Source organism: Zootermopsis nevadensis, unplaced genomic scaffold (assembly GCF_977971745.1).
Source record: "Zootermopsis nevadensis isolate Lab colony 2312 unplaced genomic scaffold, Znev_1.0 Znev_ptg000002l, whole genome shotgun sequence".
Lineage (NCBI taxonomy): Eukaryota > Metazoa > Arthropoda > Insecta > Blattodea > Termopsidae > Zootermopsis > Zootermopsis nevadensis.
The window spans coordinates 15,683,020-16,188,467 of record NW_028259134.1 but is presented as its reverse complement, the minus strand read 5'-3'; the positions used below and the strand labels follow the sequence as shown (position 1 = coordinate 16,188,467).

Genomic DNA, 505,448 nt, shown 5'->3' with positions numbered 1-505,448 from the left:
TCAGTGAATAATAACATTTGGAGATTAAGATAAAGAAAAGTTGAACGAATAATGACGAAGAAGAAAAGTCCAGAAAGGCATGAATAAATAGATAAAGAGGAAATTTATAAAAAAGTCAAAGACAAAAAATAAAGAAAAAAACAGAGAGAATGGTGAAATTTTTAGCCATGTCAAACTTCACATCAGTTTTACAAAATACTCTGAATATTATCAGGGTGATAAAATGAAGGATGGTGAGACGGGCAAAGGAGAAAAGTAGAAAAAAAAATAGTAGGAAATTTCGAAAGTAAGAGACAGCTTGGGAGATCTAGGCGTAGATGGGAAGATAATATTTAAATAGAACTTAAAACACGGGGCGAGTAGGTGTAAGAAACTGGATTCATCTGGCTCAGAACAAGGCCCACTGGTGCGCTCTAGTGAATGCAGTAAGGGGTAGTTTTATTCCATAAAAAACGGAGAAGTTCTTGAATACCTGACAAAATGGACCACAATCCACAGAGATACTTAGTTTTGTAAGAAAACACACGTTACACAAAATTATTATTGCCAGAGTTTTGCGGTCAGACATCTGGCAAAGTCCGTGACATAAATCAAAAAGACCAGGCAAAGTGCGTTGTCTGTTTAAAAGTAGCGGAGTGATTCCTTGAGAAAACCAGCATTCAGCGGGAAAAATATGTTCTCTTGAAACGTAGACTTTGTATAAAATAATTTAATGACCTTATATAAATTATAAATAGGATTTATAGCACATAATTTAAGGTCGCAGTCTAAAACTGTAGAAAAGAAATACCCACTGCTCACTAAATTCAACACTTCAAAGTCCCACAGAGACTATTATTGCAGGTATGAAAAATCGACGTCAGAAGAAGCGGAGTTCGTCAGAAATAGCAGCACTCAGCACATCCAGATTATATTATATATAAAATTAAAATTGTCTGTGTGTGAGTGTGCGTAAGCTGATAGCGCGAGAACGGATAAACCAATTTGAAGCAAACATGACACGCTTATTCCTTGAGACAAGATAGAGATTTCAGGAAGGTTGAATCTCCGCGACAGTGTACTCAGTTCGACTCCGCGTGAGGACAAATCCTGTAGCTCGGAAATTATGCATAAGAGAATAACGGCGCCAGAAGCTGATTTGTTCATTTCGGCGATCATGGTGCAGGAATAAGGCCAAAACGCCGAACATCAGTCTCGGGTTTGATTACCGGTGAAGATGCTTACGTGGAAAATGAAGACCATTAGAACCGACGCGCAGAGCTGCGAAACAGTCAATCGTCATAACTTATCTTTCAGAAACTATTCTAACTTAACTCAAACGAATCAAAACAAACTCTATCTAAAGTAATGTAACTTCAGATTACACAAATTAAGGAAACCATCAACAGCTAACTTAAAACAACGTAATATAACGTATATTGAACGAACCTAAACCAACTTAAACCAACCAAACTGACCCGAAAGAAAAATTTTCCCAACCAAACCCAATAAACCCAATCTAAAGCAACCAAAAAAGGCAAAATGGGAGCTCCCACATACTAATCTACTAAGCAGGCGTACAAACAACTCGGTTGCTACGTTAGTTTTTACCGGTTATGGGACACAAAAAGCTAATACCAGATTTTTCAAAGAGAAAACACATTTTTTTATGTTCTAAGCGTAGAACCGTGTCAGGGCCGAGAACAACAGGAAAACTGATTACCGACAGAGCCAGCTCGATATGCTGAATGTACTTTGGGTCCTTTCCATGAGATAGCGATGTAGTGTGGAGAGGAGACGGATGCTGTGGCCATCTGAGTCATGCTTCAAAGTGCACGTAGAAGTGAGATCAGGTTTTGTGCTACGATCACCACGTAAAAGACAGACAGCAGCTGCTGAGTATGATTAACGTTTATCAGGATGGACCCAAAAACTGGTTTTGGTACTAGGGGTGTTAGCCTTTAGGTTACGTATCGACAGTGTTAATTGTTTTGGGTTGTGTGAGGGTAGAAGTGGTTAAAAATCAAAAACAGTGGTTTTGGTAGCGCTGTTGAAACTTCGGGTTCTGCTATCACAGGTTTGTTCATGGCGTAGGATAAGACGATGACAATAATGAATTCAGGATGTTGATGGAGCGGTCATGGAATTTTAAAACAGTTTAAAGACCAGAATTTACTGAGGAAACCTACGAGATACTTCTGTCAGGATTACCGTTCTGCAAATTAAGAACAGACCCAAAGACCGCTCAGTTGTTGTTTTGTAAGACTGTATGATCTGCAAAATATTGTAAACGAAGTGGTCGTGGCCTGTTTGAAGGGGCTGTCGTGATTAACACTCAAGAACTATGTTCAGGTACTGACAGCCACTCAGAATAGCAGATGCACAGTTTGAAACTCGAAAAACATACAGTAGTCGGGACCAAGCCGTACGTATCGTCTACGTCAGAACATTGAGGATAGAAGGAAAACAAACATAAGAAATTTTTCCTGAGACAGCGAGCTAGTTTGGGAAGTTATTGCTTCTTTATCTGCTGACTTTGCCACTTACTTCTAACGGACATGAAACTCACGGTTTATTCCCTACTACTGTACGTCTCGCATGCAAATGGGTACATTGATAGGAAAGAATTGTGTGTAGTTTTCTGTTTGAAAATTGTACTGAAATGAAATTAGTTTATTTTAAAGTAATTTATTGAGTCATGTCAAGTTATTCCTTACAAACCCTGTTTCTAGTAACTTGATATAATTCTTACCGGGTGAAATATAAATTGTATTTTATGTAAACTACCAACAGGTGGGATGAGAGGGGTCTTAAAAGTGAATACAATAATAATTTCAGAACCGAAGAAACTTATGCTCGTAATCAAAATGTTTGGTTAAAATTAATGTTGATTTATAACCCCGTTGATTTGGGGGGGAACCCTCCAATTTACAGTAGAATTACTTCTCCTAAGTAACTCGAAGGACACTAAAGAATATACAGGATTATTTTAAATGGGAAATAACTTTGCTTTTCCGTTGATACATTATTCTTAATGCAGTCGTAAAAACTCAGTCAACTAGGTACGAGCGGTCTGAGCTGAAATTTATGTCGTCTCCACTATAAATGAAATGTGAATGTCTGAGACTTTGCTTTGTGGTACCTGCTTGTATTTTGATATGATGTTACGTGTTCAGTAGAAACATAGTCTGGCTTGTGTTCTCTCCTGCTGTGAAACGAATTTACTATTTTCAAAAGGGAACGTCAGAACGAATTGCTAAGACTTTTGTTCGTTTTTTACCACAAACTCTGTTTCTTTTTGTTATAATTTTTTCACGATTTAAGAGTACCTAGTGTGGATTTATTCGAATAAAGAGTGGAATATTTTGACAGAAAATTTATAACGCTGGCAACAAATCATGATTTAAGATTACTTGTCAGATGGAATTCGCAGTTATTGCGTCTAGATCTGGCACCCAGTAAGAAGACTTTTAAATCTGTGTTGCTTCGTGTTGAACCTTCATACAGTCTGACATAAGAACGAAAGAATAAAATCAGAGGATTTGTGTGGAAGGCCGGAAAGTTTCACTGTTAACAGCTTACATTATGATAAAACTTATGTTTCTGTATACCAGTGTCACAGAACATAACCACAAATAAACAATCTCGGAACTTGAAGACCATCGTACCAAAAACACGGAAACGGGTAAGCCGTGGCTTGCCATGAAAATATACTGAGTTGCTATACCAATGTCTAGCACATTCTCACTCTTCGCACGGGGCACACGGGCCTTCTTAGCTCTTCCCATGCAATCTTCCAGTTTTAACGTCATGAGTCCTCAACCACATTCCTCTTCCAGCAGTTGGTATATGTCTCTGACGACATTTATTTTCGTGTCAGTGTAAGAAATTAATGATGACATCTCGGATATTCTGGAAAACAAATTTTGTCTTTCAATGTCGTCATATATCATCTTTATGTGCTGGTATTAAGGGGCAGATTAATCCACAACTTGGAAACAGAAACAAAAAAGTTTATTCTTACGTCAAGACAACAATATATTCTAAAAACAATTGCTAATATTCTGTTCGAGAACTGATATTATCCTGTCTGCTTTCCAGAACGCTGAAGATTAGGATACAGAAAATAATTTTGTTAAATGACTTTCTTTTGCGAGAATTGTGGAATTTTATTCTAAAGGAAGAACGTACATTGTAAGTGTATGAGGAGACAAGTTATGAAGACCGCAAGTGTATAAAACTGACTCAGGACTTCTTTTCATTTCCTTAAATGACTGTTGTCAATTTCCTATAAACGAAACAAAGCATGTAACTTATTAAATTCCCGCAACATTTAGTTGAACCACTTTTGGATTCGTAAATTAATTAACGCCATATTTAAACTTTAAGGCCTGACTGACAACCTGGGGCAGAGTCCTTCTTGAATAGCTAACAGGCGCTCAGATGATAAAGAATAATTTTTATCGTGGTCACAACAGCACGCCACTGGTTCCTGTCTTGTGCGAGATCAATCCAGTCTGCCCCCTTCCATATTATTTCTTTTAGGGCCCATTTTGATATTATCCTCCCACTGAAGTCAAATATCTTACAAGTGGTATCTTCTTTCGTGTTTCCGACTAAAATTACTTATAAACTTTTCGCCATTCCCATGTCTGCTACATCCCTCTTCAGGCCGAATGTCTCCCTAGTACCAAACTCCCAGACTCTCTGGAACCGCGTTCGTTCCTTGATGTGAAAGACCACGTTTCACACCCACTCCTCAAAATTTATAGGACCTTGAAAGGTGTCCTGACTGAAATCAAGATAAAAGCCTTCAAGACTTCGGGACTTCCCCACTGAGGTTGCATGACCAATCTGTCGTAATGATGTTTCTTTTTGATCAATCCGCCATCTCTCTCATTCACTTTCTGTATTTCTTCTCCCATCTAATTAATTCATTTCATGGGTGTCCAACACCTAGCATCTCATCAAAACTAAAAAAAAGGCAATTAGTGGAAGCTGAAGCTCACGCTGTGGAATGGGATTATAGGTCGCACAAACAAATTTCAGTACTTTTAGTTTCGGCTATAACATTCAGAATAAAACATTTTTTCGATTTTCTTCTGAAAGTGCTCTATCTATTGTTGAGTTAGCTAGGGGTTATTGTTAAATATTTTTAGTATGCGTTTCTAATTTTATATAAATATTTACATTCACGATGTCATCATCATGTACTCTGTATGTATGTGTAGCTACTATATGGCTTTTATCTTTTAAATTTGCACCCGATGTTGGTAAAGACTGGCAGAAACTTGAAGGACAAATACTAATGCAACGGAGTGCGCATTATCTAACACAAAATATGCATACTTCATGTCAGGTGGTTCGAAATAACATTCAAAACATTTCCATTCGCTAGAATCAGAAAATTCCGCCACGCCTGATATAAAATTAACATTTTAATTAGTTACTAAGCGTGTGAAATCCAGTAAACAACATTAAAACCTTAATGTTAATTAAAACAAATACATAGCATCATGCCAGAAACGTGTATCAACATATTCGCATAATCAGCAACATTTGGTCCAGCAATATAAAACAGTGGCACGTACGACGTATAGTTGGCATAGTGTCATTAAATAAAATAAGAAATCAGAAAGAGTGGCCCCACATTTTGAGTTCTGCTACGGACCGAACCGTCTCAAGGCAAAGTAACTTCAGAGGTGATTCCAAGGGAAATGGGGTAAAATGTTTTGTCATGGAAAAATCCCTCAGCACAGAAACAGTAAATGCAGGATGTTGTGGTCTTTTGGATGTGGTTTCTTGTCCCTAACTGGACCTCGGTGTCTTTCGTCGTATTTTGTGAAACGGATGGATAAAAAGAAGGAAAAGTTATTCAGTTCTTCTCATATGTTCGAAATACCAACAACAGAGACCTATGAGTTTCGGAAACAAAATTATTCACACTCATAATCAAACGAGTGGTGAACTGGTGAATGTGACAGCTATGAGTCTCTGCTCAGACCCGGTCTGTAAGACGAGGAACTTTAATTTTGGGGAGAATGTTCCTTGGAGAAGTTATCTTCACTACAGAGAGATTGTTCTTCCTACAGAAGAAACCAGAAGAGTATCAGGAGGAAAAACAAATTTATATACATCGTAAGCGTTCTGCTGTCAGAACAGGCTTGTATGAAGAAGACAACTTAATCAACATTCTTGGGTTTAGGGATAATATCTTCCGATACTCAACGACACATGACATTCGGGACGAAATTTGATATCCCACTTGTAAATCCACGGCGATACCACGACGATTGGGATCGCAACGTGGACACGTAACACCATCTACAGTGCAGATGAGTCTCGAGATCCCATATGACATGACGACACCGGGCGTGACGCGGAGGATTTAGCCATATAATCTTTGTTCATGGATTGGATTTACGTGATATTATCGTTAATGACGTGTTGTACTATAACGTAACTTAACTAGTGCGCATGACGTGAACAAGAATTAGGCCTGTATGCAACATACATCTATTAACATATTGATTCCCGACGAGGTTAAACTCTTATCTTTTTTGTTTCGTTATATTTTACTGACTTCAGATTATCATCTGGGTTACTAACTGGACAGATTCCTTATCTTCTAAATTTGCCCTTTCGTACAATACAAATAGCACACGTCAGTACTCCTGACCTAAAAAGTGTTCAGAGGAAATCTGAGGAAACCGGAAAGCTACAACCACATCCTCCGATTTAAGTCGAACAAAACCCAGATGTTGTGAATCTGGCGGTGTCATCTCAACGAGATCGCGTGCTGAACACCACACCATGGTAAGCTGCATCTTACATTTCATATCAAATATTGTTGTAAGGCTTCCGTACAGTAACTATCTACATGGAACAGAATCCTTCTTGAGTAGCTGACAGTGTCCAGAAAGTTTCTTAGTTCTACAGAGTATTCTAAAGTACTGAAATATTAATATATTCATCAGTGTTTGAGATGAGTCCTTTTATTTTACTGTGGTCACTGTTCTGGAAGCTATAACTAAGAATGTGCAGATGTACAGAAAACAATCGAACAGCAGCCCACACGTTCTTATGCCCATCACTATACTGACAGACTATACTAATATTTAATTTATATATTTTAATTTCAGGCCATCTTCACTCTACTGGAACATGCTGTCGTCTTGATTTGTGTAACAAATAGCATCGCTTCACCACCCCTATCAGCGGAAGGTGGAAACGCCAAGACCAAGTACCGACGAATGCTTCTACCAGATGCACATTCATTTCTCAGCAACTCGTATGGTTCTGATTTTGCCTGGAACACAAGAGGCTCGCCTAGAAATGTGAAAACTTCTTCGTGGTTACCAAGTAACAACATCGATGTGCCAGTGAAGACAAAGCCATATGGAAATATTAAACGACCATTAAGCCAGTCATCAATTGTCTTCAAAGAAAATGTTGATACCCCATTCAAGTTTCCTGTCACCAATACTCCTTTAAGGAATCGACACGAAGAAATGACAAACACCTGGTTTGAGGGGGATGGTATTGAGCAGAGAATGTTGTTGCCTGAAGGAAAAAGTATACCAGAAGAAATGTATGGACCAGACTATATTTGGGATACAAAAGGATGGCCCAGATATGTGAAGACTGCACCTCAGCCAGAGTTCAATTACATGAAAAACTCTGGTAATAACAAATTTTATAGAGACTCGCCAATTATTTTTGAAGACAATCCACCAGTATCTTTAAACTTTCCATACAACAATCTTCCACAAAGAAGTCAACAAAATTACCATAAAAGTCAGTTCCAGGAAGAAAAGCCAAACTCCTTGCCCGAATCGGATGGAATTGAACAAAGAATGTTGTTGCCTGAAGGACAAAGTATACCAAAAGAAATGTATGGACCAGACTATATTTGGGATACAAAAGGATGGCCCAGATATGTGAAGACTGCACCTCAGACAGTGTTCAATTACATGGAAAACTCTGGTGATAACAAATTTTATAAAGACTCGCCAATTATTTTTGAAGACAATCCACCAGTATCTTTAAAATTCCCATACAACAATCTTCCACAAAGAAGCCAACAAAATTACCATAAAAGTCAGTTCCTGGAAGAAAAACCAATCTCCTTGCCCGAATCGGATGGAATTGAACAAAGAATGTTGTTGCCCGAAGGATATAAAATGCCCGAAGAAATGTTTGGGCCCAATTATATTTGGGATACGAAGGGATGGCCTCGATTTGTAGAAACAACTCCCGAACCGAAACGGAAAGGTGTGGAAATTCCTTTCAGGTCTAAACCCAGAGGATTGTATGTTGGATGATATTTGTTAACACACAAGAAATTTTTGGTAATAAACACGCTTAACGTACCAGATATCAGAATTTGATGAAGACTAAGTTTTGATTTATAAAATATGCAGTGGAAATGTGAGAAATCCGCGAGAAGGGACTGTGATGTTAGCAAACAGTGAGGAAATATTAAGTCAATAGAAGGGGGAAGTAAAATAGTTTCGGCGCAAAGAAATTAATTTGCACTATCTGGAGATAATATGTGCATGTGTGTGTGTAGCAAGGAATATTGTATTGTCTTCTATGACATTTATTTCTAAGAATTATTCATAAATACAATAAAACAACTACGTTTATAATTAATGTGAAGTGTCTAGTTTTCATCAATCTTCTGCACATTCGTACATCATAAGATTGTGTGAATTAAGTTCATTAAAACAGATATTCAGTACAGATCATATTCATAACAACTGTGTTGTGTACAATGAGATACGTTTCGTTTCAGGATCTCTTGCTTTATTTAAAGACTAATTTCTTTGTCGGCGTTGTTATTATGGATTGTGACGCCGTGTGGACTCGTACGTAGATACCGACGTCCGCAGACACATTCTGTCTCCATCTTCAAGGCGCCCTGAAGATGAAGACATTTCTCTGAAATGTTGGCATTTACCTGTGAGTCCACACCACGTTCTTAGGAAGTACGCCCATGCTGAATGTGAGATTTGATGTTATCACGGCTGTAAAAGCGTCGATGTTGGTCTTTTGGTTTGTAGCGCCGCTTTGACTAATAGGAACCCACGCTCCACATTCATCATATAAAGCAACGTGCAAAATTATGTTTCTGTGCATTTTCCTCTGAAACGAGACCGACGAAGGCTATTGTAGGTCGCACGTCTCTCGAGTTTACGTGCAATATGCCATATTTTCCGCGTTCTTTGTCCTAAGTTATTTCTACTTATGTGACCTTGTTTATTATTTGGCCTAGACTTTTAAGTTGAAGCATTACGAACACCCCCTCCCCCTAGCTCCCAGCGACATGTTTTATAGCCCATAACAATAAACGCCTATGCCCACATGTTATTCTGAAAAAGGCCTACTTAACATTTATACATAATCACCTGAATTGTTTAAGTCTTTATAGCTCAGTGGTTGCTATGCGTATCACCTACTTTAATACACAGAGTCAAGATATGGGTATCATTTGGTCTTCAGAATAAACATCAGCGGCTTACCTAAACATTATAAAACTGATCATTGTGACGGAGACCCAGTGCGGCGCATGGAGCTAGACCTCCGAGGTGGATTTTAACTTTTACTAAGACGAGGTGTTTCTGTTCCTTCTCGTTCCTATTTATTATTCGCCTCTTCACCTTTCCCTATTATTCTTAATCTTTGTCCTCTTCCTGTTCTTTCTCTCTTTGTTTAACGACGGAGCATCAAACGCTTATGTAATGCAACCGTCCTGGATTACGCAATAAATGGGATAGAATTTAAGAAAGTGGGTTTAACGTACTACAGCAGTATTTTCTTGGAGTAACTGAGTAAAATCATTAAATGCCTGTCAGAATAGCGAGTCTCCACGCTGAGAAAAGGTATCTTGTACTTGCAGAATGCGAAGGAGGATGATTTCTTTGTCTCTCCTTCTTTAACCTCGTCTACTTCCACCTTTCCCACCCATCTTGTATTATACGTCATTACTCTCTTAGTCAGCGGTAAAACTGTTCACCAAGCTCCATTGTCATCCGAACAGTCAGCGTAATAATCAGACAAATGACCAACAAATTGTAGCCCCTTCCTTCCTTTCCTAGAGAAATCAATGAAAATTACTAATCAGGGAAGCGAATACTGGTCGACATTCAAATTTGATACCTCCCTATAGAAGACATAACTCTATCGTTCAGTTACTCTTTTTAATAATGTTATCTAATCTTTCAGCAGCTCTGTCAGTCGGTCTGTAACTGAGGAAATCAATGAAAAATTCCCAGTCATAAACACTGACCTTGAGCTTTGAATGATAATATCACGACTATGAAGTAGAAAAAGTAATCTCAAGGTCTTTCAAATTACTAACACACTGTTCTTTTACTGTAATAATACTTACTGAATAATGATGATTTCACTAGAAACTACGCTATAAAACAATGGCAGTACCACATTTTTTATATCTGTCTGAATCCCTCAGTCAAATGTCGCGTAGTTTTTTTTTTAAATTAGGCTACGACCACTGATTTCGACATTTCCCAACTCATAATTCATCTTTTATCTTTCGACTTCAGAAAGTCTGAACAACGGACATCATCGTCAAATAAACCAGAAATGAAAAAAGGTCAGTGATTACCATCATGTTTTTTTTTCGCAGAATTAATTGGATAGAATGTCTTCAGTTGAAAGCGCATCGTTAAATAACACAGATAAATCCACGATTACTTAACCGATTAGAATTCTGCAGTGGTGACTCTGTGTTAAGTTCGAATCTCAGTAGAATTACGAGCTTTACGTGTTGTTCTGACAGAGAATTCACGAGATTTTCCTACCGGGATAACATATCAAAATATGCCACGACCACTTCAATTCACACCCTTTACCTATTCACTATTCATAATCATCTATCCATCTCACTCGATATACCATAATCTATACAGCTGAAACAGGATCGTTAAATAAATTAAAAAGCCAGACTTCTTTTACTCATCAATATTTTATAATTTCCAGGGTAGTGTGTTAAAAATTAAAATTATTCATTACAAGATCCCAGGTGTTGACAACGCCATGCAATTAACGAATAATCAAACAACGACGATGCAGACGCCGAAGAACTTTACATCCCTGCCTCATGCTAGCCCCGATGCAGTCATAGCAATGACGTCACTCTTCGTGATATCGTGTTCCTGATTCCTAACAGTTCCAAGAAAACTTTCTGCTGTAAAACGAGTTTAGGTTTTGAGCACGGTCTCACGAATGCAATTGTAGAGATTACTATTTAGAAGACGTAATCATTAATTGGGGGTACAGCGATGAGTAACACGAAGCCATTTGCTTGTTTGTTCCGTGCCTTTAAGCACAAAAACAGTACATAACGGAGAAACACAAACCAGTTTGTATATAATCATACGCAGTTAAGGTTCTACCTTCAGAGGAGACTGGCAGTACGACTTGGAAACATTGTCTCACTCAGCATTCCACAGTAAGTCACACTCTTTGTTTGCAATGATACAGAATGACAAAGTATTTTTCACTCAGTGTTAAGTGCACCACTTTCTGTAGCAAACAATATCGCTACGTTTATGTGCTCGATCACAGGATAAATTGCTGTTGTTATGATCTGAGGTCCTCAGAGATGACTGCTTCTGGGTTGTAGTACAATGTATTTAGTAAGGTAGAAGTTCAACGTTTCAGAGCTGCTTGTTGCCTCCATCATCAGGACAAGTCAAACACCCCTGTAATGTTGTCAAACTTCTACCAGACCACAAGGCGCTACAACCCAAAAGACATCCATCTTTAAATAGCTACAAGTTTTCCTAACTTTCCAAACTTTGTAATGGACATACAGAGTTTTCTCGGAGACAGGAATTGAATTAAAATAACAATTGAATATTTAAATACAATTTAGATTAAGAATATTGCTGCTGTTTTATTCAGCCGCGGAAACATAAGGACAAGGACCAACAAAGTTAATTTGTTCTGTTTTCAGACGTTTACACCATGAGAGTTCTACTGATGTGCCTTGTTACCATAGCAACAGCAGGACTATGCCTTGCAGCGCCTGTGGATAATGACGTCAGTAAAGATGATGATTACAATTATGGTCAATCGGAAGAAGACCCATCGTTTATATACCAGGAGATGATCCTACCCGGCCGGGACACACTTCCCAAGGAGTTCTTCGGGCCTGAATATGTGTGGGACACGAAGGGATTCCCTAGGCGAGCGGAGGTGTCTCAGTCTCAGGTAGACACCGGCAGCGTGTCCTCCATACGCAAAAACCAGAAAGCACAGAAACTGAGATGAAGTTGAAAAAATCAGGCCCCAGTGTTCTAAAAACACGTATGAAAATTGAGGTGTAGTACAAAATTAATTAAATAAAATTTGAAATAGCCAATGAAAACATGTATTTTTTTAGTTATTAGTGAAGTGTTTCCACTGGGCAGCATATAGAATTTAATATAATTTAATATCTCATAGCTTGACGAATTATGTATTATTGTAACATTTTATGACTGTGTGCATAAATTGTACTGACCCTTCTTTATACCCGTTTATATTAAATTCTGCAATATGCATTTTATGTTAGAGATAAACAAGAGGCGAGTAATATTTTATAAAGACGTAATAAATAACAAGAGCGACAAAGAAAATAAATTATTGACGTTTCAAATGGCTAGACTATTTGAAATGTACAAAGCGATTACAAAGAAATGTGAAAAGTACAGAAACAATAGCATTTTCACAAAAAATTAGTAGCAATCGTCGAAGAGGTGACAAAACAAGGCTCAAAAATCACACTGTGGTTTTTTCAGATTGTGACACTACAGTCTCGTTGCTTACCAACGTTTCGAACGAACACGCTGCCTCCAGATTCATGGCAGAAGTAGTTCCACAGTCTGAAACATATCTTCCAGACTCAGCAAAAGCCCACTTCTATTAGCTCACTATTGTTAGACTTCTAAGATCGAGCTTCGCGGCATACCCGTGCGACGTGGTACACCAGTTGAGAAATACTATCAATATAAGGCACGTCCAGCTGTGTTGCGGTGTTCTGAGAAGTCGCCACATCCATCATTCGGAACAAAGAGATCAGAATACTGTAATGATGTATGTGGAAAGACTTTATTCCAAAATTGATTAGTCCACACAACAGAACAATCCAGACGTTCTCATCGCGGTGACTCGGCTTCTCTCCCAGGTTAGTCCGTGTGGGATATGGATAAAGTGTCACTGGGACAGATTCTTCTATAATTTCTTCTAAATGTTCCTGTCAATAATATTCCACCGCTTCTCCACACTCATTCATGTGTAATCTGGGGGACGAACAATGGACCTTGATTCACAGAGACAGAGCCTCACCCAGGAGACCAACAACATCGACATCTTCACCTCACATCTACAGGCAACAGTTTACAAGCCTTGGTTAGTAACCTTACAGAAAGTCACAAAACTACGTATTAAGTTTTACGATTACGATGGACCTACATGTGGGTTATTCCGATTTTGCACCAAAAATAAAAAAGCTCTTTGTCAGTAACCGGTAATCGTTGCTACTGAAATGTTCTGTGCTGAAATTATTGGCTGGCTTTAGATTATTTGGAGTCGTACTTGTAACTGCATTAGTGAAGCAAGGATCTTGAAGTAGATAGTAGTAGCATATTTGCCTACAGAAACCGAGGGGAAACAAGCAACAACTCTGTCTGGACATCCGACAAAGGCACATCCCGTGTGTGATTATGATGGCGGCGGTGATGGTGTTGATGATTATCGTATTCCAAGGCGTAATCTACTGATCGGGCTGCGAGTGCAGTCTACAGCTTTCGCATCCATATATGGGCGCAACAAGGAGTCTTTCAGGCCGAGGGCCTCCGTCTCAAGGTCATTGGCCTCCCGGTCAGCATCATTCGGCCTCGTACAAGCGGACTCAAAACGGGTTCCACAGCATGCACACACATCTAATTCATCTAAACTGTTTGATTCTCAGGTTATTTAACGGCTTTGTCTCAACTACAGATGTTATGTGGCATCGACAAAGATGTCAAGATTATCTTATCTTGGTGTTAAATGAAGCGACCAAGGCATTACCATCACCGTTGACCTGACGAAATCACGACAAACACCATAAACTTTAGGGCAGTCTGTGGACTGGCCAACACTCGAACCAAGTACTTCCGGACACAAGTCAGATGCGGTATTGTCACTTCGATAAGTTAGGAAAAGTGGATTTTAACAGGTTTTATATCAGTTTTATCAAAGATTATTTACAGGCTGTGCCATAGCTCAGACGGTTACACACTGGGTTTTCACTGTTGGAGAAGTCAGTAACCAGTTAGGTGACGAAATAACCAAAACAAAGATTCACTGGACTAAATCTGTTCTTAATTTTTTCGTGAATGCAATCTTTGTGTTACTGTCGTTCCAAAACATCTGAACTGTGCACTATTTGAAGATTTCATTAGCTGTGTTTATGTTATAAATGTGTCGTGCATTGTGATGAAGAATCAGAAACACGTACTTAGTTATAATACCATCACGCCTTTGGCAACCAATGGCAATATTTTAATGCAGGGTTGTAGATGATATTCATTTGTTTGTCTTATCTTAAATTAAGTTGTCTAATTTAATAAGAGGTATCAATATGGACACAGGATAAGGAACACAATTTTAATTTCGTAATTGTATGTTGTCAATGAATTCATTGAAGGAATTTAAATTATGTACACTAATGATTCACTTCTCAATTGACGTAATTATCTCATTACATTAACAAGAGTCGACTGTTACTAAATATAAAATTCTCAGCACTTTTGCCCGTTAATTAAATGATATTAAAACTGTCTGCTTCAGACGAACGTTCAAGTAAAGAGGACAGGGTGTAAGAAAAATACGTACCGTAATATGACTAGTTTCAGTTCAATTAAGGTAATCTATCACTAACAACACGGTTTCAGCTTCGTAATTGAGCTATGGCTAACAAGTTTGTTAACGCTGCTATGGAACTGGAAAATAGTATCACTGTAACAAGTAATTCATGAGATGCATTTCAAAGTACGTTTTTCTTGTCTCTAGATATCTCACCATAATTTGGCAGCTCTGTCTCACATTTCTGTGTTTCTAATGCTCATAGCAAGAATGTTCACCAGCCTCGATCGCCATTAGTAATGTGACGATCATATGAAATTATTGTGTCCTGGAAATTACCTCGTTATATTTTTTGCATTACTCACGTCACGTCACGTAATACAATCTAATAGCAGGTCGTTCCCATAAATCAATTATTTACTATGAAAATCTACCATCAATCAATAAAATACTACTCTTGTGATAGCAGTTTACGAATGAGGAGAACACACTTTTTAAACAATTACAGGAGATGGCTAGAAATCTTTCTAAAATGTGCTATCAACTTAATTAAAATTTCATAACATTTTCTTAAGGTACATTTTAATATTATTATTTTATCTTTATCTGTTGTGTATGTAGTTTCTCTTTCAGTATTTAATATTCTGATACAATAAATCACAGTTTCCTTTTCAATAATAAAATAATATATCTAACACAATTGAAATTAGAATATTAAAGCTGCCCCACTAGACGCCATGAAGGCGCTTGGGGGGTGAGTGGAGATATAGCTCCTCTCTTTCTTGACCTTTTCGGCACTAGATGGGGGTGAGTGGTCAGCGACACACCCCGGCCGCTCTTTGCCCCCAGGAAAGGGCACCGGTACCCATTGAACTGGGGGCTGGGTGGGCCCCAAAGCCTTCCTGGACGCAGAAGGTAGAAGAAAAATCCTCTGCCTCTGCCGGAGATTAAACCCCGTGTAATTAGTTTTCATAATCTCTTCTATGTTTTCAATTTTATTTACAAATATAAATTAAAATGTATATTGTCATATTTTAAACTTCACACATTCTACGTTTAAAACATCCTATTCATAATATTACATCTCAGAATTTGTCTGGGAAACGCCCTGATGTGAACTGTCATTGTCATTATTACAAATAACTTCACGCCTTGTCATTACATAAATCCTCGTAATGACTTGTATTTACTCTCTCACGCCAGGGAGCATTATTTCCTTACACACGAAACAACTTTCACGGTAAAAAAAGTTTTAATGACCCTTTAAATTCGTTACGTATCACAGATTCATAGAAAGTCTTTTTATTAATGTTACATTTTGTGCTTAGTGGAACCAAGTGAAAGTTATTGTAGTTTCCTCGTCGTCTGACATAGTCGTACTCGCGTTGTTCACACGATAACTCGGTTTAACTACGGGCTAATAGTTGACAAAAAAGTTGCTTGAAGTGTGCGAGCTAACGAAATTAATTTTATCATGTGTAAATTTAAATTGTGGTCATACATACAAATATATTATGAGAGAATGTGATATTTGGAAAAAGTACCGACGAAAATACATGGGCCTATGGGAAATAATCTAACAACTAAATGGGAAAGGGACATCATAATTTATATTCTTCATCAGTTCTTTTCAGTGCAATTTAATCAGAATGCGTGACACGGAAGGGCCATTTATTACGTTTCAGAGGTGTTTTCTGCCTCCATCATCAGGGTGTCGAGAGAGCCGCGCGGTTTACTCAGGGCCATCGCCCTGATGATGAAGGCAGCAAGCACCTCTTCAACGATGGTAAACTTCTACCAGATTACAAGGCTCTAAAACCTAGAAGATAGCCATATTATCTTTTAGTCAGTTGCTTTCGTCAATGTACCAGTTTATAAAGTGGCGTTGAGTCGAATGATATGATAATTTGTGCCGAAAATCAGCCACGGTCTATTTTAAGGAATCGAATCATTTTTATGAAAATAATTTGTAAGTGGAGTCATTTGGAATCTCCATAAATCAAAGAGAATTACATTGTTTCACTTTTGCTTGATATGAATACTAATCAGTTTTATTTTAGAATACAATATAGTTGAAGAAGTTTGAACCTGTGTATGCCTATACGGAATTAGAGGACTGGTATTAAAAGTAGCATAAATTATGAATATGCTGGGCGAATATTAAAGGGGAGGTGTAAGAGAACTTCAAAAGACACGTTTGAAGCCAGTAAAGCCTAATATGTTAGACCAAGAAAAAAAAGCAACATTTTGATACTTAGACCACTTTTAAAATCACGACATTATTTTCATGGACATATCAGAACAAGATGAGGCATGAAGCATAGAGAAATTATAATCTTTTGAGGGGCTATGTCATTAGTCATAGCTGGGTATAGGAAAAAGCTTTATAATTTCTCAACCAGGAGGTGTGTTAGAAAAACAAACTTGTACTCCTTTATTAGAAAGACAGCTTCAATTTGATGGTCCCGTCTTAAAACCGTCGATATAAGATTCTTTTTCACTTTCATTTTCAATATTTTAAAGCACTTATAAAATAATTCAGAAGGAAACAACATTCGACGTTCTTTGGAAACTATTTAGTAAAAGATAACCACCCGCTGATCACAGTCTGACATAATATGAATATGGCTGTGAACCGCCCGAACATTACATTACGGGATCGAATCCCGCTCGCAAATTGACATGTGTACGTCCTTGTCTGTAAACCACTGTCCTGGTAAAGTACAAGCTAACCTGCGGGCTGATTCCTTGTCCAAGAATTATTAACAAATATTAGAATATTCAAATTAATCCTAAATCGGAACAGGGCAAGGCAGAACATTAAAGGCTGATTACGCAACACGGACAGAGACATTAAAACATAACGTGATGATAAATTATCCATAAAATGTCAAGGTACGCTAGGGAAGACACAGAACTAGACACAAAGATCAATTTAACTTCTAAGTCTCGGAAATTGTTTCAAGGAACCGAATCGTTGAGACTATTTAGGGCTTAGCAGAAAAGTGATACAAGCGACAGTATTTGTATCATCTGCTGCGAAGGGTATGCCAAGCGAAATACTGACACATCTGTATGGAAATATGCCTGAAGTGAATTACTCGAGAATTATGAATAAATTGAAGACAACGTAGGAAGCAACACAAAGGCTCACTGACTTCACTGTGCAGAACAGTATACTCCCGGACTCTTCCCGGAATCGAAATTAGACCATGCGATTAGAAGCGAGCCTGTCAGACTAATCATGGCAGCACACTGGCAAAGGCAAAGACCACGTTTTCTCTGGTGCTTAAGTAAGCACCACGCCATGTAGATGTATGTGGGAGTGGAGGGAAAGCTCCACATAATCTTAATCTCGGCACTATATGAAGGCGAACAGTTAGCTTTACGCCCCGGCCGCCGCACCCCTGAGAGCAGAACCTCCGGTAACCATTGGACTGGAGGCTAGGTGGCAACAGGGTCGATTTGAAAGTTGCGAGGAAGAGAAAAATTCTGCTCTGCCATGAATCGAACTCAGATCGTTTAGCTCATGGCTAAATCATGATACGGACTGAAGTGTACAGTCAGGTTGTTCTTCTACTGAAATCCGGTGTTGTGATATATTTGTCTTAAGTCATTCATTCAGTACTCCGTTAAGTGCAATGACTTCTTAAACGGACGACAGTTCAGTGGAATGTGCAGTTATTTTGAACGCGCTTGTACATGCGGATCGGTTACAGGTGACGGCTGTGATGGCGTCCTTGACAGCTCCACTCACCATAATTACAATCAGATCACACGTACTAGCGCTTATAACGGACTTCCAGCGATTTACCCCTTCAACGCACTTTGACATCACTGTTTCTGGCTCTCCCGCCAGGTGGCTCGAGCATGCGCTTCGCATTCCGAACATCTACTTCTGCTTTCATTAACGTGAGGAGAATGTAACGTAGATATATCGGGAGCATATTTTTCCTATTCTAATTACACAAGCTATATGTCGCTTCATTACATTCGTCTTCATTTTCAGAGGGGAAAAACCTCTGTTTTAGTGCTGTCAGAATATGATTCAAACACTTCGGAATTCTACAATAGAGACGCATTCTTCTGCCCATATCCTTATTAGATATACAGAATAACAGACATTTTTCTTCGTTCACGAAGAATAAGTAGTGGACACAAACAAATTGTTGGCTTCATATTCTGCACGACAACTTACTGTCATATCAGACCCAATCCCCCGATAGATGTGAACAAGCGATCCCATTCGACTCTGAATAATGTATTCAGTTGATTGCATTATTGGCGTTTCTTGCAGTTTCAGATAACTCCCACTCATGGCACTGTCTTAAAGACATCAACAGCAGAAGCTACGGGCTCACAGGGCAGTAGTGGTAATGGCTGCCATCTGTTGTTTGATATGTATACTAATCAATTGATTTTTTGTTATAGGAAGAGGTGATCAAATTATGGCCTGGGTAAAACTCCATTCTAATCCGCGATATTTTTTCCTGATACTAATAACATGATATTCTTCCAAATACTTAGTTTCCCATACATGGTGTAGATAATGTACTGTGATCTCAAGAACAGTCTGGGACATCTGCAATTTACTGTAACCACAACTGAATAGGAAAAACTCATGTAAGAAAGTCAGTCAAAATACTGGAATAATTATCAGTGCTCTTTCCTTCGACTTTTAATAAAGTTATAAAGTAGGTTTAATCAGCAATAATAACTGGTAAATATTTTAGTTTTCCATACTGAATATTTCTCGCGAAGCCTCCAGCGTGCTTTCTAAACGACCTGCTAGAAATTTTAACTTCAACTTGCTACTGAAGGTAAAACAACTTATTATGATTTCCACAAATTAATTTCTTGTTACAGTACGCAGGATTTATCTACATCATATTATTCATTGAAGGCAAAATGTTAATTATTTTCTAAGAACTGGGGGGGGGGGGGGTTTACTGGGAACGACCCGTTCTTCAAGTGCCTGAGCACTGCGGGTCCCAACTTTTCGTTGGCTCGATCTATAGACATTCAGTAGGACTCCTTGGACGAGGGATCGGTCAGTCGCAAGGCCTCTACCTGTACACAGGAGAGCACAACACAGAAAAACGCGGACAGACATCCATGGCTTGAGTGGGTTTCGAACCCACGCTCACAGTGACCAAGCGGCACAAGGCCCACGCCTCAGACCGCGCGGCCACTGCGGACTCCCACTTCCTAAAAAACTTCATTCTAAACCTAGGACCACAAAATATTTAACTGACTGCATACTATGGCCAATTATATATTGTATACTTCAAGAGGAAAGAACATTAATACAAGCCTTATCACTAATATAAATTTAAAGAGAGATAAACTCACTTTGCAGGAATTCCAACATAACATTGTGCAGTTCCTCTTGATCTGGTTTTATATCTCGTCTTGTTTGATAATGTTCATGATTGTTTCAATTTGAATAACCTTCTTTAAAGCACACATTTTTCAGTTAACTTTAGAACATCGCCAATTTTCTTCGGCAAATTATAATTTGAAACAAAGAACGGATAACATAACCACGCTTTGTAACTCCCTGTCACACCAGGGAAATGCTGGAATAGTACCGTGAAGCAACGACTATCATCTACACATTTCCCCAATTTAATTATAAAGAATTGCTCTAACATTTCCCATTTAACTTTATAACTTATGCAATTGAATATAGAACGCACAAAAAAAGAAATGAAGAAGTCCATCTCTGATTTGGTTATAGTAAATTTGCCTCGTAAAATTAGCGCCATAAATAACTTGCAATGTCTCTACACTACGCTAGATTTTCTTCTTACGTTTGCTTTCTCGCTTGCTTTAAAGTTTGTAATTAAGTTTAAAAAATCACAAATTAAGTTTATCACAATACACACAATCTGAACAAAACCACAAACGCACAATGGAAATGTTATAACAGCATTGATAAACGTTTGAAGGTCACACTCTGCATTGGATGCACAAACGGGTAGTTCAAAATTACGTCACTAGTGCTCGCTCCCTTCTTCCACACCACTGGCGTTGCCAACGTTTCTTTTATTGAAAACTTCTTTAGTTTATCATTTGTACACAAAGGTCTTGACCATACTATCAACAGTAGCAATATGTAGTATCAAACTTAACAAAACGATATATATATCACAGCTGAAGAATAACAATGTCCCTCCGTATGCACTTTACTACCCGGCTGAACGTTGGTACACCTAACGTTTGACGTGTAGGAGAAATAAAGTGTCCCAAATATAGGACGAAAATTGAACTGAACTGCGTATGACGTCAGTGTTGATCACAATGTTTCCTCTTAATTGTTTAATACCGTAGTGAATGTTTATAGAAGTAAACTAAAATCCATTATCCAACTCATTTTTCAAGTTTATCCCAGTAAGTTAAAAATCGGTTTATGCGTCCTACTGTTATTGCAAGTTTTTGAGAAAGTGTGCGTGCTCGTGTGTAAAGTGGTCATTAAAACGTGTCCGATCTAAATTAAAACTGACATGGTTCGATAATTTTACCTAACACTCTCCAATAGCAAATTTAATTAAAATCAATTTACTCATTCTCGTGAGACACGTGTCTACCGTAAAATATGATCACGTGCTACGTAACGTCAGCTGTGCTTGAGCTCACCTTACTTTCCCACCACGGTTGTTCCCATCACCAATAAAACAGGGCTGCCACACTACTATACAGATTACTGCGAAAAGAACACTAACTGAAGTTTGTTATTTTCAGTCATATCCAGCATCTCATTTGAGCTAAAGTGGATAAGAAAGAAATTACCAAGAAGTGTGTAATGCCAGGGAAGTCAGTCGGCATGCTAGCAAGCCGGTGACTACCACATACAATGTTTTTAAAAAATAAGCGTAAAGCACAGAACAAACGAGCAACTTTCGGTCGAGGAAACAGAAAAGTGAGAGTTGACGTCATAAGTTCAACACGCCAACAGCCTTGAAAACTCATATGAAGGTGGTTTCAGAATTTCCAGTCCACTCACTTTGCATCCACAAATATTTTTTTCTCTTACCTTATATTCAAAAAGGGAAAGGCTGTAAATGCATCATTTTATTCTGTAAGGACCAGGCATTCCGGATCACTCAGTGAATTTGCCTTGGCGAATAATAAGAAATTATTCATAAATAACTAAATCCATGGAGCATAGCTTATCCTGAGAAGCTGATAGCCGCTCAGATTGTCAAAAAAATACGCCAACCCTTCATTACGGAATCTGATTTTTTCCCCCGTGTTTACAAGAAAAAGCCACCTGGAACCTATCAGGAGCCAGATAAATCAAGTCCACATATCATTTTTTAAGATGTTCATTTCAATGTTATCTTACCATCTATTTCTAGTTTTCCTAAATAGTCTATTCCCTTCACATTTAAAGACTTCGATTCGTTGTGTACTTCTTATCTGCCACATGCATGCTATATATACCGCTTGTCTCATCAACCTTGTTACGATGATCCTAATAATATTTTTGAAAAGTACAAATTTTTAAACTTATCATGTAGTTCATGTTAAGTGAATTTGCTGTTGTTAAATGATAAGGTTACTTCAGATGTACTTGTGTCTTCTGGGTTGTTGCGCTGTCTGGTAGATGTTTATCGACTTGAGTCACTTTTCGCCATTATTATGGAGGCAACAAGCACCTCTGAAACTTCGGTATACTTCTACCGAATATACAGTGCAACAACACAGAAGACAGCCGTCTTCCATCTTTGATATAATCTATTTTTGGGTATAACTTGTTTATGTTCACTTACTTTTTAATCACCACTTCGTTTATATACCTACAGTTTAAATCACATTAAACAATGCTTTTAATTACGTGTTAATTTACTCATAACGAACGTATTACGTTAGTTGTTCTTAGGCAATAAATAAAACAGTTAATGTACATACACTGTCGTGCGTCAACATTTATGTTTAACCGGTCTGGACCATTAAGTGGTCTATAAATGGAAACTTGTTCTTTGTATGTCCTCTGTACAGACGTTTACCAAAGTCCTCGATCCTGATACTTTGGCAAAAGAAATTATTACAAAGCATTCTCCGACAGTGAGACTAGTTGCTTGTGAAAACTGATTTCAGGATCATAAGTTACATGAGTTTGAAACTCCAGTGTGTGTATCCTGGATTGGTATTATACAAAAGCGAAGCGCTGAGGAGAATATTTGTATCTAAGCAAGAGGATGGAGGAAATTACGCACTAAGAAGTTTAATGATTTGTATTAAACAACTCAGAAGATATTTTATCAATTGTAAGACGCACCTTTAGCATTCAGGAAATAGGCTTTAGTATCAGACGTTCAGGAAAAGAGACGTTATGAATTGTAAGTCGTACCCTTGATTTATTAATAGGTTTTCAGAAAAAAATACGTATATTACGATACGAATTGTAAATATATTTTAACAACGGGAAAACGTATAAATACGTTCGGCTTTCATAACGAAACAAAATTGTCTGGCTAGTTGAATAGTTATCATCCTTATAAGAAACATATCGCTTGCTTGACGGGTACCTCTGACATAAAATCCTCCACTGCAAAACAATGTGTTTAAAATTAATATACCTAGCGGTTAGAACGCTGGCCTTGTAATCCTGAGGTCTCGGGTTCGATTCCCGGTGGTGCCCGAATTTATAACTTGTGTTGGGCAAGGCCGTGGTCTAGGCAACACGGAGTTTTCCTCCGGGGGCTTCCCCGGTTTCTCCGTGGCATCCCAACAATTACTCCATTCACACACAGAAGAAGGCAATGGCAAACAACTCCTGGATCATCTGCCAAGAACGTATATGAACAGGTCCCAATCCGAGAAAAGGATGGAAGGATCCTGTTCATATGGACCTGTCGTCAGACAGAACACTAAATAATAATAATGGTAGTAAATATCAGTGATAGGCAGTAAGTTCCTCTGAAACGTTGGTCAGAATCTACCAGACTACATGGCGCGACATTTTAGAAGACAGTGGTCTTCAAGGTTTGTATTGTTTATATTCTCAATTTTTTTTCAGTGATACAAGTGTAAGTTTTGAGGTAAAGTAGAAATGCCTTTCATTTTAGACTTTCTCTCATTGCAAAGACACAATTCAACAGAGATACTATGAAACTGTAGGTTTACATTGCAGTTAAGATCCACTTGTTCTGAGTAAACTCGTTCACCCACACTCGAGAACTGGTCACCAGAAAACAGCTTCATTTAGTTTATAGCACTACTTAAGACTGAGCTAGCTTCTTTAAGTACATACTTCAGTTGAGAGATGAACTAGCAACGGAGCGGATTGCACACTCAACCTAATGCTGTTTGTTATTACGTCAGAATCTGAGATGAGTTGAGCATGTAGAACAAGAACAAGAAATGGGGAAAAATTTTAATATTACAAAAGGATACTTTGATGGATGACTGGACAGTATAGAAATGTTTTATAATGATACAATTACGTACATTATGAGGGCCAAATAGTTCTTACTACTCCATAAGATCTGAAAACGAATATTAAGTAGGGCAATCCAACTAAGCATAAATTTGTTATTAGTCTTGTCCTAGACTTATAGTAATCATACGATCTTTCGTTTTGTTTTTACAAGGTCGTTCTAGAGATATCTTTGAATTGGGGGTGGGGTTCGAAATTCAAGTTATGCTTGGCTCAGAACCTGTCGCGGCAGCAGAGATGAATGTAAGAAGATCTATTCTGTCCCAAAGACGTGACTAAGCAGATATTTTATGCTTTAATGTGGTTTAAGGCACTTCGTACATTTGACAATCGGTTACGTTAAAATTTCAGGACAAAGTCTTTTCAGGGAATTAAGGATAATTAGAAAAATATAATCGAATTAGAACAGTGAAATAAAACTGTTTTCCAGTCAGAAAAAAACAGTTTATGTATTTCATTGTTTATTAATCACCCTATCAACGCTACATAGTCTGGACTACGAACAGCATCGTTTAATAATTCACAAATAACTAAGCAGCAGAAATAGAAGGTTAAACACAATCATTACTGAGACCTGTATAAATTACGAAATTTTGCAAGCAATTTATTTATCTTCTGTAGTATACAAAAACCATAACTGAATATTTGTCCCATGAATAATACATTGATATTTAGTGTTTTTTAAAAAGAATGGATGGAGGTCGTTCCAGAAACAGAGGAAAGGATCAGTTCTTGAACTTGATAGAAACACTTATATAGGCAAAAACCAATTTCGTCCAAGAAGAAGATATACTACAACATTTTTTACCTGAATAATAATATGAATTCCTGAACATACTGAAATCTGAGAACGACACTTTCAATTTGTATTTAGACCGCAAATGAAGCCAGTGTTGTGGTCAGGTATCCTACATAAAGGAAATTAATTGTACTCCGAATCTTCATAATATGCAGCCAGAAAAGATGGCGAGATGCACTGTGAGGACGGAATATGCAATTTGCCTGATCCATGGAGTGAAGAAGAAGAAGAAGCTGGTAAAAGATTTTACATACGCCTTCGTTGGAAAAATCTAATATATTTGTGCATAGAACGTTGCCTTGACAGCATTCTATGCACACTTGTAAGGACAGCAGTCAATTTGGAAAACACGGAGAAGTACCGTGACCAAGTAAGTAAATATATAAAACCCTCAGTTCCATTAGGAGACGGCGTTTTTTGCTTTGAACTTTTGTACATTTTTGAGTTAGATTCAAACCAGATGTCAGGAATGTAAATTATAGGTTTTACAGATTGTGTTCCAAAAACGAACACAGACACGGATAATACATAAATTTGTATCCAGAATACTCTCGAATTGGTGAAGATGGAATTTAATATTACAGGACCATAAAATTTAATAGTAAACTCAGCTTCTATAATTAGACTTGTCATAAGGAAGTATCGAAAATTTTCTGTGGAGGAATATCACTGAAGTAAGAAGAAGGCTTTCATACCTAACATGCTAAATTTAGGGAACACATTATAGAGAAGTAATAGACACCTAATATTCGTAGACAATCTTTTCGGGTCTTAAATTTTAACATAACGACCAGTGACCTTGATACTTTCAAATATCCCGTTGAGATTCAGTGCAACGTTTACCAAGTCTACCAATAATTTGACCTATCCTTCCTGGCGTCCGCAGTTCGAATTATGGACTTTCTTTCGGCGCTGTGTTATTAATATGTTCTTCATTTTGAATCTCCTCCCCAAATATGAAGGTCTATACACATTTTACTTTCATAAAGCATTGTTCGTCATATACGTTCACATTTCTTAAGCATTTTATTTCGGTAGTTTGCACCTTGATTTTTTATTATTCATTGTTAAAACTCAAGTTTCACTTCCATAATCAACTGGCAGTGCTCCATTACGTCTAAATTGTCTCCTTTATTTTGCTTTATCTTTTGAACAGTTCTACATATAACGGACCGTTCCGGTTGAGTGGTTAGCACTTCGGTTCGAATCCTAGAGATCTCCTGTTTTATTTCTAGCCCTAACTGAGGTTTCTCTGGGTTTCCCTCAAAGTCCATAAACACACATCAAGATTACCTCCTTCCACATTATTCCAAATTCATGTTTCAGAATAATCCTAACGATTGACATTGTGCAAACAATAATCATAATAATAGTCGTCAAGAAAAGAAACAAAAGTCCCACGTTTACATTATTTTGATACTTACCATTCAGTCTATTGAAGTTATTGTTTTTAATTTGTAGATGTTGGCAGCTCCGTCTGAAAGAGCAGTGCACACACGTAGGTCTACATGCATTTCCAAGGTGAACCAGGCTGCATGTACATACAAAGGACGGCCAGATGCCTTGTCATTGCGCTGCTGCATCTTGTATATCTCGAAACGAAGAAACAGCCGAAGTCAGCATACTTTGCCTCGCCGCCTTCTTTTTTGTGTGTGGGCGGTCCGAGAGTTGAGCGCCTCGAACTTGTTCAGAGGCACGAAAGGGATAAAGGAATGGCAGAAACGAGACAGATGGAATTACGACAAAAAATTCATATCGATTTTCAATGGGGCTTAGTTGAATCGTGACGAAAAATCGATTCAGAGACCGACATGTTGTATCGATATCGAATCGAGACAAAATGGATTTTATTGACTTTTGTAAAAATTCTAATTGCATTGAAATGGCGAACGGCTATGGTCCAGTGACATATTTGTATGATGACTGATGAACTTTCGAGCTATTGTCAGAGAATTTTTGTCGTCTGGAGTTTGAATGTTCGTTACACAAAGTGGCTTGTGACTAAATTTAAAGTCGTCTCTCTCCCAGAATTTGGTGTTGCAACACGTGTGATGTAGCCTTGTGGCGCTGCGTATGAATAAACTGTATACTTGTTCGGTTGAGTGCACCTTCACCGCTACGTGCTTCCAGTCAGGCCACCTGTGGACTCGTATTTCATTCAAGTAAAAGAAGGTAATAAATTATCTTGTCTTAAACAGAAATCTTCATGTTTTCCTGCACCCATTTTCACCGTGCAATGCCCTTAACCGGACATGATTTTGTACTACAAGATTAAAAACATGCACTTAGCAGGGTGACGTGCTGATAAAACTATGTACAGTCAGTTAACCCTTCAAAGCACAAACTTTGTGTAAATAAAAATGTAACAAATCAGTCTTTACCTCAAACAAAACACGCTTATCTATTACGAAATTCACATGATTAATGCTGTTAGGGAAATGACCATTGGTCATTTTAGAAACTATATAACACTCACAAAGAACTCTGTGGGCAGAATGCAGAATTAGTGACCGTTAAATATGGGTGGTACACACTACATAGTTGTCACTACTGTAAAGGTATAAAGTAACAGTCACAGTTCCTTTTCCAAACACAAAATTCGTAGTTTATTTTTATTACAAACTTATATCTCTGAAAGAGGCCATGAAAATACAACATCACTACCGTGTTTAAGGTAATCTTTATGGGCTTTTTAAAAATTAATAACTTATAAAGAATAAAAAAAATCATCCTGATGTTCGCCTCTGAAATGCTGGTCAGAATCTACCAGATAACACAGCGTAACATCCCAGAAGACAACCATCTCCATGGTCGTCGCCTTGAGAACTTAAAATATCACTACCACATATTTCTAGTTTGTCCAAACGAAGTGCATATCTAGGCAAAGTAAAATTTACAAGCAGATATGACGGAAAAGGGGCAAATATCTCCTCCTCATTATCATAAACACGAACTATGTATTCTTGTCTTAATTACTTGTTCTTAAACTCGTGTGATGCATTTAGTCTAAAAAAGTCATTTCAAGGAAATCATACATTATAAATTCTTTCCAGAACATTTTGCTATATAATGAATCACTATTAAACCCTGAAACTTAATTAAAGGATGTTACTTTGACAGACCAATGTATCTTGGAAGCTGGGAACATGACGGGTAAACAAAACAAAACAAATTTATCTGGCCATACCACAGGATGATTTTAATAAAACCTGATAAACTTGTTACTGCGTAGAATGGTTTAATTGCACGAAACGACTAAAGTCAATCGTGTTCTGCTGCTGATGCACATTGATAATTACAAAGAATCTCGTAATATATTGTGCAATTTATAACCTGACACTTGCAGTGTTACACTCGTAAAGCCGGACACTGCGAAAGAAGCTGGCTAATTTATTGCTTCTTACAATTCAGTGTTCGTTTTCTGTGATGCTTCGTCACAATAATTAAGAGTCGTCAAGGTGTTTGTTTATGATACGTATACGATTTATAGCAAGTGGAAGGTCTTACGTCATTCGAAAGTGCGTTTATTATTTAGAACAGTGTTCCTAAATCTTCCGCTCAACTTTTCTGGTATCGGGGAGTCCCCCTCAAAACTGAATATATTTGTATTAAATATAATATATTACTTAAAATATAGATAGAAGCTGTTATTTTTTCGTTATGTGAAAGTAAAAAAAAACGATAAAATTAAAACCTTCATCAAAAAAATACAAAATTTAAATCAACTTAACTTGCGGACCACTTAAGCCCACTTGCGGACCCCGGTTTGAGAATCACTGATTCCGATAACTGCATGCGACAGAGCCCTTCATTCAACGCTGACCAACGCCTCTGTTCAACCAGCGTCGCTAACTATGCGTTCCACCTGCTTAAACCCCAACAAGTCTGCATTTCTTATTACTGCGTTTTGCTTGAATCTCAGTTTACTCGTAAACAGGAATTATTTAATTAAATAACATTAACCAATTAACATTCTAAATTATGATGTGTTGTGTTTTCTTTGCGGAACGGTCTAATTTCTTAAATATTGTTTAGGAGAGCCTATACTTCAAAGGGTAAAATTTATAGCCTATATTAAAATATAAACTAATTACAGAGGTTTTCTGCCAAATTGTATATAATACGTAAACTAAAAAATGTAACTTTCTCAATAAAACCAAGAGAAGAGTTTTACATACGCTTTCTGATTTATCGAGAAACACGATGAACAGAGGAATCTCACTCGTCACATGAGACAGGAATTCCAGCATTATGCAGATTATTGTAGCGAGTGGCCTGAGAGAAAACACGAATTTCTTAGAACGGGTTCCGATCAAACGCGCGGCGTTTATCTGCGTGTTCAAAGAGCGAATAAACTTCCACAATAGCAACAGGGTAATAAGAATCACAACCAAAATTGTGAATTAACATAAAAGAATTAAGTAAACAAACAATTTATATGAAATAATAATTAAACAGTGGGGTAAGTAACAAGTAGTTTCAGCACTGATTCTGCGGATTGGCTTCCGGCCAAAAAACTGCACCCATTTCTGAATTCCTGGAACAATTAAACTCGTCTTGTAGCCAGACTGTAATAAAAACTGCGAACAATTCTGACATTGAAAACTAAGAGAGAAATAAATAATTAAACACAAGAATAAATAAGAAAATAATTATACAAGCAAGTAACTGAATTAACTTAAAAATAGTTTCACAGGAAACTGAACTAATTCCAAAGAATAGCTTCTGGTCAAATATATGGAGCTCTCTTTTGAATTCCATGGGCAAATGAACCCGCGTAATAGCCACAAGACGATCAAAATTATGAACACTGTTCACAGCGTGAACTAACGGCGAAACAAACAAATAAATGTAATTATTGTGAGTGTAAGCTAACATAGGATGCCATTTCAGACAAAGTATGGAGGAGCATTGGTTAATACTGGTGCTTCTAAACCGTTCTACCTCTACAACCCACCGACGTGAAGATCTCAAATCCTACAAGGAAAGAATATGCCGGAGAGAAATGGTAAGGAAAGGAGCGAATGAAGAGACGGAACGAAACAAGAGAATAAATTAATTAAGTTATTAACGAGAAGTTACATTTCAATGAGCAGACTCTGTTAGGGGCCCCGAACCTGGACACGTGTGTGGTTACAACTCGTAAATCATTTAAATCTGTTCTGGGAAGAAATGTTGCAATAGAACACTTCTTAGTAACGTTGATATTAACATGGGCGGTGCGTAATATTTTGACGGTATTATCGCATCTAAATAAATATTGTGTGGCAGAAACCAGCACTGAAATAATGACATCGCGATTCAGAAGCTATAAATAAAGTTCATTAACGTCTGAATCTTGAGTCGTATCGCCAGAGGAATCAGGCTAAGTACAACAGCTGCATAATGAAAAGCCAAATGAATGTAGATAATCGGAAAAACATAAGACCTAAAATCAATGGAACACAAAATGAATGAGCTTGAAACAGTGAGAACAAAAGTTTGAAGACATTTATTAAGTGACACGTTAATTTCAGAATGGTTACCAGCCTATAACCAAGTTGATATAACATATGAATTGCGATCTGCTTGCAAAGTGCCACAGTTGTAATAAACGGACGAATTACTTTTGTCGGCTATTAAAGGCATCAAACAGACCTGTGAAGTTTAAAATATTTTGTCATTCTGTCTTATATTTAAAGGTAAACATTAAAATATGCATATCTATTATTTTACCTGTTGTTTTGTATGAGAATGAAACCTGGGTCTCTCACGTTGACAGAACACAGACAGAGGTTCTTTGAAAAGTGGTTGATGAAATCATATAAACCTAGGAGGCATGTCAGTTTTTGAAATACAATCCACTGTACCTGTAACATGCGTTATTTAAGTTTACTGTGAAGCTTGATTTTCGAGTTTCCCTGGCGGGGTGCAAGGTGTAAGGAGGGCACCTGACAATGGTACTGATTTGTACCGCGCGATGCTATCCGATGCGGCGGATTGACTCCCCAGCAACTTGCAATGTGTTCGTGTTATCTACGTGGGCCGAAAGCCATCCCACGTGTGCGCTGCAGCAAAGTTGCTTTGACAGAGCAGTCGATCTTTTGTGCGAAGGTCCGACCGGTCACTTGCGCCGGCTAAGCGTAGGCGAGGTTCTTCATTATCTTAACGAAGCAGCTGTGTGAATATATATCACCTACTTTGGCGTTCATTAACTCGACATTTTTATCTAGAGAGTGTATATAATGTTCAATGTCAGATTAAACAGCGATTGGTAAGTGAAAGGTTGTCAGAAAAACTGAACCGGAATAGCGAAGTCCATGTCGAGATTTGAACCAACGATCTCTCTAATACGAAGCATGACGACTAATCACTCAGCAGACTTTTTGATGTTACGTTCCAAACAAACATCGTGCAGGATGAAACAGAAGAATAGAAAAATAAACAAGGCACTGCCTTACCAACAACAATGACTGCCCCTCCCTTTTTTTCGAACTCCAGCACATTTGCATGGAGGCCAAGAGGGCCTGTAGGTGTGGCAGGCAATACTGCCCCCTACGCATAGGCAACACCAATTCATTGCTTGCTGTTCATGGTTGTAATAAATGGGTTCTGTACTATCGATTTCTAAACCAGGTCTGTTGAAAATCTGTTCCTTCGTATTTCAGAAGACCCGGGTTAGAATATCGGCCTAGGTAACCAGCTGTAGGCGTCATAACTTAATGAAAACATTCATTTTAAATTTACAGATCAAAACTTACAAAGTCTAAGTATGATGAAGTTGTTCAGCTAGTCAAGAATTTGTCTGTTTAAATGTTGCCAGTCTTCTGGGTCCTGATAACGTGTAGTCTTGTAGATGGAAATCAACGATTCGGAGTATATTTTGCAACCAACGTTAGGTTAATGAATGCTAGTGATATGTTTTGGTACGTAGTTAAACCTAATGAAATTTTTAAGCTATACTATGAATTAATTCTACATTAGGTCACTTTCGTTTCCGTGAAGAGTTAAAAAAGAAACAAAATATATTTCGTTAACCTCCAAGTTTTGCGCGAAATTTTGCCGTTTGAAATCGCGGGTGTGAAAGTAAAAGACAGGTTTCGAGGACATAAAATGTCCTGATATTATTCTTATGTAACCAGTTTTCTGTTATATCTGTATGAATCAGCCATCAAAAAGAAACAGGAAACTAAATGGAACCGAGTAAAATTAATTACTTAGGTCGTCATGTTATTATGCACATTATCTAACTGGATTCCACACAAGCGGACTGGCGTCTCTCAGACTACACTTTAAAGTAGGCGTATAATTTTTACAAATTCTTTCGTTAACACTAATTTCTTGATGTGATTTATCTAGTGTTCATTTATCGTTATAGATATAAACCTAACTAACTCCATGTATCAAAATTTCTTCTTGACAAGCTAATAGACGCTTACTTAGTAAGAAATTCCCCACTTTTTTATGGAAATCGGAAGTTCCATTACCGTGTTCACAAGAGCCTGTCACCGCTTCCAATTCTGCGGCCAGATAAATCCAGCCTACGTCCTCCCGTCCTCTTAAAGTGAATGTTAATATTATCCTCCCCATCTGCTCCTAGGTCTTTCAAGTCGTCTCTTTACTTCAAATTTTTGAACCACAGTTTTCTAGGCCTTTTTAATGTGTACCATGCGTGCAAATTGCAAAATACTTCAAATAGAAACAGAAAGACTGAATACGAATTATGTTTATTTTAACGTTGTAATTCATGTTCTTCCATGTTGCTAAATGTATTAACAAGAGAAACAATAAGACAGTAATAGAGGAATAAATAAATAGATTAAGGTGGGACTCGAACTTTGGTTTCTTATCCTGTGGACATTCACTTCAATAAATAAACAGTTCAGCCTTGTGATTGTCCCACGCACATTCCGAGGGAAGATATCGCCCTGATGATGGAAGCAGCAAGGACTTCCGTAACGTTAGGAGACTTCTATCAGACTACACGGCGCTACAATTCAGAAGACAGACATCTTCAAGGTGTCGAAAGTCGAAATGTTTCATTGTTTGAAAAGTGGATTTAGGACCGAATTTGAAAGACTGAAGGAAGACCAACAGTGGCGGATGATTTTAACCTGCGTGACGTCACATCAGTGGGAGTGTTGCTGCAAGAGAAGGGAGAGGACCCGTGGTCGACGGCTGTGGAGCCTGCAGCTGTACCCACTCGCCCAGTCGCCAAGAGAAGGCCGTGGAGTGCGGAGTAGTCGAGGAGGGCAGGTGCTGGGTCAGTGGCGTTACATTCCAGTGTGACTTTGTGTGCTACGAGAACTGAGGACTGTGAAACGCCATCAAAGAGAGAGAGAGAGAACGAGAGTGGATTTGAAGAAGTGCCTGCAACGGGTTTATATAATATTTGGTATGTATTTTTATGGTACATTACATACGTAATTATTATGTAAAATTTCTCTGGGAATATGGGGGAAATATTTAAAATAATTCAACTATTATAGTTTCTACCACGTATAAATTGTGGTGTGGGCATAAATATTTGTTATTCCATCAACAAGCTTTATTTTCTGTTAACATTATTTTAAAGAAATTAATAATTTACCTGACATTTCGAGGGAAGTTCCAAAATATAGCTATTTGAAACCCAGTGGCAACTATATGTACCTTTTACTTCAATAGTTAGTATCTTCCAATGTGTATTAATGAGTTGCATAAAATAAACTTTGTTCAGTCATAATAATTGATTGATTCACGAAATTTGAAGTTCTCAGCGATGAAGAAGTTGATGTTGGTCTTCTGATGAGTAACGTCGCGTGGGTTTGTATGCAACTAAAACGATTCGGTGGAAAGTTGTTCTGAAGATGGAGACAGTATGTTCTCCGAAATGTTGTACCTACAAGTCCAAACGGCGTTACTATCCAAAGACCAACAATTAGATAATTGTGAGCTGTTTAAAACGTTTAAGTTGTGTATAATTCTCACTCATGTTTAATGTGATACTACTGTTTTAAATTAATTTTAAGAACGGATGTCAGTACGTCTGATGCAGAAGAAGAGTCCCGATTTGATTCATTCTGCTGATACAACTATCAATGACGGGAACCTTTACTTAAACAGCGTAATGAAGCTCTAAAGACAGCATGTTTATATAGAAACTCATTTGTGTAAGAGAACAATTTTGTTAAAAAACGTGGATGGAAAATTAGTACTAAGTCCAAATAATGTTATTAATTTCTTGTTTTCTTTAACTGCGCTGTCTCAAATGTGAGTAAAGAATTTTCGAAAGGGTGGGTGACTATAAATGTTGAAATTGCAAGGCTATGGAAGGAAGCGGTCGTGGCATATTTAATGATTTGTTGTAATATTGTAGGTACTGAGGAAAATAACGAAGAAGCTCAATAAAAATTGCAGCAAACGTGATTGAGATTCGAATAGATAAAAAAAACATTGCCACAGCACAAATTACTCCATTTTATTTCGATAATGAGCAGATTAGCTCGGAGGTTCTGTTCCTAACGACGTAAATCAGAAACCATCTACAAGAACTCTGAAGTGACCGTTTTCAGTTAATTTACATGACTGTTACAAGTACGGACTTTTTCTTCAAGTACCGATGATGTCACGTACCGTTTTATTTGTAGTTTGGTCCTTGAGGTGTGTACAGTAGCAAATCAAGTAAAAAGTAGTAGTAACTTGTGATCATAAAGTCACTGAGACCGTGGGTTCGAATATCACTCGAGGCATGGATGTGTGGCCGCGTATGTTTGTGCTGCTCTGTTTAGGTGAAGGACTTGAAAAGGGTCCACGGAGTTCTGTCAGATATCGAAAACATTTCATATCTACTGAGAGGACAAGTCTCATGGCGTGGACTGTAGCGCCTTCGCAGTAAGTTTACAACCTAGAAACTGTACGCTGTAGGTACTCGTATATGAGGCGTGCATATTTTAAAAATGCTTTTTAGATATCTTGCATACCTGTTTGGCCTTGATGTTCATTTGCTGCTGATATAAACCTAATGTTTTCAATCAGAATTACAAATAGCCTCGGGGTTGGACGACCGTTGTTAGATTTCCAGCATTAAAATAGCGTTTTCTCTTAGCTTCAGCGTCCAGACCGGCTCTGTGGCCCACCCAGACTCATATTCAAAGGATACTAACTCTGTTCTATCGAGGGTAAAGCGGCCGGAAATGTAGCTCACCACCCACCTCAGTCTATTGCCGAGGACAATAAACGGTGGAACTATACCACTACTACCCTATACGCCTTCAAGGCATGAATTTGTCGTTACGTTTGTACATATGTTGTTACAAAGCAAATGATATTACAGACAGAGTTTATTTTTATTGTAATTTTTACATATTTAAATTAACATAAATGTCCCGAATCAAACTTATATTAATGAGATGTGTGTTTTATATTAAGTACGAATTTATTTGTAAACTTCATTAAATGATTGATAACATTGATTGTCAAAACATTTTGTCTTCATCTTTGTCAGCGTTTTACGTATAGGTTTCCTGAATTGTTAAATTTTAAAATTAACTTGGAACTGGGGAATCATTGGGCATTCTTTGACGGGGAATCCCCTCGTCGCAAAGCCACTGTCTCCAATACAAAACTGCACATTAAAGTCACGAATATACACCCGTACCTCGAGTGGGGTTAGAACTCACTATTTCAGTAGTTACTGTTTATAATCGCTGTTTGTAGTCAGACTCATAAGCAACTTGTAAGTATAAAATGCAAAGTGGTACATATAATTCTAGTGGAATTTAAAGGGTCAAAGGTGAAAACACAAGACAGCCATGAAGATGAAAAATCAAACGAATGTTTTTGTCGACTTGCATGCAGAATGGAAATGTAAATTGTGTAGAACAGCTTCATGGCCCTACAGGCAGGTGAACACGTGTGGAATGGCTTACACACTCGCGGCGTGCCCAGGTCCCGTGACATAATGATGTGTCGGTTGGCAAGCACCCTGCCGTGACAATAGGGTCCCCACTTTTCTTGACATTTCGTGGGACCCAACAGTTGTGGGTGACAACAGCAGGCCGTGTGGCTGACTCCAGACAAAGAACTGAAACTCAGACACCTTAGGTACTACGTAGGAGACAAGGAAAGTATTGTTTCCAGTCACGCAAATCCTGTCTGCCTTTGTACTGGGGCATAGGACTTCGTTTACTGCCCAAATAACAATTGTTATGTATACACTGAATCAACTAAATACTGTATTGACCTCAGTTCATATCTAAGCCAATGTTGTAAAATCACTTTCCGATAGAGAGTTATCATTAATAAGATTCGCAGCGTAGTCTCGTAGAGGTTGAACGACATTTCACAGGTGCTTGCTGCCCCTGTCTGTCCAACTACACGGCGCAACAACCCAGAAGACGGCAGTCTTCATTATCTGCAGCCGTAAGAACCTCAAATCTCACATCATAAAGAAGTCAGGTGTTTATATCAAGGCGGATGTTAGGCAGGATTGTAGCTTGAAATATAAGCAATGTGCAAAAATATTGTTTGAAAATATGAAGAAAAGGAAGGAATCGGCCCCATGGAGTTAGTTAATAGGACAAAGTTAAAATCAACGTAACATTTTGAAATTGAAAGGATCTTGTTGGGTAGTCGCATGGTTGCCTTAATACGGGCCAAGATCTCTGCATTTATTGAAAAATAAACACCGAGTACACTTTAAACAGTTTCTGAGAAATTGTAAGACCACAGTTGACACCAGTGAATAACGTAGTATAGAGCGACATGGAATGAATGCTAGATTATTCAGACGCAATATATGAATATATGCATGCACGTGAGCGCGCGCACACACAAACGTGATTTGGACAACATTAATGCTTTCTTTACGCATCATCACGCACACACGCAAGCTCACAGTCACATAAATGATTTATTTCTTGTTTATCGGAAATGGTATTTGTAGGCACGGCTGTAAGTTGTTTGACACACTGTTCAGGAAGCAACCCACAGGTTGTATATAAAATTTAGTTCCCTCATACCCTGGCAAGAGAGACATTGGATTCAGATACCTACAATTCGGCAGAAATATGCGTGAGCAAACATTACCTTAATAAAATTGAAAAGCCCTCTGTTCGGCAAAACCATGGACTGATACATGCGTGACCTTGACCTGTTCAGGACCTCGACATGAGATAGCTACAGGTCGGCAGAAATAAGCGTGAGAAACAATGACCTTGAATATTTAAAGCCTTTGCTCGGGAAACCATTGGGCTAATTTAATCCATGACCTTCACCTATGCATTACGTCAACTTGACATGAGTATGGCCACTCAGGTACCAACAGTTCGGCAGTACGTGACCTTGAAGTTAAGAATGCGTGGAGTCATACCTCCAGTCTCCTCAACATACGCGTAGCTTGGTGCTTAGGGAGAGCTGTACCTTTCTTACAGGTTGAATTGTCGTTCCAATTCATCCAAGCGATGGATTGACGACTTGAAAAATGTATGCAGCTACTGTATCCTTTAGCGTAACGAAAACGTCGAAAGTGAATAGAAATCTGTTGACGGAAGCCAAGAAAAAGTCATTACATTGAATCTTTTTTGCATACAAAATTAGTGGGACGTTTGGAAAGTTGATACTTCCTTTGGTTTACGTCATTTAGTTGGGAACGCTGTGCAGTCCTCGGAATGCCGCTCTGGTGTGAACAAAGTTGAGCAGAATTCTCCCGAACAATGCACTGCTTCATGATGATATCCAGTCATTAAACTATAATTCGTATTGCCTTTGAAACAAATGAATACTTGTTTAAATGTAGCGCCGATTTTATGCGTCATATTAGCGTCCATTTCTTACGCGTGTATCGTAATAAAAGAGACTTGATATGTGAAGTATGTGTACATGAATAGGCCTATATCTTTCCTTCCTAATAAATTTGTGATAATTAGCGGTTTTTAATTAAATTTGACATAAAACCATGCCACAAAATTGAAGTGTAACTTAATGTGGAGTCATGAAATTTTGTGTAAAAAAAGACCCTGACTTTTGTTAAGGTATTTTTAGATGTAGAATAATATGGAGAATCTTGAAATATATATTGAGTTTATGCTTGATGGCGATAAATAATGAAGGGACATTAGAGTCTATACTTGTGATATTTTGAATGTAGAACTTTTTCAACATTGTATGAACAGCTGTATATTAATAATTAATCTAACACACACGATATAAGATAAATACTTGATGCTAAATTGGACAAATCTCAGTCAAGTTGCGTCTGGAACGACGTGTGACACAAACTGAGAGCTAACTGATGTGTTTGCTGAAGGTCTGTGACTGTTTGCTCCTTTTAAAGTTAGTCTACAAGTCCGGCGTCAGCAGAAGCAAACGTTGGTATCAAAAATCGGAACGAATACTACACAGTAATGAAGTGGAGTCTTCCGTCAGTTTAGTTGGAAGTGCTTCAAGATTTCGTTACTCAGAATACCCCACAACGAACGAGAATCACTGCGAAAACCGGAATATACTCTTATCATTGCGCATTGTAAAATGTCTACAAAATAAAAGTGTGATTATTCAGCATCAGTTTCATATACGCGGATGCACATAGTGTTTAAAGTTTTTTACCTGAGACATACAAGCAATAAAATTATTCATTTGTCAGTTCCGTGTCTTTTGTTTTCCGTTAGTTCGTCTAAACACCAAAATAAGAAGTTATATTTGCATAGAACTATAATTTTAGCTGTTAATGGTATGGAATACGGGATAAACATAACTTGGAAGGCATAGGAGTAGATTATAAATATTTTTTTGTTTAGGTGACTGACTGCTGGCTTCTCGAAGATAACTATTTATATGAAGTTACAACAATTTTTGTGGATGGTTGCTAAATAGTGTAGGATATTTGGAACTATAAGGCAGTAAAGTAGATAACGAAGAACTAGAGACAATTACATAACGAGAAGCTTAATACTTTACAGTCTTCTTTGAGTATATAAAACAGAAGGATGATAAAACTGGGACAGGTAGCACTAACATGGAACACGAGTAAAAACAGACTTTCGGATGTAAAACTTTAAGCCAACAGATCAGTAAGGATACGTAAGTGTAGATGAGAGTATAATATTAAAATAGATGTGTGCATTGTACGAAGATGCAAACTGGTTCAAAATAGAGTTCGTCAGCCAGCTTTTGTAAACACGGTAATGAAGGTTCTGTCCAGCTGAGTATAAAATTTCCAGGTAAGACGACGTACTTCAGTTTTACACGAGCAGAAACAAAAAATGGGTGTTGGTTTTCGAGATTAAAATGCAGTTGCGGGCCACGATATTACCAAATAATAGCCACATTCTGAAGAGAACAAAGTTTTTTTTCCCCTAAATTTCTCATACGTGTTCGTGGAGTCCTCAAATGTTGACCACCTGGTGATAAATTCCACGTACGGTGACTGGCGAAGTTGCTGATTACTTGTAAATAAGCTTATGAAGAACAGACTTACGCTTAGCAGTTTTCAGTTCTCTGAGCATTAAGTTTCTGTAATTAATTTACTGGATCCATGACTCAGCAGAGAGCGTGTCTCTTTGTATGGAGCGGATATAATGAAGACCCTCAAGGATCTAGACTCGTTGAGTAGCGAAATTACGAGAGCAATAGTCTATTATTTCAGGGTCGTAGATGCTTTGGTCAAGTTTGTACTCAAGATGAATGATGAGTCCCTATCGAATGGATTCAGGAAACATCTTTTGTGGAAATGAACGCTGTAATCGTAGGCTAGACACTGAGTTGTCGGGGAGAGGTGGGGTCAGGGGGTGAGGTTTCAAGATGACAAAGCGATTCCAGGTAAATTCTGGGAATTACGTAATAATGGCTACTTGTATTTAAAAGATTCCATTTGAAGAGAGGACAGTCAAAGTGCTTTTATACTTTATTCAGTGCTTATCTGTCTAATCCAGCTTTTTATCCATTTATTTTTAAATCTATCGGTATTAACTTGTACATGTTGAAGCCACTTCAAATGAGATTCCTGTCTGCTGATGTGTTGAGTATATCTGTAGGTCATTTCACTGAACGTCGTGACCACGTGGTTCGCACACGTGCTCCGTATTTGGAAGATCCCGGATTCTAAATTCGGTCCGGAAACCACTTAACCTGACTGAATGTTTTTGCTATTTTTCTCAGTCTCTACATGAAAATACCGTGACAGTACCTTAAATTAGGCCACTATCTCTTTATTGTATATCCTTTACAATTAATTTTTCTTTAATCATATCATCCGAAGTGTTGATAACGTCGTTAAATAAAGTACAAAATATATATGTATGTAATTTATGTATTCATTGCGAAATTTGTTTAAATGTATGCAGGTTTTAAGGTTGCATAAAAATTTCATCTCAGCAGTCCATATTTTATTAACATATTATCCTTTCCTGTTATGGCTATACAAAAGGTAATTTGTGTATAGTCGTTTTTGTTTGGAAATTCTAAACATTTCTGTTGACATCATTGCCATATTTGTAACTTACATCACATTCCAAACCCATGAAATGAGTCATCTTTTATAAAATTTCTTACCTGAAAGTCCTTTAACTTTTGCTTTCGGTCGATGTCTGTATTTTAGCCATATCGTTATAAATTATTTAATGATTGTTAACAAGAAGTAGAGCTTTCAGGAATTTGTCCTTCTTCATTAAAATCCCCGTGGCTTCCGTTGTCTTATAATGTCTATATTGTCTACGTGTTAAATAAAATCTCTGTCAGTGTGCGAGTTGAGTCTATTCCCCCCTTGTTATTTTCCTCCCAGTGTCTATAACAATATTTGTATTATAATAGTTGTTCTGTGTCACTGTTACACGCCTAATTTGTATTCTTTATGAATTCCCATAATTTAATTCTGTTTGCCTAATCAGTTGCTTTTAAAATTCATAATGGCTGTGCTTATCTTTGCTTCACGATAAAAGCATCCACAGGATACAAAATAAACCCTTTTATTATCTACTTTATTCTTACAATAATACATATTCCAATACAGTTTGAAGTTTTTTATTTATTATCCTTTGTGAAGCTTCAGTTACCTACATACCTGTAGTGGTTTTCATATCCACTTCTATCCTCTTCTCTAAAATTAGTTTTTACGTCTTTACGAATCTGTGTTCTAGTTACAGCATTGAAAATAAGCCGCCATATTTAACTAGTTAAGCCATGATTTTATTTAGAACCGATGCTTTCAATTCGTAAAATCATACTTTTGAAACAAGATTCACTGATGGGTAATTATCAAATACGAGACTTAGACATTTTTATTATGAACACGTGAACATAAAATTCCTATAACGAATGTTTAAAGAAATGCAAATGAAAAGCGAAGAGACACGTGGCTTTGCGCAACAGGAAGAAATAATGTCCGTATTTAAACACGGACGGAAAGGCCGTATGTGCATAGAAACTTGTCATGACGTGTTTGCGCATACATAAACGGTGTCTCGGAGTTATAATCTCCATAACAATTAGCTGTTATCTGCTCTCGCGTGCCTTGTTACCAGGAACGAGGTGTGTCTGTGGGCACACCATCTACACGTCACAGTACGACGATATTACATCACACTGGTGTGTCACTGATCGTTCTTTTTGAAACATAGAATAAAATTTATGGTTGTTCAAGATGTGATGTCTCTTTGAGAGCGTCTGACTTCAGGTCCATTAATATTGTGCCTCACTCGAACTACATTTTGAGTGTAACAGCTTCTAGAACACGGTCGTGGAAGACTCGAACGGTGTAAGAGTGGAAAGACGAAACCTTATTTCAGAGCGTTCTTTGAGAAGTTGCACATTTAATTATCTTCATGATATAAATCTGTAAAGCTAACCGCCACACACGACCAGGAAGTCGAGATATTGTTTCCGTGTCTTTATTCCAGATGTGATGGGACAGAATTTTTTTTACATTCTAGGTTCTCACGGCTGTAAGTGAGGTTGACAATTTTCGTTTGGTCTGCCGCTCCCCAAATGGGATTTGGGGTTTTTACGATGGTGAGCCCGATATAATTTCTGATTTCCTTTCTTTCTTAATTCGGAGATGATTAATCCTCAGGCAAGAAGTCACAAGGGCTCTACCAATATAGCACGCAGAAGAAATTGGTAAAAACTTCCATAAATCGAAAGGGATTTGAACCCGCGATTCTTTGCATACAAGACACAGCCAGGAGGATGATCTACATAAACATGAAAATGTTGTCTTATTTGCTTTTCATTTTACCCGGACGATAATGCAGCGCTATAAGTAATTTCCTCACGTTTATTTGTGGATTTGCTTATTTTCGTTTACTGCTGATCACTTCTTCAAATGTTTTCCCATGTGTTTAGATGCTCTTCTTTTCCACACTTCCATGATTTATTTATTTGGTCCTCACGATCGAGTGTTTATTTTATCCAAGAATATTTACCAACAGATTTCCGTTATTTGAAGGGCGATGGACAAATAAAGACTTTGTTATTCTACATTCTGAAGCACTCACAACCTTCACGGAGCTACAACCCTGAAGACAACCATCAGACGCATTAAGCGAACTACTGCGACGGAATACTGAACACTAGTTAATATAAGGAAGAAATGGTTATCACTGCACGTTTGTAGAATATCTTGCGTTGGTGGATGAGGCTCTGGCGATGAAACGTCAACATGTACAAGCTCTGAACATTCCAGATGCATGAGACAGAGACTGGAAAACGACGCGTACCTGAGACAATGCAGTTGCGTGAGTCATGAGTTGTAATGAACCACAGCGCCAGGCACTTGATTTCGTACGGAGTTTTAAACATCAGGAATTGCCGAAATTGATAATTCTTTTGTCCGTAGTCTTTGATACGTAGGCTTAACCCTCGCACGTACAGAGATTCTATTATATAGTTTGACGTACATAGCTTACATAGAACGAATTCATATGTTTGCAGAAGAATTTTATCGGGTCTAATTTCTTTAAAATGCTTCAGTGTGCAAGTGGTTGTGGTAACTAGGATATGAACAAATAACTGTAGAATATAATTTTCAATTTTCGGTAGGCCATAGTTTTAACCAGTGGACATGATATTCAAATTACTACGTTAGTCTAAAGTTCAGCGATATAATTTTAGCTTCTAACAGTCGCTATGTTTGTAAATGTGATAAAAAATTTATACGCATATTTAAGATTTGTTTCCATACAGAATTTAACATTCCTAAATTCTTCTGTAATGCATGCCTGCAGTTACTGTTGTTGAAAAGTTATAGAGTTTTCACTGTTAAAGAATGGACAGAAAATTTATTTAACTGATCATCACTGACATCAAATACATAAAAAAATATCAACAAATCGTTAGACTATTTGAATACTTTTGACCGCAGGTAATTTAATGACTTGTTTAGTAAGTGGTACTAGAAGCGTCTTTCCTGCCTGCGAATTCGCACAGCCGCCATATTTTTGTTATTGATAATAGAGTATAAAAACTTAGAAGGACGCTGCAGTCTCTAATGCTATTATGTTCACGTCAGTTGCCCGAAAAATAGTCAATTTGTGTAAATATTATTTCCTTTTCGTACGCTAATCTTTTATTGAAAATAATCTTCAGTTGGTGTTTGTACGCGGTAACACATAATTTATATTCTTGTGGAGCCACACATAGTTTTAACACTGATCTTCACTGAAAGAAAGTGAATTTAAATCAGAAGGGTCAGTGCTTTGAGCGATGTTCCACGTGCGATGTAAGGAATGCTTTAAGACGGAGTGCCATGATGATACATACCATGAGGATATTTTTCCTTTTGAAACAGTAAATCAGACTAGAAACATGTGAATATCAAGCTGGAAGACACGCCAAGTTAAGTAACTTCTACGTTGCATGGGAAGAGACTGCGTCTGTGCTTGTGGGCAGGTGCAGTGCCCCCTTCCGATGGTGCGTAGGCAGGGACAGGGTCAAAGTACCAATATAAAAATGATGGTAAGCATTCCAGGTTGGGGCGTTGCACTGCGTTTAGTTTCATCACCTCGAACGCCTGCTGTACCTGCAGAAGCCTACACGAGCATTCAGACTGAATATGTTATTAGTTCGTAAAGAAGTCAGTGACGTTCCTACAACAGAAGTGACAGACGTTTACGATATCGATTGATAATGTTGATAAATTGCACTGTGTGTATGTCGGGTAATACATTTAATTAATATGTCGGTACACGACGTTTCGGAAATTTTTATTACTCCCGTTTACGTGTGACAAAATGTTATCAGTAAAACTGGAATGTTTCACTGGACACGATCCTAAGTCTTTTACTTTTGTAAAATTTCATTTCTTAAAACCTTTTTTCTTGAGACCCGTCTCTTATTGTATTCTAGTCTCTTTCACTTTCCAAACCGTTTTCTCGTAAAAATTGTGTCAGAATCTCTTGTTTTACTTATCGATGCTATTTTATTTGTACCGTATTCTACGCAGTTCTGAGACTGTATCATGGCTGACTCCTTCGTAAATTTAAAACTCCTATTTTTAAAAATACTGGAGAATGATTAACCAGCGCGAATATGACTGTTGGGTGATAACTCCAGAGGAGGTTTGATTCTGAGTCGGCCCGAAGGCGAGAAATTCTCAGTGTGTCCTAAAATAGTCTACGGCCTATTTCTTCCATGTAATATCCTATTTATCGCTCAAATTCATCCTTCCATTTTACTTTATGTAACCTATGAATCGAAATAGGTGTCGTTAAATTTAAAATCAATCAAAATTTATCTCCACAACTGAATGACCTCTGGAGTTTCCGGGCGGATACTTCGATTTAGAAAAAACTATTTCGCCGACAGACACGATCTTCACTTTAAGCGCTTATTTGATGGCAAGAACGCGTAGAAAAAATTAAATACAGTTCTGTGACGTACTAATTTGTCTACTCCCTTCACATCTCTTACCATAATAGCGTACTACTTCCTGATACATTTATAAAAATAGAAGTAGCCAGCAATTTCTTTGAGTTAGCCACTCACGACCCTAAAATAAAAAATACTCCCACAGCGTAAGAACGTCTACTGTAAGTCTCTGTGCGTTCCTCAGGATTAGTGTTCTATAACCCTGTTGTCAAATTTATGACGAGAATAAAATTACTAGATTTTCGCATCTGGTTATCTTTTCAGTTTATTTCTGTGAGGTTGGTAGCTTTACGATTTTATCCTTGCGGTGTTATGTTTTTACGTGCAGTCTGATTCCTGTGAAATAAACTTAAGCAGTGGAATAATAAGCTAGTATTGTGATTTCTTCGTGTCCGTCCATGTAATTGCGATCATCGGCATCGTACGTATCTTATTTAGCAGCCAAGGAACATGCCAGGTCTCAGGTTCTTCATCCTTAATTGTTCTAATTCCTTTTGTTCCTAAAATATTTTTCGGTTACATGTCATTACCTCCATTTTGATCTATTGTACAGAAAATTGTATTTATCGCCGTGACTATGCATGATAATTGGCTGTTTTTAGAATGAGAAGAACTTCCTTATAGACGAACAAGTTATTTTCGACTATGAACTGAATAGAGACGTCGGCATTAATTTATCACTTTCTCTGCTACGCACGAGATATCTCGCTGAGAAACACGGTCCTTCTGGTCTGGATTTGTTTAGTGTTCAAGAAGAATGAAACGTGTTCCGCCCTCTCTCAACAGTTGGAGCGTGGGTATTCTGCAACAGAAATTGTACGTTATACCATGGAATATTTTTAAGAGAAGGCGTGTTAAATACAAAGTGCAGCTTGTATATGGCTAAAAGAAATATCTGAAATTACAGCGTGAATGTACTGTATTTATCACGCACTTAATTATAAAAAGTTACCTGTAGAATCACTCCGTGAATTTGTTATGGAAGGATTGTGACTTAAATACAGTGAAGCCCCTAAACACAGTACGTTAAAATGGCGAAATACAACAGTGTAAGAAGTGACAGTATGCGAATGAAATACAGCAGAAAACAAAACATAATTGAATTTTTTTATTAAATGCAATGTCTGTTATTACCAATTACCGGGGTTACTCAAAGAACGAAGGCATACGAAATTTTTTTTTTGTCTTCACAGATTACAGATTTTGGTTGCAGGATCATGAGTTTTAGGTGCGTTTGCATCTGAAAGTTTGAAAAATGGCCTATTAGCTTAGCTATGTTTGTCTGCCTCTCTGTCCGCATTGGGGACTTTAAATACAATATGTCAATATATTCCATCTTTGGTTAATATTGGAAACCAATGACGAGCTGTTTGCATGCCGTCTTTACGAGGTTTTTCTTTCTTTGCGCGCTGAAGTGTCTGACTGGGGAATTCCAGCCAGACACTCCCACGCAATGATGTGAAGGATCCCTGTCACTGGCGCCATTCGCAAAGGTGAAAGATCCTCGTAAAGGACCAAAATCTTTATGTTTTGCATACATTTTCTAATCTGTTAGACATTTTATTATGTAGCCTTTTTTATGAAATGAAGTCAATTTCGATGAATGTTAAAATGTTAAAAGAACGCTCGGTTCCTCCAAGGTCTTGGTCTTGCTAGCAGCGTCATCTTTCATCCTCGTATCCCCCGCGGTTGGTGGAGAAATTGCTGTACGTCCAAAACAAACACAGAAAGCGTACTGAATGGATGACAATAGTGAGGTAGAAACCACGTGCATCAGAGTTGAATACCTCGCGATTAAAGACCGAAATGTCTTCCGCACAATGAAACGCTTCCGTGAGAACTGATTCTCGCGTAAAACTTCTGTCACGCTACGACGAGACATTGGACTCCCCGACTGGGCAGACTGTCTGCATTGAAATGTCGGGGAACTGCACTTTACCAGCGGAACACAGATAAAAACGAAAGGAACAGCGAATGACGTTGACGAAAGGACGTAATTTTGTTCTTTGGCGTCATGAAATGTCTCTCTTGACCTATTTCAACTCCCATAATTTTATAATAAATTTTTAGAAATCTTCCTAAATTCTCCCCTCTTTTTTAACTTACATTTTATTATTTGTTACAATATGTTTAATGCTTGGAATGTGATCAATTTACTGGTAATATACGTATTATTCTCTCTTACTGAATAAAAGTTGTTAGCTATACAATTGTGTCCAGTTTGCAGTCTGTCGATTAGCTTTTGTTTTTGAAGACATTTTGGAAACATTATTTTATAAATCTGTACTCTATTTGCATCGCTTTCGCCTGTCACTTTTTAAGTAAGTTACAGCCCTACATAAGCCGACTGAACGTGTCATAAAATGGTGAATTCTTTGACGAAAATGTTGACCAATTTTTAACCCCTTCGACGTCTTTGTATATCACTTAGACATTCAGAACCACTTTAAAATTTACTTATGTACTAATATTATGAGAAATGCAGACAGCTTACAATGAAGCAGAGTAAACTGTATCACGCAGGATGAAAGTGAAGTTATTTTCCGCTGAGTTTCACATTCTTGACAACAGTTGTAAATGGGGAATTGTATTCATTAATCTAAGTGACAGCTTCCCACTTCCTACCTCTTGTTTACATTTCATTGTTCAATTCTTAAGAGTGCAATTGCGTTCGGCATGTTTTAAACAGAAGTTTACAACTTCGGGACCTCAAACTGGATACTAATTGTCGTGGTACAAGTGAGAATGTGACCTTTACTAGCCTACAAACTGTTCTACTAAGCGGAAGAGTGACATATGTATTGAGTCTTAACCACTTTACTGGGTTAGTTTATTGCATGGTTGTTGCAAAAAGTGTAAAAGGAATTAATGTTAGGGAAACTGCTTCTGTTCGCTAATTTCATATCGGACGCTACTAGACAGGTTTATATGAAATTTCATATTGTGATGGTCTACACTAAAAGTTCTTCGGTAAATTTAATTTTGGTCCATATCTGTCCAGGACAACCCTTATTTTACATGAAGTCCTAATAGTACATTTTTTTGAAACAGTTTATCAAACAAATAACTTACGAATTGGCGTAAAAGTGACTGTCGTTAAATAAACCAAGACTGTTTATTACTTTTCGTTTGTTAGCCACACAGTTTGAAAGTCACGTCTTTCTGAAGATGGCTGCCTCCTGGGTTATCGCGCGATCAGGGCGATGATGGAGGCAGCAAGTACCTCTAAAACGTCGATAAACTTCTACCAGACTACACGGCGCAACAACCCAGAAGACATACAACGACAAATTCACCGTCTTCAAAACCTCAAATCCTCACGACTTTCTGTCTGATTGTTTCAGGTGACTAAGAGAAACATGTAAGGCGCTTGATCTACGCTAGCATCTCAGGACGCAGACACGCAGAGACAAGGTAATGGTCAATTTGATATGTTACAGATCATGCACTTGTACGGGACGCTGGGTTACCAAGTGATCATTTTACGATGCGACATTTCCCGTTTCAGCCTATTGACATAATACGTCGTATAAAAAAATCAACAAAACAACGTAATTTTTGACCACTTGAATAACTATAAAACGGAAGGTTGTGCTCCTTGATTAATTAGTCAGGTTACTGATAATTGGGAGATTACTAGATTTTCTTGAATCACGAGTGTGATAAATTGAGCCCCCTGAAGTCCATGCAAGTACAAATTATCTCTGCCCTCTGAGAGCTTAAGATGGAAGTCACTGACGTATTGGTGTTCATGCCAGTCAGAGGGCAGCGCTCCATTGTTGTAACAGTGTAGAGTGGTCCAAAGCGAGTTAACGAGTTGAGTTTTAACGGGAACAGAGATTATAAACGCGCTCTCTTAATAACAACAGAGCCAGCGCCACAAACCTGTAAGACGGAGAGAGACAGAATATATAGTGACCGATACTTTCACTTTTCATGCTATGATGTTATTGAATAAATGTTGGTTACCTCTTTTAAACTTCAGTCCATTTTGTGAATTGGATAATTTGTTTGAAACAATGGACCAGGAAGGGAGATAACAAAGAACTGATTAAAGTAATCGACTCAAATTAGTTGCGATATTTTACGTCACAGAACTGCAAAAAAGAAGATGCTGGTGGTTTGTAATATAACTGTACTGTCTTATATATAATCACCATAACGAAAGCATGGGACAAAGTAAGTGTTGAATTAGCTGCTGTCAGCTGCTACCTGCTAACCTGAAAGCACATCTGTTCGCTTTATTACATGATCTTCAAAGCAGCTATTTTATTTGTTCTTTGCCTTCAGTGTGTGAAGTTAAGAGAGAGATTGTCTTTTTGTGTACTTGTTTCCTGTACAAAAACACTTTGTTTGGATGAAATCTGGTATAGGAAGTCTATTTATGTAAATATGCATATACTTTGATTCTTACGTTATTGTCTTATATCTTCACGGATTAGGAATCTTAACGCATGCTCCGGTCTCAAAAACGTCTTTCCAAAGTCTTTTGTGGACTTCGAGCAGCTAGCTTGGGAAATACGTGTTTTGTGTACATGGTGATTTTCCACTTGGTAGCATACCGAGATCAAGGTGGAAATGTGGTTCTGTAGGAGCAGACGAGAAATGCAAATGTATTTTGGTGAGGGAACGTCTTAGAAACTCATACTTGGAAGAATATAAATTAGACAAAGGATAATAATAATAATAATAAGCTGGGTCTTAAGGAGGTAGATTGCGTGGATGGAGCTGGATCGTATCCAGTTGCAGGCGTTGGTATTAACAATTTTGAACTTTCGGGTTCATCCCTCTAGTTTCTTAGTTACCGTTAAAATATAGTGAAGATACAATGTTTCAAGAATGAAACTGTTGTCTTCTTCCTGAGCTCTGAAGCCAATTCGGGTGTAGAGCTACATCATTGCAGTTCCGTCGAAGGTAATCAGGCAGATACGCCATACAATGAGACTCGTGTTACTGGAACGACCTAGTTTCAAGTTTTACAATGCAGGATGATGTGTGCTAGGTTTCACAAGGCAATTAAATGCAAATTCCGTGTGTTAACCGAGATAGTTCTGGGGTCAGGCTAGATCAGCATCTTGCGCCCATTTCCGCAAATTGTCAAGGAGGATGCTGTCGGTCAGCACGTGTGTCTGCATCTCCAGAACATCTGTGCACTTAACGTGCTGCTGGGACATTCACTTGAAAATGGCTGTGTTCCATCTTTATTTCACTATTCCTAGAAGCCTAGTTTCTTACTTTCCAGTCCTTCCTATCCTTTGCTTACTTTTTACAGGCTGTCCCAAAATATGTAAACATGTAACCATTACATAAGACAGCATTTTGTATATTTCGTTTCGGCAACTCTCGTCTGTGTTTATCTCATTCGCTTTCTTTTCTGCTGTTTTCCGTATTGTCTTCCTTTAACCCCGTTTTTTTCTCTTTTCACATCCCTCTCTTTGTTTCCTTTTTGTATTTATTCCGTTTCTGTACTTTTTCCATCCAGTTCTTTTCCTATGTACTTGCTCTTAATTTTTACTCGCTGTCTGTTTAATTTCTTCTTTCTTTGATTCGCTCTGTTTCTTTCATTCATTGCTTCCTTGCTTTTTCCACCTTATTCGTTGGATACGTGTAACAAGATGTGTATCTATATGGTGCATAAACAAAGAATCACAAAATATTTTCAGTCAACCCTTCCTTTTCACTTATTTAACGAATTTGCTTATCTATCTGAATCAAAGTAAATCAGTACTCAAATAGGCGGACGTCAAAGTAAACATTTAATTAGACGCAGTTTGTTTAAAATCTGCGTAGGCCCGTGCCAACGTACCGGGAGGTCCGTACACACGTCTGCAGGAGGCTTCTTATCCGCTGCAGGTGCCTATTGTCTGTGTGTCGATATCACGCTGTTGTGTCCCCCCTTGTCAGGACCTGCGACCATGTCCAGAGGCCATGGCGTGACTGATGTACCTTCTCGTGGTTAGTACAGAATATTAAAACAAAGGACCAAGGAAAGCAGGAAGAAGTCTAACTCGTCTTCCGAAGGTATTTGGTTAGTATCCCAGTCAGAAATCTGGTGTCCCGATAAAAGTTTTCTGTACGATTCCTCAGTCACGACACATTTCGATTTACCTCGACGTTTACTGACGGACAGTTTGGTCTTATCGTATCTGATAGTTCTGTGCCGACCACCAAGAAAAACATCTCCATTACCTTAGATTCGCAGGTCAAGACACGGTAGACACGAACGCTTCTCCGCTGGATAATCCTCATAACTTTCAAAGTCGAAAAATAAAAAAAGACTGGCCACGTCACAAATGATCGACCTACCCTGTAATTTGAGCACTTACTAGAAATTATTTGCGAGTTCCTTGATAGTTCATGGGAATACGCGTAAACAGAGACGCGTCTGAAAAGTTGAGGAATGTTGATCTGGATTTACCCCGAGATTTTTGTGTTCCTCGTACGTGAGAATATGCGCCAGATGCCATTGTCATGAAGACGGCGAAGGGGGGTGGAGGGGACGAAGCTGTGACACGAAACAAAACAGAAAGACACACATAGCAACAGACGATGAAGGATTCAAGTAAATGGAGAGAGAGACACAAAAGAAAGAAAGAAAATTATACGGAAAGGGAAGAAGGGAGAAAGAAAGCAATGGGATAAATGAACACTTTCTCGAAGCAAGAGAGGATAATTACTTCTGGAGTTCATGAAAGTGGTAAAAGTCCTAAAAATTCTGCTGGACACTCGAAGAACACGGACAAAAATGCGCGGAAGAAAATAATAATACAAAGAAATCAAGGGTTTGTGGATTTCTGTGGAATTTGGTACATGAGTTGTACTTGGAAAATTTTGTTTCTGTCAATGTCCCTGTTTCAAGTGAAATATATATCCATATTTAATTACATATCTAAGAAACAGTTCACCACAAGAAAGCATGGACACAGCCAGTAACCTTCTGGCTCGTACCTGGTACACAGCGGCGGATGTGAAAGTCGGGGGACGCCAACCGGGATTCGAAGTGGCCTCGGCACACATATTCCACACCGCCTCTTGACCGTAACCAGTTACTGCAGACCTGCGGCTAGAAAGCTGCCATAAGGAACCCTTGCCCACTTACCAATCTATAATTGCAATTTATTTTAAGAGATAAACCCACACACGAAATACATTTATTAGCACGTCGTGAATCAAGAAATTACGGTACGTCACTTAATTGATAGCAACCAAACCCGAGGTTTCAAGAAAATGTCTTTGTTTACTGTTTGTTTATCATTTAAAGCCCCTTGGTAACTATATATACCACCTGCTTTAACAGTCAGTAAACTGCGTTATCTATTTATGTGTTATGTATAATTCTCAAAGTAACAGTAATTTTCCCCTGAAACAGTATTACCAGTTAATCTCTGTAACAGAAATGTTGTGTTCTATTTTAGGTACGGACTGAATGCTTGAATATTACGTAATTAGACGAGCTATAACTCGAGAGGCTAAAATTTTTTTTTACAGTTTTTGTACAAAACCAGTACAAACGACACTATGTTATGTGTTGCTTACAAAAACTCAGTAAAGTAAATATTAAGTGGCGAATTAATGCCAGGCTTCATGTTTAGTCTTAATAACTACCTCTAGATTTTAGAGGAAGAGTTTTGTTGGGGTTTTATGTAAGACGTAATGCGAATTTAAATGTGTTACTTATTAGTCCAATTTAATCTCCAATTTTACACGTAGTTCAAAACAGTCTTTGTAATTTTAATAATAAGGTATATTGTATAAAATAGATACTCTTCATACCATATACATATAATGTATTAAAAACGATAAGATAATTTATAAGCAAGTATTTATATATTCAAAGTAAATGAAAATCAATGTGAATGACGTATACAAAGTCGCAAAGGAAGCATTTCAAAAATATCACCAACAAACAAAATTACTATTTAATTAACGAAGTAATTATTAAAGTAATTAGCTGCATTTTATAAGATCCTATTATTATACTGTTTACGAAATTATTTGCTTTAATTGGACCAAAGGGTAAATAGTTGTCTGTCATGGGGCCCTAAATGGATGTAATTCTTCCAGTTTACAACTTTCTGCCACGTTTCTTCAAGACCACCTTGAATATTATAATCCTCCCATCTATGTCTAGGTCTAGACATTGAACCTATAACATACCAAACAATAAACACGGAAGGCACATGAGAGGAAACCTTTCAGTAGTTAACATCAAAATACCTTCAGTAAAATAAACAACTTGTTTATTTACTGACTGCCTTACTGTTTTAAATGGATAATCGTAAAACAGAGCCTCTTCTTGAAGCTAATACTTTGCGTGGTAGCTAACCAGTCTTCTTTAGTGTCTTCAAGGCAATTCAGAAAAAAATATTTTTCTCTTACCTTGACATTACTGTAAACATATCCATAGACAAGAGATGCTACAGGATACATTATGACGTCATTTGCTGAGGTCGAGGCAAAGAGAATTCGTTAAGTTGCTTCACTAAAATGTGTCCAGTATTCTTCAGACAGAGTGAGTGTTTTCAGTACTATCTTTGGTTTTATTGTGAGGTTTGTAGAACTATCATTATCATCGTCATCATAATATAACAGAAAACATATTTAAAATTTGATGATAAACTTAGTAATAATATGCTCAATATAAATAATTTGATTACAGTATTAACTGAAAGTAGTTCTTAATTATGCGTGGCCTACTTGAGATGTGCCTTCAGCTTTAAAGATTTTGCATTTCCTTGTGACACACTCGTTGTTTAATGCTTTGATAAATTTTCTTCCTGAAATGTCAGCAGACCAGATACAGCGCATTGTTTCCTGGATTGAAGTTACGATACTTTCAGTTTCTTCCTGACTTTTTCCCCCTTTTGCTCTGTGGCTGCCTGCCAGCCCAAGGAGGTGAAAGTGGTGGCCGCTGCTACGGGTGTACGAATACAAGGGCGTTAACATAGGCCATATCAAGACGTGTGTATTTGGTCTCTCATGTTTCCGCAATGGGTTTTTTGTGCCTGCGAGATAACTGGGTCATTATGGCGACGGGCTGGATGAACTGGGTTCAGTCCCCGACAGGGGTTGAGATATTTTACTTTGCCAAGACGTCCAGACCGGCTCCAGGATCCAGACTCCTATCTAGTGGATATCTCTGATGTCAAGACGGTCGGAGCGTGAAGGCGATCGCTCACATTCATTTGGCGCAAGAAATAAGGTGCTTGAAGCTATACCCTACTGCCTCCACGCCTTCATACACCTACATTGCACTGTGTTTCTCACGTACAGTGTCTTTATCGTCACCTTAATTTATAGAACGACACTACGTCAACTGCATTATGCAAGCGCCGGAATGATTGTGAATGATGAAGAATGCGGAAGGTACAGACCCAGTGATGTCTGCAGCAAATGAGAAAAGACACGGAAACTAAGTCAGGGTGGGCTGCCGTTGGGTAAATTCGAAATACATTGTCGCTGCACCAATCTGCTCGGTCTGTTCACTTCTCGTTGTAAGACTCAGAATGATCGTCTAGTTTCCGGTGTGCCTGTGTGTGCGCACTGCGTGGCATGGGGTCGTTTTATCCCCCATCCTCAACTTGTTGTAGAAGGTGAAAGTGATGGCCGGAGGGTGGAGGCAGGAGGAAAGTTTTTACTTCCTTTTTAATGCTCGCGTTCTATAATAATCTTACACCTTAAAAGCGAAAGGTATTTTTCAGGTAATAAATTCCAATGTTTCCCTTTTATGCTAATGTGTGATGTGGTTTTCTTTATCTTAAGAACTTACTGCCCACATATAAAGTCACGATGGGTGATTATTTTATCTGAGTACCGAATTCTGAAGACGGTTATAACCGAGGGTATATTGGGGCCATCACGTTCTGGGGTACTACTGTATAGAATGTTGAACAGAAACACGAAAGTTAACGTGCCAGTTGGTTTTTGCTTATGTATTTACTTATTGCCTTCACGGATTAGGACATGACTCAGCTTCTTGTGACCTCATTTGTTTGATCAAACCGCCACTTGTAACTATCAAACACTCCAAAGGATTCGAGGAGAGCATTTGGACCTAAGTGCAAAATTAGTGGAGGGACAAAATTGCATCCCAATTTATTTTGCCTCTTGTTAATATCCGTTATTAGAATGAACACAGTCCAATACGTATGGTTTATTGCGCATGTGTTCCGTGTGAAAGGCTGGCCGGTCGTGTTACGTAACGTGTGGTGTGATTTCACTTTTCGCGAGGTGTAATCCAGCCATCTGACGCCTTCATCTGTCGTGGGTGTTAACACATATAAAAGGGTTAACGTTATGCCATATGTCCTGTTCTTCCTTCATAATTTCTCTTACAATTTCATATGAACTTGTGTTATTTTGAACCAAATAAAGATATTATTGCATAACTAAGATGGTAGTTGGCTAGTGGCCAAGAAATTTCTTTATTTTTTGGAATCTTAAGGTTCTTTGCCGTGTTCTAGATAAATTGTCATTGAACCGTATTCCTAGTCTTTTTAAACTAGGAACACTTCCTTCCCCCATTTCTGTGGGATCGAATTTAATATTTCCTTTCAATCTACAGCAAGGCATCCTGAGTAATCGCCCCCTGAGATTTTACAGCCAATTTTTTTTTCTCACATGCTTGTTATGTCTCGTTTACTCCATCATTGCTTTAACCACCCAAAAATATTAAGCGGAGCTCCTCATTGTTTTTCTCCATCGTCTACCTGGATGTTTTCTTCGATGAGATGCCTGGTTGCAGATCCATTAAGTCGGCAGGCGTCACAGGACTCAGGAGCTGACCTGCAGGCGAAGTGATACGGAGTTTCAGTCAGGCACTGAACTCTGTATTCTTGTATACAGAATACTTTATGACCAAGGAAGAACAAATATGATTGATATGCGATGTCACGTAGTTTCCGAGTTTTATGGACGAGGCTACTGCACCAGAAGCCACATTACAATTATAAACTTGAAGGAATACCGGTTTAGAAAAGAAAGCTGCTTCATCAACTATACAGGATTTCTCGATTGGAAGCAAGTAGTTCTGGCATATTAAGAAAAAGTTCCTGATACTTAGTTTGGAGGAATTAGAAATTAAATAATCTGTTCTGCAACCAAGCAATTAAATAAATGATCAATAAATTTTCTGCAAGGTTCTTTATGTCATTTTCTAACTTCTTTCATTATATCCTTCGTGTTTTATTATTCTTTGCTTTTTTAATCGGCTACCACATGTCGTGACCTCGTCGTTACACCCCTGCGTCGTATTCGGGAGTTCTCTAGTTCAAATCTCGGCCCGGAAACCAGTTATTTTGACTGAGGTTTTCGTGGTTTTTCTCGCCCAATCTAGGCAGATGCTGGGATAGCTTGAATTATGCGCTGCCTTACACATTTTATAACGAGGTTCCTTACTGTGAGGGTATTGATCTGTTTCTCATCTCCTCGTGCATGCTACAGGTACCGATCATTACGTACTCCGTCAGATGATATTGTAATCTCGATACTGTAAGTGTGTAAGGACTGGTGCACGCTTCCGTCTGGAAACCAGTGAACCGTCAGTAAACTACATCTGCCCCGGGGTAGACATGACCGAACATAACAGCTCGTTGCAGGAGGGTCCCATGCCACGGTCTTTGTGCATGTTATTGGTAGCGCTTCGCCTGTTCTTTGACATGTGAAGAGGCGAAATACCTAGCGGAACAGAACTACACTTCTAAAATATATTGCAATGAAAGCTCATAATTTTTTCTATGCTTAATCTGATTTAAGAAATAAATGCTTTTCTTGATGAAAGTCTCACGGGTTACAAGCCGTTTCAGGTGGCTGAATGGTGAATAAACCATATCTTCTGCCAACGTTTTGAGAACAATCTCTGCTCTCATCCTCAGGGCTGCTGGGTAACAAATCCGATTTCTTTGTTGCGCTTTCGTTGATGGGAAACTAGAGCAGAGATTATTCTCGAAACGTTGGCAGAATATGTAGTATATTCACCATTCAGACCCGGGAGTCTCTCATCAACTTCAGTCACCGCGAAAGCTTCACTATATACAAATGCCTTAATATTTTGGGTTTGTGAGGTAAAGTATGATTTTTATTCGCAAGAATAATGAACAAAATATGGTTTGTAGCATGCACGGAATTAAATAAAGCTGCAGATAGTAACTTTCTAACAATTAAAAAATCTGAGGAATTTATTTTTCAGTGTATTGATGTGCTTGGTCAGAGGGGAGCCCTAGCTGACCTCAAAGTTATGGTAAACCACGGATCAAGTTGTTATAGACTTTAGATATTCGGTTCAATACCTTACGAGGCATCTGCTATTCTAGGGTTTTTCGTCGCTTTTCTCAGTCATACCAAGCAGTTGTCGTATGCGTCAGAAGTACTCCTTATCTTTATTTTATCACCCTAATGGAATAAGGTAAAGGGTACAAATTATGAAACCTATTATCGTAACATTAATCATGCCACTATGTCTCTTCTTCAATACCCTCAAGCCATGATAAAATACCGTAAATATTTTTAATTAAATGTGCTCTTGTTTCTTCTAGGTAACTGAATTCCTGAATAATGTTTCAACACATCTACTAACGAGTGAGTTATACAGTTTATTACTTAAATAAATTATTACATCTTTGCAGTCTAAGTCCACTGAATATATACCGTAATTTTACTGGAATTTAAATAACTCTGGTAGTTAATACATTGTCGCCAAACTTTAAAATTTCAGCGAATAGAAGCTTACTGTCATTTCGTTAGAAGAAATAATTTCGGTAGAAGAAACGGAATAATTAAAAGCTTAGTCTTTTTATGTTTATCGTAACGAAATCAAACACTGAAAACTCTGGTAGTTGATTGAGCATTATTAAGTAGTAATATGCAAATTTGATTTGTTGTTTATTTAACGACGCTTCCACAGTGTGTCGATTAAGTAGCGGTTAACGATTAGGAAGGACATGACGGAAAGTTTTTTGTTTCGAATTGACCTTGAACGAGGGAAACAGAAGCCAGGACAGACTAACTCTGGGCCAGGTTCGGAATCTAAGACGTCATGAATTATTAGCGTTGCGGGTATTTGAATGCAATTATAACGCAATCATACGCTCGTCTCATTTGCCGATGCATTCGACGTCGCTAAACGGACGTTTTGTTTCTGTATCGTACGTGCCGCCACTGAATGGCTGCGGGCAAATGGGCGGCGGCATCAGAGAAGAAGGCAGAAGGAAAGAAAAAGAAATAATAATGATCTTGCGTTCGTTCGTTGGCTTCTCAGCTTTTGTTCGTGACTACTCATCCTGAGAAGCGCCCGACCCACGCTGGCCCGTGCTTGTGGCTGTTGTAGAACTGACGAACATGACGGCCCAATTGCAGAAGCTCTGCCTGTTGTTTGCCAGCGCACATCGGTGTCCAGCGGAACACGGAACAAGTCCATTCAACGTTGCAGTCAGTGGCAAACTCTGCCGTTGCGCGGTGTTCGGAATGACTCGTGTTCAAATTTCGCGTCCCTTCGTACAAAAGGCTGAAGTGGTACCTTAGTCACTGTTCGTAATAATCCGGTTATTATTTATCGGCATTAACCAGTTCGACTGCTAAAACTAATTATATACCCTTGTTGAGACGCTGACAGTCACTCAGCTGACCTGGCTCAGGTTAGAAACCTGTGTCTGTCTTGTGAACAGAATCTCCGGATGCCGAAGAGGGCAAGGATATTGACCAGCTGAGTTACTGACAGCTGTAAGAGGTTTGATGTTTTGCCGACAGTGAAAATACTGCCTTAGTGGTCTTCCGGATTGTGACGACATATATGTTTGCAGGTGGTTACCATCGTTTCGAAGGAATATATCGCCTCCATCTTCAGGTAAAAGCAGGTACTATCACCTTCTTGGATAGGACCATGCGTAATGGAGATATTAGTTAATAGTATGACACTCACCTAAAACAGTAGCAGCTGAACCAAGCCTCAAACTTCTTACACATCGAACCAAATGTACCTTAGACAACGGACAATGTCCGTCTTAATTGTTGTGAAAGGACCTCTGTAATAGTAAATACCCGATTAACAAACAAGCGGCATCGTTTAATAAACAAAGAAATTAATAACTATGAAAGTTCCAATCAACGTGACAGGTTTTAAGAAGTTTGAAGTTCGTTTTATTGGAAGCTGCTAGAATGCCTCTTACATGACGTATGCTGTTTGTTTGTTTGTTTGTTTTGTAATTATTAAAATCAGAGGTGTAAATTAGACGTAGAACAGCTAATGACAGCCTGGCTGTGTAAAATGAGTGTGACAGTCGGTGGTATGAAAGGTGCATAATGATGCCTTTGCAAACAAAAATAGCGCAAGGCCTCTTGTTCCTTAATAGAAAGTGAAGGTGTGGCCATTTAATATATCAGAACGCGTGGCGAATAGCATTGTAACGTTTAGAAAGGAAGTTGAAGTAAAAATTATGTGTACGAGTCATTCTGTTGAAAGAGCAGATAGGAATTCTATTTAAACAAAGCCGAATTCCAGAATTTATTGGAGCATATTTCCGATCAGTTGCCAGGATTAAAATAGTAAGTTGTTTTCGAGATGTTCGCTGGTAGGACGACGGAAATTTAGATTCAAGACGAAGATGAGAAGAGGAACGTGGATGGAAGAAGGCTTGGTCAGAAATGAGAAGATTAATTAGTGAGTCGTACTGCCTCCATAATCAGGGTGATGATCGCCCTAATGATGGAGGCAGCAACGACCTCTGAAACGTTGGTAATCTTCTACCAGACTACACGGCGCAACGAGCCAGAAAACGGTCATCAATGTACTCACCACCGTGAGAACCTCAAATCGTACGTAGTAAGTTTTTGTTTTCGTGACGATACGTTTGGTTTATTGGACGAGACTATACTTGTGTCCTCTTGACACCCGAATAAACATCCAGTGAAAGGGAAAGCATATTGAACTTTCCACTGAGACAGGAAGGTCATGAGTTACAACTTAAGCGAACCTTTTAGCATTTTGTTTTTGTTTTGTTGGTAATGCTTCTCCTTCCCCCGTGATAAAAAAAATGAAGCTCACGAAATTTCCATGGGAAGACTTTGTAAGTTCCTGAATGTACGCACGATGAATGTTGTCGAACGAGTTCTTAAAATTATCGAGGCACTAACTTTTACGTGACGATCAGTATTCTTCGTAATATATCATGAGCATCATCTAATGATATCCACCTGCAACTATTATTACCGTTATCTGTAATCGTGGTTTATGTGGTATAACATTATCCTCCCTTCATTAGGACATTGAAATTTTTATGTTTTGATCATGTGGTCAATTGACCGTTGTATGACAGGTCAAAGGAATTTGTGTTTATTTTATATGATTAAAATTTATATTTTACGGAGTATATAAGTTATATATGTCGTAGTACAACGATGTGAGAAACCTGATTGCATTCATTCATCTTTGCCTAAAATTACAGTCTAATCTTTTAAGGCTCATCCCCCAATGTATAGTAGATTTTTCTATAATCTGTTTTTAAGAAGAACAAACAAATGAATTTATTATGACTTTATAGGTCAATTTTGAACATTTATTTCGATAAATATGGAGAAAGGAAAAATGGAGGATCTTTTCTAAATTGCAGATTAATTTCAGATGGGTTATAAGAGACGTGTCCCATTTACAATTTCGAATAATCATATTTTTCAGACAGTCTGTTCTTCACACCACTGACCTTGGTATTCATGTACTGTAAATTCATCTTTACCGCACTGCTGAAAAATTAATCTCAGTAAAGATAATATATTACGTAGAATCGTAATTTCCAGTTTTATTTTATTATACATAGTAGTCGACTTTGAGTAACTGATGGAACTTTATTTGAACTTGTTATTACCTACTGGCTATATTTAATCGTTACGAAAGAAAATAAAATAAGATCTGCGTCTTTTAACGGAGACCCAGAATAGCATAAACCATCGAAAGTTGCTGAGCTGTTTTGAAAATTAAACAGCCAAGTTGACAAGCATGACCCAGGAAACAGGCTGAATAAAGCAGCAGCTGATTTCTCGAACAATGTTTTCTTTGGTTTACTCTGTCATCTCAAGCGCACGTGACTCTCGTCTTGCTGCATTTGTTATGTACACGTACCATCTTGTCATGACTTAATAATCAGTAAAGTTTTCTCGTTATGTGCTTCTTGCATTAACGGGCTGCAGTGTCTGGCGATCAGCATTACGTCACCTACCTTGACCATAATCTTCTCGTCAAGCTTTCATATCGTAAAAAATGGTCGTCATAGGGACTTAGTCAAATCGTTCGCTTTCAGTATCAAACGTCTTGGGTTCGAGATCAGTCTTATCAATTCAGACGTTTCCCTCATAACTTTCTGTTTCTTTGTCTGTAACGAAGTCAGAACTTTGTGTATGTATTGGATTACCTGGAACAACAGTGATTTGGTTACCACGTCAAGCTGTGGTCCCCTCTGTGGGCCATCATATTAAGTATCTTAGACAGATATGCAGACCCGTAGGCCTACTCAGAAGACGATAGCATTGGGTGGGATGTGAAATATAATTTCGCTGTGCAATATGTGTATAACGTCAATTCTTTAGTTTTGGAATTTAATATTTTAAAACGATTAGTTATAACAGTGAAGTATGTAAAATATAAAATAACGCATTCGGAAAGAATTTCGTACACTTTTACAGTTTTTAATAATTTTACTCTTTATGTAAGCTATACAATTATTAATTTATTTCTACTGACTGACATTCTTAAAGTAGTTCCTTCAGATTGCTGATTTTTGGTTGAAGGATGTGAAGGTGTCACTGAAGTTCTATAGCCAGTCGGTTTTCTAGTTTCTAACCCGTGACAATTATTCAATATAATATTCCAATTTATTGTAATTGTGTTTATATTAAGTATCTACATTCCTTGTTAGACAACAATTGTTCAGTAACAATGGGATGTAATCTAGTTAAGAAAAAACTGGTGACATGAGAGATTATCTCCAAGAAGAAACGCTGGAATCTTGAACATCAGTTAGGCTTTTGTAAAATATTTCCCAGATGTTATTTAACAGCTCCCTCTCAGCAGTTCAGGAAGAAGACAGTCAAGAGACCACCATGAAATAATGCACTGACGAACCTTAACAAAAATGTCGTTAACTGTCGGTAGCTGTGAACGTCGTTAAGCATGAACCTGTAATAAGTATGAAGTAGGAGAGCTAAGGAGTGTACCATATGTGGCAATGCAATCCATCGTTCCACCTGTTAGCAGGTTCATTGATTTTTATTGCCAAGAATGTGGCATTTTAAAGTAACCAACTAATTTCACGGTTTAGAGTCTACATTGAAAAGTTTTTCTCAGCCGGTCAAGAAACTTCGTATTTTAAATTCTTTTTGTACTATGAGATATTTTATTTCCATGTTCTTAAAAATTTCAAGTTCAATTATGTGCATTTCAGTTTTTCGAGACGTATATTTCTGCTAAAACAAACTGAATGTGGAAACAGTTAAGAAAGCCGAAGATTAATTGCTGTTTTGACGAAAGCTCACCATTAGACTCTATCCTGAGTTACTTAAATAAAATATTCACTTTAACATCCCACACCTCGAAGATCCAATTTGATGTTCCATCCCCCAGAGGTTTCGCGATCAATATTTTATATGAATCTGTCTTGTTTCCCGCATGTGTTTCATGTCCCGCCAACTGAATCCTTGTTGCTTTAGGCCGAATTAATCTGACAGCATAATTATATTCGTATTTAACTGTTCGCTCTTTCTAACAAACAGTTTACTCATATGAGACAAAGAAACGTATATTTTTACTTGAGTAAGAATTTAAGATATTAGATCGTTACACGTGATATTACTTTGTTACGGCCTTCAAAACACCAAGTCAGTTGCTGGTGATGATTTCATTAAGATATTTTTTTCTACTTTTTATATTCTACCTGATGTTTACACCTGACTCCGAAAGTAGTTCCATCCGTCAATGAAGTCACCATTTTGAACTGTTTCCGGTTTGTGTTAAGTAATGTTAGATCTTGACTTTAAAATTTTCAGTATAATTACAAGTATAAAGGGAGATTCGCTGATTCACTAAATGCCAGTGATGACTTATGTAATTATTCGGTTTATTAAAATGAATTTATTTAATGCATTGAATGTGTATGCATATTTTTTTAGACACGCTGTATATGCATTAAGGGCCCCGATACTTGCACTTACATCACTTATTAATTTTATTTGTGCGTATTTATTTTTCTGTTTGAATAATAATTTATTTATGTTGTATATAAGGAAGTAAAAGTGACAAATGGTCGTACTATATTAACAATATCTGTTCGAAAATTTTCCTATCAGTGCTTTAGATGTAATGCGTATCACGAATGACATTAAATGTCAGGACCCACTCTTTATTTAGTAATACGACATCCATCGGTTAATTGAACGAAAACCGTAGGAATTACCGTTGTGGAGAGAATACAAAAATAAAACCACGTGTTCACTTGGGAGTCTGAGAATATTACATGCAAATCTTTGACAAGGGTTTGTGAGATGCTGGCAGGAAATGACTTAGCCCATGACGTGTTGTTTCCATCAACCTTGAAGCCGAGTGTGGGTAGTACCTTCCGTCTTTTAGCCACACATTAATATTCCATCAAGGTTTCACGAACTGCAATGACTGTGGCATCGATGTTGCCTAGGTAACGTATTAAAGGGATACATATGGACATATCATGACTTCTTTTTCTCTTAAGAAGGGAAAGTAGATTAAAATTACTAGTCAGGTAGAGTGGAGTGATAACAAGCGAACAGAAAAATATGACGAATATTGAGGCGGAAACAGTTTGAAAGAGAAACATCAGTTTAGGTCAATGAGACGACTGATTATCTCACAGTTGTTTCCAGTTTTTTGTGAGCTGTTTTAGGTGCATGGAAACTCTATTGTGTGCAAAATGCCTCAACAAAGACCGACGCCATGGCACGTCAGCTTCGAGACTCTGTATTCTTCTAAGTTACATGTCGCACAGAAAATTGGGGGTGTTGGGTTCTCATCCATTTTGTGTATTTGCAAAATTCCTGGTATTTAAGGTGAGAATCTGAAATGTAAGCGTCATTTAACGTATGTAAAACCGTGACAGGATGTGTAAGGCATCTAAGACTCGCTTTTCTTGGTTTTGTGGACACTGTCATACTACTCACAGCGCGTCTTGGAAAATCCCTATGTCATTAGTTCTACGTAACTGTTGAAGAGTTACGAAATTTCTGGAACTGTCATAGCTCAATAAAACCTAATTGTAATGTAAGAACGAATTTAGTCGTTTTCAGACTTCCGTTTAACATAGGTACTTCTAAGGATTGCGTAAGACGTATTCATGATGTTTCACCGTACCTCGATTCAGTTTAACATTACATTAAAATAGAACTTTAAGTTACTCAGAACAGCTTATCGTACAAGAAGATATTATACGAGACACAAATTTCGACCTTAAAAAGATATATCGTATTTTCTAGATTTCAGGACTCCATCGATTGTAAGATGAATTCCAGGTGTAGTAGGAGGTTTACATGAAAAAAGACGCTATATAGACTCTTCGACGCCACTAAATTTAAGTCGCACTCAGATTTAAGAAATATTAGAATGTGAAATGGTGCATCTTAAAATCGAGCAAATAAGTTTTTGTTATTTGAAACACTTCGATAAGATTGATACGTAACAAAATATAAAAAAGTGATTTATAAATGTATCCTGTTTATTATCTGTAGCATGTTTACGTTTAAAAAACGAGTTTTTATCTAAAATAAATTAACACCGAGGCAAAATAGCAAAGAAATATTTGGAAAATATGTGTAACGCATATCGGAGTTTACGCGTCTGTTTGTGTCCACTTCGTAGAAGGTTGTTGGCAAAGTGAGCAGCTGTAAAGTCGACGAAGATGGCAAGGTAAAATGCGAAACACACCCTTCGCGGAAGTAAAGTTAGGAACGAAGGCCGACACACTGAAACGACTTCTTTTGAGGCCAACTTCAGGCACAAGTCTTGCGAATCATTCAGGTCCAATGGTTCAGAGGTTCAGTGACAGGAACCATCAGGCCAGACAGCTGCCTTAGCTTGGATCACCATTTCAAATATTATTACTTCTGTGACATTTCCAGTTGAATTATCCCTCCACAATGGCTAGTTCGATGTCAAATGCTTGGATTCTGTGCCCGTGCCTGAAACATTGTTCTTGTTTTGACATGGTAAAATGTTGTCATGACAGATAAATTCTGTTATATTGTATTTTTTGGCTATTCGTATTCATATTTAAATCGGATACAAATACCATAATACTAAAATCATTTTCTATATGAGATTTGAAATTCTCAAGATGTTTACCTCTTTGTCGAAGACCAGGATTTTGATTCATGTAGTATAGTTGGAAATAATATAACTTTATAGAAATTAAACAGTGCTTACTTCAACAATGTTTACAGTAAGTTTTCTTTATGCCTTGATCGTGCATGAAATGCAGATGTTCCAATTTGGTTGCATGCTACAACCATCAGGGCGATGATGGAGGAAGCAAGGACCTCTGAAACGTCGATAAACTTCTACCAGACTACACGGTGCAACAACACAAAAGACAGCCATCTTCACCCTTATTTGTTTCAAACGTTTCATGCAAATTATTTTTCCTCTTGTGAGATTTGAGGTTTTCACTGTGGCGAGTATGAAGATGGCTATCTTCTGAGTTGTTGCGCTGTGTAGTCTGGTAGAAGTTTACCGTCATTTAGGTGTTTACCTGCCTTCATCATCAGGGTAAATACGGCTCAACAACACAGAAGACATCCATCTATGTCTTTGTTACAGGCTTCCAGTTTAGCCCTCAATCTTGACCCAGCATTTGGTTAATCTCGGAGTAAGGAACGTTGTCGTATACAAGTATAAAGCGGACGGAACGTGAAGCTGTGCCCAGGTTTAGAATGCGCGTAAATTTACCTGCGGTTTTCCTGTGTTAAGGCAAAGAAATAACTTTACCTGTTCAGCATTCTTTCTTGTTTCATCTTCTGTCGGCTTTCTTTTCTGTAAAACTCCGGTTCCAAGTTCCAAGAACTGTCAGGAGTGGAACATCTACAACTAACGTGCTTTTTAATGAAGCGAATCGCTGAAATGAGTAAGAAAAAGAGACCAGAAATTCGCTTCAGGATGGACTGAAGACAAATGTAAATGCCTTGAGCACAATAAAAAAACGAGTATTGTGTCAGAACTGCGGACTGTTTGAAAATGAATCTTTATATTTCTCGATTAAGCTTCTTGAAAAGACTGATAGATACGAGATTTTGAGCTAATTGGCGAAAATTGTTTCCAGACGCTGTTCTGCTTTTAATTTTAGTCCGAATATTGTACTATGCGTTCCTTGTACGCGGTACACGAAGTAACACAGACGATTTAAAATCATTGTATCTCATCTCACAAGCTGCGCGACGGATTCCAATTAAAGTAGCGGTTCTTAAACCTTCAAGCTACGGACCATAAATTTCAACAAGATTTAAACTTCTGTTTTAAAATTTTTTCCTCGTGTAAATCTTTTTACGAAAGAAGAGAAAAAATGTGTTTATTTTAGCTTTGCAACTGTATATTTATATATACAAAAAATGCATAAAAATATAAAGTCGCAAAGATTGCATTTCAAAATATGACTCATAAAATCTGGTAGACGTTTAGCGACGTTTTAGAGGTTCCTGCTGCCTTCAAAATCAGGGTGATGCGTGATCATCATCGCTCTGGTAATGCAGGCAGCAACGCAGAAGACACCCGTCTTCTGTTTATCTAAAGGTTTGTCGAAACTGATTGAATCAAAGCTCCACAGTGGGTAAGGATATTGTCTATTGTCTTGCGTGCCTTTACTACATAGGACTTTAAGTACGAGATTCCATTTCTACAATTAGGTGACTGGTGGTAATTATACTGATATTTCTTATTGTTTTTATGTACTTTTCCAGCATTGTTGCGTGTGCAAAGCTGTTTGTGAACCGAAACACATGCAGACTGTCACACCGTTGGATGTCTTGGTAGAGTTTCTAGTGCAAGTCTGTGGAACGACGTGGCCTAAATATCCTGCCTTTTGCAATACTTGTTCCCAGCTCAGCACACTTTCTCTTCATCGGAACAGCCAACAACAGCCTTGGCAGAAGTCTTTACTTAAATTTACAGCCACCGTCTGTTTTTTTATCTTCACGTACCGAATGGTTAGTGACGTATGTGTCAAGTTTTTGACAGGAAACGTTTAACGGGTTTATACTAATTATTACAGAAACAAGGCAGATATTCAGTTTTCATCAGAAACAGAGCCAATAGACATCTATCCTAACCACACAATAAATATGTAGCCTATATATATATATATATGACTAAATTACCTCTTACTGTAAAATACACGTGACTCTCGTTATACAAGGGAGTTGCATTCCTCCTAATAGCCGCGTATAATGAAAACGCGTAAAACAAGAAACGTGTAACAATCTTTTTTTTTTTATGTTGCACTGACGTCAGAATTCTTCGATGCCAAGCGCATCATCTGCATCGCTATTTCCGAGGGACTTCAACGCAGGTATTAGGAATTAAAATTTAGCCACGGATAGGCTGATACTGATGCTCATGTTACTGATATAAAACCGCGGATATGCGAAAACGAGGGTGGCGAACGCGCGTTTAACGCTGGTTTGTTACTTAAGTAACGTTAACACAAGTTTGAAATCGTGGCAGTAAAATACCATTGGGAAAACTGTAAATTGTATTGAAATGAGTGTTAAGGAAATAGATTATGGATTGGATTAAACTGACCCAAGTAGATTTTAGTGGCTCTAGTTTATAAGCCGAGTAATAAACCTTTAGGTTTAAAAATGTCGGGGGTATCTTGACCACATGAGCGACTATAAGCTAATCAAGAAGGATTATATTCCGTGTAGTTACTAGTGATTAAAATGATTTTATCAAGTTTCGTCGATTTCATTCATTGGCAGTCCAAGAACAGGCGCAGATTTTTAACTTCTTGTGCAAGAAACAGGAAAGGTGCGTAGAATGGAGTGTGAAAGTGTGGGATTAATTTATACATAGAAATGTTGGTGTAGGATGAGGGAAAGCTGTTGAAGTTTGCAATTCTCTTCTGAATTAGAGCACCGCTGGTGAGGTTGTATTTTCTCGTTTCTAATCACCAAAATTTATCCTCACTCCTTCAGACGTGCAAGAAAACCAGCGACTATTGTCAGTCGCTGGAAACACTTTGGTTCTTTTTGTAAGCATGCTTCTTGTGTGACTGCCAGTTAGCAACAATTGGAAAGGCGCCTTCCCACGTTAACAGCGCCCGGTTTGTATTAGGAGATTTGCGGACGGAATAAGACAGTCATTTGTTTCTTCGGGTGTCAGCGGGAGGGAGTGACCAGGGTTTCTCTCTCGTTTCACTTGACTTGCTCTTAAGAACCTTCAGACTCCATTAATACGAGTTATTCTTGCATTGTTCATAAAAAAGTACTTGGATTATATATTATGTAATCATTACTGTCTCATACTTCCCGTCGGGAGGTCTTGGGTTTATATCTCTTCCCGAAAATCGTCTATTCTTTCTGAGGAACTGAGATGCATGTGCAGATGTCGATGTTCGTATTCTGGGTGGTGACGCCATGTGGACTTGTAGGTAGATAACAAGATTTCGAAGACACTTACTGTCTCCGTCTTCAGGGCTGTCACCCTTACTGAGAACTTCCGTTGCTTACTTCAGTTCCATATTCATCCTTTGTTTTCTTCTACCTCACTCTGTTTCTTCTTTCGTCCTTCGCTTCCCTCATTTTATGTTCGTTCCCTTCTTTGTTTCTTTCTTTCCTATTCGAACAGCCAATCAGATGAGCTTTTTCAAATCAAAATCTTCATGTTCACATCTTCACACCGAGTTTCAGTGTGACTCCTAATGAGCGTTGTGTAATGTAACTGCATTCTGTAGGATAATTATTTCCCGTTACTGTGGCAGCCTTGTCATTCCTCTAGGTAGAGAACCACGCCCTTGTTCCGCCAACTTGAGACGCGGTAGCCTTGGTGACCAGCACGAAATGCCACCGTAGGCGAAGAACAATGGACTCACATCTAGGGGTGTCTTGGATACAGCGTATTTAACACAGGAACACAATCTTCGTTCCACTAGGGCTGTTTCCTTGGAGGTAAAGCCGAGATTAAGAAGGCGTTGAGCTATACCTTTAATATACATACGTCTTCATGGCGTTGTACTTAATTAAGTATCAAGGACACCTTTGCTTTTACTGTATGTAAGTTAAAAACAATTTCACCCAGTTGCCAAAACCAACGCCTAAAAGTTAAGAATGCGTGTCGTTAAACAAGTTAAGACACCAACGATTTAGTATATTACAGTTCATTATAAAGACTTTACTGGAAGGTAGATGTAAAGTTGTCCCCATGACTAAGAAAAGTGTCAGGAAGACGAGGCCTTTCGGAAGACTGAAGACAAAACTTCACACAATCTCAATAGCGACACCAGATGGAGAATGGCTCAGACTGGATGCATCCGATAAGAAGCTAGTTTAGTTCTAGAGCCGCTCTAGAATCTTTTGATTGATTATTGCGTTATTTAACGACGCAATTTCAACTGCCTGGTGTCACATGGCGGGGCTTATGTAATGCGGTTTTGTCTTGTAGGTGGTTACTAACGTTTTGGACGTAAGTACCGCCTGTGTCTTCAGGTAGAAGTGCTGATGATGAAGGAGATACGTTCTTACGTAACGTTCGTTACCACCTACAAGACCACACACAGAGTCATAACCAGAAAACCACAAACGACAAGTAAGCTGTAGCTTTACGTTTGTATATCCAGCATTAAAACTGAACCAGTTTCTCGCTTAGCAACAGCAGAGTTTGTTCGGCCCTGTCAAAGGACCTTGGAAGAAACTTGTCTGTAGGAATATAATCGGTTTTTCTTCCTATTGGTTTAGTTTCGCGAAACCAAATATAGACTTCAAACATTCTGGTTGTGTGTGTTGCTGAGGAGGAGGGGGATGTTTGTGTTTACAGGTCTTTGTGATCTATCTTTGTCTTTTCCTGTCTGGTGGCGTTCGGTTCGAATGTTGGTATCGGTTTTCTTCCCCATTCGTGATTTTGCTTCTATCTTATGCGTTTTATGCAAAGAACGCAGAAAATGGAATGATCAGATGAAAGATTATGGCGATTTTCAGAGCTTGCTGAGTTTAACCACCAACCAGCTGCATTATTTTTTGTGTTACTTCTTCGTGATACAAAGAACGTATTTCCTGTCACGCACTAGTTCCTCTTGCGGCCGTGCTTCCAGTTCTGGCGCCACCAGGACCGTCAAAGACTTTAGGTTCATTGCCTAGTACTTCGCAAAAAGAGAAAGAGTGCAATTGGAAAAGAACGGAATTCACAAAAAGGTTGAAAAATAATTGCTTCGAAGCTAAGTACAAGTAAACTATCGTTGACCGATTTCTCGCCCGTTAGAAATGAAAGCAGACACACGTAAAAGTGTTTAAAGATAAAAAACATATTTGTGTTAGTTTTGTTTTTGGTAATGGATTCGGTGATCGTATGTCTACCCGTGTGTTGCATATACAAAACTACTCAGGGGATTTCAATTAATTTTGGTAATACTATGAGCTAGTTTCGATTTGGAATTTTATGAAATTCACTTCAAATGAATCTCAAATTTAGCGTTGCACATTTTATCGAAACTATGGTAATTTTATTGGCCCCCGAAACTGTGGTTAAATTTCCGTTCAACTCCACCAAGAAATTGGTTTTACATGTTGATTCGTGGGTAAAATTCAATGAACTGAATAATGGTGTCATTGACCGTGGAGGCAAGGCAGTGATACAATGGGCTGTGATAGCAAAGGAAAGATGTTACTGGTTCTATGTTTTGCCGCGGAAGTAGATTGAAGTCTTGTTGTTCATTTATTGCAGATACAAATCTACTGTTGACAGAACCAATCAGCAGCAGGAATTCTCGTATTGCAACTCAAGGAGTTGGCGATTGAAGGAAGAATTTCATTTGACTGTAGAATTATTTTAAATTCAATTGCAGAGCAGCTTGGGGTGTGGCATTTATCATGTAGCTATACAGTAAAGTACGCCAATGAATAGAAATAAGCTGACGATGAACGGCAAATTAAAACTATAAACAAAAAGAAAATTAAATATCATAGAGTAATGACAGTTGTCAGACATTTATTTGTTAGCGAGATTTGGATTGAAAGAACACAATTGTTGTTGAATTTAAGAATCAGAAATTAAATTAAAAATGATAGTTATATTCTAGATTAGGTAACATTACAAATTAAAATATTTGGATGGAACTACGTAATTATTTGGTACATGAAATAATAAATGATTACAGAGAAATATTAAAGTTTAAATACATAAAAGTTATCGGCACTTCTTGACTGTCAGTTAAGTTACTGGCCGTATTTCATGGTTTTTCGGCTAGTCTTTTAATTTATCTCTTTCTCTTAACTATCTCCATGCAGCAGAGTTCTTCAGACGTTGAAATTGCTAGCATCTTATACAGCCCTGTACAAAATACAGTTCACTCCCTCGTATCGTAACCAAGGACAATGGACGTTGTGATTATGGAATTGTATTACTTAGTTATATGGTACTGTAGTCAAAGTAACAAACTTGAATTCGTATTTTAAAAACATCTGAAAAGCGAAAAGCAGTTGTTATAGTTTTGTAATTGCCTGTGTGGGCTACTTTACATGTAAGACAGCATCCCACTTGTCAGCGCGCCATATATGGAGACTCGATTCTATAGGACTGGACGTCATTGAAACAATATAGACAAATAACAAAGAATCGTATATTAAAATAAATGACAATAATATATAACCAATTTCTTACAAGGCCGTGCAAGAAACCAACATCTGTGCTTTCAAAACGGAGTTAAAAACTATTGTACTCAGGTAGCCGAAAAGGTCTTATATCTGAGAGAATGATTTCTGATGTACTTAGGATTCCGAACTGGTATCATCTCCTCGTCTCTGGAGCTCCAGCTGCCTTTGTCTGCGACAGCTGAACAGAGCTCTTAGCTTACAAGAGGGCTTATCGCGGTACGTGCTGGCGTATGCTGTAAAAATATTGAGGAAATGTACACACATTCCGCTTAATGGAAACACGTTTCGCGTTGAAGGGATTTTACTTGCAGTTAAACGAAGCATATTTTATGGGTATCGGTTGCGTCTATCAGCTCTGAAATGATGTTACCTACTGATTTGAATGTGAAATTTCCGCTCGTTTACAGGAACAGAATTTTAGAACAGGCTGTTAAAAATATTTATATATTATAATACCCCGAAGTAACTAAAGACACATTTACGTAATGGGCTTCGTATTTTGTACTCTTCATCTGGTACTGTTAAGGTGATTACATCAAGGAAGAGAGTGGAAGGGGCACGGCTATGGGACTTGGAAAAGCATAAGATTTTTTAGCAGGATACCCTGAGTGAAAGAGGCCACCTGGAAGACCCAGATCTAGATAGGAGGGTAGTATTGAAATGTATCTTTGAGACATAACGTGTGGGCTGTGAACACGATAACGGAGCTGCGGTTTTCATAAAATAGTTCAGATACTATACCACCTGAATATCAAATTTTTAAGAATGACTCCGTATCACGTTACTCCCTTAAAACCTACCATACAGAATGCTCCAAGAGCAGATTAAGCATTATAATTTAAAACCTTTGAAGTTTGACCCGTTGGTATTCCGAATTTCATCACATGAACGGCGCGAATTCTTGTAATTGCATTTTTAAATTTGTGTACAATCGATCTTGGCATTATGAAGATTAATCTATTTGATAAAATCTTCTCGGGAAATCAACCGAGTTAACTGGTGGTGGGGACAGTTGGTTCCCGAAACGTCGGTTTACTACGGTAACCAGTTAACGCGGCTGATTGCCCAAGAAGATTTTATTGATTGTACTCGCTGCGAAAGTCTCAAATCCTATGTTAATCTATTTATTTATTTACTTTTGTATCTATTGTCTTTTCTAATTCCGTTTTTCATACATCTTGCATTATACATTAGAGGCCGAATGCTAAACAATTGACTGCACAATGCTTCATGAAGATCCACAACATTGCAGAGTCATGTTTAAGATTAATCTAAAGAAGCGATAAACACTGTTGAATTATGCGGGGGACTACATGGCGAACAAAGGGTACGGGAACGTCAGAATTGTTAATGCTTCACACAGACTTTGTTTCTTTTTGCCATGAGCTTGTGTTTTTAAGCTACTGCATTGTTACTGGTCTTAGTTTCTAAAGCTACACATTCATGATACGCGATCAAACAAGTGCGAAGTACATTCTTGGCATAGTAATTGATCCAAAAGAAAAGGCCCTAGTCAAAGGATGGAAAAATTACGCCCAGCGGCGAGGCCATATATTGTTGATAATATCACCCGTCATCAATTTTTTCTTTAGTGCATAGAAAAGTATTGCATTTCCAACAAAATCAGCAACAAAACTGTATAGACGGAGCTAGTAATATTGTATTGTTTTGTGTGAGTGTGAAATTTTGTATGTCATGTTAATGGAAGAACACAATGAGGATGTTTGTGAGAAAGGTGCTTGGAAGAATATTTGTATCGAAGAGAGATTAAGTGACAGGAGGCATGTAGCACGCATGTTGGAGATGGGAAATGTGTACAACATTTTTGTTGGAAATCCTGGTGTTAAAAGGTCACTTTGACAATGTAAGCGTTGATGGGAGAATAATACTAAAATGAATTGTAGGGAAATGATGTTGGAGGGATTGGATTCATCTCGTTCAGTGTAGCAAGCGGATGCAGGCTCTTGTGAACATGGTAATGGCCCTATTGATTTCATAAACGGCGGGATGTTTCTTGACTAACTGAACGTACTGTTAACTTCTCAAGAAGAATTCGGCTCTGTGGAGTTGATTACTAATGTTATTAAATAGATTTTTGAATATAAACTTAAATGTTTATTTCCCCATTAAAAGTGTCTGACTTCGTCTTTTAACACAGGACTTCGACTTGTAAATGTCTGTTGTAATGTCCAGTCCAATGTAAGTGAAAGGTAATTTACATAAGCGTTGCGGACCACTTTGGCAAGCAGCCGACCTTCAGATAACTAGAACAGGCTTTCATATTTTGAACACAAGATTATTATAGCGAGATTAATGTAGATTATGTCTGATACAGCTGTTATAAATTACCAAGCAGAATACTTCAGGGTATATTTCATGATTGTCTATAAACTCAGAATCTCCGGACTAAACCTCAATGAAATCATGTTAATTTAAAAATTCGTGAAAAGAACGAAATAATTTGTGAGATATTCAGATTGTCATGGAGGTGAGTAATGAAGATGGCTGTTTTCTGGGTTGTTGGGTCGTGATACTGCCTCCATTATCAGGGCCCTGATGATGGAGGCAGGAAGGACCTCTGAAACGTCGGAAAACTTCTACCTCACTACAAGGTGCAACAACCCAGAAGTCATTTTCAAGTGCATGCCATTTCACTGTTTTACGTAGTCTGGTTACAGGCTTGATACGTTCTAATAGGGATGTGAGTAGTTCTAAAGTTGAACAGGTATGTACTTATCCATGCTCTTATAAATCTCCTGATATCCATTGTAAAACACGGACTTCAGAAGCTCTGAACAAAATTCAGAATCATCTCTTTTATAAAGACCTGCCTCTAGCTGGCACGTTGAAAGCAAAGTGTCTGCCACCCACAGAGCGTCTTTATATGCTTTAACATTTACATCCAGGCGTTTCTTTTCACACCTGAACCCTGCATTTGATTTCTCCACTAGTTTCCTTCACTTCTAGAACTGACGCTTTTGATATATATTACAGGTTTATCTTTATTGCCGCGTTCTTTTCTGGAATACAAAACTGGGCTAACTTTGATGACCTGCACTGGGGATAAAGTTTACTGTCTGCCTTGTGTCTGTTTCTCAAACATAGCGGTATAAAAGACGCTGTAAAATCATTGGGAAAAGTTTTTGAAAGAGATGGTACAGGGGGAAGGGTCATGTTGAATCAACAGACATAATTCACGAGGGACCATATAACGGAATTGTTCCGTCTAGGATCGCTGATGCTGTTAGACATTTGAAAAGTGTGCGAAATCACAAGGCGTGAAATGTAGTGCGAGTCTTCAGTAATAAACAGGGGTGGCCAAGGCTATGCTTTCCCCAAAATTATAATAATATTCCGCTTTAACTCGCTGTAGTATATATTATTTTTTGTTTTTGTGGCTACTCTTCGAGTTTGTACTTATTTACCGTCTAAGCCACTGTTAGCTTCACCAGAAGGTCTCTTATTTGCAGAATTTGTTGTTGCTGTCATACAAACAACAACAGCAACAAACAAAGAATACACCACATGAAAATTATGAGCTTCATTTTACAGTTGTTTGCATTCATCTGTTACAAAAATGTAATTATTCAGACAATTTTTATTGTAGATTCCAGGATATTTTAAATTCCAATCCTTTCAGTGTTTTTGGGAATGAAAGACGCGAACAGACCGATGGAAGGATGACCTCCCCACGACGCGTTCATTTTATTTATTTTTCAGAAAAAGAACGAATAAAAAATGAATGATCAAACGCTTGTGGTATCGTCGTGATGGTCTGAAGATTAAATCTCCAGAACATAGGGAGAAGCTTGCTTAACTGTCCAAGAGCAGTCGAACACTGTCTGTAGAAAGCGACTTTCTGAAAACCTGTTCTTTGGGGCGGACACACATCACGTCTTGCCAAAGCAGTCATTGTAAACCGCCATGCAAGGACATCCACGCATAATGCACACATATTCAAGAGATGCTTATGCATATGTAATGAAAAAAGTATAAAAAGGAAATCCAACGGGTTTTCACGCCCACTGCACGTCCTTTCACGGAGATAGTAGCGTATGCAGAAATATCTTACACGTTCATGGATGACCTCCAGAGAGCGACGACTAGGTCTTCCTTAAAAGGCATTGTTCCACGCCACTGTTTGTTCAAATAAAATGGCTTTTACTGTGTGTTCTTCTCACCGTATGTATATGCGAGCACATAAAGAGAGGGTCTTTTCTGACTGTGTGCATGTTTTATCACCGAAAATAAGTTTTGGTATTGAAAGCACACATTAAGATTTATCGGAAAATTTTTATTAGCAATTCTATTTAATTTGGTCTTATTTGCACAAAAATAAAACTATAAATTAAAAATTTCTGGAGAATGTCTATAATTGACTAATAAATTAAGTGATTTATTTTTCTGTACTCAGACTACAGGTCCAGCATATCATGGTATTCGATTTCACTACCTTAACAATATTAGGCGCCGTGTGTCGTACATAATTACGTTCCTAGTTACGCAGATCCTAAATTTCCCACTTCATCCATTTGATGAATCAGACTCCAAGATTGAAATGGTTAACACTTGTTGCAGATGTTGTCCAGGTGGACGTCCGTCGTCGCGACGGTGGGACTGTTGTGCCTGGCAATTCCAGACGCCCTATCCCAGTCTAACTATGCAAGCCACGCCAATGACGTGGCCTACACCGGCGAAGGTTTACCAGACTCAGCCACTCTAGACGGAAAAGTGACCAAACTGGATGACTTGTCGTCTGTCATATTTCTGAACAGGACGAAGGCGACCCTCAACTGCGGGGCAGGCTCCATGCAGGTGGAACTCAAATTTAAAGAACCCTTTTTCGGGATAGCCTACGCGGATTTTGACCGTAACAGCGCCTGCCAAGTGGCTGGCAAAGGAGGCATCAACTATAATTTGGAGTTACCATTGAAAGGATGTGGCACTAAGCAGGTGGGCAGAAAACGTTGTCTTATTCTTGTTATGGTACCTAGGGAACATTCTTCTGGAACACACACAGAAATATTTATCTTGGTTTCCAGTTCTTCAGAAACGTGTTTATCCAGTAATATCATACATTTGTATTTATTTTGTTTTATCTGTAGAAACACATTCTACGTGACAGCCGGGTTTCGCAGCAATTTGTATGCATCCACCCATTTATCCACCAACTTACAGAAGACAACTTTAATTAAATTCAAGCAGATAACAAATAAAGGATATGAACAACAGCAAATGGCACTTATTACGTCTTAGAAACTTTAAGTAATTTCGATTTATAAGAATAAAGCCTACACGTGTACCTAATAGCCTAGGTGTAAGACGCTGGGTTTCCATGCAAGAGGTCTTCGGTTTGAAACAATCCAGATTTTATTCCCACCCTTTCTGACACTGTAACAAAATCTCTCGGGCTACCAGCCCTGGCAAATGGTTAAAACTCTCCGACGTTTCAGCTACAATCTCTGTCTTTATCATTGGGGCGTCTGATGACAAACATTAAATAAATAAATAAGTAAATAAAATGTGTTCCTATGTGTGCCTGAATGATGTACGGTGTGGGCTCATGATCTGCGATCTGCTCTGTTCCAACAGGATCCTCAGAGGGTGTTCACGAACAATGTTGTGGTGCGGTTCCACCCAGGACTTGAGATGGATGGCGACGAAATCATCACCATCGTGTGTCGCTACCCTCCCCCCGTGGCACCTCCCCCACTGGCGCCCCTTCCCATGTGAGTGCTCTCATTTACTAACCTCTGTGTTTTCATAGGACCCTACCCGCGTGTTCACTAACAACATCGTCATGCGTTTCCACCCGGGTCTCGAGGTGGACGGTGACGAGGTGATCACAAGTATCTGCAGATATCCCCAGCCTACTGCGCCAATACCTGCAGGGCTTCCCAGATCCATGTAAGCCTCTACTAACCGCTAACAGTCTTTTACACACTCAACGCGCTGATATGGCCTCAGTATTGGGATTTTGAGTGTGCTTTTAAAATGCCAAAATGTAATTAACTACTAAAATGTTAGAACAAGATAGGAGCAATACACACAGATGAAGGACATGTAAATTCAAATTAGTATTTTAATGACATGAAAACATGAATGGAAAAAGGCCCTAATCCAGTCTGAGTATAGACATTTTACAAGAATATCGTCCTTGTGACTTTGTATACCTTATTGGGTATCGTGTTTGTTTATTGCAGACAGAAATCTGTTATTGAAAAGCTAGTAATACTACAGATTTCACAAAAAATTCTTTTGCCATGTACCAAATTTTTATACCACTTGTAATTTTTTAAGTTCGAATAATAAGCAGACTCTGTTTACCCGATTTTGTCATCATATGTGAGGTTAAATAGGATTTGAGGTTTTCACGGCGGTGAATCCGAAGATGCTGTCTTCTGGGTTGTTGCGTCGTGTAATCTGGTAGAACTTTACCAGCGTTTCGTCCTTGTTGTCTCCATCATCAGGGCGATGAGCACTCATCAACTAAAAAACCCAGAAGAAAGCCATCTTCATATGTGAGGTTCATAAACTAGGCAATTTTTATGAGAATTACACAAGCATTGCTTATAATACCTGTCACGTTTTACACATCTGTACCCGCAACCTGTAATCTGGCATGAGTATGCATCTTCCTTTAAAAGCATCATAATGTGAATTCTAACCAGCTCCCAGTGTTTATTTCTTTCGATATCTTTTGCTAATGCTTGAACATTCGTCACACCTATTCTTTGGTAATAATTTGTAACAAACCGTTGCTGAATATCAAAAAAACTATAATTCACACTTATCTTTTTAGCTGGAAGGTATATTTGAGAAAATTGATTTTAATTTAATTAAGAGTCAAATGTAAATTTTTCATTTCAAATTGCAGCTTGGAGCCAATTCCACCTGCATCTGTCTTAGAGCCACCACTGAAAGGTTTTCATATTCTTCTCATCATCTGCGCCATCTTGTTTCTGTCGCTGCTGCTGCTGGGTCTTGGGTGCTCGTACATCTGTCTCAAGAAGCGGAGAGTCACAGTGGTCAGGAGGCACCCATTCTCTTCCACAGGCACTGGCTCCGAGATTACCAAACTGTCTGGTTCCAGTCTGGGTAACATTTCAATGTTTGAAGGCCTCAAGATTCCTCGAGCGCACGCGGCAGCCACGGCTACTGGTAGTTCTTCAGGTTCTGAAGCTGCCCTTATTATGCCAGGTGAACATTCAGACACCTTGCCAAGTGACTACCCGTCAGAGTCTCCCAGCTCAGCACATTCTGAGGTGGAAGATGTGGATACCAGAAGTCTACGTCGACCAAGTACCGTTAGTTCAGCAGGATCATATGACAACAAGGCATTTATTCACCAGGAGGCAACATCAAGTTTTTACTCTGAAGGCTACGGCCAACATACAGAAGCGGAAGTGGCGGCTGCAACAGCTGTAGCAGGTGTAGTACCAAGACCTCCCATTGCTGTAGTCGCACCTCCACCAGAACCTAAGTTTGACGTGTCAGTCCGGGTTAAAAGAGCTCCCCCACCCCCGCCATCACCTACACCACCACCATCTGATGTTGAGAGCACAATAAGCACTCAGGCTAGGAACCTCACAACAATCTTGGAGCGGGAAGAGATCCAGCGATCATTTGAAGATATTCCCAAGCCAACAACTACAACATTTACCTATGTTCCAGAGTTACATCCACCCCCTCCTCCAGCCAAATATGCTCAGACTCCTCCTGTCTATTCCCGCATCTTGCGCCGCCAACAAGAACAGCTCCAGACTCGTGATGCTGCAGAGACGTTGTCACAGAGATCAATTCCAGACAATGATAACTGGTCCCAGGGAGAGGATTTCATCGATGCTCCTCAGAGACGCATGTCCATTACCTCGGCACGCTCCTTGGCAAGCCTCAATACAGAGATGACAGACACACGGTCAATGTCTGAGATAGTCGATAGTTCCCACAAGCGGTATGCTCCGGCAACCACAACCATTGCACCACCTCCACCTCCACCACCACCTATTGTACCATCCACGCACTATACCAGCGAGATTGATGAACAGATCAACACAACTGAGTTCCTGGAGCCACCAGTAGTTGTATCTCGTCGCCCCGAGATCACGTCTCATGTCGTGGATGATGTATTCCTGAGGACCATCACCGAGAAACGCACAATTGAAGACATTGAACGCCACAGAAGGCAGGTTACCGAGTACCACACAAGGCCACAGCCGCCACCAAATCCCAAATGGGATGTAGTGATCCGAAACTACCCAGCACCCAATACTCAAGAAGCTACACAGGGCAGTGAACCTGGGCCAGACTGGGAGAGTTTCTCTGAATCATCATCTGTATCTGGCTACCCAACAACACCCACTGCAGAGTATCACCACGCACAAGTGGACATTGAACGTAACTATCTGAGTACACTCGACGTTCCGCCACAAGACCCGCCAATCCCTAATTGGGATGTGCTTATCAGAGTACTAAATCCACCACCCACAGAGGAACTTCAGCCCCATGGAACATCCAGCGAGGTCTTTAGAGAAGAAGCTGTTCTGACAGTCGAAGACCGTGAGAAGTGGCGTCAGATCATTACCACAGAATCGACTTTGAGAACCCTACTCACGGAAGCTACAGTACGTGAAGACTATGAACGAATCCGAAAAGATCAACGATACGAAAAACTCTTTGAACCGAAGAAATGGGATGTAATTATTCGCGTTCTTTCGCCATCTGAGAAGCCTTCTTTTGACCAGCGTGGAGGACCCTCCAATTCCCGCTACAGACGTAAGACTGACTGGGACACAAGGAGCAGAAGAAGTTCACTCCCCACTCTTTATGAATATGACTCAGATGGTGGGTCATCTGTGCGAACTCTTGTTCCTGATGTTGTTCCACCCCCAGGTTCTGGTCCAGCAGGTACTGACCCAGTACCACGATCTCGCCGTACTTCACGGTCCAGTCTCCGTTCAGACATGGATGTCCGTTCTATGACCGAAGTTATGGTTGACTTTGCTCGCCCTGACATGGCAGACACTTTAAGTGATGCCAGTGGGCCAAGCTCATATTACCGCCCAGGGCCTGGAGGTCCTCGAAGGTTCTATGATGATGACGATTTGTTGTTGATGGGTGGAGGACATGGAACAGCATCTGAAGATGAAGATTATGGAGGAAGGGTTATGGAGACTGGGAGCTTAGTTCGGTCTGTGAGTCAGCCTTCTCTCGCTAGATCTGCATCTGAGTTTACGGAGCACTGGGTAGCACCTGGCCGACGTCATTGGGATGCTGGTGACCTCAGCAGCCCCGAACACTCCCCAAGATCTGCCCGCAGTCGCACTTCCACTGCAATGAGCAGTGTGAGCCAACATCAGCCATCTGGCATCCCTTCACCTGGCACCCAGGTCCTGTACACTAGAACTGCAACCACGGTGAGGGAGAGTTATCAGCAGCAGGGATGGTTCGGTGATGCTGATAGTGAGGCAAGCTTCAAGTGATTTTCATGCTGAGCACAGAGCCTTGGATATAGGAAGTAAAAATTGGTACAGTATTATACTGGACAATCTTCTAAGGAACCTTAGCGAATAAGTTCACGCAAATATCTGAATCTGTTATAGAAAAGCACAAAATTTGTTAAGTTTTCCATAAAAGAAATTGGTTTGGTATTACCCTGAGATGTTTTAATTTGAAATTGATGCCATTTGCAATGTCACAATATAAATTAAATTATTATAAAATCTGCTTTACTTCATAGCTCTTGATGATGGAGGGTAAATGAATATGTAGCATTGACAGAATGATGATTAACTATAAAACCTGTCCTAGTGCCACTTTGACTTCAAAAAATCCCAATATGGATTGTCTAGGGATTAAACTTGATCCTCTGCAGAACTCAGTTACTGTTATTTTAATGCTGAGTTCAGCATTGATGGAGATTTACTAACATGATGACCATTTATTAAAACCTGTACACATTACATTATTCCTCTGGTCCTAATATAATAAAAATAGTAATAATTTAACAAAGACTCACAATAGAATTTTTTGTTTTGTATCTACAAGGCTATTGCAATAATTATGTACTAATTCGTGTGCCAAAATAGATATGAAATGCCTGTGGTGTCTTAGACAAATGAATATTACGTCATATGTACAAGAGCAATTCTTTGTTACGTACAAGGAACTGAATGTTTAACTGAACAATGAAAATTTGTTTATTGAATTGACATATAATCGAATAAATAGCTGGAAAAAAATATTGAAAATATGAGATTGTTGTAAGTTGCTTTTACTAAGATAGGGATGTGGTCTAAGACAGTGGTATTCAACCTTTTTTTGTTCGCGTATCCCCAGATATAATTTCTCTTTAACTTTGTACCCCCAAAGTTGTTGGTGTATAATTCAAGTTATACATAGTATATAATCTACAACTACAATAAATTCAATAAATTACATTACTGATTATTCAGTGTTTATCATAAAATAATATATAAATTTTTTTAAATTTCACGTACCCCCTAAGATGTCTTCGCGTACCCCCAGGGGTATGCGTACCCCAGGTTGAATATCACTGGTCTAAGAGACTGCTCAAAGTATAGAAAGCTTTCATCTGATAACATACACAACTTTGTACATTATAGTAAAATTAAACAATAAAAAAATAACTTCGACAAAAAATAACATTTTACCATACTGTTATTATATAGATTATATTTTTATAATTATTTTTATCTGTTTATCATATAATATGACTAAATGCTGTGATAACCATTTTTATAATGAACAGAAGGAGATAATCAGTCTTCGTACTGCCAATAATAAAAGTAAGGAATCACAGAATATGACAATACTAACTGGACTAGTGGTTAGCGTGCTCGCCGCTAGACCCAAGGTTCACGGGTTCAGTCCCGGCCAAGGTCGATGGATTTTTAAGGGTGATAAAAATCCGTAGCACAACTTCCTTTGGAGGGGAAGTAAAGCCGGCGGTCCCATGTCGTAGATTTACGGCATGTAAAAGAACCTTACGAGCATGATACGAGATGTTTCGTAAGCAAAATTCAGTGGCCATTTCTCACCCAAGTCTCGTGATTTACTGCTAGATGCCTCTGGCAGTCAAATCAGGATTGGCTGGTAGAAATTCAGAACAGAGTGATGGTGAGGGTGAACATAGGAAATTTCAAGATAAACCGCAGTGAGTTTCATATTATTCAGTGTGATCCATGCTCTCAAAATATTGCACACATTTGATAAAGCATTTGTTTAATATATATCTGAATAACTGCATTATTATTACTGAGATGTATTTTGGGTTGATTGTATGAAATACTAATACAAGGTTCTCATACATGAATATTAAAGAATTTAAATTGCGACTGAATGTGAATTACAAGTATGATTTTATTGGGGACCAATTGTTTTATTTCATTGTGTCTTTGTGAATAATTTCTGAATATTTACATAACTTCATTAGCATAGCATAGTTGGTCTGCTATGCTTATTTTAGCACCTGATTTTTCATTTGTTTACTCGGCACTTTTAACATGCATCTAGCGAATAATATTTTGAGGCATATTGTAATTTATGACAGTCTTCCTTTGCCAGAGTGAAACTGGAGAATCAGGCACCTAATGTAATTAAATCATACTTGATTTATTGCTGCATCTAATTCTATTAACTGATATGTTACTTTTTAAATTTCTCAAATGACTCGCATCATTTCTTATATAGTTTATAAGTTGGTGTTGGCTTGGGGTCAGGTGATTTGTGGTCTTTGCTATACTTACTAGACTATAAAGTGTTTTTATCATTTATATTCTTACATATTTGTCTAAATTAGTAATGTTAAGGAAATATATCAAAATATAAAATTAAAATATGAAATACTTAATATAACATACATAGTTAAGTTTAACTTTTCACTTCACAGTACTTAAACAAAATACGATTATTTAACTGGTAGTGACAGTTGTAATTCTGGAGATATTTTTTCTTATATAATTTTGTAGTATAGTTACAGTAATAACATACAAACTCACCAACAATTAATGAATGTGACTTGTGTTTATAAACATGAAAAATTATCCTACATTTTTAGGTTATTTTAAGAAATCTGTGTAGTGACAGCTTTCTAATACACAGATGGAAAGAATAAAAACTTATGCTTTTAGGAAAACATTATTTTCTTATTCATAGCAAACTCTTGTTTCTTTATTTATAAAAAGAAATACTAGAATTTGATTCAGAGTTAAATTTAATTTTGTTTCATTTTGTTATATTAATTTTCATGATCATTCTAAGTATTGTTTGAGAATATTAAACATCAAATTTTACCAATAGTTTCAGAATTAAAATATTCAGAATATCAGAGAACAAATTAAGTGTTCTTCATTTTATTAGTCAATATAACAAAAAATATGCATCAGATCTATCAAGTTTATATTTCCAACATGTTACAAAACTCCATCTAACACTGAGATTAAGAGTGTATGGTGCTATACTAGTGACAAATTCTTTTACAAAGGTCATTACATACCCATAATAGTGGTTAAATTGTGAAAGTATACGCAGATTGTAATACAGGCAATTGTAGTTATAACAATAAATGCATCCTGCTTGATAAATAGTTCTTTTCCCACAAGTCATTCTATTCCTTGTAAATAACAGGCATCAGTCAGTGGCAGATTGTCGGCTTCTGTTGATGTTAGGTGAATGTCACCAGATGTTAATAATATACTATTTACTCACCAAATGTTGCTGTGTAGTGGTTGGCACTCTTGTTTTGTATAGGCCCTGATGGGACAGAGCTTTCTACATGCTCCATCGTTCATAACCATTCATGATTTGGCTTAGTATAACATCGCAGTTAACAAAGTACTGTGATGCAAACTAAGAGGTAGACAAGTGGTTGATCTTCCCAGTTAATATGTTTGTTCCCGAATTGCCAATTGCGTCATTCTCTGAATAACGGGTTAAATACACTAACTGTAGAACGAAATGCACCTGCTATTCTCATGGCATGTGCAGTGAATAAGGCAAGAAGTAACAAAGGAGTAGAGAAGATTATATAAAGAAGTGATTTATAAATCTTATTATCCACCTAACTTTGTCAGTGCCATTACATTAAGAAGGATACAGTGGAAGGCACACGAAGCATGCAAGAGGGGTATTACATGCAAATATAAAAGTGTGTATGTATTTATTTCAACCAACGGGACGCGATGATTAAAAAAATAGCCCTCAACACTATACGGGAATCGAAGCGCAGCAACTCTATAAATACAAATTATATACAAATCGCACTTCAATGAAGAGTTACAGGGTTGGTACTACAACGAGCATATCTCTACAGCTTTTGTTTTGGAATACTTCCGAACTATCAACCGAATTCTGACGAAGAATAACCCGCGAGTAGGTTTGTTCGGAGCTGATGAGGCGGAAGTTGGCACGAAGTTATGAAACGTCTTAAAATTTGATATTATTTTGTGGAAGCCGTAAGATATCTGTATGGCAGAGTGTGATAGTACATTACGCACTACGTGTGGGAAACATTTGGTGCATTAAAACGTTATAATGTGCTTTAGGGACTTCATGTTTTCTTTGACCTTCAATATGGAGCGACATGTTGTCCGGCCAGAACGAGTCGTATGGCAGAGAGCTGTGCAAATGGGGTAAGTTATGAAACAAACTGTATAATAGATAAATTTACATTGTGTAGATGTGGTCAAATTTGAATACGTCTTAGATCACGAGTCAAATAAAATTATTACTCACCAGTGCCTAAACGGTTCATTAGAATGTAAAACATACGGCATAGAATGATTAAGTAGTATCTTATCTTACGGCGGTGATTCAAAGATGGCTGTCTTGGTTGTAGTGCCATGGCGCCGTGTATTCTGGTAATTTACCGACGTATTTTTCTCTTCACCGTAGGAGGCCGAAGTGAATGTAGTCCATTTATTTCCGAGATTTTGAATGCCCAGAACTTCACATTCTCTTCTTTTATACTCCCTAATGGTGCAGTGCTAAGGCATTGAAGAGGAAATTGCGATTAAAATGTTAAGAAACTACTACGCGAGTTGATGAACGTCCGTGTTATGTGCGTACCGTGGTGTGGGTGGAGGTTTTTCAATTATAACTTACAGAAGACACAGTTGATGTGTATTATTTTGTCGTTCATCAGTGACTTCTTTTTACCTTGTATTTACTCAGATTTATTCCCTCTCTGGGACTGAACCATCATGTCCTGCATTGCCTCAAATTTTCCGGTTTATAACTTATTGAGACACTTATAGATTGTCTCTTGCATAAACATTATTAATAATGTCGACGCTTGTCGATATTTCAGCGTCGGAAGGATGTCAGCTTCAGAGACACGGTAAACACAAAGTGACGTCTTCTTCCATACGTTTGCAGCAACATGGATTAGAGGCAAGGGAACATTACAATTCCCGCTGGATATGGGAAATCGATGTGGTCATCAATCTCTTTTTTCTCGTTCCACCTCACCATGGCCGATATTCCCCCAGAGAGACTCATGAATTACTGTCGTGGAATAAGGATAGTTCTAGTTGATCTTTCTGGACAAACTTCATTCAGAGGAGAAAAGTCCATCAATTCTTAGAGAGTGGATTAGAGGCATAAACATACCGATTTGGAAGCGTCAACAAATAACCAACGGATATAGGTGTGTTTTTCAGGTTTTTGGTCGCCTGTGACACACACTATTTCCTGAAATGTGTTGTCTGAGAGATAATATTTTTCTCTGAAGAGAAGAATACACATTCTTTTAGTTATTTTGTCTCACTGGACGTGTTAAAACGCCACAAATTATTACGATGCGTTCAGAGCTTATTTCCGCGTTGAAACAAACTGGTGTTTTCAACTTTAAAAATTTCTTGCTTATTGTGTTGAATATTAAAATTATTTGAAAATTAAAAAAAAATTAAAATGTTTCTTTTGTGAACGTGATTACTTCATTTAAGAAATTCTGTGGGATCAATGACCCTGTACGGTTTTGCCAGACCCTTCGAAAACGTAGTTTGCCAAAATGGCTGTCTTCTGGTATTTCGCACCGTGTAGTCTTTAGAAGATTACCGGCGTTTCAGAAGTGTTTGTTGCCTCCATTAGCAAGGCGATCGCCATATTAAAATCTCCTAGTTAAATATACAAATTAAACACCGTTATATAAAATACTGTGCATCCAAGAAACCATATACAAGAAACTATTCTTGACCTTGCAGTAAAGCTGTGTTCCTTTGAGTAAGTTGAAGAAATAAAATTAACACTTTATTAATTCAATGGTGTTGAAAGCTATTTGTTTAAGAACCGGCCTAACAGTGTCTATGAATGTGCTGGAGTTCAAACCTGACAATTTTAGGGCAGTTATGCATTATTCACTGACACTTTCAGAACTGTTGAATATTGTCTGTTTCTTCATTGACAAAGCGTTGGTATCCATGGTGTCGACGATTAGCAATTCTAGTTTTTGATCATGTAGTTTAACTTCACCCCGTTAGATGGTAGCAAATGCTAGCCAAGCTGAAACTTTGTGCTCTGTAGTGGAGTTCGGTAGAAGTCTTTTGCCGAACATTATAAAAATTATAAGCATACTAAGTGACTGTCGCGTGAGAATTTATTCAAATAAGTTCAACGAACATCGTTTATTCAACCCCAAGCTTCATTATCGTATTCATGAAAGCCCATAACTTGTCTTGAGCCATATGAAAACTGCCCACTCCTCAAGCCCATTATTATATTCTCATGTACACTAAGAATTTCTGGCAGAAATCTTCTGTTCAGGTGCCCTGATCGAAATTTTATATGTAGATGGCTGTCTTCTGGATTGTAGCGCCGTGTAGTCTAGTAGAAGATTACCAAAGTTTCAGAGGTCTTTGCTGCCTCCATTATCAAGGCGATGAATGATGATCGCCCTGATGATGGAGGCAGCAACGACCTCTGAAACGTTGTCATAGTACACGACGCTACAACCCAGAATATAACTATCTTCACACTCATCGTCGTGAGAACCTGAAATTCTGTACAGCGCGGCTTCTGGACGTAACAATAGAAATAATGTATATGACGTAGAATTAGCATGTAGGATGTGTTTTGTTTTTGTGGTAATCAGGCAAGATTCAGAGACTGTTTTTGTTTGCGGTGTTATGTGTGGGCTAGAGATTTTGTGAAGTGGGAATTTCACTACTGGGCTGAAAAGCAATTTCCGGCTGGCTCCCTATCCCCTTTGTTCTTGCTGAGTAATGAGCTACTTCCAGCATATCGTATAATATATAGGACTAAACTGAAGCAGGAGACTTGTAGATAAATGAAGCAATCTTTGTAATGAGAAGCTTCTCATGTAAGTATGCACTACTCAACAACAAACAAAAGTTGTAGCCTACTACAAAGTGGAATAAATGTATTTTCCATATTTATTATTTACGATTTTTATATTCCATTGTCAACTGCGTTTGTTTGTGTTCAGTATAAATCGGTTATTGCAGATATAGGATAAATTATTGCTTTAAAGTTATAGTCTATATCTTGTATAAGTAAAACATCGCCGTATATGAAATTAAATACTCCCTATAGGCTATAGAAAAAGATTTAAAATATAACAGCATCATTTAATAACATTTGTAAGTTTTTTGAGAGAAATTGAAAGGTTAGTTCTGAGCTTCTTCGAAAGTAGGGTTATAATCGATAAATACGAGTTAAAATTAAAATAGTAAGACAGCTTTGGATTGTGATCATCTGGACTGCGACACCAGGAATACAATCTGTCTTTTTTACTACTAAAGCCAATACCAAATTTAATCGAAATTTATTCCACAGCTTCAGAAATAAATCATTTTGGTCTTGGCAATTTAAATAAACCTAGGATTAAATGCACATAAAGAACTATCTGTGACGTCTCACAGCCGCTGAAGTGCCAACAACCTGGACATCTGAACACCTTGCGGTCGTCAAATGTCCGTTAGCGTACTGATACTTTATCAAAGTACATTTGGTTCTTCCATTGTTCAGTATTTCTACATACTGTTTTACACTAATTTTTGTGTTTCTTATAGTTTATGTTATCATAAAGACTGTCTTTATATCTGTAGAAGTAATTTACCGAAATTTTTAAACTCTGAAAATTATTGATTGACCAAAAGCTCTGATATCCACATAGAAACATTTACAATGTGTATGCGAAATGAATGTCTGATTGTGTTATATATCGTATTAGGGTCTATTGGGCCAAAAATAACAGAAAATTTTTTGACAGAGTTTTTACAAAAAAAAAAATCACCAGTGTTTTACTTCGCAAAAGGGAAGCATGGTTTGACCTGACAGATCTGCCTCCGGGACATCTCGCAACAAAGGGTGGGAGGGTCACATTAGCAGCTACGCTGCGGTCCAATTACGGAACGTATTGTTCTTTTGTCTCTGTCACACATCTGCTGCGTGACGTACGATACGTAATGTGACGTCACTGGAGCGAGAGAGAGGCGACCGTGGCCAAAGCTCAGTTGTGTGTTGATGGAAGCGATAGAATTATAATTAGGATAGCAAACATGTCAGTATTTCAAATTGTGAACCGTCGGTGAATTGGGGCTTTATGAATATTCACATACTCCCACCCCCATAAAATAAAATTATTCACAAAGGGAAGTATCGCTTGAATTTCTCGGCAGCCTCGTATTTTGGATGTATGACTAAAGAACAATTACTTTTCCGAGCAAAATCATGCATGCATGATACATGCCTCGTCCAGTTCAGCTTTCTTGTCTTAATCACCAAAATAGTATTAGCTGAAGAGTAGAAATCGTGAAGTCCATAATTATATTATTTCTCCAGCCCTTTAATAGGCCCAATCGCAGTGAAGTGACAAGAATGATTTTATTAGCTTCAGCATGTCTATCTGTTCAAAAATTTGGAACAGCTGAATGTATTACAAAAATGCTATTCGATAGTTATAATAACATTTAATAGGAATTAAGATTTTCATAGAGGTGATTTTGTCGATTGCCCTGATGACGGAGGCAGCAAGGGCTTCTGAAACGTTAGTAAAATTCTACCAGACTACACAGCGCTACAACCCAGAAGACAGCTATGTTCATTTTAAAATTTGCTGACAAATTTATGTTACGGTTAACATCGGACAACAATAATCGACTTACAGGAATACCTACATGGTTTCCTGAACCTGTCTCTTCTTTAAACAGGTAAATATTTACTGGAGCGGAAAATGTACCGAAGAACGTTTTGAGGTATCATGAAACACATTTATTCCTGATAAACTTATTCCTCGTGTTTTACGGATTTTAACGAAACTAAATAAATTCGATTTTTATGCTGTATCGTGCTGTATTGGCGTTCATTGCTCGCCAATCTCGTCTGTTTGTTGCTTATAAGGAAGTATTAAAAGACATCATTCATGAATCAAAAGTAAACTACTGGACGCACCAGAGTTACGCCGTGCATACATTGCCTAGCTTGTAGTTAATATAATTTCCAGTTATTGTAAAGATAATAAAACTATTAAAATTTCACTGCATAGTCTCAGACAGCGTTTTTATTGTATTTTGTTATATTTACCAAAATCAAGAAACACGGTATCTATATTTTATGAAATTTATTAACGCAATCCCACTGGAAGTCAACGGGGATTTATTTTCAACTTCATTCTTCATCAATTTTTTTCTTTACTTACTCGTTTCTTACAGGTTTGTTCGTTTTCCTCCCTTATGTATTTTACATCTTCTTCAATTTAACACAAGAAAATGTCAGCCGTGTTACGTATAATGTCTTTTAAGTTATTTAAACTTGTTTATTATCAATATTAGAAGCAATTTTAAGAGATGCCTAATGGTAGCAGGAATTGTAAAATGGGATATTTTGTGTCAGGCCGGATTTATGAGAACTTCTAGGTCTCTGAAAGCAACCGAACACACATCAAAGCAGCGGACATCCAACTGGGTTTTTATAACACAGTTTATTTACATGATGAATTAGTTTTTAGAAACTTTATGAACTTTCTATTTCGTGAAAAGGTAGAGCTTATATTTGATCCATATGAATCAGTTAACCTTTCGCGACAGATTGCGTCCAGATTCTCAGTATCAATTTTCTTTCAGATTACGTTATAAACATCTACCAGACTACACAGCGCAACTACCCAGAAGACGGAAATCTTCATACTCATCGGCCTGATGACGGAGGCAGTATGACCTCCGAAACGTTGGATAACATCGACCAGACTACACGGCGCAACAACCCAGAAGACAGAAATCTTCATACTCACCGCTGTGAAAACCTCAAATCTTACATGGTTTATTTTCATTTTGCGATTTTTTACGTCCTTATATTTTTCCTGTTGCTGCTATTTTTCATGTAACTTAAAAAAATATAGAAGCTTGAAAACCCCCGTTCCTCCGTCGTACTACCGGGGAAGGACGACAATAAGATCTTGGAGGCTCGTTAATCAAAAGAAAAGCTCATGCCATAAATCCGATTTTAAATAGGTTTGCTCTTGGTGAACGTCCTTTGACACTTTTATTGGCTGTTTTGTGAAATCTCGAGCGAATTCATTGTCAACTTTCCGCTCAATATGCTGACAGTCGGGGCAAGGAAGTGATGACCTGTCGTCTCTACTTGTTCTGTGAATGATTGATGGAAGCCTTCATATTATATTTTATCTCAAGATTCTTACTTGTTCGAAAACTAAGTCTTTTTTTCGTGATTTAAGTCAAGAAGGACAAAACAGTTCTGAGTAGAATTTTCTAACAATGAATCGTAAATCAGCGCTTACCCCTTCTAATAAATTGTCCGACTTTTCATGTGACTCTATATGTATACAATTTCCACGGAGATTACTCAATATCCACATTGTATTTTCAATTACATAAAGTGTGTAATGTGACTGTGGTTGCAGTTGTTATGCAATTTATATGTCAGACTAAACGACTTGGTGCAGCAGCACGGTAGAAAATTCGGGAGCTACACAGTTTGAATCTCAGTCTGATCGCTGGGGAGGTTATTATGAATTGTGGTATGTGTAAGAGTTTATAAGGAGGCGACAGTGGCCTATGTGAGGGTATTTTTCAGCATTTATCTAAACGGACTGAAGAAAATCACGAAGAATTCAATATAATTGGCAGGTCAGCCAAAATTGACCCGTAGAATATAGCTACACTAACCTGCTTGGTCCTTGATAGCTTACTGGTCATTTTATGTCTCTCTAACTTGTAACAAACGTGCTAAATTTGTTTATATAACTCACTCCCCCCGAAAAAGAATCCACACTCATTTAGGACAATTAAATAATTGAGTCTATGACAACAGAACTAAGGTAATTTAGTTACATTTTGTAAGCATGAAATCCTCTGACCAGTTACCTTGCTGTGAGGAGAGTCTAATCTTATTACAGAAATAAACGAATCAGACTGCCTGAACTAGAATATGTTACGAAATCTTATTAAGGCAGTTTCATCAACGCTGGTCATTCTGGGGTGGAGTGGGGGAGTCGGTACCCTGCTCCCCCTCCCCCATCGAGTTGTGTGCCTTGTTTCCTGTCCCGCCGTCGGTAGCAATTACACGTTGATTACGTCATGAGAACGTAGGTGGTCCTGTGGATTACGTCGCGTTACGTAGTCCCACAACGTAATTAACCGGCCCAATTACCGTCATCTGTTCAAGTTTTTAAAAGTGTATTATTTAAAGATAAAGTTCCAGAAACTACTAATTATCTTCTCATAATACAGTAACTAAAATTTAATTATATTATTCAGTTATATATTTCTGTGGATAATGTTCTTTAGAACGGATTCTTAAGACATTAAATTTTGAAACATAAAATCAAGGTTTCACACCGTCGTGATTTTTTATTATTAATTATCGACTGCTTTAACCTAAGTTGCATATTTTTCGAAATTATGCAACATACAACGTAATGTATCCGAACCTTACGTTAAATGTCGCTCGAGTAGATCCCACTTCGAGAGTCTGATGCTGTTGATAGGAGGTAATAAATAAAATACACAAATGTGCATTGACACTTTCTGACATGACGTTCATAACAATTATTGTAAGATTTAATTATTTGATTCAACAGTTATTAGATGGACAGACGTACACATAAAGATGGTACCCCAAGTCAGTTTTTTTCTGATAAGAAAGGAAGTAGATTAATAGTACCTCTCGAATTTATTATTTATTTAACTGCTTATAAAGAATGTGCTGAGAAAATTGTTCGTTCCAGTGGAGATTACGTAAATGGAGAATTGATAAAATTAGCATAATCATATACTTGTAATGTCGGAAGCTTTTGAATTAGTTGTACGTTTACTCGTTTACTGATACGTTTAAAATTATTCACGTGTCATTCCCTCAATACGGTTTATTTCTTTCAAAAAGAACTAATCGCCTGCCACATAGTGTTTAGGCTACATGCCACACACGCATGTCGGAGAAGTTGCCGCATGATCAGGGCGAACAGACCTACGCTTGTTTATTGAATGAGAAGGAAGAATGGAAATAGACGCAGGACATTTTGAACTAGTATATTAGGCCATACCCACATTTACGAAATATATATAGTCTGTGATTAGAAAGGTAAATTTAACCTGGTTAGTTCATATTTCGAGGGATGTGTTATAAACGAATACTCTAATGAGCATGTCTTACTTATTTTATCGTAATTTCATTCAAGATACTTTTTAAAAAGGTTTTATATTTTATGTCATGTTATATAAATATAAATTTGCATTTCTTCTTATTCACTGAGTACCTGTGTTTCATTCTAAGCTATGACGTAACTTTGTTGTAGATTTTCTCGATCCGCCAGAGGTAATGTGGAGACAGAACCGTAAAATATGCCAACAAAGCTTCAAAATGAATCATTCGTAAGAACATCCCTACTCGCAGTTATGTAGCCTACACAATTGATAAAGCGTCGTTACATAAACAACGGACAAGTAGCATAGTCGGAATGAGTGGACAGATGCGCCACACACAGCTTGGCGATGCACTTTCCACTTGAGTTACTATTCCACTACATCAGCGAGGTGTATCAGTGTAGCTGCTATTTTAATAAGCGAACGTTGTGGGTTTGATGTCAGTTTAAAGCGACCGACTATTAGCTCCTTTCCACCCTCTGATCACTGTGGTCGTCATTTTCGCATACAAATTTCATTAACTGTAATGGCTGCGCTGCTACTGCCACCTGTGAACGGGACAATTAAATACGAACACTCTAGTATCGTCACACATTATCAAACGTTTCATTACACTGCAAACAGCGAATTGCTACGCTCATTTCCGTGGTAACGGCATTTATACTAAATTCAGATCAAATGCTGAATTTAACTTTACGATATTTCACTTTTTATGTCCACCCACTTCTCTCATTTCGACTTGAAGCTTCGCCATATCCGTTGCAGAAGTGCATTATTTTATTATAAGGTAAAGGCTGACGGTAAACTGTTGCCCCTGATGCTTAGCTAAGCATCACACCATGCAGACGTATGGTGGCGTGGTGGTGCCGAATTGAGTTATACTTGATGGAATGAGATTATACAGGAGCGTAATGTGAAATTTGTCTGAAATATTATTATTCCTCCTCTATAGACAACAATTTCACTTTGAATCCTATATTTAATTCACTTACTATTGAATGTTTTGGGTTATAACAGAATTCAAGTACGTAATAGCAACGCAGTTACACGGAGAAAGAAAATTATTGCCTTTAGTTGGGTTTACAATACGAAACATGTCGTTACAAGTGAATTAAATATATACAAAGTGAAATTATTGAGTATAGATGTAAAATAACAATATTTCAGTTATACTAGATGTGTTAATGTGACCTTAATACGGTATTAAATTTACGTACCTTCACGCTGAGGGCTTCAGCGTTATATGACGAAGGCGTGTGTAAATGAAATTATAGAATAAATCGATCCAAATAAAGTTTTGTAAGTAAACAAAGATAAAAGCATTCCTATATTGAGTTCGCTGCTTTCTTTTACCATTTTTGCTAGTGCAGTCTGAAACTGTATGCAAGTATCTGGTGTATGTGTAAATCCATCGTTCGAATTATCAGGAATGTGTAGCCTCGTCTCTGTTGCTTAGCGTGATGTCAACAATTCTGTCGCTTGGGAAAAGCTGTGTTGTGTTGGACTAACTGTTGCTGCAACTACGTTCTTGCGATATTTATGTAGCGTAATGGTGCCGTGTTCCCATCTGAGCTTTGCAACAATTGTTTGTTGACCGTTGGAGACAGACGCTCTTGAAGGTCTGGTTAAACTACGAGCATTTCAGCTCATGTGGAATTCGTGATTGACAAAGAGGATTAGCATACTTCGGTTTCATTCCTTCAGTGAAAATTCCACAAAAGCTGAATACTTACCTGTTAAAGTCCCTGCGGTTTGCGTTGGTTCGGCGCGTTATCGAAACCTCGGTCTTCATTTTACGTTTCTTGTCTGAAATTGCACTTGGCTGGACTCGAAATAAAGGAATTAACTTAACAGGACAAGTTACGTATTTTGTTAACATAGTGTGCAGACTGAATGACATTTGACTTATGTATTTTACGACGTATCAGTTACTGTAGTTTAGAGCGACAAGTAACAGAAATAGTGATAAACAGAAGATATTTTCTCGAAGTTAAACTTAAGCACATTCTTCTTCCTTCGTCTGTAAATTTAAAAGCATTCAAAGTTTTGGAAGCAAGGTCTACTTTCATCATGATGTGAAAGCAAACAACTGAATAAATTTAGCTTTAATTTTAAGAAATATCTACATTTGTTTTAAAAATAAAATTTAAGTTTGTTTACGTTCCCGTAAAATATTTTAGGAATATTGTCTTCACATTTCAAAGACGACATCGAAGTGTTTGAAATTTAAGCTTAAGAAGATTCGAATTCCTATTAGGTATTGCATTGATCCCGTTGTTGTGGATTGTTTTTTAGCACATAAATATCTGTTCCCTCTTTTCTTGCCAATAGTGTGTTATGATCGTTTAATAAGTAATGCTCCGTCATTCCAATAAAGTGGAGAATGTTCATTTTGGGTGTGTTTGATTTGCTTCATTAGCGCAGTTTTTATTGTAATACTGTTAGTGGCTTCGTGTGTATTATGTAACTTGTAGTAATGAACATGCTTTTGAAATCTGGGTATTCTGTTAACGTTTGTCGTCTTTGTGGTCATATTAGTTCTCAAAGGAAAATTTATGTCATGTTGAATTTCTTGTTCTTAGTCGTGCGTGGCAAGCACATTTCCTCCTGTTTATGCTTTCATTTTACCTGTCGATAGCCATTTATTGATGCTGCAATATTCATGTTCTTTTCATTAGCACTGTTATCGTTTTTGGAGACGAGGACACGGGCAGTTTAAAGAATTCTAATCGTACGGTATAAAAATCAAGTAAGGTCAACTTATAGACAAGGGGTTATGTTTCATATTCTCTTCCTGGATTATGCGCGTATGGACTTGGATGAGTGCTTTGTCTCATTTTTCATGGTTTGAAGTTGTTTCTAAAATTAATGTACTGCACCAGGAGGAAACGCTGGGAACAATGACATTAACCTGCCGTTCTCTCTGCCCGCTTGATTAAATTGGTCAGCACAGGCGACCGTGTTTTTATTAGCTTAAGTTTGTTAACTGAGATGAAACCCAGATGTACTGAGTGTAATGGTGCAGCTGTAGGGAGTACGAGAAAACACTTTCGGTTTCCATCTCCGTGGAGTAGAATCCTTCTTGAGAGGCTAAAGAAGTTATGCAAGAAGAGCAGTATACACGCGATATCCTATCCTTTCTAGCTGCTTCTGTACCTACCCATCCACCATCCATTTATTCGTCTTCCTGTGCGTACGTCCGACCATTTGTCTGTGCATTATGTCGTAACCATCTGTCCACCCACTCATTTATTTGGCGGTTTGTTATTCTACTTTGTGTGTCTGTCTGTCTGTCTACATATTCCTCTATTCTGTCTATTATGTCGTACGTCTACAGTCTTATCCATTTTACCCAACCGTACAACCACCCACCCATCCATCCATCTATCTGCCTGTGCCCTGAAGTGGTAAAAAAAATAATTTGATTAGTGATAGCGTATGACCCTTCAAATTTGACGGCAATTAAACCTTTTGTGTTGAACAATAATAGAATTTATTGCAGCATTATCTTTGCAAATCGCTTAGAAAATACATTTATAAAACGCATTCTAAACTAAATTAAATTTAAAAATATCTTCACAGCGAATTAAGCCAAATTTCTGCAGAACGCACTAACACCAAACAGACCGCCAGAATTCAGCCTCCGCTAGACCTACTATAGGTGTCACCTTAACCTACTCTGCATTTCTTGCTACCAGAGTCGCCACCGTCACAACGTTCTTCAATTTCTTTCGCAGAAATGGTGCTCTTGTTAAGTCGTGCGTAACGGACATTGGCTATTATATTTGAAGTAGATGGATTACTTCACTTCTAGCAAAGCCTGGAGAATATTAAAAAACGAGTTTTTTTTCGTAATTTGTACTCTTAGCGAAGTATTATGAGGGCAATAAAATAAAGGAACATACAATGAACGAGTCATATAGCATGTATACGAGACGTGAGATGCATATTCAAAATTTTATTAGACAGATATGAAGAAAATATACTTTTTAGGGCTCAGGCGAGATGAAAGATAGGTCACGAAAGGATGGTTAGTGAAGGACTATTTTGAATTTCACAAAAGACGGGAAATTTGTTGACCAACTGTGGAACTATCAATTTCTCAGCAAAAACTTTGCCGCATGAAACTACTTACCTTAGCGTATCATCCCTAGCAAGAGACAAACGGACAGGTGCACAAAAACAGATGTTAGTTTTTTTTTACGTATCGCTTCTGTCTGTGCAGATGCAGGCTGCTACAACGCGATCCATGCGTAAGGCTACTGCTCTCCACTTGTGAGAGCAGGCGCATTGAAGAGGTGATTCCCGCGTGGTGGGAAACTTCACTACTCATTCCTACGTCGCGTCTAACAGGGCAACACGAGTCTGTTCCTGTTTTTGGCCGGGGTAGAGCTAACGTCATTCATATGAGTTTCCGTGTGACATTTCTTGTCTAGTGTTTGTGTTGAGTGATCTTCCAAGAACGGGCAGGGGCCGCTAGAACACAGTTTGAGGGTCACTCTCGTATTGTTATGTTTGTCTCTGCTCTTGAGTTAAACTTTGCTTTGTGTATGTGAATTACAGCATTAGACATGTGTACGGAGTAGTTTCGTGTGGGTAAGGTCAGTGTCAATAGACGATAACGTGTATGACGTCTATAAACTGTCGACCTATCTGTTCTTATACGATTTATGTGAAGATACTTGTTGGTGGTCTGAAATATGGTGAAGAATATGGGACATTTTCTGTTATTTTACACCTAGTATCATTATCGTACACGAAGGGTATGTAATGTATATTAAACATATATAATTTGCTATATGAAATTTGAGACATTCATGACAGTGCAGATGCAGATGTTGGCATTCTGGGTTCTGACGCCATGTATAGATACTAACGTTCCTGTCGAACATGCTACCTCCATCTTCAGCTTTAAGAACTCTAAATGTTGTAGGTTACATTTGTAAATTTGTGTTATTGGTTCTATATTTGTTCGTTTTGAATTTTTTTACCATTAGGACGACCCAAGATTGTTACAAGTAGATAACATAATAAGTGAGGTTTATGATGTGTCTGAGTTTGCTTATTGACTGTCTTGTATGGTTGTGAGAAAGACTTCTTATCTCAGAATCGTGCGTAAATTACAACAAATATAATTGGCTGTACTGTTTTCGATTGTAATCTTGTGACTTGCGGGGTGAGGAAGTGGGGTGGAGGAGGAAAGGATGGCGTCTGCCATGCAGTAGCCTTTAACGCTTCGGACTTCTGCATTCTTTGCAAGTCTTAAGATTACAGTCGCGAAAAGTAGTTAAGAAATTACTCGTGAAATAAGTAACAAAATTTATGAAATTTGTTTTTGTAGAAAGTGTTTTACTGGATAAATATTAAATTATACGTTTAGATATAAACTCATACCCTGCTACACCGTCATTTGTTTCGATATTTGCGGCCACTGTCCGATTATATAAGCCATAATTGTATTACTAACCACGTCATCACAGCAGAATATTTGATTTTAAAGTGTTTTAAATTTAATGAATAATTCTCAGTCTACCAGCCGTGTGAGGTGGTTTAATGGAGAAAATACCAAAGTTTCGTGAACCATCTTTGTCCTCGTCGTCGACCCTGAGGATGAGGACGAAGATGGTTCTCGAAACTTTGGTGTTTTCTTCGTTAAACCACCTCACACGGCTGTTAGTCCAAGTTGAATTTGTTATACTTAGTCGCCGTGAAAGCTTCAGATAATTTTGAATATGTTATAAAATGCATCGTAATCTGATTATTTTGCCAATGCATGTATAAAAATAGAAATTAATTATGCTTCTTTTTAATCTAATTTAAATTAGTTTCTTACAACTATACAGATTAGCAACGGTAAACCGACAATGAGTTCCTAATTTTTAACATTTATGTCTTGCAATCTACCCTGATACAACCTAACCATTTCCAACCAAACCCAACCTAATTTAAGCTAACGTAGCCTAATCCAACTTAACCTAATGATGACTAGCAAAAATAAACAACTCTACCTAAAGAAACCTAATATAACCCGACCCAACATATCTCAACCAAACCTAACCTAACCTGAGCCAACTCTTAAGGCAAGAAATTTGATAAGAAATATCATTGTGAGATTTCCCTTCGCCAGCACTGCAGGCACTCAGCTATCTCCACGATGGTTTGAATTTAATCTGTGACAAATATGGAATGTACAGAGTCACGGTTTTGAAACACTCTGTGTGAATTCTGCATCAGTTCCAGCTCATGTGCTAGTTTGAATAGTGATTTCCCGTTCGACTGCGTTTGACATTCACGTAAGTTGAGGTCATATCAGTGCTGGGCAACGGCTTATTAATACAATCCATAACAGGGGATCACAAAGAGAAAATCGAATCGGAAAGTTCACTGAAAATCTCGGTGTTCAGAAACGCGCACAATTTAATTCCATTGTACTCGTTTTAATTTTAGCCTGAACTAACCAATCGACGAACCAACTAACCAAACTATCTACCAATTAACCCATTCTTGGGAATTATATTCCGAAGTTTCAACTCTTAATATCCGATTTCGGCATCAACTTTTAAGGTTTTTAATAGAACAAAAATGCAAAGTCCATAGGTGAGACACGAACCATCTCTGGCGAGAGTGATGAACATCTCACCGTAATATTTGTTACTATTTGGCTGTTAAGTATCCAGATAACATATATCTCATACATTAGTAATCTACTTGTCAGCGAGCAGGGGCCAACAGATTTTGGTTCAGTGCATAGTCATAAAAAATCCTACTCGCAAGATATTTCCTTCATGAGACATACTGTGTCTACCCACGCCATTTTAATTACCCCATACCAGTCTGATTACCATCGCGTTACATAAGAGACATTCAGTTTCGTCGTATGTCGTCGGAAAACTGATTTCAAGTGACGTACACTAGTCTGAACAGTAGAAATAAAACAAAGAGACGATTCATTTAAACAGTGCTGATTAATTTTAATCGCTCTTATTATTTACCTACAACAAGTGTTTAAAAACATTGCTGTCGTAGTAACAGAGCTGCTCATATATACGCCGATTTTAAATTGACTGTCATCTGTGGAGAAATAAAACAGAGGGAGAAAATAATAATAGAAGAAATAAGGTTTTTGGCATTTTCGCCAATTCCCGGTTTTGAATTTTACTCGTCACGGACAAATAAACTAGTGGGTTTGTTGAGCCCTGTAGACGAGTAACTGTCTTTAAGGTGTCTTTGTTCTGAATTCTTCCTTAGGTTCCTTGTTCTCCTTAATTCATCCTCTTTCAGTCCTTGTCACTCTCATTTCATTTATAGACACGATAAGTAGATTTCTAGTTCAATCTAGATAATAGACCGATTAATTGTTATCTCACTGTAGTTCACCCGTTTAACGGAATCTGGTTTGGGTCATTCAGGTTTTTTGGTCCCAGTTGGAAGTTGTCATTGTCGGTTAGGTTAGGCACGAAAGGTGTTCTGTAAAGGAATGCAGTTAATTTGCGTCAGACTTGGTTTCTCTGACCCTGTCGGCAGAGCTGATGGATTGGATGCGTTGCGTCAATTAATCAACTGCGTCTGCCAAAATTTATTTCTCGTTGACCGCGTGCTCGTACTTTAAGATCAGGTCACTTGTTCTTTGTCCCCGAATCTGGATTATGAAATGAGTTGAAGATCAGTGAAGTGTTATGTTTTTTGGTTTAGTGCGGAGTGGCGTTACTCTTAGTGAATGGTTCCTTTTAGCAGATTAACGTTAAAAAGTGGGCCCTTATCCTACCAGATGATACACTAATTTTTATAGGTAACAGATTTTTGCATAAAAGTCGATTGAAGCTGTACTAATTAAATTCGAACTTAACCAAGAATAGGCTAACAAATCCTCAATTTGCAAAAGCGTTATTTGCGTTTTGTCATACGTGATTAGCTTTGGTGTTCGTTTACAGATATCGTTATAAATCTAATTATAACACACGTTAAGTTCTAACTTTTCTTTCATCTTCTACGGATAAACCTTACTGTCTATTTCAGTCCAGACTAAATTTCGAGATCATGCTAATAATTGTGCTGATCAAGGCCTGTACGTTATTGGTTCGCTTGGACTCTGGGTTTTTAGTTTCGATTCCTGCATGAGAAATCCATATTTGTCGGCTTTTCCAGGTTTTCTTCATGCTCTGCCGTGAGCGAAGAACACTCTGGACCCGCATTCTGTCTGTCGCGTCTTTATCAACAACTGGACCAGATTTTTAATTCTTGAAATATTTTGTTACGAAACAGTGGGAACCATGTGTTACCATCGTTGTACAACAATAACTTAGAAATATATTAGTGCAACAATGTTCTAAAACTGCCTGTAGAGAGCACAGTTATTTGAGTTTGTAACAATAGTCTGATTTTACAGTTGTGTCTGACTCTCTGAACGGCCTCCACTTCATCGCCCTGTTTAGCACATTCGCTTTGTAGATGAAGAGTCATAAAAACTGTTAGGCCGAGACTGACTTATACAAGATTGCAGACAGGAAATCGTAATGAATCCTAATTAACTGTGACGACGTTCTTTAATTGTTCTCAACGGCTTGCCAAATCCTTTGTAACAACAAATCTCTGTGAAATAAAGATCGACTTCTATAAGAGAGGTTCACTAGAAAGTCATCTGACAACGATTACCGATAATCTATATTCAGCAGAAATTAGCAGAAGGCGATTAGCGGGCAACATTTAATAGAAACTCGTGTGAGGGTGATACCGGAAATCAAGATTCAACGTTCACTGGCCCAAGATTGATTTCCTGAGAGGAAACACTCACGGACTGTAACGACAGAAGTTGTTCGTAATCCTTCCAAATATATGCCGACATGTCACATTAAAATAAGGCGCACCAAGTTTTATCCTTCATACTTTAAAACAGACTGTATGAAACTCCCTTTCATTACATTCGACTGGGCATAATGATTGCAGTTATTAAGTTATCCGATAAGCCACCAAGTAGTCTGAATATAGGACGTATGAATCCCATCAAAAATGCAATTTCTTCTTTTCTCTCTCTTTATCTGTTGCCTGCGACATGAGTACAGTCTTCTCCCAGAAGCATAACAGAAATGTGCCTAGAATCTTAGGGATTCAGTTGGACCACCGATCTTCAAGAATATATAACTTTATATCCTAGCTTCTAGAAGTTTGTACTTTTATTACATCCGACATTCTCATCAGAACTTGCTCCTATTAACTCGTAATTTTTAGATTTTTGTGATGTTGTGAAAGGCTCACTTCCCCATGAACGAGGGATATTACTTAATCGCACACTTCATTGCGGGGATGAACCAGATATCTATCCATATTTTGATCTCGAATCTAAATCTGTGATTCCTTCAAGAATATCGACAAACGTGGATGCTTTCTGTGGGATTTCTAGTTCTTACGGCTGTGATGTCGATTGTGGCCTTCTGTGTTGCGATGTCGTGTAGTTTTGTGGGTAACAACTTCCTAAACCATGCATCTTTTAAACTTTCAGTTTTCAGTCCGCTTCCCTTATGCTTTTAAAGAAACATAAGATTCGTTCGTATGTATCCCACTAATAAATATAAAAAAAGCTGAGTACTTGACGGACGATTACATTTTTCGGTCTTGTCTGGAACATTTCGTATTGGCGTAATTTTGCTATTGAGCATTTTTCGTATAATTAAGCCATTTAGTTATGTAATTATTAATTTGTAATTCCTGTTAGTCTTTGCAACTTGTCACCCTCTCACACCCTTAGAGCAAAGTTACGTAGGTCATTACATTAAACAAATAGAAAGGGAATATGAAATAGAAGAATAAAGATAGAGTGGAATGAATAGAATGTAAAGGAATAATGTAAGGGAAAGAAGGGAGGTGGAAGGCAAGATAAAAGAATGAAAAAGAGCAGAAGGGAAATAAACAGGAATGGTTGAAACAAGGGGAAAAGAAATACATGAGGTAGATGGGCGAAGAAAGGAAGACGTGAGAGGAAAAGAGGAAGCGTAGATCAGAGGAAAGAGGTGAAAAAGGCGAGCTGAATAAGAAATGTCCACACAGATTAACAATACTTGCGGCTTCCCTCTCCTGATGCTTCTAGAATTTGTCCTTAAATATCCTTTGAACTTAAAACAGGGCTATGTGGGGTCAGTGATCTTTGCATGGACGGGGGTGTTTGGCGCCTGTCTGCCTGGGGATTTGCCCTGATATTCTTATTTCCCATCGCAGAAACGCATGTAGGTTTTCATGCAAATTTCCCGTTATTGTTATGCGAATTTAATAAGAATTGAAATGTATCGACAAATAGTATTAAAATTCCGTGATATGACATCCGATTAAAACCCGGCCAGCTGTTAACGAATTGTGGCATACGGTCAGACATGGTGATGATTATATTCTCGCTTTTGAAGTTATTTGCTGACGCTTCAAAATAAAAGAAAGTTGTTGTATTTTGTTAACTTCCATAGCCACATTCTTGTAAAAGCGTCGCTCCACAAATTATTTTACAGAACTGCTTTTCTAACTGCGAAGTCTTGTTTGCATTTATACTTGAGGACCATAGAGTTTCACGATTGACGTTCCCAAAGAGAGGCGAGATGTGACTGAGATAAAACGCACTGAGCTCATATTTTCCGCTTTTATCTGAAATGAAACGTCTCCATGACTTATTTGTTGTAGACGCTTAAAGTTTATCACCAATTGCGTTAATATTACAATTATTTCCATGTTTAAAAAAGAATTCACGAGACCATCCCAAAATATTAGTTGGTAATTATAATATTTAGTAAGCTATTCGTGTTAATGTATTTTTTTTGAAGGGAAAATGACTCAGTATCGAAAAATTATCAAACATGACTTAAACGTGCCTCCCCTTTAGACCTTACGAAATTTACGATTAACAAATCGTTGTTAAGTGACACATGAAGCAACTAATCAACCAAGAAACATTACTATGATTTAAGAAAAGCGAAAATAAATTGTTTATAAGAATTGCTTTTACTCCGAAACAGGCCAAATTCCGGGTCAGAGTCTAAGTCCCTAACTTAGGAATGAGATTAAAATAACGTGTTAATTGATTACGGGGTTTCGCAAAAGTCATGGGGCTGTGTTAGTTGAACATGGAGCAATAATTTAATGGTGATTAGCAGGGAAACCGAAGAACTTGATCAGAAACTTGCACGTGGTTTCACTTCGTCCGCAACGAATCTGACCTGAGGCTACTATTTCATCGCCTGTCTTTGTCAGACTGTTTGAATATTTAATTATTAACAAGATCACCTAAATGGAAGAGAGAACTTTTAAGACATATACCTGAGTGTACTATTAAAATGGATCTTAAAAATCATGTATAGACTTAATAATTTTGGTTCACAAATTTTTCAGACGATTTAGAATATTATCAGTAACATAGAAGGTAGTATGTAGACAGAATTAAAGATGTAACGATTTCTAAAATTACATACACACACCTGTTTCCAGAAGAACGAGAGTTAGAGAAGAAGGCGAAATGCAGGACTTACAGGGAGTGGATTGAAATGCTTTAAAACTTCAGACAGGGTTTTAAAAACCCAGTCTTTATGAAGGAGGAAGAAGAAATCTCTTTGGTGAAGATATTCATACTCTAAAATGATGCCATCGTGAATAGAGCCTAGATTGTGTGCAATTCACTGGAGATGTTGCTTTCAGTCTCGGTGGCTGTGTCATCCTGAAAGCGTTTCGTAATAACCTCTTGCATCCAGTGCCCTAAATGGGTCGTGACTGCTACCTCCACCATATCGAATCGACAAACATTACAGTCTTCACAATGCAGCCTTAAACAGCGTAGCACAAGAACTGTTAAGATTTAAGTGGGTAGCATTGCCCGCAAACACCTTACTTGAACCAATCAATCAATAATTTATTATATGGCAAATCACTTCTATTATGTGTTACCAATATCAGATTTGTTTCTAATTATAACGGGATTTTGTTAACAGCAGTTACTGTTTGTTTTGTTACATTTACTATTAACTCGTTGGATTAAAATTGACGGCAGTTTTATTCAAATTGAGTAAACAGCGTTATGGACTCGGCCTATACATACCTTTAAAGGAAGAACATGTTTCTGAAATATTTTGAAACTATGTGATGAAGATTTTGTTTAAACCCAAGAAGGTTGTTGTGAGCGAGCGATGTTACATAATAATGAACTTTATGGTTTCCGGTTCAGAGGTCAAGAAATCTGCCACGTCTCCAAGATTCATTATCATGTTCACAAGAATACGATGTCCTGAGCCACACAAATCCAATGCAAATCCTCACGCCGTTTTCACTTAGGATTTATTTAAATGTTATCCTAAAAATGCATTTACCTCTCCCAAGTGGTCTGTACCCTTCAGGTTATAAGATTAATATTGTATATGCATTTCCTATTTTCCCCAGTCAGACTACATGCCCCGTCGAAATTACCTCTTTTTCTCTTAATTTGTAAGAAAAGGATATTAACATTATATTTAGTCCATACATTTGGATGGAAAAGCTTTATCGGAATGTAAAAGTTTCAAAGTTGAAGTCTATAACAAAGTTTCATGCAGATTCATAATTATAAGTTGGTACGAAAGTTATTAAGTGGGAAAGAGAAGTATATGGACACACGTATATGATGAGACAGAGAATTCTTTCGGTGTACAATAAGGACAAGAGGCGAAGAAAGGAAAAAATAGAAGCTCGTCTTGAGACTGGGGAATACAAAAAACTACTAGTTGTTGCTTTGCTTGCCTAAGGCTTATAGATGCCAGCAAGTCTGGAATCAAACAGTAAACCCAGATAGGGGGAGGACAGAAGGATGAGTCGTAAAAAAAGCAATGTATTCAGCCACAGCAAGGGTTGGTTGTAGGCTGTCTGGTGATTCTGTCTCGTAGAGCTGTGTAGGACGTATTGCAATTGGGGTCTAGGACCCATGGCGTAAGTTTTAAAGGAACGTGGATCATACTTTACGGACAAAATGGGCACAACAACAAAAATATTCATTTCATTCGTGAGACATTTTCCCCTTGTACTCAACATATGGCTTATTGGGATAAATACTTCGTTTACTAACGTAAAATAACATTAAACTTGATGCATACTTTCAAATATTTTCTTTAGTCTGTTTAGCGGACTTTCGGATGCAAAAGGAACTATGCAGAGGAAACTGTATCTTAAAGTTTTGATAGAATTTTTATTACTAAATATCATACACTTTAGTTGTATTTATTCGAAACGTCAGTAATACGGACCGAAAGACCGGTGTTCAACCCCCTACAGGGGTAGAGAATGTTTCCTCTAGCCGCTTCGCCCAGACCGTCTCCGTGGCCCACCCAGAAACCTATCCAGTGGTTTTAGGGGTTCTTTCCCGGGGGTAAAGTGCTGCCAGGGTGTGATGCTGTCCACTCACCCGTATCTAGTGCCGAGGTCAAGAATGAGTAGGAGCTATGCCCCCTCCCAACACACACCAGCATGACGTATAGTGGGACAGTTTTACTTCAATTTATTGTCACAAATTCTGCAATGTTATAGCATAACTTCATTTTGCTTGGGCAAAATAAGTTCAGTTTCATAAAATATAGTCGCTTTAAGCCCTCTCTCTGTGACTAGGTTTTAAATTGCAGCAAGTTGTGAAGGTCGTACAGAATTGACAAGGACTGAGGTTGCTGACTCTCGTCTGGGATGCGTAACTGCAGGGTGACAGGACGGGAGATTGGGTGCGGGCGGAGGGAAGCAGAGAGAGTCGTCCCTTCTAGTTCCCAAACGTGTGCAACCCTGGAATGGAGGTTAAAAGGTCAATGCGGCGGTAGAGGGTCGTATCTCTTCGTTTGTAGCCACCCTGGTTTTAACCGCCGTTAATCAGATGGGCGATACTCTAACTGGTACAACGAGAGTAAATTTTTAACTTTTGTCTTTTGTGTGTTATGTGTGTGCGGTAATTCTGGATTAGCTTTTTCCAAGTGACCCTGCAGATTTACATTGTAGAGTTTTACCTGATGGTGAAAGCAGAACCATCTTCCAGAACACTGTAGTTTTTAAAATTACAAAGGAAAATGTTCACTAATTTGCACTATTTTATATATTATATTATTATAAGGTTAATCTGAAAGCCTATGCGAATATTCCTGTATGCTTCTTTCCTTATTTATTATATCCTGTAATTTATCTCCTGTTACTGGCTTTAAGAGTCTAATCTTTGGTGCGTACATTGTGTTTTTCTCCCCATTCATGTCAAAGTTTTAAGTCTCGGGTCTCTACTCCAGCGTCTTAACAGCCACGTAGACTCGTGTAGCTTCAGTTTTGTTCTTCTTGTTTTCTTCCTTCAAGTTTTATGTATTGTTGTGGATTCGAGTCTGATGTTAGTAAAAGACCGTTATCGTGGCATACGGCTTACGTATGTAACCTCTGTTACTGCCCTTTCTGTAAATCAGATATATTTTCATGCTTCACATGTTTTTTGAAACTGTTGGAAACTGGATATTTCCAGGCAGCAAACTCCTCACGTCTAATTCTGTGTTTGTGCCTATTTCATTTCAGACTTCCCAAGATCTGCTGGTGGTCTTTCTGTTGTGAAAACATGCGAACAGACTGTGATGTTGATGCAGAAAGACAGCATTAAGAAGTCACCAGAATGACGTCATGAATGCTAGCGATATTTTTATTCATATAGTCCTTTCGAAAATACAGCGAAGGAAATACGAGGGTGATATATATTGAGTGAAGAGTGTGATGTGTGACGTGAATTATTTTGACATGATCCTTGTTACATAGCTCTACGAACTTTGTAAAATCTATGACATGGACTGACATTAGCCAGTGACTTAATAATACGTAATAATACACTGACACTGTTGTTATTCAAAATGTTACTTAACTTTTAACAGCAGAAATGAGTTCAGCTCATATTAAAGTTTGAAGTAGTATTTGTGAATATGACTTAATGTTTTCTGAGTTAGATACCGTGCTCATGAAATAAATTGAAAGCTGTGTGACAGCGTTATAAGAGTACATCTGTACTTAACAAAGTTTAACGTTCGTTTAACTGACTGGAGACTAATTAGGTATTTTAACTGATCATTTAGCACTCGTGTATAAATGCTCACTGTTCTGACCCGTCACCGTGTGTTTACGTAGATTTGTCGTATTGTTACAAACTTTGATTAAGAAAAACTGTATGAATTATAGTTTTAAATTATTAGACGACATTCTTGCTTGTGTGTGTGTACGTATATAAACAAATTAAAACACCATAAATATGTTGAAGACAGTTTAAATAATTCTTCAGTTTAAAAGTGGAAAATTTTTATCTCCATTTTATTTCAATCTGACATTTTTGAAATCTTCTTTCGGCGATAAGACATTTCTAGACAGTCTGTGTTGGGATCATTAATATTTATAGTTTAATTCTGTCGACGATAGCGAGAAAGTTCTAGAGAGAGAGACAGGAGATCTGTTATGTGAAAAGGTGTCCGAATATTTCTTGAAATTTGCGTGAACTGTGATTCATACTGTAGCAGCTTGTAAGAATTTTGATCTGTATGCGCAGACGTATCCGTACGATAATGAAAGTAAGGCGGGAATTTTACGGGTCATAATTTAATAGTTGCTTTTACAAAAGAGCAGATAAAATTCTTAAAGAAATAACAGGTAATACTGTTGAGTTGTCCCAGTGATTCAAGCGTCCCTTATATTTTTATTTCTTATTCTAAAATAATTCCGATTTCGCAAATAGTTTAATATGTAACAATTAAAGTAATGGAGGCAGTTTAGAATACAATTTTAAAGAAAGTGATAAATTTTTTTTAAGAATAGACGCTAAATGTAATTTAAACCCGTAAATTTTAATTTATAACTGAATATACGAAGAATATAATTTATAAATTTATAATCAACGTAAATAGTGATCACCATATAGGTTTTTAACACGTACAACTTTGATATTTAAACACAGTGACAATTCAGTTTAGAGGACTACAGTGAATATGTTGTGTGTTATTGTGCATCGTGTTTTATTTCGGTAATTGTCCTGAATATCATGGATGGATGTACTCCGAGACTTCCTGGCCGCAGCATCACTCGTAGAAGGGGTCGCCTGCAGCGCTCGGAACGGATCTGCGAGCCCCCAGGTCCGCACTTTGCATGGGATATCATCATCAGAGATTCTCTCCTCCAGATAGCATGGCCTATGTCCCTCAGCGCTGATACTGACAACCAGTGCAGCGACAATGGAAACGTGAAGCTGAGGTGAGTAGCCTGCTTCTTTGATATATCATTTAGATGGTAGAGTGTTTATTTATTTTGTTTTATAAGTATAAGTGTAATAGCTAGTGAATATAATTTCTTTAACTTTCTCTGATTGACTTTTTCATGAATTTAAATACGTCCATCCCCATAGCATTGATAGAGAAGTTATGTAATACTTTTCAGTGGAAAGAAAATATAAAATCAGAAACGAGATACCCGAAAATGAGACAGAAGATACACTACAGGAAGTTGATAAAATTAATACCGCAGTAGTATAAAAATTTTTGCATGAGAATTATAGATTTTTAGAGAACCTGAAATGAGGATGTTGCATAAACGATCATGGACCATGGGCAAGGTTGAGAAACCAAGTGGTGAGTGATGTACAAAGGACAGCAACGAAAGAAAATAGACAAAGAAACAAGAATGCTTGTACGATGATAAGGAATAATGCAGAAGGCTTTCTCGCAAGAACGGCCGATACTGGTAGAAACGTCGGTTGGTAATGGGAGGAAGTGGTCGTGACATATGTTAAGGTGATGTCATGGAATTATCGCTCACGAGTTGAGAAAATCTGAAAATCTCTCGGATATAAAAAAAAATTCCGGACAGGATTCGAAATGAGTTTCTTCCGAATACTAAAACATTAATAAATAATGTTACCGTTGCCTGTAAAAAGTGCTCGCATAGTTTTTTCGTAGCCTCTACTGACCACTGTGTGCGTGCGTGGCAGTGAAAGCACTGACTGGACTTGTTCTGAACGGGCAAGGAAATTAGCAGTTGTAAAACCGCGACGTGAGCTGAAACCACGCGAATATTTCCTGTGAATAATTCCGCGCAAAAATTTCCTAAGACCTCGTTAAACACTCTGATTCATACATCTGCCCTTTGATGCTAAGAAAGGAATCACCTTAAAACTAGATCAGATTAATTTACACTCCATTTAGAATACTAGTACAGTGTGTTTACTGACGCAGTTCTGTGCAAATATTCGTACTATATATAACCACCAGTCCGAGTGTATGTCTTTATTATTTTATCTGTTTTATTTATTTTCGCATTAGTTTGTATATCGTTTCTTTTGTTTTGCTTCGCCCTTTACACGTTTCTTTCTCCCGTATCTGCTTCTCGCTGATTTATTCTTTATTTCTCTCTTTATATAGCTTTTTTGTCTTTAATAATCTTAATTATTTCCCTTATTCCAAACTTTTATGATGCATTCACTTTTCTCGGATTGTTTCTGTTTTAAGTAGTCGGAACATGATGCCTCCATTTCGAGTGGTTTCAGTCAGTGCCCGTCGTTGTTATTAAGGACGGGAACTCCGTCATTGTAACTTTCCTATTAATCTGGCATCGTGGCGTAATCGTGTGTTACTGTTACGTAGCCGCAGGCCACTAATTAGATCACTACTCCGCTCAGCATAATACTTCTCTCTTGTAGCCACTTCTTGAAACAACAACACAAGAGTTAATTAAATTACAGCTTCTATTATGAGCATCCGGAGACTAGGTACTTTCACTACAAGATCAAGAATTTTTGTTTCTGTAAATTTTGCTCCAATAACTTAGCATGATGGAAACGGTGATTGTGTTTATAAGGATGTGAATGTTTAGTATAGAGATAATTACTTGTGAGAAACACTATTTGCCAATCATTATTAGAGGGAACTCGTAAACATTTGTTTACGATCGTGCCCAGTGCTTGGCTTTGATATTAGCGGTGTTGAAGCTGGGGTCTAGAAAAAGTTATAATTAGATAGTTATTTAGTTAATAGTATGGAATAAGTTTACAAAACTTCGGGAGTTTGTCTAGAAATTTTATACAAATTTATTCAGCAGATTGTGAAGGTGGCGTAGCATTTTGTAGTTTTGTACAAACCAAATTCATTCCTTCAGAATACATGGTCTCCGTACAGGAGTCCGGAAGTAATTATATGTACATATATATACTTAGTCATAACGTTCCTGGTTTCTCGATATATGGTGGTGGCATTTTACAGCGCAAATATTCGATATGCATTACCTCTTTCCTTCGGGAAGTCATCTTTTCAGCCGAGTTACTGCACTATTGTGCAACGCGTACAATGTCCACACACTTTTGTTAGTATTTATGGGTTTTTAACGATGTTTTCATAGCGCTGTGCGATGTGTGATCAATGAATAATGCAAAGAAATGCTCTAATGCGATCCGCAGCGTCAGTTAAGAGCTTGAGTCCAACTTTTTAAAAACATAATTCTCTGATGGTGGAGACAGAAAAGGCCTCAGAAACTTTCGAATTTTAGAGTCGCTGCAGAAACTGTACGATTCGGAGAGGATATGGAAAATAGCTGTAATTGCTTTGTGTAAGGTATTATCCCGACATTTGCCCGGAATGACTGAGGAAAGCCATGAAATACCTCAATCGGGATATCCAGTTTTGGGGCCAAGGTGTAAAACCAGAACATCCCGAATATGAATCAGGAGTTCTAACCACTTCGCAGAGACGTTCAGCCCTACTTGTTGTGTATCTTGCGAACAGCTCCAAAAGAAAAAACTCTCATATTAGATTTTAAATTTTTTAAATGTGTTGTTAGTTATGAATATGATAACGACGTACGAGAATAATTTTGATTTCGATGTCCATGTGCGAAAATAAAAAAGACATTGAATTTTAAAACAATAAAAATAATAAAAAACATAAAAAAGTTGTGATAGGTCATGTGCTTTTATATGGTTGTAAAATCTGGGTCACAAGACGATTAAACATATGTAAGATCCAGGACATATGTCTAGTCAAATTTGATTGAGTTGTTGGTTACTGATCCGTAGACCCGATTTAATAACATGTCTTGATGATTGACTATCGAAATTTTTATGCCGTTAGTGACTTTGTTATATATCTATGATGCTGTAATTGCCTTCCACTTAAGAGTTTGGTGTGCCCGAGGGAAGCCTTTATGAGATACCCAAAGGAACACACTGAGCTCTGTGTCAGCAGGTGGCAGATTTCCCGGGGGAACGCGACTTCTCTGCTGACCGCAGGCTCAAGAAAAACACGGAACTGGAAGTGAAAGATAACATCAGTCCTTGTGTTTATACACAGTTACCAAGTTTGTCTCTTCGCTCTTCCTTATCGGAGCCACTAAAAAAAAATTTCTTCCCTTTTTATGTTTATTTTTATTTCTTTAATTCACCCATGATTCTTATTTCTTCGTTTTCGATCATTCCCTGTGCGTTCTCATGTTTCAAAATTTTAAAATAATTATTTCGTTTAGTTAATATATCTTCTCCAAAATTTGTTATTTCATGTTATGGACAGCATATCCTGGCCGTGACGCTGACCACTCACCCCTATCTAGTGCCGAGGTTAAGAATGCGTAGGAGCTATACCGGCTCTCCTCCCAAACGATCTACTTGGTGTGTAGCGGGATTGCTTTTTTTTATGAACAGTATATGGCTCAGAAATTATCGTGTTGCTACATTTGTTCCCCTCAGTTGCTGCAGTAATGTGCAGAATATTGCGTAACGTATTGTTATTAATTACATGCATAAGTCTTTATTATTTTTATAATACGATTATTTATTTACGAAATTACTGTCGCTTGGTCACGCCTGTCGCATGTCTCATCATTGGGCTGTGGTGGAGTCGTAGTTAACATGGGAAACGGATGCTGCAGTACCTTCTCGTCCGTCACTAATCTCGCCTGAAGTCATGTTAATATTGGTATTGATATCTAAATTGTAATCTGAAAATTCAAAATGGTCGTTACTATATAGGCACTCAGTCCATTCTTTCTCCTGGTTCAGTGTGTATGTCTGCACGTAACTGGTTATATGAAACATGTCTGACGTATTGTAAGGGTAGCTAGAAACACAGACTTCCCAACATCGGTTTACGAGTCATCACGTAAAGTTGAAGATAATACTGGACTGAAATAGTAAGAGAATATAAAGTTTAAATAAATATTCCATGTACGAATATCTTTTTTCTTTCTTTTCAAATTTCAAATTTTAGTTTAGGTGTTTCTTCCTTATTTTCTGGACACGATATTTTAAGTATATTTTTGTTCCTTTTACTGAAGTTTTGTTTACTTGTGTTATTGATTTCTGTGTTATATTTTTATCTGCATGCTGCTGTCCAAAATTTGCTCACATTAGTAACTGCGCCGTGCTACTGCTGCAATATCTCCGACACAACTGTGAAGCACGTAGTGTAGAATGTGATCAATATTATTCGCGTTGTCACAGAACTTGGCGTATCATAAGGCCTTGAAACGAGACTTACAGTCGATCTAAAGAAAAGGGGTTAAAACTGAAATGTGATAGTTGCTTTCATATTTTGCCGAGAGGGAAGTAGTTCGTTTTATAAATGTTGCAGTGAAACTGATAAAACCACTTAAATATTTGTTTTGAAGTGAAATTAGGTAACTGCATGTTTTAGCAGCGATCGGCGATGGTATGATTATGATTTATTAGTATAATCACTATTTATGGTGAAGAAAATGCAAGAATAAAGGAGAATAAGAGAGGGAAAACGAAAGGGATAAACAAAATAGTCAAACTGAAAAGAAAAGCAAGCAAAAAATTAGGAAGAAAGCAACGAACAAAGAATAGTAAGTGCAGTTATGAGACGCCATATTTATGTTCCTGAGTTAAGGTACATTTAAAATTTTATACTTGCCGTATTCAGTCTTCCCACGTCTCCATGTTAACGCATATACTATACACTGTATACGTGTACACTCAGTCTCTTGAATACAGGAAAGGGATTGGCATTTTTTATTCGTTCCCAGAAAATATAGGATGTATTTTATTTTAAAGTTTCGTGTAGCCATCAGAATATGAGATTCAGATATTCCATAATTCATCAAATACGGAATAAAATCGCATTTTAGCGACTGGTATAAATAAAGTGTCATAAAATATATTATACTTGATTTTGCTTGTATTTCGGTTAGGGTTTGCTAGTCAGATGTGTGGTTCTAGAAAATCCAGTTGTTGTCACTGGAGCGTGATACGGTATGGAGTGAAACAGTTGCTGAAATTGATGTTGAGAGATTGTATAAATTAGAATTATTGCCTTCATATTTTTAATAGTTTTGTAGACTCGTATATGGGAAATTTCACACCGAGTGCACTGAAATATTCTGATTCGTATAATTAATAATGGACAAGGTCTGAAAGTGTGATGTGTTGGGTTTGTTATGAGTTTTTATTAGCACAGAGTAAACGCGATGTTTTCAGATATACAACTGTCTGTCTCGATGTCTGATTGTTTAAACCCCCGAAAGTGCCGAATGGATCCTATTATTCGATTCTGTATAGTCAGAGCAATAAACAACGTCATTAAATAATCGACAAAACGTAAATAAATAAATCTCCATTATCCGCTCAATTTAAATATAGATTTTAATTTTTTCTATATTTATTACAAGATTTAACCGCCAACTCAAGATAACCTTATAGAGCAGATAATATTTCATATTTCGTATTTGGGATGTATCAGGTTCAAATCTCAGACGAATACAAATTCTTCTGCTCCCAACTCATAATCTTCATTCAACTGTAGAAAATATTTGCACTGGGGTTAACCTCGTTAAATAATATAAGAACTAAAATATTACAGCATCGCGAGACAGGTTAGAAGAGGTGTCAGTAACCATGGGAAATTTTGACGTGTCATTTTCTGAGTTGACAAAGACCGTGCTTTTTTTGTATGCGGGTCTTCGTCTGTCAGCGTTTAGTTAAAATTGCAGTTTTATATAAAACCTTTTATGTTTATTAATAGTTGACGTAGCAATTTATTTAGACTTCGGAGACAAATTGCCGTCAGGTTTCTTGGTATCTCAAGTACAGAAATAACAAAATGCGAGCAATTCTTCAAGACACTAACTCGTAGTTAATGTAATTGGTCGCTTACAGCAGTGTGAATCTCTCCAGGGGCTTCAACCCTTGAAGTATTGTTCTAGACAGCGAAGTAGTGTTTCCTCTACATCACGCACACTCGTGATTCGAGATCGTACTTCATCACACTAAATACTTTTTGGCAAATGGAACTTGGGTAGGTGTCTCTACATAAGGCTCTCAAGAAGGAAATTTTTATGTTGGATTTGAAGTTTTCACGGCGGTGAGTCTGAAGATGGCCGTCTTCTGGAAGAAGTTTAAAAATGTTTATCACTTTTGAGCTCTTAGATGTCTAAGAAAGTAACTCGTCTAAATACTAACTTAAGAAAATTAAGATAAACAAGACTACGTAAGCCTAACTTAAGAAACCGAACCTATCCAATCCTAACGTAACCTGTAATGTGAAAGTTTAAGTGTGTGATAGATAGATATTCAAAGAGATAATTGGTTAGGTGAGATCGATAAATGGACAGACACATGCATTTATTGATTAATTTATGAGATAGTTGTTGATTCTTTAGATTTTCCATCTTCTTTTCAACTGCATAAGTTTATATAACATCCGATTTCGCCATAATTATGAATGAGGGCATCGGATTATGCGATAGGAAGCGATAGTAATCCATTTTAATGGTCAGGGGCTTATGAAAAACAGTGTAATAGTGAATAAGATTTATTCATTGGCTGATTAATTTGTGTAACTACACTGCTTTACATTTAAATACTACATTAGCTGCTTTTCAAATTTACTCTACACTTTCCATTTTAAAGTATTGTTTTAGAGGTTTCATCCTGAATAAAGTCACGAAATTCGATTCCGGTAGTAAATACGAACTTAGACGGCCGTCTTCTGGATTATGGCGCCATGTATTCTGGTAGAAGTTTACAGACGTTTCAGAGGTCCTTGCTGCCTCCATTATCACTGAACTTGTTGGCTTCTGTACCCAAGCGCAGTGTTGTGGAGCCTTTTTCATTTCTTGCATCAGATACCCAAGACCCGTTCCACAGCAACTCTTGCAGTATCATCACGTAAACACGGTCAATAATCAGAGAATGAAACATTCATGAGTTACAGTGTGATACCCCAGCTAGAGTTCGGCTCAGACATATGCAGATCTAGTAGTCGGACCGAGTGACTAGCACAGCGCCTGACTCGCATTCAAATTTGGTTGAGAGGTTAATCTAGGAAACTGTCGGAATGATAGGATGCAAATTAAAACAAGCTGTAGATGACTTCATAATATCTCACATGTTTTTCAGTCAAATAATACAAGACAATATTGCGGTTGATGTGAAATGGTGCTGTGGTCGGGTCGAATGTGTGCTCTCTAGATACGTTGGATGTAAAAGGCAAGGGAACAGAGGGGTAGCAGATAAGGTTTCATATAATGTTCATGTTAAAAACATTATTTACCAGTGGCAGTATTTTGTATCTCGTTGTCTCATTTCCCACGTCTTCCCAGTTTCTTAGGTGTGGTCTGATTGCTAGACAATCTAGATGCGTTTTTTAGTGCATAAATTGATGTTTCTCTACAGTTCATTTGTTGTTTCCCTTTTAATTTAAGAAAGCGACTAGAATTCGGTGCTACAGAAATTAATAGGAAATTGTTTACCGGGGTCATAATAAACAAGCAATTTCTGTATTTAGTACAATGCACTTTAATAACTCAATTACTGTAAGAATATTCTAGACTAAAAATATACTTTTTGCTGGTGTTAATATAAAATTAGTCACATAACACATTACGTGACTAATTTTATATTAACACCAGCAAAAAGTAAACAGTCGAAACTTTTGCTGAAGTTGTTTGTCGGTGGAGGTTAAAATCAACTCCCAGTGATCCAAACGCACTCTTTATTCCCGGAAGGAAAGTCGATCAAGAAAAAGATGTTAGAGTGCTTTCAATAATGTATGCGGTTTAAGCGTGGTACTATATTTTCTTTCAACTCTTCTACGTGAATGCATCGTCGACTTGGTTCTTTTGTCCAGCAGATGGAGGGAGAAAACCAATATTATAAAGTGTGACCTAGAACTTCCTGATGTAAATATTTCAGTGACGTTCATTTTAGTATTCCTTTTAAATATGACTTTCGCATGTGGTTCCTATTCAGTATTCAATCTGATTCACTCGTCATTCAAGTTGTACAAGTCAGTATTGCTGGAAAAATAAGTGTCTTCATAATTTCTTTAAAAAAGGACTTATTTAAGCTTCTCACAAAATGTAAGATTTGAGGTTTTCACAGCGGTGAGTATGAATCGCCCTGATGACGGAGGCAGTATGACCTCTGAAACGTTGGTAAATATCGACCAGACTACATAGAGCAACAACCCAGAAGACAAAAATCTTTGTTCTCACAAAATGTAAGGATGTTATTCTGTCGCTTTAATATTACGATCTAATATGTGTTTCCCATGCTTGTATTAAGACAATTAATAATCGCTTTAACTTATGCATGAAACGAATTTCGACTGAAAGTAGACCACAATTACTTCACAGTTCTTCATTCACAATATTACGGTTTGACGTCTTAATTATATAATCTTTCCAGTGGGAAAATCATACTTAAATATACTGAGAAACATAGATTCTCGGTTTAGTTATCGGTATATTTTAAGATATTTTGAACATTTTTCGTGCGAGAAACAGAACACATAATGGAGAGAGCTGACAATTTAGTGACACATATTCAGCCCTAACAGTTAACGGTTTTGAATTACATTTTTCGCGAAGACCTTCATATTGCAATTTGTTGCACGATTATGTTTCGATTCGTATCGATTCAAAGAGCAGTTGCGGCAAGACATCTGACAAGTTTATGAGATTTATCGGATGAAAGTGTGGACCGAAACACTGGATACTATTATTTCATTTCTTTTCACATTCACGTCAGGCGAATTACGGAATAGTTTCTCAAATAAGCCACAACCGTTTTCTCCCTAATCCTTTATAATTAATCGTACATACTTAGGCTATTATCTCATTTGACGAAAATGCGCGTAATATTTCAAATGCTTCATAGTTGTTAAATAACTTAAGAATAAATATTCACATAACCATAGCAAAACATCTCATTGCGTGATTAATTAGAGCCATAAGCGACATATGTACCACTTTAAGGTAATGCCTTTTATTTGAGGTATTTTTAAATATTTGTGCATTTGGCTTCATAAAATTCCGTTCGTGTGTGCTGCTTAACATTTAACGGAAATGGAATGCCTGTGTCCACACTTTTGATTGCCTCTGCCAAAAATTGGCTGATTATGTAATAAAAGCAACATCGAGAACACATAGAACATATCCTTGAACTACGCGTTTTGAGACTGGAGCATAATTTTATACTCTTTTTCATTTTTTGATTTCCACTTCGACCTTCTAAGTCAATGTCGAGAGATTATCCTTAACCACTTTATATTCCTATCCCATTCTCAGCAGTACTCGTGAAACCAAATTACGTTCGTTTCGTGTCTCGTGTCGAGGGGGAGGGGTGTCTTAATCCTTTCCATCCCATCTTAGAGAGAATAACGTATTTCGTTTATTCTCGTTGTAACCGACTGCTTTCAATACTGGAAAATGAGATGCAGTTGGTCCGTAACTCACAAAGGTAACTGGAGAAATGTTATTTCACTGGCACTTAAGTCAGAACAGATTAATGATTCTGGACGAGATATCTCGTTCTTACATTTGAAAGTGCCAATTTGAAATACTTTTGTTCGTTTTAACCTCCTTATTAAATCGGTCGTTCATCCCGTTATTTCTAACAATACCACGTGAATTATTCTTTATAGAAGTATGAAATTATTTTCTCAGATTTAAATTTGCTGAATTTTTATGGCCGTTCCTTCTTTTTAAATTACAGCTCTCTTCAGATTTTGCAGTCAGTTTCTTTATAGCATTCTCTTCCCTTTAAGACTTTCCTATTAGGTTTATTTTTGGTGTTGCTTTAAAACTATTCTATGTTCTTTATATCATTATTCTTTCTAATATTTTTTATAAAATTATTTTTTAAATATTTTCTCTCAATCTGCCCTCCTTTATCACCTTTCTTACAAGTTTATTTCTTGTTATTTTATCTCTTCCATTTTTTCGCCATCCTTCTTAGCATTCGTGTTATTTTATTAGACGTAGTCTTAATTTTCTTTCATAATATATCCGTATTCAGGATTCTTGCTCATTTTACACCTTGTTTCACTCGTTCTCACCTTTCTCTCTTCGTTTGTCTCGTTATTCATATTCACAAGCTATACTTACCCTAGGAGGAAGCTGTAATACCCTCTTTAAATCAAACTGGAGCTGTAGTTAATTGGATCTTTATGTGTCGTATTTTCTAACTTTTGAAAAACACTTGAAGAACGGGAAGTTTAACTGGGAGGTTGGCCTCGGATTATGACCGCTTCTGCTTTTGTTCTTAATCTTTCTGGCGTGTTCGCTTGTTATGAGGAACGTCCCCAGTGATGCCGTGGACTGTGTCAGAATCTCAGCTGTGGTCAGAGTGCGAATCACGTTCAAGGCGAAGGGTAACGGCAAAACAAATAAAAGAACTTGCGACTCCAGAAAGTTATATTTTTCTGAGTAGTTTCTGAGTAGAACGCGGATCCTCTATCGGAAATGCAATCCACTCTCCCAGTAATGGGTGGATGGTGTTTTAAAAAATAGATTAATTAAATTATACTTTATTAAAGTCTTCAGAACCGGAATACAGTGCAGTACCCTTGCCACAGTGCTCTCAATTTGTCAGAAATATAATATTTCCCTAGCTATTTACTTGAAAAGAAGAATTCCAGTCTTTAAACCGCTCTTAAGACACACCACTGGTCTATTTTTCTTTTTTGCGAAAATAAATTATTTATCTTAGAGACAGAGTAAGTGTATTGGATTTTAAAATGTGTACCGTAATGAAACCCGAGACAGGGACGGAGTTACTCACTACTTTTCTCAGTTACTCTAGGGTTAAACCTAATGCGTTACTGTGTCATTAACACTCTATATGTGTAACTACCTATTTGGAGGGCAAAGCTTCAAACCTCATTTAGGTCACTGCCTGCGATTTTCATGGTTTTCCTCCGATTCTTTAAATGCTGAGAAAGTTCGTCGAAATAATCTAAGGCTATCTCATTTTATATACATCAGTTTCAGTTGTTATCATTTTTATCATCATATGCACATTTATTCGGCGTTATGTAAGCTGCGAAGGTAAAATTCTTCGTTAAATAACTTAAAAATTAATGCAGAAGCGCAAATACACAAAGGAAAATGTGGATATAAAAATGTCTGTCCAAGGAAGAGGGGAATGTAAGCTACAAATTGAGAGTAAGAATGATTTAGGGAGCGAGCCAGCAAGGGAATGAAATGAAGGCCTTAAAGAAAAGATTTATCAAAAATACCTAGTTGTATCCAAAGGTTAGTGTTGCCATTTAAGTGTATTGAGACTTATGCTTTATTTGCACGAAGAGCACAGAGTGAACTCATGAAGTCGAAGTCCTATCCGTCGGACTTTATGTTTCATTTCCGAAATTACTAAACGAATATATTTTATCTTATATGAAATCGAAATTGAACTTAATAAAATTTCTAAAATGTTATTAACACAGAAAAGATTACTGCACACAAAATTATAGACTTCATTAATATCTACTACCTTAATTTGTGACTTTTTCTATGTATTGAATATTTACCAAAATACCGGGAAATGTAATTTATGATTCTGCTTAACGTTTTATGTTTCCCTTTGCTACAATCTGTTTGTATTTCCAGCAACCGAAGGCATGTGAAATCTTGGAATAGCTACTGACTTTCCATAAGAAATTTTCTGTGCCCTGGATTCGGGTAATAACAACAGAAGTGCGTACCACGAAGTATTGATTACTGTTGGCTTAGCTGGCAGAGTAAAAAGGAAAAGATAAAGTCGCTTATTTAGAGAGTAGCTGAGATATGTGACAAACATGAATGTAAGTAAAATATCCCGTTCCTTGACTCGCTGTGAAGGATCGTCTCAATTTATCTTTCTTGAAACATGGGAGTCGGTCACATTCTAGTATACAAGAAGTTTAAGTGTTTTCGCTGTCTTTCAACCTGCAAACAATGGACATGTTTATGCAGCGGTTAAGTTCTCTGTTTGTACTCAGAAGGTCGGCTTACTGGATCGTAATTCATAATTCGTAAACTATCCTTATTGAAGATATTTTTAATTTTTCAGTCTGTTCAGGATAAAAACGTTAGCTAAACCACTGCCACCTGATCCCAAATCTTTACCTACTCACTATTCACAATCATCTTACCATCTCATTTAAAGCAGAATAATATTTGCAGTTTAAACGACACTTTTAAATAAGTTAAGAACAATTTACCTTATGATATTTAAAGTACAGACAGAATAAGGGATATAAAGTAATACGAAACATGTTCAATAAACGGAAACTAATGCGGAATTGGAAAGGAAAAAATGTGAGTTCTTATAGTTGTTGTTTACTGTTTGTGTAATTTTGTTCAACTCTGCATTTCCTTGAATTTGTGAGAATTGTAGAAAGCGTACGCGTAGTAAAGACTGTGTGTTTTACTAATATACTAGAAAAGAATGAAAGAAGGGAGCTAAATCTCCGTAGTAATTTTACTTGGTGTATTATACTTAAGTAGCGTAAATATCTAATTTGTTTGGTTTATCAGCATATGAATTATACACTAAAACATTTTGTATTTGTATTCACTGTATTACACAAAAAGTACAAATGATAACTGGAGATTCCATTATAGATCAATTTTTACTGCATTTATAACACGTGTAATTACCGTCAACAGAAATATCGCAGACTTGTCGTCATAATCACTAATTTTAATATCGCATGGACGACGAAGAAGCTATCATATCCAATATATGTCCAAGTATGTACCGGTGTTGATGCCTGTAATGCATCTGTTTCCGCTTCGGATTATATTTTATTCACACGTGCTGCTTCTGAATCGTCCAATTAACCGTGATAAGGGGCACGACATCAACTCACCATCAACACCTGTTGAGACCCAGACCACCTGTTGATTTCTCACTTCATCATGAAACTCTACCCAGAATGCAACTTGCTGTCAGGCTCGCGAATTGTGGAGGACTTTACGCGATAATGCACTCCAGCTAACAGGACAGAAAATGTTTCAAACTAAGAGACAGGAAGCGAAATGATTTTCATATTGAGGAGATTCCATTTTTTGTGTTCTTCACCAAATGTTCTTAGGCTGATCAACTCAAGGAGGATTAGGTTGGTCGGATGTGAAGCATTCACGGGGAGAAATAAAAATGTAAGAAACGCTTGGACAGAGGAATTAATTGACGAGTTTATTTAACGATAATTAAAATGTCTTTTTAAAATATTGACGAAGTTATTGACTGAATTTAACTAACTGAGGATGGAATAGAATTCAGTAACGGAATAACGCATCAATGTTTGTCTTTGAATATTTTTGTTTTAACGTGACTGTACCTCAAGGTAGTTTGTAAATTATATATGCTTATCCAGTGTATTGAAACCTTCTTAGTTTGAATCCACAGGAAGGAAAGTACAAAAGAAAGTATAAATAAAGTAGTTTCTAGTACTCTGTAATCTTTAGTTCTTCGGTTAGATACAATAATATTTATTAGAGCTCTGCTTTAAAAGACAAACAAAAAGAAGAATCAACTGTAAATGTTGACTCTTTTACTGTCTCCGTTGTCTAACTCAATAGAAGAAGTTAGTAGCACTTCTCTTACGGACTCCTGAATCTAGCAAGGTAACTTGAACTCTGACATTTCTTTATCTCCTCTACAACATTTACAGTTATATTTCAGTGTTTATTTCATAGCGTTAAGTAACATTCGAACTGTTAAAGTACTCAATTTTCGAGTCCCGTAGAAGGCGACAAATGAAAAGGCCATTTTCAAAACCACATGAGTCCTATTTTGTGAGCTGTTCAGTGGCAATCACCGGGTGAAAATGTATTGTTTTTCGAAAATTCACACCAGTCCAAGCCTTTATTGTGCGTGAGCAGCCTTATCTACCTTTTGTTTCCAAGTGAAACGACCCGAAACCTGGACTCATGTTATTTTATAGTAAGTTTTTATTTTAGTCTTGAAGATAAAGAAACCACTGAAACTCAGAGCCGTTTAAATAGGTCACTCCGGCAGTGAGAAAAGATACATAACTGCGTGATTCATGCAACTTACCTTCAATATTTTGTCTGTAATTATAAAAACAAGAGTAAAAGAATTGATTTATAACTCTGGATGCAGTAACTGCATTAAAAATTTCATGCTTGCCAATTTATTCTTGGAGGAAAATACATTTCTAAGTTTCTCTCTAAAGTCAGCTCTGTGGACTCGCGTGGTTTTAAAGACGAATTTGAATGCTTTGACGGAATGGGAAACTATTATATTATCAAGCAGAAATCTGGCCATTAGAGTAACTTATATAGCTGTACATCCCTAATGTGTGTTACAATATTTGTTTAGTTTACTATTGTTTAATTTAAACATGTTATTTTGGTATGGAGTTTGGAGGCAATTGAATTTGCGTATGAACTAGATAAACTAATTACGTTACGTAATAGACATTTCGTATTTGTACGACAAATTGTGTAACTTCACATCTGCTGCCTCTACGACGCTCGTTGACGGCGCCCTAATTCCCACGGCTTTGTTGTTCGTCTCGTTACGGAACATAATTAGATTTAGGCGGGATCCCCGCAGACCTCTTATTCTGACAGAAGACGTTAGGTAAATAGGTTAAAATAAAAATATTTTAACCATTAATCAAAGAAATAAATAAAATGGATAAGGCCTGTTCATAATATAATAATTAATAACCGTCACATCATGACAGTACCTGGTCATGAATAGTTTTACTGGTTTGAAAATATAACCTCAAAAGAAAATGGTTGTCTTCTGGTTTGTAGCACGGTCTAGTGTGATAGAAGTTACCGACGTTTCTGGCGTTCTTTATCGCCCTGATAATTGATGCAGCGAAGCAACTCATACGGAGTTATACATTACCAAATAATTTGCCGCGGGAAATGGACGATTATAAACCAGCGTTTATTTTTAAAGAAATGTCTAAACCATTTATTTTGTCAGTGCAAGAGACTTCCTTTGTGAATTTTCCGCTGCGTCTCCTTTTTATACTTCTTTGAAACCCAGTGACACAAAGCAACTTAACTTATTTTGTTTATCTACCTGTGTTGTTAGAAATAACAAAAGTCAACTTTTTTCACTTCAGTATCTGGATACCAATTTAGTCTTTTCTTACTCCTGGCCTTTGCATGTTTATGTAAAGTGTGACTCGGAAAATATTATATTTAAAATTACAATTTGTCATAAAGAGGGATTTTAAATTCCTTTATTTTCTTGAAAAAATTGTTATAAGTTAAATTGGAAAGTATTTTCAGATTGTAGAGATCCGAGAGAAAATAAAAATACGTTACTGCCCTCGATCATAATTTGCAAGTGCAACGGACGATCGTTGTCTGTTTAATTTTAGAGCCCGATGAACAGTTTTATGAAAGATATAACACCTTTAATATAATGAGAACTTTTGTTTGCAGACAGGTAAGATTTAGTGGAATAGGGATTAGCTCTATCTATTGGGCCCAACAGAGTAGGTACCTGAAGACGGATATAGAGCCCCATCTCCGAAACGTCGTTTCAATTTTATTGTGATTTTATTATTTTAGACGATGGAAAATATCGAAAGAACTTTTTATTTAAATAGCTCGCCATCGTCACGAACGTTTAGATCTGAGTTGTAATAAAATATACGTGCTTTGACTTAGTTATCAAATTGAAGAGAATGTGGTTGCAGAAAGTTTATAAAATGGTCGTGTTGCATGGGTCGGTTGGCCACCATCTCACCCACATTAATTCATTATGTCATTGTAAAAATTTGACGAGTTGAAGAAGGGGGTAGCTACTGCCAGTCACATTTGCTGTTCCTTCTATTTGTAAGTAATTTGAAAGACCTTCAAAACTGTCAAAAGCGCTGCGACGTTCAGTATAAAAGCCACATGGGCCGCGGGCAAATAAAGTTTGTGAACCGCTGTTCTAGACGCTTGTTCCGTACCTCAGGCTGTTAGGAAGAATCTTCATATGCAAGGCCTGAACGGAGCACGTCTGCTCTGTTCTAGAAATCTGTTACCTCGTTGGAAATATGTCTGAGAATTACGGTCGCTGTTTTAAATTCCTTGATTATAATCACAGCACTGAACGACAGTCGATAAGTAGGAATTTCTGGAACCCTCGCTACTGTGTCACAGAAACTTGAAAACCGAAATATTTTATTCCTGCTGTTATCAAAACTTAATTCGGGTAGTTTCTCTTAAGTCTATCTTTATTACCTCTTTACCAGTTACACTGCTAATAAACATTGTACTTTTAATAACTTTAATGATAAAACCAAAAAGTGTTTCATAAAACTTATTATGTGACGCTAATTTGTATATGCTGTATATTACTCCATTAGGTTCCTAGATTATTAGAGTAAATCAAAAATTTCGTAATAGGTTTTAATAAACATGGAAGTGTCTTTTCAGAAGATGTAATCTTCGATTTAGTCTTCTCTCTGGCTAAGCCCGCCTCAAAGTTGGACATCTTTCGAAGTTTAATAAAGCACGTTATAAAAATGTTACGTTATGTTGATGCCCTTTTTAGCACAAAATTTTACACGACATAAAGTATACACATCATTAATGCATTTAACCTAATTAGTGCTTGCCTGCAAAATCACAAAATAAACAACAACTATAATTTAATTAGGCCTATTGTTTGTTTGTTTTCTTCCGCGTCCATTTAGCCGTAATTTGAAAACCGATTTGCACGGTTTTAATACTAATAATATTTACATTTTTCCCCAACCAAAAAGTCCCCTGCCTTTTTTAAAATACCATGTAAATCTGCTATGGATAGTGATGCTTCCAGCAAGTATGCCATCTTTAAATATGGATTATAAAACTTTTTAGTGTCACTACTAAAATTTGCTTCGTCGAACATACTGTACTTCACACGTAACCATGGCCTTTTGAGAGACAAATCCTGAACGGGTTAGCGCTAGCTAAAATGTTGCGTGTGTAATATCCACCTAGCTGCGTATTGTGAATTCCAATCCATTGTCCCTTTGCAAAATTTAACGAAAATACAGTAAGCCCCTTTTATAAAGCATTATGAATATGTATGATTAACACAGCTGTTCACGTTTATATGAAAGTACACTCCAATATATTTACCATATTTATTACCCAAATAAAAACTCTGTAATGCAACTTGCGATGTTCCATCAGCACAGTTTTACTGACCAGTAATCTTTTTCTTGTTTCTTTGTTTCTCCTTCACTTCTTTGCTCTCTTCCTTTATTTGCATTTTATATATTCCGTTAAGGAATTCTGCAGACATTCTGTCGACGATGGGGCTTAGTTATTTTCCCTTTTGTGACAGCGTACCTTACCAAATATATTCCAGGAAGCAGGCCTTTGAAACATATTTCCATGAATAGAAAAAATAAATATATTAACAGAATGTATTCCTTCAACCACTTCTTTCTGATTCTTACTTCATAGTCAATTTTTTTCCATTTCTTACTTATTACATCCTGTTTTAATATTTTTAAGTATTTAATTCCAGAATTTGAGACATTTTCCGTTGAGGCTAAATGTGTTTAACCCAGGTTTAGTCTCAAATAGTCATGGTTTATTATTTTACGCCCCTATAAGAATGATCAGTACCAGAAACTAATTTTTTAGTACCAAATTGTCTATCACCGATTTATACAATTACAATGGAGTTAAAATACTTCATAATTGTTTAGTAGCCCGAGAAACGGGGAGGTGCTGTGATGTTGCTCCAACCCGCCGTTGTCGCGTGATCACTTTCGTCTGTGTGGTGTACGTAAGGGTTCTTGAAGCGGTCCAGTAGAATAGCAATCCTTTCAGATGAAAGCATAGGCAACAAGCAGTAAAAGCTGTACACAACCAGCAGTAAGTATACGTACACCCCTGAAACCAAGTTCGGTTCATTCATTAAAGTGAGTACATTGTGGACAAAATTGGTAAAAACGTATAAATGTAGTGAAGTTTTTGAATATTTGTTCTTGTTAAAAGGAACACGCCAGCACTAAAGTAAAGCGGAATTACATTCTGTTCAGAAACTATTTCTGCTTATTACATGTAGGTTATTGTACAACAGATTTCCGTCAGCCATATTGAAAAGCAGGACTAGCTCTTTGCAACTGCAGTCGGAAAGAATACCAGTATATATTTACACAAGTTTCAGTATATTTAAAATTAGCGAATATGAGGATTTCAATTCGTGCGGCTACAAGACACTTAATAAAGAAGGAATTGCAGCCTGTATTACCAACTGCGATGGCACCGCACACCATTGTAACGAATCCGTACGTGACTGCCGTAAGGTCGTCACTGATCCGAGCGGCGGTTACGATGAAGCAAGTGATGGCGCCGCCTACCACGACCAGGAACAGCAACCCGCACATCATCGCATTGCCCACAAGCCATGGCATAACAAGACGTCGGTCGTACTGCAACAAGAAAGAAGTGTCCGGCGTCAGAATTACAGATCTCGCGGCTGAGAATTCAACGCACTGTGTGTTTGTAGCAGATTGAGTCTGTCGTAATACGACGCCATTCTTCAACGTGTATACACGAAATCTCAGTCTCAGCTACTTCACTTCGCACGCAGTTATAAAGATGATAATAATTCAAGTAATTTTATTTAAAGTGGTTGACAACTGGAATAAATTATTTACAAGCAAATAAAAAAAGACAACAGAAACATATAAATAATACAAGTAATGTTGTACAAATACAATTAAAACTCGAATGTTATTATCTAAAAGTATACCATATTGCTTGAATATTAAAATAAGATAAAATGAAATACTGAGAGGGTTGCCCTAATGGGCAGTGGAATTCAAAACATTGGGATTAAAAGATCCTTGCCATTTGAAGAAAAAGTGGAGGCAGTCTGCACATAAACCTTCTTTAAATCTACGGGGGAGGGGGTAATGAAGTAGGGCTGGCTGAAAAGACCGGGGTTCGATCCATGGCATGGGTAAAGAATTTTCCTTCTGTCTTTGCGTCCAGACCGGTTCTGAGGCCCATTCACACACTCATGCGGTAGGTACTTTGTGGGGGGGGGATTTCTTGAGGATAAAGCGCGGCTGGAAGTAGCTTTGTCTAGTGACGAGTTAAAGAACTACCCGAACTTTCGCAGAAAGCGCCTGTATGGCTTTGCTTTACTTGAATGTTTGGTAAGGAAATATCGCTGGAGTTGAAAACTTGAGATACTTGGCCTTAGATAGGGTGTATACTATTAAAAGAGAAAGAGATCATATGACTTTGGATTGAATTAAACGGTTCAGGATGGGTGCACTGGCAAACGTTTGCGTACTCGACAGTAAACTTTCATTTTTCATAAAATGTTTGTAAAATTCTTAACTAGCTGGCTGACTGTTAATATTTCAAGAAAACCATGCAACAATATAGTTAATTATTAAGATTTTTTAATGAAAATTGTCCTAATCGGAAATAGATGCTTTGTGTTCCTGCAAATAACATTAGCACAGAGGCAAATCTAACAGAGTGGTAACCACAGTACTCGGCAAACTTTATTGAAATTCCACGGTTTGCAGCTGTGAAGGTTCACACTGTACTATTCCATTTGTTCCAGGGAACATTCTGTTATGTGCTTTAACCCTTTTGAACCTCGTGTGTCAGCACGTAACGTATTGTGAGTTCAGAAGTGGTGTGCAGAGAATATAATGAACAAGGGAGCAGTTATACTGGAGAATGTTTACATAGTTTGTAGACGAATTGAAACTGAGTCATGAACTATACCTTCTAATAACATAAATCAACATGGGCAGATAATTATTCCTTTATTTGTTGACATATGGAAATCTGTCCCTAAAGAGAGCAGTAGAATGTTTGGAATGTTTGTATTTGTTCTTATTCTGAATTACGTGAGGGAAGTCACTCAAGGAAAATTCGACTCAATGAAAGTGAAATCTTTGATGCGGTTCGTATGTGGATGTACACAAAACAATTCAAAGCTTACTGTGTGGATTTTATTGTGGTTTCACACGCCAGTCTGTGTTATATTGGTTGGGTTTTATGATTGCATAGACTATGATGTATTTTGGTGAATTTGTGTGTTAAGAAGTGAAGTGTTTATATCTTAACTGCGTCATGTTTGTGTTTAATCAATATAATAATTTATTCACCGTCCGTACACAAACTTAAAATGTTGTTAAAATTACTTAAGAATACATAAGATTACAACATTTTTTATAATTAGATCTTGATACATTTCACATTTGACGACATGTTTCGGTGTATTTCACCATCATCAGGTCAATCAATTTAAAACTGTTTTAAAAAACTGTTGTACATCCTGCTCCGCGTATATTGATATGTTTGACTGTTTTGATTTCTTTCCTTTTAATGCTTGGATGTTTATATCGGGTTGTGAGTAATATCGGACGTACAACGCATCACTCACAACCCGATATAAACATCCAAGCATTAAAAGGAAAGAAATCAAAACAGTCAAACATATCAATATACGCGGAGCAGGATGTACAACAGTTTTTTAAAACAGTTTTAAATTGATTGACCTGATGATGGTGAAATACACCGAAACATGTCGTCAAATGTGAAATGTATCAAGATCTAATTATAAAAAATGTTGTAATCTTATGTATTCTTAAGTAATTTTAACAACATTTTAAGTTTGTGTACGGACGGTGAATAAATTATTATATTAAGTGAAGTGTTAACAAATATTCTGGTAACAACTGATGAATCCAATTACCCACGACATTTTTATACGTACTGCTCGAAATACGTTTTTATATTACGTTTATTCATTTAAAGATTCATGTGGCAAAACATGTTAAATTTTACAAGGACGTAAGAGCATAAACGTAATTATAGTTGGGGCTATGTATGGAACAGTTTGTAGGGTATATGTTAAGAAAATATAAAATTATTTATGACAGCTGTGACGTAATCGGAATGTGTAGTATGGACTTTATTGCTCGACACTTACCGATTAATAGTGATTAATTAATTCTCACACTATAAATTGCAGCATTTAAATTCAAGAAGTCGTCATAAGTTTTTTTCCAGATTTTATCGTTTGAAAATACTAGTGTCATGTTGTGACTGCAGATACTACGCATTTGCAATTTAAACCCTACCGGTGGTTCAAATTTGCGAACGGTTAACTCAGCGAGTCATTAGTCGCTGGAACTTAATTTCCTGTTTGAAGTCAGTTGTGTAGATCACTTTTCGTTGATGCACTTTTAACACGGTAAAGGGAGATTTTCCGGATTGTTGTGTGCTAAATTGACTCCTTTATAGAGCACAGTATAATCACATTCTTTCAATAGCATTTAACGTAGACCCACAGTATTACATTCTATGAAAATCCATTGAGTAATTGCGGAGATGAAACGTTGGGAGCGACAGATATAGAACTTCCTGCTAATCGTCCATTTAATACAAAGGCCTTATAACTACAAAGGTTACTCAGTTTATAACCCATTGATCATCCATAACCCTCGTGTTACGTCACCCAATTTAAGTCGCCGAATGTAATAAGCCCCGTTACCTTGATAACTCCCCTCAGGAGCAAGCTGCTAGTTACCAACTCGGCCACACATAGAACCACCTCAAAGATTAAGATTGGCAGAATAACTGAAAGTAAACAAAGTTCAATGTTGTCACGCGAAGTCAAAATTAAAGTTAAAATGAACGACATGTAATAAGCTCTGAAATTTATACAGGGAATCAAGCACATGGATTTAAAATATGAGGATCCTCCTAAAACATTCCATTTAACATTAGAAATATTTTTAATGTTGTTCTATAACATTGTTAAAGCAGTTTAACAGAGGAGGTGCAGGCGGTTAGAACACGTGGTACGGACGCGGAAACATGAAATGTAAAGAGAATTTTCGTTACAGAACTTGTTGGGAACTACATACGAAGACGAAGCGTAGGCGGAATAGTATTAAAATTTATTTTAACTACATATATTGAACACACATAGATATAGGAACATGGTGATCATGAAGCTAATACTCTCAAGACAATAGATAATTTTCGAGATTATCGATTATAAGAGTGACGAAGATGTCGATTGTGGTCGTCATTGTTCAGACTTCTGATACTCATTCCGTACCTTCAGGATGATTGTACCACGCTCTGTGTTTCTGTGAATAATCGTTAGCAAATTTCACGCTGTAATATACACCGCAAGCAAGCGCTCCAAGGGACAGTATCTGCAACAGAAATACATCTTCATTAACTTAATACGTACGCATGTCATTGTGGGTATGTGCACGTATGTACGCGGTGTGCGTATTGGGGATGTGTCAGTTCTCAAAATTCAAGTGAATGTAGACAGGCATTTAAGCATCCTAATTTTGGTCCTGACTAAGAAATATACATGCTTAAAACTTATGTTAGACGTTTAATACGTTTAGTAGAATAATGTTATCACAGTATCTAATTGCCACGTTTGTGATTAAGTATGACGATACTTTGAGTTCATATTGGGAATTTTTTAACTCCTGGGAATTTAGGAGCTGCTATAATAGAACCATCTACGTTTACCGACGTTTCATCGCCCACATGATGGAGGCAGCAAGGATCTCCGAAACGTTGGTAAACTTCTACCAGACTACACGGCACAACAACCCAGACGACAGTCATTTTATGAACCATGTAGCAGAAGCTTAATCGCGAAACTGCCGATAATTACAGTGACCTTTTTATCACTGTCAGTCAGTTGAAAAGGAAGCCACACAGTTCTGTCGAATGACTTCCTGGCTACTGGTTTTCGAAAAACTAATTTCCTTGGAAACATGCGGAATGGAAGAACTTAAGAATTGTCTTCTTATATTTTTCTTGAGGCAGTTTATTATGTCTATAATTTCAGTTTCTGTGGAACAAGTCTTTATACATTGAGCCCACTTGTGTGTTCGAGTTATACTTTAAAATGGACTTTTAAGGATTCCGAAAGATACTCTGGTGACGGAATCATAACGATACATGTCACATATTACATGTAGTTTGGAGGTAATGCCACTAGCATAGCTTATTTTTCTTTAGCATTTAACGCTAAAGCGCGAATGGGAGGGGAATGTATTTAATTGACCGAAGGGTATGGACTAGAATTATCTACGGAAAAGACCAATGACAGGCTTTTGTGAAAACGCTAATGAGCATTCAATAAAAGCCAGGGAATCTCTGATACTTGCAGTTAGTTTAAATTGTTAAATACGTATTACCACTTTTACATTCGCGAAAAACTACAATAGAACGAAGTTCTGCTCTGAATGATAATAGCACTAATGCTGATGGTCTCCAAACAGCATCAACTACCGCTTTGAACGCTAACATATACAAATTTTAAAAACAATACCAGTGTTGTATTCATTCAGAATAGTTAAGTGGTCTGAAATTCCATTCATTGTCATTATCTGTAACCGTTTTACAATGAGGATAGTTTGTAACTAGTGTGGGTTTAGTATTAAACTGTTTGAGCATAATTAACATTCAAACAATGACTACTGCATGTTCAAACAGACATCTGATTGTAAATACAGTAGCTGGTAGGTTGAATGATGTACGGTGGAATGCATTTCATTATAAACTAATCCACCTGTCCGTCATTTACTGAGAAACAGTTTTCGTCGCTACAACGTTAACTCAGATCAATACATTTTCAATCAAGCGATAAGTAGCTGTATTACATCCAAGCAATTCATTGTTTGCAGTAGAGTTGTTTGTATAGCTTGTAGTTTGTATTCCTGTGAAATTACTAGAGCAAACCTTTATTAAACTGCTTCTCCTTTCCTGTTCCACAACCAGTCTTTAAATTGTGTGCATTGCGACAACAGTACCCACGCAATGCCAACAGATTCTGGTAGTTCTTAAACTACTGACACTCCGTCTCCATACAAGTACTGAATTAAATTAACTGCATTGGGAAGAATCCTTCTGCAGAAGGTAACATGCAAGATCCCACATAACAGAATAAATTTCTTGGAACCAGAAGGTTTATTACCGTGTTCACAAGAGCCCAAATAAATATAAGATGCTAAGTAGAATGAGCAAACTTTTTCATATCCATTATACTTTTAAATAAGGGCGAGACATTCTGACCAAAAGTCGCGATTTGAGTTCTTAAAGTATGATTTATTTCCGTGTTCACAAAATCAGTACACACGCATGCGTGCTATACGCCTCTCATTTCTAAATTTTCTTAATTTGAAATCCTAATAATTTAAGATTACGAAATTTTTCACTGTATAATTTTGTTCGTCTTTATCTTATTTTCCTGTCTTAGTTCCAGATATTCTACTCGGCATTCTTTTTTCATTTTCTCTTCTTCTCTTGCATTGTGAAACCAAATCTTCTGAATATTCAACCGTCTAAAACACTGGGAGATAAAAAGGCTTTTCACACACAGGTGTGTCTACCAGTTCTGAGTACTTTTGTGCTGACAATTTTCGGTTTTACGTACAATGAATATTACCCCGACAACGATTGTTCCTTCCTTCAGGGAGCAGCCACAGCAGCATTGCCTCAACCTCACCGCCATCTTGTGCCTCACACCATGTCGTTAACAGAAGCCGTAAATCTCTGCAACGAAAGCTGCCATTACCTGTGAGGCCCACTCGTGTGGCAAGCTAACTGTGCTGAGATGTCGATGCCAAACTCTGATTCCCTGCGTTTATCAGTGTAGAGAAACGTTTTAGACATACGTTTTATGATATTGTTTAAAAAGACTAGTATTTCCTGATAGATACAGCGTATTTTGCTATAATAAATTAATTAATAATATATTGATTTTTAAAATCACTTGAGGGGAGAGAAGTGTATTGGACTACACGTTTTGTATTTGGATGTAAAGAGAAAATTACTTACAAAGAAATATTTACTTAAAATAATTTCGGAAATATTAAAATGTATTGTAATAACATGGAAAGCAGCATTTTAATGGAATGTAAAAAGACTGGGATAGTTAATAAGCCATGACAAGTAGGTATTTAAATATGATAATAAATGTTTAATTATTTAAGCAAAACATTTATACATGTGAGTGGAATAATATAGAGCAATCTTATAATAAATCAGCGGCAGTGTATATTTTAACATGCACAAGATGTTGGAATGGAGATTGTATTGACAGCTGGGATTGTTTGATCGACATATGAACGCAGCCATTGGAATATTTCAGATACTCTTTTGATCAAAATAACGTAAACTCTTTTTATAAGTTGACATCTCAACAATAACTTTTTAAGATAGGTAAAAAGATTATTATTACAATAATTAACACTGTATTAGAAATGTAATGAAAACGAGTGTAACAAATTCTTACCAATTTCAAGAAGTAGATGATCGATTATTTTAAGCACGTGGGCACGCCTTCTCTTGTTTCTCTGAGGCACTAAACATCGAGGCGGATTTGTTGGACGTATTTAACGTCCACTGCACTAAGCAGTACGACTGTGCCAGGTATACTGAAGGCAGCGTTGGGAAATTGCCTGTCGACTGGCTGAGAGATTAAACACGCCACATTACAACTGTGATAACTCAGTTTTTATTTGCAACATATGAGGAATTTGGAATTTATAGTCAAAGAAATTTGCAGTGCGACGGAATTTGTCAGGAATCTCAAAACTGTTGCATTCCTCATAGTTTAAGGTAAATATGTTAAGTAGATGTCTTTGCTTAATCAAAGCAGTCTTAAACATATTATATGAATGATTTGTTAACAATATCTTGAGTGAGAATTATACAGGGAAGGGCGTATTGCTGTGTATGTAGTAAAGAAAAGATGCAGAGGTTTATAAAATAGATAAATTGGATCTTGGTTATGACTTTATTTAACCATGCTTCTAAACTACATGACTACGAATAAGAATGATAAATTTGGAAAGATGGGCTTCGACCTTTAGTGACACTAAGTGGAATTATTGTATTATTTCCTTACTGTTTTTCATTTCCATTATAAGTTAAAATATAGAAAATGAAATCTTTTAAAATCGACGTTTAAAATATCACAGTTATAAAAATATGTTTAAAAATAATTAACATAATTCGAGTATTTAAAAAAATAATTGTTGATAAGAAATTATATTAAAGTAGCATGTGTAAATTGACTTGCACTAATTCGTGGTGTTGTAGTGTGTTGGCAACACTGGAACAAGAAACATGACGTTAGTTGATAACGGAATGGGGTCACTAAATGAACCTGACGATATTCAGTCTTATCAGTTCCTCCTTGTCTTCAAGGACGAGTGGAGGTTTTGCCACATTATTTCACAAAGCGACAGAACTGACCTGGTTAGTACCTACTGCTGAATTTACTCTAATTTTTGTAGATTAATTTGAAAGTTTGTTGTATAAGCCACAGTCTGTGATAGTGGCTCTTCCACCGTAATCTGATTATTATGTTTAACCTAATCTGAGGTATTCTTAATATATACGACGTTTCGGGAATTTGATATAATTTTATAAACACTTACTTTTTAATGCTACTGTCGACAGAACAAGAACTTCAGTTGATCTTTCTAATTTAGGAAATAACAGAGATTGAGGATATTTAAGGACAAGACGCTCAGAAGAATATTTGGACCTATTGGGGGGGGGGGGGGTAAAGTAACGGGAGGCTGAAGAAAACTGCTTAATGAGGACCTTAATAAATTTTTTAATTTGCTACGTATTAATAGGCTTATAAAATAAAGAATGGTTATAGATGGGAGATTTTACATTATTTGAGGCGATGGTAAATGCGCACAAAGGCTGAAAAGCCTTGAGGAAATAGACCCTTTCGAAAATCAAAGAGTAGATGGGATCATACTATTAAGTAAATCGTATAGGTGGTGGTTGTCTGGATTCACAATGCTTAGATTAAGGACGGCGGCAGACTTTTGTGAACATTGTATCTAATTTTTAAGTTCCATAAGTGTCGGAAAGTTTCTTGACTGACAGAGGGAAGCACTCCGCTGTATTAAGCTAGTTAAGCGAAAAAGATTAACTTCATAAATATGAACGAAAGATGTTGATTATTTCTTAAGATTTCAGGTTGCCACATCGGCGAGTAGGGTGGTATTTTTGGGTTGTTGCACCGTTTAGTCTGGTGAAACTTCACCGACGTTTTATAGGTGCTTATTGCCTCTGAAACAATGATAAAATTATACCAGACTACACGACCCAACAATCTAAGAGACAACCGTCTTTAAATTATTATTATTCTATACCATTTACTTAAACTGGTGTAGTCCGGAGCAGTTAAAAGACCGAGCAATTGGTTCTAGGGTGGAGCCACCGTAATAAGGAGTTATACTTCACGGCCCAAATCGATAATGCAGAACAATTCTCGCGTCAAAGTACCTCACTCATTATCCGTGCTTTAACTAACTAGTGCGCCATTGTCACGTTGAGGGACGTGAAAATTAGCAACTCATTTGGTTCGGGTTCGTATCGCATACTGATTAGTCGATTATTCTGCTGACGACTACTAGATCTTCTTTCGCTCACGAGGGAAACATTACCTAAGCGCGGACGAACATATTAGAATATGAAACGCGTAAAATGTAACAGCTGAGGAATTTACTAAGTTAGAAGACGACGCGCTCTGTAATTTATTTTTCCTTGGCCTTTACTTATAGAAGGATGAAGCTGTTTGTTTGTTTTTTAATTTAAATAATGCTGCAGAGATTCAAAATGTTTGCGAACTTGAGAATTTCTTGTTATTCTCTGTTAATATCGAATTTTCATGTATTCTTCCTGCCTGTTAATTCAACTGCTCCTGTTATATCCGTCGTAATTTAATTCTTTTCTGCCTTGTCTACGTATCTGTGCACGTGTCAGGTTTGTTTCTTATTCAATTACCATTTCATGCACACGCTACGTGGTTTCTTGGCTATGAAATCGCATTAGAATTGTAGGAAATATCTTATATTCATTGTAAAGTTTAATGAGAACTGCCACCATGTGTTATATTTTATGACAAGCATTTCATTTCAAAATTCCGTATGAATATGTCACACTACACTTGAATAAACACTGTAATAATTATTCTTCCTGAAGAAACACATTCTGTTGTCAGGTGTTTTGATGAAATAAATTTTCAGTCTTGTAACAAATACCCGTATACGCATATCGATGGCGAATTTGTAGTTGGGAGTTCTGCAGCTGGAAGTTCATATGGCTTCCACTAGGTGGTGGGGCGGTACCCAATGTGGTTGACGTTGCCAGACAGATCAATACTGTTATGGCAATTCGCAATTATAGATTGTCTGATGGAAGTGGGTTGACACGTGATTTCATTTTTCTCTTCCGTGACAGATGAACAGTACGCGCCACAAGGAACTACAAGGCGCATTTAATGTTAAGAGCATTAACGCTTTCCATGGTGTGAACGATATATATAACTTTGAAACAATTACAGACAGGTCTGAAACGGGTCAAACCCTCTTATAGTTGAACCGGGAGGCTCAGCACTCTTAACACCAAAGCCTGCAATTGGACACATTCTTAAGCCAATCCTGCCACTCTCCAACCCAGTAGCCTCGGCGTCCTCTGTCTGAAGAGGTTTCCCCACCAATATTTTGTGTAACTCTTTGTTTCTCCATCCTAACCATGTGTTGATCATTCCAGATTCGCGGTGACGTTTTCTATTAGGAAGAGTTCAGACCGAAGCAACAGGTAACAAGCGATAGGCGATACGCAAAAAATAGCTGACGAACCGATTAAGTTCGTGTTGAATGACCACTTGACCGACAATTTGTCAAGCCGATTAAGTATTGACTCATCGACTTCGATCTGTCCAATTGGATGCCCGAAAGAGAGGAAAACACATTGAGTGACTGACCGATCGACCGAGAGAGGTCCATGCATTAACCAACCAACTGACGGGTTTCCTACCTGAATAACAGAGCGTCTGAATGATTAATGCATCCGGTCTGTTATATCCTGTAATTTTCATGGTTTGCCACAACAGAAGACGGAATCCACCAACGTCTACACAGGAAGATGTGGAGGGTTGTGGCGAGAATCAGTTTCCGTGGTGTGTGTTGGCTGCCCTGCGGTATGTCACCGCTTTATGTGTAGCCATGCGAGCGTTCGGTCCACAGCGTAGCCGACGATGTAACCACACGATTTCACACATTGTAACCTCAGTTCAGTCGCCAGTACCGCGTGAAAAATCAATACGATGTATCACTTCCTTCTAATAACGAGATAAGTAACGAGGAAAGCTACGTCACCTCATGCCAACAGTTTTGTGCGTATTTATTTCTTAACGTCGTTATCGTCTTCCGATTCCGCAGCCTTTCTATATCCATTTACATCACTTCCACTTGTATCTCTGCCCATGCATTTTGTGTCTCTTCTTTCTATCCAACTCTTGGTCTTCCTTTTTTCTTTTTCCTTCCTGGTGAAATACAGTCCAAGATTTCTTTGGGGTTTCTGTTGCCTGCCGCCTTTCGAACGTGTCCATATATTGATTAACATTTTGGAACGGTTTCCTCTAATTAGATGATTTCGGATTTTTAAATGCTTAATTTTCTTCCCGATCGACTCAGTGTGAAGTTTGCTGCTTTGAGGGAGAAACACCCAAGATTAAACAAGAACACTCTGCCCCTTGGAGTTACTATGATTATGAATACGGAGAGACGTTAACAAATGCGGGTGTTATCTGCGTTAGGTTAATGATCTGGTATTCCACGGTGTTTTATTCTATTTTATAGCATGTTTCATGACGTACGAAGGTAACAGATTCATTAAACGGGAATAAATACACCAGTTACTGCAGTATATATAATAAAAACAAAATATGCGTTATTGTTCTGACATGTATATAAATAAGAATAGATCATATGAGAAATGAAGATATTAGACGCGAACTAGGAACTTTTAACTTGCTGGATAAAATATGCGAACATCAAAGGAATTGGCTAATGCATATAAAGAGAATGGAAGCCAATAGAATTCCACAGAAAATGTATAAATACAAACCAAAAGGCAAACGAGGTAAAGGCCGCCCACAAAAACGTTGGAATGACCAATTTTAACTGCAGAGTACTGTATCCTATTTACTCGAAAAGAAAATTCCTTGGAGACGGAACAGTCTACAATAGGCTAAACCATGGAGATGATGATGATGATGATGTTCTAACATGTCTTTTATGTTATTCCTTAATGTCTTCGTTTACCTCTTTCCTTCCTTTGTTTCCACTATAGTGTAACCTATTATAATAGATAAGAGTTTTTCCATATAATCTGTTACATTTATAACTTGACTGCTGTTTAATAAGGACTGTGCCACAGGATGATCTCTAACAACGTAGCACAGCACAGACAGACGCGGGTGTTCACTGTGTCCCGAGGAAGGTTCTAGTCATCGATCTCAGTGTGTGTGAACACGGGTAAAAAGACAATTTACGCCAAGGTTCCGCCCGTATGTTCGCCTGGGCTGAGAATTACCCTTCTTAGTATACAAACACTTTGCTTTCTTTGAAATTAGAAGGTGTTATTTGAAATGAGACTTAAGCCACTAGTCTACTGAAGATAAAAGCTTCCAGAACAAGTCAGAGTTGCTCTATTTGCATACAAATTTTGCATTAAACACGAGTACGAACGGAACTCTTCCGTAATTGCCGAACTGTGCAATATTCTGATTATTTTCGTCCTTGCGTATTCTAGATCTGAAAAGTTGATGATCCTTCAGTTAGTAAGTCGAACTAATTTAAGTAGGTGGTCTAATTTTGTGACTGAAGTATTGTTCAGAGTTGAGGATCTTGCGGCGACGCGTATGAAGACTGGAATGTAGCGCTGTGTGTTATGGTAGACGTTTCAGAACAGCTCTCTCTTTATCTTCCATCTGTGTATCCAATTTCGAAAAGTTTTACTCGTGGGTGTTCTGTAAACAATTCTTCCCGATATACGTTTCCATTGCTAACCTATTCTATATGGTGTTCTGACATAGTGATATGGTTCTGCAACCAAAATACTGTGCGAAAATATGTTTCCCAAATACAATAAAATGTTAAAGTAAAGAATGCTGTGTGAGAGAAATAAACGTATCTTGGCAATACTGTAAATGTTTTGTTATCAAACGATGTTGTCGTGTGGTTAGCACAGTCTCCTGCAATATCGGCCCTGTATTGACTGAATTATTCGTGGTTCTCCTCGAGCCATTTAGGCGAATTACGGGGAGATCCTCCTTCGTATATTTTAGCATTAGAATACAAAATGGTTTGTTAAAGACGTGAATACGGAAGTACGTATCAATAAAGAAATTTGGGCTACCAGAATGATAATATATAGCTTCTTTAAAAAAATATGGAAACATTAAACCACTTTTACTTTCAGGTGTTTAAAATTAATAACTGAACGAAACTTGAATTCCCAATCAGAATAACAGCATGAACTGAATGAAAAGTATGCATTCTGAAACGTATTACTGATTATACATTATTTGTCTATTAGAAAGATAAAATAACATTGTTAGCCCGGCTAACTTCAAAATTCCTCTGCCCAATATGTTCACCATCCTTACACCCCCTTCAGCTTCATAACAATGTGTGTGACGTCATTTCCGTGTGCTGTAAGAATATGACTACCAATGTAGGCGACACTTTCTGAATATCAATAATTTTGTAACCTTGAAGTAACGTGAGGTAAAGAATTTAAGTCGCTCAAGGATCGTTAAAATTCAATGTATCCTGTTGTTAGTAAACTATTTAAAATTGCTTTCCTTAACTAGATCATATTCTCACTCCGCTCCCCAATATCAGGGGAGACAACGTGACTGTTGGATACAGAACTGAATGACACTCACGGATAGGCTGGACGTTGTGGCTGTTTCGAAATACGAACAAGGGTCACGTCAGAGTTCAATTGTCGGGAATAAGGATGGCTGTCTTTCTACGCGATGTGGTCAGAAAGGACACCATACAGAAGTCATCATGCCAGACGAGCGTACTGACAAAATAGCTGATTCACAGCAGACTAAATTCTTGAGCTGTTGAATTGTTTGGTTGGACAAATCAGCGTTATTAGTGTTCATACGCCCAGGTGCAATTGAATCTTTTTGTAGGGAAATATCTGCATTATACCTTTCTGTCTTGATGTACATCCCACTATATTGTTAGACTAGATATCTTTGGTTATGAAAGTGTGCCGATACGCGTTTCTGGCACAATGCCTTCCACATTTTTCGGAATGTTATGCGCTTCATATGTGGCTGCAATGTGTAATCCAAGTTTAAAGGTTTGGGGGTTAAATTGATTTAAACATGAATTGTACAAAAACGTCTACGTTCTTCAACATTCGTGTAATACTGTAGTTCTTAACAGAGGAGGAAAATAACTAATTTCAACAAATAGGAGCGTTTTTGCTGTATCTGCTAATAGATTACCTAACGATAGAACGTGGGCTTATATATTACACATTTCTTATGGATGTTTTTTGAAGGGGAAACTGCGATCATTACGTTCGAGGAAAAGGGTACTCAAATTTCAAGGATATTTTGAACCTCACCTCATCTTCACTTCCACTTTGCCTTCCTGGAGGTTGTTAAATATTTTAACAATAGAGCTCAGTGAAGCTTTCCATCCTCACCGTCCTTAGCGTCAGTGCATGTCTATTCTAACATGGATAACAGTAATCCAAGGTCTGATCCTCACTTGTTCGTATCCATGACGACGCTTCAGTGCGTCCAGATGCTGAGAGCAGATTGGCATGGAACTGGGCTTCCATTTGTTCGGATAACAAGGACACATGTATTCATGCAATTTTCACAGTGTTTCTTAGAACGTTCCACATGATGGTTTTTTATAATACAGCTAAGTTACTTATTAACGGGTGATACAGACTAGGCCCTAAAGGGATTTAGTGTGTCAAGTAGAGAAATCCGCGTCATATTAAGCTACCTTTTGTTATCATGGGGTCCGCAGTGGCCGCGCGGTCTGAGGCGCGGGCCTTGTGCCGCTGGGACCGTGGGTTCGAATCCCACTCCAGCCATGGATGTTTTTCTGTGTTGTGCTGTCCTGTGTACAGGTAGAGGCCTTGCGACGGGCCGATCCCTCGTCCAGGGAGTCCTACGGAATGTCTATAGATCAAGCCAACGAAAAGTTGGGACACGCAGTGCTCAGGCACTTGAAGAACGGGTCGTTCCCAGTATCCCAGTTTGTTATCATAATTAAAGATAATAGGAGTTATTATTTAACTAGCAAGAAGTTATTAAGTTACAATACCTTTTACTAGCACAACCAAATCTAGTCTAAGCTAAGGCAAAATGCTCTTACTGACGCACTGCTGCAACAGTCTTTTCGAAACCATGATGGGTGTCTCATGAAAATGTAAGCGTTCAACATCTTGCAGCTGACCGAATCACATGGGCCAGTTGTTATAACGTTTTGTGTACGCTGTTGGTTTAATTAATAGCGTTTTCTGAACAGAATAACTTATATGGAGCAGAATATGAAGATGCGCGTGAAGATGAGTTTCAAAGGAAGAGGTCGCGACATGTTTTTAAGTGATAAGAAAAACCACGAAAATCTCAGCCACTGTTGCCGACCTCCTGATCGAAAATCAAACCACGCACCTTTTGTGTGTGTAATGCAACGTAAAAGTAATATTCATGTCATTCTTCATGCTTATTTTTTCTCGAAAAAAATTAATCCCATTCCCTTGTTCTGCTCTTGGGTTAGCCCGACATGTATTTTATTACAAAAGCTTCTGGAAAGTTTTAATTCCCTTCTAGACTTTTTCTTCTGCACTTTAACGAATGCGTCTTGCTTCTTTATCGCATGTATTGCACGGGCTTTTCGGACTAATGGGACCTTTGCTGACGTTAACAATTTCCTACGCCGTTGTCTGTAAATCAGATGTTCATGGCAACCTGCATAGAAATTGTAAACAATATGTTCAACCACAAACAGAAGAAGGGATAGAACCATTCCAGTCCCCAGCACTAGTAAGAGTGGCGTGACCGCCTGGAAGTCTAATTGCTGGAAGTTCTGGTTAGCGGTAGATGCCCTCGATGTGTACGCTTGTCTGTAAAGCCGTTTTATGATTCCGTTACTTGACAGCTGCAAGGAGCTGGAAGCGAAACAAACAGAATTGTCAACAAGTTAAATAACGTTTAATAATTTATTTTAAGATTTGATCAGATATTTTCTTGTTAGTAAAGAATTTGGTGTAATAAAAATACATTTAAAATTCTCCAGTCTCTACGCTGAAACTACCCGGCACTGTAAATTATTGTCTACACAGTTTAGTGGTCCAATTCCATCCATCATTTTAACTATTACAGAATCATGAATACATAAATTATCCACATATTACATAAAATTTGCATAGTAATAATGTTTGTGTTTTAATAACATGTTACAAATGAACACGGAAATGTTCCCTAGGGATTATTTTAATTTTAATTTAACTTCAAATATCCCCTTCCTCCGTCTTCAGGTTGAATATGGACGAGTATGTTTCTCCAAAACGTGGGTATTTACCTACGAGTTTAGACGACGTCATAACCCAGAACAACATCGTCAGACTATTAAGAATTTATTGAACATTTAAAATGGTTTTGTACTGCTCATAGCTTAGCGTTAAGGAGAAATCTAAAGACTGAGCTCTGATACAGGCGATGTAACCTGCTGAACTAGCTGATATATAAAACTTTGACGTGCTTTATATTTAGTTATCTCGAAAATTATCTTATACCTACTAATGGTCTAATATTCCTTTGTATGGGCTCCCTTTGGCGACCGCCATGCTGAGATGTGAAGGGATGGCTGTTCCCGGAATGCGAACCACGTTGCAAGGCAGCGTCTCTCTCTCGGTCTCTGAATTTATCTCTGGAGAAATGAAAGCGTATTTATTTCTCGTGCAGAGACGCTTGAAGCCTTCAGTAGCGCTGCCAGGCAGGTTGTCCAGTTCTGGGTGTATCATCTTTCGGTACACCTCTCTCATTAAAGGGTCTTGTGATTGCTGGAACAGAAGGGCATAATCATACTTGTAACATATTGCTTTAAAATAATCAGGCATTATTAGTAAGGAGAGACCAGTCCAGAAATTTCTTCACATTTTAAACCAATCACAGAGTTTTCAATTTAAACGTTGCTCTAATATGAATATGTGAAACAACTAACATCTCTCTCAGTAGAAAATCTTGACACAGAACATTAATGAGACATAGTTTCTTAAACGTTTAGATGTTTTTTTAATGAACGGTGAATATGAACAATATAAACTATAATGCTAAATAGGCCAGTAAAGAAGTATGTGAAACCAGAAACAAAATCTATAAATATATGCAATAGATTATTTGTTAGTCTTGAAACACTGAATATCGTGCAGTGTATTGATATATAAAATCATGCATTCAAACAAAACTATTTACAATTGAAAAACACTTAGTGCGAAACGCGTTTCAACCTCAAGAGGCCATCATCAGTGGCAAACAAATTAATTGATATTAAATTATAGAATTCATACGACGATGGTTTGTTATAAAGCACAAAGGGTTGCACTTTACAAAACCATACTTTATGTGTTACCACACTGGGCGTTAATTGCAAATTTGTTAGTGTTTTAACATTCAAATACCCACGTCAGGGAACAACACTAACGATGTAAATGAAGCTAGTGATTAAACATGGAGAAGAATGAATTATGAACATTCGTGTTTATGTTCGCTTCCAAGAGTACCATTTCGTGTGCTTTCGAGAAGAGTGGTGAATGTGTCATAGGCCACAAGATAATAATATAACCAATTGATTTTTATGTTGTGAAATGTCATTGCTTACTGTGAGAGAAGAACACATTAAAAGTGTATGAAACAGTACTGAGAAAAGACAGTGGGCATAAAATGTAAAAATATGAACATCATGAATCGTAAGGAGATACTGTGTGGATGGAATTGACCCAGGGTAATACTCAGTGGAGGGCCTCCTTTGGATGTTGCTACTGCAGGGTATATTTAATTACATCAAAGTAGCTGATCTGAGCGGTCCCTGGCTGTGCCCCGAGTCTGTACTGTGTTTGCCTCAGCAGTTCTCGGAACGACGTGAATGGCAGCTCAAAGTCTTGCACTGTCATGAAAGATATGAGCGCTGCGGAGTAGGCTGCCAGCACCACTATCGTCGTCACATGCGATGTCATGACTATCACACGGCACGCCGACGAATTGGCGTTAAGGTCATGACCTGCGGTGTAAAAAATCCATTTTCACGTTAAGTACATTAACATACACAAAAGCCGTACTCAGCAGAAACATAGAGCTATCCTAGATATAGCATTCTCAAACTATTCCAAAACTCATTCGAAATGCGTCCTTCCCTTCCAGCGAGAGATCAACTTTACACACGGAAGATGACAGTATTACATGTTGTTTGACATTATTGTAGAAATAGTTCTTTCGTCTCTTCCGTGTATTGTAATGCTCAGATACAACGCGGACACTTTAATAGTCAGAAATGTACCTTGATTACAAAAATTCCCCAGTACGCGGAAAACCGATTCGTAGGTGATAAACCAGAGAGGCAAGTTAGAAGAATGTCTCTCTAGGCGCCACGTTGTTATGAGGCTTAGGGAAATGAGTGCTATGGCCAGCAACACTGTCACCCACAGGAAACCGCTGAAAGGGTCAAGGAAGTTGTTCCATTTTGTTGAAATACCCGGCTTCCTGATGTAGACGGTGGTTCTAGTGAAACAACCACACAGATGTAAAAATTACATAAAATTTCACACACAAAAACATATTTTAGAATTGAAGCCGCATAAAAGTATAAGAAGTTGTTTGTCTGTTGAAATATTACATAAGACTTTCTGACATAGACGATGAATTTAATCAACATCTGTTCATCGTAATGAATAAAACACCCAGAGTATCTTACTTTAGTTGTAAAATTGGCGAGAGGAAGTCCACAACCCTCTTTCGTGCAGGGGTAGCCACGAGGCCAGCAGTGGACACGTCTGCCTCTCCTCTAATTATTGCGCCGATCACTCCGTCCCATGTGCGATTGGGTAGCTCCACACCCCACGAGTTTTCGGGACTCTTCATATACCGGGCCCTGGGACAGAAAACTCTTGTTAGCTCTCGGGGCTCGCAGCTAGTCAACCAACTATTTAACTAGCGAACTGACACGACTAGGCAAGTATCTCGCTGGGAATGCAACTAGAAAACCAACAACTTTATAGTTAATCATCCCAATAGCTAAGAGACGAAGATAGTAAATGACTAGTCAACTGAGTAATTAGCCAATTCTACACGCTTTGAAGGATACCTTGAACAGGAGACTAGTCCGAAGCAGCGCCCTTACCTGAAATATGTTAGAACACAGAAAAATTTGATTCGAACACATGATCCCACTTTTTCAGTAATCAAAACCCACGCTTTAATTAGCTATCTGCATGACATACTTACGTTGTAAATAAATGACTAATGAACCAAGTAAATAATTAAGTAGATTATCGACTAAGTAAATAGATAGCCAACCACGTCAGTGATTATAGAACCAACTAGTGGTATTCATCTACTCGAGAAATTTTCTGCTCATACTGCAAGGAAATGAAAATTTAATCTAGAGTCTAAATCAAGGTCCTTAAGTTCCATTTTAAAATACGTGTTAGTTTCGCAAATGGACTATCTGTGAATGGAATTCTGCAAAATATCAACAGAACTAAGTCAAACGTTACATAACCATTGTTTTAGTTTCTCTTTTCTTTACTTACTTAAAGCTAAGGTGCCTTTGCAGCACCGTCCACACATCTCCCAAGAAACCGCCAACAGCTAGTATCTTGTTATCCTCCATCTTTGTTATAGAGAGCAGTCTGGGCTGAGAAACAAGAAAAAGGCAGGAACTCAGAGTTTGTCATATTTTAAGAAAAATGTTTTGGTAGATACACAGTTCTTTACGCCTAATATATTTTGTTGGACTTTACAACGCTCGCAGAAAACAATCTGCTACTGACTTCGATTGAAGGTAAAGTTGCACAGTTTTAATTTCAAGCTCCTCTGTGGAGATATATCCAACTTGCCTACGATGACAGGGCCATAGCTAGAACGTATGATAGATAGAACCAGTAGCTTGTTTTTGAATCGCCATCATGTTTGGGGTTGCTTATTCTCAATTCTTTGATTTGTCAGAAGTCAGGGAATTGAGCTGCCTAGTTCCTGGACCACTATGTCCCTGATATTCCTTATTACAGAATTTTCCTTGCAAAATTTGTAGTTACTCAGCTGTTTGTCATGTTGTATGGAAATGAAATAAAATTATAATAAAATTCTACTTAAAAATTAAAGCTGAAACAGGCGAATCTATTCTAAAACTTAACAAGTAACGTTTTTGGGAACCATTTTATTATTACAATCCCCTTACTCTGTATCATTTTTCAAATTGTCTTCCGTTAAGGTTTTCAGACTAAATCGTACCTCATTTCCCCACGTGTGCTACATGCCATCATTTTGTCCTTATTTATTTAATTACAAAAAAATGTTTCATGCAGATTACTAAACAATTGTTATAATTTTTTAATTTTCTCTCTTCATAAATTATTAAATTTTACACTTTTGCATCGGTACCTAATTAGCTGCTTGATATGTAATCAGTGTTTAGTAATTGTACAACAAACGCCAAGTTTTTTCTAGGTTCATATTTGTGGCGCCATGTTCTGTATGTGTGACGAGTGTGTGCTGACGGGTGGTATATAGTCCTTCACACGAAGTCTACTAAATGTGGAACACGATGTTATGGACGTTCATTGTTTTAAACGATGTTTCACAGTGACCACTTACAGTTTCCAGGATGACAGATCGGAGTGCAAGTCCGTGAAGGTTGTTTCTCCGTCTGTACAAATTCTGATCTCTCGGAGAAATCATGTTTTCCAGGCGGCGTGCTTGTAGGGGAAGTGAAGGACTAACTCGGTACACTTCTGCCAGTACCGCTTGGTAGTCGAATTCCTTACACACAACGAAGAACTCAGAGTCAAATGGAATGTCGATGTCAGTAAAGAACTCTTCAATCAGAGAGAAGTTTCGATTCAGGAACAGCAGCCAACTGGCACCGGATAATATTCTTCTTGGTACCTGATGCAAAAATTAGGAACTTTTGTTAGTAAAGAGAGTATACATATTTCTGTTCAATACACTTTCAAGGAAAATGAAAACTAATTTTTCTTGAATTAATATATTTAATTTAAGATATTTTCCTTGAAGATATTAACACAAATTAACGATGTTAACTGAAAAGTTTATCAGTTAGCACCATAACGCAGATAAATACTGTGCAAGTTCTTAGTTGTAGTCACTGAATGTGGACGAGTGACCAGTTTCAATTTTCAGTTACCTTTATATTCAGGAAAAATCTTTTCATCGTCTGGGTATATGATACGAAATGACAACCGAGACGTGCGGGGCGTGGTGAAGACCACTAACGACAATTGAAATGTACCTACCCACTTAATCTGAAGCCACTGTAATAATTTCAATTACTTTTCTTTATTTTGTGGAAAATATCGCTTCACTTAATGCCGCAGAAATTAAATTTAGCGACAAATAACCAAATATCTAGCAGAAACGGTTATGTGCAGAGTAATTTGCGTGACTTATAATTGTTTTCCGAAAGTAAGCTTAGATGTGAAGATTCATTTAAATTTATCTTAATTAGGTTTCAGCCGTACCTGCTTTAGAAATTCCTGAACTGTTGGTCCACTGGTCACAAAGACGTACAGAGGCCGGTTATTGCAATTCTTTGCCTGATTGGTGGATTTGTTTAACGTAGCAACAGACAGAGTTACAGTCGGGACGCCACTTGCAGATAGAAGTGCCTGTAGAGCCACTGTCTCGACGTCATGTTTCATATCTGATTCAGTAAAAAACATGATTGGCAGTGCTTTAATATTATGTTATTAGCTGACATGCAAGTGTCTGGTGAAAAGGAACATTAAAATGATTCATCAATTGCTAGAGTAATGAGTTTGTTAAATGCAATAGCAATTTTTTAATTTTAACACGTCAGACGATTCAAAATAATCTATGTTATGTACTTATTGACATTGCCGGTTTATCACAGTACTTGTTTTTATTTTGTGGTCAGAATTTGGTTTATTTCACTATGTAGTTGCAGTTGCCGTGCTACAATCTTCAGGACTCGGTTTTCTGATCTAATATCACCTCTGTACGTGACGTAATGACTGCAACTTTATAGATTCATTTAATGACACTTTTATGGAACACAGAATGACAAGGAGATTTTCATGATGGTTTGAAAAATATGTGAACGAATGAGATTTTCTTCTTTATTAAGTTAGGCCCTATTATGCACACAGAAAACACACACACGTTGTATAAAAATTAATTAGATTTGGGGTTTTGGTCAGCAGTTGCCAAAATTCTTGTGATAGTTAATATGGAATGAGGTGATTGATATGGCAGTTTTGTGTTAAAGAGTCCTTGCTATTCATTTTGTTTTCTGGTTAAAGTAATGTTTATGGACGCCCAGTTTTGCTCTCCATACAGTGAAGATATTCTTATTTTTATATATTTCAGCATAGTTGTTATAAGAAGCAGACCTTTTGGGAGAGAGAATGATGTGGGATGAGAGTCTGGTCTTACAGTACGAAAAGAGAAAGAAACGCCAAAATATGAGATGAAAATTTCTAAGTTTTTGAGATTCAAAAAAGCAAAAATGTTGAAGTCAAATATCAAAATCACTTCACTCTCAAAAGGAATAGGAAACCAATTATTCCACCTTTAAGTTTCGGAACGTTCAAGGCAGCGCATTTGCCCGAAAACACGAAACTTTTTGGTGAACACTTGAATTTTTGCTTAATGAAAATGCGTTTTTCCACACATCAGTTTCTGTAACGCGAACTTCAGGCCAAATAAAGTAATTAATTATCAGTATTGGAGCATTCGCTAAACTCGCCTAATCTATCCACATGTGGCTTTATCATATTCCCGTAACTGATAATCTTATTAAAAAGGACTTGTTCAGGAGTTTTGGAGAAAGTAGTCTCCGGCGATGTTTCCAGGTATGACAGAGTCGTTGGAATGCGTATATAAAGTCAGAATGCGACTGTACTCACTTCCGGAGAAAAATATTATACCGGTATATTATTTCACCGAACCATCCCAAAACTTTGCCGCAACTTAAGATGTTACCTTTCTGTCCAATGTTTGGTATTATCACACAAGAAGAATAGAAATATTTCTGCATAGCGAGAGCAATATGGGCTCTCGTCTCTATTGAAACACAGCCAACTGTAACACTGCAGCAAGAGATCAAAGTGTGTATCACAACTTTAATCCACGTAAATTGCATGGTTGAACAAGAACTCGCCAGCGACTGTCAGTCAGGTCGGAGATCTGCGCTTGGGTTCGTATTGCGCAGTAAGGGTGCTAACCCGCTGCAAACATGTCCTTATACCAGATAAGAATCGTGACATGCAATGTATCAGGTTAATTATTAAATAAGCTATACCGGCAGAAGTACTAAAGCCTGGTTACCGTAATTTGTTTTGAAGAATCAGTGGACTCCTGAAGTAAGGCGGGCATTGGTCTCACGACACTGGGAAGTCCTTTTTGAATCCATTACGAAGAATGATTATTTTTCGTTCTTCGGGAGATCAGCCTTTTAAGTATAGAGTTTAATTCGGTGCTTCGAAGACTGACTCTATCTCCGTCATCAGGGTAGATTGTAACTCCGTACTTGCACGGCTGATCGTTCAAGAAGACTTAATTTCATTTGATCGTCATGGAAGCTTAAGACTTGTTGTAAAACACTCTGAAGCAAACACTGTTCAAAATACATATTTTTAACGCGTGAATAAAATAATTTATGCATACTTTTAGAACTCTCTGTAAACGTGACAGAATCTAAGCACTACTGACCATTGACGAAATTTGGGTTCTTATACTAGTTATAGACGTAAAAATTAAGCATTAATACAATTTAAAAATACGAGTTTTCTAGCAGACTGCAGTCTCATCCGAATCATCTTAAGTGTGAAAAGAACTGGCGTTTAAAAGGGCATGAATTATGGGGATTAAAACAAATTTTTAAATAAGTACTGAAGTTATTGTGAGCCGGGATAGCTCAGTAAGTATAGTGACTAGCTACGGGCTGGACGACCGGGGTTCGATCCCCGACGGGGGCAGAGGATTTTTCCTCTAGCCTCTGCTTCCAGACCGGCTCTGGGGCCCACCCAGCCTCCTCTACAATGGGTACCGGGGTACTTTCCCGGGGGTAAAGCCGGCCGGGGCGTGATGCTGACCACTCACCTTCATCTAGTGCCGAGGTCAAGGAAGAGAGGAACTATACCTCCTCTCACCCCAAACGCCTACATGGCATATAGTGGGACAAACTTTACTTTTTATTGTGAGTGCATTTACATAAGTTACAAGTACAAGGAGAAGAACATAACGAGGAGACTGATAATTTGAATTCTTACTGAATATTATTACCACGATTAAGGGAGGGAGACAGTGTGGACCAGGTTGGCATGGAAAAAGGAGAAAGATTGATCCAAAGGTCTAAAACGAAGAGACATTTCAGTAGACTGACGACAATTTAATATTAAAATGAAGATTTTTGCCCTCTGTAATGTTGCGCTGTGTGTTTTGGTAAAAGTTTACAGACGTTTCAGAGGTGCTTTCTGCCACCCATCATCAGGATGATAGTTCTTATGAGAACTAACAGATTACTCGGCGCAACATCCCAGAAGACAGTCTTCTTCATGTCAGACCTAAAATCTAAGTATAATAAAAGGGATATTTGAGAAGTGGATTGTGAATATGGGGTTTGGATTGATCTCACTCAGAGCGGGTATTTGTGCCCTCGCAATGAATCTTTAGGTTCCATGTAACTATGTTTTACTTTATTATTGCAAAATCGACCTTTCTAAACTTAAAATCGGAATAAGAAGTACTGATATTATGTTTGAAGTGAGGATCGAAGGAAGGTATGTCGAAAACATTCGATCAACAGACAACGTGCATTTTCATGACTGCGTGTAATGCCAGCAAATTTTTATAGCATTTCTTTATCTGAAATCAAGATATGTCTTTCGTTCATCACTTTAAGGTCGCATGTTGGTTGAAAGGTTATTAATTTTGTAGAGGTCTTGTTTATATAGTTCTTGCTGTTGCTTTGACAAATTAGGTGGTTCATTATGAAAAGGGTAATAAACCGTATGACATCTAAAAGAGTAATTACTTGCAAGAAATACCACATTGCTTAATGCACATTGCTCATCATTGAGAAAAACTTGTCATGTCTATCAATTCAAGTTTAAAATTGACGGTCGTTACTTTTAGAGCATGAAATAAAAGAAACACAGATGTGACAAACATTAAACGTTTCGTTTCTGGCGTGAATAAAATATTAAGTGTCTATAAAACTAGTTATTACACGTATCTAGACTTAAAAAATGAACTAAATAGCGAAGAAAGTTACCTAAGGAGCTACTTAATTACGTACTCGTTACAAAATTATTAGGTTAGGGCTATATGTGGCCCTGATGATGGAGGCAGCAAGGACTCCTGAAACGTTGGCAATCTTCTACCAGACTACACAGCACTACAATCCACATGACAACCATCTTTGGTTTTAACTGCCTAAAGAAAAGGTACAATTGTGGACTTCTATGTTAGTGCTGTTGAATCTTCAGGGAATTAATTAGCAGTTGGACTACTTCGTAAGCACCGTTATAAAAAGCCATATCATGAGTTATTTATTCAGGGAACTCTGCTATACTACAAGTAAACATTAAGGGTTGTGTAACACATATTTGGACCGAGTAGTAATTGTGTACATTTATTTAAAGACGCTACATTCTATTCATTCCGTAGCTTAGAATGTTCAGAATGGCCACATTGGCATGCAAATGGATTGAATTAGACTGAGTCAGCAGTGATAACATGATAAAGGTAGTGGAACGTTAGCACTCTGGGAAACGTACATCTTTGTTGCAGCTCGAAAGTTAGCAAAGCTACAGCCTGTTTTTCTGAATTTACAGCCATAGATTAAAGTGGACGTCGCACTTTTACTTAGCTTGGCAGTGGAGTAAGACGTGGCGCAGCTGAGGTAGACCTTTTCTGATGGCGTGCATACACTTATATCAAATTTTATTTAGGTGATCAGCCAAAGAATGCAAGATGGGCGAGGCATGTGACACACATAACAGAGATAATAAATGCGTAAGATTATATTATTCTGATCGGAAAATATGGAGGGAATATACCACTTGGAAGACCAATACATAGATTGGAGGAACGTTGTCCACTTGATGGTAACGAAATACGGTGACCATACGTGACGAAGCGTGACAACGCGTGACTAGTCGTGATGTACTGTAACGGCGTGACCAATTGTGGCCATAAGTATCGAATTGTCACAACAATTTTCAAAACTTAACCTAAAGTAACAAAATACACAATCAAAACCTAACCTAACCTAACCTAAACTAACCTAACCTAACCTAACATAACCTAACATAACCTAACATAACATAAACTAACCTAACAACCCAACCTAACCTAATTTATCGCAGCACATGCTAACCTAACCACTAGTTACTTATTCTAACTTATTGCACTCAGCCAAAAATAACCGTACCGTACGTAATGTAAGGTAGACGTGCCGAAACTTGATATGGTGATCACGCGTGCTCAAGCGTGACATAGCGTGACTAAGCGTGACCTGAGTTCACGACGTGATAAGGGATCACCATAAGTGTCGAATTGTGACGAAGATTTACAAATCGTGAGCAAACGTGACTAAGCGTGACAAAGCGTGATGAAGCGTGACTATGCGTGATTTACTGTAAAGGTGTGACGAGACGTGGCTAGAAGAGTCGAAAGATGACGAGAATAAACAAAGCGTGACAATGCGTGACGAAGCGTGACAACGCGTGACTAGTGATGTACTGTGACGGCGTGACCAATTGTGGCCATAATTATCAAATCGTCACAAAAATTTTCAAAACTTTACCTAACGTAACAAACTACACAAACAAAACCTAACCTAACCTAACATAACCTAACCTAACCTTATGTATCACAGCACATGCTAACCTAGCCACTATTTACTTCTAACGTATTGCAATTAGCCAAAATTGTCCATACCGTACGTAACGTAGGTAGACGTGCCGAAACGTGACATGGTTATCAAGCGTGCTCAAGCGTGACATAGCGTGACTAAGCGTGACCTGAGCTCACGTCGTGAAAAGGGATCACCATAAGTGTCGAATTGTGATGAAGATTTACAAAGCGTGAGCGAACGTGACTAAGCGTGACAAAGCGTGATGAAGCGTGACTATGCGTGATTTACTGTAAAGGCGTGACGAGACGTGGCTAGAAGAGTCGAAAGATGACGAAAATAAACAAAGCGTGACAACGCGTGACTAGTCGTGATGTACTGTAACGTCGTGACGTATTGTGGCCATAAGTATCGAATGGTCACAAAAATTTTCAAAACTTTACCTAACGTAACAAAATACACAAACAAAACCTAACCTAATTTAACGTAACGTAACGTAACCTAACCTAACTCAACCCAACCTAAGCTAACGTATCCCAGCACATGCTAACCTAACCACTAGTTACTTATTCTAACGTATTGCAATTAGCCAAAAATACCCATACCGTACGTATCATAAGGAAGACGTGCCGAAACGTGACATAGCGTGACCTGAGCTCACGTCGTGATAAGGGACCACCATAAGGGTCGAATTTTGACGAAGATTTACAAAGCGTGAGCAAACGTGACTAAGCGTGACAAAGCGTAATGAAGCGTGACTAGTCGTGATTTACTGTAAAGTCGTGACGAGACGTGGCTAGAAGAGTCGGAAGATGACGAAAATAAACAAAGCGTGACCATGCGTGATTAGTCTAAAAACCGGTTTAACCGGTTAACCCTAGTTGATATTGTCGTGACTGTGATATGATGCTGACATGTGTGTGACCTCTAACCGATATGAATATGGTCACTCATATATCTGCAGATTGACAGAAATATGCGTTTGAAAAAGATTTTCGAATGAGCTTGAAATTTTTAACGCCCTCTATTCGGAAAAACCCATTTCTTATATTTTTGTGACTGTTACAAAAGCTTGACATGTCTGCGACCTCAAATACAGGTGTGTGTGACCACTAAGTTACTAAGGTTCGTCAGAATTAAGAGTGTTTATCATTCGGTATAAATTACATTTGAGTTTTTAAATGTCTCCATTTAGCTAAACCTGGAGTTGATATTTTCGTGAAATTTAATGACTTTGACAGATACGTGACCTCAAGATACCTATCCCATAATAAGAAATTTTAAAACAATGCATAACTAAACACAAAGCAACGTCAGGGTCCCAAACGTAACCTAAAATATCTCACCGTTAACGTAACATAACCTAACCCAACGTATCCTAACCTAAACTAACATAACCCACCTGACTTAACCCAACTGAACCGAACCTAACCCAACCTAACATAAAGTAACTAAAGTGGCTTTATCTTTTGGAATGTTATTCCCTTGATTTAGGCATGAAGTTAATGTATAAGTGGTTTGATTCTAACATGAGTATGGTCACACAGTTTAACAGAGTTCGGGAAATATGAGCGTGAGAATGAATGTTCTTGAAATGAGGTCGGAAAATTTAAGAACCTATATTCCTCAAAACCTTGTACTGATCTTGTCTTGATCTTGATGCGATGTTGAACTATTCATGTCCTCAAAGTGACATGAATATGGTCATCAAGGTGTCTGTAAATCTGCAGGAATATGCGTTTGAAATATTGTCCTGCGAATGACCTTGAGAAATTTAAAATCTTCTATTCGGAAAATCCACGGACTGATATTGTCGTGACTATGTCATGACGATTGCATGTGTGTGACCTCAAACGGACAAAAATATTTTCACTCAGATTACTGCAGATCGGCAGAAACTACTTTTGTGAGGAATATCGCCTGCGATATTTTAAAAGCATCGATAATTTCCAGAGTACGTGATCCGTAACTTTAACGTGTTGTAATATCTCCAGAGTTTCTATTGTGATTGTAAAGGGACATCAGAATAGCCCTTTCTTATACATAAAAATGGTTTATGTCCGTCGTGGGTTTGGAAAATAATGGAGGCTTTAGATAATAGCATTCTGTCAGTCTGGGGGCAGTACTCGACACATACAACCGTGGTTTCCGTCGTTTAAAGTGTGCTATTGAAAGAGAATCAATCTGTAAAATATTTGATAAAATTTGTAAAAGAACGTTTCTCCTATTTTTAGCAGATGCTAAGAATGTTAGTTTTAATAATATTTACCGGTTGCTCTAACAATTAGTGATTCCGCGTTTGGTGTTCACGGTTTTTTTTATGGTTCTCATCGTAAAAACACAGCAAACAGTATTAACCAGTTGATCTTTTCAATATTGTGTTTCCTTGGCGTCACATACTGAATTCTTAAATATTATTTAGACTACAACATTATGATCGAATATAGTACAACTCTGATCAACTTCTGTCCTTAATCTGCTTTTCACCTCTCACCCTTCACCACATTCGGACGCCACATATTCTATTGAATTTACCTTTACTAGGGGGACGAACGAGCAGTGCTTGAGAAATTTCATAGCCGCAAATTTTTCTCTGATTCCATCGTTAAATGTAGTGTTTTTCACTACTGTACCACTTTATTTTCTCTCTCTCATTTTATTTTAAAGGGTTAGAGCCAATGCGTTGTATGCATATTTAACTGAAGACGCCTATAACAAAGCATTTTAGTTACACAGCTGAAAACCGATGTTTAGTCGTTATTAAAGGATAACACACGTTCTTATGAATTGTCCATTAGGATATTGTGTCACTTTGTAGCTTAAGGTCTATACCGTGATTAACGCCGATGGTGACAGCACTTTGCTTTTAGACGACAGCTTTTCAAGCCTTGTTTAACCCTTGAAAGTCGAAGGTCCCCAAACAGCCTCACAAGGTTGGAATTGTGGGTTTATGCGTTTGTTCCATAAAAGCTCTGGAATGGATATACCGATTTATACCAAACTTGGTATGCCTATTTCTTGAGACCACGAAGAGATGACACGTGGGTCAAAACTCCAGAAAAGGTATCCTGAGTTCGATTCCGGGTGAGGGAGTTTCTTGTAGCGCGGAAACTAAGCACGATAGAATAGCGCCTAGATCAAAGTCAGTTGTTTAGAAGAGGATATATTAGAAATAAAGGCCACACCAATGAAAACATTCCTAGGTTTTAGTCCTGACGAGGATGGTTTATGTAACTCCGAAACTGATTACGACAGAAGAACGACGTCAAGGCAAAATTAATTTCTTTCGAAGAGGAGGCTGAACAAATCAAGGCCATAAACAAGGAAACGCTTCTGGGTTTGAATCTAGGTAAAGATTTTGTGTTAAGCGATAATTTTATTTTATAATATTTAACGATACGTGACCCATGGGAAGACATTGACGACAAACGAGGCCACGACGAAAAGTCCGAAGAAACGCGTTACGACCCCGACGCATGATGCAATTCCTGCGCAGACGAGCCTAGAAATGCCACGAGACACGAAGCTGGCAAACTAACACTGAGCGAAGCGACGCTTACCACCGCAACGTGCTAGTAAATTCCAAGAGGAACATCGCAAAGTCATACGATAGGATATACACATATCATAACCGAGCGTCGAGACGTCGATAAAAGATTTCCCGCATAGCGTACATCACCTTGGTGTAGGTAAAAGACAAATCGCTGAAAAACGACTCCGAGCGACGCGACACTGACTCAAGATACCTTCGGTAGCGAACACGAGCGTGGGATGCCACCTGACACGACGCTGGGAAACACGCAAAGCGTCGCAACGCCAATTCAGAACACCAGAACATTAAGCGTTTATTTTACACGCCATGTGGGGAAAAGGAAGTAAAACAATTAAGCCTTTAAAACCACATGGGAGCCACCTGATTTAATAATCAATAAATTAACATTTTGCCCGGAAAGTGTAATTGTGAATTTCGTGTAATTCCAAGATTATATAGTGATTATTTCCCTAAATCGCATTAAATGATTGATCTCTATAATGGTTGTGGGTTGTGTTTTATTTGAGGTACGCGCTGAATGATTAATATTAAGACGTGTTTGGGTTTTGTAGGATTAAACAAATGTTAGGCTTTGAGCATATTGAAGCTGTTCAAACCGTGTTGTGTGCCTTTCACTGACAAGGTGAAAAATGGGCAAAATTTGTTCATTTGGATTACGTATTACCATCAATTTTACAGCAAGGGGAGGGTAATTAATTTCAACGTATCTATCGATACCACAGCCAGATGTACTGATGAGAACACCAAGAGATAATGCAGAAAATCACTTGATGTGACATTTTATGTGAAAGCAATAAATATCATCAGTAGTCTGAAATCTTAATTTTGTGTTCTTCACGTCTGGTCCATTGGGTGTCAGATTATGGGGCTGGTTAGCTTTTTGTATAAGAATGCCTTGTTTATTTTTACCTGCAAGAGAAAAACTCTGAAACAAAAGTTGATTTAAAGCTTCCTGGTAAGTGATTCTTGGAATTTCGTATAAACTGGTTTAACCGTTCTCCAGCTGTTAGCAAAGAATACATTTACAATATACACAATTCCAATTCTATGTAGGATATACCATTATTTTGTAAGTAATAGACGTAAGTTAGAACTTAATTAGGTACATATTTTATATTATGTATTTCTTTATCCACGACAAAATTAAATATAAATCGATTTGAACTTAATACAAATTAAAGGTTTTATGTTGGTGTAATATGAACCTGATTTAAATTTTCAAGAAAATTTTAGTTTAGGCCCTAATACAAAATCCATTCGGAATTCGTTGACTAGTTTGAACATGCGAAATCCCCGTTGAGTGTTTGTTTAAGTAGCTTATATTGTGTTTAGTAAATTATAAGCTAATATGATTTTCTTTTATCTTTGCAGGTGAGTACCCACTGCTTCAAGATATTCATTATAAATAATTGGCGCTTCTTACTAGCTGTGTGTGAGTACACTTTTATTAATATATTTTCTTTTATGGCCTTTTTTCGTGTGTTCTTACTTACCTTACACTTCTTTCACATTTATCTAGTTTGTTATATTTTTGGATTTCCTACACGTGTTTTATAACAGCGGACTGTCTCTTTACAAACATATGTTGCATTCGTTTTGTGATTGGTTACAAGACAGGTTTGCAATCGTCTTATTTATTTATCTATTTATTTCCGGCAAAGAAACCGAACTATAATCTTCTGTTTCTTAACTGTTTAACTTATTTTTAAAAGGACGAATGCGCGTGCGTGGAAGAGAGCTGTTTATGCCGGTTTTGAAGTACTTGCGAATAGTTTTCCGGAATGTTTGAGAAATACCAGTCAGTATAACCTGTCTGTGGTCTAAGATTCAAAAAGGAAACTTTCAAAAACGAAGTATGCTATCACGAGTTAATATCCGTTCCGACGCCCCTTTAGTACAGAAAAAGAAGTCTGAAGTGAAGATGGTTGTCTTCTGGGATGTTGCGCCGTGGAGTCTGGTGGAAATTTACTGATGTTGCAGATGTTCTTACAGCCTCCATCATTGCCCTGATGATGGAGTCAGTACGTCCCTCCGAATTAGCGGTTAATTCTAACCAGACTGCACGGCACAACGTCCCAGAAGACAGTCACCTTCATACCCGCCGTGAGATTGTGAAATAACCAAAAAAGTTTGAAGTGTACCTAAAATAGTATAAACAAGGAAGAGAGGTTCATGACTGCGTCGCATAGAGGTGATCAGAAGCTGGATGCAACAGAACGACACCCGCACAGAATCAGGTTACACCGAGTCGGCGCGCTGGCTGAGAGGCGTCTCGTCGTGATGCGGGGCGTCGCATCGCGCTCCATTTGCTCATTCCGTCGTCTCTCCGATGCGAGGAACTGTCACGTTCTGATCCGCTGCGTGTCCGGGTGTAATCACGTGTTGTTTGTGCATCGTGTAACCGTTGCTGTGCAGCGTCTTCAGAGACTACTTAACAAATATGTTTTGTTACAGTCTGTAGTTGTCAGACAGGCGTAAGTTGTTAGTGAAGTTATTATTCGGAAGAGTGCTTCTATTCTGCAAGTGTTGTATTTTTTTTTGAATTAATTTATGGGTTCACTGGGCTATTTATTTTGTGTATATGAGGTCTGTCTTCAACATTTTGGTTACTGCATGATTAGTAATTTTTGGCATTGAAGTCACTTCTGGGGATACTTATTTTATTTTAGAAATGGATGGTTAGTAGTTTTAAGTACATAATCTCCATTATCAGCTGTTTTTTAATTTAGTGCTTATTATCGCTGAACTTATTTGTAAATTAATTCTAAATATTGGGAATTATTATAAATATCATCTCCAATATTAGCCATTCTTTTTATTTCTTTATCGAAGTATCTAAAGCTGTTAGAATCCTAACCATCGAGCTCAATTGGTCGCACTAGTTTGTTTAAGTCTACATTTTGAATATATTGTCTCCATCCCAGATTGAATTATATACTAAACACTAATTTAATTTCAGGACCTAAGAATTACTTCTATTAAAAAGCCTCTTTTGCCAATATTTATTTAAACATGCAGTTTTGTTTAGCGGCGTGTCATACACAGTAATAACTTTTAAAATAGTGAAGTCGGAATCGATATGGACTCAAAGTTTAGTTTTAAATATTTAACTGCAAAACAGGCCCGCATATTTTGTTTAATTAAGTGAATAGGTATCATGATGTCATTCTAGATATACTATAAGCATTTGGTAAGATGTACGTGTATTTAAATTCGTATTACTAACTTATCTTTGCAAAGTTATTTTGTAACACTGCAATTATGATGTCCCAACTTATTCGAAAATGAGATCATTAATACACATCTTACCTCATTACATGAAGGTTTTCAATAATTTGCCTTTAACAGATTGTTATTTAATGATCTCAAGAATATGAATCACATGTCAGCTTGGTTTTGTAAGGAATTTACACAAGATTCATTCATGTAACAATTAATACGCCAATGTTATATCAGCCGTTACGCTTGTATTATTTATAAAATACACGGCTGATGTTCATGATATTTAGTGTCTGTAGGCTACATTAACAATCATCGATAGAATGTAGTTTTGGGTTATATTGAACTAATGTAGCCCATGTCTTATATGAAACTCAAATTAAACTTTAAACACACAATTAAAAAAAATATAGTATAAAATTAGGTTCATGGCTTAAAGCACAGATCTCATGAGCTGTATAGCTTATATTTGAAACGTGTTACTATGTAATATATTTTACACTTTACGGGTTTTCAAGGGAAATTCCTTTCGCGTCTGTGGTTTATGATTACTATGGTCATAATCAGGTTTGTTGTCGTTAGAATTTGTCTGTGAGCAGTACAGATTGACATCAGCGAGAAACAGATTATGTTTGCAGAATCATTGCCTACGAAGTATTAAAACCGGAGAGATACGAATTTGGAACACACACGCATTGCAACTTTTTACTCTTATATTTACTATTGCTGCATGCTAGTACGGAAAGATGAAGATTTTTTTTTTTGGGGGGGGAGGAAATTGCTTTATACGTCTCTTCGTCATTCCGTTTCATGATACCATTGTTGAAACTGATCTATGCGTAATTCACAAGAAAAAGTTGAAAAATCTGTAACTTCGTTAAATACACATGAATTTATTTGTTTACCGTAGAATCTTTCGCAGACAGGATATGTAATGAAAACAAACGGCTACTAGATTTGCTGTAAGGTAAAATTCTGTTTATTTTCACTAGTAATTTTGTTCCATACCTTGTTCTGAGAATTTCAACGTTTATACTTGTATAGCTGCAGACTTAACTCTGTCGAACATTTGGATTTCAACTGACTGCATTTGGTCCCGGTATCACAAACAATTAATTTACGAAGAAGAGTGAGATGGGCGGGACATGTAGCGCGCATCGATGGGACAAGACGTATGTACCTGGTATTGGTCGGGAAGCCTGAAATGAAGAGACTACTGGGGAGACCTAGACGTAGATGGGAGGATAATCTCAGGCGGGATCTATGGGAGATAGGAGTTGAAGGAAACTGGATTTTGTTGGCCCAGGACAGGGTCCGGTGGAGGGCTTTGGTTAATTCGGTGATGAACCTTCGGGTTCGGTAAGCCATCTAGTTAGTTAGTTAGTGGGCTGCACAGGACACGGTTTGCTAACGGGTTTGAGTAGTCGAGGGACAAACTTGGTGATAAAAGTTTTTATGAAAAATAATATAGTTTTATTGAAATGTGTGATTCCAATATCAGGACAACACAGAACAAACTTATTATATTAACCAAATTATTTATAAGTAATAGAATAGATTAACTGTATTTGCTATTAGTGATATAAATATAACATTACTGTAAATATGGTGCTCGTTTGATAATCACTGAATGGGAATTCAGCAGTGAAAATGTTTTGTCAACACTGATCCACACATCTCTGTCATTTTGTTGAAATTCTATGACGTATTACAGTGCATTGTAATTGAAACGTGTCTATCGATTTGTTTCCCACAGAAATATCTTCAAAGTTCTAAGCCATTTTTATAAAAGTAGCCAACGATTTTGGAAAAAAGAGTAACATAACTTAAGATAACTTAACCTAACCTAACCTAACCTAACCTAAACTAATTGACCGAACCTGGTCTGACCGGACCTGATCCGAACCTGAAGTGACTTGACCAAACCAAACACAAACCTGACCTGATATAACCTGACCTGACGTAATATGGCCTGACGTAACCTAATCTAATTTAACTCAAAGTAACACGTGACATGAGCTGAAATAAACTAAACATCTATACTGGTCTATGCGAAACTAAACGGAAGTAAACCAAACTAAGCGAAAGTATGTCGAGCTACAACGATCTACACGGAACTATAGTCTGTAGTAAAGTGTCCTGAGTACCTCAACTGTACCTAAATATATAGATATATTCCAAACATCTGTAAAGGAAGGAAAAATAAAACCATGACCAGGAAAATTTTGTTATTTTATGGTAATAGTTCGACGACTGAATACCTTATACGCCATCTTACTGACTTCTCCACAAAACATATGTTTTCATTTATGAAAAATATATCTGGGTATTTATATATATAGGTTTGTTTTTCGTTTTATTTTTCCTTTCCTTCAGAGCTGTTTCTCCTGTAGCCCTTCCTTTTCATTCCTCCATTTATGCAGTCTTAATCTGAACTTACCCGTACCTATGGTTTAATTACGCTTCTAATTACAAGTTTCATGAGCTTTATAAGTATTTACCCTAGAGAAATGCTTTCGTATGTGGCTTACAAATTATGCGTGTACAGTATTAGACTGTTAGTTAAAAATTGTATTGGGTATAGTATCAAGAAAATTATTTTTCCCTTTTGAACATAGTGGAAAGATTTAGGAATTCTGTGCGTTGCTTTAAAATGATGACCGTGCAGAAACTAATAATTAATTTTACTACGTCGACAAATAGAGGAGCAGACTTCTCTAGCATTGCATATTATATTTAATTCGGATTTCAGAAATTATTTATCCTTAGATAATCCTGACAATATTATACCATGGCAATATTTTAGAAGCAGTGAACAGTTCCGATGCAGTAACCAAATATACATATTGACATTTTTACATAATGAAACTCTTTCTGCTTATGGTAGGAATGCAGTCTTTCAATCTTTGCAGCAATCAGTAACCTGTTTAAGAATTTATTACATTCTTATACGTGTACTGATCAACTTACATTCATAAATTGAACTCTCTGCTGTTATTCTCGTGTGCTCAAGACCAGTTCAGTTAATCAAAAAAATCTTTATTGCTTCTTGTGTAACTTTATTTTTATAAAGACAAGCAGCTTCGAATGTCGAAGGTCTCTCAGTGATTCGACAAATATTGCAGTTGCAATCTTAAAAGTCAATATTTTTTTGGGTTTTATATAGCCGTATTTCAAAGGCGGAAAAGGAAAGCGGACTGGTTTATAATTTGAATTATTTAAAAAAAATTATTACGTATGATGACAAAACTGAAGATAATGAGGTTAGAAGGTTGTGTGAGAGATTATAAACGTATACACAATTTTGGTCTCAAAACTTAAAAGGAAGAGGCTGTTTGAAATGCCGAAGAGTATTTTGTAGGATATTACAATAAATTGTTAAAACTTATTGTATGTGATTCAGAATAAGTTAAATTTTTGAATCTTTTGAAAACAGATTGATAATTTGGAATTTCTTGTCTAGTTGAGCAGTTATTTATTACCATGTTGACAAGAATCCGCCACTGCACCCTGTGTAGAGCAAAACAAATCCAGTCCACACGATTCCACCCAATTTCCAATCATCTTTGATAGTATTATCCCACTTACGCCTAGATTTTCCAATTGGCTTCTTTCCTTCAGATTTTCCGATTAAACTTCGTGTAACTTATTGTCTATCCAGTTCTTTCTACGTCCTCCGCCCACTTAAACAACCTTTATCTGATCATCTAAATAATATTTGGTGAAGTGTACAAATTAAAGAAGTCTTCGTTTTGCAGTTTCCTCCTGTCATATACTACTTATTTACTCCCTCAAAGGTTCGTTTTATGTCAGTACAAAGCAAGAGATTAAATTTTAGTATTTAGCTTCGTACAATTCTGATTCTCACGTTTTTAGATAGAATATTAGAAGACGGAATGAAGCTTACTGGTGCCTTGATTAATTCTGTTCCATGCTACTTTGCAGTAAATTCCATTTGTTGGAGCTTTGGTTTAAGCTACAACTTTTATGAGGAGAATCCACCTTAACGAACGTAAATGTTGTTTACGATGAAGCTGTTTATGTGACTTCTGTAAAGGAACATTGATAACCTCTGTTTTATTTAATGTAATTTATCTTGTTTGTTAGATATCGTCAAAGAAAGTCAAACTTCACTTCCAAAAAGACTTAAAAATTGTAGATATTCTTCGCTTATAAGAAATCACCCTTGAAGTTAATTTTGGAATCGTGTGCTAAGAGACAGATTTAATCTCAGCAAAGTGACAAACTGTTTGGAATGAAAAATACCAGACATAAAGAAAGCAACATGGCAAACACTTCCATATATTGAGAACTTTTCGTTTTCTTTTTAGGTTCAGAACTGTATACTAATCCAATATCTCGTCCTCTAAATAGGCCTGTTATGTTACTCGGCACTTCCAACTGCTTAATGAAAAATTCATCAACAAGAGGTTCGTCAGAAAAGTACAAGGTGCTGAGAAGAAAACTTGAAACTCAGCTAAAACAGATAAAAATGGGACAATTGAGACAAATACGTAGTTTGGAGCTTTATAATTTGTAAATTTAAACAAATATTATTAGGATGTATTACATAAATGTGAATTAGGTGAAGAGAAGTGTAGAACCTGTGTAGTTATTTATTGTAAGTGTAGTATGTGAGCAGATTATTCTTTGGTTTTGTGAGTAAGATGAATTGTGATTGTGCAGAGTCATTTCTGTACTGTTGATTATCATAATAGTATTGTAGGTGAAAGAAATGAACTAAAAATTCTGTGACAAGCTGAAAGTAGCAAAGAACGCACTTGGAAAATAGTCTGCATGAACTACATGTTTTAGCACGTATTATAAAACATGTTTACTGAATTGTCCATTTTTGAGGATCTTATATTTAAGAAGTTAAAGCCACGTATACGCAACTACAGTTCAAGAAAGTAAGTTCGAAGCTCATAAAGTTCTGTATATTGACTACACTGGAATCAGGATCAGTTTGGAGTCAAGTATTCTTAAAACACTTGAATTATTTCAGCAAAAGTTCAAAATGCTATTAGAATATGTAGCATGTAATGCCTTTATGATATTTTTTCCTACTAAGGTAACTACAACTTTGGCATAGAAAAGTATGCACAATTAAATTACGCTACGTTGATGCTTTTTACCAGACAGGATAAAAACAAATCAGATTAGATACAAGTATGTTGCTCCTTTATTTGAAGATTTCCAGTTTTAATTATATTTCAATTAATTCGCAAAAAACAAGATATGTTAATTGTACTAAAATATTTCTGAAATATTAACTGACCTATGCAGCAATCAAAGTAGGCTAAAACATTTAGTTTAATCGCTTTGGAGTAATATTGAAGTATATTTCAGTGCAGTTTAACAACCCGATACTATCGCCGCACGTCCCGAAACGTCCCTAAATTATCTGAAGCAATATTTGAAATACTATTTAAGTATTACAAAGTTACATTACTACTTATTAACAAGCCAACTGACTCCATGGAGCGGAGTCTTCATTCAGAAGCTAGTAGTACGCTCAACTAGTTAAGATATTTCCAGCGTTGCTATGGAATCCGAAATTTCATTACCGTGTTCACAAAAGTCCTCCACCGGTTGCCGGGGACCTGTAAACCCATTCTACGTCCTTTGACCCTGTCTCTCTGAGAATTATTTCTAACAAACACAAAGTTTAACTTCCTTCTCTTGGTAAACACACGTTACATTACACCTTCCTGTTTAATTTTGTACTCATAATGCTGATTTATTGGTTTAAACGTAAAGGAGAAACACGGAAACTCTATTAGACGCTAATAAGGAAGTTAGTCTGGACGTAAACGCAGGGACTGATAAGTAAGTGTGCGTGTTCGTATCTTACTAAGTACAATGCAGTTATGAATCATAATATGAATGTAGCTAATAAATTGTTAGAAAATGAGCCGAAATTCAGTATTTCGCAAGGAAAGAATGAAATCGCAGTTACAGTCATAATGCAGTTAGGATAGATTCAATTCGGGGATTACTTGTTACTACAGAGTTCAAAATCTTTTATCTTCCTTTTCTCCCATCTAAGAACCTAACGACTAAACTATGATAAACTGTAATTTTTTTCGTTTTGTTTTAGGACTACTTGGGGTTGAACAGTGGTCTGTTACTAGGCGGGAACAACTTAGACTCAGGATGCTTCAGAATAACATTGTGAACAGGTATTATAGAAGGATTGGGCGTGGGGGTCTCAGATACTAACAAACATCGTACATTGTACTCTTCAGTACGTGTTTTATTTATTAGAGTTGTGAATTAAGAAATGTAAGATGGACTTGGTGTTTAATAGCATTGTAAGATGAGAAATGTACAGAAATTTTAATTAGAAAACCTGTAGGAAAATGTTTACTTTGGAGACCTTGATGTAGATGGAAGGACAGTGTTAAATATACTCAATGTTCTGGTAGTGTGATTTAGGAATTTGGGTTGAACGGGCTCGCAATAGCAGCTGAGCGGCTACCGGCCTCTGAAACAGAATAAAATTTCGTGAAATAGGTTAACTGTTGAACTTAATCCTTCAGCTATCAAGTTGTACCCTGTAGGTTATATGTCGCATAAAAGTGCTAACCTATACAAAACAAAATTTAAGCGCCGGGCTAATAGCAGTCATTCCGATTGTACCTTGATCGATCCCAGGGCTCGCCAGCCAGCAGCAGCAGCCTCCTGCAGTTGCAGACTTGCGAGACACGAGTCACAGCCCCCGTCTTCCCGTCCAGCCGGATTATTCGCTTTGAATCTTTATCTTATTTACCTGATTATATGATAACGGGAAACGTGCGTTTGCATCTGTTCCTAACCATCACACCATAAAAGCGTGTGGTTGGTCTGAAGGTAACCTCCATCTATTCTATAGAGCTGGTTTGTGTAGCGTTAACGCTCTGTAGTCGTATGCAGAAGGCAACTGTTAACTACGTCGTCTTATTTGCCTTAGTGATAGGCGTTGTCTTCTGGATTCTGACGCCGTGACTGCTCTTAAGTTGTTAATCTCCGTCTTGGATGGCTGAAACGCCTCCATTGAAGATTGAAGGACTTCGGAAACGAGAATACCACGATCGACATATACTGACAGACGTTTTTCGTTATTTATTTTCAGTCTTTCTATAAAATGGCAGAATTGTTCTTTTCTTTGTGTCACAACGCCTCACAACAAATCTTTACATATTCACCTCTCATTATCGTCTTCCGATATCATTCGAAACTATGCAACTTGTAAAGTTTAAATAAACGAACGGCTCTTGCCAAAGCTCACCCTGCAACGAGAGACGTGAAGGAGACTTAATACAGTTACGTAGAATTTCACAAGAAATTTTCTTTAGGCACAATTCATTTTTCTTAAAAAAAAGATATAGGATTTAGGTTTCTCACGGCGGCGCCATATAGTCTGCTAGAAGTTTACCGTTTCAGAGGTACTGGCTGCATTCACGCCGTGATTATGGAAGCGCAAAGTACCCCTGAAACGTCCGTAAACATAGACTGCGTGGTGCTATAATCCAGAAGGCAGTCTGAAACATTTACTTTGAGAAGATAAGAAAAAGCATATATACCGACAGTTAGAGTGCCTTCTACGGAGATACTTTATTTTATAATCTCACATTCTAATTATATGTTAGACGCAGGGCACTCTTTCATTAAACTGCTTTTTCTTCTTGAACCTTAAAGAAGTTCTCAGGTTATATCATGTGGCATCGAATAAAATGGTAACATGGGAGTTCCTTAAACCTCGTATATATTAATCAGTTCTTCGTTAAGTTTCGTTTTAAACTTCTTGCAAGTTTCTCTAGTAACTTTGTAATTTGATATACGTTCCACCAGCACTTCATCTTCACAGTTCGAAAACAAATACCAAGTAAAGTTGTAGGGTGCCGTTGTAAGTTAGGTAAACATAATAGACACGGTTTTACTCGTCAGATGTCAGTGAAGAACTTAAGACGCCTTGGCGCCTTAAAATGTTTCCATATGTATAAACAGCTTTCTGAAGTTCGTAATAGTACTATTATTATTATATTACTGTCTTAGTGAGGCGTATTGTTATTGTTATAATATACTTCTGCTTTAAAAGTTCACTGTTACTTTGTTACTTATCTGGTCAAGTACTGTCCATTCTTAAGGAAAAGGAAGGTACTTTCACTTACTCACAAAAGCCCGCCATTGGACCTCATCCAAAGTTCTTCTTCTCCACCTTCAAATCCTATTTTTAAAATATCCAATTTTAATATTATACTTGCATCTACGTCCAGGCCTCTCGTACGTTAATCTTCCCATGTGCCTTCCGATTCAACATTGTTTTACATCCCGCTTATCCTCCATCATTTAATCACTGTGAAGTTGTAGAGGAAGGGACTAAATTATGAAGCTTTTAATTATGTAAATTCATCCACCCTCCTGTCAATTCCTTCCTGTTAGATCCATATTTTCCCTCCAGCACTTGCTATTAAACGCCTCTAAACTGCGTGCTATTCTTTATAGTAAGTGATCAAACAGCTGCAAAACTTGGTATATAGGAAAAACGTAGATTGTGGTATTTTGATAATACTGACCAAGTAAATAATTAATTAAAGAAATTTTGAACGATAACGCTTACTGAATGTAAGAATGACTGCTAAAATGGATTCTCATGAATTGCTGGGTTATTAATCGTCTCCCTTTCTTCCATTTGTGAGAAAGAAGCATAGAATGTCATTGTAGTCATATCGAGTTCGTCCTGACAACTGTGCCGGATTTCCTTATATTAAAATGTAGTCTATCATAAGTGTTCTTTCAGAAATAAGTTGAATTAAGTAGCTGTAGAAACCGCATGACTTTCAGAAAAGAATGCCTCTTGTTCGTGGAAGCTACGAAGCTTGTCGTTTGATAATATGCCCCACGAATTATTTTCGTTTAGGAGTTGTTCTTTTTGAGATTTAAGGTTTTCTTTCGGGTACAGCAGAAATAGGTCACCAAATCGGTGCAGTACGCAAATAAGATTTATTACTTCAGAGGAAGTTTAATTAGTTCTCATACAATACTTTAAATTAAATTATAATCCTATCAGGTCATAAAGGTATAGGAAGAAGATGGCTGTTGTTTGGATCGTAGCACCGTGCAGTCTGGTAGATACTGAGAACAGTTATGAAAAAAAGTATAAGGTCAGGATGAAAATCTAGTATTTAATAGAGTGCTAATCTAATTAATGAAAGGGGCTTCTCATATTCCATTATAAGTGATATATAAATTTATTAGGTGAGTTAAATGCATTTTAATATTATTATGGTGATTAAATGAGGGAACTAGGAAAAGCGTTTAGGAGGCAGATTTCAAAGGAATACAAATCCTGAAAGATTTAGACGTAAATGCGAACGTAAGGTTAAAAAGAACCGTACAGTAATAAGATGCAAGGTTTGCATTGAAGTGATTGAATATATGTCGATGTGCGCTTTTGTGAACATTTTAACGAGTAATTGGGTTTTATAATAGCACGACATTTCTTGATTGACCAAATAACTGTCATATTAAGCGTTCTGGAAAATTCTGTGCTACTGAAAGTTACTTATATTACAATAAATACTCCTCCAAATCTGTTGATTCTGTAGGTGACAAATTCAGAAGTTACGAATTGCCATGCAGTACACTCTGCTGACCTTTATCAGTACTAACATTTGCTAGTTAAGTACTGGGTGTTGATGAGAATACTTAAGTCAAAGTGAGATAGTGACATGAACATGGAGAAATTTATATAACGAGAAGCTTCATCATTTGCACTCATAAAAGGATCTTTTCTGGCGACCAAAGTGGAACAGGTTGCGAAAGTAGAAAAGACGAGAAACTCATGCATTTATATTAGAAAAAATCCAAAGGAAAGACACCGCATAGGAGATCTAATCTTAGGTAGGATGATAACTTAATATTAAAACATAACATAAAGAAATGGACTAAGATATGCCCTGGACTGATTGACAAAATATGTGTACAATGCACTTGAGGATCGCTGGGTTCCATAAAAGGCTGGGAATTAATTAAATATCTGAGAGACTATAGGCGTTTGAAGGACTCTGTTTCATGCAGTTTGTTTAATGACGCACGCAATTAGTTCGACGTCGGTGGTCAATTACACCTAACGATACATGGCGTGTAAGCGGAACTGTAAATAACAAGCTCTCTTTCACAGAGCTGTACACGTACAAAACATTCATTCTAAAGCTCTTTCTATTACCATCAAAACACAAAGAGAATGAGTAATTAATCACGCAGAAGTTCTAAAAAATGTTCTTGTAACCTAAGCTTGGCGTTCAGTAAAAGCACGTAATTTCTTGGCTTACTGCTTAAATATGAAATGTTAAAAAAAAGAGCCCGGATCATTGGGGGGTGGTTTACAGTAATTATATCTCAATTTACCACCAGCTTATGACATGCTCTTGTAAGAGAACTGCTGTTCACTTCTAAAACAAGAAGCATAAGGAAAGTCAGGATCCGTGACTAACTCCATAGAACAGTCTTTCCTGAGAGGTTGATAATTCGTCGGGTCATGAACAAATTACAAGACTCTTATGAAACCTGAAGTCTAATTACCGTGTTCACAAGAACCTGCCACATTTGATAACTTACCTGGAATCTTTAATCCTGCATATTTAAGAGTTTGTTTTCATTTATTAAATTTATCCTTCATCCTGACACTTCTCCTTCTCTGATGGCATGTAAATTAACATGCTTCATATATAGTTAATTACGTTCATATCGAAAAATGTCATGTTGATTTTTAAGTAGCTACTAAGCTGTGAATCGGGCAGTAAATATATTTTATACTAACAGTACATTCCTGTCGGTTAGCTGATAAACTTAAAACTTTCTCCAGAAAGATTTGTGAATGTGCTCAATTGGAGAACACTTGTTGCTAATTTCGGTTTTATAAATATTTAGGAACCAAAGAAGTTTGTAAAGTGACGAAACCAATAATAATTTTTATAAAGAACGAATGTTTGTATTATGAACTAATGGAAGATTAGTAGATTACTGTAGCTATTTAGCTATAGGTAGGTAATAATAGCTATTTCATGTGCGCCTTTTGAAGTGGTGTCGAAGGTCTTTGAGACCGCCATGCCATCTAGTGAGTATCCGATCGATTTACAGAACAGAATGTGAAATTTCTTTCATAGTGAAATGCCTGCTTATGACATAACTCATAAAGAAAAACGTATTTTAGTAAAATTCAACGGTTACTTTTAATGCATAAAGTTGAACATAGTGTTAAGCAGTCTGTGAGATATGTTAGTAATGTACTCATAAGCATAGCACTCCGCCCTGTTTGCCAGACTTTAAGATACCGGTGAGTACAGCAACGTTTTAAGGAATCATAAGTAATCAGCACAACCCAAGTGCATCTTAAGCTGATGCACTTTGAAAAAAAATGTAGATTCTTGTTTGCAGAAATGTTTCAATTGTCGACAAATGACAGGTATTTTATAGAAGTGCTTTTTGCTTGACGTTGATGAAGCGAGTCCAAAACGTGGTTTTTAATTTAGATATTAAACTAATTTTTCTATGTTTTATAAAATCGAACGTGTTATTATTAAAATAAAATGATTTTAACAGTAAATTTATTTACGCAATTTTTAAAATACCGTATATACGTTTTTTACTTCTACAATGTTAGACTGCTAACAAAACAAGCCATCTAGGTACTGTAGTATTTAAAGTGTACGTAAGATCTTTAGTGAAATTATATGAATTTAGTGGAAAAGTTGTGTTTTCATATATATGTAGGCATATCTGGCGCTATAAACAAAATTATGACAACGCGCAAATTACTAATGTATTTGCGATTGATACTGCTGATATATTTACCTAGGACAGTAGAAAACTCTGAGTTAACAGTGTAATTGTCGATTAAATATATTTGAAAATAAGTTTTACTACATTAATCGTAGGTAGTATTTGAGGTTTTTCTCGGCGGTGATTCCGAAGATGACTGTTTCTGGGTTGTTGCGCCGTGTAGTCTGGTAGAAGTTTATCGACGTTTCAGAGGTCCTTCCTGTCTCCATCATCAGGGCGATGACCATCGCCCTTGTGATAGTGGCATCATTAACCTAACACGGCGCTACGACCAAGAAGACAGCCATCTTATTGCATTAATCCTCACGATGTATCCCTTATAATTCAGAAAACATATGCCTTTGTTTTTTATGTGTCCACGGTAAACTTTTATTTTGAATTTTGAATTTTGAATAGATGGCAGGAGAGTTTACTTTTACTTATGTTATTAAACTTGACGGTTGTTCAGGGCAGAAACTGACAGCTATTTTTAAAGAGTTGCCTCATTCGTAGATGGTAAAGGGTTAATACTTATTGTAATCGTGCGGGAGTTATATCAGCGTGTTGTGGACCCTCTGTGATCAGAGTGATGTGTGGTAAGGATTTGAGTTCGTGAGATGAGTGTCCGCCAGAGACCGACATCAACTGCCGGTGTCACTGTGGGGACAGGCCTGGTTAGTCGAAGGGGCAAGAAGCTGATTCTGCATCATCTCCCGCCGCAGACCCATCACAAATCCAAGTATGAGGTTCGCAGCTCCAGTTTCGAGAGCTCAGGACGGGTTCTGCCTTGGACTGGGTGAGTGAAAACAGTTTTATTTATGAAATGCAATTGTGTCTCGTGCACAGATAACTTTGAAATAAGTGAAAGATTTGAGGTTTTCACTGCGGTTAGGTTGAAGATGGCTGTCTTCTGGGTTGTTGCGCCGTGTAGAATGGTAGAAGTTTACCGGCGTTTCAGAGGCCCCTGCATGTCATGGTCACACTGTTTCTACTGATCTGAAAGCGAAAATAAAAACTGTAATACTTTTTATGAATAAAATCTCTCATGAACATTAGAATTAAGCGGAAAGTTAACGTCTCGAGGATAAAATGAGTTTTAGGCTGTGGTTTCCAGTGTATGACTGCAATGTCAGGCCTGATAGAATATTAAATGTCTGTCAGTGAATTCTCGGTTTGGTAAAGTAAAGACTCCTGAACCTGACGTCACTGCAGCTGTGTAAATAAAGTTGTGGGATAAAATTTCCCTCATTCCAAGCCTTACCCTAAAGCCGCTTTAGCGTTAGCGAATTAGCCCTTGGTGTCACCGGATAGTAAACTTGTTAGACCGACAGCCATTCTCGTGGTGGTGAGATATAAAAGTATTTCATATTGTAGCCCGCCATTTTACTCGCTAAACTGTGGGTAGTTAAACACTTGAGACATGTTTCGGCGGCACGTGTGCCTATGATATATTTTTCTATAATATGGGTCATATAGTCATTCTCCCTCGTCTGGTGCCCCTAAAAGACTTCAGTGAATCCTTTTGATTTTCCTAGACAATTTTTCACAACCAAATCGAAATAGTAGACATAATATTAATGGAAAGATTTATTTTCGTGTTGTAAAATGTTTCAGTGTATAACATTTTATATTATAAATATATATTTTTAAATATAGGCATCCAAAATTCCTATAAAGTACTTAGTAGACTTATAATAGGTTCATACATTAAAAATAATACATAAAGGCATGTAGGTTATGTTTAATTTATACATACATTATAAATTTATAATAAACGTACAGTTCATTGTTTTATTTATGCTGTCATTATCTCGCACCGTGCAGCGTCAAATGATTAAAAAATAATTAATGGGACAAAATGGAAGTAAGTTTCTGTGGTCGAATTTAAATTACGATACAGCCATTTTCGTGGAGTGACTTGAGAAAACTTACTGAAGCCTTTGTCTTTGTCTTGTCGGTGGCGGGATTTGGTTTTGTCGGTGTTGATCCTGCGGGTTCTGCTACCAGAGAGTTGTTCGTTTTTTGACAGTTGGTAGTCCTGCCCTCTGTCACCAGTTATTTATATTCCGAAAAGTGTCGTCGTAATGAATATTTTCGAAGAATCTGGTAATATAATTATCCCCGAATTTAGCACGTTAGTTATAGCCAGGTGATTGGCAGTTGGTAGGCCTGTAACAACTGCAGTTAGCAAATTATCTTGACGGAGTAAGGGATGAAATAATATTACAAAACGATCCAAATGTCGGAGAAATGTCTAAACACGAATATAACGGTGAGTTTATTGGAATGGTAAAACCTGACATAAACAGTGTTTCAGTTCACGTGGACTCAGAAATTAGGCCAAGTTCTGCTACGGGGAAGTGATGCGCTCTATTACACAGTTGTATAACTAGCACGTGAAAGACTTCCGTCAAACAAAGAGGTACTTAAGTTATATTTTTTACGATTGGTACCTTGTATTTGTTTTGTTAGTGAAATTACGAGAAATATACTACACTTATGCTTTCTAATTAACTTGTAAGAACCATGGGTATATTGGCACTAAATTCTTGAGTTACTAAAATTCACTAGAGAAATATGTTACTCACTGCCCGAAGTTAAACAGATTACAGAAAGAGGTGTTCAGATGGAAGCAGGTAGCGCGACTGCCAGATATTGCATTGAAGAATTACTCTATCGACCCTGAATGGCTGTACACGTAGACGAGAAGCATGCGCAGTGGAGCGAATTTAAGGCTGTCGCATCATTGAGCACAATGTTATGTGATTTTTTTTACTTATTTTTTCAGTAAATGGAAATAAAAATAATATTCATGATGACACCAAGCGAAGAACTTGGTGCAGATCAGAAACGTTTCTTGTAACATAAAATATTCAAATCATTAAGCAAACCTATCGGTTGTTTTGTATGATTGTGAAATTTGATTACTTACTTTGAGATTATCTTTATACACTATTAGCGGTTTGTTGCGGATAATTTATTAACTGCAATTAAAGCATGATATGGAGGTCAGATCCATGTGTGAATATATTCATTTGTCTCATCAGGGAATTATGTATTCTAAATCGTTTGACCAGTTTTCGACAAAATTTTGTATGAAACGTCTACTCAGTCAATATATTGTTACCAAGCTATGGGCTGGATGACCTGAGTTCGATTCTCGGCAGGGCAGATCCTTTCTTCTTTTTACCACAACGTTCAGACCGCCTCCGGAGGACACCGAGTCTCCTAGTAAGTATCTGTGGCCCTTCGTTGGGGGCAATGCGGCCACGGCGTGAAGCTAACCGCTCTCCTCAATCTAGTGTCAGGGTTAAGAGTATATGGCATGCTGCTTAGTTAAGTAAGAGACAACTTTGTCTTTATCTTGCGAAAGACGTACATTGAAATAGTATTCGAACATCCCCGGGATGTGAATTGATTTTGTTCCGTGGGTCGAAATCTACTCGCGCGTAATCTCAGCAGTAATTGCTATGTGAGAAATTAACGAACCAAAATGAATTTATAATGAAACATCGCCAGTGGTTTTGGGAGAAATTGTTGTGGGTGTTTCTGCGTATTACGAACGATATTAAATATTGACCAACGGGTTGAAACTGCTCCGTTCCCAGGTGATCACTGGACCAAGTCCTTTGTGTCAGAACAAGCTTCACTGGGCAATTGATTCAACGACGGATTGGAAATAGTTGTGGCGTACAACACGTGGGGTTGACCTTTCCCTGTTGATAAACTTACCCGACAGAGCGACTGAGTGTTTTAAACTTGCTTGCGCTTATAAATAAGTAGATAAGTAGCACATGAGTTTGGCGGTCTTTTGGGTTGTAGCACCGTTAGGTCTGCTGGAACCTGCCTCCATCACCATCATCGTGATGATGGAGGCAGCAAGGACGTCTGAAACGTCAATAAACTTCTACCAGACTACATGGCGCTACAATCCAGAAGACATCCATCTTCGCACTCACCGCAGTGAGAAACACAAATCATACTAAGTAGCTGTAGCAAGATCGAAAGATAGTTATTTTTATAACAAGATTAGATTACTCTTTACTGACTTTCACAGATGAATGCGCGGTTAAGACAGTCTGTCATCAAAGAAGTTATTTGTTTGCTATGCGGGTTATTGAAGTCGTCTCTAAAACTGGCCAGAGGAAAATACGAAATATTTGAAGTTAGGATAACGAAACTTTTTTTATTTCGGAACATGATGTCACTAAAATAGGATGCAGTACTGAAACATTGCAAAAGACCCTTATGAGAGATAGGTAAATAGACAAGTTTGATTGGCATATCAAGTTGAGAAATCTCGTGAATATTTACGTATGTGGAAAGAGTTATGTGTTTTACTGAGTAATTTAAAAAACGACGTAATAACACGAAAAATGACGTAATGGAAGGAAATACTGGCTGTTTTCTATTCGAAGATTGTATCCTATTGACGGGTTAATTTTAATGAGAAACCATGACAATCATTTATAATAGCCTACTAGTGTGAAATATAGTATTTCATGATAAAAACTTCTTCTCTGTGTCTGTGTTTGAGGTTAGCTTGATAAGTGACAAATCAAGTAAACGTAATTAAAATATATTAGGGTAACTCTGTAAAAATATAATTCGTGGCATGACATTAATTTTAATATCGAGAATTAGCTTGGCTTCGTGCTTAATTTTTGTTCATATTCTTGGTCATTATGGATGCTGTTTGCATAATCTGTATTTCTAAGGAAAACAGTGAGAAAAGTAAGTTTGTTACATCAACGCTGAATCTCAGGCTTTTGGATGGAGGCCTGTTGTGATGCGCCGAATGCCCTTTTCAACAAGAAATGTTCAGTTACTTTCAGTGTAATTGCTTCATTACGTCAGTTCAGAGGTGAATGCTTTGCACGGAAATCCCTTTGTCTCTCCATTGAGAGAACTTTGTTTCATGGTGACGGGGATTGGAATTAACGTGGATAGTTATTACCCTTCTTTGTTTTAACTCAGCTGGAAACGCAACCTTGGCTATTGTAACTCTGTAGATGATCTGTTACAGCTGTGGCGTCTAGACGCTTCCTTTTCATCTCAGGGTCCGAGAACAATCCCTGTATGTGGGTTTAAGGGTCTATTTATATAGGAACGTAAAGATAACGACACGAACCCTTTACGATTTTTCAGATAATATTATTGAACGTTTTTTAATGGAACTGTTTAGGAAAAATATCGTTGGAGACGTAAGTTGAGCGAGACTCATTCGTGGAACGGACGAGCTCGGAGTCAATATAAACACTTCCATTGGAAAACGTTGAATAATATTTTCTGAAAAATCGTAAAGGACTCGTGTCGTTATCTTTACGTTCCTATATAAATATACCCTTATGGTGTAAAAAGTGGCACTGGAGCGACATTTCCTCAAAGCAATTCCGTGTTTTTATGCCAGTCATCATATCAGCAAAGATCTGTACTCACCCACCATCTCCCCTGAGGTTTTTAGTGACTTACCTCCTTATGTACTGTTTAGTTATTGTATTTAGAGTGAATGTAAGGATCCCTTTTATGTAAATGACTAGGTCTAGATATTATAAATGGCGGCAGTCTTCTATTCGAAGCTATGTAGTTTGTATTGGCGTAAAAGCATTTTTTAATGAACTGAGAACATAACTAGATTAATCAATTATAAACATGCAACGGATACAACGTGTACACTTATATGTAGTTCGTCTAAAATGGCGATAGGTGGCAGAAGCGTCCAGCATTTTAAGACAACTGAACTGGAAGACTCCAAGATGGAAAATGTTATTTTATCACAGCAAAAGGCGAGCACGTAAGGATTTCGAAAGATGTTACTCATTAAGTAATACTGTTAACTTAACTAAGGACATGGTGTCCAGTGCTTCTTGAGAAGTTGTTCAGAATGTTTTCTTTCCAGACTTACTTACAAAAATGTTGTCTGCATTTTACATGCCCCGTCTTCCTGTAGCTTTCGCCGTCTTGGATCAAGAGATTTATCTCAGCACTCCCTTACAAACACCCGAACTTTGTGTTCCTTCGTTAATATGAGTGCTCAAGTTCACAAAATAGGGTTAAACATCATACATTTCCACTGAAAATATCCCAGATAAAATGAAAACGTTTTGTGGTTTAGAAGTATATGCTTGCAGGAACGATAAATTCTCAGTGTGCATAAATCGATCAAGTTGTTATTCAGTTTAATGGAATGTGATGCATCGTAAACCTAGCATTAAATATAAATTATGTTACAGATTTATAAGCTCCATTGAGCGTCTGCTCTAAACGAAAAGGGAAGGCACACAGCTTACTTGCCAGCTCTAAATTGACGCTCAGTTTCGTGCAGAAGCGCGAATGAAGAGAAAATTGTCTTGTTATCCCGAGGCAAATATTGTCAGAGTACGGAGTACCTGTGAGTTAAGCGACTTCACAAAGAACTTCTCACACTACTGTCACAGTAATCCACTGAATCGTAGAATTTGACTTGGAATCTGATGTTTACTTACACTAGATAAGTAAATATATATCGAGAAACCGTTAAAAGACAAGATTACATTTATTCTTTGCATTCGGGAAATTCCTATTTTGAAATTGAGGTTTTAAGTTCTCACGGCGACGAGTATATGGATTAGTTTCCTGGGATGTTGCGCCGTGTAATCTAGTTGTTCTCATGAGAATCATTACCCTGATGATGGGTGGTAGTAAATACCTCCGAAACTTCAGTAAACTTCTACCAGAATACACACAGCAACATTCCAGGAAACGGTCATATTCATAGTGTGTTGGATTTCAAGATTCAATAAATGGAGTTAGTAATGCAAAAATTTAATAACAAAACCTGGTTGAATACACCACATTAACGACGTAGGCGTGATTGGATGGCAATATTAGGATGTGTGTTAAAATTTGTGATTCGTGAACAATTTGTGTGTAGGCTGTTTGAACTGCATGGGTTATATATGGGTTGAATGAAATGGTGTTTTGGCCCGAAGATCTGGGAATGATTCGGATGAAATATTTTGTGTCCTGTCTCTAAATTCCTCACCACCATACTTCTCTGAAAGTACCGAAGAAACCACGAAATGTCTTTGTGAAGAAAACTGATTTTGTGGCTAATAATTGAACTCCGGACCTCCATAATACGAAGTAGGATTAGTGATCGCTACACTGGACGCTCGTTACGATACGTACTGTATTTTGCAGAGGCTTGTATGCAGAAAGGGGCAGAACCACAGCTAAACAGAAGGAAGTAACCACAGACAGCAATGTCCAAGTCAATGGAAAGTTTTGGAGTAAAGGATGAAATGCATAATAGAACCAAAGTTCTGTGATAAATCTGGAGAAAGCTCTGAAGGGGTGGTTAGACGTCACAGCCCCATCGTATTGCAAGAAGACACTGACAACAGATCTCTTCTCGTTCCCCTTAGAGTGTGGGATCCATACAGTATGCATTATATTTTACCCTGCAGGTTTCTGCTTTGTCCTTTTGAAGTTCACTCTCAGTTGTTCGTACCAGAAGAACAAAAGAGTGAGAGTTTTTTTGAGGTGGATGAAGATTATTCAAATCTCTTTGCAGATATTAACCTAAAAAGTTTTTTTTGTTCAGCAGACTTGCATTACTTCGTATAATGCCTAAGGCAGCTCATGTATTCTTATTTTATGGAAGCTCTGTCATTCGGGTGAAGCTTTAAAAGCATTTCAGGTGTGTAAAACTTCCATATACGTCTTTCAAGGTACAAAATCCTATCTGGTTATAAAAGAAACTGATTTATAGTACACATCATTGTGAAAGGCTTACTTTGTTGTATTTATCAGTTTGTGTTGATTCTTATTTATTTCAGACTGTTGAGAATGTAGTAATAAATGTGGATATCACAATCCTTCTTCGCACTTTATTGCGTTCAGAATCAATAAGCAACACAAGCGTGACAGTACGTACTGATAATTATTTTAAGTTTTATTTAGTTAAATACTCTTACGTTAACAAATATTTAATATCTTGGACCAATAAAATATTTAATTTCTTCTTGAGAAACTGATTGTTGCTTAGTTTGTCACGTAATTCCCTTTCTTTTACAGAAATTTTTAAAATAGAATTTACTTACGTAATTTTAATCTCGCTTTGCTTAATTAAAGTAGAGATAAAAATACCGGTAGGCTAAATCCTACGGAATAAAATGCAAAGTATATTAATAAAGCTGGCATTTAAAGACTCTAAGTACAAACACAGTGAATTTAACAGAGGCTCGGGTATTTTTTAAACACTCTCCATTCATCAGATGTAATGGTTCTGTGACGCAGTTCTGCTTTTAATTCCGGAACGACCACCAGGTGATACATTTTTAAGGCTGTTTAGCATGTTTTTGTTTCTGGAAAACTGAGCATGATGCCCATCACAAGGGCATGCGTCTCCCTTCCACCATGTGACCGCTGGATGTGCATTGTGATGCACGTAGCCTTCCGCCAACGCTTTATTTATTTAACCGGAAGGAAGGCGAAATATGTCGTACTGCGCGTTCCGGTGGAAGAGCCGGTAGTTAAACCTGGGAACGTATTCATGGAGTTGCGTTCCTTTGTTTTCTTTTCAGTATCATCTCGTATGAATTTCTTTTTTATAATGTGATATTATTTTAGTACGTTTTATATAGTTTTTGATTTCATTCTCAATGTCTTTATATTTTTATTGATTCCGTCATTTTCGTTTCTCTCTTACGTACATCTTTTTCCATTTATATGCGTTTTCCTCTTCTTTGTCTTTGTATTTTTGTTAATCACGTTAATAGTTTTTAATAGTATAACATAAGACATGGCCATACATTCTCATCCCTGCCAGGATGTTCCTGTCATTTGATTCTATTTTAGTTATAACTATAAGCCTCACAAAACTTGCTTATATTATTTTTATTTTTTGGACACTTTTGCCTTTTTTACGTTGTTCCTATCAGTCTTGTTTTGAATTATCTTTCCTTAGTTTACTTTTTCTCTCTATATTTCATTCACTGAATTTTACCCATTATCTCGTTCGAACATTCTCAGGTTCTTGTCTGTACGCCTACCGTAGAGCTCTTTCCTTTGGTTATTAACGTCATCTTTCTTACACTTATTTTAGCCTGTGTCTTACGTCTTAGTGGGGTTTGCTGTTTAATTATCTTTGAAGATTTCTTGTCCCTATTAATTTACATCCAGTGCCCTCAAGCTTGTGTCTGACAATTCCATCTCCGTGCTCTGAATTACAGAAACGCCGATTAAACTCAGAGCTCTTAATGATATTAGGACTAAAATTGGACCTCTATTCTAAATTCAAATGTAATTTGGGTTTTCAGTTGAGGAAGACTGTGGGTTATTGTCTAAAACTGAGACGGTCATTAGCGAGTCGGATTGGAACACATTGTTACGGTACTTACTGCAAGACAAAAGAAAAGTCCAGTCTCTGATTTATTCGAACCAGTTAAAAATTTATCTCTTTTAAAGGGAACAGGCTTTGGCGTAGCAGAGTTGTAAGTGTGTAACTTTTAAAACTTGTAACTTTTCTGACTTCTACTACTGAGTTCAGAAATTCTATTTTTCCATGTTCCATTTAAGAATCAGAAGATAGAATTGTTTTTCCAAAAATATGTTCTTCATTTGTTGTTTAGAATGTCTGTAAGTATTTTGCACTTTCTGTAAAGGAATAACTGATTTTGGGTCTTAAACAGTGGCAGTGTTAGTACTTGAACCTAAATAGATTAAATATAACGAAAGTATAGCAAGCATTGTATATTAATTTCATAATTTGTAACCAACAAATACTGTTATTATGATGACGAGTATGAAATTGTACGATTAAGTAGGGCGATACTCACCATGTGTTGCAATTTCGTGCATCGTGCCTCAAAGACTTCAGGTCCTTATTGGTCCTCCAAGTCACTCTACCTTACTGATAGGCCTGTTTACCAAAATACAGGGATAAATAACGAACGCGTGGCTGCGTGAATTTGTTGCCAGCTCTGGTGTAACATATACTGTGCAGTGCATTAGGAGTTTCCAATACGATTAGACGTGGAGCCATATTTTTCCTTATGGGTCACAGGTCACAATTTTTTTTAAAAAATACCCTAAAATAAATTTAGTTGACGGTGAAATATGGAAAATCGTGACGAACGCTTTGAGTCTTATGTAGAGTGACAGCAGTCGAAAGGGCCTATTAGTTAAAACTTTTGTCAAACCAAACTTAAAACATCTACAGTTATTACCTTATCAAATGGCAGCAATCACTAGACGGCATTCTCTTGTGTATGATCACAAATTGGATTACGTAAAGTAACATGGTTTCACATCTCGCTCCACTGACTTGACGCGTATAGCGTTACAAGGGTCAACCAATCAGATTCCAGAACAGGAGCAGTCATAATGTTCATTCTTGCATTCTGATGGTTGTTTGATCACCGTATTTCATCAAGAGTTTGGTTACCGGAAAATTACAGTCTGCTGGTTGAATAAAGGTGATCCAGCATCACCTATGAACACAGGAAGGAATTAAATCGAAATTCAACTTCCGTGAATGGTGTGGTCTTCGAGGCATTTTACATAGAAATTGAAGCAGAGAATTTTCCTTGGGCAGCAAGAACAGGTTGAACAAGTCAGAATTACTTTCACAAATAAATTAAGAGCGAATTAAATTAGGTGATTGATATGCTTATAACTTTTTAAGCTCGTCTTTAAACAATTGCCTCCTTTATCAAGTTTCTTCTTCTTGTTTAGCCCCAAATATTATCTTCAGTACCCTGTTATTGTCTGTATTATTTCCTTAATGCGACAGAACAAGTTTCGCATCTATATAAAACGACAAATAGAGTTATATTCTTGTCAGAGATATTTGTTAAATAGGACAAATAAAAATATAAACTGCAACCCTAGGATCTTTTCGGCTTTCAACCTTACCGCGTAATCACTATACACCAGCTTTCCGTCCTTCAAATCAGTTATATAAAGATCGATTTCGTGTTACCCTTCTACTTATTTTTCCATCATTTCTCATCAGATTTTCTCACTACCATCTACATGAATTTCTAACATAAACCGAATATTTTATGATGTTCCATTGCTCCACATATATTTTATGATATTAGTACCACATGAAGTATGAAACGAGTTAATGTAGAATTTAACACTTTAATACCTGAAGTATTCTGCGTGATGAATTTGTATTCAAAGAAACTTCTGTAAAAGCTTGCATTAAAATCAGTCGACTGCATTATTCTGTTCCTTTGAAGTCTTTAAGTGCTTTGTACATCATAAATTCTTCCCGCAGAGTCACTGTCGTGTCGAATTGTGGATAGTTGCCGTAAGTTTTGGGTTTGTGACTGAGTCCAGGAGATAGTTTGTTCCACCAGTGCATTGGATAGCTATGGTAAGGAAAATTACTTTGAAAAGATGCAGAACGCCAAGTTTGGCTCCTTTTAAGCCTTCTGTATGTAGAGAGAAGACAAAGAGTGCCCTGGGCAAGCTGTATTGTGTAGAAGTTAGTTCTAAACTAATGTCTGCTCAAAGAGTTTTTCCGTTCAAAAGTCGTTATTTTTCCTAGATTTCAAAACACCGGTGATTAAAGTCCGCTTAGTTAGGTTTAGCTCAGTTTAGTTCGGTTCACTTTAATTTCATTTATTTCAACTTAGTTCCGTTCGGTTCATCCCAATTCCGTTTACTTCTTTTTAATTCGATGTAGTTTTGATTAGTCCCGTTCAAATAGATTTGTTTCGGTTATTTCCGCTGTGAGATCATATGTCGCATTAACTAAACTGAACTTAATGTACCTGAGCATAATTAAACTGAATTATACCGGAATAAACCGAAATTAAATAAAATAGTCTGCACAACAACCCAGGAGACATATTTTCCCATACTCGCAGCAGTGAGAGCCTTAAGTCTTACAAGATTTTATAAGAATAACTTTATCAGTATCTGGTGTTGCGTAAAATTATACGTTGTCTTATCGTGAATAAGGCTACTGTCCAGATATTTGCTTTCTGTACCTCAGGAGAACTAGAGTCAGGATCGTCAGGTATTGAGAGTTATCTCGTGAATCCCCTGAATAAGAAGCAAGAAGTTTCAAATAGCCTGCAAATAGGAGTGGGTTGTAGTCAAAATATCTTAAATTATGCCATGACATTATATTGTTCTTTCGACAGCCACACAGTTATTGATAAGCTAATAGCCGCTCATATAATCGAAACAAGTTTCTTATTTTATGTAATCCTAAGTCCACTGACTTTTTCACAAGACCCAGGACTGGTTCTTATCCTCAGCTGTGAAAATTAAGTGTAATTACGTATATTGAAGCAAGTGACGGATGTCAAAGATTGTGTCGATTCAAAAAAAATAATCTTGACTGGAAGGTGAATTGTTTACTCACTTCTTGGAGAAAATAAAATAAGTCAGCATTTTGAATATGATTGATAAGGCAGTTTTGATCGGGGCACATCTTATTTATTTTAGATTTTAGACATAAAACGCATGTGTAGTCTCTCAAGTCCATCAGTAGATATTAAAATAGCAACTGAAGTAGTTACCATTGAGGTTACAGGAGGACGTTTGGTCTCTTCGTTGGAAATTGGAAGTATCAGATATTAGCAATGGTTAAAGAACGAATTGATATTGAATTGGCATTCAGACCACTGAATATTTTGTCTCAAATCCTGGGACTTGCACACTTTTCATTACACAGAAATTCTTTCTCTGGTGAAATCAAACGTGGAGACAATTGCTACTCAGGATTTGGAAGCATTGTTTGGTGTATTGTTGTGATGTGCGTGATCTTTGCCGGATTTATCATTAACAGTATATCCGTGCAATTTTCAACTTCTTCTGATATTTTTTATATACTTGCATTTATAATCTCTATGCCATTGGGATACGCGGAAGCCCTGCTGGCTTTACTTGCAGGAATAACATTCAGCCGAAATAAGTTCTCAGAATTTGTATTAAGGATATCGGAAATTGATGAAGATTTGTTGGGCTATAAGCGAGTACAAGTATATAATAAACAGCATAGGTCTTGTATTAGACAGTTGACAATATTTCTATTTATTTTGGTTCCATTTTATTTCTATGACAGTTACATATTTGGTGACGAAGTTGAATATTTGTACGGATATATGCATGTGTCAAGTTTTATTAAACAAGTTGTGATTTTACAGTTTGTTAACGTGGTTTGGATAATTAAGGACAGATTACAACATCTTAAAACAGAATTAACAAAGAGTTTGGAAATACCTACATACATTTTCAGAAACGCGCAACTGGTCGTAAATACTTCGTGCAGTGGTATACCTAAACATCAAAAGCAAATGCCATCACCACGATTTGAAAAATATATAGAGAGTGGAGTATTAGTACCAGGTGACCGCGTGTTCAGAACAACACGTTTTTCGTCTATCGAAGTCGAACGTTTAATAAGATTCAGAAAATTATACAACATGATATTCCACGCTTCTGTGCTTATTAACGAAATGTACGGTATACACATTCTCTTGGAGCTAACTTACAATTTTATTAACGTCGTTGTGGGTTTTTATGGCATCATTGGCATTGTAATGGATTCTTTGAAGTTAAATGCTACACTGACATCATTGCATTATATTGTTGCTTATGTTTGTTGGATTATTGTTTCTCTAGTTAACGTTTATGCTATTTCAATTTGTTGCCACAAAGCCTCTGCAGAAGTTGAAAGTTGTTCTCAGGAGATACAGAAGTTACTCACCATGGAGCCACTGAGACAAGACATAAGACGTCAACTGAAACTCCTATCACACCAGATGTCGGATATTAGAATAGTTTTTACGGCGTTCGACCTGTTCACCATAAATTTGTCCATCATATTTATGTTCATATCTTCAGCGACAGCGTATGTAATTGTGTTAGTACAGTTGAAGTAACTCTCAGTATTTTCATGGTTATTCAAATGTGTGTCTTGAGACATATAACCTGAGCCACATTGGGAATAACATCTCAAGATAATAATAAAATCTTAGTTGTAGAATTGCTTAGTGAAGATGAAAAATAATTACAAATAAGCAAGAACTTTTATGTTGTTTACACAAAATTAACAAATATAAGAGATGTGATCGTTTGTCTGTTCCAATGTACATTACAGTTCGAACACCTTGGATGTATCTTGATAAAATTTTATTTTACTCCTGTCAATCAAATCCAGTTTTGTTCAAAACTGGACAAAAATAACAGCGATTTTGTAAAGACCGTTATATTAAATATGTGTAGTTAAATACTCATGTTGGAGAAACATATTTCACGCAGACGTTTTAGAAACTAAAAACGCAAGGTTTTCAAATTATTTTAAAAGTAAAAGTTTACGGCACATTGGAAATATTTTGTCTTGGGCATTTGGAATTATATTTTCCTAGACTGTGTCTGGTTAAGATAGTTCAGCGGTTGTGTGGCAGCATCGTTCGCGACATTGTAATATTTGTAAATGCTCCACAAGATTGACTGAATTGGTTAATCTTATTTAAACAATTTAAGAGTTTATTGAAGATGTATAATATATATATATATATATATAAATATGATTCTCATAAAAACAAAGGTACATAAAGATAGTATAGTTTATTCCCAGAAAATCTTGACGAGAAACCGGCATTTCAGCTGGAAAATATGTAAAGAGCTTGAATGTTACTACACAGATTTTACGGTCTGGATTTTTCTACTGTTTTCGAAGTGAGAATTATTATTTTGACTTCATTGTAGTCAGTGAGATAATGGAAGTAGCACTTACTTTAACAACTTTATATCTCTTTGTGTCTCTCCGCTTTAAATAGAATAGGTAAATTGTAAGAATTTTCATAACACATATTCACACATGAACTGTCACATCTCTTTGTTGTGAAGTGAAGCATGGTATTATTCTGACATGCATGATTAACCAGGAACCCTACAAAATATAAATGCTATTGTTAAATTCATTTGTGTTTCTGTTGATATAAGTAAGACACTGAAAAGTTTAAAAGATGAAAATTTATTTGAATTATCAGATTTGAGTGTTTTGCTGCTATGGCGGTATATAAAGCTAAAGGAATCCAATCTCAAAAATTACAACGGACGCAACATGGATGTTTTATACACTCTGAAACCGTTATATTACTTATCGAAGTTTGTGGGGTTGGCGTCCTTTTCTGTGTATTTTAATTCAAGAACAGGTGAAAATGTTTTGCGTTCATCAGGTGTCTTTAATTTTGTTCAAAATATTTATACAGTGGTAATATTTTGTGGAATAACGGTGGGGTTTGTCATGTGTGTGCAAGATGTACAGACAAAATTATCGACGAACCCAGGACAAGTTGTTAGTCACATGTTTTCATCACCAGCAAACTTTATCACAAGTTTGATGGATATAATATTGATGTCAGTTGTTAACCGGAAGCAGATGATGAAACTTGTGATGAAACTTTTCACTATTGATAAAATACTTGTTCAAGGAAAGGAACTTAAAATTTATCAGAATAGTCGCCGTCGTATGCTTCTTGAGTTAATAATTATATTTGGCATTTTGGTTCCCTTTTTGTGTTACGATTCATACTTTTTTGGTCGATATTCATCGCATATATATGAAGGTATGAGTCGGTTTAGCATTGTGGTAAATCTTACAACTGTAATTCAGTTTCTCTGGGCGATGAGATTCTTCAAACACAGGCTGTCGCTTCTTAATCGGAAAGTTTTATCTACTTTCTCTTGTCAGTCAAACAGTGTAATGAGACACAAGTACCCCTCACACAGAGAAACAGAGAAACCATTCTGTCGCCGGGGTCTGTCTGAAGTAAAGCAAGGATGTGGTTTAACAGATATTTTTGGTGTATTTAAGGAAGGCAATATTAGAACGTTAACAGTGTTACCTGTTTCTGATGGTAAACTTTCGGGCTTTCTGCATCAAAATACGCAATTTGATGGAGTTTCATACATACTGAATTTAAGAATAACTTACAATCATATCTATGAAGCTACAATTCTTGCTAATTCAGTTTACGGTATCAGCATTATTTTGACTTTAATGCATTGCTTTGTGTCAACAGTATCAAACACATACTTTACTTTTCTTGATAATTTTACAAATTTCGATCAATTAGAGAAGAAATTGTCAAATGTAGGATATTATATAGCAACTCACATATTATGGATATTTATATCAGTTGGTAAGACAATTGCAATTTCAGGATCTTGTCACATGGTAAAGGAAGAGTCAAAAATACTTGTGAATAACTTACAAAAATTGCAATTGCTTCATCCAATAAGATCTGATGTTCTGCTGCAGTTACAGCAGTTCTCCACTCAAGTGAGTGAGAATAGCATTCATTTTACAGCTTTCGGATTTTTTTCTGTAAATTTGTCACTTTTATACGCTTTTATAGCGTCATCTGTAACATATGTCATTATTTTGATACAGTTCAGGCTAAATTAAAAGAAAATATCAGTTAAAATTTCATATATTTATATAAGTCCTTAAGGAATAAAAATGCAAGAGCTATTCTTTATAAATAATGCTTTAAAAGTGATGCTTTTTAGTTGATTATGATAATAACATGAAAATAATAATAGTTTGTTTGTAGTTACATTAGTTTTCAGGGTACACGATACCGCTTAGAAATATTACCGTTGTAACTTCCGGGTGAAGAAAATGGTGTTTACCTTCAGAGCACTTGGGTTCTTTATCGTTGTACCTTCCACGTGGACGTTAAATTTGATGATATAAGTAAATATTTGCTCTGTCAAAACTCACTTCTGTAAGCATGTACTACATCCATCTTAATTCATTATTTATGGTGAATACTGTACTCAATTAGATATCTGTCAGCAAGTGTAAGATGCAAAATTCGATATTGCCCGTTGCTGTCAGCGTAACTGTACCGCATGTGTATGCATATTATTTAAGAAGTAATACATTAAAGTTTGCAGGGTGTATAGTAAATGTAAGCTTATTTTAAAAAATAATTGGGTAAATTTAATTACAGCACTAACAAATATCTTGTGGCTTAAAAAGTTAGAATCACAACATATTGTACATCAGATATATGATATGAACATGTTAATATAATTTTTTTTATTTATTGCCTTCTTTGAACGACGTGCATAGCTAGAATTTATTATGGTTTAGTTGTGTCTTTCCGTCCATCCGTCTGTCTGTCCAGTAGATTCAACTCGAGAACCACTGGACGGATTTGGATGAAATTTGATGTGTAGGTTGTGCTATTCTGAACGATCTCAAAATCTTGCTTTTGAATATTCCACGAGCCTTGACGATAGAATGATGGATGAATAAATTTGTGAGGTAGACATTGAAGTGTTGAAATCTGGTGGTGAAGGTAGGAACTATCGAATAAGGCGGATGTAATTTCTATAAATGCACGTTGCAAAGAATGCATTAGGCTATTATGTGTATTCCGGTACGAAATGAACTTTAAAAACTTGATAGATAAATGTTATAAAATGAATAACGTTTTAAATACGTATTTTCTAAGATGTGCCATGCAACGATTTACTAATTTAGTATAGAGTGTCTTCTTGCTCGTTAGAATGTATGTCTGAACATGAAGTTTTCTTTGTGCTCCACTCCATGCTGTGGATACGTGTAATGTTAGAGTTCCACGCATTATTGAAGTTGACTATGAATTCATATGAGTGGCCTGCCTCATTCTCGTCTCGCTTTATCCCACGAGAAGTTTTTGTATAAAATGGGTCTCCAGTTACAAATTACATTTATAGCAATCATGAACAAATTTTGGTTCTGTCTATCATGTTTAAAATTTGTATTAAATTCCACTTACGCACAAACATTGATCACAAAGTGAATTAAATACATTTATAATTTTCCTTATTAATATTAAAAAACTTTTATAACCCCCATCAGTTTATATTATGTTTCATTAATGACATGAGAATATTTAATATCTGTAATTCCTTTCGTTATTCTTACATAGTTTTCAGGCAGGAAGTACATTCGTGTAGATAACAAATAAAAATCTATATTTGAAGGAAGTTTTTAAGATTAATTAGTATGTCATATATTTATGGCGTTCTGTATATATGTCCCTTGGAATATTCTTCACTTAGCGTAATGAATTTGTTCTTTCTGATGCAATGTATCAAATTATTGCAGAGGTATTAGGAAAATTATTGAACGCCTTATTTCGCGAACAAGTTCTCTGTGATTATTGCGTTGTGTCATGAATTATCTATACGACGTAATCAACAAAATTAACGTCGAATGACATATGCTTTGGACTTGAAAGAAATAATCGTTCTAAGTGGGACAGTCAATTATGTGCAGCAGCATATTTCGAGTATTTTGGATATCAATTCAATAGCATGTACATTACTTCAATTCAGTTTCAAATTTCGCTAAGTTTCAGCTAAGGAGACGCACAGTGAGGTAGACTGTAGGAAGGAACTCGTATTTGCTACCGTTAAAAAGTAAACCTATATACCAGCTAAAGGTTTCACATAAATATCTGCAGTCTGACATAATTTAGCATTGAATGCAATTTTTGAAAGAACGTTAAAATGAGTAAATCTCATGTACATTTTGCCAACTTTATAAATGAAATGAAGCCTCTTTATTATGTAGCAAAAGCTTTGGGACTAGCACCATATTTAATTAACTCCAACCAAGTGAGGAATGAAGGAATTATTGACATTACATTTATTTAAAATATAGGTGGATTTGCAGTAAGTGCAGTTGTATTTATTACCTTGCTCGCTGGCTTTGTATTTGCTACAGTCCAACTAGAATTTTCACATGGCATTGATCCAGGTGATAAATTTTGCCATGCTATTTATGTGCCTCTCAATTTTATTGGTTCTTTAACTTTAGTGATTATGAACGCAACTGTGAATAGATATAAGCTGGAAGAACTTGTGAACAGATTGACATTGATTGATGATAATTTATTTCGTCTTAGACGAGGATGTATTAAGCATAAAGACAAAACGAATTTCCAGCTTTATATGCTGATATTGGCATTGGCAATCTCTCTTATATCATTCGACGCAATTGTGTGGACCAATAGATTAAATGTAATATATTGTGTAATAGAGCGGTTTTCTCATGTAATTACTTTAGTTGCAGTAATGCAATATTGCAAAGTGATTCAGATAATTAGAATTAGATTGACTGCTGTGCATAAAGTCTTATCTTCAATGTTATGTGGAAAATTAACACAGATCGAAACTTCCTGTGTATTCAGAGCTGATGAAAGGAATGTTATCAATAAAGCATATAGACTCAGTACTAATATAATGCAAGTGACAAGTGTCAATTGCCTCGGTAATCCGGTGAAGTTCAAAAATGTACCTGCTGATTTAAAAATGTCACGTATCACTGAAATGCAAACAATTTTGAACCTTAGAAAAATTTATAATCACATATACGAGTGTGTCAGAATTATTAACTTTATGTTCGGATTGCCTATTTTAATAGGAATGTCCCGTGTAACAACAGGGCTTATATCAGCTTTATATTCTGTTGGTAGATTGTTCAGTGAGCCCACTGAAATAGGAATTGCTATGTCCCGCATAATATGGACAATTATTTTACTAGGGACAATGGTCTCTTTGACTGTTGTTTGCGAAATGGCTGCCTCCAGTGCCAAAGGCGTTGGACACAAAGTGCAGACACTTCTCCTGGAGAATCCTCTGAGAAGTGACGTACTGGAACAACTGAAACTGTTCTCTCATCAAATATCAAACAATAAAATTAAATTCACGGCTGCAGGGTTCTTCGTCATAAATTTGTCACTACTCTGCACTTTTTTGACTTCAGTCACAACGTATATAGTAGTCTTGATTCAGTTTAAGTCAGAGTGAGTGTTGTGTAAATGCAGTTTGTGCCTTGAGCGACGTGTGTAGTTTATTTAGATGAATGTTCCTAACTGCTATCACACGTTGCATGGAGTGTCTTAGGATTAGATACAATATCGTGGTTATTGATTGAACACCGCTGTTTTAACTACATGATTCTGAATCCTTAAATGGGAACAATGTAAAGGGTATATTTGACTTCATGTACGTCTTAGGGTCAAATTGTATGGGTAAAATGATTATAGAAAAATGTCTTTGGCTATGTGATAAAGAAATTTGATATAGGCAAATATTTGCCTTGTTGCATTCGTATTAGATTGTACTTCTCTTCATACCCAAGTACTTATATGCAATATGGATTCTAATACTTAATTGGGTTATTAAATAGAAAACATTTTTATCAATAATTCTGTCAATAATTTAATATTATGTTGTATATCGGATTCCTGTTTTAGTAGTAATCATTGTAGTTTAGCTTCTGTTTCACTATCGAAATGGACATAGAAACTATGATAATAGTAGTCGAGCTGGTAATAATCGGGTGTCGATTCAGAGACCATTCAGTGAAACCATCAGGCTTACATATGAACGTTACTCTAATGAAATCGATAAAGTATTGTGCATGGAGTATGGATATTGTTTACTAAAGAATAAACACAGTAGCGAGAATTTTACTGGGAAATTTAGTAATACATGGTTGATGTATGCAAACGAATATGTGCTGGAAGAACCATGATTGGAATTTGTTTCGCGTGTAAGGAATGCGTGCATGTCTATTTTATCATGTGAATTCCTCATTCTTCGAAAATTTAAAAATATTGTTGTTTTAACAAGCACACAAATAGATAAACAAACAGTTTCACATAACATAGCTTGATGTAATAGATTTTAAGTATATAAGGGTCTCTCTAATGCAAAATGGACAAAATTGCTGTAAAATATTCATCCAATCAGTTAGATTGATTCATTGTATTCTTGTGTGTTATGGAGCGTATGTTTGTATAAAATATAATTTAATGCCTATAGAGTGTATAAATGCTTCAGCAGATGAAAGTCTCATGTTACTAGTCATTGACTCAGACGAAGGATTAACTTGTCGCTTTGCTAGCAACGGAGGTGGAACTGACATCCTGAAGAGCGTTTATTTGAAACATGTGGGGAATGCAACTAAATACAATTTATAATGACGCCAGACCTTTGCACAATGTTTGTAAGTTTCTTGGTTTGGCTCCGTACTCAATCCGCATAAATCCGTTGACTGGTGAAGGATTTATAGACACTGACTTCAAATCAAACACACTCACTGTTATTTGGACTCTTATCCTGTTATGTGCTATGGTAGGTGGTCTCATTGATACAATTATAATGAATGTAATGACGTTCAACTTTAGTACTTCAGATATTATTAACAAAGCATTTTGTTTACCTATGTTTTACATGGTATCTATCTTGATGATTGTAATGAATGGTACAGTCAATAAATATAAAATAGAACAATTTCTTAGCAAAATATCAGAAATAGATAAAGTTATGTCGTACATGAAAGGACAAGAATACAGCAAAATTAAATCTAAGAAATATAGCTCCTATTTTGAAATAGCTGTATTGATCGCAGTTTTCTTACCTTGCTTAATTTATGACGTTTGTTCTTTCATGGGAGATGTAATTATTTTATGTAAAATTCAGATGCGTCTCTGTGAGATACTACAGTTCGTATTGATGACTCAGCATTGTCAATTAACAAGATTTATACGCGTAAGATTAAAAATGTTAGGACGCGTTGTTTCAGCTGTTTTTAATGACAGTTGTTCTGAAGGTGAGAGTGAGCTGCCAGGTTCCACACGCGAAGCTTTTAACAGTAAATTGTCAACTGGTGTGACCAGAATAAGTCCCGAATTGGTTTCGAATAAAAAACTACTGGCTTACAAAATATTTCATTTGTCAGAAGCAAATACTGTTGATTTATTCTCATGTAATGCCAAGAATTTTGCTCGTCTCAGACGAGTGTACAGTCTTCTTTGCGATGCTGTGGGATTCGTGAATTCTATATATGGGTTCTTAGTTATGTTTTTGATTATGCAGATTTTTATAGAATTAATTACTGGTGTTAATGGTATAATGCATCTTATCAAAGAGAATAATTCTCCACATTTCGCAAACGCAACTCTGTTGATTGTACATTTAATTAGCAGGATAGTTCTGTCTTTGGGAATACTAGTAACGACTATTTTGTCGTGTCATGTGACCGTCTTGGAGTCGAAGGAACTTGGAATTTATGTACAGAAGATTTTGTTAAAATATCCTCTGAGAAGCGATACTGTACAGCAATTGAAACTTTTTTATCAACAGATATCGAACAATGATATTCAATTCACGGCTTTCTGGTTATTCAATTTGGATATTTCATTTCTTTGCACGATCTTTGCATCTTCCATAACTTATATTATACTTCTAGCACAAATAAAATGAAGTATTTTCGTAGTATAAAGAGTAATAAAGTTTTAGCTTTATAAATTATCTCTTAAACTTCATTTAGAACTTCAGTAGCTGAACCTCAGTAAGCACAATTCTTTCATTACAGCATACCTTTAAACGTTCTGTTTTAACTCAGGACTCCTATGTCAACGATTGTAGCAATCGTCTCAGTTTACAGAACAATCATTGAATTGGATTTACTATCTCCAAATTTACGGAATTTTGTTATGTGGTATATTGTGTTGGCAACTGAGAAGCGGGAGGAAATTTTATGAAAACATTGTAATATGGAATAGGGATTACAATAGACTCCAAATTGCCCGGATTGGTTGGGAAGTGTATTTTCTCAGATAATTAAATCCCCGGTTAATCCCTAAAATTGAAAGAGAAACAAGCAAATTTAACAGAAAGAGTTATATAAAATGTATTAAAGTATTAGGAAATTACCATAACAGTGTTAATAAACAAACATATACCGGCTTCATACGAATATACATAACGTTCTATTTTCTTAAATTTCAGGTTTTAGCAACAACGTATTTCTGGTAATACGTGTAATAATATGTCGCCGTTGTTCCTTTGTTCCTTTCTTTTTAAATGTTCTAATAGATTTTCTAAATTAATATTTAACTTTTGTTTAAACCAGATAGACCCCGGTTACTCCGCCCCTGAAGAATTTGGAGTCTACTGTGTGATTGAGTTTGTCGTTCCGTGTTGTTTCTGTAATTTTTTAAATATGTTTACGTCAAAATTATGTTATTTATTAACAAGGCGATCATACATTAATAATTTGCTTAAATAAATTAATAACCTGCACTGAGGCGTGAAATTTGTTTAATTTTTTAGATGTTGATTTTCTAGGTCTTATTTGTGTTATTTGTGGTATGTGACAATGCACGTTAGGAATATGTCTGAGAAGCACTGTATTCTCCTATGACAAATCTTTGTAATTTATAAATACAATACAGGAGTACATACTAATTGTGTGGTCAGTGGAGTTATTTTATGTTCTGTGGAAATAAGGAATAGCATATATAAGTCATGTGTATAACGTATTATAAGATTAAATTGTTTAAACGTTCGATGTATCAGGAAATAAATGTATTTAACGTGTTATAGTAATAAGAATAATAAAATACTTTTGTTTTATATGTATATTGATTATTTTCAGATGATGCGTAAAACAATTTCTGTTGAAAACATATATTATGCTTCTTCCATATATTGTCAGTATGTGTGTTCTCTGTCATCTATTGAGTTTTGGAAAAGAGAGAGTACGCATTTTTATTAGAAACTTAATTTATATCTTTAATGTATGTTATTTCTTCTTGTAATTTTGAGTTTAACGTTTGTAACTTGCAAATAATTTGTAAATATATTTGAGTTTAACCGTTTCAAGGAAAACTCTAATTTACCCTTTAAGTGAGGAGGAGACTTTCGTAATTTTGAAATTTTATGCTGTCTTCACTTCAGAGTTTTATTGCCTTTTGAAATTTTGTGACAGGATTGTTATTAAATGCTACTGCTTCCAACCGAAAGTTTTAATCCTAACGGCAACAAGCACTGCCACGGCAGTTACTTAACTCAGCATTTAAAGGGTTCATTTATATAATTGCAGATTTAGTGATGTTATAGGGATACACGTGTACTGTGAAATGATGCAAATTCTGACATTCACATCATGGCACAATTTTTTATTCTTACAAATGAATGGGCTTTAAATGACTTTTGAAGAATAATAGTGTGTAGTAGAAATGTTTGAATATATTTATCTGTAGTTTTAGTACAATAATCAGTTCAGTGTTTATAATATTAATTCACTAATATTTTTTTTTCAAATATTGTCTGAATTGTTGTCGTTTCAAGTGTTATTTTTTCTGTAGTGTGTTTCAATAAACCACTATAAAATGTTGTTTCTCACATGAAGATGCATTTGTTTATCTGTGATTTATTTAACAGCACTGTTAGTAGCTGAGACTATATAGCTTTGAATAAAAGGATGATTAATGCATTTATAACTTGTGTTGGGCAAGGCCGTGGTCTAGGCAACACGGAGTTTTCCTCCGGAGGCTTCCCCGGTTTCTCCGTGGCATCCCAACAATTACTCCATTCACACACAGAAGAAGGCAATGGCAAACCACTTCTGGATCATCTGCCAAGAACGTATATGAACAGGTCCCAGTCCGAGAAAAGGATGGAAGGATCCTGTTCATATGGACCTGTCCTCAGACAGAACACTAAATAAATGAATAATAAAAAATAAGGATATGAAAGCAAGCAGTCGCGGCTTAATTTAAGATTTTTTTGAAGGGACTGGGGAAAGCAATTAACGGCTCCGTCAGGAAAACAGGTCTCAGGGCCGAGATTTGAAGCCAGGACCTCCCGAATGTAGAGCTACCATATTTTATTGGTCCCCCTGATTGAGTTAATCTCTATCTTGAAAGACTGGAGCCTTTAAACTCCATAAAACACCAGGACAACAAGAAAAGAATTGATAAAAATAAAGAGATATGAGTGAGTAATAAATTATTAATACAAATACTTTAAAGTGTGATCTATATCGGGCCAACATTACTGACTATTAAAATATTTCTAATTGCATAAGTGGTTTTAAGTAATTGATAGCTTGTATTCCCTTACGACTTATAAATAATGAACACGTACACAGCTAAATGTAACTTGCATTCTAAAATAACAACGATATTCACTGGAAGATATTGCTCGCAAGGCGGTAGAATATGTTAGTGGTCATATTTGTTTGAAAAATTTTCAGTCAGCCGTACCTTTGATATGTGTTCTAACAAAATGCGGAAAAGGTACAGTGAAAGATCTCACGTTTTACAAGAAATGAAGAATATTTTGTGTGTGTCAAAACTAACAGGATTGTTTCCAATTTCATTTAACAAAGACTGTTTAACTGCTGATGAATCTGTAGACATTACGATATCTGCCAACATTACAGGCATTGTGTGTTCCATTGCAATGTGTTGCTTGATCGTGGGAGGTTTCTTGACTGCCTTAATACAGCCGTACGACGCAATCAGCGACCCTGGAGATTTTGTGATCAAGATATTGTACATACCAGCGATGTTCGCAATGGCCTTATCTTCAATAATATTGAACGCTACCATCAACAGACAGAAACTGTCGAAACTAATAACTAAATTAATGTGGATTAATGAGGAAATACTAAATCACTCGGGGTGTGGGAATGAGAATATAGTGAAGAGGTTTTCCTGCTTAATGTCCATGGCTCTTTTCGTAATTTTTTTATTCCTGTGTTACACAGTTTCGTTTTGGGGAAAAAGTGCGCCCTTACTGTACTGTGTCAGTGCAAATGTTGCTAAATTTCTGGGCGTTGTTGTTGTGATGCAGTTCTGCAAATTTGTAAACTGTATTAAATTCTCTTTAGAAGAAATAGTTAAAATTATTTCAGAGTATGTAGCAGAAGATTATATAGGTAACCATAGAATGTGTGACGAGAATAATATAAAATTAACTAGAATAGAAGTTTCAAGAAATTTGATAGCCCCACAAATGAATATGAATAATAGTATAGAACCATTACCTGGTAAAATTAGCTTACCTTATTTTATTAATTTATTCCCGTGCAAACACACTGAGTTGCGTAATATTATATTTTGTAGGAAAATATTTAGTGAAGTTTATGATTCTGTGTTATTAGTCAACTCCATATATGGGATTCCAATTTTACTTGAATATATAAGTGATTGCTCAGCGTTAATATCGACTATTTATCTTGTAATTATGAATGTTCACAAGTATACTGAAAATCTGAATGATGCCAATGATGAAGCAATTATCATATCCTGTGTTGGTGGGAATATAATTATGTTTAGCACGATATTGTATGTATCACTTACTTGTCACCTCACCACTTTAGAATGCAGAAAAATATGTAATATTATCGAAAAACGTCTGCTGGTACATCCCATAAATAAAGATTTACTGCAAGAGTTACAGTTATTCTCCAATCAAATGTCTAATAACAGGATTAAATTCACAGCGTTTTTGTTTTTTGTCGTGGATATGAAATTTTTTGGCACGTTTATGGCATCTGCTTTAACATATCTCATAGTTCTAATTCAGTTCAATTAAAGTAATTTATTGCCTGGTTTGATATTAATTACTATATCACTACATTCTGAAACAAACTGATTGATGGCTTAACTGTACTACTACTTAGTTTAAAAAGCAAAGCACATTTCAACAAATTTAACAGATTTAAATGGAGTGGTAACGAATATAATGAATTTCTGCCACACTGTGAAATATAATTTAGCAAACAGTTTTGGTCCCGGTCAACTGCGTCAACTTTATTGTCAAGCAGCCATCACCAAATTTAATGATTCAAGGCAAAAGAAGGACTTCGCCCCATCATACCCCAGCACAGCGTTGGTACCTTTGCTATGCTGCAAGTTACGGACTCTCTTCACTCCCCGGGGCTTCGCTCTTCGTGTTGCAGCGTAGTAAGATTTTACCGTAACCTTGAAGCACGCAGTTTGGTGATGGCTACTATACACGCGTTTCGAAAAAACGCATCGCACTCTGTCCTTGTGCCACGTGGAGATGCAGGATTAGGAGAGGAGCACAGGAAACCGAAGTTTTCATTTGCTAACAATGATTGCTAGAAGAAAATAAGAAGATTTCTGTCTTCTGGATTGTTGCGCCGTGTAGTCTGGTCGATGTTTACCAAAGCTTCAGAGGTCATACTGCCTCCGTCATCAGCGCAACAACCCAGACGACAGAAATCTTCATACTCACCGCTGTGAAAACCTCAAATCATACATAGAAGAAAATAGATTTCCTTCTTCAAAATGTGAGATACCATAAAGCACATTTAAGGCTGTTTTAAGATAAACAATAACCATGATTTAATTACTTTAATAATAATAGTTTAATTATTATTATATTTATGTATTTGAGCGCACAATAAAGATACATTACGTGTGTCATGAAACTGACTCTCTCTTTAAAAATATCTTCATTCAGGAAACAGCTCGTTTACCGAAAGCAAAGTTGTATCAAATGTACATATTTCCGAGGAGGCGAGATTATTTTTACCGTTTTTTCTTGGTTTCTCCTTATGTATTTAGCAGCTTTTGTACACTCATTAAGTAAGATAAATGCATGTAAAATATAGCACACACGTAGAGTGTTGTAATCGTTGTTGCAGAAATGAAGGATGACATAAGGAAGTTTATTTTTTAAGGAAAGAATAATTAATCTGTTGTGCATTTATGGATAAGTCGTGTAATTAAAAATTAGAGGGACCGATTTTTAAACATTTCGGCCTTGATCATAATTTGTTGTTTGTATTTTGCATTAACCCGCTTTACATATTTGAAACTTTGTTGCCATAAGAACAGCAGTCTGTTCTTAAGGCCCAACTTGCTATAATATTCCTAAACTAGAACTATCCTACTGACTATAAAAAGAAACGAAATTAGACATGGGAAATGGGAAGACAAATTTGTATTAAAAACTTAACACATTGCGACAAAACATGTTATTTATTTTATAGATACTTATTTAATCACATATAACTACAAACTCATCAATGGAATTAATAAGTTACACTTCATCTCATAGATAACTGCCAAAATCACTCGTTTAAGTATATAATATTATATTAGAATATATTTAAATTGAGTATATTATTTCATTCTGAAACCCACCCAGCTTCATATCCAATGGGTACTGGAGGCTTACTTAAGAAAAATTAATGTCTGGTTTCTATTCTTTTCTTTTTTAGTGTACTCCTTATTTTCCTATACATAATTTCAAGATTTATAAACTTCAGGCTACAAATAGTTGGTTAACTTAGCGGTACGTTCCTTGAGATTTTAAATCACACTTCTTACTATAATTAAAATACAATGAAGTAGCCACTTTAAAATAAGATTTGACATGTATTTTTTAATTTTCAAATATCAAGAGTCTACACGGCAAAATATATTTTCTGTTAAAACTGAAAAAACCCACAGTTTTTAACTTCAAATGGGATCTACAGCAGATATCTCAGAACTATGTCCATCCCGCGAACCACCAAACACAAGTCCTTGGTTGCCTTTGTTGCTGCGTAAACAGATATGCACCACTATGGATGTTTTGTTGTCACTAAACAGCTTTATGCCTGGCATAAAAATTTCGTAATTTATTTCATGTAAGTTTCTTCGGGTGACGATCACGTAGAATGTTTGTTATTGAGACATTGTACGAAGTACGTGAAGTTCACTTGAAAATTAATGTTCTTTAATTAATCACACGAAATTTGATTTCATGGATCACTTATTGCCCTTATGTTGGAGGCAACACGGAACTCTGAACTTCTACAAGACAACACGATTCTACAACCCAGAAGACTCACCATCGTGAAAAACTCAAATCCTGTTATGTAAATTACCCGCTAAAATTGACTGCAAAATTCAAAGTATAATTTAAAAAATGCATTCTTATTGAAAAGTCTGACAATGCAACACATACAAATTAAAGTAATTACTTATAGTTTCTTAATTAAATAATAAAATAAAATTTCATGCAGTCCAAATATTGATTCTAAAAGAAATATCACAAACCAACACTTATCTGTTATATGTGTGTATATTCAGTGCGATGGAAATACTTTAATTTATAAATTCTGCTGGTTCCCTTAAAAGTTTGTAACTAAGAAGAAGTTTTATACAAACTGCACCATTATTTGTGTATCGATGCAGTTCTTGCCAACGATACATTATGCTATGAATTGCTAGTGCTTCCATTATTACTAACCTTAGTTCTCCGTTTACAGACGCCATAAGTTACCATTACTTGTCTAAATCGGAATATCAACTGCAGTTAGATACATTCTTTGAATGAATATGCATGAAAATAGCAGGATAGCATCCAAGAGATACCTTGCAAACTGAACTTGTATTTAAATGCACAGGACTCAGTATGGCTTAAACTGATATAAAACTATTATGTATGTTGTAACTGAAGCCATAAAAGTGCAGAATAGTGACAAATTTATAGTGAATAATCCTGACGCAGTGAATTGAATTTTGTCGTTTGATATTTGTTGAGAGAACAGCTTCAGTTGTTCCAGTACGTCGTTTCTCAGTGGATTCTCCAGGAGAAGTGTCTGCACTTTGTGTCCAACGCCTTTGGCACTGGAGGCAGCCATTTCGCAAATTGCAGTCAGGGAGACTATTGTTCCTAGTAGGATAATTATCCATATCGTACGAGATATAACAAATTCAGAAAAATTTAGACTGGTCACATCTTCAATTGGTTCATTGAAAAATATAACAACAGAATACACACCTGCTGTTAATCCTGTGAATGTACGGGACATATCTATCAAAACAGTAATTCCAAATAAGAAGTTAATGATTTTTGCACACTCGTATATGTGATTGTAAATTATTCTAAGGTTCAAAATCGTTTGCATGTCAGTGACAGGTAACGTTTTTAAATCAGCAGTTACATTTTTGAGCGACATTGGATTACTGAGGACATCGACACTCGTCATTTGCATTATATTAGAACCGAAAGTGCATGCTTTATTGATAGCTTTACGACTTTCATGACTGAATATGTAAGAAGAGCTGGTTTGTGATAATTTTCCAGAGATTATTAAAGATAAAATTTCGTGTATACCAAACAATCTGCTTCTAATTGTCTGTACCAATTTGCAAAAGTGCATTATTGCAACTAAAGTAATTAAATGTGAAAAACGTTTAATTATGCAAAACGTTATGTTAAGATGTTTACTCCAAACGAAAGCATCATAACACATAAACGAAGTTGTGAGTGCCAGTATCGGTATATAAAGTTGAACTTTGTTTTTATCTCTGAGATAAGTACATTCTCCGCGAATTTGACATAATCCCTCATCTATAACATTTAGTTTATCCACAAGTTCTTCTGCCTTGTATCTGTGAATAGTTGAAGTCATGATCACCAGAAGTAAAGAGCTAATAAGGTTTATGGGTACGGAAATAGTATTGCAGAGCGCATCACCTGGGTCACTTCTAAATGAAAATTCGGGTTCGACTGCACAGGATATGAAACCAGTTAACAGTGTGATAAATATCACTGCACTTACTGTAAATCCACCGATATTTGAAATAAATCTAATGTCAACAACTTCTTTATTTGTCACTTTGTTCATCTTAAATGAAAATGGTGCTATACCCAATGCTTTTGCCACATAATAAAGAGGTCTCATCTCATGCAAAATGTGGCTATCATGAACAAGAGTTCCACTCATTTTAGGTTTCTTGATGTGATTCAGTCCTCCTTAAAATGTAATAGAATTATGCAACTGCTCAGTTAGTGATGGCGTGTAACACGTAGTAACAAGCAGAAAATACTGAAACTCACTGTGTGTCGTCGGTACCCACAATTTATACCAAGTGTAGAAGGGGACACATTACTTAATTGGAAGTCAGCTGGGCGAAACGACCTTATGTATATAAATGACTGTCCGTTTCAGAAAGATTACTTCTTTCGATTCCCCGGTACCTACCGTTCCATGAAACTTTTATGGGTTTTAATGTATGAGCAATTTAGACTTCAATGTAACAACTAAACTGAAAGATGTAGTACAAACTTGGCACATTACATCATTATAAAGTCATACATTACGCTGTGTACTGCTTAGGCAATATATACATAAAGATTTCCGTCTTCTGGGTTGTTGCGCTGTGTAGTCTGGTCGATGCTAACCAACGTTTCAGAGGTCATACTGCCTCCGTCATCATGGCCCTGATGACGGAGGCAGTATGACCTCTGAAACGTTGGTTAACATCGACCAGACTACACAGCGCAACAACCCAGAAGACGGAAATCTTCATACTCACCGCTGTGAGAACCTCAAGTCTTACACAATATATATATACATACATATACAGAGACACAAAAAGATGTATACACAAACAGAAACTTAGGTGGCCGCTTGTCAGTCATTTGTCACCGTTGTTAACTGTTCCACGAAGCTAATAGTCTTTATTTTGAACGCCTACAGTAGATTAGCTAATTCACGAAGTACCAATTCTGACGTATGTAATGATTGAGTTTATTGAAACGTCTTTATTTCATTAATCGAATGTGTTTATACATATATTTTTGGACGCATCATATGTAACCTGTAACGAAGGATGCATGGGAAAGGATGTGTGAAGGACTGGCCGTATCCAGTTGACTTCCGGAGTAACTGATGATTACCATTAAAAGTTACCAGGCAAAATAGTTGGAAATTAGGCCGAATATCGAACCTGGTCACTGCGACTTTACATTCAATGAGTATTAAAGAAATATCCCTGTTTACAAAATAGTTTGAATATTTACCAGAAATTATTGACTGCTAGAAATTAAGCTTAGTGGGGACACATTGTGTATTACAGAGCTACTGCATGTGAATTCTGCTGTTTATAAATGTGAAAGCCAGTGCGCATTGCTGGTAATGGACATCGTATGTTTGAACAAATTATTGCGGTCTCACATGACGTTTAAAGCTTAACGTCATATTTGAACAATATTGATTCTGTAAACAGCAATAATACATTTAATAAAACAAATTAATTTTGAATGGTTATTGGAGTTGTTTCCGTACTATGATCGGAGAACGTAATTATTTTGATGGACGTTTCTTGTTTATTATCTGTGTGGAATTCAGTATTTGACACCAATCGTCTTAAGTGGTATTTAGTTAATGCAGTTAGATAGAGAGAAAGTTTCTGGAAGATCGACACTTAAATTATGTAAATGGAAAGTTTCACACATGGCATCACTTTTAGACGTTTCCAGTACCATTTTTTTCTATTCCTGGTGCCACTTAAAATGAAGAAACATTAACGACATAAATATATTTCACAACTATTATGTTTTAAAAAACTGTACAATAGCTCTAATGTAACAAAATTTCCATCATTTTAACCATGCATCTTACATATGTAAATTATATGTTAGGCATTAGTGTTGTCAATCACTTTATTACACTCCAAGTTAACCAAGTGGCAGGATACAGGTATGTTAAATACCGTTGCTACATATGTAGAAAGTCAGAACCAATTTCGACACAACAATTTCAATGCTGTTTAAAGGACTGAGTACATTAAATGAAAAATTATAACCGCTTAAAATATAATAAATATTTGTAATTGATAATGTCGCATTTAGTTTAAATGCGAATAAAACTGAAATTCCAAAAACTGAATTTACCGAATTTTTAGCACACTTTCAAAATAATTTATCTAACGTTTGTTGTTTAATTTTTTGTATATAAATATGCGCACTTCGACATACTTGTAATTTGTATTACTAATCGAACGTATATTAGCCTTCTAATTTTCTCATCTTCATTCTGTTATTTTTGACACAGTGTAAACTCAGAATGCATACATGTGAAATTAAGGGAAGTTCAGGTTTTTATTTCTTCTGAAGAACAGCAATTTGCACTATTTTCCCACATCATTTCTGATTATTCCAAGGAAATTACAATGTGAAGTCCCCTCAAGAGAGGTCCTTAACCCACATATCCTTGCATTTCCTTAAGCAATGCAGTCGCAGACAGACATAACACACGAGTTTGTAATATCCTGAGAGGTTAGGTTAATGTGTGAAGGAACACAATCTTAAGTAGTGCTGAATATGAATGTTAATAACATCCAGGTGAAAGTTGGGTGCTCACTGGCCATTTTGAAGAACCTCTACCGCCACTGTCAGATTAGTTGAACTTTGTAACTTGGACTAGTAAAATGATGTAAGTTGTTACTACGTACACTAGAGTGCGCAAGAGTTTGAAATTCACGTCGAAAAATCCGCAAGCTGTAAACTCAATTTTATTATTTACAAGTTGAATCGAAAATAAATTCAGTTGCTCCTGAACGTCAGACTTCAGACGGGTACGTAAAATCAGTTTCTGAACTTCACGTAATGTTTTCTTGAATTCATTGTTGGCTCTGAAACTCGCGAAAGCTATGGAAAATACATTCGATGAACTTGCAATTACCCACAACAATGCCGTCGTAGCTCTTGTTACTGAAATTAGTTTATGTCCCTTATAGGGCGTAATTAATATGCACCATATAACATAAACATCCCCAATGAGACATACTGTATACGCCATGAAGTCCATTAGCAATGATAATCCATACATTGAGTTAATCACACGGCAGACTTGGTATAGGTTATTAAAACAAACTCTTAATTCCATAATCTGTGCTATAGCTGTAGAAGTGATACTAGAAATATTTTTGCGAAAACCTACTGGTTTTTGTGAATTCAGTATTGCAGAATGATCTCGATTATACAATTCTTCTGTTACCATAGACAAACAAAATACTTTTTTTCTACTGTAAAGTCTTGATCTTCTGGATAAATGGCTACTGCGAGACGGTGAAACGAAAACATTATGAAGATTTTTATTCATCAGTATCAAATTTTGTGTAAGTACTTCGACAGTATTTACATACTGCAAATTATTTACAAACCATATAAGGTCACATAATATTATTGACACGCCGTAGTAGAAATTAATGTGACCACGCGGGTAAAAATAAGAATTAACACTGTGAACAGTAATATGGTATATTATACTAATTGTTGCTAAGATCGTAAATCTTACGTTATGCTTCTTGTAGTAAACGTTATTAATTTTTGAATGATACTTTTCCATTTTCCACAACGTTTCTACAATTTTCAGCATTTTTTTAGGCCTTATAGACACTGAAAGAGCTAATGCAAACAAACCGGTAGAATTAATTAGTGGGAACTGCAGAGTTCTAGCCACCAACTCTGAGAGAGAATCTGCATTATGAATAAAGTTTGAAGAAATAGCATATATAAGTCCAATCAGTTGAACAGTGAGCATTATTAGTGACCAGATAACACTTTTTAAATTTGTTTTCCATGATATGTCAATTGTTTCTTCTTTCTTCTGTGGATTTGTAACGAAGGAATAAGGCGCTAGCCCAAACAATCGTGATACAAAGTGCACAGTTTTAAACGCATCCCTCGTACCGTTCCTGCAGTCTCGTTTCTTCCACATCTTGTAAGTTAATGGCAATTTTAGAGTATTTCGCCTGAATCGTGGCTTTTGTGTTACCTTACAATGAGCTAACACTAGCCTTATTGTTACAACTCAACATGATCTTGACCCAAATGAATTCATATCAAATACGTAATTTCGATTTTTTTTGTTTTTAATGTAACGCCCTTTTTGTAGTTTATTTGTTTGCACGATTAGGAAATAATTTATAATTTCCGACTAGTTTGAGCATTTCATTTTATAAGGGCAAAAATACGACTGCTTGTAGAAATACGACGCCTGCCTTTCTCTTTATATGCATATATATCTTTTGTTTTGTGTTAGAAATTGACATTTTGTTAGATAGACACGCAAGGAATATGGGAAGTTACGTTGTTAGAATATGTCAGTTTAGATTTATAGTATAAATGTAAAATTATCTGTCAATATCATACCACTATCTTCTATAATACATGACACAATTTATTAATTTGACAACATTATATTCCAGTTTTTCTTTCGAACCGACAATGGAACAGCGAAACTCATGAAATTGGTTTCTGAACTCGTAAATAACTCATTAAAATCTTATGCTTGCTGACAATTCATAATAATCGAATGAACATGCAAGCTGCATTGAAACCGTGTATATCTGTAGTAAATATGTCAGTACGTTATGTACACGAATTAAGACGTGTACTGAAATTATACAAGTCTCCGTAACGCGACATTTCGTAGCGTGTCCCAACTTTTTGTATTTCAGTATGGTGTAGTATATTTTGTAAAGAGCTGATATTGAAAATTATTACACAATAGACCTTCATGTCATATAAGAAGTCATACTTTCATGATAACTTTATTCTTTTCGCTCAGTAGCCGGCTGTAACTCATGTAGACTTCATTCTCTACAGAGGTGTGAAGAAAACTGACGGAAATCTTCTATAATAAACATCTGAAATATATAAAAGACAGACAGATGTAGGATTACAATAAAACAGACTGAGTTCTTAAGAGCAGTTATTAGATCAGTGTTTGACAGCCGCAAGATGCCCAGGATGGGAAACGTTATCACAAATATAAAATTTGCAATCCGACCCGTGCACATTGTAGCTCAGTTATTTGGGCTGGCGCCTTATTCTTTTGCGAGACATCCTGTGGATAATGAGGAAGATATCGACATATCTTGGAATTCCAATTACGGACGTGTTATTTGGTCAGCTTTATTATTGATAATTCAGACTGTAGGTATTATATATAGATTAGCTTTCAATTTCGTCAGACCACCAACATCGATTTCAGAATTGTTGTCCAATGTTATACATTTGCCATTCATCCAAAGTACAGGCGTATTGGCTGTGTTATTTGCGTTGAAGAACCGTACCAAAATGTTGCAGATCATCAAGAGGTTATCAAGCGTCGATACATTTCTCTTCAAGTCGAACGACAAAGTTTACAGAAAACATAATTTGTTTCTTGTAGTAGTACTAACTTGCTGTGCAGTGTGTATCTTACCATTGTACTTTGAGCATCACTGGCGTAGTGGGGGTAGACCTGCAGAATATATCCTGGTACTATCCCATGTGACGTGGTTGATTAATGACTTGCAATATTTAAATCTTTTAGTTATCCTGAAGGAAAGATTGGTGTCATTGAATGACAAACTCAGATCAGTTTTCAAAGTTGATTCTTATAATCGTGGGGAATTTAAAATACCAATGCAACCAGTTAGCCAGGGTATTTCAGAAAGTATTTCGCAATCTGAATTTCGGCTTCATAGTGTTTTTGTGCGTCGAAGCTTTCAAATATCTTTGACTCCAGAGCTGCCCTTCAGTCACAACATATCGGAAATTGCAAGTGAAATTCTTACATTTAGACTTAACTATAATGCACTGTATGAAATATGTGGTTTGATAAACTCTATGCATGGATGTATAATACTATTTAACTGGTCAGTATATACAGTAAATTTTATTATAAATCTCTATTATGTAACTATTTCCAGCTTTTATACTTCTGCATCAGACAAGGTACTAACTTCTACGATAGTGAATGTGACTTTAATCTTATCGATCATATTATCACTGATACGAATGTCGATTATTGCTGTTTTCTGCCAATGGACCAGCGATGAACACCAGAGATGCTTGAGCAACGTTCAAGATCTTGAACTGATGTACTGTACGGAGGAAGATATATTGATACAATTGGAATCCTTTTCAGACCAGCTTGCGAATAATAAAATAGAATTTACAGCCTGCGGAATATTTCCAATGAACTTGTCTGTACTCTGTACTGTAATTGGATTAGTGCTCCAGTACCTCATATTTTTGTTTCAAATGATAGGTTTATCTGAACATTAAGTGATACTTCTGTGAAGCAAAGTTAATTGTGTTGCTGTATGTATTCAGATGAACAAACATCAATGAAACATTTGCTGTATAACTTCTAGCACACCATACTTTGTAGTTCATATACTGAGACATAGATGAGTGTGACGTACCAGTTAACAGTTTTAGAAAGTTAAGATATAATTGTCTAACATGGGGCTTTCTGTTTACGACACTCAGTACTGCCTTTATTTATAAATACAACGGGAATATATTGATAATTTTATGTTTTGTAAAAGAGGTTCCGAAACAGAGCATTCTTTATAGAACTTGCTAGACTTAAGATGGCTGCCTTCTGATTTTCTTCACTTATGATGGAGGCAGCAAACACCTGTGAAACGTCGATCGGTAAATGTATACCAGACTACATGACACGAAAACTCAGAATACAGCCATCTGCATTCTTGCAGCCTTGGAAACTTCAAATTTCACTTACGAGACCTATCTTTCTTCAAATGCTTCAATCTGTTATGTGGTGAGGCTATTGGGAATTGCAGAGAAATGGGTATACAATTAATGATGCTCTGTATATATAATTTACGTTGGTACACAGGTAATTTTTCAGATACAGTATCAGAGTCGTATCATTATTAAGAATATGATTTTGAAATACAAAAGTATTTAATAAAAAGTTCTAAGCACGTACGTTTGACGTTTTCATAGCAAATTCCCCTTTCCTAGTCCTAATGGTTCTTTAGTTTAAGCAATCAATTTCACACCGTTGTCATTTTGTTGTTCTATTATAGGCGTTTACCTCAACAAATGTTTAATACTTTAGGAATATTTGTTGCTACACAAAATTCTGAAGTTGGTATCGCTTTCTACGTCGCCATGTTAGTATTGCTAATTATTTTCGGGTCTGTGTTAATTTATTCTTTGATATCATTCAGTCAGCGTCAACCCTTAAGATTATGTCACTTATTTAGGCTATGAAGCTGGGGAAAGCAGCGATGCCTCCCTCCATCAGTTAAAATTCAAATTGACCACATAGCACTCCAACAGTTGAGTTTTCATGATAATTTGTTTCTTCATCACTTTATATGTTTCTGATAAAGGTATGGGATGTAAGCGCCATATGTAACGGGCTTCTCTATCAGCAGAAGTCAGTTCATTTATAATTATGTAGAAGCTTAGAAATTTTCGATTTTACGAATCCTAAAATCACGTTTATATTATTTATTACTTTATTGACATCTATTTTTCCCAGTTTATACATAGCATAATATAAGTATTATATTCAGTCGTAATTATCTATACAAATATATATGTTATACATAGATATATATACAATGTCTAATGCAGTAGAAATTGTTCAGTTAGCCAGCATATGAAATGAACAAGAATATTTTGCAAATAGTTTATGTACTACAACGTTAATTGGGTCTTCCAAAGCGGGGTCACTTCCATACATCTACACGTGCATGGCTGTTTAACGTGCATAAAACTAACTCTCCAGAAGAACTAACACTGTAATGTAAGTCGTGGCCGTTAAAATAACACTACAGAAAAGTGACAAATTGATATCGAAGAAATCACAAGCACTAAATTCAAGTTTGCAGTGTTTAATTTGATTAGCAAACAATTTTAATTGGTTTGAAATCTCCCTGCTCATATCCGGATGTAACTTTATTGTTTGTACGTAATACACAGTTCTTTTGTATTCATTTTTTAATCTTTGGCAGGATAAACATACCACAAAAGGTCTAACCACATTTGACACATTCCATAACAGCAATGCTGTATATCCTTCTCGTGGTATTAATGGGTCGTCTGCTTTGTAAAGATCTATAAGAAGCCGAACTAAAATATACCCATCTACAACCAGACACATTATATATGCAGAGAACTGTTGTAGAAGCATGTATCCATACATTGAATTTAACAAAGAACACATCTCATAAAGTCTGTTATATATTTCACTTAGCTTCAATATATGAGACGTACGTATGGATTCATGGTTTGATATTTGTAGAGTTTTCCCCATACATTCTTCAGTATTAACACTGCTGTCGATATTTGACGCGTATCGATTCCTTGTGTGTCGTCTGCGCATATAAACAAAGTTGCTAGAAACATTTCCAATGCTGTATTCCTTAGCGGAAAACATAGAAATGTTTCCATTTAGCGTTGTTAACCTAAGTTTTAGCATTTCCACAACATTCAGAAACTGCAGTTCGTTGATGCTCCATATAAAATATGGAACGTATATTACAATTACATAGAGAGGATTATAAGTAAGATAATAATACACATCAAAATAAAATAGTATTATTGAAGAGACCGTGACACACAGAAGTATTATCAAAAGCTGCTTGTGTTGTTGCTTGTATATATTGTTAGGATTATGGAAAAGGAGATTGTCGGTGACGTTCAAGTGCTTTACGATCTGTAACATTTTACTTCTGTTGGTGGTTAGTGCAAGCATCATTGCCGTCATACTTGTAGCAGCAAAGAATGGAAATTGTATCGTGTCCTCCACAAAATCGACAAGAGAATTTGGTGGATTGATGAAATTGTCCGCTGTGTACCATATAATTCCAATAAACTGTGTAAATAATAATACTAATGCCCAAATAATTTTCTTAACATTGGAACTCCTAGATATGTCTATTAATTCTTCCCCAGTTTGTGGGTTTCTGATGTAGCAATAAGGGGCAAGGCCGACCAGCTGAGCCACACAATGTAGAGGTTTCACACTATAATAGACATTAGTATTAACTGGTTCTTTTACGAACATATTGTCAGTCTGCGTGTATGAGATCCACGAAAACTTTCGAGTAGAACAAATGTAATGCTATAATTTCTTAGGAATGTCATTAATTTTGTCGTAATTTGTGTTTTTATGAAGCTATTGTACAATCTACTCCCATCGCCCTGAAGCACCCACGAAATGCCAATCAGAGTCGACGAGACTATACGATTTAACAGCTGTCAAGACGGTCATCTCCGTTCCCGTCGCCATGAGAACTACACCATCCGAAGTTCAAAGGTATTAACTCGCTGCGCGTTTCAGAAGCGCCCAGTCACTGGTTTCCGGAGGAACCGGTCTTGATGACATTCTGCGGACCAAATGTATTAATCTGCTGCACGATATCAGTGCACTTGCTCAAGTAATTCACATTATCTATCAATTTACATTCATTATTTAGATTTAGGTCGTAAGTCAGATTACCACGGACGACTTCCTGGTCATTTGATAATATTTACCTGATTTTATAGGACTCACTAATTTCACGCAGTGGCTTCTACGAGTGTCCATTATGAAACTGGCAGTAGAAGTCTGTAGCACAGTTATATTAATGGCACATATAAATATTGTATAGGTTTTCGGAAAATTAATTGCATTATGTATATTATTTCCACATCTATCAGTGGTAAAAAGTTTATTTTCTTGTTCGTTCGTTCGCTCGTTCAGAAGTTCATTATTATGACTGTTCTCCCATTTATTTTACTACACGAGCATTTCCTTGTGTTGTCGAATATGTTTGTATTAAGGAACACATCACACAGCTACATATACATTTTAAAATAAAGCCATTTTTCTTATTTGTGATATACCTCATATTATAAAATTAAGAATATTTAAATATTTACTTCAGTATCAATCGTCCATTGTGTTACACTTTATTTCTTATATAACTAAGGAGAATTTGTTCTGTACCACACAGAAACGAAGTTATGTGTATGGACGATGGCATGTCATATATACTCGCATTGTGAAAATGACATTTATTCGCTGTGACAAATGTCAGCATGTCACATTCTGACGTGTACAGTAATATAAATAGAAACATTTAGTTTCTAACTTCAGTAGTTTAATGTACATATTTACCTTGTCCGTCATAGTTTTTCATGTTACTCTCTTCATATAGAACGTATAAATTACAAAATTATTTGTCCCCAAAGTATTTTAATTTTTTCCATAAATTAGAAATACGTAAAATGATACGGAAGTGTTTATAAAACAGAAGCTTTATAAACACTCACTCAGAAACGATCGATACTTTAATAAAAGGGAATTATGCTTTATAATGACAAGATTAATGTACTGTTCATATTTTTATGTGACTGTTTATGGATGTGAATGTTTGCTACAGGCAACACACGTGGTTATAAAACATATATATATATACGAGTCATATGGCACGTTACTGTAGATAATGACAATAATCTTGTTCAAATTATTTAAGAGCGCCTATAAGAGCATAAAGTGTTACGTATTAAATCATTGGGTTTCCTACGTATCGCACACACAAATTAGCAAATTTTACCCACTTATGTGATGTGAAGGAACACGTGTTTTCACACTGACATGCAGGAAGCTTTAAGACCTCTGCGTTTTGTGGCAAAGATTGTGGGGATTGCACCCTACACCTTTATCATGAACACAGAAAATGGTGAAGTAACAGTTAATATATCATGGAAATACAATCGCCGGAGTGTTGTGTGGTCTCTTTTGTTATTAACTGTTGGAACTGCATCTGCTTTATATAAAATAACGCAAAATTCCATTAAACATTTAGAGTCTGTTACACGTTTAGTTAGCACTTCGTTGGTTATTGCATGTGTATATGTGTCAGGATTGGTACCTATATTTCTTGGATTAACAACTTACCGGAAAGGAATGTTGAAACTGGTAAAGATATTGTCAACACTTGACAAGTGCTTAATTCGACACAGCGATAACATGAACAAGGAGCATGAAGCAAAGATTCTGACTTTTCTTATGTGTTTTATAGTGCTTATTATTGCAATGCATGGATTAATAATTTTCTCCTGGAAAAATTATGGCATTTTAAGTGGTCTCATTTTGTGTTTTGCTGATTTAACTTGGCTTATAAACGACATAAGTATAGTAATTACGGTGATGTTATTGAAAGAAAGATTGTCGATAATGAACAAAAATATTGAAACTATTTTGATTGCAGAATTGTATAGATACAATGTAGCTAACAAATCGAATTCCCGTGTCGCAAGGAGCAGAATGCACAGACTTTTAACTGCGTCACGTCTTGGACATGTTTCTGAATTTGTAGAACAGCGTTCTATTTTACATCATGACGTTCAGAATTCAGTGCTGACAGTGAAAGCTGTATCATCCTGTCATCAGCAAAAAATTATCGCAATAATTGCAACTTACAGAAAAATATATCAGAGACTGTACGATGTATGTTGCTTAATTAATTCAATGCATGGACTTTCGCTGTTATTGAGCACTATTTCTCATACCTTGCGTTTTATTTCAGAAGTTTATCACGCCATTTATTTCTTAATAATTCCGTATAGTAGTATTTCGGGACGGGATTCGAAGACAGAAATTATGCTGTTAATAATTTGCAGCTTAATAACATCAATTAGAATGATTTCAATTCCTTTTGCATGTCATAAAACATGTGAGGAATATCAGAAATGTATAGATATTATCCAAGAATTGCTGTTGCGTTCTGATCAGAAGGACATAACATCAAACCTCAAGTTATTCTCAAGTCAGCTTGAAAATAACAGAATTGAATTTACAGCTTATGGATTCTTCGTTGTAAATTTGTCCTTATTGACAACATTAATGGGTGTAACAGTGACGTATGTTATCCTTTTCATTCAGTCCTAGCAAGTATGGCTTTAGATGTAAGTATAGTAATTTTAATTTTGAAAAGGGATCCAGCAATACACGTTTTATTAAAGCGAGATATCTCGGGTTAAACACTCTGTGTGTTAAACTTTAAGATATGAGAAATAAATATCCATGTTTAATTAGTTTATTGTACATTTACCATAACAATGAATTTGCATTTATAAAGACTTTATGCTTTCAAAATATTTTCCTAAACAAAATACGACGCTGTTCTTGGCGTTTCTTCTTCTTTATTACGCCGTCTCCTTTACAGGAGGTTGGCGACATATTATGAACAGGATCCTTCCATCCTTTTCTCGGACTGGGACCCGTTCATATATGTTTTTTAGGCAGGTGATACAGAAGTGGTTTGCCATTGCCTTCTTCTGTGTGTATGGAGTAATTGTTGGGATGCCACGAAGAAACCGGGGAAGCCCCCGTAGGAAAACTCCGTGTTGCCTAGACCACGGCCTTGCCCAACACAAGTTATAAATTCGGGCACCGCCGGGAATCGAACCCGGGACCCAAGGATTACAAGGCCAGGGTTTAAGCATGCTTAAAAAATTAAAGCCTTCTGATTATAAATTATAATTAACTGGCTAAAAGCATATTTGCCACCTGTCCAATTTTTCTTATCCTTGGCTTGTATATTGGGATGTAGTATTTCTTATAATAGAATTTGGCGGTTATTATTGTGTAAAATGTAATATTGTTTTGGTGTAGTTCTTATCAAAGCTGTTTAGAACAATGTTAAGTGTACGTTATATGTCATAACTGTGTTATACGTAATGTAGCATCTTATGAATGTTTTACTACTTTGAATTTCCTGCATGAATGACTTGTATCAAATGTGTGTTTCTTATACAAAAATGCAGAAATTACATTGAAAGTCACAAGTGTTCTTTACTGTTGTTAAGGGATAACTTTTCACGTAGGTTATGTTTCTATGTAACATAGACAGTATACGTGTAGGCTATTAATTTATAAATATAATTGATTTGTTGCACAACAGTTGTGTTAGAAACTACTCATTGTCTGAAGTATGTTTAATAAGCATTATGTTTTAGAGGATTTTATCCCAATTAGTTCCCGGAAATCTTCAAGTCAATTATGATTTCAATGTAATTTGCTTTTTGACAAATAGAACTTGTTGTGTCGTGCGTTTCACACCACTCTGTATAAAAGCAACATAAAAATAGCCATCTACGAACGATAACAATACTCAGTGAGTTTCTGCTACTGCTGGGTGTAAACGCAACCCCACACAACACGCGTGTCCCTGCATTCGTTAACCAAACTTGGACTGAACAGAAAATTCTTTTATCAGCAGGGATACAGTCCCCAGCGCTGTAGGAGTTTCGAAGCTTTGTTAATTCTGCTGGCAGTTAAAATGCAGGACAAAAATAACAAAATGTCCCTGCAGTCCCTGTCAGTGAATTTTACTTCATTATTTCCCATTATTTTTTTGTACACATCAAACTACATTTGAGTCTGGCTTATACAGGGAAGTCCCCAAAAAGAAACAACACTGAAAATTAAGTTAAATACACTAATGCAGGTTTCACTGCTCTTATCAAATGCAAATTTGTTATTTGAACATCGTAATACGTGACAAATAATAAGTACATTTTAAGCTGCAGTTTTGTTAAGATGCTTTGGAGAGACAGCAACACATTTGATATAAAAAATTAAGTAAACATTCAATTATTTAATTCTTGCTACCATGCAGTTCAGAATGTTTAGTACAACCACATTATATCTAGCACCTGAAGTTATAAAATACAAAGCTTTAATGTTCTCTGTTGTGTATTGTAAGTATCTGCCTTGAATTCAGAAAACTAAGTCCATGGATTAGAAGTTTATAGTACACTAACTAGTAACGATATTCCCCGCCTGTTATGTAACCCGGTTTATTACCGTGCTCACAAAAGCCAGAAATGGGCCCCTATCCTGAGCCAGATACATCTAAATGGTCTTTGCGAAACATGGCGTTTCGCTCTGGCACAATACACTATTTAAATGCACTAATACCATCTGAGAATTAGTCTGGAGAGACTGAGAAATTTAACGATAAACGTCAGTCAGGATGGCCGGTGACTCGACATTTCAGCTGAATAGCATTTTGCGTTAGTGTTACTAATTTTCCAATAAAGAATAAAATTCCTTCAGTAAATTTTGATGTCAGATAATATTAAAGTTATAAAAGTACTGCGACACCTAGCATTCGGTTAATACACATCTTCGGAAAATGTAAGAAATTTTGAGTTTACCTTTGCAGTATTTAAATGTAATTGTATTGTTTTTTTTCGTAGGAAAGTTAATGTTAAGTTGTTGAAACTGTGCACTTCAAGTTATGAACTAATTATAAACACTTCAAGTGTAACGAGCTTTATGAACTAAATTACAGTGCATGAAAATTATCGGATTACCTATTTTCTCTCTTTCTTTACCAAGAATCCGAGGTGTTTATCGGTACAATGGTAAATGAACAGCAAAGATTATCGCGAAGGGACAAACAAGAAACTGACCCATTATACTTACACTGTGCTGTACAAAGCGTGTCTCAGTTTCAGTGTGCATAAATAACGCTGAAACGTCACTAGCGTCCTCAGAGTAGATATCGATTTAAGAAAGTTTGAATGTTAGTTCTTATGACGACTGGAGACGAGGGCCCTAAGGCTCTAAGAAATATATAGTTTTGATGGCAGACTGGATTTCGTGTTAGCGTTGTTGAACCTCTGAGTTAAGCCAGAGATAGATGATAAATGTAAAAAGTCTGTCTTCATAATATTATTATAATAAAATGTCACTGAAAACTTAGATGGTCTAGGAGATTTTTAATATCTTAATTGCCTTCATTTTACTGTTGATGTTTTCTTCCAATTATATTTCTTGTGAATATAAAATGAAAACTAAATAGAAAGTAATCTTTGAAATGAAGTTTGGATAATTGGATTTTGTTTGCTTAATGGTAAGATCTCGACAGTTTATAAGTTTGTAGGTGCTAGTGTTTTCTCAGTTCTGTGACTTTTCATTCTTTCAAAAAATGTTACTGCTTTATGAACATGCAGAATATTTCTCTCCTTCTTTTTAAAATATTTACGAAAAATGTATCAGGAATTTAACTTGTGAAATCCAGAACTTTGATTGAGGATGGTGGTAAATAATATGGCACCTAAACGTTAGAGAAGAATAAAAAAGGAGTCGGTTTTCTTTAACTACGTATTCCTAATTGTTTATCGCGTATTTTAGTGACGTATAAGAGTGCATATGATTACAAACCGAAATACAGACATTTAATACATCTGACGTGTCTGCGTTAAATGCTGTATAAGTGTTATAATATTTCATATATTGTGTTTCTCATTATACGCGTGTTATAACAAGTGTGAAAGCTGTCGTACAAACGTCTGCCTAATCGGATGCTGTCTGCAAATCCTGCTGTTCTTTGTCAGCTTTTAGACAGAGAAATCGGGGAATATTTCTTCGAAAACTTCTAACTTATTCGTATGACTGACGGCCCTGCCTTTATCCAGTTGTCGCTATAGACGACGAGAAGGATGTTATATCAGACACTATCTACAAAATCTTACTATTTAATACTTGTAAATTTGAGGGAAATTATTGCAGGGTAACATTTTGCCTTCACGTTAAACATGCATTGATCTTCAGACTGTCAAGAAGACGCTTAGTATAAAATATTAATGTGTTAGGACAGTTGGTTTCTCCTGCTTCTTTATTTTGTACAGGAGTCTTTAATTTTTTGTAGTTAGTATATTTTAATCATTTCGTATTTTTAATCTCTTATTTACAGAAATAATTCATTACTCACGTAGTGGTGTGACACATCTGGACTTAATTTTCAGTATTAATATATTATGAAGGAACAGAAAGAACTAATTTCTCTTCGTAGAAAACTACATTATAGAATGGTGATGATATTTGTGTTACTTATGATTCAAACAGTTATGTGCGAACTTAACAAAACCCGCTTAATAGAACAACAACATTTGGTGACATGTTTGATTCAAATCAGTAAACAGTACTTCGACCAGCAGATTATGATCTCTCTACCAAGATACGACGAACAGAGTTTCAGAAAAAAGGTTTCAGGGGGCACTGAGAACAAGTTCCTCGCACAGGAAGGAAACAACTTCGAAAGCATCCTACTTCACAAACTTCTGATCTCTGGTCAGTCGTCAGTGTTTGTATATAGGGACGCTGATGAATCCGGTGTCGAAGAGATGCATTCTAAACATTCAAGTTATTTAATTTACTTACAAAGAAATGCGATAGGTAGCTTGAACTATAGGCTTCAATGTTTGAAAAAAAATTATTTCCGGAATCTTAAATCTAGATTTGTTGTGATTTTGGACAAGAAATTTGAGGATCCAGAAAAGGAAGTAACGAATGTCCTGTCAAAACTTTGGGAATTCAAAGTTATTAATGTTATCGTATTATTAAAGCTTAGGGCACAAGATGTTTTGCAGATAGGTATTGTTCCAAAAGACTTGAAACAAACCCTGGAAGTAAGAAAATTTGATAATGTAATTGGTATTTACACTTGGTTCCCATACAGAGATTATAAATATTGTTACAATACAAGAAAGTTTTATCTTCTTGATGTGTGGATTATGGAAGGAAATGGGCACTTCATCCTTAACAGTTCTCTTTTTCCAGACAAAGTTGGGAACAGTCTGAACAAGTGTACGGTTGTAGTTTCGACAACCGAATACTATCCATTTGTAGAATTTCCGATTTACATAAAGTCTACTGGATCTGTTAAGGCAGTCTACGATAAGGGATGGGATATTAGTCTTCTAAATATCATTACAGAAGTAATGAATGTATCAGTACAATTTCTGCCTCCGTCTAGAGAGAAATTTGGGAGATTTTTAATGAATGGGACCTTTACAGGCATAATCGGCGACCTGGCGTACAGCAGGTGTGACATAGCTGTGGGCGGCCTTCCTTTGACCCCGCCGTTTATAGACACGGGCGACCACTCAGCGATTTATTCAAGATCCGAATTCGTTTGGTTGATTCCCTGTGCGAGGCGTTTGCATGGTTGGAGGAATATATTCAGAATTTTTTCTTCAACCCTCTGGTTATGCGTATTTTTGTCCATATCCTTAGCTGCTTGTATTATACATTGCCTTGCTAAATGTACACTGTCTTTTAAGACACCGGGTACTGAAAGATACCTTGACATGTCCGAGTCCTCGTACAAGATTTTCGCTGTTTTTCTGGGAACATCAGTTTCATCCATACCTCGAACTACGCCTTTACGAGTATTCTTTCTTGCTTGGATAGGTTACTCGTTGGCTATCAGTACGGTAATCCAGTCTTTTCTTACTTCATTCCTTGTAAGATCTGATATGGAGGAACAGGTTTCAAGTTTTAATGACATTTTGAATTCTGGAATGGAATATGGTTTCACACCACAGTATGATATATTTTTCTCAATGGCTGGTACATCTCATGAAAAAGACGTATTAGGTGACAGAAAGAATTGTGGATACGAGAAGCGTTGTCTTCACAGGGTAGCACATAAAAGAGATTTCGCCATGCTATTTAGTAAGGTGAACTACGACTATGAAGTAAAACACGATTATGTAGATCCGGATCGTTGGACGATCTTGATTTGTACGATACCAGAATCATTTTTGGGTTTTTACTTTACTGTGTATACCCCGAAGGGGCACCAACTTCTGGGTCGTCTTAACGTTGTTATCAGTAGAATACTTCAGGCTGGTTTGTATGATAAAATACAAGACGCGCATGTGCATTGGATGAGGTTGAAACTAAAAGTTCATGGCGAGGAAACAGATGACGATGGGCCCTACCAGTTATCTTTACAACACCTGAAAGTCGCCTTCTTTATACTTATGGCAGGGCACCTTATCGGCCTGATCGTATTTTTGAAAGAAATTGTGTATTGGAAATTTATACGCAGTGCTTAATATTTATCGCTTCACATTAACATTTTAGAGATAAGTTGCTGTCGTAAAAAGTGTAATATGAAGTATAAAGTACACATTTATGTGAGAGTATTATTGTTACGCATACAATGCACGCTGTAACGTATAGGATATATGATACTTAATACCGTTCAGTAAACTGTAATATGTTGTAAAATTTAATTAAATCAAACGTCTCAATAAACAGAGTACAGAGTGTCAATAATATTTCTACTTCCTGTTGGTAGCTATAATTTTATTTAACCTTTCTAATCCCGAAGTTCCTGATTTATTTTAAAAAAATTAAGTTCTTACCTCAAAGAAAACACAACACTACACCATTACAAAGATGCTCGTTCATGCTGTTAAGACAAATAATCCAGTCCGATAATCAATCCGTGGGGTAGACGCAGAGTTATCTGAAGGTTAAAGCATGTTTTACAACTAGGCTCTGAAGGGTTAAATAACATTGAATGAAGGACGGTTTAATATTTGTACGTTTCTATGCTTGCCTCTAAAGACACTAAAATAAACCTCCACATGTGACAATTTTAAGATCTACACAATTCGAGAAACAGCTTTTGGTAATGTATGACATTTGGTAGATTTACGAGACAGTGATTTTATTGTCAGATATATAAACCATAGGAAGAAAAATGTCTTAACAGCGTTATCATGGCAACAGTTATAGTAATTTACGCACACAAAAAACACACACACACACAGAGTCTCTTATAATAAAAATAAGATATTAAGAAATCTCAAAAAAGAGAATACAGTAGATGAATACGTCAACTTTAAAGGTTATTTGATTTTCATTCACTGGGAAGTAAATACAGAAATTTTGTCGTAAGTTGTGTAAGAACGGGCTCACTAGTTTATGTAAACATAGATAGCTGTCTTTGTTACCTCATTTATTTTCTTCTTTATTTATGTTTTTATGCGTAGTTGGTTTAAAATGCAAGAAGGAAATTTCCTCTAGGGATAATAATTGCCATTAAACCTTCTTGTGTATCTTGTGTTAATGTTTACGTTATTCTATTTAAAATTGTATGACAGCTTTTAACGTGGAGAACTCTAAAATGATATTGTATCTAAGTACAATGTAATATTCTGCAGAAATAACAAGTGTCCTAAAAAGAAGCAGTTATTTTAGTATATGGAATAGATAATAATATTTTCCTTGTCAAACAATACAAACACGCTTACAGGAACATTTTACTAAAGCCACAGCTAAAATAATATGTCTTTAGAATTGTCCGTGACTGCTTTTGTAATAGTTTTGCCTTGTTACGCAAATAGTAGAAAACCGTGTAGGAAATAAAAAAGTTGGACCTTATGCAGACTCGGAGAGCGGGAACAAATAGGCGTACGAGAGACGAAGAGGCTTTTTCACCACTCGATGTCCCATGAGACTCCTCCCTTATGTTCCGGTTTTCCTCTCTGTGGTCCGTCCAACACTTTGGACCAGCTGCCCTCCACATTAACTCTGCTCTTACCATTTTCACTCTCATACAGTTTTCCCTTGCCCTCTACGCTTGCTTTAAGTCCAACTCCACTCTCCTCGTAAACCTTGGTTCGGACACTTCCTCTTGGAGTTTCCTTCCTGTCGTCTGGCTGTGGGGAACGGCGGGATCTCTCCAGAGCATTCTGTGAGACAAAAGATTCGTATCAAGTAACGTGCCCGATATGATTAAAACACTTTTACGTCTGCTAAATGAAGAAGGAATACAGAGACACAATTTAAATAATATTATTTTTATAATTACACACATATGTTTTTCCAAGTTCTCAGTTCCTTGTATCGATGTTATTCGGCCATGCTAGCCTTGGTTTCCTTAACATCGTGTTTTACGTTATCTTTGGTCACAGACTTGAGGTTCCCACAGACGTGAAGACATTGGTCTCCTGGAAAATGGTCATCTTCTGAGAAATTGCGCCGTATGTTCTTGTGAAAAATCGCCCTGATGATGGAGGCAGCAAGGACCTCTGAAACGTCGGTAAACTTCTACCAGACTACACGGCGCTACAACCCAGAAGACAGCCATCTTCGTACTCACCTCCTTAAGCATCTCAAACATAACATGATCTTCTGGTTTGTGATGACGTGTGGTCTCGTTTGTTTCCTTCCGAAACGCTGATGCCGACGCCTCAAGAATATCATGATCGAAATTGCCTTCAGTTTACCTCTCCCCCCCACTCAAAGCATTAAATTTGTTATCTTATCAAGTCATCCACTCTCTCACGTCCCCTGCAACTGTACAGACCATAGTATAAGCCTCTTACGTACGATAGTTTCAATAAGAGATCCTAGCACTTTAAACTCCTACTTATTTCAACGTTTATCACTCTCAAAGTCTTGGAATCTTATAAGATCTTCTCCAGTGCACACTTCTAACAATAAAACGGTTTATTGACGTTTTACCATTCTGAAACAGGAATCATTTCAAGTGATAACACTGTAACTTACTTCAGATAACTGAGCTTCGTCTTCTCTTTCACTGAACGGTAGCGCCACACATGTGGCAACGACAATACCAAAAGCCGCCAGCAATACGATGGACACCTTCATGTCGACAGCTAGATGAAAAGAGATAACTCTTATAATTTCGCTTGTAATTAGTACAATATACAAATAATTAACCACCTATCGAAAACAAATGTCTGATAGCCTCGTTAGACACAATCAGAATCACGACGGATTGTCCCATCATCCAAACCTGTTCCTAAAAATGTGCCTTAATTATTCCCCCCCCCCCCCCCCCCCAATATTCTTCTCAATATTCTGTCTGCTTTTCTCGAGACTTTTTCATTGGTTAAAATTCTGTACGTATTTTCTGTCTCACTCATGCTGACCACTACATGCCAAAGCCATGATAACCTCCTTTATTTTACTGCCACAATAAAGCATGGTAATGACCTTAATAAAGAAGAATTTCGTTATGCAGTAGGAATACTAAATTACATGTATCCTTTTGAGGTCAAAATACAAACTAAGAACTTTATTATAAACGAATTTAATTTATGTATCGCCTTACACGTTTCACAGTCACACAAAACAATTGACAGAATTACTCGAAAGAAAAAAAAACTGTATGAAAACCGAATACCAAAAAGCAAGTACCCAATTTAATATCCTTATTTTATTTATGAACTTTATTTGTGTTTATTTTTCTTTTAGACACAAATATCTCACGTTCAGTTACAAAACAACTTTCCAGTGCGCAGGAATGTATACTCACGTTTTCTTCTTAACCTATTCAAGCAGAGACTAGGCTGGCACAGAGATTTCGTGTAAGTCAAGTTGTGCCTTATATAGTCGGTTGAACTGCGGAAAATAGCGCGGATAAACCCCGGGAAGTTACCTTCATCCAGTATACATATAGGGTAATCAGCTGTTAAGTTCTTCATTGTAAACAGAAGAAGACGGAGTTACAATAGAAAAAGTAGTTCTTCCCCGTTTGTGTTGCTTCTCGGAACGTGAGGTCTCAGCTCGTTCTCAGAACCAATCTGCAGGTAGCATTGAAGGACGACAGCTCAACAGATCTGCACAACTCCTAGCCTTACTGTTGCATTCAGTGTTACGGCACAGTGTAATCTGAGGAACGGTGATGGTAAAATGACTAATTGTACATTTGAAACATTTTTTCAGATCCGCTGCCCACATATAAGCTGTAAATTTCGATGAAACATTCGGTGCTAACCAGTAACTCTCCAATTTAAATTTCTCTCCATGGATAAGTGTCATTTTGTGAAGACTTGGAGGCAATGTAGCGTGCATTCTGTCACACAGTACTAGATTCACAGAAGTGGTTGCCTCAAGTTTCGGCCGCCTTATCCCAGGGGCAAGAAACTGTCTTCTAGAATGTGGCTATGCGTAGTTTCGTAAAAACTGATAGACGTCACAGAGGTGTTTCTGTCTTTGTTATAAGGGCGATAAGTGGAGGCTGTAAGCACCTCTGAAACGTCGGCCAGTTTCTACGAGACTATAAAGCGCAACTTCTAAAGACGACCATCTTTAGAAAACTTCTCGTTCGGGAAATCTTACATTCTTCTAAGAAGTAACTTTACTGTGGTAAAAATAGTGACTTCTGAACGCATGAAGAAATTCTCGTAGCACTCAATACACGGGTCACGTCGACACAACATTCTTTTGTCTGCGGTATGACATTAATTCTTTCCTTAGAAGTAAGACATTTGTAACAATACGAATGTTTAATGTAGGATGACGTAGTATGAATGAGCACCTGTTCTTGTGGAAAATAAGCATATCAGTATGTCAATAATTTTTACAATGACTAATCTGTCATTTCCTTTAACCTGGGTACAGAGATGGAGGCGTTTTATCCTTCATTAATTTTTAAGAGAATTCTTCGTTATGAATTGTTGTAAAAAAGCGAAAAACATAAAATATAACAGAGACGACATGAATGCCTCAACATTCACGTAACGCTGACAAGCGGATTTTGATAAAACCTTTAATTTCGTGTATAAGTTTACAGTTTTTGGTTAAATGTAACTTGTGTCAGTAACTGTTCAATATAACCTCTACCTCACGCGAAATTCTTACCACAGTCCACACAGTTCTTCTGAAAAATTGGACAATCTTTTTTTAATCTATTCTGAAGATGTTAATGGATCAGGGAAAAATTATTATAAGAAGTCAAAGATTTTTTAGACCCTAGTAAAGAGCTTGGTCTAGTAGTAAATTCATGGAAAATAAAGCAAGTGTTCATTTGTTATAACCAAACTACAGGACAAAATTATTAATTGCTGTGTTTATAAGACCACTCAGCTGGTCCCAACCTTAGCTACATGAATCTAATTCACATCCTCCAACCCTATTTCCTTAGATCCATTTTAACTATATTGTATATATTTATTATGTTATACTATACTATACATAATATAGGCCACGGTCACTTCCTTCCATATATTCGCCATTTAATTAATCATACTATAATTCGAAACTGCATAGCCTGGGTTATTGTTAGTGTCATTAAATAAACAGGAACCATAATACATGAACTTATTAATTAACTCCGTGAAATAGAGACCTGCTTGATAACCTAAAAGTACAAACAGAGTGGTTAAATTATGCTGTTTTTTTGTGGAAGCAGAAGGTTCATTACCGTGTTTACAAGAGACCGCATATAATAAATATCTGTATTAATAAAACCGTATATTATGTCATAAAATCCTATTATTAGTCTTAATTTCCTTTCTGAATGACAGAAGTAGGTTGTCTGCGTGATCGCCATTTTCCTGTGTGTCTGTTCCCACTTTCAACTCTCAACCAGTGCAACGATTTTCACGAAACTTCCAATGAATGTCTGAAAGTTACGTCATTTGATGGTGATATGAGAGTGACAGTAGCGCCACTTGTTTTAGGATCCTGAAACAATGTATCGTACTTGAAATTGGTATTACTTAAAACAGTAATATGGACGTCTTGCAAAATCTCTGTTCAGCTTTTCTTACCCACTGGAGAGTTGAAATGTGAAATCTTTTATGAAATTTTTTAATAAAAGTGTCTACAAATACGTATGAAATATATTTTGGGAAGTAAGGTGTTTGTTAAAACTGTAACAAACCTCACGTTTTAAGCAAGGACGGAGAAGTCCTTGACCATCTGAGAGACTATCAGCTTATCAAGAAGAACGTTGTTGCATGGAACTGGGTACTTTTTTATTTTACATCAGCAGTTTTAATTATTAAATTTACTGTTCAAATCTGAATACTTCTAATAAATGTGGTTATCATAAATATAATTATCGTGTTTATCGTAATTTTTTCAAATCCGACGTTTCGGAACCGTCTCCGTTATCAGGGATGAGTAGAAGTAGTTCGTACTCAGTCGGAATTGAAGACAACAGTGAAAAAAACAACTAAAAAAACTAATTTTTATGTTATGTTTCATTCAAATAAGTTATTTTTACAAATACATACAAGCGACTAAAAAAACGAGGATGTTATGAATAATAAGAATAATGGGAAACATTAAAATAAAACATATTTATTCACAATAAGATCAATAAGTGAACAAGTACACAATGCAATATGGAAATATAAAGACAAAAACACTTTAACAAAATAACAGCGACACAGACCGATGAGATGAAAACAGGTTCACAGAAGCTGTAGCTACAGCTGTCATAAAAAGTGGACTATCGTTAAATAAAGTACATTTTGCAGGAAGATGTTTGAATTTAGAACATAAACCCTCACCAGTGGAGTAACTCTGACTCAGTTCATATCACAGGGACTAGGTTGCCTATCTCCCCACAAAACGAACTGCAATCAGAATGTGCCTTGCACCTTGAAGAAAGCCGAGCCTTCACCATGGCCGTGACGCAATGGCTGCGTATAATCCACACCGACTTTGGCCTCGATCCGCTTGTCCCTACTCTGCCATACCGTTCCACTCCCTTCCGCCTTCACCACCGGGCCCTTGCGGCTGTCTTCGTATATCCCGATCTTAGCGCGATTTCTTCCTTCTTCAGGGACAGGTGAACGTCTGGCTCTACGCAGTAGCTCATGTCCCTGCTGATGGTCTTGTTTCTCCTTCTGAAACAGACGACGATCTGATAACGAGGCCTGTTTCAGGCGTTGAGGTCTTAACTACTACCACTTTCTTTAAAGGTTTTATTATGTAAGATTTCTGGTTTTCACGGCGGTGAGTTTGAAGATGGCTGTCTTCTGGGTTGTTGCACCGTGTAATCTGGTAGAAGTTTACCGACGTGTCAGAGGTCCTTGCTGCTTACCTCAATCATCAGGGCGAATTCGCCTTGATGATTGAGGCGAGCAGCAAGGACCTCTGAAACGTCGAAAAACTTCTACCAGATTACACGGCAGAACAACCCAGAAGACAGCCATCTTCAAGGTTTTATCAGTTCACTACATGACATCAAATCAACAAATATAGCCCATTAATGATTTTTCGACTGTGTCAGAATAGGAGAATAGCCAGGCTTCTGGTATATAATCTGAACTGGAGCATCTATAATCTTGAGACTTGCAAGGAATGCAGTAAGTCCGTAGCGTTAAACTTCTTGGCTTACCTCCTGAAAGTTGGATGGTAGCGCCGAACAAACTCCGACGGCAATAATAACGACCAGTAGAAACCACGCTGACAGTTGCATTGTCGCTGCTGCTTCCTCACTGTCTAGAATATGGAAAGTTCCGGAATACAGTACTTCATACAAACCCTGTTACCGGAATACAAACAGCTGGTTTTAAAGCCTTGCTGCGCTGAAGTTATATTACTTACTTAACAACTCTATTAGCTGCAGCTGGATACTCAGTCTTGTGGTTACCATTTGGGGCCCCTTAAACTTTATTCCTTTAATTATGAAAGCTTCGAGTAATCCTTACATAATTTGGGTAAGGCAAAATGTTATTAAACCACAATTTGGTTCTTAGTTCTTCCACTATCCATGAAATGTACTTATCCCTCCTTCGTATTCTTTTTGAATTTCGGTAACGTTAAAACTGCGAAATAGTTAGTACATTTGAGACAAACTTTTTCGAAGAGTAATAGATAATTAAGTTATGTATTTAAAAAATAATATTGATCTGCTATATATTATACACAGTATTTTTTTGCTTTAATATATACGTATACTTGTTTATTTAATATTTTATTAAACTGAAATTAATTAAATTTAATTACATGTACTTACTTCTCACAGCTGCCTTTAAAAGATGTTGGTGCACACACCATTACTCGTCAGTCGTCAGAATATATAGGACAGCAGAACAGGAAATATTAAAATACGTCTTTAAAACAATTTGCTGTTCTTCCCCGGAAATGTGAAGTACCTTCAGTACAAATCCATGTGGGAAAGTCACGTGTATTCTGCGAATTATTACCTCCTATTCACCGTATACATTTTGTTCCCCTCACGAGCTATGTGTGACGTAATAAACAAAAGACAGAAGCTAAGCGTTCTTGTTACTCAAGTTTCAAGAAGTCCCTTAGTTAACCTTGAATTAACGTCTCGTGGTTTGGAAGATGTAATTCTGTATGCATTTATTTTAATCGATGAAACTACTCACGGTCAATGGTGTCTGATTAAGGCGAAAGGAATTTCATACCTGTGATTAATTATTAATAAATCTAATGTTCGAAATTCTTTTATCTAGCGTTCTCCGTTTATCAGTCTCTGGCCTGGCTTATAGACAAGCAGAATAAGGTATCTGGTGAAATGACAAGGGTTTGGCGAAAACTACATTATTTGTAATTTAACCTTGCGGTTAAAACCTTTTCAACGAATATATGATAAGAGGTAACCAAAATAAGCTTTCAGTTGTACACTAGAAATAAAAGAAGTTGGACGTCCAGGAAAGAGGCAGGAAGTTGAACTTAAAACAAGATGATGCTTCAAAGAGAAGTAGACAATGATGACGGTAAAGAAGTTGATGCTTAAAATATTGGTGTTATATATATGGCTGAAAGCGTGATTGTGTAATACGGGCCAACCCCATGCAGTCTGAGCTACTGACAGCATCATAAAATAAAATATAAATAAATGAATATGAGGAGGCACATAAACCTTTTGAAATGCAATAAGTGCCTGTCATCGCTTTGAGTTACGGCAGGCGATGACAAATTCCCGGACGCCTGACTGAGTGTCACGATCTTTGGAGCCAGCACGTGGTTGGTACATGTGACAGGTACAATTGATTGACCGTCCGCTCCAAGACAGTAAGAAAATCACTTTCCTACGGAGCGCCTTCCAGGCATAAAATACAATAACGGATATCTGTAACTTAATTTTGTTTTATAATGCGTGTTATCGGCACATCTACATGGCATGGTAGTTCGTTAAATCGCAAGGTACAACTTTGCCCTTTAAACTTTATTGTTTAGACGCAGGAATACGTCGCAGAGGATTGGACGGATGCTGAAACGGTTGTAAGGATGTCATCCTTTTCTGTTCAGCCACTAGTTTGTTCTCGATGAAGAATCTCTCAGCAAGTGGAAGGTCGACATTGCGGTCTCTGATCGATTGATCGCCGTTTACAGTTTTCACTTTCATCGGAATAAAAATTCCGATTCATTTTGTTTGTGACATACTTGAAATTGATACGTCTCGTATATACGAGGAGCTTAATGTTGGAATAGAACCTTCGGAAAGGATAAAACATAAACGTTTCAGAATAAATTGGACAGGCAGTGTTTATAAATTCACATTTGGACGACGTTAACAGTCATATTGAATCCGCTACAGGCCATGTTTCAACTTGTATTAATACGTACGTGTTTCTTGCTCAGAATGTATAAAACTAAAACATACATGAGGCGGTTTTCTGTGGGATCTGAGGTTCTTACGGCGGCGAGTATGAAGATGGTTGTCTTTTGGGTTGTTTACTGACGTTTCAGAGGTCCTTGCTGCCTTCATCATTAGGGTGATGAGTAAGCATTTATTTATGCGAGAATTGAGTTAGATAATTTAAGTAATTTTATTGAAACAATAATTAGTGTTAATGTGATTCAGGACATATATAATATTAATTTAAGTTTCAAATATCACAAAGTATGACAGGTGACAATGTAGCAACTAAAAGGAGAACAGATGATCGCGTAAACAAAATTGATATTTTGTACAGAGTACACATGTGCAATGTTAATAATAGTACGATGTTTAATATTTAATATTAAGTTTTAATTTCAAAACCACAGAAATAATTATTAGATTTGTTAATTCACCAAACGTTACAACTCATAAATGTATACGGTATACAAATTAATTAAATTTACTACATTTGCTTCCTCGCTGCCATTAATTAGACTCAGTTGTGTTGTTGCCAATATGCCTCGTGTTGATCAGGGTAGACGTCTGTGCTGTTGCGAGGGATGTGTGGGTACGCGCCAGATGGAAAATACCCAAACAGTGAATTGACAATTGTAAGAATACAGCTAATTATACCGTCTATTAGACCAAATTTGCCCGGTTCTTCGATTTCATTGTCATTTAAGTCTTCAGCCCCATATTCCCAAGACTGAAACAGAGACATCAGTATGTACAGCGTGACAGGAAGAATTAATGATATTTAAATGAAATACCTAAATTGAGTTCTTATATACTTCAATCTAAATATATTTAAACAACAATAAGAATTAAAAAATTAAGTTAGTTATTAATTTAAGAGAGGAATAAATCCAGGAAATGCTTATCATCATCATAATCTTGCCTATTAATTTGCATTGATTTTCTGATTCTCCTACATAAATAAATAATATTATTTTTTATTTTATGTAGCTGTAAAATATAATATTTTGCTTTGCATGTTTAAAACAAAGATCTCATTTAAAACGTTTGGAAATAGAATAACAAACAAACGAAGGATATAGGACATCACACAGTGAGCTACTTTGTTATTATTTTTAGATCACTAACAGCTTATTATTAAGTTGCAAAATCGAAGACATTACGATGACAATTGAATAAAAAATTACTTGGATATTATCCATCGTCTAGTAAATATAAAACGTAAAACGACGTTTTCAAGTAAATTTTTATTCAATTGACTCTTCACCATCGTCAAGAAGTTTTAGATTTGATATACATTACGATGAGCTAAGTATTTAATTCGGTTGTTCATGACAAGAAATGCATACAGAAATTTGATTGGAATACGTAATGGAAAATTATATAAAAGATACTTAACGGAGTATTATATTAGCAATATTGAATTTGGGGTACTAGTTGTAATCTGTATTAATGTTGGCAACACTTACTCGTTTCTTAGCCTGTGCAGCTTGAGGGTATTTATCCCCTGATCTGTGATAATTGTATGACAGTGTTGTCACTTGGTAGATCAGAGAGGAAAAGACAAACGTAAGAAGTAAGATGAAACACTTCATATTTGATTAGCTGAAACAAATAGACGATATTGAAGTAATATCTGATATCTCCTTTAGTTTATTTTCAGTCCTTAACTGTGTTTGCACCAAATTTAATAACTTTCTCACGGAGGAGGGCCCTTTCAGAGAAACTAATAATTGGCCAACTGGTCCACAAGAACCAGTCCAAGACCCCGTGTAACATTGCAGCAGTTATCCATATCTGAAGGCAGTCTCCTCTATCATAGTCCTGAGAACGTACCATGCACTGGTGTCAAGGGGCAGACTTAATATAATTAAATAAAATCATTTAATTTTTTATTTGTATTGTGTAGAATCAAGAGTAATTCTACATATTTTAAGAACACATATTTCAGCATATGTGCAGTGCAAAATTATATTACTATGATGACGGAAATAAAATCACTTCAAACTTAATGTACAATAACCTCCATTATTTAATATGTTACTTTCCCTTCAAAAATGTTTTGTCAGGCTTTTTGTTCCCATAGACGTCTTCTACCCAATTTCTCTCATAACTGGGAACTATACAGAGTGCTTGTTTATCTATACTTAGCAGACCACAGGGCATTATGAGCGCACGCAACACCTGAAACTATAGAAGGATGAACGTGTCTTACCTTTATCACATATAGTCAGTTCCGTACTGCAGGTGGAATATTTGGGACTATTGATCAATCATACGTGCCTTATATATACTGCAGTTTCTGTCAAGATTTGACATTCTTACCGACATTCCGCAGGATGATAAAAATATTCTCGAATGTCGCAATACTGAACTATTGTGATGTGTTAATGGACCAATTATCACGAAGCAGTAATACTGTGAGACAGACAACCTCTCTAGATAAGTGTTTAATGTTATCCGTGCAGTGAATGTTAATCATTATGATTTATGTTTGTTACGAAGTAAGTTCTGTTGTTTCGTAATTTATTAAACTCTCTTATACAAGGGAAAAAACGTAACTTCCTGCGCCATGAACTGTAAATAAAATGAGTAAGCCTATACAGATGGACAGAATCGGTTCAGTGATCATAAAGGAATTAGCCGGACCAACACGGCTAATACGAAAGCTCTGTCCCTACAGATCAGACTGTTTTAAAGAATGAATTAGATGTGGAATGTTAATTGGACGGTTTATTCTATAAAATGTTTACTTTCTCATGAAAATACCATTTTTTGAGTAGTTGGTTTTCTTCCTGCTACCATTGGAGCAAACAGTTTCTTCTAATAAAACCCATTTGACATTTGTCAAAAATGATTTAATGCTTCTGTTATGTTTAGCCATTCATATGAACATCCAGAAGTTAAAGTTTAATTAGTTATGACTGCCAAACAGTTGAGGGTAATATTCATGAGTTTGTGTCCCTTGCTATGAAGCCATTACTCAAGTTCCTGGAGCAGTCTGCACATGTTCCCATGCAACTAAGAGTTGTTGCGAGATTAATGGAAACGAACAGACCGGTCCACACTAATCTCAGGAATGAATTTCAGCGCGACTTGGGAGCAATCATCTCATAAATGTTTAAAGTCACATTAGGGATGGGGGGTGTTAAGTAAGAACATTGGGACGCATGTCGCAGTACTTAATAACACAGCTTTGATTTATCTGAATGTGAGACACTGATCAACTCGATGGCATTGCTTAACCAGCTCCATGGACGAGGGTCCTTCTTGAGAAGCCAGTAATCACACGCCTTTTATGGAACCAGAAATTTCATTATTGTGTTTAAGATGTGCTCACATCTTATTAAAGATGCACTTTAATATTATTTTCCCATTTCGACTAGGTTTCCCAAGTCATGTTTACGGTCTAAAATATTGGTTTTCTCATTTTTTTCAATATGTGCTCCATGATTTACAAAATTTAATATTTTAGAAAAAGCCATCCTTACAATATTATATCATGTGGGAAGAGAACAAATTGTGAAAAATACTTTTACTTGAATTATATTTTTATTAAAACGCAGGAAATTTTTATAAAACAAGACGTCGAAACTAACAGAATATGTATTTTACGTCATTTCTTTACGTTACGCTCATACAACACGACCCTATTTTTTTGGTGTTGCACAGCGTGCATTTGAGCATGTCACTGAATATGTTGTGGTTAGAACAAGGGAGCAATATGGCGTACCAGTCGCTTGCAGCAAGGTAGAGCGAGGATTTTGCTGTCAGATACTGTGTGCGCGATCGCTGTATTAGCTTCATGTGCATTAGTATGTACTGTCCATTTTGGTAGTAACTTCAATTCTCATTGTTAATGTCATCGCTAACAACTGACTGGAAACTAAAAAAATGACTACAAATCTGTATTTCACTAATGATGTTTCTATTCCAGGTCATCTGTGATGTAAAATGTATACAGGCCTACGTGTTAATCTGTCCGTACAAAATAGTAATTAACATTGTATTTATATTTATGAATTACACTCACAGGCAGCAGTAAACCGCATTATAGAGTGGATTTGATGAAAAGTGGTGGGTGAGAGTTATATTTAGTTTACTGATCAGTTGTTATATAATATTGTAATCGGTGGTTTCTCGTAGTAGGCCTAAACATAGTGTTATTAAACGCGTAAGCTGCTGGGGAATTTTTGTAGTTGATGTACTGAATTTGCACAGCAGATATCTTTTATGTTCTTTTACGCTTTGTGAGGAAATCCGCGTCCAATTTTGAAAGTTGTCCATTTTTGTGGCAGACATTGCAGTTATCATCTTCAAGGTAAATCTGTTTTGGAAATTTACGAAGACATTATTCTGTCACTTGTTCTCCTAATTCCACGTGGTTGTTAACTCAACCGTCTCTCGTTGTCGATTGGATAATAGTACAAGGTCCTTTGTCTCTCCAATAACGTTCTTCAGATCCCGCACGTGCCCTAGTGTCTGACCTAACCAAGGCTTCCAAACAACGTAAAGTACTCAAAATAAATTGGCATTTGTGAAGTAGTGCCTGAGTAATTATCCGCTGGCCTCTTTTAAATCCTAAAATACTTGGCGGACTTCGGTGGAATTTGGCGTTAGGGGTCTGTACTAGAAGTTAACTAAATAATATATTCGTTTTATTTAAGAAGTAAACTTATTTAATGAGCTATATTTTGTTTCTTTTACAGGTAAGCAGAATATTAACTATATGAAGCATGCTGGAGACCCAGTGATTGGTGAGTACATGAGTGCGTTTATATTCATTATACAGAATAATGTATTTCTTCCAGGTGAAAAACCAGGTTTATGTTATTGTCAGTAACGCGATTCTGGTACTTTATGTGTGGATTTGAAACAGGCTTGGTAATAGGAGCAGTATTTTTGTAACGCTGTTCCGACAGCAGCGAGCCATATGTTTTTTTAAGGAGCTGTATAACTCGTGTCTGTTATAATCATTTTACATGGATATGTATGGAATTATTTTGTTAAGTATGGAATAAGTTAATACCAAAATAGGCCTAAGTGCTTATCGTTAAAAGTGTACGTGTACTAGTTTGAGCCACAGAATTTGAGATCTCATATTTACTCGGCAGTAGAATTATCTAATTGTTTTGGTATTCTTACGAACTTAATTCAGAATATGTGGGGGTGTGTTTTCCTGTATGTAGCTCAAGTACCGTTACTCGTTATAAATTACAGAGTAATTAACAAAATATGTTAGGAATAAATAATTGTTAGCTACTGAAAATTACTCATCTCAATAAAAGATATGATGTACTTTATTACACAGTGTGATATTGGTTTATACATGTAATAAATTTTGAAACAATTCTACCTTATTAGTACAAATGGCAGAGTGCAAGAACGAAAATTACTTTTTCTGCAGGCCTGTAGAGTACAAATTTCTATTCTTACTCGGTTGAAGTTTGTGTATTGAAAAAAAAAAAAAAAAACAGAAACAAACAAACAAACCAAAGAACCCTTGAATATAATGGAGCTCGAAGTACAAACATGAGACTTACATTGCCATCTATACATAAACTTTGTATTTTTTCCCAGCCCCTGCTGCAATCCAATTAATATCTAGGAGGAACATCGTCTTATTCACATGTTTAAAATCAGTGGGACTTTCATAATTTAGTAATTTTATTAATAACCACTGCCAATGTATATTATTATAGAATTGAATTATTCTTTTTTATTTCGATGTAATTCATATAAAAACATTTACTCTGCTATCAACAATGGAGGAAAGATCCGTTTGTAGCTGGAAGGAGAAACACTTGAAAGTATTATGGAAAATTAGAAAACAAGGAAGGAATTATAATAAATCCGTGTGGATTTTGTATTAATTCTGTCATTTTGTTGCCATCTACGTGATATTGGGCGCCATTATAACATTCGCGCATTTGCCATCTGGCGGGCAGGAGGTGAACCATATATACTTAGCAGTCTCGTGAGTATTGGCACAACCAGATGGAGTCAGGAGCTTAGTTCGCAGAATTCTAATCTTTGTCGAGTGGACCCTATCAGACGAATTGTGATAAAGTTTTGTGGGAATCGAAATAAAGTTAGAGTACAAAGTATACGAGTTTTTTGTCTGATATTATTTGATTTTTTTGGTTTTATAATCATGTGATTTACGTTGTCGTATCCGCAGTCCTAAAATATGTGTCGGTTTCCCTATCGAGTGATGAAACTGTATTTAATCGTTTCCGGGAGGTCCATTCTTAAAATCCCGGGCAGAATATATCCTTTGATTCACATTTATTTTATGTTATTTCCGACTTTTGGACAAATAGCGGAGGGATATATGTTACTAACCGACAGCAAACAGAGGAAGGTCTCTCAAATATGCAGAAGGAATGCTAATGACAACAGATACGAATGAGGACCGACAAATTTTATATCCGTTGTAAACATTTAGAAGAAAAAGAGTCTAGGCTCCTCCTGTTGCTTAAGGTATGAAAATGACATTCTCGTAACTTCAACGAATTTGAGGACAGAAACGATATTAACACGGCCATAATCTGAGAGCTCTCAAGTTTTCTCGCGTCAGTAGAAGTTTGTCCACCCAATGCAAAAGAAACACATTCAGATACCGATCAGACCATTTCGATTCTTTGTATTTAATTTTGAATCTATAGCTAACCAAATTAAGACACGTTTTTGTAACATTCAGAAGTCTGGTTTGTGTAACGTTTTGACATAAATACAAAGTAACTCCTGCCCTGTGACATACTTAATCTGGTACTAAAGCCGTAGAATATCCCGAGCAGTTGCTTACAAATACAATTACACGCTTTGGGTTTGATGTATGTTTACGTTGGTTTACTACAGTAACAGTTCTCCAACTGACATTACTGCCAAGGTTATAAAAGGTCTCTGTAATCATGACCGCTGGATAAATGTACCTGGGAGACAGCTGTATTCTCGTTAATTGAATTATAGTTACGTTGATTCTTATGGTAAGATTCTGTCGGGCAGAGACTGGAAAAAATACTGGATAATTTACATTCAACTCTAAAAGTTTAATAGAAACATTATATGTAGCCTTCCGATAAGGATAACATGATAATATAGTCAGCTTTACATAAATAACACAATTCTATAAATGCATAGTAACTTCTGGTTACAGATCGTCGGTAATACATCTCGTCCTTACCATAGGAATGTGTCGGTAATGCAGTTTATTTTCGTAATAGGAGATCTGAAGTTGTCACAGCGGTGAAGATGTTTGTTTAACGGCATTTTCAGTATCTCGGATTGTGCACGATCGAGTGATAAAGTGATTATTTGATAACGAATTGGAAAGGATATGGAAGGAAACATTCATGGCATAATTGAAGGTGCTATCCTGGCATTTAACTGAATATACTGAGAAATTACCAGAATAAATCGGTCCATAGGCCGAGATTCGAACCCGTTACATTCCAAATACGAAGCAGAGCTGCTAAACGCTCTCGATCGTAACTTTCGGTTGGGACTATGCTGATGTTTGTCTTCTGGTTGTAACGCCGTGTGGACAACTAGGAGGGGTGTGCTATCTCTGTCTTTAGCCTTGAAGATTCAGGAATGTGATTTTCTGCCTACAAGTCTACGCGGCATTACAACACAATAGACCAATATGATCTCCTAATTAGTATTCACGGGGTTGATATTATACCCGGTTTTCCCCGCATGATAGTAATTACACCCCATGTCGACAACAAAGACAGGCTTTCCATGCGATTATCATGATGTCGTTAACCCCTTGAAGCCGACGTTCGTCTAAATTATGTTTAAGAATTCAGTCCTTACCGCGAAGAATGCACTATATTTTACCTTTATAAAGATTAACTAGTTAATTCTATTTAAGGCAAAAGTCATTGTTTCTGCTGACAATAATACGAAACCCCCAAAAAAACAAAATGAAATAATTTGATTGTTGAAGTAGGTGAGTCATATATTTACCGTTAGCTTTAAAGGCCTGATGTAGCCGGACCTGTTTATCGTAATAAATGTTAACAATTGAGTTTTATTGCAAGTTCTTTCTCTGTTCATCTTTATTGTCACAGTTGTACTTAACTTCACTTTACTGTCCACACCTTCCAAGTGTATGCTATATTACCACCTTAAAATCTGCTGTGATATTCCATTCTTTATTATTTACTATTTCACATTCATTTTCAAACAAATTGTATACCTGAAACAGCGTCATGGAATAATTTAATTTATACCACCCGTGTGACAGTTAAGAATTTATTACTGATTAATGATGACAATCGGTTGAATATTTAAAGCCATGTTGTTACACTCTTATTAGTTGCGCGGACATATTGTGTGCAATCCTTGGCTTTGATGTCCCAGTGACTGTGTAAGATGGTTCAACTTAATCGGTAGTCTAATAGTACGTGCTTTCGTGCGTGACAGGCAGACAAGCGAATTTCACGTTACGATCTAACTTTGTTACATAAAGAGTGGCATCTGTGACAGACACTTCAATTGAAATTCAACTTGGAATGAAAGAGACAGCAAACGAAGAATTACGTTCCTTCTTACTTGATCGCCTGAGCACATTCAACTATTTCGTTTGTTTAATCTCTTTCATGCTGTGAAATTACAGACTGTGAAAAAGAAGTAATTACGTGTTTGTAAGCTCTGTTTATGTGTTTGTGAAAATTTTCTTCAGTTATTTAAATACTAGACCATAAGGACCATTTAAATGGCATTAAACAATTTTGGTTTATACTTGCAAGAAAACATATCGCATCTCCGTTAAAAATTGACGTTGATCTTTGGAAATGGACGGAAAATTTCCTACCCAGTCGCTTCCGCTCTCAAGAACACACATAAAGTGTCCGTTAATATTGTACCATGCTAACCATAACTGGATTATATTAACACGTTCTATTAAAACACCTCAATATTAAATTTCGTGAAGGTACTGAACTGAGAAGATAATTTTAAAATGAATGTAAGTAAGAGTGCACTGTTTTTTAAGGTTTGAATATGAAAGTTTTGTAAGTTGAGCCGTTTGGTGACCTTGCTTTCTCCATCATCCTCGCGGGAGGAATCGATTTGAGATATGGGAATTAGTTTGATGAGACAGAATCTTGGCTGTACGAGAGGGGAAGTACCTCTGAAACGTCGGTAAACGTCTACTAGACTATACGGCGCAACAACCTACAAGACAAAAGGAGTCTTCATAATAGCCGTGAGAACCTCAAATCTCACCATGCATATTTGATTAGTTTTCGCATCTACAGCTTTAATTTTTCACATTCTTCGTAAAAAATAGTTTGTTACTTAAATTATCACTGTTGGTATTTGATTAGCTTGATACTTATTCTAGTTCCTTATTGCCCGGAAGACATTGACTTTGAATCTTAGCGAAGTGGAAATTTTTGGTAAGTTTGGCCTTATCTGGTTATTGTCAAGTACGTAAATAAATTATTTGAACTATTATTATAATATTTGTAGGAAAATAGATTTATTACTGTCATAAGGTCTTTGCTGGTGGTAAAGACTCCAGTAAATGAATTTAATATTTTTTATCAGTGTTATTATTATTATCATTTCTACTGTTCTCTTGATAATTCACGAGACCGGACTTCCTGTAGAAAGTTCTGAACCGGCTTTGAAACAGTCCCTCCAGAAGCTCTTGGTACGGAATCAAATAACAAGCATTCAGCAGTGCAATCCGAGGTAAACTTTGGTGCCATGAGTTTGATTGAAGGAAACTCTAATGCTAACTTTACAAGTTTGAAAACTTTATGCTTTCAAAGTAAGACTGAATTAGATTTTACAGGAAAGTAGATAAACCTCAACATATACGATACTAAGATTATTATGTAAATTTAAAGAAAGTCAATGGAAAGTTTTAGATATTTTTGGTACTTAGAGGCACTTTGGTTCAAAGCCACGTAAATTGAAATGCATCCTAGGTTTATAAGCGGAACAGGGCACTTTCTGTGACGTCAGTATGACCCGCGATTGTTCCAAGACGAGATGCATATGCCCCCGGTAGTGAGTCAGAGTCCTCTCTCATCGATTTGCAGACTTTCCGAAACAAGCCACATATTCTAGCCGTGATTCACCGCGTACGATGGCGTGATAACGGATCGGGAGGCGGAACGGAAGGACGGAGTTTGATTTCCGGCAGTTGAAAACCCATTTTTGAAGTTAATTACCTCTCCCTTGAAGATCGGTGTAAAATGTTTGAATTATATTGGAACTTGAAGGAAATGACGTAGGTTCTGTGTGGATTTTGAAAGCGCAGTAGAGGCCACGCAAAGTGTCTGTCTCATTTTTAAAAATTTTTAAGTGTCGTTTAACTTTGCAATAGTGGATTAATACGTACAGGTCTTCATTGAAATGCTTAGTCCTCTTATCTCTTCTTAACAAAAATGAAGTCTGGCCACAAATTATAGTCCAACTCTCCCATTTCATTTTTCATAATATTCCGATGAGCGGTTCTCGAAATTTTACTTACAAACTAATTCACGAACATATTGAACTCATATTTGCAACTTTGGTGTGAACGCGCATGGAAAATACCATAAGTATTTAAGGACGAACACAAATGTTTCGTACGCCCTCTTTCCAGTGAAATTTTGCCTTTTAATTAATATTCTAATTATGCTAAATTATTTTCGTTTTATAGTGCTTGAAATTCAACTGAATTTGTTTTTCGTCCTTTACAAGTAATAAATGACCTTACGAGAGCTAACTAAATGGGCTAATAAATTCTCTGTATTTGCTATAAAAACTGCTGGTGGCTTTTTCTCTTTGAAGGTGCAGGCAAGCAAGAACGCTGGCCATTTTCAGTACTCACTCAGCCGTTAACTTACATGGTGCTTTCAAAACGCGTTCAGAAGTCAGTTACCTATTAGACTGTAGATTTAGAAGTAGATAAAAATAGACCATAGGGGTTTATGAATGTGAAACTTGTGAAATATTTTAATGATAGCTGAAGTTGTGTTTATGTGCTGTTTTTTTACGTATTACGTGAAATGGCCTCATATACAGGGGGTGGGGTGGGGTGGTGATATCCGCATGTCTCATCACTCGTACGAAAAAGAAGCAAGCAATTTTAAAATATCTTTATATCGTGAACATTTAACGGAACATAAGGAATAATAATTATTAATAATTACTCAGTCCTATATCTGTAGTAGTGTTACTTTTTCAAAGATAGATTTACCTTTCCAATAATTTGACCTCAAGGCCAACGTGGTATGCAAATCAGCAAAGAACATTGGATGAGGGTGGATGATCAGCTTCAGAACTTCTGCACTGTAAAAGTGAGTATGGTATCCTAGCAACGCTTCGGATACGGAGAAACGACGGAGAATTTTAGACGAAAGTGTTTTATATATAATATAAGTTATAAATATTTTGTTTATACAGGTTCAGTTGCTAATTAACCATTAAAATAGGTAAGAATTCTGGTTTGTCTAAAGCTACGTATTACATAGTGTATGGAACTCTATAGACATTACTTTCTACTGTACTGAATTAGGAAGATATAATTTTGTATGTGCACTTAGTAACATATTTAAATGTAACACATTTTGTAATAACTATGATGAAACATTCAGATACACGAGCGGACATACTACCCCACCATTAGCTAATTTCATGCACTTAGTCTGGAAAGTGGATACAAATATTTTGGTTCATTATACTTTGATATTTAGGTTTCTAACACAGGAAAAGTCTGAAGTGTCCGTTTGATGTAAGGGTCGTGCACTCGATGCTGAACGTTGATTGGCAATTTCATCGCGTGAAAAATAAGTGGTTTAAGAGTGGAAATAATTAACCCCTTCGAAGATACGAACGAGATTTCTTACTCAGAAACATCTGCTACTTTTGCTCTGAATATTTGTTCAGTTTCTATTATATCATTAAATAAATTAGCTCGCCTTTTCCTGATGCTGCGATGATGTGTAAGTCTATTTGATATTTTCATTATTTAAAATAATAAAATGTTGAACTAACAAGCATGAAAACAAAACACTTTTTTTTCCAACTTGTGTATTGGACGAGTTAACTATGCATCTTGAAGTAACATACACTTACGTCAAAAAGAGTTTCCAAAGTTTAAAAAGAGTTTCCAAAACTTTGCCGTTGCTCAGAGATTTTCTTTATAATTTTGCTTCTTACATTTTTTCCACTCTAATAGACACAGTTAAGTGCCAGAAACGGGGAAAAAAGTAGTCTGTTGTTAGAACTTGCAAATTACTTCTCACTTAGGCCTATCCCACACACAATATCATAGTTATAAACTCATAGTTTTGACGAGAAACGAAGTGTCTTGGTGCCTGAGAACCTTACTGTAGTGGGCGCGGAGGAGACGCTCCTAGCATTTTAATGCTCCGTACAGAATAGAGATGAATGTCCAGGTTCCTGCATGGGTCTCTTATCCCCAAGGAAGGGGCTTCCTGTATCCATTAGAAGTTCGTCGTTGCACTAGACAGAATTCGGATTGGCGCCACCACTGCTCACTCTTCCCAAAGCCAAGCCAGTGCTATAGACCCCTTGGTCATTAATTTACTTCTGTATCTTAATATGTTTTGTTTTAATTAATATAGTTAGCAGGATTCATAAAATGTATACAAAGATAATAGTAAAGTGCAATTAGAATTTTAGGAATTTCAAAATATGTCGGTCTACTAAAGGCAACACAGACAAAGCGCGTACCTACTACTGCCACTTTATTATTTTCACTAACAGATCAATTCGATTGTTCAAACAATCGATCACTTTATGTGCTGAAATTCCTGTAGTTCCAGTCATACTACTGTGCTGTACGCTACAAGAAATTTGAAACACATACATTTTTTCCGTTAGCGCGCTCCGTATAATCTCTCATATACATAAATTTTGTGCCTTTTGTGGTTCCAAAAGTTATATTATAATGTCTACAAGAGCTCGGTACTAGATCGATTCTTGAGCCATATATATCCAATCCACATAGTCACATCATATTTTGTCATTCTTTATTATTCTTAGGTCCAAACCTAGTTCTCCCAAGTGTACGATCCAGTCTCTTTGGAGTTTGTAGGCTAAAATTTCGCACGCATTTTTCATCTATCCCTGCATACAAATAGCTTACTAGTCAAATTAACCTGATGTATGATTCTATATACTGAAATCGACAACTATCTGGTCTGGTAATAGTTTGTGTAAGCTGATTTCGGTATGCAGGTGGACTACATCACCATAAACATGCTTTAATTATGCATCACATGCACAGTACTAACTCCATCTTACTCTAGGGATCATGCCAAATAAACATGAGCATAAGGCATGTCGACTCGGCTTATTCTTCAGCCGTGTGTAGAATATCACAAGTATAGAAATTCATTACTGTGATTCATGTACAGGCAGAGATAAATTTTGATTGTCGAATGACGAAAGGTGTAAATCGTATTACAGAACGTTTATATATCTAGATGGCTGTCTTCTGGTTTGTTGCGTTGTGTAGTCTGGAAATAGTTTACCAGCATTTCAGAGGTCCTTGTTGCCTCCAACATTAGGACGATAGCACACGACACAACAACGCAGATGGCAGCCATCTTAAATAGAAGCAGTTCTGTTTATGAAAAGATTCTTCACTCTTCTTCTTTGTAAAAGAAGCTGAGGTTTCTCACACAAAATCCTTACTCACATGCTTTAGATCTGTCTGTTTTTATATTTAAAGAAATTAATTTCGACTATATATTTTATGTAGCATCGAATGAGATGAATTGAATTGATTTATCTCTAGTATTGTTATTTTGAAGGGACAGGCTGTCGTGGCGTGTTTGAAGAAATTATCCTGGTAGTCGCTTGGAATGACTGAGGAAAGCCACCAGAAACATTAATGAAGACACTAAGTACCCCGTCGAGATTTTGTGTTTTCATTGTCACCGATATACCGGTGCGTTTAGTAACTGTACATGTGGGCGTCTGTCTGTTTAACTGTCCCTGGTGCTTGATTTTCCCCAGGCACTATATGTAGGCGTATTTCTTTCCTAGCCCACAGCGAGCCGCAAGGTAGCTTGGTGAGAAAGTGGTTTATGTGTCAAGACGATTGCATTGGCTGCTTCCCGCTGATAGAAATTGCATTTCCCGGGCCCTGAATGGTTTCACGTCCCGAGGGACTGGCTTGGTGTCGGGTCTCATCGCAGGACATGAGAGTTCGGGTACATCAGAAGGCTGTGGTATGACGTCAGCGAGACGTGTCTCCTGCCACTTGCCTGCTTTTAAAGAAACATTCATATTTCGACAACACACGCTTGCCGTCTGGTACTTGGCTGTTTGAGTAGCAGGTCATTTAACGATGTTACACAGCGTCGATTAATAATGGGAAGACAGTTGGTTTCATAGTTTATTCATGCCTTTCCTACTCTACAGGGTGGGTGGGAAGTAAGTAGGCATTAAATAATCGCTATACATTGGAAATATAGAGGTTATAACCATTTCTCAATGCCTACTTACTTCCCACCCATCCTGTAGTTTTTTACGAGTACAGGAGAGCCGGGTAAAGCAACCAATATAATGTCTGTTTAGAGCAGAGGTCAAGAAGGAGCTAAGCTTTCGACATTCCATACATCTTAATGGCGGGGGTTTAGGGAAAACTTTGGGTTACGTAGAATCGATCAGCTGTGTAACCAGAAAATTCAGGAGTACAAAGAAAAGCTTTCGGTAAGGTGGAAAGGTGAAGATAAATGTGTTCTGTGATGTTGCACCAAGCAGTGTGGTAGAAGTTTACTGACATGGGCGTAGATCATAAACGCGGGCTGAAATTCAGCGTGGCCATTAAGGGCTACGGACATGAACAAGAATTAATCATAAACTTGCTTTTAGTGTCAACCCTTTGAAGCCAAAGTTCACCTAAATATTTGTTTAAAGAATTGTTCCTACCCGCAAAGAAGACACAACATTACACCCTTACAAAGACCAATTGGTTAACACTGTTTAAGGAAGCAATCGCTGATTATATTAAGAACTGTAGAAGTCCATCAGTACATTTGGGGGGTTATGGATAGTTAAAACAGGTGGTACGTATATTTACCACTGGACCTTTAGGAGTTACATTACAAAAGCGAGTATTTGTTAACAATGCCTGTAAGATCACATGTTCCTCCTATATTAGTCTCATTTAAACAATGTTACCTAACGGGATCTGTTTTTATATTTGAACGTCAGTCCCAATTTATTTTCACAGTATCTATCCAAGTGTGTTTGTGCCTTTGTATTTTGCTTTTCTCTCATCGCATGATTTCGTATGTTATTTAATTTTCCTTGTGTTGCGCTGCCTGTATCAGATTGAAATTACTCTTCACGTTTTGCTTACAGGTCAGCCAATTCATAACTGAGTGGATGGCGTGACCATTGTTCATAAAATGTATCTTGACCCTCGGTTTCCCACATGGCATTCTCTCCTGCACGCATATTATTTCTGGATTATTCTTTTCTGACCCACGCAGTCGTGAATACGCTGCTTGATGGTTTACTAAATCCTTCCTTATTATTTATGTACAGGAAGGCCAGTGTTCGATCCTGGCTCTCACGAGTTCTTTCTTGGTTTTAAATCCTCTCCTGGCAGAATTTTTACCTGTGAAGAAATCGTGACAGGTACTTTGCACATAATTCTAAGTTAGTTCGTATCTTTCATACACCCCTGTACAAACTCCTCGTAGTAAGTCGGGAGATAAACAGAACGTAGAAGGGATAAGAGACGAAAGAGATGAAAGAGTATGCGTTCACATCTTGTAAAGTGATGACAGTTTCTACACCTTTATATGAAAGTGAAATTTGGATTAAGAAGAACAAACATGATGCTGTAAAGACCCATAATAATGAATCGTTTATTACAGGCCTACGAATACTATGTAGTAATAGTCATTGTAAGCTTATATTTGATAGACACGACGTTTCGGTAATTAACTGTCGTCTCCTTCGAATGTGATCAGTTTATTGTATTAGTTAAAGATGTGTACGTCTGAATTTAGATATCAGGATTTCACAACTACGGTTATTAGGATGACTATCTTCTGTAATGTAACGCCGCGTACAAGTTTACCGACGTTTCAGAGATGCTGCTTCCATCGTCAGAGCCGCTGTTATGATGGTCCTGATAATGGAGGCAGTAAGCACCTCTGAAACGTCGTGAAATTTTTACTGCCCTACACTGTGCAACAATAAAGAATAAAGTCAGCTTCAAATAAAATTCTTTTTGCATAGAAGCAATCTCTTGAAGTCGAACGCAGAGGCAACTTGTTAAACGTATACGTCGAATACACCCCAGAGAACTGGAAATGTGCGTCATAATATTGGTTATAAAGAACAAAAGTGTTAGAAAAAAACAAGAAGCCAACTGCATGTCCGACCATCATATGTTTCTAACTTTCACTACCCTAACATTATGAATATTGGATGAATAATTTGAGGTTTTCTACAGTGGTGAGTATGAAGATTTTTACCAACAACCCAGAAGACAGATCTCTTCAATATTGGATGACCTGTATAAATGAAGAGGTTCTTGTTATTGTGACTGATAAATCAGAATAATAATCCTGGAATTAATACTCCGGGTGCTACGGTACACATTTATGAAGAACGTTTGCTGCAGATCTTCGAACATTTGTCGGCAATTGTGAGGACTCCTTGGACGAGGAGTCGGCCCGACGCAGGGCTTCTACCTACACAAGAACGTCGATGCCTCGAGTGTAATTCGAACCCACGCCGCGGAACTTCAATTTGCTGACTGGATACAGAGCCCGTCTCCGAATCGATGATTTACACGGTCGAGATTGCTCGATAAGACTTTATTTCAGATATACAGTTTAGCATAAACCTATTCACACTTTTAGAAAGTTTATGGAACCAGCTGTAATGAGTTTTTCGGTACTCTTGTGACCGAAAAATATAACGATAAACCCCGGTCTTTAAGCTCACGCAATTCTGGCTGATCTTAAGGATCTTAAAAATATGCTTCGTGGCAGACAGGCTCTTAGAGGTGTCTATGGATGACCACCTTGAACAAGGGACTGTGAAGGACGCTGAATGACTTGTGACAAAGTCGTCGGTTCAATTGAGGTGTCTTATGGGTAAAAAGCAACTTTTCTTCTTCTTCTATTCTCTTTAGCCAAGTTCAGGAGAGATTCCGCGCTCTGAAATTATTACTTTGTTAGTGATACGACAGTTTATGAACTGGTGATATGTTCTTTTGGGGGACTATTGAAGGGAAAGACACTGCAAGGATATCCGATGCTCATGTTTCTTGTTAAGCGTTTCGCAGTCCATGTTCTGTCGTGTTCGGGGACAGAGGGAAATACTTAAACAAACAAACAAACAAAAAACACTGAAAGTAAATAGTAACGAAGAGAAATATATTTAAAGGCGAAATATGACAATTATTAAAAAATGTCTACGTAGAATACTAAATCCGAAGAGAAGGATGCAAAACGAACAAGAGGAGAAGTAAAGACGAAAAGAAAGAAAGAAAGAAATAGATAAATAAATAAATAAAATAAAATAAGTTGAGATAGACTGACAGAAGGAAACGAACCGAAGATTGAGAACAATAAGTAACATAACTCCTTGAAGTAGTGTCCTTCTTGAGAAGCTTGTAGTCGCTTAGCTGTTGAAGTTCTGCAAAGTTTTATGGAATCCGAAATTTCGGTTCAGCGTTTGAAAGAGCCTGCCTCTGATCTAGATGATGCACTTCGCATCATGGTTCTTAATTTGGCCTCACTAATACTGTTTGGTGATGAGTACAAATTATGAACAATTCATTACGCACTTTTCCTCAGTCTCCTCTTATGTCCTCCCCCCGTAGGTCCTTAGTCCTTGTTCTTCGTGCAAGGTAAGAAAACCGTGTTCTGCGTTAGGTTAAAGACGTGTCCATAAGAAAAATATATAAACGAATAATTCTGGGTGTTAGTTACCGAGACGGTGGCGACAGAGCCTTTCTCCCGGCAGCATGCGCCTCGCCCAGGGGGAACGCGCATGAGCGTGCGAGGCCCCCCCTCCCATGTCCCCTATCACTCTCATCGTAGTGCTCAAATTTTCACAACAAACATATCATACAGTGCAGTTGTGCGATTTGTGTTTCCAACTGTTTGCAAACGCAGTGTGCCGTCCTGTAGCGCAAGTTACAAACGACGTAATCTGTTTAATCGAGCGTATGAAAGAACAAGGAGGTGTGTAAATAACATTTTTTACTGTGTTAGTGAGGTGAGTAAGTAGAGCATGATTTCGGTAATTACAGCAAGGTTTCCGGTTGCTTATTCCGTTTTTACTTGCAGAATATTTTAAAGTTGGAACACTATGCACCATTTTTTACAATTGACACGAAGGAAATTACGTGAAAGATTCTGATAATTGTTTATACTCTTACAGTACTATATTTTACCTGTATAGAAATTTAATAAATTTCATATAAAAGAGAAAACATGGAAAATAAGTTTCTCCATTGTTATCTTTCAAATTTTGGGTGCTCTTATTATTTGGGTGCACTTTAGATTCAAGCACGTGCGACATGAAGACATAAAAATAAAATCGAATTTGAATATTTAATAACGCTTTAGAAAAATATCTTATATGTTGATTAAGAAAAAGATTAGAAGAAATGATTTTAAGATTTTAAGTACGATTAAGATATTGATTAATTTCATATTGCTTAATATGTTTTAATTTTAGGAATATAAGTATCACAGAACAAGTAAACTTGGAGAACATATTTAAGGAAAATTTTCTAAAAATTTATTATTTCTGATAATTATTTAGTGTCCACATTAAAGTTATTTTAAATATACATCTTTTACAATTACAGTTGCAAGTGAGTGTAAAGTATTCATTCAAAATAATTTTAGAAATGTTTACTTACAAACAAAACGTAAGACAATGTAATATTCGACGAGGCCGTGTGTTGTCTAGCTCTTTGGATAGTTTACAGTTACCGTTAATACCTTGCTGTGATATAGGCATAATCTGTGACAGGAAAAAAAGATAAAACGCTGGAATTTGTCGTAAACTGGTTATAATGAAACCCGTAGCTTTATAACAGGCGGTAAACTTCTTGACTATACTGGCGACTATTATCAGTTCGCAAGAAGGACGTTGCTACACGAAGTTTTATTTCAAGTTTTAAATGTGGTCGAACAACTCATTGTTCTTTGCATTCAGTTTAAATGGCGTTAAAGCATGTTGCAACATTTTTTATTCGATCTGTCAATGATTCTGAACGTAGGCTACAAATTTTTATCACGATATAGAACTACCGTGTGTTGCAACGGTAGCTGAATATCAAGCAGGTTTTTAAAATTTTAACTATTAATTATTATTACAACATGCACACTCATTATTTCATGCGTAGCTTACACTAATTATAACGAATAAGCACGTTATTCTATATTTTTCAATATAATATAGTGGGCATGCTGTTCATATATAGACTTAAAGAGCGAGTAGCAGGCTATAATAATCACGTAATGAGAAGGTTTATATTATGAAAGTGATAAAATCGAGAGAGATCAGATGAGAGAGATGTGTGTAACGCATGAGGGAGTTGAGAAAGGAAGGAAAGAGATTATTTTGGAGACTTGGATGTAGGTGGGATAAATAGCTTCAAATAGATTTACAGTAAATAGGTTTTGAGTGAATTCGAGTGCTTGAGTACAGTGTCCCCAGGTTGGCTCTTAATGAATATGGCAACAGACAATCGAGTTTTTAAAACGTCTGCGAATTTGTTAATCTCTTGACGACTGTAGACTTCTAATTAAGGATTTCATTCCATGTAGTTACTCTGTGCTAGGTAGTTGTAAATGCTAAGTGCTGACGTGAGAGATAAAGTATAAGGAAGGTACAAAGTCTAGGGTGAGTTTTTTTATATACTAGCCGAAGTTTCATGGGGCACTACCGTCGTCAATTTAACTGATACGTTGTGTGCAATTTTACCTTCGGGACTTTCCTCCAATCCCGTGCTTTGGGCTTCCGACTAAATCAGACCAGTGCCATAGATCAATCTAGCTTTCCTGATGCATGACATGCAGAGAGTTATTAATTTCCCTGCAACACAGTCTATCTGAAGGCTTTCACATGCGTTACAAGTAATATTAATTTTATTCTGCGGGTTAAGTCACTTATAAACGGTAAATTTTCATCAAGTTTTGATATCCCGTTGTTTATGTAGAATATCCGCCTCGTACTCGTAGAACCTCATTTCTCTTCAGTTTATAAATTTAGCGTAGTTTCATAAAAAAATTCACATAGATAAAGTTTGCCCCTGTACAGTGATTATTTATCTTGTATTATGGAACACCTTCTAAACTGAGCCAAGCAAGAACGGATGTTCGATTAAGCGAAGATTACACTGTTCAAGTCACAACGTTCACTGAAATGTCGTTACACTGCCATTAAGTAATGCAGTCACTAGCTGAAGCTGATGAATATTTTGAAGATGGCTGTCTTCTGCGTTGTAGCACCTTGTAGTGCGGTAGAAGTTTACCAACGGGTCAGTGGCCCCACCTTATTTCTTCAAATTTCCTTTCGAATTAATTATTCGTTAAATATCCTGTTGTTAGAGTGTGTAAAATATTGTCACTTTGAAGCATCTTTAAATTAAAAATAAATAAATACATATTATAGACCTTTAACTTAAGATATGCAAGTTTTAAGTTTCTCACGTTCTGAAGTGCCTAACCATTCAGTAAGTCACATTTCAGCTAGTCAGTTAGTTAGCGTTCACCCTAGACCTATTAACATTTTGTTTCACAAAGACAGAGATTTTATTCCTTTGCCTTCGGTAGGCAGTCCTGTTAGTTAAACGCCGGAAGAAATGGCTTCATAGGTTTTTTCAGCTAGTATATAAACGCCATAAATTTTTAGAGAAGACGTGGACAGTGTCACAAACGACTTACTTCGTTTGTAGCGTGGAACAGACTGCTAATGAACTGGATATTTACTTAGTTTGTTTCTTAATGGCCGGGAAGACGATCTAAGCCTGGGTAACAAATGTAATAATAAATTAATTTATTGTATAATTTTAATTGGTTTTAATATAAAAATTATTAATTTTTTATTAAATATTTAATGTAGAGCTCAAAATACATTTAAAATGCAGTCAACTTTAATGCAAGGTCCTCAATGTTTTCAAAATGTTGCCATAAAATTCCTCGTCTGTAAAGGGAATAGTTGTTCGTATATGCTTTGCACATGGATGCGGGTTTCCCTTTGAAGCTGCAAAACCAAGCGATTGATTTGTGGGTACACGTGCACAACAAGTGAATAACACAGTGCCCCCAGCTGAGTAAGTCAGTTCACATTCATCGCGAAAACCAGTCGATGGACTTTCAAATTGTATTGCTGTAATGTTCACGGCGATGTAACAGACACGCGAATTACATTACAGACTATAACTATGCATGCGATTTGCAAATGCTCTCTAGTCCTCGCTTAATCCGTCATCATTTTAATCCAATGATGAGTTATTAAAACACATCGATAAGATTTTGTTAAGACGGTAATGAACCTTCCGATTATATAAAAGGAGGAAATTTTATTTTTTGCTAGCTGAGCGAGCGACTGTTTGCTTCTCAAGAATGAATGTGCTGCGTGGAGCTGGTGTCAAATAGCTAAACACTGGCATAAAATTAGAATTCCTGCCACTGTTTTATATCAGGGAAGAACATTACGTCATATATTGAGGTCGGAACAGATTGAAGAGAATTGCAAATGTTTCTCACAAAATATGACGCAACATTTTGTCGGTAAAAATTAAATACGGCACATTACGGAATGACCGTTTTTTTGTCAAGAAACTTTTTTACGACGTTGGAGATGGGAAGTACTACACCATCCTCCAAATTCACCGGACCTTTCGCCATGTGACTATGACTTAATACCCAAATTGAAACACCCATTTCCTAGGGAAAGGCTTTCGTACATGAGACGACATTTCCAACGGAGTTCGACGCGAGATGGCAAGATTTTGAGACGGTGAAGCTGATGGTATTCGACGTCTTCTTCGTCGTTGGCAGCGAGTACTTGATACACTCGGAGACTACTTTGAAGGTCGCTAGTCTTAATGTAAGAATTCTGATTTAACTCACATTGAATTTTTCGAAGATTAAAGAATAAAAGAAAGGTCATTCCGTAATGTGCCTATTTCCTTGCCTACTATATCTACACCCATTCACACCTACCTGATCTGACTACGCCAATCGGAGGAGTATATCGTGCCCTTTCATTTGTATATTTTGAACTTTCTTCAATATAACGTGTTTGCCCCCCCCCCCCCGCAAATTAATTGCCATGACTTTTGAAGTAACCCTCGTATTTATGTACCGCTGTTGTGCAACACCCAGTACATGAAACTACGGGTTAATTAATCACTAGTTTCAGAAGTTACACTTGGCTTCAAATTCGGTAGATTTACAGGATTTAGTTTATTGGTAACGAGTCTTTTGTTTAATATCAGCTAATTAGACAGGCTACCAGTTATCTGATCATCTAGGTATTATGTCAGTCAGTTTGTTAAGCAGTAAGTAGTCTCTCATCCAGGCAGATTATGGACAAAGTAGTTATCAAGTAGTATCCATGCACCCATTCTATTAATAATCAACAAATTCATCTGACAATACTAGTTCCACATAGCGATGACTGTCGAAAAGAAATTATCGCTGTTTGTTGAAGAAAACATTGAAATACAGGTGATAGCCGTTGAGTTATGCATATCGAAAATGCGTAAGACTAAATGTACTTGAATTTTCTGAGTGATAAGACCACGAGATGCCTAAATTCTTAATTTACGGAGTCAAAATGGTGAGGCGAGTCAGTGAAACTGCCCTCACAGCTCACTGTTCTTGCTAGACAGGTTATAAAGTGGCCTCAGATGTCATATATAGATGCTCTTCATGTTACTGAAATAAAACCGCGGATAACAAAGCGCGTATAATGACAGAAGGGTGTCGGAGTTGTACGCGGCTATCTGATAAGTTGTGAGCTATCTTATAGTATCGTTTGTAAGTTCGTTACCACAGTAGCTATATTAATGGAGCTCAGAAGCTTGCTTGTTCAACCCGGTATTTTTATTCACACGACCTGTCTAGTAACTTGATTGATTACAGTTTTGACTGCTTTTAAACTTATTTTAATGGATATTAGATGCAAATATAATAGACATTACAGGAGTTTACAAACTGTAGAAGAATGGACATTTTACTGGTGGGTAATCGTTAAAGATAATAGGCCTGTATACTAATAACCTCCTAGTCGTTGGAATTAAGTGAATAGCTTTTGTGAAAATTATTTTAGACCTTTTGATGAACGTAATTTACATTAATTTACAGGACATGTTGGCTATTTTGATTTCGGGTTAGTCATTATGCACGCGCTAGACAAGAATCCCAGAGTTAGCGAAAAATGTTTCTCCTGGCCTCTGCTGCTAAGCTCAGTCCAATCACACAGCCTCGCGCCCTTTTAAGTCTAGTAATCTCAGCTGAACAGGTAGATTATCCAAGTGAAGTGACATTATTGTCTAGCGTAGTGAATAATTATCAAGAAAAATGTATGCTTCACTGAAAATTTGTAGCTGTAACACTTCACAGAGTGTTGATAGCCATCTGTTTTGATAAAGCAGTGTGAGGTAATGAAATGTACAAATGTTTATAGTTTAATTTCTTAAATACGTTAACATTTTATTTGTGTTTACTTGAGAAGATAAGAATCAGTAGCAGATCTGTTTTAAAGGCCCAGATAAAGAGTGTAAATCTGTTTTAAATAGGTATTTATGTCGTGATTTCGTGACTACTGTGATGAAAATTTCGGTTGCATAAATTCTGGGGACTTATGATTAGCTGAACAAGTGCAAACTTTCCGAAAAAGGCTTCGTACAGTGAAGTAGCTTTCTTAGTTTAACTGTTGTTGCATATTATATTCGTGTGAAATTTGTTTTAATAGCTTATTTGTTGCGTGTGTTAGGAATTTCGTAAAGATATGATATTTGTATGTTTCATTAAATAATTACTCTTAATTGGTGTAGAATTAAGTGAAATCGTGTTTGTAGAATTACGTGTAAGCTTTTCAGCGTCATGTTTAATTCTGTTAGCATAACAATGTTAATATGATACAATCGAATTGACTTAACAACCCAGCAAAACTGATGTGAGCTTACGATACGAATACGAGAACATGAAATTTGATTAAGAAGGTTTGTACCCCAGTCAGCTGCAATTCAAGTTACGTACTCATGATAGAGATGACACTAGTATCTTCTTTAATTATTCGCTTATAACGCAAAGGTGAAAAGATGATATGTTGTAAATAAAGGTAATATGTTGCTATACCTGAAACATAATTAAGGCGTATATAGGGCGTTTAGGCAAAGCTAAAATAATTCTACACGTAGGTACTAGATGGAGATCAGTAGTCTGACCCTTCGGCCGCTATTCACGTCTTCTGTCCTCGAATCTACCGCACGTATTTTGAGAATGACTAAAGGAAGGCGAAAGTCATTATCTTGTCTGCATTTCTCATTCTGTTACGGGTAATTATTTTGTAAATTACAAACAGTGCAGTGAGTGGCTGGCAGACATGTGTTGTAGGCGGTAAACATATTTACATAAATAAATTATTACCATTGTATAATTATATTAGAGTAAATTTTAATGTAAGATAAATAAAATTTATAGCAGTTCACTGATAACTGAGCCCAAATTGCTATTTGATTTCTGATGAACTGAAACATTTTCATTTTTAAAAATTGTTTCACTCAACTCAAGACATGCTACATATTTTGCTGAATTTAGGTTTTCGGATATTAAAATATAGAAATGCGTGTAAAAGTCAGGATTGACGGGAAAATTAATTATTGCTGTAAGCAATTATATTTACTCTGGCTGAGGGTACATTGTCAGGTTCACATTAAACTGTAATACTTTATTGTATAGAATAACATTTTAAATTCTCGTCATGTTCCTACGTAACACCCTAATAGTGATAAACTGTTGTATTATGTTTACCTATAAAACAAGTATATATTTTTTTAATGTGTAATTCAACATTGATGTGAAACTTAGCTTCTCATTTTGAATGAAGAACATAGATTGGATGTGTGTGAGAAAAAAATGCTGTGGAGAATTTTCAGATTTAAGGGAGGAAAGATACAGGAGGATAGAGAAATGGCTTCATAGTTTGTAATTTTTACGTAAGGACGATAAGCTGGGCTGAACCTGTAGTTTACATGGTGAAACTAGAAATGTGCATAGAATTTAAGTAGGAAAATCTTGAAGAAAGAAGCCGAAGCAGATGAGACATTAATAACAGTAATAAATTAGGAAATATGCGAGCTTTTGACTAATTCACTGGTTTTATCTTTAAATTCTTGAATGCCCGCTTGTAAGAATCTACAGGAAGCTGTTTACTCAATCATAGCATTACCCCTGACTTCTGTGAATAATATCTTTCGTGTTAAATCTTTCCGGGGTCGGTTACCTTTGCATGGGTGTGTGTCTGCAACCTGTCTGGCTGATGATGTCCTCAGGGAGATTTTGCGCGCGCCATATTGATATTCATGTAGCCTCTTCAGTTAGCAGTTGGCCTCACTGCATTTTAAGGTAATTTTACTTTGCTATTTACTAGCAGAGTTATGCGTATTAGATTTTCTTTAATACAATTTGTAATATCTTAATGATTTAATAAATTGTTTTGTTGTATTATTTTTGTCCTTTTGGTTTTGGTAATTGTTCGGCACCTGTGTCAGGCCAGTTGGGTGTCGATGCAGCACATTAATAAATTATTATTATCCCATTAATATTCACCACTATATATTGTACGTACTTCCATGTACCCGAGACAAACCTTGCCCCTGAGGTACATAGGGCAGCAGCTATTTCCGAAATACCTTTTGTTTTTAACATGTGCTACATGTGTTATATAATTTTATTGTTAGATATGACTATATATTTTAAGAAAGTTATTATTATTATTATTATTATTATTATTATTTTATTTTATTTGTATCTGTATGACTTGGCCGAAATAGTCACTTCACATTCTCAGCTGTTCCGTGGGTAAAAACGATATGTGATTCCCGTTCGGGGTTTGCCCATCAGATGATGCTGAACTGCAGTGGGTCTCTCGAGAGGCTATATCGATGGTCAAGGGTCGACGTGTTTTGAGTGTGGGAAGGAAGGCTAGGCTTCACCGAGTTAACGTCACGAGATAGAACACTTGAGAAACAATTTTTGTGAGAAAACTCTAGGGCAAAATAAGCAGGACTTTTGCATTCATATATCGAGCCGTGTTTTCAGAATGAAACTATTTTTCTAAGCTGTTTACTGGTTGTTCCACCTAAGCAACCATATCTGATGGTCGAGGTTTCGTATTTTCAAAATTCGTGGGTCGGAACAGCTCAAATAGTATAAACGCTGAGAACGTCTTCTATGTAATTATTTGTCCAGAATTTACATTTCATCTCGTTAAGTTTTATCAAGTAATTAGTATCTTTTAGTAGGATAAAATGGAAATTTCTACGTTTTAAATGTTTCTACCAGAGTTTTAATTATTACGTGATGCTTCCAGCTCTGGTCTGCCTACCATTTTCTTCATGAAAACGTTTTTGTAATTAGTAAGCAATGTAAAGATAGAGGAATAAATGTTTAAATGTGTACTTCAGAGTGTGAGATAACTTACAGTTTTCCATCAACTTTCAACTTATCTTCATCGAATGCATTTTTTACTTGGTTCAAGTATCTCGCGATGTTATTAAACAAAATTCTGTGAAATGATTGTTGCAGAAGATGCGGTAATGTGACGGAACTTGGATTCATGATTTCCTGAGACTGTTTTGTTTATAGATACTTAGGCTAAGTTTTCCTGTTGTCCACCTCCATTGAGTGACATTTGAAACAGTTCTGGACCTTCTCATGAGACTTAGGATTAGTATAACTTTTATATGACAACGAAACTTGTGTTTTTACATATTAATCAACGGAATTAACACGAGATGTAAATTAAGTATAACTGTACGCGTTATATCTCTGACAGTACATTAGGTCTGTCAACAGTATATTTTTATCTGGATTAAAAGAAACTTCTGAGCCAGTGACAAATAAAAAATCATAAAGAACCCGTTCTGAATATCTGTTTATTTCAGGGTGAAATAAAGTTATTTTATGTATATTGTTAAACGAAATATAGACACAAAAATTTAATAATGTTAGTGAGGTATCTGATTTTGTGTTTCTGTTGTTTCGATACCGTATTTAAAAATAGGTCATCTATATGATTTGTATTTAAACATCAAACATTATTTAGCAATGGTATACTAAAATGACATACCACATTTCAAACTCGTGTTACATATAAATGATTTGATGAACTACGTACCTCACATCATTTTAAAGACTAAATTTTACGTAAAATAAATCTGTGCTTGTAATTGATTGAAATGTATGGTTCGGGTTCAAACGTATCATATATAAAAATTGTTTCATAAATAAGTGATTACTGCACTCAGTTTTGACCTGAACAGTGTATGGAAATAACTGGGTCTTTGTGTACTGGATTGCTAGTGCTCGATTCCCAGCAAAGACGCACATAACCCAGTCTGGGGCCCATCCAGCCTTCTCTTCAGTTGTTAATGTAGTTCCTTTCGAAGGGTGTATTGCGGCCAGAGCGTGAACCTGCCAACGCCCTCCCGTCTAATATCGACGTTAAAGACTCTTGCACACCTACCTCCACTCCTCCACACGCCGTGTGTTATTTTATAAATGTGTTTAACTTTGAAGTTTTTTACATTCATAATGATAATTACACACGTTATTAACGCCAAAATTTATATTACAGCGGCAGAATGAAGATATTTGAGTTTACAAAGATCTGAACCTGATAATACATATCAATTTATATTGCATAATCATATTAGTATTTATTCGATGTGTTTTAATATTATCCTACTTCAGTATGGATATTTTTAGATTTTCTGACCAGAATTTTAATTGGTCTGTGAATTGGTTTCTTTGGTCGATGTTGCACTTCTGATCCATCTAAATATTTTAATAACCCGTGTGCAGATCTTTAAAACATTGTTGACATTTCTCCACTTCTTTGGTAGTAAATTTCCTTCTCTATTTTCATCAAAATTTTGTACTCAAATTTCAGCACCGGAATAAGGATGTAACAAAACCACGAGGGATTGATCTTCTGATCATCGTGAATTACATTTAAACCCATCCTGCTTCTAAGTCTTCATATGTTTTAATTATTTCGGTTTTGTATTGAAAAAAATCTGGATTTGTCGTTTTTATTCCTTTAGGACGGGTTTTCTATTATTTATTGTGTTATTTACTTTCGTGTATATTTGAATCTGGTTAAGACCTTCGCCACGTTATGCGATAAGAGACCATAGATTACAAATATTTGGTCCTCAGAATGTACTTTTAGGTTTCCTTTGTGTTGAATCTTGTGTGTTTTGCTAGAAGCAGAAAGAGAATTTTAAAACTTAACTTTGATGTGTATCATTCATTTTGTTTCGTGTATTAAATGACACTTTTGACATCATACGTTATTTAGTGTCGACTGAAAGCGTTATATAGTTTATGAGCGTTGCAGAGAATGTGACCTGAAGTATTAATGTACTTGTGTAGCATTTGATCGGAGAAAGAAACCACAGAATTTTTCCATTACTTAGATCGACTTGGCAAAATAAAATAATTATGACTCAGAGTACTTAGCTACTTGTCGTTCAACCAGGTGACACAAATAGTTGCCAGTGGGCTACAAAAGGGTAGTCTGTTTTATATGTTTGTTGTTTTCAAATTAATGTAACTGAATTACTTTGCAGTAAGTGTTATTGTTTTATACGTGAGTGCGCTTCTGAGATAGGAACTGTTTCGGAAGTCATCACTTCACTGAAAATGTTGATACAATATTTTCTGCTGCGGACAATAGGGTACATTTGGCCTCAGCAGCACTAGTCAGCACCAGAGAGGTTTATTTTTGTTACACGATAACGAACTCTTTCATACATCCCAGTACGAGTAATTCAAACGTATCTTTAATTAAATGGGATTCAGCTGAACCGAGAGTAAATACGTATTCGTTGCTCACAACATTCCATACTGCATTTAGTTAACGCTACGGAATCACTGACAAGTCGAAAGTTGTTCCTATCATTTGTTACATTTCGTGGCACTAGCTTGCACGTTATAAAACTACAGGAAAAAAAATATCTGTATTGTATTAGCGTCATAGGCGAAATAACGTTTGTTTACTTCGTATATCCCGGATTGATCAGCAAATTTAAAGGCATCAAGACATTTAAAGCAGTCTTCATTTGAAGATGGCTGTCTTCTGGATTTTTGTTCATAAATTCTCATTCTGTATGCAAAAGCCCTCATTACTTCAGCAGATGATGCAGAGTTGTAAAATAATCGAATAGCTTATAATAATTCAAGTCTTTGTTATTGTTTTAACGAATCGACAGCCAGAAGGCCAATTACAGATAGCGCATATATAACTTTATGTCACATAAAACATATAAAATTATTGCACTCAGCGGAGATTAAACATACTTTTACCTGTTGTTGAAATTGTAAGAATAAAATAATGGATTGCTTATTATAGCAAAAGGTACTTCAAGCGTAATTTAAGATTTTGTTTCATTTCTTGGAAATGCCTCTAGAGTTACTTACTGAAATTGTTACTTCTTCTCGTAATCCTTAGTGAAGTAATTCCATTGCCACTGTCTCTACCGGCTGCCGCAGTCATATATAAATATTGTTTGCAAGAAGAAAATGTAATAGAACGAGAAAACACATTTTAAGAGCATAAAGAAAATGGTCTGAAATCTCTACTCCTCCAGCTGCTACTACACACTACTTGGAGACAATATATAACCTGAGTGCATTGTTTTAAAGCTTCGTGGCTTGCATCGCCGTTTCTGTGTGAAATGTATTTATTTTAAAGTTGACGATTTTATGAGAAGTCGTGTCATGTAGTCTGGTAGAAGTTTACCGACGTTTTAGAGGTCCTTGCTGCCTCCATCATCACGGAGATGAGCCATCATCGGTATTATTCTCTTGAATCACTTGAATCCACATTCAAACCCAGTTTTATTAAGGTCACGTAATTATTTCCTTGTCTCTTAAGCGGCCTTATTCATTCAATTATTATTTTAAATTATTGACAGGACTTTTACGTATTTAATATTAAATAATTTTAGGAGGTTACTGTAGTATATTTTGTTTTAAGAAAATGATAATTAATTTGATTTATTTGTTTTGCTTTTTTCAATAAGACTTGCTGTGCACTGAAGTTTAACATTGAACAAAGGCAAAGTTTCTGTGCGATAAGTAATAATATATCATATAAAATTGTCCGCATTATTTTCAAGCTGCGTCAGCGGAAATCGTTTCATCTCTACATTGCCTCCCTGTCGGCCAGGTGATACAAACCCGCTGAACTATTTATTCAGTGCATGTTGAACCCGCTCTGTTGGCAGTAAGGAAGCATTGGGTATAATACAAGCGAAGTCATTTTAAGGATTCCTTGTCAGTGTTCCCGTTTGAATGCGCCTCTGCCTTATAAAGATTTTATGAAAAAAATTGCTGAATATAAAGGGCTACATTGGAATCGTTGAGACTTTACGTTCTCATAACGAAAAGCATAAAGGTGGTTCTCTTCTGAAATGTTGGGTCGTGTAGTCTGGTAAGATATTGACCAACGTTTCAATGTGTTTACTGCTTCCAACAACAGGGCGATTCACTGACATTAGGGTGCTAAACACTCAACGCTAAGGTCGGGAATGTGTACAGGAACATTCCACAAGAAGATAAGGTGAAATAGGAGTAGATAGTTTTTATTCGAAAGTATTCTTATGACTCTGGATGAATCAAAATTGTAGGTCGATGTATTATGGAATATGATGAGTGTGTAATTATGTTGTGAAGTGGAAACTGTAAACCAGGTGGCTGTAACTTATTTTGTGTTATTATCCTTGTGTTTCCTTGGAGGGACTGAGGACAATAATGAAAGTTAGGATGCCTGTGACTGGCCGAGATTCGAGCAGTCCACAAAAAAAACTCTTTGCAGGTTTTATTGACCACTTGGTTCAAAATTATTCATTTTTGCAGTTTCTATTATATTATCTTGTCGAGAAGAACCATACATAAACTGTAACACCCTGTTTATTTAGGATATCTTTAAAGTAATTATTCCATCTGAGCCCAGGACTCGTTCCTTCAGGATTCCAGACCACATGCCCCCACTCGGTCTGATCTTCCTCGATTTCATCACCCTTGTAATATTATGTAAGGCGAACAAATGATGAAGCTTCTCATCGAGAAATTTTCTCAAGTCGTCTTTCTCTCTTTTAGGTCGAAATTTTATCCTCAGCACTTTATTCTGATGTATCCTATATTATATTCTTCTCTTAGTGTGAGAGTCCAAGTTTCATAACCGTACAAAACAACATGAGTTAGAGTTCTGTGTGTTTTAATATTTACATTTCTAAATAGGAGACAGAAAGACAAAAGATATAACATTGAATGGTAGCAAGTATTTTCTGTCGTTAATCGGCTTTTAAATTATTCCTGTAAGTAATTTTTTTGTCGTCGTTCCCATGTATTTTGGACGTTACATTTTCAAACGATGTATTACCTACTTCTGTATTATAATATTGTCTTGCAGTCTGTAGACGAAACATGAACGTATTCTGTACTTAGTTTTCCATGCCTTCGACTCTATACCAGCCATTTTCAAGACGTCTAATACTTCTTCTGTGTTTCCTGCTGTTATTATTCCTTTAAACCAAAATGGGTAAATGTTCGGTCAGCTACACGCTAAACCTCTCTCTAAACATTCATGTGGAGGTGATGTGGTAAAGAGGGGGGATGTTCAAAGGGTTAATAAGTCCTGAGAGAGGCAGCGTGTAGCCAGTAGCTGACAGAGTTAGATACAGAGTTCGCCAACTAACACTGAGCAGAGTACTTAATACTCAGGAAGCAGGGTGTTAGCTTGGTCTACTTCGGAGTAATATCGTTCCCAAGTATAATTGGCGGTAAATACTAAAATTAAAATTCCAGTGTAGTACTGTTAAGGAATTTTACTGATGAGTTGGAAAAGGATGTGGAAGAAACTGTTATAACCTTTTTTAATGCGTCATCATAGAATTTCCCTTGAGGGACAAAATAACTCAGTAAATGTAGTTACGCAATTACAAAACACAATTTTACCTGGTGTTTGTGTGGTCGTGAGGCTTGGTCTTCTGCTCTAAGATCTATTTTTGATGTTCACAGGTTGAGGAGAATGTTTGGAGCGCGGATAAAAGTGCACAAGTAGGATTTTCATAATTTGTGCTCTTGGTGTGATTAATTCAAGGAAGATCATGTGGGCGGTGGTGATTGGATTTTGTTGCCCCAAGACAGGGACCGGTGGAGGGGCTTTGGTTAATTCGGTGATGAACATTCGGGTTCCTTAAGCCATTTAGTTCACATTACGATTTATTCCATACTTTGCCTACTGACTTTAGGCATTCTATACATTGCCGGAGTTCATGCATTTTTTTCTTCCTGAGAACACTAAATCGAGGATGTGTCTTACTTTCGAGGAAATACGGCATATTTTAGCAGTGCACATTTTTGAGCAGTTATATACGCCTTAACTTTACAGTGATAAATCTGCACTAGGGACTTCCAATTAATCTTGTTATTCAGAATCTCATGGAGTAAAGTATTTTTTAGAGATTGCGTGGGGGTGCTTCAGGAAAAGCATGGGGAGATCAAAGTTAAAATAACCTCTCCCGTAGTTAACAAAATTTTCAGAAAGAAGGCGTTGCAACCAGTTCAAGTTCCTCGTCAGTACGTCTGTCGATCTGTAGACAAATCCATACTCCCTCTGCAAAGAACAAAGCGCTTATGACGTCAAAAATGCACGTTAACAGAGAAATCAATCAATCATTATTGTGTAAACTGTGAAACTCTGTGTTCAGAAGTCGGAGGACTGTAACGCGAATAAGCAGCCTTCAGCCGGTACTAACCGTAATGCAACCACTGAACTAATGAAACACGTGGGTCGTGTTTTCTGGGTTCTGACGCTGCACAGTCTTGCATGGCTCACACATTTACATCGCCGTGAAAACCACAAATCTCGCATAATAAAGCATGCTCTGTCGGTCACAGAATTTTCTTCCCACCATTTCACTCACGTGGTACAAAGTTAGCAGATGAACACCAAACGCTGTACCTACTACTCATAACATACAGGCCCATAATATTGTATAAAGATTTTTCTTGCTCTGTAGTTTCTAGAGATTTATAGGCTTCACAATCAAACATGGGACATGTAACACGCACAGGGAAACAATAAATCTGTACTAAAATTTCGAGATGAAAACCCCAGGAGAAATCATTTAGAATTCGTAGGCCTAAATCAGAGGATAATAGTAAAATAAATTTTTACATACCCGTAGCCTAAATTTTATTAGGACATGGTTGTTTAAAATAGCGTGCTGGGAGTTTTAAGTTTTTCTGACACAAATGCTATAATAGTTTTGTTGGTGTGCTTATATAATATAATAGGCCCTGTCAGTAATTGGAACTATCTCGTGTAATTCTTTTTTCTTTGTTAAAATGTAATTTGTACACGTTTGTAGTTAAGTATTTCGTGCTACATATCCGACCTATCGCTATATTTATCTAATTTCCCTGTTCTTAATAGTACAGATAATAGAGATTTATATAAGGTAACTCTCTCCATTCGTCTATTACTTGAAGTGATCTGGATCAACATGTTTTCTTGTCTTTGCTCTGCAATACTATTATAATAACATATATTTTATAATAAGTGTAAGAAACGAAAGTTCCTACACATACAAAAATCAGCTAAATTAGAAATTGCTAAACACGCATTGCCAGTTATGGTGTAAAGTGGTAGTAATGTAACATGCATGGCTATTCGGAAGTTCCATCCAGCTAGAAAGAGTGGAAACAAATAGCTTACTGCCATAAACATATAAAGTAAATAGTCAGGTCACCCAGAAGATGTCAACGAATTTTGAGTCAAGGAAAAAAAACCATTTGAATGCATAATGCGTGAAGGCAGGACAGTTTTATAAGAGTACGTGTTAATATAAAGTACTTTTAAAAAAACACGTATATACAAAAATATTCCATTATCGGTTATGACATTGGATCTGTAATGTGTGTTTTTATTTCCTGTTTAGTTTTTGAAACATTGTAAGCGAAAAATAGTAGAAGCAATTTAATTCTCTTTTTTTACAGTATTTTATCTCCATGTTGAATTCATATTTTGGTCCTTTTTCCAAGATAAACTCATAAAAATGTATGAGCAAATGGTAATGTAACTTGATTAGAATTTCTCCATTATCTGGTTGATATAATGTCGGAAGAGTTTTATGAATTATTGCTAAATAAATATATGCAGATTGGTTCAAGCTCTGGTGTCCATAGTTTCACATTTATCGAGTAACAAATTCCTTTGTAGTTTGTCGACTGTTAATCACGTTTCATGCATAAAAATATCCCATTTTCACTGTTACGCCATTTAGTGTTATTGCTAGGTGTTACGTGGAAGGGTTACTTTGTTAATATGTTAATAGTGTTAAATGCAGAATTTGAATAAAATATGTATTGAATATGAGAAAACAAAGCTCTGTGATTGACAATCAACATGACACTTAATTTGACCGTAATATATCAAAACTGGTATATCATTTCCTTGACACATATTATGATGAATGCTATGATCATTTTAGGGAATTACTTTAATAAATTTCTAAATTGTTTGCTTTTTTAAATTTTAATTTCTAACTCTGTCTACTTCGTTTAAGTTGTATTTTTATTACTTTATTTCACCTCTTTCTTTGTTTATTTAATTATCTTATTCTTTCCTTCTACCCCTTCTTGTTTTATTAATTTTATTGTCTGTCCTTCCCCACTTTTTTTCTGCGAATCGTATTATTTATTTATTTGCCTGTTTATTTTATTATTTGAGATGCTTTTCACCGCTGCTAAGGCGGCTTTTTGAGGTTAATAATATTTACAGATTTTCTGAAACTGCTCCAATAAGTTTTCAGGTCGCATTGATCATTTAGAGTAACATTTTTTATTATTATGGAGTTTGCGACATTTTATTACTAAACGTACCCTGAATATAATTCATCCTCTTTATCCTTTTAAAGCATAATAACTGTGTGATCGTGGTTAACAATCAGTAACTGTGCTTTCTGTTTTTATGTTTTTCGGTGTTTCGTGTAATTCGTACTGTAAACAGAGATTAATTCCTTGAACAGCATTAACCAACTGATCTTTGTATGCAGAATTGTTTTCACTACTGTAGGGAATGAATTTCTAAATATTATTTAGACGATCTTTGGCTTTAAAGAGTTAATTGCATTCTTAAGATGCGTTCAGATTACTGGTACTCGTGATGCCGGTGTATACAGGCAGCTCTAAAGACACTGTAGTGAATCCCTTGAACACATGGCTCCTGATCTTAGCTCTGTTTGGGCAAGGGGTCGTCAAACCCTCCATATAAACGGAAATACTCGAGACAGTTAGTACCCGAGAAGTCTTTATATACTTTTGAAAGTAAGGGATCCTAATATCAAGTCTATATTTGTTCTGTTGCAACATTTTGTTATTAAGAACCAACTAAGAAAAGTGTGGAGTGTGGCTTGTTCAGTTGTAGGCTTCCACTTCCAAGATTTTTAATTATTACTCGTTGAGTGTGTTCAATAATTACAGCCAAGATAATTTTACTGTGTGCCAGGATATGAACTCACAGTAGTAGGAAGTGCTTACGTTTGTAACCCGGCGGACGCTTTCGGCTGGCAGAGGTAATTATTGAATTCTCTTTGAGTTTGACTCATTTATCATCTTCATTATAATTAATCATCGTCATACCGTCATAGACTATTCATACTCAACTATGTCACCCGTTATACACCCACAAAAGTTATCATCGAGGAGTTAGGTGTATTGACTGGTGGTGTATTGGAGAGGTATCTGGTTTGATGCTCGGCCGCGATTCATCGCCCTGATGACGGAGGCAGTATGACCTCTGAAACATTGATAAACATCTACCAGACTACACAGAGCAACCACCCAGAAGACGGAAATCTTCATACTCACCGCTGTGAGAACCTCAAAGCATGCATTTTCTTTCCATGTTACTTTTTGTTAATTTTTATGAAAATCGTAAATATTTTAAGGCGTTTATAGACACCCCATATTCTAGGCTCATGCGATCTTAGGTTTCGTTCGCTAGTACAAATCGTGTTTCGGAAATGGTTGTCAGTTCGCGTTTTTCTGCGTTGTCTTGGGAATTAAAAGAACTTGGCGATGGGCAGTTCTCGCACCCTGGATGACGATGAAATGAATAACAGAAACCTGGAAAAATTTTGAGACTTTTATAGCATATGAAAATTACAAGATAGAAGATAACCATTTTAAGCGAAAAGTTATGAAAATTATTTTTCATTATCGTGTCATCCATCTCGAGTTGAATACACTATTAAAGCGGCCTCTAAGTATCTGTCAAGTGCGATTGTCGCTCGCCTTGCAAAACCATTTTTTATTGGCTCAATCGCTACTCTGGCAGTGACGGGGTTATGTGAAGTAAAAACAGTATTTACAGTTGCAACAAAGAAATGGCAGGATCAGGGTTCAACACGCAGGACTATTCAAAACATCCGATATTCAGTAAATGTGTGTATAAAGAATGCAATCGGCGTCCAACACAAGCCAAAGTCAGTATTATTTCGTTAATAATTCAATCAAGTGTATGAATAGAATTTTTGTTGCCTCCGACAAGTGATTTAGACCTTGTTGTGATAGACTTTGTGGGGGGGGGGGATATTGATTATCCGCGAGCACCTATTTCAGGTATCTCCTAATGCTGTAGTAGCCAGTTCTAAACACTTGTTAAATTTCAGCTCTTTGTAGCATTTAGTGTTATATTAAAACCATCAGCACACTCATATGTAAAGGTTCTACTTATAAAATGTGAAATAATTGATGGCTGGTTGGTTATTGGGTTATTTAATTATATGTGTTTAACTGTAGTTTATATATAGGGTTGGATATTAGAGTGACGGTGATTTATTAATTAGAAAGAATTCATAACGAAGCGTTATGAAGTAGGCATATCTTAAGATACTGTCTAGTGCATTTCTGAAGGAATAAATTAATACGCCAAGAACAGCGCATAGATGAATTCATCAGATTGGGTTAATTCAGATTTTAAGTCAGCTTAGCATAACTTATCATCAGTTAATCTTACTCAACCACCTAAAAATTAATCTATACATATATATGTGCATATATGCATGTATGTGTGTTTGTTGGTCTGTGTATTTATTTGTTTCTTATTGTTTTTAGTTTGTTTAACGACATTTTATCAGCCTATTTCCTATATACCGTAGAATGAACTATTGTATATACCTTTCCAGTTTATCTCTTAAAATTAACTGACTATTTCTACAGTATAGAGTCTTCTTTAAAAGTACATAGTCACTTGTATGTTCAAGAAAGTTTCTCCGTTTCTAAAACATATATGCCGTATTTGTGAAAAGCCTGTCATTGTCTTGATCCAGTTTAATTCACTCAGCATCTTCACATCTTTCTGTCAACGATATTTTCCAATTTATCATCCCATATAGGCTTACATATTTCTCCTGAGTGTCTCTGAATTATATGAAAGGAAAGGCTTTGTTTATATCGAAGTATGTGTCATAATGAATTCTAGAAGTTGTGTTTATTGAGATGTTAATCTACACTAATTGTCTTGAATGTTATTTAAATAAACTCTTCTAATCACCATTTTAACAAATTTCTTTACGTTATGGTGAGGTATGTCAGTGCATAAAGAATACTGGCAGTTCTATTCGTGTTAGAAGCATTACAATGCTTTATCTTGCGTAACGTAATTCCAACGAAGAAATAAATATAAAACTTTGAGCAACCAGTAGCGAACGTAGGCCATATCACCCCTGACCTTTAATACGTATGAATATCAGATTGAATGATGGAGCTTTTGTACGGCGAAGTATTTTTGTCGTATAGAATGTTTTTTATTTTCCATCTAACCGTTCTACCGTGACATCGGCTGTCAAGTCGTCATTTCCACCACTTCCAGAAGAAGTCGCAATGCAACAGGAAGAAAGCGTATCTGTTCTCAGATTAAAACTACCTCCTTGTTTTATCTTGAAAGGAAGACGTGGTTTGAAGGCGATTCTGTGTAGTATCAAAGCTAATAACTGTTTAGGATCCCAAGGAATAGGCTGTTACTCGGAAGGCCTTTTCTGTTTCAACGTTTCAGGCATGTTGGTGTAGTAGCGGCAACTGTGGATTTTTTCTCAGAAGTACCTAATTCATATCTCCGTCGTTCTGCAGTCTGTCCTGAATTCGATCTGTATAATTTTTTTTTCAGTTTCTCCAGATGCATACTTCTTGCTTTTAACATAAAAGAAAATTATAAGTTTTGTATTTGAAATGCTAATTGCAGTAAATAAACAAATGTTAAACACGAATAAGGTTTATTCCCTTCAGATTTTTATAATTTTCATCATCAGCTGGATCATTTTATACTTCACTGTCATCAAATCATGCTACTCTGTATTATAACCAGTGAAATGAAAAATTGTATTAGAGTAGAGCGACATGAAACACGCGAAGATCTGATAATAGGAATTATTTCGCTCATACATAAAAACACTCGTTCGTTATCTGTAATAATTAAGGGGGTACGTATCGGTTGCTGAGTTAATATGAAAGCTGAATGGTCGTTTTGTAATGAATTCTAAATCGGAATAAGTCCAGTCTGTGTAGGGGAAAGGCAGCTTTATGCTGTCCCCTTGTATTCATTTGTTCCACGTTTCACGAACTTCTGAATTTGAACAACACAGCATGAAAATCTACCAAAAAAGTTCCGATGTGCCTTGGTTTTTTAAACAGCAGTGAACACTTTTAATTGGTCATTAGGGAGTTTCTAGATACAGCTACATCCCCATGATCTAACAGTGTGGGGAGAGAGAGAGAGAGAGAGAGAGAGAGAGAGAGAGTTGAAGAGTGTGGGGGTGTAAAAGAGACGAATGTTTCATGACGATTCATATTACTCGCTGAAATTAATAACAATGTACTTGTTGACCCATATGAAAGAAAGTTTCTGTATGTAAACATTTCTGTGATTATATGCTAATTAGGAACGAGTTTACATAGCACATGAAGTTACTTGTGTATTGTTTGTAGGACGTAATTAGATCAGCTATTGATCGAAATTATTAAAATTTAACAGGCTTGCACAAATTGCGTAACAACAGTGATACATTTCATGTATTCTGTGTTCTGTAAAATCCTGATCTCTATATGTCCACGTAAGTTATGTAATGCATAAAGCGATCTATATCCGCTGCTGTTTCTTCAATAGGTTTAATATATAAACGAAAATATTTTGTGTTTACAAAACTTGCATGCGGCTACTTAGATGAATTAGCGTTGAATGATATGATTGTAAATTATTATTTAGAATAATTGTTTATGGAAGGAGTCGTAGTATCTTTCAAGATACTTTCTCAGCATCTTCCTGCAGGGACCGAGGAAAATCATGGAAATAAACTTGTTGGAGAGGTTGGTTTCCGACATGAAAACCACACCCAAGATCCTCAGCATTCTTGGTAGCCACTTAACAGGGACATATCGAAATTGGAACAGAATCTTAAGATAGTTTTTAGAAAGAGATTGGGAGGTGGATGGAATGTTTCTTTCCAGTGATGATATTTTAATTTAGTTAAACTGAAAAACTGTGTTATTTCAGTTAGTTCGTTAAATAATATTTTGGCTTACACTGAGAGCACCATTTTCAGTGCTTTTAAATTGGCTCCAGGGCCAAAAAGACTATCAATTATCCGTCTCTGTGTAAACAAACAGTTGAAGGTAAATATTCCGCTAGTAAACATTCTGTGAAATAAATCTCTAGTGTGGTAGGGCTATTGATTAGGTCTTTGTTTTGATAATTCTAATTTCGTTAGTTGTGATATTTAAGCTTAATTTTTGTTTCAAAATTACTTAGATCTGTGAAAACTAAAATCGACCTCTCTGGGACTGTATTTACCAAATAAATCTTGGGTTGTTGTTCCGTGTAGTTTAGTAAAGTTTACCGACGTTTTAAAAGTTCTTGCTGTCTCGATCCCTTGATTATGGAGGCAGCAAAGATCTCTGAAACGTCGGTAAAAATCAGACTACAGGGAGCAATAATTCAGAAGACAGGATTTTTCATATTCGCTGCCGTGAGAACCTGAAATCTCATCAAGGTTTCACGTCTATAAAAACTAACATCTAGTCTTCAGAAATTCGTATCGCTATTCGTTATTAATTGGAATTATTGTTAGCATTTTTAAGTTATCTTTATGTTACCACGGATTATTTATAAAAGCAAAATAAGACACGTTTTCTAACTGATAAAACTTTATGACGCAAAATGCTATTATCAAATATGTAGGACTTTGACTCGTAAATTTTTAATCCTGATAGAAAATTTAATCAGTGTTACTAGTTGAATGTAGGTCAACAGGAAACGTTATACCCTGTTTAAATTAATTTTATTTTTGCTCAATTCCCAGTTATATTGGTGAGCTTCAGTTGTATCAGATTGCTCTGCAGTGTATCTGCGCTAGCAGCTGCTAGCAATTTTACTCCATCATTTTCCACAATTCGAGTGGCGGGTGAACAAGATCTTTATGCACCTGCAGACTTTAATATTGTATATATTAAAAATTAAGTGGACTGATAAAGTACGAAATGAGCTGGTGTTAGACAAGATAGGCGAAGGAAGAAGTCTATGGAAAAATCTTACGAGAAGAAGAGATAGGATGGTGGGACACATTCTGAGGCACCCAGGATTGATTAATTTGATAATGGAAGGAGCAGTTGAAGGGAATAATTGTAGGGGGAGACAAAGATTGGAATATGTGACGCAGATTTTTGAGGATGTGGGCTATAAAAAACATGTGGAAATGAAGAGATTAGCGCAAGATAGGCGAAAATGGAGGACCGCATAAAACCAGTCGAAAGACTGGTGACAAACAAACAAAAGACGTTTTAAAGGATGTTTATCCCACAACATTATAATCAATATTCAGTGAGGAAATCTGTAGGTTTATTAAGGCAGTTTTTATCGATAAGTTGAGAGTTACGCATCGAAATGCACTACCCACTATATCAGAGAGCTAAAATCCTAAACATCGCAGTCGAGAGGTGTCATTCGTGTTTCTTGTTATAAGGATGTCGTGTTTGACTCTCTGGGCAGAGACTCATTACCATAACTAAATTTTTCTAATATTATTATAATTATCATCATCAGGCTCTTATCCCGCTCCGGTTACAATGATTAACTCTTTAAGCCCCACTGTATTACCTGCTTCAATACTCATTTACTCTGAATTATGTCTAAAGAATGCATTTACTCATTTATATGATTGTCAGTGTGGACAGGGATTGTTTACTTAAACAAAATTAAGTAATTGGCATTTCTAATGGAGAAGCATTGTTTTATTTACGATGCGGGTTGAATTTATTAAATATTATTTAAGACGTATTTTTTCTGATTTCCCTAGAGTCTCCTAACATTTGTTAGGATATACTGATAAGCTTCTTCGATATTCAGTTTTTAGGAATTATTTAAACACTTTCTAGCCAGTTAATTTGCTAGTTTTACGTCACATTTCTAATCTGCCAGTCTGTATTCTGCAGGTTCTCTAAAGAAATGACATTCTGTCTTTCCTAGTCTTCTCAGTAATTTTATCTATGATATTCCTCCACATCGCTGATTGGTTCCATCCACATTATTGACAACTTATTATTTAATCACCAGTATTAAGTATCCTGTATATTGTTAGAATTCAGTGCCTTCTATTTTTGTTTATTTTATTTTAATGCGAGTTTAAATATAAGAACGACGCAGTGGCGGCTCGTGAGTTTGAGCAGTAGTAGTGCTTCGCAAAGGGAAAAAATCAGAATAGTGTTTCAACACATAACAATATAAACAAGTGAAAAGTAAATTTACATCAGGAGAAAACCATACGTACTCGAAGATGTTTTAACTATTTGTAAGCCCGGAAGAGGAAAGCCATGATTTTTACATCACTTTTTTCACTCAAAGGCAATTTATAAAATGTAGCCCCGTTCTGCTTCGCACTCCACGCCCGTAGACTTACTATCAGTTCAGCCGATTAGTGGATAATGACAACGTAATGGTCAATATTAAAATAATTATATAGAGGAAAATAGTGTTACAAATTATATAAACAAAAAAATAATTTTTTCAATTTTTGAAAATTTATAGGGGGTGCAGCACTGGAATTATGAAATGTGTAATATATCTCCACAAGATATCTAACTAATAGAACACAGAAGCTTGAAAAATATTAAATTTTATAAATATTCTATAGATTTTTAACTACTCTCTATCTTGATTTACTTTTAATCACAGATAAATGTCTGAATCGCTGAAGGAAACACATTATATACAGCCCAAGTTCTCCATTTCCATAATATTTCAGAGTGAAGGTAAAGTTATAATGAGCCGTGTTAGCTTACGAAGAAGCTGTTGAGGAGTAAGTGGGCGTTTTGGGACGCGAGATGATACTTTGTTAAATAAAGAGCCTACAGTTAAGATGCTTTCAATATAACGATGTAATTCTAAAAGAAATTTTTATTAAATAATTTTACGTTCCCCACACGAAGAGGTAGAAATTAGTACGTTACGTGTGTAGATCGGCCTGCCATTAGATTTTATTTCTGAAACTACTGAATCTGTTTTAATTAAATTTTGTTTTAGGAAATTGTACTAAACGTTGTAGGAGGGATTTAATTTTAGTGTGTATCGGTTTAATGCAAACTCAAATTTCAGTTCTTACATTAGCTAGCATTCTTCTCAAAAACTGAGAGTTGCAAAAAGTGGGAATGATATATATATATATATATATATATATATATATATATATAGATTATACTAAGATCTGAAACTTATTTTTTAAATGTTTTAATCTACGTCAATAAAGTCTTCTTATAAACTCGTTGACCACGTGTAGATTCCCGTTAGGTAAATACATTTTTCTTTTAATACGCTGAGTAATTGTCAGCTTTTCAGGCCGACACTCTAATTATAATTTCGTTTGTTAGTCAGTTATTTGTCGAGTCTGCATTTCTTGCGGTTGGAACATACGTGGCATATTTACCAGACTATCTGATTGATCGCCTTGCTTAATGATGTTTCTTATACGCTGTTTTCTCGGTTTGACATATGGTTTAGCCCTGAATATTATCTCTCACTACAGAAAGTGTATTTTCAAAAAATAACGTTGTAGTTTATAGCGAAAAACCTGAAGGGTATTTACTGTTTTTAGTCTGGTTATTGAATACGTGGTGCTACGTGCCCTCGTTTGCATGCGACATCCTGTAATTCCTAATTTCACAGCGTGACGAAACCATTACACTCTGAAACTGGAATTGACAACACAAAATGGAAATGGTGTGAGCGTTGACGTTAAAAACATTTCTATCTTGACACACTCACAAGAGTGGAAATATGTATTCTAGATCACAGAAAAACTAATTTAGAAGTATGTTGGTTGCAGTTTTGCACATTGGTACCTCTTTGAGCATTTAGTGGAGAAGCAGATTGAAAACTAATTATATAGAACAGAGCCACAGATTACACGTTAATTTATTTAGTTATATGTTCTCCATGTCGAAGCTTGTTTCGAATAACATTTGTAGATCGTAATTGAGCCAGTAATTTATTTTTTATCGTGAAAATTCTGTGGTCTATTTTGAGCCTGATGTAACCAAAATGTTTCAATTGCCTGGCAAAAATCACAGTTAAATTCACAAGGTAACTCTGTTACCAAATTTTGTATAAATGTATTCTATCGTTTCAGAAATTAATGGTTTGGACGTAAGATCACGTATGAGTGTACAATTATGTATTAATTCTATGTGCTTTGTACAAATATTACATTATTATAAACAACACATTTTATCAAATACGTGCTATTTGCTCTCTCCCAAATACCTTTCAAAAACTGACTGCATGTTTTATTGAGTTATTTGTCCTGTTTTACAAAACTCTACAATTGAAAGTGTTAATGTCTTATTACATTTATTAAATCCCGTTTTTATAACTTAATAATCTCCTACTTAAGTCAAACCTACTTCAGTTATTTACTTAGAAACTACTCAATTAATTATATGTATAAAGCTTTATAAACTTTATGTGCATTGTATTCAGAGTGTCATCAAATTCGTAAAAAGCAGTAAGTGTTTGGCATTAGATAAATATGTAATTATTTCTATAACATTTCTGATATTTTTCCCCATTTGGAGTAAAGTAATAAAACAGTCTCTTTTCCTATCTCATTAATGTACCCTGTTTGTTCACCATATAATTTCCTGCCACACGCTAAGCAAGTGAAATTGTGGTAATGAAAGACATCAAAGGACCTTATGCTCTTTAGAATGTATAATTTGTACCCACAAACTTTAAGTTTCCAGTTTCGCTAATGGGCAGCTTTTACTAAAGTAATAATCAGCCAGAGGTCTTATCTCAGTCTAAAATAAACCGGGTTAATAAATGGCCCATTTATATCACTGAGAAAGAAATTGGGAACACTTAAAATAAGACAAATATCATTATTATTTTATTTTAAAAGGGAAGTTTCCGGTACAAAATAAGATATATGATATTCGCCTTACTGATAAGAATTAGAAGTACTCTTTTTCAGGTGACATTTTGCAGCTAACACTAGAGACAACTTGTTGCTAAATTTATAAATGGAGACAGAGTTAAGTATGCATTAACTCGTATCATCTGGGAAATGGACAGAGGGGCCGTTAGCGACCCACTTATACAGAGACATAGTCTCGCCCCATCGCAGTACATTGAATTTCGTAGGAGGTGTGTTAGCACGCGTAGGAGACAGGCGTATGTAATGGAGTGATAATTTATTTAACACCCTTAAGGAATTTAGTCTCATAGCTGTGCCATCAGTTTGACCCTCAGCATGTCTTAGCCATCAAGGTCAAATGTCGTCAGTCCACCAATGGTTCAGATTTTTTATTGTTTAAATAATGACCCAAATGGATACTCAATTTCTATATTAATAGATCCATAATGTTTCTATTTTTAATTGTTTAAAAACTATTTATATTCTTTTAGTATTTATTTGCGATGACATCTCATTAAATTTCAGTAACGTAATGCATAAAAACATCGTTTAATCTTATATTAAACCCTAACACTCAGTAATCAGCAAAACGTATTGATGAAATCTTCTCTAGCGATTAGCCGCGTCAGTCAGAAATCCAGTCAGGCGGTCTCAGAAACTTTTGGACCTCTGATTCGAATTAAAGCAATTGGTCGTCTGAGAAGATTTTCACGCTTTCAGTCACCGTGAAGTCTTAAAGTCTTGTAAATAAAAAGAAATGAATTAAGGATCCCAATGTATGCTGAGTCCCGAATTGAAACACGCATTGTTTTAATATAATTTAACTTTATGCTCACTAGCCTAATCCAGTTCACATCGCCACTACCTATTTTCCTAATATATTCTCCCCTTAATTTGGAAAGGGTTCTTTTTTAAACTGTGAATCTTCCATCTTTTATGCAATCATCTGCACTACTTTTTCTTCAGTGTAGTTCTCTCTTGCAGTTCGTAAAATCCTATTAATTACCATTCGTGATACACGGCTATTTTGTTCAGTCCTTCGTGTATTTACCCATTCACCTAATTCTTAGATACTGCATTGATGCATAATTTGTCGGCTTCATGAAATATCAGTGCTCGTCATCCCACTAACTTTCTTAGCGCATTTTCGCTGTTTTAACCAGTATGCGTGTTAGTATAATATTTCCATGCATATTCGAGCTTCGATTTTTATATTAACTTACCTATCATCTCTGCCGAATGGTCAGAAATCTTGCTTCATACTCGGGAAGTTCCGATTTCGAATGTCGGTTCTGAGCTAGTCTATCCTTACTACGTTCTAGATTTTCAGAAAATGGCACGTATTAATCACAATCCTGTTCATTCCATTTATTCTTATTAACCACCTCATCATTTGACGTTATATATTCTTAGCCACTGACAGCGTCGTTAAGTAAACCACAGGTAATCATTAACACAGACATCTTACTCCAAATTCCGAGCCTCAGAATTGATTGCGTGTTTTCCATTTCCTTTATTCGTAAACCTTGAAGTCTGTTTTAACCTCCTACAATTTATTAACATGATGGTTCTAAGTGAACAGTATAAATTAATCTTCATGTAGTAGTCTCTGTTTAACCGGTTAGTTAATTTAACACGCGTACAAACATTTTTATTAGTGCTTAGTTTTCAAGTTTGTGTGTGAAATGTGATGTATGAAGGATGGTTCGCTCTGTCGACTGAATTAAGCAACTGCACCCTGGAACTTCTGCAAGGTCACTGGCCTCTGTTTCAGTATAATTTAAATTGAATTTGGAAAGGTAATGAAAATATGTTGAGATGTTAAGGTCATGTTAGGAGATTCTGTCAATTTCATGAGAGCTACAGGTTTAATTTGAATCTGTCTCTTTGTCCGATTTGTTCTTTCAAATTTGTTTACGCTGTTAATTAAGTCCACTGTAGTCGGGTGAGACGATTTATAGGAGACGTTTGTTATTATTAAAGTTTAATTATAACTTCTACAGTAACACGTCGGTACGATATACATTACCAGATTTAAGTAACTTAAAATTCTGGAAATAAATTTTGCCATTTTGTTCATAATCGTTCATTAACATCTCTTCCTCGAGAACATAAGAATTAGAGAATGAAGAAAAGTGTGATATTCATGTGATTTTCGTGAATTTCTTAACTTGGTGTCACTCTGAATAAAGGCTGTGAAATGATATTTTTTTAAATTTTAATGTCGCTAATACATGTATAGGTAAATGCGGATAATTGTATTTTACCCCACATTCCCAGAATGTAATAGAAATTCGGGGTGTTTAAAAACGGGGTACTGAGGAGAATATTTGGTCCTCAGATACGTTACATAACAGAAGAAGTTGGAGACTGAGAAAAAGTCGGACAGAAAAGTATGAATGTTTATAACATATTTCAATTGTCTGATATTAATAGGATGGTTGATTAAAGAAGATGAGATATGTAGGCATGATTGAAACAAAATACACATCAAATTATTGTTAGGAACCCCAAGGAAGAAATTATTGAAAAGATACAGGCGTAAATGTGTAGATAATATTAAAACGGGTCTTAGAGATGTGAACTAAATTGAATTACAAGTCTGTTACTGAGGAAAATACCTTTGACCTTGATGGTGTAGGTAGTCGTTGACGAAACAACTTGATCGTGTCAAAAAGTTTAGGCTTAAACTGTACATAATATTTTCTCAGCTGGAATACATCGGCTTCTAGCCATATTTTTTATGCTGTCGGGATTGGTCCACAAGGTTAAAGATTTTATCTTAACCAAGAAACAGTATAGGATTTGAGACTTTCGCGGCGAGTACAATCAATGAAATCTTTTCGGGAACCAAACATCGGTTTACTACAGTAACTAGTTGACGCGGCTGATTGCCCGAGAAGATTTTATTGTTTAAGAAATAGTTGTCTGAATGTAATAGTGGGCCTTTGACACTCTTAAAAGAAGACCTGGCCATGAAGTTTGTTAGGCGTTTCTGAAGACCCTAATGTTTCTCTCTCTGTCTCCTCTCTTGTTATACGAGGTCGCATTTTAACATTTGCCTTAACATGCAGTAGACAGAGGGAAGTAGGAAATGTGACATCGCGGGTAGAAAGGATCGTAATTGAAACAGAAACAGTTAGGGGATACGAGGCACCCACGTATGTGGGCTTCGTTGCTTGCAAAGCTGATGGTCTGGGAATGTTTTCCACTTGGTGTGAGAAGATAACGTAATACCGCGTGCCGGGTGGGAATAAGCCAGTATTCGGCAGTGTCATGCTACAGGAGTGACTGTTCAATTAGTCATGTAATTTAATGAATTCAAAATTTGTCTTCTTACTCTGACAGAATGAGGATAAGGATGGTTAAGAACAAAACAATGAAGAGAAAATTGTAAATTTAGCGAGATTATGAGATGGGTGAATGGATAAAATTAAACTCGATCTCTCGCTGCCAAGGGAAGAATAGAGCTTAGGGTGTTCGTGAACAAAGTTCTGAGGAGATTAATCTTAACTGAGAGAAATTATGTAACTTGTGAATGAAGATCATGGAACTTGGAGCAGACTGGAGATTGAAGGTCCTTAGGAATAAAGTAACGGGCGTATAAGCTGCTTGGGTCCTGAGGGAGTTTGTGTAACAGGCGAGCAGAGAAACTAGTACACGATCTTTCACGTTGAAGGTATAACAGAAATCTAGGGTGTTCATGAAGTGTTAAGGGAATATTCGGACCTCAGAGAAATTACGTAATTGGAATTAGGTGTCTCTCGCAGGAGTAAAAGGATAAATGGTGAGATTAAAGCGCTGAGGAGAATATCTTATCTAATTGAGTTTACATGACAGAGCTGGTATAGAAATAATGCACAGAAAACTTTTATTAAAACGTTAATGGGTTTAAAATAATGTGATTTAGGCACGGGTTGAGAATCGTATTGAATTTTTATATTTTTGATACGTATGTTATATATTGACGCAGAATCAACTGGATGATAGCGGACGTGCAGTCCAGACAAGGAAATAATTCTGAGAGAAGCAGAATTTTGAAGTGATCGAATTACTCTTAGATGACTCTTATATCCAGTGTTAGGATTTCAAAAAAAAATTCCGAAATTATAAATGATGATTATTAACGTAAACACACAGCTGTAAGCTCACAAACATGACAATGCCTTAATGTAATTTTTGTTGAGCACATAACATATAGATTTGTATAAGAAATAATAGAATTAAAATAATGTAGGAATGATTTTCGAACATAGAGATTGTTCGTTTAAAAAAACTAACTTCAATTAATTACACTTAACCACACTTACGAAAACAAATACAGTAAAAGGAACATACTTTGATGAGAACCTGCGTAATTAGTATATGTACCACGTACATTCCCTTTCTTAAATGTAAGTCTCCTTGTGTTTTATCCCGTCATTTCCCTTTTGTCTCCTCTTTCGTTCCTTCTTTGTTCCTGAGAATAATTCCATTTCAGAGAGAACTAGTGTCCCGTTTCCCTCGTGTGTTTTTCCATGCAGCGTGTGTAATTTCCTTGGATTAAGGTTGCTCTCGGGAGACCTTTATCTTTCGTCCGTTGCTCCCGCCGGGAGTAGCGTCTCCAGACTCCCGTAATTTTCCACACGAGGAGGGCTTGATGTCTAACCCCAAGGCTGTGGCGGTTTTACGATAGAATACGTTGGAAGAAAAACTATTGAGTGTTAAGGCTGCTCCTCACTCTGTTAAATTTCGTTGTGCTTTTAACCGATGTCAAATCTTTATACGTATATCACGTGCCTACTTCTCTCAGTCAGGATAGCCGGTCGCCCGAGATTTGAACCCCGGATCTTTAGAATAGAAAGCAGCAATGCTAACCAGTGTGAAACAATTTTTTGTCGGGTTGGGTAGATATGTAGGTTCGTATGTGTTTAGTCTTCAGATTTTATCAGAAATCTATAAATTCAGAGAAATTTTATCCCTTAGGTTAGGTGCAGTGCAAAATAATATGCTGAGTAATGGACGCCTTCAGTTATTAAAATGAGGTAGATTTCATGTTCTCACGGGGGCTAATATGAAGACGAATGTTTTCTGGAATGCTACGCTGTGCAGTCTGGTAGGAGTTTACAGACGCTTAAGGCGTGCTCGTGTTCTTCAGCATAAAGACGAAGCATCTCTGAAACGTCTGTAAACTTCTACCAGAATACACGTCGCAACATAACAGGTGACTGTCACCTTAAAATAAGTCATATTAAACTTGGGCACCCCTGGTTTATCCAAATAGCCCCTGTGAATCTGAGCTGTTGGGACGAAGACCACGCGAGAGTACCGATCTCTCCAGCTGTAAGCCAACGCTTGTTACAGGTTTCACGAGAAGGAAGAACGAGATACGAACGTTCCGAACTAAAGTGAGCAAGATAGGAAATGGAACTTTCAGTATGACGTACTACATCTGTATTAGGACCACCAACTGCTGCTGCCACCTACACCGGAAGTACACGACAGGCTTTCCGCCATCATGTAAAGAAAGAAATGACTTCCATCAGTAAGTGAAGGAAAGCAGAAATACATCTGACGTGTGGTGAAGAATGAAATGGTTTTGTGGTATTAAAGGGGCAAGGTCTACGAATTCCTTATTTAAAATTGCTGGTATTTTCTACTGATGACAGTTGTGTGATTGAAAAATGTTCTTCAAAGTATATTAAAAGTCAAAGGTTATAGTGAAATGAAATTGCTCATTTGTAGGATTTAAAAAATATGTACATGATTAGTAAAGAAAAATTATTCTCAAATAATATAAAATCATAATTAATCTGAGTATTTCAAGAAAAATAAGTTACTTTTATGCATTTCGCTTACACCACTTGCATAAATTTTCTGTAAGCCTAATAATAAATAAGTCAGCGTAAGTTAATCCAGTTCAATAAAAACACGTAATCGATTTACGCCTAGAAGACCGTGTACATTATCAACATACTCAGCTTCGTACATTGTATCATTATGATAGCTGCGTGTGGGCTATTGTGCTGTTACATTACTAATTTCAGCAACCCTGTGTGAAGGTCAACATAGAATTTGGCTCACCTCAGGTTTAAAATATCAGATAATGATAATATTTATCCTGATAGTTTATAGTTCTATCGTATGTATGGGAACAGAAGAGAGAGTTGTATGTGGTCTGGAGTTATTCAAATAGCTATTTCTGCCTCATAAACGTGTTAACATTTCTGAGTGTTGATTGACCGCAGATGAACATATAACGAGATTATATGAAAGTGTTTAATCTGCTACCAAGGTCTGCGCTATTAAACTTGCTTCTATATTGGTGCTGAGGTATTCTTTCCACAAACACAATAGTATTGGCGTTTGAATTGTGCTGACTATTTCGTGTAATAATAGAGAAAAGTGTTTGAAAATATCGTTCTGTATAGAAAATGGCGTGTGTGTGTGGTTTTTCTTTTTAAAATAGAATTGATTTTCCCCGTCGTTACTTAATGAGGTAATTTTTTTTTGTATTTCGAAAGATTTCGTGACTGAGAAACTGGACTTTGACTTCAGAATTGAATACTTCAATATCGGTGATAGTACATGGAAATGTAATTCTTCCATTCTAACTACACAACGTTTATGATTAAATGTATTTGTTAGTTTTTCTTATGCAGATTATAGAACATTAATCCGTATTGTACTGACTACACTTTCTCTGCCCAAAATTTCCAGCTTTGGGTTCTTCAGTCAGATAAATTTTTGTTGTTTACTTAAAATATTCTAAATGTGATATTAGAACTTCATGTAAGAAACTGTATGAGAACTACGTCAAAGTAATGTGTTTGAAAGAATCGTGCACTGAAACATCTGTGAAACTTGTTAAGAAGACACTGAAATATATCGCTTTGATTTTAAAACCGTCCTTACAATAACTGAATTTCTTCCTGATTCAGTAAAACAACATAATTAATAGAAGCGACTCGAATAGTTGTCACAACATCTACGTGAAGTGTCAGCGTTAAAATAATAATAAAAACAAATAAACGAATAAGTGAAGGAATCACAAACGCCAAATATAAGTGAAATTTTTAAAGAAAATCTTTTAGTTTTAATCGTTAATTTCTTGTTTACATCTTTCAGTGGTAAAAATATTAATTATTTGTGAATGTCACTTTTCTCCACTATTTCTTATTTATTAACTCTAATATGCGACAGATATTAATCTCTGCTATCAGTTTATGAATTTAAATTGTTTTTAATAAGTAAAGCGATTGATACCATCGGTTAGAGTACTCTTGAATCGCAAGTGCGCAGTGAACTGTCAGCAGTGAGATCCGCGCTTTCCGATGACCAGTGGCGACACTAACCTGCGCGTCATGCCTCGCAGTGCACTGCTGGAAGTGAATGTGCCCAAAAAGTGTTTGGGGATGATGGTCGGCGCGTCACTTTGTAAATCAGGATCATCCTTAGACCTGACCGCCCTCTCAAAGGACGAAGAGGCGCGTCAGACTCCTCGCGAGGGTAAACTTCGCCGCGTGTTCACAGCACACGCCAGAAGACGGTCGACCAGGAAGAAGGAGCTAGTGCCGGGATTCGATCTCAGTCACATGATGAAGGAGCCGCTCAGGGTTGTCCACTCCGTCCCTCTCAGCTTCCCGAACGGGTGAGTAGCAACTTGTTCACGTTGGGAGTCTTAAAATGTTTTTCGATATTCTGTGGACCTGTAACAATGATTATATGAACACGGTATTGTTTACTTTGGATGTCGTCAGATGTGTGACGTTTCGGACCGTGGCCATGTCTCAGTTCTTTGTGTTTGATAGTCTAGTGACTGCATAATCTCTTATCTTACGTTATCCTTTTTGATAACAAACCATCGTAATGTCACCTTCCTCGATTTTATTTTAATTCCCCTTCGTAATTAAAATACTTTACTTTTCAGACACACAGGCTGTTAGAAGAAAATTGGAACATTTATAATACATTTATAATTAACAATGTTAATATTTCTGACATTATTTATTGCACAGGATTAAATATAACTGTTCTGTTCCCTTTTACGCAAGTGTCTTATATTAAGAAACTTTAGACCAGTACATCTATGTCGGTAAGTGGCTTCTGTTTTAAATCCATAACACGAAAATATACTGCGAATTTATAAACGAATAGATTCTCTTTGCAAACGCAGTTACCATGGAAACGACGAAAGAGTTCCACAAATATTTATTTTGGCTTTAGAGTCTACTCAAGGGAAGACTTGGGCACTTACAAAAGGAAAGGTACATAGTATAAAAGATTTTGCTCCGATAACGTGAGGAAAAATGTTTTTATTGAGGATGTTCTGCCTGACTTCGTTCCTGCTTTCCGAATATCCAAGGCAAATAATGGTTACTGAAATCCGTGTTCGCTGTTAAAATACAAGAACATTCCTTCGGAAATATCGGCTTTACAGTATAACTGTTACTAAAGAAGGGAGCACAGTGTTCCCTTGAAACTTTGAGATATAACCCAGTTCTCGTTGTTTTGATCAATGTAATGATCTTTGATGAAGGATTTGAGGTATTCACAGCGGTAAGTCTGAAGATTTCTGTCTTCTGGGTTATTGCGCCGTGTAGTCTGGTAGATGTTTACCAACGTTTCAGAGGTCATACTGCCTCCGTCATCAGGGCGATGAAGATTTCCGTCTTCCGGGTTGTTGCGCTGTGTAGTCTGGTCGATGTTTACCAACGTTTCAGAAGTCATACTGCCTCCGTCATCAGGGCGATGAAGATTTCCGTCTTCTGGGTTGTTGCGCTGTGTAGTCTGGTAGATGTTTACCGACGTTTCAGAGGTCATACTGCCTCCGTCTTCAGGGCGGCAGTATGACCCCTGAAACGCTGGTAAATATCGACCAGACTACACAGAGCAACAACCCAGAAGACAGAAATCTTCATACTCACCGCTGTGATGAAGACTAGAAATTACAAAGTTTCTGAGAGCGCAGTTATCTTGAGTCTCCTGTTATTTGCTTCTTCATCAATCCAAATATTGTCACCAACATCCAGACAGTGTTTCCAGCACACTCTTTTCAAGCACCCAATTAGTTCTTCGAGACGTGTAAATGAGGCTCTGACATTTAAATGGATGTTTTAGAAATTAGTTCTGGAAATAAAGGAGAGTTATAAAGTTTCATAGCGGGTTTTCTGGTGGCAGTCTTAAACAACCGACAACAGGGTTAGAAGAAAAAAAGAATTTCTGAAAGAATTTACGAACTTGAAACAGAGGGCAGGGTTATCGTAGTTCAATTATTGTGGTTATTTGTTATGTAGGTAATAAGTTTGGTACTTTCCTACCTCACTTTTTAAATACAAATTTGTCAGTCCCTTAAATTACAATGATATATACCATATAATTTAACATCAACTAAATCTCATTATTAAAACGAAAGAGAAATTATGTCCTTAAAAGGTATTAATCAATTAACTCTTTTAAAGGGTTAAAATGTTGGTTTTTATTTTGGCCCTTTCTCGAAGGCAAAGCAATGGTAGCGTGTAGATAACTACAAGCCCCGATCTAATGGTAGGGGTCTAGATGGCGTGGATGTTTGAATGCGTCATCTGCGTGCCCTCTATGCCCCCCCCCCCATCCATGATGTTATTTTTGGGAACAGGGGCAGCATTATCGTTGCCCTGTTGAACTTACTATTATTTTTAATTTAAATTAAGTACCGGCACTCTGAAGTTTTCAAATGAGAATCATCCTTCATTTAAAGTTTCTTGTATCCGTTCCTCTTCAGGGGGTTTTCTCGGTATCCTCTCATTCCGTGTTTTGAGAAGTTTAGAGGTCAGGTTGTAACAGAAAAATCACCGTTGAAGAATAATTACTTGCTATTTTCTGGCCCGTAAAATTGTTACACATGAAAGTAATTGAATTCTGCTCCGTTTAAAGTGCATCTGACCTGCATACAGCATTTCGAGCGCTACTCACTTCGACAGTTATAACTCGGTTTGCTTGACTGTGAAGTGAACTTGGTGAAATTGCATACCATTGTGCTCTGGTATTCCGTACTACCAGGAACGACACAGCGATGTGATCTTGCTTATTATTTCCAACCAGATGGAGTGTATATCTCTTGTGCAATTAAGTAATGAGTTCGAAAATGCAGCACTTTATACTTCTGTGGTGAAGTTAGTCGAGATACTTTTCCCCTGTTATCATTGGCAGATTGGATTGTATTTCTTTTTTACTCTACTGAATTTCCTTCCTTATTTATCTTTGTTTATTTCTTTTTATGTAATTAGTAACCAAACCAAAATAACTAAATATATAACTCAGCTAAGAGTAATAATGAAAATAGTTTAACAGACTTAAATTTCTACGTAAGTTACTAAACTCTGTAATTCTATTAAATTAAGCATTGATAGTGCAAACCTCTGACACCAAAACGTTCTATTCCTGTTCCAGTTTTATATACCTCTCACGAGTTAAACTGTACAATCTAACTGAACCATGCAACCAACTTGACAAAATCAAGATAATTTTTGTGTATACCAGTTAATATAAAAATAAAAGGATACAAAAGTCTCTACAGGTGGCAGTTGTGTTAATATTATTGAATTTCTGACATACAGAGGGAGACATAACACAAAACAGTACAAATTCAAAAATACCATCATGCATTATTCTACTTACATAAATTACAGTAACCCACACAAACCAAATTTGACAATATTAAGATCTGTCTCTGCCAAAGCGAAAGAATTCCCATAACTTATGTATTTAAAATCAATTTAAATAAGAATGAGCAGTGTTGTTGCAAAGATACGTCCCCTGTCAGAAACAGGTTGAAGCTGCGTTGCGCGTTCTGAACTTCGCCGACTCCGGTTAGTAACCACGAATGGTAATTCTAGATGCTACTTTGTTTCGCGAGCAGGAATTGTTGGACCCAACGAGTGTCTCGCTATCGATTCTAGTGTAATTGATGCTTCTCCAGAAGACGAAAGATCTGACGACTGCGAATGGAACGCACAGAACAGGGGAATGGGTTGATAGAGAATTCCCATCATTCCTATCTATCTCCCCCCGTCTTTATCTTTTCCATGATTGAGAATCTTCTCCTTCAATATCCAAGCCTCTTTTCAAATAAACGTCATTTCTGACTCCCTGATATCTAATAATTGGAACTCCACTTTAAGATATTTATCTTGGAAATAAAAATCAATATAAAACAAATCGTTAGCATATTTCGACAGTGTTAGCAAATGCAGACAATCATTACGTACTAATCTTATAATATTAGAGATGAAATTTGTATGTCTTCTCTCACAAATTTTGTTAATCATTCATACAAGATTGCTGTTAGTAAAGTTTACATTGAATACCCAGTATCAGTTCCATGCTGATACGTTTTAGTGATATTACCTTGTTTTGTAAATTATTGAATCAAGTATCTGGATTTTCTTAAGTGCTCTTAATTATCATGACTTCAGGTCTTGGAAATGAGGTGCATGATGGGAACCTCAAATTCCATTTGAAATTGGACAAGTTTTTGCCTTGTCCTGCCTGGTCCTATATCTCAAACTACTTTTTCGCTCGCGTTTTGCTTACCATCTTGATCATGGCGGCAGTAAACGCCTCTGAAACGTCGGGAAACATCTACCAGTCTACTCGGTGCAGAACCCCACAAGAAGGCCATCTTTATACTCACCGCGATGAGGACCTCAGAACGTGAGAACTTGACTAGGACACCAAGTCTTTGTACTAAGGTTAATTAACTTTCTTGCTGTACTGGATTAGTTAAACCAACAAAGTCAAGGAACGAGAGGCGAAAATCGAACGGATGTCTAAGCCGTGAAACACGTCTTGTTACTTCAAGGAAGTTATTTTGTGCCTCCGTATCAGCGTTTGCCTTTTGGCTTGTAACCATAGCATAGGGAAAGAGTTGAGCGTATTTCTGAAATATTCCTATTTTTCACCTTCACAGTTCTTGGAAGGTGTATTGTCCTATTTCATCCATATTTATTTATTTTGGTCTCTTGCACTAAAGTATTGCGTGTCAATGATACTTTGCAACGAATTGCTGAGGAGACTATTTTGGCATGAGGGAAAGTTTCATATCTAAGGGTTTCATAATTTGTATTCTTTGCCGGATTTTATTAGCGGATTAAATCGAGAAGAATAGGTTTGCCGGATACTTTAATGCATAGATACATTATAGCCAAAGACTTTTATTTGGGATAAATAGAAGTAGACTGAATGATTAGTGTTGCATTAGGGAGAACATTACTTTTTATAAGATAAATACATTTTATTCACAGGGGCTAAATTCTCTAAATGTGAAACTCTCTTGAATTTTTATATTACCGCTATTACAAAATAACTTCCCTGGAAATTATAGTTTAATAAAATAGAGTTATTTTGCTTCCACAATAAATATCTCAATTTTATAAGTACGTTTATAGCGACGTTACGTAAGGGTAAAATATTAATTGATTAGTTACGTTAATTAACATTTCCTTTGATTTCGATAAGGAATCGATGTCTAAATTTGCTCTAAATGTCTTCAAATTAATTAGACCAGATTCTCAATGTAAATTGCAGATGACGTGTTTAACTTGCAGTTCGTTTCTAATGAGAAATCGTTAGATTCAACGGTGGGAAAGCAATAAAACGCTTTCACTTTCTTTTCTTTGTACGTCTACAAAACTTTTCGAGGGTGAAAAAATGGCGTATGTGCGTGAGGTCTAGTCGATGATAATGCTGATGAACAACTAGCATGTAGAGATTTGTCGTAAACTCTTTGTGCGTAGATACATTTGTTTTTTGTTTGTTTTTTTCCCTACTGATGGATTCTCTGTGTTGTTGAATGCCTCGGGTTGTTAATTGTAATTGAAAACTCTATTACAGAAACGATTATTTTATATGGAAGATTCCCAGATTACACATTCACATACTAGATGAATTCCTAGGAATCGGCTTCTAAATCAGATTCCAGAATCTGTCTCCGATTTATGATGATAAAATTTTTCATCAGTTTTTGTATTACACCTGAATGGTCTAGTCCCTTTGCAATACGTGAAATAAGTTACTATAATATTAGATCGCCCCAAGGGGGTGTTGATTTTTAAATTCAGTTTACAAAAATATATTTGGACGATATCTTAATTAAGTGAAAATAACTTGTGTAGTCTGTATGGGGGAAAAAATGGAAGGATTATTGTATTTTTAACGCCGGTAGGAAATTTTAAAACACAAGCATGTAAGAAAAATGTTGATTTATCCTTAGTAAACTGTTATATTTTTTAGCGTGCGCTAGATGTCGGTATCATCATTAGATGCTGGATGATGTATGAAGTCTCGAGGGTAGAATGTTTAATTTTATTTTGTGTATCCGCACGTTCAATAAAACTGCAGTGCGATACATATTTTGGGTTTATTGAATTGTGTACTCACTTGGTTTAAGTGCATCAAAGATGGTCTTTTCCACCGAACGGTTTGCTAGTACGTTCATTCGTGTCCCTGCGGAACACCTGTTGAAATCGTTCCGTCGTGCGCTCAGAGGGCACCGAGTAAATTTCCACGATATTTGGGTTGTCATGGTTACTATAGTTACTTTGGTTAAATGTCAAAGCTCAAAGTCCGGTCAACATGTCAGAATTATTACGCTCTGCGTGTGTTTCTTAACTTGTTTTTATAATAATGTTAATGCAAAGCAGGCTTTTTGAGAGACCAATTGAAACTGGAATATAAAAGACACGGTGATTACTTAGTACTAAATGAGGGTAAAATCTGCCTTAAAAGTATTTGAAATGAACACTTCAGACTTCTAAAAGGTATTAATTTGATGAAGGAAACCGGTAACATTGTCGTTGTACCTAACGTCACGATTCGCTGGTAAGTGATTTACACAGTGTTTGTCACATACCCTCACTTGAAATATACCTTTGGTGAGAGATGGGAGCCTCTGACGGACATGTTATTGGTTCACACTAAAAAATAGCATTCAGAAGTTTCTTCCAAACTCACCCGGTAGTAACCTCGCCACTAGATATTGAAGTATATCAAATCTAAAAGTTCTTGATGATGGTGATGAATCATTAGAATAAGAATTTTCTTGGATATTATCCATTATCTAGTAAATAAAATATAAAACGTAAAAAACGACGTTTCGGAGATGGGGCTCTAACTCCGTCTTCAGGTTCCTACTCAGTTGGGCCCACTAGATAGAGCTAATCCCGTAGATAAGGATTAGCTCTATCTAATGGGCCCAACTGAGTAGGAACCTGAAGACGGAGTTAGAGCCCCATCTCCGAAACGTCGTTTTTCAAATTTTATTTACTAGATGATGGATAATATCCAAGAAAATTCTTATTCTAAAGATATTTAAGTGTTATTAAATTTTGTAGTTAAAATTCCAGAAGTTGGTTTTACTATGACCAGTAGAAAATAATGTGTGGACAATCTGTTCTTCGACCCTGACTTTTTCAAACTGTATGGGTCGGATCATTTTGCACTTATGTAAAGCTGAATATCGATGTTGTTGGGTAGTTAGTGTTTTCATTTGAACTATTACGCTGAAATTAATAAACGACCTTGTCGGATGGTGAGCTGTAATTACCACGCTTCTGGGAAAACATTAACACATTAAACTAGACGCGAAAATTAGCTCATTGTTTAGTCCTGTTTTACGAAATAACTCTGGAATGGTAATATTTTCATACTGAATAAACAATTCTGAAAACGTATTTTACCTTTAAGCTTATATCAGTTGGTTCATTGTGGCTCTTTGCGTATTATTATGTATTCCACTGAGCCGTCACCTAGCGGAAATGTAGATAACCTTCTTTTTAAGCTAGTAGTAACTCAGCTGGTGAATTAATTAAGTATATTTTATGGAACGTAAATGTTCATTGCTGTTTTTAAAGATCCCGCCTCCTCCGGTTCGTATACAGTGCCAGATGAATCCAGTTTACGCTCGTGTAACATTTTCTTACTAATCAATTTAGTATTAAGTCCGTTCCTCTGCCTCCCAGAGAGAAAAGTGGTCAGTTTCCTTCAGGATTTCTGACAAAATTCTGTATGCATTATTAACTGTGGCTTTAACAAATTGTCCTCCTTGATTTGACCATCCTAATAATAGTCTGAGTATAAATTGAAGGTCTAGATTCAAGAAATAGGAAAATGTTTATCCAGTAGCAATAGTTTTCCTGTTCCTTGTTGCAAATTCACAACTGATATTTCTTTATGTATCTCTTGTGTACCATCAACATTATCAATACGTTTTAGCACAAATATCTCCCTCCATCTTCTTTTCTCTGCGAAACCGTAAAAGAAGCCTCAAAAGTGGAATTGTGCTGGTTTCTGCACCGACGTTCAGTTATAAAGTTTCTTATAATAGAATTTTTTATACTCTTATTACTTTCTTCCTTATACATTCACATGTTCTACGTAAGACCTTTTACTTGAAAGTCCTCAATGTATATTCGTCCCTCATACGAAAAACCAAGTTCCAAACCTATGAAAAAATTTCATTTTACCATCTCTGTTCATTTCTTAGTTTGTTATTTTATGAAAGAATGAATTACAAATCAATTACGGAAATATATGAGCGTCTCTTTAGAATTAGAATCACAATACTGTTGGTATTAACGCGATATATTTTTGTTAATGTTGTATCGATATGAATACTTCCAATGTCTCCTCCATACATCCCCTCGGATTAAACTCCAGTCCGCTATGTTAGATTATGTCACTGTTTGTCGAAGTTTAGTCTATCATGGCTTATCATACAGGGTCTCGACCCACATCTCCAGCAACTTATCGTTAGACTAATTGATACTACCGAAACAGAACAAAGGCATTCGAGAAACCTCCGTCTGCTTATACTTATTTCTTAGGCTAAGTCCACAGCAGTGTGTGTGTGTAATTCAAATGCAAATGCCTTACCGCTTTCTAACTTTGGGGTGTAAGTTAATTTCACTTTGTTTGAATTTAAATTCACTATTGATGTTTACGCGCTGCTATATTAAAGACTTTGTTTGTCGAAAATTAAAACACAACGCTCATATAAAGTGGAGTTGTTTAATAAAGTACAAGAACATTATCAAGAAATAAGAGTTTTCCTTGTATATTGCTCTTAACACAAAGGCATGCACCTGTGAATAATGACTTTCGTTCTAGATCAAAAGAAGACGTTTCATCTTGCAAGTATAAGACTGAACAGAGAATTTGCCGTATTGAAATGTAAGAGATGAAAAGGATTTTAGTTTCTATAAGAATTTGTTACTTCTAGTTACACTTCTTTTTATTTGGGATCCGAAAGTATAATTACAATATATAGATATTCAAAATAATTATACCCATTATAATTACGATTTCCATATAATACTGAGCTGTGTCAAAGCTTGTTTTATTATCAAATATTTTTCTTTTCTCTTTATTAGAATTTATAGACTGAAATAAAAAGCTCCATGGTTAATAAATGTGTTGTATGTTAGCTAGAGAGTTTTCTTGGTTTTACTCAGTGTTTAGGGGAATTCCGGAAAAGTCTTACATTACTCCATGACTTCACTCCGAGAAGGGAGAAGTTCCTCATCGGATATGAAGCCTCAAACTTGGTACTGAGGAGTGACAGAGTGTTGATTTCCTTTTATGTCTTCCCAATTTCTTATTATCTCAAGATTCATTGTATCTTCGAGTCGTCTTCGATTCAAAATTATCTCTACGTTTGAAATGTCTTCATTAAGTAACTTAAGAATCAATGGTACTAAAACATTTATCAAATGTTCAGTTAGGGTAAGCAAAAAACAGTTGCAACAATGATCATTGACAGATTGATTGCGTGATACATGTTGTTGTACTGTCATGATTATAGTAAATTTAACATCTTCTGACTCATTTCAGATGTAGCCAGTTACAGATTCATGGTCTCAAACCTTCTGTTTATTCTACTTTTTTCATCACTTAGATGTTGCAGTGTTTCCTGCAAATATAATTTTTACCTTGGCTCTTAATGTAATGTTCCGGAATACTGAATATTATTTTCTGCATGTACGTCATTACTCACACATCCCCTGCAGCCATACATAATTTACTTTAATTCTGTTCACAAAATATTTTACATTTTGCTGTTCCTTCTTTAGCAAGCTCGTGAGATTTTAATGAAGATTTTTACCCCGTATTTTACCTAATATTTCAATATTTTACTGATAAACAAAATTTTTGTGCCTTGCGATAATGAACGAGATCTACTGTAAACAGTGTAATTTTATCATGCGAAATTAAAGGGCTGTCCATTATATTAGTACCGGTAGTATTTCAAATGCATAGCACGGATGCAGACAGTTGTATGAAGTCAGAGAAAACTGAGGTGTTGTATTTGTAAATTAAAAAAGAAAATCCTCTGCCCCCGTCGGGGATCGAACCCCTGTCGTCCAGCCCGTAGCTAGTCACTGGTTGAGCTATCTCGGCTCCCATTTGTAAATTCTACAGGAATAAAATGTATAGTTTGACATAGACGGGGCATATAGCAAGCATGGAATAAATTGACATAAATACATACAAAAAATTTATTTGAATGAATAACGTGGATAGGGAACTGGATCATAAAAAATAGATTGTCAGGGTGTGGATGGGTTTATATGCCTCATGGATAGTGTGCAGTATCGAGCTCTTACGAGCACTGCAATGAATCTTTGTCAGGGATACATACAAAGCGGAAAATTTATTGTTCGTAGAGTGACTGTTAACTTTTCGAAATCAGTTCTATTCCAAAGTGTTACTTGTGCTGAGAAATACATTTCAAACGTTATTAAAATGAAAAAACTACATATACAAAGTATTATAGCTTATTTTGTTGCGTTGGTACTTAGTAACTGAAACATAACGACTTGCATTTCGGACCGGCCGTGGGCCAAATTTTGCCACATTCCGAGACATGGCCTTTAACTTAATTAGTTGTGTTTGTGATGGGCAGATGTGTGATGTTGTGTCACAGGGGTCGTATAAATAAGAACGAGAAGTTACCTGATAAAGTTCACGCAGCCCCTCCATAAACATGGCGTGACAGTTGGTCGTCTTAAAAACTACTAGGCAGTTTGAGTTCAAAGATAAAATACTGATTTGCATTTCCATTTCAGAAGCTTGGCTTATCTTCAGATTTTATGTTAACTGTCATATATTATATCTGTTGCGGAGGAAATTCCACTAACTAATAGAACAAGACTGACACATAAGAGCGAAACAGATTACTCTTTAAAGCCCAGTGGTAGCCATAGGTACCAACTGTCTTAACAGTAGCTCTGCATGTTATACAAAGTCTGTATGCATCCGGGTGGACCGGTGGCCGGCCATCTCGTCATAGGTTTTGTTAGTTCTCCTCCAACTTTAAGTAACCCCTCTCTTTTTAAAGGGTTAAAAGTAGCATGGTGGAAATTCAATTAAGTAATTCAAGATATCGAGTTATGGTGGTAAGAATGTGAGAAAGTAGAACTCTTCTAGATGTATGGTATTGTAAATAAAATGGCACTACGAACATTTAAATAAGTTATATTATTGTTAATTTATTTAGCTGGAAGAACTAAATAAAACCACGAGACACATTAGGCAGGCAGATAGCCGGTACTCGAGCTGAGATCGAAATCTTTGTCTTTCGACACGAATGCTAGTCATTATATCTCGACGTTCATAATGACGCAAGTTCGTAATAGCGAAAATAAAATGTTAATGTTATTACGAATACATTTTAGACTATGTCATAGACGTATCACGTACATAAACACTAGAAGATCAACATTCTTTTCTTCTGACTCGACTGACGTTGCTTCTAAATGCGGGTCAGAGTTAATTGCCTATTTTCTGAACTAATTTGCTCTAAAAGAATAACAAATTATTCTTAGCACTTCACCTTTTGAAATGAAATTGGCAAACCTGTTTTAGGAATATTTATTTTGTACTTCAGAGAATTATAATTAACACATACCTGTGTAAGCGACAAACTTCGACAAATCCAATTTAACTCTTTTGATGATATCTTTTCTAAAGGATGGAGTAAACCACTAGTAAAGTTAAGTCTCTTTTTGAACAAAAGTGAGTTTTGAGTTACATCTCTCGTCTTGTGTTGCTCCATTCTTGCACTTCGTAACTAGTTTGTAAGAACAAAGGAAACACGGCAGTCTGTAGTCGAAGCGAAAAAGAAACAAAATGCATTTATCGCTCTAACATTTCACACTGAACTTACATGGTGTTCTTGTATCAAGCGTTCAATGATGAGAGACCTCGTTATTATTATTTGATGATGTTTCACTAAAAATTGTCTTTTCACCTACAGAATGAGAAATAAACTGGTTACCAGCTTCTCTGCCTCAAATGTTGGAATGATTAACGTTTTAAGAGATGTGATTCATATGTCGTTTTTGGGTTTTAAGTTTTGCGTATATTTTTAAATTGCTAGTAGGCTATTTTTGCTGTCACTATATGAAAATGCTACTATAAGGTACTACAGTAGCCTGTGTGTAGTTATTTGAGAAACCTCAACAACACATAATTACATTTCTCAACGTGTTTTGACGTATAAAAATATAAAATTATCGCATGATGTTTATAAAATTCCACATGGAAAGACAATATTTTATAAGATGAAAGAACTGTTGACAGTTTGATAGCTTTTAAACAATTACATTTATAAAACCTACACGCGTATGAATTCGCCCGATTACTTTTATTAAAACTGTCACGTACTGCATTCGGCTTTTGGCTGATGCCTCAGAGCAGACAGCCGTCGGCTTGTAATTGGAAGTTGTGTTCGCCAAATAGTAATTATAATTTCCAATCCCTGTCTCGTTTCAAGAGGCTGGACAGATACTGAAAACAAATCTCTGTACAACCTGTCAGAACTGTCTCTCCAGATTTGGATCCCTGCAGCAGGCGTGACAATACAAAACTTATCTTCTGAGTCTTAAGAATTTCTTCAAAACATTCAGTCTGAGTGTTCAGCTCAACATTGCCTGTAATTGTCGCCCGAGTCGTATTGTAGAAAATCTGTCTCAGAATACGTAATGTTCCTATCCGTCTTACCCACCAGTAACTCAAATTTGGGTATCCGATGCTGATTTATAGAATATTTATTTCTGATGTCATTAAGAGTTTACTGGTATATTCTGATGAATGTACGGGCCTGTTCTCAATCCAGTAATTGAGAGACCATTTTTTCTTCTAGTGCTAATTCTGAAAATTTGGAACAGAAATGAAGGTAAATTTAGAGCAAAGATGGAGATAAAGATAACAATATAAATAAATCTGGAGATTAAAATTGAGGTGGAGATTAAGATGAACAAGGGGGTGAGATAAAAACGGATGTGAATACAGAGGTGGTGATAAAGGTGAAGATACAGCGGGAAATTTGAAGGTGGAGATAAATATGGAAATGAAGGTGCAGATAGAGACAGAGGGGTTTGATATCAAAAAGTAAATAAATAAGATTGCTTAGGAAACATAAATGTAAACGAAACTTAAGATATAGGTCAAGATGACGATGGCGATAACGCAGGGAAATACAAAGAGAGAAATAAATATGGATATTATAAGAGACGTGACAATGGAGAAGAAATGTATTGAAATAAAGGTGGAAGAAAGGAGATAAAAGTGAAGGTCTGGACTGAGATGCAGGTGAAGAAAACGTCGAAGAATATTTTATAATCATGAAGATGATTTTGGTTTGTGATACCAAAGTTTGTGAATGCTGTGGATCGTGATAATGAAGTTTGTAGTTCGTGTTGTGGCGCATGAATGCGAGAGGACGGCCATGCTGCAGCTGTAGACATAAATTCGTGTTGAGTCAGTACGGCAGTTGCAGAAATTCGCGGAATTCCTTCCCCGCGTGATTAAAAGATGTTCTGTACTGGGCAAACAAATATTTCTGCAAGACAAGACAACTAATTGTTTTAATCAGGCCAATTAAAAATAATATGAACCTGTAGACTAAAATAAGATGGAGTTAATATACCTGCGGTACCATTATTAAAATATCAGGCGTAATTTTCCACTCTGGATATACGGCTTAACCCTTTGAAGCCTAAGAGTGTTTTCTTTGCGGTATGGACTGCATGTTTAAATATTATAGTCGAGCTTTGGATTCATATGGCAGTCTAAAATTTTCATAAACGACATCCAGACTGTCTTCACCTTCCGTTTTGTATGCTTCCTAATAATTATCCAATTTCTCTGCATTCTGCTGTTACTCTCTTCGCTTTCCTTTATTATCTTATATCATCCTTTTTCGTTGTCTCTTTAAAACGTATCTTATTCGTTTCCATCTTAACGTCTTCAGCACACAGATTATTTATTTTGCACATTAATGAAGTTCGTTTCTACAACGTAAATTGTGATGCCAATAATTAAAGATTCTCTTATCATCGAATGAATGATTGTTTGTTTTAATGCATTCGTGTAACGCGATCTGTATACTGCTATAAGGAGCGTGCCAGAAAGCAGGGGATGTCAAACAGGTGGTCCTGTTTTATTGATCGCATTTCAGTTTCAAGTCACGACGGGTTAAATTTTGACTCGGAGGTAAAAGTGGTGTTGTAACACTTCAGAAGCAGAAAGTTCATGTTACATCTTAATTTGCTATCTTATGAAAAACACAGTGCGTCTTAATTACGAATATCACTTTGGTTAAAGCTATTTAGATAAATATCGTTTATATTATTTAAATCTTGTCCGTCTAATCACAATAAATTCTTATTAAATATTAAAATATTACAATAATTAACATTTAAAATATTTAAAATATTAAATGATGTTCTTTATAGAAATATTCGATTTACATTAGACCATTTAAATAATATATATTTATTATATCACAATATGACGCAACTTTACCATCTCATAAATATCGTTGATATACGAAGTTATTTAATTTTAAAGCAAGTGGTTTAAAAGTCCCCGTGCCACAGAAAACAAATGTTTCTCATCGTGAACGTTTGGTTGCAACGCGACACAACTGGCTGTAGGTAGGTCACGGTCAATGCCATACCGTCACGTGACGCAGAACTCACATGCACCACCTAGGGCGTGTATGCGCGCAGAGACTTTTAAACCAACCTGTAGCACTGATGTGCTTTAAAGCGTTAGAAGGCTGAGAGCCGGGATAACTCAGTGAGTGGCTGAATGATCGGATTTCGATTCCAAGAAGGAATAGGATAATCCTTTTAGCCACTACGTTTACGCCGTCTCGGGGTAGGGGTCGGTGTGTCATCGAATCACAGTGGAGTACAGGTGACTTTCTCTGGTGGTAAAAATGCACCAAATGCACAAATATGAAATGGCTGTCGCTTTATTTGCATCCCCTTACGTGCCTTTATGGCTGGTGTATCACGTACAGGGAGAATTTCTTTTGCATCACCAGGACGTCGTTGAGAAAAATATAATAAATTCTAAAACACTGTTAAAAGAAGACGGAAGGCAGTCTTTGCCCCCAATGACACAATTTCAGATACTCGGTGTGTTTCAGACTGTTTGAGCTCTACAATCGCCCTAAACGCAGTTGTGGAAAATAGACAAATCCTATGAAAATGGCTGTCTCCTGGATTGTAGCGTCATGTGGTCTGGTTGGAGTTTACCAACGTTTCAGAGGTCCTTGCTGCCTCCATCATCAGGGTGATGAATTGTTCATTATATTCTACCAGACTACATAGCTCTACAACGCAGAAACAGCCATCTGCATATTATTATTATTACTGTTGTTGTTTTTTATTATTATGTCAACCAAAGTGAATATTTTGAAGAACTCGTTCTTAAAAAATAGGCCATGAAAATCTGGCTAGAATCTGCATTAGTTGTTTATTCCCCGAAGAAGCTTTCAGAAATTTTCTTTCTGCTATCCATCTTTTTGAGTGAGATTGCTGGTCGTTACGTAAATGCTGGAACTCTTGTTATTAACTAACTGCATGTGGAAATCCAGGGGGATCATCGCCTCGCGATGAAATGACGTCATAGTATAAGTAATGAGTCCGAGGGGAGGAAGAGACGCTGGGTGTGGCGATTAGAAGGAAACATCAAACTTTTCATATCAGTTTTAATGTTTCCTCCAATCTCCCATTTTTGGCTACATTCACATTTATTTTGTGTGGCTTTGAAATGCGGTTTGTTTAAGGAAAGAATAGAAGTTATGTGTTTTAAAAAATTCTCAGGAAAATATTATATTTGGACAGAAAAGTGACCACGAAAGTTAGCAATTTGGGATTTTACATTCCAATTTCAATGTGACGAGAACGGCCAATGGGCTCATGCCTTGAATTCGTGTGATGACGGAGAACGTTATTTTTAAATAAAACAGGTCGTTGTTGTTAACAGCACAGTGGTATCCTGGTGTGTTCTCAGTTTTTATTTTCTTGCTGAAACTCCGTCGATTTATGGACACGCAACTTTTAAACTCTTGTTGTTAGATTCATGTTTCAACTGATACTCAGTCGCCATTAGCTCTGTAAATTTTACATAAATTACTGCACATTTTGATGAACTGTAATTGCTTTTGCTAAAAATCTTTAAAATAATTGTAAGCATTATTCTCTTTTTTTAGGTTTATAGAGAGACTCTAAGTGCATACAAAATGTTGGTGGATATGCCTTTTAGAAAGCTGTCACTCTAAAACCAAGAAGTATATTTGAGAGGTGAACATTAAGATGTGTGTTAGGGAACTAGACTAGAAGGACTAGTATCGGACAGTAGTGGCTCAGAATCGTGTCCATTTGCGGGCATTTGTAACACATGTGGTGAACCCTAAGGATCTGCACAAAGTAGATTAGCTCAATCATTTAGCTAATTCGTTCAGTTTGTTTACGTGGCTATTTTATATCAGTTAGGTTTTGTTTATTATGTTTTTATGCCGTAATAATTACCTTCTTTAATTTTATCAGTTGGTTTATTTCAGTTAGTTAGTTAGTTTGTTTGTTTGTTAATTTACAGAGGTAAAGAGAACTCGCTAGAACAAGTGTAACAGGCGCTGACATTTAAACAGAATGGAGGGCAAGCTCCCTACCAGAAATGTAAACACCTCCCTGGTTAGTCTCTGTCCTGACGAACACAACACACGTCATAAATGAACAATGCATCTTTATTGAAATATGAACACAACATGAAATATGTGAAGGCTTTGTTTGGTGGCAATCAATACCTCTCGATATAATGCTTTCACCCGGTTACTGGTTAAATTAATTCGCCAGACAGGGAGACAGGTGTGCCAGCTTTGTAGCAAAGTGGTAACACACTTTTCGTCGTGATGATGTTGGCAGTAATGGTGGTGTTAACCGTCTGTGACTCATATTTTATATAAACCTGTAAATTTTGTAATTCTATCACAAGAGTTTTAAGATTCCTTTGATGATGCATAAAAATATAACAATAGGATGACTCTCTTCTGTGATATTTCGCCTCGCAGACGGGCAGAATTTGATCTCCTTTACCATCGGGGCCATCGCCCTGGAAATACCCGCGAAACTCCGTGTAAAATTTCGGTACCTTAGGGGTAGTCAGATAAAGCGTCTTGGAGAAGAAGGGCCAACAGGTACAGAAAGTTCTGAAAAAATACAAGTGTGTAGAGGCTGGCGGTTTATGATTTTTTCTTAAAGAAAGTGTTTGATTTGTGATAAATTTTGAATTTCAATTCTGTATCGACTTTTCGAGAAGCTACTTCACGGTGTTTCTTCGCTTTTGCTCGTGTGTGGCTATTTTGGGAACTAAAGCAACAACACGAATTTTGTTTTATGATACAGATTATTAATAGCCAATCGAATGTGCTTCACGAATGAAAATATTTGGTAATATGAGGAAAACAAAGGAAAATACATTAATGCATTTTAATATTACAATTTTCTGTAGGTAACCAGAATTATTTATATTAAATGTAGAAACTTTAGGTGACAGCAAAGATCTATACAAAAAATACTTGGTGAACAATTATTTTCATGCAGTTAATATTATCACCAATTCTAGCCTAATCTCAGTCTGTGCTTAATTTGACAGTGGTGCCACTGTTACGGCACTCCTGTTCTGCCATGTTACAAGCTAAGCGTTTGCACATCTCTCCGATAGGTGGCAAGAGCTGTCGAAGGCCTCCGACCAGCATTGGATCGATGGCTTTAACGCTATAACTAGCCGGTAGATGTCGCCCCAGTCGAATTCTGGGGCACGTGTTTGAAATCTTCATAGTTATTGCATGCAAACCCGTAGCTGATTCTGGATTGCCTCATTAATTCATACATTGATAGTCTGTTAATTAAATTCAAACAGTTAAAGTTGGTAATTATGGAGATAATTTATTCTTGTACACGCCTTCAATGCACTTAAGTTGTGTCCAAGGTTCAGAGAAACGGAAGTCCTTATGTCTTGTCCTAGGTCTCTATTTATTCTTTCTTTTCGAGCGTGGGTGTGTAATTTTATGGATATCGATGATAATGTTGCTGTGGGATTCCATATAGACTCGCAGGTAAATATCATAGTTTCGGAGAAACATACTGTGTCCATCTTCAGGGTTGAAGTAACGGTGTTGTTCCTGAAGATGGAGACAGTATTCTCCCCGAAACGTTAGTATCTGCCTAAGATAAGACTAAATACTAACTGGTGCATTCTCTTTGTTTCTAGGTAAGTGAAGCTCTCGTCACCAACATATTTTCTGTTTAGCAGCTGTCGGTAAGCGAATATGTTTTTGTTCCATTTTAATTCTTAAAATAGAATGGCAAGTACATTGAATAACTGGCACTATTTTATAACCTTAAAATCGATTAATCGAACACGATTTTCTCGCGACTTTCATGCCGTTCTCTCGTTTTATATAAGTTTTTAAATTTTTTTCAGCGGTCGAACATTAAAAATATACAAAACGGAGTTTCTATACCAGTACTACAAAAATAGGCAGTGTGTGTGAAATTAATTACTACAATTAATAACAACTTAAATAACTCCATAGAGCTGAGTCATTTTTAGAGACTGAGTCTTATTCAGTTGGATAATAAATTCATGGCCTTGCATGGAATTCGAAGATTATTTACCGTATTTACAGGAATTCGCCACTGCATCCTGTCCTGTGCCGAGTGAATCCTCTCAAATCCTCACACCCTACTTAAGACGCGCTTTGACATTATCGTCCAACCTACATCTCAACCTCCCAATTCACATGTTTTTCATTTGTGTTGTATGACTGAAATAATTATGGTTTATGCATGATATGTTCCACGATTCTCACCATCGTTTCGAAACACTTTTTAAAAAATAGCAGAACATTCGGCACAGAATCCTGGATGTTCGTGCCTAAGCCCAGGACGTTTCGTGGGTAAATAAGACGGTCACTGAGACGTCATTGAAGTGTCCTAGTTGTGACGTAAGTCGTGTCGTTCAATGAGACGAAACTTGAGAGGGTTCTCTGGAATATACGTAGGGCATATCTTGTATCGGAAGTCTTCATAGTGATATTCCACGCGGTACTTTCGAAATATCTGAAAATAAAAAGAAATTGGTGTAGTAAGAAAATTGCCCTGTTTGGAATTGTGCCCAGTGTTATCAGAAGTAAGATCAGAATGAGTGGTATGATGTACCGAATTGTTATAGTGTGATTTTTAGAGGTTATGTTTCCCGATTGATAATCTTGTGCTGCATGTCTTATCCAATTACATATTCCACGTGCATTGGTACCAATTATTTTTGTCGTACTTTGTTAAATGATAATCCTCCTGAAAAATGTTTCAAATAAAAGTCGTATAATTTTGTAAGGTCTGTAGGCTAAAAATTTGACTGTCTTCTGGGATATTGTCTTGTTGTCTAGTAGACGTTTACTGACATTTTAGAGGTGCTTGCTGTCTCCGTCTGTGCCTTGATGACGGAGGCAATAAGCACCACTGAAACGTCGGTCAGTTTCCATGAAACCTCAAAGCGCAACTTCATATAAGATGGAAATTTCTATGAGTTTCTTTCGTGTTCATAATCGCTGCGTGTAAATATGAGTGCATGACGTACCTTGGCAAGTAGGATGTGAAGTTCTGCCTCCGCGAATCGCCTCCCGATACACGTTCGACGCCCAAACCCGAAGGGCAGTGACACGAAGGGGTGGATCTTGCTTCCGGCTGTGAGGGGGCACTGATCGGATTTGAGCCATCGTTCAGGTAGAAATCGGTCAGGCGCTGGGAAGTTTTCCTCGATGTTGCTCACTACGAGATGAGGAAATATGATGTGTGTCTGCGGACAAAGTCACGATGCATTTAGGATAAACCATTTTTTACATTTTAAAATTAACTTCGCTGTTTATAGAATCGCCATCTTTCTTCGGCTAGTGAGTTGCAAGGCCGTAATCAGCCTGGGATCTACTATTCCGATAAGGTTTTCATGATTTTCTACTGTTTTTGAATACAAAAGTTGGAATATTTTCTTAAAATATGCCACGACCTTTTCAACCAATATCGTTTCAAATTAGCAAATTACATCTGCCCTGCAATTCGACTGTATGGTTACGTAAGCCAAGAAAGATACAATAAAACTTGTAGAATACTTAAAGATATCTTACGCCTTTTGGTATTCTGTATCCTCCAATTACGGCATCTGACTGGAGACTCCTTCCATTGCCTATTATTACAGGGTACATCCTGAAACAGGACATGCGATATATAATTAACTAAATATTTGACCGGGGACTGGAATCCGACGTTTTGACGTATCTTAATGAAAAAGCCAGTTCTTTAGTTAGTTCTGATTCAAAATAATACACTTTACATCACTACGAACCGCAGAGGTTAAAAGAAAATCCTCTGCCTCTGTCGGGGATCCCCGATCATGCAACCCGTCGAGGGTTTGAAATAGTTACTTTATACTTACCTTAATGTTTCTTTGATGCAAGCTTTTAGATATGTGAGTTTGTCTAGGCACTTCACATCTACAGGTGTTTCTGGAGTTGGTAGCACTGTTTCAAGTTCTCTGTACAATTTGTCCTGTTTTTCTGGGTTCTTCGCCAGCTGATACAGTGATGAACTCACTGATATAGACGTCTGCGTAAAATATATAAATTATATAAATACACGTATTTTTGCTTGTGGTAATAATGATGGCAGGATGAATAATGAATTATTTACGAAATAAGCATTAAGGGTTGTGCCTGTGGCTTGAAAGAAAAGGCAGATTCAGAGCGGTTGAAATACATAGGAAGCAGATTCGGTTTATTATGCATGGAAACAAAATCCCCGCCTTTGTAAAAGAATATCCCTCTTGAAATTCTTCAACTAATTCCATAGGCACATTTCTGACCACATTGTAATCGAGGGTTCGAAGCAGGTTCAGAGAAATATTACTGCATTCTGGGAAGTTACTCCGTGTAGTCTGGTAGAAATTTACCGGCGTTTCAAAAGTGCTTACTGCTTCCATCATCAGGGTTATGAGTAAGCCACACGCGAAGGTAAGATTGTTGAGATACGAGAGCAGGTCGGACAAGGCAGAAGTTTGGTCAAACGCCGCCTTAGCCCTTGTGGCATTTCTTGCTACTAGAGTCGCTATCTTCAGAACTTAATACCCTTTTTTAGCGTCGCACGAACCACGAAGTCTACAATCAAGCGTGGGGTACATTGGCTGTTAGGAAGAGACTACACATACAAAAGCATAGTCAGATATCTCAACAACGACTGATTTTATTAAAGAAAATTATAGAGTAGAATGTGAAACTTTGTAATAGATAATAGGCGTGTCTTGGTAATATTTTAAACAGAATGCCTTGGTGTTTTAGTAAATTTTTTTTGTATAACCTTGCAGCCCGTACGTCGATAAGGCATGATTTTGAGCCCCAGGTTTTAAGAAGTTTGAAAACCCATGATTTAGAGTGAATGAGGAAAAATATGAAAATGATTACAACCGCTGCATTTCACTTATCGTGTAGGTAATGTCTAACATGGTCGAGACTGTACATCTGCAGGCAGGAAGATACGGTTATCTATGTTTGGGAACTGATTTCGTATGTACCAGATGCTGTGGTATATCCGCTCGGATTACATACAAATCCACCCCTAACGTAAAAAGGTAAAAAAAAGGTAAAATAGATACGTGTTTTGGTTACCATGCAAGTGGCCGTAGATTCAGAGAAAGTACAGTGTAGTTCTGTCGGTATAAATATAGAAACACGTCCACCCATTCGCTAGCCATCCGGACATCTTCGGTGTTTAACACGGCACGTTTCCCTATGTTATTAAAATGTCGTTTTTATAGCCTGTTTCTTGAACGCCATTCATCACATTCAACCACTAACGTCCTCACATTCTTACTAACAAACTGACCTACTCACCCCCATGGAGCAGAGTCCTTCTTCAGAAGTTAGTCGATCAGAAACTCAAGAAGTTCTCTGTTTTTTATGGAACCCGCCATTTGTCTCTATTCTAAAATACACGTATGCTACACTTGCCAGCCCTATTTCTTTAAGACCAATTTTAATGATATCATCCAACCATGGCCTAGTTCTTCCGAGACGTTTATTTTATTCAGGGTTTTCAACATAAATGTTCTCATTTTTTATCTCCCTTATGCGTGCTACATGCCGCAATATTATCTCACCTTTAGGAAATTATACACGCTGTAATATATATTAATTAACTGTGTTCCTGCCCGCATATTATTCTTATTTAAGGAATAGTCATCGCCCTTACGGGAAATCATTAGCAGGTGGTCAATAGATGAGAATTTTCTGGATACTTGCTAAGTAAGTGTCTACGTACTGTGTCCACCCCCACAAGTAGCAAGTCAAGAGCGAGAACTGCGGCAATTTTGGGGTCGGAAGTCTTCTTGATGATTTTCTCTATAATGGACATTTCTTCATCTGTCCCCGTTCCTTCTTGGCTCAGACGGTCCACTGCTTCTGTTATGTACTTCATACACAGCCTGGACCAAATACAAAAGACTTTGACACTGGATAATGTAGTTAAAGTGGATTCACGTTTTAGGACGATTAAATCAACTGATGAGTTGAACGGAATATGAAAAAAAATACACAGATATATTCTTATATGGAAGAAAATATATAAAAACAGGATATGCAACATCTTTAAAAGCCCCTGATATATAGTTTAAATTGTTACGAACTTCATAACGTTGCGTCTGTTTAATATCTTAATCTAATATACACACAGTCATTGGAATCAATTAAAAATTAATGAAATGTGTTTGAGAAGGGATATCAGAAATTCACAAGTTTTTTAGGTTTTTACTGAGGTGTGAGTTTCGTAGTGGCATTTTGGGGTTAAACCTTGAAGATGGATATAGTCTGTTTCTCCGAAACGTTGTTATACAACCCCAAAGCTACATATCTTAACCCCGAAGACAGAGGTAGCATGTTTTCCGAAAAAAATGATGTACAATAAGCATACGCGTCGTAACAACCCAAAGGACCACAGTCTAATAATTAATTCCGTTTAGGTATTCAAGTGTATCTGATTTTGAGACAAACCCGGAGATCTAACCAGTATTTAAGCTACAAATACTAAAAATATACCTCAACGAACATATTTTATAGGTCTTTGTAGGATAATCAAAAAGCGTTGCCTTGTATTCAGCTTTAGAATGAGAAGTAAGTCGGTATTAATGTTACTCACTCTCTGAAGACGTCGAGGGCTCCAATATATTTTTTCCATGTGGGAGTACTGAAGACCCTCCAGAAAGGGGTCCTGAGTTCTACTTCAGCCACATTCACGAAGAAGGTGTGTATCGACTGGATGATACGACGCGTTTCAGAATCGCTTGAAATTTCGCTGTTCAGGCATCCAAGCCTTGTGTCCAGCGCCACGCTGCCAATTGCTGTGTGCAGAGAATCATTCCTCGTTAGGTAATCGTCTTCACATGTTCTGTGCATCATCTGTATAGAATAAAAGTCGTGTATGTCTGTCCGTCAGCTTGTTTCGTCTCAGTACGAAAATGTTCGAAGGTAAATTTTCTTTGTCGATGTTGGTTTTGTGCGAACTTTAGCCGTCTGGACCTGTAGGTAGATGCTAACGCTTCGAAGCAGCTTACTGCCTTTATTTTAGGAATTTAAGACTATAATATAAATTAACGCCTCGTGAAATAACAAATTTATATTTCTCAGTTTATGAAGCAATGTGTTCTATACTGATTTGATTGTACGACTTTAAAAGGTAGGTTGATTATTATGAATAGCTAGGGAGTGTAAGTAGTAAAGCCTCTGTGACTATTGAGTGAGAGTATTTAGATTTTCCTGGGTAAATGAGAAAACTACAACCATCAGTCAAAGTTGTCGGCTAGGAGTAAAGCAACTGTAGAAATCATTACAATAAAACACGTTAGAGTTGATCTCTTAATGTTGTTAGGGTAATTAAAGACGCGGTCAGATCGTAATGCGTGACTTTGAACCGACTGTTTAGTATAGTTTCTTTTATTTAATTAGCTGCCCTGGTGCAATCACGCGAACCATGAAACTAGGTCACTTATGTTACGGTTTGCTTTAAGTTACGTTTCAAATGCTAGACCAAGAAGTTAAACTTTTACTTTTCATAGCTAGTCAAGTGGAGGTCTTTTATTAGTCACGATAATAACAAATGCTCTTGCCCGGCGGTCGTCTAACAGCTGTTATGTATTACTTCTGGTTCATTATATTACTGAACGGTTTATTGAGTCATTAATATTGCATGGTTTATTTTTGTTTCCATCAAACGTTCAGTGCAGTTACCTAAAAAAACAAGGTACTTTGCTATCCTTTTATCTCTAATTTTCTATGGCTACAGAAATTTCATTGCAGCCTTACACGAGGCACAGTTTAACTGGAAACCTACCACGACGTTATGTAATCTACCGGGCAATATAAATTACCTGAACGGTATTATTTTATCTACGCCATGTTACAAAAGACATTGAATTAAGTGTAATTCATTCTTCTAACCAAACGCGACTCAGGTGATTCGCTAACCAGCCGTAGAAGTTTCAAAGACAGAGTTTGTGATAATTTTTGGATAGAGGCTGGACGGATCTACTTCTGTTCTTGGTGTGGTGATAAGACAATAAATTTCAACAGTTTTACCGGGAATTGAACCCAGTATATCCAGTCAGGTTTAGTATGACGTCACAGCGAACTTGTGTTATGTAGCGATGGTGTTCGAGTTACGTCTTTAATAATACTGTAAGTCAAATGTAATTCGTATTTGCCTGATTCCGTCTTTCCGATCACAAAGATAAAACGTAGAAAGAGATCAGTAGATACACATCATGTTGTCTGTAGTGCGTGGGTAGGGATTAGAATGAAAACAATTATAACCTATTTAAGATATTATCCAAGATGATCTCTTGGTATTACAACCAAGATTAGTTATCAGGTAGCAGACAAATAATAAGTATGCTATTTTATTACAGTTACAAAACCATCCTAAGACTTCATTAAAGTAACACTGTCTTAAATTAATCTATTACATTATTCTTAATTTATTACGTACTTAAAATGATAGCACTTTTTGTAGCTGCTAGAAACATTTTAATCTGTATATGGAGAAGTATATTGCAATGAAACTACTTACATTCTAGTGCCCATTTGTAAATTTCACCAAGGAAGTCTTCTGGCAACTCATTTTTTTCGTCTCGAAGGATGTGTATCCTAAGTGACATATGAAAAAAGACATCAGATGGTTAATATTGCAGATATACACACTATACATAAAATTAGTTTTCAAATTTACATGTTTAAATTCGCAGACTATTAAATACCATCGCACGCCCTTATTATGCATTTGGTGCTACTACAGATTGCTTCGTTATTCAGAATTACTTTTGCCTTAAGTCTTTCGTATCCAGGAACAAAGACCATGTTCATGTAACTGAATTATAGAGTTAACAAATGGGACGCAGTCATTTTCTCCTGCGTGCTAACCAATTCAGTCTCTAATTCTGGGACCGAAGTCATTATCTGTAATATTGGTGTCGATCACAGCTGTTTTCAGCGGGGCACACCTATTTAATGTCGTCTGTGGACATTGCCCAAGCTGATGCTACAATTGACAGATAATGGTGAAAACTTTAAATTTGAATTTGAATCATTCGCGTGGACATTTTATTCAACATTATTGATCATGGGTCTACACTAAAAGCTTACAAGAAAAATAAAATGTGGTTCATATTAGTGTAGCATAATCCGTACTTCGCATCATACTTCAATAAAAAATAAACAGAAATTTCGTTGGTAAACCCCATAAGAGACTAATTGCGAGCCCGGGACATAAATTGAAGATTAAAATGATCTTAGAAAAATAAGGAAGACAGAAATATTCAGACTCACCGTCGTGAAAACCTCATAATATTATTTGTCGGTTTTTTATAAATACTGTAATGAAGCTTTGGGTTCTATGAAAGTGGGGAATTTCTTGATCAGTTGCAGTAGTATTTAACTTCACTAAAAAGTCCCTGTTTAATTGAGCTCGTGTTACCTCGTCATGAAGTCGCTTGCCACTTCGTTGAGTGGGCCCACGTACTTCCTGGCGGCCCCAGAATGCAGCATCACCTGCTGTACTTTGCTCCTAAACTCGTCCCACTGGGGCCCATGTCTGTGGTAGAGAAACACAAGCGTTTGAATCTTACTGCAGTGGTTGTACAGAATGTTTCACGTAACTCGAAACCCAACTACTAGCATGCTACGACCGTGGTGTGCGTTGTGACTTACTCACATCCCGGTAGTTTTCACGCTGCTGCTGCCGTCGAATGCTGTCTTGGCCTGGTGTCACGTTAAATGAATCACCCCGTATATGAATTGCTTGGTGCGGTAAGATAATTGTGGATTATGGAAACTCTACTGCCCGGAAAAGAATTAAGTCCCGTACGCGACGATATTCGCATATTGTTAAACGTAGGATCCCATATCTTTACTTTCTCATAGAAAACTTACTAGGTGACGATACTGAATCAGAGGATGGGCAGCTACATCGCTCTAATAGAATTTCTAGTAAAGAAATATTTCTTTGGTACCCGAGTTACATCACATGACAGTCTGTCCACGTCTTTAAGCTCCAATAAACACAAGTAGAATTTTATAAATTTTCTCCAAGACGCCCCCTCGATTAAATGTTGCTGCATACCACATAATATAAATGCCATTAGATATTATTATTTAAAATGTATTTTATACAATTTATATTTAACAAAATCCTAGGAAAATGGCGATTATGTATTTAATTAAGGAGAAGCGCTGCAGTGAACTCTCCTGAAGATAGAGTTGATACGTTCCAACGAAACCTTTTTTTTAGTTACACACAACCCAGAAGACAATCGACATTTACACTACAGAAAGGATTTTAAATTTTAGACAAAAGGAAACTAACTATTTGGCCTAATTATGCAGTATGGTATCTGTAGTGTAATTCACTTAAGAACAATATATACTTCTATCAACAGTGAATGAAAGTGAAGGTCTGTTTTTCGGGGATCCAAAAATAGTACCTGTTTATACCCATCACTTAAAATCCAGTCTCTAGTGTATTTAAACTGTGATTAAAAAGTAATTTTCTCGTTCGTTTTAATTCGCCTGTGCCCAGTGGGCAAGATTTTTTTTTCAGAATTGCAAATAACACCGTTTCATAAAATGTGCACTTCTCTGAATACGCCTTTCCATTCTTGATTGATTATTTAACTATGCGTTTCCAATTGAATACGTTGTGGTGAGCAAATGGTAACCTACGATAGTTATGAGTAATAAATTAGAAAGGATATAGAACAAACGAATCCTGGTCTATTTCAGTATAGCTTATTGTGTTTATAAACTTTCAGGAAAACCAGAGTCTCAGTCAAATAGCCAGTCTTCTGGCCGAGATTCAAACCCGGGGATTTCCAATTAAAAATGAATTCAGACCATTAAACAAATTTTCCCTTCTCACCGTTGCTCCGGGTCGTCTCACTTACATGCCAATGAGGCCGGGCGTTTCACCGAAGAAATCCTTTCTGAGATGCTGCTTGTAGTAGCGGAGTGAGGGCATGGAGGGCCGGTGGGGCTGCACTTCTTCCCTCCTGAAGACGTTCTCGATGTAATCGCCGTCGAACACGAATACGAGGTCAGGGTGTCCGATCAGACCCCCTACTTTCACTACTTTGCCGTAGTCTTTGTAAAGTGACCACATGACTACATCCAACTTCTCGATGGAGAAGTGACCTTTCAACATGAAACGACAAGCTTTGCAGGTTGTGTGGAGCGTAGTAACATAAGCTAAAGTTCAGCACCTTGAACTAGTGAGGTCAATGTCGTCATACACACCTGCGTGTCTAAAAGTCTCCTTAACATTTGCTGAATCGTTTAGTTGAAAAACAGCACTGTTACATGACAGATAAATTAAACAAACTTAACCTTCAAATTCTGTATTCTGTCTTTCCATATGTTAGTACGTACGTACTGAGCAGGTTAGATTAAAGATATTCGGCTGTACTGAAAAACCCCTGGTTTATTTACGGGTATCACCCCATACCTCACCCTCCAGACCATTCATCATAATCTGTATTTGTTATTATTCACGCAAGATACACCTTGTTTTATCTCCCATGTAAATTCAAAACTACTTTCGTTTGTTGTGACGTAATCAAGCGCTGAAGGACACATTCCTCGATTTGCTTATGTGCTAAGCATCTGCGTCTTTCACAAGACGCTATCTCATCTTTCTTGTGTAACTTGCAGGCCTGTATATGCAGCTTTAGGGGGTGACTTTTTGAAAATAATTATGTTATTTAAAAACCTGTCATTCAATTGTTTGCGTGTCTGTTGAATTGCACGAAAGTGGGTGTTAGGTTTGCGTGGTTGTCTACCTCGTTAGAAAGGGAAATATAAAGAGGTAATTTCTTTCGGAATTTTACCAACTCCCATTACTCCAGGCTCGTTGTTACAAATTTTATAGGGCGGAACTGGAAAGACACGCCTACAGTATATGCTTTACAAGTGTTTGTGATTTCGGAAATCAGCCCAAAATGTAAACTCAGTACAAATTTAAAAATGTCTCCGCTTACCGATGTAAGGCAGAAACCTCCATGCGTTGCCAACAAGTGGCAACTCTCTAGGTCCTGGCACTTTGCTGTAAGGTTTGGCACCCCTGATGTCCTCGAGTTCCGTTTCCAGGACGGCAACAGCAGTGGGTTGAAGACTCGTGGTGTGAGGACGCTGCCCAGACGGACATATGAACAGCCTTGTCTTCATTCTCACCTCGTTTAGCAGTTTTCTCGGTACCACCATGATCCTAACTCCAGCCTCTGGAACGATAGATTAAAAGTTGTTGTCCTCATCAACATTAACCCGTAACTAAAACAATATATCCACCCTATGAATAATTACAGTACTTAGTAGAATTCAGTGAAAATGTATATGAAAAGTATACACTAAATGATGTCATAGAAATTTAATGTTTGAAGATAGCTGTATTCTGGGTTCTTGCGCAGTGTAGTCTGATAGAATTTTACCGTCTTTTACTGGTGCGACGAGCCTTGAAGATGGTTGCAGCTAACATTTTTTAAATGTCCATAGACCTCTACCAGAATTTACGACTCTGTAACCCAGAAAACAGCCATCTTCATACTCACCGCCGTGAAAACCTTAAATCTTAAGTCACATCTAACATGAGATTCAATTCTTAGCTTCATGACATTTCTCTAAAATCGCTAATCATAGAAATAATTATATGAGGGACAGTAAACTCTCAATTATCCAGGGGCAGATTAACCGGAATCTACCTGGTTTAAACGATAATTAAAAATTAATTTATGTAGTGTCTTGTTAAGGTTATAACATTTAAAGTGTATATTTGAATTTAAAGAATAAATGGTTGCAATATATTTATGAATTTATTCTGCTGATAATGTCATTAACCACACAGACCTAGACTTAATTTCATTAAGAAGGGTAAAATAAATCTTTTAATATATTTTACGTTTGTTTAAAAAATCTCTTAAAAGTTAAGATCCATGAAATAAGTACATAAAACCCTAGTACATCTCGTCTACATTTGCACCTGGCCTCTAGAATTACAAACTAAACGACGAAAGTTAGTTGTATCCGTTAATACCTTCGATAAATTTCCATTACTGTGGCTTAAATATACGTTACACTGTGGAGTTATTCTAGTATGTACATGTTATAGTAAGTAAACACGATTTCCAGTGACCGCCAGTTATGTAATTTTCAATAAAAACACATTTTGAGCATCTCGTAATGTTCCAGTTTTGTAATATTGTAGCTGGCAACCAACTTTACAATGTAGGACGCGTATACATGTGGCCTTTAGAAGCAAAACAAGAGTGTAACTAACAGATGAATTGGTTAGGTTACGCATAGGAGTGATTGTTTGTGCTGAAGTCCTACACTTTTTCCAGACGCATTCTATACGACTTTGCCTATTCGAAATTATTTTTATTTATTTGCGTATACAAACCTGTTGTTACAAGACTAATTACACAATGTGTATAATCACGCATTGTTTCTTTGTATTTCGTTATATATTCAACAGGTGTTGGAAAAGGTTCAATTAAAGGTATATAATTTAATAATTAACGATATATTATGTTTTTAATTCTGTTTTTTGATGAGCTATTCTGCCGTACCTTAGTTAGATCAGCTTGGTGGAATTGTGTGTTAAAGTAACAGAAATAACCGTTATCAAAACACCATATGAAACATCCGTTTTTATATTAATTTTAGACTATAAGGTGTTGAAATAGATTCAGTTATTGTATGTTGTGACGTAAACCCCTTTAAGTTTCAATACGTTTTAGTAATTGTAATTTACGCATCTGCATTTGTATAGCTTCGTCATGATTTGCCATACTGACAATTTTTTTTTCTGTTAGCAAGTTGGAAGGTTGACCAAAGTTGCAACAGATTTACAAGAGCTGATAAACAAGTAGTTCTGCTCTTGATATGCTGTTCAATTAATCATAATTAGTAGACGTTTTCATCCAGTAGTAATATTCTCATATAATTACATAATCAACTGTTAATAAATACATAATGTACAGTTTAACACGCATTTTAATAACATTGAAGTTATTCGGTGCAATGAAGAAATTATAAGCAGGTCTACCCACGTGTAATAAACTCTATCAGCCCCCACCCTCGTGACACTGCAGTCAAGGTCAGCAATGTTGCTAGGCCGATGAAAACGGAAACTACACAAATGCTGTGAAAGTTCAAACACAGTGTGATCACGATCGGAACATGTGCCCATTCTGGAAAATCACTTAGCATCGAAGCTCACATGGAAGTACATATTAAGACTACAGTACACCGACTGGTAACAAAATTCGAGAACACAGGAAAAGTTTGTCTTTGAGAAGTTGTTGCACGTCTGCTGTAAAGTTGTTCAGAATTTCTTCCTAACAAATGAAAATTTATAAAAAAAATACTCGTTTGTCTTTTTACGTTGATGTCACTGAAGCTTACAAGTATTGTCCCAATTAGGGTTACGTTTTAAGGAACATAAGTGAGACTAAGCAAAGCTGTTAGATATCTATTATAAAATTTAAGAAAGTAAAGCTGTACACTCCATGCAGACGCTTAGAGGGAGAGACGGTATGGCTCCTAGTCATTCTTAAATACGGCTCTAGATGGGAGTGAGTGGTCAGCTGCAGCGCCGATCTGGTTATAAATTAAAACAAGACAGAATTAAAACAACAGCGTGTAATAATGATTGATATAATTAGCTCGTTCACTTTCACAGTTCACTGTCAACTTACCACTTTATACGTTCATGTAAGCACGCGATGTGCCTCTGACCGCACTAGTGATCACTCTGTCTTACAGGTTGTCTGATGCTGGCTCTTTTTATAATCTCCTTCCTTCGGAGTGACATAACACGCCAAGGTAACTGGAATAAAAATGCAGACTACCAACCCACCTCAAATCGCACAAGAGATAAGTGTGGAAAACGTTGCCACTTTTCTAGTTTAGAAGCGTTCAGCTAAACAACTTTCTGTTGAAAAGGTGGACTAACCCAGTACTTGAACTCGTTTAACTTGACCCGAAATTCAATTCCGATTTCTTATGTAACAATACTGTGTTTTGAATTCAACCCATTATAAATCAGCTTTCTTTCAGTTCGGTGAGCATTCGGTCTGATTGAAAGTAAAATTATTATTTTGCTGTTCGCTTGCAGCTTACGAAAAGCACTAAGTCTGTCCAGCAACTGAAACTGGCAATGCGAAATAAGAGGAGGTTTCCTGTAAAAGAGACAAGAAATTTTGTAAGGAACTTATTGTTGATTTTAAATGTTTCCAGTTGTATAAGTCTAGTGTAGAAACAAGCAGATATTTTTTACTTTGACTCGTCTATTATGCTTTAAACTGGTATTGAAATCGTATGATGTAACAATATAACATAGTGTGTATAATCTTCTGGTCACAATTTAGGTCAATAGATGATCTCTTTCGTACTCTGTGACTCTCAACTTCCGGTCTGCTTTGGAGTTCCGGCCGTTGGCCATATATTGTCTAATTTTTCGTTGTGTTCTCTAGCATCAACAGGCTATACTCTCAGCGCAGTGAATGTTTCCTTCTTAAAGTTGCGACTTTTTTTTATACCATCGAAAAATTAATTTATTACAGGTACTCCAGGAGGGAGTACATACCCTTTTCAGGAAATGTCTCTATGGAATTTTGGTCACTAACAGCTTGTTATCCAGCCTACAGATGATACATCATCCCTCATATTTAATTTCAGGCAACACAGCTTATGTAGTCTATTTGATACAACATCGTTAAATGACAAGAATGCTAACACTTCAAGCGAAGTACATGGTTCAGTAGATAACATTTCTGCTTCATATTCCGGAGATCCCAGCTTTGACTCCCGCTTTGGAGACCGTCGAACTTCATTCAGACTTTTCGTGTGTTTTCTCAACGCTGAGATTTTGCCTTCAAACGTAGAACTGCATAACGTAGGTGATGAATCTTGGATATATTTAAGAAGCTTACAGGGGTCACACTCATTCAAGTTCATGATTGTTTCCTGTCCAACGTAAAAGGAAACAATTTATGCGCTTATGAGATAAATAAATACTGCGAAACTAAGATGCGTACGCACTAATTAAAACCAAGAAATGCATGTCACTGAAGGCTGATGTATTCGTCAAGATAAGTTCTAAATAAATGAGAAAATAGTTTTGTATTTTGTTTTTCCTATTATGTTTTATTATGTAAAATTTTGGCAAGGTAATGAATTTTGGGATGTTTTGTAAGCAAAATTCAGCGGCCATTTCTCACCCATCTCTTTGGTAGAGACCTTGCGATGGGCTAATCACTCGTCCAAGTAAATCCCTACCAAATGTCTTAAAATAGATCATAAACCTTCGAAAGGAGGAGATACAAAGGTGTAAGAAGAGATGAAGAATGAAGTTTGGGTCACATAAAAGGAGATGGATATCTTGCCCATTGAGAGTTTGTTAGATTTTGAAGTATGTCTGATCCATGGAATTAGAACGCTTTTCGTTTTTGTAGGAGTAAGGCAGTTTTTATAAGTACTTATGAGGGAAATTATAAAGGTGAAAAAGGATACAGGAGATGAGGGAGGACGAGAGATGAATACACGAGAGAAAGAAACCATACAAAGTCATCGACCTATAACTAATGTCACTGACAAAGCATCGTTAAATTGAATTAATTTACAGTAGACGTGCTCATGTTGTAATATCCTTTTCAGGGATTACGGTATTTCCTGACAACCTTGTGTTCCCAGACTGCAATTTGTTCCGCCAATAGATTCTGTAACTACTTTGTATTGTCCTCGTTCTATACGTAACTGGAAGTTGATTTCACTGACAACGTAATAGCACACTGGTACGAGACCTAAAGAAACATACGGTCACCATTAACACGTTCGTTTCTTACTGAACTGGGTGTGAAGATATATTGTAAACAGAACGTCTGTGAAAAATATATCATTATATTTTCTAAATTATTAAATTGTGATCACAATTCTCTGTACGTGACTTCTTTAAATTCGTTGATAATATTTAGTTACTTAGAAGAAATTCCTGACACAGATAATTAACAAGTGAAGTGATGAAGATTTCTGTCTTGTAAGTTGTTGCATTGTGTTGCGATTCATCGCCCTGATGACGGAGGCAGTATGACCTCTGAAACTTTGGCAAACAGCGCAACAACCCAGAAGACAGAAATCTTCATACTCACCGCTGTGAAAACCTCAAATCATACAAAGTGAAATGATAATTCATACATATCAGTAATATTATTTAATTATTCAGATAGGTATGTGTCGCTGCAACTTAGAATTCCTGGATATGGAGGCAGTATGTTCCACCGGAAATTCTATCAAACTACTAGTCCATAAGGAGTTTTAATAACATAGATTACCATAGGTATTTTCACTGCCATAAAACTCGTTGGTATATTTCATCAGGTCTTGTGTTTTGAACTGCGATGGCAGCGTCTGCTTTTGACAGACTTTGTGTACGCGTCATTCAAAATAATGCTATTTCTGACCCACTGTGTATTGCTACTGATGTGTGGGTTACACTCTCTGTTTCATGGGATACATGCATTGTTCTGAGGGAACAGGTTATATGCCAATCATAGAAACACACCTCAGTAATACCTCTTCCCACAACCGTGTCCTGATCCACAGTTCATCCTCTTGCTGTACCCTTCTGATAGTATAAAATCAACGTCTCGTTCATTCTCCAGAAAATTGCATTCACCACATTCTCACGCTCTAATGCGTTAAAGTCTTCCAAGACGTCGTTTGTCAAAATTAATGACAATATAACCATAATCCCTAACGTGAAATAATTATAAAGATGAACTCACCTTCGCCGTAGACGTCACGTGACTGGCTGACCAGAGAGACAGTAGACGGCAATCCCTGTAAGGTTTGGAGGACGAATGGGCTGGATCTGCACTCCAGCAAACCTCGCAGAGAAGTGGTTCAGAATACAGCGTCAATTCAAACTACAGTTTCAGTTCGCAATGTCATTGAAAGTGAAAGCACAAACAAGCAATGTGTAGCACAACAGACAAATATATTTGCTTTAATAACAAAGTATATCTGTTTTTACACTTCGTTTAGCGCAGTAATGTTATATTTCCTCATTTTGTAATGGGTGAACTTTTAAATAATTTGCAGGTTAGCATGAGGCGTGTGCCTATATGGGAAGCCTTTAGTAACTCTAACAGATAAGATGAAAGTTGTTTTGGGCAGGCTTGTGGGGAATTTGGTATCCGAACCGAAGTTGAGGCGTGTACAATTCATCTTTCACTCGTTGATTCTTCTCCACCGTGCAAGCTACCTGCCCAACCCATTTCCTCCTTGTTGAATTAATATCAAGAGAAGATACAAATTATAACGGTCCTTTTCATGTACTCCTCTGTCACTTAAATTACATTCATTTCTTATAAAACGTAAGATATTTAACAAATTATGTGTTTCTATTCAAATACATACACATGTCGTCATCTTGGTATTACAAAATAGCACAGTTTATATAGAAATTGGAGGGAAACGATAAATTCGAAGCATCGGTCACTGACTACGTTGCGATATCCTCGTAGATTAGGTAAGTTTTTTGCTGGAAAAAATTGCAGTTATAGAAACGTAACGTTTCAGCAGACCATTATTTTCTCTGCCTCTTAATTTGAACACGTCACCTTTCCTACTTATCTCTAAGTCAGTGACCCAAGTTTTCAAACGTAATGCTGCTGAGTTATGTTCTGCCTCAAGACAGTGATTTCGAAGCGGTCATTTTGAATTGGTATTCACAGTACAACCAATGAAATTACCGTCATTTCATTATGTAACGTCTATTTACGTAACTTTACAGTGGTAGTTGTATTTGATAGATTGTTTTACAAAACTTCGTCAACTACTGTAAAGTTAGTATGATGTTGACTGTATTACAAATAATATAAGAAAAGTAGAATAAAATAGATTGGGTAACTTTGTGGTGAAGTTCCTGACACGCGCTTGGGAGATAAGAGACTGGATTTAAAGATCGAGTGTAGCTACTTTCACGGTACGCCACATGACACGAAGCTGGCAAGTCCGATGACCAACCGAACTTAATCTAACCCAACCTAGGCTAACCTAACTCAGCCTAAACCAACATAACCAAACCTGACTTAACAAGCTTGTGGTCGTTTTAGCGTACGACTTTGGCAAAGTAGTTTAGTATTTTCCACGCGTAAAGCATAGGACTTATGAGAACAAAGTGCTTTTAAATCTTTCGGAACCACGAAATTCGCCATATGTGAAAGAAGACAAGTATGTCGTTTTCATGTTAATTAAAATCCAGTAGCTAATTCTTTGTCTACTTTCATGTACCAGTTACAAAACTTACTCGATCTGGTGGTGGAAATCATCTCTCGCTAGTTACAAATGTTTACTGTCTTCATTTATACATACTTTAAAAATGATATTTCGTTTTAAAAATATAAGTGTCTCACTTTGTTGATATACTGTTTAATAAAAGTGACAAAGTACTTCCTGTTTGTAACCGATAAATTTCATGGAGCATTGATTTTTCTGAAAAGTGAATAATCACTCACCTAATCAAAATATTCCTCGCTGGTTATGGGACCCATAGGCTCGTTATCGTTTTCACACGAGCCCGCAAATGAACTCCTATGTGTCAGGTGAACCAGTCAAATAAATATGGATTCATCTGGCACAAGATCCTTGTGAATACGACAACGAGCCTTCGAGTTCTGTAAATGGCGGGCAATTATTTCCTTCAGACTTTCCGATTAAAAGTTTGTGTGCATTTAACATTTCATCTATCCATGAGGCGTTATGCCCCGCCCATCTCATATTCGTTTGTTTTCGTCAACGAATTACCTTGGTCCGTTTCAGGTGTTAGCGTATGTTACATCAGAGTACATGGCGAGATCCAAATTAACGAAACTGAATGCGTATCCTATACCCCAAAGAGAATGACTCAGTAAATTTTGCATAGTTTGCGTTGTAGGTTTAGTGAAACTCCTTTCTTTGTGCTGTATTGCACAGCGAAGTGTGGGTCTTGCGCACTTTGTACCAGCAGATTGATTATTCTAATTGTTCACTTTAACGCAACAGTTTACCTGCCTTTCGAGTTGCCTCACACATCGCGCAGTGAAGTCCTCTGACTTTTATTCAGTGGACCACGGTTCAGATAACGAAATATCGTAATACTCTATATGACCACAACCTCTACTTTGTATTTGAATCGTCCTAGGTTGGAATCCCTGCCAGCTGTAGAGGTTTTCACAGAAGCCCTGTGGGATTACCACTCCCCTTACAAACTTCGTTTGAGTAATATAACATTGACAATCCCCGTTTACTTTTTTACGCGTTTTCAGTATACGCGACGATTTGTAGGAACGCAACCCCCGTGTATAAGTCACCTATGCCTTAAAGTAGGCCACGACCGTTTTCAGGATCAAATATCTGTTGGAGCTGACGAGGCTTCAAACCCACTGTGACTACATTAATCACCGTAAACAACATGAGTCCTTGATACATGTTATTTTTACTAGATTTTAGTTTACGTATTGACCATAAGGAAACCACTGAAAGTCACAACGACTTAAATAGGTCACCACAGTAGTGACAAGAGACACGTAACGATTTGAGTCATGCAGTGTTCCTTCAATATTTTATGAGTAAGCAAACAACACGAGTCCAAAAATATCTTTGTAACTCTGCACGCAGATGTTAATGAACTGTAACTATATAAGAAATTATGTATGGAACCTGCCGTTCGTTGTTTCGACTAATCACCAGGACATCGAACCTGTTGGGTACTTCTCTCCGCCAGCTGCCAATTAGTGTGTAATAGGCGCTAATTGCGTTTGGTGAATTATTAACCAACTAACTCTTCCCGCTTCGCGAATTGTCCGAAAACAATTTACAGTTGTTATTATTATGCATCTTTCATAACAATCCATTTTTTTAACTGGCCGCGTATGATTTATACGCATGAACAGATCGAGTTGAATTTAGCACTTCAAGTCTTTGCTAAATTTTATGAAATCGATTAGATATTTGTTTAGTGGGAAAGAGAGAAACAAAGTTTAAACGACAGAATTTTAAAGATAAAATTGATGAAGGGAAATAAAATAAAAATAAAAAGGAGATGGTAAATATGAGGGAGAAAGAGAAAGTAAAATTTTGAAATAAAGGGATAGCAGAAGGAAAAGGAAGGATAAGAAACGAAGTTGAGAGGACGGACTGAAGGCACAGGCACAGAGCTTATTGCCCATGCATGTGGCCGGCCAGCATTTCGTCGCAGTGACGTCCGACTAACCCCAACACAGCCGTCTTTTCAACAACATGTGATTATGGGAGTGTATGTGTGCAACCACAGCTCACATTCGTTTCATTACCGGCCTCATTCCAGTGTCATAATCGACGAATGACCACAGATTGCGTTGCTAGAGCTGTTTGAAAACAGCATCTGACGCAATCAGACATAACGACCAATGCTGTAGTTTCTTATAACGGGTGTCCCAGTCATACTCCAGTTCGGTTTCATTACGCACCTTCGAGGCATTTTTATTGGACACTGTGATATTATTATTTTTATAGTTTTCTACCGTAGTGTCGTATAAATAACTATTGAAAATTGGTAGAGATTTGTTAACCTATTTGAAAGTACTCTACCGTAATTTCCGCTTAGTGACTGAGAAAGACAACTCCTTCGGACAGTCTGTAGCCTCGCCGACATTTGGACCGATTACCTTTTGAAAAAGTCAAGAAAGTTACCGCTACACTAACCTACTCTATCATCTCTTACACCTGTTTCATTAATGAACAAATGACGCGAGTTGATTCAAAGCGCAAGTAAATTTGCACTGTTTTGGAAGGTAGGCTAGATTATTAATTAGGCTTAATGAACTACATTTCGGTTTGTCCTGAAATGAAGGTGAGCCATCTGTTGGAGACAATTTCCGTTTTAACCCACTAATCAGCTACTATAATGGAGGCTGTCATTTAGCAATTGTCTGAACAAGGTTATTTGTGCATTTTGTCTGTTATCCGGTCTGCCCTTCTGTTGAAAGGATGGGACAACTGAAGATGAAAATTGTTTTGTTGAGGTCATTTTGAAAATTATAGCTACAATAACCTGTGACTTGTTTAAAGATTTCATGATCAGATTTGCCTACAGAGTCTGATAAATACCCCTAAATCCTCTGGCAGGCTGCGATTCGAAGAGTGTATTTTCCTGATACAAGTCCAGACGATTACCGATGCACTGGCGAACTTTGTGACGTCAGGGAAGGGATGAGAAGGATGTATACGGGTATAAAGCCTGAGCGACAATGTAACAGACGCCACTCGTCAGCAGGACGGAGCACAAGGAAGTGATGTAATTTATTGCAAAAGCTGAGCTGACAGAGATGCAGGTAATCTGAAGTAATAGCTGTTAATTAAAATGTAATGAAATATGTCGACGAGTTGCTGAATGTATCAGTTCCTTTATTAGGACTTGTCTGCATGTTGCTGATAATAGCTTCTTCTTTCAGTGGGCATTTATTTTTTCCCTTTTTTAATTTTCATCTTCGTCTTCGGTTTTTATTCTTTTTGTTTTTCTCTCTTTATTCTTGAATATTTGAATAATTTCTTAATTTTTTTGTTTATTTATTTACACCTTTTTCTTTCATTTCTTTTATACTTTCCTTCCTTGGGAAAGAAAAGCAGAAATGAGACAGCCATGATGTTTGTTAGCGCATGCGCGTGTACATGTCAGCTTTTACCCAGATGACCGATTTTCACGAAACTTAGCGAAGAGAACCCAACCTCGTACTTTGAATTTCGTAGATCATTATTAGAAACGTGTCTGACGCTCCAATTTGTGAGGTGGAGCGACACTTATGTTGGAATATGTTACTTCTGCTCCGAAATTGTGCGTAGCAATACACAAGTGAATAACACGCGAACTGATTTCAGCGCTTCGTTATAAACTTTCGGTACCATATACATCAACACAATATTTTTAAATATGTTCGGTAGGAAAGCAGGCTTCTATCCAGAACTACACAACGCTCCTTCGGTTGTTTATTTCTCTCTTTTATTCCGTTCTACCTTCATTTCTTAATTTCCTTTGTTTTTCTCTCTCCGTTTGTTCTTTGTCTGTCTTTATTTATTACTTTCTTTATTGCACTATATCCATCTTTCCTCTGCAGTAGGAGTCAAACGCGCTGTCCCTGTGCTCAGTTTATGTATTAGAGATAAATTTCCGAACTAATTCGGAGTGTCCCAAAAAGATGTATACATATTATAATATGGTGGCCGCTTGTCAATCAGTTGTTTACCGCTGTTAACTGTACCACAAAGCTAGCTGCGGTCAATTTGAACACCTACGATAGATTGTCTAATTCAGTAAGTGTCATTTCATTAATTCGGTGTTCATAAAAGTTTAGGGGACACTCTGTATATCGTGCATTACAGTTGACTAATCACCCGTCTAAGGAAACCTGCCGCCTGTCTGTGCAGGGTGTAGAACGTTTTGTGTGGTTGGAAAGAGGCTAGATCTGATGTAATATCACAAGCTCTGTTTCTAGAGACAAAATAGCATTACACAGCAAAATACACTGAGTGGTCTCTGCGGTATACATGAATGTAACAACACGCAGATTTCAAGGCCGCTAATAATAAAGCACTGTCAGTCCACAAATAGCAAGGTCATTTCTGTTTTGCTTTAGTACCTAAAGTGAAAGTTCTTGGAGCAACTCAGTTTTAAACTACGCCATAAAGAGAAGCAGACAAAACATCCGTGTCTTGTGCAACAGATGAAACACATCCTAGTGCACTCAATCTGACGTCTTTACGTCTCTGGTTTCATATATTTTAACAAATGAAGCCATCTTAATTTGTGTTTTACATCGGATGTTACAAATCAAAGAGGATGAGATGGATATGGCGTGGAACAGAGAAGGAAAGCGAAGAAATGCATTCAAAATTCTGGCCAGAAGACCTAAAGAGAAGATATATCTTGGGAGACAAAGACCCAGAAAATATTAAAATGGGTTTTAAGATACAAGATATGAGGATGTTGTCTGGTGTCGTGTCTCAGGATGTTAGTCAGTGGTGGGTTGTTACGAACACGGTAACGAAATTTTGAATTGTGTAAAAGGCAGGGAAATGTTTTGACCATCTGAGTCAATATTAACTTCTGAAAGGTTTTTGGTCCATTGATTACTTTGTAAGGACATCTTACCTTGTCACATTTAGAATTTTGAACTTACATTGGACTGGAATGTGATTTTCTAGTTGCAATTGGTCACAGGACCCGCTTTGTGATGTGCGTTATTTATTTTTTAACATCCGATAACCGATCAGACCCTATCTGTATATTTCGGCTGTAAAGATATTAAGAAGAAAGATAATTTAGGAATAGGTTAAAGATAAGATGAGAAAGGAAGAGGGTAGCGTGGGAGGAAAAGGAAATAGAATCTTGAAGAAACTGCAATTGAACTATTTGCATTAGACAGCATCCAAGGAATTCACGTAAAAAAAGGTAAGATTAGGGAATTACACGGCCGAGATTCGAAGCATCTGACTAAAATAAAACTCTTGGAAGATCCTAAAGTCATTATATAATCAGTGTTATTCGTTTATCTCCGTCTGTGGTCTTGTTGCTGGTTATCGTAACCGTATGTATAGTACAAGATTGATCTATGTCCACATCTGTTTCGTCACATCGGTTTAATGCATAAAGTGATCATATTACGGCGCCAAATTATTGTAAATTGTCATTGATATTTGATTTTTAGGAAGTTTTGTTATTTTAGTAGAGGTTATTTAAATAATAACATAATTGAAGGAAGGATGCTGTTGCTGTTATACCATGCCTGTAGCAACATAGGACAACAGAACAAAAAAGGATACTGACATGCATCAATGCCTCGCGTCGGATTCAAACCTACGATCCCACTTTCCAAGTGGTCGATGTTTATGTCTTCGCGCGGTCGATTTAAGGACATGACTTTGTCGAGAACGTTGAACCGCAAATCGCTTCCGCCTCACACAACAAACGAAAATGATGATGTGCGTGATAGATGTGGCGTGCATCATTCATATCTTAACGTCCGTCACAGGATATTGGAATGTAGTATTCATCGGTGGAAAGCTAAACTGATGGCACGTAAGTCTGTCGACTATGCACTTCCGATTAACTTTTGGTTAGAAGCTGGTGATGATAGTGGTCTATCGCTCTTCATTAAGCACTCTGTGCGAAAAGCAACGTGCAGAGCAGTGAACACCTTTGTAAAAAGAGGTCAAACGATTGCATTCAGTAATTGAACCGGAGGCAAATTACTCTTTTGGGTAGAATCCTTCAGAAGTTGATATTCGCTTAGTTGATCAAGAAATTCTTTGCTTTTGTGAAATACGAAATTTCATAATCGCATTTACAAAGAAATATATACACCCAAGGTTAACGTTCCGTATTATAATGTCTATACATATTTTGGGGGCATTCTATATATGTCAAATGTAAATAATTGCGGAAGTGGTCGTAGCCTGTTTTAAGATACTGTCCCGGAACTCTGTAGGAACTGATGGAAACTGCAAAAAAGTTGTAGCTAGGCTATAAAATACCTCAAACAAGGCCAGCAGTAGGATATCACCCCCCCTCCCCCACGTTATGAGGTGATCAAGTAGTTATATTCATACTGGCTTTCATAATTACTGATTAACAGAAAGTGAAATTAAGCGTTGCTTGAACATAGCCTATACACACATATAGCGAGTTTTTGTTATTACTCCTATTCAGCTCTTGGGACATACCCGATTCCTTGAGTGAGTTCGTGTTTTTCTCAGTCTCTCCTTGACTTTGAAGCTGAACTTCATCTTAATAATTAAACATTCTGCCCATGAAATAAAACACGACATGTGTTACAAAGATCAACTCGTTAGTGCTGTTTACGGAAAATATCTTTGTTTCTTCTGATAACCATACGAAACCCATAAATACACTCTGTGGGACAATTTCAGAATTGTAGATTGTTAAATTTTATGGTACATATTGTTACAATTAGGATTTAAATGGTTAATTCGACTTAAGTGTATGTATTTCTGTGTATACTTCGTTTGTCACTAAACATTCTCTGAACCAGGTAGATTTTCCAGTTGGCAGATTTTGTTTAATCGACGTTCTATTTCAGACATTTCCTATTGTCGTGGCAGTCATAGTTCAGACTGCATGGTGGCTTTAGAAGGGGACGGGACGTGCTGACATGTGTAGTAGGGAATGTTTGTCTGCGCATAGCGCAACGGCCGAATATTGAAATCGTGGCGCTGCTAGTTGAGGGAAAACTTTAGCTCAGTTGGTCGCTATCCACGCGAGATGTTGGGTGAATCGACCGCAGCGCCGCGTCCTGTCATGCATAAGATTCATCGTAACTATGTAAACAAAACACAACCGATTTCAATGTTAAAACTTTCTTAGTAAATACACATATAAATTAGTGTTTGTGTGCAGATCGTGAGTGAAAACTTAACAGATACTGGTGTTTCAGTTCTACAGAAATTTACCATGTAAAAATAAGAGTATATTAATTAATTGGATTAGAGATTAAGAATATAGTTAAAAGTAGTACCCATAGTTACAAGAACGTATTCTTGATGAGGTTATATTGCAAGATTAAATAATTCATTTAAACAATGACAGTTTAAAAAATAGTGACAGCATAGGGAATAATTGCCATTGTTGCTATGCAAGTAGGTTATTTACCTCACGTACACAAAGTCATAACTCCGTAGAGCTGGGATGGAATTTAACGATACACCCAAACTGGGACTGGTGTTTTTCAGATTTTTTTTCGTTTTCACTTTAATTTATTCAGCGTGATATTTCTTTATTGTTTACTTTCAAATGTCGGCCACTATACTATTTAATTACTATAGTTTAACCCTTCTGTAAAATTTTCAGGAACTTTGGACGAGGGAAAGCTGATTTATATTTATTTAATTAAAAGTTGGGTGATTCATTTTATTTATTTGTGTAATTCGTCTGTGATAAATGGACGTAGTATCTGGTACAACGTTGTTGTGCACAGCATAATAAATTGAATTAGTAGTTGAAAGAACGTCATTAAAATATGCATTAACATTAATCTATTATTTGAAGGAGCTAGATACTGACAGCATCGTTAAATAAACGACACTTTAAATAAATAATCAACTAAATATTCGTAATCTGTGTAACTTATGCAGTTGTAAACTTGTTAAATAAGCAAGCAACACTTTACACTTTCCGTAGGAAACAATACATAAGTGTAATTCATTATCTTCTGATATCGAGCTCTGCAGTGAAGTTGTTGGTTGCTAAGCAATACAGGTCTAAATGAAATTAATTGCACCAAGTACTGTACTTATCGTATTGAAGGACGCCACATTAGTTACAGAGATTAGTTTAAATTAAACGTGCAATGCAATGTTATCTGGCGGCTAGTGGTGATCTGCACTCCAGATACTGATAGAAATTGAATCCGTTGCCTCCCATCAGTTGTTGGTATATTTTCCTACATTTTGTATAGACTAATGACTGTGCCTTAGATCAGCCACCTATCCGACGAATTTGTATGGTAGATTAGCCGTTTTAATCCCACTGATGTTCATTTGATAGATTATAAAGATTAACACTGAGATAGGTTATGTCCGAATATTGTCCCGATCTTAGAACCCTTACGTATAGTCAATTTACTGACTAATCTGAAATTAAGATTTTCATCTGTTTTATATATAGTATCTCGTTTATCGTCATCTTTATAGGCTTGCTATCTAGAGTAACCTGGTTAAAATTCTGATCGTTTCTGTATACTCACTTATTCACTCTGTGATAATTTCATTCAACACTTTATGGCAGTACCCTCTATATTGTTGTTAAATAACCAAATAATGAAACTGAGTGCCTCCAGACGAATGTTGTAATAAACTGCGACCGTTCTCTTTCACATCCTCCTCAATTAATTATTCATTATTGTCCTAGATTTTTACTTTATGTAACCTACACAGTCGATAGAGCGTAGTTAAATTAACCTAGGTGTCAAGTAAAATCGAAGGATATGTCAGTAGCGTTCTACTCTGTTTTTATGTTTTCCGGATTCGAAGAGCTGAAGGTTTTGGTTGTATCCTCTCATTTTCCGTGCAAATACTGGGACATTGCCTTCAAATATAACACGGCCGCCCCATTGCGTGTCTTGAATAATTAACCCACGTTTGATTCAGCTTTCGCAGCTGTGTGTAGTGTGAACCTGACATTATCATAAGCTTCAGGTATTGATTCAAGGCCCGTCTTTAGCTCCACGTGCTCCCACTTCGCAGCTCTTAGTCACTGCACTGACAGTTATATTCTAGAATGACTTTAGAAACTGAGAAGATACGTCGATACAACTCGGAATAGGCGGCTTCCGAGTCGAGAATTGAAACAAGGATTTTCAGTTCAAGAAGCAGAATTTCTAACCAAATGCAACGTTCGGTTAAAGACTTTTTACAGATAAATTATTTCCTTGATAGAAGTTACTGCTTTTAACCAATAAATGCATATCATTCTAAAGAGTACACAGTATTATAACCGTCTTCTTCGCCATTATTATGAACGTGCAAGGATTAGATACACAATCTTCCGAATTTTATTTTCATCATGACCTTGGTCTTCCTCCTGGTCTGTAATTCGATTTCTGTTTTGGTAATCGTTCCGATATTTTTATGTGAATGCTGTGTCCAGTTCTGTTTATTGTATTTTTATTAGTTAAACATATATATATATATATATATATATATGCAGCTCGTGTCTTATTTATGAATTTAGTGTTCGTATATTTTCTTTTGCATCCATTTATTGATCAAAGAATAATTCGTTGTTGCTGATTTTATTTCATTTTAATCTTCCATACCATCTGATCCAAGTTTATTGTACAGAATTGCAGTAATAATTAATTTATACCTAATAAAACTGAGTAAATTTGTGTTAAAAGTTATTAAGGTTGGTGATAAATTGTAGTTTCACGTTGTATGAAATTGTTTGGACCAATAACGGTAGACTACATAATTCTCCCGACATGCCATTTGGTGTTACGAATCTAATTGTTTGCGATCCAGCGGACAGAAGACAGACATACAGACAAGCGGCATCGTTAGAAAGTGACATCACACGTATGCACATTGCTTACACACATGGCTGGGCAAATCCGATGTAATACAACACAGAGCCCGTGACATATGGTCTAGTACTATGATACTGCGTTTGGTTTGAACGTAGGTTTATTCATGAGAAGCAACAAGGGTCAGAACGTTTGTAAGGGAAGAAATGTATTTGCAAAACGTGTGATTTTCATTGTCTTATGTCATTCGTCTTGGTTTTCATTTTTTGCAAATACAAATCAATTTTTGAAAAACTTATCACACTGCAGATTCTTGTATTTAATTTATTCAGTTGTTAGATTTTTTTAACAACAGCGTCGAATTATAGAATAATTAATGAATAATGAGCTGAAAAATTTGTGATAGAAGAATTTTGTGAACTAATTTTAGACACTGTTTCATGAATCTGCCACGAAGTACTGAGGAATACAATGGTTTTCTTAATTAGTTTTGTAGAATATTAGACACACAATTTTATGGCGTAATCTGTAGCAATTTACACATCGGTAAACCACATTTTAACCTGGGTATTCTTCCACAGGAATAGAACAGTTGAAAACGTTGGTAAAAAATAAGTTTAATGATTGATATTGAACTAAACACCAGTTGACATGATTTGCGTTATTAAGTGTGGCTAGTGGAAGAGACAGGACGTTTTAAGCGAAGTATCAGGAATGCTGTGTGTAGACATGAAGTTAGTTGCAAGGCTGCGTGGTGAAAAAGTGAGAAGGAAAATCCTGGAAGACCAGGAACGCCATCAACCGCCACCCTGTTCGCACAATGTTACCCCAAAGAGGGATAGATCTCGGTCGCTTTGTGTGGATACACTCACTCCTCTCCTCAGACCTGGGTTCGATTCCAAAGCAACCGCATCAAGGGAATTAAATCTTTATAATCTTCACAGAAGACGTGCTTCATCAGCAATGTAAGTGTTGTTTATCTGTCGTGTTATTACAGTAGCAAGTTATTTATAAATTGTATTCATTACAAAAGGTAACCAGTGTACGTATGATTGGTGGTGAATACTGATATTCTATTATAAACAATTTCCTTTTATAATTTTACTTCTTGGTAACTAAATATTTTTTGAGTTAGTACAGCCACAGAGTTGAGGCATCTCGTCCCGTTAGGGTTGATGGCGGGCTCCTAGTTTGGGTTAGTGAAATTGAATTTTCGTTTAAGCTAATTTAGCGACTGGCTATACAAACTCGAACGTAAAATCGATTGTGGTGTTCTGCGTATGCAAACTCTCAAAGGACTTGAAATCAAAAATAAACTTTGCGAGAGATAATGGAGTACAAATATAAACAAAGCACACCATTGTATTATCTTCCTGTTTTATTCCACGCAATGTTTCTTGTGCTGAAAAAGAAAGCTTAATTGAATATAAATTACGTTTGACTGAAGATCCTTACCGAGGCATAACCTAAGAGTTTGGATTAGTGTCGACAAATAATACAAGAACAAATAAATGAAAATGCTACGATATTACCTTAAAATAAAATTTGATCACTTCCTTAATTTCTATGCAAACGTAAAGTCTCAGTAGAGATGCAGTTTATTAAACATCAATAAATGCACAATGAAATAATGTTCATATATTGGTAGTCTTTGTGTGGTCTGTACAGTGTTAATTTCAGTTTGTTTGTCTGACCGTTGGTCCTTCTGTGTGAGTTAGCTTTAAATTACTCGACGGCTTTCGTTTGAACTTGATGGTGGAGATTGCACTAAATTCTGTGTGCCGAATTCAATTTCACTTGGTCCAATATAGCTCCTACTTTACATGAAGCTTTGATTGAACTTTACAATATTTGTTCACGATGGTTTTCGATATGTGAATATTCAACGAAATACAGCAAAATGTTATTCCTAGCTACGTCGTATAAAATAGCATGAGGGATACGAAATCGGTAAGAATGCTTTGAAAAATATGTTTACTCCAAAAGTAAGAATCATTTTAATAACTCAAAAAGTTGAATTTATTGATATGTGATCTGTGTTTGTGCATTGCTAAAAAACTCGGTATGTTCTGTTTCCTTAATCTTGGCCAATTTTACATTCTACGCACCAATTCAAATTCAACACTATCTTATTTAAGCTTTGCACTGGGCCAAAAACACCGCTCCATATCTATAACCTCTTTTGCCGTGGTAGCCCATATTACAAACCTGTCGTAAATCAGTGTCTCGCGATGCGTATCATCATGTTCTTTTTGGGGGTTTTTTGCAGGCCATTAACACTGAATAATTGATTAGTCTTTTGAAAATGGACGAATGATTAATTATATCTATGCATAACGACAAAAAGTCGAAGCTGTGGTCGTCCGTGGATTATAGTTCTGTTACGCGTTGGCTTCCTGATTGCTGTGTGTTTAGACGGATGACCAATAACGATCTGTTTTAAATAAAAAGTCGCCAAGCACGGAAGTTTTAGATAAAATTTGCAAAGTTACTGATAAACGGTTGACGCTTGAAAAAGGGATTCTGTTATTTTGTGTAATACAAAGATAATTTGGAGAAGGTGACTTTTTCTACAATTCTAACACAGTTGTTATAAAAATTACATAGAAGTGTCCTTATCATTATTATTATAATGTGATAGTCGCTCAGCTTGTCTTGAAATTTCCTGTCGTTTGTGAAACTTGAAAGTTCATTAACCGTGTTTACAAAAGACTGCTATTAGACTCTAACATAAGCTACATGAATTAAGTCCATATCTTTATATACCATTTCTTTAAAGCCATTTTAATATTATTCTCCCATCTACGTCTGCGTCGTACAAGTGAACCTTTCCCTTATGATTTTCCAATTACAATTCTCTACGTATTTTTCGGCTGCTCTGTATTACATTTGAGTCGTCCCAAAATTAATGTTTTTAATAATTAACCAGGTTGGATTGCTTGAGCCTGCTTAGTGTTTAGTTTGATTAAAGTGCCACTATATTAAATTAACTGAACGGGTTTTCGTTTGTGTGTGTGATAGTAAGTCACGATCTTCGTTAGCAGTAGAAAGTGGTGTTAAAATTTGTGTTGTGATGGTAGGTATAGAATAATCCGACATTAAAGGATTAATATGAATTTTGTATGCTGGTTTTAAAGCCTCGTTTTGCAAGCCTTCCCTTTTGTTTCTTCCATTATTTTCAGAATGGTTGAGAGATCAATAAGACCAACTTCAGTTCCACGCGTATCCTGGGGGTTTAGTCATGTGTCGAGAGCGGTGAAACGATCTACGGGTTTTATGTCTCGTATTTTAGCTGAAAGAAAGGATTCATTCAGACAGCTCAGAGCGCCTGAATCAAAAGTTGGAAGGTATCTAGATTAAAGTCCAGAGTAGAACGTTGCTTTTCTAATTTAATTACCAACATCCATCTTCCAGAATGTTGACATTTGGCCTCTTTGATCTGTTAGTTCACCGTATTCTTCTCTAAGTCTTTCAAGTTATTTAACAAAGATTTTGTTCTTAAATATACTAGACTTTTCTAATATTGTACATCGTACATTGCCAGATGCATAACATATATTAATATTATTGTTCTACATTATTACAACTGCATATAATTATCTGTTTGTCCGAAAATTTCGTATCTGAAGCTACTCTACGGATTTCAGTAACATTTGGTATTGGTGTGTAAAGTGAAAGTCACGCGAATTTAATTTTGGTTTATATCGGTGTAATTTAACCCCTACTGAACACGAAGCTCAGATTAAATTTAAAATGTTCTCGTAAATAGTTTATTGCATAAAATGTTATATAATACTCCATAAAATTGCAACAGAGTTTATGTGCTCGTATATTTAAGACTTACGCCTTTCATTAGTAATTCTGCTTCATATTCGAGAGATCCCGAGATTCAAATCTTGGTCCCGAGGCCGGTTATTCTGAGTGAGGATTTTTTTGTGTTTTCTCTCGATACCTCCAGGCGTATCTCGGATTAATGCCTTAAATTAGCCACGATCACTTTCTTTTATATTCTTTCCGATTTCTTACTTCCTAACCATCCTGTCATCTGACAGTCCGTGCTACAATTAGCTTTCGATGAAAATGTTGTGTAATAGTTTCGTCCTAAATGAATCCTTTCTTTACCAGTAACAAATGACTTCAGAATATCTGACCAGTAACTGATCGATGTTGTTCAATCCTGCAATAATTTTATCTACATGCGGAGTTAACCTCTAGAGTAGAATGTTGGACAAAAGCTTATATGTAGTTTACAGCAATGACAACATCGATAATTGTCTCTGTTTCATCTGCCGCCATGTTAGCCGATTATTGTTGGATGGTGAAAAGGGATGCTCCAGTAGCTAAATACAAGCGAAAGGCGAAAAGACGCCATGTTTGACAGAAGCATGTTCGTAGCTACATCTTACTGCCATATAACTAAAAAAAAATACCTTGTATAAATATAACAAAGTATTTTTCCGAAAACAAGATCCAATCTGCCAATTTAAGCCCTATTTCCGTGTTTAGCACCCCAAAATCTATAAAGTAAATTTACTTTCATGCCCATAACAAGAAATGACCCAGAATTTGTTGAACAGTGTAATCAGGGCGATGAGCCATATTCAGACTCACCACCGTGGAAACCTCAAATCCTACAGAGTTAATAACTTTGTGGGTCTTAAAATGTAATTTTACGTCTAGATCAGTTCTGCCGAAGCTAGAAATTTATATATTTGTTTACCGAAAGTTCCATATATTGGCCTACTGACATAAAAGTGTATTGTTAAAACTGCTGTGACGTGCTACGAGAAATGATGCTAGCCAACAAGTGTGTGATTGGAGGCGCAGGGGGTGGGATTCAAAACAGAGAACTTCACTCAGAAACCATATACAAACAGTTCGGTTCGTGGTACGACAAGACAGAACTGTCTACCTCCCGTCGGGATTGCTGTATGCAAAACGCAATGTTGCGTTCTTTGTACAATGAAATGTAATTACTGGAATAGCGTCGTGGTTTAGTTATCGGGGATTTATTTTCGAATTCTTCCGTTTTGAAGTGTAAATTGGATATCTGCTGCGTCGGATAACTGAATCTTTAGGTGCAGACTGGCTCCGCGCCTGTTATCAAAGCGGAATCTATATTCCGTACTACCACAATAGCGTACTCAATTCGGTAATAAGAGATTTGGAAAGTTTAAATAGTTTCTAGGGCAGAGTAATGCCCAAGACAGGCGCGGAAATAAACGAACAAATAATTTAATTTAACATCAAAATTAATTTAGAAAGAAACTGATAATTAAAGTAATGATTTACGGTAAGAAAGAAATAGATAAAGCATAAAAAATAAGTAAGGTGCGAAGGGAAGTTGGCAATATTTGGCAATTTTCTGAAAAAGCACATGTGAGATTATGTACGTTAATTTTAGGAAAATTATTATTTTTATTATTATTTTTATTATTATTATTATTCTCTATAGCTGTTAATAATTCAAAAGCTTTGTTCAAACTTTTAAAGAGTTTTAAATTGCATATCAGTTTCAGTTTACTTAAGTGATCTACTTGTGCAACACTTTGAAATAAGTGCTTAGGAAAGTGAATATTTTTGCTTGTCTCTGATAGTTTTCTGTTATATAAGGTGGTAGTCTTAAAGTAGCGATGTATGGGTTTTAGCTATGTACTCTTAACCTTTTAAACATCTAATTAACAGTTTGTGCAGCGAGTTACTGGAACCTGTTGACTTGATCTGTTGACTGACATTACACAGTCTCCCTCTTTCGTCTTGTCTGTCACACAAACACAAACACCGTGTTCAAATAGAATCAGATTCACGGTTTCAGACACCACAGCTTCTGTGAATCCAGGATTAATTAAATGTGACTTTTCGATGCGTGTACTTGGCATTGTACTACAGTAAATTTAAGGTGGATTTATTCTAGGGTTATTTATATACGCTGTTTCAACTACAGATTTACTGTAGTGCAGTGAGATTGTAATACGATCATAAAAGTATGTAAGGATGTGGAAGGAAACACTCGTGGCCAGTTTGAAGTCGGTGATCGGTATTTTCGCTGATTGACGTGCGTGTGGCTTTGAGTGAATTTCAGTACGATTTATCGACAGTGTAATACATTGCTTGAGAATGAGACGCAAAGACAAATTTTTGAGCAGGAATGAATGAAACATCGTTTACTCCGATTATAGTGCATTGTACAAATTGTGCGCTGTAGTTGTATCTATATAAAATGAGTTTCCTTGTTATTCCGTGCACTTATTGCAGGCATACGCTGTAATGCACGTTTTTCTACCACATATTTGTTAGTTTTACGCATTTTTTTCAAAAGTAATGAATCGCTACATGTTAATGTAAACACATTTTCATTGTCAGACTATTGCTAGCCGTTATTTGCAAGGACACTACACGCGTATTTCCTGAATCGGCTTTGTCACCGTGTTTGTAGACCTCTAATTGTCAAGTAAATGGGAAATTAGAATAGTAGGACTTTGTTACCAGCATTAAATTATTCAGTTAATCAGGCATTTAGCTAGGTAGATATTCTCTTAATTACTTGAGTGGTTAACTAACTAATTACGTTTCTATGTACATAGTCAGTTACTTCGATAGTTTACTAGTTAGTTTCGTAAGTAGTCCATTACTTAAGGAAGCTGCTCATTTGCATTACGGCTGAAACAAAGCGGTCTTTAAATCGAGTGAGGCGAAGTAAGGTTAGGTTGCCATGTTTCGACATCTTCCGCTAAAACTAGGTTTTGATGCATTGCAGTGTTAAACATCAGCAGTGCGCTCTTGAAACTTGGCAGTCATGCAGATGTGCACCATTCTCATTATCTTCCTTGAAAAATTAATCACCATGTCACCAAAGTATCTAGATTGGAAAATTTGCTCAGGGCCAATTGGTCTTCCATAATATTCAATAGAACATAATTAAAATGAGGAAAAACACCAGAAGCTCTTTGTTTTCACATTAACCTTTATGAAAGTTGTAAAGGTCATAGAGGAAGTGCATATTACATGTACAGATAACTGTCATTGATTGGTTTAAATCTTATCACACAACAGACTTTGCTACTCTACAGCTATGCATCCTGAAGAGCAGAGTGTGTTTTAGAATGAGGAATTAAATTTTTTCACATCCGATTCAAACCATTCCGGCAAGCACTTCTAGCTTTAGAGTGTGTTTTATACGGAACATAACCTTTTATTTTGTGTTGAGCTCTGTAGAAACAGATTTAAACACCTACACATCGGATTCACTGTGAAACCCATGATCGTATATCAAAAGATTAAGATGATTATTTAGTTTCCTCTTTCTCCCCAGTGGGTTGTAATCTACAACACATCCTTCCTTCCTTCCTTGGACGCTGACCTGCCAGCTAGGTTGACAGTGACGTCAGAGATATAAAGACGAAGACTTGGCGTCACGCTTTAAATCCGGTAACAGAAACTGAACATACGTTTCATCTGCAGTCCAGTTCATTTCCTGCAGCTCTTTTACATGCTGTGACACACGATTGAAGTGTAAGATATCAGAAGTGCGTGCAGAAAGAGGATATGTTCTGATTAGTATCTTTCAACGAGACATAGACCACCTCTTTCTAAATACTTATAACCAAATTTCGTAATCATCTTCCTACTGGATTCGAACTTTGCTGCTGAAATAGCGTTGTTAAATGATCTATAGATCTCAGGCTACATGTCGAGTTATTTTCGTTGTAATTGAATTTTTATGGAATTTAACATTTTACATCCCAGGAACAGGAATTTCGTCTCTGTATATCAATGCTATTTATTGACAGATCAATAAATTATTTGCAGGATTAAAATAACTGTTTATAGTTTACACACATGTATACAAAGATAAAATGTCTTCCGGCTGCAGATCGCAACGTCAAAATTATTAATATTCTGTCAAAAACTGACAACTCATAAATGACACGGAGGAATCCAGCACACACTGTACACCAGACTGGCGTGTTGCACCGTTGTAAAACGTCCACATCTCGCGCTCAGAGTTGTGGGCATATTTTATGGCTTCTAATTATCATATACAAATCATTCGTAACTATACGAGAAATGATAGTAGCCCCTGTGCTGATATTTATTTGAACGTTGTAAGTGTGCCATTTATATTCAGTACACAAATCTTCCTTCACATTTAGAGAAAATTGTAAAATATGTAATTCATATTATATTTAAAACGTTATGTATTTTAATAGATTCATACAATTGTGTGCAGACTGCTGGAGAATGCGTTAATGAAACAGATACGATACAGGTTCATGCTATAATATTAAAAACGTTTGTACTTTAATAGATTAATGTTCAGTGTATATATGCAGATGGCTGGCGAATACGTTACAGAACAGAAACAGATGCGATACAAGCCCATGACTGCATTTGTGGCTGTGTAAATTGACTTGCTTCTCCCTCTGTGTTACGCTTATGGTCTTAAATAAGTACTCGTAAAGTAGAATTATGTTCCTGTAATTCAATTACGTAGCTGTACATTGTTTTCCTTGTGTTTTGCTGACTAGATCGTATGGCCTGTTCAAATTTAAAATTAATTCTGAAAAAGTTAATCCTTAAGGTATTCTCTGTTAACTAGTCGGTCCTACACCGGACATATTCTCAGTCCCTCCAAGCAAATACCGGGATAGTACCTTAAACTAGGCCACGACCGCTTCCTTCCACATCTTTTCCAATTCATTATTCACTGTCATCATCTCATTTGATGCTATACAGAGTGAGTCAAAGGTATTTTTTGAAAATTTAAAGGCATGTTCTGGGAACCAAAACATTAAAAAAAAGTTTCTATATACATGGGGTAGGAAATGCTTCCTAACCTACATATTATAACTGAATGGAGAACACGCATTCCTGTTACAAAGAGTTTATCAAGATGTATCTAATTGTTAAATTAGACTTCTGAATAAAGATTACTCTGAAACAACACGACCCCACAGCACATTAAATACAGTGGCAGCGAATAGAGTGTAGCCGATTTAACAAGGAAGTTATGTCGAAAGTAAATCACTAAAGCTAATATTTGCTTTCCTGTAAAATTCAAATAGTGGGGTGCATTAATATTTATCTCGTTTGTTTCTCGTTTTAGGTGAGTATTTATCTTCAGTTGAATATAAGACATGGAACTTCTAGATGAATGAATGCTGACTATATAAACATTGTGAGTCACAGTAAAATTATTGCAGTAACTACTCTAATATCCTAACCAAGGTGAATGAGTATATGGCGAGTCACGGAAACATTCATTCAGCAAAGCGCGTTGCTACTGTGTCACTTTATTGTCGATGTTATTCTTCTGGGTTGCAACACCGTGTTGACTTCTAGCTAGAAGCCAACATTTCAATGAAACATGCTAGCTTAGTCTCAACCCTCAAGATAAAGGCAGTATGTTTCACCGAAACGTTAGCATCTGCTTGCAAGTCAACACGGCGTTATAAAACTATGAAATCAAAACAGAAGTTTTTCTGCCTTGAGAACCTTAGTTTATTACCCATAGACTTTAGTTAGCGTTTCTGCAGACAACCTCTATAGATAATCTTTGGCCTTTATCGGAATATATCACGTCCACTTTGGCATAGTACATTATACCAGTATTCATCTGGAGTGACTAAAAAAACTTCTAAAGCCTTGATCAGCAATGCCGATTTCAGGGATGAGATTCGAAACCAAATACTCCTGAGTATGGAATGACGTTCAGTAGCGCTGACGCTCATATCGTTACCGGGAGGTACACAGTTCGAATTTCGACCTTGTTATCTGCTGTTCTGATCGACGTTTTCCTTGTATTTCTCATAAGTTGATATAATTGTGTCATATTGTGAATTAAAATTTAATTATTCGTGTTTTTTCCGTCTAATCACAATTGTATATAAATATGTACCAAATATGTAAATGATATTTTAATATCTTATGTATAAATTTTATTTATATACAATTGTGATTAGACGGAAAATCACGAATAATTAAATTGTATTTCTCTTACAGTTTCCGTCAACATCACTATTCGTGACCATCTTGCCATTTCATCCGACCCAGTATAGTCTCTGTCATTTAATCAGTGTCGTTAAATATCCCAGGCTTATTCAATCCACCAACTCTTGCCACGCTGTTTGATATTCGGTCTTCATATGTTGAAGTGAAACACGTGTCTGGAATTCTCTTGTGTTGTGGGCTTCACGAATTTTGAATACGTGTTTCGATTGATTATACACATTTCCTTCCAAGTCACAGTGAGGTTATAAGAAAGGGCAGAGACGTGTGTGGGATGCTACATCGCTGCTGCTGCCTCCAGACGCTTGTCTTTGTATGCAAAGTTGTCTCTGAAAATATCGACACGTATTGAACGTACCAAGAATTCATTTGGAGTTCATTAGCATTTCTTGTTACTTATTATTCGTATAAAACCTAACAATTTCAGTTTCATTTATAATCATGCGATAGATTTCTCTTATCGCGGAAAACAGGAAACACCGTTAAGGTATTTACTTTAAGATTAAATTTATCGTGAAGTTTGTTATCAACTGGTCTGTTACGGCATGCGCCTGCATTTGCAGGTTGTAACTAAAGATCTTCGTCTGTCTGACTGGTAGCTGAAAAATTTGAAATGGGGTTCCTGGGTTGGAAATTGGAATTGCATGGTTCTTAAAATTGGCTACAATACAGCTGCGTGATGTTTCAGGCAGTGAAGATATTGATGTTGATCTTGGTTGTGATGCCGTGTGGACTTGTAGGTAGAACATACTACCTCCATCTTCATGGCTTCAGTCTACAAGTCCGAATGACATTACAACGCAGAAGACCAACATCGACGAGTTTGCAGTGGTTTGGACAAATAATGAACACATAAATATGTCCGGGAATTCAACTTATAAATCGATATGTTATTTATTAAAAATAAGTGTGGGCTACTATATTATTATGGATCTTAGATGCACACAGTGTGAGAATGTGAATTGGATTGAACTAGCTTAAATGTTAACAGGAGGAAGCCGATTCGCTGTGCTTATCTGTGCAGTAAATATTCAGTGGACACACACATCAAGGCGGGAATGATGGATGTGTTAAGGTCTCATGGGACAAGCAATTAATCGATGTATATCGGAATTAGCAAAATAGATATCAATTTTAATGTTCTCCGCTATAGTGATGGCAATAGTCACTTAATAAATTTCTATAGTACCACACTTTACAGTAAAATGAAATTACAATTATTTCTTACTAGCTAATTAATAAGTACTTTTTAATTAACGATATCGCTAGGAGGTTAGAATGCCGTTTCTAGGGGGTCCATGATTTATATAGATTCTAATTCTTTATTTTCTATGCTGAATTACTGAGAGTTTAAAGCTTTTGTCGCATTTTTACTTTTACACTGAAGTAAAAACACACTATAAAAACAAGAGTGTCTGTCTGTATTTGGGTTAGTCTGTGTTCTGTTTAATCAGGATATATAAGATAATTCTGTGGAAGGGCTTTCGCAGAAGCAGATAGATCAAGAAACACTGCATTAGATTGTCTTGATCTCTTTATGTGTCAGTAATAATGACTGATCAAAAATCTCGTCACTTAAATACAATTACCAAATAAAAGGGAGTTTATAGTTGGCAGTTTCTTAACTTTATTAAGCGGACTGTGTATCACGTTCTGCTTCTGATAGGCTTACGTTCTGACCCGACCGGGATTTTCCTGAGTACTTCTTCGGTATTCGCCTGGAGAGGCGAACGCACCACAGACTTTAATCAAGGAAGACTGTAACACGGTGGATATTATAGCAGGCTACAACTGCATTAACCTGCTCTTGCATTGATTAACGGTGCCCGTTTAAAGTCAATTGTATAGTGTCTGATGGAATATAAGGACAATTCTAAATGATGACCAAGAAAGGATTTTAAAAAAAAGTATGTCATTTTCAAGGTATTATGCCGACATTCGCCCGGACATCAGCTTTCTTGCCTCGGAACTAGGGTAGTGTCATTAAAGATCATAGTGAACGTTTTCGAAGCGCCTTGTAATGAGCATGACATTTTAATTGCTAGCCATTCGGTGGCACTGCTGGGAACTGTCGCTTTCAGATACACCAGCAGCTGGTGGTCAGAACGTAAACAGACTAGTCAATCCTGCTTCGGTTTTCCTCCACTACTGTTCTGTTAATTTTTTCTCTACTTCAATTCTCCGCTTTTTGTACTGCATTCCTCTTCCCCTCCACATGTGTATCTTGAAGTAAGAATTTTGCGGACCAGAAACGGCATAGCTTAAACGCGTCCGTTAATGGACACGTTTTACCAGCGGTGGGAAAATCTGATTCCCGCGCCGTGGTTGCGTTGTCCGCGCGCTGGACCGTCGTACACTCGGAACCAGTGGCCGTTCACGTCCACGCGGGTGTTCCCGTTCGGACTCTGGTAAATGTTGCGTTCCGCTTGCCCGCTCACCACTGTCCCCACTCCGCGTTCCCGGTGAATGTCAACATTCACATTTCCTTTACTCTGTGGGTCCGGCTGCTGTGGTAATGGAGCTATGGATCGACGCCCGCGTTCACCCTGAAAGTATACAAAATGTATAGTTTTCATATCCTGTATATACGTAATTTCTGGGGCTACGGGTTCGAACTACCGAATTCGATTCCTGCGGTGGCAGGGACCTTTCTCGTCGTCACGAGACCACCAGTTTCCTAGCAGAAGGTTACCGAGCTCTGTTTGGATGGAGATGAAGCTACGAAAGTACGTGGCTGATCGCTCAATTTTATACAGCAGGAGGACTGATTAAAACAGTGTACTGAGGAGGATAATTGGACCTGAGACGAATAAGTGTCAGGACGTTAAAGAAAATTGCATAATGAGGAGTTTCATTATTTATAAGTTTTATCAAACATCATTAGCATCGGCAAATCATAGAGGATTAGACAGGCGGTACATGTAGCTCGCAGGGGAAGATGAGGAATGCTAAAGGGTTATGGTTGGAAAACCTGAAACGAATAGATCTCTCGGAAAAAACTAAAAGTCAGTAGGAGAATGTTAAAATTTATCTTAGAGAACCAAATTAGTTTGATTCGGGATGTGAACCGGCGATGTAACATTCTTATGTGGTAATAAACGTTTTGGTTTTAATTTTCGAGTTACTTAAAATTCGGGGAATTTATTGACAGTTGGACGACTTTCGGTTTCTCTTAAGCCTTGCATCGACTGCGCGCGGCTGCCTCGCGAGGCAATGTTCGTTGCTTTGCCTCGCAAAGTCGATACCATGTTGCCACGCGTGGCAGAACGAACAATGCCGCGCTCGAACTTGGCGCGCGTCGAGCCAAATCTGAGCGGTTCTTTGTCCCGCGGCAAAGGGATTTCACTGTGCTGTATTCATGATCTTGCGAGAACTGACGAACAGCGTCGATCACAGCCGAACACGGCTGCCGCGCTCGATGCTGGTAACCACGAGCACAATGAGCGAACGAACGAGTTTGCCGCGCACGAACAGGTGCGCGAGGCAGCCGCGCGCAGTCGATACAAGGCTTTAAAGGACTCTGTTCCTCAGGGTTAATCAGTTAGCTGAGGTTCGAAATGCGATATAAACGTCTCCTGTGCATGGTGTTGTATGTGCATGACGTTTCGTGTGTCTATGTACGTTGTATGTACATGAAGATGATGATACGCGTTATTCGGTTTTTGATAAACGTCTCATCCAACACGAAGTTTTTACACACCATAAAACACACGTCACACAATACTACAAAGTAGAAAAAACTAATTTTGTCTCGGTATAATGACATATAGGTGTTATTTATTTATTAACTTAATGGCAATATATTAGTATCTCCAGTGAGCTTAAATGAGGAATAAGTCAAATTCGATATGAAAAATAGCAAGCAACCAATTTCTAAAATATGTTACAGGCCTATGACCATATTATTAACTTCATTCATAATTCCCGATGAAAATAATTAACAAAATTTTTAACCGAAAACAGCAAACACCATCTTTAGATCATGATAGTAACTCAATAAGTTTCCCACCTTTTATAGTATCAGATGTTTATTGTCGTATTCACGAGCCCATCAGTTAGCCCAGTCAATAGCCACTTTATATCTGCTTTAATATAATCTTACCATCTGTGAACTTGTATTTAAAAATGTTGTCTTCATGTTTTCCTACTAAATTTTTGTTAACGTTTCTCTGTAATTTATTCGTGCAGGCGTTTTCTCTATTAGTTTGGACTTTCCGGTAAAATTTTTGGCTTTCGTCTCTTAGGCTTAACTACTTACTGTTGGTTGTCCAAAGGCCAGAACACAAGTGAAGCACGCGATGAGACACGTGAAGATGATAACGTTCGCTGAGATGCTCATGGCGGGCGGTAAGTTGTGTTGGCTGTAGGAAGCACAGATAGCGGATTAGTTTATCAGCACGTGAGTGGAACACTTGGTCAGAATTAAGCGTGTATTCTCGGGGTCAATTAGTAGAAGTAATATTAAGCGCGTTGGCAGTCTGAACTATGCTCGGAGTTGTTTGTTATGACACGATGTTCAATCAGACGTCTGCGACGACTTAATTCTCCAAGCTGAAGTCACTAGACAGTCTGGCCTACATATCCTACAGACGGGTACCGATTGTCTCGCCATATTTTGGGATGATACATTAACTGTGAAGACATTATGTAACATCGGGCTAGAAATGATGTTATTAGTAACTAAATATGCGTCTGGAAGGATTTGGGAGGAAGAAATAATCCCAGATATTCTAATATTATCTCAAAATTTGCTTATTGTTTTGGATTCGAACTGATTTCACTCAAGTGCCAATCAGAAGTCATTTATGACCCGCTCTCTTATACCGTTGTCGATAATTCTGTGGAATACAGAACCCAAAATCCAAAATGTAACAGGTTGTTGTATTTAAATGTTTAATTCATAAATAATAGAGGTTATCTGACGCTACCACAATTGTTGTGACTGGATATAATAGCGTTGTACCGTAGTTTAAATAAGATTCTCAGTAATTTAATTCATTTATCCTTCGAGAATGCAAATTTTGGGTCGTAACCGATTTTCAGAATGTTGAAATTAGAAATCATACTTTAATTTTTTTTCTCCTTGGATGTGCTTATAATAAATTTCATGCACAGGCGTGTTCGTAGCTGCATATAAACATTTGGAATAAAGTATATAAAATGCTTACTTGTAGACATACGTATGGCGTGGTGTTACTTTAGAATAAATACCTTTTGAGGATCTAAAGCTTTTATATGTAATTAGTTTATTTTGATGAATTTTAAACTTAAATGCGAACCTCTTATCATAGAAGTCAGATGTTTATAGAGAAAATTATACATAATATTGTTAAAATTGTATATTAATTTTTAATCGTCTTGTCGGACGCTTACCTACAGAATAATGATGTATACCAGGTGTTGATATTGCACATCAAGCACAGGACGTGTGATGCATCTTCATGTAACTGCGTCTACATTATATAGTCGAAGTTAAGGAAAAATCTGCCAGGTTTTTAAAAACCATTTGTTTTACGAGGTGCGATCGGAACGTTTCCAGACTGTGTCAATATCGGGCGAACCGGATGTAGTACGAGCTTCTGCCTTTAGGGGGTGCGGCCTACATTCATAGTGAATCAGTGTGCCAGCCGGCATCATCGAATTAGCATTTGTTTCTTAGTTACGGGCGTTTTGGTAGTGCATTACACCGACCCTCCTGCGATTTCGGAATGGCGTGTGCATCAAATTTTGCCAAAGACTCGCCAAAACGGCTACGGAAACCTATGAAATGCTAAAGCAAGCATTTGGGGAGTCCGCAATGGGTCGTGCACAAACTTTTGTGTGGCATTCACGTTTTAAAAATGACCGAACCTCTGTCGATGATGACGAGCGTTCTGGACGACCATCTTCGAGCACAACGCCCGAAAATGTTACGAAGATTCGGCAGGCCATTCACGAAGATCGACGTCGTACCATCAACGACTTGTGCGACATTGTTGGGATAGGCTATGGGACCTGTCAGCTGATTCTAAAGGAAGAACTCCACATGCGACGCATCATGACAACGCGCCAGCGCACACCGCCCTCAAAGTTCGGCAGTTTTTGGCCTCAAACACCATGGCCGTCATCCCGCACCCTCCTTATTCGCCGTGTGACTTCTTCCTCTTCCCAAAGATGAAAATTCAGCTAAAGGGAAGGAGATTTGAGACGATAGAAGAGATTCAGGCAGAATCGCAGATGGTGCTTGACAGGCTGACAAAGAAAGATTTCCAGGGATGCTTCCAGGCTTGGCAGCGGCGCTGGGATCGTTGTGTTCACTCCCAGGGGAACTACTTCGAGGGTGATGGATGAATTTAATACCTGAGATAAGTGTACGGGTTTTTATAGGCGCAGTCTTGATACTTTCCGATCGCACCTCGTACAAGGAAGCGGTGGTTTCCCTTCGGAATACGATGATGAAATAAACCACAGGGCCATAAAGTTTATCAAAAGAACCTCAACAGGATTGCTGTGCTTCTATCTGGAGCACAGTTGATGACAGTGGCATTAGAATGCTCTCGTTCTGTGAAATTTCCTCTTTAGATAAGAGACGGACATTTCTAGATTACTTAATTAAATCCGTACTTCCCCAGGGCTGACATATTGAAGTGTAAGAAATGCAGTTTCTCGGTTCAAGGACTGATGATCTCTCCAAGACCATTAATTCATCATCACTTACACTTTTTAATTTAGCGTACTTATTTGTTGATAGCAAGGGAGAGATATGAGAATATCCGAATCAAACTGAAAGACGCTATATTTTATTAAGCCGTAAGAAATTAATCTTCGTTTTAAAAGAGTTAATGTATATAAAATATACAAAACTTTCGGAATTAGTTACAGCGACTCGGTTTAATTATTTATTGGTACAGCGTAAAAATTTTGATAGATTGTTTAGACTGCCATTTCACACTTTTGAGAACTCTGTAAATGACCGACAGAGGACTATACAAGAGTCCGATCTAGGTAGCAAATTATTGTAATGATTCTTCGGAGACCCATTAAGTATTACCGCGTCAATTATTTTTCAAACTTGTAATTTTCTCGTAATGAGAGCAAATTACTCGTTCATACACTTTAATGTAGTGTACTGAACCAAGCCTGATCTAATACTAAGCTCTTTATTTTGTTTGAGTCTGGACCATCGAAAATGTTTGAGGATATCTGTGACGCAAGTGTTCTTTCATTATTATGTAAATAATTTATCTAAAACATATTTCTAAATATTTAAAATAAAACAAATTAGATATAATAATTTGAATATTTGACATTGTGCTCAATAAATAAGTTCCAAAAATAAATTCAAGAAATAATATAACGGCATTTAAAATTATTTTATTATAATTAAACGTTTCTTCTTTCATAATGTTTTATTACGTTGTAAATACACGCGAATATTAATATTATTCAGTGATAATTATTCGTTCCTAGTACCGAGACTTGACGTCGATAGAAGACGTCTTTGCAGTACGACGCACGGGTAATTTCAAGTGGCCTGCAATTAGTCTTCTCCCTGATCTTGTAGCACTGCCTGCAGTTCCCTCAGGATCAAAGAGGTACGCAAGCTGTCTTCAGCATGCCACGGTTGCAACCCTTAGAGAGCGATCCCCACCCCATGTATTCACCATCTGACTTATACCCTTCACCTAAACCTAATCATAAATCGACTACAATCTTTTTTTCTATGACAGTTGACTGCCGTAATTTCGAACTGAAATGTTCTTAAGAAAGTCGCTCATTGTCTCTTGGTCGATGTACACGTCGAATCTTGGTCGATTTCAAAATCTATGGATACATTCAGCATGAGAGACGGAAATAAAGCATTGTCATTATACTTTTCTGGCATGTTGTGACAGACAGTGACAAAAGGCTCCATACCGGTAATATGTTTTCTGTAGCGCGTCTGTATTTTTCTTTTTTGCCTAGTGAATGTCGCATCCGAGTGAATAGTAATCCATCGTTGTATTCGGGAGATCCCGGGATCTAATCTTGGCACGGATACCGGCCATCATGTTTCATGGCTCTCCTTAGTCCACACAGACAAATGCATTTCCTTAAATTAGACCACAAAAGTTTCTTTACATGTCGTTTTAGATTCATTATATCATCCTACGCTGTACAGTGAGCTACTGATAGCGTCGTTATGTAAATCACAAATAAATAAACTGATGCCTAGCTTCGCTAACCTGCATTACTTTCCACACTCATGTGTTCCAGTTTTCTGCTCTCTGGACATGTTATTGTAAAGTGTTACAGAATTTCTGCTTTGTTTAAAATTCAGATGCATTAGGGTGATGATAAACGAAGCGTTATCACAGTTCTTAGAATTATCTGGTTCCTCATACCAATACATCTGAGGGACACAATTTTGTCACACTACAAATTCTGTTTATAGAAAGACAACTATCAGTAAAGTGCGACCCTAGAATCAATTTAACCTTCGTCGGAAAACTCATATATACCACGTCGTGAAATGTATGGATAAATTAGTGTGATAGGAGCTGTTGTTCTTTTGTTGGGGATTCTTAGAGAATTTTTCTAATTAATCGTCTCCGAACGAAGCTGTGCTGTTGTTGATAAAGGCAAACAAAATACGGAGATAGGGATAAGCTCTATCTAGTGGACCCAACTGAGTAGGCACCTGAATACGGAGATAGGGCCCCATCTCCGAAACGTCGTTTTACGTTTTATATTTTATTTACCATACGATGGCAAATATCCAACAAAATTTTTATTCAAACAAAACACTGTTCTAGGAGTTGTTTACATTTAGCGACTGAGTATCGAGTGCATGTATGTCTGTAAATAAACTTACGTATTTTTTATATTTGCGTGTTTTTCTTTAGTTTTTGTTGTTTGTCCGGGTTTTAGATTACCAAGGAAATTATATTTCCAACCGAACCCGGATAATCGGGAGTCTGTTGCACCATAAAGAGCGTAGCGCACTACGATGATACGTGTAAGCTACACTTGATTGGAAAACATGTATCTAATCTGTTTCTATAAATACACCTTTCCATTCTTGTTATATAAATATTGAGCTTGGCTGGTGTTAATAATAGTTAGACCAAGAAACAAAACAAAATATTAAAATACAGATCACTAATTTCAACCTCTAAAATCTAACGGTAAATCAGGCCACAGGCTTTATAAAAAAAGTTTTTGGATCACACGGAAGACCGAAATTCTTATTCTTCATCTTCCCGTGTAGACATCTATGGACTCCTTTATTCTCGGCCGGTAATGTTTCTAAGAATACAACACGAAGAAAGCAGAAATAGAATAATATCTAGTCATACCAACCCCATATTGTGTAGAATGACGAAGTAGAATTCATAGAATATTTCAGACGACGTCTAGAATGTCACCCATGACATGACTTTCTGATTGAGTCGTGGAAGTGTGGGTGACCTCAGAATTTCCCTATGGGTTGGTCTCCCAACGACTGTGGCTTTGTGCGTCCTACAAGCTATCATTTTCTATAATTGAATTCCTTTATTAGAAATTTTGCCAACAGCAAAAAGCATATGGCAGGCAAACAACTAATAAATATACGTTAAACAAAACAAAACAAAACTACATTCATATATTCAATCTAAACACTTCTGCGTATCACAAAATTATACTCGAAAGAGACAATCCTTTTTGCCAAACATGTCTAAGCATTAACGGAGGTAGCAACGACAACATTAAGAGATTCGGCTTCTTAAAATTTTCTGAGAATAATTTTGAAAGAAAATGGAATGAAGTAATGAAACTTGAAGTTCTTCGTTCTTATGTTTTCCCTTCTCTCCACATTCCTCTTCATCTTGTTTCTGTTATTTCACTTTTACGTTTTTTAGTATCTTGCATCCTGCTACAATTAATCTTATCAATGATTATTTCATTATCCTAATAAATGGCGTATTCCAGGTGGAGGTTTATGACAATTGTTTATAATTTCAGTTTACACTGTCTCCAGTTTATTGTTACTATTATCATTCCTAATTAGAGTTGCTGAGAATTAATTTAGTATTGTCGTTCCCCGTGTTCTTTGTTTGTTTATCCCAGGAATGTAATTTGTCACTTTTAGAACAGATAACTTACCTGCTAAGCTAAACTTCAGTAGTCTTCAGATGATTGAAAGATACTCAGTTTGAAAAGTTGTAATTCTCTCTCAGATCAAAATGTTTTGTGGCGAATTAATTTCCTATGATACAGCGTGCTATAATGGAGACTTGACGGCGATAAAAAATACATAAGCTCATGAGTTCTGAAGGCATAAAAAGGCTAGTCTGTGTTTCTGGCATGTAGCTGGAGATTTTGGATAAAGATATGAAGTTAAAGAAGAATAATGGGGTTATACACCCTCGTGGTGTCAGTATGAAAGTGTTTGGCTTTCGTCAGACTCGCACCTGTTGTATAGGTGTGTACGTTGAACTTCAAATAAAGGTGACAAAATGTAGGTGGCAGATGTTAGCAAGAATGGGGGAAGCTCTTTCAGTGGTGCGTATTGCTGGAAGTGTATTGTTTGCCACGCTTGTAAAACAAAAGAGATTCTAATCAACAAAAACATACATATCTTTCACAGTCTTTGGAACGTACTAGTCGCCTTGAGAACCCAAAAAATCACCACGCTGTTAGCTGGTTTTGCGTCAGAGTGATGGAGGAAGTTTATACAAATATGATATCTAGAATGAACGTTATCCACCTACATATAGTTTATTTTTATCCATTACTTTTGAAGACATGAAAAGATTATAAAATATTCTGAATTGAATAGTCGGACCATGTAGCGTGTAGTTTATAATGTTTTGTCTTATTTATTTTGTGGCGAATATATTTTATACGACTTGTAGTTCTTCCATAAAATCGGAATGGAATACCGATAACAGAAGCTTCCGAAGAACATATGTACGTATTCCTATATCGCTTTACGTGTTTCATTTTAAATATGATTGCGATATTTCTATAAGCAAATGGATATGGGTCAACCGATGGCTGAAGCCGAATGGTTGGCGTTGCTGCTACGTACTCTGGAGATCCTAGGGTTGAGTCTAAGCCTAGAAACCGGGTGAAGTGACTTAAGACCTTTAAGTTTTCCCCAGCTCAATCATACAGTCTTTTTCGGTTTTGTTATTAACGCTTAGTTTCGTGACAAGATACGATACCATGCAAGTGCAAATTCAGCTGACCTTATGTCTTACGTAGAACAGGAAGTAGAATGTTTATATGTCTAACGTACGTACCGTTTGCGTGACACCACGATGACGTGTTAACATATAATTTGGAGCTAATTATGAATTCTAAAAAGCAAACAGTTCCGTTTCTGCACAAATCATTGTTCTGCCATCTATTTTGATGATGACCGCGTAAAAATAGAGATGAAAAAAGGGTGACCGAGGGGTGGGGGCATAAACAGAAACATTATGTTACAGAGACTTAAACGATTTAGCCTACTTACACCCTCCACAGCTGCGTATGGAAAAATCCACCGTCAGGTGTAACTGAGCTTTACAGTGACTGGAGAAACAATTGGAGCTGCAGAGTAAAGCCGTAAGTTGCAAACTTTTCAGATGAATCTCTCCGCAGACCCGCAAGATATTTTTTTATTCTATTTCTACGAAGAGTAGTTCAAGTCTCCATGTTTAATCCAGTCATTTCTTTCCGTCGTAGTATTTGTAATATTTGACATCCCACAAGATAATCATCTTCATACTCACTGCCGTAGGAACCTAAAAGCTCACCTGAACGTTAGTGGTTTATTCAAAGGCACTGTTGTGGCCTTTTCTTGAATGAACTGAGGAATATCACAGTAAGCTTCTGTTATAATAGTCGTTTCTCGGGTCGAGATTCGAACTCGGCACATTCCAAAGGTAAAATAGATTTAATCTCTATACTTCGTGATTGGTTGCTACAGGAGAATAATTATGAAAGTTGTCGTAGCCTATTTATTTAATGTGTCTGGTTTGAATGACGAAAATTACGGAAAGTCAGGGTAGCCTTACATCGAGATAATCTTGACCTAAAACCTCGCAGAAACTCTGTTAACATCCCAAGTTACCAGCTTTATAGCGTGGACACTTCTGTGTTGAGTAATCACCAGTTTTATTAGCCGGTGTTAACGATTAAATTTGTAGGTAGTTCAACATAACTTGCAGTGCCATCTAAAAATTTCACTCACTGTAAGTACCTACTGTACCTGGTGTGCTTTAAGCCAATGCTCCGGCAGGCGAGTCTGGATATGGCGTTGGCGGTGTTAATGTGGGTCTAATTATGACTTGGGCGTTGCGATGATCCAAACTCCATGCTTGCGTGTTCATTCGGAATAGTTATTTCTGCTTTTACTGCTGTTATGTGCATTAGTGAAATTGTGTTGGGCTGTGAGGAAGAAGCATAGCACTTAAACTAAGTTGCTAGTGACAACTTCCTAATTCTGTAGACTGCAAGCAAATAACCGTATAACAAGTCGGTCTAATACAGGATGAATTTTGAATGCCTTCCAAATTTTTTTATGTTGAGTTATGTTAAGGTCTCTTGTCCTGATCTTCTTTCAAACGCTCAGTAGGAAAATATTGTGTTGCCACAATGTATACTATGCATTAACCGACTAAGAGTCATCTGCTAGATTAGCTTTCTTATGGATTTCGATTGGTCATAACCCTTGGCACCAAGCACCTTCCGACATCCCGTTCTTGTTTGAATAGAATCTACATCTAGAACTCCTGCACGGAACTGTTACTGTCTGTCTAAGCGGAGAATTGACTGGACCTTAAAGCCGTGACGTCATGCTGAATTATACCTTCGCCCCTTGCAAAACATGTTTTCACTGTTGGAGCAATCTGCATGATATGTTATACTTCGTGTGTGTAATCTCTGACCCGGATGATTTACTGAAGTCTCACTCTTCTATGAAATACTAAACATATAAGAATGAGACGACACCACAGAAAGTTAGGAAAGCTTTGCAGAACTGAGTCAACTCGCATTAGAACTGCTGTGTGCCTGCGCAGATGGGTGCTTTGTTTGAAGGCCTAGTCAATTCTCAACTCAGACAGCAAATTGCTCCCGTTTGCTCTGTCTCGCGTTTTCTTCTTTGCACAACTCGTGATCGCACACAGCCATGTTATCACCTGCGACCGGTTGCATTCGCCACCAGCGCCGCAAACGGGTTTCATTTGAACAAGTGTAATTTGTTGAAGTGCCCTGAGAATCGAATATAATGCAAATATTCTGAAAAGCTGCTGCTGTTCTGTTGGTTCGTGAATCATTTTGACGAACCATTATTTAAGTTCTGTATCTTTCTTTGCAACCTGTGAAGAGGTTCTCCGTAAGAAGATAAATTATCAAAAACACAAAAGACGGGACAGCAATAAATCCCTTTCATTCTACAACTGAACCCACTGTCGCAATAAATGTTTTACGACTGAAATGTCGAGATCCGTCCTGCAACAAGAAGCAGCAGTGTTGTGGGGTATTTGTAGTGGGTTCTTTCTTGAAAGTTTGATAGTTGTTTAGCTGATTAAGAAATGTCCTGCTGTTAATGACACCAGCAGTTTCATTGTCCTCTTCAAAAGAACCAATCACTTGATCCCAGCACATATATGTATTATCACAAAAGCCAAAATAACACAATGACAGGTACAGAAAGACCAGGGTCGTTTGTCAACCAGTGCGAAACCAAAGCTGAATCAACCTTACTACATACATAAAGTTTAAAGATACTGAGAATAAACGTGGAACACAAATCATTACGGCATAAAATAAGACAGTACAGATTAAATTCAGTTGGAACTGATTATGACATCCAGTATTCCTCGAATATGATGCTAAAAGTTAAACACTTAATTTCGTATTCTTTCAGTCTATTCCTGTAAGGAATTACTAAATAACTCCATGGGGCGAGGATAAATAACTTGCGTTATTAGATTGAGATAAATCTGTAATTAGATGCAAAACAATAGATTTGTATCAGAAATAAATGAAAATCAGGACCAGTGATGAATGCTAAAAGTTAAACAACGTGTTTCTAGTAATATAAAGCTCTCTCCTCTTGCTTATATGTAACATAATAGTTTTGTGTTGTTATAATTTTTAGCTGCGGTAATAAGGAAATTGAATAAAACTGATTAACCCCTTCAAGCACTAAGCGTATTATAAAAATTTAGTTGTCGAAGATGCTTTGTAGTACCGTGTAGTTTTGTGGGCGTTTACCACTATTTCTAAATGCTTTCAAAAAGAAGAATATTTGGACATGAGGCAAATATAAGGTGACTTGGTAAAGGATGGGCAGCCCATTTTGATTTTTTAATAACGAAAGGGGTACACTATTTTCAGTTCACCACTACGTCCAGGTTATGTCTGGTGTCCACCAGCCATTTAGTACTTTCTGGAAGCAAAGTGATTAGATCGTTAAACTGATCTCTCGCCTTCATCTAGTAGCAAGAAGGCAATGTGTAGAGCTTTACTGTACTCGTCTGCACTCCTCCATTTCTTGGTACTTGGGAATTAACTCGAAGTATTTTCAAGAATCATAGACGGAGCTGTGGGCTACAGAGACAAAACGGCGAAGCGAAGATGCTGAGAGCTATGGACAAAGAGCACCAAAGGAAGTGATGCTGGAAGAAGTGGATATTTGGAGCACATCCAGTTCGTGCCGTGGCAGAACAATAACCCATCTTCTTCAAATATGTGTTTACATATCAACTTTAGTGTCTGGGAGTCTAGTTATTATGAATTGTTAAGACTTATACTACTCAATATCAGTCAAATCGACAGAAAGAAAAATATATAAACTACCATCGTCGGTACATCGATCTTTTATACCAATCGTTTTCGCCATTTCGAGATTATTTAAAAATTATGTTATTATTATCTTATCGTTACTATTATTTTACTGTTTCTGTTTTGTTCTCTTTAATTTTATTATCTTCTTCCGTCTGTTATCTGCTATGCATCCTCCATGTTCTTTAATCTTCTTCCGTCGTCGTCCTACTTCTTATTCGGTGTCTAGACCAGCGCTGCTATGAGTTCAGAATCTGAAAAGTTTAAGCAAATACAACATTACCGGAATTTTCTTTTTCGTGTGGCTCATGAAATACTCGGAGGGAATGGAGTATGCAGTGAAGTTTATTCATGATGTCCTGGTAACGCAGTTTTGTTGTTGGAGGCTTCAACAAATAGTACAGGTATCCCTCGATTTTCGCCGATTCTGAATAACGCCTATTTTGAAACCAGAAATTCAAAAAAGTGAAAAAATTATTTTACTATTATGTACGTATAACGTTTTACAATGTTTCTTGTACTATACTACTTACACTAAATCGTAATTCTTACATCGCTGATTTCGAATAAAAATTATAATTACGTATGTTTCGTTAATGCCAATTTGCTCCAATGAGATCGATGAATCGGTAAAAGCTGACTTGGTATTAGTGAGTAAGTTGATTGGTTTGATAGTTAGACTTTATTAATGAAACTAAGATAAGTGTGATGTTAAATTAGTAATGTGGCCGTAACTTATGCAAGATATACCACAAAAAATCGTGTAAAATGCGTGTACTAAATAAACAGAGGCGTCTGTGTCCACCGATGATGACTATAAGGATTGAAACATATAGTGGAGTTTTTATATAATAGCATTCGTATGTCTGCGTGTTTGGTGACGGTCTTTAATTTTGTATGAACAACGCAAACAACATTATACACAAACTAAAACCAAACAACGAAGCCTAATTTTAAATCGCGCATTATTGAAATCTATAACATCATGTCGAGATATAAAATTAAGTATTTCCTTCACAAATGCCACTGATGTCGGCAGTATTCCGAAGTGGTTAATTGAATGAATTTCTTAATTAACTTGTAATTGTCATGACCTACGTAGGATCACCCACGTGCTTGTCCTATGAAGCTAAATTCTGACAAAATTATCCTGTTGTTTCACTTACTAATTTCAAAATGATGATATGCTCGTCATTGAAATTCAATTCGACAAATGACTAATGATATCATACGTTCGTGTGTGTACGTAGGTGTCAGACGATTCTGTTCCTGCTAATAAATTTTGAAGCATTAGACAGGTTTTGTGAATCTAGGCACGAAAAATATTCCACTGGAATTTACTGCACGTTCCTGACATCGGTTATAAGGACTTCTGAGTTGGGAGTGACACCAGTGTTATTTAATGTGACTGTGCTGTTGTGTACGTTTAGAAGTTGGAAGAAACTTCATGTTTCGTTCTTGTCACGTTTTGTACAATCTGAAATAACTGCATGAACACAGCACGAAATATATGTGCACATTTTTTATGAGGACAAGTAATGAACGAAATAAGTCAGTTTGTGCAAATCCATAGTGATTATGTGAATACAAAATCCAAATGATTTAGCTCAGGGGATCTTAACTTGCGGGTCATATGTGGCCCGCAAACGCACATTTTCGTAATACCTATGATGAAAAAGTAGTTACTGTCTAAATTGACCATTTTAAGCTCAGTGGTAATTACATATCTCACCTAATTTATATTTATGATTTTCATGTAATTTTCAGTGTAAACAGAAATTATTTTTTAAGCACCATTAACGAATCGATTTTTGTAATGGAGAAGTCGTGTGTTTGCTTCGCGATACAGACAGAATTTTTAAATACTATTTAAACGAGTTTCGTCTTTAATAGGTAACGTTAATTATGTACTTTCAAGTGAACATATAATAAAGTAATCAAATTTGTTAGTAGTACATTAACCTGGTTGCGATAGCAAGGCAATAGCATTTTAAGTAAATATCACAAAGTTCAGTAAACTTTTCTCATTTATAACCCGACAGCCCACGAATCAATAACAACGGGCGGATGTAACACACCCCTCTTAAAATATGTGAAACTCCTGATTAACTTGAACAATAAATGCCGGTCTAGTGCGTTCTTCAAATCTCATTAGTTTTTACTTCTGTTGCATTGGTATAACTGAAGTTATAAAATTTAAATTTAAATTCGTAGTCGATTCCAATTGTGTGACATTCCTCCCAAGTTTCATAAAAATTCATTCATGCTAAGTCTCGGCACAAATACACGATCACTACATACGCCATGTCTCTTTTTTACGTAATGGCGACTAAATATTAGGCCGTATCTCCTAAAATACTGTCATGACGTTCTGTCTTAATAATTAACTTATTTTGTTACCTACGTCGCGATGGCTAGACCTATTTCCCTGTGCCATATGAAGCTCGTACGTACACGTCACGAAACGAAATGAACAATACACACAGTCGTAATATATCATAACGTGTGACACCTAACAGGTATTTATTTTTAAAACTCTGTACAATAGAAGCACTCTTATGACCCCCATTCCAGAGATCCAGTTATCGATCAGGAGAACGATTTAATGACATTATTTGTTCCTATCCTATTTTATTTTCAAACTTTATTTGTCTTCATTTCGGTCCCTAATAATCTTTTAATTTTCCTTTATACTACTTGTATTCCTTCCTTATTGTCTCTTTCTTTCATGATTATTTACATTTATTCCTCAATTTTTCTTATGATTGTTCGTGTCTTTATTACCGTCGTTCGTTCGTTCGTTCTTATATCGTTATCAGGGTTCTAGTAATAAGATACAGCGATTAATATTACTCGTGGTTTTTATCAGTACCTCTAAGTACAGCAATATATGTGAAATTTAGTTATGGCGGTAAATCAGAAACATACATATTCCTTATGAAATAGCTTATGTGAGTCAAATATTAAAAGTTCTGTGACAATACGAAATTTAAATTTTTTTTAGCCTTCAGTGTCTGAACATGCATATTAGCTAAAACTTTTTCACCATTTCATTGGCATTTAAATTCTCTTATAAAAATCAGTTATTTGTAAAAAGAAAGTTGTGTTGAAACTTCAAAATTTCCCCAATCTCAGAACTTCTGCGTTATGAAATATTCACAATTTCATGTACACTAATTTTCGTCCCCTCTTATAATGCGGCAATTTGCTTTTCTTCCGGGATTGTTGACGCATTTGTCTGTTAAAAACAGTGACATAATCAATAGTCTTGACATTTCGTGACAAGGCATCACAAACGTTGGCACGCAATGCGCAACTTCACAGCCTGACAGTTGTTCTGAGAAGCTCCATCATTACAACTGCTTGTCCGTAGCTTTCGATGTTTGTTCGCACTTACTGGTGGGATATAAATTTCATTATGTCTCGCTCATATCTCACAGTATTTATCATAATGAAACTGACAAAGACATCTTTGTTACCTATCGTACTGAGAGTCAGCCATATTTGTTGATTTATTGTTGTAACTACAGGTAATACGGAACTGTATTTGTTGTACTTTTATAAAGTTTCCATGTTTAATTGTCGACATGAGAAGGGAAGAGAGAAATTGGAAGACCTGTTCATAGATGGAAGGATAATGCCCGAAACTATATTTAATAGATATAATATGAGTTTTACTGTAACGAGAGTCCAAGTACACTGAGATCTTGATTTGGTGTACAATTAACAATAGTTCATGAATTTTGAGCCCTTGTGAAATCATCTTTCCATGTAATCAACGCGTTGTTACTTATTTATTTATTAATTATTTCAGTGTTACTTTTTTCATGTCTGTCTATATTTTTCACATACTGCGTTTTTTTTTTCCAGAAAAGTAAAATTTAACTTTAATATTTTATTTAGTATAAGTGTTGTAATTATTGTTCGTTCCAGAAATATTCTGAATCTGTTACATTTTCGTTTGGCCTATACAGCCCAGAGCTTTGCACAGCATATTGTGTTAACTGAAGAGCATGTCGAAACATGAAGAATTACAAAAAAACATTGTTTTTGCCTACATCCATACACCACACAACTCTAGAGTGATGGTTTATTTTTGTGTATCATGAATTATTGTACTCTAATTTAATTAATGTGTGCTCATGTGGAAAATACTTAGAAACACCATCATGCCCTTCACTCTTTTTTCTGATGTTTTAACCAGTTTACAAGAAAAGTTATGAAATTTTTCTGGAGGTATACATGAGTCTGACAGACATAGTACTACTGTATATGAAATTTTTATGTTTATTCTCTTACATTTCTCCTCCTTTCCCGTTGTGTCCCCTTCCTTATTGTTTTTCTTATACATTCATTTGGCCTTCTCTTTCCTTATTTCCTTCACCTTCTGATGTTCTCTACTTCTTATATTATTTATTTATCTTTCTCTCCTAAGTTTTTCTTTCGCAGCTTTCTGGCGTTTTTACAACAATTGTTAAAAATTTCACCAGATAACCTTTGCCATCTCATTCCACGTGCAACTGCTTAAGGGTCGCTGAATAGATTTTTATTAAATTTATTTGGAAGTTAAATCTTCGAACACATTTTGCTTTGGCTAAAATCAAGCAATGGACACTTTACATCAAGATCATCCTGCTTTACTGTGCATATCTGGTGGTTGACTAGATTGTAAGTTAAAATATGTTTGTAGAAACGAAAGATTGGAAGAAACGGTGTACAGGAAAATAAAATATTCTGCTACACCATTTTGTCTCCAGTACAATTTACCCATAAGATTTTAGGTCGTCGAAATATGCAAAGCAAAGTGAATTTTGTGCTGAGTCATCTAATAACTTGAGAACATGAGACTTATTTTAATCAAATGTACAATTTGAGTTCATTTCTTGTCGAATCCGCCTGTTAAAACTGTTTATAAGAGAATATAAACATTTGTCATTCGCCCTCTGCATTTCGAAATACGCTACTAAACACTTACTTCTATTAACAGAGCGGAAATGTCAGAATTGTTAAGCCGTGCATGCATTTCCTAGGTTCTTATATTAACCCTCGTAAAGTAAATATTTATATCCTCTTAGGTGCGTCATACAGAGTAAAATAATCCATATTTAGTTTATTTTTAGCGCAGTAGTAGGAGCGTGGTTTAAATATAGCTGTAAGGCGGAGGCTTGTTTCGATTCGTATTGATGGGTCAGGATTTACTCCGAAGCAACAAGCGAAATAAGGTGCTTGCCGAAATGACACGCAATGCTATTTGAAGCGTTCAAACTCGATAGATATCGATATCGCTTTTAAAATTATTGCTGAGTGGCTGGCGGTACAAGTCGGTGCAAGAAAGTGCACCAAATTAATACAGCTGAATGTTTCTGTGGTAGCTGAACCAAAAGATGCAACACCGAAGGTCCGTTAATGCGCCATTGAACACTGACATTTCTTTACAACACCCCCCTCCATCACAACTACTACTTTAAAACCAAATTTCTGTCAGACGCAGACGAATTTGAAATCCAACTGCGGGTCTAAGTGACTTGCCGGAAGGGTGGACGTAAGTGCGGATTTCCTTGGCGCCAATCCATACTCCAGACGACTGGAGGAGGTGCAGGGGAAGGGGTCGAGTGCCCTCCAGAAGTGGAATCCCCTGGGGATCAGACTTCCGGGCAGGCATCGATCAGTGCACTGTGCAGTCACGCTTCCTGCCAGATTCGATTTGTGATTACTTTTTTTAACACCGGTCCCCATTGTTACGTTAGCATTCTGCAGCTGCGGAACTAGACAAAGCTCACAGCATCCTTTTCATATCCCTGAATAACGTCACGTAAAAACATTATTGGTTAGTGGGGAAAAAATAGATTACTTTCTTATCGTAGGAAGGTCTTACGTGGAGTTGATACCAGAATGTGTAACAGATTTCAGGTTTCCAAGCCAGTAAAGGAATCGCCGATCGTTGTCTTCTCAGTTGTAACGCATGTGGTCTTGTAAATGGGGTAAGTGCTTGAAGATTTCTGTCTTCTGGCTTGTTGCGCCGATTCATCGTCCTGATGACGGAGGCAGTATTACCTCCGAAACGTTGGTACACATCGACCAGACTACACGGCGCAACAACCCAGAAGACGGAAATCTTCATCGCCCTGATGACGGAGGCTGTATGACCTCTGAAACGTTAGTTAACATCGACCAGACTACACAGCGCAACAACCCAGAAGACGGAAATCTTCATCGCCCTGATGACGGAGGCAGTATGATCTCTGAAACGTTGGTTAACATCGACCAGACTACACAGCGCAACAAGCCAGAAGGAAATCTTCATCGCCCTGATGACGGAGGCAGTATGACCTCCGAAACGTTGGTAAACATCGACCAGACTACACGGCGCAACAACCCAGAAGACGGAAATCTTCATCGCCCTGATGACGGAGGCTGTATGACCTCTGAAACGTTGGTTAACATCGACCAGACTACACAGCGCAACAAGCCAGAAGGAAATCTTCATCGCCCTGATGACGGAGGCAGTACGACCTCTGAAACGTTGGTTAACATCGACCAGACTACACAGCGCAACAACCCAGAAGACAGAAATCTTCATCGCCCTGATGACGGAGGCAGTACGACCTCTGAAACGTTGGTTAACATCGACCAGACTACACAGCGCAACAACCCAGAAGACAGAAATCTTCATCGCCCTGATGACGGAGGCAGTATGACCTCTGAAACGTTGGTTAACATCGACCAGACTACACAGCGCAACAACCCAGAAGACAGAAATCTTCATACTCACCGCTGTGAAAACCTCAAATCTTATAGGGTAGCTGCTTATCGGAGGTATTTATCTGTTTGTTCATTAGTGATTTATTTAACGACCCTCTCCGTATTTCGGGCTAAATAGCGTCGGATGAAAGCATTATCGATCATTAATGAATAGGCAAGGACATTAAAGAAAACGTTTGCTGTGGCAATTTATGATAATATCCCGACATTTTTACTAGAATGATTCAGTAAAACCACGAAAACCCTCAGTCAGGATAGCCAGTTTCCGAACCGAGATATAAACCCGCGATCTCCCGAAAACGAACGTATCACCTCCATCTTCAGGGTGAGTTAATTGCTTCAGTTACTAGGTTTGTTTGTGACACTGTTAATTCTTATAGTTAAAACATGTATTGAAGGAAATACAGTGAACAATCATTTTCGTCCATATTTTGCGGTATCTTTCGTGGACTAATGACTTGTTCCTAGACTTACATATGTAATAATTTGACATTGGTGAACCGCATAGCTCAGTCACTGACTTGGGCTGGGTGATCGGAGTTTGTTCCCGACAGAGGCAGAGGATTTTCTTCTATTCTCTGCGTTCAGGCCGGCTCTGGGGCCCAACCAGCCTCTTATCCAGTGGGTAACGATGTCGTTTCCCGGGGTTAAAGAGTGGCCGGGCCGTGACGCTAACCAATCACCCCTTCCAGTGCCGAGGTTCAGAATGAGTAGAAGCTTTCTTAGATTAAAATTGAGGTAAATGAGGTATACAGAAATGCAAAGAAAACATTTTATAATTTATTTAATTGATCTTGTTAGCTAAGGAAACAACACTATGAAGTTAACATAAAAATATTATCTCCTTGTCTATAATGGAATAAATTTTAACACCAATTAGAGTATAGCATTATTGTATACAAACGGCACGTTCCCCGGACCACTGGCTGAGAAACACTGAAATAAGTGTGGTTAAGCAAGTAAGAATACTAACCGCATTGCAGTGCTCTATAACAGTTGTAACATGAAAGGCTTTTTATTATTCTGCTTGGTGTTATTTCATTATGAACAAGGAGCTCATATTTTCAAGTTTCGCTTCAAAGTGTTCTTCCGTAGCTAACAAGGGAAAGATGCTATTACCTACATAGAGCTAATTACAAATTATTTAATACGTCTATCCATAAACTTTGTTCAACAGTTCTTTAAACGTAATTAGAAATTCACAGTGGGAATGTTTAATACCACTTTAATTAAAACTGAAAATGGAAGTTGTGTCGTTTAACTGCGTGAGTTGAACGGTTAAATAAATTTAAATCACGTTTCCGCTCGTTTAATTGCTTGGTTTTGTATATCTGTGAGATTGTAATGTGTAGTAAGGAACGTTATTGATATTTTTTTGGTATGGCAAACGAACAAACGTCAGATTATAGTAAGGGTTAAAGAATTGGTTCATAATGTGCTATCAGTTTTCTTATTTTAGTAGTTCATTCCCCACAGTTGATATTTAGGGGATGGGTGTTTAACAGTAGACCTAAATGATCATTATCTTCTGCTTTCAGTAGGTCCTTGTTTCGACTTTTAGGAGCCTTCTCAAAAGAGTTTAAAAATGCGTCCATCAGCTTCTCCTTATCCATCTTTCTGCAACAAGTCCAGAACTGCATAACCAATTTTAATGAAATTTGGTATTTGGAAGTTTCAGTAAAATTTCTCTTTGCTCTCAAATTTTGGTCAAGATCGAGCAAAAAATAACAGCCACTTTTATATGAAAATCTGATTGCACTTAGCGCGCGTTGCTGACTGGGGAATCCCCAGATAACTTTAACATCAGAGACTTAGTCCTAAACAGTTTTCAACGGAATAGTTAGTAGACAGTATCTATGGCGTGGTCATGAATGAACATTAATAGTTTATAGTTTTATTATGTCCACCAACAAATATCAGTACCCAAAATATGCGACCGATTTTAATTAAACAGGGCCTGAACGAAGCGTTGTCAAACCCTTTGGGGTTTATTTTAGTTATTAAAGACCAATTTACTTAAGAAAATTAATTAGCTTATACCTTATATCGTATGTTGCATGAGTGTTACTATGCATAAAATTCATTCGCTGGGCGATTCTCGCTAAACATAGATATAAGAATTGTCTTGAATAAAATTTAAAAGTATACACTTGAAATGTGCATATTGTATCTTCTACAGAGATTACCTAAATCTTGCTCATATCCTCCATTAAAACTGCAACGTTTGTCTTCATAAAGTCTTTCTTCAAGCTTTTGACATGCTCCTTCCATCTGTTGTCCATTCGGTTCCCGAAACAGCAGACAGACGCTGTGCGTAAACAAAATGCATCTTATGTGGTAAACAACAGTGCATTTGCATGTTCGTTCTTCTTCCACCTGAAGCGTGCTAAATGTTATTACATCAGGATTGGGCTGTGCCTTTATTGTGTTTTGCAGCCCTTTGTAGCAGGCTTCTGAATGACCTGTAATGAAAAACACGTTTAATTAAACCGAAGTCATACGTCACTAACTGAATACTAACATCTCTCAGTAAACACGCTTGACGAATTCTAGAGGTTTCTCCTCAGTTTCCATACCTAAAAGCGTTATTTGAGACGATTAAAGTAAGTGTAGTAGGTTCATGAATATGATATTGTTGTTCGTTGTTCTGTATTATAATTAGAAGCCGAAATTTTTGGGTTCTTTACGTGATAATTTTTTCGAAACCAACAGAAGATCACTATAAAGCGAAATCGAAAAAGAGAATACTGCCAGACATTTGAAAGTTACAACTGTGATGAGTCGTGGCCATGTCAATTAATGTGATCTAACGGTTTATTAAAATCCGACAACTGTAAGCCTCTGTGATGAATGTTCTGTGTCACCAAAACAACAGTGCGAATTTAAAGAGGCTTTACCTGTATCCTACAGTCGATTGTGTGTTACTTTAAAGAGGAGGGTGTGTGAAGTATTAATGGTTTATTATCTGTTCTACAGTTAAACAAGGCTTATAATTAATCATCTTGTCCAAGTATAGATACATTTCATTAATATTAAATTATTTGTTTCGATAAATAATTCAATAGAAGAATCAAAGGACTAGTCATTTAATTATAATACATTCACTTTAAAACAATATTCTGCATTTTTTTTCACTGCAGTAATACTGAACGTTATCCATTTTCACGAGTGTAATTTATTTAGACCTAGTATCTACCGGTTCGGGAATGTGTAGCAATCGAACCGATCGATCGATCGATCTGAGATAAGTTGACTGTATTCTTCTCTCCAACCGAGTGTTTGTCATTATAGTAACACCTGTATTGGCAGAAGAAACGAGTGAAGTCCAAACGTACTGCATATGCATTATACGTTAAATTGGGTACAAATTATCTATTAATTATCGATAAATCAACAAACGTCGTGAAATCATGAGAAAACTTCACATTATATAGCACTTACCGGAAGTTTTAGCTGTTAACATTTTCTGTAGACTCTTTTTCGGGGGGTTGGGAGCGCTGTAATTTATTAGGGTTGTGCATAGGTAAAAATACCAGTACACTAGCTACTTTTATTTTGTCGCGTTGACTTTTAAATAAAAAGTGATGAATAAATGAATGAGGATGAGTGTCATCGCCCTGATGATGGAGGCAGTAAACACCTCTAAACTGGGTCAGTTCCTACCAGACTACGTGATGGGAACACCTCATAAGACATATTTACACTTACCGCCGCGATAAGATAAAATCTCATCTATTATTCAGTTGGTTTTGTTACAATGTGTATGATTTGTCTTGAGTCCACCATCAAATAATTGTTTGGTTTGTTTGTTTGCTTGTTTACAGCTCGTCCACAAACGACCTCATCTCGAGGAGAGGCGTCTTCAGTCGCAGGCATTATGGATCTGTGGAACTGGTGAGTGGAATTTTACTACTAGTCTGGTCCCTTTAGAAGCGGCATTTTCTTTTAGGTTAACACTTTCGTCTTTTGTAACTTCGTACTTTTATCCTCCATCCCTCTTTATTATATTGCATTCCGGCTTTGTTGTTTTTGTTGTTAGTGTTACATTTTACCATAGTCCGCCGTCCTAATGGGTCAAGGATTAATGTTATCATGTTGAATTTCAATTTTTAACATTGATTAATTCGCAGGTCTTTATGCAACCTGACTTGTTATTGCTATTACATCTTATCGTACCATCCTTGTGTAATACAGATGAATTTTCCGTTCTGAGGCATGACACTTAAGTACAAGTGCATTTGTCGATCCGTCTTTAACTCAAAAACACGAACACACGCAGAAAATACATTAATCACACGTTGAACACTGTCTGAAAGTCCAAACACTGAGAACCCGTATAGCAATTTTACGCTTTCTGCTTTGAACTTTTACACGGTGCTTGGTGCTTTAAAATTCTTACTCATTCCTGTCTGCTTCGAGTTACTACATGCACTTTTTTCCAGAATTGTAAACGCTTCCTTGAATTATAGATTTCATAGCGGAGATATTTAAGTATCTTAACATAATGTATCTTAATGATTCAATTTTTTTAAATATATACAGTCATTTTCTATCATATTTATGTTATTACAACATTTAACCATAGAGTGTAGAAGATGAGATAGGAAGGACATGTAGCTCGTATGGGAGAAAAGAGGAATGCTTACATGGGTTTGGCGGACAAACCAGAAGGAAAGAGATCATTTGGAAGACCTAGACATAAGTGGTAGGATAATATTAAAATGGATGTTAGATAAATAGCGTGGGGTAGCGTGGTTCTAGAAAATTACCAGGAGTAGGCTTTTGTTAACACGGTAATGAATCTTAGAATTACATAAAAATTTGAGAATTTAAGGAGTGGCTGTGGCTGTTGGTTTTTGGGGAAGGAGTAGGCCCCATGGAGTAAGTTACCGTGGCGTGTAGCCTGTAAGTATATTATAAATAAAAGCGTCTGATTGGAGAGGTTACCGAAAATATAAATGAATAATTACATAAAATAATAATATGCCACTGTATGAAAGCTATGAGAACGATACTGTAAATGTACATGTTTGTTATTTTAATCTAAACGAAAGAAGTTTTCATATACAAATAGTAAATGTGGTTTTGATATAATTATATTCACTGAACAATCGCACCGTGTTCATCCATTGTGCTGAAAGTACAAAAAACTCTTGTGTTTGCGAACAGACGATTTGTTTACAGAAAGTCGGCTGTAAAGGAACAAAGTTTGGCCAATGGATGACGTGTCTGCATCATCCATTGTCAATCATAAAAGACACACTTCGGTATCAGTAATTCGTTTAAATTCCGTGCAATTTAGATTTTTTTCAGGGAATAATACACTTACCAGTCCCTCCCTTTCACACACCTCCAACTACATTTTCTCCTATGCTTGAGGAAAATATTACATCATAAACGACACGCCCAATTTCCGTATTTTCACAATATGTACATTATGTGAACAATAATTCCTCTTATTTATTTACTTTCGGTTTCCCAGCGATGTTTCTTCATGTTTCCTAAATTATGAAATTAAATTTATGCTGATTGAATTTTAGTACCATTTTCCTCTTCCTGAATCTAGTTTCACTTCAAAGTAAAAATGTTAGATTTGCAATCAATGTATAAAATTTTAAATTTATTTCCTATCGTCGTAATTTTAACGTTCCCTGATCATCCCACATATTCCCTAATACAGACTTTTTAATTATTTTTTACTTATTGCTTGTTAATTTAAATTTAACAATTTTTAATGATTCATATTTTGTTGTGCAGTATCCGAAGTACCCCTTTTAAGTTCAGTGTACAAGTGGGTAGGTGCTACTTAATATAATAACTCATTCAAGGCACATGAAACATCGTTATAACCCCACAAATAGTGGCTTTATCACCTTTTATGACAGAAGAGCCATCGTTCATAACCATTACAGCCTCTTCTATCGAGATATCGCAACCAGCTCGCGATGCCTAGTCTGATCGATCTATCGTTAACAAACTGCAATGTAAAGAGTTACAACATACAATTAATGTCACTCTTGCGGCTTTTTCTGTTCCCAGCATGCGGAAATGTCAGTCATAAACTTAAAATAACAAAAAATGTATAAATGTTTCATAATTATTGTTATTTTAAATAATATCTCTATTGTCAAGTGTGTCACTTCTGAGCGCAGAAAAATCAGGGAGATGATGGAAGTGTCGCCCTGATGATGACAGTAAGCACCTCTAAAATGTCAGTCAGTTTCTGCGAGGATGGCAGGATTCCAGGTGGATGTCAACTTGACACTACATATAACCAGGAAAACCGAACCCATATCTCGAGTGTAATTTTACGTCGTAGTTCCTCTTTCCGAACGACCCAAAAACCGGAGGCTCGTAGACCGGCGATCATTGCAAATAGTAAGGATTTTATTGCATTCCAGAAAACTGCAAAACAAAGACGTGATATTATATTTTCCGCATGTCTGTTACAGAATTGCATCTTTTGACGTAAAGGCTACGCACAGTAATATTTCACTATATTTAAAAAAAAGGTCGCATGACAGTTTCTCGGTCTTTGTGTTTGACGGACCTACCGAGTGCTGTAACAGCTTCGTTTCCGCCGAGCATTCTGATCGTCTGTCCCTTCACTCGTGTGGTAGTGGAGAGAGAGACACAGAGCTAAGGTAGCGCTGCAGGGGCAAATTGAATTTCTGGGTGGTACGGTGTATTACCGGTCAGCATGCTGCTTTTATGTCCACACAGCTTCCTTCTCGACACAAGTCTAGTCTTTTTGTTGGTCTGAGATAGGAAATTGTTCCTGGGGATGATGGACTCTAAGAACCTCAAGATTGTGTGTATAGGCGGATTTTCATTATTAGCTGTTTTAAACTTTTGAGCTATACTAACACTTAATTAGTTCGTCTGTTGATTATTTAGTAATTCATAAATTTATTTGTTATCTAGATATAGAGTGGGAATGGGAAGGAGAAGGCTCAGAATTGTGTCCAACAGCGGGTTTGGTAGCGTGTTAGCGGTGTTGAAACTTCTGCTATTGTATTATACCATTCAATTAACTAGTCAGTTTGTTACGTAAATATAGAGTCAGGACTGGAGGTGTATGTAAGTGTGCTGAAAACTTTGTAGTTATGAAGCAGTCTTTCTTTAGTGTCAGCTTTTATGGAACCACGAAGTTCATCACAACAGTTCGCCACTGAATCATGTACCGAGCCAGTTGAATCCAGTCAGCATCCATATATGCTCCTTTAAGATATTTAAATATATATCCATTTATGACTAGGTCTTTCCAGTGAATCCCTCTATTCAGGCTTTCCAACAAAAATGTTATATTCATTTTTTATAATTACGTTTTTTTACTGTCTTATTATTCTCGAGGTTAAGTCACAATATTTCTGGATGAATAAACACTTGTAGAATTATTTACATATAGGCCTACCAAAACCTTCATATTTACAAGGCTACTTATGTGCTGATACATGTCGAGATGTAATGTTTGGCTTTCAAACTCTGCGCTCAGGACCCGAGACGATAACAGTTCTACTATTAGACTTGGTGAATGTGAAATTATTGGAACGTACGTTTCATCTGTGTTACATAAAAATCACTCTGATTGCGTATTTGCTTTTATGTTTGCTTGCTGTATCAGAAGAAATGGGCGCGGGAAACGTTCTGATAAGTAACATAACGCGGATGCCAAATAATGTTGTCAGTAATGACGATAGATGGAGAAATGTTCTGAATAAGGTCAAACAGTAATTTACAGTGAGGTTCATTGGTTTCAGATGCTTCGATCGTCATGCAGTAGAGTAGTTTCTGTGGAATAAGTTCTGTGTGATTGGTATTTAACGAATATTCATGACAGTAATTAAAAATGTTTAATGTGGTATAAAGTGTGAAATAAAATTATGGATGCTGCAGAAACGAAAGGTGAGCTAAGCCGAGGATATTGGTATGTGGAGAGGATTGGAAAGGAGGCAAGGAGATAAAGGTATGAAAAGTATAAATAAATACCGAACGCAAGAAAATTTAACAAACTTAGTAAAGTTGCTGGCTACTAGCTGAAGGGTCAGGGTTGGATTTCAAGAATGGGTAGGAACATTTTTCGTTGAAATGTTATCGACACTGTCTTTGGACTCCACCCAGCCTCCCATCCAAGGGGGTAACTTGGTGTCTTTTCCGGAGCATAAAGCCGTGAGTGCATGATTCTGACTACTCTTCTCGTTTTATCGCTGAAGTTGATGGTTTAATGCTTACTGCCTCCATTATTAGGGACCACATGATGGAGGCAGTAAGCACCTCTGAAACGTCGATAATCGTCTATTGCACTATATGGTGTAACAACCCAGAATACAGTCGTCTTTCTTCTGTGTTGGATTTGAGGTTTTCACAGCGGTGAATTCGAAGATGGCTGTCTTTTTCCTGTTTTCTATTCACACTTTCTTCACGAACTTCAATCTCATTTACCGCGTGTTTACCGATAAAACTCCTGTAGTTGCAGAGAGGTAGTGTGTAATAGGAGACTGCCAATATTCATTCGTGAAATTACGTTTAGAGGCCCACAGAATTCAGTGATGATCCGGGGTTTTGGGTTGGGTGATTCTTAGCTAAGACTGCAATCGCTTTTTGTGTTTTTGGATGGGGGTGGTTACTTATAAAGAGAGACAGGTTGCATTAATTCGCAAGTTCAGTCAGTCACCTCACAGAACGACTGGAGATGATAACAGTGCAATCTTCACAGTTACATATGTGAATAATTATACTAGATAATGTAAGCATAGATGACAGGATAATATTAAAGTGGATCTAAAATGAAATGGACGTAAAGATATGGACTTGATTCATCTGGTTCAGATTAAGGCCAGTGGAGGGTTTCTTTTTACTCAGGTTCCATAAGAGACAGAGAAATTATTGAGAATCTGAGCAAGTGATATCTTCTGCCGAATTACTACGCTTGTTTCCACGAAATTTAATATGAATGTTATGCTACTAATGGTCACCCCATATTTATTAATTGAATTACCACCTACCGTCAATAATACCAATATAACATAAAGAAAATTTTAGCTCCATACTTTTTTTCCAGAAACTCTTACTCTGAAATAAAAATAACCGTGCATACCAGAGTTTTGTGAATTTTTCTTATATTTTATATGCTCGTACAAGAGGTTATTATGTATTTATTTTCGGAGAACTGTCTGACATTTTGTGTTACCCAATTTATCTGTGAATCACTGAACCAACGCACTGTTTTAATTAACCATAGCAACTGAACCGAGGAAATTAAACTTAGTTTCCTTTTGTAAGAATGCGGTTTCGAATTAGCGAGTACAGCAGGCCCGAGCACAAACATGGTGATAATATTATATTTGAGTGTTGTTACTAGCCGTCATTTAAAAATTTCTAACTGCCCCTACAAAAGGGCTTTGAATATGCACACAAACCAATTAGCCCACCCACACCTGTAAAACAATTGGATTGAACTAATCACATAAACACACGTGGTCGAAACATTCATTTAATGGTGTTTTGTTTTGCCACTTTTAGCAGCATAGAATTAATGTGCTATACAATAATTGTGTTGTTTATTTCGCGCATTAAATAGTTGATTCGTTTCAGTGCAAGAGCGACTGAAGTTTGTTCCAGAAAATATTAATGTAACATGCATTTTGAATTTTGTTTCATGAATTGTTATTTTTACGAAAGAATTAAGGATTAAGTCAAACTAAGCACCGTGAAGTTTATCTGTATTAAAAATATTTTGTCATATAGGCCTAAGGGAGTCCGCCAAACGCTTTGTTTCCAAACACTTGTGGTTTATGAGATAGTGTAGTTGCGTCATATTGTGGACTCAGTAATAAACCTTCATCGGATACGGTAATACTTCTGGATCACCTCCAGACACAACTGTATTGTCTACTATTTCATCTCTGACCGATGTAAACATCAAAAGCATCACTTCAAACAATAAAGTTGATCCATTATATGAAAATATCTGGACACGACCTCCAAAAAACTACACTACGAAAAATTGTAAAAAATTGTAATTGAGTTTTAAATTTAATATAATTTTACACCTGATGATGGTTTAATAAAACCGAAACGTGTTGTAACTGTTCCAATTGTAAATCGATTATTCGATATGGAACACAGAATGATATTTTAATTATCTTATTTTAAATACATTGTGATTTGACGGAATAACCAAATAATTTAATTTTAATTGTGGTTTATGATCTTTCCTCAAAGCTATAAATCGCTTTTACACCCATATACAGCAAGTGGCACAAATAGTATTTTCTATTTTATTATTTTTAGCGTTTTTAAAAATTTCACTGAACGATATTTCAATAATATGTTTATACAATTACACGTTATTATAAGTTATTTTATCTTGATTTTAACACATTTAAAAGGATTCTATAACATTAGTTCGCCACCGATCTCCGTCAACTAGGCCACATCAAGTGGTTGAGCGTATTTCCTTGTCCGTCTTTATAAGCTTGGTATCACCTCAGGTTATTTCTAATTCTCACTTTCTTTTAAAATAATATAATTTTTGTGCTCTGAAAGTGAAGGTCTTCGAATTTTCCAAAGTCCCTCGATGTGCAGTATTTCAGCCACTGAGACGAATTTGAACAGTAAATAAAATCTTTCCTCATTGTCATTTAAATACAAGATATTGAAAAGCTGGTATTCCATGTCGATTTATTTTATGCTTTCAGCTGCCGCAGGTCGAATCAGATGGCCACGAACTCAACGGACGTCGATTCCGTGTAGAAAATGGAGACTCTCTTGGAGAGAAAGAGGAGGTAAGCAGATTCTCTCTTGGTGCATTGAAGTTCCGCTCATGTTGTGTTGTGTTGTAACATTCGTTACCTTCCACTAGCAGGAACGCTTGTAGTAAGCGTTAAACCAAAGTTTATCCTTCATAGTAATTCAGTTTACGCTACGTACCGAAAATTTAGTTTATTCAATGGATTGTCTTTGCATTAGGCTCATTGGCCCAGTTTGTCAATTGGCCTACTTAGAAATTATTCAAGCAATTTATCAATTACTTATATTTTCTGTTATTTAGTTAGTGAGTAGTTATATAGTCTGTCAGCAAATTAGTTGAACTTTCTGTCTGTTAGTCCGTTAGTTAGTTAATGTGTTATACAGTTAATCATTGACTCTTCCTGCCAGTAGGTTATTATGTTAGTCAGTCATTTCGCCAATTTGTTAGTTAATTAATCAGACAAAATCTCAGTCAGTTGCTTAGAAAACTAGTTATTAATTCAGTTAGATACTTATGTAGTTAGTCGTTTTGCGTTTTAGGGAACTATCACTGAGAAACACATAACAACTTTAGTTTTAAACCCTGAAGGAAAGATATTTCGTAGAATCTAAGCTTGGACGGGAAGATAACATTAAAATGTATTTTACATAAATATGAAGTAATATTGTGAACTGGGTTATTCTGGCTAGAAATAGTGCCACTTTTTGGGGTCTTGTGAACGCGGTAATGAAACTTTGGGTTCTGTAAGTGGCGAAGGATTTATCGAGCAGCTTAGAGACTACCAGCTTTTCAAGAACTATGATCCCCTGGAATAGTTAGGCTTTGTTACTGGGCCATTAATGAATTAGCTAATTAGGAATAAGCTGTACTTTCGTACTAACCACATCTGTACAGAAATACCTGCGATTTATGAGATCAATACGAAGCGTCTCCGAATTTCTGCTAATTAACTAATTTACGTTTGTTTCTTCAGTAAAATTAAATGTAGAAGCATGACTGAGACACATTAGTCTGTGATTTAGCACTCCTCATCTCTTGATGCAGAGATTAATAAGATTCTTGTGTGCTGAAGCAGTGACGAGAAGAGACGAACATGGCTGAAAGCAGCGTGTTGTGTCACTCGTGGTGGCATTGATGGTCCCTGCGGACATTTTGCCAAAGGACTGCATTTCCAAGCCACTAATTTGTCGCAGACTCTCTGAATAAAAATTTCCTTTAGGCGAAGCTGGTCACTTATCATCATCTCAGTTTCCAATCTGGAACCACTGAAGTGAAAAGTCATCTGAATGGGTTAGCACAGTGGTAACGTATCTGTGGCTCGCATGAAGGATTTGCCAGATTTTAATTCCAGTCATGATCAGTTTCCCTACCTAAGATTCCTCATATCTTCCTGAGTTTCTCTCAGTTTTTCCACCTTGTGTTAAACCGAGCATGAGAGGTTCCAAACTTTCATTCAAAACTTCTTATTTCCTCTTCCCCTTGAATTTATTTGAAAGAATGTTGCTTTCACTTTTTAAATTTCTATTAATCTTGTAAAACTTCCTAATATCTAAAGTTTATTCTTCAGAATAACAATGTAACTGTGATAAATACGAGCTAATAGACGTTCAACTAGTAAAAAAACCCACCTTTTTTCAAACCTTATCCCTTTAAACGAGTTTATAAATGTCACTTTACCCTATTCTGAACTATATTAATCTAATTCATATCGTCACACAATATATTCAAAGATTTATTTTAATATTATACTACCCTCTACACATAAGTCTCTTAAAGGGTCTTGTTCCTTTTGGTTTTCAGGCAATTTTTTTTTTTTCCATTTCTTTCATGCATTCTACATGACCTGATAATATATTTTAAAGAGTAAAGATGTCTCCATTTTCTTGCTACTCGCTCTCTTACGCCCAAATATTCTCTTCGGCTGTTCTCAAACACTGTCATTCTGTGTTCTTCGCTTGCGAAGAGAGACCAATGCTCTCACGTGCCTATAAAAAACAATTATTATTATAGTTGTCATGTTTTATTACGCCTTTTATGCGGTAGTTGTAAATTGCATCAAGGATATGTACGCGACACCGACGGAGAACGTGGCACCAGCGACAAGCGGCCAGCGTGTGCGGAAAATCAGTTGGCCTGCCTGCCTGCTGCTTCACTGCCGTGGAAGCAATTACGTACTCACCCACGCTCTGTGCTTCGTCGCAAAAATTAGCTGCTCGTTTCCGGTTTTCATTTCCTGGCGCAGATCCTGCCCACTGCCTCTGTCTTTCTACACATGTTTGGTCCTTGTAATGAATATCTCATTCTACGTATTGCGTCTTTCTTTTTCATAACTTTGTTGTCCTTTAATTTTAATTGCATTCTTTCCTTAACTGCTTGATTTTACCTGGTTTCCCTTTAGCTTGGTTTTATTTATTTCCTTCTCCTTTTGTCTGATTTTATTTCTCTTATCGGTCTTTGTTTGTTTCTTCTTCGTTCATCCATTTGCTGCTTGTTTCCGTGAATTATTTTTTTCCTCACAATGTCCCTTTGTTTGAACTTCCTTCCTTTATCTTTAATTTCGATCTGTCTTTCTTTTTATTCCTTTATTAATCTTTCTCTGTGCTCTTTTCGAGTACCTGAACTCATTCTACGGTCGAACCCTCATAGATTTTGTATAGTGTCCTAAATGAATTTCACATTTGTCTTCTTGATTGTTAAACTTTATAAATTAATGGATAATTATTGTTAATTAACATAATCCACTTTAATTTTTCATAATTTGAATATTGCTGTCTTCTGGGTTATTGCGCAGTGTAGTTTGATAGATTTCCATCAACGTTTCAGAGGTTATGCTGCCTCCATCATCATCGTCTAACGAAATAAAAAAACACAATTTCTGTTTTACTGCAGTGTTTTGTCTGTAGTGCTGTTAGCTTTGCATCTGTAATAAATGTACGTCACAGTCGGCGAGCCATTAAGCCGATGAACTGTGAAGTTTGTATTTCGATAATACATGTTTTATGCTCAAAATTGTATTATGCCTTTCCAGTATAATCCTGCCTAACCCTGCAGTGTGCCATACTATCTGGAAATGTTTCCATTCTTAAATTCTTTTTCAGGATGGCGACTATCCGTATTTCTTTCCCGCTCTTCTGGAACAAATTACGGTCTTTTCTCTATTTCCGTGCCCATTTTTCAAGGAGTTTTACGGAAGTTTCTTCCCTTTTCGCGTGTTTGTTACCAGCACTTTTGTTGATGAAAAGTTTTCGAATTCACTAAAGTGTACACTTATATCAATTTCTACACATCCCCTGCAAGCGATTTATATACTTCGACCTGTTTCTATGAAAGATCTGCACTAAACAGAATTGAAACGGTCTAACTTCTATACCATGTACAAGGATCTGTTTCTACCAGAAGTATAATAACCTCAGTAAGTGAAGATCCATCACACAATTTCATACACAGTTCGATTATTTACTGATCGCTTCTAAACTGCGCAGTGAACGAAGGAAGATAAGAATGGTGAGAGGAATCAAACTTGTGATCTCCGCTATAGATAAAGGACGTAGACGCAGGCACAGCGAATTATATAGATCTATTGATAATGTTAATCTATAATTACATTGGTATTTATTGATGTGGTATTGCTGCACACAAAATACTTCTGTCATTGTACTGTACATACATTTGATGTACGTTTACTCAATGTAGACAGAATACTAAAAATAGACGTTTTCATGCTACATTACTCTCACACTACTTCCTTGTATGCAGAAAACAATGAACTGGATGAAACATAATACATTTGTGAGAATGGACTCGGCAATTTTTCTATGCACAGGTAAAATTTGTCGACCTACATAAAATACCTGCGCTATATTAATTTCCAAGTCTTACGCTCTTCAACTCAAAAACAGAGAAGGGTGGAGTAATTGTAACGTGGTACATTTGAAATAGGGAATTATTCGTTTCGAATATCGCCAGGGTGGTGACCCTGTTGATAGTGAGAAATCTGTCCTGACAGGGTTTTCATCATCTTCCTCAGTATCTCCAGACAAATACCAGCGCACTTTCAAATAGCTAAATGCTGCCTCTATCCAAACCCTTGCCTTCACACCATTAATAACTATCCTTTCTCTTATTTATACCTATGAAACTCTTTAAAATAACAAAAATGTCGAATAACCTGCTTTCTGGGAACATCCCTGAAGTTATACTCGAAATGTACTCAGTGACTCGATTGAATATCATATAATTTGGCTGTAGGATTCGAAATTATCACAGCGGTGAATACGAAGATGGCGTCTTCTGAGTTGTACTGCAGTGTAGTGTGTTAGAAATTTACCGGCGTTTCACAGGCCGTGATGATGGAGGCAGCAAGGATCTCTGAAACGTTGGTAAACTCTTAACAGACTACACTGCAGTACAACCCAGAAGACAGCCATCTTAGACTGTTATATGCTTTAGGATTATTCTTTGTCAGGACTTTTTCCATCGTCTGTTCTTTAAAAGGTACCTCCCACCTGAAGACGGACACAGAACCAGCCTCCGAAACGTCGTGATTTTAAAGAACAGACGATGGAAGAAATCCTGACAAAGAATAATCTTAAATGTAAGCTATCGTCGTCAAAACCCTTTAGAAGTGTTGTTCTGTTATTTATCCACTTGTAATCTCACATTTCCTGTCGTTCGAAAATGTATTTGAAGTTTTAATTAGAGCAGTACATGATTGTAAACAAATGATAAAGGAATTAAGATAATTGTAATTTCCAGCCCCATTTTTTATCCTGTGATATCTGGGTTTCTTAAATTACTGTGTATTAAACAACGGAAGATAGCTTTTCCCCCTCAATATACAGAAGTGTGTGGGTATTGAAGGATCTGGTGAAAAATTGACGCACTAACTGTGAAGGCGGAAGTGTCACGAGAAGTGCAAATGGGTGGAACTTGGGCGGGAGTTAATCCGTTGTTAGAGCAGCTGTGAATAATGGAGACAAAGTTTCAGACCAGACAAGCACTTCATTACACGCTGAAATGATGACTGGTGCAAAGGGCAATCTACTGGAAAGGATGGAGAATTTGTTAAGGTCGTGGATGGGAACATCAAACAGACGTTATATTTAAATATTTCCTCAATTAATTATGTCCATCTATTGAATACCTAATACATTTTAATAAAAGAGTTTTACGTGACTGATCATAAATAAGTGGGAATATAAGGTCTCTTTTCTAAGTACTTTCTGTACTGTTATACATACATTATGGCGTTTATGGTAATTTATTGGAGATTCGTATCTGATGTTGAGATGTAAACCCCGATACATATAAATTGCTCGCACATTCTTTCTACGTTGTTAGCTATTCATAACTTAGGCTTCACGTGCAAAAATTGTAAACACTTCGAGGTCATATATCTTAACGAGAATAGGTTTAAGTGTCATGTCATGTTTGAATTTACTATTTGTTACTTTCATAAATATAGATTGTTTGCTACTAAGTCTTCGTTAGGTTATTTAATAGGCAATTCGATCAATTACTTTCTTCGACGTATATTTTCTGCGGCCCTCGACAAAGATATGAATAGGCAATGCTGCCCGCGGCAACGAAATGTTTGTCGACCCCAGGCATAAACAGTTGAAAGTAAGAGACAGAGTTTAGAGGAATTAGGTCATCAGCAGTTTTCTTTTTTCACACTCAGTACCATTAAGCAAGAAAGCCAGTTTTCTCCATTTTACATACTTTTTCATTTCAGTTGGTAAATTTCCAAAACGAAAATGGCCCATTAGCCTACAATCAATCAAACACAGTCTTTGCCCCCTTGGACACATTACGTATCTGTCTTTCAGCACTCGCCTTACCCAGTCCTTCGATAGCCATCTTAGAGGTTATTAGTCCTGAATTTTTTGTAACGTGTCATGAACTAAGTCACGAAGTCTGTGAGATGTGAAACTGTTTCTTTCGTACATTATATATCATGTATATCTGATGAATAAGGGGAGACGACTACTTGAAAACTTTTTTACGTAATTTTAAAATAACGTGCAAATCTTAGAGATAAATCTCTCTTTTATCTCTCTCATTTTTAGAAGTTATTTGTATTGAGACATAACCTATATCTCGTGTAACTCGTATGCATATTATATGTATAAAGACGTTTCGTAATTAATTTTATGCCATTTTTTCGTGATTACATTCGAAACGTCAGTACGCTGAGCGACGTGTGTGAAGAATTTTAATTACAATATAGTATAGATTTTTATTTTAGTAAAGCTTTCATTCAGTAAACATAATAATGTGTATGAAGGAATTGTAATTACGTTTCTTTGTACACATTGTTCCTAGTGTTGAATGTTTGTACGAAAATTAGAAGTTTACATTAGAATCGACGACTGAAAGGACTCCATCAGACACTCTTGTTGACCTTACAAGGGAGTAAAATAACATGGACTCCACATGCGCTGATATATCATTAAATTTTGGGGACATTATTTTCAAAACGTTACCTATTATGGACATTTTTGGGTTTAGACTCTTCAGAAGAAAACATTTTATTTAAATTATATAAAACAACATGAAACAGAACATAGAGGTTTTTGTATTGCATAAATGAAAGAAAGTATTAAATTTTAATGTGATTTTTGTGTGGTTTGTTTGGGACTCAACAAACATTTGTCTCTGTTTTCTAAACATCGAGAGTAACGCTAGAGTACTAAATATATCACTCGTTTCCTTCTTCTGCATGTTACTCATACAGCGCAGTTTCGTAGAGAAATTATTCGCCCTGATGATGGAGGTAGCAAGTACCTCTGAAACGTCGGTGAACTTCTACCAGACTACTCGGCGCAACAACCCAGAAGACAGCCATCTTAAAACTCACCGCCGTGAAAACCTCAAATCCTAGCTAACTTAGGAGTTGAACATTTATCAGTAAGATGACTCAACACCAGGGAAACAAAAATGAAAATTTTTGGGGGGTGTTTGAGATGTTTTCGGAAAGTAAAATCTCACTAAAGGCCCATAAAGTCTGCATAACCTACTTATCGTCAGCAGTAGTCTCAGTTTCTTGGCCAGTTAAAAGAAGAATAAAAAGATACACTTTGTCACCCTGAATATCGAGTCGACATTCCTCCGAAACGTCGGTAACTGCCTACGAGACTACACAGCTGATACAGCTCATAAGACTATTGTAGTTTTCACTTTAGTCGAGTAGGCGTATTTTCCAATTTATTAATTCCGTTTTTGTATTACTCATTGGCCTTTGATATTTATTTATTGTAAACACGAATATATTATTGCTGACACAAATCTTTTGTTACATAATTGTTCGCATTAATCAGTGGAATTCGAAGAAATATGTTATTTGGTGTTTACCATAAACGTTGTTTGGCGTGTCTGATATTGGACCATGTGCGTCCATTGAAATTCCAAATTTGTGAAGTTCAAATCTTAAATTTGTCTCATAAAAGACAGGCCATGATACAAAATAATTATAATACAATATAGTGTAAATTTCAGACAGCATTAGAGTCTCAAATTTACTTCAATTATTTTTAAAGAAAATATTTTTTTAACTATAAATTTAATTATCTTCAGTGTTATCGTCTGTGCAGTAATGTACGAGACTGTTGAACATCAAGGTAAAACAGTTGTGCAGACGATCAGAGGATAAATGTATAAAATTTGCACTCCATTTTGTAATAGACTTCGCTAGTCTTGTTTCATTGACGGCTTCATCCAGCAGACATTCTATTTCAGGTTCCTATTGCTGCAGTATATGGAAATGGACTGATTTTATCTTTCGTTTATTTCAACGAGCCATTGATACATCATCTGTAGTACAGTAAATGTTTATTAAAACATATTAAAAATAGTAATATTTGAATTTTGTCCCGTTTTGAAGTTTTTTTACACATCGGAAACACAAAGTTATTCACTGAATACTGTTGATCTTAATAGACGCCGTAGTCGTCAGAAGATTAAACCAAGTTCTAAATTTCATGTCAGTTGAGTTTCCATACTAAATATCAGATGGTAGACACAATGTTTGGTCTCTCCCCATTAAGAATTGCCACCAACCACATATTTAGTTTAAAATTAGATAATTCTCCCCCAAATTACTGTGTAACATTAGTGTAAAATTACTCGTTAATTTATATAATATTTGCTGTCTGTTACATTTTATATTGCTTAATACTTTATGGCCGCATCAGTCGATAAGATTAATACCAGGATGAATAATATTTTTATCGTGAAGAAAATGAACACAGTTCCGGCTTTTATGGCCATAGTATTTACACATGTATGATTTTAGTGCGCTTTATATGTCGTTGTAGAACAGATATTTTGTGCTCAATGCAGTTAGTTCGTCCTTATAAAATATCCTTACACTTCGTTTTACATTACTTTTACAGTGGATGCAGTACTGTGAAATAAATTACGAAACAAAGATGTAATTCTAAGGATTACATCCAAGAAGAAGAGAAGATTTTAAAACTGAAAAAGAAAAACAAAAAAATAGACATCTTATTAGCAATCTACATAATATGAGTGACATCAGTGGTTGGTACAGTGGCATTAAAGGATCTTTGAAGAGTAACAGACCGAAAAAGGACATTATTAGAAAATTTTTGCATCATTCTTTAAGTATTTGTGGTATTGATTGGATTAAACTAGCTTCCACTGTCTCGATCGCAGTCACGCAGCTGTCTCAGACTGCCGACAAACCGTTGCTGTCTGCCCGGAATCTTGTTAGATTGCAATTGTAATACGAATAATGAATGATGTGTGGCCCAGGTTTGAATATGTCGTACGAGATTCCGTTATTTATTATTACGCCAGTCGCGACCGGATGCAGTTAATGCGTGACACCCAGTTAATTGTATGCGAAGCTTCGCACTTCGCGAAATTCTGGTAATGTTCTGATGGCACAGGATTCTTTTATTTCATAATGAAATCCTCACAACGTGTACCAGAAATATTCTTTTATGTTATTTAATTTTTTTTGTCTTAGTAATTAGCTCATTTTTGTATGCTGTGATAGTTTCCTGTTGATTTTTTTTTTATTATTTGGATTATCTTCTTATAGATTTTGTTAGCTGCATTCTATGCAGTCCATCACATTTCATTGTTCTTCCCGCAGTATTGTTACATGGCAGAAATTCAACAGCACTCACTAAAGCCATTTGGGCGTTACTTTCGAAAAGTTTTCTGTTTATTTATGATATTAACTATAGATAAGAAATGAAATCCATTAAAGTCCACTGGTGTGATTACACTATAAGAGTATAATAAACGTTTTTAAAATTTTGTTATAAACGTTATTGAAATGGGTCCTGTGGAAGCCTACAACAAAAGATGAAATGCTTTTGTGCACTGAAATGTAATAATAGAACCTGATAAGGGTAGCGAGATGAAATATTTTGGCTGAACATTTATGAAACACGTTTTGGAGCGGTTTACGTTCTCATAACGACGTATAAAAGGAACTGGGTGGGAGGAACGGACCGGGTTATGTTGCTCATAGCTGGGGGACCGTAAAATTCTTTTGAGCACGGTAATGAACCTTGTATTTTCATAAGACGTGGGGAATATCCTGATAAGTTGAGCTGCTATTAACTTCGCAAATAATAATATATTCCATCGAGTTATAGCGACTTATCGGATGTCATGTGTGGGTCTGAAACAACATCTCTCGCCGAGCGAAGAATGGTATTTTTACTCTGAATTTGTTTTGAGAAAATCATCATTCACATTATGAAATTTCACTTTCTCACAGCGGCGAGTATGAAGACAAATGTCTTCTGAGATATTGCGCTGTGTAGTCTGGTAAAATTTAACCTACGTATCAATGGTGCTTTCCTCGTCATTTCAGTGTGCGACCAGCCTGCGACTTGGCAACTGGCGTGGAAACACATTCTTGGCCTGACAATGTCATGTTAATGATTGTCTGTTGTTCTCTTGCTTCAGATATTTGGCTCGCCCAGTACGCCTGTCCTCGAGAACCCTGAGTACCAGACCAGATGGTACTTCAAATACTTTCTCGGAAAACGTGAGTCCACGGATGCATTGTCCCCGAATGTGTTTTACAGCTTCACTACGCCATCATCATTTTTGTACACAATACTATTTCTCTGTGAATTCAACAATAAATACTGTGTAATTAAAAACAACAGAAAGTTATAAATTTTATTAATAACAATTATAATTATTGTCATTAATGTTGATATCGAGGGCATCATGTCAGAAGGGTGTATCAACAAGATTATTGATTTATAGGAAACTGATTTCTTACGCTTGTCTGACTTTACAGATGTGCATTATTAGTGTTCGTAGGCATATCCGGGAGGATTTAAGATTAATCTTCGTTAATAGAATGTGGGGATGTGGACTGGATTTATGTGTCTCAAGGTGGGGACCGGTGTTGCGACTACGGTAACGACAACCCCCCCCCCCCCCCCATTTCATAATAGGCTGATAATTTCCGACGAACAGAAGGGGGATTGACTCTTCAAGGAGAACCCTGCTCAGTGGGTTGTTACAACGCATTAATGTACTTCTTTCAGTGCACCAGAACTATGTCGGCTCAGACGGCGACAAGGTACCATTCTTCCTGTCTGTTGTTCTCACGGACGCCAACAACCAGTGCGTTCCACAGTATCGCGCCATCCTCTGGAAGAAAACGGTAAGAATTGTATTGTAGGCCCACGTGTATTATCCATTTGTCCTGTTAGCACAGTAGAATTTAAGGGTAAAATATTACGATGTCATCATGACCCCCTTTCATTAAACCCATCAATAAATTTTAAACCCAGTGACAATTTTTGACGAACTTGGTATGTACTTTTTAATTCATACTTTTATAACACCAACATGGCGTCCGTGCGAATTGCGAACTTCGTAAACAGGAACAACACTGTCGGCACTTAATATAATATCCTGAAATTGTATGTGGTAAATATAAAAGTCATTTTAAAGTATTGTGTTGTAGTGTTGAACAATATGGCAGCCACGCGAAAGGAATAGATTTTGTAGTTTGTGGCAACAGATGTTAAAGCAGTGAAAAATGTGTATACGAAATTTGGTACAGAGATAGTTCGTAACATTTACTGCGAATTATATATTGCTTATATACAAAGTTAAAAATATGGAGACAGTTGTTTCTCCTATTTTAGCATTATCTTTGTTTGTTTCTTTTCTGCTTCCATCTCTGTTCGGTTTGTATGTGTGTGGGCATGGAATTCTGTAGCAATTCCATATACAAAAGCGACGGAAGGATTATAAACTTCCCTCACTCGTCCCTCACAAAATAAACTCTGGTTTTAGTGACACCTGTTCCTGTAATGGATGTTTTACTTCTTTATGTTTCCGAGTTGTGGGTGCGTTTTGGAAGCGATCGCATCTCGAATTCACTAAGCTGTCTGCTTCATATGAACAGATAAAAAAGTAATTTTCGATCACTACCTTTGAAGTTTAAACACAGGTTAACAAAGCATGAAGGTAGCAAATATTTACTTTCTACTCGACTTGCAAAATGATTTTTTTTCATGATTAATACATAAACATTTCCCACGCCGTCCTCACACCATGTTTTCTGAGAAATCACAATTTTACAATAAATCTTCTTGTCTGTTTCCTAAAGGTTAAAAATGTACAAAATTATAATCTGTTTGTGGAATGCTACGTGGGTAAAACTTCGTCTCCGCTTCTGAAGGAGGACGTAGAATGAAGGCACTTGAAAACAAAATTACTGAGGAATATAGCTGGACCCGAGAGAGCTGATGTAACGAGAAATAAGTAATAAATAGAAAGAAAAGTACAGAATGAATAGGTTAATATTTTATTATACGATATTGTAGGTGCGTCATATTGTGATTTATTAAATAGTATTAAAAATATATTAAAATTGGCCGTCAATCACAATATAAGATAATTAAAAGATTAAAATATCATTTTTCGTTCCGTATCGAGTACTCGATTTACATATGGAACATTTACGACATGTTTCGGCTATCATAGAGCCGTCATCAGGTGTTATGTTATAAACTTTTTAACTGATTTACTGATTTTTAATGCTTTTTAGTTTTCATTTTTCTTATCATGAAGGACGAGAAAATGATAAGAAAAATGAAAACTAAAAAGCATTAAAAATCAGTAAATCAATTAAAAAGTTTATAACATAACACCTGATGACGGCTCTATGATAGCCGAAACATGTCGTAAATGTTCCATATGTAAAACGAGTACTCGATACGGAACGAAAAATTATATTTTAATCTTTTAATTATCTTATATTGTGATTGACGGCCAATTTTAATATATTTTTAGTACTAATTTATTATACCTTTATCTATGACTTATGACTAAATCAGTGATATTGGAATTGGTAAACCACGCAGCACGATTCAAGGAAACGACACACAACATCTTTTGTAATATCCTTCGTTGCACCTCGACATAGTGTGAAGTATAAGTACTTCAAGAACTTTGTTTTTTTCGATTTGCACTTTATTGAATTGGATTTTAGAGTCTTTTAATAAGCTTTTGTGATACCGACCGTGAACCTTTAGATTCTATAAGTGTGATATTTTATAATTATTTAAGTTTCTTAATAAATAAGCTAGTCTTTAGTGAGACAGATTCATTAACCAGCTTACAGACAGGACTGTGGGTGAATACGAGATTTATTTAATTGACAAAAATGACATACTATTGATAAGTTAATGATGCACTAATTACAGTTTCGTTTTCGAGACAAAATTGTGCATTTCGCCTTCTGATATAAGGAAAACAAATGCATTTGCTATATAAAACTCAAGACATTATCTACATAGTGACTAGGACAGCGAGGTAAAGTATTGCCTTTGGAAAATAATGTTTTTGATATGAACAGTATATCCTCCCTTATCCGCTATCTGTCCCATCCCTCTGATTCCCTTGGCTGAAATTTCTAATAGTCGTCGAAAGCACAGATTCGCCCCGACTACTATAAATCACTGGTGAAATTGTTCGCTGGTTGGTCATTTATCTGATAGACTCAGTAGATAAAGAAGTTGCTGAACCTCACGATTCCCCGATCTCACTTCATGATGTCGCTCGTTTACAGACACATACATCACTGGAAAGTCAATCTGCCCTCTGGTGGTCGTTTAGAAAAGATCTGATCGCCGTGTTAGGTCACTGCCCTTAACTTCCTGCAACTCTTAAACATGTCTGTATTTTTAGATGTAGAAATTATTTTAATAGGTGTTAAAATGTTTTTTTTTAAAATTTCTTCAAACAAATTTCAGCGTGAGAAATCCGTTACCTTAAAAGTTTAATATATAAAAAACAAACCAATAGCAAAGAACATTTTTCTTTATGAATACTGTCATGGATGTCATCAGGGACAGATGAAACGTCGGTAGACGTCTATCATATTGCACGACCAAACTTTTCAGAAGTCAAACCTCGCTTCGTTGGGCCTACTTTTTCTCTTTTTTATTCCAAAAACTTTCCTTTTTCATTATCCTCTCTCCTTGTTCTTTACTGGTGAGGGATTATGCCAGGTTCCATCTGAGAGCACTTATTGAATCCAAGGTAAATGAGGCAGGCAGTCATAACTCGGTTGCATCGTAAAGTGAGATATAAATTATCGTAGAAATTTTTCTTAAATATAATTTAATTCTAGCTCCTTTAATCTGAATTAAGTAAAGTAAATTAAGTCGTACATACGAAACTTTCAACTCATAAGGCTGACATTTTTTTTCATGATATTAATCACAGTTTTGCTCTCTTTTTCTCTCACAATTTCTTTTTTATTTTATCTGTCCTTCTGTTTCCAAGTACCTCACGTAAACTGGAGCCGCCCTCAGATTTCAAACTCTTCAAACGTTCGTTATGAATGCTTTATTTTATTTCCGGTCTTTACACAAATTCAGTTTGCAGGAAACAGTACAAGTAACAGTGAAATATGAACATCGTATTCCGTAAAAAAAATTATGCAAACTTCTGTACGTTCACAGAAAATGTATGATAAAATGTTACTTTTATCTGTTCTGCTTTCTGAGAGAACTATGAATCTTCTGAAGTTCGAATGTCGTTCTGACGCTGTGCTGTCAGAACAATTGATATAAACGGAGACACGAAGACGTAAATGTTACGTATTCTACGCCAAGTTTTGGTTTATAAAAATGATTTATATTTGAAGACGTTCTTCTGCGTTTTGGTGCCGTGTGCACTGGTCGGCAGATGGCAACGTTTCGGGAAAACGTTCTTTCTCCATTTCTAACCCTGACAATGGAGGCATTTTACATCTACCGACAACTTTTCGCGGCACGAGAAATCGATAAAAACATCATTATTATAGTCACCGCCATTAAAATATCATATTTCACATAAATTACATTTGTTTTTATGTTACCGTAGTAACTCGCGACTTCCATTTTTGAAAAAACCAAATATATATTATTCTTTTCTTTCATTCTTTAGGCATTAATTCCCATATTTTATTATTCTGTTATATTTTCCCAGTAGTTTCATATTCCTTAACAAATTTGCGTATTCTTGTATCTTCTATTCTCAGTGCGCCTACCTTCTTATTGCTATTAATAATATTTATTTCTTCTCTAATATCTTTATTTCTTTTTTCATCCGTTGTTCTATATCCTGCCACAATTATACGAAAACTCATTTAATTCCATTTTCTTTAAGTCTCTGACTCCATCTTTATTTCTGGCATTTTACGAATTCAAAATAGGATTAAGACGACGATATTAAATTTTCAATTCTTTTGGATGATATAAAATGCGTAATTCCACTGACACAAAAATTACAAAAATCAGAGCTGAATATAATACTATTTCTAAACTGAATATATCGTTTCAGCACTTAATATGCTAAAAGATTCGTGCGAGATATGCCCGAAAGGGCCGTGGTTACATATCGGTTTCTGCACAGCAGAATCAATTCTACAGAGTTACAGAAGAACAATGGAATTCGTGTACATTAATTTGTCGTAACAAAGACACGTTAGAGAGCATCTAAATTCGTAATTGACACTATCATGTTAAAATGAATGTGCGTGAGTTTCTAGTAAACATTCGATTTGTCTTTGTACAATAATTGTATTATTTGTAAATACTTATTTTTATAACGTGGTAGAGCCCGTGTTCAACAATCAGATTAATAACGTTTGTTGATTACGTCTCAGCAGCTGTGCATCGCTGAAATTAATCGCCAGCTTCACATTCCATGACGACGTTTGGCCGTTTAAGTGTGGCTTATATCGGCCTTTGATTTTATTTCATCCTACTATCATAAGTCGGAGTTCATGTCGTCATTTTCCTATTGGGAAGTATTTCAGGATTTATTTTTAGAACGTGTAGTGTTCGGTTCTGTTGACATGTTTCAACCAATTATTTGAATTTGCTTCCTCTAAACATTCATTTCGGAGTTATTATGTCCTTCACTTCTGTGGATTGTGGTCTTCTAGGCGGTCGCATGGGGGGTCCCAACGTTAAACATTTTACTTCCGTCTTCGGAGTTCTATTCTGAGTAGGGACGCGATATGTTTTTGATTCTACACTGAACATGAAGGTGATGTGTTCCTCCGATAAGCATATAATCACCTACGACACTATACGATATTACTATCCAGAAAAACACGATAAACAATTTACCGTCTTTGAAAACTGAAGTCTATTATTTTTCCCCCTTGTGATCGAGTAGGATTTTTCTTGTTATTCGCCGTAAAAGTTCTATCTCTGTAGCTCATAATCTATTTCGATCACGTTATTTGTAATTTTAATAGGCTGTATGTATCTGGGTTATATATTTTGGATCTTTGTAACGTATCGATCATTATTCTTACCAACTTTTTTTTGTTTCTCGTGTTCAGAATATCTAGTATCTAGTAACTTTAAACACACGAGGAATGTAAAGTTAGAAGGTTCTTATTATTCCGTATACAGATACACTGAAGATGTATAATTGAAAATATAGTGCATAGTCTTGTAGCTCAAAAATTATACGTACACGTCATTTAAACAGCAACTGCACGTTTCTTGATGATATGATTTCAAAGCCAATATTAACACATCGCCGTGACAATGCGGCAACTTCTCCGACTCCAATGTTAAGCGTGTAGTCTAGTCATGATGTTGCAGGCGTTTCTAACTCATCGGGAAAGTTGATTTCATCTTCATAAGTGGTGGATTCGCACGAGCTATACGGAGCAGTTTCGAAGAGACCACATTCAAAATATATATGTTTCAGTGCTTGTCTATAACATACCATTGTTGTCTACAGTAAGGAACATGACGAGATCTAATTGTGTATTTATAAAGTCTTTAGCATAAATATTTAAATGTAACGTAGTAATAAAGTAAGGTATCTGGAAATAAAGGCAAAGAAAACTATGAATATGTTCAGACACTAATATCAGAATGCATAACAAAATATAACCTAATATAAAGACAGTTGATAGGAAATTTCTAAAATGTAGCAGAATTAAAATGAACGATAGTAAAAAATCAAAATTGCATTCACGAATAATTCAAGAACATATTAAATTAATACGAATGTTAGAAAATAATTTCGGATTGGATTAATCTTGCTCAGGATAGGGACCGTTAGCGGGGTCTTGTGGACACGGTAATAAATCTTCAGATTTCATAACAGGCAGGGAATTTATTTACTGACAATCAACTTCTCAAGAAAGTTTATGCTTCCGTCACAATACGAAGACCACTATAGTCGTCACTTTGACTAACTTTATTTCTTTCAGATTGGAGCATTTGGATGCGATTCTACAAAGTAGTATAATAAATCTTCATTCACTGTCTTATATGCATTAAATAGTTTTGTACATACACACACAATTTTACATAATCATGTAACTAATGTAAGGTTTCACTTTGGAGTTTTAGATTTGTTTCGGCCAGATACTTCAGGTTTGAAGAGATTACTGTTTTCAATAAGATTTTTTATCTCATGGTGGATGGTACCAACTATGCACTTCACATACCGAAATAAACTCTCAGAATAATAACAACAACATACGCTTTCCCGAATTTTATGTCCCGTTCAGTGTGTTTTACTGTAAAATGTAATGTGTGGATTGTTGACTATTTTAAGTAATATAATGTTAGGACGAATGCGAATAAAAATTATGATATATCCTTGTGCTTATGCTAAGGTTATTATATAACGTAATATTGTAATCCCGCCTTCGTTTTGCAGGGTGCTCAAAAGATTTCAATACCCTATACCCCGAATAAGGCGATGACGGTGAAACAGATATTGTGGTAAGTTTTAAATTAATTAATGTCCAAAAGAATTTGTCAGTATAGCTTCACGTCACATATTATAATGATTGTACCATTTATTTATTTATTTATGTATTTAAGGTCTGGAAGATCAGAACTCTAATTGAGAAAACTTTTAAAACTTTTTAAAATTATTTAATAATCTCCATTTTTAAGAGTCCTCGTCATTCTTGAATGGTCTCTCATATGTAAAAATTTGTTAGCTGTGAAATAAACTTCCAGTTATTTATAGAGCAGTATAATTGTTGTTGTTGTCCTTATATTCAACTAAATTTAATAGAAATGCCGTATTCTTTTCCATAATTTTATACAGTTCACTTTTTTGTTGAAGCTAGTATTTAGATTAGCAGTGACTTCTCTTCATTCGTCAATTGTCTTATTTTTTTCATGCCTCAGCAATTTTCCAAATATGGAGAAGGTGGAGAAGGGACCAAAAGAGATCTTCACGCCGGAAATCCAAAAGGTAAACCATCTGAAAATTTACATTTCTTTTGTACAGTAGAGTCCGAACTGTCCGACGTAAATTAAGTCGAAGGACAATCGGATAATACAGAAAAAGAAACAGACGTGGGTAAATGTCCACTTAAGTTATAACTCAACACGATATTATTAAATTACGAAAGAAATATAATACATCAAATGAAAGAATTCTTACAAAATCTGAATTTTATTTAACATAATGTAAATCTGTAAATGAAATAGTTTATTTTTTAAGAAATTGGCTTCTGAGTCTCCTCCTTTGCTGCAATTTCGCGCCATCGCCTGAGCATTATCACGTCTGTAGCAGCCGAGTACATAAAATGTAGAAGGTGGTGGTTCGTGGTCGCCACACACTGAGTCGACTGTTGATAAAATGGAGCGTTCCAACTCTGACTGGTTCTGTATGTACTTCAAAGCACATATTTGACTAACGTATTTCACAAATACTCACGAATTAGTGAGACAGAACAGTGAAGATATTTCGCGGATGTGCTGACGGCACGGCACTTCGTTTCCCCTATGCGCAATCACTGCGTCGGTTGCCGCGATTACTAAACCTAGCGGCACAGCTACCAAATGCCCTCACCACATCTTTAAATAGGCCACGAACGCTTATTTCACATTCTTTCCTGTTTATTAATATAAATCCTCGTGCAATTAATTGAGATGTAGATATGTGTACTATAATCGAATAGACCGTTTCTCCTCTTGTTCATAGCCTTTTTTTTTGTAGGATTTGTTGCTTCTTGAAGAACAGGAAGGCTCTGTCAACTTCAAGTTCGGCGTGTTGTATACCCGTCCGGGGCAGACTAGTGACGACGAGATGTTGAGCAATGGTGAGTACATGCACTAGAGGTCGTCAGTGCACCTTCTCCAGCCATTTTAAATAATGAACCTTCATTGTAAGGTGAAGTGTCGCGAAGGTAATATGAAGTCTCCTTCTAAGCCAGTTCAGCTTCTACTTCAGATTACAATACTTAACCCCCTTGTCCGTTGCTTACCAGAGAAGCTGATACTAACCGCCACGAAACAGTTCTTCTTGAGAAGTAAATAACCACTCAGCTGGTCAAGAAATTTCACACTTTCTATGGAACCTGGATATTTATCACTGTTTTAAAAGCAACATGCCACAGGATCTTATTCCATATTCCACCCTTAAGTCTAGGACTTTATCTTTGTTTCAGATATTCTAGCTATAATTTTTATGTATTTCTCATCTCCATGCATTCTAATTTGGCTGACCTGATTACATTTTATGAAGAGCAAGAATCATGTATTTTTCCCCTCATTCTGCTATTTTCTCTACCTTGACGTTGTATTACCCTAATTTATTCAGTCAATCCTTTAAAAAAAAGCTTTGTAAACTTACATTCTGATCGCTCATCATATTTGTGTGTATAGTGTTCATATTTATATGAGACCCCATCATTGATTCTCTTTCAAGTAGGTGACATTTCAGGTCTTCCCCCTCTCCCACTTTCAAATTTGTACCAGACCTTTAAGTCATACTGCAACTGCAAATATATTGCAGAAGGTGTCACAGGCAGATGACAAATCGACTGACATCGCAAGGTAAAATAGTACTAGCACAGTACAAAATATTAAAGAGAAATAAAACATGATATGGGTAGGAGGAGGAGAAAAAATCTTAAAAAAATTATTTGCAAGATCTAGTTGTAGATGGAAATGCAATTTTTAAATGGTTCATAACAGGGTTTAACTACTTCAAGATAGAATCCACTGATAGGATTTATGTAGTATGCTCAGGTTCTATAAAAGGTGCCGAATTTCTTCACACACACAGTAAATATGTTACCAAAGAAGGAATGTACTCAGTGTTCGAGCATGGTACACTCGCCAGCGTTGTACACATGGTTTTATCTGCAGTGAAGGAGGCATATCCGCTCCTTTCGACCACATGCAAATATCGTAAGTTTCTGGAGCTGTGTCTGCATGACTGTGCCATCAGCTGCATGTTTATGTTACAGAGGCAGGCAGTCCTGAGTTCGATCGGTTCGTCAGTTTACTGGGAGACAAAGTACGACTCAAAGGCTGGGATAAATACAGAGGTGGCCTTGATATCAAAGGTACATTCATTCATTCTCACAAGTTATGTTACTGAATGGCAAAACGTAGATTTTGTTTCATCGACAGTAGTTGTTTGATGTAAATATTTTTTAAAATAATCTCGAATTAATATTCTCTATTCAGACATTATTTATGAGTATTTAATAATATCCCTTTAACTCATTTTGTCCACAGAGAATTTATTGGTTAATTTGGTATTCAGAATAAATACCAGTAGAGCTTATATTCCTAAACATTATTAACTGACTAATGTTTGTTTTAGAGATGCAATATGTTTGCTAGGAACCAAAATTTCAATAAGTTATATAATTTATTGTCTTGCATAAATTTTTAATGCTATGAATAAGATCCACTGCTGATCTGAATGTCATTGTGAGGAGAAAAGTCCATTTTCTACCTTGAATCTAACCTGATAATCCATCTCATAGCCAGTCATTTTATTGACTGAGCTATCCCATCTCACACACTGTGAATTTATTAACAAACCATTTACAAACTATCAACAATGCACTGTGTGATCAAATGTATAAACATGCAATACAAACTAAAAAGAGTGAGAACGTGTAGACACTTGTCAGACAAACACTTTCGTTTTACACCCGTGCATAAGTGTACTTTACGAACCACTTCAGATCCTTCAAAGTCTACGCTTATGCATTGCATACGGTTTGACAGCATTAATATGAACCAATGTTTGAAGTGTAGCTCTGCTATTAAATTCAAACTTCTGCGAACAACATATTTATGATTGTTATAATTCCCAGGTGATATGACAGGACGCTTCTCCATCTATACCATCTATGAAGGCCATGAAATAATGTTCCATGTATCAACATTACTACCATACTCCAAAGATAATCGACAACAGGTGATATAACATTATATAATGTGTTGCAGAAATAATTTCTATTTTCGTACAGAAAATCAGGAATATTCTTTCTGAGATAAGAATTTAACTTATTTTTACTTCCGTTCCTTACATTAATCAGTATATCACATGAAAACTTGATTTTCTTCCATTTAGGTCAAATATCTGCCCAAAACAACTGACTCATAATAAACACAAATTACATTTAATACATAAATAAACATACTGTAATTTTTATGAAGTGGGAGGGTTTGTCGATCACTCTGTATTTTATCTGTAGTGATATGTGTTTGTGTTATGCAGGTTGAACGCAAGAGGCACATAGGAAATGACATCGTGAATATCGTGTTCCTGGACAGTGGCGCTAGTCAGATGAACCAGTTTAACCCATCCTTCATCAAGTCACAGTTCACACGTATCCTTCCTGTCATCATGTGTTATAATTGTCTTCAGGACAAAGGTCATTACATAAATGTTTAATCAAATTCCTCTACATTTTGCATTGAAGAGAAATGTTATTTGATCTTTTAACCAGACCATAGATGATGGTGTGGATAAAGCTAGAGAGACAAAAGGAACATACCCATGGCCACTAGAGAGATACAGCAAGAAAGGAGAGACTATTCAGTTGGAACTTGTTACATCAGCTTGATAAACCGATAAGGAGAAAAATGACACATTGCAGCTAACTTTACTCGCTCGACTCATGCCTGACTATCCCACGCATCTTGTTTCCCTACTGTCTGCTACATGATTTGACCAAACCTACTGTGCATTCATTTGACACTACTTAGGTCTAAAAAATAGGACAGACTGTATCTAATGCATGTTTCTTTTTCATTTTTACTTTCTAAGTTATGCCCAAGTTTTTGTTTCACAAACACTAATGGCTACATTATGCATACCAATATACAAGGACAAACAGTTGATAATGTATGGGGACTGGTGTCTCAATTCTACAAGAATAATTCTATTATTTCTGTTTCCTTAACTTGCTACCAGATGTGTTTGCTCTTGTAACATATTCTCCTGAAGACAATAGCTACAGGCTGGCTGTTTACTCAGAAGAATCTGTCCCATTGTTTGGTCCATCTCTTCCCTGTCCACCTGTCTTCAGGGATTCACAAGAGTTCCGCGAGTTCCTCATAGTCAAACGTAAGTTAGAAATTCACATATCCATATTATGTCAAATTAATGACAAGTATATGTAGTGTCAGTTAAAAATTAGAAACATGGGGATTTTGAGAACGTGGATTGCTGTTATATTTAGAGTTTTCTGTTATCCTGTTACAAATCTATTTTTATTTAAATCTACATAAATAAACTCAGCCATAAAATAACATGTTAATTTCACCAATGGTTCTTTTTATTAAAAAAATGCTGCTAATATCATGCATATTTGCACAATAACTAAATTATTTACCCATTTGACATGCATGAATAATTGACATAGTCAATATACTGTTCTGTCTTAAGTGGAAACATTAACAAGCAATAGGCACTTGAAAACATTGCATTTTAGTCATTTGCCTGTACATATACTTCAATTTTACACCCCAGTACACGGAGGCAGTTGAACATTTATCACACAGAAAGCAGAAACTGTGGAATCTAGGCATAGGGAACTGGTTATAAATTGTTTCATTGCCTAAACTTTAATTTCTTTGTCTTGTTTCTGACAGTGATAAATGGGGAGAAGGCTGCGTTCAACACTCCGACATTTTCTCAGAAGCGGGAGCGAACACTGGACATGCTGATCAAGGACTTATTCTCAGAGCATATGAATGATGGGAGAGGGGTAAGGAGACGTGCTTTTTCCTTAATTGCAGAGCCAGAATTAGATGTTCTTATGCTTTAGGTAACTTTCACAATTGTGATCCTAATATTTAAAATTAAGTTCAAGAAGATTATAATTTTTCTGTTCCCAAACATTCAGTTCCTGTGAGTTACATATCCAGATAATTCTATCTCTGTGTACTTCTGGTTAAAGACTGAAAAGAATGTCCTCTCATTTTTATGTGCAGAAGCCAATTGCAGGTTGTAGTTACTTGCAGTTTCTGATAAAATCTTCATCAAAAGTTTAACAGCTATATGAGAGTATAATGAACTTGTTTGTATAATCACTCAAAGTAGGTATATTCACTGCTGTAAAGTAGTCTCCGATCAAATCAAACCAAGCTTATTGACTGATATGGTCATTATACACATAATAGTGACATCAGTAACAGCTTATGTTTTTCTGCATTATGACCATAAATAAATAATTTGCAAGTATTTAGGAAACTTGTGCATTTCCTGGTTTTCTTTACAATACTCTGTCAGCTGTAAATGTTACATAGTGTGAATGACAGGATAATTATAAATAACAAATTTGAAACAAAGTGACAGTACTTCAGTTGAGCCATTTTTCTCATTACTGAAACAAAGCCTTTCTTCTTACAAACCTTTTGTCCTGTCTGTTTTACATTCGTAATGTTAATGTTAACTGCAAAGAACAAACTTTCCAGACAATGTTAAACCGAAGGGCATTCAGTGACGTGCTTCCTGACCCTCCGCGTGGGTCACGGCGGAAAGAGGAGGCGCGCCAGGTGGAGTTTGTACGAATTGGGCAGGCCCTCAAACTGGACACCATTGTGAGAGGTGATGCTCCCACCAGTCTCGCCACTACTGGCCTCTTCAAACGAGCCCCTTGGGAGCCACAGTGCTTCTACCCTGACTTTGGACATGAGATTGTCTGTGGAGACTCATGGGGTGAGACCAGACTCCTAGTTGCCACTGAATCTGGTGTTTTTCTTGTTGAAGGTGAGTGCATTACATGAGGCAATGTTTATGAGGTATTGCCACTAAAAGGCCTGAAAATGTGTGGTCCTTTTATCCTCTAGAGGCAGCTATGTTAGGTTAATCTGATTTGTAATAAAAGTGATGCTAATCTCAGTAATCTTGATACTTAAGACACAGATAGTCTTGGACCAAAACAAATGCTGGGGTTTTAGGTTTAAATCCCATTCAAAATGTGATATTTTTTTTTCATCACTTGATCTTGATATATACTATATTAAAGCTCTAAAACTATTTACAATTATTTCACAAAATTAGGGGGAAAATACAATTAATATTTTACATTGTGTTTAAGTTTCGATCAGTTAATAGTATGGTTATAGCTCCTGTTTAGAAGTTATGTACACTGCTTATGACTTGCTAACATAAAGCAATTCTGTTATATGTTATTTTATATTATCTTATACTTTGTAGACACTGTGTTTATTTGTGGCTAATACCAAAATTCATGTTTTATTTTGAGATTAATCATAGAATTAATTCAGGACTTAGAAATTCAGTAAATGAGTGAGTAAAGTAAAAAATGTGCTAAACTTTGATTTCAACTGAAGTCAACATTTCAGTTCATAAGAAATAAATTCAATAATTTTCTCATTAGTAAAGTAGTAAACTTGAGTTTTAGAATAATTAAGTGAAAAATTGTAGGGTTGAAGATATTAATTGTGTTAATTCATCAATATACAATTACATAATTAACATGATTTCTTGAACAAGTTACAAAAGTAGAACTGCAAAGGCTAACGAGCTTCCCTTGTCTTCGTGATCCTGAAACGCCAGGTTTGTGTATAATCTTTTATCTTGTACATTCTTTATTCATGTTTTAAGTTCACAAGCCATAAATGTTTATCTTATTTGATAATGATTATCTTAGAGATTACTGATACAATATTTTAGTGTTTGGTTATAATTTGTTATAATTATGTAGGATATTCATAATTAATGTTTATACAGAGAATTTGTTTACAGAGAGTATGTCACATCGCTTGGTGTTTGACAAAACCATTGCTGTCAAACAGCTCCATGTAGTAGAAGCACATGGTATCTTGCTGTTCCGAGCAGATAAAGGTAATTTTGAAATGTTCTAATTGCTTTCTTATCTATGGCAGAATTCCACCCATACAAAACCAAATTTTTTGTTTCTTTTACTCACACTGGCCTGCAGTATAATTGGTTATGTTTCAATGCTAAGATTACCATCTTAGCATTGAAAGGTAATGAAAGTGAATTATAGTTTATTAGACTATAGTCATAATTACAGTCATAGCTATAGTAATAGTTTTGGATTATAATTTTAGGTTTTGCTAAAATAATAATTGTCATTTTTTTATAACTCGTAATAAGTATGTGAAACATGAAATATATCTTTACTCTTTTCTTAAATGTTATTGTAAAACTTCAGTTAGATATGGCTCTCAACCTGTGTGGACCACAAACTTACCTGTATGTTTACTTTCCATTCAACAGTAGAGAACTACGAACATTTCCTAACTTTAAGCACACAGTACTATGAAATTATAAATATGAAAAGATAAAATTTTACAAATATCCAACATCATCTAACTGTAGAGACACATGATCACAGTTATTAGTCTTACATAACAACGTACATTACAATTTTCAGGTCGAGACAGTAAGATTCATGTGTTTCGCCTGTCAGATTTTGACGGGGACTTCAGTACAGAGAGCTCTGCGCGTGGACGCCAAGACCTGAAAGAACATCGTCTTGAGAGGACACGGGGTTGCCACATGTATGCCATTAGTAGGCCTGGAGGCTCCCACCTAAGGATGGTGAGTGGGTATAAGACCCTAGAAAACAAAGTTTTTGTCTTTATTTAAGGTGCAAGATTATACAGAAGCTAAATATTGAAAGAAACACACTAGAGACTGTTGATAGTTATTTACCTACCCCTTATTCATTAATTTACTCATGGTGAATGAATTTCTAAATTCCCGGTAGTACAGCAGTCTTTGGCAGGCCAACACCAATATAGGAATCTCTTTTTTCTCTGTTACAAAACTAATCACACTACAGATACAATGCACAAGGTCAGAAATTATTTTACCTTGAATTTTATTATATATACATTATACTGAAAAATGTTTCAGACACAATGCATAGCATGAGATTTATACATTATTTTATTAACTGTTTATAAGAAAATTGTTACAAAAATTTGCACATTAATGTAGGTCCTGAATACCATATTTAATTGAATTCTATTCAGTAGTTTTAGAATGAAATATGCTGATGGATAGTAAGACTAACCTTCCCATTGGGGGTTCCTTTTATTCACTTCGTGCAAAGAATTCAACTAGAACTGATTTTGTGAAATGGTTACCAAATGAAATTATCAAAATCCTTCATATTTTCTGTCTTTTTTATAACTCCAACTTGGGTGGGAGATGAGATGCACAGGTTCTCATAATTTAAATTTATCACAGAGGTGAGTCATATTACAGCTTTCTGAATTGTGACAAAATGTAGTATTGTAGATGGTTATCAACTGTTTGGGAGAATATACTACTTCTATTTTCAAGGTAGAAGTTTGGACTGTATGTTCTTTTATATGTTCTGTTCAAAGAATGCATAAATATGAATGGTGAAAATAACGTACTCTTTACTCTTGCTGTTATGATTAGTTAATGATATTTGTTGTGCTTGTTACAATTCTTGTATCACCTTCATCTTTTATGTGTCAGTCAAACAGTGGCTTTGTAAGTGCCTAAAGCAACCATATTGTTTCATTTCACAGGTTGTTGCAATTGGCAAGAAACTGTTGGTAATGCAGTGGCGCCATTCTGCAGCATGGACAGCCTGGTGTCCCGCCAGTGACACAGACACTATTGATGGGTTCCAGTATATCCGCGTAAGTGTAATTCTTAGTACCAGTCTTTGTAGTTCCTTACGTCCCTTGTGTATTTGTCTGACAGAGTTGAAGTTTACGAATTTATGTCATACATAAGCCTTTGGTCACCCTTTCTTATCCATAAAGTGTGAAGATGCAAAATGACTAATGCTGAGGTGGCTGCTTGTTCTAGTACAAATGAACTATAACTATTAGATTAGACTTCAGGTTCTTGTAGTGATGAGTTTGAATATGGCTATTTTCTGGGATGTTGTACTTTGTAGTCTGGTAGAAGCTGATTGATGTTAAGAGGTGCTGACTACCTGCACCATTAGGGTGATGAACAGACTATACACCATTCTGAACGTCATGTCATTAGCATTAATCAAATGTGTAATAATTAAATTACTTACATAATTGAAACTGTTCAGGAGATTATTCTGCAGTAGCTTCTTTTTGTGTCTTGCAGGAGATACAGGTGGCAGAGCCCCCTATTCTGATCACATTAGTTGACTCATCACTCACAGGCTCATCAGGTGGTGGTATTGTAGACAATCACATCTGTGTAGGTTATCGTCATCAATTCGACCTAGTGAATGAGCGCACCGGTGAAGTGTCTCGGCTGCATGCCGTGGAAGGCAGTCGGGCACATCTTGTTGCAGCCATTGATCTCTACGAAGATGAAGAACCAGAACTACTACTTTGCTATAATCGTAGGTCTTCCATTCATTCAGTAATATTCCAGTAATAAGATATTGTATCAGAAACTCCTTCTGCTTCTGTTATCAGAGCATATGTGAATTGTTTAGATGCAGATAAACTGCTTTAAATTTTAAGTCTCTGGTTTCAGTAAGTTCCACTGAGTTGGTTGGTATACGTGATAGTTGAGTTATTATTATTTACCTCAGTATATATAGACAAATTCTGATAGTACCTTCTAATAAGACATAACAGCCTCGTTCCATAAATCTTGCCATATTTATTGCATATTCATGATCAACTTACCATATCATCTGATGCTGTGTACTCTCTAAGTGAAAGCAGCTTCATTAAGTAACCTAATAACCAATTAATCTTAAAGTGATAAGTGACTTAACACATAAGTATTGCACAAGCATTGAAATAAAAATCATACCATAAATAATATACAATACATACGTATCACTACTATTGATTGAAGCAGAGTAAGTTTCTTCTTTATAAATAATGTTGCTTGTAACCAGGAACAGTTTATTGAATCGTATCATTGCAATTGTTTTAAAATTTATGTGACTGAAATTTTTGTTCATAAACAACCAAGTCCACAACACAAGAAATTTCTTCAACTGTTCATAGGTATCCATCTGATTAGGAAAGTTCATGCTGTTCAATAACTTAAATTTTTATCACTAACATAAAGGCCCTACATCAATCCATGAACATTCTGGTGAAAGATCTCAAGTTCATAAAAACCTTTCATCAGAAATTGTAAATTTCTGATACTGTGTAAGGGGATATCATTTCATCTCACTGTACATTACAAAATTACTTGAATATTTCAGTGGATTTCCTTGTGTTTTACCCATGTATGTCCAGCTGAGGTTCCTAAAGTTTTCATTTTTATCAATTCTACCCCTTTTTCATTTCTATAACTTCATGTTAATATATCACTATTATGTTTTGCTATTAGTTGAACTAACATTTTCTTATAAATACTGCTTTGTCTAATTACGTGATTTTTATACAAAAATTTGGTTTGCTTTACAGATACTTGTCACTTTCAGAAACTCTCAGAAGAAAGTACTAGCAACACAGAATTTGATTTTCACTGGAATTCTGTACCTTCTGTTATTGGTACGTATTCAAATAGATTGTCTCTAAGGGATAAAAATACCATAATCATAGTTTTATATAATATTGTAAGGCTGCGGAAATTTCAGTCATAAAATAGATATTACAAATCTTTACTTATTTGACATTAATAAATATACACTTATTGTTCTCCCTCCTTAATGTGCCTTTGACTAGTGAGAAGTATTATATTAAGAAGAATACTTATTTTATTGTAGTTTGTGCCTTCCCATACATCTTTGCCTTTACAACTGACTCAATGGAGATCCGTCTCATTATCAATGGAAACCTGGTTCAGACCATGGTGCTACCTAAACTGGCCCTCATTTGTTCCAAGGTAAGAACATTGAAGTTTTTATGTAAAAAAAGAGTTCAGAATTGCATATTCACTGACATTACACTACAAATACAATTATTTTGGTCGTTGTCCATTCTCTGAGATATATTTTAATACACGTTCAGGAATTGGCAATGATAACTTTTTCAAGTTGTCATGCTGATAAATATTTTTGTTGGTATCACTATTGGAAGTTGTCAAGCTATGCATCGGCTTCAACGACACGATGCGGCCACAATATTTCAATTTTGCCATTGGTTTCCTCAGTTTGTGCATAAAGATATTATGTGTTGTATTTAGGGTTGTTTTTTAAATAGAACATTCGGCGTGAGTGCTACTTATGATTTCGAGCATGTTGCTGTCATGTATTCTGCTTTTACCAGAATGATATATTCTTCGCTACTACGGCTCCAGAATTCTTCCATAACAAGGCTGAGAGGTTGCAAGTGGACAAGCCAGACAGGGATCCCAGCATCTCACCACCTTCCTCCCCACATTGTAAGTATGGCACTTGTTCAGCATCCTAAAGGATAGGCATATTTAGTACTGAAATGTACCATTGATTGTGATCCTGAGCCAGTTTCATCCATCTCCCATCCCTGCAACCTCTTTCCTTAAGATCCCTCGCCTTTCTGATCTTATACAATGAATGTATATACGCAAATTAAGTCAAAATATGGTTCATTGAATTATTGCAATGAGACTTAAATTTAAATAACATTCAAAATTAATATTTTCAGCTTCACCTGAAGTAAGGCCATTTCGTTTATATCGCATACCGATGCATGCGCTCAATGGAATGGTTGCACCTTGTGAACGAAGATGTCCCACACCATCTGAACCAGCAGGCAGTGGAAATGATACAATCTCAGAATCAAGCAGATCTCTTACGGTACCTGGAGAATCACGCCATCATACAGGTCATCATGCTGAGAATAGTTCAGGATCTTTCCTACTAACTGAACCTTCACGTGGGCTCAGCAGGAGCTGCTCTTCTTCTCCCACACCCCATCAACCTCCTGGGTCAACTTTCCTCACACCCAAATGATGGCAGCCTTTACGTGGAGCTGTGCTTTCATTTGGTATATAATTATATGTTTATTCCATTTCTTTTTCAATACATCTTGTTTTGCACAAAGCATGATGATGTAAAATTATAAACATATTTTTGAACGATTAAAATATTTTTCCATGTATATTGTATAGTACAAAGCTATATTTATGATGTGGTAAAAAATAGTATGTCAAGTTTCAGCATCAATTTTCTGAAGACCAAAATATTGGAACAAGCACAAAGAATGTGTTTAAAACAATACATGGTAAAATATTATCTCTTCTGTAGCTTTTACCATATTAAGTTAATATAAGGAGGCTGGACTTTCAGAATGAATTTTCCAGTGACTCGAGTGTTTTCCAAAAATGATTTGGATTTCTGGTGCTCTAATGTGTAAATAAGAAGTTTTAAAGCATGTTATTATAAATGATTTCCCTGGCATATTCAGGTTTCAGATTGATAGGCATTTTTGTTATGAAATGAAAGCAGAAGAAAGAGTAAACACTGGATTGCTAAAGCTTTCAGTCTGGTAGACATTTACTGACATTTCAGAGGTGCTTTTTGCTTCCATCATCAAAACGAGTTTACTCATCTTGATGATAGAGGTAGCAAGCACCTTTGAAACATCAGTAACTTCTACCAGAATACATAGCACAGCATCCCAGAAAACAGTCATCTTCAGTGAAGACTACTGAATAGATAATATATGCCAGTAATCAAAAATAATTTGTAAGTTAATATTGACATAATTATGGACAGACCAGAAAAACATGCATGAAGGGAGTATAAGAATTAGTGTCCTAGGAGAAACTGATATTGCCAGGGAATTAAAGCCTAGACAGTGTGATCACTGTATTGTAGCCATGGCTGTCCAGTCTCAAAAACAGAAGCAAATGGCATGTTTGTTCTGTGTACATAGATTATTTCCTCATGTTTACTACCAGCTAGAAATGTTATTAAGCTACAAGAAAATTAATACAATATACAATCCTTTGATATACAGTAGATTTTATTTTGTAATTTATATTCCCTTTTACTTTTTTCAGTAAGCTTCATTTCAACCTACAAGATTGTCTGTAGTGATACATGTATCAGCGAGTTCAAAAATAAATACAGACATAATGAAGAAAATAAATGATGGCATTATAATATCACTTTTTTCGTTTTGGACATTATCTGTCATCTGTTTTGTATTAAAAAGTCATAAAAATATTATAACCTGAAAAAATCACTATGTTTCAAAGTATGAATCTTACTTCATCTTCAGGTAAAAAAGGAAGGAGACACCTACTTTGTTGAATCTGTATACTAAGGTATTCCAGACCTGTAGACTCTGAGTACTGGATTTTCTGGCCTATGTAGATCAGTCAGGAGGACGTTTATCTGTGAGATATAATATATAAACTTCACTGTTAAAATTAAGGGGGTAGGAACAGTCCAACTCTAGACTATTTTTGCCATCAAAAGCTTACTGTACCTGCCAATTTCTTTGTGTCTCTTGCTTCAGCTGGTGAATGGATGTCAAACAGTGAAGACAAAGAGAAGAAAGTAAATTGTAGGTTCAGTAATCGATAAATAGGCATATTAAGGAACCTACTAATCTAGTAATTTCCACTTCATCTTTTCATACACAAAATATAAGGAAAAGGATTGTTATCATGAAGTTAACTTCAAATTTCTTGCGGAAATATATTTTGGATAGCCCTTACATAAAAAATAAATGTGCTTTGAATTAAAAATGTCTCTCTTTTGCCAGTACACCAATGTAGCAGCTAAATTGTACAATGAATTTTGTTCATGTTTAATATTTATAAATGTTTGTAATGAAATAAATGTTTCAGTGATATGAAAAATTAAAGATGGTTTACATTAAGATTGGAAATCCAAAATTATGGTTTTTATTAAATTGATAAAACAATTCAAAATAATACTATATGGGCTAAATGTTACACAAATAACTGCTATAATTTATTTCCATCTTTGCACATGCAATACATGTGAGGAATATGGATTACTTTATTTAACTGTAAATATACAACACTTTCTTGTTATATAGTTAACAATATGGTTTTCTACAAAGTAACTGATGTAAGATAAGAAACATCTTTTAATTATGATAGTTATCTACAGTAGTAATGTTTTTGTGGAGTTGGTAGTGCATGAAAATACAAAATTTTGGTACCATAAATGTGTATGAATGCTGTCAGAAGGTATTTTAAGGCAAAATAATGTACTTATTTTATTTGGGTATATATGGTAAGTCCTTATTTCTAGCACTGACAAGTAATAAATAGTTTAATTTATAAATTTTGAAGATAACAGTGAAGGTTACACTTAAACAACAACAGATGCTAAGAAAGAAAAAACAATGTTTCTAAATAATCTTTATTTTTAGCATTTAACCCACTAAAAATTCCAAAAATTAGTCATAGAATTTAGTATTGTCCCTTGCTTATACATTGTGGTTATCAATGAATTTATATTTGTGTTATCCACTTATGGTCACAGTGACACATAGTCTAATATTGTAGTAATATTAAAAATATCACTTACTAATTCTCCCTTCTTTGGTGTTACAAACTATGCTTGTCAGTTTTGTCTTTCATAGAAACTGTACAGTCGAGTGGTGACCATAAAATTGAGTGTTGTGTGTGTCCCACGAATAGCTTGTCTCCCAATTATAATTGTTTGGGAGTTCAATATTCAGATGAAAACACTGGTCCAAAGCTTTAAATACTGATATGGCGGTTGAAAATTCAGAAGAAATAAAATAATATAAAACTATTTGTAGATTTACATCTAGTTCACATTTACAAGACAGTCTTATGATAATTTCTGGATATTTTATTGTAATGCATCCAGCATAACTTAATCAGATGTGTGTATGCATGTGTTTATGAAGTGTTCTTGTAATTTTTATGCACATGTATAGCACCGTATGACTGGTTCTGAAATATCTTTATGTGATATAATTGACTGAAATGGTACTAACTGAGGATGTGTCAAGTTTGTAGCTTCAGCCCTATTAACAAAACATGGCGTCATGGTTAATACTAATAATTCACATTCAGGAATCTCTTTGTTCAAATCACAGCCTGTGAACCAGCTTTCCTGATTTATGATTTTTAAGTCTGTCTGTACAGATTCTGGTATAGTACTTTAAAATATGCTGCTAACACTTTCTTTCATGTTCAGCAAATATGCACAGTTTGAACTCACAAAAATGTAGTTTGTATTGTAGCTCAGTTTGAATCAGATGTTTCCACTTGTACCCCACTGTTACTGATAACTTTTACTGTCTAAATCACTCAGTATTTACCACTGACAAATTTTTATAAAGAAATGTTAAATAAATCAATCAACAAAAATCAGTAATCACTAACATTGTTAATGCCAAATGGTCCTTGAAGTTGATGTGGGCCACTAATCAAGATTTTAATTATTAAAATTTAGCATATACTTTCATAAATATGCAGAACAAAATTTGTTATCCAGTAGCAAAGATAATGAAAGTAGACAGTATTATGTACTAGGTTTATATTGTTAATACTGATATCTGTCTCATGAATTAACTGGACAAGTTTCAGTTTTTCATCACCTCATGTTCTGTTAGTGCCTTTATAGTCCATTTATTTAAATCACCACTAACAGGTAAGTTTGTCTTTCATATTACAAACAAAGTCTGATGGAGAAATTGTAACCTATCATTTAAATGTCTCGTGTTCTAAGGTTATAGCACTAGTTAATTTAAATGCCTTTTATGCACTACATTGAAGGGTTCTGTTTCAGTAGAAAACGTTTAATTGTATTATATTTCACTGCAAAGTGTTCAGAGACATATTTGAATATAAAAGAAGGATGAAATAAGTAGACAGTTTAGATTCAAACATGACAAAGAGATTCATTATATCAACTTATGATGTTAGAATAGTAAAATCTAGGAGACCACAAGGAACTGGGCATGTACTATGATGGAGATAACAATGAATGTGTTTATAATTTTGTTAGAAAAACATCTTAGGATCCAGCCTCTTGAAAGATCAAGAAGAAGATGAGAAGGGAAGATTAAGATGGATGTTAGAGAAGGAGACTGTGGGCATTGAAGGTAGATGGCTGATGATTCTGCCCAATTATGGATTCTGGTGTTAATGGTGTTCAAATTTTAGGTTTTACTCCCAGAGAATTATTCTGCATTTGAAGATACCAAGTTAACAGGCTGTTTTAAGAAGTCTCAGCTATTAGTTTATCTTGTAGCCAAGAGATTGGTAAATTAACTACCTATTATATGTTAAACTGTAACCTAAAGCAAGTCAGTTGCAAGTATTTGAAATAATGGGGTGAGCTAACATAACCTGCAAACTTAATACATCCTAATGTGTTGTTATCCATAGTATTGTTCTTCTACTTCCAACTTAAATTTTAAGAGTTGTTGTTCTTTTTAATGATGTACTGTAGTTGAATGTTACCAATGTCACTGCATCTTTCTGTGATATTACAAGAAGCAGAATGCTCTATAATATTATATAAATAGTAACGATTCTGTAAATTTCCAACTCTTCAAAACATTGTCTGTAATTCAATCCAATATAAAGTCAGGAAAGCCTTTGTTTTTATATTGATTCTACTGAATTTATATTTCCTGTTTCATAACGCAAGGTATATAAATATATTAAAATGTTTTCCTTCAAAGACATGTTATGTAACATATACATATATAAATTAGAACTTCTATACTGGTTGACTTTTGTACATTAAGGGCAGGCCCCAAAATCTAGTGGACATAATACTACCATGAAATTAGTAAATGAAATTGAAATGTATGTGTATATATGTCAGTGATGTATTGTGCTATGAGTGCAATTATTGTGTTAATAAGATGTAACTTTAATTAAGTATATGTAACTAATTAATACCAATGTATTTTAAAAAGAAAGCATTCTTAAAACCTTTGCTTGATAAGTGGGAAGAGTAACATGGCCAAGCGACTGCAATGAGCACATAATTAAATTTAAAAATTCAGAATATCAACGGTATAAAAAAAACAAACGCACTTTCTGCTTCATGACCATTTAATTTCAGATGCTAAAGGTATCTGTAATTACATGACAACAGTTTTGAAAATGGAATGGTATAACATATGACCTTCAAACATTAGTTGTCTATCTTATATGAATGTGTGCGCACACAACCTACAGTACAGTATACATTCACAATGTTGTTGTTGTTGTTATTGTTGTAATATAGGTATCTAATCTTATGTGTCAAGTTCTGTCCAGAGCACTTGTGTTAAAGCAAATATGAAATAAAACAAAATATTTTAAATGTTTAATTATCAACTTGTAACTGCATGAAATAGAACTTCATATATCCATGGGTAGTAAAGCATAATCTAATCAATCTTAGCCATAAGAGCAACACGAAATTAGCTCATCTGAAACATGGATTAATATCTACCAAACTACATGAAAGAAGACAACAATCTTTATACTTGTCACTGTGGCAACCTGCAATCTCACCTATATAAGATAGACTTAATTGCCTGTTCTAATCCAGAGATTCTTTAACCCTTTACAAACATAGCACTACATTCACCATTTATCAACTTGTGAGCTGTAAGCTTATAAATGAGAACAATTTATTGAAACTTAATGGCAGTTTATTAGAACTACTGTTAATTTGTATTACAACAGATTTACATTTTCTTTAACAGAATCAGTCATAGTTATAATATATCTGACACTGACTTTCTAGAGTAACCTTTCAATATTAGGTTTAATTTCTGTTATGATGTACATCCATCCATCCAAGTATTCATCAGTGAGATGCAACCTAATTCTTTATCTGAGATTCTTCATAAAACTGAACAGTTACTCACAGCAATAGATAGCCCTGGTACCAAATACTGATAGTATTAATGAAGCATGTTTTCTGATATCAGTTACATCATACAAATTAACACACTATATATACACAGACCATATAAAAAACAACAGTGGGCTGCAGGTTGAGAACCCCTTATGTACAACCTTCAGCTGAATTACTTTCTCGATCTTTTCTTCAAGAAGTGAGGATCTCTCCACACCAGTGGTCTTTGTTTCAGAGCACGGTTTGGTATCTTTTCATTGTGTTTTAGCTAAGTATTTTGGTAGTATTTGACTCCCTTATAATATTTGAAACATTAATTCCTTTTTTATGTCTAGCCATTGGTTACCTATCCTTGTTCCTGACCCAGCTCAGTCAAATTCATGTCTTCTCAATTTTTTACAAATAGTTTTATTATCCAAAATATATGTTTGGTGCTAGAATTATTACTGACTCACCCCCATTCCCATCTCTGCCAGATCCCTTTCCCATAACTCATAAATTGATCACTATTGCCACACTTTGGGTTTGTAGGTTATAGGAATGATATGCACTCACTTCATGGATGCCCTTTGATTTGGGCACCCACTGAAATTATTCAGATTGCAGTCTTGTTAAATGAAGCTAGTGCCAGTATTATACGTTGTTATTTCAGTGTGATATTTTATTTGGACATACTTGTTTAGACTGAAAGTAATAAAAGAAATGTGTCATGAATAATGAAGAGGACACTTTTATGTAAGTACGACATTTAATATTTAAATTAGTTATGACAGCGACAGAGCTACCTAGTGGTTAACCTATATATACAATATGGAATTTTATTGCTGTGTTTTACTGTGTGTATATATATATATATCTCTGCTCATATTGTTAAAATCCCGTATGGGTGTTATATTGTTAACCTGTTTTATCTGTAATAGACTTACTTGTACGACAGAATGTAACAATTACAGTTTATTATCATACTCTCCTTTGAAACATACATTGTTATCCAGGATGATTCGAGCGAATATGTTAGACGGGGAAGATTCGTGCTTCTAGCTGAGGAAATGTGATGCCAGAGAATAATGTTGGTAATAATCACGAACGCGAAGGTTATCTATGCTTACGCGGGTCTTTTTAGAATACGTAAACAAACAAGGGAAACAGGAAAACGGTAAGTCAGAAATTGTTGGATTTTCAGTAATCTGTTTTAGTATGAAAGTAAATTGTTTTTGTAAATTAACAGTTAACATTGGATATCACTAGTGGAATATAAATTCTGCTCTGGTATTGTATAAAAAGTCAATTTTACGTGAAATTTCAAATAGCCTCAGCAGTAGAAATATTTTATTTGGAATAGATAATAATAAATTCTGTTTTATTCACAGACGCCAATAGTATGACAAAATGGAAGTTCTGGCTACAGCATCTCATGAAGAATTCATTACCAAGGTTAAAAATGTTGAAGATCAGTGTTATGCCCCCACCATACCCAAATTGCCACTTAAGGGCAATGAAGCAGTTCAGGAAGGAGGTTATGGCATATGCAAAAAGACACAGGGCAGTGTTGAACCTGATCCAGAACAGACTTTGGTGGATTCCACTCATCAGTCCCCTTGCAGTAATGCATTATCTTTAGGGGAAGCTGCAGTAAAGAATACTACAATGGAACGTAAGTGTTTTAAACACTACAAATAGAAATATAGATTCACTGATCCATATGTCAGACTAACTAAAGATGAGCTGTGGCATCAGTTCTTGTACACAATTGTTAAATAAGGGTTTGTAACTAATTTATTGCATACCTTATTTAACAGGTGACCAGAATCAGATACATTATCTTCTGACAAAGTTACCTCCACTGGCAGATAATTTTCATATACATCAGAAAGTAGGAGAGGGCACATTTAGCTCTGTGTTCCTTGGCACACTCAAGAATACTAATCCAAATAGTAAACACATAGCTCGGAAATTTGCTATCAAGCATTTGGTACCAACAAGTCTGTCATCACGTACTGAACGGGAACTACAATGTTTGCAGGATATAGGGTAAGAAAGTTAATAATGGTTTCTTGTTACTTTAGCTTGTTGACAGTTCTTCATAATTTATTCATATATGTCTTGTTTTTGCAGTAAGAGCCTTGTCTTGATATTAGTTTTTTCTTCCCTCCCCCTCTCCCAACATTTTTATTACATGAAGGAAACACATGGTGGTTTTCTGATCTAACCAGAAGTGGTTTGCTACTGTCATCGTGAATGTCAACTCTATCTTTCTTCATCCTATGTGTTTCTGCTCTATGTGGGTCATCTGGCAATCAATCCTCAGCATTTGTCTTTGTCTTCCCACAGCTACTTGTCTGTTTTTCCTCATGGTATTTCCTCCTGCTATGTCATACTTCCCTAACCTGCTGTTCCTGTCTTGAGCTAATCTTCCTTTTGGGTGTTAAGGTTAACTATATAATTTAAAAAATTGATCCTATTATGTGCAATAGTCATTTTTGAAACTATACCAGTTCCTAATATGGGATCCCAATTGGACAATTTTAGAGGTAAAATTAAATAAGCATGGTCAATAGAATTCTAACACAATATTACAGATTATAAACTAGAATTTCACATTTTTTGAAACTGTGATCCCTTCATTCAAGAAAAGAGAAGGAAATATGCTGTGAAGCTTTTAATTGAAATGTTGATCTGACTCCATACAGATATATATTTATGTTGTAGGACTTACAATGATTTTCTCATACTTTCTTCCTTTTTGAAAAGAACTGGAGGTAATTTCTAGCTATAATGTGCCAGGTTATAAATGAAAAATTGTTTTGAAGTTATTCTTTGTGTGCATTAGCAAATCATAAAAAGTATGCTATTTTTCTAAAAGTACTTTTTGGTAGAATTTAAAATCAATGGCAGACTCTTGTGAATGTGGTAATGAACATTTTGGTTCCATAAGAGGTGGGATTTTTATTTTTGACTAGCCATGTAGTGTGATGATTAGCTTCTCAAGAAGAACCCTACTCCATAGAGTTAGTAATTTTTGTGGTGATGTAACTTTTGAGTTTTATCAAGCAACTTCTGTGTAGTGGAAATCTATGGTATTGGGAGTTATGAACAGGAATTGATCACTAAATCGTATAATCAGGAATTTATAAATCCTTCTAGCAGTGTGCGTGAGAACCTCTTCTATTATTAACATGTAGTTTGTAATGTACAACTGACTGTGTTCTAGGGGTTCAGACAATGTGATTGGTATTGACTTATGTTTGCGCCAGGATGATTGTGTGGTGTTCATCATGCCATACCTTCCTCACAAGAGGTTTAGTGTAAGTTTTAATATCTATATGTATTCTGTAGTTACTAGGCTTATTGATTTGTTAATATGCTCCTGTAATACATTAGATTTTATTTCATAGATTTTATTATCATTTTATTTATTATTGTGATATAAAACTATTAAAATTAACAAGATTAAAATATCCAGCTCTTTTTTAGATACAGATGTCTGTGATTTTATGTGACATGTAATGGACCTGATATAGCAAGCTAAAGTAACTATGGTATGATATCAACAATAATAATATATTATATTCTGCTTACTTGTTAGAAAAGAACATAGTTTGAATGTTATTTATTGCCTGAAGATGACATAACTGTGTTGAAACATGTAACCATTTGAGGTTTGCTGGAAATTGTTGTAAAAGCCCTTCTACTTGAAATTTTAATGTACAAATGCAGCGATTAATTTTTAGAGAGTGCAAAATATTGGTTTTCTAATGGACTGCATGGATTCTTCATCACTAGTTGAAACCATCTGATGTCATATTGTGTTTGTTTTACAGGACTATGTGCAAGACATGAGCATAGCAGAGACACGTGATTATATGTTGAACTTGTTTATTGCATTGCGCAGAGTTCACTCTTTCAATATTATTCATCGAGATATCAAGCCCAGTAATTTTCTGTATGATCGTGAAAATAAGAAGTAAGTACTTTTGGCTTTAAATATTTGCTTTTTATCTGTGAAACCAAGTGAAAACTTTGAGCTGCTTATAGAGTTATCAGTGTAAATGTAGGTGGCTTACATAATTACCATTAATCTGTATGATCTTTAATATCATTTTCAAATCATCATTTTATACTGTATAACCTATGTAGATGAGAATGTATCATTAAATAAACAAAAAAAATAACATAATCTGAGGTTGTGCTTGTAGAAGGTTTTATTTTATGATTAATATCATTGGATAAGCTCAAGAGTAAAATGTAATGGACAGGTGGGTAGATAGTGCATAATTTAGTGTATTTTGTGCCAGATAGTTCAGTAAGAAAAAAAAAGAGGCTTCTTAATTTGAAGCTGTGATTATTGATTTATTCAATTGCTTAGGTTTTTTAGTATCAAATGGTGGTTGATTTGTGAATGCTGAATTGGAAGGATGTAGATGGAATGTTTTCACCCTGTTATCAGATACTTTGCCACCATTTTGAGAAGTGGCTGAGTAAAAGAATACTGAAGTAGCAGGTCTCTGGGCAAAGCTTTGAAACTGAGACCTTCCAAACACAAAGCATGGGTACAACTTAATTTTCTATTTTTGTGGAAGGAAGCTGGATGCAGTATTGGAATCAGAATAAGGATAAACACATTAATCTGCAGTGTTGTATTTTTTATAGTTGCTTTTTATTTGTGTTTGATAACATTAGAATTTTGTATATATCAGTTGCTTCACTTTTGTTACAGGTTTTTACTGGTTGACTTTGGCCTAGCCCAATGTGTAACTACTGATATTGGAACAGTTACCATTCCTTCTGAAACGACTGTACATTTAAAAAAAAGAAAGCGTGAAGAGGTAAATGTGATGCTTTCCTCCTTATATTTTCAGACTCAGCATATGCATGTGCTCTTTCTGTCAAGGGGGATTTTCATAATTGTGTTTTTCATGGGTTTATTAATAAAAATTGAGCAGGGTAACACCACAGTAAGTAATGTGCCTGCTAAGGTAACTTATTTGATTCTTGGCCAAGCAGTGCCCAGCCTGAGATGTTTCATAGTTTTTCTCAGTCATTTGAGAAGAATATAAGGCATGAACATAAAAAAACATTAAAAATAAAGTACAACATTTTACTGTATTTTTCTGTTTCTGTGTTTCCATTTTGATCTTAATTTAGTCTTTACACACTGTTGGTTTGTAATAACAGTGTAAATTTTCTGCTTTGTTAGGATGACAAGAACACAAATATATCTACATGCACAGACACTCCAGATTTTCAGAAGAAAAAGAGAATGGCTTTACAACCACGTACAAATGACAGCAACTTCATGAACATTTCCAGGAATGACAAATCAAATGGTTATAATGTCTCAGAGACGAAAGACAGCATTAAGAATTCTGTTCCAGAGAATGATGTTCATAAACTTGGTCTGTCTCCTTTGAGGAGTAAGGTAAACATAATATATATGTAGATTACATATGGAATGTCTTGTTACAGAGAGGAAGGTGTTCCTATCAGTTTATACTTAATTTGGAGAACACAGTTCTGCTTTCTTGGTATGTGTTAGGTGGAATAATAAGCATTAGTGAGCTCATGCAGCTGCAAAGATGTTCCAATTTTATTGAATATAATTACCTAACTACATATCAAACATTACTGGATTTGGTGTCAGTGCTCTTGGAAGAATGTGCTGCCCCTAGTGGCAATGTCACCATCCGCACACAATCAAAGAACTGCAACAAGAATTTTTGACAGCTGTGATCAACATCAGTGAAGAAATTAACTTAAGTGGTGCAAAATTTCCGTTATCGACTGCAGACGGTGCACATACTGAAAATGTTTTTACATGATTGTCAGTCTCTCAAGAATACTGAACTCAGAGGCAGTAAAGACAGTGATTTTTGCTATTTAGTTAGACATTTATATGCAATGAAAACTGGAGCATCTTTTAGGAAGACTATGTTTACTATACAGCAATGTGGCAATCAAAATAACTTATAGACCAGTGGTAGAAAGACATGGTATAATTCTTGGCATGCTTATTTTGTTGGCAGGTTCTTCATAGAAAGAATGAGAACACACCACCACACAGCAAAATGACCCCAAAACATAAGATGCTGCATGCTGAGGGTATTCGCTCTCCACTGCAAGATAGTCGCTTGAATATAAAACAAAATGCCATCAAGAAGAAGCTATTCTCAGCTGGCTCCCCAAGGATGAACAGCAGTACCCAGTTAGATGGACCTAAATTTCAGATTCTTGCCCCGCAGACACCCAGTGGACCTAGCTTTGTACGGGTGCAAAATTCACAGGTACAGATCCTCTTAGCTGTGGTGTACATTGTCTGTGCTCTTACCCGGTGTCCTACTTGAGCAATTAAATGCGAGCTGTGCGAGTTGCGTGGGTGAAGCGGAAATATCAAACTGGCTGTTTGTGTGGCGCTGTCCTAGGTTCCAGCGAAGCGGTCAGGAGAGGGAAGCGGCCAAAGTCCGAGATAAAATATTTTGATATTTTCGCGCGAGTCGCTGCGCTGGCCAGTAAGGCGCATGCGCAGGAAGGCCGTGTGCTTCTATTGCAGTCTCTCACGTAGGACACAACAAGCAATTCCCCGCTTCATATGACACCCCATGCTGCTTATGCAGCTCGCTTGTTATCGCTTACGTAGGACATTGCCTTAGTGTCTGTTGTTTTATGTCATGAAAACTAACTAGAATATACTATAAAGATAAAATTCCAAGCACTGTTTATATTCCATGTCTAGTGTTTGTATGGTAAATCTTAGGTTTTTGTCTATTTTGTCTTCAGGGGTTAGGCAACATGTGCAGATTTCAGAAACCTATTTTACATGTCTGCCTTCTGCCTGCTGTATTCCCAACATTTTATCTACAATATCTTGTCTTCATTTCCAATGTGTAGTAACCTCTTACAAATGTATTGTTTATCTTACAATTCTCACATATTTCAATTTCTATGTCTACTCATGTGTTTTCAAGGGTCTTAAAATTTCTCATTTATACTAATTGTATTGTTCTTTTATCTCTAACCTCATGTTTATGGCTGTCTGCCATATTCTGCCAGTGGTTTAACCAAATTTTTGTGTAACTTTAAATGTTTCTTGGATGATCAAATCAAGGAGGATGAGGTTGACTGGGCTTGTGGGAGGTGAGAAGTGCATATACAATTTTTGTTAGAAAGCCTGAAGGGAAGAGACCATTTGGAACATTTGGAAGACAAAGGCATGGATGGGTGGATTATGTTAAAAGATATTTTATGGGAATAGGATGGGAGTGGATGCACTGGATTTATCTTGCTCAGAATATAGACTCGTGATGGGCTCTTCGGCATTATTTTGCAGAAAGGTGTGTAATTACTGCACTTATATATGCTTACTTTTTATTTTCAAATCTGTCACGCTTGGCTTATTATATTTTTTAAATATTTGAATTCATGTACCTGTTCTGTTATCTAACATTATATTGGATCCTTCAAATTTTCCCCCAGGTTATGATGTTTGCTTTATTAGGAGAAAATCTCATATCTAACTTTTCATTTAATATATGAAAATAAAATTTATTTGTAAGTCTTGGAATGAATACACAGTTTTTATTTTATTTTTGTAGCTCATTTTCTTTTCCATGATCTGAGATACACTGTTTTAGGTGAAATCTCATCTATTAAATCCATCATTATCATCGCAGCACCAGCAGCAACAGAGAAATCTCGTGTTTTCGAAGCCTCCGCCTGTGAAGCAGATGCGTCCCAAGACACCAGTGACTCAACAGTGCCATTGTTATGGCAAGCCACAAGTTTGCTCTGTATGCATGGTTCGCAAAGTGCAGGCAGCTCCAAGGGCAGGCACCCCAGGCTTCAGACCTCCGGAGGTGCTACTCAAATATCCTCTGCAGACAACAGGTATTAAAAGATGGCTGTGACTAAGACCTGAAAGATAAGACCTAGACGTAGATGGGAGGATAATGTCAGGCGGGATCTATGGGAGATAGGAGCTGAAGGAGACTGGATTTTGTTGGCCCAGGACAGGGTCCGGTGGAGGGCTTTGGTTAATTCGGTGATGAACCTTCGGGTTCGGTAAGCCATCTAGTTAGTTAGTTGGTTAGTTAGTGTTTTGTTTATACTTTCTCATATACTTAAGATGTCTAGAGGCAAAAATGAGAATTAACTGAGTGAATGTACAAATGTCACAGGGTGATGGCAATAACCATATATGTATTACGTCCAAGGGGTTTGAGTGAGATTTGCTGCCCTGGTTAGCATAGTGGTAACACATCTGACTTGCACTGTGGAAATATCTGATTTGGTTAATGCATTTTGTGTCCCTCCAGACAAATGTCAATGTGATGTAATAGCAGACATCATCACCACTTCCTCTCACATCTTCATTCTTTATAATCCCACTGTACCATATGAAATATTACATAACCTTAGCAATTGAAATTTAAAATAGCCAAATATACAAACAAATATTAGAGGGGATTTCTTTATGAATCTTCTTCTTCTATGGCTCTCCGGTCTGTATTCAGTTCATGGCCTCTTCAATTTTCCTCTTCCATTTGGAGTCCGTCTGTCCGAGGCTTTGATTGAGCATTTTGCAGTCTCTTGAGGGTCTGTTTGTCAGATTTTGTGTGTGGTGAGTGTACGAAGTGTGGCAGGCCCGACTTTAGGTTTCATTTGCAGCTGTTGACATGTGGGCTGCTGGAATCATCCTGCTGTGCATTCTCAGCGGCTGCTATCCTTTCTTCCGTTCGCCTGACGATCTGAGTGCCCTGGCAGAGATCATGTCTGTGTTTGGTACAGAGGGAATAAAGAAACTTGCTGTTAAACTGGGTGAGTTACTGTGCTGCTTGAAGCAAGCATAGACACAAAGAACAGCCATTGTTATATTACACAAAGGTATGCCCTGATTTACACATTAGTTGCTATCCTGGAAAATACTGTAGATTTTTTACAGAAGGGGAACTGTTCTTTTGGATTTTGTCCATTGTCTGAATTATAAAATATTAAAACTACACTGTTTTAGAAGCTGGATTGGCAAAAGTGGGGGGGGGGGGGGGGGGGAAGAGGACAGAAAGCCTATCTGTTGAGCCTCCTGCTGTTCGGAAAGATGTGTCTTTTATTCAGAGTGTGGGAAAATGCCATGCGTGTTAATTCGAGCTGTAGTGAAACCTTAGGTTGAAATTCAAATTTTAAATGTGATAAATGGTTGAAGAAATAATTTTTGTGAAGATCATTAATTGTAACAAGTTTTATGTGACCGTTATCGGTCTTGCGTCACAGCATATGCGCAGTCAAGCTGACCGTGCATTGCAGTAGCCTACCATTAAACCAGACTCCAGAGTAAAAGTCTGGTTGGCAACTCCTTAATATGGGGTTTGAAATCCCGTAGTCATGTATGATCAAGATTAGAATTGCAGGAAACTACTTGTTTGAAATGAGATGGAAATGGAGAGACATATGAATGGGGAGGAAATCTCATCAATAAGAAATGGAAATGAAGATACTGAACAGAGTAGGAATGTTATTCACTGTAAGTACACATTGTATTTATGTATTTTGAACTGTGTACACTTTTTAACACTAGGTGTTTTTTCTGCTTTAACCAGGGGTTACACAGGAAAGACCACTTGCATAGACTACTCAACTGGAAGTGCTATTTTTAATTTTACTTTTGTTTGGTTTAGGCCGCTTGGTAACCTGCAGTGTGGAAAAGAAAGCATTGAATTTAAGAAAGCTGTGTGAGCGTCTGCGTCGTCACCGAAAAGAAGGGAGGCCAGGCAAACCTCCGGGAGCCCCTGTCTGTTCAGAGTGCTTGCAGGTTATAGATGAGTTAGATGGATGTCTGTGCCTTTTACCCACTGATACTTATGATTCACCACAATCTTCAGAGGGCACCAATACTAATTCAGAGACGGAATATCCGAGCTCTGCATACCACCTTCTGGAACGACTTCTGGATTTGAATCCTGAAACGAGGATTACGGCATCAGAAGCACTGGAGCATCCGTTTGTAAATGGCTGGTAGTACTGTAGTTTTAGAGATCAAATAAGGATAAGTAAAAGTTAAAAGTGGCTGGCTTAATTAATTATTAATAATAATGAAGATATATTATAATTCAGTAAAATATGTATTGTGTGGCCTGGAAATCATAGCAGTTATTTCAAAGCTTGAAAGATGCCAATTGAAACATGTTTGGTTAAATAAATGCATTTATGAAACAAAATCTTAGAATTTTGTTTTAATTTATAACATTTTACTTCTTGAAAGAGAATGTAACATGTGAAACTGAGACGAGTTGATAATTCAGAGATGGAAAGCCAGTTTTCTGCCACATGGTGAACTTCATCTGTAGTTGATACATGCAAGTGCCACAACGAACATCATGGATTTCTTTGTAGGCAAAGGTTCATTGGAGATTAGGACTGAATGGGTTAAAGTAACTTCGAACCTAGAATTAATATACTCGAGTCCTAAGAATTTAAGATTTTGTCTGTACTAAAAACAATCAGTCCAATATGTTGTACTGTGATGCTGATGTTCCTTGTATTGAATGCTGTGAAGCTTCTTGTCCAATATTACAGAGGTGAAGAGAATGGATCTTGAAAATCTCTGTTCACTTTTTCTGCTAAGTTCTAGAATGCATGGAGCTCTTCCTGCACATCTTCGTATCATAGTGCTTGTACACAGTGGCAGTTTTGCCATTTTTCACATAGTAATTGATCATTTATGTTAATAAAACTGAAAAATTAACTATTGAATTTTATTGCGATCTCAAAATAGCTGTAGCATTATCTAAAATGTCAAGCACTCCTTGGCATTCATATGTTGTATGTTATTCTTTCTTATTTAAAAATTTAAAATGAAACAAGTTATAAAATAATTCTGAATTTAAATCTGTATTTATTATGTGATTAACTATAGAGATATAGGCAGTTTTTACAGAAATGCGGATTCATTTAATTTGCAAGTACTGAATATAATTCTGTGAATTTGGAAACTAGGTAGAAACGAATTAATTATTCTCGCATTATATAGTAACAATTACCTGCTGCTGTGTTTTGTTAAGTTTTCTTTTAGTGAAATATTCATTATTAAACAGGTTATGCTACTCCTTAGTCCGTCTTGAGGAAAGAGCTCTAGTCAAGAAATTTACTGCCTTCTATGGGACATAAAGGTTTATCACAATGTTCACAAGGGCCCAATATCAGGTTATTCTGTGGAACACTGATTATTAATAGTGTTTGACCATGTTGCAGTAATTATAATTCTTATAAAATCCTGATAACAAGGTTTTACAATCAGACAAATAGCAATTATACATGATATATGTAGAATATTATTGCTATTGGGGCCTCCAGATTAATTCGGATGATTGATTTTTCCACTTTCATTGCATGATTTTAATAAAGCTCATTGAATAAATGACTGTTCCTTAATAAATATTTATTTATGTATGCAATATGTTCATGGACTGAATGCACAGGGTTCAAGATTAAGGTGGTTTTTGTGAGAAGCCGTGTTTACAGATGTAATAATTTTCAATTAGAATGTGGACTGTGCATATGGATACTAAAATCAAACATTTTCCCATTCTTTTGAAAATAAAATTCTAGACTTGTGATCAGGTTATTTGACTTCACTTCCTTTCAAATTTCACATGGATACACAGTAATAGTGCCACTTATTACAGAACCCTAGCATGATCTACCTAAAAAAAATTACTTTTGGATTATGATTTCAGTCTTCCCAGGGAAGTCAAATTGAAACTAAATTTGCAGATCTTTTTTTTTTTATTATTTTTTTTATAATCAGGGTCAATAACTTATTATCTCAGTGAACTGAAAAGAAAAAGATTAGTAATGGTTTACAGATAGAAGAAAGTTCTTTTTAATAATATTTGAGAAACATCTTTGCTGAAATAGTTAAGGAATATGAAATAAATCTATAATCCTCAATACACCATTGCATTTCAAAAAAAGAGCTTTGTTATGAACTATGAAACATTGCAAATTTTAAAAAATACTGTATTTTCCCAATCTTCTAGCAAATGTTCTGCAGAATGCAAAATACATAGTCCTTTCCCAAGGCTGGTTTGGGGAAAAGATTTTCAAATCCACTGTCGACAGAAAATGATCATGTTATGTCCCAGTTGTGCTTAGCGTATGCTTTTTACGCATTTTTGTCAAATGTTCCATAGTACACACTGTCTTCAGCATGTATGCTTGTATGTCTGTAAGACCTGAGCTCCGAGTAGCTGCATTTTGGTTAAGCTTTTCATATCCTGATGATTCATATAATCAACCAGCTCTAAAAGTTATCAACCAAATTACTTTTTGATTGGCACTGGTCTGTCACTGTTGCAAACACATGGAAGTTGAAAAATGAGACTCTCTGTGACATGATGTATGCTTTTAACATTAATTTGTAACATTTGGGTTTGAATTTTGTTGTTATAGAATTAATGTAAAGTTAATATGTAGCTATAGATAATACTTCAGCTCTTATACTGCCATCATTAGTTGCTGTGTGTTACAAGTGCAAACTGTTTAATACGTCAGCTTAATTCTTTTAGTTTATTTAGTTTATTTGTACTCGCCATCGACAAACCTGTTATTTTGTGATTTGTATTTGGAAATATTGATTTTGTCATATTAATTAGTGTAATCAGTAGGAGATTAATAGTAAGATACATACTTTGTGTTTAGACTTCATGTTGGTGTATACGTTGAATTTGAATTTGTACTGGATTATTCAAAATAAAATATTTTAATCTAATTTGTTTGAATTTGCATCAGTGAAAATCATAAAGGTAAGTGATATGTTTTGATAAATGTTATTTTACGAGGTATTTGTGTTGTTAAACTTCTACTGTATATGAAAAGGACAGTAATCACGCTGTTTTCCATTGGTATCTGGATTATGTCATTAGAGTTATGTAATTCTAATACATGGTGTGAGGTAATATGTTGACTGATTTCAATGAGGGCTTCTCTTACAGGTTTATTTTTCAGTTAAGAGGTGAACTTCTTTGTTTACATTCTCTGAACAGACTTTCTGTATGTATTTGTAAGTTTAAGTAATTCAGAGTATGTGTCGGATTTCTGTTGTGTTCTACCTAGAAATGTGGATTTATTTCGTTTATTTGTTAAACATTTATTTGACAACGCTGTCTGTACTTCAGACTGTATATAGTATTAAATGAGATTAATGAATAATAAATTGGAAAGGATAAGGAAGGAAGCAGTTTTGGCCCAATTTAAGATATCCTGGCACATCTGGGAAGGACCAAGGACATTTTTGAAAATTGTCAGTCAGGATAACCAATATCTGGGTTTTGATTTCAAGCCAGGATTTCCGAGATATGAAGTAGGAATGCTGACCACTAGGTAGTGATGTTTGATATTTAGAGGTTAAGGTATGCGAAGCTGTGATTTTTTCAGTTGCTATATGTGGGTATGACGTTTGAGAAAAACTTTTATCTAAGACAAGGTAATAAAAGGAAAATTGAGAAAATTTATATAATGAAAGGCTTCATAATTCTTGCTCTTAAAATCCAGTGAAATAGGCCACAGCTTCATCTGTCTACATCCTTGCCTGATTATTATTTATGACCATCAGAGCTCATTTGGCGCTATATAACATATGTAGTGACCTTAACCCAAGAAGCAGCCAATTTTAAGTGTTTTTGATGTAATAGATTGAAGTATTGTTGTTTGTAGTCTATATTGGATCATTGTTAAGGTATTTTGTAGAATAACTAGGGAAAATAATGAAACCTTTAGTTAGAAAAGTTGGTGTCTGGATTTGAACTCCACACTTCAAAGGTACAAAACAGGAGTACAACTGATCATTACATGTTTGGTTTTAGTAGTATTTTTTTATATAACAGTACAACTAAATGTCAGTTATATACATATTCATATGCTGTTGTATAATTTATGTTTTCACGCACGTGGTGGAGGAACACGCATATGAGGAAAATAAGATTTGGTTGTGTTCGGTGGGTTTTTTGCTCTGTGTTAATATGTGTGGGATTACGTCATTGGAAGCTTTTCCCGCTAGGGAAAGGCCTGGATGCAGCCCACGCAACACGGGTGTAATGTTGCTTGTACAGTATGTTGCTCATTGTGAATAAAAGGGCGTGGACACCATACACATGGGAAAAGTGGGTGTTACCGAGGGCCGATTAATTCATTACAGGTCAGACGCAAACAGAACATATATACACCTTGATGTAACATGCTGTTATTATTTTTATATTTTATCCAGAACTGAAATGTGTGTACAGATTTTAGTAAAATTCCCCATTTTTTTCGACAATCTGTTTAGTGGATCGGATTTGTTACACGCCAAAAGACATGGCAAAGTTAATAGGCAGATTTTTAGAAGTTTGCTTTATTGTTTTTGTACGAGGTGATAATTATAAGCGCAAACAAGTAAAATGCAAGGTGCTGCACCGGCCAAGACTCGAAGCCCAATTTTTACCACGGAGGTCGCGACATAATCGATTATTTCAGTATACTTAAGACTACAATAGTTTAAAAGTATACATTTCGAAAGCCTGTATGTGAGTAATGTACAATTTCTTGGCCCATTTGTTGCATTTTGGTTGAAAACGGTAATTGTTTGCAGAACAACAAGCTTTATTATAGAAGGTCAATAACATTTTGCATCTTACATTTTTGTTAAAGCGAATGGTCAGAATTCTTACGCTATGTGTACGTTTCCTAATTTGTTATAAGCTAGTCAAAAAACGCGAAACGCCATAGAATCTTCACTTTTTTTTTAGTAAAATATACTAACATTAATGTTCGATTTAGTAACGAGATTATATCGAAAGATTGCAACAGCGCCATTGGTTAGAACAAATTACAAACCCCGATAATATAGATGTGCAAAAACATACAAAAATGAAACCAACTAAAATATCAGTTTTATCAATATGAAGTAATGTCAGGTTTTAACCTTGCACTTAACAATGAAATTCCTACGATATAATGAAAATATTTCCCGCCAGTGCGCGTTGCATATGCGCATGTATCGATACTCGGATAGTGAAATCAAACCACTATTGCGGGGGGAGTGGGGGAGGAGGGCGCCTGGACGCATAGCGTCTAGGCCGAAGTGGAGCAGGGGTGGAGGGGACATTATGGTGGTATACAAGAGCGGCTAAGGGACAGGCAGCAGTGTTGGGAGGGTCATGAGCGGAGAAAGTCACACACACACAACTGTTTGGTTCCACGAGTCATGTATCAGAATGACCGCCACAAACATGGTAAGTCCCAGTGTCGTATTGCATGAAAACTGTTCTGTCTCGATCTAGCTGAAGTTGAAACTGTGATCGTTCGTGGCGTTACTTCACAGCATGGAAGTCACATTTGCCAAACGCTATCAGTGGATGACAAAAGCTGTGTAGCGCAGAGGGCAGGAGTGTACATGGAAGTATATTCGTTTTTTAATATAAAAGAGGAGGGTTCTTTAAATGTTATTGTTATATGTTAAACTTATGTTGTGCAGGCAATTTATTTCTGGTGACACGTAACAGTAATTCACATCGGCAAATTCTTTCGTCGTGAAAGGAGTAGAAATATGTAATGGAGTATAAATTTTTAAACGAGTTCTTTCTGATTTGGAGTATTTCTCTGGTTTTAAGGTTAAGGTTGCAAAGCTACAGATATACAGTAAATAATCGTTTTTCATTGTTTGTATTTTGTTAAATATTTAACGTATTGAAATATGAAATGAAAGTTAAATATCTTAAAAATATTTGTATTTTATGTCATGCAAGAGTAGAATTTATTTAGGTTTTGAAAAAATATTTATAAAGTTATATTTGAAATATATGGAAAAAAAATTATGTTAAACTAGTAAAAATCAAAATTAAAGCAGCGAAAAATAGAATGTTTTATTGAACTTATTCGGGGTTAAATAAAATATTTATTGTAGTGATGTTTGTTGATCACTTTCCCGAAAAAGGCCTAGGCTGTAGGCTTAAGCTCGGGTTTTGGCTTTAAGTTCAAGCTTTCGGTTAAGCATACTGTTAGACGCTAGGGTTCTTGTAATTCCTGGAAGCTTTTTTAGCTGTTATTGGATATTTTAAGTTCTAATATTTACAACTTTCAGTGGTTTTAAAACATAAATAAAAGGTTTGCCGCGCCCTGTTTCGGGCGACTTCATCCTTCCGGGCGTATTAGAAAACCTACAAGCCTGTAACTCTTGGCCCATACCCCTTGTAACTTCATAATAAAGGGCAGTTCGGAATCTCAATACAGATTCTGAAACAATATCTTATTTTAACCATTAGCATAATGATAGGTCACAAAACTCATCATTGGATTATGCCCGCAGCTCAATACCCATTCTCTGTTATATCAAGTTTAACATTTTCCTTCCATCTCGTATTCCTAAGTCTTATAAGTGGTCTCTTTCGAAAGGTTTTCAGGCCAAAATTCTGGATGCATTTCTCGTCTCTTTAAACGTAATACATACCATGCCTCCTCTCTCTTCTTGGTTGAATATGCCTCGCCCCTCACTCGTTTCTTGGTTGAATATTTTAATCTAAACCCACCTTAATGATACCTTAATTCTTTGCCTAACCTAACCTATTTAAATTAAATTGGTGGCAGGAAGACCTGTATTAAAGTTTATATTTTTGGGAACTGAATAACAACATTTAACAATTTGTGAAGTTCAGTCAATTTTGAGCACATTATTTGAAGTTGTTAATAAATTATTTAACATGCCAATGAAAAAATATTTACTAATTGTGTGTAAATAACTTAGTTCAACCGAGGGGCCCAACGGATAGGGTTTCTGCCTTCTTTCCTCCCGTTTACCTGAAGACTGAAGCAGAATCCAGCTTCCGACACATGTAGTGAAATCCAAAAGAACAATTTTACATTACATTGTTTTATACTGGTCTAAAATACCAACACCAGTGGCCGAAGGGGCGAAGTATTATATCGAAAATTACATTCGTTCAACAATGTCTAGTGTTGACCCCAAATACCAAATTTCATCTAGATCTGTTTGATAGCTTAGGAAATGATTCGCGGATAGACAGTTACAACTTGGTGCTAAGGACGGGTACCAAGGTAATTAGGCTAACAATCTCGCTGCGATAACCGAGTTGTGAAGTCAAATGTTGCAACACTACTACATTATCATTTGTCTGATTCTGTGACAGTTGACTTCTCGCCAAGATTCGATCTTCAAAACAAAACGTGCGTTTTCAATAGTGGCTCCATGTGCCATCAAGAGCTTTTATAATTTAGACATCCAGAAATACCCACATGACGTGTATATGCCCATGAAAAGACCGTGGTATAAGAAACTGGCTGAGGAAAATAGGAATATTCAGTTCATTTAGGAATTACAGAAAGGCAGCTCATGAGGGATTTATTTTCTGAGTCTTAACACTGCTTTGACATTGTTCAAAGGACTCTGCTAATAGATTAGATTTCATTGCTTGACACTTTCTTTCTACATTTCTTTCTGCGTTTGTTTATTAATCTGTCTCTTTGCATCTTTGCTTATTTTATTGTCTCTCTGTGTTTCCTTATATCTTTCCGTCATTCTTTGTTTCCGTCCGTTGTGCGTCTTTTCCTCAGTTCAGTTGTTCATTTGCATCCATTCTGCTTAAGGAAAATATGTACGAGCCCGGTTTTCCCCCAGCTCGATTGAGACATTCAGCTAAACTGCGTATCACCCAATGTCTTGTGTCGAGGTTTAGAAGCAGTGTACAGGTGTTTGCCATTTATCTTCATCTGATGTTTGAAGAAGATAAATAAACATGCAATGAATTCTGTTGCATGTGTTAAGGTCATTCATGTTTACACAATTGTAGAGGTCATTTGAGACAGTTAACAATTTGGGGTGACACTTTTTTCCATTGGAATTTTAGGAGCTATCACAGTGCCTAAGGTAATAAGGCGTATAGGGAACTTGAGCTGAAATGCATACATTCTTAACCTTGCCTTTAGCCGAAGAGGAGTTGTCGGCTATAAGCCCCGGCTGCCTCTATTTCTCATTAAAGAGCCCCGTTAGATTCCAATGAGACCTAAAACTGGACATGCCTCAAAACCTTTATTGGGTGAAAGAAAGTGCTTCGGCGACAATGCCAGGAATTGAACTCATTTTTTGTTCTGTCTTTGGTTATTCCAGGTGGCAGGACTCGTAAATTTTCTTTTCTCATGTTGGTTTTCAAAATATATTTTAATTCTCGTAAGTTATTCAAATGTCTTCTTTTAATGATGTGGATGATACACCTCGTGAATTCAGGAATATTATATGATATTTCCGATTCTTTGCGTCTTCTTGTTTAATGGTTATATTCAGTAAAATCAGTTATCTTCTTAGGTTTAATTAACATTTAACCAATTATGCAATATATCTGAACCAACGCTGTGATAAAATATTTCACAAGTTTTACGTATTACGCCACATAAAAGTTTAGATACGGAAATTTTTACCAACCTGTGCAAGATGTGCGAGTCTTCGGAAGTGTCTGATCATAACACGCACAGGACACAGAATGTGTCTGTGCACGTCGGAAGAAAGTTATTTGTGGCGAAAGCGTTGCATATTTCGAGAATTATTGTCTTCAATTTCATAGTATGAAGACAAACACAGTTAATCCTGTAATGAGTAAGACATTGCATAATTTATGAGACAGGAATTACATTGGTATTTCCATCTACTTCTTGGTCTCCGTACACCTGCTTATCCACTGAGAATGCGTAAGTCAATTTAGGGACTTTATTACATTATTTTCATGTTAATTTAAAATTTATCCGATATTTTTATCGTATTCCACTTTTTAGCTTGCTCTCAACTTATTTCCTTCTTACAGCGTGTAAAAATTCTACGTCAAGGAAAAAACTTTTTTTAACACCAGTATACTGTGACCGAGAATTTTCATGGTCATGTCCATTCTTTGTCAAAAGAGACCTTCGCTTCTTATAGTTCGGGTATGTTAAGCACGAGACATGTCGTAATACTAATTGCAAATGACGCCAGACCTTCACTATTTCTGGAACTGCTGTTATTTACCTTTTTTGATTACGCAAGTGGTCCAGGATTTCCTCATCATTCGGCTTAGTAGTTAAGTGCTCACTTAGGTAACCGCAGGTTGATACATAATACTTTTAAGAGGTGCGGTGATCACGTGGGGCATGGAAATACGTAGTGATTGAGGAAAGTAATAACGCAGACACAACTTTACTGTAGACCACGGCGGGTCTGTTATACCATCTAGTCTAAATGCAACTGCAAGGGCAGATTTCAATTTCCAGTTTAATTAAGGACATGAATTTGAGGGAAACGTCATTAAAATCCCTTTATATCAATAGGTCTATTTATTTCAGCTGTCAATTTCGCAGCCTTAGAAGACTAGGGAGAAAGTCGTAAAGTATATTCCTTTCGGAGTCAGAATACACAGGTCTTCCTAGAATATGAATTCCAATTTGATCTTGATATTAGTTTATTGAAGTTAGATTTTTTTGTTAACAAATTTCATTAATGCAAACTATGCAATATTGCATAGTTTAATATATTTTTAGGTTAAAGTATTTTCCCCAGAAATTTATTCCCTTTCGAATATTAGAAAATGCATTATAATACCACACGATGGTCATATTCCAAACCCTTCAGCACTTCTTGAATTGTTTAGGTTTTCTTGACACAATAAAAAATGTATCAGAACCCGAATAATTTATATTTATACAAGTATCTTAATACTTAGTGTTGTAATTTATAATTAACAATAACAGTTTTGAATTGATAATGCAAGATGTTCCTTCTTCGTATACTTGTCAAAGCTATTTTATAATCATTGTGCATTTTTATAAAGAGCTGGCATAGATCAATACATTGACTACCTATCGGGCTAGACTACCACTGTTCGATTCCCTGTAGGGACACAAATATTTTCCACCATCACCACATCTGCATCGACCCTGGGACCCTCCCACACTGTGTCCAGTGGTTATCCAGAATTCTTTCCTGAGGGATAAAAGGGTCGTATAACTCCAAAGTTAAATTTATTTCTGAGCTTCGCCCCATTTAGTCCTTCATTATGTGGTGCTTGTGTATAGAAAGAGCATCTTTGTATCAGTTTTACACTGAAGAATTCAGTGTGTGTATATTATGCGCATTGGAGTTTGAGTGTTTTAAAAAAATGTGAATTCTGTTTTACGTGCTATTGCGTTGAGAACAGACGATTAAAGGACATTAAGCCCCGCCCTTTCCTCTTCTACAGGCCAATAGTGTTGCTTCCCTTTGATCTGATTAACCCGTGTCCATTCGCCATGTCGACGACTCTATTGAAAAAGAAGGCCTCAGACTTGCGTCTTATTGCATCTTCATTTGTTTCATGAGTAACGCTGAATATGAGGTCAAGTGGGTGACTTTACAGCCCAGAAATATATTTTGGATAATTAATATAGGCATGTGGTACATGTTTGTTGGAAAACGCGAAGGAAATTAGACAAATCAGAAGACCTAGACGTAAATGAGAGAAGAATATTAAAATGGAGCTTAGGAAAATAGTTTTCTTTTTTTTCTTTTTTCTTTTTTTTGGGGGGGGTGTTGGATTGGATTCGTCTGGCTCGTGACAGGAACCAGTTTCGGGCTGTTGTGAGCAAGGTAATAAACTTTCGGGTTGCGTAAAAGACGCGGGATTTGAATGACTGAGCGTTCTGTTAGCTTTTCAAGGACTCTGCTCCATGGAGTTAGCTCATTCAAATTGCCTTCGTGTCATCAGCAGATGCTGTGTTCGAGATAACGACTGTTAAATTCTGAAACGGCTTCCATGAACAAGTCGACAAGAACACGAAACGCTACAGCTTGTGCTACGTTGTAAACTCTGCCAGCATTATTCATTTTACATATGCTCTTATGCAGACGTAAGGAATCTGCACCCTTAAAAGAGCTGAGCTTGGAACTTTATCAATGGGTCAGCCAGAAGTAATTAATAACAAGCTGTAGTCTGCATGTATTGAAGCGTAATTGAATGGAATGCGTCAGTGGAACGTGCTAACTGGTTCACTTGACGGACACTTATTACAAGTTATACAACAGACCATGTGTTCCGAGTCGAGTACGTTAAGTGTACAAAGTAAACAAACAGTGAGGCCATGAAAAGTGTTTGTTACGTGATTTTCACAGAATTCATACAAAAAAAACAGTGTATTTATTGTAAACTTGTCCAGGCATGTAGCAAGCAATGGGAAATAAGAATTGCATACACAGTTTTGGTCGGAAACAGGTCCGGGGGGAGATCGCTTTGAAGGCAGTCGTAAATGATAGGATATTCTACATATCGTGCACAAACAGGGTGTAGACTGGACTCAGGTGGCTCATGTCAAGTTTTTGTGAGATAGTTCTGAACCTACCCATTTTATAAAAGATGGAGAATTTTTAATTGGGTGAGAGACCATAAACATTTCAAGACACAGTCTGCGCCGTGTAGTTAATCGTACTGAAGCTTAATTGGTATATCGGGTGTCTACGGGCTTCTTTACCAGGTTTTGACCTCCTACCTCAAAGAAAGAGCTTTGCTATTACAAAAATGATTTTATCAGTGCTGTTTAATTGGAAATTCTGAAAATTATACGAAACTCTGTGGATAAAGTGCAGCGTTTTTTAATGTTAAATTTGGTGGTACATATAATTGCCACTGTGCTTCTGTGAGGTAAAGAATGCGAAACTTTACTTTAGCGTCCTTTGTACATATTCATCTTGTGTTTAAGGAAAACGTTAAGTTTACAGTAACAAATCACCTGATAATACTAGTATTTTAAAATAATTTCCGTCTGAAATTATAACTAAAATTTATTCCTGGCACTAGGCGGATAGTAAATTTAAGTAAATAAATTAAGTTTGGTGTATGCATGTCTTGAACTGCAGTGTAAGTTTGTAAAGTAAACAGTAATTGACTGACGCGCTAACTGGAATAAACTTAGCAGCTTGGGTTCATCTGGTGAAACAGATCTTGTACGTTTTCGAAATTTTGCCAACTTTGCGGTAAAAGTAACTTTAAAATAAGATTAACGGTTTATCTCAGATTAACTGAAAATCTATTTAATCCTGACTGTAGTCTGTAAATCCTAGAAACAGATTCTTTTTCACCTTGGTATGATTAGTTACTGACTGTTTCTATAGGTGCCTTGTAGTCAGAGGATGTGTCCGTCCATATACTTCATATCCTAAATTACTTAACGGACATCGATTATCGATTATGAAGAAATGGAATTGGAATAGGTCCAGAGACGTAATCCGTAAAATAACAAGAATTTTCAAGCACAGTGTGCGCAGAAGAACTCTGAGCTTCAGTTACGTCACAGAAAAAGTGGATGGAAGATGGTAAGGGCAGAGGGGTGGAACAAGATGGCAAAGAATCTGAACTTATAGAGAACAACTGAAAAAAATATTTCCCCTTTTAATTTAGACATAATTGGTGATGAATCGCCCTGATGACGGAGGCAGTATGACCTCTGAAATGTTTGCAAACATCTACCAGACTACACAGCGCAACAACCCAGAAGACAGAAATCTTCATCGCCCTGATGACGGAGGCAGTATGACCTCCGAAACGTTGGATAACATCGACCAGACTACACAGCGCAACAACCCAGAAGACAGACATCTTCATACTCACCGCTGTAAAAACCTCAAAACTTACAAGTTTGCCAATGTTTCAAAGGTTCTTGCTGCCTCTATCGTCAAGACGATCGATAGACGGTGCTACAATGCAGAATACAGCCCTCTCCATACTTGTCGCTGTGTGAACCTCAAATCCTGCTTTCTTCAAATTCATTTCAACTTCACTTACTTCCTTGGATACTTGGATGACCCGTTGCTCAAGTTCCTTGAGCACTGCGGGTCCCAACTTTTCGTTGGCTCGATCTATAGACATTCGGTAGGACTCCTTGGACGAGGGATCGGCCCGTCGCAAGGCCTCTATCTATACGCAGGACGGCACAACGCAGAAAAACGCGGACAAACATCCATGGCTTGAGTGGGATTCGAACCCACGGTCCCAGCAACCAAGCGGCCACTGCGGACCCCTTCAACTTAACTATCTGCAGAATTGTCATTTGAGCAATATGGCCAGCGTGTCGTATTCGTCTTTACTTCACTGACCTGCGGTTTTGTGCTACTTTTACGATGCTGTATCTCGACCTTCTCATTTTTATTTCTGATAAGCCAAGAAGTTTTCATACGAACTTTGTAGAATCGAAACAAGAACTGTATATTTTAATAACGATATGTTCATTTTTATTGCAAATGAGCTAGAATCAAAAAGGGAGAATGATTTTTTTTTTTAATCTTGGGTTCTGATTCCGTGTTATGGTGATCTGGTTTTCCAGAGTTTCGGAGGATCTGACTACCTCCGTCTTCAAGGAGAAATGACTAAATAGAATTGAAATTGGCGACAGTCAGATTCTCCAAAATATCACCACAACAGGGTGTCTAAATCCGAGAATAAAAACCATTTGGTACAGAACTATATGAAGTACCGTGGACTTTTAAAGTGATGATGATGTTCGCTTTTGCGTTTGAGCAAGTGCTAATCTTTTCATTTTCGCAACGACATCCATGTTAGAGGAGACCTGCAAACAGAAGTTCCTTTGAAATTTATTGTGAGCGTGATGTTCTCACATGTGCCAAGATATTGCTGACGTCACTCCTCTTTTGCATCGTGTTGTTGGTCACGTACGAACAGTAGCGTCCTATTAAACGAACGCAGGTTCTACACCCGGTAGGCAGAATTTGTATATGTTGTTTCTGGACGTATTTTCCAGACATAAATTTTAGTCTTATTATTTGTTTTCCTCGATAATTTGTTATTGTCGTACGTAGTGGACCTTGTGCTGTACTGGTGCCTGAATTTGTTACGAGCATGGCGAGGTTAATTTTCAATGCCATTTACGCGTACGTATTTGCTTGTTTCGCTCCTTGTTTCTGAAATAACTGTTAATGCTGCTACAAAGTACGACAAATAATTTTAATCCTTGCTTTGTATTATTGTGAGACTGTCTGTTAACTTGTACATACGTTAATTGTTTTAAAGTACAGAATTCAACAGAAATTTCTGGACTGATGTGAGAGATATGAACTTGGCTAAAAGTGGACAAGATTACAGAACGAGGAACTTCGTGATTCATACAAATGACTTTAATAATACTGAGCATGACGTAATCTGGATTACCTAAACATTGCAGTTCCACATTTAACTCATTCATGTGAATACACGAAAACAGTTGTGCGTCATTTAACTGCCGACAGAGTTGGTTTTACTCTAGAAAAAACAATTTTGCTTTATTCAGGAACCCGACAAAGCTGTCAGGCGCACACCTACGGCTAAGGGAACGAACGGTTTTACACGAGTAAGTCACCACATAAATACCTTCCAAAAGTAATTTGAAACACGTGAAGCCATGATATAAATCTTTTTAATGGCAGTTGTCATTTTATTGTATTACTCATATGACTGGGACCATACTTAGGCCATTGTGTTTCTTAATAAACAATGCAATAAAATTGTATAATTGAATGTTCGACGTGTGTTATGAGCAACGTTACAAATCCTGATTCTTTGCCGATCATACTAGAAGCGAGGTTATTATTAACATAAATTGTTTTGGAAACATGTATTTAGTAATATTAAAGTGCGTACATGTCGGCACTACTTCGGCGTTATAAGCAGCCCAATTGCTGCACATGATGTAGGCAATATTCTAAGTTGAAGCGTCTTGTAGTCTGGTAGAATTTTACCGACGTTTCAGAAATGCTTAATGAAGCCAGCAGGCATATCAGAAACAATGGTAAACGTCTACCAGACTACACAGCGCTACAACCCAGAAGACAGTCATCTAGGAATTAGTTGTGATTTTTATCAAAATATTTATTTTAAAATGTTGCGTGTTCAGTATCTTTTTCGATGTGTCACGTGTGGTACGCTTACCAGTGAACCTTATTTCTTCCATATATGAACGTCGTACCCGGCTGTATATTCTGATAATTCCCGAGTATTTTCACACTACCAAAACTGGAATGAAATATGATATCTTGATGCAGACCTAGCACCAAAATATCTCTCCTGTATCCAGCAGGTTAATGTAGCGTTAATACTTCAGTCTTGTATTTTGAAAATAACCAGTTCGTATCTCGTCCTGGTTATCTGCTATCCTCTCATATGGTTCCGTGATTTTTCTCAGCTCCTACATCCGAATGCTAGCTTCAAACTCAATTTAAGTCAGTACAGCTATCTAATCGTTTACAGTGCGCTATTAAAATTATTCTACCGTTAAACTCTGCAGTCAAAAAGGCATAGTTAAATAGTTAGAAAATATCGTATAGTGATCATGGTTTCCGTGGCAAGTGGAAGCGACTTTGTTAAATAATCTAAGAATCAATGAACCAAGTTCTGTCAGATCCGTAAGTTGACATTACTTTGCATTTCCTGTATCCGTTACATATTTGATGATGTTGCATCAGCTTTGCGCAACTGCCGGTAAGGAAATGCTTGGCAAATCTGATTCAGTTCAAGAGAAACCACCCAATCTGTCGTCACAGTAAAACACTGAAAGTGGGTGGCAATAGGAATTTTAGTCGAGGAGATTCCAGGAAAATTGTGATAAACACCGCAACTGATAAAGCTGAGCGTTATCATTTTTACTGTACACCAAATATGATTAGGTTGATCAAGAATGATATGAATAGGGTTTGTAAGACGCATAACAGATGGTATATGCATGCAAAAAGTTTTGGCAGGACAGGACAGCGTAAATAGCAGGATAATATTAAAATTGATTCCAATAATAGGATATGTGTGAGAGGACTAGATTCATCTGACTCAGACAGAAATTAAACCTTTTCTGATGCTTCTATCTTTCTAATGGAAACATAGTTTACTGTCGCACACATGTCTTAAACTTCATTCGTACGAATGTGCGCCTTGAACTTTTTATGCGAAGTCTGTATGCTTCTGACATCTCTTGGAAATGATTAGTATGATGTACTAATAGTGAGTTTTGAGAAACAGAAAGGGAATTCTAATGCATATCATGGTGCCCGAAACAATTAGATTTGTGGTGAACGGAAAACGTTTCGTGTTTCGTGGTTGTTGATGAAGTCAGAGGAATTCTGCAAAACTGTACAGCGTCGCAGAATGATAAATATGGTAATTCATGCTTAGATACTGATAAAGAGATACCAAAATGACAAGAAATTAAACTGGGGATGTTGGACCTCGAAGAGCAGTGGAACGAAAAAAATATTTAAACAATCAGCCGTTGTTATTATAACTAAAGTTTGATAATTTTACAGATGTTACACTAAGAGGTCGATTATTCCACAGCTGGCGTAAAAGTGTAATTAATTTAATTAAAATTATTTTTATTAGGTTTTTACGTATCCTCAGACTACATGACAGTTCCTTCCGAAGAGTTGAATTTGACCCAGCCACTCTGCAGTAAATTCAGGATTTACCAAGCGTCTATGAAATGTTACTAAACGTTCCTAACATTGCCAAATGTTTCTTTGGCAACTTCAGAATTCTGAGGAATCTTTTATGTACCTCTAAAATTTATCATATGCCCTTCTCACACCAAACATGTCAGTAAGTCCATGAGTTATATGAAATCTACGTGTCTCCTTGAAGTTGTAGGAAAGGCGTCGCTTATTCGCTTACTTTTTTTTTCTCAGTTTCTTGGAACGGTCGTAAACCTTGACAATGATTGTATTCTCCCCTTCTCTCCTTTGCAGTACGTGACAGTGGTCATACGTCCAGCCACAATCGTTAAAGTCAGCAATATTAATTTTCTGCGATTGCTGAATTGAATTTCTCCATAAATATGTTTGTTCTGCACTTCGTTGTACATTTAACACGGGGCTGTGCTATGTGCCGAGTAGTCCCATTGAAACGCGACTGAACTGTGTTTCGGATTTCCCAGTATCGATTACTTACACGGTTCTTAGTGAATTGATAGCCGTTAACATAATCTTGAAATGTTTCTGAAACCAGCAGGATACAAATTCTAGTTTCGAAATGTCATATAGAACTAACCCTGTTGCATGTCTTGTCGGCTTCTAAATGCTTATTGACGTCACAAGCTAATTGAAACATACTACTCAGACAAACTGTTTCAATAAGTAACAATTACTTGTACTTCTCACTGTCATTTGGAAATTGAACTTTGAACCCAGTTCACAAACGAAGAACTAGGAATGAAGATGTATGAATATATCCATGTCATATCCTGTAATTAATTATGTATTGATATGTTATCTTTGTGTTCCTATTTAAGACATTCATTGTACGTTTGCCGGTTTCTCGTACAAGTCTCATGAGTGGCTAATTAAGAATCTTCCATAATTTTTACAATTTATGGCGACGTCATTTCGATAGGGAGGTGTCTCTCCTTTTCAGTTTTAATGAGATCTACGTGTAATTCAGTAGATCACTGTAATAGGAAGATAAATGTTTGGCGACGTCATAATTCTCTTCTAATGCTAATATTGCATTTACATTAATCCTTTAAAGTTTACTGGTAATTATATGCACCACCAAATTCAACATCCTGTAAGTCTGTATTTTCCTCAGCGAGTGTGTTATGACTTTCTTATGATTCTCGGGGTTAACAGCGATTATTTCTTAAGCAAAATTAACCGATTGGTCTTTATAATGGAGAAGTGTGTGGAGATGGCTGTCTTTTGGGTTGTAAAGCTATGTAGTCTGGTAGTTTACACACGTTTCTGAAGTACCTGCTGCCTCTATCATCAGGAACACAGAAGTTTACTAACGAACTTTTTCGCCAAGCCGCTGAATACAAATCTATTTTTATTCAGAGAGAGAAATTATTTTTGCTACAGTTTTGGTACCGATTCAAGACGTGCTTTAACAAAGATACGTTGTAGTAAAATCTCTAAAACTGGATAGTGCCTTGCGAAACTTTACGCAATGTTAGCGAAGGCATCTTACCACAGAGCGCACTTAGAAGTACAGTGGCATGGCTGTAGTTATGAGTTTCGTCCTTAACTTTCAAAGACTGTTAGAGGGCGCCTATATAAATACTTTTATTTGATATATGGGTTCTGAGATAAATATACTTGAAACAAGTCAAAGGATTATTGTAACCTATGTGTTAAGGGAGAATTTTATATTCAAGAGATGAATGCGCATTTATTCTTGTTTGATATGAACGTTTAGGGACAAAAATCTAATTTATTTTTCAGTCGAGTTGTTGTCTGTATCTTGTAAATTTCATATTAGCTGACGTCATATACATCTTAAGTTGTATTATGAAAATGCGAGTTTATGTGAATATGTTTGCATGTCGTAGTCGATACGTATTTAAACTATGTTTCTGTGGCCTTTTGAGATCCACCAGGAAGAAATCAGTCTTTGTTAAGTAATGGTTTTCTGGATGTCTGCAAGAATGGTAATAACTTCATTTATATTTTACTTTCTCATTCTCTTCTTTTTTATTTATTTTCATCCTTCTTCAGTGTAATGAATGTCCTGCCGAATTGCGCATTTGTCATCTGAAGTGGGAAGAAAATAATTATTTTTCAATTTTGCTTAATGCAAATACGTAATATGTCATTTACTTTTGTTTATGAATTTCATTATAAATCAGTAGCAACGCGTATATAATTTTCAGGGATGTATATAACTTGATCCCACATAGTTGCGATAAATTAATATATGCTTTGTAGCCTCATGTATTAGAACGCGAACTTATAAAAATTGCAGATTTTTTGTAAACTAAAAAACGAACATCCAATTTAAAAGAATCCAATCATTGGTGCGTGACTGAGTGGGTCGAACACTGATTGTTTACCATCTACTCTGCGGTTACGAACGTTACGCGTGATATTGAGTGGCTGCAACTTCTCCAACTGCTGTGTTGTGCAGAGATGTCTATATCACTTGTAATTTCCAAGCTGCGTTATGCGGATCCCCTGGGTTAAGTGGAGATTACCACTGGCTTCAAGAATTTCATTACTAGCATCAATCTAACTTTGTCTTTTTTAAAAATTGATTAGTCTGAAAAGTCGAAAGTTTTCTTTGTAATGACCACAGAATGTATTTTAACTGTCCCTGAAACCGACACTCGGTACGTCAAGAGCCGATGGTACGAAATGTCTTTCATAACCATATACAGATAAGCGTAACAGATTCATGTCTGCTTATCTGAAGATAGCTTTAATATTGCGTGATGCAATGCACGACCCCAATCCTTCCTGACAAGTGTTCGCTGGTTCGAAGTTCTTATATTTAATATCTGGGTTTATTATTCTTTTTACCACACCTCGTTTTTAATAAAAACATTCCAGCATGTATTTTAAAGTACCTGCTTTCAATTTTCCTTGGATTTTCTAATATATGCCCCAGTTTTCTGTGTTCCTGCCTCACAAAAGCCTCTGTGTGCCAACAGAGAGATTCAAATTCCATATTCTTTCTCCAATATTATTCTTTCTTCTACTTTATTCCCTGTGCTACTGCGGGCTCCATGTTCTATAAACGACTTGTCTTGTAGGTTTATTGAATGGCAGTCTGTGTGCCACAAAATGTCATATCTTGATGACACGTCTTTGGTTGTTAATCATTTCAGACATTTTATATCTAAGGCAATTGAAAGTAATAAGTAGCTTGATAACTGTGTCAATATTTGGTATTGATAAGACTGCTGGCGGTATTCGTCGTTTGTTGTTATACTGATTAATGAGATGCTTATATCTTGTACGTAAGACAAGGCAATGCTGTTGAGAATAAGCGTCTTCAAATAATTTAATCAGATAATTGCATGATATAACTTCTTCAAGTCAAAATGACTAAATGATGCTGAAGAGGTCTTCTGGTGATAAGAAAGAAGTAGATTAGGGTAAACCGTACGCATTAATCTATGGGTTCCGTTTCTTTTGCAGAAGTAGTCTAAAATATTTTAAAGTTGATCTTAGAAATGGCTTTCCTTACCGAAAGTTCTAGTGATTTTCGATTGGGTAAATGTTGAGGCAAAACTTTGAAACAGTCTGTAGTAGATACTACTTTTGTAATTTACAAGCCGCATTTTAATTGGACGTACATGGATAGCATTTTGCTGGGTTATTTTGCTTTGTAGTTTGGTAGAAGTTTACCTGAGTTTTAGTAGTCCCTGCTGCCTACATCATCAGGGCGATTAGATCGCTACAACTCAGAAAAGAGCTGTCTTCCGACTCACATCCGTGAAAATCTCGAATCCTACTTGGACGTACATAGAGCGTTAAGCTGATAACAACTAAGTCGATCGATCATTATAGTTAATTTGTAGATCAATCAAATTGCGGAAATAAAGTAAAGCAGTCCCGCTGCCGTGTATGTCGTTTTGGGGGGTGAGGGTATAGCTCCTGCTCATTCTTGACCTCGGCACTAGATTGAGGTGAGTGATCAGCGTCACAAATTGCGGAAGAGGGAACCGAAATCTTGGAAATTTAAAATTGGCTAATAATTAACCAATTAATACAAATCAACAATTAAACAGTCATTCACTAATCGGACACTCATTAATTCAGTAAGTCAAATAATCGGTCAATTTTAAATTAACATCAATCAGGAAGAAATTTTATATCGTTAGCTTTCAAACTGGGTGAAGACAGTTGACATGCATTGGACGTTTCACCAAGTCAGTCATTCAGCCTAAAATGAATGAAGTAGTCATGAATTAATGAAAGAGTTGAAGTTTTGGTCATGTAGGAAAGATATTAAATATATCTATCTATCAATGAAATAATTGTTGTGGTGTGAGCAAACGAAAAAACTGAAAAATCATTCAGAATTGTTACTCATACGATAATTGTTGTTGTTGCTAATGATGATGATGATGATCATGTTGTTGTTGTTACCTTATAGCTATTTATGTAGCACACTAATAATAAAGAATTTAATATATTAATTATTATTATTATAGTTATTGCTCTTTGGCCGTGTAGACAAAGACAGAACTATCACCATCTGAATACTTTAAACAGGAAAAAGATTGCCTGTTTTTAAGTAGAAGCTTCTAACACGAAAGCCCAATAGTATCCGACCTTGCAAGAAATTTAACTTTGTTAACAAGTGTGTAAATGATAAAGAAGCTGACGTATCCTGATGTGAGTCGCAGTCAAGGCAACTGATGCAGTCTGTGATAAGCATCCGATGGCACTAGTCTTTGGTGGTGTAACTACCACACTTGAGTATTCTACTCATTTCTGTACGTACGAATGAATATATTCTTACAACTGTCTTGATTAAAGTCGGAAAATGTGCTGTAAGAATTTTGTATATGGTTTCATTAAAGGAACAGCGTCATTTTTTGTCTGGCATTGAAAATCGAGATGATGTTCTGATGCTTGTTACTCTGAGACTGCTGGGTAATATAGTGATCTGTTTGTAATGAGCCACCAAGCTCACCGGACTTTACGGGTGAAAACAGGTTTATGCCGTCTGAACAACATTGCAGACGTTATCAGGAAGAAAGGTATTAGTGCACAGTGTATAACAGTACAGAGTGTTCATATTCTAACTTCAAAAGTGGTAACTCGTTTTGAGTGTTGTTTCCTAAATTAGTTTTTTAAAAGGATTTGAGGTTTTCACGGTGATAAGTGTGAAGATCTTTGTCTTCTGAGTTGCGGCGATCTCGACAGCCTGATGATGGAGGTAGCAAGGACCCCTGAAACGTTGGTAAACTTCTACCAGATTACACGGCGTTACATCCCAGAAGACAGCCATCTTCTTCCTTAGATTTTATACTTGTCATTTTTCTGTTATGATGATAGCGATTTATTATACTTACTTTACTGTACTTTACTTTACTTTACTGCACTATGTTCTATCCTGTTTCAACATTTATAAGTATTTGTGTGGAAGAACCAAATTCATTATGAAAGACTTGGTAAATTACATTGATGCAAGGAGACTCGTTCAAAAGAAGGCTGTAAACTGGTTCAAACCTAATATTTAATGGGAAGGTGAAGAATTATTTTATTAGTATGGTAGTTTCCAAACTAATATTGAACAACCGCTGTGTCTTAAAATAATTCATTGTTTCGTCAGATAAATTTGTATAATGACGACTTTTATTGAAAATGTCAATTTAAGAAGTAATCCCAAAAAGTCTCATATTTAACGTATTTAGCGGTGGGCAGTATTTAGTCACCCCACCCCATACTGGAAGACCATCGCTTGTCGGCTGTCCTTGACTACTTATTCAATACATTCTCAGCTAAGCGTCGTACCGTGGTGACAAGGGGCCCACTTAAAATGGGAATAAAGGATGTATGTATAATATAAAACGGAGATCTCATTAATGTAATCCTTGTGTTGAAAACCCTCGTTGTAGTTTCCGTTAGTTTAGTTTAGCGTACAATAAACTCTTTTGTTTACTTGAGACATTTTGCGGTCTGTAGTAGCTTTACGAGCCGTCGGTATTACGTGGCGTACGAACGTGTCTGGTATGCAACCCCTTGCTTCTGGAATGTCCCTCGTGCCATCTTGGCGACTTGCCGAATAATAGTCGCAGGCTAGCTCTCTGCTGTCTTGGGCATACTGTCATCAAGGATTACGACAACAGTGGAAAGTGAATTCGATTCATTAATCAATCTCCACGGTATTTCCTCAGATATGCACCAAATCGAAAACATTTAAAACTGTAATTGCACACATATAAGATTTATGACTATTACGACTCATGAATGCTATAAAATCCTCTCGTGCGATCATCCTTGCCAATGTTGGGTTAAAAACCAACGTGTGATGAAGATTAAAGAGCGGAATTAATGATATCTGGGGTCTTATTTGTGGGATTTTAACGATGACTGATACGTGGAGGTGGGATGACAATTGTAAGTCCAGATTATTCTTTTTGGTAAATTTTACAGAAGAACTTTAGAAAAATATGAAAATATGTCTGTATAAAATGATTTGAAATGAATACATTGTGGCGTGTATACTGAATTTACATCTTAAAATAAGCAACGTCATTTGGGTCGGTAAACTATACGAGAATGTGGGTTATGTAAGGTAGATAAAAGTTGCTGCTTGAGGAATTTAACTCTCGAAGTTTCAAAATGACAAATTTTATAGGAAGGCGATAATGAAAGGTAAGTTGGTAAGTGTTTGGATTGAGACGACCATAGTCGATTTGAAGATCAGAATCTAAGTATTTGCTTGGGGATATTAAGGAAGCGACAGAGATCGACAAGGATAATCGGTAAGCTAATCGAAATTCGAGTATCTCCTGCTTGATGGCAGGTATGTTAAATAAATCGATGTGTCCTATTTTAAGGCAATACTGCAGTAGGTTACATGCCTTGAGAGAATTAAGAAAACTAAAGTCTCAGGACTCCTGGCCTTTTGCCGAAAATCCAGCCCGAAATAAAATTAAAATAGAATGAATATAAAGTTTTTTTAAAAGAAAAGAAGAAGAGAATTGTGAATCAAAGAGAGTGCGAGTAAAGACAAAAATCGAAAGAAAAATAATGAATGAGAATTTAAGACGAAAAGTGAGAAGATTTGTGTTAATATGGGAGCATAAAACATAATAGAAAGACAAAATAAAATAGTCAGAAGCAGAAGAATATAGCTGAATTAAGAAAGAAGACATAATGAAAATAATAATAATAATAATAATACTTAAGGAGTTTAAATAACATTAAATAAAAATTCTAAAATAAAAATAATTTTAAATATGAATATGCAAATAAAGTGTGAATACACGACTGAATGATTGAATGAATTAAGAAGAAACAAAGATCTTTATTTGGCGAACAGTTTTAATGAACAGGAACTGAAGAAAATCACGTGGGACGCGGACGTAGCATCGCGATGTAGCATCGCGATGTAGCTAGCTATTCCTGTCCGCGCTCGGAGCCCAGCCAGTACAAGTGCTGTGGCCGGCTGGGGCGGACGATGAGAGGCAAGATCTGGCATCTGCTGTGTTCCTCCGCGCGGTCCGCCAATCAAGGTGTGTCGACACTGCATTGCCCACTTTTCTTACTATAACATTCACACTTTTGTTTCATTTTGTTTGAAAGTACAAGATCGCGTGTTGCGATGTGGGCGTGAAACTTACCTCTTACTGCACGGGAAGAATAGTGGTTGAGGACATATGTAAGGATATTTGGCTTAAGAGAGAGAAATAGAGGATTCATAATTTGTACTTCTTGCCAGATGAAGATGGCGACCTTATGGGGTATTACTCCCTGTAGTCTCGTATAAGTTGACCGAGATTTAAGAGGTACTTACTGCCTCCATTATCAGCGTGATGAGTGGTCATCGCCCTGATGATAGACGCAGATAAATATTCAAAGTGATCTTCTGTGTGGATTCCATAGAGTCAGGAAATTCTTTTAGTGAGTGAGTTAATTAAATTTTTAAATAATACATGGAAGACTGGAAATAGTTATGTAAGAAATGAAATCGCTTTTTCGGAACAAAACTTTATATAATTTTAAATATGTTTCTGACTTTAATCTAAACTGTGATTTATATTATAATGTACATTACATTTATATATTATGCGATGTTATGTAAATATCTAGAGCCTGTACTTCAGAACCGCTGTTGCAATGTGTAAATTCTGCAACATTTGTTTTGGATCGAGTCCATGGCGCCTCCACAGCTACACTTTTGTTTCACTACAATTCGGTATAAATATACAGTAGTGTAACCCAACTACACATTCCTCATATATTTATTTATCGTTTAATTACGCTGTCAGTAGCTCAAGAATGTGGAGCGTCGAATGACTGCGTTTTTAATAAAAATATAATTTTAATGGCCGTGAGAGGACGCTGTCATGGACTAATGTGAGATATCCAAACGTTTGCATAGAGGGACCTGCGGGAAACTGCGATGAAACTCGGTTACTATACCAAGTATTCGGACCGAGAGTTGAAACCGGTACCTACGTGAAACAGGAATCCACGAACCCAGGCCTCCGTGGTGTGAAGCCGGCAACTAACCGCCTGAGCTATGGCACAGCCCTAGGTTGCTATCTTCCAGAGACCCAGACGGTGAATAAACTCTTAAACATTCCTACGGAGATCAGTGAACCCTTAAGGAAACATGCAAACGTCTGACGTACACTTACGCGTTTAACAGATCCTTTGGGTCATTACATTCTGTTACAGTTTTATTCTGTTGAGAAATTTTATTTCCTAGATGCATATAAAGAAAATGGATTTGTAGTAAATTCAATATTTTTAACATTTATTTGGTTTATACTTTAACAGTACCTTTTATTTTTACGTATTTTATGTATCTATATCAATTTTGTTTTTAAATAAGAAGGCATTTCGAGGGTGTGCTGTTGTAGAATTTATTAGGATGTGTTAACCATCTTTTACAGGCAATATTCTTTTGAGTATGGCTATCTTCTGGGTTGTTGCATCGTGAAAACCTCAAATCCTAAATGTATTCTTTGGTTTTTCCAAATATTTTTGTATTAGCCTATTTGTTTTTAATTTTCTTATCTTGTAATTCCTTTTACACATTTGAAAAGTTTTGTTTTGTTCCCTTGGATGTTTCTAGACTCTGTTGTTTCGTTGTGATAGTTTTAGGTCAAAATATAATTTAAGTAGTGTACGATGTATAAAAATAACAAACGTGAAATAGCAATCGTTTAAAAAATAAGTTATTATTTTTAAATGTAACGCCTAGAGCTTCATAGAATTTTTGAGACAACTATCTTTTCGTCTATTAATAAAATGTGTTATAAATTTCCACTGAAAGTAGAAGCAAAAATAATAATTTAGTAAAATTGGCTTACCATGATTTGGACTGTAGTTCAAGTTCCGATATATTTTGCAAAAACACCTTATTAAATATTTATGTAAGTAGAGCATACGGAGTGTTACAAGAGTTATTTTCTTAAAATAAAGAATAAATTGTTCGTATAAAATTGGATATTTGCATGCATTGTGAAATGGTTGATTATGTTGGTGTTATTGTTTTGTTCTGTTGAATACGTAGTTATTTACACAATTTACAATTTCACTTTTTGAACACGTATTATACTAAAACAATTTTGAGAACTTCAGCAGGTTTGGAGATATTCTTATGCCATTTTGGAAGGTTGTAACAACGTATTCATAATCTAATCGTAACATGTGTCCTGGCAACTAGTATCTAATATGCACTATCAATTTATATATTCTATGTTCACATTTTCTTGTTTTATTAATGGTTGTTGCGTATGTAATTTGACATGTGAGAAATCTAACACATGTAGTGTGTTTAAAGTAACTTTGATTTACAAACATTGGTCCAGTATCAGTATCACGATTTTGAAACTCTGTAGAGCGTGCGACAGTATACTACCCCATGCGAGTTAGGAAACTTCTCCGGCACGTTTGTCATGCGGGTAAGCGAGTCGCGCAGGCGTTTGTCTCTAATTACAATGCTTACTTTTCTCGTGTGCCATTGTACATACGAGTACTTACCTCAAGTGTAGATTCTAAGACATACTTTATGCTTACGACAGACTAGACTTCAGCTGAGCTTTGTGAATCGTGAGACATGCAGTTCATTTCTCGTTAAGCTCAGATTTTTTTAGTTGATTGAGAATTTTTGTATTATCAATTAACTGTATTCAAACGATTATTTTTTTATTATTAAGTACACTTTTCTAAACTTAAAACTTTTATTTCTTTCTGTTGAATTCTTTGTGTGAGCAGACTTGATAATTATTTACATGAAATATAACACTTGAATTATTTTAACATTACGAACTGTGACGCTCGTTGCAGTGCTAGGGTGGGGTGGGGGGGTTGGGTTGAGATTAACATCCTGCTTAATTATACTTATTGAAACTGGTATCAAGTAAGCCTTTTAGGGCGCCATAAGATTTTATTGGCTTTCTTCGAAATCTTTCCACCGAACGTGGAAGTCTTTTAACTCCCTGATGTAGACATTGGCTAATTTGAAATGAGATTTGTTGGTTGCACGCAACTGAATGGTTAGGTTATTTTATTCTGGACTGTAACACCGTCTGGTCATGTAGGTGAGTACCAACGATGAATACAAAGAACGAATCCGGTGAAAAGCGGGTTAAATCCAGTCTCTGCTACGTTGTGTACATCAGATACAACTGAAACAGCTGTACGATAGGCCTCTGTATGACACTTGAGGTTCTCACGGTAACGACGATCACATTTTTCTGGGTTGTGGACTCGTAGGAAGACACATACGTTAGGGTAGTTACTCCCTTGCTTTTTCCCCATACATTTTACATTAAATATGTTTGTACAAAACCATAACGCATTCTGTTTGTTTAAAAACTCTCTTGTCAACACCCTATCACAAATGTCTTTACATTTTACATTAACTTAACATTTTATTTAAATATTGGCTTAATATCGCCTTTATTACTTCTAATTATGGTACATATTCGGTTTCATACTTTAAGTGCAGGCTCAGTTTTTTCCTAATTTGCTATTACGTGCCCCAATTTGGTATCAGTTTTGCGTATTTTTTTCTCGCGCTAACTTTTGCTTGCCTATAATTGGATCCAAATTCCATGATATTTGCTTCCAATTTAATTTGTCTCCATTCCTTTTTCTCCTCGTATTCCAAACCTGAGACAGTTGAGACTGTAATAGTTCAGTTTCCCATATAAGAAAAGAGCGCGGAGTGCTTGATAATTTTTGCAATGCACGTGTTAAAGTGTTTTAGGGCGCCAGGAGTTAGTGGGAGCGGACATAAATAACACTGTCAGCACTTTCAGCTCCACTGTCTGTGTTGGCAACAGGAAACATGCGTTCCTCAGTTTTTATGTTCGCTGGAAGTGCCTTGTGATTTGGATGATGCAACTGATGTGTGAGGAGTTGAAACAACCATGTTACCTAATAATTGACTGAACCGAAATTCTGATTGGTCCACTTACTGAGGGGAGTGACTTACTGGCTAGACCGATTTTCGAATTTTACTGATTGGACTGACTTTCTGCATGGAAGATGACCGTCTTCTGGAATGTTGTACCGTGTAGTCTGGTACAGCCTGATAATGGAAGCTGTAAGCACCTCTGAAATATCAATCAATTTCTATCAGACTACGCGGCTCAACATCCCAGAAGACGGTCGTCTCCACACTCGAGAACCCAAAATCCCCCTTGGTTCTGTTCAGGTGAACCCAACGGTACAGGGAACCTGACTGATGTTGATGTTTCAGAAAATAATGTATCCGGCAACAAAGATGGAGGAGCCCACTGGCGCGGCGGCATCAACATCGCCAATGGGAACGGGACCTCAGTCACAGCCGGGGATGCAGCAGGGGGCGGTGAAACGGATGCATCGTTGTCCGAAGTGGCCGTCCCAGGGGGAGACAAGCTGGAGGGGGCGGACGCAATTGAGGACGACGCTATTCACCTCAAGAGACGGGTGGGACTCTTCAGTGGGGTGGCTCTAATTGTTGGCACCATGATCGGTGAGTAGGATATGAGCATCAGAAGAACGCAAACTATAAAATTGTTCTTCCATTATTACGCAATCTTGAAAGGGACTGTACAGCCTTTCAAAATAACGGTTAAGCAACAACACACCGAAACTGGGAAGGAGTAGTCAGTGAAGCAAGAAATATTATATTTTTTTTATACAGGTAGGACTCGGTTTACGCCGCTTCATTTTATGCCGGTAATCTCATGAACCTAACTCCGGCGTAAACCGAGTCCTACCTGCATAAAGTAACGTACGTATTTGGTGGCATTTCTTCTACACCACAGCGTTTGCACTGAGAGACTGGGGATAAGGAAATCCCTTATTATAATATAGAATTTCGGCGACAAATTTTAATGGTGTATGATGGGAATACAAGGCACGTTCTGCACCGTTGAACCAAATTTACTGGATCCAGCTTTACGTAATTCAGGACAAAGAGACTGAGACATGAAACATGAAACAAAAACACACTGTCAAAATAATGGTTCTGATAAAGGATAAAGTGTGGAAGAACAGTAGGAAACCGTTGCGTTTATTGTTATAACGTTTAAAACCACGTGAGGTCTGCTTCATCGGAAACCATTTTGCAAGTTAATATATATTCTATTTTTCGAAATCAATATAATCTGCGTGGAATGGAATGTCAAGACACTGTCAGCTGACGTGCTTTCAGAAACCATCATAGTCGCCCACGTACTTCAAATTTACCGCCCTATAAAATATTTGGCTCCAAGCTACTTTGCAAAACAAAAAAGCTATGAATGAAATATTGACTTGTCGTGTCTTACGTAACGTTGGTCCTACATGAATGCCATTATAAGTAACCCAGCATAAGGAAAGCTTACAACTTATTGTAACGTAGTGTAACATATTTGTTCTCGCCTTTTAGCAACTTCGTACTCTCGTCTTCGGGTAACTGATTTTAATGACTCGGTCGCTCGCAGTGACTCACTGCCTGGCACTCATCCACCTCCACGTACGTCACATGTGATAAAGGAATTCGAAACTCTGGTTCTCTGACCTGCGACACACAGACGAAAGTGAAAGTTTCGTAATGTTGTGTAACTTAAATTTGTGCATCGTTGCTAATTACTATAAGTGGACACACGGATGCTCATTGACATTAGGAAGATTATCAGGAAGCTTCTGTAATTAGCGATATTTTGATTACCGTATAACTGAGAATACAGTCGGCCGCACTTCTCCGTTACTTATCCGCATTATTATCATTAATTAACGTTGTTTTTATAACTCATAAAGTTAAATTGGGTTTAATTGTCAATAGTCTTTACTATAAAAGATGTTGATGTTCATTTGGGGATAGAAGTACAGTACTGTAGTTTATTTAGGATCAGACATTTACTTTTCACTTCAGAATATAATGTAGGATTAATTTAAGCTTAGTGAGCTTTTGTGTACGTATATTATATACGCGCGCACGCACACATCAGACAACACAGACAGAGTGTTTCAGAATGAAATTCACGTACCCCTCACAACACTCAGACATCCATACTGAGTTGAAGCAAAGTCCGTACAAGCTTCTTCGCTGAGATCCAGACAGTTACGGTTGGCTTTCTTGACTTCAAAGGTTGTATAGCATCGAATTAAATGAAAAGATGATTATGAATTATGCGTATGTTGTGGTTTTCATTAATGTTGCGGTATTCGTCAGAGGCCGAGGAAAACACGAAGAACCCTTAAGCTAAACCGATTTCAGGTCTAAGATCCTAACCGGTTTACTGTAAAAAGGTTCGTGTTTGTGAGTAGTGTTACAACAGTTTGCGTAAGAGAGGTCCTCAAGAAAGGAAAAGGTGTAGATCTGATCTTCATTGTAGTTCACGTGTTTTCCATCTGGATTCATTACAATTTTGGATTGATGTTCATTTATTGCTGATATGTCATTTCTCGCCCAAATAATTACTTTTCCGAAATTCATCAGCCACAAATTAGTTGGAAAACAGTTCACTTAAAACTTGGAGACGCTATGAACAATGAAAATCAACACAGGTTGTGACAGTTACAAGAAATATAGCCTATTTTAGTAAAGGCGTTCACAATAGACGGTCAGAAAAATAATTTGGTCTCATCTTGTAATCGGTAAATGTTTTAAATAAGTATAGATCTTAATTATAATTATAATACCAGGTATTTATAAATATTTTGTACTATTCGTTTGAAGATCAATGATGTTTTATGTTAAGTAGGAGTTATATTTGAATGTTACAAACTAAACTGAATTCTTTGTATATTCCATTAATACGAAATTTAATCTCTATCCGTTCAACACTTTTTAGTTGTAGAGTTTGGACAGACTGACGTATATTTACTGCCTAAACTTCATGAAATCGCTGTGAATTATATCAGTTTCTGCGCTGCATCACACCTTTTGGGTGACTCACACTTAAGTTACGTGAGTTTCTTTATTTTCACAAACGCTATAAACAATATAAACTATTTTATAAAACCAATTATATTACCCCATATACATCCTATTTCGTTGAGTTTAATGCCGATCTGTTTCTGTCATCTTTTAAATCGTGTTATGAGTGGTATGTGCTTATGTTTTGTTCTCAGGGTCTGGAATTTTCGTGTCCCCGTCGGGCCTGCTGATTCGAACTGGCTCAATTGGGCTAAGCTTCATAATATGGGTGGCTTGCGGAGTGCTGTCATTGTTAGGTGAGTTCCATATGGAGATTTTAGCGTCTTATTACAAGATGTGTTATTGAACTTTTAATGGCTGATTGCTTATGTGTTTGTTTAACCTGTCAAGAAATACAATACAATAAACGAGGGGTATTATATTACTTGAGGAAGGCTGTTTGAATTTGGAATGAGAAAATAATATAGACAAATAAGTGTTGTTAATTACGCCATTAATGGGAGATAAAATGCTGTTTGTGAACGGGTTTCCAGAACACGCAATGAAAGCAGTGCTTAAATAACCGTGAGAAATGAATTAAATACTTGTTGTATTCGATGGTATTAGAAGATGGCTTAATAATTAACTCAAGACGAGAAGATGACTGTGTTTGGAATATTTCCCATTGTAGTCTCGTATAAATTATCATCGAGAAAACGAGTGATCGCTCGGATGATAAACGCATTAAGCAGTCATCTTCATAATCACCGCTGTCAGAATCTGAAATCAACTCAAGACTTATTGCATTTAAGTTATATTCAAAATATCCTAAGAGATATTTAATTATAAATTCCGCAATATAATTAATGTGCACGGTATGAATGAACATGTAATTCTAAAACAAATTATGTAGAAGACCATAACCTGTCAGAGCAAGACATTGTAGGTAATAAAATACTTAGAGAAGCGAAAAAATTGTGTAATTTTAGTTGAAGTTTACGTTGTAAAATACACAATGATATTGATGGAAAAATCATTATATCTGAATAGTTTCTGTGTGTGTGCCAAAGTCAGATATTCCCAAAATTCTATGAGCAATGGACATGCATTTGCTGTCTGAATCCAAATGTTAAACACTAACTAAAGAACAAGGGATACGTGTGGCTTGCACTAATAGAACAGTTATCGATTTCTGTGTCGCAGTTAGCGTGTTATTGCAGGAGTGTGACAGGCACAGAATTGTAGGTTGGCAATCGCTGTGACGCTACTTTATGACGTGTTTGATGTGCCAACTGCTACAACTCTGAGGTCACTGTTGTCTTGTCATACGTCAGTGAGAGCTCGAACCGAGGTATGGGATTCGATTCCTGGCAGGATGAGAATTCACTTGCTAATACAGCCCGACCGAACCTGGTATCAACCCACACTACTATCCAGCTCCTGCTAGGAAGTAAAGGATGGGAGAAGAGATGATTGTAATGCACTTTAAAGTGCGCCGAGTTTTCAACTGAAAAGCGTGAAGGAAAACATGACAAACATCAGTCAACAGTTGTCATAATATATAAGAAATTTTATGTGAACAAATTTTCAGCGTAAAATGTATTTAACGATGACAAAGGAAATGTATTTTGTCTCAGTAAAATGTAATTTTCGTAACGCTTATGAGATCTGGAACGGTATAAATGTATGAGAAATTTGAAAGAAGAATTTGGAAAATTTGTGTACTTCTATTGATTTCATATTTAGGTTGTGCTTCTCTTGCTTGAATGAAATTTTTTAATAACTTGAAAGTGACATACGAGAGAAATTTCGGTTAAAAATGTCCTGTTTAGTTAAAATATCGATTATTCTAAACCTACGTACTTGTGTCACTGAGGTAAACATATTAGTTATCCTTTTACTAGATTACAAGCAAATTACAATTTATTTTAACTTACAAGAGTGCACCATTGAAACCATGAATTTATCAACGCCAATTGCAAGTTCTTTGCCACCTTCTTCTAACCTGTAACTTTTAACGCAATTAAGTTTAAGTATTGTTCCATTAAATTATCCTGCATTGTGTCCTCCCGGTATCCGAAGGAGCAAATTGGGTCGATCAATAAACCGGAGGTTGCCAAGAGAAGGTCCTCATACCTTCTCCGAGGTTAATAACATTGTATTATGTTTCAAAACATAATCCATGGACACGTCAATACGGAGGGTCGACTTCATTGTCGCCGGTCAATTAAGTAAGATTTGATTTTATCACGGTGGTACTTCCGAAGATGGCTGTCTTCTGGGTTGTAGCGCCTTGTAATCTAGTACAAGTTTGACAACGTTTCAGTGGTCCTTCCGATGAGTGCCTTATCGCTCTGATGACAGAGGCAGCAAGTACCTCTGAAACGTTGGTAAATTTCTACCAGACTGCACGGCGCTACAACCCAGAAGACAGCCATCTGCTCCGATAAATTACATTTTATTTACCGTCAGTAAAAAAAAACCTTTTCGCTATTAGGATTAATTGACCTGTAACTTCGCGATGATATTCTACTGTCGACGTCAGGTGATTGTTATAAAAATCACCAATCCACTGGTGTGTTAACGTAGTTAGCAACCAGCGTTGTATGCCGTGTTGGGCTCTGGAAAACACACGTAATTGAGTCTATGAAATGTTTTTAAATGAAATTAGATTTTCATGCTTTATGTTTTGTTTGTAAACAAATTAAATCGCTGCAAGGTCTGTTATTTTGTAGCTGGTAGCATGTTGAAACCACGCTGATTCTGCTGAGCTCCTGTGTGTTCGCTGGCAGAAATTTCTCGTTGTGCAGAATGCAGAGTGCCAAATGGAAGATCGATTCTGAATGATGAATCGGAAAGGATACGAAAGATAGCAGTTGTGACGAATAATTCCAGGATTTTCCTGTGCAAATAATTTGCGTTTACTCTGCAGATATGATAGGGGGCGGTCTTTTCAATGGTATTATCAAATACTAAATAATCTGTAGTCACAAATTAATTTTTACGCGAGATATCATAATATGCACAGAAGGAAATTTATTGTTGTCAGACTTATTTTTCGAACTTCAGCAGCTCAGTTGTACTTATTAAATTAAAACACGATATAGATATTATTACAGAACATATTTTTATAAATTCGGTGAAACATGACACAGTTTCAGGGATCGTGCGTAGTATTTGATAAAAATTCTGCACGTATGGACATTAAACATAAAAATAAAATAAAAAACATCGTCTGGTTTAAAATAATAACTATTTTGAGCACCGTTTGTGTGTGTTCTATTGCAAGGTTTTCTGTTATTTTGTCTACGCCTTGTCTGTTCTTCTTTTAATATGTTTAGTAGTTTGTACCTTTGTCGTAAGCGAAGAGTGACCTACTTGGCTGATGACCGTTTTTCAACACATTTATTAATAGCATTTTAAAATCCTTTGTAGTTTCTCATGTATTTGTCGTGATATTTACTCGAAAAAAGGATAAATCATTAAATTAAAATATGCCGAGTTATATTTTTTTAATATTATGTAAGCAGTCCTATTTATAAAATATTATATGTTAGTTTCAATCCATAAAATCCGATAAAATGTGTCAGCCTCCTAGTCATTTTTCCTGTTCTAACCAAGGCTTTTAATTCAGATAATCTGATTTGCTCAACAATAAACATTCTAAACTACATGTCTTGGTCTTGGCTGTAGATTTCACTAGGCCAATCATCAGTTCTGTTTTTATTGTAGTTTTATGTTACGTAATTATATAAATTATATTGTAACAATAACATTCGAGAATGGTCACTTCACATGTTTTTCCCTTCTTCATCGTCAAGTCAAAATTTTATGACTCTAGGACACTTGAAGTCTACCAGTCAGTTATTTCTTATAAACATGTAAGTTTATATCTGATTCAGCCACAAGTTAAAAACTGGGTCGAACTGAAGGAAAATCCCGTACCTTGTCATAAAAACCTCTGATTTCAGTTCCTAAGATATAAACCTAGAGAGTACTTCAGAGCGAATGCTGGTTATTTCTGCTACTCTAGTGGCCGGACGCCAAGTTAAGATTTGTTTTAGTCCATTAATTTGTGCTGGACGCCTTCTGGCATGCATCGTCTTCACACACTGTGACAAGAACGTTGTGGCACTTACCTGGCGCCGGAAAGAAGTGTCATTGGCCAAGCATCGCTCACAGATTAGAGCTTCTGCTTGTCGCTACTTTCGTAGGGTAACTAGGATACAGTTTTTTCCTAACTTCACTGATAAATGGTTCGAATCCCTGTTCTGTGCTCCGAAGATATGGGTTTCAAATTAAGACCCGGAAATTTTTAATTTTGTTCAATTTAATATTCACATCCAGCCTAATTTGCAAAACTGTATAACCCATGACGTTGAAATCATCTTAAGTAAACCAGATATTCTTTCCAATCAATAAATGAAAACACCTGTTTCTTTTGTTATTAACCTCGGAAGTTTATCGCACGGTAACAGAATTCATGGAGAAGAAGCGAACTTCAGAAGTTGAAAGTATATAATGCGATCGATAAATTACCCAAATGTTATGGAAGACGAAATTTCATTACCACTTTTACAGAAATCCACCACTGAAAGCTATCTTGAATAATTTTGATCTAATCCCCCCCTTATTATTATAACATCTGATTTAGTATTATTTTTCCATCCTTACTAGGTCTGCTGATTGGTCACTTTAATCCAGGTTTTCGGTCTAAAATTTTGTATACATTTCTTATCCACCCCAAAGCATAACTGTTGATAAGAGTGTTTTTCAACTGTATAGAAAGACAACGTTTACTTCTAAGAAGATGGCTGTCTTCTAGTTTGTTGAGACTTGTAGTCTGGTTGAAGATTGCCGACGTTTCAGAAGTACCTCCATGATCAGGGTTGATTGTGAAGCATTTTCAATTTCTACTTGTACAAGGTTACGTGTTTTTATACAGCGATACAGTTTTATTTGTGTAACAGTTGTGTAGACGGGTTTCTCGAGATGACACACTGGAAAATTCTTTCCGCCACAGTAAATATGTGATTGCCTGCACAACATTCTTCACCTTCTGTTAGTGACACTTGAACAAAGTAGAATGGCAGAATTCCATGTTTCGAATTCTTGGTTTCCTACAATCTTTGGCCGCAGTATAACCCAGGCACTTAGATAGAGGTTCCAAACGTCGAAATACCAGAGTGCCTTTCTCGGGGTATTCAACATCGATATTTTTTTTTATCAGACTGACACTGAGACAAGGTTTTCTTTGGGTACTTCATCCCCCTTCCCGCGAGTATAAGTTCGCCAGTGATACGTTCACATCTTAAGATAAGCGACAGACCTCGTTCCTCAGTTGGTACTTCATCTCTGACCCTGGACGTAGCAGACTCAGGATGCTGAAGTTAATTTAATCACTAACAATGGACACGGAAGGCAATGAAGGATTAAAGTTTGCGTCGGAGATGCTGTGTTGATTTTTGAATAAAGTTACATGGGAACTACTAAGAATGTTCATGCACATTCAGTATTATAAATCCGTATCTCAGATGAAAGAATGTGTAAGTAGTTATTTAAATAATCTGATTTAGTATTCTGTGCTTATATTTCATACTTGATAACAGCACTTGACATTTTTAATGTGACAAAAGAACTTATTTTTTAAACAGACGGAATATTTAGTACACGAAATCCATTCCCTGCTTCTGGTATGTGAAAATCTCGTTTTGAAACCCACAATAACACATATATCATTTGCCTTGTTTAAAGGACAGAAAATGTTCTGGGATTGGATGCGCCACAAATGTTTTCGTCTAGTCCACTACTTTGTTGTGGTTATTTTAATTTTAGTGATCAACAAAAGAGGTGTTTTCTTTATTTTTCCCCTGGTGTCGTGCCAGACAATTAATTTTAACTGAGTTTTCTTTAGAAAACAACACGTTTGTATAGTAGACCCACATGGACTTACGAGTGAGCCATTCTTTGTTTGCTTCAAGTTTCTAGGGTCGTTCAGAAGCGCTGTACACGAAATGTAGTTTTGTCTATTTTAATACTAGTTTAGCACCTGTTCAGGAATAATTTCTCGTTAGTGCACATCACTGTCATGCATGTTCCTTCCGATCTAATTTTTAAAGACTGAAGAAAAGTTTACGCCTTGTTTTAGGGCTCCGAAATATTCTAAAAGCAACCATTTCAAGCCCAATAGTAACTATATTTCCCAGCTACTTCAACAATCAGTAAATCTTCATTTTGTATTTATGCGTTTCGTATTATTCTCGCTTTAAACATTTATTTTTTTCCCTTAACATCATTAATCACTACTTATCACCCTAACGCCTTCACTCTGATTCAGTTCTAACGAGAAGAACTATCGGGCATTGGCTGAGGACCTTCTAACTATAAAATGCTTTTTATTCTCCCCCAGAAATTAAGTGTCTGTCACATCTCCCCCACAATTTTCTCTGTCCTAACGAACTCTCACTTCTTCGGCGTCAAAGGTTTATCGCAAGGGGTGTTTGCCAACAGGCGCCCTTGCGTATGCCGAGTTGGGCACTATGAACACCAGCTCTGGAGCGGAGTACGCGTACTTCATGGACGCATTTGGACCAATGCCTGCCTACCTGTTCTCCTGGGTTTCCACGTTGGTGCTGAAACCGTCACAGCTGGCCATCATCTGCCTCAGCTTCTCCAAGTACGCCGTCGAAGCCTTCGTTTCGGAGTGTGAGCCGCCTAACAGTGTGGTTAAAATGGTAGCTGTCCTTGCCATAGGTAGGTACAAGACCTTCAGACCACGATTATTCGGCTGTATTTTATTATCTGAATTTATTTGGCCTTTGATTACCTCATAAACCTTTATGTTCATTCAGTGTTTTTCTATTTTTACTGAATCCATCGTTCAGCATACTAAAATTAAGTCACCACGTTTCAGGGTCTGGCTCTGTCCTTGTTTTCAGATTATAAAACCTGCTGTGGTCAAGAGATTGGAATTACCTCCTTCTAGCGGACTCAACAGAGTAGGTTTTATCGCCTGAAGACGGGGGTAGAGCCAGCCTCTGAAACGTCTTGGCATTATTTTAACATGCTAAACGATGGATTTTATACAGAAAAACAGCAATATTGAATGTAACACATAACAGTTAAAACCTTTTTCTTAAACACAATTTTCATCCGATAGATACAAATTTATGAATTTCTGAAAATTCTATTTATTGTTCTAAACGTTTATGAGTTTAACCTATTTATCCTAGAACATCCATATTTTATTGCGACGTAAATAATGTTTCCATCTGTATAGTTATATAGAGCCTATACACATGACATTCACACTCTTTCAAATGAATTATGCATATCTTAATTATATATATACATTTTATGACGTAATAATTTGCCAGTGCCAGTGTAAATGGATATAAGTCAAAAAATTGCAACCGAACTACAATTGCTACGTTACAGTCTGTATTTCTTACCTGTAACTTATCAAAACTGTCGCTTCAGCTTTAAATTTTTGTGTAAACTTTATAAAAACTTCGTTTGTGAGAACTGTACGACTGTTGTTGATATAAACTTCGTTTTAATCTTTGTGTAGCGTTGAATTTATATTGGACCGATATAGAGCTATATGAAAGTCGAAGGATACGAAATCCTGGAGATGAAGACGGTAAAATTATCCGAAAATGTGGTATCTTCTAACTGGTCCACGCCACTATAGAACCCCAGAAGACCAACATCTACATCTCCACCGCTGTGAGAACCTCAAATGTCATGTGGACATAGCTTCCACGTTTATCATTGTCCTGTTGAACAGGTTGAAGTTTATTGACTCGGTCCACCATCAATTAACTTGTAACCCTTCTGCCTATATCGTCTGCAGTATTCGGAGAATATTCTCAGTGGGGGTTGATGGAGATACCGTGTCGGCAGAGTAGGTGACAGCTTGCGTCACTACAGGTCAGCGTCCTCAGTGAATGACAGTTCGATAACTCTTACGTTTTAAAAGTGTATTTTCATATTATGTCTTCGTTAACACGGAAACTTTTTAAAATTATTCCTATTTTATTATACATTACATAAGAAGTTTCCACTGAATGGGGTTATAAATCTGTATTCTCCACAACTTCTCCAAAAATTTGAGTGCGTATTAGGTCTGCTAGAGGTCAGAGAATTTCCCTCTTAGTGCCATTCACACTGGCGTTAAATGCTCTATATATTGCAGGTCTACATCTGTCACTCGACAGACACATGCCTGTAATTGTCAACAAGACCTCCAATTACACCATATTGCATTTTGATCTGTCAGTCAACAGATGCCACTAATTGTAATTGAGACGGAATTTCATTTTGTTACATTATATGTCCTTGTACACAAGGTGTGTGTACGTTCTATGACGTTTGAGCTGAGGTTCTTAGTTGCTACTTACTTTATTTAAAGAAGCATAGTTTTAGGAGCGTCGAATATTAGAATTGTTGAAAATAAGGAATTCTAAAGAATGGGTGAGAAGACAGTTGAAGATTATTTTAAAATGTTATTCAAGGATTCTCACGAGAAAAATCTCGAAATACCTCAGCCAATATGGGCTACCTCTAACAAAGGATGTACTGAAAACAAAGCGGGAATGCTAACCACTGGACTTCTACGTACGACATTTCGTGTATGCCATGTGTTTACTTCCAGTGTCCTTATTAATACTACTCATGGTCTGTATTGTCTCTTAAAAATTCTATTTTGAAATATGGGCATGCTTCTTTAGAATTTCAAATACATTTATTTCAGTGAAAAATAAGTTAAGACCGTGTTATGTATGTTATATTTTATTCTTATTCTGAAATGTTATAAAATATCAATAATTATTAAGGGCCTTGTAACGTTTTACGTCCAAGCTATTTGTTGTTCATATCTGTCTAAAGTTTTGTAATGTCGCCCTCTGACTTGGATTTATATTGGCGACTTATTCCATAATTACTATTAAATTATCGATCAGGTATTGTATTCTCTGAGGAAATTTGGAGATCCGTTTTTAGGAAATAAACAAAGGTATATGAAAATAAATAAAATATCTCAATAGTAATGTTGGCGTTGCCAAAATCTTTGTGGATACAAACAACATGAAAATATCTTCATCTTTGCTTAGTTGATTTTTATCGTATTTCGAGAATTAAACAATACGGTGTTATATTTCGTCTTTTTAAATGAAGAAATAAAATACCGATCGATCAATCGATTGGCCAGAAAATGAGCCAACCGACCGAACTGTCATTTAATTAACTAACTAACGGATATGATGTGTTCCTGCTAAGCAGGTAGGTTCATTTCCTGGTGACTGATCCTCCTCCTACGCATTGATCACACACACGTTATTATCTGCTCTCGTCATCTCATGAACACTTCCACTCAGTGCGCCAGAGATTGCCAGTAAGCTTCCCGTAAATTGATGTTGGTTTGACAGCCAAATTTCATGCATGAATAAGTATAGCGACACTTTTACGTTATGTGCATTAACATGCAAATCACGGTTTTTGGGCTTGAATTTATTGAGGTTTATTCTGTTTCATTTACATTCTGGAATTACATTTATTTCTTTTTTAATACTTGTGTGGTGTATTAGTGACGTACACACCAGACTATTTCTTCTTCTCCCAACACTCTTCCCCTCGTACTTCTCAGTGGCCCCGTCTGTATCTGAACTAATAATCACGGTAAAAATATTTGTTATTTCTGTCAGATTTAATTTATAAGCGTAAATTATTCACCGATTGATCATAAAATATACTAATTATTAATTTATAACGGTTAGTAGCTAAGTAAATTGGAATGAACTATTTTAAGAAAAGAAGGCGTCATAAATTGTTCTCAGAACTTGTTATATAATGGCGGAACGCAAAGACACATGACTTCCTGCCTTATGTATGAAGTGTTCTATTATTGACTTGAAAGGTAAGCTAAATTCTCGGATCGAACAGAATTGTAGTGTAAGAATTTCAAACCACACACAACTACAGCTACTAACGTCTGTGTGTATTCACGTAGGAGGATATATTTCCAACATACTTTTTCTCAAACGCGTCACTACTCTAAGGTCTTAAGGTTGATCGTAGCCGAAGAGATCTAATATTGTAGTGTCTCAAGGAAATAATTTAAGCGTTAGCTAAAACTGAGCCAAAAATAATTTTGTAAATAAAGGCACGGAGACTCAAATAAAAAATTGTATTGTACTTCTGCCATCTTAATTTAATTTTGAATCACATGGGCACAATCTAACAACTTGCCTACGTGCTGGAAGTAAGTTTTATGTAAACAAATGAAGGATATGCCAGATTCTTACCACGACCAGTCGATTTCATAGTTAAACCTTGCTCATTAGTCCATTCCTCCATTTGATCTGTAATTTCTGGAATTTGTTTGGAACGTTTCCCGCTTCGTTGTGTATACAAACAACAGACGAATGTTTGCGCATGAGGCCTATAAAATTAAAACAGTTGAGCAAACACACATAAATCGAAGGAGGAACAGTTTCAGAGTATTTTTGGACGTAGGGTGTGGCTAGGTCACGAGCGTTGATGGCCTCTTGCCACTGTGGACGCTTATGACTCCAGACCTGCCACAGGCTTCAATTAAAGCGATCCGTTTTGTTATATTCAGTGGGAAAAGGACACTAGACACATTTCTAACAACCTGCTTAGTATACGGTTTCTGAGAGTAAATTATTAAAATCGCAAGGTGAGATTTTATTTTTCACTGCATCGAGTACTGACGATGACTGATTTATGGGATGTTACACTAACTTGCCGATTAATCAGAGGTTCTTGCTGCCTCCATAATCGGGGTTATCGTTCAAACTTTGGTCGAATCAGGCCGTAACGAGTATACAAATGATTCCCTGACTGTTAGATTTCTCTATCACGCAGAACAATATATTCTAATTACTTAAGTATTTCGAATCAAATTAATCTGTTATGATCAGCTATAATTGAAGAATTTGGTATATCGTGCACTAGATTTTTATACTATGAGCCAGCTTTGATAAAGCTGTTTAAACTTCTAGCTAACTCGTTTTATGAGAAACTAATATTGCGCTGAGCTAGTCAGAAATTCCCACCTTTTTTCAAACCTGATTATTATTTTCCGTATTCACAAGAACCCGCCAGTGGATCCTATCCTGAGACAGATAAATATAGTTCAACTTTCATAATTTATTTCTTTGAATTACATTTCAGTATTATCCGTTGACTGTCTCTCCAAATACAATGGACCGATTCGAATAAATATTCAGTTTTCACATTTACTTTATTGTACGCAGAACAACACAGTATTGAATTAAAATCTGTATAGGTTTTCACAGCGGTAAGCATGAAGATTTCTGTCTTCTGGGTTGTTGCGCCCTGATGACGGAGGCAGTATGACCTCTGAAACGTTGGTAAACATCGACCAGACTACACAGCGCAACAACCCAGAAGAGAGAAATCTTCAATTAAAATCTGATGCGTGATAATGTAATATTCGGACAGACTGACAGTGCAACCACTGTATTATGATTTCACTTTTCACATTTCGTGTAATGTACATCTGTACCCCTGACAGCGTATTTGCCGTGTAGTGTAATTGTGGGCAATGCTTTATTGGTGTATCTGTTCCAGCGGTGATTCTATACATCAACTGCTACAGTGTGAACCTGGCAACTGGCGTGCAGAACGTCTTCACAGCAGCAAAATTGGTCGCCATCCTGATAATTATCTGTGGTGGCGCCTACAAACTGGCTGAAGGCGAGTACGCAAAAACCTTTCCCATTCCCACATTCATTTATTTCTTTGCTTAGTCATTTAAGTTCGCTGTGCTGTTAATTTAAGCATCCTTTAAATCCTTTTTTTTTTTACTGCGTTGCAGTACATGTGATGTATCCGTTTATGTAGCTATAATGCCAACAGTTAATTTCAGTGTCCTTTATATATTGTGTTTTGTACATTAAGCTTGTTATACAATTAATTTTACTGTGTTGTATTACGTTACATACGACGAAGGGTTACGTTTGTATGCGTTTGAATATGTAGAAGGTCTACAAGTTAAATGAACAGTTATTTCCAGTAATTTTTGTGTTTCGTCTAGGAAACTGTTGAACTGATTTTGATGGAATTTGACATTGGTCTCTTAAAGTAAAAATATTCTTGAGGAAATGGAGCTTTGATACTTATCGGTCTAATAAAAACTCCTGAAGAATGTAAATTACGAAATAACGCTTTCGGAATATATACGTAGCCTATGTTATTGGAATACACAGGCCGTTCCATTTAAAACGTAACACTAAAATATATGAACCACGCACGAAATGATGAGACTAATGGTAATATATAATTCGTGCAGCTGATGGTGTAAGTTCTAAACCAGAACGGCCATGGTTTCCTGTTTTTCCCCCTCGATGAGCGCTTGTGTCCCGGAAATGTTACCTGTCGGTTTATTGTCTTAGTCAGTAGTTTATTGTCAGGATACACATTGTGAAATACTTTACGGATAGCAACAAATGATTTTACGATCTCGTTCGAGAATTAACCTACGTTTTACTCGTCAGCACATCTTGTTCGCACCTGCACGCTTCAGCATCGGCGTAGTAGCAAAGATGATCTTGATCTGGGCCTGGATTTGATATTTTTAAGCTGTAGTACCTAATTTTTATTACGTTTCGTTTTAAATGGTACGCTCTAAATATGGTCACTCTGGTCTTAAAATATTACACGTAGATTATTATAAATGTGTTTAGGAGTAAAGAAATGTTTAAGGCGATGTTGCCAGAAAGTAAAAAGGAATTGCTTATATTACGTAATTAAGAATTTACTTAGGATTAGCAAGCAGATCGGTGTGAAGATACCTCTGTTGACTTGGGAGAGCGGCCAGTGATTCGAATCTCGGCTGGAATAAGATGAAGGTGTCTCTACGAGAGACTATTGGAACAGTACGGTAAAATAGACCACGAACGCCTCCTTCCAAATCCCATCTTACTTACCACACATAAACAAATAATACAATTTCATGACAGTTTCTTGGTGATGTGCGGATGTTGTGTGTATTTGGATTGGATCCAGAAAACGACAGAATGATGTGAGATGTGTCAGCTTGAATTGTATTATGTTTGGATTGAATCCCATCCTAGACCTTGTACTACCAGATTCCCTTACTTCTTAAAAGAATCATAACATAGGTTAATTATTTTATTAGCACTCACAGATAAAAACGTTTGTTTTAAATTACCCGTTCGGTTAGTTATAAGGGACTTTGTTTATAACGCTGTATCAATTAGTGATGTTATGCAGCGTCGAGTAAAATACGATATGAATATTTCACATTATGGCCGCCTATGGATGTGAAAAAATTAACCTTGCGGCCGTATTCGAGTTCAACCCATAATCTGACTACAAGGGTTAATGAAAAAAAGAAAAATTTCAAGGTAGCTTGTCTCGTGATAAAAAAACAGCGTCCGATCCTCCGATATCACAGTGTCATAATCACCATTGACATGCACAGCCTTTGCGTGTATTTTAACTCGCCATCTTTGTTTGAAGCGCTCAGGAACTTTTGGTTACAATTGTACCGTTTTTTTGACATTCTGTTTTCTATTCTGTATATGTGTTGTAGACAATTATTTCGGCAGTCTTTTGTTTCACAGATAATACAGTAGAACATCGAATGTCGGCAGTTATTTGGGAAAGTAGGGGCCTGGTTAATCGAAAAATACGGTTAATGCAAATTACATTTTTTTAGAATTGTCGTCATCATCTATGTAAGCGAAATACGAGCTTATACATATTTTTACACAGAAACACGGGCATTCACATTCAGGATAATCGATACTGTGCTATATTTGGAACGTGTTCCCAGTCTAGTCTCGAAGAAATGTTATTTCTGAAGATTTTAATCTTCCTACACTTTCTTATTCAATACGGAGTTATCACCCCAAATTTCCAGTAAATTTCTTTTCTTAAGAGTCTTGAATATTAATCGAATGTCATTCTGTGTCGAACAGGATTTATCGTTACTGATTGTGTCCTTCTGAGTTGTGACGCCTTCGAGATGGCGTGTTGTCAAAATCCAGAATTCTACGATCGATGCTTTCTACAGATACGTCTACACACTTTTTTCCTTTTTGGTTTAACGTAATTTTTATATTTGCAGCGAGAGTTGCGCCCAGTGGAGAGGTTATTGAAAAATTGTGCCTTGTACCTATTCTATTCTGGCAGGACCTTATTTTCTTGTATATTGAAATGCAAATGGCGTCCGTGCGTTTATAGAAACAGCTTTTGTCAGTCGTAAATATTACTGAAAGCGTACATGTGAACTCGATTCAAAATAGAATTAAACATTTCTATACTTCTTGACGGTAAATACACATAATTCTATAAGGCTTTCCAAAGCTTTGAATGTTAGTAATGTAAGCTTTTGTATAATAGATTTGCCTAAGCATGTATTTCAGGACGCATTTTACAGACGGGCGCTTCAAACTTAAATGGAGTATTTTGAATATGACTAAATATTATGTGCCCTCTTCATAGTAGCATCTCAAAGTTGTTATGAATGGCACATCTAAATATTTTCGAGTTGCAGATAAAAATTTGTTTGCAGTTTCTAAAAATTGTGTAAGAATCGATTTTGAAAAATTATATTGTATGACTGAAACTCAAGGAAAATCATGTCTGTAACGCTAGTCAACAAAGAATATTCCGAAAGTGTGAATACACAGAAGTTTTATGTTAGAATATTAACAATTCCTATTGTAATATACGTATATTTTATTGAAAACCTTTTACTAAATCAATGATACATCTGGCAACCAAAGGAGCTTAGCTGGAGATGAGAAGATATTACTAATTCCAACAAAGTTCACTTGCTTGATTATTAAAATTTGTTTTGTGGAACTGTTTTGTTACGTACAGGCACGAACGCACTCTATATTGCGTTTTTACATGCTTATTTCAGTTACCATTTTCTAGGAAATTACGTGGTGACACTTATAGTTAATTACTTGCAATGACTTTAAAGGTGAAACTTGACTAATTAGTTTGCCACTTTGTATTATTCGGGATTTCTTTGTTCAAATCTCGGCCCGGAGACCGGTTACGTTGACTTGAAGAATTTTCGTTGTTTTTCTCAGTCCCTCCAAGTAAATGTCGATACTGTGCTTTATATATACCACGGCCGTATCCTTTCCAATTGGTTATTAATTACTCATTTTATAATTCAGTTCTTGTAATCTGAGCTAATGTGAGCCCTGCTAAATAAACTGTTAATAAATAAATAAATAAAATTATGTATATTCATAGCGTGCCAAGAATGATGGTAATCATATACCTCATTTAAAGGCTACATGTTGCTAATTGAAAATACTACTAAGAGAATATATTAGAATGAATGAAAATGTAGATGACCGTCGTGTACCCTAGCAGAATTTGACCTGGAGACAATAAGCAACTCTGAAACGTCGGTCAAACTCTACGAGACTAAACAATGGTTTCAGATGATTCTAAGAATAAACGATAATTTCCTTAAACAATATAACAAGTTGGTCTTTGTAATTGAGACGCGTTGTTAAAGGGTTGAGATTTACCCTAGACCTTGAACTGTGTGTGGGCACAATTGATAATTAATTGTAGCATAATGGAGGACAGCAGACGAGAGAAATTCTCACCGAAATTTTCCCAGACCAAAAGGTTTCACGTGATCGGCACAGTGCATGTAAAGAGGGGTGGGACTTCGTAAACCGCGTCGATGTGAATGGTAACGCGGCCGGCGCAGATTTCTTGGGACGCTATGACGTCACAACAGGGCTTCGGATCAATACTAAATCCTGACTCATCCCCCTACCTCACAAATAAAACCCGTTCTTCAACGAGGGCTTTCTCATGAGGACAAGAGACGTGCTCTATCTAGTATGGAATCTTTGAACTATGTAAACTCCGTGACAAATTTTGATGAAGATGATATTTCAGGTTCCACAAAAGCATGGAATTTCTTGAGGAGCTGGGAAACCATCAAGTAGTCTCATGGTAAACATAATACTTTAAAGTGAACGCATAATGGGGATTTATGGTTAGTTTTTCGGTTCGTAGTTCCCGAAGCCACTGAAGTGATTTGATTAAAATACAAGACTCAAATATCTTGTAGATATTTTTCGTTCATATTTGCCCACTTCAATCCGTATTTCATTATTTAAATTGTGATCTTGATGGCTAATTAATTAATTCATTCATTCATTCTTTTTTAACTTAGCTACTAACTCTGATAGACTGACGCTTAATCAAAATTAATTTTTTCGAACTTTTTACTGAAGTAATTTTATTATTAATTCAGGGTTAATACAGGTACAGAGTTGTCTGTTACAACTGGAACAAAGAGGAAAATTACTACAAACACAATAAAATTTCTAAAACACACGCGGAACTTATTTTGGGCCAGAACTAGAAAGAAATAATAATTCCTCGTTTATTTTAACGGTCCTTTTAGTATATTTTAAAATAATGTGGTAAAATATTAAAATTATTAAGTTCAATATGACTACTACTATTGATTACTTTAGGGTTGTAATTAAATTCGACTAAACATAGTGTAATTCTAGGTACCGGATCGAATTTCATATTTTACAATATAGTTTGACAAACGTACCTTCGGAACATCTTATTTTAGCTTCAAGGTAGAACTTTGTTCGCAAAAACACCTCATATCGGGATTAAATAGCAATTTTTCCTCTATTCCATCACTTCTAGGCCCCACAGGAAAACGCTGTGCCCTTGGGAACCAAAATTGTCTTTGTCTTGAGCAGAAATCTTCTAGCGATTTTCAGTTTCCCTTATCTCTAACACGTCATTTCCAGACTCGGCATATAAGGAAGCAATGCACGTTTCCTTGTTATTTCGATACTTTAATTTATTGAAGATCCAGTTCCCGTGACGTAAAACTTGATAGTTACATGAATAATGAAACAATTGGCGTGTCTCGAATAACTTTACATAAAGGAGGCCATGACATATTTGAATTAATTGAAGTCTGGTTACCAAAACTACCACAGTGCAGAGTTACTGACTTATTGCGGTGGTGGTAGGTACATGTAATTATCACTGGGTTTGAACCAGTTAAGAAAAGAACCCAAACCTCCAGCACATAAGCATATGGAAATATTATTTTTAATAATATCCGCAATAGTACGAGACCCATGTGCTGGAGACAGTATGGATGATTATAAAGATGGTATAGTTATGGTTAGTGAGTATTTAAAATTGTTGTTTGTTTTACATTTCTATGTGTTAACGCAAAATATTGAACAACATTTAGTGAATAAAGTCTGCTGGTTGCATTAACAAAACTTCCACATCCTTTCTTGTCGATATTTTATCTCTCTTAGGTTTTAACAATTTATCATGTTCGCAGATGACATATTTTCTCGTGGCTGTATCCATTACGGTAATGTGTTCTTTGTTTTAATGTAGGAAATACTCAGCATCTGGAAAATGTATTCAAAGGCACGACCTATTCCTTGGGGAACATCGCCACTGCGTTTTACACAGGACTCTGGGCGTACGACGGTTGGAATAACCTCAACTATGTTACTGAAGAGATCAAAAACCCATCTGTGTAAGTACGGAGTCATGCTCTTGCATTAATTATTTATTTGTGCCATAACATGAGCCATCTGACAGGTAAAACTATGTAACGCGTTCGGAAATTAAATTTGAAAAAAAAAAAAGAATATCGAAACGCAATGTAATTGAATGTTATTTGGAAAAAAATGTTTATAGAAAAAAGTATAATATTAAATGACATTTTTTAGCCTTCAGCTTCAATTGTAATTAAGTTAATAGTAGTTAAAGAAGGTTTTTAGAGATTAATGTTTGCGTGCTTAATATTGAAAGGATATTTAAAGATGGAAAGGATTGTTTTAGTTCTTCCTTTTGAGTTCTTTGCCGTGGTAGCTATCTCATATTTCAATTGCAGTCTCACATCCAAAGTAAACAACCACCTTTAAGGGTACCTCACCGTGGAGGCCTTCCTTGTTGTCACAGGTACGTCCCAGCCAACAGAACCTGCGTTAGTTTACACATAGTGGGTCATGGTTATACCAGTGCCTTAACAGTCACTTCAAAATTTGTCAAATATCTTGTTTCAATAAGGTTCACTTTGAAATGTACTTACATAGTACAGTGACACTTATTAAAATTTATTTGAAATCATGGCTTCGAAGTTAAGGTTTGAAGAGAATTGACATAAATTTCATTGCAGATGGCCTAAGGTATATTTTGTTTGTAGGTTTATTATGTAAGATTTTAGAGTTAATTTAGAATCTTTGTGTATTATCTCATTTATTGAATTTTCTGGAATATATAAGACTTTTCTACCAAATAAACAGCAGTTCTACCGATTGTTTTACAAAGGCGTTGAGAAACAGATTAACGAGTTATTTTCAAACTTTTATCTGGGTGCAAAGCTGGCGCATCTTCTGTCATTATTGCCAAAATGACATAAATTTCGTCCTGTGATGCATGTGTTATTAAATATTCCCTTAGGCTGTGACTGGTTTATTAACAGTCAGTTTTATATTTACTCTGCCGAAATTTAAATTCGAATTCTGTGAAATTTGACAATTTGAAGTGACACATTTATAACAACTTAGTAGTGACTGGCAGACTTTCTCCTCATTTGCTGAATTCTTTTATAATAGACTTCACTGCTTATGTGAGAAAATAATTTATTTGAGATTGATTTAAATATATTTTGTGTGGATATTGTTTTGAATTTGTTGAAGATTAGAACACGTGTAAGGTAGAAACGTTTGTTCCTTACAGACCTTCGTAGATTACTTAAGTGTTCTTATAACAACACATTGTTTATTCGTGTTTTTGAGGTTATGTGAAGAATTAACATGACGACGTCTGTTTTAAAAGTTTAAGCTGCCAAATAAACATTCGTTTGTTTTTAAGGCAGACTGTTTTGGAGGGGCTCCGCCATAGACTTGTTATATGCAAGGTGAATTAAATGTGTTATTTGTGCTATATCTTCAGATTACTGTTTTTCTGTGCCGGGCACTTTTGGAATTCCTTCGGGGACAAAGGAATTTTGACGTTGGATTTATATTCAGTGCTTCTTAAAACATAGTTCACCTAAATTTTTATTAACCTTAAAAAATTATGTTCATAATAGTGTTACATTAATACAGTATTTATCTGAGTTAGGAATAGAAAAAAACATTGCTTTCGATGTAATATGCGTCATATTTGTCATAAATTTTAATATTCGTATTGTCTGTTACGTTTAAAAATTTGAGTTAGTGGGCGGTATTAAATAATTGGAAATGTTAATTATAAAAGTTATTGGAAATTGAGTATCACAGTGGGCTTTTCTTATCAATAGGAACAAATTCTAAAGAAATACTACATGTATGCGAAAGATGAATTTGTTACAAAGAATATTTCTTTGTCGTAACTGAACATTTTTTTGATATCGTAGAAAGTTATCGGCGAAAGTAGATTATAATTTTTAAAATATATAAAGATAAAATCGATTGTTGTTTGTGATAGGTGCTGATAAAATACTTTATCAGATGTTTTTCGCTATTATTAATGTTTGAAATTATTCATTATTTTAAAATAAATTATATTTTTCAGTTGCCCCGAATTAATTCCATTGTCACGTTCCAATGCTTTATGAAAAGATAATAGGTACTGCATTCGCCTGATATTGTAAATCTTTGGTATACATAATTTACTCCAAAATTTATTTGGTATACCATGATCAGTTTGTTTCTTTTGCGTTGAAGTTTGGTCACACTTTGTGAACACATAATTTAGATTACATTTATTTTTGGCTTAATAGTTTGAAATACAAACGCATTTGCAGATTTTCATTCGGCATATTGGAAATATTTTCAATTCACTAAATTTATGATAATGTACATTATACATTATGTTGGAGAAGGTTACTTTCAAAAATAATTTAAATAGCTCGGCGGTTAAGAAACAGAAGTGAGACTATATTGATTGCACTTTAGAACTATTTGTTACACACACAGTTCAGTGTACTTAAATGTATGCATAATATGTTGCATGACGCACTTAAATGTTGTAGTCAATTTCATTCGGAACTTCTGATGTTCAAATATGGACGTTGTCACTCTGTGCGTAAGTTTCAGTCTTAGTTAAATAAGAACATACTCTCAAAGACTTTACCAAAGAATGCGATTGGCTGCAACCAGAATTATTATTGCCTTTCTCCACTTGATTCTTTGTCTTATAATCAAATTATTTATTGAACTTATCCTTCACCGAGGACAAGAAACGCATGATTCTCTTGCAACGGAATAATCGATTCTTTTGTGCTTTTATCGCCGAGATATGAAAGTTGACTTGTGAGCACCTCTCTTAACATTTTGTATATTACATTAGCGATTTTGGAACTGGCTTTAAACATTTTGAATTTTGGAATTCTTTTTAGAAAGTAAGATGGATTAGTCGCAGAGCACTTTTGAGAATAAGAACCAAGCAGACAATAAACGAACCATGAAACTGTCACAATATTGTTTAATGTAAACCAAATTGTATGGAATACTGTTGTTTCAAATTCATCCACTGATTAAACAGGAACAAAAATACAGCCAGAAATGTTAAGACTTCTATATGATTAATTTGGCTAACCTTCTCGTTTTAAGATCTCGTGACATTTAGAGACATTTTCTCTTGCCTTTTAGAAGTGAGCTGAAGTTCAGTCAGTAATTTCTATGCTTTATAAGGCGAGAGATTCTTTATCAATTTTCTTATGTGGACTTATGTAATACGTTCTTATTATGAAGTGCTCTGTCTGACATTCCATTCTTTCGATATAACGCATTTTTTTTGTTATTCTTTGAAAACCTTTTAAGAGATGGTTATGCTTATGTGACAGCTCTTGAGCTTCGGAATGGGAACATTTTAACTACTGTATTTTAAGGTGTGCTATTCTTTATTAAAATGATCGTACTGAAATTTTGAGAAACGCTGGCAAAGAAGTCTGTACGATATCACAACGAAAGGACCAAAACCCACATCTGCAAATGAAGACGCGCTATGCCGTTATAGCAAGGGACCCATCCAACACAACATGGCGCGTCGCGTCTACATTTTCCGATGGAGAAGGCGGTTTCCAGAGTTATAAAACATCAGATCTGATGTAATAGTTATAAATCATTTTTAAAATATTAATCGGAATATATTTCACAATTCTTTCTCTTATACTTGCCTAGAACTGTGTAATTTATAACTACAAATAATCTTTTTCCACCTTTTCTACTTTATGTTTGGTGTCATGCAGACTTAATCGTTAAAATCTAATTTAAGTAAGAAAGCTTAGTAGCTTTCAGTCTCGTATGCAGGATACCCGAAAAATGCTGTGGTTTCTCAATGAACAACAACAATAATTCTTGCGTTGTTGAGAATTGTTTTTCTTAAGACCTTTCAGTCTGGCCATTTTATTTAAGATTTATGTTCTGATTGCTGGAACAGGGCACATCCTGTAATACAGTTGTGAAAATATTTCAAATGTTGAAGTTCAAACTACAAAGGCACCTGTCACCATCTTTGCAACTCTTATGTTGGTATCTGACGAGCTGACAAGCACTCAGTCGCTAAACCGACGTATCAAGCATTTTCACACTCTCTCACCAAACGATGACGATCTTTGTTTTCTCACGGTTAGATACCCTTAAATTTTGGTGTCCTTGCACTTTTAAATTTATGAACTTCATTATTTTATTTCAAAATACAACTATTTTTGATGTCATTTGTTGTTATCATATATACATATATAGTGTCTTGCTGCCATGGTTATTAATATTAATGGTTTAGGGACTCTGATGATTTTGGCCGCCAACAATTTGCCGTCCTTTAATGTTTAGTGTTTGAAAAGAAAATGTAAGATGAATGAAAATTCATGTTGCCCCTGACCGGTACGGTTCTGCAACCCAAATGACGTGTGGCTGCTGCGCGCGGCTGCATACATCAAGGGGCTGTATGAACTCAGGATCGACTCAGGTTTGTATAAACTCAATATAGGAACCACCATTTAGATTATCTGCTGTTCGCACGATATAACGTACGAATATCGACGGTGTCTGCTGTTACAGAAGTGACTGGGCTGGTCCATGGATCTGCATTGCGTTTTAAACGCGTGAAACTTGACGCTTTACAATGGGAAGGACAAAGTTTGAGGACTCCTGAACCATGTGCAGGGGAAAATATTTGGACCTAAAAGGGAAAGAGGAGGAATGTGACTAAAATTACACAGTTGAGATCTTAATATTTTTTTCTCTTTGATCAGATTATTATGATGATGAAATCATGATGGAAGATAAGATGGGTGGAACATGTAGGACGCTTGCGATAGATGTTAAATTCAGAATATTAGTTCAGAAAGTTGAATGGAAGGTTATATGGTATTTTTAGTCGTAAATGGGAGGACAATATTAAAATGTTTCCTAAAGAAGTTGGGGGGGTTGGGTGTGTACTGGATTCATCTTACTCAGAAAAGGGTATTATTCCTTCGGATTCAATGGAAGTTGAGGAATTTATTATCCGAGGGAATTTTAGCTTATATTCCTTACTTTAATATTTAGTGTAATAATTTTATAACATTGTTTCATGCAGAATATCGTTTCAGGAAGCCACTTGTTTAAGATATTACCTCATATTACAAAATAAATATTTTGGCCCTTGTGATATTGAACATACGTTTTATTACTTCGAGGAAGTCTTATATGTAAACAAATTAAATCAGGATTTAATTTATAAATATTTGTATTTTATCGCCAATGTTTGGTAATGTTTTGTAACAGCAGATAATCTCTTTGCCGGTTTCTGTAATAAATCTAAGAACTAAAACACATGAAATATTTTACATGATTAACAACAAAAGAATGTTTGATTGAATGGAGATTTTTTTCTGTTGTAATGCAATAGAGTGGGAGTTGATGTAGTATTGGGTGCTATAATATTTTGTTCAGGAGACTCGCAATTATAAGCCATCTGAATGGTTTTTGTTCAGGAACCTTCCTCGCTCTATCATAATCGGCATCCCCCTGGTGACGATGTGCTATGCTCTCATCAATATCTCCTACCTGACAGTCATGTCTGGCATTGAGCTCATCGAATCAGAAGCAGTGGCTGTGGTAAGTAACAGAATGAAATTGACTCTCTGGACCGACTCCATAATATGAAATACCGCCGTACAGAACGTACGATTTTGATTAAAGAAAACTAAAAAATATTACTCGTGTTCTGATAAACACAACCTTCAAATGTCGTCGGTGGAATGTGACGTCTTCTGGACTTGTAAGTTTGGCACCAGCGTCTAGGAGGAACATACTGCTTTGAAGCATTGAGGTTTTCACAGCGGTGCCCGAAGATGGCTGTCTTCTGGGTCGTAGCGTCCTGTAGTCGATAGACGATCAGTTAAAATTCGAATTTAAACTGTGTTAAATAAATATACAAATTAATTAAACTGAAAATCTTAGTTGTTTAAATACTCCTTTTTAAAGTGTGTGAAATGCGCTGTTTATTCATTATTTTATCACAGTTAAAACGTGACACAGTTAATTTGAACGTTTTAATCGATCGTGTATGGAGCCTTTAATCATGCGTCTGTGTTCGCAGACTTTCGGCAAACGCATCTTGGGGGTAATGGCCTGGTTGATGCCCCTATCCGTCACAGTGTCAACATTCGGATCAGCTAACGGAACGCTTTTCGCTGCGGGAAGGTGAGCATGCCCCTAGGGTCTCGAGGTAGAGACCTGGATAATGAGTTCGAAGAAATTTGTTAGCTTTCATAGAAACCTGAGGTCACCAGTTATCTGAATTGGCTTTCGCCGTCTGCAAATACGTCACCAGAAGCATATTGCGTGTTTTGGGATAACACTTTTGTGCCGAGAGTTTAAATAAAATAGTAAATGGCTGTTTTTGTTGTAAATTTTTGTTAAAAACCACAATTTAATTTATTAAAAAGTCACTTAATTTGTTTGAGTGTCTAAAAATGACAGTGTAAAACTCCGGCTTTCAGGGATATGCCCCATCAAATATTCGATCGATTCATGAAACAATGCAAATGCTACCTTCAGGGTGAGAAACTATATAAAACGTAAAATTTACAACACTCTACGCTGCGCATCACCGAAAGCCGGGGTTTTCATAGAATTTCAGCCGCGAAAATTTAAAGGCGAGAATGATAGCCGAGATTTTCTTTTAATGTACCGGTACATTATCACATTAATATATCGGGACCAGTAGACAATAACATTTCATTAATGAGGGCTTCGGCTCGCAGGTTATGTTTCGCCGCCAGCCGAGAGGGTCACCTCCTGGACATCCTGTCGTATGTACACGTGCGTCGGTTCACCCCTGCACCAGGACTCATATTCCACGTGAGTTGCAATCTGTAGATATTAATTCGTGAAAGGAATACATTTTGAGGTCAAAGTTGAGCACAAGAAATTTCGTATTCAAAAGAATATATGCCTATCTAAAGCAGTGCTTTTTGTAGAAAAAATATGGCGGGACTTTTGAGGTACTGTAGCAAAAAATATTGTTATAAAGTGATTTAAAGTATAGCTGGCTAACAATGCAATGAAATATAACAATAAATATAAATTTGTCCAATGGGTTGTCAGATATGATACATGCGAAATGATAGAGGGACAGACAGATACGATCTTTACTTTTGCCTTAATTGTATACCCTTCATGCAAACTATTTATAAAATATTAACGGGAAGAGAATAGAAAATAAAGAAATGGAAAATAAACATGAACAAACAGAAACATTTGAAACTAAATGTGGTTAATCTACTCAGTTGGCATTTTGTCGCTTTTGCCAATTCAATTTTTATCTTACATTAAGTCACTGGATTTTCATTTGTCTGTGCAGTCACTTATTGCGGTAGCCATGGTGATGTCCGGCACTATCGATTCCCTGATCGATTTCTTCAGCTTCACCGCATGGATTTTCTATGGCGGGTCAATGCTGGCACTGATCGTGATGCGACGCACCAAACCCAACGCCCCACGGCCGTATAAGGTATGTGGGCCCCTGCGCGGTATAACTTTTCCGCGGTATGCTCGAGGTATCTTGCTTAGAAGCATTGCCCATTCTGGTCTGTCTCTGTGTGGTTTTTCGTAAACGCCGTGAAGGAAAGGTGACTTACCATCTGTCAACGATTTCTTTTCGCGAAACTCATGAAGGAAAAAGGCCATTTAGGAGCCTAGGTGGGAGGATAATACTAAAAAGATTATATGCTTTACGGAAATTAACTCTGAAGATCTGAACTGTGTTTAAACTGGCTCAGAACAAGATTCACTGGACTGATATTGTTAAGAATGATGACGCTTCTGGTACTGTAAAAACAGGGAATTTCTGCTGAGTAAGAATTGATACAAAATGCCACGACACGGTACATTAATAAATTGGAAAGTACACGATCATTAATTGCTAGTTCGTACTGTGTCCAAAAATTTGAATATGAATTTCTCGGTATTAAAGGACGCGTTATATTTTTTTTCCATTTTATTTGCCCAAGAAATTCCGTCGGCTTGTTCACACCGAAACGACACGGAGTCAGATACTCAAAAGACGTTTAAAATATTTTCTCCGAGATTATCGGTCTTTCGTGTCGTTGTAGCATGTCGGTGACTTATCATTGTGAACAAATCAATTTCGATACATAAATTGTACTTTGTTATTTCGTTGCTGTTATGTTGTCCTTAGAACAAGGTTATCTTAAACAGTTTCGGGAAACACGTGTACTACTTACGACACGAATGCTATTTTTTAATCGCCTCTTTCAGTGACAACCGGGCTCATTCATTTAACAGACCACGAGATTTTCTGACGTCAACAACACTAATAATAGCCCACGAGTACACGTAACTCAAAGTCCACATGTTTTACGTACATCTGCTCCCCATAATTCTTATCGTAATGGGTAACACAGATAAACGTAAGAAGCTGAGATAGTGGTCATCGTAAAAGGATTATTATTTATTTTTAGTGCTCTGTCTGACGGTCCGTTTCCTCGGCAATTATGATTCAGAAGTGGTTTGCCATTGCCTTCTTCTGTATGTAAATGATGATGAATGTGAAGTAATTGTTGGGATGCCACAGAGAAACCGGGGAAGCCCCGGAGAAAAACTCCGTGATACCTGGACCACAAGTTATAAATTTGGGCACCGGGAATCGAACCCGGGACCCCAGGATTACAAGGCCAGCTTTCTAACCGCTAGACCACCGTGGCGGTTGTAAAAGGATACGGAGAGGAAAATTAGAATAAGAAGACATTATCGGAATGACCTGCAAGTTGTAAGTTGCGTTACGTAAACGATCTTTTACAGAACTGATGACCTCATCTTCACGTGGTAAGTGTTCACAAACAAGGCTTGGAGATCGAGTCACGGCGGTATATCCATTACTTCTGATCTGGTAGAAGTGAAAAAACGAATGTACTGTAAGTTATTTTTTGGTTGGAGTGGGTTATTTAATTTGTTAACATTCGCGAATAAACAGTTCATTTTCACACTTCAGGGGTGAAAGAAACTGGGCCAAGATTGTGCCTAGTGACTGACTTTTTTTTAAGTGATGAATTGTCGAATTTTTCTGCTAGACGTGTAGCAGACTACGCCTATGCATAAATAACATTAACCCTTTTCAGTGCTGAATTTCATTTAGCATACGTCCCTTCTTTTTTTATATGGTAAACGTATCCAATTTATTTAGGGCTATCGCCCTGATTGTGAAGGCAGCAGCAACCTCTGAAACGTCGGTAAACTTGTACCAGACTCACTAAGCAACAAGCAAGAAGTCAACCATCTTCTGACTCACCGCCGTGAAAACCACAAATTTTGCTGATGTCAAATGAGATAAGAAATATTCGGTATTCGTAAGCGAGAAATCTTTTATAACAGAAATTATTAATATTCAACCCTAGATTTCGTTAAGAGATGACAGCAAGGTTACGAGTTGATACGCCGAGTAGCGTCTCGTGACTTCAGCTGTCACTGTAGGGTATTAACGAGCAATTTAATCACATGCAAGTTGTCTACTATTATTAGATAAGCAGACTCGTGTCAAACGCGTCTCAACATCACGGAAAAAAATAGATGCGAAAAAATGAATTAACGAAAGGAACGGCTATAGTGACGAGATAAATACGTGTCTAACGAACATTGAAGACCTTTAGTCTAAATTCATTCACCGTCTTTATGTTTCATGGAATCTCGTGACGTTCCAAAAGACGCACATTTGCATTTCGTTTAGCATATTTTATGGTATCAAATATAATTCCTATATTTACGCATGTCGTCTTTGTAGTGTAAGGGTCCATTAGACATAAAAAAAACGTTTGAAGATGACAAAGTTTTGTAATATTAAATGGTCGTTATAATGTAATCATGTTCCCTTTTTATATATATATATATATATATATATATATATATAGGATATTTAAAATAATAATCACGACGTTCTGAGAGTTGAATTATCTCTCGTTTTCAAGTAACTGGCTTTCATTTGGTATTGAAAGGCTTCAGGGTTGGGTCAGAAACTCTAAAATAATAAAATTTCTGTCAGTATAGTTACAACTAATCACCTGAAAATGGGACTAGAATCATCTCCGGAGGAAAGTCGTATATATTATACAAAATATATGAGACCACTGTTAATCAATCTTTTATAGGTGTTGGGAAATTCGGAGAAGTCTTCAATTTAATGTGACAACTTTATGAATGTACTAAAAAAAATATGCTAATAGAAATAACTGAAATATGAACACCCCTGCACCTTGTATTCTTAAAAGACATTTTCCAAACCATTGCTTTGACACAGTGTGTTTCAAAAAATACCTAGCAAAGTAGTAATCATCATCACTGATTAGTCTTATGAAACTGTTCCAGCTAAGATATTCGATCCAAAATTGGGCCTTCCATCTTTTGTATGGTCTACCTATGCTTTTCTTATCATTTGGTATAATCAGCTTATATAACTTTCAATCAGTTCACTGTATGTCTGTCACTTTATCTGTCTTATCTGTTTGTCCATCTGTACACTTACCTACTTATCTATCAAACCTAATTATCCACTCTTATTTCATTTCCACACTAGTTGGATTTTTACCTAGGCAAATGAAAATGAATATGGCGCATGTGTCAAGTCTTTCGTAAAGAACGCCTGTCACATATTTGTTGCAGGTTCCGCTCATCATTCCAGTTGTGGTGCTGGTGATCTCCATTTATCTGATCGCTGCGCCGATCATAGAAAACCCCCAGATCGAGTATCTGTACGCGGCTCTGTTCATCGTGGCCGGACTCATATTCTATGTGCCGTTTGTACATTATGCCATCGCACCTTCTTTCATGGGTAAGTACGCATCTCAACATCGGAATTTGCCCATGATCTTGATCCTGTTTTCAGGTGAAGGTGATTGCCAACTTCTGAGTAACAAGATTTGAGCTTTGTTCATCATCTAAATTATAAAATCATTACTACGGAAACATTGGGATGGTTTGTGTTGAGTATTATACGAATTTTCTTTTCATTGCTTTGCAGATTCTGTTACAGTGTTCCTTCAGCTGCTGCTGGAAGTCGCGCCAACTCAGTCCATGTTTGATTAGCATGGAGAAAGAAAGGAGAAATCTTAACTGCGTGAAACATACGTATTCATCATGACACAGCATGATTTTACATTCAGTTGTAAACAGATTCATGACAAGATTTAAAAACCTTGTAATTGTAATTTAAGAAATGCTGTTATATGTTTATCATAAACGCATTGTGGCTTGAGGTTTACGTTTTCTTTTATTATAGAATTTGAAAAAAAAGAAGAGTTTAAAAATGTTTTCTCTCTGCATTGAAAGAAATACTGGATGAAGTTATATTAATACGTTTTAATTACAAGAATAAAAGAATCCAACTACAAATTAGATCTGTGTTGGTTGTATACAGGTGGTAACAACTACTCAATAAAACATCCTGAATTAACAGAAGAGTTTAATCATTAGAACCCCGTGCTGATAATCATTGTTAATTGTTGTCTTGTCTGTACCAGCTTAAATAATACAATTACTTAAAGAAAAGAAATACCGAATGTTCAAATTTGTGATGTTATAGTATTAAATTATACTCCAGTCATTGTGATTTCTGATTATAAAAAGCAAAGGACATACTGTAATCAATAATGTTGATTGTTATTTAAAACTGTCTAGACTTTGAAGCACGCAGAAAGTTCTAATGACAATGTTGACACGGCTGGCTATTAGAGTAGTAAAAATGGCAATTTAAAATAATTTTCTTTTCACAATTGAGTATATTTTGATGATTATAAGAATTATGTTTCCACCTGAGTCTGTTATTCTGTTCTTAAATCAAAACATTTTGCCAAAAAAATTTGATTTTTTTTAATAGTTATATTTCGGGTTTTCTGAGTGAAATACATTTTTACATTTCACGTACATTTTGGCACTACGCCATTTACATATAATTTTAGACGTTTCTGTTTTTGTAGCATTTCTGATGTCAGTCTAACAATAAATATAAATGCACCACATTTAAGTTAAATGGACATCTATACAGTGTGTCCGTAAAATAATGGTGGGGTAACAAACAGTCATAATTTTGGAACAAAGCACGATAGAGACATGAAATAAACCTCAAAATAAAGAGAAACTCTTCAATATTTCGATACGTAAACAGGTTCTAGCATAAGCGCATGCGCGCTGTGTTACAAGGTCAATAGCCGCGTGATGTCTGCAGCGCATATCGAAATCTACTGAACAGGTAAAATTCGTGGAGAGTTTCTCTTTATTTTGACGTATATTTCATATCTCTATCGTGCTTTGTTCCAAAATTATGACTGTTTGTTACCCCACCATTATTTTACCATTACATAATTTAGTATAAATCTCATTAAATTTGTGTTTAAAACTCCTAGTTTCAACTTTTAGTATGCATTTACTGTATCAGAAAGTAGTACTGTACGAATATTACCACAAGAAACATGTTACTCACATACCTTTGCATAAAAGAATGTGGTTAAATTTGCGAAAAGAATGTAGGCTGATAGAGCACATTACTGTATCATGTCTATTGTTAATCTCATTGTCTATACTTTCTATCAGTCATTATAGTTCAGAGGAAATTGCTGGTTTTCTCAAAATAGCAATTGACAGAAATAGGAAAGAAGCTGTTTCAGCCTGCAGGCTCAGGTTTCTAATTTGTGGTTATTATAAATTTTTGAGTGTTTAATCAGTATCAGGTTTAATTCAGCAAATTTTCTATTTTATAACTTGGAAAAGTGCAACTGATAATTTCCTGTAGATCATGACTCAAAAATGCAATACCTAATTATTTAATTTACGTCTATGAATTAACTCACAATATCTGTGAAATTATTTTATTCACTCATGACTGAAAAGAGAACATTGCGTTCCATAAACTGAAAGCATTTCATTAATTTTGTTTACTAAGCCATCTTCTGTTATATACATGGCTAAAAGATGTGTAGGGTAATTATTGAATTAGTCTGGAGAAATTTGATATAGAAAGGGCAATTTTCTAAAATTGATCAGTAACTAATGATGGAAAATTGTGTATTATTGAAAGAATTGGTATATATACTTTTTATAATTTCTAAAAAACATTTAATATATTAAAGTAATAATGTTTTACAATATTTTATTATATATACATTTAATTAATTATTATGCTATGTAAAATTGACTTTAAAGATTTTATGTCTCTTGTTGGTGAATAGTATTTTCCTAAATTGCAAATAAAATTTATAGCTACATAAAATGTGAAATAATATATTTGTTAATGACTGGTTTTACTCAAATGTTCTGGAATCAAATACCATATTTCATCCAAGAAGACTTTTTTATATATATTTCTTTTAATGACTGAATGCACTCGTTGGGATTTCTGTAATAATAATTTATCTTGAGTTCCGCATTCATAATTGTGATTCCACTTTTCATGATTGATTTTTATTTCCAGTTTATGTGAATTTATATTTATAAAATGGGTATAAATTATGAAATATTAAAAATATAGATTATTTAATTTTGTAAATCTGTTGCCATAATATGACCAACATGCCAAAATTATGTTGTTAACTGGTAGTTTGTGGGAGTATGTAGCATGGATAACTTCAAGTTTTCATCACTTTATGAACCAAAATAAATTAAATTTCCATCTTGATAATAATTTTAAAGAGACGAAGTTTTTAAAAATATTTTATAGGTAATATAGAAGTCTAAACAAGAGACAAAAGTATAAACCATAAACTATAAAGTAACCTCACATTAAGGAAGTAATATAAATATAAGTAAAGTTTCATAAGTGAATATTTCAGGGCTATGAAGCAGAAAATTTATGATATACATTCATTCTAGATTCTCACAGTTAAAACTGAAACATTTCACTTAATGAGACAAATATTTTAAAAATTTTAGGTTATGTACTGAAAAAAAATGTTGGTTTGTAACATGTTAAGACCATACATAATAGTTTTTCTATCCTATGTAATAATGATTATTTTTCACATCGGTAATACTAGTTTGGTAAAAAGTGTGTGATGCAGAGTTTATAAAAGTGATGACAGAAAAACTGGTGTTCATAACTTCGAGATAAATATTTTAGATTATTTGACAGAACATCTTATTTTAAAAAGGCAAGTGTAGTTGAATAATTTCTAATAATATTTTATTAACATGGCAAATAGTTTTCATATATTATATTACATGTGAAAGTACAGATACATATTAAAGTTTGATAACTGTCGAATTATCCAAAATAAAATTAAGAAATTAATATATGAATTTACTTGTCACACAAAGAAATTACAAGTTTACTCTGCACAGTATTTTATATTTCTTGTTATATTAACATGATGGAATGCATTATTTCAAGGTCTAATTAAATTCAGATATATCCCATTTTTTGATATCTGCATGTCATTGTAGAAATGCTATTTGTTCAACCAAGTAATGTAACATATACAAAGTTTTAGCGATACAAAGCTGCAATAACATAAGTTTTGTATTTTTTGCTTAAATAATATTAGTGCCAAAAAATTCTCTTTATAACTTTAATTAAAATTACCTAGAACAATGATAATCCTTTGTAATAATTTTCATGCCATATCATATTGAAGGATTCTAAAGACTTTAAATTTGTATGAGTTATTAATATTTTCAATGTTTACTTTTGTTGTTGTTTTGAAGTGCATTGTATTTTTGTTGCATGTTCAAGTTTCATTGATAAAAGTGTGATCACAATTACATAAAAGAAGAAAATTAATAGGAAAGAACTGTTATGCATAGGCACGTGCGACGGTTTGCTGTTGTAATTATTTGGCAAGCAGAATACAAGATCCTGGCTTTATCAGTATATTCTAGAATTGCAAACTCATTACATTTTTTAAAGGAAAATTCAGTATTGATGGTGTTTATTATATAAACTTGAAACTTCTGTCTTCCTTTTTTATGTTTATCAATAAGTGCATCTAAGCTTCTAATTGCTGATCTAAGTTACTTAGGGTAAGTTTTCATCCTGAAACATCCTACTCAGTTATTCAAGTATTTTAAAGTCAGAATCAGATCACTTATAATAATACGCCACAGTGTTAAACATTATTGACCGCGCCAAAATGCAGTGTATATGAAATTACATAATATTGATATAGCAGCTTATTGTGTTTCGCCAGCTTTATGGTTATGCATTATCTCATTACATTTTAAAGTATTAGTGGTCTATAAAGACCACCTCATTAAAAAACTTCACAAGTCTTTTATGGAAACTGAAGGTTTATAACCATGTTCACAAGTGGTAGCCACTGATCTCTGTCCTGAGTCAGATGATTTCATTTTACATCCTCACACTTATATTTTAACATTATATTTCTGTCTGCACCTACATTTTATAAGCAGTCTCTTCTCTTCTGGTTATCAGAACAAAATTTTGTAGTAATTAACCTGGCACATATGTATCACTTTTCTTAATGACTGTTCAAATTTTCCTCTGAATATGTGAATTTTATTTGGTTCCCAAAATAAACAGTGTTTATTTATTGCAAAACTTCAAAAATGTCAGTGTTGGTAACGGAGAAGCGATGTGTGTAATACAAGAAGGAACTAGACTTTTAAATGTTACTTGGATATATATTCTCCTACAGAGCTATAAAAGGTATACTCAAGATCAATAATGAGGTTTGTTAAGGTTATGACAAAGTTTGTTCCCATATCACAGGACTACATAACCTCCAAATCTATGTCTCTGCTTCTTCATTCACTGTGCACAGAAATCAATTGTATTTATGGGCTGCTTATATAATATTACACATCCATTCTGACAGGAAGAATAAATGAGTATTTAGGGCTATAGCGTATCACATATTTTCATTTAAAATTACTGGTGTTTGGTGGAGAATGACCAAGTAAGGAAAAGTAACTTTTTGGTTAACACAAGGGAAAAGTGAGATTTTATTTTTTATGAACACTGATTATGGCCTATGTGATCTACAAATCACCACTGATGATATTCATTACAGACTATGGTGTTTTCTCTGCAGTTAGACACATTAATATTTTTTTATTAATTTCACTCGCTGTAACAAACAAATGTGTATTTAAATATATATAACATTTATATTAAATTTAACTCATTGCATACAATGTGAGGTGGTCCAGAGCAATAAATATACATTTAAATGTGATATGTAACATGCTGAAAGCTTAGTATATAAAATTGTGTCAGTTTGTGACTATCTAAATGATTCACTGACAAATTCAGCAGACTGTGAAGGCAAACAGATTATGCTTAGTTTATCATTACATTTCTGTTATATATAGCATTTCTTCTTTGGAAAGGAATTAAAACACGTGTTTAATGTTAAAAGGAAGATTACTGAATCTGCATAATTTTCCAAGAGATTCAACTGTAAGCCTACGTGTCAGTTTTTATTACATACAAAACAAAAATCTGAATTTGATGCCCTTGAACATGCCTATGTAGTAGTGTGATCCTTTGTAATATTTGCCATGACAGAGACGTAATGTATTTCAACATTGAGTAATAAAGTAGAATATTACTTTTTTCATAGATACATTCAACTGGTTCTTTCATTTTTTCTACAGGCAATCCCATGTGAAATGTGGATGAACAATATTTTACTGAATTCAATCCTTTCCATGCTGAAATTTTCAGTAAGAGGTACCGAAGAGAATATTTGGACATAGGAAGGAGGAAGCAACAGGAGGTTCAGTTGGTATTATCAACGAACTGTTATTCTTTTGTCAGTTTGAGATTTATGTTTACTCTTTCTCGTTTATACGTCTTTGGTCTGATTCGGTAACTGAATCGATAGCCATTGAAATTTTATATCGATAATGAAAGTTATATGATGATGTTTTGTATTAGTTCCTTGTGACTGAAAGTTGTTGCCCGCCACAGGCCCTATTAGAAGCGATCTTCAGAAGTGTATTAATTGCAACAAAGAATCCGAGCTACAAGAAGGAATTTTTGCAATTCTTGGTTCACAATTATTGTTTTTACTGGAGAAATTTTGTTTTATTTATGTTTGCGTGAGAACACGTACCATAACCCTTATTGGTTTCCGGAAACCCCTAGCGTTCATAATGAATCCGCACTTCACGATTCGAAAGTTGGTATTTGGTGTGGAATCAGTGCAAGGCGAATAATTGACCCATTTTTCTGTTGATAATAAGACGAAGAAGGGAATACTAATCTGATTTTGAACAGGTTTATCCCAGAGTTAACATAGAAAGAAATACTACGGTCTGTTTCAACAGGACTCAGCAACGGTGCACACAACCGGTAACTGTAGGTAACTGCATGACCATAATAAGTGACGTGTTTGTTGATTGAATTATTAGTCGGAAGCGTAGGGACACCGCTTTTCCTTGACCTCGTGCAGTGTGTTTTCATTTGTGGGATAGTTTGAAAGACAAAGTGTACAGCAGAAATCGCCATACATTGCATAAACTTCGAGAAAGTATTCGGGAAGAAATATACAGGATTTCCCCAGCAGAGGTGCATCGTGTCCTTGTACTGCAGTGCATGTTCACAACCACGGCGGGAATATTTTCAACGCCACCTCCGAATCGGTAAGTTTGTCTCAAAGTTGTTTTTGTGTGTGTGTGTGTCGTGTTCGCAATGGCCTGGTTTACGGAAAAGGAGCCAGGGCTGCCCAAAGCACGGCAGTGCGCTAGGCGGTCCAAAAAGAGAATACCAATCGAAGATTTCTGTCTTCTGGGTTGTTGCGCTGTGTAGTCTGGTCGATGTTAACCAACGTTTCAGAGGTCATACTGCCTCCGTCATCAGGCCCTGATGACGGAGGCAGTATGACCTCTGAAACGTTGGTTAACATCGACCAGACTACACAGCGCAACAACCCAGAAGACAGAAATCTTCATATTCACCGCTGTGAGAACCTCAAGTCTTACAGAATACCAATCCTTTAGCATAAAATATAATTTTCTATGAAGAATATGAATTGACAAACCTAAATGCACTTCGAGTGTTATTGTTGAAGAGAGATAACAATAAGTGATTCTGTGTTAAATGTTGCCACTTTAAATAGTTTTATTTATTGTTAACAAGTTAAAAGCTTCATCAGTATCTACTGTGACCAGTTGTGTTGGACGCATTTAATAACTAGACTAAGGCTTGGTGGATTTTAATGAAATAAGGGTGGACGTACTGCCATTGGAAATTACTCCAAGCGCGCGCATGCACGCACGCACGCGCACGCGCACACACACACACATTATTTCCTGCATTCCGTAATACCGACGTGATGGATGCTCAAAGTCGGGAGGTGGGACCAGTTAAATTACGTAGCCCAAGAAAAACTTTGAAGATTACCGACCTTTCAAAGGTCCTTACTGCCTCCATCGTCAGGGCGTCCCTATGATGGAAGCAATAAGAACCTGTGAAACGTCGATAGTCGTCTATCGGACTGTACTCAGGACAGCTATCTTTGTACGTGCCACTGAGAGAACCTAAGATCTCACTTGCTACAAACGTCGTTGTTAGAGCAACCTAACAGTTGATTCTGTATTATCGTAATCTCACCGTGCCATACCTCAAGCAGTTAAATGCCGGCACTTTATCTTGGAACACCGGGTTCGCGACCAGGTCAGCCTGTGTCTTATTTGTGTATACGTGTTTATGTCCGACAAGGTATTGTAGACAGAATCTGTACTGAAGTACGAAATTCGTTCTAAGTATAAAATAAAATACTGATAATGAAGGTAAAAGTAAACATTTTCTGTAAAATTTTTACAATTTTTACAATTTTAATCAATAATAAAGAAATTTACCCAAATGAGTTAGGACCGTGTACTCACGAACCCAGTACGTTGTCCCATGAGCAAAGTTATAATCCATTGTTTTATAAATTCGAAAACATATAGACTAACATTAACAACGTAAGAATTGTAATAGAAAAGCAACATTATTTGTTCTGCCTGAAACTTTAAAATAAGCCTTAGTATAAGCTCCCCTCCCCGATTTTCGACAATAAAGTGTGGGCACTAGAATAGGGTGGTGGAAACAGGTAAATAAGTCAAGTTATTAAACAAGCGGTCGATATATTTTACAGTTTATATTTAATATCTAGAAAGAAACTCCGTCTTTCAGATGGTAAAGATAATAGATGATTTCAAGGCAGATAGGTAGTGAGGCTATTAACTTTGGCATTAGTGATTTTGAACAGCAGACAGCATGTTATAGGCACATTTTCAAGTTCGGTAAGTCACATATGACCCGTGAATCGCAGGTTGTTTAATACTTGAATAGATATTCCTTAATAGGCTCCAGAATTTTCGGTTGTAACTGTTTTGAGAACTAAACAGAACAGATAAATCCAATACCTTCGGCATATCGGTGGAACGTGACCTGCAAACGAAAATAACCAAGGTTAGGAGACGAGATGGGGGGATAAGAAAACACGACCTGTCACGCGAACATGGCGCCACACCAAGTTCATGGTAATTATTTTATTATGAAGATAATGATCACGTAACACGGAAATTGCCCCTCTTAGAGCCAGTGGCACAAATTATTTATAGTGAAGACAGGACTCTCTCGTCGCGAAATCCGGGCTGGCAGACATTATAACATTGTATCTGATTTGCCAATCTCACCGTTAGTAGCAGGAGTAATTTCATCTTTAGCCTGTAAAATGTTTAAGACTTGATTTCAATCGCTAGCAGGTATATACATGTGATTATATATAATTTATGTCGGGGAAATTAAAAAAAAAATATCTCCATCTTATTTATAATCTTGGACGTCTCCGTCGCTTGTCTAATAACCCGATAACTCACGAACAGGGGCTTTGACCGATGGTTTTAATATTATGAACTCTCGTTCTCTTTCCGTAAAATTTCTTGAAGTATGTAGCTGTGTAGAACTCGGGACATTTTGGCGCCACGGTTGATAGATCTGGCAGATTTTAAGTAATTATTTATAAAAGGATTCTTGTCCACCGAGAAAGGTGACGGTGTCTTAATAACAAGAATATCCCGTTACGCTGCTAAGATAACATCGTAAGACGTCTGAATCTACTACACAAGCATACTTCAGTTTAGTGGGTTAGTTCCGTATTTGAGAAGGGAATGTTTTGTTTAATTGATTAACTTCTAATCATGTCGCCCTGTATAAATATTTGTAAGTTTTCGCAGGCACCCGAAAACCCTTTAGAGGACACCATGATTCGCATCAGTATATCGTTTGCGGTCCCAAAGATTATAAGCTACTTTGCTAATGTTTTGTTTGCAGTTCTGCATTGCCCCTTGCTTAGGAGGTGGAATGGCCTTGGATGACAAAGGAAAAAATATGTGTTTTCTGACTTCGAAACCAGATAGCAAAGCGCGTAGCTCTAAACTGTGTTATATTATCACGAAATTCAAAATATTTTTGCAAGTAAATGAAAACGATGTAACAGCAGACTATTACATTAATTCAAGGCAGTAAATAAGAAACCTTCCATGACACTTGTCACTCATCTTAATCTGTGGATTTATTCTTACTCGTTGCTTTTACCCTTCAAACACGACTTTAATCTTACAAACGTTTGAATGAACTGGTGTTTTTGCTTAGTCAGCTGTTTTACCAAGGGACTTAACTGCTACAATTGATAGGGGCAATATTTGAGCGGGGTCTTAAACGGAACATATTTTGTGTGATTATTAAATAATAACACAAAATTGCTCACAAAGAAAGAAATACGTTAACACTTGACAATGTGGCGCACATATTAAGAATTTCAATGACTCATGGACCTTGAAGACCCTCTTCACATTTCAGACATCTGGCATTTCCGTAGCAGTTACAAACAGCCAATCATTTCACCGCCAGTCTACGTCTCCAGACAAGGTTGAAGTGGGAGGGGGTGTAGCACGCATGGGGAAATGAGAAATGCATACACAGTTTTAATTGAAACTCTGAAGGAGAGTGTCTGTTTTGCAGGATACTGATACTATTAAAATGGAGAGAAAATGTGGATTAGAGTCGTATGGTTCCTGATAAGTTTCAGTATGTGTATATTCTCCAAATTTAAAAAAAAGTCTCCTTCCATTATTTTATCAGTTAATCAGCCAAGTTTACAAGAGGCTCACTCCCTCCTACTGTATAACTGGTGACACGTGTCATCATTTGGGGCAATGGCTGTCGCTGGCTTTAAGCTAAATTCTACCGACAAACTCCATTACTTTATTATTATACACGAGTCTAAAAATAAGTTTTATTTGACAGATATTAAACACATACCAAATGTTATTTTCAGCTAGTTTAAAGTTAGATCTAGATTGACTAAATTTCATAAACTAACTTTTATAAAATCTATGTTTAAACGTTCTCTGAATTCCTCAAAACATTAACTAGAGTGACCATAAGAATAAGATTCGATATTCACCTTTAGACTTATTCTATCGATTTTTAACATTACGTATCTTGGCTGTTTCATTTCTCTGAGCGTCCCATTTGAAGTCGTGTGTATTCGTGGAATAAAAAGACAAATTTGAGTACTGACATCTTGTAAATTAAGCCCTTCTGTTGTAATTATCGATTATTTCCTAAAATTGTCTACGTGACAGTGGAACAGACTACTCACTCAATAAACCCATCTTCCAGAGAAATGGCCTGGACCTTATATTATGCTTCGTTGATCAGCGGTCGTTCTTTTGTTGATCATATCCTTGCATTTAACTTTAATCTGGTTGTGAAATCTTTAAGAATTTTTGCTTGGGGATTTTAAGAGTTATCCACAAGAAAAATACTCTAGAAAGTAGTTATAATTACACATTTTCCTTGAAACTGATGGACTTAGTAACCTAGAACGTTTTTTTATCTTTTATCATTGAGTTGTTAATTCCTTAAATTTGGAGGCATAATATTCAGTGATGTACGAAATTGTCTAAGATACAATTCATGATTTAGGTGATAATTTCTTAGATTTATGTTTAAATGAAATTTCATTATGGTAGGAATGTGTACTAGGAGATTCTTTGGAAATGAGATTTTCAGGAAAAACCACAATAAATATTTTAAAAAGTAGTTTTGTAATGAATTAATTTTATTAAAATAAGTCAGTGTGATTCTTGTTTACTTGCAAAATTATCTTGGTACACATTTAATAATACATTGGTTTATTATTTCCAAGTAGTAATTATAATGTTATCGAACTTGGTAGACAGGAACCTAATAAATTATGTAAATTGTTACTTTGCAGTACGGTGTTCCAGCTACCGGTCTGCAGCTACTCCCTCTTGTTTAATCTTGTCACAGTACGGCCCGTAAATTTCCCCATAATTATAACAAGAGTGGGAACCTGTGTTCCAACGTAGCGCACACAATTTACTGCTATTTTTCAGACGTCATTGTACTTAAACTACTTTATTACTGGCATAAACATTGTTGAAAAGCTAGTCTTCCTCTAAATATTGCGTTAACTAATGTTGCGGTCTAGTTATCAGGTTTCTGCTTCGTGTTCAAGGGATCCCGATTTTGAATTTCAGTTAAAAAAAATATATTTTATGGCTTACTTTATTCCCTTTTGGTCAGTGATGGGATACTATTTTTAAAATATACCACGACCGTTTCCTTCTACATCTGAAACTCACCAGGAGAGTGCATCCAATATTTCTCGCTATTTACTGTTCATAATCGCCTTCGCATCTTATTTGGTGTTACGTAAATATAGTACATCGTTAATAGTACAGAAACTCGCGAGTGAATCAAGTACCTTTCTTCTGGTCTTGTGATAAACATATTTCATCTTCAAATGTACAGTGCTTATGGGCCAACCTATACTTAATTCTAAATTGGCACGTTCTCTTAGCTACTGGAAGATGCTACTGGGTAAAATTTATCAACACCGACAACTACTACAAGACATTTCGGGGAAAAAAGTATGCAAATGTACAACAAAAATATGAGACAGAAAAAAAGACAATGCCTCGAGGAATGTTAAAACGCGTTTATATAAAGATCACAGTGTTACTGTCTTGCTGTCTTGTATGTGATACCAAAATAACCAAACGGGAAAAGTTAGTTTTTGAAGATGATTACACAGTTATGCAGATCACGTTTTTTTAGATATAAAACAACGTACATTTTGTACATTTATGGGCCTATATAAAATTGATCACAATCATCTATTAAATTATTTTTCAATATAGATTAAAAGTATTATTATAGCTTGTTCTTACATATAATTGTCAGGCCGTTGCCACCAGAGATGAGAGTCAGAAGAGATATCTATCTTAACACACATTAATAAAAGATTATGGATAGGATCTTGAACTGTCTAAATATTATGAATATACGATACAGGTAAAAACAATATTATATATTACACACAAAAAATTGATAACAAGACAAAAGCAAAAACATAGTGCTTGATGTACATTTTGAGATCGTTGACCGAGGTCAGTAGCCAGGGCTGTGAAAATAGGCAGGACTTTTCCGAGGCAACAATAAAATATTGTCCAGATACGAAATTATTTTTTGTGAAATTGTGAACTGTGATTTTTTTCACCCCCGGCCTTCTTGATACTGGTCAGACAGAAATGTTATCCTCCGGCTCTTCTCAGACGGTTCCTCCCACTGACCCAAGTTCCTGTCCTTTCCCATTAGCACAAGGGCCACTTGGTCAGTGCTGTCTGATTTCGATTTTATAATACGGAATGGAAGAATTCTGGACTTATAATATTTAAAGAAATTATTACTGATCATCTTTAACAGCATTAGAAGCAACGAATTAGACCTTAGCAGTAGATAGTTATTGTAATTTAAATAAATTAAACTGAATTATTAACAGCATGGATGTGAATCGGCTTGAAACCTACTGTATTCTTCCATTTATTATTATAAGGCATTAAAAATGGAACCATAATTTAAAGATCCAGGCTTATAAGTTAAACATGTTTTAAACTTGGAGAATTTGTTTACTGTTTATCTATTATTGGCGCATGCCTGGATTAGATCCCACAAACATGTCCCAGTTCTTAACTACGGAGGCAGTATATTGCACCAAACTTTATCAATTATCGTATTCGCTCGAATACAGTGCTTCCAGAAACTATTTATTGCTCAAAAAATCACTTAAACATTTCCTGAAATGTAAAAAACAGGAATAATTGTGCTCTGTATTTACTCCTAGAAGTTGTAGAATACGTTTTGAATAACTGGTGTTTAAACAGTTACTTTTCTTTAATTGAGGCTTTTAAATTGGGGCGGATATTTTATTTGAGGGTCCATGACATTTGGGCAAATACGACATCGTAAAAGCAATTACACATAGATTTACACCAAGTAGGATGTCTTGGGAATGTTAGAAGTTTTAAAATAATTTCTGAAACAATGTGCAATACCAGGCCAAGACTCCAAAATATTTTTAAGAACCCCTTTCTACAGACATCCACAGCTGTCAGCCACCATGTCTTCATACATCCTAAGAACAACATTGTCATTGTCATCGTAAAAAAGTAAGGGGACATTGAGTAGACTTGTCGGCACGCAACAAGGTTTGCCTACATCCGGCGCAAGATTTAGCTCGTGAACAATGCTCTGAACTGTAGCGTGATTTGTCGGCCGCTGACTCTGGCCTAATGGGAAATTACAGTGACCCTTGCAGTAAAACGCTGAGTATCCTTTCGGTGAAATTATCCAAGACGACCACCCGATCTGTTCGAAATCCACAAACAGCTCCAACCGAGAGCATTCCCCGGAGGTGTTGGCTCTTCGGGAGCTGTTGCGTGCAGCAGCGAGGCCGTTGAAAGTGGAAGAATTGCCGCCAGCCGAGACGGCGGACAGCGACCGCCTCTCCCGTACAATCGCTGATTCTGCAGACGAATCGCGTACCTCGTTAGTGGGATCATACTTGTAGTAATCCGGGTGACCTCTTTCAATGAATAAAAAGAAACGAGTATCCATTGGCTGACAAGGTAATGGTATTTCTTTTAAAATAAATGTCTGTGAGTTGGTAGAAATACATGTTCCAATGAGGACATTAAAGAAGTGTTAAAAGGGAATCAGACAGGGTTTGTTTCAGGCAAGTTTTTTTTTAAATTAATCGTTGAAAAGTGCGTGGTCATCTCTCCAATTATAAATCATGTCCTATTAGATTATAATTTTACGATGGAAATAACATGACTGATTTTACCTGTTCGAGGATCGGTGATCGGAGATGCTGGTGGGGTGTGTGTTTTAAGCTCGTCGTCGAAAAGTACGAGAATGGGCTGTTTGCTGTTATGATGCTCGTTACGACGAGCGAATCTCACGTCTACGCTCTGTTCAAAAAGCGTACTGCATGTGACGAGAAGCCCCTTGTTGGGGCGCCGGCCTTCCATCCAGTCCAGCACGGCTTCCTTAATGTTGAACACCTCCCAGCCGTGAGAATGAGCCCCCACCGAGTGAGAACTGAGCAGTCTGTGTAAATCCGGCGATCCCAATTGCTGCTCGTCCAACACTTGGTACACGCGTATCTGCATTTAGAGTAGTGTTATGTGCCCTTAATATAATATAATTTACATAGGAAAATTCTAACAGATCATGATCTGAATGTAGTCTGATTTAGCACTGCTAAGGTAATTGTATTTTTTAAGTCTGAAACATCACTTTCAATATCTAATTGTCGATTTATTAACGTAGTAGACTTTAATTTGTGGTAAATACGTGTCTTCAACTGAACGTCGAAGTCAGGAGGTAAGCCGTCTTGCTACATCTTCGAGAGATTCCCAGTTCAAATATGGACCCGGAAACCGGATAACCTGGCTGATGATTTTTTGTGGTTTACATCAGTCTCCCCAGACAAATTCCAGGATAGTACTTAAATTAGGCTAAGACCACTTCCTTCCACATCCGTTCTAATTCATTATTCACTGTTGTCCTCTCATTCGACGTATTATGAGCTACTGAAATACTGCCCGCAATACAAATATTGTCCGGAAACAGCAAACAAGTTTCCTCTTTTTTTGCAGACAGTCCGCAAATAAATACCCGGTGTTCTGTGTTTCCGAACTCAGTTTCAATCTGTCGTTAACTACCACCAAGCCAAGAAGTCAGAATGTGGACAAGCAATAATACGTTAAAACCTAATATTTTTGAACGAAACATTCTGGAATTTCTAAAACCAGATCAATGACTTACTTTGAGAAAGGCCCTAGTCCACCGGCGTCCACAATTTCTTCGTCAACAGAAATATATACGCGTGAAATAATGTTTGCCGACAGTCCGCAAACACAGTCGGCGAACTGGCGAAATTTTTTGTAGGTGTGTTGTACTCACGATGAGACTGGGCGACGTGAAGAAAGTGGGATGGAGTTCATTTGGCGGTGTCCTCATCCGATACAGGCGTAGCTGTGCCTCCAGAACGCTCTCTTCAGCATCCAACCCGGAGATATTAAAGTAGAAATAGTGGCATAGTGAGTTATCTGAAATATTATAAGTAAAGTTAAACTCACTTATAATTTATTAATAGTTTTGCGGCATGACGTGTCTACCACCTTGCTGAAATTAAGATATTCTTGCAAATTATATCCATAAAACCGGTAACAATGATCCCTGGTTTTGTAAAATATGACGTTCGTCACAGTATTAACAAAATCTCCATTTACGTCCTATTCCAAGTTCCAGGACTTGTGTTCTCTTACTGTTATTTAGACCACACGAAATGAACTACAAATCTGAGGTTTTCATGGGGAAATGCATGCGTTTGTGATAAAGCTGTATTATTATTTTCTATTCGTTCTTGGGCAACTGAAATATAGATTCATATTGTCATAAGTAATAAATTTCATTATTTCATTACAGTTTATTTTAAGCAAATTCGGACGGGGAAGGGACATATTTGTTAGAAGTGATATGATAGTACATGAGACGTGTTCGATAATGTCATTTGAGAGTACTTCATGAGTTCGCTAATTTCTGTGTATCAGTATCAAAAAGAAAAGTTATGTCATATCATGAGGATCCAGCCCATGAATTCTGTTGTGGTGAGATTAATGTGACCTTGAAACAACTGGGAAAACAGGTACTTGGAAAATAAATATTTTCTGAAGATATGTACGAGGAAAGACAGTGGTTCACGTTAAGGCGTTCCGCGACTATCTCTGTTAGTGGCACACCTTGATGCCTGTACTCCACATGTATTTGACACACAGTATAGCAGACAGGTAATTCTGCAGTAAATGCAACTTATTTTGTTTGTCGTTCTTACCCTATAATATAAACATCAGTTACCTACCTCTCTCTATGAAGCTACGCACGACTTTGGCGTTGTAGGGATTCTTTCGGCGCGTTACGCCACTCTCGTCCGCAATGTTATTATATAACTCGGTCATGAACTGTGGAGGTATTTGATGATGTCGCTTCTCTCCTAGATCTGGCAGACCAAAAACCTGAACAAATAGATGAATACATTCACACGTTAAATTTTTTAATCGAAAGGTTATTATTAGGTCCATCATCATCATCAATCAACTCTGGTAATTGAACCCAAAAGTTCAGCAATATTATTACCAATGTCCGTCACAATTCTGATTGTACCATCCATCTATCATTGTCACATCCTAGGCTCCAAAGATGCGTCTTCCATTGCCCTCACTCCTTCAATTCATGAGCATCAATGTGACTTGCTTTCCAAGAGATTTCTTTGCAAAAATTCAGTATAAATTTATAATTTTCCCCATGCAGCCAAACTCAGTCACCTATGAAGATTTCTGAATTCATCGCCCTGATGACGGAGGCAGTATGACCTCTGAAACGTTGGTAAAGGTCTACCAGACTACACAGCGCAACAACCCAGAAGACAGAAATCTTCATACTCACCGCTGTCAAAACCTGAAATCATACTCAGTCACCTATATTTAGTTATCCTTACAAAACTAATTGGTTTGTATAAATCACAGCGTTTATTATAATATAATATCGGAAATTTTCCACTTCTTTATCATTTGTGGGTACAGATACTTTCCTGCAACACTTTGTTTTAAAAGAAACTTGTAATTTATTTTCCTCAAAGGCCGAAGTGCCACGGTTCACCTCCATTAGAAACAGCTGGCAGAAACATTAAACGTCCACATATCTTTATTGTTTACATTAGACGGGCTTTTGCCTGCATAATTTAATGGATTTTGTGTTATTTTTACTACGTACTACCATCATGGGGCATTTATTGAAACCGAAGAGGATGGTTTAATCATTGTGCTACGTCCATCATGGGTTTGCTATTTCTTTACATCATTTTTCATTATTAATATTTGTGAAATTTTCCTGCATACTCATCATCACTTATCCACATATTCTCAAGACGAAATTCCACTAAAACTTTATGGAATACGTGGCTTTGCAATGGAACTTTTAGAAGGTATTATGATGGCAGCGTTGCAAATTAGTTTTGTCTCTCAAACACACAGATGAATATATACAAGCAATGGAGCAAGGGGAGAATATACCCGTGTAAAAAACAGCCAGCCCGTTCATAAATTACCGGCCCGGTAGAAGTTTACCGACGTTTCAGAGGTGCTTATTGCCTCCATCATCAGGATCGTAAACTGCGCGACATTCCATAAGACATTCATCTTCATTCTCGCTGTCATAAGAAACTAAAGTCTCATGAAGTGTTTTAAATGAGTCACTCCCGGCGAATGGCTGTGTAGTACATTCAGGAAAGCCTATTCCACAACTCTCTGTTAAACTTCCCAGTTCATCGTTCGTAATTATTCTGTCATCTCGCCCATCAACCGACCACTGTCACCCAATATCACGATATTTTATTTTAAGTTTGTATTTTGATTTTACGGTTTGTTGTGACACGTAACAGAGTTGAATTCCATGTCTCAGACGTCCTATGAGGGCCATATTAGGTCGAAACATGTAGTTGACGCAAAACCAACACTTGTTATTAGTTTAATATTGAGCGTGTTAAAATTAACGGAAATAACAGTCGTCAAGTAAGTTTGGTTTTAGTAGACAAACCCTCAATCGATAGTGTTGATATTCTTACCTTGAGTTCTGGGTAATAATAATCTTAAAAACATTCCGTTGTTACAATTTCTTCACCTACCTCTTGTAGCTTCTCTAGGGCTCTTTCTTTGACTCCTCTTTCTCTCTCTTTCTCCTCAAACAGATGAGAGTCTCCAGTATCTTCTTTAACGACGTCATCAATCACATTTGTCAGGAAACCGCAAGCTACAGATGATAGCGCTATCATCAAACGTAATATCACATTCCATGATAAGTTCGCCATTTTCACAAGTTAAAAATTTTAACACTGTGACAATAAACTTAAACAAATCAAAGTAATAAATAGTCAAAGAAATTAGTGTTAATACCAGAAATGCCCAAAATACATCTTTCAGTATTGTCAGATTTGTTATTGTCTCCAGAAAGTATATAGATTTCTTCAACAGAACTATGGTTTCATAAACAGCGAAGTATGTAAAAGTCTTGCTGTAAAATCACCGATAAAACCACTGAGTAATTCGGAATCAATTGAATTATATGGACAAATTTTACGAAACTTCTGCAAAGTTATTTTGTTATTTTTATATGTTGACACCTGTTTTAATTAGCATGTGGCTGCTGGTTTCTTCCCTGTTTGAACTAATGGCTTCTGTCTGACCAAATTGAACCTTGTCACTTTGCAAACGGTCCCTCTAGCACCACATGACCAGCCTTATCAAGCGTTTGGAATCGACTAAGTCTCTCTGGAAGGGTTGAGAGATATATGATAGGAATATCATGGCGTTTCGACCTGGTTGACAGTTAAAACTCCCCCTCACATTTCATATTTACCTCCTCCTTCTGCTTCTTGTTATCGTCTTCTCCTCTTCTCATTTCTCTTCATCTCACATTACCTCGTCACATATTTGAACACACTGCGCGTGTGTGTGTCTTTTAAACTGTATGATGTGGGCTGCACAGGGCGAAGGATGCCAACTGGAATATGTTTTGAGATGAAGAAGTAAGAGATGAAACGAGACAGAGAATATTTTGCTGCGTTTGCTTTGACTTTAAAAACTCTATGACTTCGTGTCGCCATTAGGTGCATGATATGTTGTCGAGTATTCCCGTCCTAAACAGAGAGGAGGTCGTAATTCTTTTTTTTTTTATCTTACAACTATTATCTGTCTCTCTCTTACTCATATACATTTTAATATTAGTCTCTTTTTATAATGGCAATATATCACCCTTCTTAGCTGTAATAGTCTCACGTTTATGATCTATGAGGAACGCAGAAGTATCAGACCTCTGAAGGCAACAGGTTTCAAGTACAGACCTAGTATATTCAGTCCAGCAAAATTTCAGATAGGAATTAACTTGTTAGCTTGAATATTTTAGGTTGAATATGTATTTATAGACGGTCAAAACCTCAGTTTTCTGAATACGTTTTTCTAGAAATAACTGTTAAAATTGATAAACATTTTAAACATGTTTGTTATATACTTATTCCTGAAGTAAATAATAACAGTGGTACATGTTAACGCCATAATTACGCTAGACATTGTCCGTTGTCTAAAGTACATTAAATGTAAGTGATGTTTTTGAAGTTGCCTGTTTGCAGTTTCCAGCTGAATGGTTGCCATTCACTAACACAATTCGTTCCGACCCTCCGTTTATGTTAGTGGTAAATGTTTGCGATTTAGTGATCACAATAAATTTAGTAATCAACAGCGGGTTCATTGGAACCACTAAGCTAAATTTTGGGCTAGATTCAGTTTCTAAACCTCGTGTACATATGCTGTGTGCCTCCGATAACGGGCATTATTCAACATAAATGAACAGTAATGAATCAACCATGGGCACAGATATTTACAAAGTCAATAGCGTTTCACTAAAGACATGAAACTTGAGCCAGATGAATCCACTCAACACTCGAGACCTGCAAATTGTGAAGCTTCTCGTTATGCAGTTTTCTTTTGTTTCCAATTGCGTCTTCACTTTCAGTCCAAATACTTTCTTCATCTTGCCATTCTCAGCCATCCTCAACCTGTGTTCCTGATTTGCGCTGGCCAACATTTAAAATAGCCAGACCCGCTTTCTTATCCTTTCAAATTAATCATTTAATCATCCAAGAATTTGGATATTACAAAACAAATAAATTTGAGAAAGCTTCGTTACAAAACATAAATGTTAGTTCATCAGCATAGGTTAGGACCGATATTCCATAAATTCTGTACAAATATTTTCTATGCACTAAGGACGAATCCGTATTTTATTGAAGTTAATACATAAACTGCTTCCTTTCGTATCCCTCCTGACCTGAATAAGTTATTTTTTTCTTTCAATAGTAGTATGATTGCGAGCGATAAATAATAAGATTCTAGAAGTAGTTGTGGACTAGATAAAGGGCATGTTCCATCAATTTTGAGGAGGCCGTGGGGAATATTCATTAAAAATGTCGTCAGCACAGCCAGCGGGAATAGAATCCTTAACCTCTCAAATATTAACTAAGAATATTTAACATAAGTTCGGTATTTCACTGCTTCATAACTTCAGCAGTTGAAGCAGTGATGTAGAATACCATACTAATAATTAATTTTAACTCTTTTGGAACTGTGAACTTCACATACGCACTGTCCGGTGTAACAACTTCCATCATATGGGTAATTCGTATTAAAGACCGCACTCCCCCAGTGTTTACTCTGTTTAAGAAGTTGAATAACATTCTCAGCCGTCCAGAGGATATTGTCCTTGAACTTTGCACATTTGAACTTGAGGGCGGTAAGAGAAATATGAAGTACTCAAAGTTTCATTGACTTTGCAGTGAACGTTGTTGAGAACAGACTTTTATTTTGGATTCAGGGAAAGGGAAGTAGGAGGGACCCTTCCAAGTTAAAAAGTAGACGCTAGTACGTGTTTATGACAAATATACTGGTCCCTTAAATGCAAACATGCAGCACTCCATTTCGGGTGCAAGAATCAGGATCCGGGTTGCAATTTTTTTTTTCAAACGTTGAATACAAGCCTTGCTTTTTTATTATTTTCTCATCCAACATGACAACATATGGTTATACAGACTTGTCAGGAATTCTATAGACTGCTTCATAAACTGATTTCAACTCCATCAGAAAGTATAATTGATTAAAATCATTAAGTTATAAAAGTACACTAAATTAATTTGTTGACAACATTTGTAATGTCTAAAGTTACAGCTGTCCAGTATAAATGAAACATGCGTGGTAAAGAAAAAACATGTTTTAATATTGCTTAAAAATATGTTTTCGATGGTTCTGTTTGTAGCTTGTTTAAAAATTCGTTTTCGACGACAGACGGTTTTTTGTAATCAGACTGGATCACGGGGTTGTTACGTGCAGTGTAGATAAATGTCAAGACGTTTCCCAGAAACAGGTAACTACAGCTTACTTCCTTATCATCCAGTGTTCACTGAGCACGTAACAGCAGCATAAAACCATCTTTCATGTAGTCCGAGTAACGCCGCGAGATCCCTAACCCCACCTGTGTGAGACGTAGCAAGCCGCAGCAAGAATTGAATAACGTAGCACTGTTGTCAAATCTTCATTTGATCATTGGACGGCGATGCGTGCTGTCTCAAGCTCAAACAGTTAGAATGCACACCAGGCTTGACCCCTGATGTTTCAAGGAGGTCAGAGCTGAGCGCTGAAACGAAAGATCATGAAATCCCAGCAGGACTGTAGAAGGACTGACCCTAAACTCGTGGAACCTCTGTTAGGACACGTTTTGCTTTGGCCAAGGCTTTAACCGGGTACCTCTCGAACACATGTCAGACGAGATTCTTCTCGAAAAAAACTTGCTCGGTACGTTATCAGAATTTGTAAGTCACAAAGAAAATAAGATTTTTGGGATACTGACCGCGTGAGGGGTACCATTAAAATCGATCTTGGCTGTTCGCATACTGGGGCCGTGGTTATGAAACCCACTAGAAGCATGGTTGTGTGTATATATATCCTTCTGTGTTGCACTGTCCTGTGTAGACAGAAGCCTTGTCCCCATCTAGGTCAAACGAATCCTACCGCGTGTCGACAAGAAGATACAAAATCTGTCACAAAAAAATCTTTAAGACAGGCCAAGGCTCAAAGTGGCCTATAATACCTTTACACGTATTAGTATTATTATAAAAAAACTATTAATGTTGAGAGTAGAATTGTAGATTTTTACAGTTCATAGAAGTTAAAATGAGATAAAGACGTAAGGAAGACTCTTATTAAACCGTCTAGCTTCCCCTTTCGTTTGTAATTAATCGTTTTCAGGCGGAAAGTACAATGGCGTTCAGTGATAGGGTGATAGTAAGGATTTATATTTATTGTATTATAAAGAAGCCTTATTATGTGCATGGTATCATCGATATGGTGCAGATGATAATTAGACAGCCATGATTTTGTAAAAGACACTTAATTGCTTACAAAATGACAGCGTAGTTGCTTTTATGTGATGATATTATTTTTGAAGAACTGTCTTAAGTATACGCATATATAAAGTCTCGATTTTAGTTTGATATTGGGGGAAGAAACATCTTTTATTTTTCATAGAAGGTAATAGAGGAAAACAGAAGCAAGCAATATCCTCCTTCTCATGCTAATGATCGCTCAGGTTTTCGAAAATTCGCGGCCCTTCTGCCGTGTTCAAAAGAATGAATTCAGGCCACATCGAAGTAATTGCGTTGCACGGAACATATAAGCATATTCACTGTATCTGAAAGTACCTCAATAAGATACTTGTTTGTTAAGACATTCTTTATAGAGAATATAACAAGCCATAAACTAGAATTCACATGCATGATCCACCTAAAGTATCTATTCTGACAGCTGTGGTTCAAGTCATAATATACTTTTTGATGTCGATTTACTTGCAAAAAATTTCTGCCTGAAACTCTACCGCAAATCCTGTGAAATAATTTCGTGTTCGATCTGGCATAAGTTTCGTAATGTTCTCTCATTGTGACCTTAACCTTGGGTATGTGAAGGTTCGTGTAGACTACGCAACCAGCGATCAGTTACCTTCTGTGAGTGAAGAAAACCTTGAGATACCACGGTGGAATAATGACCCCAGATCAGATCCAAATTTATGACCTTCAGGATACAATACTAAGTCTGTTCAGGCGAAACGTTGTAATTCGTAAATTTTAAGAGACTTTTCCAGTTGTCTGATTCAAGAATACAAGTCCAGCATTGAAGACCTCGATAATTCTATCATAACCTGAATGAACAAAAATTACTCCCTTTATCACGGTGTTGACAATATTATGAATTGGAAGGAAGTGGTCTTGGCATAATTTAAGGTACTATCCCGGCATTTGTCTGGAGGGATTGAGGAAAACCACAAAATACCCAGTCGGGATAGCCGGTCTCCTAGCCGAGATTTGAACACGGGACCTCCCGAATACGAAGCAGGAATTATAATCGTGTTTGTCCTACGACATAACACTCTTCGTTACAACAAGCGACCTAGGGTAAGTAGTATATAGAATTAAACACTTTAGCGATTCAAATTTGATCAGAAATTTTGATCATAGCACGTCAGTAAATTGTCTTGCCCTCTTATTTTTCGGCGCTTTTCTGCGAGGTTCTATCCATTAATATGCAATAGTTGTACTGTCCCCGCAAAATATACGTTTCTAGGACGGATTTGTCGTAGTCAATGAAAACATACAGAAACAACAAAAATTCAGCTCAAATCTTACCCGTCCGCACAATAAATGCAACTTTCAAAAACGAGGGGACTGGGATGAAGCCTAAGGGGGGACGAAAAGGGGGGCGAATGGTGTCAACAAAGAGTACGGAATGGGAGACAGTGTCAAAACAAAAGAGGAACAAGGAGCAGAGGTTGAGGAAAATAAACAGATAAAATAAGTAGGATGATGGAGCAGCAATGCTCTTAGACTTTAAAGTAATTAATCTACAACTATTTAAGGAATTAATAAAATACAAGAAGCGCCTGCTAACGAGTTGTCAGAACAGGAGCTTGGTCTAAATCAGCTTTCAGTAAATGTCCGATCTTTCATTTCTGTCTGGTGAAACCAGGTGTTCAGAAAGAAAATGTCTCGCCAAGTACCAGATGATTCGCATGGATGTATACGACAGTATTATTATCAAAATTGGATGGACTAAATGACAAAACTTATAATTGTCTTCAGAAGAATGGCATTCAAGTTACACATCTGATAAAGGCAAATAGTTAACGTGGAATACTAGCCACTAACTAGTCCTCTCCTAGAATATGGTATTAGCGGTGAATTTTAAGGGTACTTTTGCAGTCAAGCTTCTGATTCGCGCTGGGAAGATATCGATGTTGAACACAGTAATCAGCGTAAAATCTACTGACGCCCTCATAAATCTTCAAAACAAGTGGTGAAACAAGTAAAGGCATATGAAAAACCACGAACATTTAGAAAGAGACCATAAATTTCTTCAAGGTTCAGGGTCTCCCTTAAAAAAGGTAGACAGTCACTCAGCCGACCAAGAAATTAATTCTCTTCTGTTAGGGCACCTGAAAATTCATTACCGTGTTTTTAAAATCCCTCAATTAAACATCATCCTGAACCTGTGCAGTCCAATCCACATCATTATCTATTTCTCAAATGTATATATTAAACTTAATAGTTTCCTTTGTTCTACGACTATACTCCTTGAGTATTCCCAACTAAAACCAACACGTGTTTTCAGCAGCTTGGCCGTTATCATAATTTTTGTAAATTACTAAGGCTGTTGAAATCGTTGGAATGTTTAAATTATTAATATATGTCTCACGTTTGTTCTGTCTAATTCCAGTGATAATATTAATATCGTTGGCGTCGCAATACTTAGAGCTGCATTTTCCGTGGTCAGTTGTGTTACATCGATTGCAGAAATTGTACAGATGTTTTGACATCAGGCTTACTGGTCCGTTCGTTCTGATATCGACAATAAAAAACGAGCTTCTTGGTTTCACATTGGAACACTTGTACACCATCTGTCTACACAATGAACAAGTGATGGTTCGTAGCTTGGTTGGTTGGTTGGTGATTGTTCGCTCTTTGGGGATTTTGAGCCTTGTGTGATAATATCTCTGAATGTGCGTGTTTACTAGTATATATTTTACCACCATTCTTGACGGATACATTTTCTAGTTTTATACACATATAACCTGATATATGGACGTCTTAAAGAAAATCTTCGAAATGTTTATAAAACAATAATAATAAAAACTAATTTCAAGATTAAATATCCGAGCGTTAAGTTGGTATTTGTTATTTTATAAATTATTGGTCTTATTTAACATGTCAACATATTATTAACAATTACAGAATAGCGACAATATATGACAGAAAAGACTGTTTGTTTTCAGAGACGTATTATGATTTTAGAATAATTTATGAAATTGCTACTCGTCCAAATTGGATGTTATTATAACCCTTCTACAAATATATACAAACACAGGTATTCTATATAATGGGATAATAGATGGTTCTGTTCTAGAATAAAAGTTTCAAAGTCTATTTTTTTCGTGAAATAAGTTACTTTATTTTTGAACAGAATGTAGTTCAATAACTGTTTGAGCCTGTTCTGCCTTCTTATACCGAAATGCACCCATGGTATTTTTATTGTTGTTAGTAAAGTGTTCCAAAGCTGTTGAAAGAACACACATCTAGACTACGACTCTATCGGAGTTTGGTTAACGAAAAACAGCTGTACGATGCACTTTTTGTGATCATTATACAGCAGGAGACGGGGCTGTAACAGATGCATTGCCGTCTGTTGTCAGTTCTGAAGTAGTCATTTATTGAAAAGACACGCTGCAAGTCAGACAAACCGCTTACGTTTTAGTTAGGTGTTGCATTTTCGTTCGAATACTAATTAAGTTGTTTGTTGCAAGAAGTATTACAATAAATAACTCGGCTTACCACTCAGCCGGTGTTTCTCAAACCACGTGTCGCGACCTTTTGAGTTAAAATGCGTTTCTATACATTTAACTGTAATCTACAAAGTGTGATTACAGCATTGAGATCTTATTCAGGCGTTTTGTTTGGTTTTGTCATCTCGTTGGCCTACTACTCTTTATTTAATGCACTGCCTAAAACCAGGTAGAAATTATTTTAATTGAATTTCGTTAATTATTCTAAGTGAAGAATGTTTTAAATAAAATTGTAGATCTCTGTTATGTGAAGTTACAAAGTTTCGGAGGATAAATCATTTCTAGTAAGGCATTTATGTATCGTTTAAGTTTTCTAAAATAAAAGTTTTTTATTTTATTAATACGAATCTAAATCGAATTTTTGGAATGAATTTAATCGAAATCCTTCAGTAGTTTCGAAAACTAATCGTGCAGATAGACAGACAGGTCTTCAAGTTATACATCGGCTTTAAGAATTTTGTGAAAGAACACATATTAAGCACTCGCAAATCACAAATATGAGACGAGTCATGATTTGATCGCTGAATCGTTTCATAACATTACGCAACACCGGATCACAATTCCCTTGACCGTGACTCGTCTTCCACTAATCCCGTGCGAAGCAATTGGTACAAATTGCGCAACTGTGTGCTTGAATTTGTTATCAGACGAACAGGATATGAACTCACCAGAAAAAAAATTGATGAAACCGCAGCGTTGTAGCTCAGCAAATTCCAAATATAAGGCTCCTTCTTCCACTATCGTTAAATAGCCGTATGTACATTGTCTTAGCTCTGCCCATGCTGAGATTTTAAAATATCAGTGCCTCAGTGTGTTTCCATATCCCCATGGTGAGCATAAATACTCACAAAATTGTTAGTCTGAAAACCTTGAAGACGTCAACAGTGGATTTATTTTACAAATAATAAAAACGATGAAAGAAAGAAGGGAAAATGTTTATTAAATGGGATGTCTCGGTTTTAGTCCTGAGAGAGTTATACCAAATATGAGGAATCATCTGACAAAAGTCAGGAAAGAATCAATTATGCCTGTACGATGTATGTCAGTCACTGAAGTTTGGACATGAACTTCAGCATGGCGCAAACCGTTGCAGTGTTCGACTTAATGAACACAAAGCATTTTCAACTTCTGCGTAAACAAAGTCACGTGTTTTCTCACAGCAATACACCTCCAATTACCTTAATTCTTAGATCATACGATAACTTGTTTGACTTGTATTTAAGAATATCTAGGTTTGAGTCCGGTAAGGAACAGGTTGGAGTAGCGCTGACGCTCCGTATTTGTAGTCGGAGGATTTCCGGTTCGTATATCACGGCATTAACGATTTTCCTAATTGGTGTTTTCCGTTTTTCTCAGATTATCCGTGTAAATATACGGATAATTCTCTGAAATTTCCACGATTTACTTCCTTCAAATCCTTCTATTCACGACTTTGTGTGGTGCAGGTGAAAAAGCATCATTAAATATCCAGAGGGAATATTTAACTCTCGTCATACACGCTTTCGTCATCCGTGGTTTTATTTCCGTGTCATATTGAGCATCTCCATGGCAACGGCAGAAGGTACTTCGCTGGCCCACTGAGTTGGGCCCGCAGCTTCGGTGACTCGCCACGCCATTTTAACTCCGGGTCTGCAATTCAGTGCCGTCATCTATAAGTAGAAATATGATCTTTTCATCCACATCCATAGGATGTAGCGTTACGGTCGCCATTCAGAGATTCTTTGTACTCTGAAGTGTACACCTTTCCAGTCTTGTTTCTTTTGAAGTTTCGAGTTTTAAATTATAACTTACAGAAGAATAAACGATTTCATCGATGTGTTCTAATATTTCTTTACGAAAAACAGGGTCACTAAGAACTGGGCAGTGACTTATGTTTAAATTGATCAAATAGAAACAATAGGAGGAGAAGGAACAGGAAGAGAAGGAATATATATGAAGAAAGGAGAAGAATGTGACCGAAACGAAAAGGAGACAGGATAAAACGAAGATTGAACAGAAAGTATGAGAAGCAGGATAGGGAGTAAAATAAAATAAATGAATAATATAAGAAGACAGCTAAAATACAGACATGGAGGTGCAGAAGAAGAGAGAAATTCCTGTCGCCGTTTTTTTTCTCTCTCTCTCTAGAACAGGCATGTTTCCACACTCAAATAAGAAGAAGACAGGTACGGCTATGTACCTTGGCTCCGTTTCCGCTGAGTAACGCCCGAGTTCATGGTACTGGAAGACAATGGATCGCCTTGGATCATCCGATCGATCTCCCGCCAGCAGCCCCTGACTACTGATTCATGTGCATCTTCGAAGAAGTCCTTGGACGGTTTCAGGATAACCCCATTGATTTGAGTGCGGCCGATAGCTCTTCCTGATAATATCGTTGAAGACGTGTGTCACTGACAGTGGAATTCAGTCACTTCAGGTGATTTCAATTGTTACAGTTTTCATTATTTGAAAACTGACTCCTACAATTCATGCAAGTCTTCCGTTGATTCCGCTGCAAATCTTAACGTGGGTTATTATTTCGTTAACGGCGTATTTCAATAGAGATTGTCCACCAAGGTCAAAAAGTTAGGTTAAGTCGTTATCATAATGAAAACTTTCCACAGGCTTTTATCGAAAATTGCTGCAACAATACAAGTATATAAAAGGCAATTGCGATTCATACAGGTACAGGAGTGGGGCACTCGAGGCCCCTACCTATTGGACCAAGGCCCTGGGCTACCCACTTCGCCCTCCTCCATCACTGCTGTAGAATGGCTCCACCATTTTCTTAGAATGTACACTGAGGTGTCGGAAATGACCAGATGGTCTATGGGATCAGTTCAAGGTGTTCTGTGAATTGAAAACAAGTCTGATACACATGACAGTAAACCGAATTCTGTTTCCATGAATACAATTTTATCAGTTTTGAGTTTTTTTTAAATCCACACTGCTAAATTTTAACGATAAACCGACATCTGGGTTAAAATTTTGAAAGTTATGATTCGGTCAGTGTTTTGATAAGAATAATAGTTCATATAAAAATTTTGAATTCATGGGTTAAGCCAAATATATAGATGAATTAACATTTGAATTATTTCATTATATTATAATTTAGACTTAAATGTTATTTATGGGCTGTGTAATATTATTCATGGTTGAGAAACGCTAAGTTAAAACGCACACAATTAATTACATTTGTAGCTGAATCAAGGGACGAAGAGATACAACGAGTTAACCACCTAACTGCTGACTCCCGACTATACCCGTTGCCTGTATAAGGTATTTACGACGCTTGTCAGAATACAAACGTTTTAATTTCTTCACACGATCTCAGAATAAGCTAATTTTTATGAAGTTCTGAAATTTGAAAAACGTGTTGTAAACGGAACTCTATACGTTAATAAGAATAAAAGAGACGTAGTAAAGCAATGAATCATTTAGGGCTACTTTAAATGACTCACGATTGCAACATTCATGCTGATTGCATCACGTATTTCCTAATCATGAAGAAGGATGGGACAATATTACTTAGGGTAGAGATAATGTATCGAATAGTGTTCTATCTTCATGTGTTGCACAATATTGCATTTTTGCTAGAACTACCGAACGTGGCTCAGGTCTGTTCAGATTTTCTCATCCGCTTACATTTTGCCTTAAACTCCGAGATATTAACAAATTAAAATGATTTCTGATATCTGAGATTTTCAGGGCGGTGAGGATGATGGTTCAGTTCTTCTGGGTTTCGGGCCGTGTTCGTTCCTCGGCAGATGCAATCCTTTCGGAGAAAAGATTACATCCGTCTCAATTTTCGGAGCTAATACCACGATGCTGTGAATTGAAGAGTTCTATGAAAGTTGAAGGGAGAGGGAGTCTGAGGGAGTGGATCAATCGCCTCTGAAGATGGAGACTCTCTCAAAAATTGATGACATCAACCGATGAATCTTCACT

The 505,448-nt window shown here is 36.5% G+C and overlaps 15 protein-coding genes and 4 long non-coding RNA genes across 42 annotated transcripts; 10 read left to right on the top strand and 9 right to left on the bottom strand.

Moving 5' to 3' along the window:
• The first annotated feature begins 5,874 nt into the window (after window positions 1-5,874).
• Window positions 5,875-8,634, top strand: LOC110836983 (uncharacterized). Its single transcript, XM_022078749.2, has 2 exons — window positions 5,875-6,795; window positions 7,122-8,634. The coding sequence occupies exons 1-2, from the start codon at window positions 6,793-6,795 to the stop codon at window positions 8,301-8,303; spliced, it is 1,185 nt and encodes a 394-aa protein (XP_021934441.2). The 5' UTR covers window positions 5,875-6,792; the 3' UTR covers window positions 8,304-8,634.
• Window positions 8,635-11,024: 2,390 nt separating this feature from the next.
• Window positions 11,025-12,376, top strand: LOC110835207 (uncharacterized). The gene is made up of 2 exons (XR_002544828.2): window positions 11,025-11,455; window positions 11,963-12,376. It is a non-coding gene; the product is annotated as an uncharacterized LOC110835207 (long non-coding RNA).
• Window positions 12,377-33,254: 20,878 nt separating this feature from the next.
• On the top strand, window positions 33,255-84,367 carry pot (zona pellucida domain protein papillote). 3 transcript variants are annotated; one of them, XM_087351090.1, is made up of 6 exons: window positions 33,255-33,456; window positions 48,248-48,317; window positions 57,437-57,479; window positions 76,341-76,715; window positions 77,355-77,491; window positions 78,640-84,367. In XM_087351090.1, the coding sequence occupies exons 4-6, from the start codon at window positions 76,341-76,343 to the stop codon at window positions 81,242-81,244; spliced, it is 3,117 nt and encodes a 1,038-aa protein (XP_087207216.1). In that variant the 5' UTR covers window positions 33,255-33,456; window positions 48,248-48,317; window positions 57,437-57,479; the 3' UTR covers window positions 81,245-84,367. The 3 variants fall into 3 exon arrangements, with proteins under 3 accessions (XP_087207216.1, XP_087207212.1, XP_087207203.1); XM_087351086.1 differs by lacking the exon at window positions 57,437-57,479; XM_087351077.1 differs by lacking the exons at window positions 33,255-33,456; window positions 48,248-48,317; window positions 57,437-57,479 and adding an exon at window positions 58,542-58,743.
• Window positions 84,368-84,592: 225 nt separating this feature from the next.
• On the top strand, window positions 84,593-138,843 carry LOC110835205 (uncharacterized). The gene is made up of 3 exons (XR_015535758.1): window positions 84,593-85,414; window positions 107,927-109,633; window positions 138,224-138,843. It is a non-coding gene; the product is annotated as an uncharacterized LOC110835205 (long non-coding RNA).
• On the bottom strand, window positions 125,842-135,095 carry LOC110835199 (uncharacterized). Of its 4 annotated transcripts, none has more exons than XM_022075173.2 (6): window positions 134,937-135,095; window positions 134,088-134,194; window positions 131,727-131,826; window positions 131,154-131,239; window positions 127,878-128,058; window positions 125,842-127,516 (listed from the first exon to the last, which is right to left on the bottom strand). In XM_022075173.2, exons 2-6 carry the CDS (start codon window positions 134,151-134,153, stop codon window positions 127,326-127,328), a joined length of 624 nt encoding a protein of 207 aa, XP_021930865.2. In that variant the 5' UTR covers window positions 134,154-134,194; window positions 134,937-135,095; the 3' UTR covers window positions 125,842-127,325. The 4 variants fall into 4 exon arrangements, with proteins under 4 accessions (XP_021930865.2, XP_021930862.2, XP_021930864.2 ...); XM_022075170.2 differs by having other exon boundaries at window positions 134,076-134,279; window positions 134,937-135,094; XM_022075172.2 differs by having other exon boundaries at window positions 134,088-134,279; window positions 134,937-135,094.
• A 21,643-nt stretch (window positions 138,844-160,486) lies between the features above and the next one.
• Window positions 160,487-405,763, top strand: LOC110835194 (GTPase-activating Rap/Ran-GAP domain-like protein 3). Of its 9 annotated transcripts, XM_022075157.2 has the most exons (24): window positions 248,817-248,985; window positions 280,838-283,124; window positions 363,880-363,949; window positions 370,756-370,842; window positions 380,757-380,838; window positions 381,353-381,471; window positions 388,008-388,072; window positions 388,490-388,556; window positions 389,307-389,409; window positions 390,562-390,660; window positions 391,426-391,529; window positions 391,833-391,944; window positions 392,532-392,684; window positions 393,212-393,327; window positions 394,037-394,331; window positions 395,334-395,432; window positions 395,989-396,155; window positions 397,121-397,234; window positions 397,683-397,926; window positions 398,960-399,046; window positions 399,262-399,380; window positions 399,764-399,878; window positions 400,121-400,462; window positions 401,481-405,763. In XM_022075157.2, exons 2-23 carry the CDS (start codon window positions 282,808-282,810, stop codon window positions 400,426-400,428), a joined length of 3,042 nt encoding a protein of 1,013 aa, XP_021930849.1. In that variant the 5' UTR covers window positions 248,817-248,985; window positions 280,838-282,807; the 3' UTR covers window positions 400,429-400,462; window positions 401,481-405,763. The 9 variants fall into 9 exon arrangements, with proteins under 9 accessions (XP_087207262.1, XP_021930855.1, XP_021930854.1 ...); XM_087351136.1 differs by lacking the exons at window positions 248,817-248,985; window positions 280,838-283,124 and adding exons at window positions 160,487-160,644; window positions 173,780-173,990 and having other exon boundaries at window positions 400,121-405,763; XM_022075163.2 differs by lacking the exons at window positions 248,817-248,985; window positions 280,838-283,124 and adding exons at window positions 160,487-160,644; window positions 173,664-173,990 and having other exon boundaries at window positions 400,121-405,763.
• On the top strand, window positions 192,452-193,018 carry LOC147875085 (putative gustatory receptor 2a). Its single transcript, XM_087356907.1, has one exon. The coding sequence runs from the start codon at window positions 192,452-192,454 to the stop codon at window positions 193,016-193,018; it is 567 nt and encodes a 188-aa protein (XP_087213033.1).
• Window positions 194,780-195,742, top strand: LOC147875084 (uncharacterized). The gene has a single exon (XM_087356897.1). It carries the CDS (start codon window positions 194,780-194,782, stop codon window positions 195,479-195,481), a length of 702 nt encoding a protein of 233 aa, XP_087213023.1. The 3' UTR covers window positions 195,482-195,742.
• LOC147875083 (putative gustatory receptor 2a) lies at window positions 202,440-203,021 on the bottom strand. Its single transcript, XM_087356874.1, has one exon. The coding sequence runs from the start codon at window positions 203,019-203,021 to the stop codon at window positions 202,440-202,442; it is 582 nt and encodes a 193-aa protein (XP_087213000.1).
• Window positions 220,214-221,568, top strand: LOC147875082 (glutamate [NMDA] receptor subunit 1-like). Its single transcript, XM_087351163.1, has one exon. The coding sequence runs from the start codon at window positions 220,361-220,363 to the stop codon at window positions 221,480-221,482; it is 1,122 nt and encodes a 373-aa protein (XP_087207289.1). The 5' UTR covers window positions 220,214-220,360; the 3' UTR covers window positions 221,483-221,568.
• Window positions 221,646-224,817, bottom strand: LOC147875081 (uncharacterized). The gene is made up of 3 exons (XM_087351185.1): window positions 224,722-224,817; window positions 223,950-224,059; window positions 221,646-223,129 (listed from the first exon to the last, which is right to left on the bottom strand). The coding sequence occupies exons 2-3, from the start codon at window positions 224,049-224,051 to the stop codon at window positions 222,872-222,874; spliced, it is 360 nt and encodes a 119-aa protein (XP_087207311.1). The 5' UTR covers window positions 224,052-224,059; window positions 224,722-224,817; the 3' UTR covers window positions 221,646-222,871.
• Window positions 227,476-229,263, bottom strand: LOC110835203 (uncharacterized). Of its 2 annotated transcripts, none has more exons than XM_087351203.1 (3): window positions 229,162-229,263; window positions 228,541-228,687; window positions 227,476-228,046 (listed from the first exon to the last, which is right to left on the bottom strand). In XM_087351203.1, the coding sequence occupies exons 2-3, from the start codon at window positions 228,619-228,621 to the stop codon at window positions 227,780-227,782; spliced, it is 348 nt and encodes a 115-aa protein (XP_087207329.1). In that variant the 5' UTR covers window positions 228,622-228,687; window positions 229,162-229,263; the 3' UTR covers window positions 227,476-227,779. The 2 variants fall into 2 exon arrangements, with proteins under 2 accessions (XP_087207329.1, XP_087207319.1); XM_087351193.1 differs by having other exon boundaries at window positions 228,541-228,644; window positions 229,162-229,252.
• Window positions 231,142-233,047, bottom strand: LOC110835202 (uncharacterized). Its single transcript, XR_002544823.2, has 3 exons — window positions 232,970-233,047; window positions 232,224-232,359; window positions 231,142-231,484 (listed from the first exon to the last, which is right to left on the bottom strand). It is a non-coding gene; the product is annotated as an uncharacterized LOC110835202 (long non-coding RNA).
• On the bottom strand, window positions 299,535-317,334 carry Cyp49a1 (Cytochrome P450 49a1). 3 transcript variants are annotated; one of them, XM_022075168.2, is made up of 12 exons: window positions 314,147-314,254; window positions 313,953-314,048; window positions 311,432-311,671; window positions 310,343-310,589; window positions 308,878-308,994; window positions 307,975-308,051; window positions 306,049-306,250; window positions 305,176-305,338; window positions 303,299-303,468; window positions 302,991-303,069; window positions 302,447-302,665; window positions 299,535-301,929 (listed from the first exon to the last, which is right to left on the bottom strand). In XM_022075168.2, the coding sequence occupies exons 3-12, from the start codon at window positions 311,652-311,654 to the stop codon at window positions 301,804-301,806; spliced, it is 1,623 nt and encodes a 540-aa protein (XP_021930860.1). In that variant the 5' UTR covers window positions 311,655-311,671; window positions 313,953-314,048; window positions 314,147-314,254; the 3' UTR covers window positions 299,535-301,803. The 3 variants fall into 3 exon arrangements, with proteins under 3 accessions (XP_021930860.1, XP_021930859.1, XP_087207277.1); XM_022075167.2 differs by lacking the exons at window positions 313,953-314,048; window positions 314,147-314,254 and adding an exon at window positions 317,234-317,334; XM_087351151.1 differs by lacking the exon at window positions 313,953-314,048 and having other exon boundaries at window positions 314,147-314,277.
• LOC110835201 (uncharacterized) lies at window positions 339,626-343,958 on the bottom strand. The gene is made up of 3 exons (XM_022075174.2): window positions 343,886-343,958; window positions 342,771-342,873; window positions 339,626-341,058 (listed from the first exon to the last, which is right to left on the bottom strand). The coding sequence occupies exons 1-3, from the start codon at window positions 343,924-343,926 to the stop codon at window positions 340,801-340,803; spliced, it is 402 nt and encodes a 133-aa protein (XP_021930866.1). The 5' UTR covers window positions 343,927-343,958; the 3' UTR covers window positions 339,626-340,800.
• Window positions 395,146-397,725, bottom strand: LOC147875080 (uncharacterized). Its single transcript, XR_015535760.1, has 2 exons — window positions 397,627-397,725; window positions 395,146-396,173 (listed from the first exon to the last, which is right to left on the bottom strand). It is a non-coding gene; the product is annotated as an uncharacterized LOC147875080 (long non-coding RNA).
• Window positions 405,764-406,742: 979 nt separating the features above from the next.
• Window positions 406,743-419,056, top strand: LOC110835196 (cell division cycle 7-related protein kinase). 2 transcript variants are annotated; one of them, XM_022075164.2, is made up of 12 exons: window positions 406,743-407,034; window positions 407,295-407,455; window positions 407,670-407,953; window positions 408,099-408,330; window positions 409,511-409,604; window positions 410,121-410,263; window positions 411,017-411,125; window positions 411,497-411,718; window positions 412,323-412,580; window positions 413,928-414,180; window positions 414,961-415,110; window positions 415,965-419,056. In XM_022075164.2, the coding sequence occupies exons 3-12, from the start codon at window positions 407,689-407,691 to the stop codon at window positions 416,303-416,305; spliced, it is 2,067 nt and encodes a 688-aa protein (XP_021930856.1). In that variant the 5' UTR covers window positions 406,743-407,034; window positions 407,295-407,455; window positions 407,670-407,688; the 3' UTR covers window positions 416,306-419,056. The 2 variants fall into 2 exon arrangements, with proteins under 2 accessions (XP_021930856.1, XP_087207271.1); XM_087351145.1 differs by lacking the exons at window positions 406,743-407,034; window positions 407,295-407,455 and adding an exon at window positions 407,466-407,568.
• Window positions 419,057-421,366: 2,310 nt separating this feature from the next.
• Window positions 421,367-481,231, top strand: sbm (L-type amino acid transporter sobremesa). Of its 4 annotated transcripts, none has more exons than XM_022075141.2 (12): window positions 421,367-421,556; window positions 444,432-444,731; window positions 447,320-447,421; window positions 453,615-453,857; window positions 458,721-458,846; window positions 464,550-464,694; window positions 470,128-470,251; window positions 470,736-470,839; window positions 471,403-471,499; window positions 472,002-472,151; window positions 475,313-475,481; window positions 475,671-481,231. In XM_022075141.2, the coding sequence occupies exons 1-12, from the start codon at window positions 421,529-421,531 to the stop codon at window positions 475,733-475,735; spliced, it is 1,653 nt and encodes a 550-aa protein (XP_021930833.1). In that variant the 5' UTR covers window positions 421,367-421,528; the 3' UTR covers window positions 475,736-481,231. The 4 variants fall into 4 exon arrangements, with proteins under 4 accessions (XP_021930833.1, XP_021930835.1, XP_087207173.1 ...); XM_022075143.2 differs by having other exon boundaries at window positions 421,370-421,556; window positions 444,477-444,731; XM_087351047.1 differs by lacking the exon at window positions 421,367-421,556 and adding an exon at window positions 437,461-437,787 and having other exon boundaries at window positions 444,477-444,731.
• Window positions 481,232-486,699: 5,468 nt separating this feature from the next.
• On the bottom strand, window positions 486,700-494,575 carry LOC110835192 (bone morphogenetic protein 7). 4 transcript variants are annotated; one of them, XM_087351022.1, is made up of 6 exons: window positions 494,445-494,575; window positions 493,714-493,853; window positions 491,893-492,046; window positions 490,935-491,080; window positions 489,811-490,132; window positions 486,700-489,547 (listed from the first exon to the last, which is right to left on the bottom strand). In XM_087351022.1, the coding sequence occupies exons 3-6, from the start codon at window positions 491,987-491,989 to the stop codon at window positions 489,057-489,059; spliced, it is 1,056 nt and encodes a 351-aa protein (XP_087207148.1). In that variant the 5' UTR covers window positions 491,990-492,046; window positions 493,714-493,853; window positions 494,445-494,575; the 3' UTR covers window positions 486,700-489,056. The 4 variants fall into 4 exon arrangements, with proteins under 4 accessions (XP_087207148.1, XP_087207151.1, XP_087207145.1 ...); XM_087351025.1 differs by lacking the exon at window positions 494,445-494,575 and adding an exon at window positions 493,982-494,372; XM_087351019.1 differs by lacking the exon at window positions 494,445-494,575 and having other exon boundaries at window positions 493,714-494,372.
• Window positions 494,576-505,448: the final 10,873 nt, after the last annotated feature.

Excerpts from the sequence above, each read along its gene's own strand:
- pot (XM_087351077.1), top strand. The coding sequence starts at position 58,690 with ATGTTTGCAGGTGGTTACCATCGTTTCGAAGGAATATATCGCCTCCAT. Across the intron at positions 58,744-76,340 it reads TATATCGCCTCCATCTTCAG|ATGTTGTCCAGGTGGACGTC; the intron begins GTAAAAGCAGGT and ends CACTTGTTGCAG. Across the intron at positions 76,716-77,354 it reads AAGGATGTGGCACTAAGCAG|GATCCTCAGAGGGTGTTCAC; the intron begins GTGGGCAGAAAA and ends CTGTTCCAACAG.
- LOC110835199 (XM_022075170.2), bottom strand. The coding sequence starts at position 134,153 with ATGGCGGTGAGGTTGAGGCAATGCTGCTGTGGCTGCTCCCTGAAGGAA. Across the intron at positions 131,827-134,075 it reads TTGTCGGGGTAATATTCATT|ATACTGTCCCTTGGAGCGCT; the intron begins GTACGTAAAACC and ends TTTCTGTTGCAG. Across the intron at positions 131,240-131,726 it reads GTGGTACAATCATCCTGAAG|TTATTCTGCCAATCTTAATC; the intron begins GTACGGAATGAG and ends GTTTACTTTCAG.
- LOC147875085 (XM_087356907.1), top strand. The coding sequence starts at position 192,452 with ATGCAAGTGACAAGTGTCAATTGCCTCGGTAATCCGGTGAAGTTCAAA.
- LOC147875084 (XM_087356897.1), top strand. The coding sequence starts at position 194,780 with ATGTTAGGACGCGTTGTTTCAGCTGTTTTTAATGACAGTTGTTCTGAA.
- LOC147875083 (XM_087356874.1), bottom strand. The coding sequence starts at position 203,021 with ATGACGAGTGTCGATGTCCTCAGTAATCCAATGTCGCTCAAAAATGTA.
- LOC147875082 (XM_087351163.1), top strand. The coding sequence starts at position 220,361 with ATGAATGTATCAGTACAATTTCTGCCTCCGTCTAGAGAGAAATTTGGG.
- LOC147875081 (XM_087351185.1), bottom strand. The coding sequence starts at position 224,051 with ATGAAGGTGTCCATCGTATTGCTGGCGGCTTTTGGTATTGTCGTTGCC. Across the intron at positions 223,130-223,949 it reads ACGAAGCTCAGTTATCTGAA|AATGCTCTGGAGAGATCCCG; the intron begins GTAAGTTACAGT and ends TTTGTCTCACAG.
- LOC110835203 (XM_087351203.1), bottom strand. The coding sequence starts at position 228,621 with ATGCAACTGTCAGCGTGGTTTCTACTGGTCGTTATTATTGCCGTCGGA. Across the intron at positions 228,047-228,540 it reads TACCATCCAACTTTCAGGAG|AAGGAGAAACAAGACCATCA; the intron begins GTAAGCCAAGAA and ends CGTCTGTTTCAG.
- LOC110835194 (XM_087351105.1), top strand. The coding sequence starts at position 282,808 with ATGACCAGTGGCGACACTAACCTGCGCGTCATGCCTCGCAGTGCACTG. Across the intron at positions 370,843-380,756 it reads CTCTTGGAGAGAAAGAGGAG|ATATTTGGCTCGCCCAGTAC; the intron begins GTAAGCAGATTC and ends CTCTTGCTTCAG. Across the intron at positions 388,073-388,489 it reads ACGGTGAAACAGATATTGTG|CAATTTTCCAAATATGGAGA; the intron begins GTAAGTTTTAAA and ends TTCATGCCTCAG.
- Cyp49a1 (XM_022075167.2), bottom strand. The coding sequence starts at position 311,654 with ATGGTGGTACCGAGAAAACTGCTAAACGAGGTGAGAATGAAGACAAGG. Across the intron at positions 302,666-302,990 it reads GATACAGAATACCAAAAGGC|ACACACATCATATTTCCTCA; the intron begins GTAAGATATCTT and ends CTTTGTCCGCAG. Across the intron at positions 301,930-302,446 it reads TTCACATCCTACTTGCCAAG|ATATTTCGAAAGTACCGCGT; the intron begins GTACGTCATGCA and ends TTTTATTTTCAG.
- LOC110835201 (XM_022075174.2), bottom strand. The coding sequence starts at position 343,926 with ATGTGCAATATCAACACCTGGTATACATCATTATTCTGTAG. Across the intron at positions 342,874-343,885 it reads TATACATCATTATTCTGTAG|CCAACACAACTTACCGCCCG; the intron begins GTAAGCGTCCGA and ends TGCTTCCTACAG. Across the intron at positions 341,059-342,770 it reads TGGCCTTTGGACAACCAACA|GGTGAACGCGGGCGTCGATC; the intron begins GTAAGTAGTTAA and ends GTATACTTTCAG.
- LOC110835196 (XM_022075164.2), top strand. The coding sequence starts at position 407,689 with ATGGAAGTTCTGGCTACAGCATCTCATGAAGAATTCATTACCAAGGTT. Across the intron at positions 410,264-411,016 it reads TATGATCGTGAAAATAAGAA|GTTTTTACTGGTTGACTTTG; the intron begins GTAAGTACTTTT and ends CTTTTGTTACAG. Across the intron at positions 414,181-414,960 it reads ATATCCTCTGCAGACAACAG|CTGTTGACATGTGGGCTGCT; the intron begins GTATTAAAAGAT and ends TTTCATTTGCAG.
- sbm (XM_087351047.1), top strand. The coding sequence starts at position 437,703 with ATGAGCCACCAAGCTCACCGGACTTTACGGGTGAAAACAGGTTTATGC. Across the intron at positions 470,252-470,735 it reads AATCAGAAGCAGTGGCTGTG|ACTTTCGGCAAACGCATCTT; the intron begins GTAAGTAACAGA and ends CTGTGTTCGCAG. Across the intron at positions 472,152-475,312 it reads ACGCCCCACGGCCGTATAAG|GTTCCGCTCATCATTCCAGT; the intron begins GTATGTGGGCCC and ends TATTTGTTGCAG.
- LOC110835192 (XM_087351019.1), bottom strand. The coding sequence starts at position 493,896 with ATGGCGAACTTATCATGGAATGTGATATTACGTTTGATGATAGCGCTA. Across the intron at positions 490,133-490,934 it reads TCACGTCGCCCAGTCTCATC|ATACGCGTGTACCAAGTGTT; the intron begins GTGAGTACAACA and ends CTCTAAATGCAG. Across the intron at positions 489,548-489,810 it reads GATCACCGATCCTCGAACAG|GTCACCCGGATTACTACAAG; the intron begins GTAAAATCAGTC and ends TCATTGAAAGAG.